At 39.0% G+C, this 534,583-nt stretch overlaps 7 protein-coding genes across 37 annotated transcripts; 4 read left to right on the top strand and 3 right to left on the bottom strand.

Moving 5' to 3' along the window:
• Window positions 1–97,209: 97,209 nt before the first annotated feature.
• TRPM1 (transient receptor potential cation channel subfamily M member 1) lies at window positions 97,210–140,800 on the top strand. Its single transcript, XM_074601665.1, has 25 exons — window positions 97,210–97,949; window positions 99,112–99,325; window positions 101,060–101,184; window positions 101,896–102,067; window positions 104,509–104,683; window positions 105,976–106,099; window positions 110,237–110,309; window positions 111,165–111,265; window positions 113,456–113,629; window positions 114,684–114,818; window positions 115,768–115,818; window positions 117,356–117,496; window positions 118,762–118,791; window positions 121,261–121,550; window positions 122,098–122,326; window positions 123,807–123,929; window positions 124,273–124,404; window positions 126,439–126,567; window positions 127,863–128,114; window positions 128,827–129,001; window positions 132,179–132,199; window positions 133,900–134,044; window positions 136,159–136,358; window positions 137,533–137,665; window positions 139,525–140,800. The coding sequence occupies exons 1-25, from the start codon at window positions 97,947–97,949 to the stop codon at window positions 140,798–140,800; spliced, it is 4,623 nt and encodes a 1,540-aa protein (XP_074457766.1). The 5' UTR covers window positions 97,210–97,946.
• A 13,378-nt stretch (window positions 140,801–154,178) lies between these two features.
• MTMR10 (myotubularin related protein 10) lies at window positions 154,179–193,981 on the top strand. Of its 2 annotated transcripts, none has more exons than XM_074601663.1 (16): window positions 154,179–154,389; window positions 155,664–155,724; window positions 168,698–168,834; window positions 169,678–169,750; window positions 170,673–170,815; window positions 179,862–179,952; window positions 182,405–182,579; window positions 182,997–183,084; window positions 183,258–183,346; window positions 184,324–184,454; window positions 184,577–184,646; window positions 184,840–184,910; window positions 185,762–185,931; window positions 187,305–187,475; window positions 188,812–188,994; window positions 189,536–193,981. In XM_074601663.1, exons 1-16 carry the CDS (start codon window positions 154,330–154,332, stop codon window positions 190,133–190,135), a joined length of 2,313 nt encoding a protein of 770 aa, XP_074457764.1. In that variant the 5' UTR covers window positions 154,179–154,329; the 3' UTR covers window positions 190,136–193,981. The 2 variants fall into 2 exon arrangements, with proteins under 2 accessions (XP_074457764.1, XP_074457765.1); XM_074601664.1 differs by lacking the exon at window positions 154,179–154,389 and adding an exon at window positions 154,794–154,881.
• A 453-nt stretch (window positions 193,982–194,434) lies between these two features.
• Window positions 194,435–221,453, bottom strand: FAN1 (FANCD2 and FANCI associated nuclease 1). The gene is made up of 14 exons (XM_074601662.1): window positions 221,394–221,453; window positions 219,288–220,726; window positions 213,985–214,125; window positions 212,751–212,946; window positions 210,196–210,429; window positions 209,558–209,689; window positions 208,319–208,427; window positions 207,466–207,585; window positions 204,996–205,160; window positions 203,840–204,008; window positions 198,853–198,956; window positions 196,544–196,738; window positions 196,014–196,142; window positions 194,435–195,236 (listed from the first exon to the last, which is right to left on the bottom strand). Exons 2-14 carry the CDS (start codon window positions 220,588–220,590, stop codon window positions 195,099–195,101), a joined length of 3,135 nt encoding a protein of 1,044 aa, XP_074457763.1. The 5' UTR covers window positions 220,591–220,726; window positions 221,394–221,453; the 3' UTR covers window positions 194,435–195,098.
• Window positions 221,454–221,644: 191 nt separating this feature from the next.
• Window positions 221,645–229,799, bottom strand: MPHOSPH10 (M-phase phosphoprotein 10). Its single transcript, XM_074600453.1, has 11 exons — window positions 229,326–229,799; window positions 228,077–228,728; window positions 227,076–227,221; window positions 226,538–226,712; window positions 226,110–226,251; window positions 225,631–225,698; window positions 224,767–224,904; window positions 224,435–224,545; window positions 224,082–224,189; window positions 223,298–223,528; window positions 221,645–221,848 (listed from the first exon to the last, which is right to left on the bottom strand). Exons 1-11 carry the CDS (start codon window positions 229,691–229,693, stop codon window positions 221,699–221,701), a joined length of 2,289 nt encoding a protein of 762 aa, XP_074456554.1. The 5' UTR covers window positions 229,694–229,799; the 3' UTR covers window positions 221,645–221,698.
• Window positions 229,800–231,537: 1,738 nt separating this feature from the next.
• MCEE (methylmalonyl-CoA epimerase) lies at window positions 231,538–243,916 on the top strand. Its single transcript, XM_074600454.1, has 3 exons — window positions 231,538–231,779; window positions 236,715–237,055; window positions 240,441–243,916. The coding sequence occupies exons 1-3, from the start codon at window positions 231,749–231,751 to the stop codon at window positions 240,591–240,593; spliced, it is 525 nt and encodes a 174-aa protein (XP_074456555.1). The 5' UTR covers window positions 231,538–231,748; the 3' UTR covers window positions 240,594–243,916.
• Window positions 243,917–247,380: 3,464 nt separating this feature from the next.
• Window positions 247,381–356,557, top strand: APBA2 (amyloid beta precursor protein binding family A member 2). Of its 26 annotated transcripts, none has more exons than XR_012588986.1 (15): window positions 247,684–247,877; window positions 251,852–251,960; window positions 310,478–311,484; window positions 322,474–322,554; window positions 323,916–323,952; window positions 329,986–330,131; window positions 331,477–331,512; window positions 333,104–333,190; window positions 340,382–340,567; window positions 343,989–344,168; window positions 345,251–345,463; window positions 346,273–346,392; window positions 352,539–352,679; window positions 354,128–354,334; window positions 355,747–356,557. XR_012588986.1 is itself a non-coding variant. In XM_074600429.1 (14 exons), exons 3-14 carry the CDS (start codon window positions 310,516–310,518, stop codon window positions 354,197–354,199), a joined length of 2,268 nt encoding a protein of 755 aa, XP_074456530.1. In that variant the 5' UTR covers window positions 247,381–247,562; window positions 251,852–251,935; window positions 310,478–310,515; the 3' UTR covers window positions 354,200–355,702. The 26 variants fall into 26 exon arrangements, 19 of the variants coding, with proteins under 19 accessions (XP_074456530.1, XP_074456537.1, XP_074456531.1 ...); XR_012588985.1 differs by having other exon boundaries at window positions 247,687–247,877; window positions 251,852–251,935; XR_012588987.1 differs by having other exon boundaries at window positions 247,737–247,877; window positions 251,852–251,910.
• Window positions 346,449–500,804, bottom strand: ENTREP2 (endosomal transmembrane epsin interactor 2). 5 transcript variants are annotated; one of them, XR_012588992.1, is made up of 15 exons: window positions 500,406–500,804; window positions 439,981–440,037; window positions 414,046–414,156; window positions 403,729–403,860; window positions 390,687–390,794; window positions 383,976–383,993; window positions 381,339–381,499; window positions 380,566–380,701; window positions 366,743–366,818; window positions 363,337–363,927; window positions 359,244–359,315; window positions 358,214–358,542; window positions 356,915–357,112; window positions 351,533–351,706; window positions 346,449–347,205 (listed from the first exon to the last, which is right to left on the bottom strand). XR_012588992.1 is itself a non-coding variant. In XM_074600449.1 (14 exons), exons 1-13 carry the CDS (start codon window positions 500,652–500,654, stop codon window positions 356,927–356,929), a joined length of 2,226 nt encoding a protein of 741 aa, XP_074456550.1. In that variant the 5' UTR covers window positions 500,655–500,804; the 3' UTR covers window positions 349,772–351,706; window positions 356,915–356,926. The 5 variants fall into 5 exon arrangements, 4 of the variants coding, with proteins under 4 accessions (XP_074456550.1, XP_074456549.1, XP_074456551.1 ...); XM_074600449.1 differs by lacking the exon at window positions 346,449–347,205 and having other exon boundaries at window positions 349,772–351,706; XM_074600448.1 differs by lacking the exons at window positions 346,449–347,205; window positions 351,533–351,706 and having other exon boundaries at window positions 356,530–357,112.
• Window positions 500,805–534,583: the final 33,779 nt, after the last annotated feature.

The following is a 534,583-nucleotide window of genomic DNA, read 5'->3' as shown; positions in this document are numbered from 1 at the left end:
AGCATGAAATAATAGTTTACATGTTAAAAATGAGCATCAATTATACTGTATACAAACAGTATCTGTTTTAATGAATTTCTTGGGAGGACTCTTAGTGAGGCTGTCCACATAATCATCACAGACACTGTGTTTGCAAATAATGCCTGTGCATTTCTAAGCAGCAAGACTGGGGGGGGGCTGTGGTGTGGGGAGAAGGGCTTGATTTCTTTTATTTTTTACTTTATTTATTTATATATTTTTACCCCCTCTTTAGAGGAGAAAGATGGGGAGGAAGGCTCACGGAAATATTTTATTCCAGTGCTTTTCTTTTGGAATCTAGCCCTGGTTCTTCTTTTCCTCAATAATTTTTTCAATTGCTATTTCTCAGATACCACTAACCACAATGTTTAGCAGACAGGTGTGTTTTGAAATACGAGATTTTTTTTTTTTTTAATACCACTTTTTTTTTTTTCCTTTTTCCCTTTATTAGCCTTTCTTGATGCTCCATACAGGACTGGCTGTATAGCAAAGGTAGACTTGCCTCTGACTTTTTTGGACAGACCTATAAAGTGGTGCACGTGGACTCCTCCAGCTTCCTCTCCATAGCACAGCTCACCTCACCTCTGCACATGGGGACTGGCATTACTGCCGGCATCCAGGTGCCTCTCAGTTGCACAGGGCTTGCGTGCTTGTAAGGTTCAGTTGCTTCTGGGCACTGCCCTTTCCATACTGGAAAGCCCAGAGGCAGAAGTAAAGCACTTCTTTGTGAGCAGCAAACTGAATCATGAAATTCAGTTTCTGCTTCAGCTGTCAGGTATCGGGTACTGGGCAGATCACAGAAGACATGTGCAGTTGCTGTGCTTGTGGCATTGTTTTAAATGCAGTCTCTGAGAAAGCTATGACCAAAGCGATGTCATACCTGAGGCTGTATAGGGCTATTTCTCTGGTTTCTTTAAGCCATGAAGGAGGCAAAGAGGCCTTTCAGAGGGTAGTGCTGTTGCAATAATGATCAGGAGAGTGTCCTAAAAGGCTTCACAGTGATCAACATTGCTGAATACACCAAGCAGGCCTGTTTCATAGCGTGTGTGACCTCTGCAGTTGAGGCGTGAGAGTGTCTTGGTTCATTTCCAGGTACAGGCATGCCTTTCTGCTGTGGTCAGACCTCTGAACTGGTGACCCACAAGTAAACATTTGGGCTTTTTTGCTTTTAGTTTCCTTTTTCATCTTCCTTTTATCTTTCTGTCTAATTTTCCTAAGGTTGCTGTTCATCATACATTACAGGAAAGCAGTTCAGTGAGAGCAAAGCTGTAGGTCAGTGGTCTCTAACACGCTATGAAAAAACTTCCAAGTGAAGGAGTAGTATCTGCCGGCCAGTGGTTCTGAGACATCCAATCATAACAAGCCAGCCGCCACACCAGCAAAGGGTCTTTTAACTGTTGATGTAAAAACTTAAGAATATTGGGAAATGTAACTTTCCTGCCATAAAAAAATCATAGAACTTAAAATGATGAAATCCAGTTCTCCATCTGGTGCATATTTTTGAGGAATCAGGTCAAAAAAAGAAGTTCTTTTAAATGCAACAGCAATTTAAGTAATGCTTACCAGAGAACAGGAGGGTGTTCAGGTTAAGGTACAGCAAACATGGGAAAGTAAAACATAAAATAGTGAATTTCTTTATTTTCAGTCACTGTAACTGTAACAGGAGCCTGAGACTTCCGTCAGAATTTGCCAGCTATAAAGCAGACAGTGATGAAGTTAGAAGCCATATGCATTGAGAATAATCACATCCAGTGGATTTGAGTCACAGAATCATTATTTTGAGCTGTTTAACTCATTTCAGTGTTGGTTTTGGTCTTTTATTATTTACCCATTTATAATTTCTAATTCTTCACTTATGTATGCTTTTTACAACGTGTGAATATTGCGTGTTGCTGCTTTTGCTAAGCTTCTTTTGATTCAAAAAGCACAGAAACTACCAACACATCACCAGGAAGCTCTCAGATGAATGAACTGATGTAGCAGCTTATTCAACAAACGTTGTATAACATTTATTCACGTTCATGCTTGCAAGCCAGCAATGAACTGCAGGTGCAAATACCGCTGCAAAATAGGCACCTGAATATTTTTGTGATATACTATCTGAAGCAGATATTATAATGTCAGATCCATAATATGTTGGGCCTACTGGACTAGTCAGTGCTCAAAAATTGGCATTTTATATTTATAACGTCATTATGAAAAGAGTTGGTGTTTGTGTACAGTTGATATATAATGCTTACTGTTCAGCAGTTGGTATGTATGTTTATGTTAGACTGCAAACTAAATTTGGAGTAGGGGTTTTTATCGGTTTTCTTTCTGAATCGAGCCACTGCAAGGAACAAAAGAAATTCTTTCAGATAGCGTAATGAGGTGGTAAAATGCTGGTAGCTGTGCATCCCTGTGGAACATGCATGGGTAGGAAAGTGGCTACTTTCCATGGCAAACCATTATTTATATTCTGAACCTGGACATAATGGTGAGGGTGTAATGGAGATTTAAGAGAGGTGATCACATGATGAGGATGATGAAAGAATTGCTTAGCAAAGTAACTGCAAGTTATAATACATAAAAGTATCTCTGAATAGCCTTTTTCTTTCCTCTTAAGGGGAGTATAAGTGTACTACCAGTAGAGAAAAGGTAAAGGTAGGACGGGGGAAGAGCAAGAAATCCATTTTGTTGCTGCTTGATTCAAAGGTTGACTAAAGAGAGAGATTGAGAGATCCTGAATGATGCTGAACTAGATTACTGAGAGACCTCTGATGTTAGACAGCTCTTGTGAGGTTGCTGAAAAAGTGATCAAATGCATGTGGGTGGTTGTTATCACGTAACACGCCTGTAACTTGTGATATCTAAAGTAGAACTAACTGGTTTGCAGCAGTCTCATGTGGCCTATGTATTTGTTTGCTTTCCCTAAAGACTGCCATTGAAGAAATAAACTTAACCCAAGGTGTCCACTTATCTGGGAAACTTTGACCCATTTCAAGAGTCTGAAAGTAATGGAGCTGTGAGATCCCACCTCTGCAAAGTTTGTTCCCAAGGGTAGGAGAGCCCTTGGCCGCCTGTTCCCATCAGGAGTATGTGGCACCAGTGTGGCAAAATCCAAACCCAGCAGAGTTTGCTAAGTATCCAACTGAGGGAGCACTACCCAGGGCTGTGGCAGAAACACTGCGTGGTTAAGTGGGTGCTCTATGTTAAAAATTCCATCAGCACAGATTTTAGCTTTACTGGCCTTTGTGAAGTGAGTTTTCCTTTTATTCCTATCTTTAGGCTGCATTCATATTAAGGTCACTATACCAGCCACATAGGCTTCTGTGTAAGTCAGCTCCCTGAGTTTTGTATAAAATAAGTTAGTTGGCTATGAATTTGTGAACAAAACAGTGCTGATACCACAGGGATGTTTTAGCTGTTGCGGAACAGTGCTTACACAGCGTCAAGGTTTTTTCCATTTCTCACTCTGCCCCCACAATGAGTAGGGCTGGGGGGTGGGCAAGAGGCTGGGAAGGAACACAGCCAGGACAGTTGACCCCAGCTGACTTGAAGGGATATTCCATACTGTACAACATCATGCTCAGCAATAAGACTGGGGTGAGTTTTGCAGGGGTTGCTGTTGCTTGGGCACTGGCTGAGTATTGGTTTAGCTGGTAGCGGGCAATTGCTTTTGTATCACTTGTTTTTCTTTGTTTCGTTTTGTTTTCCCCCCTCCTTTTTAGACTGTCTTTATTTCAACCCACAAGTTTTCTCACTTTTGCCCTTCCAGTTCTCTCCCCCATCCCACTGGGGTAGGGGGGTGGTGAAGTAGCGTGTGTATGGGACTTAGTGGTCTACGGGTGTTAACCAAAACCAGCCCCTTTTCCTCATCCTGTCTTCCCTCACCAGCTCTGTTTTGGCTGGTCCAGCCCAGGGCTCTGTCATGGATTTCTTGGCAGCAATGGGAGATTTGCCTGACTTTATGAGATTTTTTATTTTTTTTTTTCCTTTTGGCACCACTACCAGTTCTTCTGCAGCCAAGAACTTTTATTGCCTCTTCTGCAACGGAGATTTATCTAGCAGATAATCCTGCTCCCTGAAACAGGGCTTGAGAAGCTAAGCCAACCTTTCTTTCTCATTTGTGAATGTATGCTGCTTCACTGCCTTATATTACTGTAAACTCTGTGATTCGTTGTCTCCTATGTATTTAACACATGTATGGTACGGTCTTAAATGCAGTGTTTGCATGATTCCTGATGAAGACAAACCATTTATGAAGCTGTGTTCTGCTTTTCTTTCATTTTTTTCTTTTTTATTGCCCATGTTTGTGCTATATCCAGACTATCAGTATAAGACCTGCATCTGGTCCATGTCTCCTGCTCCTCAGCCACTGTGCTGGCATCTCTCACTTTCATGACAGTGTTATGACTTCTCTTCATGTTTACAATAACTGTGATACCTACATACTGAAGCCTGAGTACCAGCCCTACAGATGCCTAAAACCCTAATTATTTTGATTGAGACAGGATGAGTTAACCCACAGCAATTCATGGATGCCCAAACTAAACTTAATCCATGTGGGAAGCTAATATAAACTAGAGAAAGGTACTCTGAAGCCCAGCCAAGCAATGTTACTGTTCTAGGATGAAAACTGTGACACCTTTGCGTATTGGTTGAGAATCTGATCCTTGCATTTTCAGATTAAGTGCTAGAGATGTGATTTAGATGTTGCGTGTCATAAGCAGACAGACTTCAGAGACTTATCTTGGTTTTTTTTCAGGGACACTAGGTGACAATGACATAATTTAACATGACAATATTTTCTTCTCTCCGGAGTCAGTTCCTGTTGCAGAAGATAGATCATATCTCTAAAACAGAGAAGGCCAGTTACAGAAATGTGTCATCAAACTACCAAATGACTCAATTTGCAGTGTGAAGTACAGAAATGATCACTTAACCTGACTATGCACTGGGCAGAATCTGAGAGATATTTCCAGGAAACCTAAGCAGTGAGGGAAAAATGTGCATTTCATATGACACAGGAGCGTGAGTTATACCAGCTGGCACTAAGGGGAGTGGCCCCAAAATTACCCCATCCTCCCGTATGTCCCTGCGTAGGCATAACAATGCTATCCATTTCCGAGAGCACTGGGCACACAGTTTGAAAACTGGGTTCCTTATTTTGGGTACTTTCAATGTAGTTTTCGAGACCTTGGATGTCCTTTTTGTAAATTCCTTGCTGTGATTTCTTCGTTTTAAACTAACACTTGTTTAACTTGTTCTGAAGCAGGTATATGTGCTACACTGAGCTATATGAGAGTGATTCCCTTTTGGGAACACTGGAACTGTTCCTTTCCTTGGAATGAATGTACTGGGAGAAGACTTGTGCAGTGCCCTGTACTCGGCACTGGTGAGGCTACACCTCAAATACTGTGTTCAGTTTTGGGCCCCTAACTACAAGAAAGACATTGAGGTGCTGGAGCGAGTCCAGAGAAGGGCAACAGAGCAGGTGAGGGGTCTGGAGCACAAGTCTTATGAGGAGCAGCTGGGGTTGTTCAGGCTGGAGAAAAGGAGGCTGAGGGGAGACCTTATCGCTCTCTACAACTACCTGAAAGGAGGTTGTAGTGAGGGTCGGGTTGGTCTCTTCTCCCAAGTAACAAGAGATAGGTCAAGAGGAAACAGCCTCAAGTTGCCTGGAGGTATTAAAAAGACAGGTAGATGTGGTGCTGAGGGACATGATTTAGTGGACTTGGCAGCGCTGGGTTAACGGTTGTACTCAATGATCTTAAAGGTATTTTCCAACCTAAATGATTCTATGACTTTCTTGCATGCTTACTGGTTTATATGCTGTGAACATCTGAAATCACATAATATCCTTCAGGAAGGGCTTACCCTATCCACTGATTATTTCACTGGCTAAGGCTTACATAGGCTTTGCCAGGATCAGGGAATGACTTTTTACAGAAATGGTTTTCCCTAGGAGTTATCCTAAATTTCCAGCATTTGTTGTTCAAGCTGATCATCCCACCTTTGAGGAAGAACATGTGCATTTCTCTGTAAAGTAGATTTACCAAATAGCTTCTTGGTGCAAATAGAAATGTACAGTAGAGGTGAACCCTAAAACTTCTTTGTATCTTTATTTAAATAATTAGTGAGATTGTTGCTATAGTTCTCATAAACCTTTAGTGTCCTTAACGCACCATTCTGTTTCTTTTACAGCTGAAGTCAAAGGCACATGGCCTGTAAGACTTGAGATGTTGCGTCAAGTGTTCGAGGACATGTTCTTGAATAAAAGTAAAGAAAATCTGCACTTCATTAGAACACAGAGGAAACAGTGCAGTGCAAATTTTGCTCAAGGAAAAATGTATAAACATCCAGAGACAAATTCCTGGAGTCTCCTTTTTATGATCCTCCTTTCTTTTAGTTGTTGTTGTTTGGGTTTTTTTTTTTGTTATGGAAGCCGGGCTTACTCAATTCCATGTCTGTTGCCTACTTAATACCTTTTCAGCATGTTCTGTGAGTTCAAGCAATAAAACCAAGTAATTTCATAGATGTCCTTTGAAAATGGGTAATTGGCTAGAGGACAGGTCCCCATCCACGCTGATGGGAAGCTGCAGCAGAATTTTTCCCCTTTTTGGGCATTGGTGACCCCATGCTGATGTCCCTAGGAAATAATTTTTCTTTAATTCAGCTGCCTATGGAACTATTTGCTTATTGTTGAGCTGCCAGTGGATATATCACAAAACATAGTTTGCTGTTTAACACTATTCACATGTACTAGGGAATTCTTGGTGTGCAGATGGTTTACAGACAGGTGACTGAAAATTTGCACTTTGTTTTATTGGTTAGTTTCCCAATTCATGCAGTAGTTCCATTTCTTAAATGTAACCACCACAGGAAAGCACTGGCAACATGGATTTCCAGTACACAATTTGCACTGTTGCAGTTGCGTAATCCAGAATTTACTTTGAGCAAATGTTAAAAAAAATAAACATGGACTTAAAGTCAGCTCTTCAGAGGATTTATCATTCATCAGGATCAAATGCATTCACTCAGATTCAAGGAAACCAAACATAAAAGGGCTCAAATAGCACTAACTGGAATGAGTTTAGAATACAGATACTGATAGTTTTGTAAATGCATTAGTTGATTTACTCTTAGCCCAGATTACTTACTCGGGTAATGAAACTGACCTTTGTTTTGTGCATTCATCTGTTTTCAAGAATAAAAATGTAGTGGGAAATGTGGTCTGGCTAGATCTGCTAGGCGATCGGCTTGTGTTCTCTGCAGTTAAGTGATTGAATATGTTCTGCACTGGGAATATTCATTGCCTGCCTGAGAAGCTTGTTTCCTTTTTGCTGGTTTGTGTATTGAAAAAAGAAAAAACCTTAGTCGGTAGGAAGACGAGTTCAGTGACATTCAGCAGAGTATATAACGTGCTGATAGTCATTTGGATTTAGGAGAAAGCTTTACCTGTAAACTCCAAGTAGACAACAAACTTAGGATCCCTGCTGGAGCCGGAAGGGGTGAACGGTTTAATGGTGGATATAATAGCAACCACTTCAGCTTTTGGGTGCAATTAGTGAGGAGCTCTTCTCCAAACCCTCTCTTGTCTTCCCCTGCCAAACGCCTGCAGTGGAACCCTACAGTGTCTCTGCAGTTAGTTCTGTCTGTACCTGTGAGCACAGATAGATTTTTCCCTTAGCAACACGTACATTTATTTTCTGGGGTTTAGTGTGCTTGACTAATAATACCTAGACACTGCAACAGTTGTTTGTATAATGTATAACGTTCTCTCCAGTGTGGTTATTCGGTCTTTAGTAGCCTTCTTATTTATCAGAGGATAGCTTACTGTTATGAGTGAGGGTTGCGAGTGCTCTGCACGACAGGTGCTGGATAATTGCATGTGTTCGTCTCACAGCTGCCAGTGTTCTTCTGTCCAGCTGAGCACATTGGGGTTCATCTGAACCATGACTGCGGTCAACAACAGCCCGGAACAAGGGACTGCTTGTTCCCCTGTGGTGACAGCAAAACGCTGTGGGGCAGTGCTGGCTGTTTTAACAGTTTTTGATGATTTTGCATAGCACAAGTGCTAAACAATGCATAGTGAATGAGTGATGTGATGTAATGCATTTTCCAAGAAACCTAGATGAAAGAAAATCATAATAAATCTCTTCAGTGAATGGGATGGTTTGGGGTATCGAAGTGGGCTGTACTCTGCAGCCTCCAGCAGCAAGGGTGCTGCCTTTCTGATAACAATGTAGTTATTCCATAGTGCAGAAATGCCGTGCTGTGTGTTGGAGTAAGAGAAATAACATCATTGTATAATCCTGTTTGGTCACTTACGATGTGTTTCTGTCCTCCTCTCATAACTGCCTAGTTTTTCAGTTGCGCTACGAAGGCTGATGCTTGCAACAGAAATCTGGTACAGGCAAAGTACAGATGCAGGCTTAATTACTTGTTGCACTAATTAGTACACTGCCATGACAGCATTTGTTTGTATATTATAAACCTGCATTTAATAACTAAGTTAGAGTTTATTTTCATTCTGTGTGTTTGAATGCTGTAACTTGCAATACCTTTCAGAAATAATCCCATACAAGGAGCTCCGATTAGAACATGCTGATACTTAATAACACATGGAAATGCTTTAGTGATTATATGATGAAAATAGTAAATAAGACACTTAATGCCATTTTTTGGGTGAAAAGTGTTAATGTGTATATTATGAGGCAGAACACACACCCTCTGGCTGGAGCTCACACCACCCACAGAGGTGGAGAAGATGCCTTTGTATTTGAAAGGAGCTGCATAAAGAGAGGGTTGACTCCCTAGCTCATTTTTGACCAACAGATTTTCTTTGGGCTAGGGCATCTCCCAGGTGAGAAACCCTACAGATCAGGAAGCAACAAGTGTGATGACGAAGAGGCAGTTAACAGCAGCTGACCCTTAGTGAAAGGACTGGTGAGCTGTGGGCTAGTGGAGGAAGGAGTTGAGGTTCAGCATTTGGCAGCTTCTGATCAAACAACAGAACATGGATGTCTTCAGAGGAAGGAAAAAGCTGAGCTGCATCCCTGATTTCTCTTTCAGTGGGAAACTAATTTTGCCAGCTGACAGAGACAACCTGCATCTGTTTTTGACAAGGAAGTAAAACAGAAAAAAACAACCCACCCTGGGTTTCTCCTCTTCATTCTGGTCTGTCCTTTTTCACTAGGTGCTTGTCTTAAATAGGGCCTGGCTTTCCAACTCTTCTGCCTGCCACCAGTGAGGGTTTGTTCCTTGAAGCTGTCCTCTTAGCAGTGTCGCTGGTTTGAAAAGACAGATGAATTCAGTAAGGGCTCCCTATTTGTGTCCTTAAGTTCCACTAAAATCAACAGTGTTTTTCTGAAATAGACCTTGGAGTTTCTTACCCAAGCAGGGAGTAGAGCCAGTGAGATGACACTGCACTGGTGTAGCTCAAATAGCGAGCATCACATATGCACAGAGAGCATCCAGAGAACAAAAACGTTTAATAAGAAAAACTACAGCAAGTAAGTTCAAATAGGGCGAAAATACAAGGAAACAAAGAGGGAGGAAAAGGCTAAATATATGTAAAAAACAAAAAAACCCCAACAACAAACAAACCAATCCCCAAAAAAAACCCAGCATCAGCAAAGAGTCACTTTGAGATACTCAATCCAAGCACTGTCTTGAGTTTGGAAAACCCTCTTCTATCCCAGATCTCCAAATTTCCCAAAGCTGTCTTCAGGGGATGCATCATATATATTATGGACTTTGCACCATCTTTAATGAAGATAACTAGAGGGACTTTTTGCAAGTAGCAAATGACGCCATTAAAACCACAAAAAGCATTTTTAATGTCTGTGAACTGTGGGGCAAGGATACAGGATTCTAAGGGGGCCTTTTCCCAACCCTCGAGCTCACTGCTCATAACCCAAAGGATTAGCGCCAGTGTACAAAGTGCCTGCTGAATTCTGCACGTGTACTATTCACGTATATTTCAAGAGATGTAATGCACTGTAGTAGGTAAATGGCACAACTACAGACAAAGCCTGTGGAATATGTCTCGGAAAGGATTTGAGCAATAAAACATCACACTGTTAACTAGCATGTTCCATATTGTAAATAAAAATGCTTTGACACTTAAGAGAGGGAGGGCTGTGAAAGCTTGATGGTAAATTTTGCTTAAGCAAATACTGCAGTTTACCTTGGGGGAATATTTCCTGTGCATAGTTTATGCCGTATTGAGAATAGGGAAGTCATAGAGTTTTGCATTCAGTGGGAAAACTGTTACAAGAGTCTCCTGTCTACCATTTACTGCTATTTAGAATAGGCTTATTGTGTCACCTTTCCTTAATTCTTCAATTAATTTTTTAACACTTCTCTTGCCCTTCTGCCATAACTCTGTTTAATTTAGGCCTGATAAATACATGCAGAAGTGCACCTTTCTGGCAAGCTAGTGCAAAACCCAGGGCTGTGGGTCAGAGACAGAAGAGGAACACTTAGCACAGTGGAGTTTTATCATTCTGTTGCATCTGTTATATAGGATATCCACAAATAGCCCATCAACTGACTGCCTATTTAATTCTCGGATAAAGATGTAGAGAAAACATTTCAATAATGTCCATCAAGGACCGACTTAACAATTCTGAGTGTCTCCTACCTCTGCTGTGCAATGTGATTTGGTGTCTCTAGGTCTTTGCAACTACCATGAGTTAACGCTTCCCCTGCATTTAGGTCTTTGTGAGCTCGTTGAAGTTATGCTGTTATACAGTAGTGTAGTCTCTTTCAAGAGATCTAGTCATTTTTCTTCTGCTGTGTTTAACATATTTGTGCCTAATGGAAGTAACCAATTCACTACTATCCCTTTACAGTATTGGTCGACTTCTGTATTTTATATCAGGATTAAAATCTAAAAACCGTGTCTATTCTGACAGATTTCAGGGCCCTGGAGGAAGCTGAGGAGCAACTCTGACTGTACCTGCGGCTGAACGCATGGGTCTCTGTAACTTCAGTACAAATATATAAAAAGGTTAACCCCTTTTTGGAGGGGGGAAGGGAGCCTGTCACCTTACGACAGGATTTGTGCTGAGACATCCCTCTTGTGGCCCCTCCTTAAAACCTGGTGACTCCGTTTCTGACCAGATGTGTGGGTAGTGCCTAGGCAGTCTGTAGGCAGGGGATGCTTGCAGCTAGCCATTTGTCTAATCAAAGGAAAATGTTCTTTCTAGGATTCATAGACTTCAGAGAAACAGTAAAACCAAGAACAGTTATGTCTGAGTAACTTCCTACCTACAGGTTGTGATGCATTTGGTTTCCCTTACTACAAGTGAAAACAAGTCATCTTTATCAGTATCTGACAAGTGGCATACACAGTGAGAAGAGGAAGGAGGATGAGACATTCTGAGAGGGGCTGGTGGTCAGACTAGTACAGCAGCTTTGTGCAGTGCATTTCAGGCCACCTGATCATGAAAAGCTGTGCTGTGGTCATCTGTGACATGCTTCACTAAGAGTAAGTTTGGCTCTTGTAGTCACTATAATTGTATACAGGCCAGTTTGAGTGCAGGTTGCCAGGTTACTGTTCAGTGGAGGGCCTTCTGGGTGGAGAATGTTAAGGAATAAAATAAAAGGTGAATGAAGAACTGTGAGTACATGTAGCAGAGCAAAGGCAAGAGATAAGGAGCAGGAAATGGCATTCAAAGTGAAGGATTTTGGAGATTATTGCTTGAGTTTTGTAGTATTCACAGAACATATTGTCCTTTCTTTCTCCTATCCCCCAAGTGGATAGCAGTAGGTGGCAGATATCTCTAGTGGTGAATATCTAATGGGGGTGTAAAATAAGCAAAATGGGTTTCACATCCTTGGTTTGAAGTTTGTAATTGAGTTAGATGTTCTGACTCCGTGTCACGCTGAATTAATTCTATCAAGTATTTGCATTCTTTTCCTCCCCATCTCCTTCTTCCGCTCCCAGCACAGTCTAATTTAGGAAATTGTGAAATCTTGTGTGAAATTCTCTTGTGTAACGCTGCTCAGCAAGACTATAGCAACAGCATCTCAAGTAAGCTCTGGGTTATACATGAATATTTGTACCTAGTTTTAAGGACACTTAGCCAGTGTAAAGAAATAGTAGGCTGACCTTAGTAACTGGAAGGTGGATTAGATCATGCAGTGGATATCCATTATTGCCAGCTGGCTGATGTTAGAAAGGAGCTTTGAACCAGAACTTGTTCTTCCAGGGACTGCTGACATTAGGAGGTGGATGGTACCTACACAAGCTGTTTCACTTTACATGCATTGGGGCGCAGCTAGAAAGTGGAGAATGAAAACATAACCCCCAGGTGCTGCAAACCCCAGCTTTGAGGAGTGTAATCTTATATAGCATGTGCTGTCGGGGGTGTGAGACCTGGAGAAATTTTGGCCAAAGTCCTGATATTTTGATAAAACAAGAGTGCTCAGCTGGCAGTGCTGTGACAGGCAGGGCAGCAAGCCCATTCATGGCCAAGGCAGTGTGCTGTTGCCCAGGATGGCTGCTGGAGGCACACGAGGGGCATTGCAGGAAAGCACAGTCTGATTGAAAAGCACCAGCAGTACCTGGAGGAAGGCCAGTGTCTACAGAAATAGGTGAATAAAGTAGCCAGTCATGATTGCAGTCAGGCCTGGCTGAAGATCGCACTTGCCAAGGTCTTAAAGTATGGAAATCTCCATCCCACCCCCGAGGCCCATCAAAGGGCTTTGTAATGTGTTTTCCCTGTGTTTACTACACTGTGCAGTGTGGTCTAGTGCTGGCACTGGAGGACTGTAGCAGGCATTCTGGAGGGTTTGAGTGCTTTGGAAGTAAGTGGTATGTGTGGCGTGAGGAGGGGTTGCTTTTCAATCTCTTCCAGGTTTCTTTGTTTCTCCTGGATCAGAAGTGATGGTGCTGCAGCTCATCCTCATGCAGGCATTGGTTCTCCAAGAGTACTAGTCTATACATCCCCGCCGCTTCTGACTCAGTGCAATGGAATTGAACACCAAACCCATTGTCTAATTGTTTATCCACTCCCTGTTTCTAAAGCTGAGACACTGAATAGAGGCAATTCTTTTAGCTCTGGCTTCATGCCTCATAGCAAGCATATAATTCCTGCCATTTGCTTCAGTTTTACTCTTGGCTGAAATTTGAACATACAGGACAGGGTTTTTTCACATTTCTTTTTCTCCCATGGGCCAGTCTCATTATGTAGGATCATATTCATTGGATTGGCATCAGGTGATTTTTTTTTTTTGTTGTTGTTGTGCTGAATTTTGGAAGTAATGCTGATCGGTTGCACTGACGATGCTTACATCTCGTGTATGTATGAGCTATACATGATGAAAATCATTACCTGTTAATAAAGGCTAAATTGCCAGCTTGGAGCTGCTGCTGTTGTATGAGGCTTTGCATGAGTAGAGGGGCATATGGAATGTCGTACTTCACAAACTTTATTTACTACTATAGAAACTTGGTTATTCTGTGCCAGCCACTACAATACAGTGGTGGTTTTAGTGAATCTGAACCCTTAAAACCTGGCGGGCAGGGGGGGAATGTTCATGGACTTTTGCTTGGCCAGAAGGTGCTTGGGATTTAAATTGTGGGTGGTATTTGGGAAGTGATTCTACTCCCCAATCTGCGATATAGAGCCACAAATAAAAGGAGAGCTGCTCAACCAACCCATGACATGTTTTCACTCACTTTTTTATTGCCAAAAGCTAGATCTGATGGTGAATCTCACCATCTCATTCTATGGCTTGAGGAAAAGAAAATCTTAACCTCTGAAGCATTTGTGTAAGAGTCAGGTGAAAGTGACTTCCTGGGAGGCTCTTTTGTTACATTTGCTGTTCATTTCCAGTTGGGAGTTTCAAACAGAAATGTTCTGAGACACTGTCACACATTTGCTGTAAATCCAATGTTTCTACAAATTATGACATGTAGCTTATGGATCATTTATCTGTATATGGCAGATTGGATCCTTTCAGGATGCCTTACACCTATGTGTTATCTTTCCAAGGAAGGGGATTCTTTCAAGATTATTCACCAAATTCAAAGTGAAAAGGCAACCTGAGCCCAACCCTTGAAAAAGAATCAGGGTGAAGAGAGATTCTGTTTCTTTTGGGCCCTCTCCACTCCCCTCGAGCGAACACCATGTATCCTCTAGCATAACATCCTAATGGTAATAATAGAAGAGTTGGTGGTTTTCTCTGAGAAAACACTTCAAAATTCCATGATCTTCATCAGAGTTTTCCAAATTGCTTCCAGGTGCTGTACATATTGGGCCCCATGCTTGTGTCTGTCAGGCTCATGAACCCAAATATTAGAGTAAGCAGTTACTTCTGCTTGGCTCTGATGAGATCATACCTGTATCTTGAGACTCATTGGGTTAGTCTAACTTTCTAATCCAACTGACTAAATATGAGAGTGTAAAATGGGCAGTGATCACTATGTGACTGTAAATATAGTCTGCACAAGAAGCTCTTTAGTTAGTGTGGCGGTAGCAACTGTAATGGAGAGTAGGCAAAACTAACGTGCTTCTTGAAAGAGTAAACTAGCCCGCAAGATTGGGTCCAGCTTCCTTCATGAAGGGGGCTAACGCACCAGCAGCTTAGTGATTCAGCCTCTTGCATGTGTATGGCGTAGTACTTGATGCAAACAGGGGCATGAGGGAGACCACCACCTCTTTCAATAGATTTACTCCTCTCCTTCCTTGCCCGAAATGTCCAAAAAGTTACTCCTTTGCCTGGGGACAAGTTAGTTGTGCTGTCCCTAATGTCCCCATCAGCCAGGATCATGGCTAAACTTACAGAGCCAAACTTGTAAATACACCTAGTAGAAAGCTTTTGAGAGAGAGCATACTTTGTTTTGCCAGTAGCCAAACTTTTTGGAGGGGTGGAGGGTAATGGGGCGGAAGTGGTTGCTGGTCTTTTGAACTGCAAGCTTTATATAACTATAAGAAAGTTACTTAAGTACCAGCTAGAGCCGCGGGTGACTTTTAATCTTTTTATTTCAGTAGTCAGAGACTAGTGCTGTGGGAGGAAGGCACCAGCTGCAGTAACACTTGTTTTTCTGTTCTTGTGGTTACTCTTCAGGGTTAGGCAATGTTTATTTCCCAGCATAACTGCTCAACAGCCTTCCTTTCAGAAGTGTCAACACATGCAAATATGTGTTTGAGGAATTGCTGCTACAGTACCTAATAGTTACGCTTTTTTTTTTAAGTTCAGTCATTTGTATATTGTAGGTTAAAGAGGCTGAAGAATTTCACTGCAAGATGTATGCAAACTCAGCTGTGTAGTTAGTCTTGTTGGTCTTTGTGTCTAAGCATGCATTGTACTACCGTGGCCTTTGAGAAGTCTGCTGCAGTGTTGCATTAACACTTAAGAGTTGTAAATGAATAACTTTCATAGTTACGAACCCAGCGAGGCTTCTTCCAGCCTTGCTTTTCCTTAAAAACATAAAAGGGAGGGAGCGGGGGGGGGGGGAAGGTTCATATCCCTGCAGAACAAAAGCATTTCTTGTTTTAATACTTCCATTTAAAAGCTATCAGACTTGCTTGTGTAAAGGCAGACTTGAAGCCAATCTGTGTCTTTCAAGGGCCACCGCACTCTGCACTTCACATAAACAGTGAAATGTTTGTGACTGTCACTGTCTCCCACTACGCTGGCTTTTCATTCACTTGATCAAATTGAAGTTTGATCTCCCTGGATGAAGTACTGCCTCAGTAAAAGGGCATTGGCAAAACCCACACTGACTTAAATGAGGCAAAGGATTTCAAGTTTTGTTTTTTTCAAAGCCCTCAGCGGGCTTGCTGCAGCCTGTCTCAGAGACTTCTTCCTGTATCTTTGCCTCCTGGATTCCTCATCTATTTTTAAGTCTCATGCTCTTTCCTGCGCCTGTTCTAACTCTATTACTGTACTGTTTAACCCCTGTGGGATATGGAGATGGTGGGAAAGAAGTGGCATATTACAAAAAGAACACACTGGTTAATCTACGTACTCCTCCGAGGGTTTCATAGCACAGGACATGCAGAAACCCTAATTAGGATCACATCTCAGTATTATGCATTTGTTTGTCAGCAGCTATAATATGATCTGATGAAGAAATATTCAGCAAGGGTGTCACATCGTGTCTGTCTGATCTCTCTACCTGTACTAACGCCTAGGCAAAATACATAACTTGAATTAATGCTTATGATTCAGGGTTTGCCCACAACTCTGAAGCGTTTTCCTCACAGGACATGCACTGGTTTGGGCTTGTTTTGGGAATTCTTTTCCCTCAGTAGTATCAGTGTGTGCAATGTCCCTGTGCAGTACAAAAGTAAAAAATTTTCAGGCCTTGGATCTCATATTCTGCTACAGATCCCCCAGGGATTCCTATGAACTAAACTGCTTGAACTCGTCGTGTTACCTTGTGTTTCACCTTGATTCACTTTGTCCCAAATCTCAGGTAAGGCTGGAGAGGTATTTAATCAGACTTAAGAGGTAAGAGGTACGAGACTGGAAACAAAAAGTTGCAAGTAAAACAATCCAGTTCTATTTTAAATTTAGCAACTAGATAACTCTCTAGTGGCGTAACCTCTGCTATGCAGAATCCTAACGACATATCTCATCTGTGGGAGCTGGGAATTAGTGTTCATGGCAAAAATGTCTTCCAAGTGTTTTCAATAGCTCCAAGTGACATTTTACTTTTCTTTAGGATTAAGTTTTGGGGCACAAGTAAGAACTATGTTTATGTGTGGATTCCTGTGTTGCAAACAGTGATTTCTTCCTAGCGCATACCCATTTAGCCAGGCAGTGTGTTAATACAGAGAGAGGTTTGTTTGTAAGTTGTTCTGCCCAGGTATTTCCATGAGGATAACTGTTCTGATTCCAGGTGGTAGTTGCTGGAAGTCTGATTGTGCACATCCTCACTGCAGACCCTGTCAGCAGCCTGTCTGCAGTAGTGCTTGCTTGCTGCTTTGGTGTAGTTCAGGAAGAAGTTGCCAACCCTCCTGCCTGAGGTGAAAGCTGTGACAGTACTGTCAGAACAGTAATGAAATTGCTATTTTGGTTTTGGATGTTCAATTTCCATTTTAAATGACCTTAACATTGAAAGACTAACAGACTGCTTTGGTCCAAAATTCTGCAGCATAGAATCACAGAATTGTCAGGGTTGGAAGGGACCTTAAAGATCATCTAGTTCCAACCACCCTTCCACGGGCAGGGACACCTCCCACTAGATCAGGTTGCTCAGAGCCCCATCCAGCCTGGCCTTAAAAACTTCCGGGGATGGGGCTTCCACCACCTGTCTGGGCAACCTGTTCCAGTGTCTCACCACCCTCATGGTGAAGAACTTCTTCCTAACGTCCAGTCTGAATCGACCCATCTCTAGTTTTAATCCATTCCCTCTAGTCCTACCATTACCCGACATCCTAAAAGTCCCTCACCAGCTTTCTTGTAGGCCCCCTAGTTGCCCTGAGGATCTTAAATTCTATCGCTTCGTGGTCACTGCAGCCAAGGTTATCCCATGTCCTTATGGTGCCTCATGGATAATGTTTTCAGAATGGTTACAACTATTTCTTTCTTAAGAAACATTTCTAAAAGGATGTGACTTTAAAATGCTTTTTACGTTCATCTGTTTGCTTGTAGACATATCTTGTCCACTATGTTACTTGAATTTAGGAAATGCGCCATTGAAACAAAGTCTTACTGAAAATTATACTTGCCACATGTGCTTTTCTGAGTAAGGTGGTAGTAAAGCCAGTAGATGCCAGATCTCCTGTGCGTCCTTCGATAGGTCATTAATCTCGACTATTTCAAAACTTTCCATTCATTTTGGACTTTTTATTTTGGGTGCCCAGTTGGAGGCTGCTAAATCAAGTACAAAACTTTCATGGCTTCCAGCTGGACCTGAGGTGGTCCAGTTTTCCATATATCCAATGTTTAGTATTCCCCAAACTGCAAAATCCAAAACTAAAGAGCATTGTGGTAAATATTGTGTTTTTCATACCTACCTCCACAGCCACACCTACAACTGGATGGTGACATCACCGTATCTAAGCATGCTGCCACGTAATGCCATGCCATATCAAGTACTGATCTTTGTTAGGCAAAGAGACATTTTAATTTGGTGTTAGTGCAGTACAAACTACTATTTATAGGCATCAAAAACCTGGAGAACAAAGGAATTACATTCTCTTGCTGGACTGTAGTTCAATGTCAGCCATTTCTTATCAATTTGACAGGCTCCAAACAGCTCACCTGGCTCATGTTATTTATTTTTTTATATATATAACCGCACAGATGCACATATCTTGTCTTTTTTCTCTAGTTCTTTTTTTTTTTCTGTTGACCTCCCATTCAAAGTTGTCTTCCACTGTTCTTATTACCTTTGTCGTTGTCTCTTTGTTCAAAAAGATTCTTGCAGAAATGCCAAATGCTTCTTGCCAATCATAACACCCACTCTCCTATCCTGTCATTTGGTGGAGTTCATCTTGAAGAATACTGTCTTTCTCTTAGCTACATTTTTCCCCATGTTTTCCCCGTCTTACAGGCATGGAACTTGCTGTGTTCAGCCTGCTTCATCTTTGAGAATATACTTTTCTTCATAACATAACTAGCATAACTTGGGTGTTCCTTTTTATACTCTCACTAAATCTGTGGAAGTTCTCTATTGAGGAACACTCAAAGCCCCACCATAAATCATGCTGGATAAGAGCCTTTTTTCTTTTTTGTGTGACTGCTCTTATTTAACCCCTTGTTTACCATTAATTGCTGAGTATGTTACTGGGTGTTTTACTGAAATTGTCCGAACAGCCACACAGAAGACAAATTTTGATTTTTCAGTAAGTGCAGCTGAACTAAGATTCCTTCTTTAGCACTGAAGCTATGGTTTTGTATCTCATTTGTCAACGTGTGAGATTTGCTTTTGGCATGTTTTGGAAAATGTCACACAGTTAAATAGATCGCAGACAGTTACCTTGGACACCTGTTGATGGTCTTGGAAGGGACCCACCATGGACAAGGAAAGCATGGTATGTTGACTTTCTCCATATGCAAATCCATGAATTTAAGAAGTGAAAATAACTCTTGTAATAAAGAAGAGTAATGCATGTCTTCTGCGCGTCTCTAGGCTCACAAGAACAAAATGGTGTGAGACTTGGCTAGATCCACAGAGTACATTCGTGCCTTCCTTAAATACGTGAAATTCATAGAGATTTGGATGTATGTATCATAGGGAATCAAAATGTCACCAGTAAAAGCAACTGTAGTTGAGCTAGAGGAAAGATGATGGAAGATCCTAAAAGTGCAGTGCTTTCTGTCTTGCAAAAGTATAGTAAGGGAGGTTCAGTGCTCTGAAGCTCCCCTTCTGTCTCTCCAACATGTGCATTGATGTCAAGGTGAAGAGAAGGAGGACTGCTCATTTTTGTTAAGCATATGTTCTGGCTTTTGTCTTTTCAGTCCCGTAATTTTTCACTGTTTAGTTGTGGTCAGTGAGTAGATGTGCTTGGAATAATCTGGCACTGCAACAGTTGGATTGCAGGGTTGTACAGGTAATCAGGTGAACAAATGCATGGTCTGTGTATGCAGTTTCCCATATGAGACCCCAAGGCTTCTTTCTTTAACAGTCTTGCCACAAATGCCATCTGTATACGTCAGAGAGGAGGGTGTTTAAGGCTTAGTTACCCGGAGGGTGGTATGGGCCCAGGTGCACCCTTGCTCTGTGTAGGCTAACTGCTGTTGTTGACAGGAGGAGCAGCTGTTTCCAAAAGTAGGTGTGTTTGCCAGAATTGTCTGGATCCTAAAGCAAAATGCATGTATGTTACCTCCCAGAGTATCCTAGACCACAGCTGAGGTCTGGTCTGGAGCGTATCCAGAGATGCAGACAGTTCCTCTGCCTTCCTGAGGCTTGGCTATGCAGTGACGCCAGGCACAGCCACCTATTTCTGAATGGGACAACAATGAGTGAAGTATGTATAAACCTCCATGTAAAGAATGAATCCTCCCACTGTTCAGCACAAAGACTGACCCAGCTTCCTTGTACACAGCCTGGTCATGGTCCAGGTAGCACTGTAATCCCAACAGCTCACGTCAGACCCAGACATCGGGGAAGTCTATCTGGGTGTGGTGGCAACTGGTGATGAGCATGTTAAAGGACATGCCCTGGTATCACCTGTCTTGATACTGTCACAGTCCTCCCTTAGTCCCACTCGATCTCATGATCTATGGAATTTAGCCCTTTTCTCTTTTGTTTTCCTTCCCTTTTAAGGACTCTCCCCCTCTTTTCCTGATAGCATTACCCATTTATACACACATGACTAAATAAGTTTACCAATCAAAATACCATGTTACCTCAAAGCAGGGAGGTTAGTTTATCTCTGAATTTGTTTGGGCTAAGTAACCTATTTTGGTTTTTGACTTGCTTTAGACTTCATGTGTCAGTAGTCTGTCTATTCACTGTTGTGTTCACTGTGAATACGTAATTCGTCTGCATGTGACTTTTCACCCTGTGAACTTTGGTGCATTATCTTCGGCGTGTATGCTGGAGATTAAACTTTGGTGATGTATCTGAAAAGTATGTACATAATTTCAAAAATGAAAGAATCCTATTAATTGAATTAGATGTTCCTCCTGAAACATCTTTATGAAAACAAGGGTGATCCATGGCTGGAAAGAATAACATCATAACCTTTATGGCATATGTTTACATGTTTTGCACAATACTGTTTTTTGATGAAGCATTGTTCATAACTTGGCAAAGACCTCTTAAAGAACCTTGGCCAGAACAAGCTGCTTTTTTACAAGAAAAACAACAGTTTTGGGTACTTTCAAATTAAATGTGTATGGCTCCAGACAGACCCCACTAACTCTCTTTTTGTTTGTAGAGGCCTATATAGACTAGTTCCTGTATTTCCACTGTCCTGGTCCCTTGGGGTTTTACTCTGTGTTGGTGCAAAAGTACACGTTCATTCAAAAACTGGAAGTAGAGCATTCCAGCTCAGGTATATATGGCTATATGGCTTAGAAAACTGGAAAATTAAGGGTATTGGTTCTGTAGGTGTTCCATAACTTGTCAGAAAATGACACGCATTGAATAGGTTTACCAAAATGTATTCTCTGCCATCAGGGTATTCTGGCAAGTGTAGTGGCAAGGTGGGTGGAACATCGTGTTTGCTTCTGTAACTTCAAAGTGTGCTTTAATTCTTGTTGAGTAAAGAGTTTGATCTGTAGAAAGGGGGATTTGGTATGTAAAGCCCACTAGGACAGGGAAGACGGCATCCATGGACGTAGTGGAAACAGGTTACATTATATTTAAATGCTGTGAAGGGCAATATCCAGTGAGGAATCTGCTAGAACAATGACTTTAGTGCCACTATAGTAAAAAAATAAAATAAATAAATAAAAAATATATATAAAACCAAAAAGTCATGGTATTGGTAAATCTCGTGTGATTGTGCCACCACCATGCAGTATAGCTACTCAGCTAAACACTCGAAAGCCTGTGGAGATGGCAGTAACAGTTGTAGACTTGTGTGAATACACTTACTGTGTGTGGTGAGCTCATACAATAAAACATAGAAACACAAAGGCTAGCATTACTTAAACATGTACATAAATGTTTCTTTTCTTCCTGCATAATTTCAATGTGTGAAATAATTCCAAACCCATAAAGAATGAGGACATATACCTCTGGGTAGCCAAAGAGGTGCAGATACAGAAAAAGAGCTATTGATACAGAAACAGATTTCAATCTGAGAAGCATGGTGATACTAACAGCAAGAAAATGGAGCGAAAGGTAGCATAATGAATACAGACAAATTAGGGTATTTGATGTGAGAGGGCAGGAGGTCTTATTGCTGTTGTGATTAAGTTAATTTTTCCAAAAATTAATGTTAGTCCTGGTAGATATAACATAGTGAAGCACTGCTGATGCAAGAGCAAGATTTCCATCCCGTCGGCGCCGAGTTGGTTCTGTTCTCCTTCGGGCTGCTGCCTGCTGTGGGGCCAGGGCAAGCAGGAAGGCGGCAGCAGCTCGTGCCAAAACGCCGTGTCCAGGCCACCGAGTGAGGACTTACGGAAACACAAATGTTGCTGAATGCGTTATAAATTCAGTCCTCTGGCAAAGGCCTGGGTTGGTCCGGTGGGAGGTGCCCCTGCCCCTGAGTTGGGGTTGGAACGAGATGGTCTTTAAGGTACCTTCCAACTCTTAACGTTTCTGTGATTCTGTGACTTAATTCAGTTAGGCTGAGGGCAAAGCCAGTGATTTCTGCTTACGCCCTGAAGAGGGAACGTCGTGTACCAAGTGCGTGTGGCGTGTGGAGAGCAGGGTGGAAATGCGCAACGAACGTCGGTTCCCTGTGAGGTCGGTGCGTAGCTGAGTGTAACTGTGATCCGTTCGCGGAATACGGTTTCCTCCTTCTGGTGACGTACTGATACAGAAAAGACCAAACCACAGAAACTTTTGCTTCTTGGTCGTCAGGTTCCTTTTTACGTGTCTCGCTGCTGGAAACGCGAGTGCTTTGGGTCGCCGTTTCCAGCGTGTCTGCGCGCTCGAGGCTCGGTCTCGGCAGACTGCCTGGAATGCCGTTCCTGTTAAAGCAGGTCAGCGCCGAAGGAGCCCGGCAGAGACAGCCAGGGCGGCCCGGCGGAGAGCGCGGCGGGCCCCACCGCCGCAGCCGGAGGGGGCGGCAGCCGGTGTGCGCCGGGGCGGGCGCCGTTGCCGCTTTAAGCGGTCGCCGCTGCTGTCCTCGTTTGCCCCGCGCGCGCCTCGCCCGCCGCCGCGCTATTAATAGCGGGAAGGGGGCGGGGCGCCCTCTGACACGCGACGGGCCGCGCGCGGCCGTGGGCGGTGTGAGCGCCGTGAGCGCCGCGCGCGGCTCCCCGCAGCGCCGCTCGCTGAGGAGCCGGGGCAGAGGGAAGGGCCCGGCTGACGGGCCGCGGCGTGAGCCCTTCCCCGGGCGCTTCTGCGGCTCCCGGGAGCGAGGGAGGGGGAGAGGGAACAGTACTGTTCTGCCCGGCAGGCAAGTGAGGTTTCTGTCCCGTCCTTTCTCTCCTGAGGGGAGAACAGCGTCTTCCTCTCTTCCCCCCGTGTTTCTCCTCCCACGGGCTTAGGGATAGGCACTGGAATCTCCACCTGCTCTAGCTGCAAAGGCCAAGATTTCCCCCTTCGTTCTGGTAAATTGGAAACGTGCAAGAAAAACGCCGACGTGTGTTCCCTCGGCAGTCCACCCACGCCCTGATCTGGGGAGAAAGGAATGGAACGCTTTCCTTCCACAGAGGGGTATCATTTACTACACACAAACCGTACTTTGTAAAAGCAGTGAAGAGCCTTTGTCTCGCTGTAAAGGCTGTATAACAGTGTAACGTATTTGTATATCCCTTGTAATCAAAGAGAAAAAGGCAGTGCTGCACGAGAAATAGGAATTGCCATACTGGATTAGAGCCATCTGCTTCAGTATCCTGTGTGAACATAGCCAGAAAAAGACACTGCGGGGGAAGGGAATGTGGATCTCCTCTTTCCCTTTACTTCCTTCAAAAACACTGCAGTTTGCTACTGCATATTACAAATATTACTTCATTAGTTTGCCGGCACATTGCAGCTTTAATTTCTGTATGCTTTTATTTCAATACAGTGAGAAATACTCCTGTTAGTCATAAAAAAATGGCATTCCTTATTTCAGTCCAAGTTAATTGGGTTGTGGCAACAATTCCCCCTCCCCCAAGTTATTTACATATTGTCAGTCTTTTTTAACAAAGGATGACTCAAGTAAGCGATGACTATCTCTCATTAGTAGAGAAGCTGAAGACAGCGGATGTCCACATCTGATGCTTTCAATTTTGCATTTCTCCTACAGTCTTCATCTGAAAAGCAGCAGGTTGTTTCCACCGTGTAGAACAGCTTCGCTCCTCCTGTACCCTGGAGCACAGTTGCATGCGCTGTTCTGCCCCACCACTTTTGGCACTAGTGATATCTCTCTGATCAGCAACTGCCCGAGTGTGAGAGTGTGACATACATTGAAAATAAGGCCAGTTGCTTTAATAGCTTTGCCAGCAAAGCTGTGCTACAGCAAATGAGCATGAGTCACTGAGATGGAGTGAGTTGGGAGTGTCTTTGAGGCATTCATTTTATGTCTTTCCTGGGTATTAGGAGATTTGCTTGCTTTTCAGGCCAAATGCTGTGCTCATCCCCATGCCCTTTGCTACCAGCTCCTTTAGTACATAACAGATCAGCCCGTGGCAGAGAGTTTACCTTGGGGGTGTCTGGGGTGAAGAGAGCAAAAGTAATCTCTTAAGTGCAGGAACGCCCTCAGCACATTAAATCACGGCATTGGAACAGGAGTCTCAAGTGTGCATTAGTAATGCTTTTGCCCTTTGCTCTTTGGAGGGGTGATTTGCTCTACAAATACTTTACGAACCTCTTGAGACTGTGGCACCATGTTTTCCTTCAAAAGCGTCCACTGGTAAATTCCCACTGCATTAGCACACGGACTTCTGTCACAACATGTTAAATAATCATAGAGAAATGGTATCTTGTGACAGGATTTGTTCTGATAAATACAGGTTTCTAGAACCATACACACAAAAAAAATTGCATAGTTCTGAGCCGAGATAAAAAGATCAATGTTGTTTGAAAATGATGAGAGGTTTGAGTGCCCCATATGTTCTCAAATGAACAGACAAAATGAAGAAGTCATTCAAGGGCAGCTTGCTTTGTATATGCATGTTCTAGAGTGTCATGTTTTCTTTGAATAGTTGACAAATTGAACACAGCTGAGCCAAATAAATTGAGGGCTACATATCTACAGACCTTTATTTTGCTATGCAGTATCGGCCACTGTATGAAGACTGGTCATCTCAGTGTGTTGCCAGAGGGGATTTATCTGCTGAAGTTTGGTTTGACACAGGAGGAATTTTGGTCTGGAGTTTATGGTCCGTCGGTTGTAAGGCTGAAATACAAAACTATATTTCTGAGTGTAAAAAGAGCTTAACTTCTTAGTTCAGCTTCATCTGATAATAAGAATACCTGCGCTGCAGGCCTGAATGATCTGTCGGACTTCAGCTCTGCATACCCGCATTCAGCAGAATAACTGACTTTGTCTTTCAGGTAACCTCCCTAAAAATCATTGCAGGCTACTAAAGATGACAAATCTCCTGGTTTTGCTTGGCTTTTGCTTACTGTTTGCAGCATATTCTTTTGGGTTTACCCTAGCTGTTGGTGCCACACCGTAAAGGAGTTCGGTAGTGCTTTTTGCTTGGTCAGAACATTTGGGTTGATAGAAAGGCAATTTGTCCTTTGCTAAACATGACTGCTGACTCTTTGTGCTGTCAGAACTTCTTGTGGAGACTGGCCTGTTGTGTGAGCAGCTCTGCCTGCTTCATCGCTCAGATACAGACTTGATGTCATCCTGACATCACGCCAAAACACTGAATAGAAGTGCTCGGTGAACTAACAGAGGAAACCCAGTAAACCAGACCGCAAGTCTTCGAAGGACAGCAATTTTTTGGTACTTTCAGAAGGTTACACTCTCACTTTTTGCTCTCGGACTCATTTTGTATTCTTTGCTTTTGGACTGTTTGATTGATCGTTACTTTGCATGCTATGAAAAATACTTTACATGTCTCTTATCTAAGTTCCACACCTCATATAACGGACAATCTAAAGACATCATCGCTCAAACGTTTCTGTGTCATAGTGGTCCTTCCTTAATCAAGTAGTCCCACTGAATTTGATGGGTGTACACATAGAAGTTCATTTGTGTTCATCAAAATTTAAGTTCACATTTCACAGCAAATATTTACTCTTTGTCATGTGTTGCATTTTAAGTTTACAGTCTAGAAGCTTTAGGGACCGCAGAAGTTCTTGAGAGCCGCGTCTGAAAATATCTAATGAAAAAACAACATAAAAAGGAGATTATAGTTGTGAGAAAACAATAAAAGGTCAGAATTTCACAGCTGATGGTAAAATGGGCCATGTGTCCTTTCAGTTTTAATCCTCCTCTGGAGATGACTAAAGATCTGTTTTAGACTCCTTTTCAGGCATGTTTAGTACCACGGAAGGAAAGGATACATTTTAACAGTATCTGTCAGAAGTTAACCTGTTTTACATAGACAAGAGAGATATGGTAAAGAATAAATTTTTCTCATAAGGTTGGTGGGGTTTTTGCCTTTTTTTTTTTTTTTTTAAGCTAGTTGCAGAAGTTTGGAAAGGTTGGCTTCATGCTGTGGGTTGTGGGTTTTGGGTTTTGGTTTGGTTTTTTTTTTGCTATATCTGAGGCAGTAATTAGATTTGGATGTTTTTGTGAACAAGTCGTTTTGCACCCATATAATCTTACCTTGACTAGAAGTGTGCTATTTCATTTGTGGCTTCTCTGTGCTGCTATAATTAAGTAAAGTGGATGTTGCATTCATTTAAATATTAGTGAGAAAGTAATAGAATGTGTGAGGTTATCAGTTATGCTGGCTTTAACAAAAACCAAAACAGAAGTGCCTGGCATTCATCAATGTATTGAATAATGCAGCTGCAAGACATGATGATAATGTATGAGGTATAGCTGTGAGTGTACTTAAAGCTCCTTTTTGTGTTTGGCAAAATTTCCCTCCTTAATTTAGGTCTGATTGCCATCTGTAACTCTTCCTTCAAATTTGTTAATGTAAATCAGGACTAATTTTGGTTTTTTGTTTTGTTTTTGTTTTTGTTTTTTTTAACTGAGGTCTTATATTGTCGCAAGGGTCTGATCTAAAATAACTGACAAGACTTCTACTGTTTTCAGTGGGTAATACGCAAGTAGTCATGTAATGAGAAAGTGAAGAATCAAGCTTGCAAGTTGTGACAAAAAAGATTTTCCAAGTATGAGCTTTAATAGTTTAAGGTTTCCATGAAGTCTTTAAATAAATGTTTTCTTAAATATCAGATTTGTTCAAGAAAAATGTAAGCAGTTTTGTTGAGACCCTTAAGAAAAGTAAGTGACGTGATGCAAGTGAATATATGGTCTAGAAAATATCTGCCCACATGCACTTCTGATTACCTGTCAAATATGCTTAGTTTTCTGCTTTTAAAGATGTAATAATGTGTAGTTCACTCTGGCCGCTTGCATGTTCAAAATTCTATGGATAATAAATAATCTTTGAAAAATACATTGCAGGAAATGATGGTATATACTATTGCCTCATTTAACAAGGAAATTATGATGGAGAGGTAAAATTATTTTACTCAGGTCTAAAATAATTTAGTAGCAGTACTGGCTTTGTAAGTGGGCATGTCTTGGACAACTGACTATATGTTCTTTTTGACACTTAAAGCTTATCCTTTTCCTCACTTTTTTTTAAGGTCTGGATGGAAACACAGCCGAACAGAACCTGGGTGAATTTTGTGAATGCAAAAGGCTTGTCCCTCCACTGTGTCTTTCAATGAAGCAAGTTGCTTTTCTCTGTGCTGTGTTGAGGAAGCACAGGCTGCCCCAGTAACTGAGGTCAGAACTGTTAAATATTAACTTTCTATATCACTGAGTAGGCCTGGTTTTGTTTGGGAATGTAGGCTTGGGGACTGTTCTCTGGAAGTGACTCAGGCAATGTTCTGTTGGCAGTAGGCAGTATTAGAGCTGGGGAATTTTATATTTTCCTCAGCTGACTGGAATTTGGCCTGCAGAAAAGAATTTACTCTGAAATCTGTATTCAGACAGTAAGAGCAGACATGCTCAGAATTTTAAGAATTTTCTCTTTCTGATCTTTCCAAACAGTACAGCAGTTTAACAATAGCTGTGCAGAGTATAGATTATTTTTAGCCTAGATTCCTAAATCAGGGAGACCTAATGCAACCTCACTGTTTGTCTGTCTACAGCGGATTCCCCTGGCTAATTTTGGCTAGCTTTAACGGCAAAGCAGTGTCTGAAACTAGGCTAAATAGGCTAATAGGATGGAAGAGACCAAATAATTGTACGAGAAGGAGTCTGTATCATGAGCTGCTGCATGCTCAGTGCGGCCATAAGATACAAATCCGTAGAAAACTGACTTTGTTAGCGTCCGTGCTCATGGAATTTTTTGATGGATTTAGATGTTATTTGGTGGCAGTCATCTGGAGCACAGTGCTTTCTTGAATACGCTCAGTGCTGCAAGAACTAGGAAGCTCTTCTGCCATGGAAAATAGAGATTTTTCTTGTGGAATTTGAAGTGTACTTGAACTACTCTTAGAAAAGCAATGTTTTGTATCTACGAGTTTAAATTTTAACTCGACTGTTGGCCTAATTGCCCTCAGTGAGTCCAACAGAAACTGCAGTTAGTGACTAACGACTCGTTCCAATTAGTGATAAGACACATGAGCAGGACTCCATGTCGCCAGCACTTGCAACCTGGACAGTATTTGGAGTCTCTGGAAAGTTCCCCTATGAGGGGAATCTCCTTTGGCGCTGTGGGGCTTCCAAGAACACAAGTTTTGACAGAGTCTGTGACGAGTTGCTGTTTGTTATGTACAGCCTGGCTCTATATTGTGATCTATTATATTTCTCCCGCATATGGGAGTTACATTCTAGCATCTGAGTTTTAACACTAATTTATAACAAGGCATGTGCAACCTTAAAGATTGTGATCAAGATGAGATTCCCTGCTCATTACGTTACAAGGCCTCAGTATACCTTAGCTCCCAATAGAGCTGGTAAAATCCTCTTCTGGCCCCAATACAGGGTAAATTTCATGCACGAATGCATTTCTTCAAAGCTATTTAAGCTCGCGGAAATTCAGATAATATTTAGTGGGATTTTCAGAGTTGCAAATCTCACTCATCTTCAGCAAAGCAAACGGGATTAAGATATACAGTGATGTTTTTTAAAATATTGTCTGCATTGTAAGGCATCTATTGAAAAAATACTTGAACAAATCCGGCTCCAAGTCTCCATTTACACCTGTCTTGGAAGTTTGCCTTTGACTTCAGAGGGAATGGGTGGTAAAAAGCATCAGTAATTGGCACCTGACTTCATTATCGCACAGTGTTATTTTGTGATTTATTGAGTAGTTGCCTACAATAATGGGCTTGTATAATTTATTTGATATTAGGAAAAACGTTTACATAATTCTGTTATGAATTGTGGAACAGTCCTTTTATGAAGGGATGTGTTTATCCCCTCTACAGGCCTTCCTTGTCTGTGGTGTTCAGACTACATTTTCTGGGAAACTACCATGGGAAGAAAAGTTGCATCTCCCCTGTCCTCCTCCTCTCCTGTCCCTGGAAAGAATACTCTATTGTTTGTGAAAGGTAAGTGCTCTGGGTAACTACCGCAATCAACAGTGTGATACATAATGAATATTAACAGTGGTGTTTTAGAGCATAAGCCAAATTCTAGACATTTGAAAGTGAAATTAGACCTCTGTTGGGCCTCACACTATCCCAGTGCTGACCACTGAAGATTTGCTAAGCCAACTTTGGTAGCATGTTTGAGAAGCTTTTGGTGGAGGCAGCAGACTAAACCTCACCATGATGCCATGCAGCAGTTTCCTCCTAATCCCAGCATGGACCTTCAGATGTGTCTCACTCCTGAGTGAAACGGCTTCAATTTCAGCCAAGGCACCAGAGCTGAGGAGTGCAGCTTTGGGTGTCACTGTGTTTATGTACCAAGATTACTGAGAAACCAAGTAAGAATGCAGCTGTAAGCCTTTAAGCAGCATGCCATGGAAAAATAAAACACGAAGTGTGTATGTGCACGACGGGAATGTACCCAGTGTTTTGCACATTCCAGCAGAGGCCTCAGTAAAGACTGGAATTTTAATTCTCATCTGACAACATTCCACACAGACAACTTACATTCCCTTCCTGCTTCTCCCTCCCAAGAGATTATTTTTTTAAAAAAATAAATAATTTTGGCTTATTATTTATTCTGCCTTGGCTATCAAATAACTGTTGGAGTGCCAGCACTCAGAAGAGATTAGCTGGGGTACTTTTGTTTAGTTCCTAATTTGGATTCTCTAGGATTCATTAGTATTATCTATTTTCATTCTTTTTGTTGTTATTAGTAATGCAACTTCTTATGTATTGTCATTCTAAATCAAGATTAGAAACATTACCAGCTGCATTGGTATCTCCGCAGGGACTCTTCAAGTTTCTTTATACTACACGCATGGTCACCTCATGCACATGCCTGTTGGTGTAGTACAAGGCTGTTAGAAAGGCAGGAAAGAGGAGAGGCAGTGACTCACATAAAGTTCGTCACAGCACAATTAAAGTACAAAACCCCACCTACCCCAGTAGGAACAAAGATCTTGATCTGCACAACACCTGGTGTACAGTATTTCTGTGTTTATTCCATTTTTTTTAGTTCTGAATGCAAATATGGAAAGTAGGCCAGTGCCTAAGGAATTTGAATGAGGGAAATGTTTTTGGAGCTGACATCAGTGTGAGATCAGGAGAATCAGACTTTGCATATGGTCACCTGCTCATTTCTGGATTACAAGCTGTGTACAAAAAGGTGCAGAAGTCTGTTTCCTCTATGTAAGTGGGCCTGCCGACATTCATAATATCCCATTTAAGCCACAGCTGATGGCTAAAATCATCAGTTAGCTAGTTGTGTAGCTGAAATCATAAAGCAGTGAGACTAACCACTTCAAATGAGGATCCTTTTTTCCCCTCTTGTTCTAATCTTAGTAATTCCAGTAATGGTCACAGTAAAACTTTTTATTGCAATACCTTCTGTTTAGCACTGTTGAACAAATGCATCAGCTTGGAAATCCACCTGCAAGCATCTTCTTTCTTTTTCTTTCGTTCTTTTTTTTTTTTTCCTTAAGAATCAGCTTGCCTTTGATAGTCATGTTTTTTAGAATGTCAGTTTTGGCCCATACTGTGGTCAAGCTGTAAGAAGCAGAGCACAAGACCCACAACCTAGAAGGGGGAGGATGGCTTAAATTACTTTTCCCCCTTTATGGTTCTAGATATCTTCAGCAGCTAGGAAGACTTACAGTATGTAGACAGTATCTCATGTCTGACATAGGTCAGCAGCATTGTGCCCTGTGGTCCTGCCCGTGGCAGACCTCTTATACTTGAACTGTCACTGGGGTTCTCAGAAGCTGCCAGCAAATTGTGCTGTAACTGACTGGGATTCTCAGGCCTCTTTTCCTTGGGTAAACATGCTAAGGTATGGGTGAGAATCTTTCCTCGTAACTTTAATTAGTTCCTAACATAGATTAAGGCCTCTGGAGATGTCAAAACAGATGCTCTGCAGAGGTTTGAAAGCTAATTAATGTGTAGGAGGCAGAGCTATTTTTTTTCTCTCTGCTTTATACTACTCGTGTTGAGCTCTGTCTATGAGCTGTCTGTTAGAGGGAATGAGGACAAGCTTCGCATCATACATCCCGTATATCTTACCTGTATCACTGAACTGAACTGTGCCCAGGATGGGAGGAAAAGCTGCCCTGCAACAGTGCCACACAGGGTGACTGGGAGGGATCTTCTAGGGAGGAAAAGGAGCAAACAGTATGTTAACTATGTCTTTGTTCTTCTGTCAGACATTTTAGATGGCCTAGCTGCCTCACTGCAGTAGGGGCCATGCTGGCACTGTTCAAATTCAGTGTTATGAAATGACTCTCAAAGCTTATGAAAAACACCTCAGTCATTGCCCAAGCTCCACAAAACCGTTCAAGACATCTCAGAATCCTCACTCCAACCCATTTCCAGCAAAGATGTCACATAGTAGAAAAAGCCCATGAGATCAGTTTTCCTTTGATACATACTCTCTCTGTACAACATTGGCAGCGTAAAAGCATAGGCAAGTGGAAGCTGTCCCTTAGGAAGACCCTTTCCATAAGAAAAATATGTATTTTCCTTTGCCTGATTATCCTTGGACCCTTTTAGAAAAGATGATGGCTCTGTGCCAGCGTATCTGCCAGACTGCGCTGTAACATGGGCCCCCGTGGAGGTGTTACAAACACCATGTGCTCTTGCTGCCTTCTGCTTGGACCACCAAGAACCTGTGCAGGCTGCAGATGGGTCTTTTTACAGCAGATAGAAGCCAAACTGTCCCTGCAGATGAGAGGAAGACAATGACTTAAAAATTCTCCGCTGGCCAAGCTTAAGAACAAAAGCACTGAGCAGTAGAGCTGGTACGTGGGCTAGCTGCCCAAAATGTAGACCTGGGTTTCAGAAATAAGATCATGTGGTTTTGTCAGTAAGGTTTGCTCACAGAGATGTCTTTGGCTTAGGAATCGCCCAATTTCTTCTCAGTCTGCATGCAAATACAGTGAAGCACCTGCTTTCCTTCCGGTAAGGAGGCAGAATAGTTGGGGGAGACTGGATGGGCCAGGGTGGGAACTGGAACATTCTGAATGCCTTACTGGGAACTGGCAAATGCTCTGGGAGAAGTCTGAGGGCCTGGAGATCTTAACCTATTTAATTACCTTTTTGTCCAGCATCCTGAGCATTCTCTGAATTTGTGAATCTGTGAACAATAACCAAAACCAAAAATGAACATTCTCTCTCTCTCTATTTTTTTTTTTTCCCCAAAATTGAGCTAGGTAAAAGCAGAGCCTTAGTCCAGATCTTGAATTTCTCATATTAGTTCTAGTTCAACATTATTTAATGTCTGGGTTTGATACTGCTTACAATTGCAGTGAAGCAATCTTCTTTTATGGTAGCTATAAATCTCCTTATGTATTTTCTGGAAGTTAATGTAATAATATTAATAGTTTTAAGAGTCTCTTATTACCAGCTGTAAGTCTAATTTTCTAACAAGATACTGCTAATGGTATTATTCTGGCTTCAGCAATTTTCTTTGTTTCAGAGCCCCTTAGAGAGGCAGTGAGTTCTTAGCCAAAATTCTTATTTGGGTCCTGTAAAATGCAGTTTTGTGGTAAAAAAAATATTATTAAGAACAAGTTACAAGTTATCTGCTTTCTTCATTTATTATTGTCTAGATTTTGCTACATCAGTTACTCTTGCATTGCTGACAGATTAACAGCATATAGTTCAAATAGATCAGTATTCACAAGCTGTCTCAATTGATCACAATTCCATTACTCTCATTTCAGTTAGTGGAGCATTTCCTTCACCAGCTGATAGAATTTTGATGTATTCAAAATAAAATTCTCAAAACATTAAACTACCTGAAAATTAATTTGAAAAAATATCTCCAGGAGTCTCTTTCCCTGTCTGCTTCTGTGAAAAATAAACTCGCGTATCAGAATGTGCCTTTTTCTGTATGTAGCCATAACAGTTATTGAGGCAAGTAATATGTAGTCTGGTGGCCATGTATTCCTCCTCTGGACCTTCCAGCCTTTGTTGGCATAATTGCACTTTGGCAGTTGCCGTCTAGGAATAAGATTAAACAGCGTGAAGAGCAGGGCTATAGTTAATTCTCTATAGGGAGATAGAAATACATCTTTTTGGATCATTTTATCTTATTGAAGCTATTACACAGTCTCAACTTTAGTTAGGTAGAGGGAAATATTTTTAAGTGCTGGTAGCTCGCATTTTCAGAGACTCAAGTTAAACCAGGACAAAAGGCCAATGTTCGTGCAGGAATTTTTTTCAGTTTATGATTTTTAATAAAGGCTCTCCGGAGCAGATTAGATATTACCATTGCTTTGGGACATAGTGCACTGTTAGCCAGCATCCTGAGAAAATTATTGCTGTAGCTGAAGATGCAGCCAAGGAACAAGAACTTTCAGAGAACATATTACTGCCCCTTTAGGGTTGGAAGTTTTGTCTCTTTCTGCAATAGAAAGATCAGAATCCCTTGCAAATTCAGTTTATTGATTCTCTTCTGTCTCCCATAATCTTCATGTCCTTCTTGAGTCTTGTTCTGGGGTGCCAGCAAGATATGTTCTGACCTTTTTCTTTTACTTTTTGAGTTACTGCCAGATTGATCTAAACAAAATGTGTCACTTCACCTTCCTTTTAGGTAAAGATATATCCATGGTTTTGCAGTTTAGTAACATCTGGGACTGGTAATTGCTGAAGTAGGCAATTCATGTCCCTGGTAAACTGTGGCTTTGACCATGAAAATTAAAAAATGACTGAAGTACAAGCCACCTTGCCTTCTCCATGTCTGCCTTTATCTTCTACGCTTCTGTGAAGAAGGGATAAGCAAAGTACTGATACAAGATCAATGATTTAAAGTAGGAGAGTAGAGAAGAAACTGTCCATCATTTGCTTTCAGAAGAACAAATCGCGGAGGGATATTTGATTTGCACAAGAGAAGTTCTTATCAGCTAATGCTGTTAATAGCGGTCTAGTCTAATGACTAAATGCCTGTTTAGCTTTCCCTTGTATCAAGTGTAACAAGTGGCTTGCTAGCTCCATCTGCTGGAGCCTGATCATATGAATGACGTGGGGAAGCTTAGCTGGACACGCAGGAAAGCGGTAAAAAACAGAAACGTGCGTAAAACAGAAGGACTCAGTGTGTGTCATGGAGGCTGAGAAACCAGCTGGGAACATCCATCTGCAGAACGCATAAAATGTAAAGAATATTTAAAGGTTTGTTTGTGGTTGCGTTATGACTTTTCTAGTTGCTTTAGGACACACAAAACAACTGAAACCAATTACATTTAGAACAGTATACAAATCTGTATGATGCTGTCTTTTACTTCAGCATGTACTGCTGTGCAGAAAATGAGACTTTATTCGAGGCTGATAATTACTAAGTAGATTAATATTAAATCATATCCCAGTTATGGAAACTAAAGCATGTGTCCAGAGAAGGGCAATGAAGCTGTTGATGGGTCCAGGGCACAAGTCTTATGAGCAGTGGCTGAGGAAACTGGGTTTGTTCAGGCTGGAGAAAAGGAGGCTGTGGGGAGACCTTATCGCTCTCTACAACTACCTTAAAGGAGGGTATAGTGAGGTGGGGGTTGTCAACTTCTCCCAAGTAACAAGTGATAGGACAAGAGGAAATGGCCTCAAGTTGTGCCAGGGGAGGTTTAGGATGGATATTGGGAAAAATTTATTCACTGAAAGGGTTGTCAAGCATTGGAACAGGCTGCCCAGGGAGGTGGTTGAATCACCATCCCTGGAGATATTTTAGTCAGGTAGATGTGGTGCAAGCGACATGGTTTGGTGGTGGTTTTGGCAGTGTTGGGTTGATGGTTGGACTCAGTGATCTTAAAGGTCCCTTCCGACTGAGACGATTCTATGATTGTTTCAGAAGTAGCAGACCACAGAGTAATGTCAGTTGTAAGAAATATGCTATTCTGTGCATTTCAGACAAGAGCTCAATGGCTACTGGCAGAGTAACATCTGATAGACTTTGAGAACTTTTCCTACAACTGTGCTGTTACCTGTGTGGAAACTCATCTGCCACCTAAATTCATCTTTTTTTCTCACAAAAAAAAGCAAAAGGAAAGGTTTACTCACAAGGCGGCTTCCTGTCTGTTCTGCAATGATTGCTTTGTTTAAGTAATCACATACCTACAGTTAGGACTGTGATTTTTCTGGCGCAGGTGCTTGATATGTTAAAGAAGGTTCTTGTTCTTAGCTAAATTCTCATGAGACGTCCTTTGGGGGAAAAGAAGCAAAAAAAAAAAAGGGGACTGTAGCTCATGGGCATGGTCATTCTTCTCACTGAAAAAACCTTAGCTGCTATTATGACACCGATGTCTGCATATCTGAGAGCTCTTTGGTGTTCTAAAACCAGAAAGGGGGAATTGAGAAGCCATGGAAAGAATGGCTAAGATGAGAACAGATTTTCTTTTCTTTCTCTCTTTTTTTATCATGGTTGCACAAATTCCTGCTTGGAATAGCTGGAAGAAAACTTCTAAAGAATTTATTCATGGCATACGCTGTATGCTGTAATGGAACTGTAAGGAATTTGAATATCAGGGGAGTGTCTAAAGATTAACTTCAGTACATAAAATTGCACTATCTAATAGTTTTAACTTTGTAAAGTAGATAGTTGAATGCTACAGACTAACTGAAGGTGCTTAACTGCAAGTTACAGGTTTCGCTGTATGGGCTCTCATAATCTTTTAATTTTGTGGAAGATGTTGATTCACCAGACTTAACTGAAGTTAAGGAGAAATTTGATGTTGATCAAATGGGATTACTAGTTTATGTGTGTGTTTTCCAAATGGAATTCTTTGTTTGTGGTCTGTCGTGCAATTGTGTCTGGTTGCAGTATTTTAATAATTATTTCTGATTTGTGATGAGATATTAGCCAAATGCATCAAGCAGAGGGACCAAGGTCTCATTAAATATGAAAGAAGATATGTCTGGACTGTATAATAAAAAATGGAAACAGAAACTGATAGGTCTATTATGAAAGGATGAGGGGAAAAGACCAGAGAACTGTTAAGGCTTGGACCATCTGGAAGCATTATGATCCCCAACAGCCTATTAAGATTTGAACTTAAGCAGGAATGTAAAGCCCTGTAGATGGATGGTTCAAGAAATCATTTTGTAGAAACTCAAAGTTAGAATAGTGACATTATTAATGAAATGTAAAGCTTTACATGCTGCTTCTCTCCAGGGCTAGTTTCATGGGTAGCTCATGTCACATTGTGTTCTTGTGGCTTCCAGAAGACATCCTATCCATTCAGACAGATGAGATCCTGTGTTATGTGAGATACTTAGCACTGGCCATCAAGGAGAATAGTCAGCCAGCTGTACATCCTATAATGAAATGCAGTAGTTGCGGTGAGCAAAGTTTATTCAACGTTACCTGAAACTAAATGCCACAATATAGTTTGTTGAAACAACATACTCCAGGATGGTAGAAGTCAACCTAGACCAAAAATGCCTTATTTAGATTTTTGCCAAAATTTACATAAAATACCAAATTTCCCCTACAGAAATACAGACAAGTTGTGACACACAAATTACTGTGCCTGTGCTCACGTATGCCTTGGAGAATGCTTTACTGAATAATGACACTTTCAGCTGTTCCATGAGAGTTTCATTATGATTACAGCTAGGTTGCTAGGTATGTGTTTCTTTTCAATGTAGCGAGGAACGTCAAACAACGTGTCTCCAATCAGTACCATTGTTCTTGTTCCTGCTGTAGACGGCAGTTACAGGTGTTAACCCCTGGTAGGATTTGTTCTATTGTTTGGTAATCAGTCTTGTTCTAAGTTACACAATTAGAAAAGATTAATGGGCTTACACCCCAAATTGAAAAATGAACACAAACACTCCTTTTTCTGACATGGCTTGACCTTCTTCTCTTCTTATAATTGCTGCCATCTGGGGAGTAGTATCAGCCTGCTCCTATCTGCTCTCATTGATTCTTTGAGTGAGTTCGGCTTGTGGATGGAAAGGGTATGTGATTTTATTGCATATCAGCTAATACTGGAAACGCAAAACATAACTACCTGCTTGTTTTTTAGGCTTAAAAGGCTACAGACTTAATAATTTGATCTTTTTACTCAAAGCTAAATTTTTAGAACCCTTCACCATATCATTTCCACGATTACCTGTGTCACAGCACTGTCACCTTGGGCAACCAGTGAGTCTCTAATAGGAATACAGCCTGTAGTAGTCCATAGCAGCAAGCAGGCTTAGTCGAGGGAATTAGGAATTAGTCTTTTCTAATACCCTGAGTAGATGTTTGCACATGCTCTAGCAGAGCTAGAAGAACCTCTGCATGCTAAGGGCTATGGGGAATACTTTAATTTTAAACTAAACGTTATCTTACTACATCTGACTAACATACATCCCAGGGATATGGTGCTTTCTTCAAGTCTGACAAGGTAGGTGCTTCTCATTTTTCTATTTTAAGGAAAACACTCAGGTAAATGAACAGATTGGGTGCAACTGAGAAAAGAAATGTGGTCGTCTTTTCTACTATTGTTTGAGTGGCCGTTTGCTTGTGTCAAAGGTCTTTTGCAAAGCAGGATGCTAAAAAAGGTTCATTCTACTTTTAGTGAGATGAGAGCTGCCTGGGTTTTTCTCCCAAGTGGTGGTTACCTCTTATGGTTTGTCTTCTGACACTTGAACTTTAACTCATCCTAAGTAGTTTAAATCTGAGCTATTCTTTTAATACAATAACACTCTTACACTGTATTTAAAAGAAGAGAGGGATAACTTTTCAAATCTTCAAAATGAACAATGGAAATAAATTTTTAGCCATCTGAAACATGCTTTAGGAAAAAGTATAGAGGTACATACGTATCTTTTGATCTGTACTTTTTAAATGCTTTATCAAAGTTGAGGTTTCTTTAGTACTTATTACACTTTTAGAAGAAAACATTGCTGATACATAGAATAGTAAAAGAAATAGATAATAAATGAAAAATGGCTGATGCTGTAAGCAAGACGCAAAGTAAAGATTTGAAATTAACTAATTTTATCTAGTTGGTGTTATTTTTTTTGCACTGTCATGATTATCTCTTCAGTCCTTCTTCACCTGAAGGAAAGGGATAGATTTCTAAACATTTGCAGTTCATCTTTTTACCAGCCACACTGCAATCTAGTATGGTCACACTTATTTTGAGATGAACATGTAGCAGAAAATCAAATCAAATCAATACAGTAGCTTTCCTTGTATGTGTATTGATTATGTGGCTGCTGAAATGGAGCGTGGCGGTGGGCTTAGTCACCAGCTGGGCCTTGAGTGTCTCATGAGAAACTGCCTACACTTCATTGGTACTGAGAGGAGAGCTTGGGAGTTTTGCAGGACCGAATTGGTGCACAGCAGCCAGGAAGTACAAAGTGAATATGGATATAGCATCTCCCTATTTATCAGCCAAACCAAAGAGAGCTTGATGGCAGCGATAAGACCTCAGTCTATCATGGTTATATCTATTTTAGTTTGTGAGGACTCAGTCTTCTGTTGAGCATTTATGCAACCATGTGTGTCACAAGTATAAACACACAGCTCAGACATTCTCTTTGCAGTCCTATCTACCAGTTTCAGGGGTGTCAATGGGAAAATCTTCAAGGCGTCTTTCTGCTTGAAACTTCTTGTTAATTTTGCTGCAGAAATCTTGCTTGATAAACAGTTTTCTGCCAGTAATACCAATTTGAATGATATCAACATGTGCCGTCACCCTTTCCTAAGACCACACATGTTAGGAAATTAAAAGTTCAAAAGTAAGTTGTGGGCAAGTATAGCTCTTCCAAGAATCCATCTGCAAGGACATCTCAGAAAAATGTGAGTTAAGCTAAGGAAGCAAGAGTCACGTGAGGACAGGGTAAGTGTCTGCAAATGGAGTCAATCAGGGATATAGTCGTCAGGAGTAATTGCATACGTATGTGTTCAAAGCTATAAAGGGTTGCTTTCAGCCTTGTTCCCATTTCAAGCCAGTTGTCAGACTTCCATCACAACTAATTTAATACCTTTTGCATCAAGCTGAGGCCAGCTTTTCATCTTAAAAATACTAATCGTTCAAGTTGCTATCTCACCATATTTCTTCCTTGTTCAGTTTGGGATTTTTTTTCATTGACAGTTACAAGTAGATGTGTCCTGTTAAAGTAGGCCTTTGGTGTTCGATTTCCTGAATTTTACTAGGGAATGATAAACCTGTTAATGGATGCAAAAGTATTACTGCCTTGAATGTGTTTTCTCCTTTTCGTACTAATATTTTTAGCAGAATCTTGTAGGAGTAGTGGATCGCGAGAAGGTATTGTACACTTATTTTCCCAGTGGACTTGATTAAAAACTAAACCCTTAAGCACGTGGTGGTACTGATTTAATTATTTTTGATACAATCCCAGAGAGCTAAGACATGGACCCTGTTGTGCTTGATACTGTACAAACACAGAACAAAGAGCTGATTAATGCCTGCACAGGCAAAGATCTAAATGGATTCATTTGACTGGATTTACATCACAGGTATACAACCACATGATCGTTGCATTATATTGTCCTTTTGATTGATTCTTAGTGTATATGCTTATTCCCTACTAAAGCAAATGTCAAAATTCCGATTAAAATGTGTGTATGCTGAGAATTACTTGGCTGCAGTGAAACAATATAACAACAGTTTGCTAAGTTAACAGTAGGCCCCATCCTGCAGATTCTGGAAAAGCCTAGTTCATATCAACTTCATTAAAGGTGGAATTCAGCCTACTGCTGAGGGCCGGCATAAAGCCAGTCTATGCTTAACTCTCCTCTAAGTTCTCAAATATGCACTTCTTTTGTTTCTGAACTATGGTAAATTTTATGTGGAGAGTTCAACACCTGTAAGGTATGTAGGATTGAGCCCAGAAAGCTGTAGTAATTGCTAAGGAAAAAAGAAAAAAAGCAACATGTTCTGTTGCACAGCACAAAACAGTACTACTTGGTAAACTAAAATTTATTCTGGTAGTGAAGAAGTTTTCTTCATCTTCTGTCAAAGTAGTCTTGGACTTCATTCATTATTTATTAATTTGCTCTCAAGACACTATCTGCTCATAAAATATTTCTTGAAGTCTTCGTTTCGTTGCACTTCGGTTGTCCTGTAGCACATGAAGATGTAATTTCTTGAGGACATGTGGGGAAAGCTTCTTTGAGTAGACTAATAAGCAGGAATATATTGACTGGATATATGTATATGTATGTTTGCAAGCAGTAAGGGGATATGTTAGTTTTAAATTTTACACTTTTATCTCTGTTGAGCCAGGAGCTCTTTAAAAAGCAAGTATCAAAATAGACCAGGTTGGTAAGTTAGGCAGCAGTAGTATGATGGTGACCCAGAGACAGGCAGTTATTCTCTTGTACAGGGACCTTGCTGTTCTGGTGCTTCTGCAGTGGTGACTGTCCAGAGGTTCACACAGCCTGGTTTTGGTGCCACTTATATTGTTCCTTCAGTAAAATGGTATCTTTGATGTCAGCTCAGTATCTTGGTTCTTGTGTTTTCACAGGTACAACTGTTAGCCATGTTATCTGGAGACACTGGGCTGTGATTGTTCCCATGAGTAGAAAACCAAAGGCACGTGACAAAACACTGCTAAAACGTGTCTTATTTCTCTGTTAATTCCCCCACTCGCCCTTTTTCAGTCAGATGTTGATATTTTGATGAAAATTAAAAATAGAGATCCTGGAATACATTTTAAATAATAGAGGTGAAGGAGAGAAAGAAGCGTACAAAAGGATTGTGAACGGCCTGGGCTGAGATGGCAGAATGGACAGCTTTGAAAGATGTGCAGACTGGTAAATACATTTTCTAGAGAAGTGTGATGTATGCACTAGAAAGGATCTTCCTATGAGGAAGAAAATTTCCCCAGATGCAGGTGGACAAATGCCATTACTAGTAGTATTTTGATGGTACTCAGCAGGGAACAAATGCCCGTTTTTGTAGTGTGGCACTCTGGTGATCACCATGCAAAGGGACCGATGGCAGGACAGAAGTGGGTTAGTACATTTGCAGGTAAGCAGAGTCACCAGCTGCTGTATTCATGGGCAGAGAAGCACAGTGGTTATGTTGTTCCTTCTCAGAGCTGCCACAGCTCAGAGCATCCTGTTGCTTGCAGTCTGGATGGAATAGTTCTCTGCCAGCCCAAGGAAGGCTGTCCTGCTGCCTGCAAGGCATCTTTGTGCTGAAGTGCAGGATTTCTCTCTTCTGGAAGCTGTCTGCGCTGCTTTGCTCAGACAAAAAGTTGACTGCCCAAATGTGAATTAGTAGACTCTGTAAGAGCCTTTTAGTATAACAGTGCTCTACTGACTTGTATATACTTATTTTTCATCAATCACACAATATAGTTCAAAAACCTGTTTAAAGAGCTTTTCCTTTCTGAAGCCACCTTAAGGTCAGTGGTGCAGCAATAAGTGTGCTAAACATTCATGTAGCTGCAGTCTAGGTGGTCTATTCCAGCAGATATGCATTTTACACTCTGAGTTCTTCCCAGCTTAGTGAGTAAACGTATAGTCTTAGCTGACTGCAGAAAGATTAGTTGACTTCAGTGGGCTTAATCTATGACATAGATTAATCTTGATGTGATCCTATTACTGCAAGGTCAGGTGGAACTGTAGTTTGTGATTGTCTTGCTTTGCTCATTTGATTCTAGCATAACATGTTTTGGAGCAGTTTTTGTTGAGACTTTATAGCTAGGAGAGAGAGGTGGCTAACTCATGTGAGCCCAACTACAAAAATGTTAGGAGATTGGCCATGAAAGAGGAGAAAAGAGAAGTCCTCGCTCCATTATGTATATCCCCTTATCAATGTCACTTGTTGAAATTTAGGAAGTAGCAAAGAAAATCTACCATCATCAGTCAGATTGCTGGAGATCGGTATGGCACGAGTTGGTCAGCTGGAATGCATTACTGTGACAAATATTCCTAGCAGACATGGAGAACCTGTAACTGAAGGGGCCGGTAAAGGTGTGAATTCTCTGCATAGTTGCTTCTGGACAGAGATATGGGTAATGGGTCTGTCGCATCAACTTTCATTTGCCTCTCGCCATAAGAGGGCATGGCAGGCTGGTGGCTGTTAGGTCTAGATGTTGCTGGTAGAGCAGTGATCTGTAGCTGCCCAGAAACTTTTTGTTTCTAATGTTTAACTTGGCGTATCTCACAATTGAGCGTGAACTGGAGCTAATGTCATAATCAGCAGATAAAAGGGATGAGGTGCTCCTGACAGTCTGTGAGTGAGAGCGCGCGGTGTTGTCTTTCTCTAGCGTGAGCATTGCAGCAACTCCTGTTGGCAATCCCCGGGAAGTCAATAAAAACATCACTGGTTTGCCTGATTCTTCTACATAGATTGTCAACAAAAAGCACAATTGCATTTTTATCTAGAGCTTGGTAGGCAGATGACAACAATGAATTTTCCTCTAATTGGCTTCTTAAAATCTCCCTCAATTTAATTAGGTTTCACTGCTTCGATGCACATTTCTTTTCTTAACAAATACCTGTCAACACAAGGTAAAACACTACAATCAGAAAAAAAAAGCCAGCAGAACGCTAAAACGCGTTGAAATGTCACAGGACTCAGTGAGTTAAGCAATGAGAATAAATAGGGACCAGCAATACCCTGAGAGGTGCTAAGCTCTGCCAGACAAGACCATGTAGGAGATGCTGATTCATTGCTCGCTGATGTGTGCTAGATTACAGAGCTGTGTTTCCTGACTGCATCATCTGTGACAGGTAAATTTAACCAAAAGAGAGACCTTTAAGTGCTAGAGTTTGTAATGCAGAGAAGGAGGATCAATGCTATTATATTTTTATTTTTCCTCCTTTGTTTTTTTTACTTCTGGTGATGCGTGAACTCTGAAATGAGATGTTTGGTTTGTGTGGCTGACCCCTGAAAGGTCAGCTGAGGTTTCTCTTTCTTCCCTTTTGGTAAGTTTCATTAATGTTGGCAAAGTACTTTGAACATCTTGCAAAATTTTTGAACTCATTACTGCGAAGAACTGTGGGCTTGTCAATGCAGTTGAGAATGTTCTTGTGAAAATGCGGGGATTGTTTGCTCAGGCACTTCGCAGATAATAATCATAATTGCATCTGTCTGAGGACTCCAAATGATTTCACAAATATCAGGGAATTAGGAGTCTTTGAGAAATCAAGGCATGAAAGATATAGGGTGACTTGCACGTGATCCCATAGAAAACCAGGGCCAGGGAGAGATTATCTGATTCTCAGTTCTTACTTTACTTCTAAACTTGTTCTACACTTTACGTTTACTTTTATTTTGCAGCTAACTCATACTTCGTGTTGTCTTGTTGTCTTGTTCTTGCATCAAAATGTATTGCATATGCACATTTCTAGATCTTCCCTAGGTTACAGTTGCCATCATTACTAACCAGTCCAAATTTATTTTATGCATTTTATTTATTTTCCTCATTTGAAAAGCAATTTTCACTATTAGAGCTGACATGATTATGTACAATACCAGTACTTTATGGTTTAGGAAAGGTCACTGGCCAATTAAATTCCTTTTTTTACAAAGAGGTTTTTAAACCTCTCCTGGACAACTAATTGCAAATAAAGGTGGATATTTCAGCATATGTGACCTTTCCCGCATGCTAATATAATGTAAAAGAAATTAAATATTAGAGATTTTAATGCTTATATTTCTAACGGGAGGACAAACAAAACCATATTAGAAAATCCTGTTCTTTCCCTTAAGGAAATATATACTGCAGAATATCCACCAGATGGAGCCGGTGATGCTAAAAAAAGTGTTAATTGTGACTGAGAACCAAGTTGCCAAATGATGGAGGTAAGAAGTAATTGCCATTTAAGGTACCAAATGGGTGTGGCACCAGTAACTATGTTTTTGGAGTTTCACAACAGGACTCAACGCTATGAATAAGAGAACTGGTACATTAACAAAGGATCTAATGGCAGTCTGTCCTTCCCCCTTTTTAGAACTGAGCAATTGTTATCTTGCAACAAGAAGCAGTTGCTTCATCGGGAATGATAGAGGACAGTAGGAAGGCTTGTTTCATTATTATTATTAAGTATGTGGAATATGAGCAGAGCTCCACCGCACCTGCTGCTCAGACCTTCCTTTACCCAAGAGGCTTTTATCACCAGTTGTAGATGATGTCTTGTGGTGGGAAGCAGGAATAAGCTACCTCCTTCCAGAGTTACAGGCTCAGTCTTTCAGTTCTCAGGTCAGTGGTGTTTTGTGGGCTAGTATGTAGTGGTGCAGGTTCAAGGCTTTAATGCTTGTATTTAAATTACTTGTTTATGATTTAATTCCTCATCTCTTCTCTTTTTCTTCACTATCCTTTCAAGTCCTCTGTTATTAGCTGAATAAGAGACATTCTTTCAGCCTTTATTTTAGTTGCTGGTAGATATGGAAATGATCTGGATTTATTTAACTAGCTTTGTTTAAGACCACAGTAAAAAAGTGAAAAAAGTGGTATACTGAAACGATGACAATTTTTTGTTCAGCTGAAATTAAAAAGAAAACTCTTGTTACTGTCATGAGATCCTATTCTCATTGAAATCTATGTCAAATCCCCTTCGCTTTCAAGGTTGTGAGGCTGAAGCTGATTGCTCTCTCTGTTTATCCAGTATACACTAAAGTCACCTGGCATGAATCTCATTTTCAATGGGGGGCCACCATCAGTGGCAGTGGTTCTACTTCTGAAAAGAGTCTCTTTTTCCATTTTGGATCTAGGGTCACCCTGCTCACACCCACAAGGCCCCCAGCATCTTCCCAGTCTGCTCAGCACAATGGACTTTTCCTGCTCCCCTCTAGCTGCAGTTTGCTGTTGCAAGAACAGGAATAGCATTCCATTTTTATTACAGAGCAAAAGGAACTGTATTAATGTACAGACAGTTTCAGCCACATTTTAGGCATAGGAGAAAGACATTTCAAACTGTATTTGACAGGAAATGTTTAAAGGCATATACTCATTGTTTGAGTACAAACAGAGTGCTTTCAGGGAAAATGAAGAAAAAGCTTGACCTGATTACTCAGGCAAACTGATTGTAATGGTAATCCAGGGGTGAATACTCTCTTAGTACTTTTTATCATTTGTCAGTCTAGGCTAATAGGTATTTTAATTCACTACAAGTAGGTGCTTTGTCACATAGACAAATCTGAGTCCAGTGAGAAGTCCTTGCTCAGGGTTGATGATGCACGGAAAACGGAGAAGGTTGCAGCAAAGCTGGTCTGTTAAAATAATAACATAAAGTGCATTGTAATCCTTTCTGTCATCTAATGTATTGCATTACTGTGACTGTGAGGACTGGAAATAGTGCTGGTTTTCTATCTATCTAAAAGGAAGGTTACTTGTAAGTGTGCTGAGACTGCATGAACATCATTGTAATTAATTTGTTGTCATTATCCTTAAAGTAGACGTGAAATACTAGAATGTTTTTAAAGACTCAGCTTTGTATCCTGAGTAACATAGGACAATATGACTGAGCTGCTGGCACACTTACGTTGTTCCATACCAATTACTGAGGATCTCCAGCTCTGCGTGGGCTGTATTCTCTGAACTGCTGGACTGAATTCAGGTTTTCATAATCCTCTTCCAAGCTTATTCTCTTTAATTCTTTGCATACCGCTAAAGGCAAGGGGACTAGAAATTCACCTAGTCCAAGGATGAGAGATTACCTGTGCTTCTTTCAAAGTAACCAGGCAGATACAGGTCCTGAATTCATCAATTACAGAGGTGAATTCTACACATAGGAGAGGGAGGAGGTTTTTACTCCTGTTATAGCAATTCAGTTATTTCCAGTTGTAATTCATGCTATATAATTTTGCACATTAGGTTGCTATCCAAGATCTGGTGGCGTTTGTCATCTGTTTCCATCAGTATCTGTCATGGACAGCTTAATATTGTGTTGAATTGGACTTTGAAGACAAATAAAATAGCAAATTGCTTTGCTTCTTACAGTGAACAAGAGCCCATGAACTGTCCATTTGTTGTTCACCTAGATGGGTTTTTAACTCACTAGTTATGCCCTTGCCTAGAGAAATACTGTTTGTAAGTACAACCTTTTTTCTCCATAGAAGTAGCTTCCATATTTTTTGAAACCTTTTTTGGAAACATTCTTATTTTCCTCACAAAACTAAAACAGTAGTTTTGCTGAAAATGTTGCTTTTATGGAAACTCAGATTTTGCTTTTTTATTTCTTCTGCACAGCAATAACAAAATATTGCATCATAAATCTGTTTGGTTTTTTTAATGGAAGATGGTTAATCAGTTCCACTAGTGGTGCTACATTTTCAGATTCACGAGAAACTAACTGAGCCTGGGTTTAGTTCTGCTAATACTTGCATTAAACCCTGAAACCTCAAATTTCCAATATCTGCCCAGTAACTTGAACAAATTTATTCAGAGGAGGATCTATCTCCATTTCTTATTTCAATATGGAAATGCTTTATTTATGTAGCAGATTAGAGAACTGATGAGTGAAACAGGTTTCAGTCAAAAAGTATTGGTTTATCAAAACTGAAATGTTTCACAATAGCTGTGTTTTAATAAACTTCAAAATAAATACTGCTGTTTTTAGAAAGTTTGCATAAAGAGAGGGACAAAAAGACAAAATTGTTATAAACCACAGCTGCCTTTCTGAGATAGGGATTTATTAGCCCCGTTTCCTGATCTGAACTGACTCTCTGAAATCACATGGTACATTTTGAAGACAGCAGTTCCTGGCAAAATACCCATACTCCTTATGCAAATTATTTGGAACCTTGGTACCAGTTTAGTAGCTAAGTGCACAAGCCCATAGAACCAAGCGTTGTGGAGAGTAAGGTTCTTTCCACTGTCTTGGTACTATTCTGTAGCTATTCATATGAAAGTTGAAGCAATAAATAGAGCTGGAGAAATAATTTTAAATTATCTTTTCCCCACAAAACAATTTGAAAACTCCACAGTACATTCGATCTTTGGCTCACTAGTGGAGCTGAAACAATAATTATTTTGCTTTCATAAAAGTCCAGAGTAATGAAACATTGCCATTCTAAACAACAAAACCAAGAGTGAAACACTACAGCCAGTGTTTTAGGCTTTGTGCAGGTAAAACAGATTTATGCTAAGTAAAGACCTGAAATATCTGTAGTAACTTAGCATTCAAATTCAGTGTTCAAGCTGAACCACTGCTTTTCTTTTAAAAGAGCTTTGCTTATTGTCCCTATTTGCTTAGTGTCCCTAAAGCAGTTATTGTCTTCACAGTCCCATTTTTAGAATTCAGGTTTTCCTTCCCTATGTTTTAAAGAAACAGAAGTCAACAAATCAGGGTTTTTTTCCCTTTCCTTAGCTTGGCAGACCTAGCTCTTTGCAGAATCCTAGGAAGAGACGAGGAAGAGACTGGTCCTAGTGCTCCCAGGCTGATTCTAAATGTGCCCTTAGCTCTTTCAGCTCGGTTGGAAATTGGACATATGATGGGATCCACTGTCCTGTTTTTGGCTCCACCTCTTTGACAACAGCAGTAAGATGACACTAGCTCTCTAATTATATTAGTAGGCAATTTGCATGTGAAGTAAATTACTGTACATGGGGATGTGGCATGCAATATGCCATCGAAGCCTGAATTTTCAAAAATACCCATTAACCATAGTCTGGATCCTCACAAATGTCCACTGAGATTAATTTCGATAGTCTTATATGCTGGATAAGGGCCTTTATCTGCTTCACTTTCCAGAAAGTCATTTGAGGCAACAAGAATCTTAATTGAAGGAATGGGTGCTCCCATTTGCTATTATTGGAGAAGTTGCTTGTTCAGCATTTTTCAGAATTATGTCAGGAGCTGTCTGAGCTTGAACAATCAAAATTAGTGAGTTTCTTATCAATATTTGAACCTTTAGCCAATTATACTGTTCCTTATCTGTAAAATAATGGGTTGGATTTTTGTTATTGGTTATCTGTGCAATATTTATAGAAAAAAAAAGAGTGCTCAAGCAGAAAATAATATTGATATACAAAGTATGGGTCTGTTATGCTTTTCATGGAAGGCATTATCTAATGCCTTCCTGACTTGTGGTGCATATCCACAACTACCAGTACATGTGTAATTAATGGATAAGGTAATGTGCAATCTAGTCAAGCTGGGAGCTGTGACTGGTGTTCTCCTGGTAATCAACACTGCCATCAGTGATACATGGGTGGGTGGTGGTGGGGGAACAAAAACCCAGCCCCAAAAAAAGGTGATGTGTCACACCTGGAGGTCCTTCTTATTTTTTACATCACACAGATATAAACAAGTAATTCAGCTTTCCTGTACCTCAGCTGCTCCCCTATTTGTTAGAGATGGGAATCCTTCCTTGCTTCCCAAGAGTATTGAAGTTTAGGTTTTTAATGTTCAAGTCATTTGAATCTTAAGACGGAAAGTGCTATAGAAATAGCTACTAAGTTCTAGGCAATACAGTCTAAGTTTAATACAGTGTATATCGGGCAGGAACGGGTGAATTCACGTAGTATTTTGTGCTGTCCTCAAGCCATCATATTTCTTCCATCCCAGGTAGTTTCAAACCAGAGAAAAAAACCAAGTAACTCATTTAGGTTTATTAATCAGATATGAAGTCACTGCTAATAGTAACTAGATCTTCTTGTGGTATTATTTGAAAGCACATGGATGTCAAAGATGCAGTGCTGGACAAATTTGCCTGTAAAAATGCTTTCCCAACACCATTTTCTGTGACATAAGGTGTTCTTCATTTCCACTTCTAACGTAACACACCTAATCACTTGGGTGGAAGCTGTTTATGCTTTAAATTGCTGTGTGTCCCAGTGTCCTTCCAAGCCCTCTGAAAACTAGCTCTCTGCTTGTATGAGCAGCCTTTAATGTACTTTGGAGGCTACTGAGGGGAAAGGAGCCACAGAGCTGCAAGAGAAAAACTCGTGGTATTCTGTTATGTTCAAGTAAGCCCATCCAGCCACAGGCTGCTCCACTGTCGGTACTAGTGATGATGTAGCCACATGGACAACTGTTAAACAGCTGACAACTAGCCCTGTCTGTGCAAGAAGTCTTCAGCTGGCTCAGCCTGCAGTTAAATGGACTTCTGTCTGTTGTAAAACGGTTCTTTTGATGTCTCTAAGGATGATGTTTTAAGATAGCAGGATGTAAGATGCCCGACATTACAAATTCAGGCTCCAAGTTATCCTGCTGCACTTCAGTTCAGCACAGTAATTCTAAACTACTGAGACGAACACATGGTTTTTTCATTTCTTTTTCTTTGAGTATGTCTTTGTAGGTAAGAAGGGGATGATAGAGTGCAACACCTTCAATATCCTGGAAAATGGGATAGAGTGCACCCATAGGAAATTCACAGCCATACCAAGAGCCGGAGCAAGCTAGAAGAATTGACCAACACAAACTTAATAAAATTTTACTAAGGCAAATGCAAAGCCCACCCATTAGTAGCACCTGGAATCCTGGTGAACAGCAAATTGAAGATGAGCCAGGGGTGTGCCGTTCTAGTGATGAAGGCTATGTATTGTGCTGTTTTAGGAAGAGGGAAATGTTTATTCCCTCTGTTTGGCACTCATGAGATTGTATCTGGAGTACTGTCTTCGTTTTCGGAGCCCCTCAGTACAGGAGAGAGATTGAAAAATGTCTTGGTGGGAGGTGATCAGGATGATTGGAAGCACCTGTTGTAAAGATGGACTAGAAGAGCTGGGTATGTTCAGCCTGGAGAGGAGAAGGCTAAGGAGGAATTTAGTTGCAGTCTTCCACAGCGTGCTGCAGAGTGCTACAGAGAAGATAGAGCCAGATTCTTCTCAGGGGTGCAAAAGGAAGAAACAAGGGCTGTAAGTTGCAGCAAGGGAAATTCCAAAGGGACATAAGGAAAAAATTCCTCACAGTGGGGAATGGTTGAGTACTGGAGCAGGTCGCCCAGAGGACTGGAAACACTGTCCTTGGAGGTTTTCAGCATTCAGCCGGACAAAGCCCTGAACCACTTGATCCAACTTATAGGTTGGCTCTCCTATGAACAGGAGGTCAGACTAGGTGATCTTCAAATGGCATTCCAACTTATTTTTTTTTATGACTCTACAAATATAGGGAATCTGAGTCTTTCCCCAAGGGTGAGGTGGCAAAGAGACCTGGTGGGTTTTTGCAGGTTCTACTCCCTAGGCAGGTTATGGAAATAAGATGACTGGCATGTGTTTTGTTGTTCATATGATCAGTACAGACTATTTCTAATATGTGAGGGTGGTAACACAGGCACCAATTTACAGGCCTACTGGAACAAGCAAAGGTTATTTCTTTACTTTTTTTGTTCTGTCCATGTCTCATAATCTGCTTAATTTCACTTAAAAACTGCTTTTTTTTTTTCTTGCAAATGAAGGAGAAACAGGACAGACAGCTGCTAAATAACAGAGACTCTTGGAATGGATAAACAGACAATGCTGAAGAAAAAGTACCACAAAGTGGCCTACAATCTTCCTCTGAGTCTTTTAAGTGTGGAATTGACTAAATGGAACTTCTTTTCTATAGATGTCACCTGCCAGTTACATGCTCTCTGCATTTTGTTGTGTAAACTGTTAAGTTTTTAATCCAAATATGCTTTTGCCTAGGTTACTACAGCATTGCTTTGAGGATATGTAGTCTACAGAAAAAGAAGTCAACTTTCTTTGCCCAACAGACAGCAGTCCCCAGTGACCTACAGTGTGGTCATTGTCATGGTAGGTAACCAGCACTGAACAATATTCTGTCTACGCTTCATTGCAGGGGTAGAAACTAAACAATCAAGAACTGTCGAAGTACGTAATGGCTAAGACCTTTAACTGAGATAAAACAATAGTGTACTGCAGTGTGTAACTGAAGTGTGAACTGTCAGAGCGAACTGAAGACATGGTGCTCCCACTGCCAGGTTTTTTGTGCACAGGAAGTTTTAAATAGAGTTCTGTAAAAATGGTGTAAAATTCTCCAAATGCTCGTCATTATTTGAGTTGCAGCTGTTCCCACCTAAGATAGATGTCAAGCTCTGCACTGCAAAATTATAAAGCTTTTTTTTTTTTTTTTTTTTGCAAATAAGAAATGCAATTATCATACCGCCAGGGAAAAAAGTTATGATTTCATGAAGTGTTCGAGCTTCTTCAGACCTTGAAAATGTAAAACTTCTGAATTTTTTTCCCTTATCTGTATGGACATAGAGCTTTGGAGGTTTTTGTTTGGCTGGTTTGATTTCTGTTCCTCCTCATAACTCTGTAAACTTACACATCGTTTAGGTCTCATTCACGTTAATAGTAAGTCCAGAAGTTATATCCCTGAATATAATGTGTAAAACCAGCTCTTTAATCTGCACTTAATGTCATTAACTGTCCAAACATAGTTTTTGCTTAAAAAGGAAAAAAAAAAGAGAAAGTGATTTGGAAGCTGAATGGCACTAGTTGTAGTAGAGCTTGTGATAAAACAAGTTACTCCATGTTTGTACTATTTTTGATCTCCCAGTGTCTGTCTTGTCTTCTGGTCCTCCACACCTTTCTTTCTAGTTTGGTACTAAGTTATTGTACCCCACTGTGGAGTATTACCACATTTATGTTGATAAATGCTGTATTTATTGTCATTGGATTCTCCCTCCCTTCCTCCCTCTATTCTTTCTTATCCTTGTTTTTAAGTGTTACAAATTTGAAAGTACTTGTATCACAGATGGGGAAGAACTTAAAATAACAGGGAAAAATTTGGAACCTAATTCTTTAGTTCTTCATAAAGACAGGGAAGAAAACTATAAAAATCTTAGGGGAAGAAGGTGGTGGCTTTTTTTCTAAAAGCAGTAGAGTTTATAATGGACTATGGTGTTGTAGTGGAGCATTTTGTTTCTCTTGGCTAATAATAAGACCTAGCAGTTGTTTCATAGATTTCTGTTCATGACAAAAGAAATGTACTGCTGCTGTGATGTGCAATGATTCATGACCAGTGCATCTGAATGTGTAAGTGTTGGGGTGGAGAAAGCTGGAAAACGTTCAGTGGGAGGAAATGAGAAAAGGCAAGTGCAATACCGTTAGACCACTGAGAAGCCAGTATAACCAAAGAGTAGTAGTTCTTAAAATGTTAAACATTTTTGTTTTACAGTTTGAAGTATGCAACACTCTAGAATGAGGAGCATTTGTACTTACAGTTTTGGTTTCATGTTGTTCTTTCAAAAGTGAATCTACTGCTGCAAAATTGTCTGATTTGGAAAGCAAAGCACTTCATCAGTAGTCAGGAAACTTCTTGCTTCTTTCCTTTACCTTGACTATAAGACGTTATCCAGTTTCATTCTGCTCCAGCTCATTTCAGATAGGCCTTCTGCCATCTGCTTGAAGGCTATTGTGCACAACTATGAGATCTTAGTTTGATTTCCTGCAGCTTTTTATATGCACTACAGTGAGAGAAAAGCAGTTTGGAAGAGGCTAGGTTTTTAAAAGCTAAAAATACATTAAATAACTGAACTGTCTCTCTGAAGCTAGCAAACTTGTAGAGAGTACATAAATGGATTAATAGGATTAAGTCATCTTTAGGAGTAATTTGGACATTTCCATTTGTTTTCAGTTTGGGAGAGTAGCAGGTTTATCCCGGAAGTAACAGAATAGCAGGTGGGTTTCTGAAGAGTTGAAAGACTTCAAAATTATAATAGTTTGCAGCACCATAGCGATCTCAGACAATCCTGGCGGATGCTTGTGTCCCTATGCAGGAAAATTCCTGTTGAAGTGGAAGGTGGATTTGGTTGTGGGGACGCCTGTCTAGATGTTTTGGTAGTAAGCACAACATAACTAATTCTGACTATCTTGCAGTAAGCCTTTTTGGAAAAGCATTTATGCAGCACCGAGCACAATACCAGGCAGCTCCTGTTCTTAGCCTAATTAATTAATACTCTTAATAGAATGTAGGGGCTTTTTTTAGTTAAACACATGACTGTTTAAATTTTCTTATTGTATCAGAAATGTCAAAGGACACCAACGTACTTTTTTTAGAGAAAATATTCTTTAAGATGTCCCATTAAAAAGAAGAAAAAGTGCTTTTAGTTTTTGTTTTATAATCCATTGACTGTGAAAGAAGCCCATGTTTAGTTTATACTCAAATTAAATGCAAAGTGAAGGAAAGCCTAACTGTACGTGCATTTTAATTCTTTAGAGAGGTATAAGCCTATCTTACCCCAGTCGGTCTGTGTAAATAAGGTTCATTGGATTATGCCCTACTGCTTTCCGTATTTAGTTTGACCACTGAAGTGAGTGGAAACATTTCAGCTAACATGGTGGACTATAGATCAAAGCTTTACTTTTTTTTTTTTTTTTTTAAATTGACATCAGACATCTCTGATGTGATGTCATAAATAGCTCTGACCACAAACAGTAAGAGCAATTTAGTCCATTTTAGATTTTTCTGTAGGCTGAAACACCTGCAGCTATCCTTATGCGGTCCTTAAAATATACCAAAAACAGTTTCAGGGAGCTCAGACAAAAGTCTTAGAATCATAGATCCAAAAGGACCGAGTTAATGAATTCCTTACTCACATTCTACATTGTGTCTTGGAGAACAGGTTCGTATTCTGAACTTCTGCTTTCTGAAAAGCATGTCCCCATTTTTTTCCTTTACCAAAGTACTATTAGTCATCCCTTCTGAGTAGTGCAGCCCAACAACACTTCAGGGAGTTGTGCTCTCTTTGTGAGGTGGCATCGCAAATAGCGGGTAGGATGCGCCCCTGTTCCGTTCATCACATTCAGGCACATGTTGTGGCCGAGGAACTGTGTAATGGAGCATTGAGTATTTTTTTTTTTCTTCCTTCACAGCATTCATGTTGGATTCGTTTAAACTGCAATATAAAACAAAAATGTTTCACATATGCTATTATCTGAATGTCTTTCAGCTTTTCTCATAATTATCAAATAAGATGCTAGATCAGGAGGATGTATTCTCAGCTCATTAAATCTGTCAGTGTCGATAGAAGTGACTGCTGTAATAGCTACCACCATTTGAGAGGATGTCCCAGAATGTAGTGATGACTCTTATAGATAAAAAAGGCAGGATTGAGCAAATCAAGCTCTGGTATAAGTGATTTGTTTTGTTTCAAAAATTGCAACATTTTAAACTCACAACAGGGTAGTTTTTGACACAGATATTTTATCTTCTTGCAACTAATTCAGTGATACAGTACAGAAGACCATGCAGTAATTGCAATGTTCTGCTGCTAACTGATGAGATATAATGAAGAGACTCTTCTGGAGAGCAGGTGTACATGGAACTTGTAAAGTATCTTGTCTGATCACAACTCCCTTTAAGATTAATCTGTCCATGCTCACGTTTACTGTTCTTGCCAGATTTTTATATTCCATTTGCCAGCTTCTACCTCACCCTTGTTCACTTAAGCCGAGCCATGTCTTAATATCATACAACAGCTGCTGTCGAAAGTCTTGTCAAAAGTGCTAATTTTACTTCCTTGGTTTTGCTTAGGTCTGATGAGTGATTAGAAATGAAGACCTCTTTTTGTCACCCTTTAGTGTCCATGCCCTCCTCTCTACATTCCATTAACCTGATCCCACAGACTGTTTGCACTAATATAATAGAAGTGATTCTCCTGCAGAGCGTGGAAGTTTCACTCTCCCATTTTCCAACACAACTTTAACTATGTCGTAAGTTGTCAGCTACTTATCCTTGCCAGCCGGGGAAATTTCATTTTTTTTCATTATGGCTGTGCTGACCAGAATGACAAAATAGGTGCATCTCCGTCTATCAGCCTCTTCCACTTCTCTTCTGTTTTGGTTTAAGTTTTCAACATGATTTTATGTGCCTCCTCTAACGAGCTGCAAGCAGGCACCCACTCCATCTTTATTGAGGGACAAAGGGATGAACCTAAAAAAAAGTAAATAATAAGTAAAAAGTATGACTGGATAACTAAATCCTGTAAGTTAGTGGTGTTTCTGACTTAACCTCACAGTTGCAAATCAGCAGTCCCTGTGTATGTTTCTGAAATGTATCTCTAGTTTCTCTGTGCTCTCATCCATTTTCTTTTCTAAGCCAGGCTGTTTAACAGATTCCTGGCTTATGTCTGAGAAGGCAAGTGTTCTTGAGCCAACTAGGTATTTCCTAGTCGATAACAATTTTGTTGTTTTTTTAAAGCACCTTGCGTCTTCCTTATTGTTTATTCTCTCCTAACTGCCTCCTTTCACTTTCACTGTGTATATTTAGGCAGAATAGTACAAAATAGATTGAGATATTAATAATAACTCATAACCTTATTTGCCACAACCCCTATTCCAATTACTTGGAATCTACCTTTTGATCTTATGGGTTGTGTGCTTTTAAAACCTTGTCCCTCCTCCCAAGACCTGCTGTAAGCACACTCGCCATCAGCAGTTATCCTGTAGAATTCCACCAGGTCTCTAACCTATACTCTGCTGAGGACCATCTGCTCTTTTCATATGCCTTTCTACTGATACCAAAATCATTTCCATCTGACTGCCCTGTGCTTTGCACGAATAAAAACCTTTTGGGCTGCTGCTTCTAAAGTAGATTTACCTTCAATCACCATTTATTAAATCTCTGTCCATTAAAAACCATAGCTTGCAGAATCTGTGTGCATTAAGCCTGATTATAGAGTCAACAGAGAAGAGGGAGGGGGACAGCAGTTTGTATCAGTATATTGCCTTGTTTTTCTACTTGTCTGGCTGGCTGGTAACGCTTGTGACAGCGTGCGTATCAGCACAGGGGTCTCATTATTTGGCTTGGATTTTGGTTTATGCATCTGTGTCTCTTTTTATTTAAGCTGTAAGTTAACGGTTGTTGGCTTCAGGAAAAATCCTGCTTAGACTTCGTGAGTAAAATCAGAGTTTTCTTTGGTGCTGGGGTACAAGGTCCCTTATGGAGGGTAAGGGCCAGGGTGTTAAGAAAGGAAGAGGAGGAAAGTTCACAGGTTCCTTACGGAGGATGAGTGGCTCCTTCAAACGCACCTCGTTTAAGGGCTCAGCATCTGGCTCACAAAAGGTAAGTCTGCAATTACCCAAATAGTACAGTCTGAGGGAAACAGCTGGAGACACTGTTTGCCACTTTTCTTTCCTTTTTTTTTAAATAGCTGGTACCGTTATAAATGAGAACAATCCTCTTTCCCTCTGTGCTCTTTTAAGTCTCAGATGTATCAGTCGTGTTCATTGCACTGGTTCTGGCAATGCATCTTACTCCTATTATGCAAGTTCTTTCACAAGCACACTCTCTTAAGGATCTTTGGGTTAACTGTCACCAAACAGGGCTAGCCAGTAATTGTTCCTATCCGTAGTCAAAATCATATTTCAATAACTGTTCATGCTTAGTGTTCATGCCAGATTTAGGTGCAATCAATGAGAAGACTGATAGGATGTATAAAAGATTATGATGTGATTCACTGAACATCTATGACAGACAGATTCTATGAGAAATACAGTTTGTGGTTAGATCGTGTACTGCTCAGTATATGAATGAGAAAGACAAGGGGAGAGAAAGAAAACATGAGGTGATTGCTTTATAATCTATAAGCTCACACTGTTGTTGTTATAAGCTTTCCTATTGTAAATTATTAAGAACATGTTTCTTAACGCAGTTTTCAGCTGTGAAGTGACTTTAAATACATCTTTTGTCCATAGATTGATAAATTAATTTGGAACAAATATAGACTAACTTCAGTTTAGGATTACTTAGATGCCAGCTCAACTGGAATTAGAAACAGAGCCAAGTCTAAACACTTAAAAGAAAAACAGAAGGCCCCAAAGGTATGAAGCAAAGTGGCATACCGAAATGTCAGCTAATACTTAGCAGCAGTGTCACTTTGTGTAACTTTTCCCATTACCTTGCACAGTTGCTTCTTAGGTGCCTCACGTCTGCATCCAAACAGTGTGAAAAACCAGGCTGTCCTCGAAGATGCTTCCATTTAATGAACAGCTGTGTATTGCTTGCTTTGTCAACCAAATGGCTTTTCAAAGATAAGCAGTAGTTTCATAGGCTGGTAGTATTAACTTATTTATTGAATAATACAGAGAAACAATGATAAAGGAAATTAAAGAGAAGGATTTCCCCTCTAAAATGTTGTTTTATATATCTAGGCTCACTTAAGCATGACAAATCAGAATAGTAAATCCATAATACAGCCATAATGCCCCAGGCGCAGTCAGTGCTTTTTTTTTTTTTAAAATGTCCCCAGGCCTAACTTGATGCTGCAAAGCATATAGAATTTTACTTCCTGAATGGAATACAGTCAGAGTAAAATACCCAGATAAAAATTGTTTATTCTTATCCCACAGGAAAGACTGGTCAAGTGAAGGTAGAAGGAACATAGTACGGATTTTGTTTTTCTTAGCAACATTTGATTATAAAAAAAACGTTGTTTTCTAAAAGCTGTAAATTCCCTTCATGGTTTGTCTATTTTAGTCTTCGTAATTCTTTGGTGTTTATTTGCTTTAATGTTTATTTTGGGAACAAGAATTTTACCTCTCATGAGAAAAACATTATTTCCAGTGTTGATTAAACAAATAGATTTTTAGGCTTATGTGTAGGCTGGAAGTGTTACTGAGAGTGTTGGGAGAGTCCCGTGGGAGGTAGTCCTGAGAGCCAAAGGAGCCCAGGAAGGCTGGACGCTCTTCAAGAGGGAAATCCTAAAGGCCCAGGAGCAGGCTGTCCCCATGAGGCGCAAAATTAAAGGGCGGGGAAAATGGCTGGCCTGGATGAACAAAGAGCTCTTGATGGGACTTAAGGAAAAAAGGAAGGTTTACCACCTTTGGAAGAGGGGACAGGCAACTCAGGAGGAGTACAGAGATCGTGTTAGGTCATACAGAGAAAAAATCAGGAAGGTAAAAGCCCAGCTGGAACTCAACCTGGCAATTAATATAAGGGACAACAAAAAAAGTTTCTATAAATACATCAACAAAAAGAGAGTGACAGAGAATGTCCATCCCTTACTGGATGCGGGGGGAAACCTTGCAACCAAGGACGAGGAGAAGGCTGAGATACTTAATGCCTTCTTTGCCTCTGTCTTTAATAGTCAGACCAGCTACCCCCAGGGTGTTCAGCTTCTTGGGCTGGAAGATAAGAATGGAGAACAGAACAACTCCCCTGTAATCCAGGAGGAAGTAGTTAATGATTTGCTTATGCACCTGGACATGCATAAGTCTATGGGGCCAGACGGGATTCACCCAAAGGTTCTCAGGGAGCTGGCAGGAGAGCTCATCAAGCCTCTTTCCATTATCTATCAACAATCCTGGTCAACAGGAGAGGTGCCGGATGACTGGAGGGTGGCCAATGTGACGCCCATCTACAAGAAGGGCCGGAAGGAGGATCCCGGAAACTACAGGCCTGTCAGCCTGACCTCGGTACCGGGAAAGATCACGGAGAGGATCATCCTGAGCGAGCTCTCACAGCAAGTGCAGGGCAGCCAAGGGATCAGGGCCAGCCAGCATGGGTTTATGAAAGGGAGGTCCTGCCTGACCAACTTGATCTCTTTCTATGACCATGTGACCCGCTTTCTCGATGAGGGGAAGGCTGTGGATGTTGTCCATCTGGACTTTGGTAAGACCTTCGACACCGTCCCCCACGGCATTCTCCTGGAGAAACTGGAGAATCATGGCATAGACAAGTGTACCCTCCGCTGGATAAAAAACTGGCTGGATGGCCGTGCCCAGCGAGTTGTGATTAATGGAGCAAAATCTGGTTGGCGGCCGGTCATCAGTAGTGTCCCTCAGGGCTCAGTTTTGGGGCCAATCTTGTTCAATATCTTTATTGATGATCTAGACAAGGGGATTGAATGCACCCTCAGTAAGTTTGCAGATGACACCAAACTAGGTGGGAGTGTCGATCTGCTTGAGGGTCGGAAGGCTTTACAGAGGGATCTAGACAGCTTGGATCAATGGGCCAAGGCCAATGGGATGAAGTTTAATAAGGCCAAGTGCCGGGTCCTGCATTTTGGTCACAACAGCCCCGGGCAACGCTACAGGCTTGGGGCTGAGTGGCTGGAAAGCTGCCCGGCAGAAAAGGACCTGGGAATGTTAGTGGACAGCCGGCTTAACATGAGCCAGCAGTGTGCCCAGGTGGCCAAGAGGGCCAATGGCGTCCTGGCTTGTATCAGGAATAGCGTGGCCAGCAGGAGTAGGGAAGTCATCGTGCCTCTGTACTCGGCACTGGTGAGGCCTCACCTCGAGTACTGTGTTCAGTTTTGGGCCCCTCACGACAGGAAAGACATTGAAGTGCTGGAGCGTGTCCAGAGGAGAGCCACCAAGCTGGTGAGGGGTCTGGAGAACAAGTCCTATGAGGAGAGGCTGAGAGAGCTGGGCATGTTTAGTTTGGAGAAGAGGAGGCTGAGGGGAGACCTCATTGCCCTCTACAACTACCTGAAAGGAAACTGTAGAGAGGCAGGGGTTGGCCTCTTCTCCCAAGGGAATAACGACAGGACCAGAGGAAATGGTATGAAGTTGTGGCAGGGGAGATTTAGATTAGATATTAGGAAGAATTACTTTACTGCAAGAGTGGTCAGGCGCTGGAACAGCCTGCCCAGGGAGGTGGTGGAGTCACCATCCCTGGAGGTATTTAAGAAACGTGTAGACATGGCTCTTCAGGGCATGCTCTAGTGCCCAAGATTATTGGTTTGTGGTGGGGTGTTGTGTGTAGGGTTGTGGGCGTGGAGTTTAGTAGGTGGGTGCTTTTTTTTTTTGTTTTGTTTTGTTGGGTTTTTTTGTATGGTGTGTTGGGTTTTTTTTGTGTGTGTGTGGTTTTGTTTTTTTTTTTTTTTATGTGGTTGGACTCGATGATCTCAGAGGTCCCTTCCAACCACTAAGATTCTGTGATTCTGTGAAATCATGTTGGTTGGCTCTCTGGGGTTAATAGCACACTGTCAGCACCCAGGCAAGTGGAAGGGATCGTCTCTGGAAGTCAGGACATCCTTGAAGCAGGAAAACTAGGCACTGTTATGCTTAAGACTGTTTTGTACTGAATATAAACTTTTGCTAATGATACAGCTGAAAACAGGGGTTGAAAGTAGTCTTGACTGTGAGTATTCTGTAGGGGTGTGGTGCTTTGGGATACATCTGGAAAACCTAGACGGGAAATGGTTAAAGCCACGTGATGGAGCTAAGCATAGAGATTTATAATGAAAATTTCACCTACCACTCTTTAAATAATTTTTTCCCTCTTACCACTCTCACAGACCTTTTTCTGAGGATTCTGTAACAGTGTGTGGTCCTGGTCCGTGATTTTGACTCACAATTTTTACTGCAGTGGTGCTGAACAGCAAGAGTAATTAAAATGGCCAAGTATTTCTCCTCAGCTCTCTTCTCTACTTAGCTCTCCCATGTATTCCCCTGATTTTGACAGCAGTGCTCTAGAGGAAGATGACATTTTACTTCTTGAGCAGTTTTACAAAAACACCTGTTGCTACCTGCTTTGAAATTAAAGGCTTTATTCTCTACCTAAACAGAGAATGCTGTAAATGAAATGTGAAATGCATAGTGTTTAAGAAAAGGCGTATGCTTGTGTGTCTGCACACTTACATCTGTGTTTTGGTTTTGTTTCTTGTAAACATCTCAGTTTATTAAAAAAAGAAGCATCTTATCTGGATGTACATCACTGCTCTGTCATTCCCACTAATGGGAATTACTTCAAATTACTTTTGTAGTACTAAACAGTGCTTTCATCTCTGCTTATTATCTCTGTTGACTTGATCTAAATGTCTTTAAGATGTACCTACTATCACTCATTTTCTGTTCCTCTGAAGAGAAGACCATTTTATTTTAACAGCTTTTCTCTACATGATTCTTCTGTTTGCTTATGATTCTATGCTTGTAAATTCTCTGTGGTTATCTGTATAAGGATATACTCAGTATAAGCCTTCCAGATGCTCAGACTTAAGCTTTTATAGAGACACTAATATGTTTCTAATTGCTGTATTGCTCACATCACTGTCTTCTTCCTGGCTATCAAATGTGGTGCAAGAAATAACAGTAATGTCTAAAAAAATTAATTTTTTAGAATATTAAAAAATATTTTAAAGAATATTTTATCTAAATACATTGGACAGCTTTGAAAATCTCAACAGCACTACTATAGAAAGTATAATGGATCTTTTTAAATTTTTTTAAGGTAGTACAGTATTACCCAGTGCTTCATTAGAAAAGCTTTCATGGATTACAACGGTGAAAAGATCATTAGACCTTTAGACTAAGGCAATTAACTTGCTCTGTGTTTTGTAAATGACCAACCAAACCAGCAAAAAGAGGGGAAAGAATGAATACATTCTCATAGATCACAGAAAGGTTATCTTTTAGACAGAAAAATGATTTTGTCTCCTCTTTAAGTCACTGTTCTGATCTGTCTTACCATTTGTTAATGAAGCTTGAAAATTCGCATAAAATCCCTTGAAGTTGTCTTAAATTGTATGCTTTGTGTGCTTGCTTATGTTAATATTATACTTGGAGCAGGGAAGAAAAGATTAACGGGTTGAATTTAGTTTCTGCTCCTAAACTATTTGTCAAGAAGTTGTGATTTCCTTCAAATTACCATACCTTTTGATGGTTTATAAAAGGTTAGCTCATGGGTTTATTTGGAACAATTACCTGCAACTGGTTAATATTACAGTTACGATTAGATAGATCACTTGATAACAATGAAATAATTTTCATAGAAATTCCTTTTGAGAGTTTCAAATTATTTTTTTTTTTCCCAAAAAAAAATTTTTTTGCTCTGATTAAGAAATTCCCTTTGTGCAAGCATTTTGGCCATTGTCTCAGTGCCAGCTCACGAGATAACACTGCTGTGTTTTTTCCAGTTTCAGGAGTCAGTTGAGTGATGGAAGTGAGAAAGTAACTTAGGTATAATAATTTATTTCTCTCTAAGTACAGCAGAGTAGCTTCTGTATCTTCCTTAATGCTGAAAAAATATTGGGGTAATAATCAAACTGTCATGGCCCTAAAGAAAAATAGAGACAGACTTGTGCCTGGAGAAGAGGCCAACAGGTTATCTGTTGCCCCTTTTCAAACAAACAAGAACTGTATTTAGCAGCTTGTGATCTCAGGTGCAGACTCCCGAACTTAAGAGTTTGCAGCAGGCCTGTATTCTTGTTTAATGAAAGAAGGGAATGTCAAATTAGAATAATCTGTGACTATCACAGATGAATCAGGACTGTAACTGCTTTCTTAAAAGCTAACAAAAAATGAGTTGAGTATATATTTGAATACATAAACTTGTCCAGTTTTGACAAATCTTTTCCACTTATGTATACTGTTTTACAAAGAGCGTTCTACTGACTCTTTTACTGAACTGCCTTGCTGAATTAATGCTGAATCAACACTGAATCAGTTTAGTGTTGATTCGGTATCATAATGTCCTTCAACAAACTGGATAAGAGCATTGTGAAGAACAGTCTGTAATAGAGTATGTGTTAGAGTACCAGCTGATCTGAATAGGAATTGGAAAGAAATCCTTTCACCCCCTAAGCAGGATGTACAATTGGCCAAGTGAATTATAGGGCTTTTGTTTTGCTGTGTCACATCATCCAAAGAAAGAACATCAGTATAGTAGAGGATTTATCAAATTTGAAATGTAGAACTAAATGGCTCTTTTCTTGAGATTCTGTAAGTTTCTTCTCAAGACAGACATTGTAAGGTATGGCTTTCCGGAATCTCTTTGTTGTCAGGAATTGTTCATAAGTCTATATTCTCTATTGAGTCTATATTCTGCAGGTATGAGTCACCCGGCATAGCTAGACATGCGGCATTGCAGTAAGCCCCTTCCCTACAAGTCAGTACACTGCAGACATCCAACAGGAGCAGATGGTGTGTGCATACGGCAAATAACATGTGATCTGTAGCATGAAGGGAGAGTTACCACAAAGGCATGGAAGCTTACTGTTCAAGGTAGGGTGTAATCAGAGACAAGAATTCTTGCACTGTGTAGCTCTTAAAGCCTCATGTCCCTCTAACCAAAATGCTGCCTAGGTACAAGTGCTATATCATGATGGCTTCCAGCAATAAGAATATCATGAGTTTTGTGGGAGCTTTGTGACATTCTTGGTGCGTTTGAGTCCAAATGTTTGGCAAATTTTTAAAACTGATGATAGCTGTTACTTACAAGGAATATGCGTATATCTCATAGAACATCTGTATGTCTGGGCAAATACTGCATAAAGCCCACCATTTACACCAAGTGCCGACTGTCCAGCAGGATAAGTACATGTATTATGAGTTGCAAGTGTCATGGTAGGCTTGGCCTGGTGCCCAACACATAACAGTCATGTACATATCTGACACCCTTCGTCCCCTTTATAAATTTGAACAGCATACAAATTATGTATACAGAGGTGCCACTGAAATGCAGCAGCTTAATAACCTATTACAGGATTCTAGGGCCAGAAGGAGAGAGGGGGTTTTGTCTAGATAAAATTCCTGCACCAGTGCAGGTTTGCAGCTTGTAATTGCAGGCGTAAATAGGAAGCATTTCTGGGCTCTTGTGCTAGCCATATCAGTGAAAGCATGGATTTAGTACCAAGATTCTGTAGTTAGAAAAAGATGAAGCTGACAAAGGGAACAGCAGGAGAACTGTCCTTTTTCATGTTGTGTGTGAGCAGAGCCTTCAGTTTTAAGGGATGGTATATTTGAAATATTCCCTAATGCTTGACTTGGGCCTGTGATAATGTTGAAACCGTGAGCAGCACTGGAGCAGACATGGAGAGAACAAAATCCTTCCTCAGAACTCATGTCATGTACTGAGTGTCAGAATCACCTTGTGAATTATGGAATAATATTTTTTTACTTCTCAGCAATGTGATGCTATTCTGTCCAGCTGCTCATATTCACTCTGGCAACCACAGGATTGGCCTGCATCTATGTCTTTCGTAACTGTGCTTCACTGCCTGTTTCCCAATACCAATTACTCCTGGTCTCATTCAGAAAAACCTGCCACAGATGCTTGTTTCATGCTGCATCTCTTACCAGTTCTCACTTACCAGCCTCTCTCCACTGAAGGTCTGCAAACAAGCCTGACGCAGGTCTGAGTAGGGAAAAACCCTGATCCTATTTCTCCCCTTCAGGCCTCCAATTAACTAATCTGTGATGTAGGAATTGCTCATGCAAACCCTCCTCAGGGTTGCCAGACATCAGTTTTCTCTTGGTGTAGATGCCTGCAATAAAGATACTCACTTTGAAAAACGGAAAATAAGCCAAACCATGGCTATCCAAAGGACTGGAAATGGAGAGTCAAAATCCAGACAAGCGGTGAAAGGGAAACTCGACAAACATTAGCAAAGATCATGGAGAAGAAAGCCATTCATTCCTAGAATACAGCAAACTTCCATGTCTTGAGAAGGTGTGAGGGCACATTTTACTTCTATTTTTATAGCTTTTCCAAGTTTTCAGGAAAATTGAGTAAATACCATCCAAAATTCTAAATAGATTTGAATTACCCAAGAAGAGATGAACTGATGTTTTTCAAAGTCATACATAAAAGAAAGAGAAACGTAATAGAGGATTGTTAAAAGTACATTCATGATGTATATAGCTTCAAGGATTTGCTGCAACAGCTTTTCACAGCTGGGTGGCAGAGGTGTATAAAGGTTGAATGGAATGATTTTACATAGATTCGTATCTGTTACAAAACTGGCTAACTGACTCCTAATTAATGGTAAAAGTGGTTGATCTCATATTTTACCCCTTATGTTTTCAGAGCTAGAAGGGAAGAAACAAGAAAAAAAAAAACAAACCCTGTCAATTTAAATAAACTGCTTAAAGGCATATATTTGGACCCCAGTTTTACCTCCTAATATGTACATTATCTTTTGTGGTGTGAGTACTTCTCTCTGCCCTATACTCTTGGCAGTTGTTAGCAGACAAATTATTGACATTAGGCATTGGAAGTGGGCACCTCTCCCATTCGGACAGGCTAATGCCTGTAGACAGGCATTAGCAGGGTGGAATGGGAAAGCCACTTTGTCCTGGGAAGTGGCATGAAGACGAGAGTGAAATAGCAGAAGTTTAAGGTACTTATTTGGGAGGAGATGAGAGGAGAGGAAAAGGCATCAAACCCAATGTTATATAAATAAGAGCTGGTTCATCAGCAGATGAAGATGAGGGTGAGGAGGGTTAAAGACAGGTAGCAGAGGCTGTGAGAGGCAGTGGTACATGCTGGATTGTCAAAGGCAGAGGCAGGTTCAGGCAGTGCTGTGGAGGGAGTAGCTGAGGTGGATCAAGTTGCCCAGGCAGAACATGGGCAGACTGAGGAAAGGGAGCCACTGAAGGAGTTTTGCAGATTTGGGAAGAGTGAAAGGGCAGCGGCTGCTGAGGAGATGCTATGCTAATTGCAAGGAAGGGTGGGAGAACACAGTGAATCACACAACCCTCAACTAAATCCGTAAAATTAATCTGAAGTTCAAATGAGTAAAAAACAAAGGTACCCTGAAGAATTATTGCAACATAATTAGAGAAGAATTCTGCATTTAACGAAACGAGGAGACTGCATGTATAGAGAATGTAGATTTTCTGTAACTATGACAACTGATTTCCCCAGTGCAGCTGGTACAGTCTCATCCAAAACTCAAGAAGCTGATTAGAAGCTTATTTTAAACGGTAATCTCATAATCTTTAATGGATAATGCTGGCCTTTTCTGCCAGTAATTTTACTTTTTTGGAACAGTGTGATACTTTTTGTGATTTTTTTCTTTTTTTTTCCAAACTAGTGTTCCACCAACATGTGAGTTTCTGTAAGAGTTCGGTTTCTCTAGAGTCTGAAGATACAGTCGTCTGTGAAGTGTATCCAACAGTAAAAGCAACTGGTCCTCTAAAAACATGTCTCGCCTAACAGGGTTTTTATACTTCATTAGAAAATACTGTGTTCACAGTGTTGATCCTGTTTTGTTAAACTTCCGTCACAATCCTAAGTATTCCTCATTAAGGCTCCATCAACTAGATCGTATTAGATGTTTTTAACTGCATTCATTACCTGCTACTAAAAACAGGAAATTACATAGCATTGAACTTTCCATAACAGAATATCCTTTTTCTTTTCATGTAAACAGCAAGCTATAAAAGTGTTTTTTTTACAGTCACAATAAAAATTAACTAGTCAACAGTGACAGTGTTTCTTCTAAACATAAGTGCCTTAGATTTGAAGGATGAAGTTGAATGTAATTTCTCCATGTAGTCATTATCTGCTGCTTTGTTCAACACCGTTATGAAGATGTGTTGTAAAACAGTATCAGCTTTGTATGATGTCCTCTTGGAAATGACATGAAAAGGCAGCCTTGTTCTATAAAGATTAATCTCTAATAATAGCACAGTAAAAGATGTAGCAGCTGGTATGGATTAATATTCCTTAATATCTACTTTCATGTGATTAATAGCAGAATGGCTTAAGCCTCTACCAGGGGAAAGCAAGCAGTGGTTACTAAGCTCTGCTAAATGTACTGTTTGTCATTTTTTTAACAGAATAGACATTGAAATGTTTTTCCTTTTTTATTTCCAGAGTTCCTAGTTGACTTTATTTTCCCTCCTTCCCAATTTTTCTGTCACAGGTCATGTATTACAAATCTTTTTTCACAAAAAAGGGGAGAAAAAAGTTGTTCAAGGGTTCATCCTCTCTTGTTTCTGATACACAGTACTCAACACTATTCTTAATATAATTCAGCAGTAAATCATTAACTTCTATATTGGTTTATTTATTAATGTGTTTTACAGAGACAGGCAGGTGAAGAGGAATGCATTAGGTTTTTGTCTTGATGTTCACATTAAGTAGTAAATATCTTTGTCCAGTTCTACATTGTTGGTAGTGATTCTTATATTATATTTTTACAAAAGCAAAATCATTGTCATTTTGGAACTGAGGACCAAACGGTAAATTCCAAAGCTTTTCAAGAAGATTTAATTAGCATGTGATTACCTAGATCAGTGCTCATAGCCCAGGGTGTGCTGTTTTGAAATTACATCTTAATCACCTAATCATTTACCTAGGTTTTACTGAGGTTTGAGTCCCCTAAATATTTTTCAATGATGAATTTGCTCATAAAACTGAAGATTGAAAATCCAGGTGGGAATTAGATGTACTGCTCATGAGCTGACAAGCTTTTTCCAATTAATGTCCTATTAAATTTAGAGGTAAGGCATGAGAATATAAGAGCAGCTGCGCTGTGTCAGACCGTAAATCTGTGCTGCCCAGTGCTGTAACAGCACAGTTGAGAGAGTGCTGTAGGAATTGGCGGGAAGATGTAGTTATTCTCCTTCAGAGTTTGCTCCTGTGCAGTGATACTTAAGGTAGGGATTGTATGGACAAGAGTGAAATTATGTTACTGCCTTTTGGTTTCCACGGCATCCTTAACAAAGGAGTTCTACAGCTTAGCTGCAAGTTGTATGAAAGCATGGAAGCCAGCTTGAGCTCATTAGTTTTGGAAAACAGTCTTTTATGTTTGGGTAAGATTTCTTTAACCTGATACTTAGTATCCCGAGTTGAACATCTTTTAATTTTGCTGTTGAATTTTGTACCTGTTTTGATATTTAGTTCTAGTTCACTTTACAATTTTGTTGAGCCTTCCTTAAAAAATCCTTATTCTTCTTATTCCCTGAAGTACATCAGACGTGTTCATGTCAGGCCTAGGTTTGAACAGAAGGCTTAAAAGGTGAAGAGCCAGTTTATTTTCCTAAGTTACTAGCTCTGTTGAAACACTGACATGATGTGACATGACATGCCTTCACCAAACATTAGTAAGTCTAGCTGTTTAGCGTTGTCTTTCATTCTAGAGAATCCCCAATTCTTGTATCAGCCTTCTGTCTTCAGAATAGTTAAATTTTCTAGAGAAATTTCTCCACCTTCTCAGGAGGACCTTGACATCAAGTGACAGTACTTCTTATTCTTCTTTAATGGTAGCTCTGCTGTTAAGTAGTTGGTGCATATAGATCTCCTTCTGATAAACCATATGTCTGGGGAGCCCAGGGTTGCCCAGGCTCTGTACCACACTAATCTCATCTGAAAGTATTTTTTTTATTTTGGTTTCCCCCCACATGCACACAAGCACTTTGTCTTGCCTCTCGTTACCTGCTTGACTACTGAGGGATGTGAGCAGCTGAGGTGGGTTCTGAATGGAGATTTAGTCTTAAGTATATATGGGTCCTGATCTCTCTGGGCCTTTGGAAATATGAACCCACGCTGAGAGTCAGCCTGAGGAGCAGAGCCAGGAGGGTGGCTGCCTTCTGGGAGCTCTGGATTAGTGTTGCAGTTGTGTATCATATTCAGGAAATAATTGGAAGGGAAATAGCTGGCTTGTTAAAACTGGCTGGTCCAATGCATTTATCATTAGTGTCCAACTGCAGTCTATGGCCTAGTTAATTTTAATCATTACTTGCCTTGCCCGTAATAAATCCTATGGTATTAACGTTTTGCTATTGATAAAGCTTTAGTATTTATAATAAATAAAACCACTAATGCAACTTCTGAGCATTCTGACATTCACCTACCTGTGTCACTCAGTAGGATTTGTAAATATTTTTTAATTTAAGTTATAATGTTCTGAAGTTATTTTTCCTAGCAGTAAGGGAGAGACATGTTCTCTTTAGTTTATGTAACTGAGCATTATTAGGAGGAACGCACAAGTGTACAATTGAGGTACCTGAACTTAAGCATTTAGTGCTGTTTTCCATCCTCTCTGGCCTCTAGCTGCTGAGAAGGTCTTCATGAGAACCTGTGGGATGCTAGTCCTGGGAGGATGTCTTTGATACACCATGCATCTGAATTGGTGCCAGATACTTGTGTTCGGGCACCTGACTGAGCGTTTAGAAAACTGAAAAGCTTCATACTTTATTTGGTAGAAAATAGTGTGAAATTGTCCACGCTAGCCTCTGTTAATCTTATGCATCTAGTTCATTAGTAAACTATGCTTGAATCAAGAACAAGGGCAAGTGAGTAAATCTGGCTGTCATCTTGAATTTTTTCTCTGAAAGGAGAACAGAAGCTATGAAATTTTCATGGAATGAAGACTGGAGGATGTATTTAGCTTGGTCAAGTCACTTCGCTTTGATTTTCAAATAATTTTCATGTTGATAAGGTAAAATATTCTACTAGTATTACATTTTCATTAGTTTATACATATCAGTGTGAAAATTCTCATTACTGCTCTTCAAAGTGTTGAAACGGATAAGTGCTTTTGTTCTCTATGCACAGGCACACAAAACATCAAATGCATTTTACTGTCTTGCTACGATACAAGTTAATTTAGAGCAGATTTGAGTAATTTACAATGAAAATATAGCTAGTAAAAGTTTTCTGTCACCTGCGTTGTCGTTGCAGAAATGCTAGATAAAATATGAGTTGAAAAGGACTTGAAAACTGTGCTGTAAAAGTATTTAATTCCTGTGCACAAAACGATGAAGCTATGTTCAAGTTGCTTTCTGGAACAATATGTAGAGAAACAGATGCAGAAAAACAGATGCAGCTTGAATGAGAGAGACTGTTTACAGTTGAAGCTTTCAGTGATCAGAACTACCTAATCCCAGTGCCAGGAGTATTGACAGGCCCCCAGTTCATGTGTCCTAATCGTTCTAAAGGACAGGTGATTCCAGGCTTTCTAGAAAAAAGTTATACAACATTCAAAGCTAATTTCATAGAACTACTTTGTGGGCTTAACCTTAAGCAGTGTTTAAAATTGCACATTATCTTTTGGTGTTGGCTATATGCAGCAGACATGACTTTTTTTCACCAACTGCAGTGCTTTTACATTGCTGTTTTAATTGTGCTACGCTGGGATGTGTAGCAAGATTGTTATAGTTTAAATTAAACTACATTTATACAGTTATTAACAAAAATTATCATTAGAGCATGCATCAAGAAACTGCTATCTGAATGCCCATTATTTCGTTAAGCCTCTGTTGGATAAATGGCCTGTTGAGCTTGGAAAAACTGTAGGCATACTTTTGTGGAGCTTTTGTAATTGCCAGCAAAAACTAGTGACCTTTCCCCTGTGCTGGTGAAATCCATTACTCAGTTACACAGGACAGAACTTAGCAGCTCTCCCCCTGCCATGTTCGATTAGATGCTGACACAGATTAGTGTCAATGATGAGATTGGGAAAAAATGTGTAAGTGTTGGAGCCCCTGGTTTGTTCCTGCCAATTGTATTGGAAAAAGTGTTCATTGCAAGTCTTCATGGAATCACATTCATCAATGTATGTAAAGACAGGATTTAGCTAGTAGTACAACCTTTCCTGGTCTATTTCCAGACTCAGGCAAGGTGGATGACAGTAGACGAGAATAAGAAAGTGTCGCCTTCCTAAGACCTTCCTGGCCTTCATCATATTCATGATTTAGTCTTCTTTAAACAGTCAGATGCACTTGGATTAATCAACCACTAGATAGTGCTATGCTATATAGAAAAGACCTCACTATGAAGTCTTACACTAAAATTCGTATTTTCCCTAGTAGTGAGGCAAAATAAGGACCCATTGTTGCACAAGACATGACAAGAAGAGTTCTTTCTCTAAGATACAATAAAATCACTCTCCCCCCTTAATAATACAATGAAGATCATGGATCTTTTTCTGAGTATACCTTATAATAAGACTTCACTGAATAGTCCATTTTAATTCCCATACATTAATTATTAAATAAGGCATATCTTTAAATTACCACAGCAATTAATTTTTAATCAAGCAGTCATCATAGAGCTATTTTATCATGATTGCGGACAGGAACCTTGAAAGCAAAGGTTGCATTACCTTTTCATTCCCTGTGTTCCCCCTCTCCCTCCCTCCCCCTCATACCCCTTCGTGCTGAGAAATGCTCACATATTGATCAAAGGGTCATAAACATCAGAAAAAGGAACTACCTATAATATTATCTAGTATAACTCTGAACCAGATCAAGATTGCTCTATTTAATGATTTCTGTAGTTTTTTTCCAACTTATGTATTTTATTGTATTAAACTGACTTTTTAGCTGCGTTTATTATAAAAGCTCATTAGCAAAACAGCTAATGGTGGGCTTAGTCTTTTGCCAGTGTTTAGGATTTTGTTTGACAAAGTTATACTGAGCTGGTACAAAAGCTATACTAAATGCATGAAGCTATGGAATACGATATACTTTAGACTGAAAGATGTGTGAAAGTTGTAGGGGAGTTGGAAATGTGTGAATTTGACAGCTTCTGCTGGCAGTAAGTACTACTGTAAGAAAAGGACAAAACCAACCTCCCTCCAAGAAAAACCCAGCACACCACACCCCTCAGAACAGGTATCAGTGATATCCTGTAGCTTTCAGCTGGTACAGGCATAGCACAGACACCCACTGTACAGATTATTCCATGTTTATTCTGGCAGCATGCCTCAGCAGTGAACAAAAAGAAATACATCTGGCTATTTCTTAGTACATGTTCAGTTCTTGGCTCTCGTTGAAACAGTTCCAAAGCGCAGGACTTGGGGTCAGTTCAGTGGGTGTGTGTCTTGCAGCAGTGAGGCCATAATGATGAAATGAGTTTCTAGCAAACTCCTACATTCGGTCTTTCTATTTTCACTTTTTCATTTTCTGGGGCTGAATTAAGCAGAGTCCTTAGTACATACTTTATCAGACCCAAGCAAAATTTTGAATAGCTAGTATTATAAGTATGTATTTGATTCCATTTTGTTCTCAATTCTTGCCAATAAAATGGCACTCGGCCTGCTGGTTGAGTGGATTTGTGATTCTTTCCAAGGATCAGCCATGGATTAGTGGAGTACAGCTGGTGTGTTTCTCATGCCAAGTGGTTTTGGCATATTTTTTTTCATTTTTAATGTCCTTCTCAAAATAAATCCTGCCTCTTTTTCTCCCCCTTTTCTGAGGATTTGTTCTTGTTCAGTAGAAAACTTCATCTTTCACCAAACTATGTTAATGAGATTGAGCAAACGGGCATTGCTCAAATGACTTTTTACCAAAAAGGGAATGTAAAGAAGTGTTCTTAATTTAGTTTAACAAGTAAAAATCAGTTCTTGTTGGAGGAGTCTCACTCGGTAGTGAGTGAAGCTAGGTTTTTAAGCTGCTGGTCTAAAATGCCAATGATCTTTGCATGAAGATGATATACACTAGTGGGTTCTTGAAATGTGGAATTCATGAGCCTTCTGGCTACTAAAGCTGCCTTCAGTTACAGTGCCACTCCAGTAGCAGCCAGAGCGGTAATACCTTTACTCCAGTTCAGGACCTGTGTTCCATCTCCACCTTTCATTTAAGGTTGCAGATTAGAAAGTTTGGTATTTCTGCCACCACGTAGAGAGCTATCAGAGTTTCTGAGCATCTTGTAAGATAGCTTTGAAGTATTTAAGGTTTTGTTGTGGGTTTTTTGGTTTGATGGTTTGGTGTTTGGGTTTTTTTACTACTTCCTGTATTTACAAGCTGATCCACCTTCTCCTCTGTCAAGGTTGGTACCAACCAGAGTAAACTCTAAAACCTGCCCTCTGCCTGGTCATTAAAGCTTAACCCAGCAAGCCCTGCTGTGTTTGGCATACGCCAAATCCCATTTCTCTTCACCTAGCAGTACAAATTGTTCAAGATAGAAGAGTAAAATAGAGGTATATATTCATGGTTTTATTTTTCCTTGCAACTGCAGAAATCCTATTCAATTCACTCACTTTTATATCCATGGTAGGTACAAATTCATTCTGATACATAAAGCAGGGCTTGCCAATATTATCTGTTACATTATTTCTTCTACCCTTGTTGAATATAACTATGCAACTAGGTTGTGCTTTTAATGGTTTATAACTTCTATCACCAACATTTTTTAAAATGGGTGCTTGCGTCTAGGAATTTAAAATCGTGTAAAAATCTTGGGTTTTGTAAGCTGCGAGTCCTTTATATCTCCCACTGAGTAGTGGGAAGCGAGTAGTAGTTTTAAAAGCTCTGCAGGTCTGGAAACTGAAGCAAGTTTCAATTTTTTCTATCAAAAAGCGTGTCCCATATCTCCTTAGAAATGGTTTGATTTTCTGTCATTTCAAGGTTCATTTTTCTATGAATCAAAAATTTGTAATAATGAATTTAGGGAAGGGTTTCACAGCACGTTTCTTTAAATACAGTGTCTTCTATTTCAGCCTTCTATGTCTGTTAGTTTTGCCTAGTTTCATCACAGCACTAGTCGATGCTTAAAGCATCAAATGTTAATTATTTTGTTCCCTATGTAAAAAACATGACTGAAGGCAACCCCAACACATTGGCAAGGAATTGCACTTCAGCCATCAAAGCATGCAAACTCATCATCTTTATTTGCAGATTTTTCAGTCATGGTGCTATTCAGTCAGGTAATAGAGGAAACTTCTGGAAACAACCTGAGGGGACAGATCCATTTCAGAATTCCTTAATCATAGATTCATTCTGTTCAGTCAGTGCTGATTTAGGATCCTAAATCCATGGCTAGGCTCCTCCACCAGCTGTGATCTCAGTTAGTGACACTAAAGGAAACCTAATGTCAGTTTCCAGAGGGAGTCTGTGAGTTGAAAATGGGCTCTCTGTCAGTTACTGAGAAGATTGCTCCATGTATGTAAAAGCAGCCCACAGCTGCAGGAACAAGCACATCAGCAATTACTGCTGCACTTATTGTCATCAGCGTTCTCTGCTCTCTGAAGGACAAAGAATGTCATTTGTAAGAAAGAGCATTTTTGCACTTAAAAGGAATGATTAGATTGGACGGATGATGAAAAATGCTAGTAACTGCTAGCAAGTAACTGCTAAAATATCTAGTAAGTATATTACAAGGTCATCTAAACCTGGTTCTTTGTGTATATGTGTATGCTCCATGAAAATTTCAGTACAAAGCTTAAGTGACTTGTTTGAATCTTGGCTCCTGTTTGGATTCATTTACAGAGAAAAAAAATATGCGTTTACTTTCAACAACTTCTCAAGTGGCATTTTTACGCTATTGCTGTTTCTGGTACACATCAGCTCTTTGCTAGAGAAGCACATGATAGCTTAGACATTTAAAGCTATTCACAAGAAAAGACTGAAGAGGAATGTTACAAATCCCACCTTTCTGTGTTGGAAAAGGGAAGGAAGTGTTTGGTCTCTGTAATTTAGCTGTGCAGCACACCATGTTGAATTACAACCTGCTTTCATCAACTCCTGCTTGTAGCTTTGCATTTGGCTTCTGTTTTATTCAGTCTTGTGTTTTGGTTCTTGAAAGCATTGATCATAATCCTTTCCTTTTTGAAGGACTCCTTTAACCTGCAGCCTGTAACTGTAAATCAAGCATGTTGCTTTCTTGTTAAAAAAAAAAAAAAAAAGCAAAGTCATGAATGTTTCATTGGTCTTTTCCCTGACAAAACAAACCCACACTGTTGCGCACAGGTTTGTTCACTGATAGGCCTGAAATAGCATTATGATAAAATAAAATGAAGATTGCTGTCAGTATTTTAAATAACATGTTTATTTCCTATACGACACTTGGTTTAGAATGCTGTTTTCTTTCCCCTGTACCCTTCTTGAGTGACTGCCGGCGGAAAAAATGTAAAATCTCATGCTAATGCTTTATGCCAGCGAGCTGTAATTCTGTAGTAGTCAGTTTCATGGAACTGCACATTCAGCAAAGTCAGGCAGTGCTGAGAACACATCCTGAGAGCGTCCAGCTTAGCTTGAGCTTTGCAACTAAAAGGCACAAATCATCTTAGCTAATCTTTCATGGGAACTTCCAGCCTGCAAAACCAACAAAATAAGCACACTGATGCTTTCTACTGCTCCTAAAAAATGCCTTAAAAAAGGCTTTTTTTTTATCTTTTGGCATAATTAAAGTATACCTATATAATTCATATAAATGCCTCTATCACAAGTGAAAAAAAATTAATAAATGTAGTAAAGAGAAGTATACACAACATAAGGAAGAATCTGAATTAATCTGTGCAGTGAATCATACACAGTCAGTACCTTTATGAATTAAAGCAATAGGCAAGCCACTGTGCAGAGCAGATAAGATGTGATGAGGGAAGCGTTTGTGGTGTTTAATGATTATAATGCAATGCTTGCAGTATCTATAAGATCCTGGTTTGTTTTCTGTTTTTTAATGTTTGTCCCTGGGAGTCTTCTGTGTCAAGTCAAATACCGACATAAATAAAAATTTCGGTTGTTGCAAATAATGCTGATAACGAAAGCCTAGATTCTGCCTAACTTTAGATTTGCTCATGATGGCTCTACTATGTGTGCTAAGACTTGACAATATCTCTGTGCCTTCATTATACTGACCTTTCTTAAACTTGTCAGTGGGCTGGATGCCCTTTCACGAGGATCTAGTACGCTCCTGGACCTGTCCTGGACTGTTCAAGAAGAAAAGGAGTGCACCATTTCATGATTTTTTCAGAACTATGATAGTTTGGGGATAGAAGAGGGTTCAAGACGAGAGGCCATCCTGTATCTCTCAAACCTCATTACCAGACAAGCTAGGAAAAGAGAGGCAAGCACTTCAGAGGACAATAAGGTAAATGCAGTGTGAGGTATAGAAGTACACTTTGAAAATCTTCTTGTTTTCCACAGCTGTAAGCTAAGCAAGCTGCCGTTCAAGCCAACCTGCATGTTTCACGTATAGCAAGAAGTCAGTGTGCAAAACTTCTACGTGAGTTTCAGTAAAGAACCAGTGTCATACTAGAGAAGGATGCCCTGAACAGGCTGAGGTAGTAGAAAGTTTAGATCAATATTAGGCTTTCTCTCTCTCTCTCTCTCCCCCCCCGCCACCTTTTTCCCTCACAAAAGAGAGGAAAAAATAACTAACAGGAGGGCAAAAAACCTTCACTGAATGTAACTACATTAATGAAAACTGGTAAGTATAGGGTCCAGAGTCCACCCACAAGCTTCCAAATGAAAGGGAAAGCAAGCAGGAAGCCATGTAAGAGAAGTTTTCGTGGGTTCCAGCCAAAGAATATAGTTACCTGAAAGAAAAATGCTCCAAAGAACTTGATTAACCAGAGCACTGCAGTTCTGTAAGTGTAACTTGTTGTGGTATGGCTTTGATGAAATATGAGAAACAGTGACTCTGAAAAGGCAGGCTAAGAAGGTTGATACACACTGTACCTTCCAGCAGGATTGTTACAGAACAGGTCTTGGAAAGGAGATGATGCCCCAGATTTCAGTCTACCACATGAAAGCAGCATAGATGTGATTGCTACGACTAGATTACCAGAGGTTTTCTCAATGTTTTTAAGAGGTGTGTATAATACATTGCACGTGTACTTTAATTCATAGATATGAGGTCTATATTTATGCTTTGTCCTTTACAAACAGAAAAAAATATCTCTCTGCCTTGGCAAGCTCTCAGTCTCAACAGCAGTGCATGTTTGGAAGCTCAGGTCAGTGGTTTTGAGCTTGTAGTTTGTGCTTCCACATCTTCAGTGTTCACATCCTCACATTAGATCCAGGAGGGTACCAGACTTTTTGTAGGGAATCTGGATCCCTTATAATCTCCTCAGATGAAATTTTAAGAGTCAGCTTGGAAATAGGCACAGAGATATGGTTGAGTCTTCCTATATAATGCCTGTTACGGAGTTTCTTTAGAAACTCTGTTTACTTCTTTTAAATTTATTTTAAATTTCAGAACTTCTGCTTTCCTCTAAAACTCTGATCTATGTTTAATGCTTCCTCACATGCTAGACGAGTACAGAGAAGCGGTCTTGTGATGGGTGTGTCGGTAGCACTGACTAGGAGAATTGCAATAACATGTATTTAGGCATTTTATGTATGTGTAAGAAAGCTAAGTAAAATAAGTCAATTGCACCTTTCATTCTAAAAGAAAAAAATTGTCTTTTTTCTTTTTTTCCTTTTTTGTTTTTTCTTTTTTTGTAACCATGGGAGCAACTTGGGTAGCTGAGTGCCTCACACTCAGTTTAGAGTAGGAGGATGTTTGTGGACCAAATCTCCCACTCATTCCTGCTTCCCTCACTTCAGTTCACAGCATGGTCCAACAGGCATGAACTGGATTCCTTGCAGGTGAAATAGAACCAGAAGGTTCAACCTGTATCACATCTCGTGCACACCGGTTGCTGCTGGGTATTCAGTGCATAGGGACTAGAGTTCATCTGAGAACATTCCTCTGAAATAGGTTCAGATAGCCTGAGAGTACTGAGGAGTACAAAAGCTGGTGTAAGTAAAAGCATCTCTTGCCTGTTTGAAGGCGTTATTGGGAAGGTAAATTCCCCATAGAGCAGCCTCTATAGTGCTAGTCTTGGCTAAGCTTGGCTCTAGATAACTGTTTTTCATCTAGTTGTATGTTTTTTCCAGGTGGGATGCTCAATTTGAGTGAGGGATAGGCCTTTTTTTTTTTTTTAACTTTTCATATTCTTTCAACTTTTCCAATGGCTTAATTAAACATTCTCAGTAATTACGAGTAAAGACTGGTTTTCATTTTGACCTTCATTTCCAGTTGTTTGTGCTTTAGCTCACTGGACCACCACAGGCATTTCTGCTTCTCAGGTGTATTAAGAACTGCAGAGATACTCAGAAAGATAATGATGGAGGTATATGACTACCAGTCTCAATATGACTTTTTAATGAGTGATATGAAAAAGTAAGTACTTACTGTACTCACAGTTGCCTTTCAATGGTGCGTCAAAAGAAGGAGACTAAGAATGGAGCTGGACTGCAGCCGTATAGTCAGAGAGGCGTGAGGCTTATGAGAGTCCTGGTTCTGCAGAAGGCACTGTGCAGGAAGAGGCACTCACTGTTGGTGATTGTGATGAGGGAGTGAAGAGGTACTGAGAAGCCATATCCAAAGGATGCAACTTCATCAGCTTCCTTTTTCCATGTGTTTGCTCTAGATCATCACAAAACTAACACACAGGTGCTACATGTTTTTACTGAGGCTGGACATATTAGCAAGCAGTGGTTTGGTTTTTTTCCTGTGAGGAAACAGATGTTGCCCCCCTTCTCCCTCTACCAATCCATGGCAATTTTTCTTTCAGTAGAGGTGTCCTTTATCATAGTAAGCACCATTTCTGAAGGCTGAAATATTCTATTTCCTATTTAAAGACACCATGAAGGTTCCTGCCACTGTTTCTTCTAACCTCAGAAACATGCCTGGTAAGCAGCAGCCAGTGAAGATGTCAGAAATCTGAAAATTACTATATTTGTAATGAAATGGAGCTGGGAGGACTGGAGCAGGGGAGTACACTTACTGTTTCTGGTATGAAAAGCATCTCTGACGTTAGAGAGAGAGAGAGAGATGCTTGACAAGATGAGATCTGTTCCTTTGCTGGAGAGCAGTTGAGTTTCCATATCACTTCCAAGTTTTAGATTTGCACCTGTCAAGAAAATAAGTATCGTACTGTGCCTATACAGCAGGTAAATCTATTAGGAGGTGCTGTAATGTTAGATAACTGTCAAATCAGAAATGAAAAAGTAATCCACAGTTCGTATCTTAGAGCAGCACAGGTTATCTTCCAACAATCCGCAGCTGATTGGACTCTCTCCTTTGTGAATACTTTGCAGTTAAACCTGTGTGCCAAAGCAGCTCGGAGCTTACGCTGCTGCTCTTGTTTGCCACCAGCTAGTTCCTCCCTGGCTGCCTTTGGGGTGGTGTGCGGAACTGTACGTTTCTCCTGCACAGCTCTGTGTGGGACTGGTAGTAAAGTGTAAGCTCAGCGTATTAATAGGTGCTCAGAATGGCAGTAAGGGCTAAGCTTCAGTTGTTACTCTGTGGTTAGGTACCTGTTGGTGCTGTACAGAATCACCAAGTACATTAAAGTCACACAGTCTTTCTAGAAGAAAATAATAAGGCTTGGGGCTGCCATACTTGAAACATGTGCTTTCCTCTGTCAAAGAGAACTCGATAAGAATATCTGGAATACAAAGAGAGAAGATCGTCCATATAAATTTTCATACTGACTTGCAAAATCTATGACTTTTCAAGGTGAAATAATGGTATTGTAACCCATGTGTTTCTTTTATTATCTAAGTGCTAGTCTGAGGAGAAGGCTGGAAAAGCAAGTTTAGAGGGCGAACTATGCACATATGTCTCGTTGCATATAAGGAAATTGAGCATTTATTCAGTAACGCTTGCATTTGTTCAGCTTCTGCCACACTTGTTAGCAGAGAAAATATTTGCATAAAAATGTAAAACTAAATACACTCGGGAGAAAATTCCTAAATTCTTTTTTAGCAGTTGTGCAGCTGAAGATTACTGAAACTAAATAAGATTAGAGATTTCCCCCCACCCCCAGTAATTCTTAGAACAAGTCTTAACTTCAGAATCTCTCTAACAAGAGTATTTGCTGCTTGCTGGTATTTCTGTTTTAATTACCGGAGGGAACATAATGCGCTTGACAAAGCTGAAAGCTGCAGTGCCTCATACTGTTTCAGCAACTTACTGTGGTTTTAATTTATCTTAACCCATGTATTGATCAGCAGGACCTGCATTTATGACAGTAGATTTCTATTCAAATGTTCCATGATTTCAGAATACCTACAAGCGGTTTGGCTTGGGTGTAATACCAACTTCACAAAATTTTATGTGTATGAGTAAACAGCAAAATAGGTGTTTACTGTGGAAGACTAAATGGGACAATCCTTGTTTGTGCATTAAACTATTCAAATGAACACTGCTAGTGAAGCACAGAGTATTCTTTTCATTGTAGAAGATGCTGGTTTGTGCCATTTTAAAACTCTTGATCCTGTGCATACTTGGACATAGCCTTAGATTTAAGCTCCTGGATTGTCCCATCGACTTTGTTTGAACAGTTTTCCGTGTATGGCATAGTTCCGTCAAAATCAGGGGGGCTATTCACAGCTATAAAAATAAGCATGTGGGTAAGCATTTACAGAATCCAGAGTTAGCAAATGCCTTTGTGTTAAAACCTGGATGTGAGCAGTCCAGGTAGGAGAGGAATTGAAGCGCACAGTCCCCTGTGGAGGGGGTGGGATTGGTGTGTGCTGCCCTGGGTGATCAGCACTTTTTTCTTCTTTGTTCCAGCTCATCTTTGATGTCAGTTGTGCTTAAGCAGAACACACAGTTTGTTGCTGTTTTTTCTGTACAAAGCCCCTTCAGACACAAAGAAAAGGGGGGAGGGAGGGAGAATTGTGAAACATATACAATTGCTGCTGTTGCTGTGTGAAGTTTAAAAGCGTTTCCATGAGGGAGGAGTAGTACTTACAGTACTTGACTGAATTACAGAAACACATCATAGGGTGAAATCTTGCCAAAAATAACTTGTTTCCCTCGCACTTCTCACAACATGGAAGAGCCTTTCTTGCATTAGAACCAGATAAAAAAGAGCACTCTCGATTTTCCTCTGTTCTGCTTTAAAAATACTCTTTCAAATACTCACTTGACAGAACTCTAGGGGGATGCTGCAGATGAGTTCAGAGATGAACCTGGGCAGTAAAGAAAGCAATTAGTTTACTTAGTTATACATATATGTCATCCACAGAAGAATTGTGGTGATAATATACCAAAGTCAAAAGAAACCGTCAAAGTTATTTCACAATTCTGTTCACCTAAAAGCACTCATTCCCTGCATAAGAGACAGTATATTTTTTTACAGGAGCTTGGTGTTTTCAGTGGATTGCAGATTGGGACTTATACAAAGGAGGGGAACTATTTTTTTCCTGCTGCTGCACTGTGTGGTTTCATCAGATCCTACTTAAGGTCGTAATAAATTTCCTGGGGATAATAGCCTGTACTTCAAACTAGGCAGATAATTCCATTGCACATCCAAACCCATTTTATGCAAAGCTTATCAAATTCGAATAAATGTATCTTGCTTTACAGGAGTCAGATTGGGAACTAAGCCATTTCACACCACTTCTGGTCATGGGTTTGTTGTTCGTATTAGCTCTTCAACACCCAGAATGCCCGGGTAGTTCTTCACTGGTATTAGGTGGATTTATGATCACTTTGTTATCAAACTGTTTCTTCTTTGGGGTTGCTTTCTGGCTTTTATGAACTGAGGTTTTATTAGCGCTCTAGAGGCTACAGTCGGTGCCTTGTTTTAGCCCACAATGCAGTAAGGTAGGTGACAGCCTACCTTCTCTGTACCACAGCCCCCTCCCCAGTGTGTTCCCTGTTGCAGTCAGCCCTTGGCTCAGAAGGGGAGAAGACTCAAGTGTTACTCTTGAGCATAATTCATAGTTGCTTTTGGCGAGAGTTTTGTTCTGTCTTGGGTGTTTTGTCACTGACTTCAGTGCTTTGAGCTTACCAGATCATTTCATTTAAGCCTCTCATCTGTGCTCAGGTAGTGTACATCTGGACCAAATGCTGACTGCTGCCCCTAAGCAAATAGGAGAAGAACCAGAGCCAGAAACACTTAGAACTAGGTCACCCATTGAGTCTTCACAGTGGTCATAACACAAGACACGGAGATACTGTTCCAATATTTTGTCTTTGGGTTTTTCAAATAGTCCATTTCGTTGCAGATTTGATGGTGGCATCAGGTGATATGTGCTGTACCAGAGTCTGTTGGGACATGCATTTTTAAAAATAACTAAACTTTGGTATAATTAAGAGACCTGTATTTCAAGGGTTGCTTTTGTTTTCTCATACGTGCTCCTGCTTCATAAGATGAGTTATTTGTGTCCAGTCAAAGCACTGCAGTGAATGGTTGTGAATTTTGCTGCTACAAACCAGTATTATTAGGATGAGTATGAATAAAGAACCCTATTCTGATTTCACGGGAACAAGCTTGTCCACGAGCCTTTCATCTTTGTCCATTCCTGAGTCTTAGCGAGTGTATTTTTCCTCACAGGCAGATTGCTGTTGCGTCATTTCTCATCTATTCTGACATCTATAGCTGTGACGTTTTTATTAATGCTCATCACAATTTTCAGTAGTGTTGCAGTCTGTGAAATCCTAGTTCATTGAGTCAAGATTTAATTCAGCTATAAAAAATACGGGATTCTTTGAGCTGCAGTTTGTCTCTGTTATGATAACAAGCTTGGCTTGTAAGTAGCATTCGGTTCGTCTCAAATGTTGAAACTCATGTCCAAGGGGATTTTAGTACTGGTTTTTGTGCTTCCCCCCCACCCCTTTGTCAACATGTTCTTAGTTATGTCACAATGTAATTATTGTTCACTCCTTTGTGACTTTTGCACTTACAGTTTACTGGGACATTTCAAATTTGGATTTGGTTTGATAATGACTGTGAGGAAGATTACAATATATTCCCTAGGCATTTTGCATGTAGTCTAGCTCAGTTCCTGCTCATGTACAATTTTATAGATACTTTTTCAGAAAAAATCTAAAACATTGTATCTTTTTACACTGCATTTTGGCATTTCAAAGTTCAGTTCTCACATCTGCTACCCATAAATTTTACTTTTGATATATGAACACACTAGTCTCTACATGACATGGCTTGTTAGATCTTACAGAATGCTGCATAAATAGCGAAGAAGAAAATGAGGGGAAAAATATTTCCCTACTAGGAAAAATATTTTCTTACTAGATGAATCAATTTGCTTTTTTTAGGGGAGTAATTTCAAGACAAGTATCAGAAAAGAAATTATATGTTGTCTGTCTTTGTATTGATTTCATTGCTATGGGTGCATTTGGAAGAGACCAGCAAATGCATCAGATTAGGGAAGAGGGTAATGCGTTTTGTCTTTTTGTTAAGAAAATGCTATTAGCTGCATTCAGTAAGTGAGCTGTCAAACGTGTCAACCAAACCTTATCACTTGGAAAAGCAGTTATGTTTACAGAGTTTTCAATTACTCATAGGTAAATATAACTGATTACCCAGGTATTAGATTTGCAGCAGTTGTAATAAAACCATAACAACTTGTTACTTTTTGAAGATAAGTAAGTTGTTTGCTATCAGTGAAGCAAGCATATTTTACTTTGGTGGTGGGAGTAATAAGGGCATGTGTCGACAGTGAAGGATGTAAATAAAGCTTTTTTTGGCATGGACAATGCCTCTATATCGTATGTTAAGATATTGTTTAAATGGATAAAACCAAATTCAGCAGTTTTTTCATTCCTGCTTACTCCCTGCAACCATGTGGGTACTGAGTACCAAGAGAATTTTTTTTCTGAGACAGTCACAGTGAGGGCAGCAGAGAGATGCATATCTTTATCCCTTTCCTTCACAGTGCATTTATATCAAGCCATGTCACAAAACAAACTCCAAGTGCTGTGAGCCTTCCCATAGTATGAGTGCAGGCATCCGTGAAAACTATCTTTTGTGTAGTGGCATTTTCTCTGAGAATGTAATTTTTTCACTTGTGCATTATTCCTTTGAACTCTGAATGAGCACTTTGGCTGAACTTGACAGAATTATATATTTGGAATTAAATGCCAGTGATTTCTTCCTCTTACCATGCATAATTTTGTCATAGGCATTTCACACAGTAAGCACAGCAGACTGTAGGCTGTTTACCCTTGACAACAGAAGGGCATGTTTATTAGATTTTTAGCCAGCTTGGTTAAGGTTTATGTTAAACCCACTGTGTGTAACTCCCTTTGCTTTTATATGGCTGTTCCCCACCCCACCCCCAGAACATGTTAATTAATTCCTATAGTATTATATCATTATTTTTATATTATCATTATATTTTTATATAGAGACAGTGATATCTTGTGTTATCTGAACTACTATTCAGAACATTCTTATTAGAGTGTAGGCATCCTGACAAGATTTGGCATTGCTTAAAACACCCAGTCTGAAATTTGTGTTTTTCAAAAATTTCAAAACTTGTTCTTTATTTGCAATAGCAAGTGAGAAAAATGTTCTTATTGCTTGTAGAGGGGGGGGCTTTGATCTCAGTCACCGTAAACACTTTCAACAGCTACAATTTTTTTCCTTTTGGGTAGATGCACATAGCTTGGTTATCTTTCATCAGTCTCATTACTTAAACTGAGGAGCCAGAGCAGTTACAGTGTTGTAGAAGGGATATGCTGGCAGGCTTGCATGCGTATCAAATTTCTGTTAAGGGAAGGGTCAGCGAAACTTGCATTTGATTTTAAAAAATACTGTACTTTCTCAGGTGTACATTTCTGTCATTGCAGTTTGAGCAAACAAATGGAATAACAAAACACACAGGCGTGATCTTTCCAATATTGATTCTTAAAATGCGTCCTGTCTTCCAAATGCAAGTACTGTAGATACAACCTGTGTTCTCGCATAATGGCAGGCCAAGGAGAACTCATTCACGAGCAAAAAGAAATTTATTCCTTTTTAACCTCTGTTGCTGTAGAGAAGCTTGCCAAGGAAACATACCGTGCTGCATGTCTGAGTTCCATTTTCAGAAGGGAGTTAAGTGCCCAAATCACTTTTTTTGTATGGCTTATATATCTTTGATAATATTTGTTGCGGCTTGTCCAGTACTTTACCTTTTCTAGCTTACAGAGTACACAACATTCCGGATAGAAGAGGCATCCATAAAGGTACTGTGTCTGAAATCTGGTTTTCCGTGTAGAAAGTAACGTCTGTTGACTTTATCGTACGTCCTCCATTTCTATGCTCAGCTTTCAAGAATGGTGGGTAGAGGCTTTGAACCAGTTATCAGACATCTTCTGCAACAACTGGGACTTAAGCTTGATGTGATTTCAGAGGTCAGAACTAGCAACATGATTTTGAAAGCATGGAAAAAGAGATTTATGCAACTCTGGAGTACACCTGTGATATAAAGTCCTAAATCACAACGTATGCCCTGTTTCAGTGTCTGTTGAATACCTGGGTAGGAGGTCTCTCACTAAATTTAGTGAACTTTGGATGAAGGCTTCAAGTGAAAAATACCCTAAATGAAGGAATGCTCTGTATTTCTGCCCCACAATGGATGTAGTTGGTTACTTTATTTGACTTCGTGCTTTCTTACTAGTGTCTTGCTTTCTTCAGAATTTACCATTTCCTCAAACAGAAATGAAGTCCAGAATTTTTTTGGCATTGTAGTTTACCAGAGGCATGTCTAGTTCTTCCATACCCATTGCCGTTTCTCATGAAGTCAGCAGAAGCTTTGTCTCATTAGGGGGAGCAGGGTCTGGTTCTAAAGCAAAGCTGTTCCAGCTGCATGCTTTGGCATTTAGGGCAGGACAGAAGTTGAAATGATGTCTGTAAAATATTTCTTTGCTAATCACAAGTGGATATGTTTTCAGTACACTGGAGATCAGGTACAGGAACAGTGAAACAAGATTAGAGTCAGCAGGCTATTTGTTTGCATGGAGTGCAACATAAGCAAGGAGTTGGACTGCCTTTAGCTGTAGAAAGTATGATCCTTTGATGTGATTCTACATGTTGTCCTTACCTATTGCATTATGTTGGCAACTGGCACAGCAAGACAAGGTAGATATTTGAATGTTAAAGCAGAAAAAAGACCTACCTGCAACACACTGTGTCCTTTGCTATTGGTAAAGTATGAGAAGACGCAGAAGAAGCCCTTCACAGCAAAGGAATTAATTAAATTGACAAAAGCAACAGGGTATGAAAATGCATGTGATACGTAAAGTTACAAAATGAATGGCTTATTTACGACTTCAGCTGGTTTAGTACAGCGTTTTGCCCAACTTCAAATTGTTCTAAAAAGGATTAGATATAATTAATGCTGTATGACCTCCTTTTTTCTTCTTTTCAAAGAATGTAGAGCTGTACATCTAATGAGGGCCCCTGAAAGGACTATTATGTCCAATTGTCTCAATTATGCAAATAACGTTGATATTTTAGCAGAAGGGAGGGGATACTTCAAATTAAAAGTTTCAGCCCCTGCTTTAGCCTTTCTGCAGTGCCGGCATTTTTACAGCAAGTACATCCACTGTTTGAAGAGAGGAAAGGAGGTTTAACAAATTGGAGATTTGGGCACTATCAAAGTAGATTTGTTGTGCCTTGTTCCACCATGAGATGAAAATACCCTCTGGGCAGGGAGATGGGTCATGAGACTTCTAAAGGATTACCTTCAAAGGGAGTCATGAGATTGGTTTGAACAAAGAAGCTGCTCACATGCTTATCATATGAGATTCTCTTCTTAAAGTGGTGGAAACCCATCTCCTTGGGAATTCTCATGAACTTCAGAGAGACTGGAAGTCCTAACAGTAAGATGAATGAGAAATCTGAACAATAAACAGAAAGATGGGACAGAAGCTCACAGTTAAATGCAATTTATTTATTCTAGATGTAATTCATCTATCCAAACTCTGAAACAGTTCCAGTGACAAGCAGGTAGGACATGATTTTAAATTTTTTCATCTCATTCCTGATGATCTTCTGCTTTGCTACCTTTCTTAGCATCAATATGCATAATTGAAATTTGCACTGAAGTGCTGTATAGTGACCTATGACTGATTAGAGAAAGATAATTCAGTTGAAATGACAGTATTCTGATTAGACTACTTCCCAGATTTCTCATTTACTTTGAGAGACGTGAAACCTGAAGTACTAATTGCAAGAAGACAAAATGAGTTTTCAAGTCCAAAAAAGGTGTCTCAAAACATTTCAAAATTAGAAAATTGCTCGGGTATGACTGTAATAAGATGTAGAAATACTGGCAAAGAGAGATTAGGTGAAAACATATTTTTGAATGCTAGTTTAGAGCTACCTCTGCAGCAAATGGGGATGGAGTTCTGGGGTTTTTTTATTTTGTAGGTTGGGACTTTGCTTTGTTTTGGGGTTGTTTTCAGTTTTCAAAATTAGCCATACATTCTGGAGTTCACTTTTGACAGCAAGCCTTCTGATAAGCAAGTGTCTTTCTGTGTGTGTTTGTTTCCAATTGAGTTTATCAAGGTCCAATGGTAGGTCAGGTATTATGGAAGCCTTAGAACAGAAAGGGCATAATTTATGGTGGTTCTCCTTACTCTGGTGAGAGTTGCCAATAAAGGGGGTTTCCCAGTGAAAGACTTGTACCAAACATTTATCAGCAGCCCCATCCCATTTGTGTCAACAGTGCTGCTGTTGTCATTTGAAGTAATGTGTTTCTGCTATAAAGCAAATTGGATGCTGAGATGAGAAGTCTCTATGAACTCCCTCACAAAGATGCAACCTACATGTCATCCCTGAGTATTCACATAGTGATCTTTCCAATGATTGAGGAGCCAAGGAAGCTCAGGTCTGGCCCTGTAACCCCCTAGTTCTTCAGATCACAACTGCAAAGAATGATCCACTCCTCTGTCATTCCTACCTGCCCCTTCTGCTGTAGTGCCATGGGGGTCTTGAGGAGGGACATTGCAGAGTAACAGTAGCTCCAAGAGGGCATATTCTTGTATTCCCCAGTGAGCCAGACAGCCATGGACAGTTTCTGGCCAGTTTGAGTCTCCTTTAACTCCCCTAATTCAGGTTTTAAAATTTTTCTTCCCCATTTTTGATAATGGATTAAATCCAGTAAACTGAAACCTTTATCATAATTTTTCCCCACTATCATTTTAATTCAATTGGTAGCCTGCAGCTAACATTTTAAAGCCAAATATGTTAATGAGTTATACATAATATTTGACAACTGTAAATTATATTGTATATCAGTACAGGCAGAGTTTTTCCTGGATTGTATTATGATCTGTTGAAGCTAGAAATGTCTTTCTCTCTCTTTAGAGAAGAACAATGTGTTGCACACCATGAAAAAAAAGTCCAGGAATATCTCTGGAGATACTGTTTTCTGGTTCTGTGGCGCCTATTAATTCTTTTCATTCACAGCTTTGAGGGGTTTAGATGGGTAAGGACTGAAAAGAAGATCGACCAAATTTTCTGAACACTGTTTTTATCTATCAACTCATTTGAAATCTCCCATTGCCCTCGCCCTTTGTAATTGTTTCAGTCATCCTCAAGTTTTCAGAAAGTTCCCAATGAATGTTGGCAACTCTCGGGTATATATAATACAATAATTTAAACATACATATTAAGCATCTACAGGAAATAATTTAACCCTTGAGTTCCAGTGCTTTCACAATGTATTCTAAAAGATCATAAGGAATAATTTTGTGCAAATCCTGCAGCTCAAGAGTTAAATTAGCTGGAAATTCTTTCTTTTTTGAAAATGACAGAAAGCAGCAGGGTATAAAATGCAGCTGATTGTGGTATGTTCTGTTAAAGCTTACGTGTTAGCTAATGCCTGGAAAAGAATTGCTTTACTGAGTGTAAAATTAGCCACAGCAAGTAGTGAATTTTCAACAGCTCAAACTATTTAACAGAATTCTACCTGGAGAATCTTGCTTTCAGGAAAACTGTATGTACTGCACACTAATGTTAATTTCTTAAGGGACAGATTGGCTAACTAGTATATTGCATATATATTTGCAAAAAGAGTGCATGTTTACAGAAAGCAGAAGAGAGAAGTAAATATTTAGGTAACCTTTTTTCAAAATAATATACTTATTCAGCATCTCCAGATTTTAGAGGCTTCTGAGATATGCATAGATTTTAGTATATTGTAAATATAGAAATTTTACTTTGTAGCAATTTTGAAGTGTGTTTTATTCATATGCTTAGCAGTACGCCTTAAATAGTGGCTTTCTTACCACATTTTGAAAATCTCAGTGTAATGAATTCTCCAAGCCTACCTGTTCAGTGTGCTCTGCACTTCAAGTAGTACCAGTTTGAATTGTACATTTAGAACAAACTCTCATAGATAAGTAATATCTCACACATCATGTAGTCATTCTCTTAAAATGTTTTCCATTCATGGTTGGCCCTGTTTCTTAAAGAAAATTGATTATAAGGTCTCAAACCATACTATTACATCATGTCTGAAAAATCAGCATGTTTAACTGGCTTATCATAAGTTTTATAAAGTTAGCTCTGAACTAGTAACTTGTAACCTCTTAGATCAAAGAAGTGCTTAGATTTGAACCGCTTTTCCAAACAGCACACTTTTGATCATTTCTACTCTAATAGTCATTATTCTTAATAATGTGAACTCGAATGACCCAGGTCTCTCAGAGGGAGGTGATATTCTAGTCCAATTCAATGGGTTTTGTATCTGCATCGCTAAGTGCAGGTTAGTCTTTCTTTGCATGTATAATTAACGTCTATTGACACAATTTTCTAAACCACAATCAGGAGAATTAAGCACGTGGGTAGTTTTAGTTGGAACTATTCATAGACTTAGTTCTGTAATGAGGGAAGTACCTTGTTATGTTGGTTGTCATTTCATAAGTATTGATGAATTTCACAAAGGAAGATCTGCTGTTGAGCGTGTTGAATCACATGGGATTTCATGATAACAGCATTTTTCTATTTCAGGTCAGAATAGCCTGTGTTAAAGGTTTGTCGTTAAGAGTAGTTTGAGAGAGATGTCCCATGTGCTTATAATGTGGGAGCGTCCTGACTTCCACATCTAGCAAAGAGTCTTGATGTTAGACAGGGCAAGCAATTACACAGTACAAAAATCATTCCCGAGCCTTGTCAGAGCTAGATACGGGGGTCATCTTAAATCTTCAAATAAGAATTATTAACAAATTATCTTACAGAAGAAACTAGTAATTACCAGGCTGCTTTGGCTAGCATCATGTTAGAAGCTGCTTGCCATCTCTCCCTGCTCATCCCCTCTGCTCTGCTGGGCCTCTCTCGAGGATGGTTACTTGTAGGCAGGGGTGACTCCACTACACATAGTTAAAGTTGCTCACCACTCCCCATTCTAGCATCTTGTCTTATGTTTGTTATAACTCTGCCACTCATTAACATCTTGGAGTAAAACTGTCTCTATGGAGTGTCTGCAGGCTGAAGATTTCTGGGGGAAAAAAATCCAAAACAGGTCTCAGAAAGGAGGCTGAGAACAGATATATATTTGTGTTCCTCATCTCCCTAGCATCTAGAACACAAGGGCTAAAGGCAAGAGGAGGATTTGGCAAGTTAATAACAAAACTGGAATAGGTAACAAATGGAGATTATACATTATTGTTAACATATCTTAGAAAATCTCTTCCCTGACATTTGATACATTAAGGGATGGGGCTGAGCTGTTGCAGGAGTGACTTTTGCTGCCTTAAAATGTGGTAGGTGTGGCGTGTAACCTGGTCAGTGAGTTTCTTCATGCATTCCACACCAAAAAAAAAACAAAACACCATTGCAAAACTACACGTTACATGCTCTGCAGGCAAGCACTGACCCAAGCTGTCCTGCTGTATGCTCTATTGTGGCTTTATTGTAGCTGCATGAGCTGTATAGTTATGTTAAAGCTGAGCTGTGCCTGCCTCGCAGCAGGGTGCCCGAGCTCCCCCGGCACACTTTGCTGGTGTCCCTCCATGGACTTTGTGCTGGAGCGGGGTATATCCCACCGTGTCAGAGCAAACCAGGGCTGCAGCCGTGTTCAGGCTGTAGCTGGTTTTCTCATCTCAAAGCCTCTGGGGAAGAGTTGTGTATCTCTAAGAGATGCAGCAGAATTGTCTTTGAAAAGAGCGTTTTGTAGACTGGGTCCCTCAGTTAATGAATGGGGAGAGAAGATTGTTCCTCTTGTTTCAGCGGATTATTTGCTGCGTGCCGTGCCAGCGGGCCAGGAACACAAAGCATAATGAAGGCAGGAAAGCTCGTTACAGCGCTCTGTGCAGCGTAGCACTACCGACTGGTTTCCACATCATCAGCGGGAGCGATTTCTGGCCTCAATTTGAAATAACAGCATTGCTTACTGACGCTGCCATCCTGCCTGTTGTGTGTTAGTCTCAACCACAGAGCAAATGATTCCCTGACAAGGTTGCTACAAGAGCACGGGTTCAAATTGAACCATATGAAAAATACAGTGGGAGGACAGTAAGAATTCTCTTGCAGAAATAGACTCTTATTTGAAGAAATTTTACAACTGTTATAAATCCCTTCTTGATGCTGTACCTATTAGCAAACAATATAAGAGATCCTCTATTGGATATGGTTTGGTATTTCATATTCTAGTAATTGCTAAAACTATTATCAGTTGTACAAATGACTATTTTTGGTATAAGTCATGCGAACTAGGGTTTTGGAAATTTAGTTTAGATTCACAGGCTGTCGCTGTGTTGGGGATGTTGTTCATGGCTCTGGCTCACTAGTGACGTAACACAAATTTAAAATAGCATTGTGGTTTTATGCCCTGTATTCCTTAGGAATGAACAACTTTTCAGTAAAATCTTACCAGTTCATGAATGGCTGAGTCACATAGTTTGGAGTATTTTTCTCCAAGCAAGAACACTGTTATTGGGAGGACAGTTGTTCTGGGTAGAACTAATCACCTGAAAGGTTGATTAGTCGGGCACTTGGAAAACCCGTTCCTTCAAAGCGAAGAAGAATGATGGATAGAGTAATTGGGATGTTGCATTTGAAGGCAGCACAAAATAAAAATCTTTCTAGTTTCAGTTTTTAAGTTCCAGATAACAGGGATTCTGCTGATACAATGATTCCTTTTTTCTCCCAGTTGTTCATTGAGCAGAGTTCTTACTTGTTTTCTCTCAAATAACAGCAACTGAATGTGATTACCTTCATGGCATTTACAAAATCCCTGGGCTTGTTACATGGTGAACGGACTTGTGCACACACCGTGCACATGCTCACAGTATGAATTTCGTTTCACCTCCACATTACTTCTTTCTCTCACTATTTCATCAAAACAAACATCTCTACTCAAATCTGGCATAAATACCCCAGTTTAATTTGGTAGAGCATTCTAATTAAATAATTGTCAACACAGTTGAGATTTGACTTCCCTGATGATCCCACCCTTTGCAGCATACCGCAAGCTAAAGGAGAATTTCTGAGAAACGTTGGTAAGACGGTATGAACAGGGTTGCAGCTGAATATTTCCATAAATGACAAGAATCAGTCCACATCTTAACAAGGTGTTGGTGAAAGTAATTTGTATGATTCCACAGATGTGAGCTCTGCTGCCCAGCCAGGTCCATTTTTGTATTAATCTGTGCTTGATTTGGCCTGAACTGCTTTGTCAAACACTGCATTACGCATGACATACGTTCATTTGGTCGCCTGCCTGCTCCCCCATCACATCTGTGTGCCAGGCACTGTCTGCAGTATCTCATCCCAGTCGGTGGCCCCGTGCAGGCTGCTGCTGGCATGCCCGCTTGGCGGCTGTGCCCGGAGCAGGCACAGCCTTGCTGGGGTGCCGCAGCTGGGGAGCCCGTGCTCTTCAGCAGGCTCCATTTGCCAGGGAGGTGTCTTGCAACGGATGCTCTGGAGTTGCAAGATAAGGCTAAAGCCCCATCCCATCCTGTGACCAACAAGTCAAATGTGCAAGCCACCCAGTGAAGACATGTGTCCCTGTTGCATGGAACATCTCTTTTTGGGGATCGTGGCAGTTGGAGAGCGCTGACTGCATTGGCTTTAGAGTCTGGTTGAGTTTGGGCTTTGGATGTTCTCCATCAACACTACAACTCTCATCCCTGCCCCCTTTCCATCCCCCCAGTTCTTTCACTTCCTTTGGTGGTAGTTTTATCATTTTGGCTATTCACAGACATTAAATACTGCTGCCATCCTGCAGGGGTATATGACAATTGAAATTCACAGCTTCTGGTGGCACAACGGTGTGTAAGAGTTCGTAGCATGACATTTCCAGCGGCTTTGCTCTCCTGCGTTGATTCCCACCCTGGATTTTCACCAGAGTTGCGTTGGTCCAGAGCCCAGCTGCGGCCTCTTTTGGTACGGCCTGAAATTCAGGCCCAGTATTTGCTCCTCAAATGGTTGGTTATATATGAAGTGAAATACATAAAATTTCATGTTAATTTGGCGGCAAACTGGAATTGTCTGGGTGTGGTGGTTAGAGAAAATTTTTTTTCAGTTACTGCATGTCTGCAGCCCTAGATATTCTCTGCAAATAGTGTAGTTCATTTGTGATAGTCAAAGGGCAGCTGGTCTTTGTAGAACTGCTTCTTGTGTTTCTTAATGGCTGTGTTAGAAACATGACTATTTATTGAGGGTCTTGATTTTGTTAACTCATGATTTACAAACCAACAGCACTGACTTCCATTCCTTGCTGCAGGAGGACCTTCTGCAGGAGGATACCTTCTTTTAATGCTAAAGAGAATTAACAGATCCATAAAGTGGAATAATATAAACCCGGTATTAATTAATATTATTTCTCGTCAATGTATTAATTTCTTGGCTGAAGACCAAGAATTAGCAGTGGTTTTGTTTTGTTTTTATCATAGTTCAGAAGACCCGTTGTGAGTGTTCATAAAGAAGAACAAATATGCCACTGAACATCTGAAATGTGTTTTTTCAAAGTTAGATTCTGATTAGTACACTCAGGATTTGCAATAATAAGTAGGTTTGAACTTCGCTACTATCAACAAGTTGGGATCTTGCTTTTTTGTGTTTCTTGGAGGTGAATGGAATATGTGCAGTGGTTTTTAGTGCCGTAATCTTGCTGGCAACAACTATTTGTCTGTCAGCCTAATACTCCAGGTTGTTGGTCTGAAAACTGTAGCTGATCTGACATAGTCCTTTAACAATTCATTCATGCCAAGGCTGTTAAAAAGTGCTTATTTTTTTTAAGCTCACAAGAGACAGTATGCGTACTTACATTTTTCCTCAAGAAACCAAATAAATTTCAATCCAGAGAGAGAAGCTTACAGAATCTCTACCGAGTAAGTGGGGAAAGTGCTCGTTTTCTGACAGTGATTATGTTTCTGCTCAAGTATTTGCACTGGATTATAATGAAGCTTTGGTTAAGCAGATTAAATAGACAAAGGCAGTGAAACTTCAAAGGCTGACCAAATGTGCTGAGGTATTATTTCCCCGATCTGTAATGCCTGCTTTTGCCTTCCTCTCATTAGCCCAGAAAAATAAGCCAGTGGAGCAGAATGTGTTGTCCAACTGTAGTGCCTATAGTGCCTGATTTCTAACGGGGTTTTTAGCTGTGAGTATGTAAGGTTTTTTTCAATGTAGCAGTAGATAATAGACCTCCTATGAGAGGGGTTTTAAGAATGACTGCGCAGCTGAGAGCTCAACTGTATTGCAGAGCTCATTTTACATACCAAGATGCAAAAGCTTCCTTCCAAACACAGATATTAAGTCTGTGACTTAATCCAGTGATTAATTAACTGATTTTACATGAAGCACACAAAATAGCGAAGGAAACTCTGGTAAGCTATGAGGAATAAGGTAAAGCAGTACTCAATGACATGGTGTAAAAATCCAAGCTATTTTGATGTTTCTAGCTTGCATTTTCCAGTATTCTCTACAGAACAATTAAATATGCAGCATTTGTTACCATTTATATTTTGAAGAGTGTTTTCCTGTACTGTGGAATTGATTTGGGCATTTGTGTCACTTGGTCAATTGAAGTCTGAAATTTTATTTGGGGAAAAAAGTGAGTACGTTTAAAAAGTATAAAATATTAATAAAACCTAAATTAATTAAAAATAAATTAAAAATGAAAATATATAATTTTAAAAGTAGATAAATGACGTAACCTCTGTAATGGGTTCCTGTTAAGCTCATTTAATAACATTAAATGTCATAAACTAATATGGTGTGTATAAGCATGAGTAAAAACATTGGATGTAGTTGTCAAATAGCAGTGAATTTGGACACTGTGTGGTTTGGGATTAATTTTGAAAAACTAGTGTAATTGCAATCAAATTGACTTTTTTTTGGTTCTCTGACTATTTTGAACAGCCTGAACACCTGTGAATTAGCAAAATCTGGTTCTGAACAGGTAAACGGCATTTGTTTGATGTAAACAACTGCCTGCGCAGACCACGGATCCTCACAGATCCTCCCTGTCTTGGGTTTTTCTTCTGTGCTTTTCTAGAACTGCACCTCAATTACTGGACTCTGACGCTGTGAAACTGAATGCGGTTTCTGAGCTCTGTTTCTAATAGTACTATTGCTAAAAACTTGTCATCTTGTAAAAGCCTTGCCAGAAGGCATATAAAAAGAACCTTTTAAATATTTTTGGGGAACAAAGGTTTTTAGATTCATTTGAAGAAGGAATGTATGGAGTTGAGACAGGAAAGCTGACCAAGTCGCACAGCCTTTAGATACTGAATTTAATACTCTCTTGCTACAGAATCTGCTACGTAATCAAGCTTGTTATGCCTAAGATATATGCCTTGTTATTCAGGAAGCAAGTAACATTGTAAGCTACATGAAGTTTTGTCTGAGTTCTTCACTCTTCCGTGCTCTGCGGTGCTATGAGCTCCTAAAGAACTCCTTGTAAAATGAAAGGAGGTGGTTCTGCCTTAGTAAATCAGTAAGTCAGTCGGCGTGGAGAGCAGAAGTGCAGGATCTCCCAGACCGCTGACCGCAAGGCATTTTGGCTCAGAGGAACCTGAAAGAGGCAACCTGGACAGATTATGGTCAGTTTTTTCATGAAGTAGAAGCTTGGGTTTGCAGCTTATTTGCAATGAGGGATCTTCAAGTAATCTCATATATTTCAGACATAATGGATGAAACAAAGAAGCCAGACAGGAACTAACAAGTCAACAAACAAAGGAACTTCAGAGACAGCTCCTGCCTCACACAGGAAAAAAAGATGAACTACCACACCCTCTATTCATCTTCATTGTGCTGCGGACTGCGCAGCACGCAGGGGGCTAGTCCAGTCTCGAAGCTAGTACCGGGCAGGCTGACAGAGCGTTCACCCGACAGAAATCGGCAGTTGACTTTCTGAAGTCAGGAAACCAGCAAGGTTTTTAGCTCTGTCTCTAGCAAAGGCCCATTTATTTTTTTTGTTGAAGGCACCCTGTGAAAGTTCTCATGTAATTTTTAGCTCTTGTCTAGAGGAAACCTTTTGTTTAGAGGAAATTAAAGCAAAACATACGAAATTTACTTGCTACTTGAAAAATGAATCAGGACACGACTCCCTAATTCAAACTCAGAAGAAGCGGCTTTCATCAGCAAGGCAAAGTTATCGGTGTCGTCGAATCGTGAGTGTTTTTTAACTTTTTTCATTCCTCTAAAATTAAAAGGCTGCTTTTGAATTCACTTCTTAAATTCACCGCTAAATATTGGTTTATTATTGCAATCATGACAGTGCTTTGCCTTGCTGGTGGTTGCAGGGACAGAGAAGGCCTGGGGTCTGCAAGTGAGGAAATGGGAGACTCTGGCCTGCAGCTCTTTCTGAGCTCAGTCCCTTCGGTGTTCCCAGACTCAGCTGGTCCACACTTCTGCAACAGACTCTCTAACCGCATTGCGCAGATCTATCATTTTGTTCTAGCTTGCCTACACATTATTGTTTTTGAAAGGGCTGTGAGCTTGGTCTAATTTCTGGTTTGCAAATACAGTATAATAGGCCAACACAATTGTATTTTGTCTTCAAGGTTGTTTTCCTCCTGTTTCACAGATACACCATGTCTGTAGAGTTTGTACTTTCTCTGTCAAATGTTCTTTCAGTTTAAGGAATACCTCCTCCTGAGATGCATCTCCTTAGTTAGTTGCCTTAGGAATAACTAGAACTTGATGTACAACAGGAAAAAAAGATATTGAGAAGATTGTTAATCAAACAGGGAACGTGTTTGGGAAACAATTTCTACATACAAAGAGCAATACTAAAGTATTTGGAGTAAACACTATTAATGTCCTTATGTCACAATTTATGCTGTTTTTCTGTACTGATTTGAGTCCATTTACTGTTTAGTAAAATAGGAAGAAGCAGCTGCATTTTTTGGTAGAGCTTCAGATAAACATTGTAACTTCAAGAGCAGCATCTTTGCACATAAAGGTTTTCATATACGTTTGAGGTTTGAATTTTATCCAAGTCATGGAAAATTCACATCACCTACCTGTTTCATGAGTAGATGTATCTGGTGTTTAAAAGTAACTTAATGAATTCAGTGCTTGTTTTTAAAAACAGTAGCTGAAAAAAAAAGGCAAATGTTACTATATCTGCCACACAAATATTTCAGAATATTTCTTCTTATTTTTTCTCCCTTTTAAGGGTCAAAAGGCTTGGATAGAGAAGACCTTTTCAAAAAGAGAATGCATCTATGTAATTGCCAACAACAAAGACACTAGCAGGTAACATCTGAAACTCTTGTTCTGGCCAACAGAAGAGGCTAATACTGAAGAAACTGGACTTGATTTGTATTTAGACATGTGAAACTGAGACCCAGTTTGCTCACTGCCCTTAAAGGCAGATGACAGGGGAACAAAAGTGCAAGACATGCTTGCACTCATACCTGTACAGAGCCACGGGATGTGTCATACAGAGATAAGGTTGGGCAGCAGAAGAGGCAGTGAGTTGTTAGTTCCTAGCTTTGCAAACCACAGCATAAGTTCAAACAGAATTCTGAAAGCAAGGATGCAATAATGTGCACTGCGAAGCAAGTGGTACTGTTCTTCACAGTCGGTATGACACTACCAATAACGATCCTATGCAGGGGGACCGGAATTCTTAGTCCAAATATTAATACTACTGCTGTATGGGCTAGCTAAATTGTGGTCCAGCTTGTTGAATAACATAACAGCTTATGTCACATGCTAGCTGTCACCTCCAAGTAAGAAACAGATGGTCACTGCTCCTGTTCTGCATTCTTCCTCCTTCCCTGTCCTTTAGCCTAGAACAGCTTTCCAGTGTATTACAGAAGTGAAGTGAAGTTTTTAATCTTTGCTTCTTAAGAAACACCTGCAAGCTGGTAATTCTGGCATATGCGTGCAGCAAACACAATGAATGTGACCTAGAAGAGGTGCTTTTGTGATTCATGTAGAACAAGGCACAGTCAGTTGAAAGTCTGATTTTTTATTTTTATTGAATTTTTTTTTTTTTTTTTTTAAATCACCATCCAATACTGAAGATACTTTAATCAAAGTCACTTCAAATTTTAACTTACAGGTGCTGCTGTGGCCAGCTCATTAACCAACATATTCCACCTCCTCCAAGTATAACAGCTAATAAAAATGGAGAAGAAACAAAGCAAGTGGAAGCTCAGCCAGAGAAATGGTCCATCAGTAAACACACCCAAACATACCCAACTGATGCCTATGGAAACCTTGAATTCCAGGGAGGAGGACATTCAAACAAGGCCATGGTAAGGAGCATAGGCTACTCTAAAGTGTTAATCTGGTATGTTAGCTTAATAGATATGTGTCAGGATTCCCCCTACTCAGTGCATAATCTATTGAAATCAAATGGGGTCTCTTTGCTGTCTCAGAAACCTGTGGACAAGATGCTCAAAAAGAGAATGAGAGAGAAAAGGCAAGAGAAAAGTAATACCTACTTAGGAAGCACCTTATAAGGTCTTGATGAAACAGTTTCATTGAAGTTACTGTCAGTAAATACCAGCTAAGGAGGCAGCTGCAGGTATTAATACCCAAGATTCCATCTGTTCATATTAGATTTGTGGGCCAAATAACCCCTGGTGGATACAGATTTTTTTCTGAGGTTTGAAGGCTAATAAAAATGAAAGACGGAGGCCTGACAGAGCTGGAAAATGGCTTTTTGAGTTTTCTTAGCAGTGGAAGTAACAGCAAGTCAAGCTTTTGCAAAAAATCTCTTTCTGATTTGCCTCTCTTCTGAACAAATACAAACCTAGATTTGGTTCTTTGCCCATTTGCTTTCTTACCTGTCTGCTGAGATTGCCACTCAAGACAACCACACTGCAAAAACTTGCAGGTGGGGTTTGTTAGTGGTGGTTTGTTTGGTTTTACAGCAGAAATAAACACTAGTTTATAGTTTTCTTTGATAGAGTAGTAGTTTGAAAAGGAATCACAATGGTGGATCTAAACTGAGAAGAATGTAAAGTATTGCATCGAGGGCAGAAATATGTACATCAACAGTGAATGGGATAAAAGGTAACCTAAGCCTCCTATTTATTATGAAAGTCCTAAACCAGAGGTTTTAGGAACAATACAAAACACTTTCCAGTCATTTTAAGTAGGTGGCTTCCAACAATGCAGGTTTGTAATAAGAGCTTAGGATGGATCACTTGATTGCAGACAGTTTTGTAGGGGAAGAGAGGAAAGTGTTACTTTTAAAATTCATGAAGTAAATAGTAAATTCCCAATATCAAAGTGAAAGGTTTCAACCTATATTTTCTAATCGTAAGCAGCAGGGAAATTTAATAATGTGTTACTTAAAAATTGTAAAACTCTTTCTTCAAGACGGAAGGCTTAATGTAAGCATTCTTTGCTTAGTCAATAGTCAACGTACAGAGCAGCTGGAGTTATAATATTACACATTGCTCTTTGCAGTATATCCGTGTGTCATATGACACTAAACCAGATTCTCTGCTACATCTCATGGTGAAAGACTGGCAACTGGAACTGCCCAAACTCTTAATCTCTGTCCACGGAGGCCTCCAGAACTTTGAAATGCAACCTAAATTAAAGCAAGTGTTTGGAAAAGGTCTGATAAAAGCTGCCATGACCACAGGAGCTTGGATTTTCACTGGAGGTGTTAGTACAGGTAAGCAATTACCAGTACTTTTAGTTTACTTAAGAATTCAGCGATGTTCACTCACTAATCTTTCCCACAGGCAGAAGATGTAAGTCTACACGAATGAGTCATTAACCACTAACCAAAAAAGTATTGTGATCGTTGTATTAATGTCCTGCCCAGCCCAGCCCATAAGATTTTCCTTATTCAATAATGATTTGCATTAATTGATGTTTCCCCTGAAAAAAAAATCTCATCCTTGGTTTCAGTAGCAAGGAATCTACCACTAGTTATAATGCTCTTTTTTTTTTCAGTGGTTGGTTATCCTTGTAGTTAAGAAACCTCCTACACCAAGTTTGCCTAGCTTTTGCTTCTTACTGGTTTTTTTGTACAAAGATCTTTCTGTTACCAAAAGTATATTTCCTGAGAATGTTTTCATACACAGCACTTTTATCAGACTGCACAGGCTGCGTTCCATAAAACTCTTACATTAAGCATGTTTTCCAGTCCTTCAGTCATTATCACACCTCTGCTTTGAACTCTCTAATTTCTTAAGAGCCTTCTTGAATTTTGGATGCTGCAATTTTTGAGACTGTGCTTGGTGAAGCTTTTAATCGCTGAAGTAAAACATCCTTTCTGCTTCCATTTGATTCTTCCCTGTTCATGCAGCCAAGGACCAAGTTAGCCTTTAGGCTGTGTGATCTCCCTGAGAGTTACTGATCGGTTGATAATCCATGTTAAATGCCGTGTTCCTGAGTTACTATCTCCATGGGATCACCCACCACCACGCATACACACTCTCTCTTGTAATTGTATAAGGTATTTATTCTTAAATGAGTGACTGTAAATTAGCAATCTTGAAACAAAAACCTGAAGTCAGTTGTAGATGTCTCTACTTGAAGACATTGTGGTCACCTGAAACAGTTTTGTTTCTGGGTTTCCTTTTTGACCATATCTAAAACATCAGTTGTACAGCAGCTCCACATAGCTCCACCAGGAGGTTTTTGGCAGTGTTCTTGGATTCTGTCAAAAAAACCAGTGTCTGATATGACGTCCAGAATTTTAAAAACATGTTGAAGAATAGCTGTTCTGATGATTCCCTATATATTGTGACATTTTGAGACCACTGGGTTTTAATCCATTTCATTTATGTTAATATCAATTCTGAGTGATCTTCAAAGAATGAGACCACACTTTGATTGTAATATTTCTATAACAATATCTTTATTTAGCTGAAATAAATCTTTATATCAAGTTATTTCTCAGAAAATTATGTAAGTTAAGAATGAATTCCTTTGACTTCTGTTTTACAGCAGAGGTCTTCAAGGGAAGGTGATGATTGTTATTCAGAATAATTTTTAAGTGAAAAAATATTTCTTAGATAACTATAGGGTTAGGGTTTTTTTGCTTGCTCAGAGGCCAGTGATAGCATTCCATATGTATTTAGCATTGTGTACAATGAATAATATAATTCCAGGCAATGGTACAGATTACACTGTGGCAAGTTAAGTAACTGGGTAAGTCTTTCAAAGACCATTGAATTCAAAACAAGGATGTGAAAAGGCCATGGGTTTTATGTGCAACTATTACAAAATAAAAGCATGGTTTGTCTGCATTGCATGTTCTATTATAAAGTAGGGTACCAGGTTAGTAGTGAAAGCAATCCAGAAAAGCAAGTAGCTCCATGAGAGCCAAAAAGAAAATTCTGTTGTTTAATGATCTCTCAAAAGTGCCAAGAATGAATTGAATTTATTGTACTTATAGGTGTCATTCGTCATGTGGGAGATGCCTTGAAAGATCATTCTTCCAAATCCAGAGGACGAATATGTGCCATAGGAATTGCACCGTGGGGCATTGTAGAAAACAAGGAAGATCTGATAGGAAAAGATGTAAGTCTTTAAGGAAACTCCTGCATAATTAGCAGTCAGCTATGTAAAACAAAAAATACTGTTCATCTTTTTGGATAATTAATATTTTCACTGTTTCTAAAGCATGCTTAAGAGCTGAAATTGAACAATGTCTTGAAGAAAATCTGTTGTTTAAATATATTTGTCATGCTGTCATATATGACCTCAAAGTAAATATAGAGCTAATAAGGTTTCCATTGCTTTCAGTAACAGAGTGCTCTCTGTGGTGACAGTTTTAGGTCCCAAATTCAGTATGGCATGCCTAGACTTCTGTAAATCACGTAAGGGCCTTAATGTCTACAAGACTGGCATTTATTGTACATGGGTACTCTGCAGTGGCATATTAATTACTAGAAGCTCCAAATGAGACTGTATTTCTAAGGCAGTAAGGGGTTTAGGTAACACTGTGTGTGATCAAGGAGAGTACATGAATGAGTTACATTAATGAGCTTAGGGTAACATGCAGGAGAGTGCATAGATGTGACTGTCATCCTCCAAAGAAAACACTGCTGTGAAGAGTTCAAGTTTTGAATGTAAAAGCAAGCTCCATCTCTAATTCGCCTCTTTTTGGTTATAACGGTCTGGTTGATGTGTTTCCTCATAAAGCCTGTGCTTCTGTTGGGTGGTGTGGGTGAGATTTTCACCTTTAGTTCTTAGTTCTAATCTAGGTGCATCTATCCTTTTGACACACAGGTAACACGGGTTTACCAAACCATGTCAAACCCTCTAAGTAAGCTCTCGGTGCTCAACAGTTCCCATACCCACTTCATTCTGGCAGATAATGGTACGCTAGGTAAATACGGAGCTGAAGTAAAGTTACGACGTCAGTTGGAAAAACACATTTCCCTGCAGAAAATTAACACACGTAAGTACAGTGGGGCAAACTGTAAACATAATATCTTAAAGGAAGGGAGGGAAGAAGGGCTTGAAATAACTTCAGAGTATTGAAATTAAATGTTTCTTCCAGTTCCTTGTAGCAGGAATTTAATCAGGACTGTGTGACTAAACTAGAAAGTATGCTGTCTGATAAGTGGTGAAAGAGCCCACATCTAACAGCACAGAAAACCCAGAAAAGTAGGGATTGCATAAAGGGAGGAAGAAAAGCTGACAAATAACAGCAAGGAGAAACTTCAAAGCATTAAGAATTTAAGGAAAGAGAAATTTGTGCACTTCTAGCTAGAATTCATGAGCATCAGTAAATACGCAGAATGGGGTGATTTTGTACAGTTCCTGTTTACAGGAACCCTGTGCAGCTCAGTGGATTCTGATTCCAAATGTTCATACTAGCATTTTGGTTTCTCCTTTATATGAATTTGTTTCATTTGAAGTATCACACTCAAAATTCTTTGATCTTCCAGATAAACTCAACTGGGATTTTGATTTTTAATGAAGCCATTATCAAGATAATTTCACCTCAGTGCTTTCATGTTCAGAGTTTTGTGCAGTTTTAAAAATTCTGCCAGTTGTTGCAGTCTCACTAAAACAACTTTCTAGAATTCTTTTTGTCATTACTTAGAAAAAAAATATTTTAAAAGACACTTATTCATTAATGTTTTGTGGAAAAAAAATCTTTTTTAAAGATTAAATTAATTAAAAAAATTTAGTAGCTGTGGTTTTCCAGAAATTCTAAAAGAAAAAACCCAACAACCACCTAATTAAAAATGGTCCAAAAAAAAGTTAATAGTCTTTGAATCCACACTTCAGTTAAGAGCTACTGGAGAATAGACATCAGTTCTACCACGTGCCTTTCTGACTTCTTACTACTGCTGTAACTTGTGTAGGCCTGTATCAATCAGAAAAAAACAAACATTCAGAATGACAATTGCATCGAACTCTACAAAAGTTTCTAGTAGGATTTAAGTGCTCTTATGAGCAGAGCAGAAAAATGAAGTAGTGTGCCAGGTAGCTGAAAGCTGCAGTTAGGGATATCTAAACGTTCTGGAAAGTGTTTAAGTACTGCCTTTTGCCTACAGTAAGCTTAAGAAACTGAACTCACCAAAATGATGCCCCTTGCCTTTCAGTACGGTGACAGTGTCATGTGCTGTGGCCCATAGACAGTAGAAATAGCCAATGTTAGATGTGCTTTCTTCATCTTTGAGTTCTGCAGAAGTGCTGGGAGAGTTGGAATGCTGTAAAACAGAGTCCTGGCTTGGAAGATTAGGAAGTCAGGGCCCAGAGGCAAAATGTTTTGTATCATTTCTTTTAATACCACTGGGGCTGGGGATATTGATTCTGATTTAAGTAGTTTGGTGATATTTATCATGAGAAGTGTGTAGTTGGGAATACACATAGGAATTAAGAGTTCTGTGAAGGGAGTTGTTTTGTTTCTTTTTAATGACTTCAAGCACAGGCACCTCTTCTGGAAACCTCAGCAGGAATCACTAAGGATTTCATGGACACGCAGGCCAGCCCATGCTCTGTGACTCCTTATCAGAGCTGGGGTATACTTACAGGAGGATGTCAGGAAGCTTCTGCTGTTATTGTGCGTGATGTTCCTGTTCTTCAGAGTAATGAAGGTTGAAATTACAAACTCTTTCACGTGTTCCGAGTCATACAAAAATGTGCATCTTCTTTATAAGGTCCTGGTCATTTTACAGATTAAGAATTGAATTCAAGTGATTATAGTAGTGGGATTAGTCAGCCTTCAGGTAATGTTTTGTCCTTCATTTCCCCAAGTATGTTGTGACCAAGGCTTCTGAGACCATGTGACCTGTGGGCTTCCCTTTGTCATCCTATGCCTGGAGATCACAGTGAGGCAGGGACAGCAAAGGGATGCTCAGCTGTCGTCTCTTCCATCGGCCAGCCATGTCAGCCTCACGATAAAGACACTAATTTCATACTTTTTATTGTAGGAGAAAGCATAGGTATATGTCACCTCACTGAAGACTTCCTGTAGGTAACCAATGAAGAGTTAAAGCATCAAAGACACAGTAGCTGGGAGCCATCCAAGTAACAATAAGCTAATGAAGTAATAGGAGAATCACGTTAGCTGTGTTACCTGTACATGGTGTCTGTCAAAAAAGATTACAAACAGTTCACCAACAGTGAGTGAATAAACGATCAGTGTGGAGCTGATGCAAAAGCAATGGCAGAGAAACATGTTACCCTTTTCCTTTTCGGGCTGTGAAACGGCATATGGACATGTTTCCTGGTGTTGGTCATGAAATGACTATTATTTTTCCTAACTACTCTGGTTTGAAGTGATGCTTTAACACAGAAGTCACATCCACTCATAATATCTCAACCTTTTAAACTAGGTTTCAATGACATTTCTTTTTTTTGTTTCTGTTCCTCTGTTTTTCACAGGGCTGGGACAAGGTGTTCCTGTAGTTGGGCTCATAGTGGAAGGGGGTCCCAATGTGATCTCCATTGTCTTAGAGTGTCTGCGAGAAGAACCCCCTCTTCCTGTCGTGATATGTGATGGTAGCGGACGAGCATCGGATATTCTGTCGTTTGCACACAAGTATTCAGAAGAAGGAGGGTAAGATTTTGAGATTGTCACCAAAGCTGTGTTTTGCCCAGGTGGACAATATAGGACTATATGCCTTGCTTTAATAAAAGCGTCATAAAAAAACACCCCAGGGACAAAATGGTACAACCAGAGACATTTTGTTGACTAGTATTGTCAAGCAGTGCAGATGTTATTCGCTGAATTGGGAGAGCAGCTGAATGCTGGATTTTTTTGATGTTTACACATAGTACATATTTAATCCTACCAACAGTATTTATGATTCAGCAACTTCCTTTTCCTTTCTGTTGACCTAGCCTCCTTAGGTCAAACTTACTTTCTTTTTTTTCTTCTTTGTCATTCATCCTTCCTGTCAGTTCATAGGTAATTGAAAGAACTTATCAGGAGCAGTCTGAGATATGATCACTGCATGACTTTCTCTCCCTGTGCACATGATGCAGTATCCAATTTTCCTCTCCAATAATTATGATGAGATAAATGTGTTCATCTGGTAAGGCAGGTCTGTAATGAGAATTTTTTGTCGGCCCTGCTGTCTAAAACAATAATTTTCTCACAATGAACTTTGAATTTTACAGTGTTATGCAGGCTCAGCTGTCTCACTGCTTTGAATGCCTGCTGGTAATGTTTGCCATCATCTGAAAATACATGTATTTTATTAGAAGAAGGATGAAGATTGAAGGGCTCTGTTTCATATTGCTTTGAGAGAGCAAACATTTCTGAACTTCCTAGAATGTTTTTGATCTAGTATCTTTAATCATCTTTTGATTCGTTTGTTTCTTAGTTGGGTATTATGAAGTTTCAGATACACTAGCAATTTAAATCCTCAGTTTAAGAGGATAACCAAGGTGACGTATCAGTAGTGTGAAATATTTTTTGGTTTTTAGCTATATGCAAAAGGCCTTGCAACATATGGAGGCAAAGGTAGGGATCCTTTAAGGTGTACTGCTGAAATCCTGAAGACTGAACTTCTTAACAACAGTGTATCTATAATATATAACAGGAGTAAGAGCTACCTGCATTATATTCCAGAGTGAAAGGATAGTTTGACTTCCCTGCCAGTTTTTAAATCAATGCTGAGCTACTGAGCTGCGTAAGAGCCGGTCTGGGTATGAATTTCCTGATTATTTTTAAGTCTGCATGCACTCCTTACCTGTACAGAATGCAAAGATGCTGTGTCTTTTCATTTATTTGCAAAATGAAGTCATTGCACTGGTGGATGAAAAATTGTTTCTCAAACAGCAGGCCTTCTGAATATATATATTAATTCTGGTAATGTCATCTTTTATGCCTCATTCTTCATTTAGGGTAATAAGTGAATCCCTAAGGGACCAGCTTCTAGTTACCATCCAGAAAACCTTCAACTACAACAGGAATCAAGCTCACCAGCTGTTCATCATTCTTATGGAGTGCATGAAAAAAAAAGAACTTGTAAGTGTCCTAAAAGTAGTTCACAAAGATAACATCTGTGATCAGACTTTATAGAGTACTTTCAAGGGCCATTTTCCCAGGATTACAGTTGAACCTTTTTTTTTTCCCATATAGCCCCCTAAATGTACACAATCATTCATGCATAAGCATAGGGCAAGAAAAGGGATTTGGTCTTCTAGAAAGCTTCTGAAACCAATTTCAGATTCTTCTCCTGTGTAAGCTGACAGGAGTCTTTTTTCATGGACCTCCGCAAGGCAGACCCAGACACTGAGATAAATACACTAAAACCAGGATCAACTGCAGAAGCAGAGGAAAGATAATTGAAGGAGGGGTTCCTAGAAGCAATAAGCGCTCAGAGGGCATCAGCACAGTTTTGGTCTTCAGATGTAGTTATTTTTAACAGCCTTTTGTTCTAGTAAAATGTGCTATTCAGGTCTTTCAAAAGAAATTGAAACATTAAGTGTTCTTGAAGATCCCAGCCTTGCTTGATCCTGGCTTGTTGCAGGCCTGTTCTCTGTGCTGAACAGCTCAGTCGGGTTCCTGCCTGTCTGCCATATCCCAGCTGCAGAGAAAAGTGTGCTCAGGAAAAGAAAATCTTCCACATTCACATCTGTCATCTGCGAACAGCGTCTTGAAATTGTGTTCACTGTGCCTGTGCCTTTGCAGGCAAAATGAATCTTTGAGTGTTTTCCTTTGACTAATTGTCTTACTAAATTTTTATACATATGACCTCTCCCTGGAGTCCTGGTAAAATTCCATTTCGTTCTTTCATACAGATCCTAAGCAGCTGTTTTAGTAGCAGATGAACAGTCTGATGGTTTTTTTGTGGTTTTTTTAAATTGCAGCTGGAACTGGTGTGGCTGATATTTTTATCTTTCTTGCTAAAGTTGCCTATTTCCATTAGATAGAAACAGAGAGAACTACCACAGCCTTCTCCTCAGACTGTGCATAGGGAATCAGATAACCAAACTGCTGTTGAATTTAAGCATGAAATGTGGGGCAATTTTGTTCTTCAAGATGCCTAATTGTATCACTAACAAAGTGACACCTATAACAGGAACAGCTATAAAGAAACTTTGAATGACAGATTAAACTTTTCTCATGAGGCCGAGAAAAGAGAGAATTTTTTCTAAGTTCTTGGTAAAATGGTGTTTCATGCTCCCTTAAAACTAAGTGGTCAGCTTGGAGGCAAGCTCTAAACACTGGTCTTCTCAAGTTTAGTACTGTCTCCAATAGCTGATGTGAAACTTTTTTCTTAAAATTTTAAATAAGGAATAAACTGAATGTAGTATTCCTTACAGTTCTTACTCTTTTCAATGGGGAGCGTTCTTTTGATTTCTAGAAGTACTTGTTTAGTTGTTCGAAGAGAAATAATAAATCCTGCTCCAGTACCCAGAGAAGTATGATGGAAGGGGGAAAAAAAAAGTCTTTTCCCTGCAGTATTTGCTCATTATTTGGCATGGCAATACTGCATGTAGTAGCCAGTGTTTGCATTTCCAGTCTTAGATTTGGAGTAAAGAAAATGAATACAATTTTTAGTAATTTTTAGTAATCTAAGCCTAAATCCTGACATAGTTACTTCAGAATCAGTGCAGTGATTTGGTTTGAGCATGAGGTCAGGTGCGTTGTTCTGAAAAGGGGGAGCAGTCTTTATATGTTGCTTGTGTAAGTGCCATTGATTCTTAAGTAATAGCTTTTGTGCAAGGAAGATATGAATCAAATTGTCTAAAATTTGACCTGATTTACACACAGAGGTCACAGAACATGAACAGTCCCACCATTTTTTGCTAGAGCTGTCACTACCATGCACTGGGATGCTTCTGGTTCCATCTTTTTCTGTTGTGTGGTTTCATATTGACCTGATATTATTAGCGAGTGAAGGGCTAAGGCAAGAAAGATACCACTTGATCCCAACAGAGAGTAATAGGATACAGAGCTGAATTCAGCACAATGCTGCTAATCGTAACACAAAGAAACTTCCTCAGATCTGTATATCAAGCTTTGGTGCTAGTCCTCTTTTTATACAAGCTTCTCCCAGTGATGAAAGTGCCAATCAAAACATTATTTTTATAGAATCATAGAATGGTTCGAATTGGAAGGGACCTTAAAGATCCTCTAGTCCCTACCCGCCTGCCCTGGGCAGGGACACCTCCCACTAGACTAAGCTGCTCAAAGCCCCATCCAGCCTGGCCTTGAACACCTCCAGGGTTGGGGCAGCCACAGCTTCTCTGGGCAACCTGTTCCAGTGCCTCACCACCCTTACAGTAAAGAATTTCTTCCTGATATCCAATCTAAATCTACCCTCTTTCAGTTTGAAGCTGTTACCCCGTGTCCTATTGACATTACTATTTACATTACTCTTGAGTAATTAAACACTGGAAATGAGGAGATTACTTTTATCAGATTAGATTATCCTTGATGTTCCAGTCAAGGAACAGCGAGAAGCGCAAAGAACCTCCAGAAATCCAATTCATCATATCCACTGAATGAACTCTGATTCTCTGAGATGTCCTGTTTCAACACTAGTGTTTCAACACTATTTCACGGTCACAGAAAGGTGACTAGCAAAGAACTTGGAACTTAAAGGAAGTTTACATTATGAAGAATTTTGATGATGGTTGCTGTTTTTTCTTTCTCCTGCTTTGGAAAGATGAACACTAAAATTGGTTTTGAAACTTTTCAAATGTCAAGTAAAATTAATTTCTTCAAGTATAATGCCAACTGTGCTGTTGTATATTCTCTGCCATAGACATGCCCATAGGAGCCTAGTCACTCGCAAGTAAAAGCTTGTACAAAATATGCAGTGAAGCTAGAACATTCTGGCTGAGTCAAGACATGAAAAAACATGATCAGTGGCACTCGGGATTAATCTACAAAGCCATTCTCAATGACTTTCAGGAAGCTGTCCTACGGCAATTGAAATGACATAGGATTGGGTTGGGAATATGTGTCAAGCAATCGCCGGGTTGTTTGCAAACTTTCTACCAGTAGCATATTCTCCACACTGTCCAAAATTCTGGCTTTTTTCTAGAGATTACGCTGGGCATTGGCTCATGCCTCTGACTTTTCTTTGTAATGTTGATCTCAGCTGCCAAGGAAGTGCTTGCTTACATATCTATACGTTTCAAGATAATAACTAAATACTTAAATGTGAACAAGTAGTTCCCTGCATCCTATATAGTATCGTAGAAGTCTCTTCTCCTAATTGTGTTTCCCTTCTTGCTCCGTTCTCTCCAATGCTTTTCTCTCCAAGGTTTATTACATCTAATGCCGAATTCCCTTTTGTGGTAAGGATTTCTGCAAGAAAGAAAGGGTCCATTTTAGTTTTATCTCTGTTCCTTGGTTTTTGATCAGATTCTGATACTACATAGTTCTTGGGTTCATAAAAGCCAGATTATGCAATTTTGAATGATTTTTAGCAACATATATTTAAATATCTCAGCCAGAAATAAATTTTCTAAGGATTAATCCACCTGCAAATGCCAGTTGGAACAGAATATGATAAATGCTGTATTTTCTAGTAATGCAGCTCTGTACTGCAGTCAAATAGACATCCATCCAGGCTTTTTTCATGTGCATTCAGAATTATTACTAACATGACACATTGATTATATAAAATCTTTTTTAAGGGCTCCAAATGTGAAGTCTTTAGATTGTCTGAGTAAAGTACATGTACTGTTGATATATTTACATTTGTGTGGTGCCAAGGTTAGTTCCATACATATGCCTTCGTCAGAAGTCAGGCTAGTAATAAGCACGACTGTGATAAGCTGACTGTAAGAGACCCAGCCTTCCTAGAAGAATTGATTGAGAAGAGAGAGCCCGCAGCTGCCTTAGTCAAACTGCTTCAAATTCAAAATGCATGTCAGAGCAGGCCTGGTTTACTCAGCAAAATTCAGACACTGACTGTGTCAGGACGCAGGGATATTTTAGGACAACTTTTTCAAAATAATTTAATTAAATGCTTTTGTGAAAATTGAATTTAAAAGAAAAATTGAATGGAACTGTGTTTTTTGAAAAATATTGAGTCTTAGAAAATAATAAAGCTTCAACATTCTGCTCTTTTTTGTATCTACATGTTTAGTGTCTCTCTTTCACGTGTTATAATTTTGTGCTTGGTTTTATGCTATCCTTTAGATTACTGTGTTCCGCATGGGGTCTGAAGGGCAACAGGACATTGAGATGTCTATCTTAACTGCTCTCCTCAAAGGTGGGTTTTGCAAGCAATTATGAAGGATGCAGAAATTGATCCCAAGAAGACAGTCCTATACACTGTCTGAGGTTCACTCTTGATGTTTAAGTCGTTGATTTATTCGCTTGTATTCTAACAAGTAACCCAAACGTGCTTGGCATGACGTTCAGATCAGCTTGAAGCATAAAACCTGGACTGAAAATTTTGTGTGGCTTTCCTCACCTGAAAGCCTGGGATGGAAATGCTGCAACAACTATACTCCTGATATTTGAACACATTTTATTGCAGCCTAGTATATATTAATAAAGTTAGAAAGAAAAGATGGAAAGATTAACAGACTATCTGGATTTTTCCAGATCTGAGTTTGTGCTTTTTAAGCCTTAGGGCAAAATTTAGGATCAGTTCCATATTTATTTGGAGTTTGTTATGTTTGCTGAAATAACTGTTTTCTGTCTGCAGGTAGTTGATACGGGCTCAGTATAGGATCGCTGAAGTGCCAAAGCTAAGACTTAAAGAGAGGAATTATTATACTAATATCTACAGCATTAGACAGAGGAGCTGAGAGGAGGAGTCTTTTAGAACAGTTAAATGTCTGTCTTTAGCATCAGAACATAAAGTAGCCAATGTGGACACTGTAGGAAAAAAAGGGAGAGAATCCTGTTAACCACTTTGAAATTAGGATTATGGGCTTAAATGCTATAAACTGATTTGATGAATCCACTGCTTTGTGGTAGAATTACTCCAATGGTAGTATGTTATGGAGTCGGGCTTGCTGTTTTCTAGTTCTTGGAGAAGTGAATGCATCTTGGGGAAGGTTGTCCAAGCTTGTTTCATCATGCACGAAATACTAAACATCTGTATGCTTCTCTTTAGGTACCAATGCATCTGCTCCAGACCAGCTCAGCTTGGCTTTGGCCTGGAATCGTGTAGACATTGCACGCAGCCAAGTCTTTGTCTTCGGACACCACTGGCCAGTAAGACAAAGTTCTCTGAGTCATACTGTTTGTTAACAATTTAAAATAAGTGGTGGAACATTCACACCTTGGATTTTGTTGGCAGGAGAAACAGTATTGAATTCTGTTTTGTGTTGATCTGATTTAGGATATCTCATTAAGAATGACCTGTTTGTTTTGAAACTTCCTTATACTGCCATATCCAAATATTTAGCAATAATTTAAACTCTGTGAAAGAAAGAAAAGCGATTTCATGACAAGCATAAAAATAGCTTTATTTAAGATTCCTCAGGGGATTTGAAAGCCAAGAAAGCCCAAAAAAACATTTAGTAGAAACAGTCTTTGGCCTTACATACAGCCGTACAATAGCAGTCCTGGTCCCCTCCAGTGAACTTGTGTGATGCATTAGTGTTGCTGAGACTTCTGACTGTCTGTGTCATTGACATGTGCTGGCAGTTGGCAAGGTCCCCAGCTACCTATTAAAGCATGCCGCAAGGAAATTCATGGAGCTGCTTAGAAGGAATTGTGTTGCTCAGTTCATTAACAGCTGTGAAAATCTATTCCGATGAATGGGACAAAATCCTGACAACCAAAAGAAACCATTGCAGAAAACAGGCCTCTGGCAGGTAGAGCTGTGCCAAATGAACTAAGAAGCAGACCTTCTGTAAAGCTTTAGGTCCTGAAATTGGATTTTCTCAAATTAGTGTAGTTTGATGCTGCACTAGTTGAAGTCAGTGGTGAAACATTGCAGTGCCTTTGTTATCTGTGTAACTAAAATCCTCTTAAGCCACTTTCACGTCTCACTGTATTGATGCTTTTTGCTTTGCTGTGTGAACCATCTGGTGTTGAATTACTGTAAAGTGTCATGAGGAAACCAGCCTAAAAGAGGCAGTAAGAATGAAGTGCAAGAATTATTTCCTTTTTTTTAAATTAGATGTCTTTCCTGAAATATGCAATAAAATGACACTTAAAGGAACACTATTCTTGTGCTATACTTAATGGTGAGATTTATTTCATTTGGAAGCCTGTATAATTAAACAAATGTTGCTGTATATACTGTTTTATTCCTTCACTTATAGCAATGAGAAGTTTCACTGAATCGCAGAATGATACTGTTTCCAATATTCAAGGTTCATTAAAATGTTTATACAGAGAGATTACGAAGTATTATTACTATAAAACATTTATTTGGATGGAATGTTCCAATCTCCATATTATTGTGGTTAGATTCAGAGGTACCACCTAGCAACTGAAGCCAGTTGCTGCTTCGGCCTATTTCATAGCATGTGACAATTTATGGAGGCAGTATCAGCCATTGTGATTCACTGTCATTTCAAATTCATAAAGATTGCTTTCAGACTAGCATGTGCTGCAGTTTGGCAGTTGCAGTTTTGTCCAGGCCTACGAATGGATTCATGGTAGGTAGGCAAAGAAGATTTTCAAGACAAACAAAACCACAGAAAACAAGTCTTGTTAAAGGCTTGGTTCTGCGGTTCTCGGTGCAGAGCACAGGGTAATTGCAATCCGGTTTACGTGTTGGTGGAGGTCATAGAACCAAAGCATTAGGTGGAACAAGTCAAGCCTCCAAATCACAAACAAGTAGCGTCCAGTTATTTGCATGTGTGCCTGCCTGTCTTGAGTAGATGGGTTGGAAAGGGGAAGAGCAAATGTGTCTGAAGATGTATAAACAGAAATATTGTCTGCAGAACATAAATGAACCAGTGAGTGGCTCTCTTTCATCTCCTTTCTGCCTCCGCAGCATGGATGCTATTTGTCATCATGCAACATTCTGGTTAAGTTCTTTCTGTCCAGCTCCTTATCATGCTTGTTGCTATTTATTTTGACAGCTGTTGCTTTCATTGAGAGCAAAGAAACTGGTGTCACAAAATTGAGCAGTGTCTCTTCCCAGTCCTCTTGCACTGATTTTATTTTGCAAGTGAAGTCCTCCGCAGTCTACCTACTTCACTACTTTACTTTCAGTGTTACTGACTACAGTAGACATAACAGCTTTTAAAAAAGTGTAAAGCTGTGGCAATGTGAAAAGGTCCTTATGCTTAAGGAAATGATCATTTTTTATTGACTGCATGTGAGAAATGGTGACTGGGGAGCGAGTTCAATAGCAGTGTATTCAATGAAATAGTCACTGATTAGAAATCAATTAGATTTCTAATACTAATATAATATTAATTCTAATACTAATATTAAATACAGCCTTTAGGAAGCCTTACAGCTCCTGATGGTACAGCTCCTGAGAAGGAAAAGAAATCTCCAGCAGCTCAGACTAAAGCAGCCAGAGGGAAAGGAAAAGGGAAGAAAAAGGGAGGAAAAGGAAAAGAAGAGCCGGAAGAAGAAACAGATCCAAGAAAGCTTGAACTCCTGAACTGGGTGAGATGAAAGTATTTGTATTAAAACTGTTGAAGAATTCTTTTCTTTCTTTTTCATCCTAGGGGACAAAGAGAGAAGGAAAATACACATTTTTTCATTCTATAGAATGTTCATTGGCGCATTCTCACAAGATCAGCAGTAGATGCTGCAGGGATGCTGTTCAGTCTTTGAGCCAGGAGTCCCTCTCTCGTCGGACGTGCACCACACACAGCCATATCACAACAGTACAAGTCAGTGCTTATCTGCTGCATCTCCCCTGCACTTGTCAGAAGAAAATAAGAACACCAGTGAACATCTTCATCCTTTCTTGTACATGTTATTTATCCAGTGAAGGGAGTTTAAACATCTCCACTTCTAAGTGCTTCATTTTCCAGTTGCAGTAGGTTAGATTGTTCTGTTGTCTAGATTAAAGTTCATGTGTCAAGGGGATTGTTGCTCAAGGGGTTTTCCCCTCTCCTGAATTTTAACCCTTTAGACCGTATTAGAAGATGCATTAGGCTTCGTGTCAAACATTTTCCAAAGGCAAAGCTAAGTTGGTGAAGGAAGAGGAAGTGCTTTTTTCCAAATGATTTGAGTCTTTTGTCATTATATGTTGCCTTTTCTCTGTGAGGCAGCAGTTTGAGTGTATGACACATATGTGAGTTATCAGGGTAAATTATGTCAACCTCTCCTTAAAAGTATACAGTGCATTTTTCTTAAATCTTAACTTGTTCCTAGCATGTTCAGCAAGTAAATCTCTTTTTCACATAACGTGTCAAGCATGGTATGCCTGGTTTAGTTAAAAACACTAAGCAAAATGATTGAAAGCTACAGTTATATTGCTAAAACTTTCTTTCACTGCTATCCTCTTGCCCAAGACCTCATCGGAAAACTCTACCATCTACACTAACCTGTACATGGGTAAAATGTCATTTTCTAAAATCCTTTTCACTTACAGATTGATCACCATATTTGGGAACTTGGGACTATCCTAAGTAATGAAAACGTTTGTGGCTGTTGGCCAACCGACTCTTCTTTGGTCGTGTAGTCTCACATTCTCCACTCTGCAATTCAGGTGAATTCCCTGGAGCAGGCTATGCTGGATGCACTGGTTCTGGATCGAGTGGACTTCGTGAAACTACTTATTGAGAATGGAGTGAACATGCAGCACTTCCTCACTATTCCTCGACTGGAAGAACTTTACAATACTGTGAGCGAGCAGAAATAATAAAATGCCGTGATATCTTTGCTACTGTATTTAACAGGGGTGTTCTTTTTCTTCTTCTCCTTCTGAGATATGCTTGTTTTTCCAAAAACCTCTGAGCCCTGACAATACACAGAAGTTGGATAGCATTAAAGGAAGCCATTGCTACTACATATAGTGTTCTGTTGTTTCCCTAGATATACACATTTCTAATTAATAAGCCTATAGCAGCTGTCAGAAGCTGTTGCAGTTTGTTATGTAAATATAGTGATGTATTTTAAATGCACGTTCAGAACACTTAAAGAACTAATGTAAATAGTAAAAATTTAATACCAGCCAGTAATGGTCATTTACTTTTAATCTCAATTATTTTTCATGAATGTATACTTCAATATTTTTGAAATAATCCTGTAAATTTGGCAAAGTACTTACACAGCAACTTGAATTCTTACCATATTGCAGAAGTCAGTATCATTTTTCCTTGTGGCCCAGCAAAGCAAAATATTTTTCCCAAAACCATAAAACATCATGGGTTTTTTATCCAAATTCTCCCCGACCCAACCCACAGCAAATTCATCAGGAACATAACTATTTCTAGACTTTCTTCCCATCATTTACATGGCAGGTAGTCTAGGACAGCATTCATAGAACGTATAACTTCAGTCTAGGCCTCCAGTCCCTTTATGGCTTCTGCAGCAAGTACAACTTCAGACAATGCCACAAACTGCTGTGACTTGAATCACCACATAAAGGATTGTAAGAAAGGGATTACACAGCTCTTGACAGAAATGTGTTTGTCATTGTAGCCCAGTTCCTTCTTTTCACCCCTGCAGAGTGTGACGGCACATGGTTGCCTCAAGTTCTGCTTACAGTGCCAGGTCATTAATTACATTTGTGTTTGAAAAAAATCTGAAGAATTGGAGCTCTAATGGACTGTGAATGATTTTTGTTTCAGAGATTGGGTCCACCAAACACACTGCATTTGCTAGTCAGAGATGTGAAAAAGGTAAGCTTAACTAACAGCAGCATTACATTTGCACGATGACATTAACCATGTGAGTCAACAGCAAAAGCAAGCGTAGCATGGGGGAAAGCAGACATCTGAAATCAGATGGTACCTGTTAAGAAATGAAAAGTTAAATTACTTCCTGTGACAAACAGTGACGTCAGTCTAAATCACATATGGCTATACTGTATTGCTAGTAATTTAAACTAAGGAGAGGAAAGTTAAACTCCTTGTAGTGTAATATATCATTTGAGATTTAGGTTGATACTGTTTCTTCTCTACAAGAAGCTCCCAATGGAGCATTACAATGGTGAAGTGGAAGGAAAAGCCTGCTAGGTTAACTGGAAACTTCACTCATGAGCACAGAATTTGTTCCCTTTTGTTTGTTTCCTTGTGTGTTTTTTAGTTACTTTTCACCCAAGCAATCACACTTTTTCTTGGGAGAAAAATCTGTTCCGTTTCTCAGTGCTACAAGTCATAAATTTGCTATTCATTTGTTTCCATTTCATGTAAATTTGTTCGTTATATGTGAATAGGGTCATTGTGAGATTTGTTGTTTTATTTGCTTTCTTTGAGGTTTTGGAGCTTTTATTCAGTAAAATTTAGCTACCTGAAATAGCCTGTATTCTTTTTTGCAAGGAAAACTCCCATTTATTCCCGGGAGATTTAGATGTGGGAATGACGCAGTACTGGATTAATGTATAATTCATATTAATCTACTTCATAGTTTTAACACTTTTTTCATTCAGTGTTTGTCTTTTTGAGTGTTACTAATGCTCTTCTGCATTCTGCTTTGTGTGTCTCTCCTCCTTTTCATTGCATTTTCATGGCTCACTCGTTCAGCGGCAGTCTCGGGGATTCAGTTGGGTTAACATGGAGGTGATGTGTTTGCTTAGGATATAGTTGTTTCATCATAGCAACTGCTCGGTGGTGCTGTAGAATCAGTTATTGTTGTAGGATGTAGCTTGAACAATGCACAGTTTTCAGCTTACGGTTCTAGCAGAGTCAATACCACTGTCACGTGTAACAGTGGCAATTACAGTGTGCCTTTTTCTTTGATTCTGGGCTGCATGTTAATCTAGTTCTGCATTGTAGTCTTAACTCTGTAGATAATATTATGATGAAATGTAAATTTCCATAAAATTTAAAGTATACTTGCCATGAAATTGAGTGATGCTTTTATACTGGATTAATGATAATCTGTACAAATGTATTTAATTTCATCAATATAACCCTTGCAAACAACTCAGGCTTGTATGGACACTGACATAATGTATGAGTAAATCAAATGAAAATTTTTCAACTGTAAATAGTGCCAACAACAAAACCAAAAAAAAAATCTGGCCCCACAAAATTTTCATTATGTGAATCAATTATCATTAATTTTGTACAAATATTCCAAGACTGAAACCAGTGGCTGTAAATAATATCCATGTGCCAATGTAAATGTGACATATGTCTAGCCAGGCAATTTTTAATGTATGTTGTGTTTTCTTATCCTAAGTCCTTATTTTGTTTTTCTGGATTTTTTTGGTAGGGAAATCTTCCACCAGATTATCATATCAGCCTAATAGATATTGGTCTTGTACTTGAATATCTCATGGGTGGAGCTTATCGCTGCAACTACACTCGAAAACGTTTTCGGACTCTTTATAATAATTTATTTGGACCAAAGAGGGTAAGAATGAGTTCACTCTGGATGTGGCCATTGTGCTGACGGTAAAAAAATAAGTAATACTCTGTTCCCTTGTCTTTCTGAAACACTTCATGTTAAACTCTAAAGAAATGCTGCAAGACCGAAGTTGAAACTCTGGTAGTGAAGTTCTATAAGGAACCTGTAAAATATCTATGTTAAAGGATGGGGGAACCCAAAAGGTGGTAAATACATTGATCTAGAGGTGAATTTCATCCTATTTCAGTAGTTTAAAATCCAAGTATTTCTGACTGTGGTGTTTGCATATTTACTGAGTCCTACTTGAGCTGTAGCTTGACCTTTTAGCTCTCTTATAACTGTAAACTGCATTGGTCAAGCCAGGCCTATTGGTCAAGTAATTATAACCAACAGTAGCCTTGACTTGGGTAAGGCAGAGAGTTTCGTCTGAATATGGAAGAGCTATGAACCTGTTACAAAGTCCTGTTAAGAACTGCTCTGAGCATCTTATCCTGTGGAAGCCACTGCAATCTCAGTAGAACATTTCATAGCCGTGTACCAATCCTAGAATATCAAGCACGACCCTGATTTTGCTAAAAAGCCTATTCTAAGCACATAGAATAATTTTCTCCATTAAGTTATTTATTTGGTTGGTTCAGCTTTGAAGGTCAAGTGACACTTCCTAGTCTGATTACAGAAAGCCCCACACTAGGAAACTAGCCCCCCAAATGGTCATAAGGCCACTCAAAGCCTAAGCATTCTGTAGCCGATACATAGTACGTATATAGTGTAGTACTATCTGGTGGAACAAACAAATAAACCTTTTACATAAATTGTAAAACAGAGGTTTCATTATACAACAGAGGGATTTTTTTAATGGGAAATGGTGAGAAGTTTGAAGATCTATTACAGTTTTCTAGTGTTTCCTATGGGTATCTTAATCCTACGTGTGCTTAGAACCACTACTTTTTTTCAAGCTTTTGTGACCATGTGGTGATTTTAATTCTCAAAGCAGTATATTATTGAATGATTCCTTTAACTTGTCCATCTAAATCAAAATATTTTACTTGAGTGCAGGATGGAAAATATTTTCTAACCCATTGCCCTCCTGCAAATACAGTTAAGAGGGAGATGAATTAATTGTACCATTATTGGTACTATTATTTAGAATAGTATGTTTAATAATGAATACTGTACATTTGTAAATGAAAATGCGTTTTTTCTTGGTATTGTTTGGTCTTTGAATTTTCCTTCCCATCTAACTGATTTTATTTTCTATTTTTAATATTCAGCCAAAAGCTCTTAAACTACTAGGGATGGAGGTAAGTTGGATTTATTGTAAAATACTTTTTTTTTTTTTATCAGAGCATTTCTTGGTACAGTTCTGCTCTTGCTCTTAGCTTTTTCACTATTACTGTGGCTTAAGGTAAATTTTAACTGGACAGCATTTTCCATTTTGCAAATAGCCTATGAAATACTTCTGACGCTTTTTTATGGGTAGGGTCTTGAGAGCTGCTTAAAGCTTTGCTCAATAGACTTCAGGCAGTTTTTAGCCCTATTATGTAATAACACATTCCATGTTGGAACATACTGTAGATTTAATCATTCAGATGTGAACATCGATGATATTGAAAAGAGAATGTGATCCAGCAGTGCTATTTACGGTCAAATCCCCTTTAACCATGAAGTAACAATTTATGTGCAAATGAGGTTTTATCGCAGGGAAAACATTTAACTGGAGTGAAAAAACATGCTGGATGCTGTCCTCCGCTACAAAACTTCTTGCTACCATGATGGCACCATGCTTTGTAAATTATGCTGATTCAGAATTTTGGGTCCAAGCCCTGCCTCTATTACTTGTGTGCCTGCAGAAATCTTGAATTGACCGGAATCAATTCTGGGATGATGCCTAAAAACCCAAACTGTTTTGCAGGTAGTTGGTTTTGTTTCTGAAAAAAAGTATTAATATAGACCAGGAAAGCATTTACACAAAGAGGCCAGGTACATTTCCCTATGAGGTATGCTTTTATTAAACCATGGTAGTATTTGAACACAGTATATATACATGTTGCTTGTGTTACATTTGATGTGAACTACAGCTGCTCACAAAAGGCTCTGTTTCCCCAAGCAGATAAGCAGCTTTTTTCTCCACAGAGACTCTATGTTACGTTTAATCTCTCTGATCAGCTTCTTATTTTCTAATGGCTCAAGGCCAAAAGATCAGTCCCTCAGAGGTGTGGCCCTTTTTAATCAGCGTTGATCACATGTAGGTTGCTTAGTGCTTCTACAAAAGCACATTTTGATTTTCCTATTTCTTTCAGTGAGAAATGTTTTGTGTGGCACAAACTGTTCTCTCCACTTGACAGTGGGTGTAGCCCACTCCCTTCTTCCAAGAGAAAGAAAAGTTGAAAAGAAAAATTAACATGTATTTTGCTGAAATGGTCAGTAAATTGGTGCAACTCCAGGTGTTTGGTTTTTTTTCATTTCCAGTCTTAGGAGCTCTAAAACAGGAAGTTTAGACTCCTTAGCACTTTGTCTTTCTTACACAGGGTTTTGTTTCGGTGTGATTTCCCTAGTGTGGAGAGGACCTAACTTTTGGTCCTCCCTTTGGGATTTTATGTCCTGTGCTTCAGAGATGCTCAACACTTTCCTCATGTGCTTGCAATTAATGACCCTTGAATTTTCTGTAAGAGACAGAGGTCACCACTTGCAGTTGTTAAAACTTCTGGAAGAGAAATTCATACTTCATTGTTGAGCTGAAGAGTCATCTTTGGAAACCTGGGGTGTGACGCTGAACCCTGAATTTGGATTTAAGTTCATATTTTGTCAAAAAATAGTGCATTGTGCTGAGCTTGCTTGAACAGGAACTAATTTTGTAGAATGGTAATTGCTTTTACTTGCAATACACTTCTGAGATTGGAATCGAGGTCTTCAATGATGATAAGCTCTGTCTACACCTCACCTATATATGCAATGTTCTTCCTACATTATTTAAACCCTAATTTTCCCAATCATGGCTTTTCTCCCTTCAGGATCCTGCTTCATTGTCAGTACTTCCCTTCAGTTACTTCCATGTTGGTTCCTGTAGTAATGGCCTATCCTCCCTATCCCTTTAAGAAATGGGATACTTATACCTTCCGTTTGCAGTGCATACATAAGAGAAGATTGCTTATTCAAAGGTGAAGACTCCCTTCAGTATCTTGCTGTTCTTAAGGATGCTGTCTGCCTGTCTTTTCCATTTGCATGTTGCCACTCTCTCCACCTGCATGTCAGTCTGAAAACCGCTTTGATACCTGGAAGATATGCAGCACTGTTCTTCAGGAATAGATGCAGACATATCAAATCAGAAATTACAGTGGAACCTATTCGTAGTGAATTCATGTTTGTTAAAGCTCCATTGCCACTGCAGTGGAATTCATTAAATATTAATTCATTGCAGATCAACTCATGCAATTACACATGCAGTAGAGCTCTATTTACAATGGAGTGTAAAGTGATGCCTTCGGTACAATAGGGTTCTGCTGTACTTATCCAAGAAGGGTAACTTGTAATTAAGTATGTGAGAAATGGTTTTCTGAAAAATTACTAAGCTGTGTGTGCTAGCCCGGTGCATGCTCTGTCACGCGTTCTTCATAGTTTTATCGCTATTAGCATTCATTGTAGCAAACAGCAAAAACAAATTAGAACTTTAGGTATTAACACGTCCTCTCAGTACTTGTTCTGTGCATGGTGCCATTGTCAGGTAAGTCGTTAAAGATTAATGGGAACATTTTTTCTTCTTTTCTTCCCAGGATGATGAGCCTCCCACCAAAGGGAAGAAGAAGAAGAAGAAAAAGGAGGAAGAGATTGATATTGATGTGGATGACCCAGAAGTCAGCCGTTTTCAGTATCCCTTTCATGAACTGATGGTATGGGCCGTGCTGATGAAACGGCAGAAGATGGCACTCTTCCTGTGGCAGCGAGGGGAGGAAACCATGGCCAAGGCACTTGTGGCCTGTAAACTGTACAAGTCTATGGCCCACGAGTCTTCTGAGAGTGAGCTGGTTGATGACATCTCTCAGGATCTGGATAACAACTCAAAGTTAGTAGACGTGGAGCACAGTATATGTCTGCTTGATATAAGGGGTTGTCTGACTTGCTGAGAAGTTTTACTTTTAGTAAAGTACAATTGATTTCTAGAATGTAGGTTCACAGAATGCCATTTGGAGCCTATTTATCAACAGTAAACAAGCAAAAATGTGGTCTTAGAATCTGAAGGCAACACTAGCAAGGAGAAGACTTGTATTTTTTCTGACAGAACACATTATTTCTTCAGCTTCTCTGTAAAACTAACTGGTTTTATTTCACAAAGTTATTTTCAGGATTTACTCACATAAATTAAGGGGTATCTAACGGTATATCTAAACTGGCCTTAAGATGTTATCAGTCTAAGCTAGTCCTCTCTGTCAGTAAAAATGAGTTTGGAACTTTGGTAGACTGTCCCAAATCAAGCTTGAGACTCAGTTGTTCTTGTCATTGTACGTGTGCGTGGAAAAAGATGACCCGCTGCAAATGGAATTAAAACCCCAAATGCAAGCAAACACTGTTTTCTAAATCAAATTTCACTGGACTTATCTTGCATTTTCCAGAGACTTTGGACAGCTGGCTGTTGAACTCTTGGATCAGTCCTATAAACATGATGAGCAGGTTGCCATGAAACTACTGACCTACGAACTGAAAAACTGGAGTAATTCTACCTGCCTCAAATTGGCTGTGGCAGCTAAACACAGGGATTTCATTGCTCACACATGCAGCCAGATGCTCTTAACAGATATGTGGATGGGGCGACTACGCATGCGGAAAAACCCAGGCCTTAAGGTATTTCCTGCAGTTGTTTTCAGATATAGTTTGTTGCATGTAACACTATTATACATAGTGTATGCATTGAACAAACTGGCTTACTAATTATAGGTGTTTTAAGAACATAACCTGTTTTAAAGCTAATTTTCTTGGTTTCCAAATTCAGGATATCTAAGGAACATTATCCCATGACAAAGGAAAATATAAATCTATAAAAGGCTTAGCATGATTGGAATCTGAGAGTGCAGTTGTGGGTCTAAATGAGTGATGAGATCTGTTCATTGAAAATGTACACCTTTGATTAAAAATGAGTTGGATACAAGCAAAAAGATTTCCATTAGGGGCCCACACAATAGGAGCAGAGAGAAAATGAACCATACACAGACACATGCTTCTTACATTGTTTAATGTTATACCGGAAAACACAGAGTCAAGTGTTGAAAAGAGTGGAATTTGTGTAATTGCATTGTGTGAAACTATGTGATTTTTATTTCCCTTTTCTGTGATATGATGATTTAGTCTCTGTTACTGACTTTTATATTTCCTGATTTTTGGATTTACAAAAAAATGAGTAATGTGAGAACTCTGCCACAAAAGAGAAACATAAGTGAGGCAGCGTTAAGGAAGCAGAGCAGTGTTTGCTTGTGTGTGTTTTCATGTGAATATAATCCTTCCTTTGTAATAGCGCAGTTGCTGTCACCCGTGTGGAGGCCCATCGTGATGGTGCCACCAGTCTCACCTCCTTATTTCCTTAAATCCCGCAATGACTGACAAAGTGCCATGCCTGTCTTCCTAGGTCGTACTCCCAAGCTTGCTGACACGCACATTGCACTGTCATTGTCTATTTCTGCTTTCCCATGTCTCCCTCTTAAACCTGTTTAAAATCTTCAGGCAAGCATCCTGCCTTTCAGATTGCATCAAGGTGCTTTCTAAATCTGTTTATTGATTTCCTTTCTTTTCTCCAAAGCATTAATCAACCTGCTAATGTTCTAGTTTCATGGCCTGCATTCTTCTCTTCTGTGCTCCTTTCTGTACCTTGGCAACTCTTGCTTGTGTTTCTATATCTCATATAGTAAAAGAACTCCCCCAGTCCTATCTGCAAAGTTTCTTTTACCTTTCACAAGTTTTTAAACTATTGAAACTAATTATAGTAGGTGACTAAAGTAACTATAAACTCCAGTAACAAATCTGAAGCCCTCTTGCAACTGCTACTGTGTCCTTTCCATGGAATTTCTCTGTACAACTCTTAATTCTGGAGCACAATTTCTTAGTTGCAGTGTATTCGTGGAGATGGGAAGCCTTACAGGGTGCCATCTTTCCATACAAGACTTTGCCAATGCTTCATAAGTATTATTTATTCATTTTTGTAGGTTTGAGGATAGCAGAGTATCTTGAATACTATACAAAGGAAATACTGTTTATGGAATTTGCCTTGTTATAAAATCTATTAATGTAAATAACTATTGCCATCTAAGTTGAATTCTTTCTTGTTGTGCAGGTGATAATGGGCATTCTCTTCCCTCCCACCATCCTTTTCCTAGAGTTTCGGAGTTATGATGATTATTCTTACCAGACATCAAAAGAAAATGAAGAAAGCAAAGAAAAGGAGGAGGAAAATGCGGTCAGTAATGGAGATTATTAGGAAGTTCTAATATCTCAAGAGTGCTCAGTTTTTCTGAGCAGATTCTGATTATGCTATAGGTCACTTGGGTGAAAATCTCAACTGCCTCTGTGGGATAAAATCAGTGAAGAGTTCTGCGAGTGCATAGGCTGGATTCTCGGGGCCTGTAAATTATTTGCGTAGTTGTGCAGATTTATGGAATTTCTGGTTTTGTATTTTTAAAAAGAGGTCTGTTGCTCAGAGCTTCCTCATGTAGTTAACAGATGGCTGGGGCTGTAGTTGAGGAAAAGCTACTATTTTTACTATTGTATATTGATGAAAACTGACAAATTTGGTCTTCTAGGATGCAAATGTGGATACGGGCTCTCGAAAAGGAGATGAAGAGAATGGAAATAAAAAACAAAAGAGCCTTCCAATTGGAACAAAGATCTATGAATTCTATAATGCACCTATTGTCAAATTTTGGTTCTACACAGTAAGTCATGATGATTAAACTGATAGTGATTGTTTTTCTCACACCTGTGAAACTTAAAGGATTCCAATGTAAAAATAATGACCAAGTAATAAATAAGTAAGTAGTACTGACTTTCATGGAATCTGGTGAGTAAAGCACTTACCTTATTCTGAGAAAAATGCATAGACACTGAAACAGAATGAATAACGGAAGCTTATGCTGTCAGCCTCTAAAGCGCCTATGCACTTTGAAGGAGGCCCTGTCTCGTCAGTCATATGCGAAAGTCAGTGCAAGCTCCACGGTCCGGTCACTCAGTCCAAGCTGGGCTGGATTCTCTTGCTTTCTAAAAGCTCTGGCTCCTGTTCTGCTTTGAAAACATTTTAGGGCCCAAGAAGTAACGCCACGGTATCAATGCTTGCTGTTTGCTTTGTTGACAGTTAGGCTCAGATGTGTGCAACCTAGGTGGAAGCACAGATCCCAGTCTGCTAAAACTGAATAGATACTTTTCTCTTATTTAAGTAATTAAAACTAATCTAAACTAAGATTTATTTTTGACAAGCATCTGATTTTAGTGCATCAAGAATTATCTGGTTTTAATAAAACAGAAAAAGTGTTCATGCTACTGCTCATAAATTTTGTGTGTGACCTGTAAAAAGGACACTACTCTCTCTTTTATGTTAGGATTTCCAATACCTAGCATGTCATAATATTATGTAGGTTTTTAGTTTTAGCAGATCACAAGCACAAAACATTATGCTGTTCCCTTTCTGCTGTCTGTATTGATAATTTAAAAGCAAAATTCCTGTTTAATTTCAAAGAAAGGCATTCAACATGGTTTGACAGTGTAAAGAAATTACATGTAGTAGATTAAAAAAGCCTCAGGCACAAAGGACTTGATGTAGAGTGCCCTGGAATTGTTGTTTTGCTTCTTTCAACAAATGAGATGATTCAGCTGCCTGGACATGGTCCACAGCATCTGTGGATATCTGTGATAATTCAGCTCATGGTCTGTGCTAGTGCATGGCAGCTGAAGGAAGGGCATTGCAGCAGGCCTGCTTCCTTCAGAGAACAAAATCTTTTTTCCTGTGCAAGGAAGGGTCTTCAACACCTGAATCTTTGACGCATAGCCTCAGTGGATGTGTTCATACCTTTATGTATGAATGTTACAATATGGGCAGGCTTCACTTTCATGCATTGTGCAACCCCTCAGCTAAGAGGATTTTACTGCCTTCTCTTTGGTGTTTCTTCCCTGATGTGGTGATGCAGCCTCCTGGGCTCTTACTGAATTAGGCTTCAGCAAGAAACTTGCTCCTGAGGCTAGGGGCCACTTAAAGTAACCAGAAAATATGCAAACCTACTGTTTGTGCAGATGGGTTTAAATAACAAGTATAGGAAGAGGTTTTGTATGGACTGATATAGGAAGTCTGCGTGACTCTGGCTTCACATAAAGAGTAAATTCTGCCCAGATGATCTCAACCTTGTTATTACAGGGTGGAGAAACGCAAGCGGCCTGTGTGACTCTTTATTTCCCCTACCTCTCCAGGCAGGTGCTGCTCACAACCCTGCCTCCCTGTTCTGCTTTAGATCTGTTTTGAGATGGTGGGTAAACATTTCACATTGAATATCTCATTCTTTAGAAAACTCCATTTTCTCCATGGAAAATCTTCTGATTTGTTAGTGCTTTGTTTCCCTTCTTTTGTTTTTTTTTTCTTTTTTTTTTTTTTTTCCCTGCAAAGCCATTGAATCCATTTTGTTTTCTTAACTCTAGTCTTACAAGATCTCTGAAGTTTTTAGTTCAGCCGATCACCAAAGATGCTGTGTGGCACGGAGACACCAGCATCACCAATTTGACATTTATGCTAGTACTTACAGAAAACTGAGTGATAGCCGTATTGGCTTACTCTAATTGTCCATAACTTCCTAATGGAAATTAGTGGAAACTTGGGGTTTTTTTGTGTAAGTCATCTCAAGTAATCAAATACTGCCTAACTGTGGAAGGATCTTGGGATCTATCCCTCAAAGTCCGTAAAGGTTTGTTTGGGTTTTTTTTTGTAGCTATCATACCTCGGTTACCTGATGCTATTTAATTATATCATCTTGGTGCGGATGGAACGGTGGCCATCAGTCCAGGAATGGATTGTCATCTCCTACATTGTGACATTGGCTTTAGAGAAAGTAAGAGAGGTAAGGTCTGATCATACCAACATCTCAGTCCTTAAAATGGTGCTTGCTCTTAGAGGTAATAATGGCATCGACTTGTGCAGAGGGTTGAGAAGCCATACATTAGAGAAAAGATTCTCATACATATCCACGGAGTCCCAAAATGCCCATCACTGGAGTGAATTTCATTTATAACCCACTCCGTACATTAAAACCTCTTATTGGGCAAAAATGCCCTGAGGTCAGTAGTCAAAATGAATGCTGTCATTCTCTTGTGTGTATTTCCAAGGAAAGGCATGGCCATAACCCATGAAGGAAATCTCAGTAGGTACTGTCTTTTTATTACTGATGCAGTCCTTGATGAGAGCTGCAGGCAGAGAGGTGTTTTGGGGAATTAGCCAGGAGTACTATCTAACTGATCTTGTTACTTTTGTGTGAGGAAGATAGCGTAAAAGCTTCTACTGTATTCACATGCTGTAGTGTGGTTTGCACTTGGCCTATCCTTCTCTGATTCACAATTCCCACATCTCGTACTAACTGTAATTGAAGATAAATATGGAAGACAAGTCATCAAGCCAGATCTCTTGGTTTAAATGCTATTGATTATAATCTACAACAAAAAAAGGCTTAAGAAAGCCAAAATAGAAACAAAGATGAAAAGGGGGTCCAGAGGGGGGCCACAAAGATGATCAGAGAGCTGGAGCATCTCTGCTTTGAGGACAGGCTGAGAGAGTTGGGGGTTTTCAGCCTGGAGAAGAGAAGGCTCCAGGGAGACCTTATAGCGGCCTTTCGATATGCGAAGGGGGTTTATAAGAAAGACACAGAGAGACTTTTTACCAAGGCCTGTAGTGACAGAACAAGGGGCAAGCACTTTAAACTGAAAGAAGGTAGGTTTGGATTGGACATAAGGATGAAAATTTTTATGGTGAGGGTGGTGAGACCCTGGCCCAGGTTGCCCAGGGAAGCTGTGGGTGCCCCATCCCTGGAGGTGTTCAAGGCCAGGCTGGACGGGGCTTTGAGCAACCTGGTCTAGTGGGAGGTGTCCCTGCCCATGGCAGGGGGGTTGGACTAGATGATCTTTATTGGTCCCTTCCAACACAAAACATTCTATGACTCTATGAAAAGGATATTTTGCCTGCTAGTAACTAAAAATATTGCTGCTTGGGACAAATTTTGCTGCCAGTGGAGTGGGTCTCAGACACCTATTGAACGGGACAAGATTGGTCTTTTTTCATGACTTACTTCAAAAACATAACTTGGAGTTTTTCCTAATTATTTCTTTGGTTTGGTGTTTTGTTTGTTTGGTTGTTTTTTTTCAGATTCTGATGTCAGAGCCTGGCAAGCTGAGCCAAAAAGTGAAAGTTTGGCTCCAGGAATACTGGAATATTACTGACCTGGTGGCTATTTCAGTATTTATAATAGGAGCAATTCTTCGCCTACAGAACCAGCCTTACATGGGTTATGGAAGAGTGATTTACTGCGTAGATATCATTTTCTGGTACATTAGAGTACTAGATATCTTTGGTGTGAACAAATATCTGGGACCTTACGTCATGATGATTGGAAAGATGGTTAGTGCCTAAATTTCTGTAAATGATGTATTTCAGAACTTCATGGGAAACTAAGTTTAGTTCAGATTTTAAAGAGGTATTCCATCTGACTAGGACTCTGAATAAAGGCTGTGAAAAAGTTGCATTGTGAATTCCACACACACACACGAAATACAATACTCTTGCTAATTACTGCTTGATTCTAGAGGGAATCTTCATTCTTGTCGTCATTGTGGGGTTTTTTTTTGTTTGTTTTTTTTTTAACCAGCCTGTGGAAACTGATTCACTTTGCCAGCCTTCTACCTCCCAAAGGCATAGCAATAACAAATTGTCACTATACTGCGGTCATCCACAAAACCATCAGTTGTGGACGGGAGATGATACAGTAATGATCATATCATCTCTTTGCAATCACAGAAGAGGCCTATGCTGAAAGCACAGCATAGTACACTTGATGCAAAAGAGAATAGGGATAACAAAGATTTTAGCTTTTTTAAGTCTTTTTAAATATAAATCTAGTATTCATTTAAATGGCTGGTTTTACTGCATTTTTATATCTGCTTAATTCCTGAGCACTAGTTCAAGTCAAAGAATAATATCAAGAAAATTATCCAGGGGAATGTGTTTGTTCTCTTGGTACTTTGTTGACTTTAATGCGTCCTGGCCAACAGACATGCTGGTGCTACTGTACTACTGGTGATGATAAGAGCGTCTGTATGGTCTCTCTGTGCAGATGATTGACATGCTCTACTTTGTGGTCATCATGCTTGTGGTTCTGATGAGCTTTGGAGTAGCCCGCCAAGCTATTCTGCACCCAGATGAGGAGCCTTCTTGGAGACTAGCTCGCAACATCTTCTATATGCCCTACTGGATGATCTACGGAGAGGTGTTCGCAGACCAGATAGACCGTAAGAGTAGAATTCATAGTAAGAGTCTGTTTCCTGTTTCTGAGGCAGATGATCAGTTCCAAATTAATGGTTGTTTTTAATTTGGAAGTAGTGTTTTGTCTTTATGATTATATGTTTTCTTGTGACAAACTCCAGAGACTGAACAATTTTCTGTTCCCCACCTGCATGTCCTGTCTCTCGGTTTATATTCAAATTCAGTTAACACTGTGAGTGATGTAGTCTGCAATACTCTCCTATCCAAGAGTATAACAGTATTAAGTGTTCTGTTTACTTGTAGGGATCAACAGAGATCATTATGAAACGTTCTTTTTAACTGATGTTTTACTAATAGTTACAACAGAAGCAGGAAAAAAAAAATACCTTGCATAGGAGGTGACAATACCTATATCCTTTCATTTCTGACTCACAGCACTGGCAGTGAGCTCATACGTTTTTACTCCCATTTATACATCTGTCTACTTTCCAGAAATGTTTCAATTTCATGAATCACTCATGTTCTTTTCTACACCTGTGGAAAAACAAAGCTAAAAAAGAAAACTCTGCTTGATTAGCTTTAGGTGTGGAAATAGCCTTTCTTATATAAAAGCTGCACAGTTTAAAAAAAATAACCGTCATTATTTTAGAGGAGATGTTACTGCTAGTTTTGTGTTAATATTTGAAATTTGTACAGAAGGTCAAACATGCAGATGGCCTCCTCTAGTGTGTATCGCATAGTTTGCACTTTATCTAAAATAATACAAGCTGCTGTTTCAGCATTGTGCATGTGTGATTCCAGCCATCTGCATTGAGAAGTAGTAAAGTGGAAGGCTGAAGAAACAGTGAGGTCTAAGTTCAGTCAAAAACCATAAAGATCAATCATCACGAGAAAACTTCATACCAAATATCATTAAAGTGTACTTTAATTGCTTAGAAAGGAATAAAATGTCATTACTCTGTTTCTGAACAGTGTACACTGTTGCAAAGACAATATAATCTTCATTTTCCTTATGTGCTTGTCTTATTAATGTAACTTCTGGTACAGCGAATTACTCTTGACAAATAGAAGGTCAAGACATCTATCGTCTGATATTGCAGATTCAGTGCACATGTGAGCCAGGATAAGCTCAGGATCTCTCAAGTGGGTTAATTCTCCCATGGGACTATAACAGGGTATGCCTTACCTTTGTGGCTCATAATGTGCATTGAAATCCCACTTCACTTTGAACAAAGACGTTGGCCAGTGTAGACAGTTTGATTTCTTTATAAATCAAAACTCACACCTTACCAAGAATACTGATCTCTCTAGTGTAATGGTGTGCCAGGCTTCTCTCATGCTTCCAGTCGTTTCTCAGTTATATACTCAGCATCCTTTGAATTGGAAAAATTTCTTCAGCAGCACGAAAGATTTTGGGGAAAAAAAGTTTGGGTTTTCCAGTTACACAAGTTCAAGTCCAGTTACTTGCTCCACTAACGTTCCTAGGGCAGAAGCTTTGCTGTGCCACTAGCTTAAACATAAGCTAACTTGGAAATGTGTGGGTTTGTTGTTTTTTTTAATATTGAAATAGAAGTGGCTACACAAGAAGTTCTGGTATAACTAGACTGCATTGCAATTCTTCTGTAAATGTCTTATGTCTAGAAGTCTATGGACTGACTTCTGAAGATTTTCTTGCTTTCAGTAAGAAATTTTCACTCTGATCTTTCCGTGGTTCTCTGTAAACACAGCACAAAAGCAACCTCAGAAGTCATTGTTGGGGAGTGGTTGCTATGGGCAATCTAACCTGACTCTGTGTCAAGTGCTTATGGGTAGTTTTGCCAAGGCCTATAAGTGTAAACAGTTTATGGAAAAAGTATTACATCAAATTTTCCATCTAAAAAAAGGTAGTTAGACTTTTATAAATAGCTTCATTGAGGATAGGGTGTCACCTAAAGATGAAGATCACGAGTCACAGAATTGCTGAGGTTGGAAGGCACCTTTGGAGATCAACTAGTTAAACTCCCCTGCTCGGAACAGGGTAAATTAGAGCAGGTTGCACAGGGACTGTCCAGTCAGGTTTTTAATATCTTGAAGGATGAAGACTGTGCAACCTCTCTGGACAACCTGGTTTAAATGGAATTTGTCATATTTCTGTGTTTCTCCACTGCCTCTTGTCCTTTCATTGGATACCACTGAGGAGAGTCTGGCTCTGTCTTTACTCCTGACACCATCGGGTGTTTATAACCTTGGTAAGATCTCCCTTGACCCTCCCTACAGGCTAAATTATCCCAGCTTTCTCAGCCTTGCCCTCATTGTCAGGTGCTCCAATCACCTTAATAATCTTTGTGACTCTATACTGGAGTCTTTCCAGTATGTCCGTGTCTGATTTCTGTGGGGGAGCCCAGATCTAGACACACAAGTCCAGATGTGGTTTCGCCAGAGCTGAGTAGAGGTGAATAATTACCTCCCTTAACTTTTCCTAACACAATCCAGGATACTCTTGTCTGGTTCACTCCATTTAGAAGATGTCCATGAGCAAGAAGTTTGTGGCATTTAGTACTCAGCAGCAAAAAATTCTTTAACACCAGAGAAGCCTGGCTGAATTTCTTTGATTTTTCTTACAGTCACCATTTAGGGGTTGGCAAGCAAGTGTCCATACTGGTAGTCAAAATGGGCTCTAATGATACTGTACGCTGCAGTAACAGCAGTATTCTGACTATTAATGGAAATATAGCTATTCAATAGAAACAGCTGGCAGACTTAAAGCCAGGATGGTTCTTAACAAAACAAAAAGATAAAATAAAAGGAAATGTTTCCATAATAGCTAAAAGAATGATTTTGTGTGATAACTTTGAGTTGTTTTGTGTTCGTGGTGACCACCAGTTTTGTTTACTTGCCTGAAATATTGTGTATATTTAAGTGATCATCTGCCAGAAGCATTTGCTGATTTATTATTAATATCATTAATTAATTCACCGCCATATGTAACATTTGGGGAAAATAATATGAAAAGGAAATTGCAGAATGCAATGCATTTTTCACAAGTATATTGTTTCTAAGCATATATCTCTACTGTTCTGACATTTGAGTTGCTTATCGCTTCTTGGTGGTAAAACTGTATTTTCAATCATCTTTTTTTGTTTCTCTTCCTATATTATTCTATTGGTTTTTTTCTTTCTCCCCCTGCCTCCTTTTCTATTTCATTTCTTCGGAATGCTGTTCAGTCTATGCCATGGAAATTAATCGTAAGTCTCTGTGGAGGGCTGATTATCTCATTTATTTGACTATGTTCATTAATCTTTTTCTTCACCAGATACTGGCATTTTAATTATAGGGCTCATCCAATATTCAGGTGTGAATCTTGTTTTTCTACTGTAATAGTTTCATTTGAAAAGAAGCAGAGGAAAATTATTTTATTTGAATACAGACTACACATCAGAACTTTTAATTGAGCTTACGTAGTTGCTATGACTTGTTTCCAGTACATTGACAGTAAAATAATCCTTTTTTTAAATTACGACGCATGACTGTCATGGTATAACTAATTCCCTTTGATTACCTAGATACAATGTTAGTATTTCTTTGGCGATACTTCCCTTGGTCCATGTGAATGATACTATGATTCGCCTGACTTTCCTGTTACACTTACGATAAACAGGAAAAATACAGGTCTGATGTTTGAAAAGCAAGTAAAATATGTTTTATTAATCATAGTCGAAATATCTCTTTCAGTCCACAGTAAATAAGATTAGTCTGTTTTCATATAATTTGAAGTATTTTTCAGGTGAGGTTGAAGCATTGGATTTTTTGCAAAATGCTTACAAAACTGGTTTGTCTGTTCACATAAACTAAGTCTTTAATGAACTCATTGTCAGACTTAGCATTTACTAAGATTTCAGATAAGAGCCTGTGGTTTATGAACACCTTACCTGCTACTAAATTGTTCAAAAATTAGCCTCATATTTGAAATCAGATAGCTGGCACTGCACTTAAAGACAGAACTAACTTGCTGCATTTACCCACTGCCAAGAGAGCTCTTGCCCCAAGACAACCTGCGTATTCTTAGGATTACTTCAGGCAATTATTTTATATCAGTTTCATCAATACTCTCAATTTTTGTCTCGTTCTCACCACTCTATTTTGCTGCTACTAAACCATTTTCATTTTATAATTTTATCTCTTTGGTTTAAAATTTTATCTAAAATTTAGAATTATTGCAAAAACCAAGAGAAACAGAAATTGGCCCAAAATTGGTGGCAGGGCCTCCTGATGGTAACATTAACAGCCCCAGACAGGACAAATAGTAGTCCAGGGTCCATCTAGGGAGTCCAGTCAGGGCAAAAGGAGAAGACAGAAGAAGGGTCCTTCCAGGAGACAAACAGAGGTCCCATATCATTCCGGGAGGGAGGGCTGAGACTGGCACGCTGGCCGTAGCTCAGGCAGGGACAGGTATGTGGCAGGGTGGGGGTAGACCCCAGGTGAAGCTGTTCAGGATCATTAAGGCCTCTTTAGTGCACTCAGAGCCCCAGTAAAGGTTTAATTTATGCTCAGCAGTCTGGGACCCCTAAGTAAATCTTTTTGTATCTTTGGCAAGGTATGCCCACGAGTTTGGTTGGAGAATTTTTTTTTTAATTCCATTATTAATGTGTACGTAGGGACATTAAGATCTTCTCCTGAAAACAAAATCTGTATGAATTCGAAGAGAAAGCCACACTGTACAATAAACTTGGAGCTGCCTCTCTGTTCACTATTATGGGAAATTATTTTTGTATGCTGTAGTTAGAAGGAGAATTTGAAGTAGAAATTATACATACTTGCCACTGGAAATAAACTGAAATTTGTTTAGCTTGGCAAATTTTATGCATGCGTCATCATTAAATAATGTGAATAGTGTTTTTAAGTATCAGGCAATTCGTGATGAATACCTTTCCTTTTTTTTCTTCAGCTCCTTGTGGGGACAATCTTTATGATGACGATGGTAAACGCCTCCCTCCATGTATACCAGGGGCCTGGCTCACTCCTGCTATTATGGCCTGTTACCTCTTGGTAGCAAATATCCTGTTGGTAAACCTGCTGATTGCTGTGTTCAAGTACGTAAACGATCATGCACTATCTTTACTTTCTTATTGCCAAGATAAAGTTTCTGTGAGAGCCTGTCAACTGATTTTGCAAGGGTTTGCATACACAGTTGGAATCTATGAACATGACTGGCAAATCCTTGGACTAGTGTATACGCTGGGAAAGACTAGAGGAAAGGTTGCTTTGAATTTGCCAGCAATTGCAGTAATGCATATGAGGGAATCTGGCTACTCCCAATTACCATTTGGTGGATAGTGACAGGCCTCAAGATTGCTCTGGAAAGATGAAAAACAGAGTCCCTGAAACCTGCTACATACATGATGGAAGTCCGTGTAACCACTAGCAACCTGAACATCAAAAATGGGAGGCATTTCCACTGTCACTACATCATATGGCTTTTTTTTCTTCTTGTTTTGCTTTTCATTTAGGAAAAAAAAAATAAATTAGGGCCTTGCAGTGTTCTTACATGACTCAGAAAAGGAGTCTATATTGACATGAACCAAAAGAAAGGATGGCTGCGTTGCCAAGATCTGTGGCCAGTCCAAGCAGTGTGCACTGAGCACATTCTTAATGTAACAAATCGATCATGTTTACACTAAGATAAATATCTGCTTCTTGTTCTTTCTACCTACAGTTAAGTTGCATGCTTTTCCTGGTGCGACCTAGTGATTAATAAATAAATTAAATAAATAAATAAGGAATTGAAATATCTGCTTGCTAGTAAGACTTTCTGAACTTACCACCTGAGGAAAGCAGGTGATCCATTTTTGAGCCCATGAGCAAGTAGTGTTGGAGGGCTTGTTGGCATAGGGAGCTGGTGTCACAACCACAGAAATAGTTCCTGCTGTGCCCAGAAATCTACAGCTCACAAAGCCTGTCTTTCATTTGATGTATGTAGCTTAAAAGGTCATGAATTTTCAAGTGCTCCAATGCCAGTCACATCACTAGGGGGAAGGGGAAGAATCTTACAATGGTAGCTATTATTGGCTGAAGGACCAAGGAATCAGCAGTCTGGGAAGTAGGTCATGCTGTTAACCCCTGCCATCCCAGCGTGGTTGCAAGGGGTGAGATGTAGCTGGGGAATTCCTGCTGTGCAGGAGACACAGAATAAAGGCAGATCGTAACTTATCATTGGTAAATAATCTCATGTATGCTTAGCCAAAAGAAACAAAAAGTTATATGTACTCAAGAATTCTGTGTTTTCAAAGAGATTTTTTAACTGGTTTTGTGAATGTGGATATTCTAAAGTACAGAAAGTTAGAAAAGAAGTGGACAGAAAGTATAAAAAAGGAAGTGCCAATATCATCATCATCATAGAAGTGGAGTGAGCTGTTTGAGCATACTTTAAAATAGCTTGAAAAACTTTATCTAAGATGGCACATCAAGTCTGCTTTCTCTTAGTTGGTATTTCATAACCTTGACCATTCTTACCTCTGGATTGAATACCATCACTTATACTCCCTTATATCCACTGAATTACAAAATAAAACATCTTTATAACACACCTTACTTTGGTGTAGAAATGATGAGGCCGTGGCTTCCAAGAACAAATTACTTTACAGGAATACGCACCATGTTTTCAAGTGAAGTTTGAGTGAATCAAGTTTGGATTTAGGACGTTTTGTGAAAACTTGAAAAGTGCTCTATGTAGGTCAAGCTGATTAGCATACTAAAGGCAAACTATGTGAAGCTTCTGCATTTAGCATACAAAATACCTTTCTTGGATTTAATACTTTGTGTAATATCAAATACTGGCATGTGTTAAAAGAAATACTTTGTAACCAAGCCCCAAAATACCAATTACATGATTCATGAATTGTGCAAGTTTCTTTTCACTAACACCTAAAGGACTTTATATAGTAGGAGCAAATAGTCTAAGAGGAAGCCTGTTCTGAGTGGTGTATAAGGGATGCAGAGCGCCTTCTGCTTTGCCGCCCTCAAAAGGAGTAGTGAAATCATGAGTTCAGGGTAATGATCAGTTCAGCAAGTTCAGCAGCATCTACAAAGCTGAACCAGGCAAGTCATGTGGCCACATGTTATTTTGCTGCTACTTTCATCAGCATAGTACTTGCTCAATAAGTAAACTTAGGGGCCTAATAGAAACTGTACCTATGTTCCCTTTCAGCAATACCTTCTTTGAGGTAAAATCAATATCCAACCAAGTCTGGAAGTTCCAGCGGTACCAGCTGATCATGACATTCCATGACAGACCTGTCCTCCCACCACCAATGATAATCTTCAGCCACATCTACATAATCATCAAGCGAATCTGCTGTCGCTGCAAGAAGGGTGAAGGAGATCAGGATGAGCGTGACAGGGGACTGAGTATGCAAGAAATCTTCTCTAAATTGAGCTCTTTGCACCATGTTAGCAGAAAGCAGCAGCTTTTATGATGCTGAACCATTTTGTTCATGTTGATGATCAAGTGTATTTGCAGAAGACAGTATGGGACAAAATTTATATCAAGTTAACAGCTCCTGAGCTCCTTGGGCTCCTGAGAATATGCAATGCTGTGCTGCTAATGAAGACTTAATTTAACTTGCTTTCTTAAAGCAGCGGGATGGCATCTACTTAATCCAGTTTTACCAAGTTCTAGTGAAGTCCATATGTTGGGAAGAGCAAATAAGAAATTGAGAAGAAGGGATCACAGTTTCAAATGTCATCTCTAGCGTCAGCTTGTGATTGTGAGCAATCTGTGTGCAAGAGTATCCTCACTTTCATTTCTCCATGTTAGAGATTTATCTTATTTCACAGCGTAACTGTGAGGGTTCTTCTAACATACTCTGTAATTGTTGATTATTATTTTCGTTATATTCCTTGTTGAAATAATCAGATGCTCACAATTATCCCTGTATTTCTACATTTCACAGGAAACATGTTTTGTAAGTAATTCTATTTCTGCACAATATGTTTCTGAGTGAAAAAAGGAAAAGCAGGGAAAAAGTAAATGTAACACTCCCTCCAAATACAAAGAGACAAATTCAAATAAAGGATGAAATGTTCCCAAGACCTTATATTTCCCTTGTATTTTCCTTAGATGGTTATAAATTTTTGAAGCTCTTATCCAAAGAATGTCTGGGAAACAATCTGTTACAGTAAATTATCTGTTGCCTATAACTGGCATCCTTTTAAGAACAGCATTTGAATGAAGGAGCAGTCAAGCTGACAGAGACTGCCCTAATCTTTATCCTGTAAAATCTACTCAGTTTGTTCAATGCATAGCACTGCTGTTAAAAAGTACAAAGGTCATTGAGAAAATATAGTCCCCAGCGATGGTCATAAAAGCAGACGGTGGTCATAATGCATTACATTGCCTTCTGGGCTGTGGCCATCTTTGGCTAAGTGCTCATTCCCTATTTACACAATCATCCGTTCATTTAGTGCTGGAGTAGAATCTGCAGTATTCGTATGTCCAAAGTAATCTGCTAAACTGGGTTTAAATTGACTGCCAGAATTTCAGAAAAAGGAAACTCTTATTTTGTTCTTCTGTTTTGCACAGAGTTATTTCTGAATGATGAAGAGCTAAAAAAACTTTATGAGTTTGAAGAGCAGTGTGTAGAAGAATACTTCCAGGAAAAAGAGGATGAGCAGCAATCATCTAATGATGAACGCATCAGAGTTACCTCTGAAAGGTACCTATTATAAGAAAAAAACCATGTCACTTACCTGGAACAATATTTGCTTTATTGTGTCTTCATTATAACCAAAGTTGAGTTGAATGTACAAAAGATTTAGACCTTGCAGAAAGCCATGACCAGTTCAGAAGCTGATCTGAATCCTGAGTAAATACCTGTGCAGATGCATCTCTCACGAGCAGGCTTTTTGGTGTTCCTACTGGTATGTCACTAAGGCTGCTAGTCTGGGTAGCTTTGGTGCAAGAACTTTTTAGTTCATGGTGAATGTTTTCCCTCTCGCCCATATGAAGATCATTGATACGGTTTTTATCCCTTTGAGCAAATTACTACTTGTTGAGCTTCCAACAGCTCATCCAACCGTGAGAAATATGTTGGAGCTTGATGACAAAAGCACTGAGGGTTCTTCCCTTGGACCTGTGGTTTGCACTAAGGTCCAGCACTCACAACTGCTGAATTTTAATCTCTCTTGGAAATTTTGAACAAGGCGTTCAGCTTTTCAATATGAACTTCCCTATTTAAAAGACAGGGAATATTCACCTGTAAATCATTAAGCTATTCTGAGGACAAGGTAATGTTTGCATATCGCTGTCTAAGCACAGTGATAATGGCAGCAGTACTTTTTTACCAGAACTAGGACTGTTCCCAAAGGCTCTGCCTATTTTGTTAGTTCTAAGTAAAGTCAAAGTATGGAGTCTTTTGTCGCTTCCTTGAAATGATGAAAAAGTCTCCCTGTAATGAAAACAATACGCCGTTTAAACATCCTTTCACCTTAATTTACCTCACGGTATTTTGATGATGAACTACTCCATACATACATACATACATATATATATATGTGTGTGTGTGTGTATATTCTTTTTAACATTCTTTATGAAGTAGCTCTGTGAGCCATACAATTCTTTAACAGATAAACATCTTTCTCTTGAAGGGAAGCCCTGAACATCTTGTGTTACTATATCTGAAGTTTGAGAATACAGAAGTAAATGAAATCTGCTACATGTATTCGAGTTGTTTCTGTCGCATTATTTATCCATGGCAATTTGTCAAAATCCTAGGTATTGTGGCAGAGAATAAAGCAGGGTGGGTAAGCCTCACTGATTCACTATGGTCTATGGCCACAAAGCAGATTTGCTTATTTCTCATGGCTTCTTGCTCCAGTGCTTTGTCATCTTTTGTGTGTGTGAGCAAAAGAATGTTAATTTAATTTCCACAGTTCATTTACTAGTGTATGATCTCTAAGTCACATTCTAATGCATTACTTCTATATGCATTCTTCTGGTACCATCACTTCCATTATGATCTAAATGATAAAAGAAAATGGGAAAAAGTATTATTTTAATTGAACTAGATCATAATTCCACTCCCTTCAGCTGATACGTAATTGAAAGGTATCTCAGGAGCTAAAGTAATCCCATACGCACCAGCATATGTTCTCTTTCATACAGCTACAAAACCTGTTTTACAACATGCCTTGATGCTGTTTTAATTCATCCTGTGCGCATGTCATTAGTATTTTTTGTATAATTAATTGATGCTTCACAGTGAACGAGGACAACTGAATGTGAAGTGGGTGGCACAGTCAGAAATGTTAATAGTAGGCTGTCCCAAAGGGCTGCAAATCTTGTACTCTCCTGGCATGTAAATAAGAGCCAAGTTCAAACAGCCCTCTCATATGGTGTATGGAAGGCATAGAGAACAAGAAAATGCGTGTGCTTTTGATGCTACTCATAAGAGAAACAGAATGATACGTAGCACAAAATTCTGCCTTACGAAGAAATCAGTAGCTGGGTGCCTATAATGGGTTACTGCACAATTCCACAGCTTCTGTTCTATGCTTCCTCTTTTATACCCAACAGAGTTGAAAATATGTCTATGAGGCTAGAAGAGGTGAATGAAAGAGAACATTTTATGAAAGCTTCTCTTCAAACAGTTGACCTTCGACTCTCTCAGTTGGAAGAACTATCTGGTCGGATGGTGAATGCTCTTGAGAAGCTGGCAGGTATTGACAAATCTGAGCTGACATACACACGTTCACGGGCTTCGTCTGAGTGTGATGCTGCATATCTCCTAAGGCAAAGCAGTGTTAACAGCTCTGATGGCTACAGCATGTACAGATACCACGTCGGTGGTGATGAGTTAACATTTGATGACAGTACGACTCCTATGTCACCAGCCATGGGATTGCGTAAAAAAGCCCGTTCTATTGGTACCAAAGAAGATGGAGCAGACCCAAGAATGCTGGTTCCTGAACACCACACCAGTCTCCACTGTACCTCTAGTGCTAATGCTGTCACCACATCAGATTACAGTAAATCTACATTAGAAATTGCACAGAATGTTTCCAGGGCCTATTCTGGTTCAGGTGGTTTGGGGGATGAAAAGCAGGGGATTTTCAAGAGTGATGGAATGGTTCCTCGAAGTATAAACCAGATGGATGCTGTTATGAACAAACAGTCAGTACCAAGATCAGATTTTCAGAACACTCAGTTAAAAGTAGAACGTACCAAGTTAGAAGCAACCATCTCTTATCCCTTGGACAAATCTAAAGCAATGCGCTATTTTCCTCCTGAAACATTCAGTGCTTGTCAAACCACTATGACAAAGTCAAGGAGCTTTATATTTGCTCAGGGTGGGAAGCTGGTTGGAGGAGTTAACAACTGGACCACAGAGTATAGTACCATTATGGATCAGGTGTGCCCTTCTACAATCGAACAATGGGCCACAGAGTGGAAATATGAAGTTGAGCAGCAACTTTCTCAAGAACGTCCTCCAGAATACCCTGGTTTTGTCTCTGAGGCAGAAAGGCAAGCAGAGCAGAAACAGTTACAGATGGACACAGATGACAGTGATGTTGGTGAAGCAGGTATGAGTGCCTCTTACACCTCTACGCCTGCCACTGTCAAGGCTAAGAAAGAGAATTTACTATCTGTAAAGCCAGAAAGGACTTCTGGGTTCCCGTCAGTACGGTCGAAGAGTTTGCACAGCCATTCTCGGAAAGCCAAGTCTGTAAAGGACAAGTTAAATAGACCAGGACATGCCAGCAGCGTAACTAATTTGGTGGTAGCATTTGGCAGTGCAACAGAAGAACAGAAAGCTAGGCAAGAAAATGCATCTGCAGAAACTGAATGTTAAAGTGGCTTATGACCCCTGTTTTATCAACAGTCAAGAAGGCAGCATGACTAATTGAACAATTGTAGGTAATGATGAGATAGATACCAGAAGTCTAAGGGCAATGAAGAGAGACTTTGGAGCCCCAGGATGGCTGGTTAAGGGATCAGGAGCACAAGTAGTGTTCTCCTCTGTCCCACCAGTTGCAGGGATTGATGAGGGGATAAACAGGAAGAGTCAGCAGTCTCTGGCTCAGAGACTGGTGCAGCCGGCAGAACTTAGGTTACTTTGATCATGGATTGATATACAGGACACCAGGCATGCTGGCAACAAGTGGGGAAAGCCTAACCCAAAGGGGAAGAAGGATTCTGGGACAGGAGTTAGCAGGACTCATTGATAGGGCTTTAAACTAGGTTTGAAGTGGGGACAGGGATGTAACCAGAGTGACTAAAGTGGTGCCTGGGAGCAGCGTGCCAGTGCTGGTGGGTAAAAGCGCTAGCAAGGTCTTGCAGCCTGTTGTCGCAGTGGAGGTGGGAGATGATGACCCATGTGCTAGCAAAGACATGAGGAGTAGTGATAGGATGGCAACTGCAGAAATGTCTGAGCGCAGACAGGCGGGAATAAGGGCTTGTCCCCCAAATAAAGTGACAAGGCAATTAGCCCAGCTGAAGTGCATCTACATGGACGCACACAGCATGGCAACAAACAGGAAGAGTTGGAGGCCATTGTACAGCAGGGAAACTATGACATAGTTGCCATCACAGAAACGTGGTGGGAAGACACGCACAACTGGAGTGCGGTGATTGACAGCTACCAACTCTTCAGAAGGGATAGGCAAGGAAGGAGAGGTGGTGGGGTGGCCCTCTATGTCAGGGGCAGTTTTGAATGCCAAGAACATAACAATGTGCATGACAACGTTGTTGAATGTTTATGGATAAGAATCAAGGGGAAGGCCAATAAGCCAGACATCGTGGTGGGAGTTTGTTATAGACCCCCCCACCCAAGATGTAGAGGCCGATGAAATATTCTATAAGCAGCTGGCAGAGGTCTCACGATCGCTCGCCCTTGTTCTTGTGGGGGAATTCAACTTCCCATATGTCTGCTGGAAATATAACACAGCAGAGCGGGAACTGTCCTGGAGGTAGCTGGAGTGTGTGGAAGACAACTTCCTAATGCAGCCGGTGAGGGAGCCAACTAGGGAAGGTGCCCTACTGGACCTGCTGCTTGTTAACAGAGGTCTTGTAGGGGATGTAAAGAGTGGAGGTCGTCTTGGGCAGAGTGATCAGGAAATGACAAAATCTTTGATTCTTGGTGAAGCAAGGCGGGGAGCCAGCAGAACCGCCACCTTAGATTTCCAAAGGTCAAACTTTGGCCTGCTTAGGAGCATGGTTGAGAGTGTCCCTTAGGGGAACAGTCCTGAAGGGCAAAGGTGCCTGGGAAGGCTGGTCTTACTTCAGAAGTAGCTTAGTTCTTAAAAGCTCAGGAGAAGGCCATCCGCAAGTCCCAAAAAAATGAGCAGACAGGGAAGTAGACCAGCCTGGCTAAATAGAGAGCTTTGGCTTGATCTCAGGAAAAAAAGAAAAGTTTATGATCTTTGGAAAAAGGGGTTGGCTACTTATGAAAAATACCAAGATGTAGTGAAGCTATGCAGGGCGAAAATTAGAAGGGCCAAAGCTCAAGCAGAACTCGTCTTGGCCACCACGGTTAAAGATAACAAGCAGAGGTTCTTTCAGTATATCAATAGAAAAAGGAAGACTAGGGAAAATGTAGGCCCACTAACGAATGAGATGGGCACCTTAGTGGTGGAAGACACAGAAGGCAGAGCTACTGAATGCCTTCTTTGCTTCAGTCTTCACTGCTAAAGCTGTCCCTCATGAATCCCAGGCCCTGGAGGCAAGGGGGAAGATCTGGAGAGAGGAAGTTTTCCCCGGTAGAAGAAAATCAGGTTAGAGACCACTGTGCCAAACTGGACATCCATAAGTCCATGAGCCCTGACGAGATGCACCCATGAGTGCTGAGGGAGCTGGCAGATGTTATTGCTTGGCCACTCTCCATCATCTTTGAAAGGTCATGGAGAACAGGAGAGGTGCCTGAGGACTGGAGGAAGGCCAATATCACTCCAGTCTTCAAAAAGGGCAGGAAGGAGGACCCAGGGAACTACAGAACGGTTAGTCTCACCTCTGTCCCTGGGAAGGTAATGGAGCGACTTGTTCTGGATGCGATATCCAAGGACGTTAGAAGCAGGAAGTTATTGGAAGTGGTCAACATGGATTTATCAAGGGTAAATCATGCTCGACCAACCTCATAGCCTTCTATGATGTTATAACTGATTGGCTGGATGAGGGTAGAGCAGCAGATGTCATCTACCATGACTTCAGCAAGGCTTTTGACACTGTCTCTCATAACATCCTCCTTAGGAAACTGAGGAAGTGCGGACTAGACGAGGGGACAGTGAGGTGGATTGAGAGCTGTCTGTGTGACAGGACACAGAGGGTTGTGATTAATGGAGCAGGGTCGAGTTGGAGGCCTGTAAACAGTGGTGTCCCCCAGGGGTCAATACTTGGACCAATACTGTTTAACGTATTCATCAATGTCCTGGACGAGGGGACAGAGTGTATCCTCAGCAAGTTCACTGATGATACCAAACTGGGAGGGGTGGCTGACACCCCAGAGGGCCATGCTGCCATCCAGCATGACCTAGACAGGCTGGAGAGCTGGGCAGAGAAGAACCTAATGAGGTTCAACAAGGACAAGTGTAGGGTAGTGCACCTGGGGAGGAAGAATGTCAGGCACCAGTATAGGTTAGGGGTGGACCTGCTGGAAAGCAGCTCTGAAGAAAAGGATCCAGGGGTCTTGGTAGACAGTAAACTATCCATGAGCAAACAACGTGCCCTTGTCACCAAGAAGGCCAACGGAATTCTGGGCTGCATAGGGAAGAGTGTGGCCAGCAGGTCAAGGGAGATCATTCTCCCCCTCTACTCTGCACTGGTGAGGCCACAACTGGAATACTGTGTCCAGCTCTGGGCTCCCCAGTTCAAGAGAGACAGGGAACTGCTGGAGAGAGTCCAGCGTAGGGCAACAAAGATGATGGAGGGATTGGAGCATCTCCCTTATGAGAGATGCTGGGACGCTTTTAGCCTGGAGAAGAGAAGGCTGAGGGGAGACCTTATTAATGTTTACAAGTATCTAAAGGGTGGGTTTAAGGAGGATGGAGCCAGACTCTTTTCAGTGGTTCCCAGTAACAGGACGAGGGGTAACGGGCACAGGCTGGAACATAGGAAGTTCTGATCAAATATGAGAAAAAACTTCTTTACGGTGAGGGTGACAGAGCACTGGAACAGGCTGCCCAGGGAGGTTGTGGAGTCCCCATCTCTGGAGATTTTCAAGACCCGCCTCATGCAGTCCTGAGTAATGTGCTCTGGGCAATCCTGCTTTAGCAGAGGAGTTGGACTAGATGATCTCTAGAGGTCCCTTTCAACTCTGAAAATTCCGTGATTCTGTGAAATTATGTGTTTTTAAATTAATTTCTAAAGAAGAATTTTGGATATATTTGTTTCTTTTCATTTTAAATTTAATAGATATACGTTCTGTTCTTAAATGCTTGCTGGGTCAGGTGAAAGGCAGATGCTCTCTCAGGGGCAGATAAAAAGTAGGCACAGTCCACAGATGCCAACAGTATAGATTTTTCTTTGCTCCATTTCAGTCTCCCTTTTAAGCTTATTTACTGACAAGCTCCTTATAAAAGCTCTTGAAAGACGGATAGTATTATCATGTAATAATTTAGAAAATGTTTTTTCTTTTTTTTTATCAGAAGACTTCTTAAACTGAACAAATTTTTAACCAGCCTTAGTTTTTATCCTTACTTATGCAGCTGGTTTCTTTGTGGCCATTGTGTTTTTCAGATCAAAACAAAATTGTTGGAGGGAAGGAAAATTATGCAGTCCCCTCTTTCACTACTGATTTCATGCATGCTTCCTAGCTTTCAGAAAGGCACAATATAGCAGTCTTCATCCACTAAAATAGGTCTGAGTAGCAAAATACAGTTGTGTTTGGAGAAACCTGACGCAGAAGGCCATGTGTAGACATATTCTTGACCTGTCCTTGAGCTTCAGTGACATAATCTTGCTTTCAGGGTCCTACTGTCCCCATCCCGAAGCATGCTGACAGCCTTAAACTGTTGAAAAAGTGATCATTGTTTCAAAGTGTTTAGGGAGATTGTAAGTATGTGAAATATACGGAGATTTTAATAATATGAATCCAAGATCTGCATTAGTGTTTTGTATAAATAGGGATTACAGAAGACATCCACATAGAGTAAGAATCTGGATTTTTTTAAATGCCTGCAAGGGAAAACAAAACAAAACAGGAAAGTTGTTCTGATCGGGTGAGATCAAAAAGTAGACAATCTGTTTGAAGCAAATCTACTGTGACAAATTCATCTTTCATTTTGTAATTTCATTATGACAACACATGAGGAACAAGGAACAGTTTCCAGGAGTCAGTCTAAACAAAAAATAGACTTTCTAGATGAGAACATAAATTCCATACATTTTCTTCAGTACATTTCAAAAACAAATGTCAAAGGGAAAAAAAGTCTCTACAGCAAAAGTGGTTTCTATCCCTCAACAACTAAGACTGGAAATCCACATTTATAGCTCCAGTTTCCCAGCACACTTGTCTCAACAGTGGCATTCTAAGTACTAGGTTTTGATAGTTTTCTTCATAAATGTATGATGTTATTTGCCTCATTCTTCTCTGTTACCTTTTAAGAATTTTGTTTTCCCAAATATTCAGCACCTCTCCTTGCAGGGGAGGCGTACCGTAGAATCATAGAATTGTTTAGGTTGGAAAAGACCTTTAAGATCAAGTTCAACCGCTAACCCAGCACTGCCAAGGTACCACTACACCATGTCCTCAGCACCACGCCTACCCATCTTTGAAATACCTCCAGGGATGGTGATTCCACCACTTCCTTGGGCACCCCGTTCCAATGCTTAATAACCCTTTTGGTGAAGAAATTTTTCCTAATACCCAATCTAAACCTTCCCTGGCTCAACTTGAGGCTGTTTCCTCTTGTCCTATCACTTGTTGCTTGGGAGAAGAGACCGACCTTCACCTCCTTGGCCTTGTGGAACCTCGTACCATTGGCCTCGGCCCATCAATTCAGCCTGTTCAAATCCCTCTGTAGAGCCATCCTGCCCTCAAGCAGCTCAACACTCCCACCCAACTCGGTGTCCTCTGCATACTTACTGAGGGTGCACTCAGTCCCCTCGTCCAGGTTGTTGATAATTAAACAGAACTGTCCCCAATACTGAGCCCTGGGTTGATGAGCAGTTCCACCAGCTCCCTCAGTACCCTGGGGTGGATCCCATCTGGCCCCAGAGACTTGTGCGTGTCTTAGTGGTGTAACACGTCGCTCACCATTTCCCCTTGGTTTATAGGGGATTCATTCTGCTCCCCAACATTCTGCTCCCCATTGAACAGACAAGAAAGAGTATGAGTTAAAAGCATGTTACTTGTTCACAGAGTACTAGTCAAAAGTTTATACTTAATTCATTAACCATCAGGACTCACTCATGTACTATTTTGAAAAGATAATTTCTCCCCTGCCATCAGCTCCACAGTATGTAGGTCTCAGTATCCCCTTGATAATGCTGCGTACAGCATTTTGAAATGCAGAGAGTGGTGGAAGCCTCTACAAATGCATTGATGGCATCAGCTTCTTATTGTTTGTATTATACTTTCACACTCCGTCCATGCTTATCTCTTGAAGTACCGTTACCACACTGAGTGGTCATAGTGACTGCGAGGACATTTGCGGAAGGTCGGTCGTCATTTACTGTGGGGTTTTGCTAGCTTGGTCTTACTAGCAGGTTTACTGGTTTCACTGTTGTCAGAGTGGTGTTGACATTTTGCTTTTCACATGGGCTTCTCTTTTATTCAACTTTAGGGAACTTGACATTTTGTAAAAACTGAATGACATTTGAAATTGTTTCACTTCCATGTTTACTACTGTGTTACCATTCTGTGCAACTACATAGCCATTTTGTATGTGTGGTTACAATAGCTTCCCATTCGCCAATGCCTTTTTATTGTTTGCCTGCGCACTCACCAGCAACTGCTTCATTAACAAACACAAAGGGATGCGGCTTTTCAGCACTTTGCTAAACAAGCAGTATGTGTTGTGGAGAGGAATACAGTGGGTTGCATACCTCTCGTTACATCGTCTTTATAAAATGTGTGTTAAATCATGCTGTGTTTGACCAGTTATTTTTGTAGCATTCACATCACAAATTTATCTGATAGCATGTAGATTTCAAACAAAAACATTTAACCGTTGTATTTATTTACTTCCTTTGTGTAAAAATATTTATAAAGAAACATATGAAAAAGATGTGAAATGAATTCAGTATAACTTTTTTTTTCCACTATAACGATACCAAAACACTTCACTTATCTGTTTCATCTTATGCAGTGCATGGGCTGAACATTTTCTAAACAAAGTTTCTTTTTTGGTGTTTGCTAGTAATTTTCCATAAAGTTCTCTGTACAGTGATGACTTTATAAGGCTTGGATGTTTTCTGTGCTCTTGCATAGCATGAACTGAAATGATAACCCCTCTGCCATTAAACGTGAAGGAACTACACTGACGTTGGCAGAGTTATTTTAGACGTAGAGCCATTATAATAAGATTTAATATGGCTCTGTATGTGCACAGAAGACCAGTAGTAGATTTGGAGCACACAAAACAGAATACAGATGAACACATTCGCATGCCTGCCTGCATGCTTTCTTGAATACTGGCTGAAAGGATGCAAGCACAGAATTCATGTTCCTGAAGAGGCATGTTTAATGCTGCTTTTCAGGAAGATGTGTCCCTTCTCCTGCTAAGCATGTGGGGACTCCACAGCAGTGACACTCTGAATTCCACTTACCATTTTTTATTATGTGCTTGACCTATACTGAACCAGGTTGGTCTTAAAAGGGTATGTATTCTAAGGCCATGTCTATGCAGAGACATTACACTGAGGTAATTTAAGTTTGTTCATCTTACAGTATCTTGCAATACAGACATTTCCCTCTCCCTCAAGGCAAATATTTTAAACACGGTGACTAATTGCAATATCCACATAGGCAGGTTCTTAACTGTAACAGCTGACTCCACAAATTACCCCTTTTTACATTGCATCGTTCTGGGACTAGCTTGACTTCGCTTTTACAAGCCTCTCCTAAATATACATCTTTCTATTTTAGACGCTGGATTTTGATACCCAAGAACCAAGAAAGTCCATTTACCGTATTATTCAGCAATGAATTAAAATAGCCATTGAAACTTTCCAACTATGGTTTCTCCATACTGCTGCTTTGGATGCTTTCCTAGGTTCTGGGCCTGACTATCACCTTTGACAAAAAGTGTATCTGTCCTTCTAAATAAAAATTAAAAGAATACAAGTATTCTGTCAGAAAACAGGAACATGAGGAAGGTGCATGACCAAGGATGTCAAGAGGATTATTTCATTAGATCTGAGAGATCCATGGGATTGTGCCCTGTACAGGTGTTCTGGGTAGTTAATCCACTGACACAAAGCCAGTTTGCTGCCAAGCACTTGCTGTGGAGGAGGTGAGTTTTCACAGTGACAGCAGCACTTGGACGCGTTGCTGGGTCCCACCACATACTGCCATTGCCAGCATACCGCACCACACCACTGTCCTGTCTGACTGGTCACGTCTAGTTGAACCAGTGTTACCCTCAAAAGCTTGTTATAAGCAAAAAGGAGACACACCTTATATTTAAAGTCCGGATTTTGTTGTTCGTGTTACAGATTTTAACAGTCTAATATATGAATTATTATTATTAGTCTAGATCTAATTACAAGAGAGGAGGGACAAGAAGAGAAAACAATACTACTATACAACTACAGGGAAAAAAGCAATAAGGTAAAATTGATATATGCACTCTTCCTACTGTCTACCCCTTTTTTGATGTTATGCTTACATTTGCACTGAGCCTCTGGGTCTAATGGTCAGTGGCTGCAATGGGGGTAGTGAGGAAATACTGAAATCTGTCAGCATCCCAGGTCCCTCACAACGATAAGCATGACGTTGATATCATTGGTTTCTTTTTCCTTATTTTTGGCTTGCTTATGGGCAGTTTCACGTGCTACCAACTTCACATCTTGTTTTTCTGCATTGGCCTTCAAATCCTACAATTACACCCGAATTTCCTAGTCATTAGGAAAATTGCTTTCACAGCTAAAGAAACAAAGGCACAGCTCGAGGTATGTTAAGGCAAGTTCAGACAAAGCAATCCTGACAAGCCTCAGTCCCGAGGCCTTACAAACTCAGCATAAAGCCCGTGGCCTGTTGCTAGCCATGACAATATTCTGGGCTACCAGGCTACATTAGCCCTAGAGGTGTTTTCCTCTCACTGCAGCCACTGCAGATAAATGCTCTACTTCATACAGTGGTCACCTGAGCTGAATGTTTCAGCCTAATTCTGGATTTTGATCCCCCATTGAGATCCAGCATTAGACAGAAGGGCAAAATAGATGTAAGGACCTGGTTGATACGGCCATTTAATGCCCATTTCAACAGGTGCCAGGGTCCAGGGGGGCTGGGGTAGTCAAAAAACAGTACACAGCAGTAATTTGGATTGCAGGCTGACAAACCACCAGCCTTGAGAAATGTGAGACAAGAATTTCAGGTTTCCTGAAAACAGCAATCTTCTTTTGCTTTTTTAAACTTTCAGCCTTATCTGCAGAAACAAAATTTGAAATGGCAAAGTGATGCTTTATGGTTGGTGCCCAGTATCTTTACAATGGATGTCAGGTATGTCTTGATAATAGGCTTTCAATTATTCTTTGCAGTTGTTCAGCCAAAATATTTAAGTGCCTGTATCCACCTTCCGCTTTTGGTGTTAATGAAAAAGGAGTTGTGTAATTTCATCTGCCTGCTCCTCTTCTGTCTCTACAACACTAAAACCCCTGTGAAACCACAGTGCTTCATCCTGCATGATTCTAGATGCAAGCATCTCCTTTTTCTTGCGCTAATTGGACTGCTATGATCAGCAAGCTATTATCTCAGCAGACCAACAGCCTTCAAAAATGGCCATGGAAAAAGATTGGATTTTAGCTTAGGACACTGGTAATCTGATAGTCGCTATCATAATACCGATGTAAAATAGCCCAAGCCAAGGTGGAACGTTGTACCAGTGACTAGCTCCAAATACCTCTAGGCAAGTAATACCTGCATAATGATTAACAAGAAAAGTATCTTTATGTAACATAGCAAAGTTCAACGTTATTAAATGTCCACACTGAGAACACTACTGCCACTTAGCAGATGTGCCTTGAAAAGGAGGCTTTTTTCCTGAGATAGATACCTCAAGAAACTAAAGCCTTTGCATAGTTTTTGTATCTTTGACCAAGACTATTGAAGTTGCTGCTTTATGTAAGTAATCACATTTTAAATATTCTTCTGCTGGATCTTCATCAAGGACACTCAGGAAAGAGATTTTTTTCCAACTGCTTAATAAATGTAAGGCATAATGTTTTTCTTCTATAGAGGTAATAACAGACCCGTAGGGCTGGCTTCCTCGCAAGTCCCCAGCAAAAGTCCCATGCTCTGAGTGCAGGCTGTGGCAACTTGGGTGTGCAAACTATTGAGTGCACAAGTAGGGAGGTGCCCAGGTGATGTCCAGGAGACGTAATAGACTGTAACACTTCCAGTGAAAAATAGAACAGACTTTGATCAGGGAATCCCTGGCTTTGCAGACTTGCCACATACGTTCTTTACTTCTGGGCACATAGCTCAGCTCTAGAATTGGACAAATTAGATGTCGTTGCGTCTTGGAGTTCAAACCAAGAATTGAACCATTCTTCAGAAAGCTATGAAGACACCTAAGTTGCCATAAAAATACAGGGCTGGAAGAGATCATCTACCCTGAGGCAAGTTCAGCAATGTTGATAGCATCAGTGGCAGGTGGTGGTCTAACCTGTTCTTGAACATATCTAATGAAAGCCATTCTCTAATCTGCTGAGAGATCAAAAGGGAACATTATAAGAATCTGTTCTGATTTAACCCCAGCCCTCACGCATTGCACAATTGTACTTCCCCAACCACAGAGCTCTCTTGTGAGGTTGTACCAGAACTTTTAGGAAGATACTGAATCTGACGTGCAGGAAATGCAGCAGGTTATGCACCATAGCCATAGCTAAGCAGATAATTATCTTCACGGTCAGAAACTATTTGCACCGTATGTAAAAAGAGTCCCCAGGAAACTGCCACACAGCATGTGGGGTGTGATACCACCAAGAGAGAGGCCACGCTGGTTCTGGGAGGGCCATGACAGGGGAGAAGTGTAAGATGGGTCAGTCTAGCGCACAGGAGATATCACTGAATAACTTAATGTTGAGGCAATGAAAATAACTGCACTGAATAAAAATTATATCTTTTAAATTAATGAGAATAAACCCAGACATCTGCAGTCTTTTCAGTTCAGCTGGCTTGGTTGCATAGCTAGCTTCCCACCATTCTCTCAAAACTGTTTTCCTAGAACAAAGGCGTTCTCTGAAATCTCTGGTTTAGCAGAACTGTTTGAAAAAAGTGAGCAAGCGAGGGAAGCCGGGATGGCTGGAGACAGGCAGGCACTTGAGTGCATTGACAAACCGGAGTCGGGATCCAGAGGATTTCTCTGCCTGTCCAGCCTGCCCTGCCTATCCTGCTCTGCCTGTCTGCACCACCTGCTTGTATCCCGCAGCAAGTTGTGACAGAATTAACTTGCTCCTCCAAAATACTCCCTTCTGTGAAATCAGCTTTCTCCTCCCACTGGCATAAAACTCTTCCAGTGGCAACTTGGGACCAGTTCCAACAACAGTCCTCACAAATCTTGTGATCTTATGTTTATGGAGAGCTTAGTTTTGATTTTGTTTGTTCCTTTTCAGAACAGCACTGCAATTTAAATGTGTCAGTGCAGTCCTTAATGGAAATTTGATTTGTGCTATCCTATGCTCGTTCCCTCAAGAGTAAAATTGCATTTGCAGCCACTTCTCGGAAGACTCTGTGCTAATACAGAAACCCTCTTGTAATTCTGATGTAAATAATTGGCATTTTTAATAGCTCTGGCAAATTCGTTACATGCAATTTCAAGCCTATCTGGTTTGGGCAGTTTCTACCTTCCTCACTCCCTTGTTTTCTTTTCCCCTTTTCTGATTTTAATTTCCTTTCAACAATGTTCTGAACGTGAACAAAAAGCTTTCAAGAAGAATAGAGATGAGGGCATGTCCCACAGTATTTCTCCCTTATCAAAACATCCAAGGGATTTAGCTTGTGAAAGGGGTAGGTCAGCAGCAGGAGAGGAGCTGTGGCTTGCTCTGACAGCACTGTCGGGCACTCAGCATTACACAGCTTCTGCAACACTTCTGCAGTACACTCTAAAATGGACGGGGGATGAGCATGAGACCATGCCAGGCTGAATAACGCCACTTAGACAATGAAGTTTGCAGCATAAAATAAAACTCATGTATGTGAAAATACAGGATAAAGTGAAGGGGATTGTCTGCCAACACCAAATAAGATGGGACCCTTGTGCAAGGAGGTGCACTTGTTTTAAAAAAAAAAACTACACGGTGGGATTGCTTTTATTTTCTCCACCTGCAAGTCTAAGAGTAGTGTATGGTTATAGAGGTGCTTGCTGGTGTTCTCCCTGGGCTGCTGAAGAGCTTTGAAGGTATGCACGCATACTTCTTTCCTCAACTTAGGCAGCGAATTGTTTCCCTCCTCGCTGTTCAAACAAACCTCCCTGCTGGCACCAACGGGGCTTCTCATCCAAGTTGGGGAGTCCAGGCTGTGCCCTAAAGTCTGTTCTTTCATTGAACATCCACCCTCTGGCTTCACCAAAACATCCCAGGGCCTATAATCCAATGTAATGTGCTTCCTGTTAATGATAGCAAGGGAAGACCTTGGCCTGATGCTGGGTGCTGCACGTGTCATTTTGTGTCTAAAAAGGTTTTTCTGGAGTCTCCTAGTTCTTTACTATCTACTACGCTGTAGCAGGCCTTTACTGATGTTATCTTGCATGTGAGCTGGTGCAGAAAAATGACAGTACGCTGACCAAAACCGTGCTTTTATAAAGGTGAGGCTACAGTGCCCAAATACCAGCAGTTAGTTTGGCAGGTCACGTCCTTGCAGTGAATTACGCTTGGCTGGAACCCTCGCCGTGGTGCTCCAGCCAGGAACCAGCAGCCCTTTCTATCCTGCCCAGTGCATCAGACTTGGCACCAACTCTGGAGAGGCCGGGCTGCTTTTCCCCAATTCCTTTGTGCTTGGACCACCAGCAGGAGAACCCATGCTCTCCCCCAGCCTTCAGTCTCACAGCTGATGGCCCTCATGGTCCCACGCTGGGACTCTCGATTAAACCACGTTTCCCTCCAAACTTGCTTCTTGTAGGAGGTCTTTCCACTGCAGAGGACAAGTGCTTTGCAGTTGGTGCTCACATAAACACCCACAACACCAGGGGCCACTAAACAAGTGTGAGTAGCTGCTCAGTTTCCCGCTTACCAAAAGAGAGAGCAGTGCTGGATTTTGGCAGTTTAGGTGGGTAATGGTGTCACGTCCATGTCCTAGAGAAGCTCGAGTGAGCAATCTGCGAGCGCCTGGAAAGCTTAAGGAAAGGGAACGCCGGGGAGGTTGTCCCTGCAGCAGGAGGGTGAGTGTGAGCAGCAGCCCGGAGGCTGCAGCCATCGGTCCCATACGAGTCACGGCTGTCACCGAGGCCCTGCGCAAAGGGGCCGGCGAGGGCCGGGCAGCGGTGCCCGATTCCCGCTGGGGCTGGGTTTGTGCTGCTGGGGCCGCAACAGCAACCTGCCCCGCGGGCCCGTGCGGGGGCTTCGCAGCGGCTGAGGCCGCGCTGGAGACCCCGGGCGCCAGCCCCCACCTCGGTGCGGCCGCCGGGCCCTCTCTGCGGCCACTGTTGCCCCTGCAGGCCCGCCCGGGCGGCTGCTCGCCCGGGGCCGCGCCGAGCCGTGCCGCCGCCGGGGGAAGCGGCGCCGCCGCCGGCCGAGCTTCGGTAGCCAGGCTGGGAACGGCAGTGCGGCGGCGGCGGCGCCCGTACAGACCTGCCCCGAGCAGACGAGGCGCCGGTGGCCGGGCCGCGGCCGCTTGGGCCCTGCGCGCCGCCGTAGGGCGGCCGCTCCGCCCGCCCCCGGCATGGCCGCCCCGGCAGGGCCCGCCCCAGCCCGCCGCCGGCGGTAGAGAGGCACGGGGCCGGCAGGCGGCCGCCCTGGCGGGGAGGCGGAGGGAGCCGCGGGGGGCTCCATGAGGGGCTGGGGCAACCCCCGGCCGGGCCTGCCCAGGCGGCTGGCTCCTCCCTGGGGGAAGGAGGGTGCGCTGGGGCCGCCTCCGCCGCCGCCCGCCGCGGCCGCCGCCGTGTGAGGGGGAGCGCGCAGCCCCGAGCGGCTGCGGGGCGCCAGGCCTGAGCCGGCGGGCGGCGACACCCGGCCCCCGCGACGGGGCCTGCTGGGCCCGGCCCGCCGGGCTCCCCGCCGGCAGCCACCATGTTCTCTCTCAAGCAGCCCAAGCCCACCTTCAAGTCCTACCTTCTGCCGCTGCCTCAGGTAACAACGGCCTTCCGCCGCCGCCCGGACGCGGGCCCGGCCCTGGCCTTGGCCGAGGCGCCGCCGCCGGGGCCGGCCGCCCGGGGCGCTGCCCGCAGCTTCCCCCGCGCCCGACGGGGGACAGCCCGCATCGGGGGGGGGGGGTCTCCGGGGGGCTCCCCCCTGGAAACGCTCCGCTGCGGCGGGGAACAAAAGCGGCGCGGCCGGTGCGCGGTGCCTCGGAGCGGGCGTGTGCGGGGACGGGCCCGGGGGCACAGCCCGTGTCACGACAGACACAGCCGGCCGGTGTGAGGTGTGAGGTGGTTTTGGAAAGTTCAGGTGTTGGGGCCCCTTGCGCGGGGGGGTCGGCCTTACCCGCGCCCGCAATTCGGGGAGAAAGCAGCCGGCGCCCGTCTGCTGGGCAGGGAGCAGGACCCTCACCCCAGCCGTCCTTCCTCACGGAAAACTTGGCTCATCCGGCACACATAAGAAAATCAAGTCTATACATCAAGCGTATGTAGTAGAGTACTGTATATAGTGCATATACTATCAAGTGTGTATAGCAGATCCACTGTGATTCTCTGTGTGGTCTGGGTGTGCACTCGACAGAATGTGATTTTTATTTATCTATTTCAGACAAGGCAGGGCCTCTTCTAGCAACACATTTGACCTGTTGACTCATTTTTGCTTTTTCACAATTTCTTGGTAAAAGAGAAATGTCGATGCAACGCCTTTTTGGATATTTCTAGTCCTGAGGCATGGCAATATCACTGTCAGTGTAGGAATGAAGGTTATTTCACTGAAGGTTCTAGTCTTTTTAAGGAAGTATTTTTATTTGCAAGATTTGGATTTAAAATGCAGATGTGTGTTCTAGGCTTTGTTTTCTTGGAAATTTTTCTTATACTGGAAAGTCATGCACGTTAAAAATTGATCAAGAGTTTTGTGCAAACTTGAGTGTCCCTACCTGTGTGAAGCCTCTTGTAGGACTTGAGCCTTTATGGAATGTTAAACCAAACTGGTTTTTGTTCATCCCGTGACTTGTTATAGTTTAGGTTGCACGATTACTTAAACATTAGCACTTTAAATATTATTCTATTCTTCTGGTACAAAGCGCAATGTACACAAAAATGTTAATATCTTTACAGAAAACTGTTGCTATGATTGGCTCGTAGCTCTTTAAGTTCAGCTTTTTAAGTTGAAAGAACTTTGCTCAAATAGATTAGACTTCTGTCTGACTGTAAAGTTATGACTCTTAAGTAAATTCTCTTTTTCTTTTTTTTTTTTTCCCCCTCCAGGCTGAAGACCATATAGCTTCAGAACCAAGGATTAAAAAACTGGAACCAGTACTTTTGCCAGGTAGGCGTAAATCAGGAATTGGACAGATACCTCAGCAAGGCTGTACTTAAGCCTTTTGGTTATTATCGTAGAATTGGTAAAATGCAAATGGTTCTCCCTTTTTTTCTGTGATTATTGATTTTGGTATATTTTAATCTTGGTGTGCTCCTTGGGGAAATATAACTTTTTAGTAGGAAAATCAAATGGTATTTGCTTCTGTAGAAAATTGTTCTAACCTGCCTGAGACACTAAATAAATCCGTAGGCAATTTTGCCTGTGTAACGCTTTAGTATGTGTAGGGTAACGTCTTGGTTTTATTGTCTTGGTTTTATTGTGAGTATTTGAAATGAAACCGTTGTAAATTTTGTAACATGATGCCTTTTGGAAGACTACTAACAATTATATTTTTGTCAGATAGTCAGACCTTCACCTGTGCGCAGAACCCAGTACCATAGCATGTTTTGTAGTCTTCCTTTATTTTAAAGAAAAATATTCATAGCATTTCTAGTAGGTAGGTAGGATTGACTTCTGTATTGGAAAACTTCTAGTGCCGTCTTTATTCATTTACTCTTATTGAATATGCAGCTGTTACATAATTTTGGAATTTGTAAGTGGCTTTAAACCTAAGCAGAATAACCTTTTTAGTGTATGGATGAGAAAAGCAATGTTTTTATTATTGTTCATAATTACATATCGATAAAAATGTAGGATATTCCTGACTTCCATATTTTACATAAGAAATAATCTTTGGTAAATGGTTTGCTGAAAGCCTTTTTCGGATAGCAAAGGAACAATCTACTATTCTCCAGGTTACTTTTCATTGCAAACTGTACATCACAGTAATAAATCTGGCTTGCTGTTTTTAAGGGTAATTTTGAGTTTAAAACAAAACAGTATACTGCATATTTTTTTGCTTAGCGTTCAGCTTATATGTTAACAAATTTGAATTTACACACACATACTAATATAGGCAGCTATTGCTAGCATGTTGTGTAAGTTGCTAAAACATTGTCTTTCAAAGTGATCAATAGAATAAACAAGTTACTCTTAAAAACTTATTTCTCTCACTGTTTCATATGGGACTGTTGATTAAGCAGTACTAATTGACATGTGGTATGGTCCAGTGAGGTACCTTAAGCTTAAGAAGCTGAAATCTTGTGGAAGAGGTTCAACTGAAAGACTAAATAGCAACTGACTGAAACTCTTCACGAAACAAAATAATACAGATTTTGCTTGAGGCATAAATACCCTAAAATACACTGTTAAGATTGCTTGGTATTTGAAATACAGTTATATTTTTATGCTTGCAAAACTTCTGCTTACCACTTGGCATCTTACTGGTTGTGTTGCAGTTGATACTCATCCAAGGTCTTTGACTCACAAGGAAGTGACTGCGTGTTCTTCTCTGAGACATTCCACAGAAAATGCAAGGCAGTGTGAGATTGCTTTTCTCAAAATGTGACACATCTTGCCTTTACTGTGGGGCATGTGCACCAGCAGTTATAGAAAACAACTTCTGTGCAGGAACTTTTCTGTAGTGTGGTTCATTCTTTATTTGTGAAACTCCGAAGTACGCTTAAAATGGTGCTGACTGGGTTTGTTTTTCTCAACCGGCTTATATTTATCCCATGTTTGCATCACTTCCCTTCTCTGCACTGTCTTTGAAATAAGCATTTGATGGCTTTTTGGGATGTTTGTAGTAAGTTGCCCCGGGTTATATAGAAACTGACTGAAAGAGTGTGGCTCACCACAGAATTAAAATTTCCACTCCGTATCGTTCTAAGGTGTTATTCTGAGCTATTTCATAATAAAATTCACTGCTCTGTACAGCCACAGAATAGCTCTGACAACATCTCTTCATTTTTGTGTGCATCAGTCTGTGTGAGGGTGGGGGGGGCTTTAAAAGTGACTTATTTTAAATTACTTAAATGAAACTCTTCCTGTTTAAAGTTAAGCACCGGTCCAAACACATTTCTTTTGTTTTTGTCATCAAATGGTGCAGCAGAAAAGTGTATAAACAAGTACGCATTGTACTGTTGGATAGACCGGCTTTTGGATTTGTCATAACCCAAGTTTCTGGCCAAATTCCAACTCATGTAATTATATTAAGGCTGACTTGCACTCCCTTGCAAGTACAGATTGAGTATGGTATTCCTAATATCTTGTCCTTAATAGTTGTGTGAAATTGCTTTTGCTCTCAGGAACAGAGTTAAACCTGAGCGGCTGAATGTTTGTTATGCTGCTTTAATTGGTGGAGTTTTTAAGGAGTGCTTTTGGAATTAAATTATATTAGCACAAGCAGTTACTGGCTTTAGTAATCTTCAAAAAATACAAATAATTGTATTGAGCTTTTGATTCCCAAAACATAGTCACTTTCAGGGAGTAGCTTACTAAAAATTGCAGCTAAATAAAGTAAAGTAGCTAAATACCCTACTGTCTAACTTGTGTTTCTGTGCAGTGGAGGTTTGGAGAGGGAGTTCCATACACGGGAATAATATGAGTCAGGTTACAAAATGAGGAGGGTTTTATTTAAGAAAAATAAATTGGAATTTACATTGGAATCACCTTTTAACCTGTAGAGTTTGTTTTTAAAGTTCCCTCTGGTGCCCAGAGGAGAAGAGACTCATCTCTTCAGCGTTTGGAACAAAAGCCTGGATTCTCGTGGAACTCTGTGCCCTGAGGAGGGTGGTGGATTAGGAAAAGCAACAAACGTAGTTTAAAGCAAGTAAGAACCTTGGTTGTAATTGGCAACACTGGTACCGCAGTAGGGGAAAAACAAATAATTTCATAGAATCTGGTATAATTTCATTCCAAAACATGATATAGGTTTAATATGGAGTTACAGAAATGTTTTCTTTTTCTTTCTGCAGTTCTGTTCTCCTAGTGTAGCTCTCTCATCAGGAGTTTTCGCAGAGTTAGTTGAAGAGTTGGCCTGCGTAACAGTTTCACTTTGTGTGTTTGCATAGTTTGTTTTATAAGTATGTCAAAGAGGAAAAACAGAGAAATGGCGGGTAGTCTGCCAGTCAGTCTGTTGAAGTGCCTTGCCTGGCTAGTAGGAAATTAGCTTCTGTACTTTAGGGGAGAATGAAGTTGAAGTTGTTAAACTTGAAGGTATGTTTTGTTCTGGTAATCAATTGTAGCCTATTTCCACAGCAACGTCTGTAGCATTTTTGAGACATCAACCTAACCATTCAAAAAACCTGTACGAGGTAGCTGGAATACGACGCCGTGTATGTTTTCCTGATTTGAATGGCAAAGCCGCGAGCAGAGGGCCGCGCTGCGTGGGTGGGTAATGAACCGGTCCCGTGTCTGCGCTCTAAGCGGTGCTGTGCTGTGCGTTAGGCAAGATCAGGCAAAAAAGTCCTCACTGTTGCTTAGGCAGGATGTTCTGCAGGAGATTATCTAACTAATGGAACATCTGATTAATGTGAGAAAAGGGTTGTTCCTCCTGAGTCTTAATACCCACTTGTAGTAATTGTTTTTTTAAAGTGTTGCCCAGCGTACTAATTTGGTAGTAGATTAAGTTAGTAGTTGTTACCTGTAGGTTTTTACAAAACAGCCAGAAATGGTTTAGTTGGTTTTGGTTTTAAATCTTTATACAGTAAAATTATAAAGTAAGCTGAATTAGAATAGTATTTTTTTTATCTTTAAGGTTTGTTCACATTAAGGCAAGTTAAGGGAATATTGGTGGTGAGCTGCCGTTGCAAAGCAGTTATTCATAGGCTCTTGTGTCTGCAGCATGTTTCACGGTCAGATCGTAGAAGTCAACTTCAGTGTCATCATTGGTGTGCTATCACACCCATGGTGGGTCTATAAACAGGTCCTCAGTACGGTGAGACTGGGCCCGATGTCACCTCTTGCTGATGGTGGCCACCTGCAGGCACGTAGGAAGAGGAAAGAACCGGACAGGCAGCACTCCCAGCTCTTGTCCTGCCCTCCCTGCTCCTTCAGCGTGCGGCACAGGGACTTTCCCCTTAGAGTTACGTCATGGGGAGATCTAAGCGAGGAGTCATAGGGACAGTGCTATCCCATTTAACTCCTCTTGCTGGACTTTTCTTACATGAATTTATCCAATTGCTTTCTATAACCATGTAAATTTGTATCGCCCCCAGCCTCATCTGGTGAGTAGTTCAGCAGTTTAATTATATGCTGTTACAAACTACCTTTATTTGTTTGTTCTGAACTTAACCACCATCTAGTTTGTTTGGATAAATCCCAGTTCTTGTATGACACAGCAAACATCAAGCTGTATTCCCCCATTCCATGTGTTTGGTGATTTTCAGACTTGTGTCGTATGTCCGCTCTGTTTTGCTTCCCTTTGGCTTAGTTGTCCTGGTTGGCCCTAAGAAGGAAGCTTTCCTTACTTTTTATCATCCTTCTGATTACCTCTGAACATTTTCCAGTTGTGCTGTGCTCTTGTTGAGGTGGAATTACATATTGTGTTCAAGATTTTTGCCACTGGATGTATTCAGCTTTTATCCAATAATGCCAACCTAATTGGCTTTACCACCTGCTTTTTAGTTTGCATTTTTGCATACATGTGCCCTTGGATAGGCAACTGACTGTAGAAATTCAGTTGTGGGAGATTTTTAAGACTGTATCATGGAAAATTTTAATCTTCTCAAAGTGTCTGATTCTCCCAGCTCTTTTTCTGTTTTCCTGCTTTCTGCAAATCCTTAGTACGTTAAGTCATGTGTTCCAGAGCAGCTGCAACACATCTCGTGATAGCAGAAGGAAAGAAACTTTTTGGTGAGGCACCCTTGCGCGCTAGTACCCCAGGTATGTTCACTCCTGGCTGCTTTCAACCCCTCCACCTCCTGGTTGGCTTTTCCACGGGTTTGTGGTGCCCCCGAGCTGGAGGGCAGAGTGCGTGCTGCAGGGTGAGTGCGGGATGCCAGTGCTGTGACTGGGGAGGGGTAAGAAATAGGCAGCATTTAGTGAGGTTAATGCGTAACCCCAGAGATTTGTCAGGTCTGCTTTTCTTGTGTATTAGGAATCATTTTGGTTTAACACCTCAAAGGGGAAACTGGGATTGTTTAATTGCGTGGTACAAGTAGTAATGCTGTTACTGTCAGCGCCTTTTTCCGTGTCTATTTCTGGAATGAGCTGTTGATACTCAAGTAGATATGGATTGATCTGTTAAGGGTGTTCATGTGTTGATGGTGAGTCGTGACAGCCTATCAATGCTGATAATAACCGAATAGAACTTGTATGAAGTCAGTTTCTGTTTGTTTCCAAAGCATGTTCGGTTGTTGATTCTCATTTCCAGTGTTGTGGTGTGCTAGCCAAGGCTCGCTTACTCATTGTGCAGCTGATTAAGATGACATATTGCAAAGTTAGGGGTTTTTCCCTGCATTAAGTTTCATATTTGAAATTGAAATGTTACTGTAAAAGTGTGTTTTTCAAGTTAGTCTGTGATATTAGACAAGTAAGTGAAATAGCTTTGTAATTTCAGCTCATTTTCAGGAATGAGTGTCATACAAGAGCATGAAATCATTTTCAACAGTTCAGAATGGCCAGATTAGAAAATCAGAATGGCAATTTGTAAAGTAATGCAATCCCCTAAAGCTTTGCTAAAGTAGACTTTTCTCTTTTTTTCTTGGTCTACATCAAGAAGATTACCCAAAGTTTTATTTAAATAAATTATGAGAGTTTCAAATTCTAGATTTGAAATCTGAGACAGCAGCTTTCTGCAAACTAATCTTTCATGCTGCAAGAAGTTTAAAAATGAACCAAGCATTTGACTTATATTTAGAATAAATGAAGCATCACTTACGGTAAGTATATAGTAAATACTCTTTTCTATTATAGCTTTTTTTGTTTGTTCGACTCAAAGTAAATTTTCAGGCACGCTTTGGGTTCAGTTAACTGCTTGTTTTGCTTTTGGTTTTGCTTTTTTTGAAGATTGGCATGATATAAGTACTATCAAGGCAGTCTGCGTGTAGAATCTAAGTTCCAGACACAGCCTTACAAGTGGATTTTACTGGCTAGAGTCAGTTTTGTTCTGCCACCTTTGTTGTGAATACATAGAGTGCATTTCTTAAAGTTTCTGACTATTAATATATTAAGTATTTGTAAATATCTACAAAAGTATTTTCCTATTTGCAGACGATTAGCTGTAGGGTAACACGGAAATCATTCTCTAAAGGAGGAACATGCTTTAAAATTAAATATTTTAACATTTCTACATGTGCATTCTGCAAAACAGATCCAAAGTAATTGGTTTGTGCCCACTCTGTCCCACATATATTTAATGCCACAAGTCCTTAAAGTCCAGAAAGGGGATAAAATGTTAGTGTAGATTCTGAATTGTCAGCTGACCAAGCTACTGTTTGGGGTTTTTTTTTGTCTCCTGGCAGTTACATTTGCTTCCAGTGAAATAAGTCTTCAGCGAACTAATTTCTAAGGAACATGTGTTTCTGTATTGATTTATTTATTAAGCCAAACCCAAGTAATTTATGCTAGACCTGGTAATATATTACAAGTTCAGAACAGCATCTATAACTTGTATTGGTGACGTAGTTATAAAATAACAGGCTGAAAACCACCATCCTCGCAAATTGTTACTGATTATATTGTTTAGGCAAAGCCAGGCTTTGGGAATCTGTAGTTTATGTAGCCAGACTAAAAATATGCAAAACCCAAAACACTCTCCCTCCTCACTGGCTTGTCTATTGTTCACGTTACAGAACTCTGACCAAATCGTTGTTAAAACTTTTTTTTTTTTGGGGGGGTGGTGGTGATATGTTTATTTTAATTTGGCCTAAAAGTACATACTGATGCCAAGAGGAGCTGTCTATTCCATTTTTCTCATCACAGGTGTGTATTCTATTAGCTACTTGGTGCTGACACTTTTTTGTGCAACCAGAGAACAAGGCAGATCAGAGAGCTAATTATGATGAAATCAGGACTGATCAAAAAAACAGAAGAAAAACCGAAAAATTACTTTCAACTGGATCAGTTCTCTGACAGGACTAACGAAGTCTTTCAGTGGCAGTGGCAGTGCCAGCACAAGGGTTGAGGTGGGAATGAATGTTGAATATGGAACTGTTCTCATTTTAGGGGTAATACAAGTTGTTGGATTAAAGCGACTCTGTAAGCATGATCAGCTTTTTAATCTACTGTGGTACTTTGTTTTGGATCTAGTTGCTAAGGAGAGCCTTGCTCCTGGTGGATGTTCCCGACTTGCCATGGGAACTCCTGTGGGTTGCCTGCTCTATGTTCTTGTGTCCTTCACTGCGTTTCTGGGGTGTAGGGGAAGTTTTTGTGCAGCATCCCATCCTAGTTCAGGTCCTTCCTGTGGTCCTTTCCAAGGGTCACAGAGATTAACCATTATTGGACAAATACTGGTTTTAATCTTGTTATTGTGCATAGGAAAAGAATAGTTGTTCTTTGAAGACTTTTACCAAGGAGTCTTTACTTTGATTTTGCTACTTTTTTCCTTATTGAGCCTTTCTAAAATTTAGCTGAGCTCTTGTCACGCTCTTCCTCTTTTTCTGTTTGTTAGCACACTAGAGAAACAGTACAATATTCATATGATGATAATTTTTCTAATCAGATTGGCAAAGCAAGCTCTTTCGGTACTGTGCATTTAAAACACACTGCTCTTCAAGCAATGGTTAGAGTTGTGTTTTGAAAGAAATCGCAAGTTCTCCTGTTAAAAATTAATGCAAATATCATATATCCAAATTGTTTTTCATTCCAAATAATCACAGTATTGAGCTGTTCTTTTGGAACAACATTTTTACTTTGGTGGGGTTTTTTGGTGGTTTTTTTTTTTTTTTGGCTCTCTGCAGATGTACAGAAAATGAAATGTAATCGTTTTTTTTTTAATTAATTGTGAAAGTATTGGAAAATGGTTGGGGGAAAGAAAAAGATGGGTGATATCTACAATAGTCTGTAGCTTTCTTTGTCTTCACATATCTTAAATACATTGTGAGAGCTCATGAAAATCAGAAAAGAGATAAAAGAAAAATACTTCATGAGTTTACAAATACTTTTTTCTTAGTTTGGAAGTGGCTGAGCACACTGAACAGAAGATTCATTTAGGAGTGGATTAGAGACATTTACATCTAAATGCTTGCCGCATACTAATAAACCCATACAATTTTGGTATTCTCTCTACGAAAGAACAGCTAAGAAAAGGCAGCTAAATGGGTGAAGATGTTCTAGATTTCAGTTACTTATTAATGAAGTTTTTATTGGAAATTCTTACTTGGAAATTTTCAGGAGTTAATTATTTGCCAATCATTTTGGAGCAGTTTTAAACTTACGTCTTCCATAATACAAGTGAACTCATTAATGTGCATTTTTAATCTTTAAATGGCTACTTGAAATAAGTTTAGCTTTTCTGCTGTGAACTTTTTAGACTATGTTTTGCATAAACAAGATGATTTTCTGTAGTCTTAATTGTCTATAAGCATTATAAATGAGGAACAGGGGTTTAGTTTCCTAAGTGTATTTAAGTGCTAGGTTTTCCTGAATTTAGGTAGGAATTACATGGCTGCATAAAGTACTTAATACCCTATATTGTCCTTATGTCTATTAGACCTTGAACATACACTAAACATATTCAGATTTTGATTTAGAACTTCAGTGCTCATTAAAGAAAGCTTATACTAATACATCTATTCTTGTACTTCTCGTACAGCTTTGAAAAAGTTCCCTTAGCATTATGCAGTGTACCTGCAAGCTTCCTGAGCCTGTAGGATTTGCGTTATTTGTTTATGGAGCCTGATTTCAGCAGTTCATTGCCTCTAGCAAGTATCAGGTTCTCAATGTGCTGGAAATACTGTGTGTTAGCGTTTGAACATGTGTAGATGCGTGTGCGCACGTGCTCTGTCGCTCTGTGTACGTATTGGGGGTGTGTGGTGTGTATATATACAATACAGCATCATATCACCTTGTATCACAATATATCACCTTGTAAACTGCTCAGTTGCTTTATTTCGTTGTGCAACATTTCTGCATTCGGTCAGTATGGTTTGATGTGTTGAATGCTGTTCAGTCTGCTTCACCTGGCACGTTAGTAAGGTTGTGGTCCTAGATGCTATTCCATCAGTCTTCTTCCCTGAAAACTCGGGTTTTAAGATATGCTCTCCAGCTGTATTCCTTCTGTATTCTTAGGCAACAAAACTGCCAGAAACTCTTTTGGATGGAAGGGTTTGGCAACTGCTTCAGTGAGCAACAGAAAACCTGGAAATTACTGGAGGTCTCTTTCTTTGTTGGCATGTTTCTTAATTGTAAGCTAAGATAATACAGAATCTTAAAATAGCAAACATGACAACTGGGTATATAAGTGAAAGAGGATTATTTATGCATCTCCTACTGCTATAAAAAAACAAGACTCTTGTCTCTAGAGAAAATACAGAAATTTCCAATTACAAGTTTTAATGCAGTGTTGATTCTCGCAGCTCTTTCTTAGTTTTTTCAAACCTATCACATTTCCTTATTGTCTGATTACCCTGTTATTGATAACAAAGACTGATAAAACTGACACAAAATACACAAAAAATCCCCAAAGAAAATGTTTTAGGTATTTTGTGTGGTCTGCATGTATGCGGGTTATTGGATCCAGAGTTCCTGATAGTGTTACACATTACTACCTTTGTAAGATAAACAATCAAAAAACCCCAAAACCCCTGTGTGGTGCACAACACCCTTTATTTTAGGATGCTACTGATTCGGGATCGTGCTTTCAGAGTTTGCAGAAAGGCCTTGGCATTGCCCTGAAGCCAGGCCCAGGCTCGCTTTGTGTGACTCAGGCTGGGGGAGAAGATGGGAGCCGCTGCCCCACAGCTCGGATACCTGTTGATCGCTCCGTCTGCAGGTGGCGGAATTCAGCATTTTTAGTCACGCCTCTGTTGTCTCCAGCTCCCACGCGTGCGTGCTCTGCTTTCTCAGTGTTATGTGGGTTGTAGTGGGTTACGCGTTATGGTGGCGTAGGTATGTACTGTGAATTCTGTTAACAGCCAAAACATGAAACACTCAAATTTCATGTGCTTCTGGGAGGTTTAGCAGGGTTTTTTTTTTCTGAGGTTTAGCAGTTTCTGAGGCCGTGTGTTAAGCGGAAGGTGTATTAGCTAGAGACATCCTTCAGTCTCTTGTGTTCTTTTTGTGATTCACGTATTCAATGTAGAAATATTTTTATTAAACATGATTAGGCTTTATATAGAAGGGTGGCAACCTGTAATTTTTCTTCTGGTTTCCTGTCAGAGTTTAAACAAACTGCTCTTGTCTCCTGAGATCATACTTCGACTGTTGGAGTCACATGGAAGCGTTGACTGCTGTTCCGTGTCTGGAACAGCTTGTGACTGTTTACTGGAAAAAGCAGCAGCTACATTGTGAAAATGTGCAGTGTAATGTCTCTGAATAGCTCTGTTGTTGACACTTGTATAGAAAAATCACCTACTCAACTACAAATACAAGAAGGGTTCATTGTGTGAGACCAACACGTACTACGGACGCTGTTTATCTACTTTCCTAAAATTGAGTTACATTTGGAAGGTTTGCACCATTTTTTTTTTATTGCTTATTATAGATGTCCAAATGAAGGATAAAAGCTGGATCAGTGTAAAATTCCAAACCTGCATTTTAAAAAAAAGTTCAGTTTCTAGGTGCTTTTGAAAACTGCATCTATTCCCTGCAAACTTTCTCACACATCACTGTAAATGTTTAAACCGTTCGGTTGAAGTCAGTGTGTGTGCACTCTTGCGTATTATAATGCTCAGGTTCAAAACTGACAGTTCTGTGTTAGGGTTGTAAACATGAGTGCAAAAGAGAAGGTAGGCCAAAAAATCCAGAATGTATTTGTGTTGGATGAAATGAGAATAAATGAAATTGCACTAAAATAGGATTAGTATTAACATCTTGTAGTATTGCCACACAATTACAAGGAATGGAGGAGGGAAGTAAAAAGGACTGGCTTTGGTAAGGAGAATGATGCAGCAGGGATGTCTTAAACTGTAGCAGATTCAAATTAAAGTTTGCATGAGAGCAGTAATGGATCTCCTATTTCTCTACTGTTTTGTAGCATCAAGGACATGAAGTTCTGAAAGAGTTTGGTAATGATAATTTGTGCTTTTAGCAAGAGTGTCTCCAGTGTGATACTTAAAAATATTACATTTGATAACTGATAAGAGCATGTTATATGGGGGGAAAAAAGTACCTACGAAGTTTGGCTCTCCGTATCTTTTTATTAGGAATGCAGTGATCCACTGGAGGCACTGAGAGAGGGAAGAATAAAAACTATTTAGGTTTAGAAGAACTGACTTTGTGGAGAGGGGAGGCTTCGCAGGCAGAATGTGACTGAGAACTTGACATTGAATAGTTGAAGATTAACACCAACTGTGAGAAGGAGTTGCTTTAATATACAGTTTGGGCTTTTGCAGATAAGTAAATAGCTTATTGGAAAAAATGCTGGGCATTAAGCAGTTTCAGGCTAGACTCCGCTAAAAGTAAGTGAAACGTTTTCATTACAGCGTTCAACGGAAGTAGGGCTTGCCATTCTCATGTACCCCAGTACAAGACATTGTTTTCAGTTGCTGTGAACTTGGTTGAACTTTAACTATTTGTACTGAAGCTGTCAGAATCAGATTATTATTTTTTTTCAAAATGCTTGAGAAAAGACTTTAAAGCTCCAGCACATCTGTCTGTAGAGCATTTTCACAACTCTTGCCACTTGTGGCATAGATTATGCATGTATGTGATAACCGCAGGTCAATTAAATTTGTCCCCTTACATCTTCAGATGGTCCCAGAATACTCAACATAATTCTGCCAGTCCAAGGAATTTTTGTAGCTGTTAATCACAATTGAACTCAAAGCCGTGACTCTGATGGTGCTCTTGGTGACTGGCGGGCCGATGCCTCGTCGCACCAGGGCAGGAGAGCCGCGGGGCAGCTGAGCGGGACCGCGGGGGAGGAGGAGCACGTGCAGAGGCTGGGTCTCAGGGCCAGCAAAAGGTGCATTTCCACTCAAGCGTTTGGAATGCTCAAGGCAGTTCTTTGAGTGTATGGTTGCTTGGGTGCAGTGATAACTACCTGAGGAAAACACCTTCCCTAGATCAGGAGACAGGTGTGAGGTTTAATCAAAGCTATATCCATACTCGCTGGGCATACGGATAACTCATTACTGCCATTAGAGACACCCAACAAACTGACTGGTTTCTTGTGAAGCATAGGACATTTGAGATAACATTTTGGGCAACTGGGACTAAATATGCCCAACCTATTATGAGTAAATTAGGCTTTAGCAATCTTTAGTCCTCAGTCTTTTTTTCAACAAAAACCTGCAGCTATTATAAAACTACACTTTTCTTGAACGCACTTCGACTCCTGCACTATTTGTGGTAGGCAGCGGCATAAGGAAGTGGTTGATCTGATGTCAGAAGCAAAAGCCCTATACAGGAGTAAAATAAATTACCAAGTTCATTTCCTGAAGTAAAAATGAAATTACTATTTAGTTTTCACAAGCCTCTGTTGTGGAACTAAAAAGGAACATTATGTGTAGTAATTTACTTTTTCTTTTCAAATGGTCCTCAGTCTCTAAATTAATTAAGTTTGTAAAACTCGCTAAAGTATTTAACAATTGCCAGCTAATTTCAGTTTTTAAAATAAATGCTAGGTGAAGTAGATTAATGTATGCCTCTGTTTAAAGGTCAGTGTTGTCCAAACCAATGAATTTTTAATAGTGAAGAATTGCAGCTTTTGATCTCTGGGTATAAGGAAAGTGGTGTGGGTTTTGTTGGGTTTTTGTTGTTGTTTTTTGGGTTTGTTTTTGGCTTTTAACTGCTGCACAATATTGTCTGTTTTGGAACAATAGTTTTCTTTTTTTTCCCTGGAGTGGTGTTCATTAAACTCCAGGTTTACCCAGAAGAGGTGTATAACTTGAAACAGGTAAAGAGCTAGGGATTTCTTGGTACTACAGACTTAAAATTGTTGTACCTACAAGATTTATAAAGGCTTCTCTTTCCCCCCTCCCTTTTTCTGTTTTAGGTGAAATTGTGGTAAATGAAGTAAATTTTGTAAGAAAATGCATCGCAACAGACACAAGTCAATATGACCTGTGGGGCAAATTGGTTTGCACTAACTTCAAGATTTCCTTTATTACGGATGACCCGATGCCACTACAGGTTTGTTGCCACTCACATCACTACATCATGACAACAAATGCCATAGGTAAAACGGACTTGATTAGAATACAGTGAATCTGTCTCAGATCTGGTATCAATATGCTACCTTCTAAAACAAAGCAGGCTGAATGATGAGGTTCCGCTGTCCTGTTCTGAATGTGTTGCCATTCCATCCCTTCATTGAGAGTATCAGAACAGAGCAAGTTTGGTGTGGAAGTACAGCCAGCTCTGCCTCTGTTTATGGAGGCTTCCTTGAGAAGTGGTTTTACAAAAGGCAAAGCAGGAATTATATAAAAACAAGTTCCTCCTTGAAGAAGGTAATTGCAAATGTTCCTTTGACTAGACAAGCGTCAGATCAGCAAAGTGTTTAATGCATCCAAGTTTTATTGGCATAACTGATGGAGGACAACTTCAAAAAAAATTAGTTTTTGACATGAAGTAGTTGTCAAAACTTATTTCTGAAACGGAATTAATTTTTTTTTTTCTTTTTGTCATTACAGTAATCGTTGGAGATTTTTTTATATTGTGTGGATATATATTTATTTTTTTTTTTACACTTCTGAATGTATTGAATTTCTGCCAGCAATTTTTGAAGCTAGTAAATTCAGTGCAAGTAGTGGGGTTATTTTGCATACTCCCCTGCATACCAAACAAACTGTTTGGTGTGCATTCACAAGAGAGCTGTTTCCACAGCCTCTAATTGCCTGCAAATAGGCAAGGGTGTTACATGTCAGAAAAGTCTAGGCATGCCTGATTTTTATCATAGTTTCTTCAAAGTTGTGCTGCATATCTGGTTGTGAACTGCAGAACTGCAATTAATGGCTGTGAGTTCATGTGTTTCAGAAATTCCATTATAAAAACCTCCTCCTTGGTGAACATGATGTCCCACTAACATGCATTGAGCAGATTGTCACAGGTATGTCAAAAATAGTTAAGCATGATGAAGGCTTTAAACTTACTCAGTTCAAAGCTGTTAACTGCCTGTTAGGTTGTGCAGAGTTGTTGACGCTTAAAGTTTTATGTCATTCATCTTCGCTGATTTGAAAATGTGATTTATTTAAAATTAGGATAAAAGCCCTAAAAGTTGAATAAAGCTTGAGGTGCGTGGCAGGACACATGCAGGTGTCCTAAAACACTTGAGTTCACTGGAAGTACTTAAGTTTAACCCAGAAGATCCCTGCAACCAGGCAGCTATGTCAATTAATCACTCAAAAGCTATGTGCCCCTATTTTCCCAGTTACCACAAATTAAATCTCTGTGGCATCTCATTCTAACTTTTTAAAATTTAACGTTCTCTGTTTCAAAAGGTGAAGAGACACAGCCTGTCTATGCAGGTCTGGACCAGCTGGCAATTTACAATACTTACGTTCTTGAGTTTTATATAAGAAATAAGGAGTTAATCTTAGTCTTAACTCCAGCACTTTTTTTTATACGTCCAAGTAACAAAAAAAAAAAAACAAAAAACAAAAAAACAAAAAAAAAAACCAAAAAACCAAAAACATCAGCATATGTGCCGTTAGTATGCATCAGAAGGGCATTGCAGCATACACAATTAACGGGGAGCAAAAATTGCTCTTGGGAATACTGCGTGTTAATTCCTTGTTTGTGAAGTTGATGGACAAAAGTAATCTGGACATACAGGAAGCAGAAATTCAGCCACTTGTTTGAAAGGTCATCAATCAGCAGGAGCATCTATACATTTTCTACATCAATTGAACAGTTGAAACACACTATTAAATGCAAAGAGTGCTGGTAGCAGCATTACTGTATCTGTTTGAGCCAGTCTTGTGTTGTATAGTTACAAAACACAGTCCAATAACTTCATCTTTTCTTTACAGTGAATGACACCAAGAGGAAGCAGAAGGTCCTTGGTCCCAACCAAAAACTTAAATTTAATCCAACTGAATTAATAATTTATTGCAAAGACTTCCGTATTGTCAGATTTCGTTTTGATGAAGCGGGTCCCGAAAGTGCAAAAAAGGTACCAAATCTTATGAAATCTTGCCTTGAAGTCATTATACGTAGCAACAGTGGTGCTAATAAGAACACTTTGGTTTATGTTTTGATAGGCAGGTAGGGGGGAAGAATTGCAAATTAATCACATTCTGTTACAGGAGAATATCTAGATTTTTAGAGTCTAAATTGTTAGGTAAAAGATTTAACATGATCTATTAAGTGTTCCTTTTCATATAAGATAAACCTGCATTTCTCCCCGTATCTGTTGTTCTTTTAAAAATTACTGATTCAGTAAACAAATTCTTTTAAAGACTGGAATTGGAATACTGCATTGCAGCTGTGCAGCAGATGTTTACATTTTTATGGAAAATGTTGGAAACTTGGTTACATTTTCTGAAAGTCATAAGCTTAACTTACCCATTGGTAGAGTGAACTGTCTTATATATGCACTTTGTGTTTGCTTCACACAGCAAGTCACCCAGTGAGGTCTTGGGATGACCAGTTTCTCTAATCTATATAAATCTATCTGCTCTTTCTCAACGTTTTCTTAGAAAAGACTTGCTTGCCTCATGAACAAGAGGAATTACTTCTGTCTGTACATTCCTAGAAATTTCATTCCTTCCCCAGCTTTAACACTTGTCTTAAACCTCAGCAAAATCATACAGTGTCATTTAACGTGGTAAGGTCCAGGTGAGTTTCTGCTAATCAGAGACGGTTAGTTGCCATGACAAGGTTAGCTCACCAGCTTCCTCCTGGTTAGCTGGGATGGGTTGTTTGAGTTAGAGCTCCCCTGACCTCCCCGCACCCCTGCCTGGCCAGGCCTGGCACAGCAACCCTTTCGTGAGAATGACCCAGTTTGGTCACAGGGCTTAAGAATTCCCCTTCTCAGTAGGATAACGTTTGGGCTTAACCCTGTAAGTCCTAAGAACCATCTGCCCAGACATACGTCTGTGTGCAGCTATCAACTGAGTACCTGATGAACCAGTTCATCTCTTCTTCGCCTTTTACCCTCTCAAATTGATCCCTGGGCAGAAGCCCAGCATCGAAGCAGGCTGTTCTTTCCTTGCTACTTCTCTAGGCTCCTCCCTGCCTGCTGCCTTTGCTGTTTGTAACCTTTCACGTTTGGCAATCTTTCAGCAGTCAATTCCCTTTCTCAGCTTCTCCGAATTCTCCCTGGAGCAGCCTGACTACTGCAGTATCTTTATAGCAACTGTTTCTAATTGGCTGTCACAGCTAAGGAGAGCGATCAGCCTGGAGGAGGGAGGAAGAAAGCATAAACTCAGCAACTCATTAACGTTTTTTGTGCTGCATTTATTCATGCAAGAGCAAAAAGTGAAACCTTTTTATGAGGGCGCTTGCTTTATACATTTGTAATTACATGGTCTAACGTGATTTCTTTTGATAGAAAGAACAGCTAGTTCTAGAGATCCAGAAGGATCTGAATCTGTGTGGTTATAAAGATAGTACTGGTGGTCACCAAAAGTGTAACAGTCGCCATTTCCAAATACCATATGCTTCATCAGAGGAGTGGAAGAAAACTTGTGTGGCTACTATTGCAGTTTTGATGCATCAAGCAGGTTACTGCAGCTTTGTGGGGGTATTTCACAGGACCACACTTTTCCTGAAGGGAGATAAGGTTCTGTAACCTAATCTAGTGTTTCCATAATAACGTTATTCTGTTAGCATTAAAATATAAATGTCTAAAACCATGCGGTCCTTAGATCAGGTTTCTTCTGGCAGGATTTTGCTTAAATTATTTTGGGATGCTGGTGAACGCAACTAGAATGGTCTTACACAGCATATGGGATGGGGTTATTTTGTTCTTTCTGGCATTTAAATGGCATGCTAGCACCACACTCTTGAAAAGTTTTTATCTGGTTTCTGTTCCTGCCCTTCAAGTAGTACATATTAGCAAGGTTGTCCTGATGTTTAAAAACAAAGAAAGGTGGTCTGGCCTCCTTATAGTTCTGAAGAGCCACTTCAATACATATTTACTTCCAGCTCTTTTGTGTCTGTCTGGAATTAATTGTGTGTGCATAACTTTTGCAGGGAGGGCCGAGACTTAAAGTATGACTGAGCTCTGATGAGAGGGAATTCCTGCTCTTCTCTCGGGCTAGGTGTGCTCCGTCGCCTGCTGACCGACAGCATGTTGTAGCAGAGAACTGACCGGGGGGGCCTGTCGATCACCTAGTCCTCCTTTCTCTATAGAGCTGCCAGGATTAGGTCAGGTTAGCTGGGGATTTGTTCAGTTGTGTCTTGAAAACCACCGAGGATGGAGGAGCCTTCTCCCTCTGTGGGTAACCTGTTCCAGTGCTGCATGTTCTTCCTGACACGCAGCTTGAATGTCCCCAGAAGAGTTTCTGTCTGCTGCCCATTGTGTCACCAGGCAAGACTGAGTCTGTAACTACCTTCCTAGTAGTGGCTTCCTGCAGTCTCATTACTGCACAGTAAATGAGCCCAGTTTCTTCAGAAGATTTATTTCAGGACCGTAGTCATCTTGGGTAGCCCATCGCTGGACTACCTCCGGCTTCTCTGCTTTCCTTTGTACCTGGGGACCTAACCTCCAGTCACCACTTTGAGAAAAATCAAAATAATTGTCAGCTTTAATTTTTTTCTTCACAAATTTGCTTATGCTCATTTTGAAGCTAGATATGAAGACCTCCTGCGTGAAAAATGAACTGGATAAATTGTGCTTATGTGATTTATGAAGGTTTTCTCGGGTGCTTAGTGCTGAAAAACTGCAGAACTCAGAATTCCTGAATGGAATCAGTGAATTGTACAGGCTATAATAAAAATCATGTGTGAAGTATTTATGACTGAAGTTTTTTTGGATAAGGTTTTTTTCACTTGTTTTTAAAATAAGCAGAGGGGAAGGTGATGTCACGGTTAGCATTGCAATCTCAGTTCTGTAAAGCAAGAGACCTGCGTGCTTTATAAATCATAAATAGCTTCCTTTGACAAACTTTTCAGAAGTACAGTCAGCTATAGAAATCAGACCAGGGAGATTTCTAACTAAATGTCATCCCGGTAATACAGAGGAGTATCATCCTATGAATAAAGCGCTGGTAGGTCAAAATGAAGTACCTACCTACTAAAATATATACGTCGAACCATGGGAGTGTAAATGTCTCCAACTTGCTGCCAGGTGCTAGCAAATGCTCTGTTTAAAGCAATAGTTACAGAAATAAAAACAATACACTTGATAATTACTATTTAAAAATGAGCTTTAAACATATGGAATAGTTACAAGAGAACAGACGCTAACTTTATGCAGTTTCATGCATAGTGCCTTGAATGCAATGGAAGTACTCAACAGCGTTCGGTTACATAAATCGGTGTTGGCAAGGAGAGTGTAATCTGTCCCTAAGGAGGTGTCTGTATTTGCTGCCCAGGGCAGAAGGGGGAATAACCCCCGCTAATGACGCCATCTCACTAGAACAGAGGGCATTGATTAGGCGACTGGAACATCTCTCTTATGAAGAGGGATTTGGATCTTTTCAGTCTGGAAAAAAGACAACTGAGGGGGGATCTTTTCAACGCTTACAAATACTTAAAGGGTGGGTGTCAGGAGGACGGGGCCGGGCTCTTTTCAGTGACAGGACAAGAGGTAATGGGCACAAACTTGAACACAGTACATTCCATCTGAACATGAGGAGGAACTTCTTTCCTTTGTGGGTGGCAGAGCCCTGGCACAGGCTGCCCAGAGAGGTGGTGGAGTCTCCAACTCTGGAGACATTCCAAACCCGCCTGGACGCGTTCCTGTGCCACCTGCTCTGGGTGACCCTGCTCTGGCAGGGGGGTTGGACTAGATGATCTCCAGAGGTCCCTTCCAACCCCTGCCATTCTGTGATTCTGTGTATTCTGAGTCTCTTTTAAAAAGTGAGAAAAGAAGTCTCCATGTTTGAGAGCTGTCGGGCTTCAGACGTGGACAGTCTGTCCGATGTGATTACATAGAGGTATGATGCACGGGTGATGGTAGAGCTTTCAGTGGTGTCTTTCTCTGCCTTTAAGCAGAAACAAACTGGAAGAACACATTGAATTTTGAGCTGAATTCGTTTATTTTGGGATAAATTATTATGAAGAAGCTTAAAAATCCGTTCTATTAGAAAAATACCATCACCATTAGTTGCAGCTAATACGTGCTAACATACTGTCTCAACATTAATCAGTCAAGTAAACATTTCCTTCCTCGTTTTTATTAATGGATATTTGGAAGACAAGAGTTAAGGATAATGGAGGGAATGGAAACTCGTACTCATCACTATTTAGCAGTTTAATTCTGTTTTGTCTCTAAAATAAAGCTATAGAGTCTCCAAAGGAAGGAAAGCCAGATGGGTGTGGGAGGAAGCAGAGGATGAGGAAGCGGAGAAAGGGGAAGCGAGGGTAAGCAATCTGGGGAAGGCTGAAGTTAGGCAGCGTGAAAGAAGCAGCATTTCACATTCCTTAAAGGAAAAGGAATAATTTTGTTCCTAAAATCACAACAGTCAAACTGAAAAACTTCTAGCCACTACAGTACTTGACATTAGACTAAGAAATTAAAATGTATGAGAAGGTAAGGCTTTAGATCTTAGGATTTTAGCTGGTGGATAGCGTGTCACCTCACCACACATGGATCTTGGCAGTGCACCAGAGTGGCACACACCCTATAATCTCCTGTTTCCTAAATATATCTCCTTTTTCTCAGTCCCTTTCTCTTCTGGATCTCCCTCAGTTCTTTTCCTTCAGGAAGCTTTTTTAAATGAGTGTGAGAGCAGTTTCAGAAACACATGCTTAATCAAAACAGAAGGGAAATTATTTATCTCAAATCTTGTTTCCTGTGCAATCAAAACGAGCCTTCTCACACGTCATAGCCCTTGGGATGGAGCGGAACAATTTTTTCCTAATTGTTATGAAGAATAATATGAAGCTCAGAGTTTTGGACAAATGGTCCTGACCCTTTGTAATGATTTTTTTTTTTCTTCTTTTTCAAACTTCTGTATTGCCTTGTTTTAATTGTTTATACAGATAACAAAATTGGTAGTATCTCAAGACAGTGAGAATGCGTGAGAAGACAGTATTATCTTTATGGTCTTTGGAACGGGATTGGAGGGCGCGAAGAAAACTTTTCAGAAGTAAGCTTATCTAAAGGTGTTCTAAAAAGTAGCAATGTATTGTAGTAGTTCTCTTAAGGCTAAGGAAACCTGTACTTAGAATTCAGACGCATTCTTGTACAAACAAGATATGTAAAAAGTTATTTCAGCTTCTGAAATCCTTGTACTGTTTTCCTCTCGTGCAGGTTGCTTGTACTCAAACCAAATTAACTATTATGTATAGCTGGTGTTGGAATCTTTATAGAAGGAAAAAAAAGCAGTCCTCAATCAGACAATTCACAGCTCAGCAGCGAGGAGGACATGCACGGTGGTTAGGGCTGACAGTCTTGTTACCTGAAAGATTATTTTCCCAAGAAGAATTCCTGCCTAGGGAGATGAACAGATTCTGTCCGTGGGACCCGATCTGGTCCTGGTTGCCTGACTTTCTGCTACAGGTGTCTGCTCCGAACGGGAATGGCAGTAGCAAGGGAATGGTGCCCTTCCAGTGAGTTCCTAAGGCAGGTAGCCTGGCTTAGGGACACGGGTGAAGTGCAGGGCTATGCTACCTTAGCACCTCTTAAATATGGCTGTTCAAAACGATCTTTTCCAAGAGCATTAGCAATATTTGGAAGCTCTCGTCCTTGGTAAAATTCCTGTTGAAGAAGAGGAGGGCTTGCGCTGAAAGTAGCATTTATTTTTCTCAGGCAGGGGTTGAACAGAGGACACCGACATAGGGAAGTGGCCTTTGTACTCTGAAATCATTACAGCCATTGTGTTTACTGCTTTTAATAAATGAACTTTCCAACAAGCAGCCTATTCTCTTGTTATTTGACTGAGCCGGAATATCTTCAGCTTTACACAATTGTAAATTGGCAAAAATACCAAACATTTTTCAGTTTGATATGAGAACATTTCCTGTAAAACATGTTTGTCTTCCAATTTAAGAGCTTTCTACTTATGATGGTAATCTGCTGAGATCTGTGGAATGTGCTTGTCTTTTGGAACTTTCAGACAATAAACCTACTATATGGATTTTGTGAGGAATAAACTGAAAATTAGTATGTCTTTAATACTTTTTTAGTGTGTATATGAGTAGAATTTGTCTAGCATGGGAAAATGAAGGCAGTAGCAAGATATATATATTTTTATTTTTTTTTAATAACTGAAATAGAGGTCCTGTACCTGTATTGTAACCCACAGGTGGCTGTTTCACCCATGCAGTACCTGGTATTGGGAGTTATGTCTATACCGCGGAACACCTGGGAGCATTTTTCTGCTGCTGGGTTTAGAAGCACAACTGTGGTCTCATATTTTTGGGAACCAGATCTCAATGCTCATCATCTCTCCCACACAGTCTTACCCCTCTTTAACACAGCACACACATACTTTCTTTCTTAAATGTGGCAAGTAAATGACAGAGATTTCAGCTGCCGCTTTTAAAAATAGGTTTTACTGTATTTCTATTGTGTTACTTGGCGGCACAATGGAATTTTTTAATGTCTTGCAGATCATCCTTAAGCCTCAAGAGCAGATCAGCATAGGCTTTTCATCCCCCACTCTGTAAATGAAGACGAGGAGTAGCTCTGTTAGTATCAGTTACTGTAGTGAAAAGTTGCGTAGAGAAATGGAAGTCCAAATGTGTATGCACACAGATTTCCATTTTGTTTCATTTGTTTTCATTTTCTTTCATAGGCAAAAGTAGTCTGTTAGAAGAAGCCAAGTATTATGGAGTAGCTGGCTTCTTCAGCTTTGATTTGTACACTTAAATCACAAGATTTAATAAAATGTGCGTGGCTTCCAGTTACTTCATGGTAGTGACTTAAAAGTTTTACCAAATCCTGGAAATCAGCTTATAAATGTTCATTTGAGAAGTCATGCTAGACTGTTTCCCAGTGACGCTTTTATTCCTTCAGTTCTGTGTTGTGCAAATCTTTCTTTTACATCTATGACAATAAGAAAACTCCTTCACTAACAGAAAACAATTTCATGGATGAGCAGAATTTTTTTCAAAAATAACATCCAAAACTGCTAAACAGTGAATAAATTGTGTCAACATGTTACCGAATACAAAAAGTCATGGAGAGCTGGAGGGAAGGAAGAAAAGGGAGAGGAAAAATTTTAGGTGGTAATAATGTGAACTTATACTGTGTCCCTAATTAAAAACTTCGACACATGGAATTTCTGTATCTGAGCATGTAGAATAGAATTTTGTATTCTATAGCCTCCTCTTCATTAAATATTTTCTTTAGAGATAAGGCAGGTACATTTTAGGAAAATGGAGAAGCAAATACTGAGGGAAGAAGGGAAAGCTCAAGACTCCAAATAAAGTCCTGACATTTGGAGAATAGTGCCAATCTCTACTTGAAAGGTTTTTTTCTTCCTGAATTTGATTCTTCTAGGGATTAACGATTTTGTCAGATCGTTTATGATTGTCCACATCTAGTGAATATCCACATTTAAAGAGATGTCTCTCTCTCAGTTTAAATAAATCTCTACTGAATTTCCCTTTCCAGGGCAGGGCTTGTGACTCAGCCTTGTTAAACCTGATTAACGCCTCAGATTGTCAGAGGCAGTGTTGGAACTTGCCATAAACCTGCAGGCATCGAGAAGTTAGGGGTGGGTTTCTTTGTGAATGAAATCCAGTCACCTGGGACAGAACCTACAAGGGTTAGGCCAGAACTGAACGAAGCTGACATCTTGCTCCCCTCAGAAAGTTTGGCCGATGTTTCAGTTCTCGAGATGAGCTGGGACTGGGAGGGGGATGGTTGCTGGCATGTTTAATTAACTGTAGATCCTCCACGCTTGGCAAAAGGTCCTACCCTAAAAACTCACTTTCTATTGAAATTGGAGATTGGTGGAGAATTTTTGGCCTGCCGTTCAGCTGACAAACTACAAGCAACTAACATGAATAAAACATCTCCCACCATGAATTACTTGTAACAAGTAACTTGGGGGGAAAAGCTGTTCTTTATTACCAAACAATTTGCTTTCTATTTATATTCATCAATGCCCTTCCTAATTTTGGAATACAGCTTAATGAGATGCAGGATTGACGTAGGTCCTGGAAGTCTTCAAAGAGCAACCTCTTGTTTTCCCTTCCAAGAGCAGAAATTTTTGAAGGTTGAGTTTTGAGTAGCACAGCCTGGTAAGCCTGATGCCTATATGGGGTGAATTAGTGGAAAAGATAATAAAAATGTAATTGGATACAAAGCCTTCATTAAATATACTACTTTAGGGAAGAACCAACGGGGCTTTTGTAAAGGGAAGTCATACTTCAAAATCCTCTTGGCCCAACTGACAACTTTGTAGAAGAAATTTCTGTCAAATGCTGTTGAACAGTGGTACCAGATTTTAGTTCAGGAAGCGCCTGAACTGTGAACTGTTCAAAAATGTAATGATAAACTTTCATTACGTGCTTGCTCTGTTTTTCCCCTCTTCCCCAAGCATCGATGGCTGGCCGCTGTCAGGAGCAGCATGCTGGGTTGGACCTTTTGAACCGACTCAGTATGGCCATTCTTATGTTCTTATGCTGCGTTGATAAGTACTCTTTAGTTAAAAAAAATAATATCGAAAGACCAATTACAAATGAAATTTGGCTGTACTGTGGTCGCCACCTGTGTGTTATACTCTCCTTTTTCTGTTCTCCTCCTTACTTCTTTCTATGTGCAGGTGGGCGGGCACAACTCAGTAGCACCAAGCCCGTGCTTGTCTCTGTTGATACGGAGAATCATGTTTAGGGGTGTCTGTTGCAGTCTGACATTTCTTGCAAAACCTTAGTCTGCCCTTAATCAGTTAATCACTCTTGAGATGGTCAGGAACTCCCCTGCTATGATTACAGTAACGGTCTCTCAGCAAATGCGTTTAACTGTATAATTCACTCCTCTCAAATAAAATATGGAAATAAAACATCAGAAGACTGATTTTTAACTTTTTCTCTGCGTACTTCAGGCTGTCATAAATTTTATGTCTATAAGTTAACAGTAATATATGTTTTTTTCCTAGGTGTGCCTTGCAATAGCTCATTATTCTCAGCCAACGGATCTTCAGCTTCTCTTTGCATTTGAGTATGTCGGGGAAATGTATCATAATCCAGGTAAGTATGACAGTAGTTAGATTTTTTTTTTCTATTCCATAATATGTAATTTTAGTATGACTCTTGTCTAGAAGCGATGGCAAAAAGCATTTGAGGCTTTCTCCAGGGGCAATAAAATTGGCTTGTCCTGCACCCAACCTCTTACTTTCAGTTATAAGTCATTCATTGTGATAGACATTAACGACCAAAATCAAAAGAAATGTCTTTCCTGTCTGAAACAAACCAAAACTACCTATGTCAGCACTTATGTCAGCATGAATACTCATATTTCTCAATTCACGCTTCGATCCTCCTATTGTATGTCTATATCGGTACTCTAGGTACCTCGCTAATCTCCCATCAGGCAGGCTTGTTCACCTGCCCTTCTTTTGGGAATAAGTTTCTCTTCTGGTGGTATTGCAGGAGGATTTGTGCAACTTGGGACTCCAAACCTTCTTTCCTAGAGGCTTACTAGGCAGTTCTTACCACTCAAAACCTCCACCACCCCTGCTGAGTTGGAGCACACCCTCTCTGCTCAAGGCCAATCTCCAACTGAACCTTGTCAGTTAGGTAAGCCTGAAAAAGATGCCTTTGGAACTTGATTTCTAGTGTAATGCTGTGCGGTCACTGCTTAGTGTTCCCCAGCCAATACACAGCTGAAAGCCATCAGTTCTAGTGTAACAAGCCTCCAAATAGAGAAAGTGCCATTGATGTAGTTCTGTGGTACTGAAATACTCAGCAGCTGGCATTAAAAACCACTCATCTGCCGGTTACAAAATTTGAATGTTGTGGAATTATGAGCTCAGGCCTTCAAATTTGCACAAAAATGCATGTTTTTCATGCAGGTGCCTACATGACTGCCCTGTGCATGCACAAAAATAAGCGTGCGTGTGATTCTGTTGCACACATAATTACATACATAATTTCTTACCAGATAAAACCTGGGTGATTATTAAGGTCCATGTACTGTAGCATTATAAAGTATTAGGGAGGAAGCCAATTTGCAGATAAAATGTTAAAGCGGAGTGTGAACAAAATGTTAGTCTGTCACAGAATGTCCTTTGCTCTGTCCTTAAAATACTTATTTGCTGTATGGAAAAATGCCTAGTGAAGAATGACATAAGGTGGGTAAAAAATGTTGTTCCTCTGGAACAGCAGAGCAGAATGGCAGAAGACAGTTGTTCTGCTGCGCTGCAGTTGCTGGAGAAAAGAGTTTGAAATCTGCTGGGTTGGGCTGGGTTTGTTGTGGTTGTGAACCCTGCTGTCTGTAGCGTAGATCTCTGCCTCTGCTCTTACAATTCCAGCACCGTGTTTTATGACTCTCTACCCCTGCTTGTCCCAGCAAAGGAAGAGTTGAAACACTGTCTTTTTGCTTCCCGAGGAACAGAAAGAGCCTGCATTGCTCTAGTGTACATGTGCATCATTTTTTCCCAGGCTATATTTGATAATTACGTATCCTGCCATTGAACAGTAAAATTATAACTTTTTTTTGGTAATTCTATTTCTCTGTATGCTATCTGAACAGCTACTTCATTCTGATTTTAGTCCAGTTTTCTTCTGAAAAACATAAGTAGTCCGAATACTAGTGCAAGAATGAAGTTGATAGATACAGAAAGCAGAAACCAGGCAGTCACGGAGGTGCCAGCAGAGCCATATCGCTGTATTCTGCTTTGTTTGGGCAGGCACTTACACCTTCACAGGCTCTTGCTAAAGCGAGGAGCTTTCGTGGGGAAGGTAGTAGGGCTGAGTCTCAATTTACTTCACTTTCATGTAAAAATCTACTTCTAAGTGTCAGGAAGCGAATTGTGGTCTCCTTTGACACAGCTGACTGCCTCCCTGGCACCTAAAGAATGACCACATCCTTCTCTATTACTGACAGAATGTATGATCTTCTTGGTCCCTAGCCACAAAAGGGTAGGCCATCTTTTTGTGTGGATATAAATATATATATATATATTTTTATATATATATATATTTTAAAAAGTATATATGTATGTATGTATATTTTAACCTGGCCTTCAATTTATTTTATTTGCTGCTAATACAGCAGTCATTTTTAAGGAAAAGCTGTTGAAATTACATAATTTTTATTTTGCCTAATTAAGGTACCTAATTAAAGGGTAGCCTATAAAGGGTTCATGTTTTTAAAACGTTGCTAGCTTTGGCATGTTCAAGAGAGAAATCCTGTGACTGAAGATAACATTTGTTCCTGAGTGTTAGTATGTCTTGCTTTCTACCAAGCAGCACAACATACCAATTGTATGTTGCTTCTTTGTTGAAATTGCAGGAAAAAATAGATTTACTTCTTCACGTATTGCCAAGCTGTCATTAAATCCCTGATCTGTTGTAATACAAAAATAGGTAACGTTAGTCCTGACGCTAGTGACTCGTTCTCGTAATTAGGAAGGTGAAGAGTTTGATTTTTTTCTATTTTTTTTTTTTAAATGCGCATTGATGAATTTTTTTTTCCTAGCGAAGAAGGTGAATGGAATAGACCCAGGAGGAGGTGGCGGTGGCATCGGCAGTGCCAGTGGCCAGCAGACACCTTTGTTTGAAACTTACTCTGATTGGGATAGAGAAATCAAAAGGACAGGTGCATCAGAGTGGAGAGTTTGTTCAGTCAATGAAGGTTATATGATATCTACTTGGTAAGTTTCTCTTATAACGCAAGTAGAAGAAAACAAGGCAATTATACTGTCTTCTCCTGTCTCCTCTACCAAAGCCTCCGTCCTGCCTCACTGTGTGCTTCACCTCTTACGTGTGCCGCTCTCTAGAGAGGCCCTTGGCTGAAAGATCCTGCAGGTGGTGTCATTAAAGGAAATGTCATATTTTGGCATCTGTTGCTTTCATGCTTTTGTACGTCCCTCTGAAACATGCAGTTTCTAAACAACTAGGTCTGAGCTGTGCCGACGATATGTGAGATCGCGCAGACATACAGCACAGCCTGTGGTATTAGGGGCTGCTGCATTAGAGTTTATCAGAGTTGGGAAGACAGCTTTGCAACAAGAGAAAAGCTGATAAAAGATGTAGGAAAAAGTAACCGTTTGTATCATTTTTTCCCCAAGCCTTCCAGAATATTTTGTGGTCCCGTCTTCCTTAGCAGATCAAGACCTTAAGCTATACTCCTACTCTTTTATTGGGAGACGAATGCCAGTAAGTGTGGTCTTTATTCTATTACTGTTCTTGATCATTGGACAATATTAATCTTAAAGATATGTGTGCTGGTTAACATAGTTTTGTGTGTAGCATTCAGAAAAAAATTTCTGTGGAATAACACTAACCTGCATTATTTTGTTGTTTCTTTTGTGGTTTTTTTCCCATATTAGTTATGGTCCTGGAATCACCCTAATGGAAGTGCCCTTGTAAGAATGGCCAACATCAAAGACGTATTGCAACAAAGGAGAATTGATCAAAGGTGAATGATTAGTTACGTTATTCTTTAATCAGACGCGTAAGATAACACAAGTGGTGAGTGTGTACAGAGAGCAGCAGTTGGTAATTGAGCGGATACTGGCTTCATAACGTTGGAGTGCAGTGGCTTTTGAGCTGCTGCTCTACAAATACATTGGGGCACAATTTCTGTTCAAGGCACACTTCAGTTTCGAATACTGAATAATTGCTCAGTTTTTAAGGGATGTTTACTTTTTAGGCAGCCAGTCATTCAGATGACAGAATTTATTGATAAAGGAGCAGACTTTTATCTGAAGAACAGCTCTTCTCTGCTGATGTTTCTGTAATACAACTTGGTGGAGATTTTACCTTCTTAATTTGTTTGTGGCATTGGGAAATGCAGCTCTGTAGATTCAGTGCCACAATGCATATAGTATTTCTGTGAAGTATTTGTCATTCACTGTCCTTGATGAAAGACGAAGGCATTTAGAGCCTTGGATAAGTAGTTACTAGCTTGGTATTTTTCGTTCTTTGATTTAATTGGTAGGGTGATTTTTTGTAGTAGTACAAACACTTGCATTGTGTGTTTGAGGCTGGAGCTCTGAGTTGTATTTGAAACCCAGTCAGATTTCCTGGATTTATAAACTTCATATATGATCTGTTTATGTAGCATAGACAAGTCTTACTAAAATTTGTGGAAAATTAGAGATATTTAACTGTAAGTCAGCCTCAGATTTTAATTTCCTAAATGTGTTGTTTTAATGATCCAGTGTTTCCGTTTTTTTTATTTTGTAACTAGCAGATACCTATAATATTTGAGTCGATACCTTTGTGGCAGGAGCAATATATCTCCTGAATATAAACTAGACAACTTTTTTTTTTAAATAAGGTGCATGTTTTATGTGGTTTTAGTTGTTTGCAGCTACAGACTGTGGCATGTTTCTTGAAAGACTGTTTCTCCCCTCTGCAATAATAAAATGGCTGACTCTTTTTCCTACTTAGGATTTGTAATGCGATAACTCGCAGCCATCCCCTGAGAAGTGACGTTTACAAATCTGATCTGGACAAGTGTCTCCCCAACATCCAGGAAATCCAGGCTGCACATATCAAACTCAAACAGCTGTGTGTTAACGGTATGCTGGACTCTCCTTTCATGGTGGTTATTTTATTGAAATAGCACAAATTCTAATAGATCTGGCTACCAGGAAGAGTTATTTGAAGCTGTTCCACAATGTAATTACTTTATTTGTTGCAGAGCCTTTTGAAGAAACTGAAGAGAAGTGGCTGTCCTCACTGGAGAATACTCGCTGGTTAGAGTATATCAGGTTTGTACCACTGATAAAACGATGGTTAATGAGATATGAAAAACTTTCACCACTGTAGATAAGCAGGGGATCAGTTGAAGGATTCTCTATTTTAATATATGAGTTAGGTAAATACAGATATCCCAAATTTTTGTTTCTGCTAGAGTGTGAACCTGTTATACTAACTGTTGTATCACTTTCTTTTCCTGTCTAGATCATTTCTTAAGCATTCTGCTGAGCTTGTGTACATGATGGAGTGTAAGCACGTTTCTGTAGTTCTGCAAGGTAATACAGCCATTAGCATGCTGTCAGTCTGAGCGTCAGTGTGATAATGTAGATAAACACATTTAGATAAAATCAACTGTAATCTTTCTACATAAACCCCATTGCCTCTAAACATTTAGGCATTTGAGGAACTAGAAAGGAAAATAATTTTGTTATGTATCTGAACTGTAGTACAGTCCATAGCATCAGACCAATACTTCACTTCGAGTCTTTGTGGTGGTTTTTATTCTGCTAATGGTACGATAGAATCAAAACTTTATGGAGAAGTTTTGTACGCGGTTAATTGGGCAAATAGTCCTTGCATAAGCAATATCAGTTCTATTCAGAGGTCCTATATACAAAATATTTCACTCTCAGTGGCTGCTGTTGTGTAAGTGCAAACAGATATTCCAGGAAAAAAAAAATTTGCTCATATCAAGATCAGAAATGTTGTAATTTCTGTAATTTTTACAAGACCGTTCAGCTGGTATATCCCGCTCATATAATGGCCTTCCTAAAACTGCTTCAGGGTGGAAAATACGTTGAAAATTTCCAGTGACATGAACACCCTCCTTCTCATCACAGCTTGGTTTAAATACCAGGCGTTTGGGTGGGTATTTTGTTCTTGATGAATGCCCTGTTGTGCTGGCTACCACAGCAACATTTCTGTAGGATGAGTCTCAGTTAAAAGAAGAGGTGGTTTTTTCTTCTAGTTTGTTTGAAACTATGAGAACAATTACAGCAGTTCTACAGCATGTTTCAAAAGAATTTCAAAGACAAACAATAGACCTAGTTGCCACTTTTTGCGATCTAATTCTGTGTATGTGCGTATATACCTTATCTATTTCATACGTTCTGTGTGTTATTCACAGAGGAAGAGGGACGGGACCTGAGCTGTCTTGCTGCTTCTCTCATTCAAGTCATGCTGGATCCCTATTTCCGAACAATCGTTGGATTCCAAAGCTTAATACAGAAGGAATGGGTCATGGCAGGATATCAGTTTTTAGATAGGTGTAACCACTTAAAGAGATCTGACAAAGAGGTAAATGTGAATTGTATTTGTATGTGATAACAGTATCTGGTTAATAGCAACCTGAACATTTATTCACACAGAAATCTAGAAGTAAAAGTATTTTTTTATACTTTCAAATGTCATGAAACCAATGTCAGAGAAATGAGTCCTTGTCCAGGATGGAGAGATATTTTCTTTATCCTCTGTAGCCATGTGAGAGTCGGTGAAACACCAGGTGCAGTCAGATGTTGCTGGGTTTTAATGTGGCCTCAGTGTTACACAGGAAAAGGTCCCACTGTTACAAATGCTAGTGCAGCCCATATTTTAAATCGAAATAAAAGGGGGTCAGGAGGGGGTTTAGAGGGGTTGGTTGTTTTGTTTGTTTTACCACGGGTATGTGTTTTCATCTCTGTTTTTTGGAATGCAAAGTCACATCAATAGGCAGTATTTTTCGAAGTGTTGAGCTGATGGAGAAGCACTGCAGCTTTATGAACTGATACGCAGCTGCCAAACAGATTAAAAGAGGGTACCACAGTGCATGGTTTTCAGTATTTCCAGCTAATCTTATTTAGGCTCTTCATTGCAAAGGAGGGACTTGTAATTGCAGTTGGAAAAATAGAGGACCCCCAGGTTAGCGGCCTTTTTCAGGGACAATGCTCCAGTCATAGAAAAGCAATACCCTCAGAGAGCGGAGCCCACGGCTAAATCGAGCACTAAGCAGAGAAAACGCACGAAGGGATAAAGAAACTGAAACTTCAAGGGGGAAATAATGAGAAAGCAGGTATTTTGATCTAGGAAAGGATGTTCAGAGGAGTGAAACTACGAAGAGGAAAATATTTCTAAAGCTTTATGTAAGTGATAGTTTATACTTTTGCCATTCATGGGCCACTGTGGAACGAGCTAGAAAGTGTAGAGCAAAGTTAAGGTGGCTGAATCATAAGCTCTCCAGTCATTTCAAACAAGAAGGAAGTATATACATTGTGAAAATAAGGCTAAGTAGTAAGGAAGGCTTGTACAAGCACTAATTTGGAAATTACGAGGGACATACAAGAGGGCAGAAAGCATTTTTGCAGCTACCTGAGAATGGAGAGAGGCCCAGAAAGAATTGTCTGGCTTCTGACAGAGAAGGGAAGGCTGTTGGAAAGGGAATGCGGACAAAGCCAGTTGCCACAGTGGCTTGTCAAAGTGGCTAAACAGGAATACAGAGTATCACAGTTGCATAAAATCATAAAAAATACAATACAAAATACAATACAAAAATACAGTTTCCTCCAAGTTTACCCTGTTGAGAAACACAGCGGAGGTATAGCTACATACTCTAATGGAGCATTAACTGCAAACAAATCGGTATGACTTGGGAAAAGCTTCTGTTAAATCTAACAATTCTCTGTTTCTTTTCCCAGTCTCCTTTGTTCTTGATGTTTCTTGACTGTGTTTGGCAGCTGCTGGAACAATACCCAGCAGCCTTCGAGTTTTCTGAAATGTACTTGACCATATTGTACGACAGCGCACGCATCTCACTGTTCGGCACCTTCCTTTTCAATTGTCCTCACCAGCGAGTAAAGGAAAGCACTGTGAGTATGAAGTGTTACACCTGCTTTTCAACCAAGAGACTTCAGCGTGCCCCTCTGGAAATAACACCCTCCCAGCTAAATGGTATTCCTTTATATTTTTTAAAATGTCACGCTCTGTTCAGGGCAAAATACTCAGCTCCCCAGACGAATATGATCAGAATGTCCTTTCAGGTGATCTGTGCATAGAGAGTAACTAACTATTCAAGAAGAAAGTCTTGAATTTCTTTTTCTTTTTTCTTTTCCTAGAAAAGCATACTTATTGTACAATATTATTTGTACTCCTCTAGGAAACAGATTTGTATCTGGAACTGATAAAGCAGAATGGCAGGCAATAAAGAGAATTTCACACTTCAGGCAAACTTTGAAATCTCTTGACATAATTGTTTAAATAGTTGAAAAGGTGGAAAAGCCTGCATGAACTTCAAATAGTAATGCACAATGAAGGTATTTAGAAAACAACGCTTAAATTTGATTTGGAAAACTGGAGTTTAACAGAACTGTGTGTACAAAACATCTGACAGTTAATAAAGATAAAACTTACTTATTTTGTTAAATATTTTCCTTTTAAAGTTGTCGGTAGCTACCTTACAGAGAAGCAGAGCATTGAGGGACCATTAACGTATTCTCAAAATAACAGTTTGGGGGGGGGGTTACAAGTAAAGAAAAAAACAATTTAGAATCATTGAAAAGTAATTTTTGTGAAGTAAGGATTAATGCTGAGTCCCCTGAGAGGGCTGAAGCCCCTCTGCTGTGAGGACAGGCTGAGAGAGTTGGGGTTGTGCAGCCTGGAGAAGAGAAGGCTCCGGGGAGACCTTAGAGCCCCTTCCAGGCCCTAGAGGGGCTCCAGGAAAGGCGGGGAGGGAGTCTATCAGGGAGTGGCGTGACAGGATGAGGAGTAACAGTTTTAAACTGGAAGAGGGGAGATTTAGATTAGATATGAGGAAAAAATTCTTGACTGTGAGGGTGGTGAGCCCCTGGCCCAGGTTGCCCAGAGAAGCTGCGGGTGCCCCATCCCTGGCGGTGTTCAAGGCCAGGCTGGATGGGGCTTGGAGCAGCCTGGTCTGGTGGGAGGTGTCCCTGCCCAGGGCAGGGGGTGTGTGATCTTGATGGGTCCCTTCCAACCCAAACCGTTCTGTGATTCTATGAACTGAAAACCAGGGTACAGCTGTTTTCTCCAGGAGCAGGCTCTCCTGCTGCTCTGTTGCTTTGATCTGCAGCCACCTCTAAATTATATCCCTGCTCTCCTTTGCCCAAGAGTTATGCACTGGTTTACAATTAAGATTTGTGAATGAGCTTATTTTGATTTTTAATATGCCTGATCGTTAACTTCTTGCAGGAATTTGCCATAAGCAAAAATATTCAGCTGGGCGATGAGAAAGGCCTCAGATTTCCTTGTGTTTGGGACTGGTCTCTTCAGTTTACAAGCAGGGATCGCCTGCTCTTTCACAACCCTTTCTATGTTGGAAAGAGCGCACCATGTGTACAAAATGGAGCCGTGAAAACCTTTAAACGCTCAAAGGTAACTATAGTGATGTCTGTCTGTGAGTGGACTGTTTACATCCTTAATCATTAGGTGTTAATGCTTAAAAATTTACAGTTATACAGTGTTTTACACTCTCAGTTTCGCAACAGGAGTGTGTTAACTCTCTCAGCTTCCCAGCCTAAAGAAATAATTTTCTGTAGAAGCTGTAAATTGTTGAGCCTTGTGTTGCAGGACATCTCCTGACATGGCTGAGCTCACTGCCAACATTGGCATTAGTTCACCTATGGAAAAGTGATGACGTGCCACTTTTCTCCCACAGGGTTGTTGTTTTTTTCAGTGAATGCTGATTAATTCAATCATTCATTGTTTTAGAAAGTCTAGAAAACATATGTATTTCTTTTGAGAGGCCGCAGGTGGCCACACTCTTTGCCCTGTGAGCCCTGCAGTAGTGACTCACGAGCGCGGAACTGTTTAAAGGTCACCTCATTTCTCTGGATGATGGCTCCGAGCAGTTCAGGGAAATCTGCTATTCAAATGGGCATAGAACAGGAAAATTACCAGTATTTCTTTTCTGCAGAAAAACTACAGCTCCACACTGCGAGGTGTCCCCCCAGCATTAAAAAACGGAATCATCAGTGAGCAAGAGTTCCTTCCAAGAAGAAACTCTCTGATACTAAAACTGAAACCGGACTTTTTACAGCAAACGGAGAGTCAGAGTAACAGTATGGAACAGTACTTCAGAGACTGGTTCGCAAAGCCAGTTGATTTGCACGGCGTAATTCTACCCCGTATCTCTGGAACACAAATAAAACTGTGGAAACTGTGCTACTTCCGCTGGGTTCCTGAGGCCCAGATTAACCACGGTGGCTCCATCACGGCTTTCCATAAAGTTTCTTTGCTGGCAGATGAAGTCGACATGTTAAACCGGAATCTTCGGCAGTACAAAAGCAACTCTTCTCTGCAAGGCAACTGCTCAGAACTGGATCAAAGCAGGATGTACTTCAGAGCAAATAGTTTAAATGACACCTCTGCGGCCCCAGACTTTCTCTCCTCCTCCTTCCCGTTTTCTCCCGTAGGGAACCTGTGCAGGCGGAGCATTCTGGGAACACCTTTAAGCAAATTCTTAAGTGGTGCCAAAATCTGGCTGTCCACTGAGACGCTTGCAAATGAAGACTAAGACGATGCGGCGGTTTAAAGGTTTGGGGAGAACACAGCATATCGTTTTGTCTTTTCTAAGTTAACACTGCTAAATGCGGCATTGAAAGCTGTAATAATTTTTATATACAAACATTACGTAAGTTTTGCACAAATATTTAAAAGCAAAGCGAGTCATGCTTCAAATCGCACAAGTTTGTCTTCAGTAGTTCTCATCTGCTAGGGTTTCTGGTCCCCGATTCCTTCTGTATTTTTGTGGTTTGGCTCATTATCTGTGATGGAGCATTTCATTAGCTAATTGAAGGGCTTGGTGTGGTCATTAATGAGGGTTCTGCTTGAAATATCTTTTCCCAGATGGTGACTGAAGTGACTCTTGTGTCAGAACAGCTTGGCAAATGGAAGTAGTTCGGTGCAGTGGACGCAGACCGACAGCTGAATCTGGGAACAAACTATTTTACCAGATCGCCTCTTCAGGAAGAATACATATATGCATACGTACTTACATACATACATACTAACGCTCTGTGACTTGATCACCCTACATATGTGTTAATGCAGTGTGTATCCAGGAGGAGGGGGGACGTTTCCTTTTCTTTCTCTCCCAAAAATGTATTCATTAACAATTAGTCAGATTTGTGCTCTTTGTCATGAGCTTGACTTTAGACTATAGGAACCAACTTCAGGACAATGCACTGTTAACCTTAAAACATTTACTGTAGATACGGTGTTGTAGTAGCTTTAGAAGTGCCTTTACTTGGGAGGAAACAGTAGCAGAATTACTCTAACGCAGCTGACTCCCCCCAGCTTTTTACAGTCGATTGTTACAGTAAGTTCTTCTTCCGCCCCCACCTCCCCCTCTCTGCTTCTGGAAACAACAGGCAGCCAGCTCAAGAGACAGCAGGTTTTTCCTCTTTAGGGTTAAGCTTGTTTGTAAGTCTCGTGATGAGCACCTCAGATACTCAGCGTTATATCCCTGCACGGGTCCTGATCCCTGCCGACCCTCTCCTCGTCCCGTTGCAGGATGCAGCAGCTTTCAGCAGAATTCATCCTTAGCCCAGCTGGGCTCCAGAAAGGACTGTGCTCCCACTGGCCAAATCCACGAGGGGTGTGAGCGCTGCCATCGTCTGTACGCGGCTGCTGGAAGGAGAGCACTTAGTGGTGCCGCCTTTTTACACACATGCGTGTCCATATGGACAAGCACTGCCTGAGGGAATTAAATCCAAGAGCCTCCCTCTGCTTAATGCAGCAGCCTCCTCTTTGCTCTGAAACCTTTTAAAGATGCCTCTCCCCTGGATGCTGTGCCAGAAAAAGCCTCAGGTTTCACAGGGAGAAAAGCAAGAGAGTGAAGTGTACTGGGAGAGGGGGGGAATCGTAAGTGTCATGCGCCCAGGTTAAGGCTTCTGTCGACTGCATTCTCTTAGCAGCGAGGCCGTATTGGCTATTGTCTATAAAACACAAACGTGTGAACCAACACGGAGCCTCTGCTCAGGTGCCGGCTCACAAGTTAAGGCACCAAAGCCTTATGTGATGGACTAGAAGCTATTCTTAGTTATCGGGAGAGAAAAAAACCAAAACTGTATGATGATAATACACAGTATATTGGAGGTATAAAAAGGCGGGGAGGGATAGGATTTGGAGCTCTTCATTTGTTTGTAAAAGAAACTGGGCTTCGGCCCAGCCTAAATCTGGGGTTTGGATGTCTGAGGTTGTTCAAGTATTTTAGAGAATGTCGGTGCAGGCTCTGTGCCAGAGAACCCCATCGCATTCAGGACCCCGTTTTCCCAGGCTAAAAAAGCCCGGAGCTGAGCAGGGGCTGTGCTGGGGGGCTGGTGGGGAGAAGCGGGCGGTTGCATCGGGAAGGTGAGCTCATGGGAGGTGGGTGACTTCCTTTTTAACTAACCAAACTCCCAAAATCCTGGGTTTATGCAAAGCAGCTGAGCGTGTGCGTGCTGCGCCTGCACACGGACACACACGCGCGTCGTGACCCAGTGCCAGACTGGGTCTGGTCAACTGTTTGTGAGGAAAAAACGTGTATTCACCTTAATTGCCTAATTATGCTGCAAGACGGTCTGAACATGTTAAATGGTCCACAAACTAGTTGTGTTTATTTACAAGCTTGCTGGAGCAGTCATCTACCTGGTTCAGTTCATTATTCAAATGTTTGTATTAGTTTGCTTTTGTGATTTTTTTTTTTTTTTTTTTTAATTAGCTTACTGCTTTCCCTGGCCTGATACTTGACATAAAAGACCTCAACCTGTGTGCTTTGTGTCTTTTGGTACCAATTTTTTTTCTTTTTAAAATTACAGTTAAAACTATGGTGTCTTTTTTTTTTTTCTTCCTTAGAAGTGTAACTTTTTTGGTTTAAAGGTACCAAAAAATGTGTAAATAAATTACTCCACACAGGCAGCTGGTGGAATAAAAAAAAATAAAATTAATGTTAGGCTAGTACCCTTTGGGGGAAAGAATGGGTACTATATTTAAACAGGCTTGTCTTTTATAAGGAGATTTCAGACATTTTTACATTTCAGCTCTAAGATGTGTACAGATGCTGCAGATGGTCTTTGTATTTTATATATATAGCATGGGAGGGGGTTAAAAATAATATGCCTTTATAAGAAACAAAACCTGTCTAAATATCTGTTTGCCAAACAGACTTTAAAATCACTTCCTACACAGATGAAGAAGGGGAGCTGGTGCTGAGTGCGGGAAGGGCCCCGGCCCCCTCGCCCTGGAAAAGCCGAGAAGGTTCCGCTCCCTGCGCGCGGGGGCCGCGTCTGCCCGGGAGCTGGCACAACCGCTGTGTCTGTGCGTGTGCCTGCCTGCCTGGGGGTGGTGTTTCTTCCTCTTAAACAGCTTCGGGGTTTTTAATTTACCTTTTAAAGACAGGTACTAAATGTTAATTTTGAAATATTCTCCACTCTGCACAGTTGCCTTATTAATAGTCAGTAGGGACTGCTCTGAACATCTTTAATAACTTTCAAAAGCAATTTTGGGGTGCAAGTACGTATCTTTAACTTCTGTGTACAGAATACTGACATACAAGTGTGTATATATACGTGTGTGTGTGTATATATATGTACACATTTTCAGATTTTAATTTCTGTTCACCATTTAAAACAAGATACTGTTAAGGCCATTTTGGTGTCGTAGAAAACCTCCCAAGAATCTTATCTTTTTTTTTTTGTCTGTTTCTAGAAAACATGCACTATTTTGGCTGTTATTGGCTGTCATATCATGACTTTTGTACTACACTGTAAACCACGGGGGGGAAAGAACGAACGCTGGTTGATAGGGTTAAAGGGTACCTCCATCGTCTTTAATTACTGTGAGGTGGGGCGTATTGTAGACCTGGCGATCATGGTAGTACAACTTTATTCGCTATTTACTGCCATGTATCAAAGAAATTTCATTCCAGAAATGCATTGAAAGTGTGTGTTTGTGTGTATGTGTACCCAGGCCTGCACATGTGTGTAATGTGCACCTGCCTGCAATACCACTTTGATATTAACTGCCTTGTATTTTTGAAGAAAATGTAGCAAGTGGGGCAAAGGTTTTGGCTTATTCTCAGACGGAAAGACATGAAAACCAAAAAAATTCTAACATATATTTAAGCAAAGGACAACATCTTAAATTTGCCTCCAACGTAAGAGACAGGAATCTGTACCTCAAATTGCTCTAGGCAGTAGGTTTCTAATGCTGTTGCTGTGATGGTTTAGCGTTCACTATTTCAACTGAAACTAAAACCTTTGTGCCTGATAATGATTTATTGAGTAAGTAGCAGTGCCAGGAAGATTATAAAATCCTGATGCTGAGTTGTGAATGTGAAGTAAATTAGACTAAATAAAAGTTCATACCTTTCCACAGCGAACTTCAGGTGGTTTTCTTTTGCTTCCTCTAACCAAAAAACAGGGGAGGGTGTTTGGTTTTGTACAAGAAAAGCAGGGGGGACACTGCGCTGTAGAAAGATTAATAAAAAGGATGTGCAAATTATCTGAATTTCTCACTACATTCTATTACAGTGTCTGCTGTTTGTATGGTAAGCAGAATTTCTGGTATCAGGAAAACTTACTCGGGATGAGAATGAAGACTCCAGAGGAAAAGATGTTGGCTATGTGTTAAAATTGAGACAACCCACAGGATTTTGGTGTCTTAAAAGAGAACCCATCGTTTTGGCTCCATTTCAATTGACTGACTGAGTTCTGAATGAGAAAACACATCAGTTTCTGTGGGGCAAAACTGACTATAATAATGACATCATACTGCAAGTGCGTGCAGTGATCTTGGCGCTGAACAAGTGCCAACTGAACTGAACAACGCCTGTCTACTACCACAAGTATTTCCCCTTTATACAGATAATACAGATGTTCACAACAGAAGGAGCTGTTAAATTAATTATCCTTTCACAGACAGCAGCACATTAAAAGCACTATGCCTTTCTGTATGCCATCATTGCCCAGCTGTATTTTTTTATATTAAAGTGAAAAACTGAAATACATAATACAAGGTGGGGGCAGTTAGAGAACTACACTGTTCCTGAGAATCCTGGAAAGGTGCTAAACTTGCATCTTGCAAGGAACCCAACGTAGTGAACTCGGGCTACACAGGCAACATGGAAATGATCAGGACTTGATGCACCACATTTTTTATTGCAGAGGATGTTCTCTGTTGGTAGCAGTGCGACTGCAGCTGTTTCTCTTTACTGGGCAAGCCCCTAGATTACCTTTCCTAGAATAAGTTACGAATTGTGTATAGAAGAGGAAGGCTTTGTTCTGAACACAAAGTGACACACAGTACTGACAGTCATACTGACAGTCTTCTCAAACTATTTTTAGAATGTTTTGTGCTAAAAATAACTACAGTAATGTTTCAAGAGACAGGAATTTTAGAAGAAATGACTTTTAATAAGCAGCAGCCAGTAGTGTGTGTGTCATACCTACCCCCTTTAAAAAACACCCACATTACCCGCATAATCGAGACTGCTAGCGTCAGCTGAGGCGTTTACTCTTGCCTCCAACAGCTTGCACGTGACAAACTTCTACTGCAGCACCCAGCTTCTTCAGCTCACCCAGCCAGATCATCTGCTTGGGGGACAGGCGATCGTTGGGACCTTTCACTTCCACCAGCTGCAAAGAAATGCGGATGATGAGTAGAGTGCCTGTGGAGGAACTGAAAGATCATTAGCTCCCACAGACTACTAGAAGTATTCTTTTATGGCTGTTATTTGCAGCAAAAATAATACAGATTCAGCACAACGGAAGGCCCAGTGGGTGCTAAATTATTAGCCCATGTTCCAACATTTAACTGTAAAAGAATGAAATTTTATGTAATAAATACCCACCAAAACACAGGGGCACTGGTGAATGAAGCTACCGCATACTCAGCAACTTACTCAGGTGTTCTAGAGAACTAATTTCTGCTCTTCAGCTGTGTTTTATAAACACGTAACAAGGTGCTCCAGCAGCTGAGATGTCCAATGGAGTTCTAGTACCTATTCCACTACCACGCAAGACACGACTGTTCGCTCTGATTTTGTAGCAGAGTTGTAGTCTCATCTATTCAAGTTTTTGTGTAAGCAGTGACATCGGCACCCCTTGCTAACAGTCAGAATGTGTACGACTGACTGGTAACAGTTGCTTTACAGTAATTTTAATCAAAGCCCTATTCTACAACAATACCTAGCCACCTCTTGCTCCTTCTTATGATGCCCATTAAAGCTGCAGAAAAGTGTGATGAAATAGCAGATAAACAACCCACTGCTTGCCATAGCTGCTGGGCAGATGAACAGCAGGTGGAACCACCACAACAGGAAAATAGTTTGTATGGCCTGACAATGGGAAGGCTTTTATACCTAAGGGTAAGATCAGCTGAGCACTGAGTATTTCCATGATCTCCCAAAATACCTTAAAGTCATTAGTGTGAGTACGCCACACAACCAGGTCAGGAAGTCCCCCTCTGCAATGGCGTAGATCTTTGGAAAGTCGCCTAAAAACACCGCTCAGAAACATTCCTCCAAGGCAAGAGACAAGGCTCTGTAAGAGAAGTTTTGACAGTTGGCTTTTTTTAAAAAAAAAAAAAAAAAAAAATTTCCTGTAGAGCCATTTCCCAACCCTCACAAGAATATTCTATGGCCCAGCTCAGCTCTTTCTTTAGTCACATGTAACAATAAACTTACATAGCTGTTATCTACAGCAACTTCTCTGCTGTGTGTCCAACTACCGCTGCAGGAAAAGTGACCACATTAGCAAAGAGTAACAGCATTTGGGATTAGGGAGAATTGTGCTGAAATCCCCACTCGATTCCTGCTTCCCACCACTCACCATCAGTCTTGGCTCAGCGCCTCAGTACAAACTGTGAGCACCTAACTGCAGTGTGTGACGTAACAGCAAGCCTAAATCAAACAGCGTGTGCATTCTGGACAACAGTTACTTACCTGAACCTGCTGGAGGGAATTAAACCGCCCCCAGCTAACTAGTGCTGCTGCTTTTCCCTCCTGAGCGGTCCAGATGTCAGCGATCAACTTCACCAGTGTCTCTGAGGAAGCTGTATGAAGCTGCTGGAGTCTGGCCTCAATGACATCCTTCCTGTTCTCATAGAAGCTGTCAGTGTATAAATCCAGGGGGAAGGTCTGTATAAAAAGGTAAATACAGCTCTGAGCAGCTGCCAGCAAAGCAGCGGTTCCAAGAATGACAATGTCCTTCTTTATATTGTTCTTATCTCAACAGCAAATTCACTCAAACACTCAGTCGATTTAACTTGAACGTGTTCGCCACATAAACCTCTATTAAATGGGAAAAGATTTGCATTTATCTTAACACCCAATGCCAGCGCACCAAATGCTGGCCACAGCTTAGCTGTGTGCTGTTGGTTTTTAACCTCTAGACAGAGGGTTCCTTTCACAGACAACAGCGAGCTCCCTGCTCCCCTGTCTCTCCCAGCAGTAATATTCCAGTCAGGCTCCGGAATCAGCACCAAGACGGCTCAGCGGCAGTGAGCAGCGTGAGGTGGGCACAACAAAGCGGTGATGAAGCTGGGGGGCATCACGCAAGGCGCCTAAAAGCAGAGAGCCTTACGCACAGGGCTGAACACGTTAGCATATGAAGTCACCGCAGCAATTACTCAATTTTTGAACACTGCTGAAAAAGGCTATCACGTAATAGCTGAGTGCCAAATTAGCTTTTCAAAATCAAATGCAGAGCACTTAGAAAATGTCAAACTTCAGCCTTACACAAATCGCTGCCACAGCTAATCCCACAAATACACAGCCGAGGACTGATTGAGAGAATTAGATACGAGCTTCCAGCTCATTGTTGTTCATGCCTGAGGCTCACGATAGCTTTGCTCTGCATTAGTAAGTAAAATCTGGAAATGAGCAGTAAATACTTGGCTTCTTACAAACATATAAACATACAAGTGCTTTTTTTATTGTTTTTTTTTTCTTTTTTTCAAGTAGGTGTCATCTGCATATAAGATTATATAAAAGGAAATATATTTAGAAAGGAAAGATCAACAGTAAATGATAGTTTGCACTGACAAAGAATAGCCGCTTTTAACACATGACGTTTGTACAATTAAGGCATCTTACAAGAATAGCAGATACTCCACAAGAAGAGTCACTTGTATGGCTTCTAATTTACCGGTGTTTCTACGGCCTTTGGAGCTACAGCACTCCCTTGCCTGTCCCAGCTATGAGCCTGCTAATTAGGGAGACTGCCACCTCCAAAACCACCAGGTGGCTTTTGACTCAGCCACAAGGAGTTCTACTTCATACTGGTGAAGAAAAATAAAGAAAAGGGGGGCAAAGGGGGGCAGAAAATACAAGAAAAACCTGCATGTTTCCCCTCTAAATAAGAAGAAATTTCTACCTAAGATATCTCATACTGCTGTAATTTCTTATAGTACAAATAAATACAGTTGAGGATGGTACTGGCTGGTTTATCTCTTGGCCAGGGATCCAATTAGAAGCAATGGGTTAAGCTGGAAGAAAGACAACAATTGTCTGGCCTTATTTAGTTCTACAACATTTGAGATGGCTTTTTAGGTTTTTCTTAGCAAATGTCACTAAGTGATCAAGTTTTCTAATTGCAATTATTAAAACTGTTTCTAGATGTCATTTGCAGGATGTAAAGCATTTAGCTAAATGCCACAAATTCACCAGGAATCATTCATCTTAGGGTGCGTTCAGGGAGTTGTTGTTTGGGGTTGGGGGTGTGTAGTGTTGCTTGTTGCTTTAGCAAAAAGGAAGGCTGATCCCAAAAGCATAACCATGTCAGGGTGGAGCAGGTGGGGGGGTGTCAACAAACCTGAGTTTAAAAATGTCACTTCCCTTTAAAGGCTATTGAAAAGAAATAGACTCTTCTTTTTTTTTTTTTTTTTTTTTTTAAAAATGGACTGCATCATCTTCAAATGAGATAACAACACTCTGGTGTACCGCAGTGTTCTTCCACTGACTAGGAAGGAAATTTTGACCAGTGAGCTCAGATCTAGGACATCATGTGCTTTCAGCCAGACAAATCCCACTCTACCTGACAGTCAGTCCAGCCTTGGATGGCAATTCATTGCCCAGGAGCCCTTTAGTAACAAGCCTGATATAACAAATAATAAAACCAAGCAAACACCAAGATCTGTCCGAAAGTCCCTCAGAATAAAACGTGAATGTAATCCCGAATAAGATTTTAACACGGTCACAGAGTCTACAGCAATGGGCAAAGAAATTAACTAATGAAAGCCTTTCAAAACTACCTGATAGGAATTTCTGAAGACGTCGGGTATGTCATCCATGAAAATGATATCCCACATTAGAATACCATACAGCGTCATAAATGTTGAGCCTTCCCCATGAATACCTAAAGGACAAAATTTAATAAAAATGGAAACATTAATATCTGTAACACTCTCGTATGAAGAGGCACTAAATCACCATGATCCAAACCGGCAGCATGCTATGGTCAGGTTTATACACAGTCAGTACATACGAACTTTACAGCATCGAGTTGTAAATGCAGTTTATTACTTCCACAATTTGCTACTATCTATTTCCAGGCTGGTGGCCTTCACTGGCAGCAGGGGATTAAATCACTATGCCCCGTCATGAATAAGGTTTACTGTTTTAACTTTAACAATTTTTAATACACACTTTTTAAAAAATTTTTACACTAAAAAAGTAATGCATTAATAACAAAATGTTTTAAAGTATAAAAATGTTTTATATAATACATATACACATACATGTATACATACATATATGTATATGGAGCTATATCGATACATATATGTGCTGTAAAAGGCAATCACTCACCACCAGCAGACCAATGCCCAGACGGTATACTAAAAATGTAATACATTAATAACAAAATGTTTGTATATACAAAAAGGTTTTCTATTACATTTACATATACATACGTGTATGTATACATGTACATATATACATACACATGTATGTATATGTGTAATACAAACCATTTTTTTCTATATAAAAAACCATTTTGTTAACAATATATTACATTTTTGAGTAATACTGGCTGAGCATTCATCTGCTCATGGTGAGTGCTTTTGCATCAGCTTTCTTTTTTTTTCATCCCCGTCACTTATTAAATTGTCTTTATATCAAAAGACATTGGTGGCTTTTTTATATAGACATATAATATGTATACATATGTGCTTATATACATAAAAGTGTATGTATGTGTATGTCCATATATCTGTATACACACACACACGGGCATATTTTATATATTAAAAAAAAACAAACCTGTGGTGGCTTGATGCTGGATGGCAGATACGCCCCCCCACCCAGTCCCTTGCTGACCGCTCCTGCCCCAGCGGGCTGGGGGAGACGACTGGAAGGGCAAAAGTGAGGAAGAAAAAGAAACAAACAAAACCCGAATCCTCAAGGGTTGAGATAAAGACAATTTAATAAGTGATGGTGGGGGCAAGAAGGAAGGGGGAAAAAAAAAAAAGAAAAAAGAAAAGTGATGCAAAAGCAATCACTCAGCCAGTCTCTGAGCAGCAGCCGCTACTTTGGAAAAACTGCCCCCCAGTTTTATTGCCGAGCGTGACATCTTATAGCAGGGAAGATGCCTGCCATGGAACATCAGCCGGGTCAGCTGCCCTGGCTGTGTCCCCCCCAGCCTCCTGCCCACCCCACCTGCTCCCTGCAGGGAGGAACGGAGAAAACCTTGACGCTGTGGACGCGCCGGTCAGGAATAGCTGAAACATCAACACCCTTCTGGTCACCAGTCTAAACCACAGCATATGAAAATTAACTCCATCCAGCCAAACCCAGTACAGTATATATCATATATGCTATACATACTATATATACATATTAAAATACATTATATGTCACATATTATATAGTAATAAGAATAGGTAGCATGTAACATATAGTATATAATACACATTATACCATAAAAATGTAACTAGTTAAATATTTCATATGTAATTATAAATATAAAATTTTATATATTTATAGTATATAATTGATAATACGATGATAGCATATTGGATGGTGAGCAGAACGACCCACCCATAATCCAGGAGGAAGCAGTCAATGATCTGCTTCTGCACCTAGATGCACATAAGTCTATGGGGCCGGACAGGATTCACCCAGGAGTACTCAGGGAGCTGGCGGGAGAGCTCACCAAGCCTCCCTCCATCATTTATCAACAATCCTGGTCAACAGGGCAGGTACCAGATGACCGGAGGGTCGCTAATGTGACGTCCGTCTACAAGAAGGGTCGGAAGGAGGATCTGGGGAACTACAGGCCTGTCAGCCTGACCTCGGTACCGGGAAAGATCATGGAGAGGATCATCTTGAGCGAGCTCCCACGGCAAGTGCAGGGCACCAAGGGATCAGGGCCAGCCAGCATGGGTTTAGGAAAGGGAGGTCCTGCTTAACCAACCTGATCTCCTTCTATGACCATGTCACTCGCCTTCTGGGTGCGGGGAAGGCTGTGGACATTGTCCATCTGGACTTTGGTAAGGCCTTTGACACCGTCCCCCACAGCATTCTCCTGGAGAAGCTGGCGAATCATGGCATAGACAAGTGTACTCTTCACTGGGTTAAAAACTGGCCGGATGGCCGTGCCCAGAGTCGCGATTAATGGGGTGAAATCCTGTTGGCGGCCTGTCACCAGTGGGTCCCCCATGGCTCAGTTTTGGGGCCAGTTTTGTTTAATATCTTTATCGATGATCTGGATGAGGGGAGTGAGTGCACCCTCAGTAAGTTTGCAGATGACACCAAACTAGGTGGGAGTGTTGATCTGCTTGAGGGTAGGAAGGCTCTACAGAGGGACCCGGACAGGGTGGATCGATGGGCCAAGGCCAGCTGTATGAGGTTTAATAAGGCCAAGTGCCAGGTCCTGCATTTCGGTCACAACAACCCCAAGCAACGCTTCAGGCTTGGGGAAGAGTGGCTGGAAAGCTGCCCAGCAGAAAAGGACCTGGGGGTGCTGGTGGATGGCCAGCTTAACATGAGCCAGCAGCGTGCCCACTGAATACAACAGCATTCTGGCTTGTATCAGGAATAGCGTGGCCAGCAGGAGCAGGGAAGTGATGGTGCCTCTGTACTCGGCACTGGTGAGGCCTCACCTCGAGTCCTGTGTTCAGTTCTGGGCCCCTCTGTACAAGAGGGACATTGAAGCGCTGGAGCGTGTCCAGAGGAGAGCTACCAGGCTGGTGAGGGGTCTGGAGACCAGGTCATATGAGGAGAGGCTGAGGGAGCTGGGCATGTTTAGCTTGGAGAAGAGGAGGCTGAGGGGAGACCTCATGGCCCTCTACAGCTACCTGAAAGGAGGTTGTAGAGAGGTGGGTGTTGGCCTCTTCTCCCAGGTGAATAATGACAGGACCAGAGGAAATGGTCTGAAGTTGTGGCAGGAGAGGTTTAGGTTAGATATTAGGAGGAATCACTTTACTGAAAGAGTGGTCAGGCACTGGAACAGCCTGCCCAGGGAGGTGGTTGAGTCACCATCCCTAGAGGTATTTAAGAAACGTCTAGATGTGGCACTTCAGGGCATGCTCCACGTGGCAGAGACTGTAGGACTTTGGGTTTTTTTGTGTGTGCCTGGTTGGACTCTATGATCTCAAAGGTCCTTTCCAACCATGAAGATTCTATGATTCTATGATATAAACTTATGTATGTTCTATATTATTATTCTAATACTATAATATTATTCTAATATATAATATGTGCTACATATACAAATTAATACACACTATATGTCATATATCATGTATTATGTGTTATATACTAGATTACATATGTTCTATATTATTGTATTAGTATAATATTGGTGATAATAATATATAATACAGTAAAAACGCAATATATATATTATAGTACATTATTAAATCGTTAGTTCTTGCATGTTGTATTATGTATGTTATTATACATATTTGTGTTACATTTATTGTATATATTATGTTTATAAATATATATTATATATAAATACATATTTTAGTGGAATATATATATTATCTAAATCATACTTAACATATGTATGGACATACGTACATATGGTATATATTATGTCTTATATATGTGTACATACATATGGAATGTATGTTGCTATGAAGACACACATATATATACATAGATATATATACACACATACAGTCCACAGCCTCTCTGGGCAACCTGCCCCAGTGCTCCTTTAGCCTCATAATAAAAAAGTGTTTCCTTATGTTCATTTATCCATGTCTATGTTCATGTGTATGAACACATATACATACGTTATTTTATTATATATAACATGTAGTATAGTGTATATGCATTATACATGTATGGTATATCATACATATTCCAGAGAGAGCGGGAGCGCGTGGGTGCGTCAGTGTGTGTGCGTAGTGCTGGCCTGGGCACTGTGTTTCCTTGGGCAAAGCACAAAATCACACACGGCCACTGTATGCTCAAAATTTGCATGGAGCCAGGGAACCAAGGCGGCTGATGGTGAGTGGATGGGAGTGAGGAATCGAGCGGTGACTTCAGCACAATTCTCCCAAATCCCATCCTATTTACCCCTTTCTGATATGGCCACTTTTCCTGCAATGGTATTTGGGAACATACAGATAATATAAAATTATATTAAAATAAACAACTTATATAAAAATACAAATTTTATCTTAAAAAATAACCTGCCTACCTTTTGGTATTTTGCATTTTTTCCTGTAAAACAGACCTACATATTCTTATTCTGTGATTCTGTGATTTGTCCATGGCTTTTCACAGCTCTTAAGCTGTAAAAATATATGAACAACTATAATAGAGCTGAAAATCAAGCCTTTTCAAAAGAAGTTGCTAAGTATCTTGCTGTGGCATATACTGTTTTCATGTTCATCTAGTACCAAACATCAGTGGAATTTACCTTTCCTTAATGACACTCCCTCAAATGATGCTCCCAGCATTTTACCCTAGCTGTTCACTGATAAGAAAGGCAAAGTCAGTGATTTTTCTATGGAGATAAAGAAGAAATGTTGGGTTTTTTCCTAACACATGTCAAAACCACCTCAGGTATATGAAGGCAGCAAATAATTAAAGGCCAGGAAGCAGGTCAGGTGGAAAATACATACTAGAGCATTTTGTGAGGAAATTACGTATTAGAGCCATTTGGGAAGGACTAAAAACTGGTCTAATGAAATCAGCTAAAACTGGTCTGTTAACCGAACTGCTTAGTAAATTGGGTCTTTACTCCCACAGTTATTTTACTGTACAAAAAAATAAGTTAGTTACCCTGATCAAAACCATTCTGCCTGTAATGAGTTAATGCCAGCTCCTCAACTGAGCACATGACTGTGGATACACTGAAGTCTTCGCCTCTTTCTTCATCATCAATATCCTCCATTAGAAATACAGATTTTCCCATTCCCATCTGAGGACACATCTTTCCTTTGATCGTAACCTGAACATATTAAAAGAACTAGTTACTTTCCAGCATCACATTTAACAAGCTTTAGCCTAGGCATTTGAATCCCTCCTAAAACACACATTCTTCCTGTTCAGTTTTCTTAAAAGTCAGAACTAGACTTGTTTCCAAAAATCAACTGAATAAAATTTAACCTGCTATTCGCTTGAAATCATTCTGTTTAGCTTTGATAAACTGGCAAATTTTTCAGGCAAAAAAGGTCTATCAAAAATGCTGGGCATTTGGGAATGTAGTCTTTCTATGTGCAGGACCAGGAAGAAAGAACACGGATGACTGAGGAGACTGATTCTGGACACAGAAAAAGAGGGGCCGTAGGGAGATACACGGTGACGAGGCCGAGAGAGAAAGCAAGGCTCTGCTCTGACTTTGCCCAGATACGATTATCTTTGCGACAGTAGGGAAAAGAGTGAGTTAAAAAAAATCCATTCCAGTACGATGCAAGTGCACCATACTGCGTATTTCCATAGCACATATTTAGAGAGTAGAACTCCCAAAGGTTACTAAAAAACCTTGCATTTTTTGAGCCATTAATGTAATGCTGACAACTTGGCAAGGTTACAATTACTTCTTCTTACACACAGAATGCTTGGCCTGAAGACACCAGAGGCAATGCACTGATTTCATCAGACTCTTCAGACAGAAAGGTTCTGAGAGTGTCGCTGATAAATTAGTGGAGTTTATAGCTGGTCAGATTGGTAACACACATTCAGTAAAGTAATGCAAATTAAATCACTGTACAGCTGACTAACTTCAGCTAAGCAGCTGACCATTTATTAACTAGAAATATTTGTTTACAAGAGGCTTTTGTTTTAGAAACACATTTGTATTCTTTTTCCTGCAGCACAAATAAGTCAGAGGCTGGTGCATAGCACGCAAGAGTCTCCTGGATCATTTTTTTCTTGTCAGAAGAAAAAAGACCTCATGAGTTGTTATTTCTCAGAAACCACCAGCAACTTTACTTACATGTGTCACATCCTCCACAGTTATGACTGGCAGATCATGAAACAGGCACCTGAACTGCCTGCAGCTTGGCGAGTCTCTGATTCGCAGGGCCCGCTGGTAGAGAGAGAGACGATGCCCAGTACGTACGAAGGGGTCTGCCAGCCCCTTTCTGATGCAGTCAATGGCCTAGCAACAAGCAAGGGAACAAGCAATAATTTAGAAAGATCGATGCACATCTGTCAGTTCTCACTAAGCCCAAAAGATCACTGGATTTAAGGAGCACAAAAATGTGAATGTAAAAACAGCATATAAGACAGGGCCATCTTTCTTACCGAAGTCCTAATTAGTAAGGAATATTTTGCACTAGAAGGCTTCTGGATTCAAATTTGCATTAGTAAAGTAAAAAGAAGTTACTCTCTGTTTGCACTGATCAATATAAGATTAAGGAAGTGTAAACTCTACACAAGTGACCAGAAAAAAGAGTTGGTTCTAAGGTATATCAGTTTAATATTTTTAAGCCAGTTTCTTAACAGCACGGAAACAGAAGGACCAGATCAGTGGTGCAAGAATGTACATGCAGAACAAATTTTAGACCAAGGCACTACCGCACTGAAGATCACCCAGGGTTAAATATGGACTACAAAAACTAATTCAAATCATGGTTCTGACATACTCTCTTTCTGTGACTTGAGGAAGGCACTTCGTCCTAATTTATAAATAAGGAACTAAGATTAACTCTTCCTTTGTACAACTTCCAATTCCAAATCTGGAAAAAGCTTGATATGGGGGTATAAGATGCAGAAGACACAACTGCAGACGCTTGACAGCCTATGATATTATTTCCTTTTAACAGACTTTAATTAAAGAATTAAAATGCAACACAAAATAAGAGGATTTTAATCCCAATTCTCAATAGCCTTAGTGAGGAAAGGAAGCAACACCAAGGGAAAAAAAAAAAAAATTCTCTGCTTATTTTAAATAACTCCACAACTGCTACTGTTCCTGAACTTAAAATTTTGTTTTACCTCTGTTTTCATTGAGAAATTAGTCAGGTATCTCAGGTGTGTTTCATTAGAATAGTCTTCTTTGTCTTTTAGTTAAAAGTTGATTTTAGGTCTGCCCATACTTCACTGTGACCTAAACAGTCCTACAGAATTTAATTTTCAATCATCGACAACATTTGTCCTTTGTACGTGACAGGAAAACTGGACTCAGACCAGCAGCTGATACAACTACCACCTGCTGTTTCTTGCACAGAAAATTCATGGAACTGCAACTGAGCCCTAAAATGAGTGAGAGTGGCTTCTACGCCTTGTGGTTCTTGAAAAGAAAGTCTGTGAAAAGCTGGTGCTGCCTCACAAGGAATTCAAATGCACAACCTGTACTGCAGCTTGCAGATTTTCTCTGGTTCCTTTATATTCTGCTGCAGAAATCTATCCAGAGGTGCCAGAAAGTTCTACAGCGATTTACAATAATCCTTGCACACAATCCTTGCCATTCCCATATGGTTATTTTTCTCTCATTCGGCTACATGCCAGCTAATCGCTTAGGAAACTCAAAGACCGCTCACCACATACACAGTGACTCTAAAAGCCTGAACTGCATAATTCAGACTCGAGACTGGCAAGTTTACCCACAGCACAAATAATGTGTTTTGCTTGTAAAAACACCCTACTGGTTTGTGCGTCCTACTGGATGGGATGAGGGGAAAGTTTCAGCAAAAGCTAAGATTACCTCAAAACCTCTGGTCCCCTCCTTTGCCTTTCTAAGAGAATTTGACAGACCAAGATGAACATAGCCTGTAATACATGCTATCTAAAACCATTAATGTCATTCTTTACCAGTCTCAGGGTGGTCAGTTACAGTTTCTCCTGTAGGACCAAGGCAATAGTTTAAATTTGCTTTTAAAGACTGATAACCCTGCCAGAGCTGTGTACAAGTAACAGATTAGAAATGGGGTTGTCTACTGCTTGTTCCCTTACAGTAGAAACCCCACACCAAACTGACCCAGATACAGAAGACAACCTTCTCCCCACTGGCAACAGTTAGACAAGGACTAAATTCCCTTAATTTTTGTTTGAAAACATTAAAAAACTCCTTCTGATCATGTTTGGTTTTTCATTCCAGATATGGCCTCATCATGACTCAGGTTCAGAAGCAGATGTGTTTACTGAAAGAAATTTCTCTGCTTCTCACACATTAGGCAAATTTATAAGGCAGAACAGCACGGAAGCTGCTGCCTAATAACTCCATACAATCCTTCATGACAAACGGTGTTCTTCTATGCAACAGAAAAAAGCAGGCTGACCAAGGACGAGGGTACACTCAATACTCTGTTTTTTAGGAGAAAGTGGCTGCCTGACCTTGGGATTCCTACCAATATCCGCATTTTTAGGAGAGGCTAACACACTGTTCTTCTCGTATGAAATATTTTTTTAAAATGTTTTCAGACACGGACTGCAGCGTTTCCAGCATGCAGTTGTGAAGATACCTTCTTAGTGTTTTTCAGGTGCTGATGTAAATTCAGAGCTAGTCGATCCCACCATCGCCCTCTGCTGTCAGTACAATACACATCCTGAGACAGAAGAGTCTGCAGCTCCTTCACCGCTTCCTGTAGAAACAGCATCATATCTTTATTAATTGAGTTAGAAAACCAAGTTGAAGTTTCATTCTATAATTAGCTTGTCACTTCCCCTTCTAATTACTGGGCACTATAAAACTTGTCTCGGCACAATTCAAGCCCCATTTTTACTCCAGCACCCAATGTATTCAGGTGCATGGGTGTATTTTAGAAATTCTAGAATAGAGATATTTTTATGTAAACTTAAAGATTAGCTGCCAAAAATATAATATTTTTGTCCTTTATGTATTCTTTATTGCATATGAAAAAGACATGAATATTACTTGTTGCCTTTTTGCAGGGGCAAAGTCTGTTTCAGAATAATCTGGTTTGCTTTAACATGTAGGCTGAGGCCTTTGGAGTTCTTAGCTCCTAAGGTGAAGAGGCAGGGATTTCATAGAAGACTTTTCTTCCACGATTTTCTTATTTAAAAGCAATAACCAAATCTAGTGAAACACAGATATCTTTAAATAACAAAACAACAATGTCTCAGGAATAGTCTATGGTATATTGCATATGGTAAATCTCCAAAGCATAGCAGAAATCAAAACAATCTAAAACTTTCTAAAGCACAAAGAAAAAAAGGCTCTTTTTCCTTAAAAGTAACCTGTTAAGAGAACTGTAGCAAGTCCTAGCAAACGCTATCACCATTTTCCAGCCACATCAGAAATGTAAATTGATGTACAACGCCACATTAAAGACACGCTCCTATTCCTCACTTTACCTTATACATGTGAAGTCTCTGCAAAATTTCAACACCTTGAGAAAGGATTCTTGTATACACCCAGCCAACTGTGAAATGTCGCAGATACTCAGGTAAAGCTCTGTGATAGCTGAAAGATAAGAGCAGCTCAGATCAATTCAATGATGGCAATTTAAATTCCTTAAATTCTCTAAAAATACTTATACTTAAAGCATTTACATAAATTAAATGCCTTATACATGAAAACTGAACTGAAATGAGTATTCCAGCCAAGAACCCAAAGGTAAGAAAAGAGTTTAGCTGAGGTAGCAGGTACAAGCTGCACTTGCAAAGCATATTTTGGTTTCAACAGTAGTGGGATTATTAGTTAATAAGTTTTACATCAGATGCAAACCAGTAATTTATTACATCATGTTTTGTTACTGCCAACTTGTTCTTGTAAGTCAGAAGGTTAACTTTAGAAACACAGTTGAACAAAAGAAAAAGGCTAGAACAGGCATTTCCTGCCACAAAAGACTAACATCTTTTGGGTAGGCACCTCTATGTTTCAAGACAAAGTCTTTTGAATGTCTTATTAAAATCAAAATAGGTTTTGCCACTGTCTTCAGTGTGAAATGGACTAGACCTCCAAATGACCCTCTATGAATATTATTTTAAATCAGTTGCCATGAAAATGAATAGAATGCCAAACATAAGGCCTTAATTTTCGGTGTATCATTAAGCCAGAAAACAAAATAATTGAAAGAAAAACTGATGAAGGAAGCTTCAAAAACAATACACGCTATTTCAGTTCCCACATCTTTAGTAACGTTTCCTGAATGACACCCACTTGCAAGTTTGAAGAGATTAACAACCCATTATGTTTTCCCATAACATTGGCAACATTCTTTTGTTCACAGTGAATTTTAATTTCTGCTTATTGCTATTTGTCTAAAAGTCATAAAACCAAACTATGACAAGGGAAAAATAAGGCTCTTGTTCTCCTGCACTGACACATAGAAGAGAAATATTTTAGTGCTTTATCCACGCCTACCAATTCATTCCCAGGGTTTTATAAAAAAGGCCTTTTCATATAATCACTTAAAAGCTAAACAACCAACCAGGAAGTTCAAAGCTTTCAGGAACGCTATAAGTTCTAAATTTATCAGGCTTAAACAATATCACCAGTCTATAAGCCTCTCTCAAAAGGAAAAGTACCAAAAGTAAGACAATACAATTAATAGTTTCATATGAACACTAGGCTAGTTTCCAGTTTTCTACCTCAAAGACGGGTGATTTTTCAGTTCATTCCAGGTTTCTTTAGCACACATATATAGCTGATTAGCTTCTTCCCAGTTCCCATTTACCATTGCAGTGGCTATGTCATTTGACAGATGAGCAGCAGTTGCATACCTCAGGGAATAAAACATAATAACTGTACGAGGCTCAAAAAGCATTTATAGTAAAATCAGTTCCTCCGTACAACACATTTTAAAAACTCCCTTCCAGTCTCCAAAGACATTGAACCATGCAGCCAACTTTATTCTTAATCTTGTAGGATCAGCAGAGTTTACACTAGCAGGGTACATTATATTTAAAATTACTTAAAACATACAGAATGTATTTTTTGTTTTGTTCAGAGTCCATTCTAATAAACATCACAGCAAATGAAGAAACAGCTTTCATCACCAGATGATCACGAAGCAAAAATTTATGCTATTTTGGTTCCAAATGCAAGACACTGAGAATTACAAGTCCTACCTGGATATAAAAACATATTTAAAAATCATTGCAAAAGTGCACTTCTACCTATTTATATCTGGAGTTCTACGTGATGAATTCTCACTTGCCTACACAAATACTGCAGTAAAGCTTTTCTAGAAACAAACAGATTTCCAAACTGCCAAAGCTCCTCCTACCTGATAAGATCTTCTCTGTCCTGGAAGACCTGTGTTTTCCTATTTACAGTGTAACTGGGGAATACCATACGCCCCATGTTTACCATAAGGACTTTGGAGAGCAGGCCTTGACCAGCACTACCAGCTTCTTCATCCTCCATTGACTCAGACAGAGAAAATAGCAGCAGAATTCGAGAAAAGACAGCCCGAGGGCCTCTACAGACCCTGACAGATTTTCCAGCCAGGGCCTTCACCCTGGAAAGACAAATAAAATGATTATAAGAAATGTTTTTTACCATCACTTATAAAAATTCAAATATACTGAATGAAGTATGAGAATAATTTTGTTTTCATGCCAATTAATGTGTAAACTTGATTTTCATTGAAAGAAGCAGTTTGAGAAACTATATAGCGCATGTACTGTGTAGTGAAAAACCAAAGAAACACATTAACTAATAAAAAGTTTAAGGGCCAAACTTCATGCAGAATAGAATTGGAACTAACTGCCCTCTGGGTGCAGCCACTCCTGTTGCTATGCCAGGCAGTACCAAGACGCAACAAGGTGTGGTTTGCTGTCAGGGCAATGTTTACAGACCACAATTTGAGATCTCTTGTTTTAGGGTATCTCCATTAGCACACCTTCATCCAACCTTTTCATACAAGGCAAGATTTCTGTTACTTGTCCACAAGACAGCACAGATTTAGAACAGGGTTTTCTCTGATCGCAGGGGGTAACCAGTATTGCAGCTCTCAACTACAGTAAAGGGCATCGCGTTCCCAGAGTTGATGTGGCTGAAAAAGTAACTACCAGCCTCTTCTCCTGGAGTAGGGAGTAAGCCAGTGTTGAGGACTTTTTGGAATGTAACTAATTTTCCCAGGTTCCTTTCCATTTCCTGAACACATTTTTCCTAGCCTTCCTCTGTATAGTTTAAGCCCACATTCTGAAATCCACTTTGTTTCTGTTAGAAATATTTATACAAATTATGCATCGTGCATTGTCATGTAGTTCAAATATCTAGTATCAAAAAGAATAAAGGAAATCTCAAGTGATGCAAAGTATTTTCATATTGAAGTTTTCTATACCTGGATTAGAACAAGGAAACAACTGCAACCCTTAAATGAAAACATCCTCACTTATCACAAAGTCCCAACATCCTCTAACAGAAGATAATCATGGCTGTGGCTATGATCACTTCACCTGTTCTCCTGTGGACCAAATGAAGTGCAATACTACTGGAGACAATGATACCGGTGTGAAATACTATTTTTAACAGAATGGGAACCACTGGAGCTCCTGTGGTATTTATTTAAAAATAAAACTATTTAAAAGAAGGTAACTGAACTATGCAAACCTCCCAGTTGTGAAGCTCTGCAAGCCCAGCACTAAGCTAGCATTAAGCTTCTCTTTTGGTGTAAGGAAAGAAGACCCTACTGATTCACGCAATAATATTCTTCACGGAGGGATGATTTTAAAGTTCTTCAAATACTAGGCCCATTTTAATATAAGGAATTTTGTGGAGAATCACATGACAGATAGGGGGGGGGGATATATGTCCAATAAACATAGCTATGCAAAACTTGACAAAGCTTTTTATCTCTCTCATTTGAAAAAGAATACCACAGGAAAGACAAAATATGTCATTGAAGCAAATACAGCACATACTGGTATCTGTCAGCTTTCTACCCAGCCTGTATTTTGTACAGAAAGGATTCCACAATTACTGAGTTCAGACCCTAGTTCTCCAGCCTAAGAGACAAGCTAATTGCTAGACAAGCAATCTTTCTTTATGTGTGTTATTATTCTAACAGTTACCTTTTGGTATTGGTTACACAGAGAGGTAACTGCGTAAGAAAGCTTACAAACTCCAGAACTGACTTGTACCCTAGCACCAGTACCCTGGCTGTTACTGTAGTTCCTATTCCTAGACTTTTTGTGGATGTTCCAGATACACATCCAGCCTTAAACACCAAGAATGGTAATGCTGTAAGCACTCAGAATGACACCTTAAACCTGAATCTGGCCCCCAGAAGACCTAGAAGTCAAGGGCATCTGATATACACAGCTGTGATAGCCACAGTGAAAAAATTCACAGGAAAGAAAGAACACTTTGTCAGGCAAACAATCTTTTCCGTTTAAAAATATTGCCGAAAAGGAAGCTCTATGTTAAAGTACAAAGTCAATCACAAAAAAGAGATTATTGCTCCCTTCTAATTCTACTGAAAGAGCTCACCCAGCAAACCGACATCAGATAGTTTAATAGGCAATGACTTTCCCTATGTCTTCCTAGATGGTCTTCTGCAGTGATTTTGTTTTAAATAATTCAGAAATATGTCTCTATATAACTGAGTAACTTTGGAAACACATAATCATGCCCTCAGCTGAAAAGCATAACACAGTTTAAAAAAAAGTCTAGTATTTACCCTTCTGTTTGACGCACTGTGAATTAAAATTTAATGCTGCCCTTTTTTATGCATAAATTTACTAAATGCATTCCTCTCTTCAGAAAGCATCTAGATTGACTCCTTTGAAGCATAATTTACATTCACCTGCAAAATTTAACTATAAACAAAGTTACCTTTTCAAAATCACTGTCCCAATACCAGCCTGGCTCTTGCTGAAGACTGAACGTTGTTTTGCCAACCTCAGAAAATCATCCACAAGTTGCTGTTTCTGACCATTTGGGTTTGGCAAGTGAAAGATCTTTGCCAATGTTTTTAGCTCAGGGGCTGAAAGCAAATCCAACCCTTCACACAGGTCTTCCAGTTCAGACTCTAAAATTAAAATGATCCACACACATATATTCATTATGTGCTATACATATACACTCAAGCAACAGCTCAAAGTATAGTACATTCATATAACCTAGTACTAATCTCATGATTTAGATTCTTCAAACATGTAGTGACGCTAGCTGGTTCAGCTTGAAATTCATTCTCTTCGCAGATCCAGTGTGAAGGAATGGAAGAATCAGAAATAAATCCCTTTGCGACTTCAAAACAAAAGCAAATATAAAGAAATTCTGGCGAGTTACAAAAAAAAAATGCTGTTCAGAAAAACTTGTCTTCCTGATGGATAAAACTTTGCCCAATGCAAGAAAAGAAGTGCTGCTGGGGAGCAGCAAGAGCAGACCTGCTCGACAAGGGGGAATGAGCCCGGAGTCAAGAGTGACCACAGCACTGTCAGTGTCCTCCCCAACCCTGGTGCAGTCCCACCGTAAATGAACAGAATGGGAAGAGCAAAAGTCCTGGTAACAGGTTCCACCAGCAGCCCCAGAAAAGGCATGACAACGAATCAGGTCCAGGGTCAATCGAAGAGACGAGCCGGACATAAGACTAGAGACAAGACTACAATTTACGTCTGAGATCCATCCACAGCACACAGCCACAGACAAGACTGGAAACAAAGATGTGCAGCACTGGTTGGAGGTTCAGCCATCCAGGGGTGGACAAGGCCAGGGAGAGGGTGCCTGCAAGACAGCTCAGGGCAGCTCTTAAGGATATTAAGAGCTCCTGGACCATTGCGCAGAGGCTGCACAGGTCAGGGTCTGAGACGAGGCTGGTGAGGACAAGTAAGACCTACTGTGGCACCTATAGCCCTGACATTCATTTAGCTCTCCTTATTACCTAATTTGCACTAAATGCTTTTATTATTAACGTAACATAACACACCTCATTTACCCAAAACCTTTACTCTGCTCCTCTAATTCTCTTCTCAAGACACAGACAAACATGTAGTGCATTAAACTCTAACATGACACAACTACAGATTTTATTTATACTATTTTTAACATTTATTAATGCTGGCCATACCTGTTTGCAGAAATCTGGCTTCAGCCAGTTCTTCGATTATTGGTGACAAATCCATACTTATTTCTCCATATTCTATTTTGTTCACCTTTAACCAGTTCAGCTTGCGTTGAAAAAGTCTCACATATAACTTCTGACCACCAACTGCAAATTTTATTTAAAGCAGGGAAGGATAAAAAGAAAATTAAATTCTAAACTATAGTATTATGCATAATCACTACCTTACCTAGGAAAATTACTTTGATGCAGATATCCTCTAAAACACATTTTAAATCTGCCCATGTTCTACGAGAAGACTTGGTAAAATACCAGAACTTACCTTTCCAAGTAATTATTGCTCATTAGAATCTTTAAGTTTTCTAGGTAAAAAATTATTACAATGTATTTTGTAGGTAGTGAACATCGCTAAAATACATTTCGGACATGCTTACCCTTTAAGAAATAGGTTTTTTTCCTAGGAAAAGACAAATTCATTTTTCAAACTCTGCATACTGATCTTTTTGCTTTCTTTAACATTCTTTCAATAACCAGCTCTTTGATGTTGGGGAACAAAAGAAGCTGTAGTCTGACAGAATGATTTCATAATCACAGAATACCTTTCTAGTAGTCTTCAGCTTCTTATTTCTCCAAAGATAAGCTTAATTTTACTAATTTATCTTCTGAAAACAGGGGAAAAAAAACTCCCATCAATTTGATTTTTATCTGGGAAGTGCTCTCCTAAAGTATCTTTTGTAAAATACTTTTAAAATACAATGCTGAAATTCAACAAAATAGCTTATTAAATCTTAGCTGAAAATAGTGTAGCCATTGTTACTACATTCAGCACCCTTCTGAATACTTAATCCATACCTCATTAACTTACAATTTTTTTATACCTGCCTGCTGCTTAACTGAAACTGATCATTAATAAAAACAGACACTGAAACACTACCAGACCTAGATGTATTTAAGAAATGACAGTTAACTTTTACACGTTAAACCATGTAACTATTCTCCTGTCCTTAAAAAGACTTTTTCAGCCTATTTAAATAACTGGTTTCCAGGATCAATTCACTGAGAGAACCACATTCAGATGCACAAGCTTGTAATTTTCTCTGTGGGGTTGTAACTTCACTGAAGTTTGTCTCCAGTTTTTACAACTCTGGAAAAAGTTTGAGTAACACATGAACATCCTTTCTCCAGACCATGGAAACTGACCAAATCAGGGCTGCAATCCACTAAAGGCACGTGAGGACTGCTTTCTCTCTGAAGGATTTGAATGATAGAAGAATAAAAAGGTATTGCGTAAGTAATTTATGGCTTCTCAAGCATCCTGTTCTGCAGTACATTACCTTTGAAGGTTTGAGGGATTTTTTTCTTTTGTAGTTCTTAAGAAAGTTTCAGGCGTATCACTGAAATAAAAAATTTGCTCTAAGTTTAAATATCAGCAAAAATATGCAGAAGATCTTAGAAAAGTTCACCCTCTATGATTCTTTAAAACAAACAGAAAAAAATTACATTATTTTTTCTTGTTCCGTTTTCTGTACCTCAGTTCCACTGGTGACTATAAATCAGTGTTCCTCAGATAAGAATTTTCTGTTGTATAAAAAGGAAGGATTTCACAAAGTATATTAAGCAGCGTCACTAGAACTATGTGCTTACATTTAAATTTTCTAACTGCAACATGCAGTGAAATTAAACATGGAGAATACAGAAAATATTTTTTAAATATTACACCTAAGTTCAGACAGATCTCATCTTGAGCACAAAGCCTGACATTGCACTGCAGATTACTTGTTACGGATACATCTCTGCTTTTCCCCACTTTTATTTACTGTTTCCAGTACTTAAAAAATTGGCAGTGTCCTACACCCAACATAAAGGCCATCCACTTTCGAGAAAACTGGGCAGGAAGGAAGGAGTGAAGGTTTGCTTCAAATTTAATCCTTTTAAATATATAATTCCTTTCGCAATAAGCATTAGAGATGACTCACTGAAGAATGGTAGACATTTTAGCAGAAAATAATGAAATATTGGAGAATACCTATGTTCAAGCAACTTCATAGTATTAAGAAGGCGGGGGGGGGGGGGTTGTTATGATAACTGAAAGACAACACTTGCTTGAATAGAAACTTCAAGTGTGGAAGAGATAACCCATCTACCTGAAGTTTTAAAGTATTCTGTCTAAGATTTCTTGAAGGTAAACACATCCATCTGTCACTTGTCCAGAATTCATTATCTATTGACTTCATGCTATCTGATCACTTCTCATAGTTGAATCATTGCATTTTTCCTACCCTGCAAAGAGAGATTGTTTTATTTGTGACTCTAGCGGTCAGTGCATGGATTTATCAGCACCACTTTGCAATAATTCTTTCTGTGTCCTGAACTCCTGTGAGAGGGGAATACTGAAATCACACTACTGAAAGAAAAACAGCCACCTCCTTTATTTAACAGAACAAGGTACTATTACTGATTGGTGGTGTACTCATCTAGAGAAGGGAGTGTGGAAATAAGGACGCTGTATCCTGGACGTCTCTTTTAGTATTTGTCAAAGTAGCCAAAGCCTGCATACACTAATGACCTAACTAAATTTATTCCTAGATCTTCTTTGGATGTAAATGATAGCCATCTACTGCTTGCCTCAGAGAGCCAATAACAAAGAGTTTTGTTGCTTACAGTCCATTCTTTCTTTATATCCCTGTTTTAACTATCACAACATAAACAAGGCATTATCAAGCTCCAAAATGTCACTGTATATACATTTAGGTGGAGAAAGTTAACTACTGTAATATTCTTATGGCCCTGAGTGCGCCAATAGGCTCTGCAACCCCATCCCAGCCCCCGCAGGTTTGGCTGCTTGTGTTCAAGGTCAGCTCTGATAGCATGCAGCTGTGTAAGCTGGGCTCAGGCTGCTGCGGAGAGCTGTGTGAGGCTCCCCCCGTTCGCTCAGGAGCTGTACTTAAGCTCGGGCTGATAGCCTGCACTCTTGCCTGAGCTCTGCTGTGATGTGCCAGTGCCCAGCCAGGCACCTTGCTGACTTGGCTTCACCTTGCACCTGCCTCATCACCATGGGCTTGCCTGAAGACCTGCCACCACTGGAGCACAGCTGACTGCAGTAGTGGCACTGGATCCGCTCTGCTCTTCTTCTTTGGGCAATGGGGGCTTGTGCCCCTTGCAGGTGAGGAGAGGTTGTGGCCCCTGCCTGCCCTGCTGTCCCCTTTGGCTCCTGGCTCATCTTCCCATGCAGAGTAGTCTGCTCTTGCTGCTCCCTGACAAATACAGTGCTGTTATGATCTCATCTTACTTACAATATTTTCATAACTTATGTTAGTATTATTCCTTAATTTTTAAATGTTGTTACTGCATAGTTGTAACTATCACAAAATAATCTGTAAGAGCTTAACTGTGACCAGCTAAACCACTACCGAAATACCTGTGTAAGTTTAGAGCCCTACTTCTTCCCCTGGAGTTTCTTCACCCTTTTAGCAACCATCTCTTAAGGCGATTTGAGTCAATTCAGCTGACTTTTCCACTAGGGCAAATGAAGAATGTTCATAGGGTCCTTTCCAGCTGCTAAACTTTGGAAGATCTTAAGTCAAAAAAGATGTTTCTGAGATTGTTCCCCCACAGTTTAAGTACTTCCTAGAGAAACAGATATGTACTGACTCAATTTTCTTAAGGAACTGAGACTGTGAACTACTTAGCAGGGCTATATTTCTTCCTAAAAGGCTCACCAACACATCTCCGTTTTTTTCTTTGATATCCTGTATTAAAAACCTTGTGATGTCATATATACTAACCTAGCCTCATTCTAGTATTCTCCACATCTATACAAATTATTAGAAAAACACTTACTGAAAAACCTACTTTTGGCCTTGGAAAATTTTCACGTAATTGCTAATCACAAGTCATGGCCTTGATATTCTCTTGTGTAATGTCCTGTGGTGTCAATCCACAATATCTTTTGGAACTTTATAGAAACAAACATTAAAGGACTAAGTGCTCTAAATGGCTAGAACAGTTTTCTTCACTTTGCAATGTCGAAACAGTCTAAAGACTATTGTACACTAATGCAGAAAAAATGAATATAATTTACAGAGAGGAAAAAGACGAAAATACATAACAATTTCACACCGGGAAATACTATTCTTTAGTGTGATAAACTTCACAGCCTGCTAGTTAAGCCAAACTCAACGAACACGATACATTAATAAATGCAGCATGCTTCTGATTTTTTATTTATTTTTATTTTTACCAGCAGGTATGTAGGCAACTGTCACTTTCATGTGTTCATCTCAGATGCGTGAACTGAGCTCATATGAGCATATAGCTAAAAATACTTTGTCAGGCAGCTGCATATTACCATAGTAGCTTCAAACAATATAAATGGTTATGCCCGCAATACTCTGAGATACAAATTTTCTTGTGGAAGTTGTTATAAGCTTATTTCCATTCTGATGCTCCAAGTTTGCCATTCAAGTGCTGGTAAAACTACTCTTAATTACAGTTTAAAACAAGTTATAAACATACATAAAAATTTGGAGGGTTAGTTTTAACTTACTTCTGCCATGCTTTTACTGTAAAACTTATATGAGTATAGGATTCAGGCAACATGTCTGCTTTGAATCTTGTCTAAATATGGAGGGGCTTAAATCTCCAACATTCTGGCTCCTACTGAAATTAATGAGAGTTAAAAGTACTTACTAAGCAACCTACAAGAAAATGACTGTTAATTAGTAACTAGCATTCTAAACACTGGATAATAATCATAGGGATAATCATGGATTCAGACCAAGCACAAAAGTCATCTGTATATATACTGAATCAAAGCTCACAAACGCCACTTCAGAAGTATTTCTTTTCAAGGTCTACATATCCTGCACAGGCCTTCTCATAACCCCAATTTGTAGAATCCCCATACATATTAATCATCTAAAGCTTGGTGTTAACTGATACTCTTTTTCTGCGCTACAAGCTTCCTTCCTTGGAAACGTGTTTAATTGCAGCAGCAAGTTGAATTAAGATTCTAAAAAATAGCATTAAAACAGTAAAAAAAGTATTAAAAAAAAAAAACACATAATCATTCTTTCCTTATTTCTTATGAGTCTCCACTATTTATCATTATTTTCCATTAAAGCATCATTAGGAAGGTTTACCTGCAGGAAGCCACTGAGGGATGCATCTCCTGAGAGAATGGAGCTTCCTCCCTTAAGGAATTTATCAAGTTAAATTACCCATTGGTATAGCACCCTTCACATAAAACTATGTAACAGTTCTCTCTACAAGAGGCAATGTGAAAATATATTAAAAAAAAAAAAAGATACCTGATAATTTGCAGAACTTGGTTATAATATTCATATCTTGCTCATCAAAGAGTCTGACATCATCTTTGTTCTCCAGGACTGCTCTCAGCACCACTAAAAAATTCTGGAGGTAATAGGGGTGACCAGGAGAGCCGGGCACAGAGATAACCTCATTTATTTTGTCTAAAATGTCCCCAGTGGAATTTTGAAATTCCACCTTTTCCACAGTTTCTGACAAAGTATGATTAATCTCATCCTCAAAGTCTTCATGAACTTCCACGGGAAGTACCTGTACATCATCTTCGCCAAGGCAATTTTGTGTAACACAGTTCACTTCTGTCTTGGAAGAAGGAATAACCTGAGTGTGAGGCTGAGCCCCAACTTCCAAATTCCTGGCCAGCTCTGCTGAAGTACAAATGGTTAGATGTGTTTCAAATTTATCAGGATTACGTATCACACCCTCAGACCTACTTTCTGGTTTGGTGCTCCTTGTAGCAACTGGTAACCTTTTGACGTTAATGTTATCAGCTGGTAATGATACCTGAATATCCACAAGGTCTTCTCTATTACATTTGTTTGTTTCTTCTTGAAATTCAGGTTCCTCCTTTGAAAAATTTTGTTCCTTGCTCTCTCTCTGAGTGAGCTGATTTTCTTTCTGAGAACTATGCCCAGCATAAATCTCATCATCGTTATCCTGTGCTGCAGCACTTTTGCACGTATTGTGAACAGCTGGAGGTGAAGCGTCTATCTCTTTATACACAATCTGTTTTCCTCCCTGGCTACTACGTCTTCTGGACAGTTTAGATGACAAGCTTCCCAAAGAGACTACTTTAACTGTTTGAGTCTGTGGTTCATTTTTAACACTACAGACTGAACTATTATTGCTAAAATAAGGACTAATCTGTAGTGCTGCACTCCCTTCTGTTTTCAATAAATTGGTTTTGGAAGGACTTGTTTCTAGATTTAAGAGTTTTTTTGAAAAATATGAGCTGGAATTATTGCTCACGTTTGCAGCTGGGGGACTCACATTCCTAAAAGAGTTGAGTGTTGAATCAATGACGCCAATCTCACCATGGTTTCTGCAACATGTTTCATCCATGTGCTCGTTTATTCTGTTTCTTGGCACCATTTGCCCACACATGGGACATGTAATTTTGGCAGGGGGAACATTGTTAAAAAAAGAAATAATAGAGGAGGATGCTGTAGGTATAGATGGTGTTTCTTTACCTTCTGCTTTTTTTGTTGTTCCTTTTTTTTTCTTATTTCTACTGAGTGACAAACTTATTCGTGATCTTTTAATATCTGAAGACCTAGCTTCTGCCATTACAAAACTTCAAAGCATTTACATGGCACAGGCAACTTCATTCAGGCCATTATTTCCTTATTCTGTAATACTTGAGAAGAAAAAAGAAAAGACTTTTCTTGGCTTTGCATTTTCCATCTGTAATCCTCTGCCATGCCTTCAAGAAAAAAAAAAGAAAGATATTGAATGCAAGATCTTCTAAGGTACCAAACGCAACCAAGATGAACAGGGGAGAAGAAAAAATAAAGCCCTAAAAGCGTAAAAGTCAAGCAATCCTTAACTGCTACAATGCAATTGTCCCTCTACCCTCTCCTGAGGCAGGCAAGCACCCACACGATGACTGCTGCTGAGCACCACGGCCGGTTGCATGGGAATGGCTTAAAAAAATGGCATTATTACTATACACTTTGACTATTTACATGTTATGTTCACTTGCTGATGTAAATGAAAACTGGAGATAAAATTCAAAGTAAGAGTACAGTCAAGTCTTCTAATCTTTGTCATAGTCTTTTTTGCTATTTATAGGCATATATATATGTATTTAGTGCCACTTTACAGAGCACATCGAGCGTGCAGGCGTGTGCCAAGCACTGGTGCACTGCTGCTGTGGCGCCCTGGAACCCCGAGTGGCGGCCGCGCTCTCTCGGGCCTGTGGCGGGCGGGCCGCCCAGCTCAGCACGCCGCAGGAGCTGCGGGCGGCTCTGCGCGTTCCCGACGCGGATGGCGGCGCCTGAGGCCGCCGAACCCGCCCCTGCCCGGCGGACCGGAGCAGCCTGCCCGCCCGCCCGATCCCTCCATCCCGCCGCCCGCCCGGCCACACGCACCGGCGCCGACGCCGCGCATCGCTCCCTGAAGCTGCGCGTGGGGCCGAGCCCCGCCCCGCCGCCAGGCCAGAGCAATGCACCGCCGATGGCGGCGCGCAGGCCTAGGGAGCAAAGCGCCGAGCCTAACACCAACCCACCCACGGGGACCCTTTTATTTTAAATATCTTGCCCTCTCCGAATTTAACAGCTCCTTAGAAGTTCACAGAATACTTTGAAGACCAACACAGAATAAAAGCTACTAAAATTCAGCATTCATGTAGAAACATTTTAATATATACAAGATGCAACATCTATAAAAAGGTAAATTACAATTTCAGTTTATGAACAGAGAGTGTTTTCTGCTTCTTCTGTTTCTTCTTTAATTTGTTGGCATCTTTGATTTCCATTTTTACTTGGTCTTGTAGTTGAGAAAAGAAGGCCTGGGACGACTTCAAGGCCTTGTCTTTCCCTTCATCCTGTCCATGGACAAAATATTCGTTACAACCAATGAAACGTACGAACAGTACCATTATACTACTTACTAGTTAACTCACATATAACGGTATTTGACTTAAAAGAACAAAACTGATAACTGATTTTCAAAGGATATTTTTCACTGCATTCTTATGTCACTGCTGCTATCTGAAGAAATAAAGAGCATGTTCCCTTTCTAATTAGCAATTAGCATGGCCAGTAAGAATAGGCATCAAGAATAGCTCCTTGCATATCATGAGCTGCAACTACATCGCTGTATTTTGTGTTCTGCTCTCCTTTTAACAGATAAGTACAAACGTTTTAGAAGGAATCAAGTTACTCTTCCTATTTTTTCTAATACCTCAACATTTCAGAGACTGTTAAAATGTAATCTATAAGGCATCACAGGTGGTACACAAGTTTACTGTTTTATAGCACACAAAACAAAATCAACCTGATGAGATTAGAAAGAGGGCTCCACGATAAGTAGTAGTTAAACAGGAGTATTCTGTTTTGAAATACCTTAAGTTACGAAAGCTTAGAAAGAACTAAATAAAACCCTCATCCTCCCATTATGCATGCAAGTAGTCCCATTTAATCAAGCAGGACGGTTCAAATGCAGGAGATAAGAGCATAAGGCTTAGTATTTGCAGGAACACCACCTTGTGAACTCTGAAATAAATAAAATAGTAGTACCTAATGCAAACAATCGTTTCTGCTTTGTGGATACACTTTGATATAAAGTAATTGTATCATACAGTTTTTCATATTTTTCCATATGTAAAGGTTAAGTTGCTTAAAAACTCAAATATATTTCATACTCTGAGTAAGCTTCTAAAGGTTCCAACAACCATTTAGTATGATTTATTCATACTGGAAGCAGTAACATCTACACAAACATGCATTTTGAACAAGGAGATCACTGCAAAGTGCAACCAGAGCTCTATTTTTTCAGGCCTCTATACTGACATCATGCCATCACCATAATCAGCAAAATCAGGACTAGAAAGACATTCAACGCTACTTTGTGTAACACAGTTACAAGCATGGATTAGAAGAGTCCTTTCAAAATTGGAGTTCAAAAGAACATAGGGGAAAGTAAGAGGGAGAAAGGGGGAGAAAAATAAAAAAAAAAAAAAGAAAAAAAAAAGGTGCATGCATCTGTCCTTTCCAGGTCTTCCTACCTCTTTTTTCCAGCAGCTGCATGTACCTTTTATATTTGCTCAGACATAAATAAGATACACCACTTGTGTGCAAGAATTTTTGAGGGGATGGAGAAAGATTAGTAGATGTACCAAGAGGGACGGGAGGGAAACAAACCCTACACTTTGTAATTGCTTGTGATAAAGTTCCCTTTCCTCTCTCTAGCTAAATACTATCTACCCTTCAGATTTCAATATTCTTTGGCTGGGAAGCTCCAAGTTATACACTGCTACTTAAGAGTGCCTTACCTTGAGCAGAGATGCTTTGCCTTCTTTTGTAAGCTTTTTTAATTTTGCTGCAGCAGCTTTTTTGCTAAGTTTTGTGGCTTGTTCTGGTTTCATCTTTTCAAGAAGCTTTTGACGTTTCTCCTTTTCTCTTAACTTCATACGTTTACGAAGCTTTTTCTTTCTTCGTTCTCGCTTTTTGTCTGTGGGAGTCTTTTCTGCATCTGTTTTAATATCACCAGCTTTGTTCTTTTCCTGAAGAGGACAAGATTTCTAGATCCATAAGTGTGCAAAAGAAAAGGCTCACTTCACAGTACTCAAATCTGTCTTAGAGTTTCCATCCTTTAAAGTGTTGACCCAGCTCAGGGCTATGCCGCAGTAAGGCAAATGCCAAAAACTGGCAAAAGCTCGGAAGCAAGATTTGTACAATTGATCAAAGACATGCTACTTGCTCTTCCCTACTGTCATTTAGCTTTCCCCTCCCATACATATGTTGTGAAAATAATTACCATCACATAATAGTCAAGAACAAAATCAAAGCATAGTATTATGTCCTAGTGTAGCCAAATAAAATTAAACTTTCCCCTCCTTCCAGTTATCAAAAAAACCCACAAACAAACCCAACCCAACCATCCACCCCCCTAAAAAAAACCAACCCAACAACCAGCAATACTAAAATGGTAGGGAAGAAGGTCCGCAAGGTGAGGAACCCAGTGTAGGAGGGGTCAGAATTCGCCCATTGATCTGGCCGCCAGTACACCCTTCTATCAACAATATGGATCCTTACATGGTTTTTATTTATATTTACCTTGATCTCCTCTGGTGCTAAGAGAGCAGCATCACTAACGGCCACTGGTGCTACTTCTTCCATACTTATAGCTGGAAGGTTCGAAACTATTTTCACTTCTGGCACAGGCTAAAAATAAGGAAACATATTCATGACTGAGCACACCATCTCACAGCAGCTTACAGCTAACTGAACACGCCAAATATTTGGTTTTGTTCAGAGGCAGTTATAGTGCATTTAATATGAATTAAGAACAAGCTCAATAAAACTCAATGTTTACTTTACTTTCCATTTCCCAAATGTATTTTAAAGTATCCAGTTTCAAAGAGTGGGGGGAAAAAACCAACCCACAACTTTATGAAACAAGTACTCACTGGTTTGGGTGTGAAGTGGAAGTTACAAAGCGCATCCAACTTCAGGAAGAGTGAATCCATCATTTCCTGAATTTCTTTGTGTTCGGGATTTTCTTCCTCTTCAGTCTTTTGCTACAGTAGTAAGACAATGTTACTGCACCACCATTCATAAAGCTATTTTACTTTAGTAAGACTAATAACAGCACAATATGCAATTCAGAGCCAAGTACTTCAATACTTCAGATGGAAGTACTTGACACAACACTGAAAGCAGAATTAGCAGTGTGCAAATGAACTTGTAAGATTATGTGATGTGAACTTCAAACCAAAAGGAAAGACATCGCTTAGGTTACCTGGTGAAGTTTCATGTATTCTTGCTCATAGATCTCAGCGAGGCTCAGTTTACTCTTTTCATGATCCAAAGTGATACGCTTCTTGTATTCAAAAGCCTCTTCTTTTGGTTTTTCTTTTGGTACAACATCATCCCATGCCTGAGAAAGTCATAAATTAATGACCAAATGCAACTACAGTCAAATATCAGGTGCTATTTAGCATATTTAGAATATTTTCCATATTACTTATCTGACACGTTAACTAGTTTATGCATGTGGCTTCCCAGGAATTCATTAAGTTTCACACTTTCATTTGAAAAAAAAGTAATAAAAGACTTACAACTCTAGCTTGTGTGCTTATTTTTAGTGGATTGGGGAAAAAATGTACAACAAATAACAAATGTGTAATTTTCTTAAGAATTTAAATATTATCCCTCATATGTAGCATTTTTTTTTTATTCAACAATAAGCCTCAACGAGTTGCAGGATACAAATTTTTTATCAGCAGTTTTTAAGAAAAGTAAGTAAACAATTGAGTTTTGGTTAGTATCCAGAATGCTCAGAGCGCTACAGTTATGGTCACAGACAAAATTTACAGACTGGCATTATACTCCAAATAAACTCCTTATAGTTCAACCTGCAAACACTCTTTTTTTTTTTTGAAGGACACCAAAACCTGGCACATAACAGGCATGTAAAAACAGAGTTCCTTAGAAATCTAAAGACACATTCATCAAGGCAAAAGAATAAAACAACCAGTTGCAGAAATTAATTAGGATAACTCTACACCTAACATTTTAAAAGCTTCAAACTCATCCTTGGAATGTGCCCTGTGAATGAAGTCTATGAACAAAATAAGGAGGAATAAGTTAAGATAGTATTAACCTCATCCAATATTCTCTGTTTAATGATATCTTCAAGCTGGAAAGTCGTTTCTTCTGTGATCACAGGTGCTGAGAGGAGAAAGAGAAGAATTTTAAGATAAATGTTTCTCCAGCAATAAATACTTTTTGTTCTATGAAGAATAAAAAACAGAAAAAGAAGGCCTTAACAAAAATGTTGTAATTAAAGACAAGGTGAGTAAATAATGTTTTCCTCTATCTTGAAAAGAGTAGTATTACATAAGGCTTGTAAATGACTAAATCTGCCACCGAATTAATGAACTTTCAATTAAGTTAAAAATGAACAAAAAATATTATAGTTTCCAACATGAAAATGCACAACCTCAAAAACGCAACAATAAGTTTAACTTAGTGTTTTGTTACCCTGCTCTTGAGTCACAGGTGGTTTTAGCAAGGTGAAAGGGAAGAAAACCCACTATGGTATGCAACACGCTTTCAGGAAAACCCTCTCTCACTGCTTACCCATTCGAACAGCATGGTCAAAAAGTACTGTTTCCTCCAAAAGGCTGTTTTCAGGTCGTTTTTGTCCAGTCACTTCTCCTTTAAGCTGCCAAGGTTTCTCCTCTAACAACTGTTCTTCTAAACTTTTAATTTTTTTGCTCATCTGAAAAACACAATTTCCTAAGAAGTTCAAAACATAGAACTCACAATTAAAGTCAGCACAAGAAATGAATAGTTATTTCAAGTAATTCTAACTCCTCCTCACTTAAAGATGAGCGAATATATGACTGCATATATATCTGATGTAGATAAGCCACTTTTTTTTCTTAATATGTAAATAGCCTCCTCACATTTGCCAAACTCTGACCACAAGCATTTAAAAAAAAAAAACAAACAACAAAAAGGCCACTGTTTTGAAGTATTAGCAAAACAAACAAAAAAACAATTACCTTTTCCTGTCTCTTCTCAAAAGAAGACTTTATTTCACTGGGATCAATGCCCTTCTCTAATTGCATATCAGTAATATCTTCTGTTTCACTGTCATCTGGCAAACTGAAAGTAACTTTTTTAGAGGCTTCTTTACTTCTCGTATCCTCCATCATCAATTCATTCATATCCTCAACCCTGTAACATTAAAATGTAATAGAAAATAAAAGTTGAAAATCCTCTATAATTTTTTACATTAAGGTATTTCAGCCATTAAATGTTTGCATGTTACAACTAACCCACAGTTAAGAAATACAATAGGCTTTCATTGAAACCTAAAGGCAGGGGACACTAGGGAAACTTCTATATATTAAAAAAAAAACTTCCAAACGCTGAAGTAAATAAACTACTTTTTAAATAAGGTGACTATGCAAACCATGAACATACAGATAACAGAGAATGGAAAACTATGACCAAAGTGAGCCTGGAATTCACACTTTATTTGCTACTCCAGTGTAAAATTACAAGGACATTTTAACTGCAAATAATGCATATACTTACTCAGACATGCTTTCCTCATTCTCCTCTTCAATAGCACTGTCTGCTTCCTCTTTCTGATCATCTTCAACATCATTAGCTACTAAATCGTCGTCATCAACTGGATCAAAGAAATCTTTGTATGTCAAGTCTCTAGAACTTTTAATTGGCTAAGAAGGGGAAAGGGGAAAAAACCACCACAAATAAAAAACAAACCAAAAAAGCAAATCAAAACAGACTGACAGAAGTCTAAGGGTATCCTGCCTCTTAAAAGTCTTTAGCACCTGGGGAATAGCACTACTTGTATAACAGTAATTCAGTTTACTGAAGCACTAACCTGTGTTACGGCACCCTAGTAAAACTAATCTCTTTTACAAGTATTTAAAATATTCTACCACTTGAATCAATTTCTGACCTCTAAATATACAGAAGTCAAAGAGCAGTAGATTTTGCTGATTTCTCATTGGAATACGTACATTCCAGGTTTGTTCATACCCTGGGCACAGTTCTTCCTTGATAGTGTGAATCTCTGGTACTATTAAATAACAAAAGGTTTATTTCTGAAACAAGTACTCAGCGACTTAAGTTAAATCAGAGTTACAAACCATGTCCCTGGAAAAAGAAGTTGCCAAAAGCCCTTTGCTCTGCATCAGTCACCTCAGTGATCTGTAATTGCTAGATGTCAATACTGAGTGATACATCTTTTTCATTTGCTGGGTCACCTATTCTGCAAGGTCGCTTATTTCTTATGACATACCATCTCTTGCTTTATTCATGCAAAAACTGAAGACCCATCTAAAGAGAGACTGGAATAGCAGAAGAGTATGTTCTCCTACAGTAGGACATTTTGTTATCAGATATTCATGTTAATTATTAAAGCTTCAGAAGTAATCATTCATCACCTAATCAAATTTAACTTGGTAGTTTCTACTCAGAGTTCAACAATTTATAGTCACTCTAACAGGTATCAGATCTTGACTTAAAGGGAAAGAGAGACCAGAAAACTGATTTACTGATATTCTTACTTTGACTTTAGCTTCTTCAGACTCTTCTTCCTCATCATCTGAGATGATGTCTTCAAAATAATTAATATCTTCTTCCTCCTCCTCCCTGTTTTCTTTCTCTGCATGGTCTAAAAAAGCTTCCATCTCAGCCAGCTTGAAAAACTTGTCATCCACTATGGATTTTCTTCCCATTTTTTTCAATGTGGTTTCCTTGGCTGTTTTAGTTTGTTGCTCCAGTGCTTCAATATCAAAGTCAATATCAGAATCCTCATCACTGTATTTCTGCTTTATGCTTTCTCTGGCTTTACTTTGCTTTTCTTTAACTTTAGTTTTATCTTTTGTATAAACATTCTTCTGTTCAGTTTCTGCTTCCATTATGTTGTCTTCCAATTCCTTCTCGCTGTTGGTCTCTGCATCAGAGTCATCCTCTTCGTGGTCTGAGAGAAGGCAAAGATCTTCATCCTCAACATCTCTTGCAATGGATTTCTTGAAGAAATTGAGAACTGCATTGTTCTGGAGCTCTAGTTGTTGCCAAATCTGTTCTTCATCAAAGTTTTCTATCACCAGCTCTTTTAGAGGACCCCCATGAACTATATTACTCCCCAGAGCTTTATTTAAATCATAGAGAGTCTTTGTTAACGCTCTGAAGTCAGCAGCAAGTCCATCTTGCACACTAAGAGCAGAAAAAAAAAATTAGGAGCTTTAAAAAGCACAACAGTTAATTATTTCTTTTCTATTTTGCAGAATTTACTTTACTTTGCATTTTTTAGCTTTCATTCATTTTACGCCTGCCATTAAGTTAATCACACGGTATAATCATATACCTGCTTAGGTATTTTGGTTCTACAGAATAGCACTTTTCAACAGTTACTGCTGTTGCTTAACTTTCTACACATTAAGCGTTCCTAGAAATAAAGACATTGTAATTATTAAGCCTTTCCGCTTCATTACACTTTGTGCGTGAAGTAGTAGCTGAGCAGAATATTCCACCCTTCTATAGTTACATATTTAAACATAAATAGTTGCAAATTTATATATTGAGCATATTTAAGTACTCCAGACGTTTTGGGGAAGTAAATAGCACAGCACTAAATACCTCAAACATCCAAGATACAAGCCCTGGGTTTCAAAAAGGTAACTGCCTTCCTCCGCTGCCCTACTCCTCAGCTTTTACATTTGGGTAGTCTCCTCCAGTTTTTCCTCTAGAGCTACCAATGCTCCCACACAGCCGGTACAAACAGAACCCCGCGTTCCCCGCCGCCCGCCGTACCTCAGGAATCGCTCCGGCCGCGCCGCGGCGGCACCGGCCACTCTCAGGCCCGTCTCCAGCCCCTTCACCGCCGCCATCTTCCCGCCGCCCGCCGCGCGTGGAGCCACGCGGCACCGCCCCCCGGTGCTCGGGCTCAGCGGTCCGGGCGCCTCCCGCCGCCGCCACCACCCAGGTTCCGCGCATGAGGGTTCCACCCCGCGCCGCCTGCCGCCCAGCCCGGGGCTCTGCCGCCGGGCAGGGGATGGCAGCCACCATTGGCGGGGCTGGCTGCCGCTTCCTCCCCCGGGATGAGCGTGGTACTGCTCTAGAGCGGGGTGTTCATCAGCACGGAAAAAAAATGCTCTAAATATAGTAAAAGCTGCAGACATCTTACTCCGCAGTTTTGTCTCTCTGACCTAGATACAAGAGCTATTTTGGAACCGCGCAGTTCCAGCCGATTCTGCCAGCAAAATGCACGACGGTACCCAGCGCCTCCAGGCCCCCAGCTAACGGGGCAGGCACCTGCACGTCAACCCCGACGGCCACCGCGGCCCAGCGGTCAGCTGCTCTGTTACCTTACATCACATCGTTTCCTTAAATTTTATTACACAGTCAAATTAAACACTACACCCACAGACCACCCCCAGAGGCGATCTGTCCCTAAAACCGCCCCGGCTGCACCCGCCCTGCCCACTGCCCTTCCTGGCCTGCGTCCAAACCGTGACCAGCCTCACAACTGCCATGGCCTCTGCTGTTCCTTTACTGCTTTCGTGTTTCTTTCCTACTAAAAAAATAAGTGGTTTCAGCACACAGACAAGAAAGCCCCGCCATGCAGCTTCTGCGTGTCCTCCTTGGCGCTCTGGACCACCAAGCCCCATTGCATGGAGCAGGGCCTGCAGCAGAGGCACGGGTATGGCCTGTACCTCGCTTCTCCAACATCATCGACACAGCTGGCACCTTACAACCCAGGTGGGAAGCAGAAAGTGGCATATATTAGAATCATAGAATCATAGAATTGTCTAGGTTGGAAGGGACCTTTAAGATCATCAAGTCCAACCATCAACCTAACTCTGACAAAAACCACCACTACCCCATGTCCCTCAGCACCACGTCTGCCCGGCTTTTCAATCCTTCCAGGGATGGCGACTCCACCACTGCCCTGGGCAGCCTCTTCCAATGCTTGACAACCCTTTCAGTGAAGAAATTTTTCCTAATATCCATCCTAAACCTCCCCTGGTGCAACTTGAGGCTGTTTCCTCTTGTCCTACCACTTGTTGCTTGCGAGATGAGACTGACCCCCACCACTACGCCCTCCTTTCAGGGAGTTGTAGAGAGTGATAAAGTCTCCCCTCAGCCTCGTCTTCTCCAGGATCAACACCCCCAGCTCCCTCAGCCGCTGCTCATGAGACTTGTGCTCCAGACCCCTCAGCAGCTCCGTTGCCCTTCTCTGGACCCGCTGCAGCACCTCAATGTCTTTTTTTTGTGGTGAGGGGCGCAAAACTGGACATAGTACTCAAGGTGGGGCCTCACCAGTGCCAAGTACAGGCGTACAATCACTGCCCTAGTCCTGCTGGCCACACTGTTCCTGATACAGGCCAGGATGCTGTTGGCCTTCTTGGCCACCTGGGCACACGCTGGCTCGTATTTGGCTGGGCAGCTCTCCAGCCACTCTTCCCCAAACCTGTAGCGTTCATGGGGTTGTTGTGACCCAAGTGCAGGACCTGGCACTTGGCCTTGTTGAACCTCGTGCCATTGGCCTCGGCCCATCGATCCAGCCTGTCCAGTCCCTCTTGGGACTTTTAAATACCCTTTTGCCCACCAACTTTGATCTGCACTTTATTTCAGGTATTATCAGATTTGAAATGGCACGGGCTGTTTATGTATTTGGAATGTATCACAGCGAGGTGCCACATCCAATGCCCCTGACACAGCAGGGGCACAGCCCCAGCAGACAGCCCGCTCGCTGTCCCCACCCTCTTCTGCCCGACGCTTTACTGGAGGGCTCTCCCCACAGCCCAACCTGGCTACAGCCGGCCTCCTGCACGCTCCCTTTCTCACACACGGCAGCGCCCGGCAGCAGCCAGCTGCACCGCCGCCTCCCGCAGCTCCCAGCTCCCGGCTGGCGGCGGCCGCAGCGCCCGCCCCTGCCCGGGGGAGCCACCTCCTCCCGGGACGGGCACCGGGCCGCAGCGCCCGCCCGCCCCAGCGAAGGCTCACCGGCCCCTCAGCGCGACACAGCCGCTGCCGGTGCCTCCCACCGGGACGCCCCCGCTGGCGCCGGCCCTGCTAACGCAGCCGCGGGCTATCACCGCGACGAAAGGCTCCCGGCTCGGGCGGCCGGGGGCGGCGGCCGCTGCGGCGGTGACGGCGGAGGGCGGCCGCTCCCCCGCCGCCAGGCCCCGCCTGCCTGCGGCCAGGCTGGGAGCGAGCGGCGGGGCGGCGAGATGGCGGCCTCCCTGGGGCGCGCGGCGGCCGGTAACGGGGGGCCAGGCGGGGCGGAGCGGGCGGGCGGCGTGGGACTCGGCCCGGGGTGGCGGCGGGCCCGGGTGCCCCCGGCGGAGGGCGGCCCCGCGGCCTGAAGGGGCGGCGGGCGCGGGGCGGGAGCGCGCCGCCCCTCCGGCCGCGGGGTGCGGGAGCGGGCCCGGGCTCTCCGTGAGCCTTACGGACCACGGCAACACAGAACCGCGGTTACGAATGAAAACAAGGGGTTCTGACCCAGGCGGCAGTATATTAACAACTGACGCTAACCGGCTGAGAATAAACTTTCGCAGCAAACTTAATACTTATGGCGCAAGGAGGAGCTTGTCTTTTTAAGGTACAACTTGGAGGTCAAATGCAAAATCATTTTCCTTTCATTATAATTATTTGGACTGTTCACTCTCTTAATAGTAAGTAAGGCAGGTTAAACTCCCCATACCTAAACCACGCTGTCTCATTTGGTGGCCATGGCCTGCAGAACAGTGAATGAGAGACTGGGTGCTGTCAGGGATCGATCAGTGGGATGGGGGGATGAAAACACCTCTGTGTAATTGCACTTTGATGGAAGAAACCAGAACTGCAGCAAAGTGTGACTTGGTTTCTAGGAACTCTGGAGGCCACGTGATTCCCACAAGCCACCCCCCGGCACAGAGCAGAGCAGCACCAGGGGTGACCTAAACCCTGTCAGCTGTCAGAGTTTCCGAGATGTCAGTGCCACCTCGACACTCCATCTGGTCCAGAGAGCTAATGCACAGCCCCTGTGTGTCACACTCACAACGGCGACAGCAGCCACTTCATGCTTGAGAGCTGCCCTCAACCTGAGATGGGTGACAGTAGAGCAGTGCCCACACTTCTCACTGTGGCCCACACTTGTACAACCTCCCCATAGAAAACAGGGCTAAATTCAGCTGGATTTGGCTTGGTTTGATTCCTTAGCCATGCAAGTCAATGAACACTGCCCCACAGAAGGAGCACCAAGTCCATGAATAAACATTTGAAAGATGAGGACCTCCTTTTATGGGGTACTTCAGACTTGTTACTTTAAGTTCATAATCTTCTCTTTTATAGAATGTAAGCTTCAGTTGGTACAACTGTACATCTTTAAACTCTCATGTGCATAACACTAGTAGATCTGTCAACCATTAACAGAATAAAACCCAAATAGATCAATTTAAAAATATTCTTCAAATGAAGCTGAAGGTGGTGACATACATTCCACAGTATCACTGGGGCTAGGAAGCGAGCAATCATACATGAGACCAGGGTCAGGTGAATCTTCTCCAAAGGACAAAATATCTAGAAAAATTCAGATTTTGTTGTCAGCGTTTGAAAAATCAGGTCTTAAAAAAAACAGTAGGGGCAAATGTCCTATACCAGGAGAGGCATCTGCATGTGTGAATGTGGTCAGCATATGCAAGTTTTTCAAGCAGGACAGATACTCGGATAGATGCTTTAGTCACAGTGTCCACTGGCTTCAAAAGAAGCAGAGAAAGTACATTTTTTTAACATTGGAGAAAGTTAAGAATTACGTGAATAATTGTGTAAATCAGTAGAGAAATGCTTTTGGGATTGAAGAATTTAGGCACAGCAGTTAATAGGACTAGTTTTGTGATGTATGCATAAATATAACTGTTTCTTTCCTGAAACGTGAAAGTGATGGGGTTTCAGTCTGAAGTGTGCTGAAAAGCTTTCTTTTTCACTGCAGGGTCATCTTTTGATTATTGGATTAGAAGATTAGAATTTTAAGTAATCTATATAGTTACTAATCTATATAATGCAAGAAAAACACAAATGCTTTTTGTTTAATCTCAGTCAATTCATACCGGTAATTATGGGTTTAAAATTAAAGTGCCATATGCATATGAATAGAGTAGGATAAATTCACAAGACTTCATAGAATAAAGTAAAAAAAAACAAACCCAAACTTGCTGAAGAGTCCTCTGTCCCTACATACTCATAGGAAAAATTATATATAGACTTCTACCACCCAATCCATTAAGTGAGAGGAGGAAATGAAAAGATGCATGAATAATATTGTCGTATGAGTGGGCATTTAAGTATCTTTGACTTTACAAGAATTCTAGGAATTTACTTCACTTTTTCAATCTATTATCTTTCCAGGAAACACCACAAAAACCAAATATTTCTTGTGCAGAACCCAACAGCAATAGTATTTTCTATTCTTTTTGCTATTGCTTCAGTAATAGCTGAGTAACAGTCTGTGTCTCTACTTGCTGTCAATTTACTTGAAAACAGACAAAGTAGAAATTAAATTATAATAACCATGTAGTCATATGCCCCATGTCAAGTACAATGAGAATTATAGGTGGGAGATGTCAAAACGAATGGGAAAAATCCTAGCCTTTTCCATCAGTAAGGACTGCTTGAAAAATCTACATTAGTAGCATTTCTACTGAACTGTGGTTTTGTAATGCTTAGAAGAAGGAATGAAACAATAAAAGGCTCTAGGAAACATAACAAATGATATAGTAAGTGGTCCTTATCTTTCAAAATAATTTGGGTGAATACTGACCCCCTCTAAGTGGAAAAGTATCTCTTGCTTCAGCAAGAATTGAACCAGGTCTTACGAAAGGACCTCTGTAGGAAACAGAGCTATTTAGGTAGAAGTCGTGGAAGGACAGAAGGCAGACAGAAAAGACTGTATGGTGGCTGTTTGGTTTGGTTTGGTTTTTTTTTAATTTTTTAATGCATTATTTACTCTGGTGATCTGGTCAAACTCTAGTTAATTATCCATACCTCTAATGCCAACTAGATAGTACATATTTCTTATTTTTGTACATTATAAACCATTGCATAGTATTGCTTCCTCAGGCAATTGCTTTGTTCACCCCTGACACAGCTGCATTTAGATGGCAAGTCTATCTACAAAATAGTTTCAGCATTGACATTTGAAAAACAAGACTTTTTCTTCTGTGAGAAGTTGCTAGGGGATTTTTTTTTAATGTGTAGAAAGTTGAAAAGTACTTGGAAATATTGAGTTGCTCTACTATGCCAATATGATAGCCTAAAGGTAACTGGTGAAAAAGAATTGTCCAGAACTTCTGGCTGGGATGAAGGAGATGACAGGATGTACTGTGTGAAAGGCTGGCAAGAAATAGTGCAGGGCAGTTACTTGCAGAGCTAGACAAGTTTCTGGAAATCATGAGTGTAGGATGTAGATTTAGTATTATCAAATGATTCTGAATAGACTTACTTTTGTGACGCTAAGTCTTTGGAAGTATATATACATTGCACATTGTAATTCTAAGTCTCAAATACACACAAACTCTTCTTCTTCCATCCCAGCATAATGCTCAGAAAGGCTTAGTTTTAAGGACTGCATCAGTTGTCTTTGTGAAGAAAAATTAACGGATAGATGTAGAGTCTTGAATTCCTGGGAAATGGTAGTTCTCAGTTTCATACAGTGAAGCCAGCTGATTAATTACAGCTACTACTAACGCTGTGGAGTACAAAGAGTCTGAAAAAACGCAAGCCAGGCTATCCTCAGCGTATTGCAAAGCATACAGAATCTCAGTGCATCCTTGCCACAATCTCTTAGCAAAATAGCACATTTGTGAATTTAAAACTAAGAATGCCTCAAAGACTTCCAAAATGCTAAGATGCCTCTAGCTTGGCCTTGAGGCATTGGGAACTCTGACATGGCCTAAAGCAAACTTGCATGAAATTAAAATGTGGCTTTTATGAATATATCCTTTCATCTAATTCTAATTCTGATGCTAGAAACAACTGGTATGATCACAATTTTTCCCCCGCCCCCAACCTCTACAGATTCTAGTACTCTGACAGATTCATTTTTAATGTAATTCATTTGGAAGTATCCTCATTTTATATCTTTTTTCAGTACTTTAAAAAAAAAAAAACACCACAAAACCCAAGCAACCCTGGAACTATTTGTGAGCAACATAGCAATTTGACACAGATAGTGCAAAGTTCAGTACTGCCTTGTGAGAACAGTCAGTGAAGAGCTCTGTAGATATCTAAGCCGTTTTTCCTGACAGTTTCTCCATGACTTCTCCATCTTTTGTCTACGTTAGCCCTTATCATTGTGTCATATGGTCATCCAATATTTTTTTATAGTTACCTTTTTATTTATGAGGAGACAAATTATATTCCTTTTCTTTTGTAAGTCACTGAAGTCAGTGGCACTAGTTGCATTAAAAAAATCTGCTATGATTTTGACCTTTTAAAGATAACCTTCTAAATTGTTATTGGTCAGTTGGAGATGATGTTGTTCACAGTACTTATAACTGAAATATTTGCAAGCATCTTGAAACAGATCAGTGAAACTAAGTATAAGACCTGTATGGCATGTGAAAAGTAAGAAGGGCAAATGACTTCATCATTGGAGAAAGACAAAATAAGAAATCAAACTCAGAAGATTTTAGGATTCCTTAAGCCTCAGATGCAACGTGACATTTCTTTCCTTGATGGAGTTAGTTCTGACAGCTGAGAGCTTTTATCTTTTGGACAGTATCAGTTCTGTCCAAGGTTTTGTTTTGGTTTTCTTGTTTATTGTCATAATTTCTAGAGGTATGGACATACCCTCATTTCTTTCTCTATTTTGTAAGGAGCTCTGAAAAATTCTGAAGTCACTTTTAAGTATATTATACAGTTGACTGTTACAGTTGGCTAGGTGTTCCTCTTTCTAACAGGCATATGTAAGCACACAAAATTAGTGTTTGGATTTTTTTTTTTATATATACCTCTGAATAATTACATAGTCTCTGAAAAAAATTTTCATTGAGCTCTTACAACTACAGAATTAATTCTTTCCTTGGTCTCAGTCTACCTTCAGCTTTGCACGCTGGTGTGCTTATGACATATGAGTTATAAAGGCCTCATTAAAAGGGGAAAGAGCAGATATTGATCCTTTCTCAGAAGCATTATATCAGTGCTATTCACTTTTTTCAGGGCTTCTTACCAGATTGCAGACTTCAGCTCCCACTATACGAACTCTATCATCATCAAATTCCTTCTCTCAAAACATTCCAAGCTGTTTGTGGAAACTGGGCCGACTTAATCATGTAGCAATTGCAGTACCTGATTTGGAGAAAGCTCAGTCCTTATATAAAGATGTATTAGGAGCACAGGTGAGCGAGACTGTTGCTCTTCCTGAACATGGTGTCTACACTGTTTTTGTGGAGCTGGGAAATACCAAGCTGGAACTGCTACATCCTTTAGGAGAGAAAAGTCCCATTGCAAGCTTTCTGCAAAAAAACAAGACTGGAGGAATGCATCATATCTGCATTGAGGTACTTTAACGCAATATATCATATAAAATTGAGATATTAAAGTGTGCATAATGTTTTCAGAGGTTTGACCTGTGTCGAGAACAAATAAGGCTGACGTATTTGTGAGAATATATATTGCATGAGAAGTCTTAAAATTGCCTTTTTTCTTTGATTTTGATTTAAAATTGCATTTCCATTTGATTTTGGAAATCACAGTTCAACTTCATGAGCTATGCAATGATTTTTATCTCTTTTATGCTATAAAGATTAAATTGGGCAGTGGAGGGTTAAGTATCCAGTGTGGAAGGTGGACAAGCCCAGGGGCTTGTGAAGTGTGTTTGACAGGTGTCAACCTCCTGACATAGAAAGGACATACACTGGAAAAAGATGAAGTTGTAAGTTTAAGCTAAGGCATAGTTTAGATTTTCAGAAGTTTCTTCCTGTTTGATATTTAGTTGATAATTGTATAAAAAAGTCAAAAAAGATTGTCAGTTGTACTCACCAAACAGCAGTAATGTCTTCAGAGTTTATTCTGTCCTGTTCTTCCTTGTCCATCAAAGAGAGGTTGGTCTGGAAGTACACAAGATGTAAACGTGCGGGGTAAAGTACTTCCCTTATTTAGTATACTCATGTTTTAGTGTAGATGTTTGATGCAATATTTCATGTTGCAGCCTGTGGTCTATGTTTTTAATATTTTTACAGATCTGAGTCTCGCAAACTCTATTATTTCATGCAAAGTGTAATAATAAAAAATAATGGGATTACTGATGTGAGTAAAAATTGTTTTCAGAATACAACATAAAGACCTGTGCTTGCAGTTGCATGGTTTCTTTAAGAATTGCGAACTTTTGCATACACACAGACATTGCAATTTTTCTTACATTAAGTTTGCCTATTTGCAGATGTTCACGAATAAGAAAATTGATTCTTTTAAATTGGCCCTAAATTGTATTCCTAGGCAGTTCTGCTATAGAAATGTGAAAGACCTCAGCTCAATTTAAGAAACAGGGGGCACAGAAGAAAGAACTGATTTGCAGTAGGACTGAAAAAACCCTCCAACCCTCTGTAAAAACAGTGGTTCTTATTTATAGGTACAAGAGAAAGAAGTTGTAGGCATTTCTCAGCATAAAGAGCTCAGAGCTCCCAAGGGTTTCAAGTATATGTCCTCCCTTTTAAAACATTTCAAGAAACATTTGTTACCAGCTGAAATTGTTCCATGTAGATCTCCATTTTGTACGAGAGATGATCTTGTTGCAGATAAACCAAAAATGTTTGCCAAGGGAAGTCATACTGTTAATTATGAAAATTGAGAAGAATGGGACATGCTAATTATACCACGTTGGACAACATAGAAGTGTTGTGTTAAAAAAGAAAATTTTTAACTGTGTACAGTAGGTCAAGCAAGCCAGGAATCATCATTTAGCAGTTAATTTCCATTAATCAGGTGAGCTAGTGCTACTCGCAGCCAGATTTTCCTCAATGAAGTCTTGTAACTCACTAATAGGTTCTCCAAGCAAAAAAAAAAAAAAGATTGTCCTAAGTCTTTCATGTTTGTCTCCACAAATGGAAGATTATAGACTAATTTACATGGAGAACAAAAGCGATCCATTGTTGACCTGCTGTTTAAGTGGGACTGAAGACAGATTTGGTCACTACCATAGTCAATAAAAAAGATACTAATGTCCCTCCTCCAATTTTCCAATCTCCTCAGAATGGAAAATCTTACAATTTCAAAGATAGGTCATCTTCTGAAGTTGCGCAAAAATAGTTTTGAGAAAAACTGTAAAAGAACTTCACTGTCAAATGATTGTTCACTTGAAATTTTAAAAATATTTTGTAGAAGTATCTTTCTGTGAACAATTTTATTGCAAAAAGCATAATTGCAAAAATTCTTTCTGTACTGAAAAGCCCAACAAGTTTCTCAAAATGCTTTTAATTTCTTCCTTATCTCTTATTATTCAAAGGAAAATTTTAGACAGATGTTTTGATAGGGAATTTGTTTCAGACAAAATAAGCATTTTAAGAACAAATTAAATTATTCCTGACCAGCTATAATTGAATTTAATACATGCAATGAAAAGCATGCTGGACACTTGGTCAAATAAGAGAGAAATCTGAGCCTGATACTCGCCTACCACGGATGCACCCACAGGCTTTCCACTGTTCACTCTCATTGCTTCCTTGGGGACGCAGTAATTCATTCCAGCTGAGCCCAGACACGGTTCCTCTTCTGGCCATCTCTGCAGGACAGGAGCAGCAGCTGCAGTAGCTTTTCTGCTTGGGGAAACAACCTGGAGGGGGCTATGGCACACATTACGTGTGCTGTTTTATTTAAGATAAAACTTGACAGACATTTCTTTTTTTTTTTTTTAGCAGACTGGTAGTCGTGTAGGAAGAACTGCAGTGAGTTCAGAATTTTCATGAACAAAACTGCTGCGAATGAGTAGGAATTAACTGATGTCTGTTCCTCTGAATTAAAGCTAGGTATTTCCTTCTTCCCTACAATGGCATCATGCAAGTTTATTTACCAAATTATGTCCAGACACCTCAGTCTTGAAAAACAGCAATGCTATTATTTTAATTCTAGGTCTTTATTGATTATTGACTATTAGATTTGATAAACTGAGTGCTAATCTTATAATTTCAAAGAATTAATGCATTTAAGGTTTGGGAAAATTCAAATTTCATCTGATGACATGACATCAGAATTAAGATCACATTATACAGTGTAGATATGTTTTTGTTAATCATGTATTTTTGCAGGAAACTATACTGAAATATTACGTTAAAGGATATTATTGTAATTAAGTTCAATGGGAAAACCAGGTCATATTCTGGGTATATTTCTGATAATTCAAGGTTTTTCTTAGGAAACTTTGTGAAGCTTAACCTACTCAGGAGGAGGATATGTAAATCTAAAAGGGACTTTCCTTTTACCTTTTGCCCATTGCCCTCCCTCTTCATCAGCATCTAATGACTCAGTGTTCTGTCATCAATTAGACAGGGAGGCATTCTTCTTTAGTTATTGATAGTTTGAAAGCAATGTGATCTTCTTAGTAATAGTAATGCAGAGTTTAGATTATTTATGGAGTACTTATAAAGTAACAACATAAAAAAATCAATGGGCTTTGTGTGGGAGTGATTTTTGTTTAGCAATTTCTTAAATACAGCACTATCTATTAAAACAACGTTTTATAAAATCTTCAAATAACAAATGCAAACTTCTGTAAGATTTTTATTTCTAAGACTACATGTTTTAAAACTGTTTTATAATTTATTTCCAGAATTCTATTAGAATTTAGAAATAACATTTTAGTAAGGAATTATATTATTGCTCCTAAATGTAGAATCTGCATAATACCGTGTAATATGTTAATATGTGTGAACTGTATTTTTCTTTTATAAGGTTGATGACATAAAAGCTGCTATGACAGAACTGAAGAAAAAAAAGATAAGAATATTGAGTGAAGAGCCAAAAATAGGTGCACATGGCAAACCTGTGATTTTTCTTCACCCTAAAGATTGCCACGGAGTCCTTGTGGAACTTGAGCAAGCTTGAGCTGTAATATTCATAAATAAAACAATAGATTAGTTGTGAAGTTACTGAGCTGGTGCTGGGAATATTGATGTGGTATTCAGCCTTTACAAGTTCACTGTAGTTCCTGTGTATTAAGTACAGCTTTTGAGTACTGAAATAATGCTACAGTTTTAGGGTAATTTTGTTTTTATTGTTGTTGTTGATCTGATTTTCAGAATTAGTATGTTGACATTTCTTGAATTCTTTGTGATTCTAAAGACAAATACATCAGCCAAGTTACAAACAGTAATTTATGTTCTGTTGCCTTATGTTTGCAGCATGGTTTTACCTCTGTAACCACAGAAACTGTACAGTTTCTAGGTCATCCCACATTATTTTGTTCTACATTTCAGAGCAGAGACCCACTTCTCAGTGACAACAATATAGCTTAGATATTCCCTTTAGAAATAAAGGAAAAAGGAACATTGTATTTTTCTGTTTTCACCATGCACCATCTGTGCTTCATGCTGATTGATTGGTTCATGCAATAAAAAAATCCTTATGTTATTGTATGAGTGTCTGCAACCAGTAAATAAGTTTTCCTTGGCATAACAATTACTGCCAAGGAAGTTACCATGCATAAATCATCATTTAGTTGTTTTAGGAACTCTATGGATATGCAGGCAACAAGAGAAGAATAGCTGAAATGTATTTCAGACTGTAACATACTTGTCACATTTTTGTTTTTTCAGGTATTGAATTTTTTTTTTCCAAGCTTTATCCATAGGGAGGTATCTCGGAGAGACCTGAACAAATAGCGATTCATCTTTTCGTTCACTTTATAAATATTGTTTTCCTATGCAAAAGCACTTAAAAAATCAGTGGAAACACAAGCTGCATAAGTCTTGGTTATGTACACTGTCTTTAACATCAGAGAGCATGCCCGCATACTGATGTTTCTGATAGACTGCAGTCACAGTTTGTTGACTTATTCATGGACAGACTTGGCTTTAATGGTGTATGTTAAGCAAGCAGTGTTTGTCCTGCTACTTTCTTTTATAGGTTTGTTTTGACACATCGGCTATAGAAATTGAAGACTTGCTGTTTCTCTCTCTAGTCTTCTTAATCCATAAAAGTAATTTTTTTTCCTAGCTAAACCACAGTCTGAAGTTATATTTTCCTACATCTCTGCATATTCAGTTAATAGGTTCAGCTTGATATAAAGTAAGTTCATTTTAGTCTAGGAGAATTTTTACTTAATGGAAATGGAATTATTTGTATTCTGTGTCATGTTTGCCACAACAAAATGCAAGTATAATGTTGACCTGAGATTTAAAGACTTTGGTCTTTAAAGACATTGTTGCTTCCTCATGAATTTTACTTCTAAAAAAACCTCTGCAACACCGTGCAATTTTTTAAAACGAGATAGTTTTGTACTCAAAATAAGTACTCCTTCTGTCATATTTTAAGAAAAATAAGTCTTCTGCAGGGTTCTTGCATTTCATCAAATCACTGTTTAGATGGTAGTTTGTGATCTAAATTGTTTGAATTTAGAAATCCTAAGGCTCCTGATGGAGAAGCAGGATGATTTGATATATTCCTGAAATATGATTCTGCTATTCTAGGAGACATTCTATTAGCAAAGCTGCTTTTGTCTTTCTAGTCTTTCAAAGACGGGGAGGCATCTTTTCTGCAGAACTAGCCCAGGAATGCCAAGACTAGAAGCCTTGCTGGTTACATGTCAAGATAATTGAACAGACATCTTTGAACCTAATACCCTTAGTTTGGTGCAACAGAAAACAGAGCAGGCCTCCTTAGGTTCATACTCCCATTTCTTTGTCCTTGTCTGAAGGAGATGGTATTTTGTGTATGACATCTAGCAATACACTCAGAGCAGTAGCTTGATATAGTACTAGGTAATGGAGATTTTGAGTAAACAATACTTACTCCACTTGCCTCATTGTACTTCCCATCTTATTAGCAGAAAGAAGCTTGTAATGCTTTTAGCTAGTAACCAGCAATTTTCCTGACTGACTGCAGTGGAGCTGCCTAGCACTAAGTCAGCTGATGTATTTTGTTCATCATAGCTAGGTCATGCTGTTATCTCATTCACAGTTTATACATTTCATCTGACTCCTTCTAAGGTGGAAGTCAAGATATTAGCAAAAAAACCACCACCAACAACAACAAAAAAGGAGCTTAGATCTGTAAAATTAGCTAATACCCAAAACTGGGGTATGCTTATTACAAACTCTTACCATTTGGTGGGATCAGACTCCCTTACTTGTCTGGGTATGCACTACAAGATATGAGAGTTTCCACCTCTGGAGCTCTGGACTTGAAAGGGATAGCCAAGAGAGCTGGACAGCTAAAGAATGTGAAGACAGCTAAGATGCATTGAGAGAAGTTTCCTGTTCATAAGCCTAACTCCCATAGACTTCAGTGGGAATAGGATCAATCCCCATACTTGTAACAAATATTCTAATCCTTCACCTTAAACGAGAGCCTTCAAAAGTCATCCTTTGTTCTGACTTTCTAAGCGTTTGGGTGGGGGGGTGTTAGACATGTGAGCTTACCCTTTGTCACTGCCATGGTTATAAAATGGGTATAACATCAAGAAAAACAGTGGAAATTCAGGGATGGAAACTGGAGCAACAGAGAACTCTGATTTGTTTCTTCCGGTGGAGGGACACTTAATGATATACCCCTACTACACCAGTATACAACTTCTGGAAAAAACAACACTGATTCAAATTAACTGGTGCCTGATCAGCTCGGAAGGCAACTAGGCTTTGACTATGGGTATTTGGGGTAGTTTTTCCAAAAAGTATGGTGAATCCTTCTTTTCTGATAAGATCAAGCTTTTCAGAAGATGAAGTGTTATTATTTTGTCAGTAAATTTTGTCATGCTTGGGTCATTTGTCACATGCAAGTTCCCTGTTCCAGTCTCTCCATGTGCCTTTTTTCTCCTCTGAGCTCGAGCATGTTCCCATTTTATGCTGCCTAAGGCAGACAAGACACATTTTTATGGACTCCATCAACATTATTCAGGCAGCTAAAGGGCTCATAATTAAATTATGCAAAATATCTTTTTTGACTTCCTCTATGCAACCCTCAAGTCTCTCCTAAGTGGGACGAGGAGAACAGGCTGCAGAATGAATCCCATTCTGTATGATGAGACGAACCTAGAATCAAACTCAAAAGCTGAGAAAAGAACTAACTACATGCCTTTTAAAAGCTAACCTTACAGTTTTACAAATCTGCAAAAAGTCTGTTCCCATCATGCTTACACTGCAATTAATTCACCTGAATTAAAAAAAAAAACAAACCAACAAACAACACTGGGTATTTCATTCTGAATTCAATTGCTTTCATTATTACCATATTTATCCAATTTATCACAAGTTTTGGAAGAATGTATTCTATCATGATGTCACAGCTACAGTGCTTTAATACAGTTAACACAGCCTGAAAATTTAGAAAGCTGTGAATGAATTACAAGAGGAACTGAAGATGGCACTTGCTTCTGCAGACCACTTCCTGGGTGGATAATACTTCTGTGTTTAATGCTGATACTAGAGCTTACTTTCTTAATGCACATCAGAAGCATTGCTGTTTATTCTTAAAGACAGTCCTTCGATTAGGTCTTTATTGCTAAGATAGATGAATGGAAGATGCTGTGACCAAGGAAATCTTGTAGAAAGACCAAGAAACATGGAGATATTCAAAATATCTACTTGAGGTACTTACAGTAGGTGCTCTGAATTATTTCTTTGGTGCTTCATTTGATTCTCTCCTTGCAAGAAATTCTTCCTGTAGTGATCTGACTTGGGTTTGTTGGACTCAAGAACCCTTAATTAAGAGAAAAAGTTAAATTTTTCAATAAACGCTTGATTCTTTTACCAAGGCAGTGTCATCTTGGCCAAATTATTAAACTGGGAAAATGAAGAAATCCCTAAAATGGTAGCCCTGGTGCTTCCTATAAGGGTGCTGGGTGGCACTAGATACAGAAAGGTAACCGACAGTTTAAACTTGGGACATTGAATCATATAAGATTAATATGGAAATGGAAACTAACAACAATGTATAAATTAATTGGCACAATGCTGACATTTTAAAATGTAAGACCTCACCTCCTCAGAAATGCAAAATCTTTCACCTTTGATAAGCATTTTCAAAGCAGCCAGAACATGTTATGAAATGTAAATTTATCTTATTGTGAAGGAGGGAAGTTTGCCTCCTGGGATGGTATAATCCTTAAGTATCTATAAATTATGTCATCTATCTAGTTTTCATGTTCATTTGCTCTGTCTTGCATATTGTTAAACAACATTGTTAACTGCAAAGTTTATAGCACAGATTCACAAGTGAAAGAGTTCTCTCAAGCATTTTAAAGTAATGATACATTTTGAAGCACTTCATGACTTTTCTAGGTGTAATCTAAAGTGATCTTTTAACTGTTAGACTTTCTTAACATAAAAACAGTGAATAGGTACTAAAATCTTCTATAAAATAGATCTTCAATAAAGATTTCTACTGATTTTTAATATTGCATTTTTCAGTTATAAAGATAGGTTTAAACCATGATTTAAAAAAAAAATTCTGTAGTAACTAGTAACTGCGGGTACTCTGAATGCATATGTGATGATGCACTGTTAGCATTAAATGGGGGCAACATCCTACTTCTGCGTCTTTGGCTGGCTTATATGGAAAAGATTATTTCCAGAAATTGAAGAGTAGCAGAGAAATGTGTTATTGGACTGATTTTATGCACCTTATTTTTACCTTCCATTCTGGTATGTAATTTTCTATAACCATCTGTCTCTCCAAAATGAGGTGGAGGGTGAATGTTTGTTAGGAACTTAAATGTAAGAAGTTAAATCTATATCCCACTCCCTTTGGGACCCCTGCAGTCTTTGAGAAGTCAGTTGTAGTACAATACTTGCAGTTGCAGTAACTTCAAAAAGAAAACACATACCTGCCCTATCTAGCCTGGAATACTGCTTTTGGTATATTGATTGAGAAAAGTGAAAACTTCCTCATATACATGAGGCTATTTCATCAAGTTAGCAATTTTGAGAATGCCAAATGTTTAAACAACCCATCTACAGATTATATAACTTCTTGTAGTTCCATGTAAAACATACATGCATTACGGTTTATGTCATGTTTGAGTTCTCATTATCTTCAAAAGAGAACCAAAACCAGTCAAGTAATTAGGATATAGTGAGGGACAGATGAGAAAAGCCACCATAGAAAACCATGATAGAAAATAGCCTCTTAGTAGCAAATGGCTATTCTGTAGTTAGTGAATCTTAACAACTAAACAATAAACAAGAATAAAATGTTGTACTTTGCATGTACTTTGCATGTACATGAAATTTGACTTGGTGCTAAGCAGCTGGTATAGCTACCCCACAGCAAACAAAAGCACACCAAGTTGTACACACAGCAATTATAGTGCGCACTGATATCTAGCTGACTGGAATGCAATATAATTATATTAGGACAGCTTTTCACTTTTGCTATCATGAGAAAGATTACTTTTTACACTCACAAATAGCTACGAATCTCAAATTTGCATACTTAAGAGCAAGTCCTGTTAAAATTGGCCTGAGTGCTTGATCTCATGTATGTTCGTTTACAAAGGATACAAAGTGATCACCATCACCTAGCTGCAGTAGAAAGATCTAGTAGTTTGTAATAAAAGGCCTGAAGAACCAACTATGTTTTATTATTCACTGTTAGAAGTGTTTTTAGAGAAACCCACTTCAGTGAGCTTTTAAATATTACACATCACATCCTCCATTTTTAATCATTATGGGGGGTTTCATGTTTTATCTGCAGAAGGGCATAAAAATAATGATTTGATCTCATAAATCTGTCTGTATGATGGAATGTGACTAAGTCCAGTGCTGCCTCCTGCTGTAATGTTCAAACTTTTGGTGTTTGATTTGATTTTTGTTGCACTGGAGCACCTCAAGCAAGAAAGAAACCTGAGGTCATCAACCAGCAAGATTACATAGCTAACATTCAGGAATGAGCTTGACAGAAAAATGGTATGGAAGACTCACAGAAAACAACATATGCTATGGCCCACCACCGAAGCAGGGTCCCCAGGTGTACAGACCGCCAGTGCAGGATGGCCTTGCCACACGTCACAGCGGGACTGGAGGCCTCCAACAAACATACCTGCCTACTGCTGCTGCTGGAGGGCTCCTGAAGGATAGCCCGACTGAAGGGCTGCTCCAGCCTGGGAGGGGCTCTTTATCAGGGAGTGTAGCAATAGGACGAGGGGTAATAGGTTTAAACTGAAAGAAGGTGGATTTGGATTAGATATGAGGAAGAAATTCTTTACTGTGAGGGTGGTGAGACACTGGCACAGGTTGCCCAGAGGAACTGTGGTTGCCCCATCCCTGGAGGTGTTCAAGGCCAGGCTGGATGGGGCTTTGAGTGACCTGGTCTGGTGGGAGGTGTCCTGCCCAGCACAGGGGGGTTGGAACTAGATGATCTTTAAGGTCCCTTCCAACCTAAACCATTCTATAATTCTGCGATCCTGCAGTCTGGAGTCACTACAGTGACGTACCCTGACGTCGGCTCTCCTCAGTGTCCAGATCTGGGCAAACTCCTCCATGGGCACGCTGGCGCAGAGCTGGGCCTCCCGCCTTTCAGTGTCTGTGGAAGAGCACATTTGACAGGTGAGTCCCTATCACCAAGCCACCCACTTTTTGTGACATTTTGTGAGAAACTCGGGGGCGTACTGTCACCCCAAAGTCCAAGTGCAACTCATCACAACTCCCACTGATGGTTACGGCTTGAGCAGGAGGCGGGGGGGGGGGGAAGGGGGGGAGCCCACGGCCACACGTACACACACGGCACCACCGCACCGGCCCTGCGTGAGGCAGCGCGAGGAGTTCTGCCATTACCTCTTCCAACCTGGCTGGGAGCCGGCCGAGCACGACCCTGTCAGCGGAGAGCGACGCCCGCGCTGCGGGGCACGGAGGCTGGCAGGCAGGGCCGCGGGCAACCGAGCGGGGCGGGCGGCGGGCCGGGGAGGGCGGGAGGGCTGAGGCGATGCTGAGGGGAGGCGGGAGACTGCGGGCCGCCCCGCCGGCCCGGCCCCCCCTGAGGCGCCGCGGCGGCCGGGCTGTGCGCCATGCAGGTTCCCGGGCGGCCGGCGCTATTCTCGCACGCAGCTTCCCGGGCCCACCCGCCGCCTCGGTGTGTGGCGCTGAGGCAGGCACACAAAAGAGCGGCTGCAGCTGCCCCCGCGTCCCCGCCGCGGCGCCTCACGGGTGGGGATCGGCCCCGCCGCTGCCAGCAGGGGTAAGGAGCGGGGGTCGCGGGACGGGGGACCGGCGGCCGGTGTCGTCGCGGGGAGCGGCGGCTCCGCCGGGGGTGGGTCGGCAGCATCCCCGCGGATCCCCTCAGGGGAGCAGGCGCTGGGGGGACGCCGCGGCCACCCCCGCCCCGCCCGAGCGCGGACGTTGCTCCCCTCGAAATGGGGGCTGAGGGCTGCCCGCCCCGCGAGTAGCTGCCCCCGCCTCATCCCCATCCCCATCCCCTGGCAGCGCAGCTGCCCGCAAGCGGCTGGGGTGACGGGGAGCCCCTGCGGCATGGCGTCGCCGCCGGTGTGGCGGCGGCGGGGGGCTCCGGCACAGGGAGCCCCACATGTCCCCCGCTGGCACCGAACCGCGGTGACGAGGAGGCGGCGGCGGAGGATCCGCGCAGCCACCGCCTCCTGTCAGCCGCGGAGGAGCCGGCAGCGTCCACCCAGAGCCGGCTGCTGTTGGGGACAGCGCTGCCGGCTCGCTTCCACCTCCGGGGAGGGCTGCGAGCCCTGGGGCTCAGCCCGCCGTCCCGACCGCCGCACCCCGGCTGTGCCTCAGCCTCCGCTTTGGGCAGCGCAGCGGAGGCATAATGCCTGTGTTCTGTGGGAGGGCGGGAGGCTCGAGAGCCTTGTTTGTCTTCACAGAGTCAAAAGAAATGCGAGAGGAGCCCGCATGTAATGCAGCACCGCTAGGAGTTTGTATTTGTTTCTGATTTCATGCCTCCGGTGTAGCTAATGGATCAGAGCTCTTCATCCACTCTTTTCCCCTTCCCTTCATCGTGAGGTCTGGAAGGAAAAAGCCGCTCAATGAAGAATACTTGATTTTTGTTGGGATAAACAGCATGAGACATTATAGCGCGGCCTGTTTTCCCCTTTTTGAGCATTTTTTTGAATAGGTGGTGGGGTTTGTATTGCCATAACAAAAGGCATGGGGGTGGGGGAGAGGAAGGGAATGCTGCGTTTGGAGCTGCGTCTTGGAAAGGCAAAGGCTGGCTTATTTTGCCTCAACTAGCAGTCTGCGCTTTCAGATTTACGTACTTTGCATCCTCAATGTCGTTTTGGTGGTTGTAGCACGCTAGTGAGGGCGTACAAGAAAAGAAATTTAAATAAAGACAAAAGATCATACAACATTCATAGTACAGCGATAACGTGCATTGCAGTGATGTTTAAGAGAAGTCTTAAATTACTGTGACCAGTTTGGGTAAAAAAATGCAAGTAGTCTTTCAGTTGTGTTACCTGGTCAAGGCCACCCTATGATCTCCCAGAAGGGGCTGAGAAATCCATTTGCAGTAAAGGTATTTCATGTATTATGCCTGTTACCAAGAATCCCTCATTACTTAACCAGAACTGAAAAACAGAAACAATTGCTATTGTAGTTTTATGTGGTTGTGTGTAATCCATGTAAAGTAATAGTAAAAGGGAGGAATTTTAGTGTGATTCTTTATTGCCAGTTAAGTAAAAATACAGTATGTGCTCGTTACCTGTATGTTGAAAAGCGTAAGACGGAAGTTAAAGCATAAGACTGCAATTTGTCACTGTATAGTCCAGATTCTCCTCCATATGGGACAGACAAGGATGAAAGAGCTTTTCTTTCCATATGTTGTTCTATAGGTACTAAACTACTAAAGGGGGAGCCGCTGTCCTTACTCCACTTTGGGCTCATCGGATTTCAGGCTGCAGACTTGTCCTTGTAAACCTTCGTTGTCAGGCTTCCTAAACCTAAATTCTGTGATAGTTTAGCCCTTATCTGCACTTGGAAATATCTAAAGCTATTTTTAAAAATGCAGTGTTGCCTCTAATCAGCAGCTGCATTATTGCGTCCCTTGATCCTCTGATCGTAAAGGAAAAGTGTTCTTGAAAAGGCCATAGCTGGTCAGCTCTTTTGGTCAAAGTCTTATAATTCTAAGGAAGAATCTTGAAAAGCATTTTTTGTACAGTTGCTTGGTTAATGCCAGTTTAGGTTGGAGGCTGGACATGAATTTAAACAAGAGCTAGGTCTTTAAAAAGTGACCTTTGCTTAAGGCTGTAAACACGAGGAACCACTTCAAGAGGCATAATTTTACCATCTCTCCAGCTGTTCTGTTAAGAACATTTGCTAGGAAATAATTTGTGAAAATACCATGGTTTAAACCTCTTCTGGTGCTGAAGGTAGAGAAATCTAGCAGGAAGTGATGTGTTCCAGGCTATCGGCTCACAGAGAGAAATATGGAAGATCCTGGTTTTGTCCAGAACAAGATCTTGGTTGTAGCCTTTGAACCCATCAAGTTTTAGGTGCTTCTACAGACTTTCTGTATCCATTTCCCTTGTAATCTGTGTTTAAATAAGCAAGGCAATGCTTTCATGCTTTAAGCCATGGCAAGGATAGAGACTGTGTAGCAGCCCTGCCAAGAAGGCCCCGAGGTCCTGGTGGACAGCAAGCTGCACAGGCACCAGCCGTGTACCCTGTCAACAAAGATAGCCAAGAGCATCCAGGTCTGTATGAACAAGAATGCAGCCAGTGGATCAAGGGAATAAATTATTCCCCCCTACTCGTCATTTAGTAGACCGCATCTATAATACTGTGTCCAGTTTTGGTCCCCTCTGGTACAAGGAAGGTATTAATGAACTGGAGCTCTGCAGAGGCCACCAAAGTGTTTGGAGTTGGAAGCCAGGCTCTGTGAGGAGGGATTGGGGCTTGCTCAGCCTACAAAAGGGGAGGCTTTGGGGGGACCTAACGGCAGCCTTCCAGTACTTACAAGGAGGTCCTCAGGGAAATGAAGCCAAGCTTATCACAGTGGTATGTGGCAGAAAATGAGAAACAATAGGTAGACGTTGAAGCAAGAGGTCCAGACTGGATATAAACAAAATCTTTTGCCCCACAAGGACAATCATACGTGGGAACAGGTAGTCCAGAGAGGTTGTGTGATCTACATCCTTGGAGATTTTTAAGACCTGACTGGATAATGCCCTGAGCAACCTGAGCAGGCTTCAGTGATGACCTTGGTTTGAGCAGGATGTTGGACAAGAGACCTCTGACATTCTTTCCAACCTGAATTGTTCTATGATCTTATGAACAGTTGTATGTTTGTGCCTATCCGTACATGATACAAGAAGCAGACATGTTTCTAGAAGTCAGAATTTTTTTAGAAAGAACTAGAGCTTCCATTCTAGGGTTAATCCATGCATCTCAGCAATGATAGAGTATAATATCAGTATGATACATTGGCCTCTATTACCTGTATAATAGTAAGTTACTATTAGTACAGAGTAATACCTTACTATAAGGGAAGAAATATTTTCTTGAAATATTTTTATTTTAATGTAGCTAGAAACAAAACATACTTCTTGCAAGCAAGAACCTTTCTATGTAGTATCTTTTGGCACTCCTGTGAGGCAATTAAAGCCTTGCAACATTACTGCAAGAGACATAGCGGTAGTTCTTATAGCTGGAGAAAATAAAGCACTGATGCAGTCACATGAGCTTCGCAAGTTAAGAGGAGGAGCTGAAAGCAGAATCAGAATTCACTAGTTTTTAGACACTCCACAAAACAGGCAATCGCTGAGTCAAATGCCCATTATAAGTACTTCGGATACTTCCAAATGCTTTTAGTCTACTGGAGAGAGTGTTAAAATGTAAGATTTTTTTTTTTTTCCTGAGGACCCATTTTGTCTTGAGAGCTGTGTGAAAAACAGCTCAAGAAAGCACCACGTGTTTCTTGAAGTGTTCAGTGCTTTAGGATGGTGCTGCCTACAGGACATGAACATGCAGCACTTAGGCTTTACCATGGCATCCATGAGAAGGGGGCTTTCATTCCAATTCTCAGTTTTGTCTGAACTTAAGTCTCATCTTGGCTAATGATGCTATTTTCCAGAAGAAAGGTCTTGTACAACTGGTAAAAACACATGTAGAATGAACTGTGTGTTTCTGATGCTGGTAGGTAAATGCACCGTCGTTTGGGTACGTGACATTGCTTTCCTTTTTTTGTTGCAGTACCTACTGTCTTCAATCACCTGCTGCAGCAGAGGAAGGTGACTTGCACTTCAAGAGGAGTAAGTTAGAGCTGAGCAGAGACTGGTACGGAAAACTCTGGGATTAATAGGTACTTCCACCTGAGAAAAAAGGGAGAACTAGAAGCCCTGTAGGTGGGGATGACAAGGAGGAAGTGTCATTGTTCTCAGATGATATGGTTGCATGAAATACTGCTGGAGATGCATACTCTGAAGTATACTCGTGGATGAAGGGATTATTTTCTTTTGGAATAGAAGTAAATGAAGAGGAAAGGAAAGTTGGCAAAAAGGTATACAAAAAGTCTTGGAATGGAGAATATGTCAGTTATAACCAGAGTGAGGTTTGGAGTCTAGATAAGGATTTTCAAATAGCAGTACTTCTGCAGTGCAGAGATCTGCTGATACCGACCTGGCCTACCAGTGAGAGCTGCAGGGAGGAGTATCTTGGGATAGTTGTCTGTTTTGAACTATTAAGATGAATTTTCCTTCAGAAAATAGCCCTTCTAGTTACAGACTTAGTAGGGAAGATTCAGCCACATAAGAAAAACTTATTATTGTTTTATTACTTAAAAGGCAGGTTGAATATTTCCATTCTATTAATTGAACGAAGTAGTTTTTGAACTTTGTTTTGTACATTGATGTTAGGAATATTTGTGAGCATGTCATCAGCTAGCATTATTTCCAGACTTCTGTCTTACCTTTTACTTTCTGAGAGATCCCCCTCACAGATACACTTGTCAGCTACAACCTTTGCAGAAATTCCTCAAGTCAAGTGTACCATAATCCCGATAATTTTCAAAGAGTGAAATCTGCTGGTTTTATTCCTAAAAAATTCAGAAGCCTGACCTTGCAAGTTTTTCTTTTATACATCATCTACCTTTGTGTCTTAAGGGTTCAGAGGATCTAATCCTGGAACATTTTAGTGAAATACTTTCACCTGAATACAGTGGTTAGATTTAGCTAAGATTTCGTAATGTGGTCATAGCAGGCAAGTTACTTCTTACTGTCACGAGTATAGCAACATCTTCTTAAACAAACAAACAGCTAACAACCTGAGATAATAGTTTTGTAACACTACCCACGAGTGGTGACACTGTTCTGGTGGGTGTGCAGATCTAGATGCTTAACCACTGTAGTCCAGAATGCCAAGTGATGTTCTCTAACACGGCAACATAGAGCTTTTTGGGTTCATTTTCATTTTCTCCAGCAAGGTATTTTTCTTGCAGTGACTATAGAAGAGTCATCTCTGCTTTCCAGTTGTTCTGCTTTTCAGTTGTTCTGCTTTGGATTTGTTGTGAGTGATAGCCAAGTGATTATTTTAGGATGACACTGCAGGGTTCTCCGGGGGATTTAGTGAGATAGTAATTCCAGTAAAAATTGAACAGAAAATTCATATTTTAGCAGATAAACACAGATGGAGAATTCATATTCTCCACATATTCTCGCTTTCATCATACCATTTCACTGTGTTAAGTGCCTGAGTCCATAGGAAGGGCTTCATTCAGTTGAGGTTTTAGGAATGGCATTAGAATGATCCCCTGGGATCACTGTGTGGTCTGCTCCTCTGGATAAGCTGCTGAAGAAGGAAGTGGAGGAATAAATGTAGGAGACTTTGCATGCCTTGGGGTTCTAACATTAAACCTTAGTTGCACTACAGACTAGCAACAGAGAACAGTGACAACATCACCTCAGTTCTCCACAAACATGCTTTGCCTATCTTTGGGAGAATCACATGGACAGATCTCTTCAGGGCCTCTGGAAGGGACTCCTTGGGCATCCTGCCATGCAAAAGACCACTGGCCTCATGCAAAGTGACACTGTAGCACCCAGAAATCCTTAAACACAGGGGAGATTAAGTCCTTACAGCATTTCACACTAAGGAGAACACAAAGTGCATCAAAACCCAGGTGGAACCAACTCTTGCTGTCACAAAGCATTTGTGACAGGGCAGGCACTTTTAAAGTGGTTATGGTAATAAAACTTGGAGAAAGTTCATCTTCTACATAAGGGAGAGACTTGTAGACCTGTAAGTGATTACTTACTTTCGGAGTTATAAACTGATTAGAGAAATAAAATTAGCATATTAGAAAGCAAGAGAACATGGGAGGAAGGAAGGAGAGAAGGAGGAGGGGAAACAAGACAACATCTGTATTGTTGGTGGTGATAGTGGTATCTGTATATGAAAATCCCCTGAGGAGGAAGAGGAATTGACAGGAATTTTTGAAGCGTAGGCTGCAGGAGAGTGAATGTTTAGGTAGAAGTAGGAAACCTGGGTGAAACATTAGCTGCAATTACAAAATCAAGCTGATACCTGCCTCAAATTGTATGAAACACAAGACTATGAAGTCATCAGTGTGTTGTCTGCATTAAACCAGGATAAATAACTACCAAGGAACAAAAAATTGAGGCTCTATGTCTTTTGTTTCACCTCAATTATTGCAAAAACATTTAGACAAGTATTTCTAAGCAGCATTTTTTTCCCTCTCTCTACAAGTTATAACACAGAGTGAGAAGCCCAAGTTCCACAAGGACAGCATCTATCTATTCTAAGCACCTATTCTAAGAACCTGCCAGAAGGAGCATTTGGCATTCAGTGTTCAGGTTCAGTGAAATAGCTGATCTTTATGTGAGAGAAGGAATAATAAAGTAAGTAAGATTCTCACACAGCCCTCCACATATTTACTGCCTTCACTCACTAGACAGAAACAAATGTACTTGGGTGGACTTTCTGTCATCCGCTCTGCCTTTCAATATCAGAAGATCGTCTACTGTACTTTACTGGTTAGCCTGTCTTTCTGGCGAGTCTCAGAAGTGGTAGTTAACATTGCCTTTTCCTGCCCCAGCAAAATGCTAATACATTCCTGAGTGCCTGGTTACTGAAGCAATTGGAGCAACTGAAGAGAATGAGTGTTGCATAGACCAGATTTTGTTCTGGAATGACACAGGATTTTAATTTATTTTTTTTTCCCTATCACCAAGAGTGAAATGACATCAAGCAATTTTTGTTACTCTCTAGAATCACTGATATCAGCTACCACAAAAATCTGATTTCAGTACAAGGGCAAGTGCACCCTTTTGGTTTAGTCAAATCTTAAAATAGGCCTCAAAATTCATACTTCAAAAGCCAAGAGAGATGCCTTTTCAACACATCAGGGAGAGTGCATGGAGATGGGATTGCTTTTTTCTTGTTCAGAAGCAAGATTGCTTCAGAGCTGCTATACTCTTCAAATCCACACCAAATCTCTCTCCTGGGAATTAAATCTTGTATTAAACACTGTTACTAAGCATATCCTTTTTTTTCCCCACCTTTTAACATTTTCTTCTAATCTGTAGCTTTTCTGTCTGTTAAGAGTGGCCATCCTGACTGCTACCAGGTTTCACAGGGTTGCTGTGCTGCCTTGAGTTTCAAAGACCACTACAACTACTAATGTAGGAATAGTCATAAAGGTAGTTACACAAAGAACACAAATATTTCTACTCCTATAAACTGATCCAGTATCGGAAAGAAGCAAAGACTTGCCTCGGTTCCAAATTCTTACTATGCAGCATAGCATGTTGTTGCCATGCTACCAGAATTGCTTGCCTTGATATTTAAATTTACCCTTAACAGATTTGCATTTAAAAAGAATGAACTGTTAACAGTACATTAAAATATAAAATAACCTGACAAGACATAAGCTTTGTCACCAATTTGTTCATGTATTTTTGACCTCTACATATTTTTATTTTCATTCCTAAATAAACCCCACCATAATAACAAATCTCAGAGATGAATGAACCAATGAAATATGGAAAGGTTCTGTTTGGTAGTGCAATAAAGGTTTATATCAAGGGAGGAATATAAATTATAGTTTCAATACTTAACGAAAATGTACATTTTGCCTACCTCAGTAAGTGCCTCTTGCCATCCGTCATAGTCTCTGATTTATCACTACAAAGGGAAATCAGAGTATAATGATATTTTCTTGTTATTGCTGGGTTATGGTAGAGAAAGGAGTGTTATTTTTATATATATATATGTGTGTGTATATATATGATGTCCTTTAGGCACAAAATCTTGTGTTACTAGAAGACAAGTCTTGATTAGAGATAAGGCAGCTTTAAAAAGAAACTTATCCCTGTGATATTCTTAGCCAGTCAATCAGTGTGGCTTTAATTATGTAGAAGTATTTGACATATTACGGCCCAGGAGATAAGAGCTGTCGCATACTGGATGATAGAAAGGGAAGGAATTCTGTTGGTGACTAGAAATTCCATGCTCAGTGCTGCATCAGAGGCATAAAATAAGCAGTGGAAGGGAATACTTCCTAGTAAATGCTGATTTGCATTGCATTTCTGATTCTAATATTATGACAGTTGTTGGTGGCAGAATTCTTTATTCCTGGTAAATGACTGCCTGCTTTCTTGATAGAAGACTTGCCGTGAAAATATCTGTGTGGTATCAGGAGTGTGCCTTTAAGTCAATTGTGTTGGTTTGTTGGTGTTGTGTTTTTTTTAATAATAAAGGGTTTTTCTTTGTGTTTTCAATGGTAGGTGGAAATCTTTCTCTGTTCTTCCCTAAGTAAAAGGTACAGAAGGTGTCTGTTGTGTTACTTGCTGTTTTCAGTACTTGGAAAGAGACTACCTTAGGGTTTTTAGCACATCTATTCCACACCTATCTGCAGTGATAATAAATTATCTCTACAGCATGTGTTTCATGTGATATTTGTCCTGCATTTATTATTCAACTCATACGTATCATAACTGGACCCACCAACTAGCAGATGATCTAATTAGAAATAACAATTTGGGCAAAAAATGGAGTGGTTAAGACGATATTACTTCAGGGATGAATAACCTCGTGTCAGTTTTATTGCAGTGTAAGATGGAACTGTAATTCTTTTGTACTGTCATGCTAGGTAAGATTTAGCTTTTGAACTTCTTATCACAAAGTGTCAAAGCAAAGGAAATAAATTTGATGGCCCTGTTTTACAGAGAGGGAGTCACTGTAATGAATTGCCCAGAATCATTCACCCTGCTGGATGACTGAACCAGGAGTAAGGTCAAGATCTCCAGAATAGTTGCCCAAAGGTTTATCCACGGTCCAATCTTAACCTGGTTCTTGCTTTGTACAGTAGCATTTAGGAGAATAGCAAACTGTTAGCTGATCTGCTTTCTGTCATACAAACATCTTTCGTACATTTTGTTACAAGAATGATTTACTTCATGAGAAGGTACTTTGTACAAAACATAGTAAAGAATCTTAGTAATCCATGCTTTGCTTCCTAAAGACCGAAATGAAGAAAAACTGAGGGGGGTATTTATTACAGTGCCCTTTGTGACAGGTTTGGGTTTTTTTCCTGTGCATATCTCTATCTTTGCTTTGGATGTTTTAAATCAAAATTTAGTAAACTCTCTGGCTTATTCTTTTGCCAACATTGATTTAACTTAGATTTATGAATGCTATTTAGTATCTGGACACTTACGATATTTCATGGTTTAGTTAAGGCTCCAGCTGTTGGTGTGTGAGAATCGCAGCTTTGAGTTTCTACTCACACAGGCTCCAGGAATGAAGAAGCTATGAATGTGTACTTTAAACATCTGCAGATAATATGATACCTTTAAATAATTTTTGAATTCTTGTGATTGGCAGTGCTATTGCAATTGCAGGCGTAGTGGAAACAAGTTCCTTAATATTAACCAGCATCTGTTTGAATGATATAAGCTTGGGTTATTGGTTCTCTTTCTGATTGTACTTAATGTTTTTATAACCATACATAATAAATCTAAACAAGGCAAATGGTATCCAGAGTTTCTGAACCAGCTGTTTTATTGGTAAATGGTCCATGATGTTACATATTTTCATCTATGTAATGATAATTATGTAGTAACCTACTGTAGTCCAGGTAAATACCATCGCAAGGCTGGGAAACATGAAATCTTTATCCTGCTGCTCTAAGTTTCCCACTCTCCCCATGCTCAGGCATAATGAATCTCATCTTTTGACAGGATGAAATCCATATTGCCTTTAAGGCGGTATTTCTCTTATCATCGGATGAGCTTGTGACTCTAGCTGAGGTTGACTCAGGCCAGTCAGTCTGACCTCGGTGCCTGGGAAGGTCACGGAACAGATCCTCCTCAGTGCCATTACACGGCACATGCAGGAGAACAGGGTGATCAGGCCCAGTCAGCATGGGTTTGTGAAGGGCAGGTCATGCCTTTCAAACCTAATATCCTTCTATGATAAGGTGACCCACGTAGTAGATGAGGGAAAAGCTGTGGATGTTATCTACTTGGATTTTTGCAAAGCTTTTGACACTGTTTCCCACAGCATTCTCCTGGAGAAACTGGCTGCTCATGGCCTGGACAGGTGTACTCTTCGCTGGGTAAAAAACTGGCTGGATGGCCGTGCCCAGAGAGTGGTGGTAAATGGAGTTAAATCCAGTTGGTGTCCAGTCACAAGTGGTGTCCCCCAGGGCTCGGTGCTGGGGCTGGTTCTCTTTAATATCTTTATCAATGATCTGGATGAAGGGATTGAATGCACCCTCAGTAAGTTCGCAGATGACACTAAACTGGGCGGGCGTGTTGATCTGCTTGAGGGTAGGTTGGCTCTGCAGAGGGATCTGGACAGGCTGGACCGATGGGCTGAGACCAATGGTATGAGGTTCAACAAGGCCAAGTGCCGGGTCCTGCACTTGGGTCACAACAACCCCATGCAGCGCTACAGGATTGCGGCAGAGTGGCTCGAAAGCAGCCCGACAGAAAAGGACCTGGGGGTGTTGATCGACAGCTGGCTGAATATGAGCCAGCAGTGTGCCCAGGTGGCCAAGAAGGCCAACAGCATCCTAGCCTGTATCAGGAATAGTGTGGTGAGCCGGACTAGGGAAGTGATCATCCCCCTGTACTCGGCACTGGTGAGGCCCCACCTCGAGTACTGCGTTCAGTTTTGGGCCCCTCGCTACAAGAGGGACATTGAGGTGTTGGAGCGTGTCCAGAGAAGGGCTACAAAGCTGGTGAGGGGTCTGGAGGACAAACCTTATGAAGAACGACTGAGGGAGCTGGGGTTGTTTAGCCTGGAGAAGAGGAGGCTGAGGGGAGACCTTATCACCCTCTACAACTACCTGAAAGGAGGGTGTAGAGAGATGGGGGCTGACCTCTTCTCCCTGGTGACAAGTGATAGGACGAGGGGAAACGGGTTCAAGTTACGTCAGGGGAGGTTTAGATTAGATATTAGGAAACATTTCTTCACTGAAAGGGTTATTAAACATTGGAATAGGCTGCCCAGGGAGGTGGTGGATTCACCATCCCTGGAGGTGTTTAAAAAAAGGGTAGATGGGGCACTTAGGGACGTGGTTTAGAAGTGGCTCTTGTCAGGGTAGGCCAAAGGTTGGACTCGATGATCTTAAAGGTCCCTTCCAACCTCAACAATTCTATGATTCTATGACTCTAGCTGACTGGTTGACAACTTGTAACACGTTGGTCCCACCAACACAATGACTGTCATCTCCTGAGATTGGACTGGTAGAAGTCCTTCCTCCTCCTCTCTTCTTCAGACCATCCTGTAAGGCTCAGCAGCTCTTGCTGAGCTGCATGCCAGGCTCCCTATCACAGAATAGATGCTGAAAACTGAAGAGACCCTCACATATCATAAAGACAAGCAATGGGGGAAATTCAAACAGGAATTTTTAAACAGTAAAGCTTGAAGTTTACCATACATGTGGAACTAAACTAAGCAACATAGTAGCATCCTGAATGAAATGGAGGTCCTCAAAAAAAAATTGAAAATCTTTATTGTAGTGAAGGTTATGAGCCAACTAAGTGTATAGGGCCCCTTTGTGGTAGCCTTTTACGAAAACAGCAGTAGACTGTCATTGCTCAAAAGACTGACCTATCTAAATAGACTTGATGGTTTGGTATCCTCTATTTACATTTATCTGATAGAGGAAAATAATATTGCAAGAGTATAAAAATGTGGTACAGAACCAGTATAATCTCATATTATGGTAGTGACAGGGTGTGAAACACTGGATTTAATCAATAACGCACAGACTGAACGTTTACTGAAAACTTGGAATAATAGGTATGTCTATAATTGTCAGCTAAAATAGCTGAAATGTACTTAACTGGAAAATCTTAATTTGTTTTGCTATTTAGTTGAATTTTGCTCTTAACCTTCTTGCTGGATTAAACTATGAAGATAAAAATAATAACCTCTATAAATGGATTAATTAAATAATTTGCCTATGTAAATACGAATAGCATGTGGGGAAAAAGTTCTTTGCCATGGAGACTACAAAAGGATGGCTTTGCAGTTATTACACTATTTCCATTGTTGGTTTTCTTGACCAATACTGTGTTTGTGTGGGTGTGTTTGGTTTTGCTTTTTGAACAAATTTGTCAAAGTCCATTTCATTCATCTGTCACCTGTAGACTTACTTATAGATTTTTAAGCTCTTTGTGGCAGGAATGTCTGCAGAATACTTAACAGAATGAAATCTTGGTTAATAGACTTTCCACAGCACACATAATTTAGGATTTATTTGCCCCCAGCTGACAGTTGTTACTATAGCAAATAGAAGATGAAGAATTAAATGGAAAGGAAAATATTATGTGATTGTTCAGGGCTTGAATCTGATAGAGAGATATCAAAGGGCACAGAAGTTGATTATAGCCTTGCAATGCTAGGCTACATCTGATGTACAAAGTTGTATCCTGCAGGGAAGCCTTCTAAATGCCTGCCAAAATCCATTGAGAAAGCCCAGGAAAGGTCTGCACAGGGTTAGGTCGTTGTTGTTTTACAGTTGTGGGCAAATTCTGTTATTAAGGGACTATCTTTGCAATTTAAGTGTCTGGAAGCTAACCTTTGATTTGAAGTGGGCGCAACTCAACAGTATTTCAAGATTTCATTTTTGCTACAAACTTCCCCGCAGTACTCTGGTCCCCCAGAATGCCCCGCCAGTCCCAGCCGGACTAGAGAGCTGTACGTCTCTTTGTAACGTGGGAAGTTCTAGTTAACACTAGGAGGCTGCCATGGTGTAGTTATTCAGACTGTGATAATTAAGCTTACAAAGATGAATGATAGAAAAATAGGAATTTTTCCAATTGTTAAGGAATTAGTCTACATTTGATTTTCCAGTTAGCACAACAATTATATAATATGTAGTATTCTTTAAGGATCATATTCTGCCAGCCATAAGACTTTGTGCCATATATATATATGTAACTGTAGACAAGACATTACTTATTCTAAACCTGATACCAAAATTTATACACATACTGTTCTGAGCATCAGTTGGAGACGAACCAATCTATTTATGAATAAATAATCAAAACACTGAAGAATAAATATTAGTAAGACTCATATTGCCATTTACATTCTTGCCTTAGCAGCTACTTACTGCATGTTTAGTGATGAGAGATGCAGAGTACTGAAATAGAAAATTCATAGATAAATACAAAATAGACTGACCCACAACACACCAATGTGATGCCTCAGGTAAGATGTTTCAGTGGTCTGTCAACTATTTCATTTTCAAAGGAAAAACATTAATTCTCGAAAGTGTTATCCAAGTGTATAGCTACATTAACTGAGAGCCTAGGAAATGTATTGTTTGTTTAAATGTGTTAAGCAAAACAGAATTATCTTACAACAAATGAAATAAAATGCAGGGGAAATTCTTGTTCTCATACTAGCTTTTATATCTATCTGTCTCTAAAGCTTCATTAATATTCCCCTAGTCCTTTGATGGCCAATATGACACAAATAAGGTAATAGGCAGATATGGGGCATGAGGCTTCCTGTGTGTAGGTGTCTTCCATGGTGCTGTCAGCTATAACCTTCCCTTGGACTGGGGTACAGCAAGCTTGCACTGCAGGATTAATGCCTTTTATCCAGTAGCTCTATTACAAATTATTTTTAACATGTGATACTATTATTTTACATGTTGCAGTTAGGCCAGCTGTAGTCCAAAACAAATCTCCTGTTCAGGCCAACTGTAGCTCTAATTAACCCTGCTCACACTGCATCTTATTCAACCACAGGGTACACTTACTAATGAGAATAGCTGAAGCTGTATTAACACTTTTCGGAATACCGGGTAACAGTGAGTTTTCAGCCTTCTTACTGTTCTGAGCTGTGTTGTCGCCTACTTATCCTGTCAGTTACTAATAGGTAAAGTCTATCTACATGTGTGTGAAGAAAAAGAAAAAAAATCAACCCAAACCCCAGGCTTAAAGTCTCCAAAGAGTTAGGATTTTGATAGAGCCCTAGGACAATCAATGTTCCCATCTCTAGCAGAGCACAGGATGGCAGAGAAGACAAAGATGAGATAGACAGCTGTTGCGTCCTGTACTTTCCTGAAGTAGTTATTGAGCCTGGAGGAATGGCATGCATACAGTCAAAGACTATTCAAGAGGTATAGTCCAAAAAGATACAAACAGCATAGTGTGAACTGCCAAAGGATCACACCAATCAGATCTACAATTTCTGCTCTAATATTTGTGTTCATTTTTATTTTCATAATGACAATATTTCAGTTTTATCATGTACCTGTAGAGGGCAGGATCTAGAGTCTCCAGTTGCTGTCCCTATAATGACTTGGCAAAAGGGAGGTAAAAATTCAGTTCTCATGATGGAGGTCTAAAGGAAAATAAATGCTTCCTCAGACTTTCAGCAGAGGAACTATGCTCAGAAGTGATTAATATATTGGGGTTTCATCTCCCAGCAACAGACTTGTTTGATTTTTCCTTGAATTATAAAGGTTGCATTGTCTTGCTGCAGAAATCACATAAAATCAAGATGCCTTTTTCCAAAAATGGTCAGAGACTTTAGTAAATACTCAATCCCTTCCTCTTACCAGAACCACCCAAGATCAGTACTAGACTAGCACTTTGTTGCCCTACTTTGTCTGAGCAAGCTTAGTTCTTCAATTTTCAACAACTTCTCCAACTAGACAAGATCCACATGCCTCCCTTCTCCTTTACAAGCCATTAGGATCTGATGGGATAGGACTTGTGCATCAGAGCCTAGGCAGCTAATGATGTCTGACTTCTTGGCTTAAGTGGAGCTTTTTGAGCAACAGGGTTTTAATACCTACAGTTTCAGCACAGAAAAGTCTGTTCAGTCAAGGATTTCACTTGAACTTTGCCTGCGGATTTCTTGAAAAGAATCTCTCCACTTTTACTGAAAAACTTTTTCAAACTAGAGTAGGCAATTGAGATAGCCAAAGTCACATTTTTTCAAAGAATCCTTTAACTGCAGGCTAATCGAATATTTTTTTTCATCCACATTTGTTGTGTGTGTTGAGTTTGAAGACAATGTTCCTTTACATCCCAAAGGACGAAAAATCCTTTTAAAAATTGTGCTTCACCCTTGATGTAATTTTACACCCTCTGTTTTGAACCATTCATGAAGCTATTTCATTATTTTCCAAACAGCAGAGTGGTCTTTTATAGCAATCACTACTGTTTGTGGAGCACTTGAGTGATGAGTTGTCTTCCTGAAACCTCAAGACTTTCCTAAAACTGGTACTTGGAGCTGACTCTGTCTCCTTACCAAAGGTTACTGTCAGAATCCATAAAGCACCACCAGTTATCCCTCTGCCCTTCCACTCCACTTCATTGCTCCCCAAAGAGAAACAGTGGCATGTTTTGGAAGTTAGCAGGGACTTCAAAGTACGTATTCACTGAAAGATGAATGTTGTTTGTTCTTTATGTAACATCAGAAAAGAAACAAAGCTTTGAAATCTTCTGTTTAGGCAATAAAGATATTGAGTGAGAAAGGAAAAAAAAAAAGTAAAACATAGCTCCATCCTCTAAAATAAAAGATCGCTGTCTTTGGTGTTGTAATTTCATGGGTAGAAATCTGCATTTGTTTAGCTACTCAAAGCTTTTACATAATTGGCACTTTGCCATCTTTTGTCTGTAAATTGTAGGCAGTTATTGGTGAAATATCTGAGTAACCAAGAAGAGGGTTAACTGCTTTGCATATATATGTAGCTACATACCTGGATCTATGTGAACATAAATACATACATAAATGTATTCTTGCTCTTCAACTAGATAACTGGAAAAAAAGACCCCTAACATAATACATCTGTGGATTCTGGTATAAATATGAAGCAAATAACAGGAAACTGCTTCCTTTAAAACAGAAAGATGGAGATTGATTTGGGAGAAAGATGTAAGTGCACAAATATGGATAAATCACATAAAAATAAATGCAAGTTGTTACACGCAATTACGAATGAAATGGGCGAATTAGGTACCAAATTTTGTGTCAAGTGTTTTTGACTGACCTAGTGATGAGAAGACTTTTTCCAAATGTCATTCTTTGCATTGATAATACAATAGCAGAGACAGTTTAGCATCTCAGAAAACTCAGTATGGATCGAGTTTACATCTTCCCTAATGTGATACTACAGTAACATTTGGAAATAGGTCCGAGGCTTTCTCTAAATATTTACCTTACTAATTAACTGTTCCTGATTCTAAGTTATAAGATCCTGGTCCTTCAATGTACAGAGTATCTACAGCTGTCATGGAAGAGATAAACATTTGTTTAAGTGCTGGGTGCTTTTTTTGAAACTGAAAGATCTGTCTGTACAACATAAAAACTAAGCTGCAGAGAACCAGAGTTCAAAGGAACTACAACATCCTAAATGTAAAACTCCACCTACCCTAATTTAGGATAAAAGATGATATCCTCACTTACAACATACTGGTTACTGTGGATCATTCAACTCCATTAAATAATGTGCTGAATGTGCATCGCAGGTCGTAGGACGGTGGGCCATTTTTCTTTATAACTAAATCAAGTCAATTCCACCAAGGTCCTCTGTATCCAACAACCCAATAGAGAAGAGCATTTTGGCCACCCAGTTTTTCATCCTTTGTTTGCTTGAATTATTTTCTATTGCACATAAGGGACAGATATTTTTGTAAGTTCACTGTTAGGTTTCACAGATGTAGGTTTAAGGAGATTATTTATGCTTTAGGATTTAATATCTACCAACATGCTGTTTATTTGCCTGATATCACTAGGGTCTAGTTCTTTCATTTGCAATTTATAAATCCTCATCTTCAGACATTCAGGTTTTCAGATAGCTGAATATTTGAAACATCATGCAGTTATTAATATTGTGAATTTTATCTCAAACAAACTAATAGTTTTTATTCAACCAACATTATATATGCTTTATATATGATAGGTACAAGGTTGATTTATTATTTTTTTTAATAATTTAAATAGAATAGATAATGTTAACGCGGTGGCTTTTTCAGGAGTCGCCTTGGGAGCTCTCCCTTAGTTTTATGCATGTTTGACGGGGAATGCTGTTTTCTTGTGCCCTCTACTGATAAATTTGGTGATTAACCTTCCAAAAGGGCAATAGCTGAAGCTCACAAGCACATATCCAATTCTTCTTCCTTCTAAAACTCTTGCATCTGGAATGAAGTAGTCAAACTTGTGCCCCAAGCCTTGGCAAAAGTTGTAAACAAAGATGTGACAGAGTCTTACATCAAAGCCTTGTGATACTTAAGATAAGTGACTATAAATGGGTTGCAGTAGCCTATGAGGTCTTACACTCTGTGCAAACAAGCTATTCATGTTCCTGTAGGGGCAGCTCCATACAATACGCTTCGATATATAAGTACGTCATTCCCTGTAGTGGTCTAGATGTAAGCTGTCAACGGATGAGACTCTGCCACTTCCTTTCTAAGCCATATTCTTCAGTTGCACAGGTCTAGCAGTTAGTGCTGGTAGCTGCTTTCTCCTGCCCCCATTCGTTGCTAGGCTTCACGTCGGCTCAGCTATTTCCTATCAGATTGTACCAGAGACAGAACTGTCAGGTCCAGAGAGAACAGGAGCTCTCTGAGACTTGCCACACAGTAAGTGATAACCTTCTCATAAAGCAGGATGCTTAAAACATTAAAATGCAAGAACAGAAGGTGAAATCAAAATGTGAGTCTTGCTTGAAATGTATGTTAGCTAAATCTTTATGCTGCTTTCAAAGTACATTGCCTGTTCTTTTATAATTAAAGCTTGAAATTATTTTAGGTATGCTGCAGTGATTGATTTCGGAATGAGAAGGAATTTTAAAAATTCCCATGAGAGAAAACTTCATAATAATTAATAATATTGTTAGAAATTTGAAAATAACCCTGTTTCTTTCTCAGTGGTTTTCACCCTATTCTTGGCAAGCATTTTCCTATACTGTTTTTCTTGTGCTATGGGAGCCATTCTGGATTGCTGATAAGCTCAAAACTCAAGCAGTTTGCAGTCAAATGAGCAGATGCCTTGATTTGATCATTCTGGGCGGGGATGCTGCGAGCAGTCCTGCATTTTATAGAGAGGCTGCAGTCCTCCGCTATGGTCTTAGGAAGAACTCATGCTGTATTCATTTTTCTTTGGACTATGAAAAACTGATAGAGGACAGAATTTCCCCTTTCAAGTTTTATTATGTTTTCAGTGCTACTAAATAAGAAATGTGTATTCTGTTATACTGTAATTTTGCAATATAATACATCTTAAGCATGTTTTGGTACTGCGAAGTACCACAAGGTTATTAATATTTCATGGAACGTCCTTCCCCTAGTATTAAAAAATAATACTTTCTCTGTCTTACGTGACATTCAAAGGCTAGAAAAACGCTGAGAAACCAGAAAGAAGACTATGAAGAGGCAAATAGTTGCGTATCATTTCTGCACCTGTGCAAAGGTCATTTTCATGCACTAGAAAGCTGAAAGATGCTGCAAGATGAAGCCTGCAGTATATAAGGAATTATGAAACAGGAAAGGCTGGAGGCAGAACATCTGGATCCATCTACTCTCGTCACACATGTAGTGGGAAGCTTCAGTAGGTACTGCAGAGCAACTAGGGGGAAAAAAATAACTTCCCTTCTAGAACTGGCAAATTTCCCCGTTACGCAACACACATACAGTGCTATACTCAGAGAACATAATTTGACCTTGAAAAAGTCGAAGTGTTTGTCACAAACCTCCAGAAAATACTAACTCTTTGCATGGGAAGGTACTTGATTTTGTGCATTTAAAAGAGGAATTCATTCTTCCATGGGATATCTGAATTTAAATTCTTGCCTATCTCAATGCTTAATAAACTTGCTGATACAGGTATCTCCAGTTTTAATATAGTTCCAGCTGATCCTGACTATGTTATGTTTCATAGGTCTACTAAAGATTTGAATGAGATCCGTTCATAAGGCGTCTTGTACTACATACAGAAGTACCCCATGGGCATTGTATAAATTAATATTCCATCCATGAATGTAGCTAGTAGTTAATTTATCATTTGGCAGTGAGAAACAAGAGACTAGATTACTGATTAATTATAATCAAGCTGAACAGAATGCTCACGTGTATGCTGAAGCAGAGTATTAATATACTTGTGACGGCCTTTTGCAATCTGCAGTCTATTTTAGTAGTGTTAAATCTAGCAGTTTAAGAAGCAAATAAGAACACTGGTAAATAGTACCAGCATTTTTAGTTTAGCTAATTAAAATTTTATGACTGGCATAGAGGATTTGAGTTTATGGCATCTTCAAGTTTGGCGTGGGGAAATAAAACAATTCTCAAGAGTTGACTTTTGCTATAACCTGTCATATCTTATTACGCTGTTTCCAACTCTCTGATTTAAAACAAAACAAACTTATAATTTATTCTCCACTAGAAAGGAGAGGAAATAGAGCCCAGTATCTGCAGCCAGCAAGTACGTCTGAAATAATACCATGATTGCTGTCAGTGACTGACTGGAGCAATTGTGTCCAATGATCATCCTAAGAATAATTAGGTCTTGCCACCTGGGAAGAAGCTTCAGAAAAATACCATAAGGAAATATTTGTGAATTACAATGATCACCTGATATTTAGTTATCAAATGAAATCTAGATTAAACACACGAGTATGGCCTCTTAAGCATACATAGGCAAAAAATGCACAAACAAATCTCTTCTGTTTGTGTGTGTGCAAGGAAAAGAGATGCTCTTGAGCCTCTTCACCCAGGCTTCAAACATCTCTGCCCCAGGTATATCTCCAGTTATGTTTGTGAAAACATGGCTGCTGTGCATTAAAACTCTTTTCAGGTTTTATTTTAAAACACTCATAATTTAAAAACAAAAAATACTAGGCTTTTCAGTCTTGCTAATGAATTCATGTGCAATGTCACAGGGCCATATATAGCCTGATGTGAAATATGTCATCCTTAATTGATGTCTGTGGCAAAGACATACAGTTGTGTTAAGGACAATGCTGGTTAGGGTTGGCTGTTAGCTTTGGGATGAGGCATGGGCAGGGCCAGTAGTTAATTCTAAAAACCTCCGTCTGTCAGATGTGGTGGATCTGAATAGAGATCAGGGCAGAAAAAACTGACAGCTTTTCACTGAGTCCGGTAATACAGTTTCACTGCCACCACCTTTAGTCAAGACTATTTTTAGAGTCTTCTACCCGTGGAGAAATGCTATCAAGAATAGTGATAAAAAGCAATATATGAAATGATTTAGGAATTCGGTGATTTAGGAGTACTAAACAGAAACCCTATCCAGGAGAGCAGTGCTTGAGAAAGGAAGAGGCTCTCGGCCTGCCCAAGTAATCTGAGAAGGGATAAAATGCCATAGTGAGTGTTGATTTACAAAGCACTGTGCAAATTGGACTTCTCTTTTGTCATTGTTCCACCAGTTACTGGGTTGATCAGTGGATTCAGACCAGCTAATGCTACAGCATTTAATTAAAGAAACACCTTTACATTTAAATGGAAAGAGTCCTTTAATTCTTTTCAGAGAGACAAGAGGAGGGCTGTGGAATCTCCCACATGATTTTGCATCTCCCTTTACCTTAAATAAATAGCTCGTATATCCTTGGAATGGGAACATTTTGATTATCCTTAGTGTTTGAAAGTGGACAAGAGCTACCATCTTTTGCTTCCCACTCTTCTGACTAGCTTTCGTTTGCTGTATTTTCATTTAGAAGATACTGCTAATTATGGATTTCCCCAATGTACACTTTGATCTTATAGCAAGATAGGAGTTAGGTGCCTGCAGGGTCTGCTTCTGTTTTGGAATATATCTTTTTTCACTTGGTTTACACATTGGTACTTGGTACTGCTGGTTTTTGATAGTGTATTTATCTTCTTGTGTCCTGTAGTTTTTTGGTTAGTCATCCTTGCTTCCTAATTCCACGAAAAACATTCATTCCTTAACTGATCTGTTGCAAACATGATTTAAAGATACATAGCTATCTGTTTTGCTTGTTCCTGATATGCTGCTTTGTACATATGCTCCATTTATGTCTCTCTTCAATCAGTTGCTCTAAGCCTGCTTCCTTACCAACACCCAGACCTCAGTGCTCCATACAGATGTAAAAAATAGCAGTCATGCTAAAAAGTGTCTTTACTGGGTTATTCAGCTAATTCCTCTGTGTTGTGTCAGGACTTCAGTGGTAAAGAATTTTGAGGGAAAGGGTTAAATTCACTTAAGTGAAAGATGAAAAAGTACAGAAAAAAAAAAATCTCAGTTAGATCAGGCTTGTCCTGAACAAACAAGATATGTTGCCTAGGGGCTGCAGTCTCGCAAGAGCGTAGTTGTAGTCTATAAAGATGGCTGAGAATCGGAAAGAGCATTCTCATTTGTCACGCAGTGTAATCAAATCTGATGCAGATTTGCAGACCTGCACAACAGTGATAAGACATCAACACTTATTTTTATGCTGCATAGAGTGTGAACAGGAGTAGTTTGGAGTGGATTTTTGCCAGTGTTTCTTTTATTCTCTGTAACTAGTGGCATGCAGTGATTTTCTATGCAGAGCAGCAGCTGTTTTATTTTCTTCCAACTACTTGTCATAATTGTGGTTTTGGATGCAAAGAAAATCTTTCGCAGGATGGCAACTAACAATTCAAGAACAGAAAACACTGGGTTTGATAGTTTAGGCCCTAGTTAGGTAGCTAATCCTCAGCCCCTTGAGCAGTTTTAGAGCATTCAGTTTTACTGCTTGTATAGTAAAGGTGATGCTATTCATACAATTAAGGTTTTGCAGGATTGGACTTTTTCATTACCGAAGCACTACCATTTATTTTTAATAAGGTGCTCTAGTTCTTTTGTGCAGACATTTTAAATGTTTGTTCCCCAGGCTGCTGCTTCACACTTTATGGTGATGTTTTTGGGCTGCAGTTGGAGCAGAATAGGAAAATGAAAATAAAAAAAATAAATAAGCTCTTGTAAATATGGTTTGAAGTTGAACTGATGAAACTGAATTATCTTTCCCTAGCTGTTTAAAATCTGCAGTGCCTACAGTAATATGGATTAGAGGCAAATAGCAACATTTTGGACGGGATTTTGAGAGACATCTCATCATAATCCTAATAGGCTACAAAACAACTGATGATGTATTCAGAGCTACTTAGAACTGATAGAAGAGCGTTACATTTATTTGAGATTTTACATTTATTTGAGTTTAGTATCTGTTCTTCCACATAATGTACATAGGCATCATTTGCTTACTGACACTTGCATGATGTATAGGAGGGTTTATTTCTTATTATGGTTTATTTCTTATTTCAGTTTATTTCTAAGGTCCCTCTGTGTTACTTCACATCCATCCTTGTCCCTTGAACTAAACTTCAAATCAGTACTCCCAGCATCATTTATGAAATAATTGATTTCTGGAAAATAATAAGCAGACTAATTAATTTATCTTAAAATGTAATTTAAGTTCAATTATATGTTGTCTTTAAATATTCTTTTATGTATTATTTTGTGTGTGTATGATTTTCAGCAACTCTAACTGTTATAAAACTGATGATAATGGGATAGATTGTACAAATTGCCCTAGGAAAAATGAAGCATGAGGTCTCAGGTACAGACAAGGCTTTCTGTGCCAGACTGCTGTGCTAACTACTGGGAAGTGGAGTCCATGATTTTGTAAGAAAAATACTAAGGCATTTAGAAAGTGAGAATAAAGCAGGTTGTAAACTATAGTAAGTGTCTCTAGCTATCTAAATGTGACCCCTAAAGAGTTTGAAGTGTACTTAATATTCCAACTATGTCACTTTGAAATTAAAGTTTTGTGATTATAAAATTAGAAATGTTCAAGAAAAGACATTATGGCAGAATACATACTCCCTCAAATGCTGTTGGTAATTTTAAGAATCTTCCTAGTTAAGAGAATGTAATAGTTATGCTATTATAAAAGCAGGACATTCTAGACAGACTCCAGATATCGTCTAAATTATTCGTATATTGGGAAATAACAGTTTAATGAGGAAGTGCCGTTTTCTACTAGATGTGTTCTCCAGCAGTGTAGCAAATATCCAAGTGCAGTAATCGGAGAAATTAAGAGATTGATCAGGATTTGTGTACAGTTAAAATTTACATTAATTTAGTACCTAGAATGGATGTAAGTCAAATCATAAATTGCTTTTCCTAACAATAGGTAAAATACAGGTTATCATTACCAGCATGTAATCTAATAGACACAGTCAGTTTCAGAATATTCTAAGTTCATTTTTGTTTTCTTTGTTCGTATGTGCGCCTTGTTTGGCAATACATATTTTTGTGACTGAGTCCCTGCTGAAATGCATCTCAAAAAACCTGCAGTGAAATGAAAAAGAAACTACAACTAGGAACTTAGTCAATGAGCCATATACTCATTCACTGTAAATTCAAATTAAGTCCAGTAATTTCACTAATACCGTGGAGAAAGTTAGTCCTCATCACCCAGGAGTAAATACGCCAGCAGTGGAGTAAGGATAAACTATTTACAGGAATTGTGTCATATATCTGTAGCTTTTTTTGTAGGGGTCTTACTTTGCATTTCAGATTTTAAATGTTTTATTTGCTGAAGTCCTAAGCACTTCGATACTGTACCGTCTGTTTTGTTCTCCGTGCAGCAGGTAACGAAATGTATGAAAGCACATGGTGATGATAAGACTGGGGGTTCTTCATCTTCACAGCACTGTACAGATATTGGTTAATTTATCACACCAGCACTGTTGCAAAATGGGTAACTATTATCTTCATTTTCACTTATCTAAAACATTTTATTCTTTTCTTTTTTGGGGGGTGGGGTGGTGGTGGGGAAAGAGAATACTTCAATTTTGCGCAACCAAATTTTTATGTTCTATTTTATTTAACATCTGGGACTGGGAGTGCAGTACTTCAATGAAATCATCTTATATTAGCATATAAATTAAGCCAGTCTGGTATTCTGAGTTTCTCCAAACAGTTTCTTCAGAAATCAAAGAAACAAGTTGATGTTAAATTGCTGGCACAAGCAGGAAGAAGTCTCTTCATGTCCCAAATATGAGTAACTGAATGAAGTCTGTCTGGTTTTACATACAGGAACTATACAAAGTTTTAAGGTGATAATTACAAGAAAAAAATCTTCATTTAAGCTGACATAAAACATATCTCATGTGTCAAGTAAAAATTAATAAATTGACACCGTCAAATGTATATTTTTACATAAACCTATCAAAGAATTCATTCAGATTTTATTTTATATGTACATGGACAAGTAATTTACTAGCATGTGATTTTTGTCATTCATACAGAATTATATTAAAGGAGGCTTTAGCCACTGCCAAAAATACAAAGCATTGTAAGGAAGAATAATTTATGTGCAATTTATAATCTAGCTTTGGACTGTAGAGGAAGTATCATTTACAATTCTGTAAATGGGCAGAGGGATAAGGGCTGTCTTCACATTGCTTTATGTGCATTTCCTCCCGCCCAAATACAAGTAGAGCAAAGCCTGTTTATTTTTTAAGGAAGAGTACAGATCTCTTTATTGGAGATGTTATTAAATACTTCCCTTGAAGATAATATGATAGTACTTAAGTCATTTAGCTCCTTACACGATCAACATGATTTATGTAGTACAAAGCATAATTCCTTCAGGAGAAGTTTTATTTGGTTCTCTTGAACTCCACATACTGCCCTAAAACAGGCAAGATCTCATGAAAATATTTAAATACTTTAAGATTAATCAAAATAGGAAAACAGATTTCGGAGGGGTATGAGAATATTCCAGGGACTAACTCAGGACTCCTGTAATTCATAGTCTTAAAAGTATACTTTTTTTTTTTCTGATCCGTCTCTCAACTCCAATGGAGTAACTGATTAGAAATGAAATGTCTGCGCTTTCTATAGAATAACTAAGCAACAAGTTATCTTTCCCTGAAGCCCTCTGCTCCCCAAATTACTCACAATAATAAACCCATAATTTATTACTCATAATCAGCTTGAGTTATCTATTTGTTCTGTGAGTTCTAGGTTACACAAGACTGCTGTAGAAAGCTCTGAAAAAAGATGTATTTTATGTTCCCTTAAGAAAAAATCCCACATACACATTATCCTTACTATCCACTATGCACAGTTCTTCTGAGTCTTTTTGGAGAATATGTCCTTTGTGCAACATCTTGGCATAGCAGCCTCTGTTTGCACTCTGTTAGCCTCCTGGTTGTAGGAGCGTTAGTCCTCTGTTTTGGTGGTTCCTTTACCTCATGCCTTACAATGAGGATGAGTAGTTCTTTTCTGCCAACACAGCAGAGTATAGCACAAGCCCTTCTTATTCCAAAAAGGAAGTTGACCTTCAAAATACATACTTTCTAAAGCTTTATTTGACTGAAATCTGTGGGGTTGTTCATCAGGTCAGACTTGCTAGGAAACCTGGCAGCATTTCTGTAGATGCTTGTGTTGGAATGCTACTTACTCATTCCAAGCGCATACATGGTTCTGTGGGTTAGGCTCAGAAAATTGCTGCAGTATGGTGCAGTGGTACATCAGCTCGCTGCCACCTTTGGCATTGATCCCAAGGGTTGAATCTTACCGCAGCCAAGTTTTGCAGTACTTTTAAGCCCTACTGTGTAAAGGACTTGGGAAAATTAACTGATCTCTAACTGTAGATCTCAAGGACATTATAATAAAATAATGTAGTAATATAATAATGTACGGTGAAGTATAAATGGCAGATTGTATAATCCTATTGCACAAGAAATGCATCTTAATAAGCAGAGAGAATGTGTTTAGAATGTTACGGAATCAAGTTATTACAGCAAGATCAATTAGATGTGATTGACCTCAGAGGCCTATTTAAATTACTTCAGTAGGAAGTATTAATATCTTGGGTACAGCTTCTAGGAAACGTGCCATATTAGCTGTAACTTTCTTTCACAGACTTTTAATAACTGAACAGATAATTTACTGAGTGTATTATAAAAATTGCATATCTTAAAACAAAATAATTAAATAGAATATTAACTTTAAATGAATTTCAGTTTTAGAAGCAGCACTAGAAATTGTTTCAAGTCTAAAAACAAACCACTTCCTCTAAAATTTTTAGAAGATTTAAATTTCTCATTTCTCGTGTTTAGAAACTCTTGTTTGCATGACTGCAACAGCACTTGTAGAAGACCATAAGGGAGAGACTAGGACTACAAAATTTGCAGATAGAAAAAACAGACACACTGAAATACAGAGAACTTTCCTTTTGTTGCTTCCTGTTGGAATAATTTCAGCTATTTTCATTATAGAAAGTTCAGAATTAACTTCTCAAGTTGCCTGTAGCGTGTGATGAGAGAGAGAAGTAACAATATTTTGATCTACATGTAGATGTCCTATATAACACCTTTGTAGTTCAGTTTCACTAATTTTTTGATCTATCCATTTAAAGACTAGTAAGGGGAAAAAAAAGGAAAAAGCTTTTATTCCCTGCCAAGCTGAAGGGTTCAACAGAGCTACAAAAGTTGGAAAAGTTTTCTGGTCCTTAGTGAGAATTTCCATCTCAGCCACGTATTCTTGGGGCAAGTCACCTCAGACACATACAAACACATCTGTAAATACTGAAATGCTGGCTACAACTGGATCCTGTCATTGCTCACTCACTTCTTCTAGTCAGGCAAGGCAACATCTACACACTAAAACAGATTTATCAGGCCACTTGTCTTTGATCAGCCTCACTCAGGGCTGGAAGCCCAGCCGTGCTCAGCGGAGCACAGCAGTAAGCTCTGAAAGCACATGGGTGTCCCTGTGCCTCGGGGTCTGGCTGTCCCTCTGGCACCTCAACAGCACACGAAAGGCTTGCCAAACTGGGCTTCTGAGAACCCAGTTATGTCGTACTGGAGTAGCCCTGTACAATGATCTTATTAAACAATGCATGGTAGCAGTTGCATGATTATTCACAAAGCACTTGGAATATTAATGGTGTCACTTACTCTAGCTGAAGTTTCTTCATGATCCTATCCAGCTTCTGCAGAAACGTCTGTGTTGCCCTGAACTGCAGTGTTGCCACTATCCTTCTGCAGAGATAATCTTTTTAGAGTCTGGTCTAAATCCTAAAAAAGACAAAAGAAAGAAAAATTCCAAATTAAGACATAATTCTTAATATAAAGTAGTCAACTACTAACCAAAAGGGGACTATGTATGGAAAACTTAGACTAAAAGTAGCATTTCAAATAAAAGTACCTAATTTCATCTGCCAAAACACTTTATCACATCAGTTTATTTTCTGTATCATAATTATATTCTGATTGATGGGATGAGGATACTTGGTAGTATATAACATAATCCTGTATGCATCATACACATATATATGCTTTTACCATACTAATTGCCATATTTTATCATAAGCTTTTACCTAATATTAAGATTTAAATATGCGTATATTAGAATGAATACACGAGGTTTTGATACAGTAGAAAGAGAGAGATGTATGTGAGCTCATGCATGGTTTTACTATTAAAAGTTTGAATCGATTTGTGGGTTTTGCCCCTAAAATAAAGCATCAGTAACATGGAAGTTCCATTGTCATTAACCGAGTGAGTGAAAACCCTTTTTACAGGTCATTTTGCTTCTTATTTCAAATCCAAATACAACTTTGTAAGACATCAAGGTGACCTGAGAAATGGATGCTGTACCAACAAATGCAATATGTTAAGTACAGATCTCACTAACTTCTTAAAATTAATGCATGCCTGTTTATTTAATCAAGTGGATTTTTTAAATTCTTTTTGATACTTTTGTGCATAGGGAAAATACTGTTACAAACTTCGTGGAAGAAATTAGATGATAGCACAGTATTTGCAGCAGCACATTGTAAATACTGAAGAAGATAAATATAAAAATTTTAGGATATAGAAATCTCCCTCCCTCGCCCCCCCAGGCTCTATCCCTGTCTTTGAGCTGTTAGACCAGACTGCAGTCTTCATGTGACACTGCTGTAGAGCTGCATTCTGTTTTGAGGCTTTTCATTCTGGTGGTCAAAGATCAGAGCCATTGCTCTGTTCTCAACGGTCTTTGACACTGCCAGCATTATTTTCTTCTTGAAATTGTGCCCTCTCCTGTCAGTCTTTCATGACTGTGTCCATTTCTGCGGCCCTAAATATTTTTTTAATACCTTCTCAAGGAGCCTCTTTCTTTTCCTGTAGAAGTCTGTATGGCTCTGTCCTTTGTTCTGTCTTACTTCTCTCCATACCCTTTGTCTCAGTAATCTCAAAAACAAATTCAGTTGACCTCGTTAGGCCGACAATTTATGCTTGCACCTCTATTCCAGGCATTGTCTTCTGTTGAAGATTTTAGATGTTCTCCCAATATTCCTAAAACAGAAATATCCCAGCAACACACCCCTAAAACAGAAGTCTCTATACCCTGTGCTCCTGCTACTTCCTTCCTCAGTCACTGTAGACAAACTTTCTTACTTATCATTCAGGCCTGCAAATAGCATATCCCTTTTCATGTACCTTCTCAAATGTAGAATGTTCTTGCTATATCATACCCATGTAAGTAAACTTCTTTTACAAGTTCTAATTAAGTCATATCTGATTTCTGTAATGTTTTATCTGACCTCAGTGAATGCAATTTCTCTTTTCTTATATCCACTCAGATCATTTTCTCAGACCTCTGGTGTGACCACATCACTTATTGTCAGCACTGCATCTTTTTCCATTACAATAATAATAATAATAATAATAATAATAATAATAATAATAAAAAAATCTGCTGCTTCAAGTGAAAACCTTTAAAGTTCTTCCTCTCCTCTTTTATTTACTATTCAGCAGCCAACTAGAAATACGGGACCTCATCACCCTTTTGTTAAATTTTTTAGTAAGCTATTCCCATGCTGGCTCCTGCATCTAGAATAAGGTGTTATGAAACCCTTGAAAAGATTTATCTATATCCTGAAAATTAATTATGACAGTTTTATTTTGCTGTACTATGTACCCACCGCAAACAAAGAAGAGGCAGAGAGGCAGCTAAGTGCTAATACTGTTCTGTGTTTGACTGTCCACTGCAGCTATTATGTCTAGTACTTGTAATACGAATAGTAAACCATAGTAGACTCAATTAATTTCCTCTGACTCAGCAAACTGTCAGCACAGGGAGCAGGAATGTGTAGGTTTCCCATCCTTCTCCGGAGGGAGAAGAGAAAGAAGTATGATATAGCTCTTTAACAAATGTACTTCAGGCCATTCTTCTCAGTTTTTATTATACTTATAATTTCTTTTGTCCAATACGATAACATTTAATTTAAACCTAACTTGTATCGTTCTTCAGTAAGAATTAGTAAAAATGTTTCTAGAGCATAGGAAATGATCCCCCTTTCTCTAGAAGAAGGCACAAATTACTTCTTAGATAATAGCATAGATAAGCTATAAAATAAAAAAAAAATTAAAAATAATTGTATTCTACTGCAAATTTTTAGCTTCTGTATGCATGTCATGTCTATTGCCTTAACCTATTTAAAATTACTTTGGAGGAATGACTGTATGATCTCTAGGGACATGAATGAGAACTTCAGTCCTCAGAAATCAGTCAAGGCTTTTATTAGAAACATGGAAATGAAATAAGTTGAGTACAGAGAGTGCCTGTGTTTGCTGGTGTGAGATACCTCACTTATTCTAAGTTTTAACGTTTCCAGAGAACAGGTGAGATGATCTGAACCTATCTAAAAGTCCCAAGTGGTTTTACTAAAATTTTTCCTTCTTTCTCATTCCCCCTCCTCCCCCATGCCCAAGACTTCAAATTTCCCCCCACATATTAATCTAAAATTATATATTACTTTTCCAAGGTAATGACATCTGCGTTGCTTACAGGTAGATTTCTGCTTCTGTATGATTCCAGCATAAGGAGTATTCACCAGTGATGCAGCTATGTCAAAAGTGAGCCATTTAACACCAAATTAAAAGAATTTTGTATTGTCTGTACCTGAACAGATGATACCCTTACTCATTTTGTGAACATAAATTACTACTAAGCTTAAAATAATTTATTCACTCCTTAGAACTGTAGCCAATAGCTTACTATCGAGCTACATGAGTTTTCATATCCATCAGCTCAACCAGTGATCCGAAAGCAAAACCCAGCTCTTGGAACATTGTGTTCCTTTTGTGACGCTCCTGGGAGGACTTGAGGCCTCTGAACCAATGAATGAATATGCAGTTCTTTCATTTGGGAAATAATACTATGGAGGATGATCTTACTGTAAAAACGCCAAGCATGATTCAATAGACATTACCAACATAAATTAAAATGAAGCTATGCATGTGGAAAAGACAGTGCAATAGAAATTGCTTAAGGCCACTTCCTATATATATTATAATTTCAAATAACAAATTGCTAGTTTCTAGTTTTCTGTAATTTTAAAGTTCCTGTAAAGCTGAGGAGACATTTGAAGGAAATTACTGTGCACTTTGCTTTTCCCTGTTCTTGGGTACATTTTGTGCTCAGCTGTTTGGATGAATTTCAGTTGAGGTGTGAAAACACAGTCGAAGAATGAGAAAACACTGTTGAAGAATGACCACAGAATAATACTAAAGCCTTTAAAATCTTACAGGTACTGGATTTGATAAGCATATAGTAACAGAGGTGCCCTGAGGCAAATACAAAGACAACAGACCCATGAAAAAATCAAAGGCTACTAATTCTACAAGCCCTGTGAAAAAAGAAGCGTGTTGATAACCTCTTGCACCCTATCCCTTGTTTACACCCGTTTATCCTAAAGCACACATTTTCTCCTGTAGTGAATCCCCTGGCTGCTCTTCCCTTTGATTCCTTAGATCCTTCTGTACATGAGAGTATGCTTGTCGTGTTCAAGAGCGGTGTGTCCAGCCAGGTGACTCCCCGCACTGTGAGGTTCTCACTATCAGCGTGCAGACTCATCCTTACGCTCAGCTGGTTGTTTCTTACTGGTCAGAGTCTCTTGCAACTGATTTGGTCTGACTTTCTTACCTTCCTTAAGAATGGGCAAACGCCAGGTTTTTCAATATGCATGTATTAGACGAGATCCAAAAGGGAGTAACCCAAAGGGAGTAACATTATGGTAGGAATTGTCAAAATATAATAGGAAGAGCTGTTCTTAATACAGAAATACTTTTACTTATGGATACTTCAAATTTCATGTAGGTTTCTCACCTTGTAATAGGCAAGAGCTACCAAGCAGGTTGTATGTAATTCAAGATTTTCACTGATTAAAAATCACTAATTTGATGGAATTTTTGGATGTTTTGGATGGATGTTTGAAAATGACATTCATTTTTTACCATTGTTTTTACACTTTTTCTGTTCGTGTTGGTTTTTATTTCCATTCTTTCAAACAAACTCAAGAAAGATTGCAGCAGAGTATATTAATTACTAGTAACAGTCTGTAAAGATGTTTCTTTGGCCATTTTCTATGGATAATAGCTGGGTACCAGTGTCTTTTGAGGTGTTTTGGACTTATTTTTCAACTAAGTATGTTCCCTTGAATTTAATTAGGAAGCTATGGGTACGTAAAATCTGCTTTAATAAAATAAAATAAAGCAGGGTCAAACTAGGCACTAGAAACCAAAGTTCCCAACAGCTTCTGAGAGACCTCAATGACTCAGTTTTTCCAGATGTAAATTGAGAACATTTTCCTCCTTAACATATTCTGATGATTAACAAACTAGTGTAACTCAACGTAATGACCAATTTATTTTTCTCACAGAGGAGGTACTTCTCAAAGAGAGTCCAGAATAAGTGGTATGACCAGAACCAGCTTGGAATGGAGAAGGCAGCCGTTGGGATACTTTTGGTTTCCACTCCTGCAGATTTGCCTAAAGCTTTCTGAAGCATCAAATCAAATGGAAGCTCTTCCTGGGTATGGATTGCAGAATCTGGCAGTTCAAAAAACAGTTTCCGTTATTATAACTAGAAATAGGAATTTCTATAGCCATTGGTCATTTTAGGCCTATGCACTTGAGAGGTGTACGATCTCTTCTCAGCTCTGTCAGTCTGTTAAAGTTTTCTGTCCTAGGAAACTTTTAAATAACATTTAATAAATGTTTCTTCTCCTTGCAAACACAGAGCAGCAGGCACTAAGGCTGCTTGACACAGCTAGAACAATAGCCATACTTGCGATCGTAATACTCTGAGCTGAACATGCCTGTGGAGGAGACCTTTATATTTTGTTTAGTGGAGAGAAAACAATTCCTTAAACTGGGGTAGATCAGAAGGTAACCTGCTGAGAATGAAAATACGCAACAGAAAGCAGTAGGTGGGGAGTCCTGTTATGATTGTGCTAACCAATTAGTCGTAACAATAATATAAATAAGAGGTGCTGAAAAAGCTTACAATACAAAATAGTAATACTGCTGTCCCTCAACTGTCCAGGTTAAAAATACTTTACCAGAATCCTAAGTAGTTTGAGGTCAATCCAAGTTGTGTTCATCCTGATTTTCTAACATTTCTGCTTATATAAACTGTAACTTTCTGCCAATTAATCTGCAAACACAAGACATAGGAATTTATAACTCGCCCATAGCTGAATCAACGTGCAGGTTAAACATATCTGGACAGACACTACGAGTCTGCGCAGAACACCCTAAGCGTGTGGGAACACGTTCTGATGACAAAGCATAAATGCAGGTGCTATTGGTGGACCCCTCGGGCCTGATTCAGAGATAAGAGCACAGTGCATCCTCGCTGCTCTCACAGTCAGTCTGATCTGTGCACTGTGGCATGTTAGTACAGTTTTCTATCACTTTAATTATGCCTGCAGGACTTGCGCAACAGTGCTGTATACCAGAACACTCACTGATTCTGTACATTTGTAGTTAGAATTTTAACAGCTTGGGCCCGCCAGCCCCAAACACAGCACTGACATCCAAGAGTGAGATTAGAAATAAGGCATGGATGTTTATTTTTCATCTTGGAAATGCACAGTGCGTCATGACTTTGGTCTGATGAACAGCTAACAGGCAGATTTTCTAAAGATACTACAGTACGTAAATGATTATTTAGGACAATTTATAGTGATCTTTAGTCTGGGGGTTGAATTTGTGAGTTTTGCTAGCATAAGCCTAAAGATGAGAGCAAAAGAATACTTTGGTATAGTCTCAGATCACCTGACATGCTAAAATTAATCTTCTAGGCCTCCTATCATTAGTTTCAACAGCATATTCTTTAATGGTGACATTCTTGCCTCAGCTGCATGGGTGGGTTTTCTCAGCAGTATCTGTCACTGCTCTTTGTTTAGCTGCTGTTCCTTTTTAAGCATTTTCTTTCTGCTTTGCCAGTTTCTACTCCCTTTCTCATTTTCCTTTTTCTCTCATTTATCGAGTGCTACATTTTGAGGACATCCCATGCCACGTACCTGCACATAACTGCAAGCCCTCTAAAAGAAGTCTTTGAAGTTTAGCAGCTTTCTTACAAATCTTCAGATATTGCAAGGGTGGCATTCATTCTTTTTCACTGATTTTTTTAAAATACCCAAGTTAACATAATAGAAAATTATAAGAAGATTACATTTCTGAAATACATCAATATGCCGCTTTTCAGATATTGTAGGATTCTTAGAGGCCTGCAGTTCAGAAGGTGTCATGTTTTCTGAAACTGATTTCCCTTCACCAGACAAATCAATAGTAGATTAAGGAGATGTGTACTGACTATTTCTTGGGACATAGGAGCAAAAATTGAACTTGCTTCAAAGTATCTGCTTGTTTTTCATTTATTACTTGTACTGACTTCAAAATTTCAGTGGTTTGGTTTTGTTGGGGTTTTTTTGTTTGTTTGTGGTTTGTGGGGGTTTTTTTTGAGAGAACTGAATGTTTCACCTTAATGGGTTTATTATTAACATTTAACTTTTACTGAAATCAACAGATATGGAAAAACCATATCATACATACCTGTAACTATTCTGAATGATTCATGTCCTATGTAGGCAGAGATGCAAAGAGATACCTGAGAACGCGCTCTTGTCTTGTTTTCTGCCTGCCTGCAATGCATCTCCTAAAGCCCATGTCCTCTTGCTTTGATCTAAAATATAATGACCATGTAATGGAAGTAACTAAAGATATCCTTTTGTTAATAAGTTGATGGAGAAGGGGAGGGGTATTCTGCTTAATAAATGCTGCTTTATGAAATACACTGAGATTAAAATTTCCCTGTACTAATTGGCTTGATTTGTGAACTCATGTTTTTCCATAGTTAAGTAATAGTTTCCCACCTGCAATGGCTGCTTGGGGATACCAAACTGATGTGAATTACACTGTCTTTCCAGTGAAACGTTGTAAGTGACAAAAACTTGTTTGCATAGTGTAATAATGTAGCCTAAAACCAAAGCTAAAGCAGCAGGAATGCTTTGATCTTCTGCTATGAGATTCTTCCTGTATTCAGTGTAAGATTAGAATTCAAATTTAATTGTGCAGAAACTTTTATGAAGTGATAATTTGAATAAGTATCTTCATCTGTGATCAATCCTACATGGCTACTCTGAAAGTGAAGTCTATATAACTCTAGGATAATGTGTAGTACAAACACAATTCTGGCTTCCTACTGCTCAACTTTCCTTCTGCCTCTGTAAAAAGTTCAATTTGTGGTACTTCTGTCTTAGTTTCTCTGCTACAGTTTTCCAGTTAGCAGTGGTATAAAAATTAATGGGCCTATAAAATAGATAGTAAAAACTTTACCAAGATCCAGCTTCCTGTGCTATTTCACATACATCTATATAAAAGTACTTGCTCTTTTTTTTGAAAACTGAAGCTCTACCTTTGTATATCTGAAGGTTATTAATGGATAGGAGCCAAGACTTACTCAAGAGTGTAAAGGAAGTCTAGGGTGAAGATGGAAACTGAGCCCCTTTCAATTTGGTGTCTGAGGTAGAGCCCTTAATCACTAAAATATTCTTACACTCTTTGAAATAACTCCAGACAATGCACAGACCCTCATAGTCAGTGGCTGTGCAGTGCGAATGGACTACATCCCCTCTTCTTCAACTCTTATGTTTACTGTGCTCTTGTTTTCCCATTTGCCATTTCCCATTACTGTTGATTCGTCTCACATTTGAATTTGCAAGCTCCTTCTAAAAGTCATGCTGTCTACCGATTGTCCCCTTACTGAAGAAATGGTTTTGAATGGAAATTTTAATTACTCTTGACTACGAGAATTGGAGTGAGTTTTGAAAGATGTTACAGTCTCTAATTAGTTATTGTTTTCCTGATAACAGTGAAATCTCTTAGAGTTCATTCTGCAGGGATGGAACTATCTCCTCTTGGACGAAGATTCTAGTACAGAAGAGGGTTGTTGCTCATTGCAGTCAAATAGCTGCTTTTGAGGACTTTATTCCAACCTCAGTTCTTGTTTCCTACACTCCTGTTGACACAGTGTCTGTTGAAATGTAAAAACACTTGATTTTTTTGGTTTTTTTTTTGTTTGCAGGAGAGTTTTACTCTTTTTCTATATATATCTAGCTATGCTATTTCTGTTTTGAATATGCAATATAATTTAGTAAGTTATACTCTATTTTTTTAATAAATCTTATATTTAAAGTCAGATATTAAAGTTATGTGTTCAGAAGTATTTTCCCTAGTTGGTTTTCGTGGGAAAGGTTATTTTAGAAAGTAGTTACCAGTGATGACAACTAGTAATGCAAGCAGTGAACTAATCTGCACTTGACCCAGCAGGATCCTTTATCAGGCACAACACAGGCATGCAAGGAGATGAGGAGCAGCAGGTGTCCAGGCAGTGGAAAAAGGGTACAGATGGCAAAGACTGAAGGAAGGTTTTCAAAAGTAGCAATGTCAGTTGACACATCTAACTTCATTTATCCATTTGAAGTGTATCCCATCTTCTTTAAATTTCAGACATGCCTGCTGTTTATATTACACAAAACAAAACAAACTAAAACTGTGGATTTCTTTTTGGTGACATGGGAGTCACCCCCAAGAACAGTGTTAATGAAGATCCTGCGGTGAAGCTACGCCGATATTTGTGACTTTTACTCTATTTTAAAAAGTTTGTCGCAATCTGTGACTTTCTGTATTTCTTCCCTGAAAGGTTCTTCTGGAAATCAAGAATAAATGAAACACAGCAGCAATATCTCTTTCCTCTAGCCACCTCTCCTTTCCCCATTTAGTTCAGGTGCAACAGAACAGGAGACACTGCAACTTCACTGTCCCTAAACCCCACTGCTCAGGGGAACACTGAGCTTGGTGGTTAAGCCAGCTTTCCAGCTGCCTTCAACCAGGCTCCCAGCTGCCTCAGGTTTCAAAGCCATTTTCAGTCCCTACTGATTTCTTTGCAGAATAATTTATTGCTGATCCTAAAAGTGCTCTGAATTCTGATAAGTTGTCTCTGGATATAGAGAGGAGTTCGTTGCAACCTCATAATCTGATCTTTCTATTATTTTATTTCAGTATATTACATATTAAAATACTCTAAATAATACAACATATATTTATTTTATTTAATCCATTGTTGTTCTTTAACAAATAAGCAAATGTAATTTTCAGATCTTGCAAATACTCGCCTAGACAACACTTGATTGAAATCAAGCTAATTTTTTTCTCCAATACAGCGTGTTTTAAGAAAACTGCATAATGAAACAAAAAATTCTCTTAGCTTTTAAATTCGGTTTTTAATTTTAGGTTTGCTTTAGTTTTCGCCCTGGAATTAAGAGTTGTAGTATAGTTTTTGTGGGTAGCTGAAGGCATCTGAAATCTTTGACGGACAGCAGGAAGGGAGTTTATTACATTTTCAACAATAGAATTCAGTTACACCTATTAGCTTAATATAGGTAGTAAGTACTTCTGATAAGAGAGGTCCATGGTGGGGCGGAGAAGAGCAGCAAAGGGTAGCCTCCTGGGGACTCTGAATGCAGCCCCAACTCCCAGTCTTGATAAATGATCTTTCACAAACTTGCCTGAGCATCAAGTCTCCCTACACCATCATTGTTTCCACTGGAACAGTATTGATGGAAGTGGGACATTTTGAATCCCATGACCAGCCAATGATTTAACTACGTTCCAACCAACGTATACCAGCCCAATGCTTTTGTGCTGCTTCATCATCTCTGCTCTGGCTTTATTACAGTGTTTACCCATTGATCTTGAATTGCAGCAATTCCTTTTCTGCCTAAAACAAGCCATGAAGTTTGCTCACAGATAACTATGAGTGTTACGTATTCTGTTGGTAATGATTATCTGAAGGGACATGCAGGTAATACCATGCCTGTCTTCACAAGGGAAATACTTCTATGAATGTGTCCTGAGGTGAATCCTATACCTCAGTGCTCAACAGGAGATGGTATGGTACTCTCTGCTACTCTTCTGCTATTAAGCCAGCTGACAAGCTGTGCTATGACTCTTAACTGCTTGTGGGAGCACACTAAAAATAAAATGCCTTTCTTGTCTTCTGTTCCATGACAAAAAACTATGGCCAACAATAGCAGTAGTTCTTCCTACAAACAGTTAACACATGTGTGAATCACAAAATTTGCATGCTGTACTTCAGAGATGCAATTCGGCAATACATATAACAGACCTTTGTTTTTGCTGATCATTTAAAGGAGGAAAGAAAGAAACATGCATTGTTTCTCAGGCTTTGACACACTGAAAGACCAAGAAGAATACAACTAGGCCTTCTTTTAGTGAAGAAAAAGATTGTTACGGAGGGAGGAGAAAATTAAATCAGAGTTCTCCCGTTTAGAAGTGTTGTTAGTCTTGGACAGAATTTCCCATCCCTTTCTTTTTTTTTTTTTCCCTGCTGCAGCTGCAATACAAAATACTCTCCAGTATATGCACAGCAGCTACCCCAAGAAGAACAAAAAATGCCAACCTGAAATAGCCAACCCAATCAAAGTTTTATGGACTAAAGAAACACTGGCAGCATAATTTATTTTAATGGACATATTAAGCTTTCACCATCTGCTCTGCCCCTAATTATGAATGCCAGAAGAACATATTTCACAGTTAAATCAGTAAGAAGACATTATTCATGCACTTATATGTTACTTCTACACTGACACTTCTGCAGTGTTCTCATACTGCCTACGCAATTCAGAGCAAGCTGCTCACATCTGAAATTGAACTTCTTGGTAAAAAGCATTTTTCAATAACTGTTTCAGTGGGAGAGTATCTAATGTAAAATGTATTTTTAAAGAAAAATAAAGGGGAGAATGAAAGCCTTCTTGGAGGCATATATTTGTATGCCATATAAATCCCAAATAAAATGTATATTTTATATACATTTTTCTAATTTTTCATACAGTTGTTATAATTAAAACTAAGCACAATTACTCAGGTGCTTGATGTTTTACGAAAATTATGCTTTTAAGAATTGATTTTTTCTTTTTTGGTCATAGGGTGAACAAAATTTTTGAATGATTTCATAGCTTCTTAAATAAGATTTATTTTCTGTTAATTAACAAAAATATCTACCAGATATTTTCGCTCATATCTCTAATCCTGTATTGAATGTATTCTGTATTAATATAAAATTTCAGGGAAAATTTAAAGACAGATACAATACAATGGAAAATCAATTTGCGTGAAGTACTCTTAAACACTTTGCTAAACAAAAGTGTTCAGACTGGGGCCTCTAACTTGCAGTGGAGGAATAAAGTCGGTGATGGATTAAGATCTAGACCCTTGAATTGGTTCCAGTACATAAAGGGGCTACAGAAAAGACGGGGAGGGATGCTTGATCAGGGAGTGTAGAAATAGGGCGACGGGTAATGGTTTTAAACAGAAAGAGGGAAGATTTAGATTAGATATTAGGAAGAAATTCTTTCCTGTGTGGGTGGTGAGACACTGGCCCAGGTTGCCCAGAAAAGCTGCGGGTGCCCCATCCCTGGAGGTGTTCAAGGCCAGGCTGGACGGGGCTTTGAGCGACCTGGTCTGGTGAGGTTTTTTTATACAACCATCTAGAGACTGACCCTGTACTAGCTGACACAAACTAATTTTTTGTAACAGCATAGAGTTTATAGGACAAAATAATCAAAAGGTGTAGATTATAATCTATTGCTAAGAGATCAGGAGAAATCAAAGGGATTGCCAGCATCCTGGAGAATTTTCTAAATGAAAGGAGCAAGGTGATGCCAGGAATTGGATTCTTTCCTATGAAATCAGAAAGAGAACAGAAATCCTTTGTCATTCTAACCTGGGGAAAAATTCTTTCCTTACCCACACAGGCATACAAATAAAATACAGCAATACTCTGTAAAAAAATCAGCTTGACAGAAAGTGTCAGGAAATGTCCTTAAAAATAATTTGGATTTGAAATAAACATAACCTATTTGTTTCTGCAAATGGCTAGAATTTTGTTTGCAGACAATCTGACGTGACATCCTAACCTACTTAAGTTCAGAAGGACTTTCATTCTAGACTTCTATTTTGCAGACTGATTTTTTTTTTACTTGTAGAAAACTAGTCTTTGAATTTGTTGAATATATTTTTTTTCTTTTTGCTGAAACACGAACTGTTCTGATATTGAAACTTTATATTCCTTATCTGTTGACAATGAACATATGCCCACTGTCCAAAAAAAAAGAAAGGATAATGCATTCATTTTTTAATTTCATGTGTGTTTATGCATGAACATACGTGTATGGGACTGTGTCTCTGTGGGCATACAGGAACCTATCCAAAAGGACTACTCTGTATGTGAGTACATCTGACTGGAAAAAGTATGACGGAAAAGGAACCCAGTGTCAATTGGAGGCAAGGGAATAGTATTCCCCAGTATCAACCAGGGCTGAATTAGGACTCAAGTAAATATTAGCTGACCAACGCACATACAACCTCTTCCTTTCTTCCTGTCACATCCCACTCTTCAGGCTACTTTGTTTAGGAGAAATTATGAGCCATCTCTTACAGCTCCCCATAATTTTACACACAAAAATACAAACATTTTCAGTGGAGAAAACTCTCTCACAATGAGTACATTGGACACAGAATTCTAGGTTACTCTGAATTTTGGCTCAGTATAGGCTCCTACCTTTTGGTGTATAATTTTGGAGTTTATGTGAAACTAAGCCTTATGAAAAGCTTGTTCTGTGTGCTCCTCAGAGATTCTTTGAAACATTTCTTTTTTTCCTCCCATCCTCCCATCCCATCCCCCCCAGTAATTTAAACAGCTAACCAGTACATGTAGCCCTATAAGTCTTAAAACATTACATATTTTTTCGTACAGATGTGGACAGAAACATCTGGTCACAGAGACTGTGGATTGCTTGCCATCAGTTTTCTCTTCTTTGTATTCCTGTTGGATATTTTAATTTTAACTGAGGACAGAAGATTTAAACATAAAGTGGAAGTTAAGAAATTTAGAAGCAGTAGAAATTACTTGTCTATTCTAACTGTCTCTAGGTAAAACCCTTCAATTTTCTTACAGCACCATTTAAAATACCCTGGTTTCACGGGAAAAACAGTTATATTTTTTCCTGAGAGTCACTAGGTATTAACTACATTAAATTCTATGCATCTTATTTTAAAAAGGAAAAAGGACCTTGGTAGACAAGAATTGAGTAAGAAATTTAAAGGTTAAATTTTGTGCACAATCTAAGTTTTGATGTAGAGACTATATGTGACTATTTGTATATGTGAGTACATGTAGAAATATGTTCTTGTATCATTGAGATAAAATGATATGAACACTGAGAAATGGAATTAGCTTTTCTAAAGTATCTTGCATATTTATGCTGGCAATTATGAAACTGCTCAGATGAGACCTGTAATACACAAGCTTGAGGAAAATACATCTTTAAGTATCTCCAAATACAGTACATCTATGAAGCAAAATCCCTTCTAAGATGGGACCATACTTGGAGTGTCTTTGATTTACCACTTTTCGTTGTCCTCAGTAACCTGGAGCTCCTTAATTCTCTTGGAGACACTATGCAGTATTCTTTTTTATACAGGCTCTTTTAATTACAGCAGTCACCAGGAAAAAAAAGTACTCTGTCAGTCTGCTATGTTAGCAGGTCAATTTGCTGGTCACATAATATTAAACTGACTGTTGTTCAAACATAACCTAATTTACCTTGTGTGCTTTTGTTCCCTGTCTCAGTTCATAATGTTGTAGGTGTCTGATGCAGATTGTTAGCAAAGATCAAAATTAAATGTTATTAGAAGGAGACAGTTTATGCTTTCATTGTCTTGAAATAACTAGTAAGTACAGATTTTTCCTTGGTGTGTTTTTGTATTGATTTTCTGAAGTCAATGATACTGCCTTCTGTCATGACACTTAAAGATATGGCTGAAATTTCCAGGCAGAAGGTCATCTGGAGATGCTGTATGTTTGCTGCTCTTTAGGTTATTCAGGACAGCCGATACTAAAGCATCTGTGCAGTCATTCTAAGCTGGCATTGCTTGTGTTCGTCTGAGACAGCATTACAGTAGCATGTTGTCTGCTTTGCTGTGTCAGCATGAAAAAACTCTTTTGATGTGGAAAAAATAGAAGTAGAAGGCATTCAGTGTGTGCTTAGCACCACTTGTGACTGTAACATTTAAAGTGATACCATGGCAGCCTATAAGTACAAAAAATATTTTTCCCTTTTCTCCTCAAAAGAGTATTTCCTCAGTAGGACTATACAACATTTCTGCAATAAATAGAATAAAGGAGCAGCTTTGATTTAGGTTTTGGGGTTTTTTTGTACCAAGATTCTCATTTAACCCGTTCTTGATTGTTAGCATGCATTTTTCGTTAGTTTGTATTAAGTAGCCCCATAGCTGCAAGTTCATGAGCTAGGGGAAAACAAGCCCTTTCTCCTACCTCCTACAATAGGAACATGCCTCTCCAATTCTTTTCTTCTTGCACGTGTTGTTTTCAAGTAGCCCCTGCAAATAATGACAATTAAAAAAATGGAAAATGAAGTGCTACTCTCAGAGATACTTGTGGCTGCCAGCCAATCTGAGCAATACCAAGGACCATGACTACAGCTGGTTAAAACTGCCCAGGAAGAATGTCAGAACCAAACTCTCCTAGAGCACACATTGATCGGTAAAGTGCCTCCTTTCCTAGTTGTCCGTGTTGCCTCCTGCTTGGCATTACAGCAATAAGACTCAATTAAACCACGTACTAGCTATAAGTAATAACAAAGCTTTTAAATATATTATGCATGTATTCTGCATGAGCGTAAAAAAAATTGTCTTTGCTATTTATATGTATGAATTAAAGGAAATAAGAGATAAAAGCAGTTTGTTTTTTTTTCTAATTAAAACTGAAGGAAAATTCTATTTCCTTTGATTTATTTGTAGATAGCATTCAAATTAAAAGTGTTTATATTTGTATCAGTAAAATAAATTAAGGACATCCTAACTAAATATTTAAACTGAGTTAATGCAGAGGCATAGTACATTATCCTCAACATTTAAGAAGCTGGAAATGCATTTGAGAATGCATGTCAATATTCAGGGAGGGTTCGGAAGCAAAATAATCAGGACTTCTTTTAAACGCATAGCTTGCGGACGAAGTATAGATCATCTTTTTTAGTTGATGTATTTTAGATATATATTGTTTCAAAGTACTGCCATATGCAGGTAGGTTTATATTATTTTAATATTGATGACAGTATTTACTGTTCCTTGGGGACTAACATGTATCAGAATTGTTTACTGGACAATAAGCTCATTTAACTCTCCCTGCCCCATCCTCACACTCCTTGCCAAGAAGAAAAGGTCCCCCAAACTCTATGGTTTCCACATTGCTTGGCAAATGGGGAAAAAGAATCAGTATGAATTTCCTTCCACTTGCTCTTGGAATGATTACACCTACGAGATATGTTAGGCAATTCGATAACTAGGCCTTGCTGTCATTCATGAAGTTTAATTTGCTCCCCCGACCAACTCTTACTTGCTCCCCAAAATATGTCCAGTCTGGGTATGGATTCTCACTCTGTTAATTTATTACAAATAATTGTTCCCTTTTATTGCCTTGAATAATCATATTATTTAAAACTGATCAAATGAAAGAGAAATACTGTGATTTCTAGCTTTTGGCTTTTTTTTTTTTCAGTATTGAGCATTTTAGTGTGATTTTTTACTGTACTTAGCAAGGCAGATGAGAAATTCTGCCCTTTTGTTCATAAAAAAATAGTGAAACGGCTTAGGAAGTCTACTGGAATGTGATGGATCTTATTTCATTTTTTATTTGTGTTATGTTGGATGATCAGCTTCATAGAATTGTGCAAGACATCTGATTATCACACAGTATTCTGTGTTGTTCTTTCAATTTGGGCTCCTAACACACAAATTAAAACATTGTATGTGAACAACAATCTATTCGATATACATGCACGTTAATTTCTGACAGTTTTCTGACTGTATTGCAGATAACCTAAGCAAAGAGGTGCAGAAGTGGCCTAGTATAGCTCACAAACCCTGTGCTGTGGGTGTGAGCAGAATGCTTATGCTCGAGCTGCTCCTAAAGATGTATCCTGAATGTCTCCAGCTTAGTGCATCATAGGCTTGCACTCATGCAGAGACCGTGACTATTAAAATGGGACAAGTAGGATTTAGATAATACAGATTGAGAAACAAAATTAAATTGGAACTGCATTTTTCTCACCAGCCCTTTCAGTGATAATTCAAGGAGGGTCACAGTAGTAGTGTCCAAGTACATGGAAATTTGCTTCTGTGGCTAAAATATTAAAGTGGAATTTCAGTTGAATCTTAAATAAATATTTCTGATTTTATTTTTATTTCTGATTTCTTTTTAGTTATGTTTTTTTTAGATGCATGTGTGAATTTCATTCAGCAGTACATGCTCAGAGTGCTTCCATATGTTTTATTTAGCTAGTGAAATTCCAATCTTTCTTCAGCAGGGTGTAGGGGAATGTTTATGACTGAGCAGGACTGACATTTTGAGCTAGATTACCACTGAAAGAAGGTAGAGAAAAAAAAATAGCATACTTGGATACATGTTTGGAAGATCTTTGGAAAACATTAAAAGGAAAGAAGCCTGATAGCTAATTAAAAAAAATAAAATCAGCTTGAAGTAATCGAGTTGATTCTTATTTCCCTCTGCCAGCTTCGTAGTTTTGAACATATAGCTGCCTTTTTTTTTTTTCCTCCCAGTCATATTCTCTTCCTAGCAACTATTGAAAGGCCAAGGAGAAATTGCATATGCATTGGAAATAATGAAATTGAAAAGACCCAAATCTGCAAAGATAAACTAAACACACTGGAGAAATAATTTTTGCTAATCCTTTTTAGTTGCAATATTCTTACAGGGTGTAATAGCCATAGATTTTTTTTTTTTAAATCAAAATCCTTCTAAATAACATGACAAAAAAAATTAAAGACAGCTGTTTTGTGAAAGCTGAGTTGTAACATTTCTTTCAGGCATTCCTATCTCTCATCAACAGACAGTATACCCTGAACACATAGGCTGCTTTGCCCCTTAAGATAAATGAATTAGTAAACACGTTTTCTAAGTGAGTCAGGAGCAAATTTTATCCATTGGAACAATATTCTATAAATTCGTAGATGCATTATAGATGAATGGTTTTGATCCCTAAACTAAACATCCAGGCACAAGATAGTCAAGATGTGCAACAGCTATGATTTACTTTGAGCCAACGAATCTCATTATCTTTGTGTTACCAAATGTTAAATCTCTGGCTCAAGGCCTGTTTTGAACAGCATGCACAGCTTAATCATGTGAAAAGAAAAAAAGATGGTCCTTACTTTGTAGAATTATATTTTGAGGCAGAGACATAACTTTAGCAGGACAACTGTTGAAATTCTAAGAAACCTACAGAAGAGGAAGATTAGTTTGATAAAATAAGATGTGGAAATCTGAAATTTAAAAACAGCTAGTCCATAACACATATTACCAACACACTACTCTTAAGCAAGAAAGATAGGGTATAGTATTCATAATCCTAGCACTCACAGAGTTCGGTTATTTTGCAGCGAGACCCACTTGTATGGCTCGATAATGAATTTGACAACGACAGGAATGGAATGAAGGATGGGAGAAGTTTAAAAATATGCTAGTAAAAGAATAAAATAAATGTGAGTGCTACATTTATATTTTATCTTTACAATGTGGAAGAAACATATTCCCCTTTTCAAAGTCACTAATTCAGAGAAGAAAATGTGAATATGAGAAAGGATTTGCACTGAGATTGTTTAGTTCCATGTCTCATCTATTGATGGAATGGAATTACAGAGCTTTTGAAACGCTCTTGGTGCAGCAGCCTGGAGACTGAAATGCTCTAGACGTCCACAACATAGATTTTGTACAAGCACTTGAAATAAACCTTTTTTTTTTTTTTTTTTTTATACAGCAGTCTTTATACATGGAGATAAGTGTTTTAAGGTGTAAGATTAGCTTGCCATACAATGACCAGTCTTTAGCTTTTCTCCAGAAACTGTCTTCAAAGGTTTCTAAGTACTCCTACATACTGATGAGATTAATGCAGATTAAACTGGGTTATCTGTAAACTAGCAAACGGTACTGCTATGAAACTCTTGAAAAGTTAGTTTGTTTTTGAAAAAAGATTAGGCCTGCTTATTTTTCTGGTTATATAGTCAGTCATCATTAATAAGGAAAAGACAGTTTATCTGTAACTATGGTAGTAGATGCAGGACTTCTCCCTGAGAAGCATTTTATTTTTCCTTGGTTGAATGTTTCTTAGAGAGAAAGAAGCACTGTTTATGAAAAAGGACATGAAATCCCAAATCAGTATAAAGATCTATGTTGTGCTTTACTGAGCAATAACAAAGAATTGCTGTAGCTGACATTAACTTCTGTAGGGCTTAATACTCAGTAGCCAAATTTCACAGTACTCTGCAATTGAAGTGCAAGACTGAATTCAATGTGTTTTTCATAAGGTATTAATGTTGCAGAAAGCTCGCTATTCTTACCTGTTTAAAAAAACCCACCTTTGAATTGCAGAAAAATTGCTTTCAGCAGCTTGACTCTGTAAACACGTACTGTATCTCTCTTTAGAGATACCAGAATTTTGTGGAATGCTTCCTTGCTCAGAAGTGCCTCAGGTTAATAATTTTGTCATTGATTACTAGTTTTCATCCAAATAATTTGACGTCCTGATATATGAGGTAATATTGTGCAGTGACTTTGTCTGGTATGTCCTAATAACAGCGGTGATGGTTTTTATATTTGGCATTTTTGAATTTTAATGAATATTTTGAGCGATAATTAACTATCTTCTGTGGACAAAATCCTCTTTAATCTAAACGGCAGATAAGAGATGAGATTCTCTGTAGAGAATCTCTTTGATTAAGAGAGCAAATTTTAACCTAAATGTTTGGAAAACTGATGCACATGAACTTTAATCTCATATCAATAACAATTCAAATATATATATAAATAATTGATTTTTAAAATAGTACTAGTAAGAGTTCCTGAATTTGTGTGAGTAGAAATCAATATTTAGAAATAATACATGCCTCCACATACGTCACCTTAGCTTATCTAATTATCTAAAAGGGTGGGACTATCTTACAGCTATTCAATAGCAGAGTTTGCCTTAGATAACATGCTGTGCTGGCTTAGTGGAAAAATCATCAGGCCCAGTATCCCATCTCCCCGAGTGGCCAAAAGCAGATGCTTAGGGAAGAGAAGAACAGAATAAATAAGAGCTAATGGGACTTCCCCAGAACTGTCTTCCTGTTTCTATGAGTTTGGAACTCTGTTTTAATTGCTTTTTGCTTAGGACATCATTTTTTTTTGGAGGAGTGAGACAGGATTGCTGTCAAATTCTTCATTTTTAAAAGAGACTTTAAATGAGTCTCAGAAATAAGTGAGACTTCTTGTACAGAAGAAAGATGCAAGTTTATTCCATTTTACTTAAGAGACATTTCAAGCTAGATCTTGTCCACTGAGTATGCGCTGTCTCCCGTAAGGTTAAGTCTGGTCTGCGTTTTTGGATGTTATATTTAGTTGTGTATTTTCCAACTTATTGCTTGTAATTTAATAGAAATAAGACGTTAGTGGCTACAGTGCTAATTTGGGAACCAGAAAATAATAGGACCAGATCACATACTTTGGGTACGTTAGCCTGGGTCCTCAAATGGATGGTAAGCGTGCATTCCTGAAATCTTATTGGCAGCTCCCTACTATAAGGATATGGGTCTTACATGGTGATGAACTGCCTCCGTTCTCAGAACTAACTGATTATGTATGTACTGTGCTGTGCAAGGGCTGAAACAGCCTTTCAGGTAAGCTGTGCAATACACAGAGATACAAGGCATAGTTCTGCCCGATATACTACCTGAGGTCCGGTATGCATGCTGCCTCTTGAGAGCAATGAGGGTGGTATTTAATAAGGTGGCCTTAAAGGTGGCTCTGCTGGACCCGCAGTGACTCAGTGGAAATCAATTTAAGTACAAACGCCAAAGTATCATTTGTTTTCCCTTTATGCAGCACGCCCTAGTCTCCATAGCCATAGGGAATGGAGAGCTGACAACAGAAGGTAGCAGTAATTCATTTGTCGATATCCATTTAAGTTGCGGACTTCTTAGTTTCATGTGCTCACATAGCATCTAGCACAGCAGTATGTATGTCAGGTCGTTGCATGTCTTCCATTTAATACTAGTTTAAAACATTGTAATTGGTGCTTTGTTTTCAATAAGTATGTGTAAACCTACTGGGCTGCAAACAGTATTATTCAGAGCACATCTAAATAATTTACATTCAAAATACTTATTTAGGAAAGGTCTTATTTTCATGAGATGTATATATACCAGTTTTCTGCTGACATCTGATGGAAAAGCTGGTGGGTGTAAAGGTTTCAAGCCGTCTTGAGTATCTGCTAAAGTGATTGACAGAGTATTTATCTTCTAACCAGTTGTTATGAATTGGATAGGATTTTACTGATGTGCAATTTATGCCTTAGAGACAGAGGGAAAAATCTTTCTAATCTTCCTTTTCAAATGAGGTGATCATCCACTACAGAGTGGTGTGCCTGAAACACAACCAGCTGCGAGCTACAGATATTTTTTTCAAAGGTTGGAAATGCAAAATCTTACGACATAATACACTGCTAACAAAACCTCTGATTATCTTCATTATCTACTATTCTTATTAAAACTTTATTTTGTAAAATGTCTCATAATTTAACATTGCAATTTGCTAATTCTGCTTAACAAAGGCAGACTGTTTTATCTTGAAAAGAATTAACATAATAGTCTTTACCCTTATTTTATTATTTCAAAAGATTTTTTTATTTATTTACTAAATCTGCCAGCAGCACAAGTATTTGTATGAGTTTGAAAAAGACAATGTACTGCTAACAGGAGAAAAATGCAACCCAATCCTCTTATGCTAATTGAATGAGGAGGGTGTTAATGGCTTTCAGGAAGATTTTAGAAGTTTCATCACTGGGAAGAACTTCATGCAATTTCCAGACTACTCTTCTGTAGTTTCACTGCAAATAATACTCAGCAATATCCATTCTTGACTATTTCCATCAGGAAAATGGTCTGAATACAGTAAACTCTTAACAGGATTTCCTGTATCTCTTCCTTTTTTTTTTCATGTGTGAGAATTAAACACCCAAACATGATGAATAATGTTTTAAATGAATGATGTTTTAAAGAAGATTTCATTTTTTCCTATGATAATGTTAAGTCAGTGTCCATGAAACCCTTCACAGGGCTTCAAGGTCAATAATGATAAAACCAGTCTTTTTGAAGAGTTATTATAAACTGAGAATCAGGCAGCTGTAAAATTTGCATCTAAATGCTTGGGGGTGAACTGCTAACCTGATAGTTAAACACTGAGTTACTAGAAAGTTAAGGATCTCCATTTTCTTTTACAAATGAGTCCTTTCCAATGACTGACCTCCACAGCTACCATAAATTGACAGTCTCAATATTCCAACCACCTTCCCCTCCAGCCATCTAACCATTCATCGATGGATGCTCGTGGAGTAAGGTTGAGAAGTTTGGGTTATTGTTCTTAAATGGTACATTTTGAAATGTTTTGCTAAATCTCTGGGTTTCATTTAACATGATTTATTCTGTCCTTCTGTTCCCTTCTACATTATTATTCAAATAGTATAGTTTATTTACCTCTGCCTATATCCCGAAATTAGTATTCATGAAAGGAAAGCTATGTGTTTTTGCACGAGGCTGGGGAAGTACATACATGAGAACACGTTGCAATGATTAATTAATTGCCTGTGGTAAGTATTGCCAATTTTATTGCATTAAAAATTTGAACAGATGCATCATGCCAAAAAAAATTCAAAGAATCTTTACTTGGTAAACTGTAAACTAAAGCATAAAATGCTAATCAAGTAAGTTCCGAAACAATTTCTTGTACACCATGTATTTTTAAATAAGTATCAAGTTTAAGAACTTGTGTTCCTTCTGAATGGCAAAAGGACACATAATTTTAGAATAATGGCATGCTAAAATGGTCCCATTTTTTTCCTGTGCTATTATGGTTTTCTTTGATATGACATCACTTTTTTGCATGAAGGGATGCAAATGGACTTTTCAGAGGACATGTATTTTGAAAAAGAAAGTTGATGTCAATAAAACCAAAAAAGTTAAAGGCAAATTAAAGGCATAATTCTATATTATTAAAGTTCCAAATTGAGTCAGGATAAGAGTCAGCAGTAGTTGTTCAGTGAAACCACAACATTTTCTCAAAGAGTAAATGGAGTGGAGCATCAGTTGTGTTGGTAAGAGTGCTGTATTTTATTAATGTGCAGTTCACATGCACGAAGTCTGCTGTGCTTTCTTGTGTGCATGGAAACGTATATGCAACAACTAAAAGCTCTTAAGAGCCACATGTCTATAGAAGATACAAAGCGTTGCCACAGTGCTTTTAAATAGCCATAGTTTTCCAAGAGCTGTAAAGAAAAAACTGATTTCAGATACACAAATCTCAGGAATATATGTGGTTGCTGTATTTCAGTGGAACTGGATGCGACCAAATGGAACATTTTTATTATATATATTTAATGATGAAGTTGAATTAACTAACACTACCTTATAGTTATCTGATATTATTAACAGACAAATGTATTCTGTTATATAAATACTCAGAGCACTTAAGTGATAATGTTTAAATGTCAAGATCATAATTTTTGAAGAAAAGAATACAGGCACAAAGAACAACAGGGGTCACATTACTATTATGCTGAGATCTTATTAAAAATATAATTTGGTGTGGGGGCCAGTATTCTTACTGACTGGTTGGGACATTACTGTCTTGGCATTCCTCAAAAACAGACAAATATTCGTTTCTCTGATGAACTCACTCATCTTTCCATATTATTTTAAGGTTAGTCTAGCCTCATAACTTTTCTAGAGAGATTCCTAGTCTATCTCCTAGTGGGAACAGAGACCGAAGGAGATGAAGTTATAAATTTACTACTTATACCTATGTAGATATTAGTACCTTACCTATGTATAAAAGACATACACAATAAATATACAAGGAAATATAACATACATGACCTCCTAGGGAAGCCTTATTTCCATCTGAAGGAAATGGGAGGGTTAAACCGTTTGGAAACACCCAGTTTCCAAAATTAAAGGTTTCTAAGTTGTGATGAGCTAAAATTATTCTTGCATGTGTGTAAACTCTTTAGCTAACACCCATGGAGTTCTTTTATATCTATGTGATAGCAACAGAGTGTAAAGCTTGCTCTAACAGCTTTAATATAACCAATTTTCTTTCCTTTCTTATTGCATGTCAGGTTCAATAAAACCTGTTTTCACTGTAGCCAACAGTAATCTCAATTCTAGTTTGGCATGATGAGGAGTCTGGGACTCTGCAAGGGGCATCTGCGATTCCTAGGCTTCAGAGAGCAGTCAGCCTGGGTAGCCTGCACCACAACCAGAAGAAACTGTCACATACACAGCTTACATTTGTATTCTTGGGAAGCAAATCTCACGAAACCAACAGATTTTTGTTTTATATGAAGACCTTCTTTTTGCAATGTCATTTTTTTCTCTAACATGTAAATTTGGAATTTACGCATCTTGTCAAAAGTGCTAATCCCTCACCTTTGAGGAAGTCCTCAAATCCTGTCTCACCTTTCGCCTGTACCCCCACGCCGCTAGTCACTGTATAGGTTTGATGGCTTAAAAGGTTCTTCTAGGAATTTGCCATGGTGGATTAACTTTTTTTCCCACATTCTAGCCAAAATAAATTTCATCTGACCCTTATACAACATTTCTGACTGCACAGTACACCTTCCAGTCATTGTTCAGCCCATTTCAAAACACTGAATCGTTGTAGACACAGAGGAAGAAATCCATATATTAACAGACACTTTAGATGGAATCATTTGGTTTATTACTAAAGTGGTTAAATCTATATTAGGGGCCAAATTAATAAGTTTTCCTTTAGTGATTTTCCAGTGAAGAATCTTTTGAAAAGTATGCCAGTATGTAGAGATAAGAAGGAAATCTAGTTCAGTTGGCTGTTTGAATGTATATATATATATTTTAAAACATTTTAAGTTGACAAAAACCACTTTGTTAGACTTAAGACCTTGAATAAATTGCAATAGGTGATGTTTTTCCATGTCAGCTGTGCGAGGCCAGATTCTGCTAGTATGGATTTGTCCAGCTGCCCCTTCTGAGCTCGGTGGTTTCCCCACAGACAAATACAGCGGCCTCCAGGTTCAGTGCCTGGTGCATCTTGTTTGAATTTCAGCTGTACGGCAGCTTCCCATAGTCACGTTAGCACTGGCTGGTGTTACTCTTATAGTGATCTGTTATCATTTAGTGCTAAGTCAGTATGGAGACTGACCTTGTTATTGAGATAAACATATTACCCAGGACATTGCCAGATGAAAATAAAAAGCATACAAATTAGCAGGAGATAGAAAGATTGCCAGAGTTCTGAGTAGCCTCCACAGTCAGCAGAAAGGTACTCTACAAAGCAGTTTACAACTTTGTATAATCCATTCTAGGACAGCCTAAAAATTCTGCCAGAGCTTTTGATGGATTGCAGGTTGTCTCACAGCGGCCAGAATGTGTTTTAGTTGGATTGACATATATTCTTTATGCATCATAATGTTAATGTATGCTTTACTTTTCCCTTTTTCCTGTATTTCCTTCCCTTATTCCTATACATCCTATACTTTTCCCTTATTCCCAGTGAATTAGGAAATACTTAGGATAATCATGAGAAGATACTAAAATTTATATTTATTATTAAATAAATTTTAAAGTTGAAGCCTCTACATAGCTATCAATGGAGCATTTGTGTGCAGGTAAAACACAAGGGATACTCTTTCATTATTTAAAACTGATCTTTTGGAGCAGGGCAGCCAGAAGAATAGGCCATAAAATCTCATTGCCTTAATTTTGGAGGCTCATCTTATTCTATTGACTTAAAATATTATGCTTCTGTCCCTCCCCCAGTTTGAGGTATCTGTAATGAGGTTATAGTTTTGGTGGGATTTTTTTGTATAACAGGCATAACACTGCAAAACTGATACTAGTCCTAAAATTTTTACTCAAGCAACTACATGGATGTGGCACTACAGGTTTAATATCTCTCTTTGAGCTGTGGAATTAAACCCTAAAGAATGATTAAGGCACATCAACAATAAATGATGATTAAATATGTGATTACACATAATTTTATTACTTCAGCAGAAAATAGTTAATCTTTTTAATTATAAAAGCTACATTCAGTTGGGATATACGTTCAAAAATACCATTTGTGCAATGCCATAGGATTTTGCACTGTCTTTAGCATGTCTTTTTCTCTGTTGTACTTTTAATTTTTGTTGGTGGGTTCTAATTATAGAGCACTTTTAGAATGCCACTTACAAGGTAATTATTGCATTTTAAAGGCTTATTAGATTAAACCAAACAGAGCAAATATTATGTACCATGAAAAGAAATGCAAGAACACAGTTCAGAATGTACAATCCTTTAAAAATATTAAAAAATCATGAAGACATCAAGAGGTTTCTGAGGTGACATCTGGTGAATAGCATGAAAGGAAGGTTGTCTGACCTATAGAAAAGTAATTGTAAAGATTTTGCTTTCATGTGAGGTAGTGAAAGGTTTCAGATATACTGAGGGATCACGTTGGTGTGGTTTAACAGGAGCAAAAGACATTCCATTGCAAATTATCTATTGTTTCTCTTTGGTTTCAGGGAGAGGAGGAGGTGTGCGTTAGATATGACTGGTCAATACATGCTATTCATTTCTTTAATATATTCATACACATTTCATATTTTACTCAGAATGCAACCTCCTTGCTGACAAATTTTTGTTACAGCAAGGTGGTAACTCAGGACAGTCTGCTCCATTTTAAAAGCATTGCCTGTGGATGTGGATTTTGGAAATCCTAGGCTGCTGAAGTATCTAGGGTACTGCAGCTGTTGTAACTTTAAGCAGAATTTCTGCAAGTCTCCAACTGAAATAATCCTAGCCTACATAAACATGCATTTATTATCTCAGAAGTTTAGTTTCTCACTGTCAGATACTAAACTAATAAAATAAGCATAATGGTGAGTAATAATGGATTTATAATTTTCTTTCCTGTTTGCCTGTTCAATTATTTTTTTTATTCAAATTAATATTTTTTGTGACTACCTCAGATTCACAGTAGATGCAGTTGAGTAACCAGTGAATGATAAATTTTTTTTTGCCTCAGCTAGTGGTTACTCTTGAGATAACTATCGAGTGATGTATTTTAATGCCATCTATTTTTAGATGCTGCTCATTTTCACTTCCTCCACACATTTCCCTCAATTCTTTAAAAATCATTCTTTCTCTGTGCTTCCCATACAAATCTTTTGCTGTTTTCTAATTTTGTGTTTTGATTCAGTATATTAAAATAATATTTAGATAATAAATTGAAGCTCTGGAACACTAAATAGCACCAATTTTCCTCCTGGACAATCCCAGCTGTGCTTTGAACAAAGCAGAAGGCAGGTGGTATAAAATAATATGTAATCATAAAGTTATAAAACATACGTACACTGCGTGAGGGTGGGGAGTTAAGGTTAAAAGGAAGATCTTGAATCTGGACTTTTACAGGTTCCTGCTACAATCAACAAATTTAAATAACCTTTGTTGATATTTTTTAAATTGTAACTTTCTACTTTATTTTTGTGTACCGCTGGACACAGGGTCAGTGTGGTATCAACCCCAGCTGCCCTCAGCACTGCCACTGAGCCCCTGCAGTTGAGCTACCAAACTCACGGTGGTTATTGTGAGCTAGAGGCACTGGGGCAACACAGACCATCTCTTCTCTTCAAAAGATGTGCTTGGTGGTTTTCTGGCTTGTCTATTCAGAGGGTGTAAAGTACTTTCTTTCCTCGGGACTTGAGGGAGCCCCAACCTTACATCTGCCCAGCAGGGAGATGGGAAACTGGGTTTTGGTGGAAGAGGCTAAGAAAAAAAAAAAATATTGAAAGACATCTAACTAGTGTTGATTTTGTAAAAAAATTTTTGACAGACTGTCAATGTTTTCTAAAGGCACTCATAGAATACAGAAAGAGTCAGATTAAAATAGGGTAATTTTGAATGGAATTTCACAGGACAAAAGAAAGTGCATTTCTAAAGCCTAAGAGGTTTCTGCTTGCTGCGAACAACAGTGCTTTAAAATGAATTTTCTTATTTGAACTTTGCTGTATTTTATTTTAAATTAAGGAAAAAGACGGAAAATCTAAATAGCAAGTTGCTGTTAATTCTATCCACATTTTATGTTTGCAACTCTTATTTTTAGACCACCATCTAGAAGAGGTCAAATATGTGAGAGTAGAAATATCTTAAAATACATAGCAAAAGAGCTCATTTAAGACGTGTTGTGAGTTGGGATGAAAATTCTCCTGGAAGGAAGAAATAGAAAGGATTGTTTGGGGCATTTAACAAGAGCCAGCAGAAACTGGAAATCTCCTAAATTGTCAACAGCACTGACAAAACACTTCAGATTTATTCATACGTGCTATCTATTTATTGAAGTCTATTTTCTAAATGGCTTTTCAGTCAGGCTTTTCTGCAAAAAGTCATTTTAGTAATTTAAAATTTCTTCATGAAACATATTGTTTATGCACGACAACTCATAGAAAGAAATGTACTCCCCATAAATTCAGTGTCCTCTCTAACTCTTTGAGTTTGCCTGCTTTTTTTTGAAAATAGTGTCAATAGCACTCTTGAACAGTGACATGTCTGCAAGGCTGCATTGGTGTGGCTTACCTAAATACTTGTTGTATTCATAAAGAGTTTTAATAAAGTATGTAGAAAGCTTTCTGAGAGAGGATAGCTACATACACTGTAAGAGGCAGAAGCAGCATTCACAAGATCAACTTAATGGCTGGCTTAGGCTGCCAGTAGTTGATCAGACTGAACACAAATGTGAGACTTCAGTCCAGTTTTCAATCTCAAGTTTCAAATTAAAAAAAAAATCAGACCTAAGCTGCTAAAAATTAATAATTTTTGTACCCAGACACTTCCTTACTTGAAAGTATTCTTTATGGTATATTTTCACAAATAGGTGAATGAAGCCATTTCATTGGTTTATAAATAACAAACCAACTCCAAGTGAGGCATCAAGTCATGGAGACTAGAGCTTAGCATTACCACATGTCTACATTTCTCAGGTGTCTTTAGTGATTCCCCACCCCCTTACAAAAAGGAATTTCTAGGGGGGGGGGCGGGCTGAGGAAATAGGCCACCTCTAAGACTTTCAGGTTCAAACAGCACCTGGAGTCACCTATGGCCACAGTTACACAGGTGGATCAGGGTTCCTATGAGAGGAAAGATCCCATTTATACCTGCTTTCAGAAGGGTTGGCAGGTTATTCTGCACTCTGCTTCTGGAGCTCTGTATAATGAGTTCTCATGGTCTGTAGAATCAGATCTACTGAAAAATGAACACTGAGTTAATGCACTTTGGCCTTGGGGAATGACTGCAGAATCTGACGTAGTCATGGCAGGCTCATGTTCTTTTATCTGCTTATTAAAAATTCTAGTTCCCAGTCTAGGATCAGTCACAATTCATCTTGGCTGACTTTGCAGATGGGAGTCTATTAAGTCTTCTGTAATGAAAGCCTACTGGGAAATACTATTAGTTTGATATTAAAATTGTTTTGAAGAAATTGAAGTTAAATTTTTTCCACTTTAACTTATCTGCTTATTGGAAAAGAGACTGGTATAATTAGTGTAAAGGCCTGCAATCATGAATTTTCTGATGCAGTCCTTTTGAAAAATACTATTATCTCAGTTACAGTTGTACTGAGTAATTTGATGAATATAGCAGTTCTAAACATATGTCTGTGTTGAAAGGATTGGGTGGGGTTTTTTGTGGTTTTTTGTTGTTTGTTTTTTTTTTTTTTACAGTATTTATTGATTATGGATGTATAGGGCTAACATATGGAATAGCTTAAGTCAGCAGTGCATTGAAAACCCAGCTCAGCAGCAGAGGAGCAAGCCTGTAGGCCATATGTGCTATAATCTGGACTCACAATAAATAGTTTTGCAATGCTTGTGTTCCAGTTACATCTGAAAATTACTGATAAAGGGTAGAGAGTCATATCTTTTCAGAAGCAATTTAATAGCAGCTAGATTGTACTAGGGAAAATTGGAGGTATCGAACAATTTCAGGAAAGCAAAACTTGCATGGGAATTCTGTCAAAACCAACAAAGGGTACAGATACTTGAAGTGTGGGAGAAAGGAGACAGAAGCAGATGAAGAAACCAACCTGGGGAGGGGTAAGCACAGGAAAGAGACCTTGCAAAATAAAGCGAGTGTATCTTAGGTTCACCTATAGGTTGCAAGAGCAGGGATCAAAAGATCATTCAGCTGTAGATAAGCATGCAATAGTAGATGTTTGTTGCCAAAAGAAGGTAACAACCCCCCCAACCCACAGTCCCCTCAGTTCACTATGCTTGTAAATGAAAAACTCTCCAAGAGCCCATTTTTCTCCCACTAGAATGCTCTTCAGCTTGTGAATCAAGTATATATGTAAAGCAGTTCCTTAAACACAGCCACGGATATTATACTGGGTGTTTCACTTTATCACCCTGTTTACAATTGTGTACCATTTCCCATTTTTAATGCTAATTTAATTGGTCTGTCTCCATGGGAAGAAAGTAGTGACAGTATCTTTCTACACAGGTGAAAAGATGTAGCAGTGTTAAGTTCCATAAACCCTCTCTGCAGCTGTCTGGGATTAGCTGCAAGGAATTCGGGAGAAAGCTAATGATGCTCTAATGAGCACTGATTACAATAAATTCCAGCTGTAAGGCAGTAGTCCTGTTTTGAGAAGCAGGAGAGATTGGTTCCCCTGTGCATACTCCTTTTTATTGCCGCATAGAAAACACATGGCGCATTTCTGGAGATTTATTTCCTTTTCCTCTCAACACTGAGCTGGGGCAGGGAAACTTTAAAAAAATAAAGCAAAACATTATTGAAAGCAAAACATTTTTATTGAGAGCCCATGTAAATTGGTCCCTTAATCACTGATCTTGATAACACTGATGGAGCTTTAGTGGTGCACCGTACAACATAAATCAGCATTTGCTTGTCTCAGCAAGATAAAATTACTGAATCCTGAAGAGAGTAAAGAAGGTTACAGCACTGACCCCCCATGTTCTCAGGAACACTTCTTTTCCCCCAGTCAGAAGTTGAAAAATGCTCTTGGAGCAATACAGAAGTTTGACCTAGCTCTCCACTATCAAGGAGGGAGCTGAGATACCAGAAGTAGGAGGGAGTCTTAACAGCAAGCACAGGAAATAACCCGTTGAGTCAACTGAAGCCTTTATTCATAAAGTGCCTCTGGACCCAGCAAACCATTACTCCTGTCTTCGCTTCAGAGGACACTGGAGTAGTATTAGATAGAAATATAGTATTTTCTCCAGTTTCAAGAGCATTTTTAGTAACTGATACGTGAATATTAGCTATGTAACCTTGTAACACCATGTATTTCTTGAGAAAATTAAGAAAAGTACTAAACCCTGCACAGGGTGACTCAGAAGGCTTCTGCACAGTAGATTGAATAGCAGAACACATACAAATTTGGTATCTATTGCATTTCTCAAAAACATCCAAGATCTGGTTTTGTTCTTTTAAAAACTGAATACATTGGGTTCAGTTAATTGCCATCCACATAGATAAACTAACATCTCTGTAGATGAGAAGACAGAAGAGTTTGGACCTGCAGCCATCAGGAACTAGCACCTTGCTGTGTCACATGAGACAACTTAAAAGAGGCCTAGAACAATTTGGGGTTTTAAAGATTTGGGTTATGCTAAACCTAATGTAAGACTAAAGTATTTTTCTAGAAAGCCTGAGAGATATTCTGAAACAGTGGAAGAAAACTAGGCTACCTTGGCTGTTTGAATATTTGAGTTAAAATACATCTGTATGTTTTCTTGACAGAAATGTGTGCGCAGCTCCATAAAGAGCAATTCTCAGACTTGGGTTTGAAAACTCTGTTTAGTAATTCAGACGTGTCGGTACAATTGTAGAAGTTACATTTCATAGTTGAAGATTGTATAATCAGTGCACATTGAGTCTGCAATTCAAAGGCTGAGAATAATAAATTATGCCTTTTTCTTTTAATGTGATCAGTACTTGGTTTCCTAAAAAGCAGTGCCTGACTGAGAAGATGGCAAAGGTAAGGAGGCCAACTAGAATCGTAATTGTTGTGCAGAGGTTGCGTTGCAACTTCAGTTTCCATAACATTAAGATCAGCCTTGTGTCTTACTGAAAAAAAAATCATGCTTATTTTACCTTCAATGGGAACATGTGCCTCAACTTCAGCGTACAGGGGTAAAGCACTCTCTTCCATCATGGCCACAGACTGAATTCATTGAAACCCATTTCCCAGTGCCCTTCTAGCACGTCAGTGCTAGACATGCTTGAGAAGAATTCCTTTCTCTATTTCTTATCACCTGTGCTCTAAAAAGTGTCCAGTCTGCCACTATTTATTTGCCTTTGCACGCCCTCCCATAGCGTATATGCTGCGCTTTCACCAGCCACTGTTGGGGGAGAGCTGCAGCTGCTGTTACCAACACTGCCCAGCTGATAACCATTTGCTTAGAGCCCTCAGAGCCCCTCACCTGGGCAGTTCCCCACAGCTGTGGGAGCTGCCACACATCAGCCATCCCTCCCTTGCCAGGCTTGCGCCCTGTCTGCCCACAGGCTTTTGGCTCTCAGAGCCCAAATGAGTAGCTTCCTGGGACATGCACTGTTGTAGAGGATCTACCATGCAGCAGATTTTCTTGCAGGTAAGTAACATCTATGAACATTCAACTACTGGAATTTATAGAAGGTTATCACTGCAGTGATACCGCTTAAAGCCATTTCAGGGCCTGGATACTAAATGAAGATTTGTAGATGTGGGTGGAAAAACTCCATTACACTCTCTGGCTAAGAAAAGGGTTCTCATCTCCATATGCTTTAGGAAAATCTGAGTCATGAGTTTCAGACTGTGCTTGTGCTTCTTTATCTGCAGCTACACAGTAGTGACTTGTGTGCAGGTCTACTGCACTGTAAATCTCTAAGTGTTATTTAATACAGAGAACATTTCCAATGACTAGTAGACTGAGGTCAGTGCAGATGAGAGCAGTTCTTTCCCTAAGAGACACTAATTTGTTCAGTTCTTGACAAGAAATAACTGTCAGTTAAGAGGTGTATTTAGTTCTGTCTTACATTGCCATTCAAAAGTATTTTTTTTGTAGCACTCCATCTTAACTTGTTTTAGACATCTTGTATAGTGTTCTTACCAGCTCCTGATCTGATCGTGCAAGAGATCTATCTCGCTTGTGGGCAGTTCTGTGCAGCCTGTGCAGAGCATTGCAGTGTTGTGACTAGATTGCTGTTTTAATCCAATGTAAAATAAATGTTGTTTATACTGCAGTTACAGTATAGGAACATCCTTAGTTAGCAGTAAGTAGAGCCAACTAAATCAGAGACAACACTAGTGGACAACTGGCTTGGTGTTCTGAGTTCCTTACAATTGACTCCAAAGTAAGAATTGATGGCTACTTTATTAGAGGGATCATAGTGGGCATACGGATCATATTGAGAAAGTCTTGTAAGTCTGCTAGTTCTTCTAATAGTGAGAAGGTGCAAGTAATCACTGGCAAAGTTTTGCCTTCTCCTCTAACTTTGTCATTTGAAACGTCACTTCAGATACACTATTTACTTCAAAGCTTTCTGTCAAGACTAATTCTGCAAGGTATCAATAAAAAAAAAAGCTTCACATGCTGTGTTCCTTTCATGTCTCCTCCTGTGACTAACATGCATCTCTGCTTTGTATCCCAGAATCTAGAATCACTGTTTCAGGGAGAGCTTAGATTTGCCACATGGTGCCCTTGCACTAATCCATAGATGCATCAGATTCCTGGATTCATCACAAACTAAGATTTGGGGTTTTCCTTGTGATAGCAGCAATTCTGCAGGGATATCTATGAGGTTTTAGGTTACAGTTACAGAATTTTTTTTTTAAATTCATAATTAGGAATTTATAGGAAATTAATCTTTATATAGCTCTCCTCTAATCCTCTAGCTCCACACCAGTTTGTGTTACCTGTGTGTGCATGCAAGACTTGGGAAACAGGTTATGTCAAAATGATCATGTGGTTGGCTGACCTGCCTTCAGAATATATGCATATAGTAAAGCATGCAGTTGTGGGGTGCCTTTCAGAAGCCTGTATCTGAGCTCAGTTCACCCCAGTTAAGTAACCGCACAGGTCAAGCTTATCATAAGCATTCAACAATGAAATACAGAGGAACATACCTATGGGAAGTACATTGTTTCCCCCATCCAAGTCACACACAACAGATCAGTTTTCAAGCCTGTCTAGAATTAGCTGTTTTCTTTATTTAGGCTATTTTTGATACAGTTCATATGATTTCTGCTTATTTATTTAGAATCCAGTGTTTAGACAAGAATATGTAATTTAAAGTAGCACAAGTATTTAGTGGGAAGAATGAATGATCTTTTATTGCAAATGTGTCTGTCTTCCTGGCATATAGATTAGGTTGTGTGAAAAATGATCTTGCAGAGGGATCTAAATAGATTGGAGCATTGGGCTATGATTAATGGGATGAAATTGAACAAGTCAAAATGCCAGATTCTGCATCTGGGATGGAGTAATGCTGGACACAAGTATAGACTGGGAGAGGAGTGCCTGGAGGGCAGCCCTGCAGAAAGGGACCTGGGGGTGCTGGTCGGCAGCAGCTCAGTACCAGCCAGCAGCACCAAAAGGGTACCCTGCATCCCGGGGGGGCAGCAAACACAGTAGAACAAACCAGCCAGTCAAGGGTGGGGATCATCCTGCTGTATTCAGCATTGGTGTGGCCTCACCTGGAGCATTGTGTGCAGTCCTGGGCCCCGCTATTTAAGAGGGACGTGAAGATCCTTGAATATGTCCAGAGGAGGGCAACAACACTGGTGAAAAGGCTGGAGGGAATGTCCTGTGAGGAGCCACTGAGGACTTTGGGCTTGTCTCGTTACAAGAGAATGAGGTTGAGGGATGGCCTCATTGCTCTCTGCAACTTCCTGAGGAGGTGACACGGAGAGGGAGGCACTGAGCTCTTCTCCCTGGGATCCAGGGACAGGACACATGGGAATGGTTCAAAGCTGCACCAGGGGAGGTTTAGACTGGACATTAGGAAGCATTGCTTTACTGAGAGGGTGGTCAGACACTGAAACAGACTTCCTAGAGAGGTCGTCGATGCCCCAAGTCTGGCAGTGTTTAAGAGGCATTGGACAGTGCCCTTAATGCCATGCCTTAACTTGGTCAGCCCTGAACTGATCAGGCAGCTGGACTAGATGATCCTTGTAGGTCCCTTCTAACTGCAATAGTCTATTCTAAAATCAATATTTGGTTTAACAATGGGAGATACTTAATGGCATCCAGCTAGTAAGAGCTAACAAACCAGTGAGTGATTTTATTTTTTAAAATAAATTTAATAGCAGTGCATTATCCTTTTGTGCCCTATGTGACTGCCAAGTTAATAGAATTCTTTTCCTTTAGTTTTGATAAGAGCAGGTCAGATTCTAAGTGTATGCTTTCACTACACATTAAAGAAAAACCTAAGCTGAAAATTGGAAAGAGCTCCTGTTTACTGCATAACGATCAAAGCATGACCCCTTACTGGCAAGAAAAAGAAATTGAAAACTAATTTCAAGGTTCAGGATTAATTCTGTGTCAAATTGACAGAAGAGATCCTATGCTAGAATACATTTAGCATAAACGTAGAACCTTCTCTTTATCTGTCCCTTTCATTGTGCAAGTTATTACTTTGATTTCATGGTTCCATAATATGAGCATCTTAGAAGTTAGCTGTCTGTAAATCTGGTTTAAATATCTACAAACGCATCCTTTTTACCAAATGAATCAATCAGTTTGTTTCCCGTTAACATCACTGATGTCTACTGATGACCTTTTCCTGATTGTGTGTTTTTCCATCTTCCCTACAGTGATTGCTTAGAAATGATTGTCATATAAAGAGTTGGCTATGGCAAACAGGAAACGTCAAAGCACTACAGCCAGCATGCTGGATCACAGAGTGAGAGCTTGCCCTACTTCATCTCACAACAGGGAGCCTGAAAATGAAGAAAGTGACCTTCCTATTGAAGATTATGCAGCAAAGGAGGCAGAACTAGCAACTGTCAGACAAGGTAGCCCTACACCCGTGGAACATGAGTGCAACGATCACAGTGGCGATGGTGACTCCAGCTCTGACTATGTGAATAACACCTCTGAGGAGGAGGACTATGATGAAGGCTTACCAGAAGAAGAAGAGGGAATCACATACTACATTAGATACTGTCCAGAGGATGACAGTTACCTGGAAGGAATGGACTGCAATGGGGAGGAGTATGCTCCCCACGAGGAACACCATGTTGAAACAGATGAATGTCAGGAAGCTGTAGAAGAATGGGCTGAAGGTAAAATTCAGCACCAAGATGAAAATGAGGTGACGGACAGGCAAGAGTGGCAGGACGGTCAAGATAATGGCGTTCAGATTTTGGAGGATGAAGTGTCATCTTTAGAGATTCAAGACCAAGAAGAAAACATACAGTATTGCCAAAGTGACGGTGGCTATCCGGACTACTACCCAGCAGAGGCTAATGGAAACTCGCAGGGAATATCACCGTATCATTCTAGAAAAGAGGATGCAGAGCTGGAAGACCAGGAAGAGGACATTGACCAGATTGTAGCAGAAATCAAAATGAGTATGAGCATGAGCAGTATAAATAGTACCACAGAAATGAGTCCAGAGCACACTGGGACTGAAAACATGGCACAGGACTATAAAGAGACTTGTTCAAAGGGAGAAGCTGTTCACAGTGCTAACAGGCATGAGGGGAGGCCAAAATCACTGAATATCCCATCTGCCTCTAAGCACAGTGGAGATGTGCCTAGAGGCTTTAAAGCAAAGTCAAGAACCCCAGAGGACAGACAGAAGTGGCCACAAGAGCAGGTATGAGCTTCTGTTCAACCAGACTCAGAGGTGTTATGCAAATGTTATCTTAGTTATTTATTCCAAACAGAATTAAGAGCAATATTTTTTTTTACTTTTTTTGCTCTGTATTGCATTCACAGCTACATAATCACATTGTCTGTTTAGGAAAAGGTGCTGAATGTAGTCAATTCAGTTAGAAAGCCGGGAAAGAGGTTTTGCACAGGGAACAGACAATTCTAAGTAAAACAAGGTGTTCCAGATGCACGGGGCAAAACTGGTTCATTTACAGGATTTTTGTTCTGCAGTGACACACTAGATAAAACTGGGGTCAGCACTGAAATAGTTGAAGGGGTTTTTTTCCCCGTTAAGGACTGCTGTTCCATTGCCTTAGTGGGAGATTATTTTTAATTTCTTTTGTTTTTAATAGAATGTATGCCAAGGCTATATACTCCATGTGTTAAGAGGAACTGCAAGAAGTGCCTGCATATTGCTGTGTTTTTCTACTAGCTGGGCATATCTTAACCTTGGCTAGAAGGAAGAAATAAGAGATTTATATGTGATAAAACTGCTTAACAGCATTGTTGGTACAAGAACAGTGTAAACATTAATTTAAACCATGCATGATCTTTTCTTGTTCTAATGTTGAGTGCCAGAAAAAAGAATCTGGGAATGAAGCTCAAGCTTTTCTAGAAGAACAGAGGTGTGAGGTTTTCTTCTTTTTTTAAGTTTCAAATGGAATGTGCTTATTTCCTCAGAGAGAGATGTATCTAATTCTCTGCTCTCAGGTCAGTTTAAAGCTTTGACTTTGCATCTCTGAAGTTATATGCAGCTGAATATTAGTTACTCTCTGCAATGAACAGAGATCTACCTAAAAGAAGTAAAACACAACATGTATTTAGATGTTATGGTAAGGAAAAGTGAATTATTTTACCTCATCTTTAATTAAAATGCTTTATTAAACTTCAGAGGTATGTTTCCTGTTTCAGCTTTATCAAAGCTATAAATATTACGATTTTTTATAGTTAAGTGCCCCACAGTTAAACAATTTAATCTAGATGATTCCATTAGAAACAGACATTAAAATATGTCAATTCCTCTGAAAAACAGTAAAAGGAAATAAGATGTTTAAGTATATGCTGACCTTTATTATAATTATAAGTATATGTTGACCTTTATTATAATTGTGAACAAAAAATCTTATGGGGATATTTTCAGATTTCCCATATCTACAGCAAGTTTCTAATATTCCTTTCTACATTCCATTTTCCGACGTATAATTAGAACCAAATTGTGTAACTTACTACATTCAGTGCTTTACGTACAGCATAAAAGTTCTTTTGCGAGTAAGCTTGATGATCTTAAATGGTTTAAATAGTTACTAGGTATTGGCTAGGAGCAGAGAAATCCAGTTAGCATGTTTTAGACTAGCGATGGTCTTTCTGGCACAGTACACCAGCAGCTGCTACTGGGAGTGTTGCTGCTTGCAAATTTTGAAAGCATTTGCAGAACAAAAGAGAAGAGGAACTCTTGAATAAGAAAGTTAGTGAATTCTTCTATATGCTTGAGTAAGAAATTGTTGGGGTTTTTTCCCCTGAATGATTGCTGGTTGAAGATAGAATTCAAAATAGACTTTCATTTCAACATCTTTTTGTACTCTTTAGAAGTTTATTTAGCAGAGGTTGAGCTGAATTGCATTGTACCTTTATTCTTCTTGCCAGACTGCTAACAACTGAGGGTTTTGTAACACCAGGATATTGATATAACTGCCACTGGTGTGAAAATAAACAAAGACACCTAAGTATTTCTAAGTTGCCCATCTGAGCTTTAGTTGTTATTTCCAGTCAGTCTTGGGCCAATGCCTTAATCTTTTTTAATAATGGAGGAGGTGCTGCTGTGATAGGTAGCCACTGGCTGGCATGTGGCCATTGAGTTTCTGCTTCACTCTTCATAAAACCCATAAACTATTGTCTAATGGATAGAGCATTAAACAATACACTATTTCATTCCTTCAAATGAGAAGAGAGAAAGGAAAGGAGAGAGCAGCACAGGTATCATTTCAGTTGGGCATGAAGGGATAAACAAACTGGGTGCCAAGACATGCATTTAATTTGTAAGAAAGGAGAGGGGCAAAGCTGCTGTGAGCATCTTCACCAAAGAGAGGAGCACATAGGCCTCCAAGGCATAGAGACTATTCTTATGGAGATAGAGGCTCACAAATGGAGACATGAGGGGATTCTTCACTCCCACCCAGGCCTCCAGGGATATAAAAGAAAGATAAAAAGGCAAGTTAAATAGTCTTTGTCAAGCATTACTTGAATGTGTTTGTCATAACAAGACTGGTCTTGCTGTGTTCTGTTCACGTATTGCAGGTTGTTTATTATCCTCAGCTTTATCTAAAAGTCAGGCTCATTGTGAGGGCATTAGAATAAAAGTACAGTATGCGTTTCCACCAAAGTGAATTTTATACTTAATAGGTCCTTAACTGTCCTTAACATGACGTGTGGCTGGACCTTTAACATAGATATTGGACCTCAAAGAATTTAGATAAAGCACAGAGGATTTTGTTTGTCCAAGGGATGGATGCAATTCCTGTACTCTCTAAATGAACCTGTGTCTCATTTGTGAAACTGAGGTTGTCATTATTTCAATTACAATTCTTACATAGTGGAAGGAGAAAAATCCAAGGCCACTATCAGTAGATTTGCATGCCCAACTTCTTGTTTGCAGAGAATTTGCTTGGAAGATCCTTGGCTTTGTCATCTTGCTAAAAGATTTCAGTTATTTTAAGTGTGCATCCCACAGTACAAAATATCATGGTGAGAGGGATGAGACAGAAGCATACGTATTCCATATGAAACATGTTTTTACCCCAATTCTTTAAGTAAATGTAGATTTGAATGTTTTTAAATTAAACCAAAATACTATGTATATGTCAGTTTTTGTAAACAATAAGCAAACTAGAATGTGCATTTTGTGGTTTTATACACTTACTGTGCTGTCATTAGCTTTTTTGTGCGTTTCTGCTCCTCTCCTCCTTTCCTACCTCCCATAGGTGGTAATACTGATGCATAAAGTTTCAGGTTAGTTAACAGTAACTGATACACAATACATTTTTACACACCTTTAAAAATATATAGTTATTAATTCATAGCTCATGATAAAGGCTAGCAATAGACTTGCATACAAAATGTTAAATAACCAGTAGACAAATGCGATTTGAAAGGTTCCTTCCAGTTGCTAGGTTTGCTTTCAGCAATTTATCACCATGGAACAGTAGTCACTTCTAAGAAAGACCCAACAATCTACAGAGAATGGAAAACAAGGTAATCATCTCATTTTACTTTCAGTGTGGGTCAGTCTGATTCTTCAATATACATGCTCACCCTTGAAAACTTCTGGGATATGTGAGCTTGCTTGTATGAGCCTTTATTTGTAAATACCTCTAGGGAAGTGCAGAAGATTTGCACTAGGCAAGCCTGAGGGAAACCTAGAATACATTTAGAGTGCATATTTGCTTTAACTCACTGTGTAGCACAACTTTTATTTCTTGCAGGTTTTCCATGCTTACATTATTTAAGAAAAGCATTACATCGATGAAGTTGAAACTGAATATTTTGGGCATTTTACAACACAAGTAAAATTTAACAACTTCCGTAAGCTAGGAGTTCCCTTCACCCTGAATTGACATCTTAGTCATCTCAGACTGAGCCAATTGTTAATGTATCTGACACATGAAGAAATTTTCTTTTTTGCTTATAATTTCATTTTATATTTCAGCTTCATGCAGAGAAGTCAAACGTGGTCAGACACTCTATTGATGTAATTCTCCTGAATTATCACAGCTTTATTTTAAAATAGACATGAATTAACTGACTTAGGTATATTTTTGGGTGGCGTAAGGAGGAAGAGGAACCAAATGGCTCACTGAACTGATACTAACATATTTTAAATTGATGTGGTGTTCCTGGGCAAAAGTAGTTGCTGTTGACTTGAAGTTTTGGGTTTTTTTCCTCTTTTGGAATGCTATGACACTTGCATAACTTCAAGTTTAGCTAGAATATCGTTGGTTTGGCACACTAATAATCAACCTAGGAACAGGTTTACTAGATGGAAAATGAGAGTTGCCCCCTGTTGCAGATGACTCTTTGTACCACACAAAATAGGAACAAGGGCCTGGTCTAAACGAAAGCTTGAACCACAAAAAGCTTGACTCCAGACCAGTTCACTGCAATGTATCCTTCCCACAAAGCAGCATGGTATGGGACAGCCCCAGGCCCATCCTGCTGCTCCCTGACAAAATTTGGAACTTTAGTTTCTCCTGTTGCACCCATAAGACATCTGCAGAGAACAATGGCATTGCCTGTTATTTACTAATATTAAGTTAACGCTAACTCTATACAGTCAGGTAGCATCATTAATGAATGCTAGAAGCAGTCAAGAAAAAAGTTAGCAAAACAATGGACATCAGCTGAAATAATTCCAATGGAAGATGTCTTTTGCACTAATGGGACACATCACTAAATAATTGCTCCTGTCTGGAACCTCCTATGTGTCAGAGTTTACTCTTTTCATCCCAACTAGAGTCATACTTTTATGAAATACTGGCATCGGCATAGCCTGAGAGCTACTTCTGATGAGTGGGGACAAAAGAGGTCTATGGGACTCAACACTTGAAGAACAAAGGGATGATTAGACCGTCAGTGCTCATGTCTCATCTACTTGAATTTCAGACTGCAGACTCCTGAGTATGCATATTCTCTCCTACCCTATTCAAATGGATCTATTTGCCAACAATAAGAGGTTTTTTTAACAGCACCAACACCCTGACTTCACCTATACCCTTTTGAAGAAACGGGGATTTGCCATTATCACCATTAAGAACAAGGACCTTAGAGGGAAGTCTACTTTTTAATGATGCTCCCTGTGACACATGAATCCTATTGCTTCTCATTTCTCAATCACACTTTCATATCACCAGCATACCTTTGAGAACCTAACCTAATATGCTCATATAGACTCCCCTGGTAGGGACCCCACAAGCTTCTGCACTGTTAGTCTTATGTGACAACTTTGATACGGGCTATGCTCTTACACTTTTTCAACGTGGACATTCAGAGACAGATAAAATATCACCAACAAAAAATTTGCAAAAATATTTTACAAAGGTTTTTTTGTCTCAGTTTGTTCTCCATCAGCACTGCTACTGTGTTTTGCGTACCTGCACTAGTAGAGCTCAGTATTGACAAAAAATATTTGAGGTTTATTCCCTTGTCTTGGCCTGGGCACAGTGCTCTTCTGCAAAGAGCCCAAATCCAGGAGTCTTTTGTCCCTAAAAGATCTCCCCCTTAGAACAATCCGAAGCAGTTAAGATCATAGATGTGTTTAGAAGACCTTCATCTTAGGAATGTCTTACTGGAATTCAGTCTGAGTATTATGGGATTCATTTGATAGAATTTGTGGAAAAAACAAACAGGTGTAAAATAAAGAGTATTAAAAAAGCTAGCTGCATTCTCCCATGTGTTTTAGGCAGCTGTGGGGCAGAAATAGTAAATAGCTATTAGTGAGTGACATTTCCCAAACTTAGCAAGTTTAAGCACTTACTGAAAAGTGCTAAACAGTCTAAACATTCTCAAACAAAACCAGTTTCTCTGTGCTAATTGGCTGAGTCATGGCTTTTTAGCAGCAAACTCCTGACACCAGGAGACAGCAAAATCAATGTCCCTTACCTAACGATACATTAGTGACAGAGTCTTCTCTGGGAAGTTTAAAGCAGAAGGCAGCATGCTCTCCAAATTACATCTACATAAAAATGCACCATTCAGCACAGCCATTTCTCTGAAATTCTTATCATGCCTGGTTCTCAATTTTAAATATATGCAAGCACAAAAAACCTCTCAGTTCTTTAAGATAAAGATCAAGTGGTGATTGTTTTAACGTTTATTGAAATTGGATGAAGTATTGAAATTCTTTTGTGTAATGTTTAGATATCTAAACTTACTTTGACTCCTCTTTTCATAATGCTAATTCCATACTCTAACTTGATTTGCTTACTTGGAACTAGTCTTTTCTGCAAATATTTTCCTCTTCACTGCTGACATGTGCTAGCACCACCTCTAAATCAGCACAGAAGTAATGGAATCTTTGTGAGAGAACAGAACGTGAAGTCTGGCCTTTTTTTCCTGTGATCAAAATCAGAATTCCTTCTGCTAGTCAAGAACTGCCTCATTCAAATTCTATCTGCTGGGTCAAATTGCTCCTACTGACAGCAGCATGTTAGTAATATTACAATAACTAATGCAGCAGCTCAGTAATACATTAAGCCATTCCCACTACTACACATCACCAGCATCAACGAGAAAAATTATTTCAGTCATGTAGTTTAATAGGAATAGTACCACCATAATAGACTTGTTACTAGGCTACCATCTCTTGATTCCAAAAAGATGTTTTAGATGTACCTCGATGTCTTTCGATAAACATAATAGTGTTTAAATATCAGGAGAACACATGGCCCAATGGTAAACTGCCTTCAGAAACCAACAGAAGATCACAGCAGTTGAAACTAGACGCTGAAGTTTTGTCCTTAAGTGACAAACATAACAATACCCATCTGCTTTACCTTTGTTCTAGAGGGAGGCAACAAACCTGGATGAAAAGTCAATTAGATCTGTTGGTTTACTTGTGTAACAGGTAACTTAATAATCTAGTCATCATACCACAAAGCATCTCTTTTCCAAGAAGGTTTTTTTTCTTCTTGGAGCCTACCACAAAGAACCTCTTTCAATTGAAACCTACCACAAAACGTATCTTTTCCAAGAAGCTTAGTAGTCTTCAAGATGAGTTTCAAAGCCAGTACATTGGTTTCTGAACACAGTATTTGATAATATTTGAACAGTATTGCTAGTAAATAAAGAGATTGATTGACAGGTATGGATCAGAAGCCTCATTATTCAAATGTTTAAACATCATACTAAAGCCTTGCCACACCTTTGAGCTGCACTCAGTGCTTGCTTACCAAGTCTTTACCGAAAGGGTTAACCATTCTGAAAAAACCTAATTTTTCCCTTCCTCACTCAGAAAAAACATTCCTTTGAGTAAATCAAGAAAGGGACTAACCTGCTGGTTTCCAGAAGAATGTTCGCCAGCAGGAAAGTGCTTCATTGGCACTGAGCACCACAGCAGCATTCAGGATCACAGGTGGCAACTTTGAGGAGGACCATGTCACTGAGATGAGCTTTTGACTGAAAAGCCTATCAGCTTACACTGGAGTAAAGAACCAGGAGTGTTAAGAGACAGCAGAACTCAATCATTACCAGCCCTCACCTCGAGCTAAGAAAAGCTTTACCCTGCGGGAAGGGGTGGTTATAAAGGGGGCCTGGTTGGCTGGGGGGTGGTCTAGCAAGATTGGTGGGAGGAGAGAGGCCCAGGTGGCCCCAGACCTGGCAATTAGCTATCAGGCCAAGGCTGGCCACAGCACGGGTAGAACTTCAGGCTTATTTCTGAAAGATGTGCATAGATGCTTCAGTGACCTCAAATAACTAGAGTCCGGTTTTCCTCTCAGCCTCATGATGGCATTTTCTTCTGCCTCATGTTCCATCACATGATGGTGGACACTGCCTCAGTACTTGCTCACAGGCAAAAGTATTAATAACAGTACAGCTTTAATATTTTTATATCTTTCCTTTGCAGAATCTGTCATCTTATCAGAATCTTATCCCAGGATAAGAGACTTCTAACATAACTGCACCTCGGTGTTAGTGTGCAGTCAAGTCCAGATTTTCAGTTTATCTTTAGGTCCTATTCTAAACTGCAAGTCAGGGTATAAAGTATTTATAATACCTTATTAGTGTTTCCCTCAAATGTGATTTTTCTAGCTATTGTAACACTTAAAAGAACAATATAAATTGGAAACTCTGTAAGAAACATGAAGAAAGCAAGTATCGGGTATGATAATTTATTTGACATCGGTCAGATCACCTGGGAGCATGAACCAACTTCCAGCCCACACTGAATACCAGAAGTCATGTTTTCTAAAAATGATTTTGTAAAGCAGCTCCAAAACAGTCCCTTCATCCTTGGTCTAGAAGCATCTCCTTCCAGACGTACATGACTACATGGTTTGCAGCTGCCTATGGGAGATGCAGCTGTGCCTACTCTGCGTAGTTCTCTCCTTTGACACTGCAAGTCTTATGGAAAGAAAGGGAAGCCCTTCTCCCTGTACTTCTTTCTACCCTTTCCTTCTGGGATACCACATTAGCAAACATTTCTTTAGCATGATCTCAACCCTTATTTTGTAAAGGGCCATTGTAACAGCCCACATATTTGCAGGCAGATGCTGGGCACAGAAAGTCTCAGCCAGGCACGGCTCCCCTTCCCGACCACTCGATAGCTCCTGCTGCTGCTGAAGGGATGCAGGGTGTGTTACACTCCAAAGCTGAGAGGATCTCAAGAATGTGGTATTACGCTCAGCTTTGTTTGGAGGAAGCGCTCATAGTGACACCCTCCTCTCCCCATCACAACACTTTAAAAAAAAAAAAGTGTTAATAGATCAGCCAGAGGTGGAACATACTGTGTGCACAGATGTGCATAAAAGAAATGGAAGAATTCTTTGTACCTGAGATTCTGCCTAATTAGACTGGGGCTCCTAAACACATAGGCAAAACACTGGGGGAAAAAATAGGCCTTCACATACAGACACCAAATAGTAAGTAAAAACCATTTATTATGTTCCTTGTAGAGGTGATGTCATTGATCCCAGCACAGTCATGTCTTCTGCACAGACTTCTTTTTGGAACCCAGCCAATATACAATAACAACATAAATACTACATACGTGACATGTACATACTTCATATGTGACTAGGAAATAAACAAGCAAGGCTTGTTTATATTCCTAAAATCCTGAAAATAGGCACTCCAGTAAATTACAGCTATGTATAAATCAAAAACGAAATGTCATCCAAACGTTTAGTCATATTTTATATTAAGACTATATGGAAGTATATATGACCAAAGAGCCAGATGTGTATTATGATCCCCAGAGCTGAGTAAGTCCATCGACACGTACGATTTGTGACAGAGACATGTTTCAGTAATGTTTACGGCACCCAGGCTATGCTTACTAAACCAGTCAACCAGTTCTTTCTTTATATGCAGGTGCATTTTCAGTTCAGTCGAGTGTGTGGTAATCAGAACTGACAGAGCTTTAGAAGTATTAACATTCTGTTGTACATACTGGAGTTAATATATTTACTGTCACTGCTTACAGTTTAATGTCTCTTCATTGTGGCCATGTCATTTTCCCTGCTTAAAGCATACTTGATCTAATCTTACTATTTTAGGGAATAATTTATGATTATTATGCCTGTTTTATTAAAGCCCTCTAGATATTTGTTTGTCTCATTAATATATTTCCCTGCACATCAACACATATTGCTCCATATTAGTTTAGCCATGCAATTTAATTAGATTTGTCTCGTCTCAAACAGAATAGCATTTATAAGCAGGGATACGGTAAGCTTCTACAGCCACATAGACAGGGCACTGCGTGCCCAAGTCTCGGTGCTCTGTGTATATCTCAGATGCTCTTTTTTTTCCTCAAACCCTGCATACTACTTGGGTGGATTGTTGCTTTGTGTATGTTGTCTTACCTGAGAATTAGCATTACTGAGTTAATAGCTCTAGCGTGCCTGCTTCATTAGTCCATTTCCTTTAGCTGACTAAATATTATTCATAGGGAATAATTTGTCTAGAGATGAGCATGCAGACTTTCTTTGATTACAGCTACATATTGCATTTGAAAGTCATGAGATAAGGAGTTATGTTCACATGTAACATTCAGGCTGACCCTTTGAAATAATACTCAATGTATTATAATAATAATAAATAATGGCTCATTGTTTTCCATTTGCACAATTGTTGATACAAGTTCTTATTTGTGAAGCCTTACAATGACAGTGGCATTTAGGCACTCTTTTTAATACATAATGGGGAAACTGAGAAAAAAGGAATGTGAATCCTAAACCATAAAAATTTGTTCCAGAAATCACCTTGGATTTCCACATTTCTCACACTGAAACTCTGAGTCATAAAAACTTTATTTTCTTAGTATGTATGGGACACAGGCGGTGCCTGTGCTGGGTGCTGGTGTTCTGTGACTTGTGGCAGGTCTGGAGAAGAAATTCTGCCCCTGAGAACATTGGAACGTAGAAGAAAAAGAGTGTTCCGTAGTTTAAAAGACTTAGTATTTTCCCTGTGTAAGGTTTTATATTTTCCCTTTTACGTTTCTTCAGAAGTCTGAAGCTGTGTTGCCAGAATCCTGTAGATTTGGTTGGCCCAAAAGGAAGGAGATGCCACGAGGTATCTCCCATGAACAGAGAATCCTATATTCAGTGCTAGGATTCGCATTTTCAGGTTAGAGGTGGCTGTTAGGACTATTTTGATTTTGTCCAGTACTGAGAATAAACACATTTAAAAATTCTGACTTTGGTTTCTGAACAATTTGATCATGTCATTTGGCTTAATTTGATGTGAAAAATTTGCATTGTAATAAAAGAATTTAGTTTAAATCAGTAGTGCAACTGCTACTTAATGATAATTGAAATGTATTATTATTTACATTGAAGTAGATCTTTTATTATAATTTAACAGCTCAATATTTTTATATGTATCTCATATTTTCTAAATTACAATAGTAAATTCCAACCAATGTATCACATTTCGATATTTCAGTATCAGTAATGAATTATTGGTTGCACATAAATAACTACATGTAAATAAATACACAGAACAGCTTCATGACCAAAGACTGTCATAAAATAATGGAGAACATGCCAAATAGTTTCATATGTTAATGTTTTATGAATTCTTGTTAACATTTTTCTGAATGTAATTTAATCTAGTGAAAATTTTCTGACTATCTTTGCACTGTTGACTTCCACTGAAATCTCTATTTTGAAGCTTTTCAGAAGACAAAAGGATTTGAAATCCATTCTCTTTTTTCTTATAGATGTGCAATGGCTTAGAGCAGCCAAGGAAGCAGCAGCGGTCAGACCTCAACGGACCAGTTGACAATAATAATACCCCCGAGGTAGGTCCCTTGGCCGCCAGGCCGTTCTGCTGCCTATCTTCCTGTGGTCAGGCTTCCATGAGGGAAAGCGGCACCAAATTGTCAGCTTTCTACCTCTCACACATACATACTCTGCTCTGTTTCTTTTCCTGAACTGACAATAATATCTGCATATTCTGGAAAGTCTTTGAACTATACCCATGAATTTGTTGCTGCCACATTCATTTGATGTAACTGTCCATGGCATGTACTCACGCCTAAAATTTTCTGATGACATAAAGAATAGGGAGAACGCTTCAGAAATTCTCTTTTTGGATTATTAGAGAGCACAAGTAGCATCAAAAAGAAATTGGCTTCTGCTTTTTTTCTCCTCCGCCTTCAACATCAGTCTTTGAAACCAAAGGACTGCTTAATTCCCACAGGAATAATTCTCTTTAAATAACTCCTGATATCAAGCACATCATTCAGTGCTGAGGGCTCAAATGATTCACATCTTTTTGAGTGGCCTTTGTGGTAAGACATGTCCTGGCTCAGTCAGCTGTGAAAAAGACGCAGGGATAGGCAGACCTGCTCTTGTCACTGAAGACTGGAGCAAAGAAGACATCTAAGAATGTAGAATGAGGTTATGCTTGAGGCTAGACACAATGAAATGAAATTCAGACTTAAAAGCAGAAGTCTGTTATCTCGAAAACATGTTACATATTTAGCCTGTAGCCTGTTCCATTAATGAAGAGGCACATTTCTAAAGCCTTTTCCCATAATGGAGAAATTGGCCTCTTTCCTGGAAACAGGAATGCCTGAGGAGGCTGGCAAAAGAGCAAATGGAAGGACTGTATCTGTTTATCGAGAACAGAGATAGTAGCATAAAAAGAGCACTGTTGTGGCCCCTGCTGAGATTAAGTGTAATGCTATGTACTGTGCAATCAGGGAAAGTTCTTTTCATTCACTGATCCAGAATCTTGTTTTGTAAAACATTGTTAAATGTTCTTAAGTGGAAATTTGGGATATCATTAATAGGCAACGTGATCTAGTGGACAAACTGTTGAATTGGGAATTGCTGGTTTGTATTGCACATTTGATAGCTGAATTCGTAGGTAATTTTCATATTCTTCCTTCTTATTTTGTATGGTGGGATCTGCTTAAAATGCTTTGAGATTCCAGGTAAACATCACTATGTTAGTGCTGTTTAGGTTTTAGTTAGGTTGGGTTAATTGCTGTGATGTAATGTGTTTCACTGTGCTAAATAGTAGCTGTGCAGAAGTTATAGAGAGAAATTTGATTATTTTTTTTAAACAATGGTCAGCTGTTTAAATATAATATGAATTCACTTCAGTTTGTGACAATGATTTTGTTATAGCTATACCATTTTTATTTCTCAACAGACAAAGAAAGTGTCTTCATTTCCAAGTTTTGTTGATGGTAAGTTTTACATCATCCATAGTTAAAGTAGGAAAAAACAGAAGGAAATGTTTTAGTATAATTAAAAGATTACAGTTCTAAAAAACAGTCAAACCCAAAAGAATAAAACTGAAAAGTTTAAGTATTGAAGTATTTAACATTTTCATCCCCCTGCTGTGGCAATGGGATCCTGGTGGTGATAAAAAGGAGGAGCAGATAGAGCTGTCAGAAGGATTAAGGTGAGGATGGAGACAGGTACAAAACTGGAAGGGGGTAAAAAAGTGTTAACTGTGGGTCCCAGCAGGGTGGAGATTTATGAAGGTATAAGAGCACCCTGTTCTTCATGGCCTTGTGCAGAGGAAGGAATCGTTTAACTGTTCAGAGCAGCCCCTGTATCACTTGGACATGATGCCTGTTATTGCACTCTGGGAATCTCAGTTGTCAGCACAAACAGAAAGGTTCTCCTGATCTGATAAAAAAAATTGGTAATCCTCTGTTTAGGAGAGCCATGCTTTCATGTGTTTCTTCAATCTCCTTTGCACTGCTATTATGTATTTTCTGATTGGAGAAAAATAAGTCAATTTATTAACGCAAGAAGGTGGACAGAGATAAAATGGGATTATACAGAAAGACGTGATCATTCGCTGATTCACAGCCAGCTGAAGAACCTTGTCTGGGGAAAATGCATACAGCTCTTCCTGCAAAGGAAATGTCTACATGGTAAAGTGAGAAAAGACAGTAGGAAATTTCTAAGGATCTGACCCCTTAGATCTGCCACAAACACACTTTTCCCCACAATGGAAACCATAAATGAATGTTAAAAACTTGATTTCTAATGCCAGTCTCCACTCAGTCAGAAAAAACTTACTGCGATTTAGAATAATATTAGAATGTCCAACACTTTTCTTCTATTCCCTGATCTCCTCAGCTCATGTAACAACTTCTCGTTTTAGTCATTTCCTTGAATAGCTAGGGCAAATGGAAAGGTCAAAGATTGCCTCTTGTACACAGATTGACATCTGAAGGAAATCACACGTAACACTTGGCATGTACTGGCTAACAGGTCCTAAATAGAGGTAAATGAAATGCATTCCTCAAAGGCGGCAGAGACAAGAAAGCAAGCCGATGCAGTAAATAAGCACCTACTGGTTGTATAGTGGACAGCCATGAAGGGAGGCCAGCATGAGCAGACCTTTAAAACAGACTAGAAAACTCACCCTCACAGCACTTGGAGATACAACTGCACATCTTAATTTTATTGTGATAAAAATGTTATCTTTTTCTTTCCTTACCAATCAGCTCACTACTCTGTTGGAAAGGGGTCAGTATACTTTCAGATAGTGTAGTACTTTTTCTTTTTTAGTTCAATAATTTTGCTTTCTTTTTTTTTTTTTTTTAATATAGTTGCACAGTATGTGAGGATAAGCTATCTATTAGGCTTTATCTAAGGAGGTATTATATGGCATTGTCTAATACAAATAAATACGTAGCTCACTAGGAGCTTATGATAGCTAACATGGCTGCTCTCTAAATTCAAAGGAAAACAGAGTTTTTATTATTAATTTGTATGTAGAGTCCCAAAAGGAACAGGACCCTGCTGCACATGAGGAAAGATTCTGCCTGCTAACACTCCCTGTTCTTCCCTTAGCTTTGATGGGGATACCACAATATATTCTGGTTATGTTCTGGTTATATTCGTATTCAACTGTTCAGGCACTTATCTTTCAGCATGAGTCATGAATAACAGTAGCTATATCTATATCTCTATTAATACATAATATTTTCATATGCCATGTGAACTTAAAAACAAATTAGATAACAGGCACAAAAAATATTTGAAACGTGTCCTTTTGCTATTAGAATTGTTTCAGTAGTAGTACTACTACATGCTTATAGTGGTAATTAGTTCCATGTTCTGGGGTTCTGGCTTGTTTTCCCTCCGTATTTGTCCTATCATCATAAATCTCATTCCCTTGCACAGTAACAACCTTGATGAAGTGAAGAACTCAGCCAAACTATGGAACTTGCAGATAGCCATCCTGCGTGATGACATATGCCCTGTGTCCATTTACCCCTCATTCAAAATCTGCGGCAGTGCCGCGCGCTCCAAGGTCTCAGTGGCTTCATGGGGTCTGGTGGTTCTCAGCAGGAAGCAGAAAGTGCTTCTGTGCTCCGAACCCAGTCTCCAAATACTGCCTGAATCCCTGTTTTTCACGTGATTTTAGATAAATATAAAAATATGTTTTTAAAGGATTATTAAATTCAGTTATGCTGAATTCTTGGATAAATATTCTTTTTCTTACTTTGTAATAAAAAGTTAATTTAAAAATGTTTAGACCTAGTCTACTTAGTACAGAAATATTTTTATACTTGTTGCATTAATGGATCAGCAGAAAACCAAGTAATCTCTGATAAGATAATGCAGAAATTTATGGTTAGATTTTTCAGAAATAGCTATCTAAGCACCAATACTCACCATAAAATTCCGATCTTTATTCACATTGAACTAATCGTCACATTTCAAATCTATTTCTTTCTTCTCCCCTTCCTCATCAGTAAGCCTTACACATACTTACACGCAAGGGCACGCTTAAGTGCTCTGATGAGCTGGGACATCAGCCAAGTCAGCATCATTTTTATATTATTTAAAGCAGTCAGAAATAAGGGAAGAAAACACTCAGGTAACCCAGTTTGACCCTGCCAATTTTCAATAGCATTCCATTCTTTCTGCATTTTACCTGACAATTGCTTACCTTGCCTTCATGATGGAAAATGTATGTTGGAAATGTTTTCTTCCCAACATGCCTTTTTTTGGTTGTGGTTTTTTTTTTCTCCCCTGTATCAGTTATTGCTATAAGCATTTTATAGATGCTGTTGTTTTATATGTGATGTTGCAGAATTTGTTGCTAGTATAATGATTCAGCAAAAAAAATCACTTTCTAATGCTATGAAGAGATGGTGAAGGCATATCCAACCCAAAACCCCCCGATCTTTAAAGACTCCAAATAAACAAAACCAGGATTATAAAATTGCTTAAAACTCTGTTATTACCACGTTCAAGAAGTTTTTCGGATAAATTAGATAAAAGCAACATTGCTGTCACCAAACAGCCATGACACGAGAAGAATTTGTTGTTTCCTTTGTAACACTCATTAATTTCACAAACCTCTAAGATACAGTGGGGATTACTGTTTCATGCTCGAAGATCCTAGCAGTGTGTATGTGAGAATAGATCTCTAAACATGTCTTCGAAAGTAAAGTGCCTTTGACGTGGCCTATCGATGACTTGGAAATTGAGACAAAAATGTCTTGCTTAAAGATGTACAAAGCACCAATATAACCAGAAGTGGGCCAAATTCAACATTCTTGCTAATAATCGAAGAGAAAACAAGTTTTCCTGAGTTCAGCCAGAGCTTTGGGGATGGAAAGGAAGCAGATTAAGGGACTGATATGTTTTATATAACCAGCACAACTTTTTTTTTGTTGACAAATCCTGCAGACTCTTAGAATTTTGGTCTTTGCTTGATGTAGTAACGACTGTATTAGAATTTGTACCAAGAATTGTGATTTTACGCGTCTTCAGACACACAAAATATTTCAAGAAAATTAATCTAAATTACCTATCGAAGGAGGTTAGTTAAACTGATTTAAAGATTATGCGGGTAAGCGTCTTTCAGAGTTAAAGCAACCGTAATTCAATTTAGCCCGGTTTACTTAGCCTGAAGTGAATGTAGGAAAACAAAATTGAAGCCTCTTTAATTTTGAATGAGCATGTTCATGCAGGTATCTAATGAAGTTTTGCTAACTTAACATTAAATTCACATCTTTAATTAATTTCCCTCTTTGCTACTCTTGAAACAAGATGTTCATGTGATGCAACATTAATATTTTGTTGCATGCTGAAAGAAGTACAGATGTGTGAGACTAATTTTTAGGCCTGAAAAGATGTATGAATAACATCATCAGAAGAGATACCATATAAAATACATCATCCATTTGCTGAAAAATGTAATGGTGCAAAGATGTAAGCAAAGAGGAACAGAGATATAATAAATGGAGTTCTTGTGGAAGTTCATTTCCTTTGATTTCATTTAGTGAATTAGTGCTGCAGGCACAAGGATCATTTTTTGAGGTACCGGAAGACTTGGCCTTCTTGAAGTTTCAGTGATTTTTTAAAATTAGTAGTTTCCCAAGGATTTCTTTGAGCGTTTTCACACTTTCAGTGGAGATTGTCATATTTTTTTATTCTTTCCCAATACATGGAGAATTTAAAATGCCACAGAATTCTATTCTGAGTTATAACGAAGATCCAAACCATTACTGGGTTTGCACGGATGTGATCTAAAGCAAAAATATGTCCTCCTGTGGTATGTAATTATCCTTCCAAAGCCCGAAGCTACAGTGTTTCCTAGCAAAACAAATAGCTCCATTTGGTGTGAGCATTGTTAGTTAGTATCAGGTCTCTGAAGGGTGCAGGGCTAGTGTAAGTAGATATATGTGTTTATGTACTTAGACCAGTGAATTACAGACTGGGGGGTTTTTGCTGAGGGTTGAGATTTCCAGCAGGCGAATGTGAGGTCTGCACAGAAGTATAGGTGACAGCAGCATTGCTTGGAGAAGAAAGTCACTTCTTTTAATCAAGTTTATTTTCTGTTGGAAGACTTTTTCTAAATTAGAACAGGTAAATGAGGGCTAGGAATCTCACCTAAAAGATATATGTGCGAACCACCATTTCAGTAATTTCCATCAGCATAGCATGCTTTATATTTTTCCTTCTCCACACACTAATTTTCCACATTCAATTGATTACAAATAAATTGAATTAATCCACTGTGCAAGAAAACTTTTTTTTTTAAATTAGCATCACCCTTCAGTGTCATTTTTCTCCTTGCATATGAGATTGATGTACTTCAAAAAAATGTGTTAGCAGCTTGGCAAGTTGATACAGATCAAAGCAAATTTTCTTTAAAAAACTGGTGAGGAACAGAAAATATTCACTGTCAAGAGATTTCGGCCAAACTCTGTAATGACTGTTCTTTACTGTTGATCTAATCAAGCCAGATGTAAAGCTTAATGGCTGAATAAAGAGTGTGATGAGCATAGTCCCAGTCTGATAAAGATAATATCCTTTATTCTCTTCTCCCTGTCCCCTCTTTTTCATCCTTGGAAAGAAACAGCCGGAAAAATCAAGCTAATGTTAGAATGTCACTAAAGTCACTATGTAATTAATTCTAAGTGTATGCAAAGGCATTTTGTTGAATGAAGGCTAAAATTAAAAAAATAGCAAGATGTTTTGAAGTTCCACTATTTTCCTTTTTTAACATGAAATTTTTCATACTCTTTCCATGTTCTCCTTTTCCATAACTGCCTTCTGTGAGTCCCTGCAGTCAGAGGGAAGGGCTCTCAGTTTATACACTCCGTGCCAGCCTGGGAACTGTATTTTTCTGTCACTCTGAATTCAGGCCTTACACATGACTAAACAGGATTGAGATGCCTACTTTTCTTGTTTCCTAAACTTTCTTAACTGTTAAGTTTCGTGGTGGACTTTTGCCCAAGCAAAGTAACCTTTGTGCCCATTGTTCATCAGTATTTTTGCCAGAGATAATGGCTGGGGACTGTGTACTTTTGCAAACATCTCAAAAAAATGTGGAAATACAAATCTGTATTCAAGCAGAAGTTTAGTTCAGGCACTGTAACAGTCATGCATATAAAGAGTAAGAAAGTTATGATAAGGGAACCTCTCAGCATTTTGGAAACTTACAAATAATTCCAATGTGTTTATTAGTGCAGCACAGCAAAAAAATTTCCAGTGATTTTCCTCTAGAATTCCACAGTCAAACCATTATGCAATGCTTTAAATACTGTATGTTTAGTTAATATTTTTTGGGGGAAATAATTATAGGGAAAAACATTGTTTATTTTGCACTGCATTTCTTCACCTGTTTCGTATTAGAAAAGGTATTATAAAAAGGTTGTTCAGGCCTCAATATCCTTTATTCAATTTCTCATCTCTCTCTCCTTTGCAAGGCAGTAACTGTAAATGTCTCATGTCAGTTCCAGGACCTTGTGAACCTGAAGACCTCATTGATGGAATCATCTTTGCAGCCAATTACCTGGGCTCTACGCAGCTGCTCTCCGAGCGCAACCCTTCCAAAAACATACGAATGATGCAGGCCCAAGAGGCAGTGAGCCGTGTTAAGGTAGGGGATTGTTATGTTTGTAGAATACTCTGTGGTCCTTGGAGAGCTGATCTCTAGACAGTACAGGATCTGAAGCTTCAAACGTATTCTGAAGTGCACTTATGTGAGTATAGATCTGGTATTTTAAATACCAGTTAGTTTCCAGTGCTTATTATGAAAATACATACAGCATCTCTGAGGAACAAAATATAAATTATTCCAGAGTCTATTCAAAATTGTTTGGAAGCTGTATGAAGAATTCAAGCATTAAGGACAAATTGCAGATTGCAATTAGGAAATATTCCAATGACAAAGCACAGGATATTTTTTTGACTGTGTTTTTCCTCTTATGTCATTAATTCCTTTAACTTCCTACAAATTGTGAAGATTACTCTCAATATATTGAATTATTACCTTCTTAGGACAAAAGATTCATTACTATTATGTTTGGCTTTGGTGTTATTTACAGTGAACAACTTCTGTGTAAATAATATAGCGTAGACTGCTTCATACATCTGTGTAAAAGATGCTTTTTTTGGTTAATAATCCAAGTAGGAGAATTTTTCTTTCACAATTTTTTGTGGATCTGCTGTAAACACCTAATCTGAACAAACACATGGTTAGAAAGAGGTAGATTTAAATGTTAATAGAAAAATTATGTGCTTAGTGCATAAAATATTTAATTGGTAAAAATTGCATGGTTTTGAAGGAAACCAGTTTGGGAAAATAATTTGCTTAACAAGAGACTGTCATGACTGATGATTGATTTGGCATTTAGAAACAAGTTAAAGGCAAGAAATGTCCAGTTCTTTAAACTTTCCAAACCTTTGAATTCATTTAGCATATTGTGATGTCGCAAGCAATAAGTAATTGTTGATTGCAGTTAGCTCCCTAAAGACTGTTTTGCGTATTAAAGTGATCCTAATCTGTTAGGGATACTTGACTACTTTAGATAGTCATGGAAAAGAGCTTCAGTTACATTTTGTTCAACAATTGCATGTAGACGTATGATTAATATGGATAGAAAACCTTGATTTTAAAATAGTGCATGTACTGTCCTTTTAGACTGCTGTATATTTAGCAGGATAAATGTTATGAGCAGCTGTTAACAGACAACACTCTTTGGTACCATTTTTTTTGTAATCAATTGACAACATGCATAATGCCATTATATCGAATTATGCTGGAGAACTGCATAAGATATAAACAAATCTTTCTCTCTTGCACATCCTTCTCCCACTGCCCCCAAGTTTTTAATTTTTAACAGTCTGGATTCATAGTCAAAGGTTTCCCTGACTACCACATTGTCTTTTCTCTTTCTTTGTGTGTACATCTGTCTGCATTCTTTTTTTATGCTACTCCTCAGAGGATGCAAAAGGCGGCTAAAATCAAGAAAAAAGCGGTGTGTAAACTGTTTTTCTTGAATGCTAATGTTTACTTACATTTTTGTTGTCCTTGTTCTCCATGGAGTGTTGTGTCTTTCATTATGGCTCCTCATAAAGTTGTCATTTTGGTTTCTTCTTTGTTAAGTAAGTAGAACCCTGGATGGAATAAAATGAACTCATTTTTTTCGTTGTTCATTTGGTGAAGTGCCTGTCTGCTGCCCTTCTTCTGTTGAATACCTGTGGTTTGTTTAGTCCACATATACAGCCAATGTTACCTGGGAGATTTTTTTTAATGTAACAGTTATTTTTATTTTACTAACCAAAGCAGTAAGATCTTTTCCTGTGCCTTTATTAAATTATTGTCAATATTTAAAAACAAATAAAATAAATTTACCAGGTAGTAGCTGGAACAATTCATACAGAAGACTCACTTAAAAACTATAACTCAGTTAACTAAATACAGTGGATGGAAATAGCACTAAAATTAATCTTGCTGTTTGTGATGGTCCTAGATGAAAGCAATGCAAGTAATCTCTGCCAAAGTACGTGCTTGATTTTTATTTTGCTGGATGAGACTTAATTCAAATAAAATTAATCTGAATGAATTATATGCATAGCTAAGCTTTAATAACTACAGAAAAGAGCAGCAAATACATCATTCTTTCTTGCACTGTTTCATGAAAGAAGCAGTCTCTGACCTGGAGACTGGTGCCTGCCTTTGGCACAGGGTGATACAGTCTGTGGCCATTTTATTCTCAGGCTGCTGGCACGGGTGCTGCTAAATACCAGTTGCAATAGTGCACTGTGGACAAGTAGCCTGGAGGAATAAATGAGTTCCTGCTGGAACTTAATACTGGAGTATTAAGTAAGATCTTGGATGATGCTTCCATGAGAGGTACCAGCTGCTTTGCCACTTTCTTTACTGTTTTTTCATGTAGGCAAAGCCAGGACACACGTTCAGGAAGTGGTGTAGCATTACGCTGTAATCCTGCTTGCTCTGGGACCGTGTTGTCTGATGGGACATGGAACTCTTTCCCTAAGAAACAGATGTTGAGGCCTAGGTGTCAGCTGATGGCTTTCTGTGATATGAGAGAAATATTAATTCATCGCTCAGTTCTCTGTTTTCTAGAAAAAACCCTGAACTAAAAATCTAAAAATCCCCTCAAAGCCACCACAGCACTGAGCGCTGGCTTGCACGTTTTGTGGTGAGCTCGCTGGAGATGGCAAGGGCTGAGCAGCTGATGGGGAGTAACTCACTTTCTCAGTTCCGGTGCCTCAGGTACCAAAGTGCATCGATGAGACAGCGGGGAAGAGGCAGCCATACTCTTTCTTCTGTTCTGGCTATCAATAGAGAATTTTAGTACTTGAGCTGTCAGCCCCACGGGCTCCGAAAATTCACTCTTACCCACAAAATCAGAGTATGCTTCACTCTTTTTATGCAATAAATGCTTTCTTTGCATGTTTTTAGAAATACCTTTGAATAGTCATCTTTGTAGTGGTTTAACAGTGCGATTGCCTCACATCACATTATGCCTGAATTGATCAGTGAATTTGTCATTCTAAAGATGAAATTAAAATTCCCCTTGTAACAAAGCATCTGTCTTTTAGACTTCAGAGGGAGATTCCCAGGCCTTGACTGAAGTGGATTTGTTCATCTCCACACAGAGAATCAAAGTTCTAAATGCAGACACACAGGTAAGTTATGATTAAAACTCTTGAAGAATAATGTCGAGTTAGACTGTGCTCTTATACTATTAGTGGGAAGCTTTACCAAAATGGGATAAATTCACTGTTGCGAGAATATTCCGAAAGAGCAGTGTTAGATCTACTATTGTTGTAATACTTGCCATTTACCAGTATAGTTATACTCACACTAGTTTTGTTTATTTGATGTGTTGGAAAATGTCTGCATGTTACTGAGATCTATAATTTGATTTAGGAAAGGAATCAAAAGTCTTTCCGAATGCATGTACCCTGTTTCTCTGTAACAGTTTCAGTACCCAAATTTACGATCTAACAGGGAAGTCATTTTATGCTTTGACTAAGCTATTTATATCTTACCATTTTTAACATTTAACCTCCAGTTTTTCCATAAATCACATCTGAGCTACCATCCTCTTTGCCTAAGGTAAATTATTAATTATTCATACTAAACAAGCATCTGGAGACCACAGCAATGATCAGCCTTATCTTCTAGGAATACATACATATATTCAATAAGAGGCGGTCTTCATAAGAAGGATTTTTTAAAGGAATTTACAATTAAATACATTTCCAATATTTAGTACAATAATCTCGCAAGATCTCTTAGACCTTTGAGCATACTTACAGAAAGTCTTCAAATTTTCAGTCTTATGAGAGGCTTTGAAAGGGAAATTTTAGTGACATTTTTTGCTTTAGTTTTCACTAAAAAACTCCACCATATGCAGCTAACAGCAGTTAAAAAATGGTAAGACCTCAAGTTATGTTAAGGAACAAACCATTTATAAAGTGCTTAGTTAAGCTAGATACAGCCAAACTAGAAAATTCATCTTGTAATATTGGGAAAATGTTTGGAGCGACCTTATGCTATCCTTTCAGTGATACTCTTCCAGAACTTACAAAGCTAATATTTAGTTGGGGTTTTTTAGTAGCAGAACAGACCAAGGATTATAGGTACATTTAACTGTCAGAAAGATACCAAAACAAACAAACCCTTTGTAGGCAGTTTGTGAGTGGAGATGAGCGACAGTCAGCACAGATTTGTCAAAAGTAAATCATGTCAAATCAATCGTTTTCTTTAGTGACAAGGAGTATATTTGTCCATGGCACAGAAACAGCACACATCACTTACTGACTTAAATAAGGCTTTTATCTTTCCTAATATTTTCTGGATTATATGATCTAGATACAAGAGATACAAGCAGGCTAAAAAATTTCTGAGAGGGTACTTATTTCTGCTATATTGCCACATAGAGAGCAATATAGAGAGATAAATAGCAGAGGGAGACTCCCAAGCATGTTTCTTTGGTGTAGTGCTGTTCAATATTTTCATAAGCAAATGGAAAGATGGAAAGAGAAAATGATTATTGAACTTGTATCTTGGTGTATAAGAACAGAGTTCAGAAACTAAGGAAATGAGCTGAAACTATAGGAGATAGTTCAATAAAGACAAATGCAGTGCTCTAAGTTTTGGATTTTGTTTTGTTTTCAATTAGCATATAATTTGTTTTTCTAACAATGCAAACCATGAGACACCTACTTCTTCCTGAAATGTAAGAGACTGTTACTATCTTTTAATGGGAAGGTAATGATAGTAACTCCAGTAAATGAATTGTTTTTCTTTTAACATAAACAGATGTCCTTAACATGCCACTAGAACTCTTTAGATGGAGCCAAATGAGGAGCAGAATATCCCATCTGACATGGGCAGCAGTATTTGCAATCTGCCATCCATAAATCGTCCTGATACTGCATTTCATCCATGATAGCCAGTACCACTATTTGTTATGACTACAGACAATTATTGATAAATGAACAGCTATGGCTTATAGTTTGAATGTATGGCAGTAAATAGAAAAATCCTCTTTGTTGAGTAAGGATTAGTCTTAGTGGAAGTTGCTCCCTTCTTTAAATAGTTCAGCATTTCAGCTGAACTCTTTTAAAGAGTTCAGCTGAACTCTTTTAAAAATAAAAAAGGAAAGTCCTTCGAGGCAGACCATAAACACTTTGTCAAAGTAACTGTTATCTTATTCTCCTGATTCCCCTGAGATTTCTAATGATATAAAATGCAGCGCACCGTGAAGAATGGTATGTAGTATGAGCTGTTCAACTAGATGAAAATAGCAATATTGGAATTAACAAGCTCTCTGGCATTTGCCCTGTGTTTTTTGCTTTCTTTTTTTTTTTTTTTTTTTTTTACAGTGAGTCTTTCAGAGAGCTGTAAGAGACTTATTCCCATGACTGTTTAGCATTGCTCTTGGCATGCTTTTGAATTTTTGGCTTGGTAATATTTTTCAGTGCTAGTGAAGTTTCCTAACTGGTGTAATTACTATAGGTCTATTTCAGCTGGTGTGGCAGCTGGCAGAGACAATCTGTTCTTTCATGGCTTTATCAATTATATAAAACCTATTTCTGCAGTGTGCCATCCGTGTTTTAATCCATCTGTGGTGTTGTATAGCTCACATGAGGTAGCAGATGATTTAAAATGTGAACCTCTCAGTTAAAAAATGACACGCAGCAGGGTTCAAAATGCTGAGTAGTACCAGTAAGGTGCATTGCCGCATTGGAAGGGAGCCAGCTCTGGTGAGTCTGTGCCCTCAGCGACACTAGGAAGGGACACCCCTGCCGCTTTTTAGTTGCTTATGCATTTAGTTACTGAACAGATCCAGCCCAAGCTGGCCACCTGCTTAGTGTATGTAGTAGAAGCGATCTTTGGTTTGGCTACACGCCTGCGTCGTGTGAGAGAGAGTCTTCCCTGACTGACGCAGCTCTCCGGGCTTGCAGTCGGTGCACCAAACCAGCAAAAATATCACAGCAGCCTCTCCCATCATCTTCCTTATTCAGCGAAGAGAAGCTGGGAGTGAAGCAACTGGGAAACCTAACAGAGAAAGAGACAGAGGGTCACGAATGCGTATGTGCAGAGCCTCTGGTAGATGATTGGTCCCATAAAATCGTCTGACTCGTTAGGCTGTCTAATTCACACTCCCACAGGACTACATCACTTGAAAGCTTGGAAAAATGCTTATGTTTTCCTCCTCCAGGTGTTCTTTGGGTTTCAAGAGGGAAAATGAGTGGGATTCTAGAAGAGATCTTTAGAAAGAAAGGGAGGTTCTGAGAAAGGGACAGGAGAAGACAGAACAAGGGTTTTGAAAAAGGCCAAGAGAGAGGCTGAATTTCTAAGAACAAATATAAGGATAACAATAATGGAATGGATGGGACTAGAAAAGGGATGAGGGAAAGAACAGAGAAGCAGATGGGCAGAAATTATGTGATTAATGGGAAAGTAACAAAGGAGGAGACGGTGAAAATGAGATAATGGTAATGGAAAACAGAGTGGGATGGAATATGGAGTGAGAAGGGAAAAAGTCAAGTCACAAATAAGTCAAAAGCAAAGACATGTTTACAGTCACTATATATTATTTGCCTTATTCCTAATTGTAATTGCAGTAGACAGAAAAAAGGGGGTAGGGAGTGGGGGAATGACTGCTTTCACCCCTATGAGGGGAAAAGTAAGTGCTGTGTGATGAGAAGGACAGAAAGACTTTCTTGGCAGGTGAGATTAAATGCATTCATTTTCCCAGTCCATTCACTCTTGTGCACACTGCATGTATGATTACACCCTTACAGAACACTTAGTGCAGACTGCTGAAAAGCAGTTATCTCTGCAGGGCTCCCAACGTCCTGCTGAGAGATGTCCATTACAAAACACTTTTCCATACTGAGACAAGTGCTATAAATCCTACTGAGCCCCTGCAACTCCTAGAGGCACCCCCCAAACCATCTCTTAGCCATCATCACTTTTCATATTTCAGGAAAAACATAAACATTTTATTTCAAGCCTGAGAAGAATCATTACAATGATTTTATGAGTAGTGATTCTCTTCAGTAAGACAGGTGGTTCTAAGAAATAATGATTATTTATATTTTTCTCTCTCTGTCAAATTGCACTGTAATTCTTAAAACAATTACTCTTGTTGACTCGAACAGTCTTTCTCTCTTAGGCCTTAGAGATTTGTTCAACTAATGGTAAACTAATACCTAGCTGCTTATATAAAGGATTCTGCTGCTTATATAAATGATGAAAATCATGTATTATCTTGTACCACATTACAGGTTTTTTTGGAAGATAGGTATCAAGGGAAATCCTGCCACGACAGACACAGCAAGGAGGGTATCTCAGTCGTCTAATATGATTGAGTTAGATGAAAACTGACCTCATGCTGCTCAGTGGGATATTCTGACACATATCAAGAGCCACTAGCAAATAATTAAAAACAAAAAAAAAAACACCAAAAAACCTAAAAGGCCTTCTTAGCTGAAAAACAACAACAAAACAAACAACAAACCTGTAGTCATGTTTTCTTTTTTCACTTTAGAAATCTCCACACATATATATATCCAAGCAGATGCCAAAAGCAGCAGAGACAACCTCAGACTTGGCCAAGAACCAAAGATATTTTAGACACCAGAAAGCAATTTACAGACTTAAACCTAATAGATATCACAAAGTAAAGCAAAACAAATTGATGCAATAATAAGTATTTTTTTTATTCCAATTCAAGCAGAATTTGCTGGATGTTTTTAGCTGTTCGAGTGGGGAAGGGGACATCCTCAGCTAGTTTGGTCATTAAAACTATTATACTTCTGGTTGTTTCCAGTTTGAGGAATAAATAAAAGTCTGGAAAACCCTCCAAACTGACCAACTGACCAAACTGACCTCAGCAAGAAGGACTTTTCAGATGGGCCCTTTCTGTTTGTTAAAGAACAGCTCATCTCTACAATGGCAGAATACGTAAAGAAATGATAGAAAACAAAGCTAACAAAGCATGGTTTGGATGCACTTTCTTCGTCTTTGTTTTAATAGAAAACTTTGTCTTAAATAGGTACTTAGCATTAGGCTTTAAAGTAAGCAGTTTAAGAAACCTATAAAGCTCCAGATTGAAACATCCCATAAAAATAGGATTTAGACTCTTTTGCCTTAAAAAAAAAGGCTGTTCAACCAATAGCAACAGCTTGGATTCAGTACCGCACACCAGCCATGTCTGAGAGCTGCATTAATTACCCCGGCAGCCTGCTATTGAAATTACCTCTCATGAGCCTCCTGCAGTCTCCTCTTTGTCACACAAGAGGTGCACACGTCGCGTGACAGCTGTGACAGGACACGGGCGTTTTACTCGCATGAGGGCAGAGTCTGGCTTTGTTTGAAACGGAGACGCCCAGTACAGAGGGAGCACCTCAAGCCAGCTGGCGATGTGTGGCAGCAGGGGGTGAGGAGGGACAGCACAGTCACATAGTGAAGAGCAACATACAGTCATACAGCCCTTGAATGTCTCCAGGAAAAAATGTAAATCATCAGTGCCTTAACATATTGTTTTATGGCTTCTATGCATCCTTATAGTTAGAGGCTTTTTCCAATATTTTGTGAAAATATCTGCCAGATAAGCATTACTAACATAAGTTATATTACCTTTTTTCCCTAGGAATTTCTTTTCCTCTGTAATTATACACAGACCTCAGTAGAAGTGATTTTTTCAGGGCACTTAAAGGAAGTACAGTCAACCGGATTACTTGATTGCATGAGCATTCCTAAAATGCTCATTTTAAACCTAAAAGGTTCTTAGCGTTATGGAACATCTTCCATAGCAACACGCCTTTCTGGGAACCTAACTTGTAGCTTTTTATTTATTTTTTATTAAAAAAAAAAACTAAAGGAGAAATCTGGTTGCTTATATGTTATCTTAAGTAAAACCTGTACAAAGGTACAAATAATTGTAAACAAGTATATAATTCTGTTTGTCTTTGCAGTCCTAAATATATCAAAATCCTTTGAAATTATCACTGTAGCAATGTCACATACATTCTTTTATTAAAATAACATTTTTTCATATAGAAACCTTTTAATGAAAATGAGACTTCTAGCTGTTGAGACACATTAATTTATTCATACTTAATGCTGAGTTCAGCAATAATAGAACTTTTTACAAGTTCATACTTAGCATGCATAAAAACTGTTATAATGGTCCTTTAAGGGTCTTCCTGCTGGGACCTCATTGCTCATGTAAAAAAGAAACAATTGATAGAAGCATGAACTGGAGATGGAAACAAAAGATAAAATAGTAATATCTGAAATAAAACAAGTTTAGCAGCAACATATCCTTCTCAGACAACAAACATACACTCAGTTTTTATTTGTCCAAGGCAACTCAATCAAAGCCACTGAATAATGATATATTCCTGTGAGAAAAATATTTGGAAGTAGTAGATTGGGATTTCCCTGGTAATATCAGAAAGTAAAATAAGAGTTTAAAAGGCTAAAGTAATTAAGAGGATGCAGAGCTTAGGGATTTGAGATAGAGGCAGGAAGTTTCAAAACTTTTTATATTTAGTACTCTTCATGTGTTCTTGCATAAGAAATGTTCATTAGGATGAAGCTTGGACAGATTTCAACTTAAAATCATTTTCACAGGCAATGGCTCTTCCCAGTTGAGTTCTCCCAGCACAACCAAATTGGCAGCTAGTGACACTGACTGGAAGAGGATTTTGCCTGTGAGCCCAGATGCTAGACCAGTTCCCTCCAAACTGATGATATGTAGGTAGGCAGAAAAAAGTATTAAAAATTCTGCCTACGGAGAAGGTTAAATACTGCCTTCATAGCTCCTTACAAAGAAAGTATTGCTTTGCTGTATATGAGAAAATGTTACCTTAGATATTATTGCTATTATAGGATACGATTAAAAAAAATCGTGAAATTATAACATTTTGCATATATATATATATATATATATATAAAAATATATATGAGTTCCCTAAAACTTGCTCTGTCATTGTGAAATGCATCTACTTCATTCAGCAAAACCAATACAGAAGGGAAGCACCATTTTCCAACAGCATGAAAATGTTTATAAAACATTAGTATGGATCTTCATTATTGCTTTACAGTAGCAACCATGTTGTAATTGCTCAGGCAACACTTCCATGGAAGCCAATTTCTTGAACAGCCCCTGTGCCTTCCGCTGGCATTCGGGCCATTGACTGCGCAGGGGGTGTCAGACCTGGGCCCGTAGAAAGCACATCTGGAGCTTTTGTCATTCTCAAGCACTAGGCCATCAAGGAGAGGGAAGATGCTGCCTTTGTACAATAACAGCAGGCGTGAAGAATTACTTTCTTTCTCTTTGCTTTATGTAGGAAACAATGATGGATCATGCGCTGCGCACAATTTCATATATTGCTGATATCGGTAACATAGTGGTTTTAATGGCGCGCCGCCGCATGCCAAGATCAGCTTCTCAAGACTGTATTGAAACAACACCTGGCGCCCAGGAAGGAAAGAAACAGTACAAAATGATATGCCATGTCTTTGAATCAGAGGATGTAAGTAAATGAAATTAAATTTATTTAAACAACGTATGTCATCTAAAGAATCTCTGAAATGACATCTAATTTCTTGGATGAATTTTTGCTGTCAATAATCTTTTCTGAGTGAAGCTACGGGTAACCTGTGGAAACATTAGCCAGTTGTTTGTCCATATTCATATCTCTTTTCTCTCTCCACAAATTCATGTCGCAAATTCACGTCTGCTCCTCAGTCCCAGAATACCCACTCTTTGTCTCATGTGTTACAGAATCATTTGTGTTCTTTCAACAATGCTTCCCCAAATGCTTTAGTACTGAATTATTTGGAGTTGTCTGGAAGTCAGTGGCCATTCACAGCCAAACTTATTTTATAGGATGTCAAATTGACGATTCTTCCTGGATTGGATCCTTTAGTCCAGCGGGTTGGCACATAGTGACCCACATAAGCCTCCAGACACTTGGAAATGAGGTCGATCTGTTCTGGACCTCTTTCAGCTGAAGCCAAGTTGCTGAGAACATCTGCCAACGTGGTGGGCTTGGCACAAGGTTGCCCTCTACCCAATTCTTATTCTCCTATGGCTTACTTACCTGTAGTTGGTATTGGCACTCTCAAACATGCTACTTGATCCCTTGATTCTTAAGGACACATTCAGCTGTTTATTTTTCAGTTCATCCCTAGCAAAGATTATGAATTACAATTTCTACGTAAGTGCAATAGAGCTAAGAAAGTTTAGTTCTCTATAGTAATTTTTCTTCATGGCTAGAAGAATTTAGCAATTCTTAAGTAAAGAGCTAGGAAGAACTTGCTCGCACTGCTTTCTCAGAACATCTGTACAACAGAAAGCATAATTTCAGTCATTTTATGCCCTAAGATACTTTGTGATCCAATACCATATTAGCCCTAAACTATGTTTTTGTTAAAATGCTGTCTAAAAAAAAGAGAGAGCACTTCAGAATTTAGGTTCTAATTTTCACTTGCCTCAGAAATACCATAAAATGAAAGAAGTTGGAGCCATTCTCAAAACAGGATTGCAGAAGCAGTGGTTGCAAAAGAGCTCTGTACATCCCTGCTGTATCCCGCTCCGCCCTGTGAACAGTGCTGGCGTGCCATGCCCTTACCTCTTGTGCCAAAGGAAGATAATAACCTTGCTTTACTGCTACTGTACACCCAGGTTTGGTTTTGTAGCGAAATAGGTATTTCTGTCTGAAGTGGAAGACCAGGGGACTTCAACCTAAAACATGGGAAAAATGCCAAGCTAGTAAAATAGAATTTGTTGTCTGTTTCTAACTTGGCAGTTGAGATACAGGTATTGTAAGAGCAGCGCTAACCATTTCTAACCATCTTATACATGGGAACAGCTTTAAATACAATTTCTGTCATACCAATTAAAAAAGAAATGAGTTCTTTGGTTCAGACAGTCATAACTCACAGGTTGCAGGTTTTTGAGCTAAGCAATCATTTTCATTATTTGAAAGCAATTAAGGCTGTGAAGGAGAAATGGCATTGTCTAAAGGTTAGAGTGCTAGACTGGGATTGTTCTCAGACCTAGTTACCTCAGCTCTGCCACTGCTTTGCTGGTGTGACCTCTTCAAGCAACTTAATTACATTATCTCTAAGTTGTACATAATGCTGAAGACTTTCATAAACATTCATAAAAATTTGGAGATATAGATGAAATTAAGATGTGAGAACTGACTGTTACTAGCAGTAATTGAATAGAATATGACATCTAGATTTGCTCGTTTTGAGAATGTAGAATGGAGGCGAAAGCAAAGGGCTAACTACAGAGAAAGCGATGGCACTGAAGATCAAAAGAGAAGTCAATAAGGACTGGTGATAAACTTTAATAATGGAACGATACAAAAACATTCTTGATGATGTCTGTACTACCATACTAGTACAAACCTCTTGGTATACTGATAAGATTTGAAAAGATGTTTTATACTATGAAGGAACAACTTGTGACTGGCTAGGCTAATTAGGTCGTGGATTTTCTAAAATGATTTTCCAGTCAAACAGATCGGTGCTTTTGTGTACTGCAGCACAAATGAAATAAGAAAACCACCTTTTAGCATCAAAGAAAACACTGTGTATCTGATCGGTAGATTGCAAGAAGCTTTACAGTGCATTCATAATGAGTTTAGCATGTACCTATTGTCTAAGACTACTGCCTAACCTGTTGTGTGTTGCATTTCCAGACTAATGGTATAGGATTGATTAGTAATATTTTTAGGGAGTTATGTTGTAAGGTGCAATTAAATCCTTGGATTACTGGGAGTTACTCATATTCCCTGATGACAGAATACAGTACCTGGAAACCACAAATATACAAAACTCAACATGGCATTCTCCTGTCAGCTGCAGTAAGCTCAGAATAGGAAAATCTTAAAAAAAATCAAGCGTAGAAAAAGTTGACTACAAATTCCTTTTTCTTATCTCCACCTCCGTTTCTCTGTGTTCCAGTGCCATCTGGTGGGACAGGAAAGTAAATTTTACAGCAGTTGAAAAATTCTTTAATTAGTTGACTTTTGCAGTGTGCTGAAGGTGCAAAGTTGTTAGTATTATCATCATCACCCTTGGTTTCTGTAGATTTCTTTCTAATGTATATATATTTCTGACTCATCCAAATAGCAGTCACTGTAACGTTTCATTAATTGTACCAAATGTGTAATGGGAAGTGATCTTTTCTTGCATAGTGTTGTAAAATCCATGTGCAGATAAGTGCTCCAGAAAATTAATAAAGACACGGGGGATTTTGAAGAGTTGTTCTTAACATTAACAAGCTATAATCATGACTCCGGCTGCACTCTTGAAAGCATCCCTGATGTTGCTAGTCAGGGTGTTAATGGGAATAGCTATTGTAGATGCGCAATGGGTAAGCAGGGCTATTACTGGTTTGCTGGGAATAGAAGCCAGGTACCGTGGCAGTAACAGGAGAGCAGATGGTTTTGCTGAAGCATTTTTTTCAGTCTATAAAACCAAGGTGGAGAAGCAGCAGGTGACACGACAAGCAGAAGCATCAGTGCATACATGTCTGTAAAGGCACGTGCAAGCAGAGCATCCGATCTCTCTTCACTCCTGCAAATACCTTTTCTGTAAGCTCTGTTCCGTATTGGTGCAAAGCCAGTACTCCCCAGTGTTTATTGGAACGAGTACATAAATAGCATATGGCTGCTTGCTCCTGCAACGCACTGATGAAAGGAGATCAGCAGGGATTTTTAATGGAGTTTGCAATTTGTTTTTGGATGTAACGGAGTCTTTCTGTATAACTGACCTTAAAGTGACTTTATATCCACAGTAACACAGCAGCTTTGCAGGAACCTTTATTTTGAATCTGTTATAAGATTAAGTCAATCTCTCCTTGTTTTTTATGGTTTCAGTGGTAAACTGCTTGCTTATCAGTCCTTTCTCTGAGCTGTGTTTTGTTCCACATTCTAGGCACAGCTGATAGCTCAGTCAATTGGTCAGGCTTTCAGTGTGGCTTACCAAGAGTTTTTAAGAGCCAATGGAATTAACCCAGAGGATCTCAGTCAGAAAGAATACAGTGACATCATCAATACCCAAGAGATGTACAATGATGACCTCATACACTTTTCCAATTCAGAAAACTGCAAAGAGGTAAACTAGTTCTGGAATTTCATTTCAAATTGATCCGTTTTTTCAGAGGAATGTAGTTCTTGGGGAAATCTCTTTTGAAATGTTAAGGATGACTTTACGTCTCAATATGTGTTGCTTCATCAATACTGTGCTACTAAAATCAGCTTTATAAGTTTAGAATGTCATCTTTTCATTTTGAGGGTCTTTCTGCTTCCATTGATCAAAACAATAATAAAGTACATTTACATCTGACATAGATAAGCTCTGTGCTATTCACAGTACACAGTGCAAGCTTTTTTAAGGTTTTACCAATGTACTGATACAGAGAGAGAGATGACACTCCATTTCAATGCACGTTGTAAGTGATTTCTTACGGTACGGGTGTCCCTGTCCTTCCATATTTGAAAGAAAATAATCCCCAGTATTTTGTTAAAGAGTATGTTCTCTGTTTAAACTCTTACTCCTCTTCTCTAGATATGCTATGATTACTGAACAGTTAACATCACCACATCTGAGGAGAAGTCGTCATTTACATTACATCAGCACATAAGGGATCTTAGATTAACATGCTAGGCACAAGAATATTCGGTGATGTTAATAATAATCAACAACAACAACAACAATAATAATCAAGAGGTCCTTGCCTGAAAATAAGAACAGACAAACCCTGAGATCAAGAGACGACCTGAGCAGTGATGGCAGAAGTGGAGCTGAACTCCAGCCTGTGTTTCATGCGTTGCCACAAAATGTTGCAGCCTCCCCTAGTTGCCAGGTTCCAGGAAGGATAAAACCTTCTTTGGCATTCATTCATTTGGTATTTGGTTCCACCACTTTCTATAGAGTTAACCAGTGTGTTAGGTTTTTTGCTTGTTGTAAGAACCTAAATGACTTTCACCAAACAAATGAAGGATACCCTGGAAAAGAAATAGGTATGTGTTATACAGTTTTAACAGTGCTTTTGAAGTCATGCTACTACCTGATGGCAAAGAATAGAATTCTTTTTGTATTTTCTTGGTGTTATTCAGGAACAACTAAGATGCTAGTGCTCAAATCTAGACAAATCAAAGCAAAAACGTTTTGTGGTTTTTCCTTTTTATTTGCAGCTCCAGCTGGAAAAACAGAAGGGAGAAATTCTTGGGGTAGTGATTGTGGAATCTGGATGGGGATCGATTCTGCCCACCGTTATCCTAGCTAACATGATGAATGGAGGCCCTGCAGCCCGTTCAGGAAAACTAAGCATTGGAGACCAAATTATGTCCATTAATGGGACCAGTTTAGTTGGTTTACCTCTTGCAACTTGCCAAGGGATCATAAAGGTACCCCAAACTTATAACTGTGTGATGTAGATTGTAAGCCAGCAGAGATGTAATATTCTGACAAGCAACCCTGTAGATTTCCAGCAGATACAGTTTTTCATATCACTGGGAAAAAAAAAAAAAGTAATCTGTTGTTAACAAAAAGTAAAACTAGAAAGAGAGATTCAAGGGTGAAAATGTACAGAAATTTTGGGCTGGAGAATTTGACTGCAGCTTTGTTACTGGACTATAACAAATGAGTCTGAAAAACTTGCCTAAATTAAGTTACTTAGCTGTCTTCAAAGTTTCGGGCTTCCCCATAGCCTCTAAATTAAAATCTGAGAATTAAATTCTACTATGCTTCTTCGGGCTCCAGGTAGATGAAATGGATGGCGGCTGGTAGACTGCAGGACAGATCAAGAGAGTATATGAGGATTCCCCAGACATGACGGAATCTCAGAATGCATTGTCTTTAATCTCTCAGACTAAATCTAATGTCTGTGCAGATTTACCAAGAGTAGCAGCAGCAGGAGATTAATTAGCCAGATGCTGGTAAAAGGCAAGCAGTAGTCAGTTTTGATATTTCTTGAAAACGTTCTTTAAGTTTCTATAGTAATGAAAGACAAAGTTTTGATATGTTTTGTTGGGCCAAATGGCTTGGGAGAGAAATGAAACAGAGAAATGTATATATAAGTTAACCATAGATTTCTATTAACTGTAGCTGTTCTTTCTCAGATCAGCTGCTTTATACTCTTGCAATTAGGAAACCACTAATGAAAGAGTAAATTAAGATCAATTTCAAAAATACTAACTTTTGGAATATCTTACAGGGTCTCAAGAATCAGACACAAGTCAAACTGAACATTGTCAGCTGTCCTCCTGTTACTACTGTCCTCATAAAACGGCCAGACTTAAAATACCAGTTGGGCTTCAGTGTACAGAATGGAATTGTAAGTTCCTGTGTTCAGTGATCGGTTTGGGTTTGGTTTTTTTCTTTTTTTTTTTTCACTCTTTCAAGAAACACACTGAAGTACTGAAAAAATCCTTGTTCGTGACCTCACTTTTTGTACTGTGATCCCTTAATTAATCAAAACCTTATAATCACATCTCTGAGTAATACAATGCAAATGGACAACACCAGGAGAACAAGTACTGCCATTCTTGAGGGATTTTCCTACATAATACAGACACAAGATTTATAGTCGAGATTGTTTAGTGCAGTATCTGGATCAGCTAATTCATGTATAACTCTGTCATTAGTGTGCCAGAGTTACAAGGAAAACAGTTATGCTGAAACAGGTTTTTACAATGATAACATTCTAATCTTAGCTCTGATCCTGTTTCTCTTTTTTAAATTTCAGCATATGTTCACTAAGACTTTTAACTTTTCTTCCGCTGTGCATAATTTATTTGAATCACATGGTAGCAGGCAAGGGAATATAATAGTGACCTTCTCCAGTTAAAATTAAACATCGCTCGCTACAAGTAATTGTACAGGTTGTGGCACAGGTATCTCTTCTCTGCACGCTGCAGTTTCCCTGTAATAACAGAAGTGGGAGAATGACTGTGGCAGGTAACACTTACCATTGCAGATCAGGCTCCTCCTCTCGTAGCTCTTCCTTCCCAAGCCATTCTCCGATACCTTGCCAAAGCAAACTCCCAACACAATTAGCTCAGGCAGTCACCTGGCCTTTCTGGGGGCTGATACTAGCATTAGGGACTCTCTGTAGTGCAGGACCATCACCATCTCCTCTTCCTCCAGTCTAGGAAAAAAAATAATCAGGCTGCTCACACAGAAAACCACATCACAAAGGACTGTGGGCTCTGGTCCCCTGTTCTGTGAAACGCATCGATTGAAGTTGCCAGATTTCTGTTTGCCACCCTTGGAAGAGTAGCAGGTAACTCTATAGGATACGGTTTATGGGTCTTACTGTGCTTTAGCAAACAGATTGCTCATTAGTAGATTCTCAGCTTCGCTAGCTATCTCTCAGTTTTTATTGTACCTGTTTTAAGTGTTCCTACCTAAGATCACATATCACGTGGTGCTCACAGCAGAGATTGGTACAAGGAACACTGCTGCAAGCCTTGGTACAGCTGGAAGTTGGACCAGGTTGATATCCTTCAGAAGCAGAGGTTTAAACTGTTTTGTCATGTTTGGGATTAATGCTCTGACACTGGAGAGGTGTCTGTAAGAAAATACAGAAAGATCAGGAGCGTGGTGTATTTCTGTCCTCCTTTGCCTGCGCTTAATCCCTTTCACCTACACGTATGTGTGTTAAGTGGGTGTGGTTATTGCTGGTAGTTCGCTCTGTGTTAGCAAATCCCAAGTCTGGGTATAAAAAGGATGGGATCTGTTTTTACAAGATCTCACAGAGGGCACTGAGATCTGTATGAGGCATTGATTTATTTCCTAATTGCTATCCTTTGTAAATCTAGTATGTTCAGCTGGTGCTCTGATAAAAAGAGGAAAATATCTATAAGGAACAATGAGCAATACTATGATGTGTTAACTCTTTTAGGAAGCCCATCAGTGTTGGTGGGGGTTGGGTCAGAGCTGGGGAAAAGAATCAGGCCAAGGTGTATTAGAAGCAGCGTGTCATCATGTCCTCACACAGACAGAGGCAGTTACGGAACCTGTGAGACAATCTACTCATCTTGTCTCAGCTAATCATCTCCTACATAATTGCAGCCTTGTTTTAGTAAATTCTGCAGACTGGTTGTTTTCTTTTATAGTGTGCTCACTCCATCTAGTGGCCAGTTGTCATGTTCACTACGCTGGATGGTCATCATTCATTCCAGCTAAATGAGCAACATTTAGATGACATCCAATATAGTTTACCGAATTCAGCATAAAAATTCTTCTGAGATAACTAAAAAAGAAAGCCCTGTAATAAATTTCAATTATGAAGAGTCTGTGTTTGAATATGAAAGACAATGAACAAAAAGGAGAGATTAACATGTAAGTCCTTCCTCAGATAAACTCCCTCTTACTTCACTTATGAAAATATGACTCTGCCAAGTACGTGTCTCTGGTATTTTCACACTGAACTTTTAAAAAGCAGCTTTGTAATTGCCAGCAATTGTTATAAATTATGACAGGACTCAGAAATAATATCCTTATTCTTTGTTGGCTCAGCATTAGCACAGCGAAGAAATAGATGGCTTGCCAGAATGGGTATAGTTAAATGTCTCCTACTGCTATGCCATTACCTCATTATGCCTGGCAGCTGGCATTATTGCTGTGCCTCTTCTGAGAGCAGTTTTGCGGTGGTTCCTTTTCACCCTGCCTATCTCATCCCTGCAGGATGTACAGCCGTCACATTAGTGACTAGCCCATGAACAGCCTGGGCGTACAGAAGTAGTAGCTGAGCTGCGGTTTGCTTGCATGGGCTATCGGGAAGATGCTGAGACTGGGCTGCTGTAGGTGACCCTCTTCTTGGTGCATTCTCTATAGTTTAATTAATGCAAAGCCTGAAGTTGTGCTTTATGGAGCACAAGTAGTGCCAGCTTTTGGAAGTTTTAGTGAGGGAACAGCACAGCAGCATAAATCAGTGTTAATTTTGTAAAATTCCTCTTGCAATAACAATGCAAATATTCTTCATAGCTCTTGAAAGCTACTGATGTGGTTTAATTGCATATTTATAAAAGGAATCTAAAATCTGAACTGTAAAACATTAAGAAAAAAATATTCTGCATATATATAAGTATGAATCTTGTGTGATGGGGAAGTGAAAATCATTATGCTACACTTCTTTTAAAATTATGATATTTAAATACAAGTGGTCCTCTTGTATCACATCATTATCTTTTTCCCTAGATTACAAAAAAATCTGTGTATTACCAGCTGTATTTTTAGTGCTGACAAGGCACCACTTCTCAGTCTAGATCTCGGATACTTTCTCTGAGAAGCGTATCTACACCATCCCTAGCCTAGCACAATTCTATCTAAAAACACAGTAAAACTAGGTAAAACTTAACAGAATGGACAGTTTATTCTTTCTTCCATGCCTTTATTTATATATTTAAACTGTTCTGGGAACAAATACAAAGGGTTTAAATAGAGTAATATAGGAGTGAGATAAGGAGAAACCTGCTTTAATAGGTTATATTTAAGGCATTTACACAGAGTAAACATTCAGTTTGCCTTGCACTGTTCTAGCCTTAATGTTTTGCTACACAATGGGCAGTTGCAATAAAACTGATTGTGAAGTTACTGAAGTTTCACATGTGATGCACTGCAGCTTGTCTAAGACATTGCAGAATTTCTAACAGCTGAATGGATGGAACCAGAATGGTTTACACCTTTCTTCTTTTTTTCTTTTTCTTTTTCCCCTTCAGCTTACACAGTAAATGAAGTATAGGCTCTTGCTTACGAGAAGATCCAGATCCATCATGCTTTATTTAATAATATTACAGCAGTCTCTGTGTTCAACAAGTATAGCAGGCTAAACAATCCTGGTTGAACAGAATCATATTTACTTAGAGGTACTGCTGAGCTTAAACTTGGCAGCCTAATCTGCCAGAGCTCCGCTGCCTGGAGACAGAAGTCTTAAGGCTGCTTTGAGTCAGCCACTTGCAAATACAGGAGCCACGTGAACGTGTGCTTTACATACAGTATATTTCTTTACATCTGCACTCTGTCTCTAGCTTAACAGGATCTGTGAGGCTAGGCAGAGCCATTTGGGCTCTATATCTGCTTCTCTTTTGACCTCATTAAAATCGTTAATGTGCACAAAAAGGAAGCTGACTCCCTTCCCTAGAGAGGGATCACATTCTGGAACGAAGATAAGAGATCGCTTCCTATGTCGGAGGCTGTCAGAGAGAAGAAATTCACTGATGGTATTAAAAGCGCTCCGAGAGCCAGGCAATGAAAGGTGCTCTGGAGAGATATGCAAGCCATTATCTTTTCCTTTATGCCAGTGGGGGGAGAGGTCACATTCCCATTTGCGTTGAAAGCTTTTATTTCAGCTGGCTGTACTGTCTCTATATTTTCTTTTATACTGTGAAAAATATATTTACAGGGTTTCTTTTGGCACATTGTACTTTTTGTCCTTTCAGATTACTGCATACAATCCCCAACAGCAAGGAGCAAACTGTTAATATAACAGTGAGAGATGAACTGAGAAGCTTTCTATAAAAGAGAAGATCTATGTAGTACAGCTTATCTTATCAGCTATATTAGAAGGCAGACTACCTGCAAAACAATATACTGTACGTGACTGAAATTCGAGATGTAATTCTATGAAGGGTCCTGATGGTGCCTCTGTCGCATAAAAGTCCATCAGAAACAGTGTACGAACCACAGTAGCTAAAGCCACTAATGATAGCGTGGTGAAAGATAAGTTTCAGTGCAAGAGAAAGTGGTTTTGTTTTTTTTCAGAAAGCTGGGAAAGGCCTTCTATAAACAAAAAAGAACTATATATTTTTGCTCTCCATATCAAACAACCTGAATGTGGAGTAAGAAGGGATTTAATTTTTTATAGCATTGTTATTTGTGAAGACAAATTTAAAAGAAACTGTTATTGTCATACAGAAAAGGTTCTGGTCAACCACAGACAATGTTTCACCTTCAATATGTTCCAGTTTGGCCATCTCCCCACATACTGTGTTTCTGAATTAAAACGCACTGGGACACAAGCCACATCGTATCATACTTGTATTTAGCTCTGAGCAAATTACCAGATCTCAGCAAATAATAATTCTTGGCATATGATTCTAACCGTTGACAGTAACTGCAGAAACAGCCATCACTGGATGTTCTAGCGCTCATTTCTTTTCCTCCAAGCAAAGGTAAATCTCAGCACTGCTAAGCTCTGCTCAGTTCCAGACATTCAAGCTATATATTAGCTGCCTTATGTCCTGCACAAGTGTAGTCTTCTGAAATAATTTCCCAACAATTTCTATCTAGTATACAGCTTTCTGGCTTGTCAGGGAGGGCCCTGCTGCAGCACAGGTACTGTTGCTGAGGAGGAAACATTCTTTTAAATTCCCCATACTGGACTGAGACTTTTTTCTGCCTGTATAGCAGGTTGCATTTTAAGTAGCAGCATCTGCTGGGAGTATGCCTGGTGAATGTAAATCTACTGGTACCTCCAGGTGCCAGTTGAAGCAGGGGCCTGACTTGCCGCCTTCATCCTAAGCTCTCTATGGCCAGCAGCACTGGAAAACATGGAGACAAGCAGTGGCTCTGGAGAGCAGAGTGTCCTTTTCCAGTCTGAGAGGCCCAGGAAACAGGTGGTCATACTTCGCTACGCTGAGAACAGCCTGTAAAAAGAAACAGAATTTGCACATTTCATAGAATCGTTTGGGTGGACGAGACCTTTAAAGATCATCCAGTTCCAGTCCCCCTGCCCTGGGCAGGGACACCTCCCACTAGACCAGGTCGCTCAAAGCCCCCTCCAACCTGGCCTTGAACACCTCCAGGCATGGGGCAGCCACAGCTTCTCTGGGCAACCTGGGCCAGGGTCTCACCACCCTCACAGTCAAGAATTTGTTCCTCATATCTTTTAGATCTTCCCGTGTATCTTCCTTATATCTTTGTGACTGTCTTGACAGATCTCCAGCTTTCAATATAGAATGTCTGTATGGCATCAGCCTATCCTTCAGCCTGTATTAGCATTTGTGCAGGGTTAAGTTTTATGTCAGTTTTTTTTCCATGTATGTGAAAAAGCTGCTGTTATAGATTAATATTTACTTTAGCACCTTTTATATTTCCTATTATTCAGAAAGAACAATGTGGCAGTCTGCAGAAAGAGTCCAGGTGGCAAAGTCGGAAATATTTAAAAATCATTTTCTTCTCCTATCCCAACAATACATAAAATTCTCTCTTCCCCCAAACTCAACCCTTTTGCATGGCTGCTACCTACATCACTATGTTGGGTATTTATATGTTCCCAGCCCATGAGAATGAAAATAAAAATTAAAAAAAAAAACAACCACAAACCAATGTTTAGAAATTCACAGTATTGCTTAACACTTTCTACAAGTATCTCCTGGAATCTTTACTGTGTCACCACTTACTATTATGTATTAAATCCTACTAACAGCTACATTATGAGATTTCTAAACTTTAATAAACTTCGCTTTCTCTTGGCAGATTTGCAGCTTGATGCGAGGTGGAATAGCTGAGAGGGGAGGGGTAAGAGTAGGACATCGTATTATTGAGATCAATGGACAAAGTGTCGTTGCTACTGCTCATGAGAAGATAGTACAAGCATTGTCTAATTCAGTGGGAGAGGTAAGAAAACAATTAAATACTTTTTCAATGAATTAAAACTGTTGAAAGAATTTATATTTCAGTTGAAAAGAGTGTGTTAACATCGTATTAAACCACCACCTCAGTAAATTAGAGTTGAGCACTAATAACCGACAATAGAACATTTTTTGAACAATTAGATGGACATGCATTGCATTTTTCCACTCATGATTTCCACTTTTGACGATTCTGAACCTTCAACCTACTGTCTGAATTAAACCAATCAATTAAGGAAAGAAATCGCACAAGCCTGTTAGCTATGAAAATGTCTCTTGGCTTACCACGCCAGCATCTGCCATAGAAATAAAATGTCAGTCAAAGAGATGAGATTCAAATTGATATGCATTTTAATAATTTCATTTCCATGGAACATTGCCACTTACCTTGGGAATCAGTTAAGACATTTCTCTCCAGTACTTTTAGAGAAACCAGCAATGAATGAACAAGAGCCTCCAAGTTTACCGAAATCCCTACCGAATTTAGTGATACACAACCCTGGCCAGATCTTCCACTAGTTCCTTTGCCAAAAATCAAAGATAACTTGTTTTTCTGTGGAAAATGACACTTGAAAAGTAATACAGGATACACGCAGGGTGGCAGGAACAAAGCTGCGGGTTTCAATAGAACCTCCATGCCTTTATGGTATATATTTGCTGCACAACATCTCACTCAAGATATGAGGACAGCACCAAACTGTTTTTTTCAGCATGAAGAGACCATGATATGCAGGCAGCGTATGGCTGGTGAGGGTCTGTATTACCAGTTAGTGAAGTTTACCTTCCTTCCTCTTGCATTGTCCAACAGGATCTTACAGCTGTTCCTACAGTTCTGGTACAACTCTCATTACCCATTGCCTTTGATCCTGTCAGTCTGTAAAATCCCTCTGACACTCAGCACTCCTCGTAGAAAGAACTTAAGTACGCTAACCATGAGAGAACCTGTTCCACCAAACTCTTGACTGGCATTTAAACATCAGGTGATAAAGTCCAAGTTTTGTGTTCAAAGGATCATACTCCAATTAGGGGAAAATATGTATGAAATGACACTCCCACATGGAAGGAAAACAGAAGAAAGATCTAAGTTCACTTTATACCAGAACAGCAGAATGCATTTTCAGAGAGGTTTGTGCTGCTGCTTTTTTAAGGGCTGTAATTGGAGTGGGGCATGACAAAAGAAAGTGCTTAAGTGTCCTGTTAAGCTGTATGATATTGCATCCTGTCGTCATTTTAAAAAAAACACACAAAAAAGCAAAGAAAGACGGCAAACCAGCTTGTTAGAACGAGAGAGCTTTGAACTAGAAACTTTGGTAACACACCTATAGAAAGCAGGACAATAAATGGACTTACACCACAGGGGGAGACAGATTGGGCCTTATGGATTGTGTTAAACTAGTAACAATTCTGTTAATTTCTGTGTAAATCAATTGACAGATTCATATGAAGACTATGCCAGCTGCCATGTTCAGGCTTCTCACCGGGCAAGAGACACCCCTGTACATCTAGCATGCGACTCGTGCTGCAAAAGAACTAAATGATTCCATCAAAGCTGAAGCCCTCATAGCTGAAGAGAATTTTGTATTTTGTATGAATGAAAGGCTTTGAAGCTGACCTGAGGACTCAGAAACAAGGAACAGACAGGTGTCTCTGCCTTTTCTCTCCTTCCTTTTTATTTCTTTGCCAAAAAGTGATGAGAAGGATGGTCAAGGACAATAATCACTGACAAAAACCTTTGTAAAACATTTAAGTATTTTGCAACATCTTCTAAACTCTTTTCTCATAAAACTTAAAACATATTTATTTGTAACCTTTATGTGGAGTGACGTATGTATGTCTGTCTTGTTTGATAACACGCTGAATGTGAATATTTGATGAATGAGACTGCAGGAAATGCAAAGAGAAGCAATTAGAGCAAGTTATGGCTGCCTCAAGTTTAAAAAAAAAAAAAAATCCCAGTCCCATAACGCGATCCAATACTGGTGGCTTTGCATAATTTTAAACCCGGTGCCGAATAGATGGTATTTCAGTGGAAAGGAATGTGTGCAGTTAAAACTTTTAGATTCTAATGTAAAGAAAACCACTGTAGTACTTGGTATTGTTATGACAAGTGTAACCTGTTTGGCAAGGTGTGAACATAAACATGTTACAAGTGTTTCATATGCTAAATAAAGAATAATTGCCACAAGATTAAAATCAAAATATTTATTTAGATACATATTTATTTTTAATGCTTGTGATTTTTATGATTTAACAGAGTTATTTCATGGATAACTTATTGCACAGGTTGTGTAATGTATGTGTTGGGCTGGGGGGTTTTTCTTTAATTTTTGCATATTACCTTTTTGTTTATATTGGCTCAAAATGGGAAAGCCACGCTTACCTAGTTCTGTCTTTTATAAAGCATTCTTCTTCCTAAGGCAATGTGTTCTGAATGTAAATTGTTTTGACAAATAACCTAGCACCATCAGCAGTATTAGAATGTGTGTAGATAAAAAAACCCTAGTAGTAAAGTTGTATTCCTTATGAGATAAATGTTAATTGGTGTAACTTTTCGTCTAGATTTTTTTTTTTTGGCCAAGGCCTTGAAGAAAATACACTGTGACTTAAGAAGCCTTACCATGCAGTAACTAAAGAGCTTTAGATGACTGTACTTCACAGAGTAGTGTGTTGCATGCAACTGACCTTAGGAAAGAATTAACCTACCATCACTAATAAATCTGAAATAATAAAGGAAGCTCGCTTATTTTGTTTGTTGTGTAAGTTAACGTAATAAAAAAATCCAAGTAGAAGATCATTTAATTCTTCATCTAAGTGCAGTTGCAAAGGTCACAGATTATTTTTTTTAAAGAAATTCATCTCCTGAATTAGGAATTTGTGTATCATTATTATCCTGAGAGTAGCTGCTTTCAATTAGCATACCTTGCTGCCACTGGATGTCACTGTACTTCACATCAATACAGAAGCATGCTATAATTAAAATACATTAAAATGGATGATTCTGTAAAACTTACATTACCCATCTTCAGCTACGTTCCTTTGTGACCTTTTCACAGGATATCTGCCCAGCTCAGAGTGACACAAATGAAACCAGTATATGATTAAACCTCAAATGGAAACTAACGCTACTGACAAGCACTGCTGCAAAAAAATTAAAACTGTGAAACGTCAACCTGTGGTAGGTTCTTTATGAGAACCTTTTGTTTAAGGCCGTTCCAATTTCCTCAGAGAGCCAGGATGAAGCTTGCACTGGAAGACGTTGCTGGCAGACCTGTGTTTATGCTGGTAATCAAATTAGTGTCAATTATATTTACTTTTTGATTAATTTTTTTTGGTAAGATCAATGTTAAATAAATCATAAATGCAGCAGAACAACAAGGACATGTTTTATAATACAATTGTCACAACTACTAATTGGAGTAACAATTCATTTTGAAAAAATGTTCAAGGCTCTGCTAGATAAAAATTCATCTAACTTCCTGTCAACTGGCATCTGTAAAAAGTTTGTGAACTATGCTTTTTGGAAATGCAGAATTTCAAAGACTCCTTCCCTAATGCATCTTTTGGTCACAATTTGCAGAGTACTTAAATGTCAGTTTTCAATAGCACACGCTACTCCATTAACTCATGAGCATTCAGAATAATAAATAAACCACACCGCAGCCTTTACTAGAATTTAAAAGGGCAAGATATGGGGGGCGGGGGCAGTTTGAATCGGGCAGCTCAGCCTGGCAGGAAAGACACCGGAGAAATGGACTAGAAGCAGCACTGTATGTGCACATGAATCACCTTTACATTTCTATCCAAATCAGCTGTGGAAAAAAGCAAAGTCCAGAAATATTTTTTATTAAAACACTGATCATAGTTAAAACACTTTGAGGTACATTAAATAAATACAACTTTTAAGTTGTACAGCCGGTCTCTGGTGGTTTTGCAAGAGTTTTCAAGAAATGCTAGGCAGCATCAGTAGCATTTCTGCAAGTACAGTGAAATAACCACATTTCTGGTTGGGTAAACGTTTGTTATGACTTTACTAATAAATCGGTTAAAATTTTGCAAAAATCAGGGCTTAAATTTACATTCAGAAAAACAGGTGTTCTTCTCCTGCTGTCGGAAAAAAGTGGAATTCCAAAGGAAGACACTTTTTCCTTTTTAAGTCATCCACTACTTGTATTTCTCCCAGTCCTGGTTTCTTCCTTAATTCTCTTTGCTGGAATCACATACCTGCAAATATTATCAAAGGATGGTCTCCCGGCAAACTCCAATTAAACTGTGAGGCCTGTCCCGCTCTAAGCTGCGAGTGATATGGGACCTACGTAAGAAGGCAACGGGAGAGCTCAGAGCACCACAGCTCTGAAGATGAAGATCTTCTTGAAGTCGCTTTCTAGAGGTATTCACATTCTGCTGGGAACTTGTAATTACCTGTCAAAAGAGCAGGAATGGAAAAGGAAAAAATGGGGAAAACAGGGTAAGAAATGGTTTCATTTAAAAGGTTCAGTCTCTCAGTATAATTTCACGTAGGTTGTCTAGTGCAGGAACTCTCCCAGAGGAGCCGTGTGTTCCCACAGCCATCCAGAGACCCCCCGGCTCCTCTGGCTCCCCCGGCTGGAAGGCAGAGCCAGGCCTGACAGGCGTCACTCTGGGGCTCAACCCACTGAGGCACAAACAAGTGTTTGGTTCCCTCTGTACGAATGAAAAGGAAACCTGTGGAAAAGGGGGCAGCTCAGCCTTATAATTGACAAATAGAAGCTTGGAGCAAATTAAACTCATCTGTTTCTTTTAGGAGAAAGAGCTGCTTCACTCGCTTTGCTGAGGGTGGAAAAGAACTAAAATTGTGCAAGCCTGGTAAACAACCATTTTGGTGTTAATAGAACTGTCAGTCTGCTTCACCAATCTGAGTTATACAACAAGTTACCAAAAATTCTGTGACTTATCAAGTAGATTGCTGGGGTGCCCTGGACTTCCCCTAATTAATAATGGGTTTTGCCTGAAAAAAACCAAAACCTACTAAAATTATTTCTTTAATGTGTCATTATCATTCTTCTAGCCAGGAGTAAGGGTGACTGCACTGTTCTGTTTTGGTAGATCGTGGTCCTGTTCAGGTACCTACCCACCCTTCTCAGCTAGTAGCTTATGCTGTACAAATGCTTTTGCCTGAAGAAACAACAGATCCAAGTCAGTTCTGTGTATCTCCGAACATAAACACAAATTCAGGTATGGAACAGTCAACAGGTGCAGAAAGATGTTGGAAATAAGAGAGGTCGATTACCAATGTGTAAATATCAGTTCCCTATAGATCTGCTAGGATATTACTGGGTCTGGCTGAAGAATTTTAAATGCATTTGAGTGCTTCAGAGTAAAATGCATTGCTACTCAATAAATATTAATTATTTCTTACTAAAGCCATGTTACTATAAAAGAACTTTTGCAGGAATTGGCTGAAGTACTTAGAACTGTAAAAACATTTAAATAAGGTATGTGTCTATCATGGCTGAACAAATCTTTAGAACTTAAATGGCCTACCTGGTCTATAACATTGGCACTGAAGATGGCTTCTTCCATGTGTCTCTCATCAGATTTTATTACTGATCGTATGCTGTTCACTACGTGACGTACTTCTGGAGGGAGATTACAGTTTGAATGTTCCAAAAATTTTGCCACTAAAATTTTTGTGTCTTTATAGGCCTTAAGGTCCACTAAAGAGTGTGGTCGCTCTTTTGAGACTGCATGCCAAGCCTTTGGCTTTAGGTGCAGGTCAATTTTCCTTGTATCCCTCTGTCTTCCAGTTGGTAGGAAACTGCTCAAAGAATGCTGACAAGCAGAGGCAGCCATATGAGAACCAGAAACAGGAACTAAAAAAGGGGGGGAAGAATATCTTTAAAGTAATAAGTTAAAAAAAAGAAAAAAAAAAGAAAGAAAAAAGGCAAAACAAATATTGTCACAAATGTTTTTACTTTGTCATAAAATGTCTGTTTTTTCTGAAGAGTAACAAAAACATGCAATCAAGGAAACATTGCAGAATGGTATTTAACCAGGGGTCAAGAGTAAGATTCTCTCCCATGACCAAGGAGGACTGCATTTAGGATCAGTAGGCGGGTAATTAAAATACTTCATGAATCACAGACATTTTTGTTACCTCTACTTTCAGGAACTTCAGTTGACATTAATGGTAAGGGGAAACACCAGCTACTCAGTGGTACATACAGAACTCGGAATGTTTTAGGCCCAGCCTACCTCCTCCCTAAAATTTAAGGATAATGTTTCCCATATTTCTAGGCCTCGAAATTAATAAGCAGTGAATAATCAAGAGAGATTAGTATGAAATACAGAGAAAGCAAAAATGCTAAACTAAAACAGAGGATTTCATTCGCAGCATTTGTTTTCACTCAGAGGCTGGTTCCATGAGCATCGTACATCATATATGTATGCTATCAGCAAGTAACTTTTCTGCCCCAAATTTTCTAGAGCTTCTTTCTCTATCAGAAACCTTTAATCATTTTTAAAACAAAAGAAGAAACCCCTTACAATCCTGCTGTAGAAAACTGGTCCTCACCTGTTTCTAATGCAGCTGGAGATAATCCTGCATCTTGACGGCTACATACAGGAGTCCAGGCACAGTTATCACCTTTAACCAAAGAGAGAGAGACAGAAAGAGCACAATCAACCCCTGCTATCCTCTGCCCAAAGCAAGGAAAAATACATTGGAATCTTTTATTGCCTCCTTTACAGAATGAAACTTCTCAGAAGGTACATACACAGAAATGTCCTATAAGCTGTTAAATAAATACAACTAGGAAGAGATAGTTCCCGCTGGATTGTTTCCTCTACGTTATACAGGTATCAAATCCTAAACGTATCAGGCCTAAGCACTGAAGCTAGGGAAGGCTCCCTCCAAGGGGTGGACCTCAGACTTTCCTGTATTTCCTGGGCAGACAGTTTATCTAAGAAAACAGGAAAACAAAGACAGATGAATCCCTCTCATTTTTTTTAAAAAAGCAATATTCAATATTTCTATCTCTTTTTTAATAGATTCTAATTCTTTGCAGGACAAATGCTATCCACCACTGATTAAATTAACGGTAGTTAACAAGTGGTTACAGAGCATCTACAAACAGCTCTGGATGTCATTGCCTGCCAGTGAGAAGTTTCTGGGATGCCAGCACAGGGATCAATGACGATGAGATCACACCATACAGTGATTACCACTGCAGTCTTTTTGATTTCAAGCCTGTGATAGTCAAGATGGAATAAGCCCTCACATTTATGCTAAGGCTGTTTACATCTGTTTCCAAGACTCAAAACTGTTTTGAACTTCTAGGTAAATTAGAAGAGGTTTTCTTCCATAACTTCAGGGAGAGTTTATAATGAAAAGCTGGTACAATTCTCTGGTAGAGTGAATCATTAAATGAAGGAAAACAAATGTAAGATGCTACAAACATAGAAAATGTGTAAGAAGTTAAGAGAGACAGCTTCTATTCTGTCTTTAATTTGCTTTATTATGCTGAAGTACTGCAACACATGAATCATGACACGCTTATTAAGAGGAGACACGTCAGAGATTCTGTCTTCCCACCCATTATCATACTGCTTAATGTACTCGCAGCGCAGTCAAAACTACACTACTAGACATTATCCTGAATTATCTGGCAGACACTACAATCATCACTCGGGCACTTAACTGATATAGCCACATAGTCTATCATATTTGATTATAAATTTATCGTAACAAACATCAGTGCTAGAAGCTGATTTTGCCCTCCTTTGCTATAATAAACAGACAGAAAAACGTGCAATTTTTTGTAAGAGGGAACTATTTCTTACAGAGATTATATGTGAACCCACCGTACTTACATTGTCCAGGGACTACACAGTGACTAGAATGGCACCTATTAAACTAAACTTTCATCTAAAATGTCTCTATTAGGAATGACAGATTTTTCAAAAGATATAAACAAGCTCACTGTCAGCGTTAAAGGATTAATGGGAGAATTACTGACTACATATACCATCAAGACCCCATCATGTCAAGACGTGCTTGAAGCACATGAATTGTGTTTTATTGATCTAAAAGCCCAGAGTGTTATGCCAGCGTTAAAATTCCCAGATTAGTAATTTATTAGATCTCATTGCTGTTGTGTCACTATGTTGTTGCGCATGTGCAACATCCCCATGTCAAATAATTTATGTTCCAAACCATGCGCAGTGCAATCACAGTCACATTCAAGACCCATTTAAAAAAACCTCTATGCAGTAAACAGCAAGGCTGCACTTCTAAATCTCTGCATTGACTTGTATAAGGAGGTTAATTGGAATAGAAATCAGTAATTTTTCTTAAAGTAGAAAGACCGGGTCCTAAGACAAAACCAACCCCCACCTTCCCAATCTGGCCACTCTATTTTCCCATTTGTGAACAGGCCCGAAGCTCCCCCACCCCTCAGTATGTCTCTTACCTGAGGTATTAGTATGAACAATATACAGTTACAGCTCTATCTTTCATATAGTCAGTCTATTTGACCAGTTCCTCTACTCCAGGATGAATTTTTTTTAAAAAGCGTATGTTACTGAAAAAAACCCAAACACTTTTTCTTCTGGAAAGTTGATGGAGCTCAGTCAGTTCCCTTTACCTTTGCCTATCATTTATCTCTGCGGATGTATGTTAAAATTCTGCAGTGAACACCAATAGCGAGTCATGAAAAATCTAGATCAAATGCCTTTCAAAGTTATAAAGACTACAGAGAACTTCAGTTGTGTGTCACAGCTTAGGAAAAATAAGCTTCGGGGCTGCTACAAACAGCTGGTACATGTTATTAGAACTGTGCTGCTTCTAACCTACGTATGATTTCCAAATGAAGTTCAACAAAAAGTAGAGGAAGGGGAAGTGATGTGAAGTTGTGAAAACCTTCACAGAGTAAAATTTTGCAAACTGCAGTTTGCCAAACATATAAATGAAAGAAATACACACACCTAGACTCAAGTGCTTCTCTTGAAGATCTCATTTTAAGGCGTCTCTGTAGGCAGCAAAAGAAGGGCAAACTAGGCCAGCACAAGCACATTCCCTCTGAGTTACTTCTGCTCTTGCTCCCCCTCTGCCATGTCGGTATCAGTATCTCTAGAACCATCCCTGCTCCCTTATTACAATCTTTGCTAAGCCCAGTTACACCTCCGTCACGTTCAACCCATGTCCCTCAACTCATGTACGGCTAAGAACTTGGAAATTAGTCAGAATAATTCCCATCATGCCACTTCTCCAGAAGAGATGATGGCTGTATTTAGGTCATGTTAAAAATGAAGGCAGAGCATCTGTTCTACCAGGTGTCCCAGCAGTCAGCTCAAACACGTTGATACGGCTGCCTACAGTAATCTCTCTCTCACACACCACTCCAAGAGCATATGGAGCACAACATGGAAAACTTGCAGAGCATGATCCAGAAAAGAAAGGGCTGTTCTTGTCTTCAGCACAGTAGAAAAGATTTAGAAATTCCCACTTACTATCTGCACTGCAGCTTCACAGCATGTCTATCCTAGCAGAGTAATTTTCATAAAATAAATGCAGACTTCTAGAATAAAGATTCACTTTTCCTGGACAGGATGCTGAGGCTAGATTTCTAAAGGTAAGAGACATTCAGCTATTGAGCTAAGTATGAGGTCTCTGAAATTCATCGAAACAGAATAATGATGCAAAAAGTGTAATAGAACCAACACATCATCTTCCTAAATTAAACCAGTTATTTCAGTGTTTTGTCTACTTCTGTTTTGAGCTAGTCACAGGATTCTTCCTTAGATCCCTTAGAAAGCCCAGTGAACACACCTGTAACAGCACAATCTATGACATCTTAACAAAGCTTTTAAATCTTTACTTTCAAACCACTTCTCCAGGTTACTCCTTTGAATCTCTCTAAACAGCTTACATCCTTTTGTAAGACCTGCACTTTTCAAATGGTTCTGACAGTCCTACATTCCTGCTATTATTTGATCGAGCCATTTTCTAAATCAAACATTTCTTTTCCACTAACAAGCGGATTTTTATGATGACACACTCTTCAGCTAACGACGACTCCTCTCTTCTTCCCTAATTGTCTAAAAGGAGATTCATAGCAGAAGATGGTTATCCATGACAGTCAAAAGCTCATCATCTTGTCATGTGCCTCATCTTTCATTTCTTTGTCCTTTAAAACTTTTCACCGTACACTCCAACCTGCCACTACACAGTCACACTCTGCCTGCCTCTGACACGCACCAACACTGTCAATGTCAGTGTCACCTTCAGGAAACAACCTGCTGTATTACAAGGATGACAGCTCGGTTAATCATTCCCTAAGCAGACCCCAGCTACCATTCAGCTTCATAGTTCTCAGTATAATAGTAAGAGAGAGGTGGAAGCATCTACTCAAGAGGTGTTTTTCTGAGCAGTGCAGAAAGGCTGGTACAATTTAGAAAAGCCAAAACTGATTTCACTCTGTCACTTTTCTCATTTCCGTTCTTCTTAAAAATTTTCAAATCCAGAAAATGCACTAAAGCCTTCCTTCACTCGTAAGTCAGCCCTCACTGGAACGTTTCAGATAGATTTCCAGCAGCACCAATTGCTGCATAAATCACATACCGCTCATTTGTTCCAAGCTCCGTCAGCCTTGTGCTGCTACACCTACCTTCTGTGTAAGACGAACACGATACAGGGTCACTAGTTGATCGGACTATATTTGAAATTCGGTATTTTGTAATGTGATGCTGTCGGACAGCACTCTCGTGGCCGCTCACATATGATGAAGTATTTGCAGGCCCAAACAAGGGAGAGGTCTGGGAAGGGACAGGAGGCTGGCTGAAGTCTGCACAGCAGATTCTCTTTTGCTTCAAAGGCGGTGTGGCACTGCTCTCTTGAGCAGAACGCTGCAGTTCTCTTTCAGAGGGGCTGAAATTCTCTGAAGAACAGTCCAAGGACCTGCTGTGGGCACAGTTCTTTTCCTGTCCTTGAGACGTGTCTGTAGAGGCCCGGCTGTGGGAACTGTCATCCTCATGAGGAACACCCTCTGAGCGAGCTCTGTGGAACCTGCAGCGGGTGCTGCAATCCAGGGTGCTGCAGCTCTGCTCCGTAGCCCCTTTGGGGGTTGTAGAGCAGGGAGAAAGATCTGCCGAATGGAGAGATCCTTGAACTTCCAGCGAACAAAGATCTTCGGAGGAGTAGCTATGGCCTGGGATATCAACAGCCTCAGAGACCATCAAAGCAGCACTCTCAGCAGAAACTGCAGAACAAGAGATTCAGAGAAAAATAAAGACTTCTTGCCCCTCTCCCATTTCCCCCTGGCCCTGTTTTCAATATAATGCTTCAAATTTAGTGATTGGCATGTACATCGATAATTACTGAAAAGCTTTCAGTTGACAGAATTCCAAAGCAAAAAACACTGAAGTAATTTACTTGTTTCTAGTGTCCTTCAGGAAAGACAATTTGTGCTGCCCTCAAGTATTTTCTTCAACCAATGAGCATGTTGAGCACTGATACCAGAGTATTATCTGGGACTGCATTTGGTCAGGAACAGCTCTTTCACTACGTGTTTCTGTGGTGAACAGTGAGACATTGCCTGTGCTAGACAAAGTAAAACTTTGCACAAATCCTGAAAAACCACGGCTCTGAACACTTTAAAGCCTATCCCTACTGTCAAGATTAGCTTTGCACCTAACACTTTCTAATCAATCATCACTTCCCTGGAGCGGGTACCTAAGTTCTTTACAATTAGAATTCACCATCATATAACAACTCTGGCACACAAAATACGTGACACACACGCTCCAGATAGAAGCTAAACATTCTGTGCAAAGTCACATCATCTTTGAAGCCCTTTGTATTAAAAATTGAGAGTGTTATCACTTCCTCTGTCACGTCTACAAATACATGTTATGGATGAAAATGGCCCCTTGTATGAAAATAAGTATTTGGCTCTGCATTATTCCCAAAGTCACGTCAAAAATAAAGAAAATAAAACTAGATAATCCAGTCTCCAGGCTCCAATAACATAGACAATGCTTTTCCCCTATCAGACTGGAATTCCTTAAAGTCCTACATCTAAAATCAAAATATTTACAAAATACAGATCACAGAATTCTGTTCAGCTCCGCAGCCTCTGATGCCCTTTTCTGCATAACAGCTGCTGCTAACCATATTGACAGGACAAATGTATTTTAACTGTTTTGTTTAGGAACAGAAAAATAGGATCTTTTAGTGAATTAGAGAATGTTAAGAGCTCCCATGTTTTGGGGACTAGGAAGCAGAAAGCTTTCTACAGTATAGGAAAATTAAGTATCAAAATGAAAATCAAATATTCATGAGGTTATATTTTACGAAGGACATTTTCTTCTTACATAAAATGAATCACAACTATTTTCTTTTGGGGCTTCCAGGAAATAAATTTGTAATGCTTAGAAGGCAATCATAACATTGCCAAAAAGGACATAATAATCAATAACAGAAATACAGCTATACATCTACATTATGCTAAAAATGCATAAATATGCACCATTTATTATGTGGTAGGTGCAAAGCTGCAGTTGTTTATTGGACCGTTTGTATTTGTGATAAGTCCCCAAACATTTTCTACGTGGTTAGATGATTCTTTGCAACATATCCCCTTAACTCAAGCTTTGAAATATCGATAAAGTTTGTGCGGATAAATGAAAGCATCCAGTTTGTGCCTGTCTTCAGAGCACAGATCTTCACCGACCAAACTCTCACTGGTTTGATTCGATTTAATTGATAACTAGAGTGTGGTTGGTTGCACCATTTGCTACCTGGACTCAAGGGCCTTAAACTGTATTTTTACAGCTTCTTACTATTCTACTCTTCCACTGGCCTGGGTTTTCTGGTATTACATCAGGAGAGGCCTGAAGCAGACGAGAGACAATCACTGCTCAAAAGACATGGAATGGTGACACCTGACCCATGTTACCTAAAGAAAACATGCCCAAGGACCCGCCTAGTTCCCTTTCATGCGTGTGCAGCACAACATGGAATGTCAAATCCCTGGCTTGAGAGCTAGTCCACTGCTTCCCAATAGTCAAAGCTCTAGCACTAGCCTTAAAATTTAGGCTTTCATATGTGGATATGAAGTCCAGATGTACTTACGAACTTTAGGAACTAGCTCTGTAGACATAGCCCTTAAAACGTAGTCACCTTCAGCTGTCACACTCCACTGCAGCTGTCAAACACCAGGGTTTTAAGAAAAAAATTATATTTAGCAGTAGTTAAAGGTGACCACTGGTCGCTCTGGAAACAAAAATCCTACTTCAGAGAACAGATGCTCTGTGTGCGTAGGAAGAGATGCTCCTCACTAACCTGTTTGGCTCTCGGTCCCGTTCTAGATGCCAGGCCAGAGATGTCTGTTTCTATTTCTTGGACCACTCTGCCCACACCTCTCTGCCCATAACTGTACTGAGAACACCTGACAGTCTATACATTGATACCATAAAATATGATGTGGAAAAAGTATTTAATGGAAGTTTTACTGAAATAATTATTTTATGCAAACTGCTCAACATCTCCTGATCCACTGAGGCTGTAGTGTTTAAAAAGCCCTCCATACCAACAGACACGGTAAGGAGGCCTATTCTAGTAACTTTTAAACTTCAAACAAAGAGGCTCGGTGCTGCTACTCGGCTACTTGCGTTCACAACATCTACGCTTCAGGCAGCAAAGCTTCCTATTGAGGCTTCTGGAAGCCGTGCAGGAAACTACTATATGGAGAAGGCACACGGACGATCAGGAAGGCACCCATGGCTGCTGACAACGTGAAACAAACTGCCCATTGTGCACGTGACTCTTCAAAGAGAAATGACAGTTGCCGTATCTGCCTCAGAGGGCCTTACAGAGCGTGCTTTGTTGAGCAAAACTCTCCTCTGCATTTCCAGCCACGCCAGTTTATGAAGAAAAGGTTCTTCTTGCCATGAACAATCTAAAAGCAAATCCTTCTTTCTCCATTGGGAACGGAAGGGCAGAAGAGAATGACAAGTCCACTCAAAAACCCTACTACATCTATCTCAAGTAGACAAAGACAATGCTGTGATCACCTTGTGTGCTGAAGTCCGGGGTCATGTTCCTCTCACCCAAGCTTGACTCGGACACTTGCTGATCAGTACCAGTGACCTAAATGAAAATTGTTTAATGAAACAGCACATTAATCTGCAATTTACCAAAACAAAGTATAACGCTGATGATCTTAAGAACACACCTGACAATGTGAAATAACTATCACATAAGCTGCTATTCAGATTGAGAGCTATTTAAAGATATAGTATTTTACAATGTCTTTAGGTCAGGAACAAATGCAGGGCAAAGGAACATGCTTAAAGCAATTTTTCGTTTTTCCAGAGTCTCCAAGCTGAGTTCCTCTTGAATTCACAAGGCAGCTGGGGCTGCAGGCCCACATTACAAAACGTAACATCTGCAATGCTTAAAACTAATGGCTTTATTACAAGCAATCTCTTTTTCTACAGTCTGCATTTTTCCATATTACGCTTTTTTCCCCACCACATTTTATCACACGAAAATAGGATAGGGAACAACAGAAACCATAAAAACAAGCCCAAGAGCAGCATTGTTCTGTGGTTATTTGCCAAGATGTTAACACCTAATGCATTTTTAAGCCGTATGGGCGACGCAGGGTGCTCTCCTGGCTCAGAGATGGCTGAAGGGAGATAATACCAGGACTCACCTTTTCTCTGAAATGATGGATCTAAGTGGGTAACTTCCCTTCACTTTTGAGAATCACGTGAACAAAATACAGAATTAGTCCTGCTGGAAAGACTTCATCCATGAACACCTGAAATTTAGGAAATTTTCTTTCTACTGATTTTAATAGACTTCGGATGGGATCTTTTTGCCAATCTCATTAGATTTTTAGCAGTTCTTTGGGATCGTGATTATTTAAAAAATGGTTCTAATAAATAGGTGGTAACAATAAACGAGAAAAATATAAAAAGAAAAGTCAAAGGGAATGAGATTGATACCATCTTTAGCAGAAAGTGTCATATCTGCTTCTGTCTGTAGGGCCATAATTAACAAGTAAAAGCTTACTACAGTTGGTGACAGAGTCTAGAAATAATTATCAGTCACCTCTGTGAAAACCTTTTTGTCACGAGCTTAATTTGTATCTGGCCTTCTAAAAAATTGAATGTGACACTATTATTCTGAACCTATTAAGGAAAGAGCTTCCAGTGCACATGCCAGTGTAGATTAATGCACACATACGTGTGCATAACTTACTGTGCTCACCAGTGTTTATTTTTTTTTATATCTATCCATCCATTCAGAGCTTACTATGATCAAGTGATTGGGAAACTTTTGCTGATACAACTTCAGTTTTTAAAAGTGACTTTAAGTCTAAGGGTTAGCAAATACCACTCTAAACAAAGAACAGTACCAGAAATACTTTAACTCAGCAACAGATGGACAGAAGACTGGGAAGCAAAGGTAAAATCACTCATATTTTTAAGCAATTTGCTTGGAAATTTCCTAAAGGGTCTTTTTTAATTGAAGCAGAATATCACATCTGTGATTAAAAAAAATAATTAGCGATGTCACTCAAAATTGCAGACCATTCCTAGGAACTAACTGTGGAACTGCTGAGAACTAACTGGAAAAATAAGGAGTGTCCTCAAATGCTCTTTGTTGCTGGAGAAAATTCAATGAGACTACATTTTAGAAGAAATAATACGTTTTAAGGGTGTTTGATTTTTTTTTTTAACAGTCTAGGGGTTCTTTTTAAATCTAAGTGGTTTCATAAATTCTTAATCTTTGACAGGAAAGTATCTGCTAAATATTTATGCTGAAACATTTATTGACCTTGTACGTTCTCCCAGTCACCTGGCAGCTGTAGTGGAATCACCTAGTACCTATAAAACCAGTTATATGCAAGGCTGAGGTTTTGGCAAACTTGTACTAGCGACAAAGAACCATCTGTAGCCTTGATCTAGTAAATTTAAAACAACAACATTATTACACAGCATATAAAGCAAAGTTAAGGCTTGCGAAAAAAGCTGGCTTAGCAGTTCTTGAAATCAAAATATTGCATCTCTCTCGAAAACCCCACACTATTTTACAGGCAGAAGAAATAAGTACACTGTATTTACGTACCTTCGTTTCCTATTACAAAAACACTTCTAGATTGTAACACGTCAATCTTCGTGCCCTTTTCTTTTTATTGCCTGCTTAGTTTGCCAAAGGGAACGATTACAGCATTGACAGAATTTTTTGTTCTGGGATTAAGACAACTAAGCTCATTCGACACGAGCCACAGAGTATCAGTACTCTCTGCTTTGACACCTTGTTGGAACAGAGCGTGCACAGAACACACCATGGACCCAAGGCGTATTCCAACATGGGGGGACAAACTCCTTTACCTTGCAGTTAGGCGTTAATATTGAGAGTCCTTCGGCCCATTGAGGGTAAGGAGTCGCGTTTTACTCAGGGAAAGCACAGAGAGGAACTGTTCTCAGCACGCTCCTCCACGCAGTGACATTTGTATCAGTCTTTCACATCCTTTGGAATTTAGAGGGATGCAAAAGCTCTGCCACCACACAACACGTCCCTTCTCGGGCTCTGCCTCAATCTCAGAAGCTCCTACAGCGGCTGCAAACCCTGCAGTGACATACCTGAAGACACGGGGCTGCATAAACAAGATAACATTCTTAGAGGTGACTCGTTACTACGTGAATCAAGGACATGGCCTCTCAGCTTAACTTCTGGATGCTTGCTTATATACTGCAGACTATATTATGTTATAGTTTACTCTAATGAAAACTGCTAGAAATTAAAAAAAAAACAAACCCAAGACAAAACAACAAACCTCGTAACCAAACCCCAACAATATGAGAAATAGATGGGACAAATTTACACGCACAGAAATTGCTTCTCAAGAGCAAATAGGAGACTATCAATATTCCCCTCTATATAAAAATCCCCCACATACAGAAAAGCACTCATCATTTTTAAGGTTTAAATCTCTTTAGGGCCTCATTGATAAATAGCATCCTTCATAATGGGAATACGAGAGATTTCAAGATTTTGGACATACAGAAGAAATCGGGGATATAATTTGAATTTTGGTTTCTTCTACTTTTTTCAGTATTTAGCCATATTCTGCAAAACATAAGCCATTTAAACTTATCTGATCAATGTGTTCATTTTTCCTTTTCCTTCCCTTGTTCTTTCTCCATTCACAAGAAAAATTGCTGACGCATTTGGAATTGATTAACCTTCTTTTGCTTGGGGGAAGGAGAACCATGGATTTAATTGCAGGAGGTAACAGGTCAGAGTTTTGGTTCACATCGGGACGGCACGCGGTCTCCTACAGGTTCCTGCACAGCCCAGGGTAACAAAACCTTATTGGCTTGCACATCCTCAGACATAAAGCTGGTAAAGACCGTCACTAAGCTATCAACAGGAAAAGGAAAGAAAAGCCATGCTTTTAAAAAGCTTGCACTGCCTACGAGTCAGTAAACCTTATCAGTCAGTGGTATAGTTCACCCAGAATGCTGATCTGTTTGTTCTTGTCTTTTCTTTATCCTAGTCAATACTTTGCATGGAAAGCAGTGTGAAAAACACTTTATTTTCCATAGTCATATAATGGGAATTCCTAATCAGTACAGATGCCAACGGCAATTTTTATTTAGATGCCACCACTTAAATTAGCACTGACATTTGTTGACCGTGAAATGGAAGAAATATTTAGTCTAATTTGATACAATTTAATAAAATTCTAAAAACAAATTTAAAAACAAACAAAACCTATTGGTTTATACTCAGTAAGAGGTTTTACAATTATGACGTTATTACATAATGGTTCCCAGAAGCACTTCTGTAGCTAAAGCTCTGCCATGATTTCCATTGCAAAGTCTGCCTTTGAGGTATTTATAAATCTAGTTATTTCAGTTCATACTGTACTGTAGCTTGGTACATATTATGTGGGAGCATTTGCATCACGTAAGAATTTAGCACTCCATTTTGTGCCTCTTGTAGACCTAGAACTCTCTTAGATTTTGGCTCCATTCCTCCATTTACAGATCGACTTGGACAGTGAATGGAAAAAAATACGTTAGGACTTTTGTTGTCGTGAAGTCTGTGGCTACAACGTCGCTGTGAAGGCTTCAGTTAGCATTGCTAACATACTTCACTTCTGACACCCAGCACCTGGTGTTACCTTGATCCTACAAGCTCTCTGAACCAGCAGCTACCAGCCATAGATAAACTCACTCCCAGTAAGAAACTAAACGGTTATCACCATTTAGAAATTAAAAATCACCACTTGTTTTCGCTTGCAATTAGAACAAATAATTCTGGAACCCAGGTGACCAGAGATGAATAGACAAGGCACTGACACTGACCCCGGATGCCAACAAGTAACAGTCAATCCATCTACTTATTGAAGCTCATGCACTTCTTGCCAGAATGTGACTCTGCTGCTTTAAATTATGTCTTGTTAAATTATATTTTTGTTATATGCTGGTGCTATTGTGCTGCTGGATGTCAACGCTAATGCAAAGTCCAATCCCAATTACAAGAGCACTCAAGGTGATTTTGTGCTTAAGTATAAACAGCCACTTTTCTAAACCTTACTTAGTACCAGATAAGAATTCTTATCAGATATGATCCTCCTCTTTCCCCCCACAATTATACATATTCATATTGCTTTTGCCAATTTTTTTTAATCACTGAAAAATAACAGCTCCTCCAGGACTTTCAGGTTCCACTGAGTTACTGTAAAGGAAAAAGGATGGAACTTGGATAAGAAATGTTTTAGAAAGAAGATGGCCTTGGATATTCCAATTTTGCTGTTCAGAAAAGAACTTCACTCACAAGCAGTTTATACTGATTCATTTTATTATAGCCAAATAAATGAAAGGTAGTGCAATGTTTGTTCTGTTTGTGGCAGGTGGTGGAGGGTACGGTACAAGGCAAGGATTAGAAGAGTTGTCAGAAGCTGCTTTGTCAGTCATAGAAGCTGCAAAGTTAGGCATATCTTGGAGTTTTTTTTAATTGCACTTTTCTCGGGGACTGTGAATCTCAACATTCTTTTTTTCCCCTCAGACACTTGTCTTATTAATTATCTTAATGATCTTCTTGTGTATAATAGTAAAAATTTATATAATTTCTTCAGTTTTGTGGTTTCAGTTGTGGTTTCCCACAATGTGAAAAAAAAGTCACTATCGAACTTTTCAATGATATATTTTGGGTAAATGCAATGTTCTCCCCTCTGTAACGTGGGTGCAATTTGGCAACCTGAACACCTGTATTTCCACAGTGCCCTATTAAAAACTGTTAAGCAATATCTAGAATGTTTGACTCCTTGAATTTTTACTGAAGCCTGCAAGAAATTACAGTTCCTAAAAGCAATTTTAAGTATTTTCCCACTTGTGACAGCTGATTCAATTATCACAAATCACTTCAAGCAAAATTTTGCTCAAATTAGCGTTGGCTGTATGTACAGATACATTATAATTCTAGTTTCAGTTGAGTTGACACTGAAAGCGTCAACTCAAAATAAGGCAAAAAATCTAATGTAAGTATTTGTCTGAAGTATACCAGATCCTTTCTCAAAGTTCAGAATAAAGGCGTTAGGCACTCTTGGGAGGAACTGTTTCTGCTGTAAGACAGCAGAAGCTATTAAAAGCTGTAACAGCCAGAAGCGTAAGCAATAGACAGAGGAGCAGTCATTGCTATTCCATAGGAAGAACACACCCCTATCCTTTTATCATTCAAATCCTTGCTTCGTGTGGTGGTTTCTCATCCTCTAACGTAACACTGAAGCAGGAATCAGTTTCTAGCACTTTGGTGCCTGACAGAAGCCTGCTTATGGGGGCTGGATCTTCCAACTACTAACGCATAAATTGGGCGCTGAGTTGAAGGCACCCTGTCAAGACTGGAGCTCACCATTACAAGAACCTATGCTATTGCCAGATGCTCCCAGTACTTTTCCAGAACATGATGTGAAATATGACTTAAGTAGCAGACTGCAAATTTGTATTTTTTAGCTTGTTTAATCTGAGGTTATTTCAGATATTTTTGTTAGGAATTTTCAAGTATATGTTCTACCTACACATAGAGTTTAGAATGGGAATTCGTAATTATCTTGGCTTAGATTACATGCAGAGCAAAACCGCATGTCCCATGAGCTCTGTGCTACGTACGCACATGCAATAACATACAGAAGTTATTAGCATTACATAGCACAAGACACACAGTTGTCTTTTTCTTTATTAAACCTACGCTGTTGTACTGAGCTCCAACTAAAAAGCAGTATATTGAAGTGAAGCAAATCCACTATCATCAGTATTTGGAATAAAAAATATTTTACAACTGTAGGGGTTTTTAAGGAAATAAAGCTGCTTCCTAATCAAGATTTCTTATTACCTACCGAAATTAAGAAGTGTAATCTCATTTTAAAACATCATTACACTTTCCAAATAAGGAAAAACACTGTGCTTCGGTATTCCAACCCATTCTCCTAGGTTTTTGTTACTAGCAGTCCAGTAATCGTATAACTTTTTTAACGGATGGTAACAGCTGAAATAGTACCACTCACGTAAGCATTTGCATAAACACACACAAGAACATAAGGAGAATACACATTAAGTAAGATTTGTTAGTTAAACCCTTTTTAAAGAGAATGGACTGAAAAAATGTGTTTAAAGAATATAAATATTTTCTAATTGTTGTTCCCCTGCAGCACGATTAACTCCTGTCCTGGTTTGAGGTAAAACGGAACCAATTTTCTGATTTGTAGTTTGACTTTTTAGCTGGGCCTCTTCTAACTGACTGAACTCTGAAATTAAGAGCATGTTGTTCAGAAGCTGTTCACTCTCAGAGTGATAAGACCTGGTTATACCAAGGAACGGCATGCACAGAGGCTCTTGCTTTGACTTATCGCTATAACAACCAAGGTCAGCTCACTTCGCTGTTTGCCCCATTAGAGGGTCGAAAGCAGAGAAGCGTAGAGGGGTCCCACCTGCGGGGAGGAGCAGACAGGACAGGTGACCCAAACCTGACCAACAGGGATATTCCACCCCATCTGCATCACGCTCAGTATAAAAGCTGAGGGATCAAAGGGCAAGGCTGCTCTGGCTCGCTCTTTCTTCAATGGCCGACATCCGAGGAGGACCCTGTCTGTTCATATGCCTTTGATCCTGATCCGAGCACTCCTGACTCTAGTTCTGGAATCCAGCTCCTGTCCGTTGCTGACTCCATCTGGGACTTTCCCTGTGTCTGCTGGTGATGCGATCGTCATCCTGGGAGCTGGATACGGTTTTGTATATATTGTATACTTTTTTTTTTCCTTCTTTAATTTTTATTTTTCTATTATTATTTACTATTTTCTTATTTATCATTATTTTCATTAGTTTAGTTCTTTTTCTAAACTCATAAATCTCCTTATCTCTTCCTCTCCTCTCTGAGGAGAGAGGGGGGGAGGGCCATCTGTCATTCTGATCAGCCAATCCGGCCAAAACCACAACAAAGGGTCAACTCTCTCTCTTCCGTGGCCGACATCCGAGGAAGACCCCATCTGTTTGCTTTTGATCCTGATCAGAGCATTCCTGACTCCAGATCCGGAATCCAGCTCCTGTTCGTTGCTGACTCCAGTCTGGGACTTTCCCTGTGCCTGCTGGTGACGCGATCATCATCCTGGGAGCTGGATATGGTTTTGTATATATTGTCTCCTTTTTCATTATTATTATTTTATTATTTATTATTTCATTATTTATTAATATTTTCATTAAAGCAGTTCAGTTCTTTTTCTAAACTCGTACATCTCTTATCTCTTCCTCTCCTCTCTTTGGAGGAGGGGTGAACTGTCATTCTGATTGGCCAATCTGGCCGAAACCATGACAGATTTATTGGCGCCCAACGTGGGGTATGACTGTGGCACGACCAGAATTCTGATTATCTGACTAGTCTGAATTCCAGCTTGCTCAGAGATTAAAACAGACAGCTCACATCATGTTGTTTTTAGACAGATTATTGTATTGTTTCTTTGTAGGGATTTCTTTGAAGTTAATTGATAACTTGCCTCATGTGTTGTATAGCTTATTTGCTCTTTGTGCCTGTATGCGGTGGTTCAAACGTGTTATTCGGCTGTTGTGTTTAATTCTGATCCATGCTGTCATTGAATGGATAGCTTCTTTACCTGCATACCTCAGGCATTACGTAATGGATTCTGTCACTAATTATACTTTGAATTTTACCATGGAAATGTTTACTTCCCCCTTTACTGACTTTGCCAAATTGTCACCATTAGAGCCAAGGTATGGATCTCCTTCGGATAGCGTGAATGACAGTTCCTTTCTGAAAATCATGATTTTAGCGTTGATTTTCCTGAATGGGTTGCAGGGGTGGTTTCTCTTTAAATTTTGGTGCAGGAATAGGTGTAGTACGATATGCACTGACACTACTCGAACTCCATCAGCACCGGTACAAGTTGGTGCGGTGACCAGAAGGAAAAAGAGGAGGTAAGTTCCTCTATCCCTTGTGACAAAGACCAAGTAAAGCCAGATAGCTGGGGGGAGAACTCTTCGGATGAAGACTGAGGAAAGAGTTCTTCTAACGACAATAAGGGAGAGGCTCCTGTGTCAGCCCAGGAGGAGGAATGAGATACAGAGGTAATCATCAAATCCTTCTCTATGAAGGAGTTGCAAAATATGAGAAAGGATTTTAGCCATAATGATGGTGAGACACTTGTCTCCTGGTTGTTCCGATGCTGGGATAATGGGGCTGATAGCATGGAGTTAGATGGTAGCGAAGCTAGGCAGTTGAGAAACCTGGCCAGAGATGGTGGTATAGATAAAGCTCTTGGGAAAAAGTCAGACTCTAGGTCTCTGGAGGCAACTCATATATCAGCTGTAAAGGACAGATATCCTTTTAAGGATGATATCGAATGCTGCCCAAGTAAATGGAGCAGCATAGAGAAAGGTATTAAATGGCTGTGAGAGAGGTGATTTATGGTGACTGGGAAGTGAATGTAGAAATGCCACATAGACGACCTACGTTGCAAAAGTTTGCACAGAGTGCATCACCAATGTATTCCCATACTTTGTCAGTACTGATCTGGGGAGGATGTGATGATGATTCATTGTCTGTAAATGAAGTGGCAAACAGAATGTGACAGTATGAAGACAGTCTTTCTCGTCCCCTCACTGTAGCAAGCTGTGGAAAAATTGACTGATAAAACGGAGAAAAAGATTGAGAAAAATGAGAAACTGTTTGATAAACTGTCTAGGATGGAGGAGAATCCTATTCTTCCCTTGCATGGACCCATGTTGCAAGCCATTAGGAGAAGACACCCTCCTACAAGACCAACTCAGAGGAAACAGAACACATTATGAGATATCCTGTGATTTTGCCTCTGTGACTACGGAGAGGACATGAGTAAGTGGGATAAAAGACCTGCCTGGGCCCTACAGGCCTAGGTGAGTTGCAAGGCAAAGCAGAGAGAAGAACAAATTATTCCAGGAGGACTGCTGCTCCAGTCCACAGCATCTCTACTAATTATAGACATTAGATGTGCCCTGCCTCCAGCCAGGAGGTGGAGAGGGACAACAGAGTTTATTGGACTGTGTGGATTCAATGGCCTGGCACGTTGGAGCCACAAAAATATACAGCCCTAGTGGACACTGGTGCACAGTGTACCCTATTACCATCAAATCATAAAGGGATCATAAAGGGACAGAATCTGTGACTATTTCTGGAGTGACAGGTGGGTCTCAAGAACTGACTGTACTGGAGGCCAAAGTGAGCCTAAGTGGGAATAAACAGGAGAAGCACCCCATTATCACTGGTCCAGATGCTCCGTGCATCCTTGGCATAGACTTCCTCAAGAGAGGGTATTTCAAAGACCCAAAAGGGTATCGATGGGCTTTTGGTATGGCGGCTGTAGAGACTGAGGACATTACACAGCTATCTGCTTTATCTGGCCTTCCAGATAACCCTTCTGTTGTGGGATTGCTGAGGGTTAAAGAACAGGAGGCGCCAATTGCTACTGCCACAGTGCATCGGCGACAGTATCACACTAACCAAGACTCTGATTCCCATCCAGAACCTGATTTGTCGCCTGGAGACACAAGGAGTGATCAGCAAGACCCACTCTCCCTTTAACAGCCTGATATGGCCAGTGCGAAAGTCTGATGGAGACTAGCCACTAACAGTAGACTACTGTGGCCTGAATGAAGTCACACCACTACTGAGTGCTGCCGTGACAGACACGCTAGAACTGCAGTATGAACTAGAGTCAAAGGCAGCTAATTGGTATGCTAGAATTGACATTGCTAACGCGCTTTTCTCCATTCCTTTAGCAGCAGAGTGCAGGCCACAGTTTGCTTTCACCTGGAGGGGTGTTCAGTACACCTGGAGTCAACTGCCCCAGGGGTGGAAATACAACCTACTGTTTGCCATGGACTGATCCAGACTACACTGGAGAAGGGTGCAGCTCCACAACACCTGCAATACATTGATGACATCATTGTGTGGGGTAATACAGCACAAGAAGTTTTCAAGAAAAGAAATGAAAGCAGGTTTTGCTGTAAAAAGAGGTAAGGTCAAGGGACCTGCATGAGAGATCCCGTTCTCAGGAATTAAATGGCAAGACAGGCAACACCAGATCCCAACGGATGTGATTAACAAAATAACACCTATGTCCCCACCTACTAACAAAAAGGAAACACAAGCCTTCTTAGGTGTTGTGGGTTTCTGGAGAATGGTTATAGCCATTCCAGGTTATAGTCAGATGGTGAAATCTCTTTTATGAAGTGAGACTCAAAAGAAAAATGAGTTTACGTGGGGTCCTAGCAACACCAAGCTTTTGAGCAAATTAAACAAGAGATTGTGCATGCAGTAGCACTTGGACCAGTCTGAACAAGACAGGACATTAAAAATGTGCTCTATACTGCATCCGGAGACAATGGCCCTACCTGGACCCTCTGGCAGAAAGCACCAGGGGAGACTCCAGGTTGACCCCTAGGATTTTGGAGTCGGGGATACAGAGGATCTGAAGCCAACTATACTCCAACTGACAAAGAAACATTGGCAGCATATGAAGGAGGTAGAGCTGCTTCAGAGGTAACTGGTACTGAAGCACAGCTTCTCTTAGCACCCCGATTACCAGTGCTGGGCTGGATGTTCAAGGATAAAGTTCCTTCTACTCATCATGCCACCAATGCTACCTGGAGTAAGTGGGTTGCCTTAATCACGCAGCGAGCTCAAACAGGAAACCCAAATCATCCAGGAATCCTAGAATCGATCACAAACTGGCCCAAAGGCAGAGACTTCATGATGCCACCTGAGGAGGCGGTAACACGTGCTGAGGAGGCCCCACCATATAATGAACTCTCAGATAATGAGAAACAATATGTTCTGTTCACTGATGGATCTTGTATTGTAGGGAAACATAGAAAGTGGAAGGCTGCTGTATGGAGTCCTACACGATGAGTTGCAGAAGTGACTGAAGGACAAGGTGAATCGAGTCAATTTGCAGAGGTAAAAGCTATCCAGCTGGCCTTAGACATTGCTGCATGAGAAAAGTGGCGAGTATTCTATCTCTGTACTGACTCATGGATGGTGGCAAATGCAATGGTTAAAGTAGTGGAAGCAGAGCAACTGGCAGCACAGAAGTAAACCCATCTGGGCTGCTGAATTGTGGCAAGATATTGCTGACCAGCTAGGGAAACTAGTCGTAAAGGTACATCATGTAGATGCCCATGTACCCATGAGTCGAGCCACTGAGGAACATCAAAACAATCAGCAAATGGACCGGGCTGCTAAGATTTTCCAGACAGATTTGGACTGAGAACATAAAGGTGAACTATTTTTAGCTTGGTGGGCCCATGACACATCACGTCATCAAGGAAGGGATGCAACATATAAATGGGCCCATGACCGAGGGGCGGATTTAATCATGGACGCTATTGCACAGGTAATCCACGATTGTGAAACATGCACTGAAATCAAACAAGCTAAACGGTTAAAACCTTTGTGGTATGGGGTACAATGGCATGTAAGTATGGAGAGCCTCAGCAAATCGACTATATCACACTCCCTCAAAACACATCAGGGTAAGTGTTACATGCTTACAATGGTAGAAGCAAGCACCAGGTGGTTGGAAACCTGTGCTGTACCCCATGCCACTGCCCGGAATACCATCCTGAGCCTTGAAAGCAAGTCTTCTGACATGGTGCTCCAGAAAGAATAGAGTCAGACAATGGGACTCATTTAAAAAATAATATTATAAGTACTTGAGCAAAAGAACAGGGCATTGAGTGGGTATATCATGTCCCCTGTCATACACCAGCTTCTGTGAAAACTGAGCGATACAATGGATTATTGAAAACCACCCTGAAATCAATGGGGGGTGGAACATTTTAAAAACTGGGACAAGCATTTAGCATAAGCTATCTGGTTAGTTAACACCAGGGGATGCATCAATCGAGCTGGGCCTGCTCAGTCAGACCTTTTACATAATGTAGAAGGGGATAAGGTCCCTGTGGTGCATGAAAGGAATATATTGGGAAAAACTGTTTGGGTTTTTTCTACTTCAGGCAAAGGCAAACCCATCCGTGGGACTGTTTTTGCTCAAGGACCTGGATGTACTTGGTGTGTTATGTTGGAGAATGGAGAAATTCAATGTGTACCTCAAGGAATTTTAACCCTTGGTGAGAATACTCAATTCTCAGCTGTATGATGTTAATCGTTATATAATACTAACAGTGTTCAATAAGTGTTTTTCAGGATAACATAGTGGTGATGAGACCTGAGCTAGCTTCATCAAGTGGTGTCCAGCAAACTCTTCAAGATGGACATGCTACCCATGGACATGGACCACAATGAATTTCATATCATCTTTTCTGCCCCAAGATTCTGCTACGATAGATGAAAACTTGCAATTATGAACTAAATGAACTTAATGAATTTTGGTGTATAAAGATAAACCATAAATGGGAGATCTGTGTATGTGTGTATATATTATATGGATAAGAAGCGACAGTAATCTGAGCACAACACAAATGGTATGGAATAAGGGGTGGAATGTCCTGGTTTGAGGTAAAACAGAACCAATTTTCTTATTTGCAGTTTAACTTTTTAGCTGGGCCTCTTCTAACTGACTGAACTCTGAAATTAAGAGCATGTTGTTCAGAAGCTGTTCACTCTCAGAGTGATAAGACCTGGTTATACCAAGGAACGGCATGCACAGAGGCTCTTGCTTTGACTTATCGCTATAACAACCAAGGTCAGCTCACTTCGCTGTTTGCCCCATTAGAGGGTCGAAAGCGGAGAAGCGTAGAGGGGTCCCACCTGCGGGGAAGAGCAGACAGGACAGGTGACCCAAACCTGACCAACAGGGATATTCCACCCCATCTGCATCACGCTCAGTATAAAAGCTAAGGGATCAAAGGGGCAACTCTCTTTCTTCAATGGCCGACATCCAAGGAGGACCCCATTTGTTTGTCTGCTTTTGATCCTGATCCGAGCATTCCTGACTTCAGATCTGGAATTCAGCTCCTGTCCATCACTGACTCCAGCCTGGGACCTTCCCTGTGTCTGCTGGTGACGCGACTGTCATCCTGGGAGCTGGATACGGTTTTGTATATGTTGCATACTTTTTTATTATTATTATTTATTAATATTTTCATTAAAGTAGTTCAGTTCTTTTTCTATAATCATAAATCTCTTAATCTCTTCATCTCCTCTCTTTGGGGGGGAAGCATCTGTAATTCTGATTGGCCAATCCGGCCAAAACCATGACAGCTCCTAAAGTAGTTTAGATTTTTATAAACTTCTAAATTTATCTAAAATTGTTTCGCATCATGAAAATTTGGAGACTATGTAAAGAATTTCCTTTGGCATTCCTTACCTGGCTGGCAGGCGTCTCTCCAATCACTGCCTCATAAGGAGGGGGCAGCTCAGTTGGATACAGCATTCCTGGGCTGTTAATGGTTACTTCATATAAAGCACTGAATGGGGAATGAGGAAAGTCCAAATGGAGACTTCTGTTTAAAAACACAAACAAGCAAACTTCATTAAGAAATGGCACTGCATTTATTTGGTAAACTATTACCTACACCACAGTGATGAAGAGTGTCCTCTTAATTCAAAGCCAATATACCACAAAGAATTATACTGAAGAAATTTATTAGACAACCAAAACAAAGCCCTCATTCACTGCGTAGCTTTAAAAATTGTATTTCATTTTGGATGTCAGCCATCTCTACCAGCCAGTTTTGCAGTCATTAATGTCCTTCGCTACTCCACATTAATACACATTAACTGTAACAATTTCCTTAGAAAACTAAATCTCATATTCAAATTCAAGTGTATCATGTTAACAACTATGAAAGGATCACCTGTAAGCTGATCTCTCTGCTTTAAGTTAGTTATAGTTAGTTATAACAAAATAGTTATCCTTGTCTTGGCTAAGTTCAACCACCTCTCTATTACAGCAGTGCTTTAACACAAGTATTTCCAGATGCATCCTAACAAGTTTGCAAAAAACGTATGTAATCTCTCTGGAAAAGAGACACCTAATGTAAGTGAAGGACATTGCTTGGCTTCCTATTCTTGGAAAGAGCTTCGTGCTCTGTAGCTCAGAACTATGCGACGACTGTAACTACAGGGAAGAAGAATCACCTCTGCGCCTCTATCACTGGTGTGCAGGTGTATTCTGGTGGGTAGTAGGGTGGAGGCGGTATTGGTGGTATGAACTCATCAAAATCCAAGGTTTGATGCAGGATAGTTCCATGTGGAGTCATGCAGTCAGGATTGGTAGAATGCGGCCTCTGTGGCAGAAACTGAAAACGAACAGGTCAAGTTCTTTCAGATGGCAGACACATCATCACCAATAATAAAAAAAATTAATAAAAGGACACTATCAGCAACCCTGACCAATATCTGGTTTAATTAACATCCATACTGAAATGAGAGAGACATTTCTGGAAACATAAGAATACTCGAGATCAGTGAGGAATGCGAGCCAAATTGCCAAAATATAAGGCAAGATTTTACTAAAGACACAGAGAGGCCTGTGCCTCAAAGTCAGTCACTCTTAGGATGCAGAACAGAAGCATTTAAAATTAAATAGCTTTTCAAGAAATAATTTTACTTTGTAATACAGTTTTATTATAGCACTACATAAGCGGCTGTATTTTAATAACATGAACAACACATACACCTACTAAAATAACTATTTACATGGTTTTGTTTCCCATATGAAATGCCTTTTGCTTCTAGAGAAGAAAAACAACCCCAGCCCCCCCAAAAACCCAAGTGAAACAAACTAGAAACAAGCTAGCACATATTCATTAAATTTTGAATAAGACAATTACAAATATCCCACCTATTTTTTATTTATATTATTCCATATAAACACCTCAAAATCCAAAAGAAATTAACTACACTGAGTAACAGAAAGTAATAATACTGAGAACTACTGTCAACATTTGTGACAGGAAGCTAAGCAGCTTCTAGCACACAAGCTATACCAAGAAGCCATTCTGAAACCTTCAATAGCAGAAACACTGTAACTTAACAAGTCTTCTAGCAAAGGCTTAAATTAATTCAAGATCAAATATGGACCACTCTGCAGATGACATGGAACCCAGCCACCTTGACCTGCATATGGTCCCCACAGATAGAACGGATCAAAAGACAATCCAAACCCACAGAAGAATTCTTTCTTCTCCAGGCAAGCTTCTGCTGTCGTACCGCTTCTCTTAGATCAGTAGATGACTTGGTCTTTATCTATTGCCTTTTAAAACAAGTGAGCTAAAAAAACTTCCTGAAGGCATCTTTCTTTTTTATACTGGAACAAGAGAATATATGTCTTTGTACTGTTGTCTCATTACATTATTACTTGTTTAAATCCATGACAAAGATTTAAGAAGCAGTGAAATAAAAGGGAAAACACTTATGCTTAGGAGATCCAGCAAATAGAAAGTAAATTACCTTAATTTTTCATGTCACGGTTTTATATTTTTCAAATTTAACTTGGTGCAGTTATGCTGAATTTACATTACCATAGAAATTATATTGGCCTTTGGTATTTAAAAGGTTGAGTTACATCTTAATTCTACTAAACACACTCTATGTGTGCTGTTTCAAAGGTCAAAGCTATAATAACACAACACAACGGAGGGTCAGGAGGACCAATTTCAATCATTTGTGAAAATGAACTATTAGTTGCTTACTAATTGGCTCTCTAGAGATACTTTCACAAGTAACTATGAAATAAAGAACCTCCTCTGCAGAATGTTATATCATTATACCTTACGGCCAATCAATGGCTTTCAGCCATTGTACTCTACTGATGGTACAGGAATAAAAAGACATGACATCTACTTTATTTACTTTTCGTTACATAAAGTGTCTGGTGTTATTAAGAACTCCCTTCACATGAGATGTGATGCTGTATCCTGAGCACTATCAGACATTTCTACAGGTTAGTCTTACAGAATAAAACTACATTTTTTGCAGTCATTCAGTCTAAATTCACCTGATCTTTCAACAGCCATTTCCCAAACTGTAACATTACATTCATATTAACTGTTAAACACCAAACTTCCACCCTAAGTGATACAACCATCAGCAATCATCAGTCTGCTAACATCCCAAATACACTGAAAAATCTTTTAGGAAAAAAGGAAGCAAAACAAACTTCAACTTAGTGACCTAAAAGCCGCATAAAAATTTATCATAATGAAGGCAAATATCTGTACACTCTGGCTCACATTTTGTACCCTACTTGATTCCACCAAACTCAGGACTACACTCATTTTCCTAGTAGAGTTGATAATTTGGGTCATTTTTACAGTCTGGAAACAAAACCATTTTCTTTTACAACTTTCTTTACCTTCTCCCAGCCTATTTCCATATACTGCCAAAAGAAGATGTAGCTCCATCCCTTCAGTTCTTGAGTTCCTGGAGCTTGTTTCATTCAGCCATATATAGGGAATGGTACTCATAACACTCCTCAGAGCAAGGCAATTAAACACATCACACTTCCACAGCGAGTGAACTATCAGCACACGTTTTGTGGGATGTGACAGAAGTGAAAGGTTTTACACAGGGTAAAAGAGGCTCAAGAAGGAAAAGATCTAATGTTTAGATGCAGTTCAGTTTAACAGTAGAATCATTTGCATCCCTTTCAAGAACCTTTACTGTAAATACAAATCATGGCAACAAACTCTGTGTGACCAACACTGAAAATGAGTGGCAAAACAGACATGGAAGATGCACATATTTGGGGGTGTGTTATAAACAATAGTTTACCTGTGTGATATCATCCTGCTGGAAGGCACAGAAATTAAAGTGAAAAAGGCTGTAAGAGGGAGACTAGCAGGAAACGAAACAATAGCAAATATACGGGATTATCACGAAGAAGAGACATCCTTGAGAAAACAATCGTAAAGCTACTAAGTAGGATTTAAATCACATCTTATTCCATACTACCCTATCTACAAATCTCTACTAGCCTGAAAAAGTTTATTCCTCTTACAGTAAAATGCATTTTAAAATCTTTAAGGGTTAGTCTCAAATGGTGAAAGCTGGCAGGGGCTCAGCAAAGACTTAATACGAAGTCCATAGGTAAGAAAAATCCACAGTAAGCAAATGCAAACAGCTAACAAAGCTGGACTAGGTGGAGGAACAATGACAAATGCTTTCACAAGGAAACACACATTTTTGGTATTAGAAGACAGTTGTTACTAAATAATCAGCCTCAAACCACTGATGGCAAGTAGGATAGGCAACAACAAGAACCGTCAAACCAAAAATGGAGATGGCCTGTCTGGTGACAAGTATAAACACAATCAAGTTACATTCAATGTCGTTTCCAAAACTACAGCTGACACTCTGGAACAACTCACAGAGCTGGTCTCCTAGCCAGGCTTTAGGGATTTAACCAATGGCCACTGCAGAAGCCAGGGATAGAAAATGGTTGCAGACAAGGATAAACAGCAAACAGCACCACTAGTAAACCCTGCAAATAGCCAACAGCGTTAAAAGCTTTGCCTAACTTTATAGCTCTGTCAGTAGAGATTTTGAACATATTTAGTAGGCGTAAGTAGACATCCACTGGCTCCGGAAATCCCAAATACTCAGTCGTTTCTGTTGACCACCTGGAGCTGTTGGATGCTGGGAGCTTTCAGAAATCCGATAGGCAATGAAATACAGATCTAGAATTCATGCTCTTCTTCCAGGAAATAGCCAACCTTATATTTGAAGCTTGGCATTCAAACTATTATGCCAAACTATAAGCATGCAGGTTTTTTCTCATCTTTGGACTAAAGATGGCCGTACTTTAGTCTGTGGAATGCGTCTGATACCTAACAGGCATTATAAAGAGATAGGGGCACGTGCTAAATGGATGTGCAACATAGTGCACAGAATTTTGTGTGTTTTAATTGGGCACGCCTAACTTTGACAGAGTTAAACAGCGTAACTAAACAGCCCTCATCTTTATTTCATCCTGAGGACTACTTAATTTGTTATTTGGTTTGCAGTGATGAGGGAAGAATAAAACATGCTATCTGATTGCAGCAGGGTAAACATGAAAGCTGTACAATGCTGCAATTTTGTACCCACTTCTTGGACCTGAATTCAATACAGAATTCAATGCAGAACTTAGCCATGGCATCAGCAGCAAGGTAGCAAGCAGAGAATTAGAAACGTGAATGTTAGAAGCACACCACTTGCAGCTGGAAGTAGATAGGTAAGAGGAAGATTGTACAACTCTGTTTTTTTTATTGTCAGACGAAATTTCCAGCTCTTCACCGAAAGGTCGTCTAACAGTTGGTCACTGAAGTGACCAGAATAATTGGGGTTTATTATTTATTTTCTGAGTATTTTAAGTATATTGAAGTAAAAGCTGATGGAGGAGTCTCAATTAAGGAACTGAAGAAACATCAGATAAGGACTGTAAACACAATTGTCTAACGGAATAGTTACGCAGTGTGATACAATGTGGTACGTCCTTCTGCCTGACATCTGTGAGACTAAGAACTCTTCCTCAGTATTTCCAGGTATGGGACATTCCCTCTAAACATCCACAAAGACATCCTCTATCCTACATATTCTGCAGCTGATCCGCACTATTGACTCCATGTAAATGACGGCACTGGGATTCACTGCCTAGCAACTATGGCATACCTAAACCAGTAATTGCCATACATCAGTACACGACTAGTGCTCTAAGGGAATCTTCTTATCTAGACTATTTCCCATATCTGCATGTAATTACCTCTGCCTTCCATATCACATTTAATAAATTTACTGTGTAACTTTGAAATGAGTCCTTTGGAGACTCCAGGGTTTGTTATCCTCATTTCAGTCTCTAGCTGTCATTTATAAAATTCTGCTAATTCTTGGGAATGGGAAATAAAAATTTCTAATTGCATATAATTGAATATTGGCATGTTATCTATAGTAAAAGCTCTTTGCAATATACTTCAGTCTATAATTCTGTCTTAAATTAACTGTCCTCCTCCCGGCCAGGTTGCTTTTTTCCTTTTCTGAAACACTGGAACCAGTACCTCCTGGAGAGAACTGGAGGTACTAATTGTCTGCAAGAACAGAAGGATCATGGCTGACTCCTAATTTGTCACTGATCTTAAAGGGAAATTGCAACACAGAAGGTATTTTGATAAAGAAAATGTAGATTCAAATGTTTCCCCCTCCATTTCCAGTTGCTGGTCCTATAACCATCACAAGCCTGTAGTCTCAGGGGGACTTGTCTGTGACACTACATCTTTCTTGAAGTACTGACCATATTTTAAATAGTCTTAAATATTAAACATTCTTATTCTACCAATAAAATATGAAATGGAAAATGGTACATTTTCTAAAAATATCAGAAGCTTTCCTACACCAAAAGTTTCTATTTTACCTTTTCATTTGTGGTGTGGGTGAGGGAAATATTTATCCAACCGTATTTACATTTAGGATGTTTCTATGGATGTACGTCATTCACAACGTGTATTTCTAAAAGGACTGTCATCTGGGCTTCACAATACACTTAAGTGAGCTTATTGCCAAAAAAAGTAAATATTTAGGTTTTGATATAATCAGGTTTAATAATAAAAATTATGTAATAACTTAATATCAATTCTCACTTAATGCGAAGCTTCATCCTGAAGGGTTTTTTTGATTACTATTTCACCGGCATAAGGGGTTAAACAATGCCAGCAAGATACTATCCTCACACAGACATGCTTTGTTTGAGGTGTTTGAGTAGAAATATTAACCATAGCCTATTAAGTTAATGACATGCTGAATTATCATTATGGCTGATGAAAACAGTAATTAAATGTTACAGCTTGCACGTGTCATCATTACCTTATTTCCTTTACAAAATAACAGATTGTTTTAGATATCACATAACATGAAGAACTGTTTCTAACAGAGATGGTGATAAAATCAGAATACACTGAATGACATCAGTGCCAGTACTTCTAGGGTATGTACTGTATAAACATATTTGGAGTTGAAGGAGGACTGGAATAGGTGTACTTCATGCTTTAGCTTGCCCATGGTGGGCATCGTTTCTTGTATTTCTTTGCTTAATTCAGGCAGCTACCTTTTGAAGAAAATGGGGTGAGATTTTGCAGTGGCCATTCATCAGACAAGATGCAAACTGAAACTGCCTTAGGCAACAAATGAAATATCATGGAAGTGACAGCTTGGTTATTAAGAGATGTTTCTTCACATTACAGAACCTTGATATAGTCTGATTTGATTCACATTTATCTGCTGGAGGGGTGTGTACACAGAAAGAACAATTCTGAGAAGTCCTGCAATGGAGTGCAGCCTTACACTGTCTAAAGCACTGAAACACATAACACAGGCTATTTCAATCTTTAACTATGCTATCATTTACTCTTGCAGCTTTAGTATAATTGCTAGATTTTTTTTTTTCCCCCTGAGCAACTGCGTAGGCATAACAGGGTGAGAACGGTGAAAGTGAGGTGAAAAATCTGGGGTACTTTCTGGAACACTCAACTCAAAAAAGGAAGAACCTAGAAAAATGTGTTTTTGTGTCCCATACAACAGTACAAAAGTAAAAACTAAAGGAAACTAAAATATAATGCAATAAAAATAGTTTGCAATATTTTCCAGTTTGTTTTTTTCCTTAACGCTTGAAGCCAAATGTTTGTTTGGTGGGATTACTTTTAACCTAAAAACCCCCTTCAAATTCTTTGGGAAATTTAATCCATGCTTACTATCAGACAGCTTGTGCTTATATTTTTCGAGGCATTTTTACTAAAAAATCGGTACATCAGAAGGTAGCAGTTCCCAACAAAATACTGTCAGTTTGCTTGTACGAATTAGATACTCACTGTATGCAGAAGTTACCACTAAAGCAGAAACTTGTGAAACACTGATGCAGACTTTCTTGAGACTGTATTATGGACCAGCTCTATGTTGCTAGGCAATAAAACCTGAAGCACATAGAACAGCTTCATGCCAGAAGAAAACTTGAAAGTATTTGGAAGTTGCAAAAATTCATCATTCTAACTGATAAATTTCAGGGACAAGAACACTAACACAGCACATGAATCACAAAAACTATGACCTAATGATAACCTAATGATATTGCAGGAGGATCTTCCCTATTGCATGAGGCTTTCGCTCGCTAGGAACTATATTTTCATGCCTTTTCTTTCTACAGGAGAGCCTACATAGGTCTTGAATACTATAAGAACAGAGTAAAAGAATCAGCACAATAATTAAAATCCTTTCATCTAAGAGGGGTGGTCTCTCTTGCTGCTTCTATCTTAAACTGCCAGCATGGTACAACCCTGCTAAGAGAAGATGCATACCTCAGTGAAAAGGAAAAAGAAAAAGCACAAATCAAGCATTAACAACCAAGAAAAAAAGTAAGTAAATCAGATTTCTGGATGCAGTAGAGCGAAAGGGAACTGCAGATCATGGGACAATAGACTGAAAACAGAGGAAAAAAAAAAAGAAATCTTCAGGTCAGAGTTCAGGTGGTCTAAGTCAGCGTAGCCCCAGGGAAGTTACGCTCACTTAGGCCTGGTTGGAATCTGGCTCAGCAACCTGAAAAAAGAAAGGGAGAAGCTTGAGGACAAACAAGAAAAGACTGGGATTGAGCACAAAGATATAACTCCCTGCTTCTGTGGAGAGGGAAGAAAACTCTTGTCAATGGAGCTGAAAGGGTGTGAGAACAGACAACTAAGCCGGAAGACAGAAAGCTGGAAGCACAAAGCATAGCAAGGAAAAAGAGACTAACATACTGGCAGCATCGCCAGGTGGGAAAAATGAACTTTAGCGAAGAGGCAAAGACTGAAGTGGCGGAGAGAAAAATTATGTGCTCTTAAGGTATTTGACTTCCTATTGAGATTACTGCTTCTTGCACATGCTCGTCAGAAGCACTTTAATATTGTTCTTGGTTCATTGCCATCTATACATTTTTACTCCTCTTACACTGCTAAATACTGTAAAATTAAGTGTAGGTTAAGATTCCTGGAATATTTATGGTTACGCTTATGGATCACTGCTACCACTGTTACACTAGGCAGACAGATCTTTTCCAGGTGTGATGATCACTTCACCTCCCTGTCATCACTGCAAGGTGAAAAAGATCTTTAGTCAATGGGCATTCTTGTGGCAAATACCATGGGGGGTGGGGGGGTGTATGAAAAGAAAGAATACCCACAATATGATAAAAATCCTTTAACGTTTAAAATACAATGTGTCATCAGAAAAATTGTAATTTTTGTAAATTGACATCCAAACCAAAGTTATTAAATAAGCGCTGTTCACAAGCTTCTACAAGCATGCACAATATCAACACAGAGTGCTATATGAAAAAATGCATTTGTAGGCATTATGTAGATGTATGTGCCTAACTTACTGTATCTGTTACTATGTGAAGTGAGCACCATATCACACATTGAAGAGGTTCTTTCAGTTTGTAACCCAGTGACTGGAACACTTATCTAGAAAGAACAGCTGTATCTCTGTAATTCATGCACTTAAACTCAAATCAATATCCATGGCAGCTAGTGTATTTTTATTTATTTATTCATTTTTACATCAACCACATGCCTGCATGGCAGGTTATACAACATCTCTCTGTTGCTTAAATGGTTTGCAGCTAACTTGCTGGGCCAGTGTTCTAACTATGCAAACTTTTAAAATATGAGAGATTTACAAATGACTGGTACTAGGTTTGTGCGCTCTCTTTTAAACAGAGAATAATTTCCCCGATTATCCAGTAATAGAGCTGGGTTAAGAAACAGTATACCTGGCCCGCAAAATAACAAAGGATTTTATTTTTTTTAATTTGTTGTTTCAACTTACGTTAAAACCTTGAGAATCACAGTGCTCATTTGGGACAGGAAAGCTGTCTTTGTCCAACCCAAACAAGACAGCAGCCTGTAACACAGCTGGCTATGCAGAAGACAAATGATCCTTTTCCCTCTTGTTTTAAACACAAGCACTACTCTGAAGCTGAACATGTTTTCCTCATGAAAACACTGCTATTGGCACAGGACTGTGAAAAGTTCCAGTTTTAAAATCATAGTTCTGATACTCCAGAGTTCTCATTCCAGAAAAGCAGTGAAAAATAGTATCTCAAAGCTAAGTAATTGCTCTGGATAGTGTGGAAAGCGAAGATAATAAACATATAATGACAGAAAATTTAACGTGCATGTATAACTGAACCTCATTAACAAAGATAACATACTCCCAATTGCAAAATCCTAATTATAACTCTCTAATATAATATGCAAACATTTTAAACACAGCAGCTATTCATACTGCATACATCTGTATGCTATATTTATATATCTGCATGCGGATAAAAAAATACCCCCGTGTACGCACACCTTCTAACACCACACAAAGACACACAAATAGGCCTCAGTTTATAAGCAAAGAGTAGGTACAAATGAGTATACACAGATAAGGAGAATATGTTACGTTGGACAATATCCTGTGTTGTCACTGAAACGTACTCACCATTTGCAGAAGATCAGAAGAAACCATCTGCATGCAACACATTGCTGTTGCCAAAGCACAGACAATGGTGGAGATGACATTGAGAGCGCACACACTGAACAACAGGTCCTGTGAAAAGACAGCCATCAGAATATCATCTCTGTTCTCAGGGACACAAAGGACAGGAAACATTTTTAGTAATTTGAAAGTAAACACTGTCAACTGCTATCAATTGATGTGGTCTCAATTAACTATGTAGAACTCATTCAGCTCCTAATAATTTCTTTAAACCGTTCTGCAAAGGGAACAATAACAGAAACAAACCCCTTCCCTTCCCCACTTCCCACAATACATTTGTTACTAGAGATTTCCTCAGAAATATTGATATTTCAAGTTTTCCAGTTCCCTGAAAGAAAAGACAAATTACTGCTTTCACAGTGGACTCCAAGCTACGGCTATCACAAGAAAGATAACTATGAAACAGACTACTGATTAAAAAAAAAAAATAACATACAGAAATCTCATTGCTTTCAGGAGTTGAAATTTACAACTTAGGGTTGTGTGTTAAAAAATTCAACAGAAACTCTAGTATGAAATAGAGAATTTTATCATGTGTCAGGCACTCTATACATCAGAAACCATTTTAGATAGGAGAGAAAAGCAGCAACTACATCCAGGCATTTCGCCTTGAGCTGACAAAATAAGTGCATATGGCCACACTGTTTTTAAAAAAACACCCAAAATTGTAAAAATAGAACAGAAAGTATTTTTTTTTACTAAGTAGAATAAAACAAAAGAAACATTTGAATTAAAACCGAAACATTTTTATTCCAAAGGTATAATTAAAAAAAAAAGCATCCATCTCTTCCAATCACTGGATTTTTATTTACTTTCCCAAGAGCCAGCAAAATGGAACACTGATTTAGCATGCTGGAGACATTTCAAAACTACTACAATCCTTCTACAGCAATTGCATAGCTGTTGTACTTGTGACAATTACGAGGCTCAGTTAGTATTCTGAACAGCCTGTAAAAGCATTTGAGAAAAAGTTTCCCAGAGAACAGATGAAAAACGAACTCAAAATTGTTAATATACCATGAGTAAAAACACTCACTGTGTAAAGAATACTCTGTAGGATCTAAGTTTAAAAAAGTATTTCAGACAGTGCCAGCACATAGAATAACTTCCATGCCACAAAATCAATGCATTGCTTGATTTTTTCCAAAAGTACTGAAAAAAATAATAGAAAGGTGCGGATTTACTCCTGCCTCTGTAATTGCCACTGTGATTCGAGTGACCTTCAATTGAAGAGGAAAATGCCAGCCATGGGAACCAGGCAGACATTAAATGGGTCAACAAGTTGTAGTCATTTAATAACCTACACTGAGCCAGATTTGGTCTTGCTGATCTGGCGAGTAGTTTTCTGTCTTCTTGGCCAGCCCCTCACCCAGGGGAATCAACAGCATCAGCAGCAAAATACTGGAAGGGCCAATCTCCAACACATACGCAAGGTGTGTTAGGACTCATTCAAATACAAAGTCTTATAGATCCACTTAGTGCATTCAAATGGAGGTAAACAGGCAAGTAAATCCCTAGAGATGCAATTAATTAACAGCAGCACAAAAAGAGACTGAGATCCTGTGTGTCCTGCTTTCCACTTGTAAGCCTTGGTAAAGAACACCTTTGACTTATACTGTGGTCCCAACAAACGTTACTTGTGCATTCTTTATCTTCTTCAGGCTATCAACCACATGTTTTACTTAAGAATATCTATTTTTCCTTATTATTTTATTGAGTTAAGCTGTTTTCAGTATTACTCTTTCAATATTGTTTCTGTGCTACTGTACCTCAAAGTTCTGCCTTTATTAGCACAATTAACATAATACTTTGCAATAAAAGCTTTAAAAAAACACGTTTTCCAAAATAAACAATCACAAAGCAAAAAGTATATGAAAACTAAACCTTTCCTTTATATCTATTGGGAGTTTACCCCATCTTCAATAGGGATTGCCTTCTCATAGAAACTCTCCTCTACTTCCTAATGCTTTCTCCTTCATGATAGTAACAGCCAGCGTTAACGATCCTGTAAATTCTTGAAATAAGCAAACTTTTACATCCCTCAGAGTTCAAAACTGACTCAGAAGGAAACGATGCTTGTCACAAAAAAAAAATGTGGTTTTGTAAAACACCTCAGCTGGAGATCTTCAAAATGACAGCAGAGTATAAGATCAAAATTAATGTAATTCTTCAGCCATACAAAGACTCTGGAGCACCAACCTCTTAACCTACCAAAATGTTGAAAGCTGTATTATATGAATTGCATAAAAATATGGCACTGCGTGGAATAGAAGATGGGGACATTGGGATTTAGCCCTTTGTGGAATAGTCATCCCATGTCAACATTTCTCAGAGAGACAATATTATAAACAAATTGTTTTCAGATATATTGAGCCCCACAAGTGCACACTGGCGGCAAACTCGAGTACCTACTAAATTCAATAAAGCAATTTTTATCAAACTGATTCTGCCTAGACAAAATTGTAAGTGATGTCCGGTAAATCACATAAATCACAACAAACTGAGAAGCAGACTGCAAGAAAAGGAGGTGTGTTGTCCAGGTTAAATGGTGTGTGTGTTGACTGGCTTTTCGTCTCCTATTGGTAGAATTCTTCTGAAACATGCTGTAAGCAAAGAGAATAGGCTGATCCTTTAACTGTAGAGAAGTCATTGAGATATTTGGAGAAATTAGGGTTATAAATGAAAGAAGAAATACAACAATTAACGAGTAATTTGGACAAAGTTTGAGATAGCACAAAGTGCTATCTCAAGCAGAAGGCAGAAATTGTTTATACCATTTCTAAGATTGAACATGGTTTAGCTAAAGAATTCTATGAAATGTTAGTGATAGAACTCTGGACATCAAGAGAGGCAAAAATCACTGTATGAGCTTTAAAGCCTTAAAATGAGGGCTAAACGAACCTATTTATCTCCTATTGAGGGGTTGCGCATTAATCTGGTAGACGCTCTTAAATATTTATCAGCTAGCTTTCAAAAGCTACTTTTGCATGTGTGCGCTCTCTTCTTTTGCTGTGCTTTCTGCAGCATAATAACTGAAAACTATCTAGTGAAAACTGAATATTAACTAATAATACCATAATGTGAGTATAGAATAGACCATTTTAGTTTCATTTTACGTAAAAAAAAGAAGCAAGTCTTTCAAACCTTAGCTCAAACTGAACATTTCCCTAGTCTGAAAGTAGTAAGGTCTATAATAGAGCTAGTAGAAATGTCTCAGCAAAAAATGCCATTTTGACACTACACATACATTTAATTTCATTTTGAACTTCAACAAAAAACAAATTTGGAGCTCTCAGTCAGATCTAATATGCAGCAATATATCACAGAACTATTTATGTTAGGGGCGGCTGAACAGAAACAGAAGATATATTCCTTGGCTCCTCCCTCTTGTTTACATGCATTAAGTCTAATTAAGCTGAAATACCTCCCCTTTGGGTCTATGCCTACTTGTTAGACTGGAAGACAGCCTTATGGGATGTGTTGTTAGCAGTTTGTAGAAAATCTGAATTTTCTAAGCTGTTTGTGAGAAATGGTTTAACATGTTCCAGATTTAACATTGGTATTGTTTTTCTGATGCCACAACTACATGAACTCCACACCTCCCCAAGCAGCTTAGCTACAGAAAAGACCTTGCTGCCTAGAAACATCCAATTAATTCAGAAGTTAGGTCTCCCAGTGCTTTCAGGTACAAAAACAAGCGCTCCTGGCTATTCAAACAGAATAGGTATACCTAAAAGTATGTAACTGTTTCTTTTGCTTTTTGCATGTTTCCAGAATTACAGAAGTATGACCTGGCAGAGGTCCCATACTGAGTTTTTTGCGGATGGCACACGAATGAGAGACCTGTAACTGCCGCTAAAACCAGGCCAACTCTTTAGAAAGATAAAAAGACTCCGAGAACAGGTTGCCTAAACTGCAATTAAAAACCCCGAAGTTCTGTCTGGAAGCCCTGAACATCTAAAGCAGAGGGAAATCATGGTTTGCACTGCTGTGTTCTATCAAGCACTGACTCAGCCAAATCCAGCCCTGCAGTAACAGTCTCTCTCCAGCAATTCATTCAAAATTCTCAACCATGGCCCCGGAAAGGGATCCCCAATGCTTTTTTTGGGCATCCTACATGCTGTTTGATCCCTCAACACACGGTTACTTCTCTTTGATGGAACTGCTTTCAGACTTTAGCTGATGAATGTAAGCTGCCCAAGCTATAATCATTGCAAATAAGGGTAATTTACACAATACTTTGCTAACTACATTTCTCTAGCAAGTAATGGAGAAAATAACGATATTGCTATCTTGCAAACCTTCAAGAAGCTTTAAGTTTACAGAAAAAACACCAGAAGTCAACTTAAAAACACGCTTTTTCTTTTGCTCCCTACATAATAGTATCTAGTAAAGTAAGATCCCTTCCAACTCTAACCATTCTGTGATTCTATGATTCTATTCTATGAATTTGGACTTACAGGAGAAAGTCATCTGCGTATCTTGCGCTTGTAATACCACGTATAGCAGAATGTCACGTAATTGAATTCCTGCTTTTTACTTCCTAGAGAGCAAAACATATTCAACTTAAAAAAATTTAACAATTTAGTAAAACGATAGACCTGAATAACCATTACTGTCTGAGTAATCACATTTCTCAGATTCAGATTACTACCAGACACAAGACTACAAAAAGTAAGCAATGTGCATTGAGAATAATATTCAAGACTGTAGAACTATGTTAAGCACAACATCAAATATCCTCCTCCTCCTCATTAAAAGTTAGCTTTATTTGAAACTACAACAAAAAATACAACTATTCCATTATCTGGGATGTTATTTAAAGGGGGTGTGTTCTAGGAAGAATAAATTAGAAACAGAGCTACTTAATTAGAATTTTATTCTAAGAAATAAAGATGAAATGCTAACTGAAATTCAGTAAAAATAGACACCACAGTTGTCTGTCACTTGAATACTACCAAGTTGTCAGTACATATATCCACCATCTACCAAGAAACTGAATAGGAAATAATTTTCTCATTTTAGATCCAGAGCTGTTGAACAGATTCAGACTGCGAAAGTTGTTAATAATATTATCTGCATGTTGTATTTCAGTATTTCCATTCTTCATTTTACTTTCTACCAATTGCAGCTGCTGCCTGTGCTAGGGAAGGAGCGGGAAGGAACCACCTCCCTCTGAGAAGCCTTCCTCCAGACAGGAGCTGAAATTTGACAAAGCATAGGAAAATTGTCTAAATAAAGCTTCTCTCCCACAGAAAACATCTATCTTCCTTCCTTATTTCATTGGCTTCTACATACAAAATCCCTTGCGGAAAAAGGGTACATGCCATCCTCTTCAAAACCCCAAGTGTGTTCCTAAATATCCAAGGATCCTCACCACTGTTACACCAGTGAGCTCAGACAACATGAAAAACCATTATGAAACTTCAATGCCTTCAGCTGCTGAACCCTCTTCACCACCTTTAGGCATGCTCAACCCTTGAAACTGTTCCCCCCTCTTTACTCTTTTTCATCTCTCTCTCCACCATCAGTTTGCAAGTGACTGCTGAGATAAGTAAACGGCAGGGATTTTTTGTGATTTGCGAGTGACTGAAGGGAAGAGACACTGGTGAAAGTGACTGTCTCTCAATTTTTATCAAAGTGAAGATTGCCAGCAGGTAATATTTAAGATAAATTACAAAAAATGAAATAAAAGCAAATCACACTCAGCACTGCCCCAACGTCACCTGTTTCTTTTTTGTTGCAGAATCTTAGGAAGATACAACCTACATTTTCAAGCGCACCACTTTTCTGCAAAGTGACTACATAAAAATGCGTGTTCTCTAAATCAGACTATGCCCGAAAGCATACAGACACATAAAAATAGGAGATGTATTAAAAAATCTGAGTATTTTTTAAAATCTGAATGTTGAATTGAAATATCTTTTCATATTTTGTAATCCAAAAATGCAATTTTAGGATACAACTCAGGGAGAACATCATATGGAAAAAAAGCCATACAGTAATATACTGAAAAAGCAATTTTCCTTAAAAACTCATTTTCTTTGTTTTCAATCAAACTGCTGGATGATAAGGCAGTCAGATGGTATTAAACTGGAATAAGGAAAAAATTGGTGATTGATTTATCACTTTGATAACTCAACTGTAGAAACAATCATTTAACAAAGCAATTTAGAACAGCTGTTAGCACATGCAATTACCTGACAGAAGCAAAGAAAATCTCTGGAATGAGATAGAATCTAAAATGAAAAATGACAATGGCACGAGTCCCCCATTAACGACGAGACAGGTGGCAGAACTGGGCCCTTTATAACCAAAGAACACTCACTGCAAGTATATCTACCCTTCTGCAATTTTGCCTTCAAAACGTAATTTGTACCTCCTATCACAGCAAATATAAACCAAAACTGGAATGCTACCAATTTGCTCTAATGGTGAGCCATATCCAAAGAGTTCCCTCATCTTAGGAAACAAAGTTAGAACTGAATGTATTTTTACTATCAGTTGCCTTCCAGAACCAGCTGTAGAAAAGCCGTATTAGTCAACCACAGCTGCAATCAAGCTGTAATACATGCACTGATACAATGCATTCAACATTAACAGCAAAAACTCAATGTAATTGCAGGTTTGGAAGGGAAGTACGACTTGACTGACAAAATCCTGCATACAAAGCCAGGCAATAAGGTGAATTCCTGAAGAACTTTACTTCCATATATGCAATATCTCCAAACTCATAGCTATGAAAAAGCCGCAAGACACATTAACCTCTGGAATGAGAGCATTTCATCTTGTTCATACACACTTTATTCATCAAAGGCATAAAGCACCAAGCCAAAAACCAGAAAGTTTCTCTGAAACTTCCTTTCGATATATAGCTACCTACCACAAACTACTGTTTTGTAAGGCCTTGAAACGAAGCCAAGTTACAACGATCATGCCAAAAGACTTTAGCATAAGCCCAATAAAATTATACACTTCAGGATAATTGTTATTTGGGAAAAAACACCAATAGCCTCGCTTAAATCCATCTCCTTTTACCAAACTATTGCAGGAGCTCCATAACTCCTTAACTCCCACTAAATACAGATTAAAAATCAAGTAAGCCAAAATAAAACAAGAATCTCTGGACATCTTCACAACTCAACTCAAATGGAGACTTTGGTAAATATTTAATCACTCCCTTACTTCTTCATATCATAGCAGTGAACTGTACTGTCAATTAAGTTACATGCATGAATATTGAACAATAGGAATTTAATATTCAGTACAGACATATACCACTCAGATGAAGCACTATTACAACAAAATATTCATTCTTTCTGTCAAATATTATATAGAAAATTATCCAGCTGTACTGCTTACAGAGAATTGAGAAACTGTATTTAAACTTATTTTGCTCTAGAAGGAAACAGATCAATGTTTATTGTCTCCACATTTATTTTCAACATTTAAAAATATTTATTATTTTTTGTGAAATGTGTTGCTTACGTCTTTATTACCAAAAAGACTAAGTTACACAGCACAAACCCAGTACTTCTTAAGAGTTTTAACCTGTGCAATAATATCAAACTGGCAACTCTCTTTACAACGCACTCACATTTTGCCGGCTCAACAGATTGTTTTCCTGTGGAAATAAAAGGTTCATAGTCTTTGAGGCTCTTAAATTCTTTGCACTTTTGAGAGCTCAATGTACAATAAAAGGAGTAAAATAAGCTTGCTGATGTGTAAAAGGAACACTCTGTAATCAGTAGCCCTGAACACATGGATCTAAACATCCACACCGATCAAGGGCTAAAACCAGCTTCACTTGCGCAATTCTGAGATTTCTTTTCTCCTTGATTGACTTCAATTACAGTGCTTCATTTCTTATACTACTATAACCTGAAAAGAGATAATGAGCAGTAAAGCTTTTTCACCCATGAAATGAGTGTCTGTGTACCTCTTTTATTTGTGAATTCAAGGACAACAATCCTTTTAACTCAAATTATAATTTCAGTTGTTCTAACTGGGTATGTCTGAAAAACACTAGAAAGAATAGCTGCTCTAATACTAGGAAGACCATCTTTACCTACAAAGTCTCAATTCTGAACCATACGGGTCTCAAATGCACGTTGGGCTGTAAATGGAAAAATGGCCAATTGCTTCATAAATAGATTTAAGGTATGAAAGTACAAAATAGTACACGATTTTATATGGGTCTAAAATATTTACTATATTTTTAGGAAGCAGTTCACAGCTGCTACTTAAGAAAAATAAACTCAAAACAGTCATCTCTGACCGATGTGATTTTGCTTATCTCTCACCAACTCAGATGTCTACGTGTTAAATTTAGTACTGGAGATCTGTTACAGTTACAGTCCTGAAAGACTAAGGTTCCATAAAATAACTAGACAAGTCTGTAATAATTGGGTTGCAGTCACTCAGAGAGGCAGCTTTTCAGCCACAAGAGAAGTTCACAGCCAGATTCACATGTTGCCTAAGCTAGGAACAAAAACACTCACGAGGAAGGAAAATGATGAGCAGACTATGTCTGTTACACAACTGCTACCCAGAACTTAGGAACAGTTGTTGCTCAACGATTCAGACTACAAATCCCACACTGAACCGCTCTATTTTTGATGATATCTAGTATGGTAAGTACACTCTGAACATAGAAAATATATTCAGTTACCTGTCAAGAAAATTAAATGACTCCAGCATTTAAAAAACTGACAGGAAGTTACTTATTCTACACTGAGCTTTATCCAATTTTAAGTAGATTATGAAGCCTTTTAGGTAAGTCACTCGGCAAATTAAATATTTTGCATTTGGTCATATAGCAAGTCGGGAAAGTCTGTTCTCACAACTCTAAAAAACATGTTACAAGTCATCCGCCTCTGTTTTGTAAACCAAAGCATGTTCTTCTGAATGGAAAAAAATTTAAACATATGGGTCGGCTTGGTCATCAGGAAATTCAGTAACAGTAAACTTGGATTCAAAGGAGGGGAAAGGAAAGAATCACACAGCAGACTCCAAGAACCCCAAGCTACATAAATCCCTAATAATGATGCCTAGCTTACAAACTAATTAATGGAATCAGTAACCTGAAAAAGACATTTACTGTTTATATTCTACTTAAATTTTAGAAGCTCCAAACCAAATGTTTATGCTGAAAATAGAGGGGGGAATCAGCTTTTTCCCTAGCCTGTATAGTCACAAAACCATTCTACAGAAGCACTTCAAGTAAAGTAGAAAGCAATTATTTAAATAGCAAAGTCATAAGTTAGCATACATGACTGCAGGTATTCTGAGCTGTGTAAGCTGTTAAAGTAATTAAAAATACCCTACTGGATTATTACTAAACCAAACCAGCATAATATTCTCCTCTTACATGCAAATATCAGGGGGTAATAATGCATCACAAAATAATTAAATCTTCTAAATACCTAACTTCATCCTCTCAAAACAAATTTCAAGAAGATAACCTTTGTTGCATGCACGTCTCTAATATATTCTGCATTTAGAAAGAAGGAATACTTTCCAGAGATGAAAGCTGTGAGGAAAATCCAGTCTTTGTACTTTAATATTATAAGAAAAACTCAGTTCCTTAAAATTGCATCTACAAACCAGCACACTCAGTGCAGACTACTATGTCAGCATTTTAGCCTCACTTAGAGGTAACATTGTTAAAAAAAAGCCACCTCATTCGTCTTGATGTCATCTTGGAAAAGACTTAGGCTGTTACCCAAAGTATAATCAACAATGTAATCCAGAGATGATACGGTTTTATAACCAGGTCTGTGGGTATTTATACACATATGTGTGCGTATGTATAAAAAGATCCACTCTCCTGCGTTTTTTCTGGCTTTACCTGAAAACTAACTTGCACGACAATATCAGGTGACTGAGAGACAGTCAAGAAAGTAATACATGGCTGCTAACACCTTGGCTAAATTAACCGGCTGCTTTATGTAATACATTGCTTTTACATCTTCTTCAATTTCTGAGCTTCTAAGAACTTTTCTGGTAGAGCTTCAGTCCTTTAATTAATTCAAGCCTACTCATAACAGCTTTGTGTTCCTGTCCTGTTTCACGGTTCCCTAAGTACTCTACAACCCCTGGCATCTTTGGCCATAAACTTCTACTTTATGCATTAGAATCACTCCTCTTTTTTTTTTTTTTTGGACAGAAGGTAAGAGCAAAATGAGCTCACCTGAATTCCTTCTCAGAAAGGGAAAAAATATTCAATTTCTACCAAGCACGAGATAAGGTAAAGTTACAAAGTGTTATTTGCACAAAATCTATTGGTTCTGGCAAAAAATTTCTCTCAAGTGACTGTTTTTCAGGTATTTAAATAATGAGCTTTTTATGTTTACCCAAGAGATTTCATATGGACCTTTTAAGATTTTAAAATACCAAGTTCAGAAAGATTCAATTAATTGTAAGGTAAGGCAGTCTATAAATCAATAAAATAAAACATTTTGCTATAGCTTCGTGCTTCAGCTCATTTTTCTTTAACGAATTTAATATTTAATAAGCAAAAAATGTATCTCTTTACTGTAAGAATAATGTTGTCTTTTCCTCTTCAATTAAGTTCATAAGACAAAAGTAAGCCTGTATAAAATTTAAATAACAGAGGACAAATGATTTCCAATATTTCATCCCATAAAAAAATATTGTCTCAAAAATCATTATATATTAAAAGGAATGTTGTGAGGCAAATTTCCTTGTATAACAATATCCTCTCCTACATTTGTAAAATCATCATATATCTTTGATTATAAACACAAAATCTCCTTAAAGCAGAGTTCACATGAATCCATTATCGTTCACACTCATGAAAGTTGACCTAACAGTCAATTGGCAAGAGCGAATAGTGAGGTAGGCATTACCCTTACAAACGCGTTTCTTTGAAGGATTCATCTTGATTCACATGATTTACTGATATTGTCTGTATGGGATATGATGTTCAGCAGATAAAGTGGCTAACCCTAAGCCTAGTTTCACAGCAGCTGAATTCAACTTAAGGGAGAATTCTGCTGTTGAAAAGAGGTGACTCATAAGGAACAGGCAAGAGGGGCTCCTTCTGGCATCTTGGCTGTAGCCCTTTAGCGGTAGTGTGATCATAGCTATCACAGTGGTATTTCTGGTGTCCCCATTATAATGTTTGGGTAGTTCATTCAGGGTTTGAAAGGAAGAAACAGACAATGATTTACAAAGGAGCATAAAGAGATGATTCAGAGCAGAGATGACAAAAACAAATTAAAAAAAAAAAAGATTTAGAAATTTTTCAAGGCAGCTATAAAAACCCCCACTCAATATCATGCAAGGCATGATCTGGCACAATTTAGCATACACAGGACTGGTGGCCACTGTTATCTTTCCTTGTCCTGTTTGACTGACTGGGAAGAAGATCAGACAGGCGATACGTGTGCAATTGTTCTGTTGACAATGCAGGTCACATAGCTGCTACCACCAAAAAAGCACAGATGACATACTGGAAACAGGAGATTCTACCCCACCCTTAATAAAAAGAAGGGGCATGAAACCTACATAATGTTGTACATAAAAGGTGTATAATCGTAACTCTGGTACTCTACACTTTCTCTCCCTCTGGCTCCCCAAAAAATGAACACAATTGAGCTTTTAGTACTAAAACATCTGTTCTCTTATTAAATCACATTGTAGTTGTTAATTGCAATTGAAGAAGCCAAGCGTTATCACTGTCAGTTGATTACATAATGAGCTGTAATAGTTGTAACTGTAGTAAGTTTTTTCTTATGGGCTTAGTAAATTCTTAAATTTACAGCCAGGAATCCAGAGTTCTCAAAGCCAAACTGAAAGCTAACGCAGCAATAATACTGAAAAAGATTTAAGAAACTTTCTGAAAATGTTATTTTCCTAACGACCTTCGCTTAAATGAAAAATTCTGAGCATACTTAATCAAAGCTGCACTCAAACTATGCTCATAGGAACTCCTGTGTTTAAATCAGTCCCCTGCTAGTGCAAGCAGATACGTCATCAATTCCTCTTAGGAATGACTGAGTTAAGTTTTAAAAGAAATTGTATTTTGTGCATCTATTCTTACTGCTGTACTGGTTAAAAACCTTACCCTGATTTCCAGCATATGTCACTTCTACTCACTTCATATGCTGAGAATGTCCTCAAAGATAAACAGTTCTTTTCTCTCTCATTAAAGTTTACTCTACTGACATATTTACAGCAAGCAACCATATGCTTCCTCAATCTTTATTTTTATAGGATCAGCAAGACAGCTTCTTCAGTACGACAGGTTCACGTTTTTGCATCTGTCATACTTTGAAGAATGTTTTTTGAGAAGTTTTCCTGCATTGACGCCTTCTAACACATTTCACTGAAACTGCACCACCGAATACAGTCCTGAAAGCAGCATTCCAAGTAGCAGTTTATTTTTTTTGACTAGCAACATTAAGTTGGGCCTTTTCCACTTACCGAATTCCTGCTACCCAGTAGGTTTTTGCTTCCATAGTCTCCTTTATCATCCTCATTAAAACCCGAGGCAGAGCTCTTACCTTTGGGGCCATATCAAATTGTTTTAATTTCTACCTCTAATTTCTACTGCTTCTCTGTTAGCAGTACATACTTGACCATTCTGCTAATACGTTGTGTTGCTTTGCAGTCTACCATAATATGACTAAACAACACCAACCACCACCTTTGATTCTAGCTTTCGTGAACAGCAACATGAAAGATACCTGTTCTTATACCTACCAGCATCAGTCATAACCAGTTGTAACTTCTTAAATAATCTGTAATAAAATAGTTACCTATACAAATACAGATAGTCAGTAACATAAAACCATTTTCATGCATAGATGCACTAAATTCTGAAGATAATTTATTTTTGCATGTAAGAGTGTACGAACACAGAGAACACCAGCCACTCCTCCTTTCCTCACACACTTCTGTCTTGCTAAGTACTCACGACTGAAAACTGAAATAACTGTTAATTCTTCTCATAACGCACCTTTAGGGTCAGCCTCACAACATTACACTCCTGCAGGGGGTTCAGTTTCAACGTTTCTCCCAAGTTACTGCAGCCTGATGTTTGATGCTGCATTTCACAGCAAACACAGACACCATCACTGTCAAATTTAATCTGTGGAGGGGAAAAAAAAAAAAGTCAGAGAAAATATAAATCAACATAAATATACTTCCCAAAAATTATATTTACATTTATTGTGACAGTAATGACTACTAAATGCAAAATGAAAATCTCCATGCAGAATCTCCTGAAGCAGAATTCCTTCCGTTGGCTAATATAAGCTATTGTCCTGGTTCCGGTGGGGATAGGGTTAACTTTTCCTGGTATTCCATGCCATGTGAGCCACGCCCACCCTGAGCTGCCGGGGGAGGGGGCAGGAAGTTGCTGCTTAAAAGCGGGCTGGGGCGTCCCGGGTCCGGCCGGTCGGCGAGCGGCGGGGAGCGGCGGTTCCGTAATCGCGTTTGTATATTCCCCTATCCGTGGTGTTGTTGTTTGCCTGTTCCCTTCGCTGTTCTGTTAAACTGCCTTTGTCCCAACCCAAGAGTCTTGCCTTTTCTTACGATCCTTCCTGTATTAGGAAGGCACGTGCGAGCGGCACGTGGTTCTTTGTTGCCATCTGAGGCTAAACCACGACAGCTATAAAATCAGGTAAAATACAGAAAGAAGATACAATACCAGGGTGTTACTTCTTATGCCTCTTTTTGAAACAATTTGCTTTACAGGGAGCAGAGGAAACCAGAGTAACTCAACCAAAACCACAAAGTATACCCAATAGGGAAAGACAAAAAAAATAGCAGAAAAAAGTCAGAAAATACATGAAGCAGCCATGATCACAAATGTAACTTATCATTACAGATATATGGAAAAATAATTACAAAAGAAACTATGACATATACTTGAAAAAAGAGAATATAGCATGAAGAAAAAATGAAGGAAGTAAGGGGTACATGTCATCTCATATTTTTACTTTGGAAAAGGTTTGCGCCCTATTTTCCTATGTTCAGTTTGTCTTGAATACAATAAGCATTCAATGTTTTTACATTTTAAAAAGCACTATGCGTTCTATTCTTCAACGACTTGCAGTAAAGTATGCCTTGCTAAGAATACTGAACCTTGATCATCCTCAAAATGCAAAGATAGCTATGAGTGATTCTAAAATAACCCCATGGAGCTCAATGAAAATATTCATTATACTGATTCTGACTTCCTCATTAAAAAAAAAAAAAAAAACACAAAAAACCCAAACGCAAAAAACACCCACCCAAACCCAAAAACCATAGCAATGTTTATTATTATTCTTCCTTCCAAAGACTTTTTAACGACAAAAATTGAATTCCGTACATGTTTTTACCTAGCCTGTTAATATGAACTGTCATTGCTTTAGATTTTCTCAACCGGGTATTTCTATGCTCTCTCTCCATTCCCATTGTTGCAGGTTATTTAAAGGACTAACAATGGGATACAACACCTTACTTCTCCAGGTCACTAGCTGCAATTCAGTCTGGGTTAGTATTGAGAAAAGTAATTAGTATCACATGGGAGTTCCTTGAACTATGAGTTTAAAAATACCAGATCCCAGGTTTTTATACTCCAATAACCAGTAGTAAGAATGATACTCATGAGAAACTTCCATGGCTCCTCGTGTAAAGAATAAAAGATTAAATGTACCACTCAGGCATACTCAATCCGTCCTGTATTCCTCCATGTAAAGATGGAAACACCGTGGCTGGGTGGTGAGAGATCCAAATCATCATGCAACTTACTCTTTGACAAAAAAAATAATAAAATCCAGACACAAATCCACAAAAAAATTCCTAACGTATTTACTATTTTTAATTCAAATTATCCCTAGGATGTTGTCGATTTCTTGAGCAAAGACAGAGAGAGCATTCCTTGTAGAATGATCTCACACAGCCTTATACATATAATCATTTCAACAGAATATTTTCTTACGGCTTAAGACCTTGAAATATGTTTAAATTGTTCATATAATCTTAATAGCTACATATTTAAGTAAATGTATTTTTTAGTGTCACCACTATCAGGCATATCTAGTACTCTCTGCTTATGTGCTGGTGACCAGAACAGCAGTTGCAAAAGCCGAAATAAGAATCCATTAAAAAACATAATAAACTTTATGAGATGAGATGCAGATGAATAAATGCTTGCCAGAGACAGTGATGAAGGCATGCTCAGGGCAGGATGCTACCTCAGTGGGCTTCAACTCCTGAGACTCCAGATTGCCCTCTAGCCAGTATAATTTATTAAAAGGCTTTTAAAAAATCTGGGTATGTAAATTATACCATTTCCCATATACTCAAAGGCAGCACTGGAAATAAATGTCTATGGCAACTCACAAAGACTGGTCATACCCTAACTGACAGACTCTGTAAAAGAAATAAAGAAAAAAAAAATATAGCTTGAGCACCTTTAGAATAGTTGTGTTATTTATTTCTAATTAGCATACAATTTAATTCACAAGGCTGCTTTAACAATTCCAGACAGTGGTTTTTTTCAATTCTTGTAATCTTTTAATGCTCTCTTTTAAAAACTGAAAGATCTGAGCAAAACCCCATGACATGGTTTATGATCAGATAACCTCAGCTCTTCAAATCAATGGAGAATACAAAGCACTGAATGCCCCTGGGGAGGGTCTTGCTCCCAAATCTCTCTGGGAATGTCACAAATGGTATCAATTGTTAGATAAACGCTACACAGGAAGTTCAAAACTTACACTTTGAATTTAGAGCTATGTCAAATTCATCAGCCAGAATGCTACAGCACACCTGCTATACCAGCACCAGGCACACAGCAAATCAATAGTCTTCAGCTGCTAAAAAGTTTTTATAATGAGGAAAGTGGACTTCAGACAAAGCTATCTACTGCAAGATCGTTCATTCTCTGATTTATGCTGCCTTGTTTAATGAAAGATTGTCACTGACTCACAATGGGATGTATTTGACATTTCTAATACGAAATACAGATCCCAAGCCTACTTTTATCTCACATAATGAACAGGTGGTCACGGAAATAAGGATGAAAAGAGAAATACTTTCTTGGTCAAGACTCCCTATGTATGAGAGATTCTCAATTCATTCTGAAGAATGTTCCATGGACTTTGTACAGCCCAGTAACTCTCCCTTTATTTCAGTTTGTAAAAATAGTCAAAAGATAATTGCTTACACGAAAGTTCCTGCAAAACATAAGGACATCTTAAAAATCATAGCATATTCAAAACCACCTAAGATTTGCAACCAGACTGCAAAACAAAACTCTATTTTCGTCTTAGACATACATTTGTTCAGAGCTTTTAACAGTATGCCCTATTGTGCACCTTTTCCTTCAGATGTTTGTGAAGTGACATCTTTGCTCATTTGTGTTTGTGTAACGGAGCAGTACAAAAGGCTGAGCATGTCATCACATCTGTGCTTTCAACAGCAGCAGCTGGAAGAAGCTCAGAGCCCTCGTGCTCATCACTGCCCTACTGCCATCTCACACTTTTGCAGACAGGATCAAGGATTCATGCAGCTACCCTGTCACCTAAACGTTGGCAAAAATAACTTCTCTTTTCTTGTGTGGGAGTGGTTTATTTTTAGTCGAGATCAGCCCTCAAATGCCACTCGCTGTGTGGCTTCATAAATACAGAGAGCAGCACAAAACAACAGAGCTACACTGGTACAGGGAGGAGCTGGGATCACTCCTTCCAGCTGCAGGGCTGGTGCTGCCAGCCTCAGACACGCTTACACCAGCAGCGCCTCCAGAACTGTCTTCCTTCTCCTATCTCGGCTGTGTTTAAATCTCTTTCTGGTTGGCAGGCCTCAAGAGTAAAGCATCATTCACTCCAACCCCTGCGCATACTCTCCACCATCCTGTATATATTTGCATTCCACTTTGTGGTTCTTCCTCATGCTAGCACGCACAATCAGCAATCACAGTGTAGCTTGTGTACTTTCATATTTATGACAGTTGCACAGTGCACCCTCATCCAAACCATATTTAAGATCTCAAACATCGGCCTGAGCTGCCTATATGCATAAACTGTCTTTTAAGTTTATTTTGTCTTGCCAAAAAGCAGTACTGTTACTTCAAAAGTGATAAAAAAAACCATTAAAATCTGAGTTTTATGTAGCAAATGATCAAAAAAGTAAAGGATCCCACAACAGCAAAGAACAGAGAGAATTCTGACTTACTAAAAATAGACATAAATACACACACACACAAAGCCCCCTATTTTACAATAAAGTAACAAAAATGTGCACATACCAGACTTTTTTCATCCGTATCAATTCATCAAATTCCGTCTAGTCTTTAAAGGTGGCTTAAAAAAGAAGTGACTGCTGAGTACACACACATTCTCACCAAAAAGGATAAGATAGGGATGAAGTAACAGTGTTACTTTGCATTCTACCCTTTCCTTATTACAAATGTAAAACATCTAGTGACAGTTGTAATAGATTTTACTTTTTCTTCTGAATCAACCTCCAGGGTTTTTTATAGGGAACATAAAAACAGCAGGAAAAAACTTCAAAACAGAATATAAAAGTTCAAAAGCTGAAAACAAGGCAGTGAAGTGCAAGAAAACCTCACCGGCATGTTGATGGGAAGGAACTTCAGTCAATTATAGCAGCTTATGCAAAAAGAAAGAGCAGGAGGATTCAGTAAGGACTAAAGTTCAGTGGTAGGGAAATATCAAGAGAAAAAAAAAAAACAAGTGAATAAGAACAAAAATAAGTACGTATATTTTCCTAGAATTTTAAAAACTTTTTTCAATATGCACAGAATTGAATGTAGCTACAGCACAAAACGAATACAAAGAAATGTCAGTTCTGGAACTGAGCAATGCCACTCATCTCTACGGGAACCTGCACCTTCCTTTGCTTTTCCTTACTTTGTCATTTCCAGCCAAACATAACGCAGGGAAAAAGGAGTCTTCCTTTATACATTACTACAACCACAGGCTGATTTCAGCTGTACAACTGAAAAATAAATTATAAGTAATCTTTCTATGCAGAGACAGACACTACCACTACTTTTCTGAATAATAAGCAGCTGTAAATTTGATTAAAACTAGAGCATTTATTTTTAAATGAATAAGTGAACAAAAACTAAGAAATAAAACATCACTAACAAAATTGTCTTTTGCAGTAGTAGAATATAAATTAAAATATACAAATTTCTCTACCCACATATGCTAAGCACAATTTTCAGAGATTAATTTTTTTGAAAAAGAAATTCATATGGCAGAAATGTTGTTTCTCATACACACATTAATGAACAGCTTGAGTGTGTAGCTGCTCTGCACACATCCTACTCTCACTGACTTAAAACACTATCTTGAGGTTTTGGCTGCAGGATCTACAGCTAATCACGGGGGAAAAAATTCCAATTAAATTTTCATAACAAGCCATTAAAGCTACTGGTATTTTTTTGTTCCTCAGTGTTACATGTTGCTAAGCTGCAGGATAAAGAGCATAAACACTATTACACATTCAAAATGCTAACATATGGTGAGCACATTTTACATATTCACACAAAAATATATATTACGGAATCTACAATAAATCCCCAGGGAAAATAGGACCCTTGTCTCATTCTTTTTCTTCAAACTACTCCTCTACATGTGAAATGCTTCTGAACTTAAACTCCACAATACAGTAGATACTATTATCACTTTTAAAATCATGCATTCAGCGTGAGTTTGACGGAAATACTACAAGCAAATAAGAGTTTATTTTGAATTTGACTTTTATACTGTACTGTGCTTGGAAATTTACTAGTATCTTTTTGTCTGGTACAGTTACATTGGATGTTAACTACTTCTCAAACTGCACATCTACAAAAGCTGGATTTTGACTCCTAGAGCTGCATCACCATAAAGTAAATTTGTATCCTAGAAGGCAATCAAAGGATTTGGAGCTCTCTGATAATGTACACCCAGGCACACAGTGCAGGACTGCACAGATCTACAACTCTGAAGTGAGCCATCTAAGGAATTGACATGAAATACAAGTTTAGAACAAGCTGTTAAGAAACTGATATTTTTCCCTTTTGAATGAAAACCAGCAACAAAATAATTAAACACGTTCAATGTAATACATTATCAACTTCTGAGTCAAAGCCTGTGCTTAATCACAAAGCAGTATTGTCCACTATAGTGCATCTCTCCCAGTGATGGCCTACAAGAACAGAACTCTAGAATTTCAGAGGTATAAGCACTTCAACATGGCAATTTAATGTGTTCACATCCAAGCCCCCAGTCTGATTGAAATGTGATTTTGAGTAAGGAAAATCTAAAAAGCAAGGTCTGGGCAGAAGAAACTGTATTTTTTTAAAGCAATTATGATATGATAAACAGTCACAATTAAATTAAATTGCCCTCATCTAGTACAACACATTATGGCAAAGCTACATAGTATTTTTCATCATGCTCTGAAAGTTTAAACTATCAGTTTGAACATTTGTTTTATCTTCTTTTGCCAGGTCAGCAGCTCACTAGGGCAGAGGAAAATTTGCACATTCCATCTGCAGCAGGAATGAAAAGCTCAGAGAAGTACAAACGAACCATAACTGTTGCCTTCTAATTCACTAGCCAAGTACACTGGCTTTGGAAAAAATGCAAAACACTATTTGCAAGATTCTTGCTTAAGTGACAACCTTCCATTAACCTGGAGAAACAAGCAAAGGTTTCCTTTGAATTCTGCCACAAGAGATGAAATGGGGAAAGCACCTCCTCAGGCAGGTCCTACGTGGCCACCCACCAAACCTCTTATCCTCAAAATGCCACCCAAAGACATGCATGCTTCCACCTGCGAACCCTCTGCCTGCCCACTGAAAGCACTTCTTTGATACCACGCCTGTCCCTCGCTGGTGATTAGAACAAGACTAGAGCAGGCCAGACAAAGGAGGGAAGAAGGGGGGCAAATACACAGGTAAAGAACCCAAGGCTACTTTAAAGTTCAGATCAAATGTGATCCCATGAAAATCACTGAATCCAGGGTATTAAACGTTAAATTAAACATTAAACTTCCAAGTGGAAAACATCCCAAAGAACTGAAACACTTTTTTTTTTTCTCTTCAAAAGGCTGGAGAAAGAAAAAAACAGAACAAAAAAAAAAAAGAAAAGAAAGAAAAAAGCAATTCTTCCTGAACCAGCTTTTTTTTTTCTTCTAAATTTCACCTTAACCGAAACAAATTTATTCCTTTAAATTTTCACCAATGATCTGAGAATTCAGCTGCACAGCTCAGTCACTGCTTACTTCGGCAGCAGTAGTTTTCCTATTAGAGGTGGTGATTCTAACAAAAATTGAAGAGGAGACGTGGAGTTCATGACCACAAGAGAGGTCACTGAAGAGAACATTTAAAAGACTGAAATGACTTTCTGTTGACTTCGGTCTTTTTCTTGGTAGTGAACATCTAAGCAGTGGCTGAAGCCAATCCTTTCATTGTCTGTGAATGTGGTAATTGAGCAGAACTTTGCTTATTTCAACTTTCTGTCCCTACAATGCCACTTGGTTGATTCTCATTAACTTGATTTTCTTCCTTTTGTCCTACACCTCTATTATAGCTTGTATTAGGATAAATTAAAAGATTTCGTTTCATTAGTCTGAATCTTTCTGCTTGGTGCAAAGGCCTATGAGGAATCCTAACACAGATTATCACAATACATCCCGGAACGGAGATCACATATGGCTGGGTGGTATTATTAAATGATAAATCCTGTCAACGTGTTTAAATGTAGACTCCAACAAGCACCTACAGAGTCCCCAACATCAGTACTTGGAGTAAGCAACTGAATTGTAGGCTTAGGGATTTTTCAGTGGGCTTTGCTGAGTAGCTCTGTTTGCTAATGGCTGCCTCAAAGGAACTAGAAAAGCAGACGTACATACGCAGCAAAAGCCATGTGTGCACTAAGCCACCACAGCACCGATGGTACTGTTCTTGCTACATGCATTCCTCTCCGTCTGGGACAGGGTCTGCTGTTTAAATTCTATTCCCGCAGCGTACTGGACATCTGTCCAAACCGTGTCAGTAATGACACTGGTTACTACTGAGTCAGAGGTGAAAGACTGCACACACAAGTACAAATGGCTCCCCTCAGCCAGATGTACATACACACACATTTTTTTCCATTTATCACTATAGTCAATTAAATGTCAACAACAGTACATAGAGTTAAGAACATGTTGGTTCTGAAATAATTTATGTATCAAACAGTACAGAAATTGTAGGTGATTTTGCTGACAAATCAAACAAGGAGCTATTGAATGAGGAAGAGGTAAATTCATGTTTCCAAAATTCCAATGTTCCTTCCTTTTTTTTTTCCTTTAGGGCGTTGTTACTGTCCTACATGACAGAAGTGGCAAGATGGCATTGCTTGAGAATATGGAACACTATGTATCAACCAGCAGCGCATTATGTCTAGACACAAGCCTAAAATATTCATCACAACAATGCTCCAGGTCAAAATATCGTGTTTGAAAATTCTAGCAGATAGGTCACATAATATAGTTATATCATTGCATTATACAGTTAGGAAAGCATTCGAGAGATTATTTATTCTTTCTTCCATTTGGCCATTTTTGTAAGTCTTCATGGGAAGTTCTGATATAAATGTAGTCCCTTAAAGTAACTTCTAAATAGTCCTAATATCAAAGCAAAGACCTCAAAACAAATTAAGTAAGACTCATTCCAAAGATCTTCCACAAAAAATACCTCTGATACTTCTTTTTTTTCCATGAAAAAGAACAACAAACCCCACAACAAAAAAGCTATTTTCCAATAGCACTCCAAAGGGAAGAGCACACCGCCACAGTTCCACCAGTTGATTTTTCCAGCTCTGCAGCACAACCCCAACTCCCCATCAAATTGAGAGCCAGGAACTTTATCAGGAGTTTCCCAGGTCAAATATTTGATAGGGAAAATCTTCCCCCTTCCTCTCTTTGGGTCACTGCTGGTTTTCCACTGAGTCAGCTATCTGGCTGCATCCACCTGGTTCTATAAAGCCTTTACCCCAGTCACACCCGGAAATCGCAAGCACTGTAGAAAGCTTTGCAGAATACCTAACTGATAGGTCTGCAGACACCCCCTCAAACAGGAGGGGTGACAGGAAAACAGAACACAGGCTTAAAAGCTGACTAAACAAGGTGAAGGCATGTGACAGGTCACAGCCGAATGGTTTCCTGTTGTGTACATTTCATGTGCCTTTCAAAATATTTGCCAAAACATTTTATATTATTTTAACTTAGTTTTATTAAATATATTGTGTGCAAACAGAAGCCTGAAGGGTTCTACTGGACGAAAACCTTAGAACAAAGGAGGAAAACAATGGCTGGATAGAAGAGGTGCACAAGCATTTTGTGGAGTCTTCTGCTGGCATTAGAGAGGAAAATGTCTTTTCTCTTTATCATTCAAATCGATGCCTTGGGGTGCATTTGTGCACATATTCCTACTGCTTCATAAATCCTATGATTCATAAACTCATACAATTTAAACAGTTTGACTGGTCTACTGACAGCCAGATTATACTAAAAAGAACACTGATGCATATCCATAAATGTTCTCCAGTCCATTTGTCAGTCTTACAATTTAATGTCATTTGTTTCCTGAATTTATGGGGGGGATCATGGTTTTATTCTTTAAATCAGAAATTTTAGACATGAGTTTAGACATCTTCGTAAGTTTAAGTCAGAAAATACATACAATGTATGTACATTACATATACATTCAGTGTATACGTACTTTTTTCCTGAGATAAAAACATAAAGACTTAAGGTATACTGATACCTTTTAATCATTTAGAGCATGCTACATTGTGATAATTTTTATTATTCTGTATATTCTGTATTTTATTTAACATAAGTAACATATATTTGCTTTAGAAATTAAAAAAAGAACTAATTTAGGTTGGCAAATAAAACATACACATACCAAATCAGTGCATCTGTGAAATACACTGGCTATTGGATAAAATCCTGATACTGCTGACATCAAATGGCAATGACTGCACTGCTTTGATGTGGCTTGTATTCCACCAATTCTGTTTAAGGGTCATTTGTACCACAACACTAAGAAGCAAGTCTTTCTAATATTACAACTTACTTTCTGAGGTAACAAAACACCAGAAACACATGAGTACTTTAGCTCTCAATCTTTTCCCAACATGCTTTTTCACGTTGTAAGGCCTATAGATAGCTCTACTAAATACACACAGTTTTGAAAATTGAAGGAATATGTGTATAAAGCCCAAACAAATGAAAAATAAAATCCACTGCCCTAAGAGATTTGTTTTTCATTACTCACCAACTGACATCCTTCCAGGGACTTCACCAGCTGAGCGTTCTGACAAGAGAGAATGGAACCAGCCAAGTTCAGCATTACGCACACTGCAGACAGCAGCATGAAAAAGGTTATCTGGAAAAAAACCCAAACAGCCTATTATTATTCACTGCAAGAGGCAAACAAGAAAAAAATACCGTTTAGATGTTCAAGAAGTTCCAGCCTGACATGCGATTACATGGATGGTAACATTTTACACATTTTAAAGAAGAAAGTAGAGTATTCTTTAACCTGACAACATCCTGAGTCTCACGCTGTAAGAGAAAGCTATATCAAAACTAGACTTGACTATCACCTATTTTTCTCCAGCCATTTCAAAATCATCCATTTATCTCCTACGTTCATCACACGCTCTTAGTAGTCTTACAACAATTTAAATCCCTTTTCATGAGGGTATGGGTATCTTAAAGAGGAAAAGTATTTGTGAATATCATGTATCACGAGTTTGTACAAGTCGGGGAATAAAATTCTGGATACATGTAACTACTTGGTTTTTAAACAACAATTATAATTTAAGCAGCTTCCTCCATATCAACTACCCATTATATTAATTACTCCTTTTGCCTCTTTTCAAAACATGTCAAAACAGCCATTAACTTGATTGCATTAGCTTAACTATCATTTTATTGCTTTAAACATAAAAAAACTTGGCCCACTGTGGGCAGACAGAAATCTGAATATGTAGGGAAATAGAAAGACACAAGCAATAGGAGGCCAAGAATAAACACGTGCTTAATACGTGGCCATCTTAACATATATGTGCCATGTAACGCTCATACTCCTATTGAGTTATGTGAAATTAGAAGAAATTCTGTTGCATCTTTTTCCATACGCATGCCCAGAGTTTACAATCTTTCAGGTCACTGTTCTCACAAGATGTTGTCTTCCGTCAATGCATATGCTATAAATATTTTGGGCAACCTTAAAACCAAAATGGTTGGATCTTTTTTAGTGTTTTTCAAATGAAAAACAAGAATTTGAATAGTTTCCCTTTTCACCAGCCTAAGCCTTACTTGACAGAAAAATTCCCAATTGATTCATCTAAGGGTTAAATTATACCTCCATTGCATATTTTGAAAGAAAATAAGATTTCAACTATTTTAACACTCCTGTATTGTGTAGAGGCGTAAAAACATCGATTAACACATATAAAAAAATAAAGATGTTTAGTGTGCTTAATGATTTTTATCACAAACATGTCTTTTCTAACATTGGCACAAGTACAGCAGGAAAAAGAAACTTATCTGCAACCCTTTGAAGGAGTGGTCACTGTGGATTATGATGGAGAGCCAGCACTGCACTATGAAGCATTGTAGATGAAGTTAGATATACATTATTCATGAAATTAAGTATGTCTAATTTCCACATTAAAAGTTTCCTCAGAAAGTGAGCTACTGAATGTTTGCTCTGAGAGCTCAGTGTGAGGTACTTGCAGGAGCAGTAGGAAACTACTGGGAAAGAGTGTGAGAGGCAGTTAACCCAGTGACCAAAGGCAAGCGTCAGACACTGAAGGGCTATGACAACTTAATGCTGCTTTAAAACTACAGTATTGTGTTCTTTACCTTTCTAGCTACAGCATATAAACAAGATAAAATATTTCTAGAATGCAGGAAGATGCATTAATACCACTAAGCTCCAAAAGCTTTAGAGCCACTAAGAATTAGTACATAAGCAAAAAGCGAAGCCAATTGATTTATTATGACATGGAGTTAGCAGAATTAATTGGAGAAGTCAAAGCTGATATTCTATACAAAGCACTCAAAAGACGAAATGCTAATAGGACTTCCTAATTAAATGTTACCATAGTCCTAAACTAATTCTACAAAACTAATTAGCTGTGCTCTGAGGCAATGATTTAAAATGATATAACAACTCACAATTTGAGATGTCATCTTGCACCTGGAATAATAAACTAGCTTAATTCTCTTCATGACCTTAGACTGCGTCTTTAATTTGGTTTTTTCAATAATTTTGAGGTTCAGATCACATGAAATAGGTTCTCCTGGCCTTCTCATAACTTCTGTCTTTAAGAATAAAACTATTTTAAGATAAAGCCTTCACGGCAGCTCCTCACCAAAAGGAGAAAAAAATTTCCAATGCAAAGGGAGACCGTGGGCAGAGCCTAATAGAGTATCTTTGCTGTACTCCCGAAAGACAGGGGTGAAGGACACTTGACTGTAGGAATACATTGCAACAGCAAGCAATCTTACCAGTTTCTATTTAATCATCATTGTTTCTTTACAGAAGTCTCACCTTCTACGAATATATGATTATGTGAATCTCAGATTTCAGCTAAAATAAAGGACTTTATAGGCTGCTTGATCATCACATAACAGAAGTTAAAAAGCCTCATCCAAGACTACAAAAAAAGCTGGTGAATTTTAAGTCTATGTCGTGGAATTTAAACAGTTGAGTTTAATACAGCTAGAGCTGGTCTTTGAAATTCCTACCATAGCATCAAAACCAGCTGTAGTGGAAAAGACAAAGGAACAACCTTATCTTTCCTTATCTTATTCTGCCTGATCATGAATCAAAACCTCACTGAAAGTTTAGGGACTGGGTCATGCTAACAAAGTCTCCAGGTTCTGCCAGACTCCTTCTCCATCAAAGTTTTCTGGCTTTATTTAGTTACAGATTTACACATACAGCCAGACTACCAGTAAAACGGGAATGTGAACACAAAACCTTTTTGCAGAGTGGTTTGAAATTTATTGATGAAAAATCCTCTTCAGAAGGGTATGTGCTATTTTCACCATTTGATTTTGGAAACAGTCTAGTTTCATACTATTGTTTTCTTACTAAACTTTTACAGAGTTCCCATTTTCCTTATCAGTCATAAACAAAAATGTTGTCTACACCAGACTGAATAATTAATTTATAAGTAGACCAATTAATGAAGGATAATTTGTGATTTTGAGTTCAGCTAAACTATGATGTTGCTTTGTTTAAACAGTGTCCTGGGAAATTCACTATGATTTTGTTCACAGTCTTAGGACCACACCTAGACATTTGATATAGGCATCTTTCCCTGCTGGACTTCCCAAAACTTTGGAGAAGAGTCAAAAATAAATTTACAATTCAAGCATTTTCTCAACTGATAACTCTTTATTCCTTCAGAAAGCTGGCAGAACGCAGCAATGTAAAAAAGGCTGCAGTGGTCCCCTGCTATGGCAGATCTGAAGAGCCATGCCAGGAACCAAGGGAAGGGCAGAGCCACACGAGGCTCCCCCTCTACGCTCCCTCGCAGGCAAGAACAATCTGCCTTTCATTTGCATGACTGAAATTTTCAAATAGAATAACATTAGATTAAAGCAGAAATGATGCTCAGAGAAACAGTACTGAATATCATCCCTCAAAAGAATAAGAATCAACTATAAGATTCTTCGGTGTTTTCTCCAGATATGAATTTTAGTAGTAAGACTTTTTAGTAAAATGACACAGTTTGAAACAAAAACAAGACAGCACCAAATATCTCTCATTTCCTCCTTCTACTGAGTGATCATAGAAGTGTTTAGGTTACAGAACACAGGAAATTATCAACCATAATGCAGCCAATGCTGATGAAGAATTGCAAAATAAGAATTTTCAGATTGACATAAAACAGAAATGGAGTAATATGCCTTCAAGGACTAACCAGATTGCCAGTCACCAATATTTATGAAGCTTATCTTTTTACTAAGTAAAACAAATGCACTGGCTTATTTAATTCCTTCAGCTGCAACAACAAAGAAGACAGAAGAGAGATGCCAGATACACAAAGTCCTGCTGTTCGCTCTGCCCACAACACATTCAGACTCAACTAACACAACTGCTTAATCTCCAGCCCTTTTGTCTTAACTTGTAAGCATTAAAAGGAACGTAAAGTATTAGGATTAATATAGTGAAAGAAAAAAAGATTATCATAATTCTATTAATGTTTCTTTGAATAATATATTTATATACACATTCCACATATTTATGCTTTAATGCATATTTTTTCTAGAGTATTGCAAATGGTTTGAAGTGATTCCATTGTGTTTTGCCCACAGGCAAAAGTAAGATTTACTATCTAGACAAAGATTCATGTCTGAGATAGGTACATTGCTTTTTGAGATAAAGAAATTAAGCATATTGGGTTATTTCATACAGGGATCACCTCTAGAGACTTCTTTGCCAGGCCAAGTATCTATACAGGTCTTCATCTCACTGATCAGATCACTGAACAAAGCATAAATAAAAGGAAAAGACATGCAGGATCGCAGAAGACTTATGTTCTTCAGTAGAACTAACATCTCGTTAATTCAAAGGTGAATTACTTTTGAAACAAAGAACAGGGAAACTTTGCCTTCCAGTCATTCTGTGTCTATGTGGACTGTGTCTGCATGGACTATGCATCTGACATTATAATACATAATAAGACTGAAGGAGTGAAATTCTCAAAAAACTCTAAGATTATGACCAATATATGACATTCACATACTCATACAGTACGTAATCATGCATTACAACCTTTCAAGGCCAAACATTTTGTGCCTAATGAATACCTATATTCCAGTTCATTAACCAGCCCTTCTTTTTGTTCTGTGTCTGTACAAAGACCATGCTATATTGTTTCCTTTCAAGCAAGAAAACAAAGTCCAAACTGCAAAAGAATGGAGGTGGACAGAAAACTCTTCCTGAACTCTTACTGGTAAGTAACTCTGATTTCTTTTCCATGTTATTAATATTCACTTTCTGGATAATTCTAAATACTATCCTCCTCTATTACCACATATTACCCAGAGATGATCATCAGAGCCCTCCAAGTGAAGTCAAACACTGGACAATTCCACCAACAGAAGCCTAATCCCCACAGCTCTCTGTAAAGATTGTGCTATATAAAAATCTGAACAGTATTCTCAAATGACAATTTTCTGTGGGTGTCAAGGATGAAGACTTTTGTCAGTAACAATACTGATACGCATTGCGACCCAGCACAGTTAAGACCGCGCAGGTACCTACCCAGTGGCCACACACCAGGATTTCGCATGTCCAAAATTAACTGATGCCTATAGGGAAAGAGGAGCACCTCTAAATCTTTCAGCTAGGGATGCAACAAGTTAGTGTGCACTTTGGAAGTGCTAACTCCCATGCAGGTGGAGTAACGTTTTCCTGATAACCAGTGCCTGAAGTGATGCTTCAAAACGGTAGACATGAAGTTCAGATAAAAAATGGTTAAACTAGCTTCCTTACTACAGGTTCCATAATGTCATTATGAGCTGTCCCAAAAATACTTGCTTTGTTCTAAAGCTTGCCATTTCACTTGGTCACACCTTTTGCTAAGAGAAATTATGAATAGTTACGCCTTATTGACCTTTTTCAGGCCAGAAATGCCTTTTGTAAAATTGGATCTGTCTTATTCGAGACAGAGAGTCATCATACCTATCGCTATTCCTGCCACTTTTCTCTTACACTTTTCCAGTGAGGTAATTGGAACTACATTCAACATCCAACATGTGGGTTTAAACTGTGACAGACGTAACAATATATTATGGCTTGTTCTGTATTTCTTTCCTAATAACACCTAGCATTTCATGTGTATTACTGAATGCCAAGTACTGGATTTCTCCATCATAGAGCATTTATCATAATTCAACTTTTAAGACCTCCTCTGTAGCATTTACGCCACTAGCAATAAGTCATACACAGGATACTAGCACATATATTTCTGATATAGCAACACTCACGTACTAAGCAACACTGGAAGGAAGCAAAGCCAAAGGAACAAAGATTCCGCAGGGTAGTATGTCCGCCTCCCAAGTCTGGCTCTGCTGATGACCAGCAATTTTGCCTCAAGCAAGCTACTTCAACCAAATGCCTTTTTCATAGATGTGAAGTGAGAACTTTGAGGCCATATAACTTCTCAAGTACCTTCATGCATGTGACCATATTATTTGCAAAGAGCATGAATCAAGAATTTATATACCAGAATACGTAAGTGAAGAGCTGCTTCAGATTTCTGCAGGTCCAGCCTTGTGAGCTTGAGTTTAGTGAGCTTCAAAAGTTTCTTTTGGCAACATATTGAATATTACTGTACCGCTTCTTACGGGCAAACACCCCTTTGTTTTGCTGACTAAAGCACATAAAGAGCGTTTTTCTGTTACAAAGCCCCTTAAAGCATTTGAAGAAAAAGTTTCAAGGATAAATAAGCCATCCCAGAATGAGCCATCTTCCCAGGAGTAGTTTGCACTTTCACTTTGAACTGAATGTCAAAATACAACACAACCTCACATCAAACACCACTGCGTGAAAGCTGACTCACTGAAAACTTTAGCCATAAGCAATTATATCAAATACATAGCATCCCTACATTTTCCATACCTGATACCAAGGGGGTGCACATACCTTTATGCCTGCTATATGGAAGAAAACAGGCAAATGTGTAAAGCAAAATAACTACTGCACATGAATAAATCAGGAGCACAGTAAAAAGGAAGAGCATGCATTAAACAGGGTTTGAAGAATGACTTGCTACTACAAGGAGAAAGAAGTCTTTATATGCAAAGTAATTAAAGTCCTCCAAAAGTGATGTAAATATTGTATCAGGTAAGACCATATGAAACCATATTTCTAGAAGAAAGCTTTTATTTCATTCCTCACACTTCCATTTTGGAGATATATACAAAACAGGATTTTCTTTTCATTGCTGACGTTTCAATCACTACTTCCACTCATGTTTTTCAGTGGTTTGATAGTCAAGACACTAACACTTAGAAAATGTTACCTTCTGTGTTGAAGAAACATATTACTCAACACTACTGTGTAGAGTACTTTGAGAAAAATCAGGAATTGACATGTTCATTTTGCTTGGCAAGTTTGCAGAATCCTCTGCACCTGTAATACTGCATTTATGTATTTTTTCCTGTCCTGTCTTTCTCTGAAAGGTCATAAGGTCATCCTTGAATGAACTTTTTTTTTTTAAACATTATTGAAATATTTTGTGGAAAGCAAGTTTTTTTGAGACACTGTAGTCTGACATTAGATACCACAGACTTTTTCCAACCACATTAAATATGTATGCATATATTTAACGTAGTTTAAAATATATACATTTTAATACACACATTTATAGTTTGTGAAGCAGCCAGAATAGCCAGAGGCAAATGTGCTTGTTGCTGTAAACTACTGTATAAGTAGATTAAAAACTTGCAGCAAGGTATTTTGTTCACAAAGCTTTGGATTACGTGGTCTACACATAGTAACATTCATTATCATTTATTCTACAGAATTTCTAGCTTCCCTGGCAGAGATGCAGAAGGACACAACCAGAAGCAAAACTGAAAAATTTATGAGCACCAGGCATTATGAAGTGGTGAGATCAGCAATTGTGCCCGTATTAAGTTAATGCAAGATTATCTGGGGAACAGACACAAGTTACCTGTTGGATCAGACAGATACTGAAATTAGGATGAAGGTTTCTGACTTTTCTGTGAAGTTAGCTTCTCCACAATAAACACACGTGCATTCTCTTTCCCCACAATCCAGACAAGCAGCTCATCTCATTTCACCAAGGGATAAATAACATTTTTATGTCTAATAGTGTGCTCACGGGAAACTTACGTGGATAGCCAAAGCACTGCACATTCATTTCTTACCTATTCCCCTAAATAATCACTTCCCTAATAGTAGGTACGATGAAGTTTTAAGATCTGTTATACTGAGTAACAGATAATAGTCTGTGTATATACTCTCTTACAAGCTTTGCAGAAACTCAGAAGTTTACCAACATATAATCCTAAGAATACAGGATTACTTCTCATTAAATCAAGTAGTAGTAATGATATGTTGTTGTTGTTATTATTAAAGTATTTTAAATTATTACTCATTTTTTTCTTAATGATCTAATTGGTATTTTTATATTTCAATGTATCTGATACAATTGTTTTCTGTATTCTCAATCATTCATCCAGGAAAAAAAACGTTCAGAACAAATACACGCAAATTTTGACTGCTTCTGTAATCAGAAATCTAAGATAAAAAAAATAAAAATCTCTTAAAATCACACAGTCCATAGACTAAAAGACCTGATGGGCAGTGTCTCTTTCTTCTGCTCAGCGTGGTGCTGTGTGCATTAAGAAGCACCTGTGTTAACTGGAGTCTCTCCCAGAAGAGCTTGGTCTTAACGGAGCACCTGGGCCTACTGAAGGCAGGAAGATCACTGGGACTGCAAGAGGTGGACCAGAGGGTCTGCATGGAGCAGAGCTGGAGGAGCGGGCAGAGCAGGCAGTACCAGCCAGGTTGCACATTGCACAGGGGAAACTGTGTTAGGAACCTGACAGAGGGTGGTGTGCTGCCACTTAGAAAATTATTAAGGAAGGCAAGCTAGCAAAGATTCCCCTCAAAGCTACCTGGGTTCTGAGAAGATTCATATAAAAACCCTTTAAAAATTTCTATCCTCTCTTCTCTCATTCCGTTGTCAAAGGTAACTATTATAGTTTATATTCCAAGAAAAACTGGCTTTAAAAGCATATTGAGCTTCTCTACCCAGTTGACTATAATAGAAAGCTGGCCAGCTCTACCTCAAACCCCTGGCGAACACAATGTCCTACCACGAACAAAACCAAAGTGCAGCTCTTCAACTAAGTAAAAAGAAGCATAAGCAGCTAGTAATAGTGGAAAGCCAAAACTAGACAAATTTAGACTAAGATACTAATTTTTGGTAAGATTTATTAACCGTTGGAATACTGTATCTATAAGCATGCTGGAGTGTTCACCACAAAGGCAACACCAGATTGCATTTTTTAAAATATTTTTAAAAATATTTTGGATTATACGTCACAGCTCCAAAGAAAGTTCATGATCAAGGTTGTTTGGGCTGTTATTTCCAGAGGTCATAGTACATTAATTTATTGATCCCGTCTACTCTTGCAATTTATTCAGCTATAAAGTATACAACACAAAAACATCAGAAGATAAAAGTCAAACTTCATTTAATTACACATGATAGAATTAAATAGATAACACACATAATTTTAAAATTAGCCCATTTTAAAAACTTACTACACAGAAATGGCAATCAAACCAACACTGTTAACTAACAGTTTGCAAGTGCACAAGAAACAACAAAATTTAGCTTCCCATTATTTGCCTTGTAATAGAGATTGTTACATGATCCAATTACATCACTTTCAAAATTATTTCTGCCAAGAAGAGACTGATAATGAAAGTGCTGGCATTTCAGATCTGTTTAATTCAGCATTCCCTGTCCTTTGCCCACATTAAAATAAAGGTTTGAATAAAAATATTTTCTCTAGGTTTAAAGCAACATTCTATGTTAAATAGGCAGAAATATTCCCTGCTGTGTGGCACCGCATCAGTTTAAAGATTTTAATGCTTTTATGTTAAGAATCATAAATTATATTCTGTTTTATCCTAAAATATATAAACCCATTCAATTCCAATCATCATTAAATTAAATTACCTTTCCTCCAGATAAAATTTATTTTGACTAGGTCTAATGAGGCTATTTAACTTTTTAAGAGGAAACTGAAACCTCGGCATAAATATTAAATACACGCAACTATTTCTAATTTCAAAGCTAAATATTTCAGATGAAAACTTCTAAAAGTAAACTTGGTGTATGTGATCTTATTGACCGTGTTACAGTTCTATTAACTTGCTTTCATTCAAATAGATCTTGTAATTTAATTAACTTATTACTAGTTGCTTGGCTGCATCTTCATTTGTATATTTCTTTATAAAAAAAATTCTGTAGAAAAACCTAACTAGAACTTCAAAAATTATGCTACTTGAGTTTATAATAAATGCTATTGGTTTTAATTTAGAAGAAACCATTATGCCTCTCTCCTACTGTACTCTCTAGCAATCAGCTTTGACCAAGAGTCAGCGAGTCGTATCTTCAAACTAATTATCTGAAAGCTGTTGACAAGAGCAGAGTGCACAACAGAAAGGGGCACTGTGTGTTTCCAGTAGGATTTGCATCACAAAGAACAACATCAATTTAAAGACCAGAAGTACTCCTTTAGTTTCCCTCCTGTATCATAACAGGAGGAAATAACAATCATAATAATAAAGTTAGGGATTTGGTAGTGCTTTCCCAGGCTTTTCAAGGACCCTGGAATCCAAAATGCTCTGTATACAGGTGTACAGAGAGACAGATAAAGGGAAAGATCTACTTCTATCAAATCAAATCTCCTCTAATATCTCATAATAAGAGTATTTCATTCAATAACTTCAAGAAATTCCCTGTCAGTAAAGGCAGTTTGCATAGGTGGAAATTCTGACAGCCCTACAGATTACTTCCTCAAGTGCGATCACATTAAAGGACTGCAACATGGCAGTGAGTTCAGCATTGTCGTATTCTACATAAAACAATGTGTGTTTGTTATTTCTGTAATGCTATATTATAGCAGTATCAATTTACAGTTTATTTCAATATTTTTTAGTGTAACGGGGGACTGGTTTAGTAATAAAGCCCTCATGCTCTCAGCTCAGAAACGTTAATTAAGTAGAAATTTGTCAAAACTAGATACTTCAGCATCTATTCATTTTCTGCTATTTTGATTCTAATTAACACTTTTAACATCTACACCCTTCTGAAGTGCATTAAAAGGAACAAAGAGTAATTCTAGGAAGCTTGGTAACCAAAGCATTTTTCCCCTGAAGCATAAACAAAAGCTACTATACAGACTCTTACAGTTCATGGAATACTTGAGCTATAATTTGAAAATGAAGCACCAGATAACTTTCAGTCCTATTTGAAAATGAAAAGCTTAGTCCAAGTAGATAATTTTATTAGTTACTCTGCTGGTTATGTCATCTCCCTACCATTCTTAGCAGGGCAGCAAACACTTCGAGATCTAGATCTGCAGTAATTAATTTTGGTATCTAAAAGACTTAAAACCCTTTTCATGCCCTAATAATAGCCCATTCCTCTCTTGCCCTCCCTTTTCTCCCCCACCCCAGTGAGCAGCAACAAAAGTTAACTTGCAGGTTTCGGGCATATTTGCTTCTATTTTTCCCTTCTTTGCTGAGGTGCTTGACCGCAGCAACAGCTGAAGAAATTCTGGCAAAGCAAAAAGTAAAAGGATTTTGGAGTCACCTGGATCCCTTTCAAAAGGGAGCCTTTACACTCTCTGCCCTGCTTTAGCGTCCATTTGCCATGGGAGGATGAACACGCATCAGGCAAAGGCGTTACCTTGATGCAAATTCATACTAAAAGTCTTACCATTTGCTTTCAACGCCTTTGCACCAAAGGCTCCTGAAAGGAATAGGTTTTGTGTGCCTGCTAGAAACCTGGGGCTATAAGGTGTCTGACTGTGTCAATCTCTTCCAAACACACTATGCTATTAAATATATTTAAAACTTAAAATAGACAATATGACATACTTCTTTCTCATATTCACTCATTTGAACAGTGCATTTTATACGCATCTTAACATCACTGGCCTACAGGCTACTGCTATACAAGAGGAACAAGAAGAGAAGCTTTACTTTCTTGCAGATAAAATTCAAGCTGTCTCTTGAACTACTCAAGTAATGCAACACACTTCCAACAGCAATTTTAATAAACCAAAGTTTGCTGGTAATTATTTTCATAGCAGAGAACAAGTTTAAATTTTGTCTATAATCTATTTCAAGCTGTGTATCAGCTGGTACACACAGAACCTCATACAAAGTTTGCTACATGAAAATAGGCACTCAATCTTTCAGAGATCTGCAGTTCCTACTGCAACAAAGTTAATCAGATAATCTTTACCATATGTACAGGCAGTCAACAGAAGTCCTTTTGACAAAAAAATTGTTTTATACAGTAGCTTATATTGTCTAATTTTTGTCAGTAACATTTCCATTTATACATCAGTGCTTCCCTAAATAAGAAAATCCATGCACATGAAATCTTACTTACAACATTATTTTGAAAGAGAAAGAAAGCAAACAGCGCTAACCTATTTTAATGCCACTCAAAATGTTGTCAATTTGAAATGCTTCAAAAATTACCGCTGCAGCTCTACAGTCAGGTGGAAAAAGCAGAGTTTATATCCAGCGTGATCATAACCACTTCAAACATAAATGCTTTCTGAATAAAATTTTGACCACATAAGCCAGATTTAAAGCTTCCAACTGCCTCAGCCATACCAGTTTAATTTGCCTTCTAAAATAATCTCTGAGGAAGTAAAAATTGAAACTTTTAGAAGTTACCTAATAAAATACTATTTCTCAAAAATGTTCCATGACAATGGCAGAACATGGTTAGGTTAGGAAAGAAGACATTTTTCTAAATGAGTTCTGTATACAAAAAACCCAATTTGTATTTAAACAAAACAGTCAGACAAATCAGTAATTAGAAATTTAAATATTTTTTCAAAGTGTAAGTCTAGTAACTTTAAAACAAATGTACATAAGACTGAATTTATACTTCCATAGTAACTGCAGTAATAGGGTCCTCCATGTAAACGAGGTACTACTTTTAGCAAGTGTCACATTGCTGGGAGGATTCACCTCCAAGAAGTGTCAGTGAAATGCTACCCCATATAAATTAACCTTCCATAACATCTGTAGCAGAATACCCTGAGGAAATAAAAGCTCATGTTGTCCTGCTGACAAGGACAGGCATCAAAAGGCTACGCAAGCAGCCCTTCCTGGCAGGGCATAATTAGAGAGAAGCAGGTTGTAAAGGTCAGATACACAGATATTGTGCATCTGTCTTTCCCAACATATTAATAGCAATTAACTACTTATACGCAATTATTCTCATTAATGAACAATCGTGTGGTATCTCTGAAAGCTATCACACCAGAATGCTTTTACTTTTGTCATTAAGGAAGGAGCTTCTGTCAGGTAAGCAAGGTTAGCAAGCCATGACTGCTAAATTCTAGCAACAGTACCTGAGCGTTCTCAGGATCAGGCAGTTTGTGAGGCAGGGATTCAGTGTGCACAGCGGGGTTTCCAAATTAGATTCTAATGTAACCTCATTATAGTTGTGGCTATTTAAAGAAAAATTGCACACACCTCTCTGTGGAAGACTCACAAGAATAATTTGATGGAGATCCATCAATACGTGAACTTTAAAATTTCCAAGACCTTCAACTCATATATCTGAGGTAGAACTGAATCCTTAAGATTGTGAAAGATTTTAGAGCAGCTGCAATAAGGAAACCCAAACACTTGATCACAGGCATGTCTAACTCAGGTTCTAAACTGTGGTTCACCCAGCAAACAAATCCCACTGAAATCAAAGTATTTTTCTTCAACAAACACAGGATAATTAGATTCTCTTTGGATAACGGTGCATTTCCTTCCATCTGTTGCACAAACAAAACTGAAGTCACATGAGTTTTGATTACACAAAGAACGAGGTATCCGTTCTTAATTCCATCACCCCCCCAAAATACTTTACATTAGTTCATGCAAATGTTTCTTCTATTTTTAAATAAAATTATTTCAAACACAATTCATTTCATCTAAAATAGATTTCTTGTCTAAAATAAATGCCCTGTTAACAAGAGTTCACTCCTCCCTCCCCTCCCACTGCACTGCAGACGGGTCTGTGTACCTGCCTTGCGTGAACCTACACACACCTCTCTCTAGCTCTGCACATCAGCAACTTCCTGCTCCTTCATCCTCTCCAGAAACAAGTGACGGTTTATCAGGGTAAGGGGAACAACAATGGGGGGAGCACAGGCAGACTGCCCATATTCTGTATCTCTAACTCTTTTGCTACTTCAGTATCAGAGTAAGTATACAATGTCTCGAGCCATTCTATAGAGGTCCTTTTTAGTGTTGTATCCACTCTTACATATGCAAGAAGTAGTCAGGTTTTTGCTCTTTTCTCTATTGTCTGAAAAAGTACAGGAAAAAAACACTCTATGTTTTCCTATTGCAAATAAAGCTCTGTTAACAAGACATAAATCTTTTGCTTTTCCAATCAAATGCAAATATTGATTCTCTGCTGCGGTTCTTAGACATACAGCAGACTAACATACACTATGCTCTATTTCCAACTTTACTAGTACTACGTCAGAAAGCACAAATGTTTTCCTACTGATTCCCGATAGTTGTCACTCATTTATATTAAAAAGCAAACCTCTACATACATGAATGCTAATATGACTATACAGATTATAATATAAATGTAAAGCAAGCAGATACAGCATAGCTTTTTATACCTTTTAAAATTTTAGTAGTGGATATTACAATAAAGCTCTTTTGGGAAATCACATGGCACATAACAGAGACAGAAAGAAGGATCGGTAACTTCCCAATACATTTACCTCTGTATTTACAAGTACAGTCAAAAACATGTATATGCTGTTGGCACTTGTACTACCCTAAACTGCAGGTCTCCTGAAGTACAATAAAGCCACTGAATCATTCTGATGGGCTGAATTTTCATTAAAAATGCCAAGTTAAAAGAAATGAGATGTCCTAAATCCATCCTCAACTCAACTGGAAATAAAAATATGACAACAAATTGACTTTTTAATTACATTGTTCTTCAACAAGACCAAACATGATGTCTTAATAAACAAGCTAGGCTGATGACCAAACATAGCAGCTGAAGAGAGATCAAAATACATCAAAAGACTCAATTGCTTTTTCTCTTAATCAGCCTGCAATACTGTAATGCTAGGGAAATCAATGTAACAGTGTGGAAATCAGCAAAGAGAGAACGCCTCTAAAATCACAGTTTAAAAAAAGCTAAGAGACTGCTTCTAACCTTCTGACTGCACTGCCCGTGTCCATTCCCCTGCCATACTGGGAACAGAATTAAAGGATTTAGTATCTTCGGGGGCCTCTCTGGAATAAAGCCACTACTGCAGCATCTCAGAGGCAGTACCCGATTTGTGTTTGGCTGCCACACACACACAAGAAGTTCAAGGATCTGGAATACTCCAAGAAGACACTCTTCAGTGTTTGAACTGAAAAGGCATCCTTCTCCCCCCCCGCCACTTTTTGGAGGTGGCTCTACTTGACCACGTACAGCACTCCCCTGAAGAGTACGGCTATGGCAAGCTTGAAGTCTGGCCAGTTCAGAAGATGAGGACTTTTTTTGGTGCAGTGGCTGTTTTTTTGTTTCTTTGATAGAGTTTGCAGAGCTGTTTAGTTTATCCCTCCCAAAGATATGATTCTTTACTTCTGGTTAATGAAAGTCATGTATTTAGTAGAAAATTTATATGTAACCATAAAACATTTGAAAACAAACCCCTTTAGGAGAAACTAAATTAAAAATTGTTGTTTAACTATGTTTCTTAGGATGTTAGGATGTACTGCATCCTTTCCTGAGCACAAAATAGATACATACAATTTAGAATTAAGCCTCTTAAAACATAAATATGGATAAGTTAGTGTTGCTGCTGCTCATGACTACGTAAAATCTACTATATGGTAGAAAACCAATCACTTAGTCGTTCTATCTAACACTACATTAGATAGCATATTTAAATGGGATAAATGTTTTTGCACTTCTACTTTTGAATAGATACAGCTATATTATTTATAGATATCAGTCTTTTCCTTTACTAATATGAAACAGTATTACAATGAAGAGACTGAACAGATGCTTTTGAATGAAAATCCTAATAAAATATGAAATATGACAAAACAAAGAAATTTTTTTTTTCTGTTCTGAACAGTGTTTAACTACGTATCTAGAGACAAAATATATAGTTTCACCTCTAAAGCCATATTATTTTATGGTGTAGAAATAGAAAGCATAGCATCCAACTGAGTCTGGTCTATTTCTGTTTGTGTTATTACAAATTTGTAAAGCTTTTCTACCCAAAGATTTTGCAACACCGAGCAACTAAATATTGCAACTAAAATGTTGAACCATAAACTAAGTTTTCTCAATCTGGGATCCAGGTAAATCTGCTAAGTCATTTTAAGTCATAGGTTTAAAATCTTCTGCAATGATTATGGCTGATGACACTGTAAATAAACAGGGATCAATTGAGTTCAGTAGAAGTCTGAATCTAGTAGCTGTAGGAATTCAGTAGGAAATGAATCACAGATACTGAAATAGCATGTAATCACTTTCATATTGGTACTTTACCAGGCAGAAATGCCAAAATAGTAGAAATGTGAAAAATTAGAAGTTGGTTTTGCACCCCTTTTGTTCAATATACGTATTTACAATTTTAGAATATATTGACTCCTTCACTCTCAAAGCTCGTATCAGGCTTCTTTTGACTTTGGAAACCCTTCAGTGCTTCCAAAATCTTTGAGACTACATCAACTACCAGGGCCCAAAGCAATGATATTTCATTTCTGTAATCTGAAAACTAAAAATACCATTTATCTCTCCATCATCTCCACACAATTTCTGATAAAGTACAATGAGTTTTTAGAAACCTCTACAGCTGTTAATGAAACTGCTGAAATTGAAACAACTTCCTTTTTGAATATTCAGCATCAAATTATTAATTTTACTCATTTAAAAAAAAATAAACAAGCCAACCAAACAAAACATACCTTTTCTCCTTCTGAGTCCCTCAAACATTTCACATTTCCTAACTGTCACAAACTCCTTTTTTCTATGGTGTGAATAGGTTTGTTCTTGTGGTAAAATCCTTTTTTAGTCACTATCATTCATATGCAAAAAATGCAAGTACAGGGTTGTACTTGCCATAATACCAAGAGTAATAATAATTTTACAGTATCTTACATTTAATGTTCACTCTACTTTGAGAATTAGGAGCTTGCTTTCCCTCAGCAGTTTCCTCCAGTTGACATGTCTGCCTGCACTTTCATCAAATACCACTCAAGAAAGTGAACAATGTGCTCTTGCTGCACATCTCAAAATGTTTTACAAAATACACATTAACAATTAGATTTATTCCTTTTTATGAAGGTATAATTTTGTAAAATGAGTGACTCATCTTTTAGTCTTTTAACATTTCTATACTTGTATCTAGTTTTTGAAATGCCCCAAATTTTCTTGTGCTGATATGGTTAAACAAAGATTTCTTATTAATCTTGTAAAATGCATTTAGACATGGTTGTGCCTAAAACATAAAGTGATAACCAACTCTCGGGGTTTAAGGGTAATTAATTCTTTCATTCCTTATGGCTTTATGGTCAGAAGCTAAACATGATAAAATTAAAAGCAGGAAAGGGGCTTAAATATCCGTAACATGAAAAAACTACTCAAATCTGAAAGGAAAGTTACTTATGGAAGCAAAGGTAAATAATGTGACATTTATGGCATATAAACAAAAAGTGAACAATAGAGATGGCTGCAGACTTCTAAAGAACGAACAAAGTATTTTACTGAAAGAGACATCCCTAAAACAAAAATAATTTATTTTCCTCAGTGGTTACAAGGGAAGTGAGGCAGATGTCAGAAACCAAGATTAATTTTCCAAGGAGGAAGAAGAAATGCTGAGGGAAACCAGACTAACAACAAGAAAGAGCTGAAGAAATTAGACTGTGCAAAGGCTGCCAAAAACTCCAGGACCAGATGGGATGCAGCCTGCATTTCTAAAAGAAGGAGCAAATGAGATGGAAGAACCATTAGCAGATATATTTAGAAAGCGTGTGAGAACTGGGGGATTACTGATGGACTGAAGAGAAGCGAATGTAGCACCCATACCATACTCTTCATTATAAGCAGCAGCAGTGACACTGGAACTGTGACAGTTTCCTATCGCATGGTACTGTGCTAGCATTAATTGCTGCCATGGCAACACGACGCAGTGCGAGCAGATGGGGAGTAGAAGGCTCTGTTTAAGAATAATTAAGACGTGCTTGTTTAGGAAGGGGCAAGTGTTAAGCCCCAGCAGGCTTTGTAGGCTCTTCAGGAAAAGCTGCTTGTGGTCTTTTAAAATTTTGCCACTGGGGATAATCAATTAGCAGAATGATGCTCAACAGAGGAGTCTAGATTCTGACCTGGGTGCCAGCTGGTGGTAGCTGGGCCCAAGAACAGGAAGCCTTTGTAGAAAGGGTAACAGAGAGATGCAGACAGACATACCCAGGCAAGAAAAAGCTGTAAGAAGTGTTAAGCTGTAGAAGAGGCCATAGAACATTCATTCTAAATAGATGCTTCAATCTGTGACGCCTTTTCTCCCCCTTTATAAAGATTTCTTTGATTCATTTCCTCTGTTTTCATCTCAAGGGGTGTTTCTTTCTCTCCCAGTTCACAGCTTTACTGGGTCATCCTCCATTTTTTTCTTCACTTCCTCTGCTGTCAGGTACGTTCTAATAAAATCTACTTTCTGAGAAGTGCTCCAGTAAAATCTGATCACTTGAATCTTCACAGAAAAACAAAACACAAAACCCAGCACAAGTACATCCAAAACTAGTCACTAAATATAGCATAGCTATATAAAGTATTTATATTTTTTACCTAGTTATGTTATTCATCAATGTAACTTATGTAACAAAACCCTAAGAAATTCCCATTTGTTCCTCATATAGTTGCTTATTTCTTTAAGTATTTGGAAATGAAAATTTACACATACAGCATAAAAATACCCTAATGAAAAGGAAAGAGTAAACATCGTGGTTGTCCTGCTAATACTGAAACTTTAACTGCCGCCAGAAGCTAAAGAAAGAAAGAAATTTGAAAGATCTACAACCAACTTTTGTGGGAACGCTCCATCAGGATGCAGCTAAAGATGCCTAAAGCAGACCTGTTCAGCTGCAGTTCCTTCTATTCACTCCTATTGCTCTTCAGCTCCTCTTTTCACTGAAGTCTCCGGTCCAAGAACAGCATTCAGTAAATTAAAAATGCCCTCCTTGGAGCACCTGAACCCTTACCAACCCAAATTCAACGTGAGAGGATGCAAGGGATTCACAGCTTCTGCCACGCGTTTCACATTGAGTGTTGGAATGTAGCCAGAGAAGTGGCAAGTACTTGTATTTCTCTCACGAAGTCTCCTACAGACCACTGGCAAAATAACTAGACCCAGGGTAGGAGAGGTATGTACATCCTTGGAAGTGAGTACAGAAGGAGCAGGAAGGAATGAATGACAATTACTAGCTGATTGAAAAGGCCCCAAAATCTGATATCTGATACTAGCCTGATTTGGTGGGAAATTGGTTTGTTAAATAAGGATGGAGAATTTACTGCAAAAAAACCCCAACCAAACCCAACCCCAAAACATTGAGGTTTAACTACTCTGAGAATCTGCTAGGAGTAACTAAAAAACAGAAGCAGCTTTGACAGAAACAAAAATATATTTTAAATCTTTTTTAAAAATTATGTAACCTGGCATATGCTTATCAATAAATATATTAACCTCCTTTTTAGATACTGTCTCACAGATATGTGGTATAACTACAGTCCCACTGCAGCAGTACGTAGAGACAGCTGATCTAGTTTGGTTATCAGAGCAGTATAGCCATGTTCGTGCTTTAAACAACTAGCCCTCACGGAATGGGAGAAAAGGAAGGGAACAGACAAAGAAAACTTAACTGTGTCCCAACCATAGGAAAAGATGATTTACAGCTCACGCTTTCCTCACTGAAGTCATTCAAACCTAAGACACAAATCTATTATAAGTCAGGATTAATTAGTTATGGTACTTATGGCACTATATTTAAAAAATACACTGCGAAATCAGAGATTCCATTGTGTGATTTCTTATTGACACGCTTTTGGTTCACTAGCAGTCCTCTCTGCTCATCTAGTCCTGTTCTTCTCAACAGTTTTTGATCTCAGTCTCCCTCACGTTGCCAGACTCACATTTTAATTCCTTCTTCCTGTCCTTGTCCTCCACCTTTCTCTCTTCCCCTCGATTTTGAGTAGTTTCCTTCCATGCTCCTAGAAAAGAGGTCATAGAAAAACACTCTGCTCTCAATTTCAAAGCCTGGGTTCACACTCCAGTCCACACCAGCTCTGAGCAAAATTTACAGCTTTTTATTGGAAAAGTTTGCAAGTACAAACAATTACAGCTTTCCAAGTTTCTTTTTGAAAGCCAGAAATACTCAGCAGTCAACCATATCCAGTTTATCAGAAACTTTGCAAAACTCTGATATGTAAGATGTAGTTTGTTTTTACCCAGTGTTTTGTTAGCCTTTAAACTAATGCTTCAGCCTCAAAGACGACTGTTTGCTTAATAGCAGGGTTCCTAATGAACATCTTGATCAACGAATTCAAAGACTACACATGCTGAAAGGAAACTGCAGAGTGATCAAGGGATATGTTAAAGCAGAGTGATATTCTGCATCTCATCTCAACATCACACAAGTATCAAAGCCCACAACGACATACAAGGTGATGGATGTCTTTAGACTCTGCCATTCTCCCAGGGTGTGCATTTTTTTTTTACTTGTTTTTCTCTTACAGTCTTGACCCATTTATGCTACCATTGCCTCTCCACTCCATATATTATCTATTTATTTGAGCTGCCAAACCCACATCTCTGCTTGGGGGAGGGGAAGCGGGAAGACTGGTTTGTTTTCTTTAAATTCAAAAATTTCAATCAGATTTCTTCTGAAAGCAAGCTGTAATTTCTCTTACGAGAGTTTAAAAATATATGTCTCGTAACGTTACCTACCTTAGGACCGCAGGTTAAGTAGTATGGCCAGGAACATATCAACACCTCACATCACTGAGATGAACACAGGTAACTTACTTATACGTTATTTCTATACATTTTATGTATCATCTGTTTACTCTAATTTGGTTGTGTCTGCTATACTCAGCAATGATATCTAGTGACAGGAGATAATCAATGAGGAAACATTTGGAGCAGTTTTACATCTCCACACATCTTGTGGGGCAAGTGTATATGTGGATGTATTTATTTAAAATGATTAGAATTTCTAGGTATAGATCTTTTTTCTAATGATTTTTAGTGAAAAAAACCACACCCGATTTAAGCCTGATATTCAAATAGTTCAAGTTTTTCACAGGACTTCTAGAAAGAAAATCACTCATTTTGCACCAAACTACCAAGCTGGCCCAAGACTAATATTTTCTAACAAATTCAGTTCAGCATTTGACTGATTCTTACCACAGATGCAGTCTGAGACCTTGCACAGCAGTTCATCCTTGTGCAGGTTGAGCTGCTGCTATTTAGGATGACCCCTCTTTTATTTTTCTTAAATGATGCAAATCCTATCTGCTAATTTAAAAAAAAAAAAAAAAAAGAAGGAAAAAAACCAGGAAGTAATGATTCATTTGAAGGGATAATGCACTGAAAACAGAGTGTCCCCTTTTATTTAAGCCAAAAAAAAGAAATCAGAAAACATCCTGAAAAACAAATGTACAGTCCAGATTTTTGAGCCTTTATACCTAGGCTGTTTATTAAAGGTATATGCACAGATTTGCATGTTCACTGATGCATGGAACTGCATCTGGAATGCAGATTTCGTGGGAAATGCTTTTAAATAGCTATTCTGAGTAATCAAGATCACTTATTAATAAGTATTGTGTTGTGTTCATTGACATTCACGGACCTTAAAAAATATACGTCTGTTCCTTGAAAAAAGTATTAAATATATCGGTTTATTGTAAAAGCTTGTAAAAAATATTTTTCTGGGATCACCCAAATGCCAGATGGCAACAGGGAAGCTTTCTACTCAGTTCAGAGGCTGAATTAATCTCCTTAGCACAAACAGATTTGCAATTACCATAGACTGTAACAGAAAAATAATCTCACTGCACAGTTTAAAGTTTTGTACAAGGTAAATCAACCTTAGGAATTACCTTTGGGGAGAGCTACACAAGCTCTCCCCCAATTTTCAGACACTTCCATAAACCACGAGGAAACAAATTCCTATTTTAACACAGCATTTTAACCTTAAGCAGTGGGAACCTTGAAAGATTTCCCCAAAGCACTACAACTTCTCTGAGATTTTGTAATTAAAAATACGGAAAGCTTAACGAGGAAACATCTAAAATACATGGAAAATACTCTTCAAAATTAATGTATAAACAATTTAAAGGTCTCCTTTGCCCAGGTGTCTCCTCTGGTAAATGTAAATGCTGGTTTGCTAACAGACACTGATTCCTTGTATATATAAAGTATTTTGGCAACATAAACAACCAATGGCTAGGCGGTGAGCAATAAAATTCAGATGAACTAACACAATCTGGTGCACCCTTCAGATAATTAAGCTATGCAAAGACACTTTAGCAAGAGAGCTTCGTGTAATTAAATTTCTGCATACTAACATCACAGTAAAATTTCCTTAGTGCATACACATTTGTGAATCTTCTACTAAATGTATAATGCAAAACACCACTCATGCTACTGTCCTGGAAATACACAACTATTCTAAGTTTTGGCTTTGGTTCCAACATGTTAGACCATCCAGCCACCCACTTGTTTCCATACCAACACTCCATAACACATTTCTGGTAAGATACAGTCAGAAGTCCATGGTCGCCTAAGTACTATTTGTGTTTATTGCTTCTTCGACTTCCTCTTTTTGCCTACAGAAAATAGCAACTTTGCAAAGAAGAGACACTGCATCTGTGAAAAAAATTGTATGAATACAGTGATGCACAAAACAGAATCAGTAGAATGAGGGGCTGACCCCGGCTGGCAGCTAAGCACCACACAGCCACTCGCTCACCCCGCCCTTGCGACAGGACGGGAAGAGAATCAAAAGAGCAAAAAGTGAAAAAACTTGTGGGTCAAGATGAAAATAGTTTAATAAGCAAAGGAAAGAGGAAGGAAAAAACCCAAAGAAAGTGATGCAGAGTGGGAAAAAGAGAAAGCTTTTACGCTGTGCAAGTACTGCTCAGCAATAGCCAAAAGCCTGGTGTGTTACCAACCCTGTTTTAGTCACAAATCCAAAACAAGCAGGAAACTGGCACATTAAAATATTACCAGGGTTTCACCAGTTTTCAGAATGTCACAGATGGTGTATGGTCTAATTTTATAAAACTTTATTCATGGCTTCAAATGATAAAGCTATCTTTCTTTTTGTTATTGCTCTTTGCAATGACAGATTTTGTAACACATTGCAACAAGAGAGAGACATGTATATTGTAATCGATTATACAATTGCTTATACTGCTATAAATTACGTTAAAAGGTAATTATTGACTCTATGTATTTTGCATATGTATTGTGTAAGCAGATCCCAAGAAACTTGACTCATTAGCATGTTGATGGTACTTTGTGCTATGAGGTTGTGAACTTATACAGTATTAATTGCTTAATCAGAACAAATAGTCATCCTGCACACATGGGTTCCAACTGCTAAAAGGTATTTACAATTCACCAAGGAAAAGCAGACATTATGTAGCCACTGCAAAACTATTAGCACTGGCTATTGCACAGCTTAATCACACACAGAGGCAAAAGCCTCATCCCTCTTCCCTAATTCCCCCACCTGATTATTATACCACCACCAAGCGCCAATACAGAAATAAAGAACAAAACCAATCAGGATCTACCTCATGAGCACTAAGCTTACTCTTAGGAATAAATAATTTCCTAGAGCAAATTTTAGGAAGGTGAGCTGTTCTGAGAGTAAGAATGCTACCATTTACTATTTCTTCCCTTTTATATTTATTTCCTTGAATGATATGGACCACGACTGCCTATTCACGTTTCACCGCCTATTCACATTTCACTGAATGAATTGATATCCGAAAGTCTGGCTGAATTTACAATATGCAAGCGTTCAGGAACCAAAGAAGCCAAGTCTCAATAGGCCTCAATAACATTTCTGATGCATGAATATTGTTTATTCCAATGACGTAAGCAGCAATTACAGTTGCTTATGAAGAAAGTACTCTGAAAAGTCTCGGTTTTCGTTAGATTTCAGAGTTGTACAAGCACTCAATTCAGAGGAATTAGTTTAAAGGTTTGTAATACGTGAGCAGTAAAGTGTAACACAAATGAAAATGAAATAAGATTTGGGTACCAAATATATAGTTTCACGATTCTTTCGTCGTCAAGAGAACTTTTCCTTTTGAAGTATTTCTAATAGGTAATACAGTCGTACTATTAAAATTTTATTTAGTTTTACTCAAAGAGGGAGCATTCCCAGGTACCAGGTAGAGAACTATTATTAACAAAGCCCATAAGGTAGAATAAAATATATTGGAATAAAAACGGGTATACCAGCTATTCATCATAACACTGAGCAGAAATGCAGTCTAATCTTCACCCAGAGATAACACATTCTTACTCTAAACAACACTGCAAATCTGCAAAATCTCAACATGAACTACATTACTGATGGACTAATGGAGAAAACAGCACTTTGGGCTATGCTCCTTTTTAGTAACACTAGGGAAAAAGAAAAAAAAAAATAGTTTGCTCCTCCACTTTCTACTCCTGCCCAGCGAGAGATAACCAGAGAAATACTGGGGCAACCAAACGACCACTCCCATCCTGTCCATGTATTCTCATATACACATTCATTGTTTGTTTTTAAAAAATTAAATGGAAAAGCCCGAGAAATTCTGAATATTTTCACACTTAATGGACTACCCATTCATGGCGTATCAGTCTTTTGATATGTTCTAATGTGAAAGCTCTCCCGCTCATCAATGGCGAGTACAAATTTGTCTTTTTTTTTTTTTTTTTGTATTTTTGTACAGAAACCTGCCTGCTACCTTTCTCGCAGGCACTTGTTAGTTTCACTAATTTGTCTCACTTTGACCTCATTTTGGGCACATTTGTTTTGCCATCAGGCAGCTTTCTACATCATATAGAGTTCATCTGTTGGTAAAAACACCAATCAGTAAATCAATACAAACCCAATCTGTCCTTTCTTTAATAAAAATGAAAAGTGAATTATGGTAAGGGAAAGAAAAAAAATATATATATATCAGAAGCTGTAACAGTACTGCTTTAGTTCTTAATACTGAAAGATACACCTGAAGATCTAAATAGGCTTCTTCTCATTAATATAGGTCTTTCTATTCCATACTTTCCATTATATTCTTTTTTTCTTGGGACTATCTTTTAGTATTACCTATGTTACAAGTGCTAGATGAGTTACAAATGTTACCTATCTTATGATGTTACATATGCACACTTTTTCAAAGGCAACGTTTACGTGCTTCCTTATTGACACAGTCATCTCACCTTTTTAGTAAGACTGATTTGAATCTAATATTGCTTTTTGTTAATAGGCTAACTGAAACTCTATTGGCATGCATATGCAAAGCATGAATTACTTTTAATTATTAGGTAACTACATGAATCTCACAACAGAATACATAATGTAGCTGAAAATTGTTTTGCAGATGAACAACAGTCACTGATTTGGAATATGCTTTTTTGCCATCCAGATAATTGGTTAAAAAGATTTCTCTGCAGTTCAATGTTAGGCAAATTAAGTTACATGCGAAGGTAAATGCAGATCAACAGCCTTTTTGCCTACAATAGTGGCAGACCAAGCACTTTAACTGTGGTATTAATTTTTTTAATATATTAATAAACAAATTACTGAAAATTATAACATATTTCATGAATAGCTATTAATCCAATACTGCAGTATTAAGCATATCTACTAGGCAACCATGCTCACTATTTTCAGCCATTTTTAATTTCACACCATCAACTACAGTATGATTGTTGCCTTTCTTTAAACATACACACTTATCAAATGTTTATGATTCATTAGTTCTCACATTTAAATTACTAAGCCATATGCTATCACTTTAGAAAAGAGCGACAGAACTGTAACAATGGCAAAGATGGGGCAGGAGATACCTGCATTCTTGTACACATAATGAATACTACAGCTCTCCAGCACTTAAGTACAGATAAAAGAAAAATATTATTGTCACCTATATTATTTACTTAATACAACCTCAAAGTCCCAAAATTTTTGTACTAAGCATTTATAAATATTAGGATACATAACAGCACTGGAAAAATCACCCCCAGAGGCTATAAGGCTTCTACATAAAGACAAAACCACTGGGAGTTACTTCCACAGAATCCTTTCGTCACTTATCTAAAGTCTGTACAACATGATTAAAGCCACACTGCCACTCACCACAAGTGAAAGGGGCCTCTTCCATGAAACAACACCAATCAATCCTGACAACAGCACCTGCAATAAAGACAGAAGAGTCAGCAAAGAGACACGGGGTTTACACCAGTGTCATTAAAAAAATAATAAGTATTAAGATGAAGCTTAGTACACAGTCATGATGTGCATTTCCAGAGTGCTGGAAGCCAACTGCTAAAAAGGTAATGTTTTCATTTTATCCTCAATAAAAAGAATAAACAGAAGTAAGACTAAGCTGTTTTTAAAACAAATTTCAATCCAGCTGGCAGGTCCAATTAGTTCTGATCAGACCACAATAGGTCTTCAAAGATCTCTCCAAGTCTCAAATGTCACCAGCACGACAGGAGAATACATGTTTAGGGTAGATTTTTCTTGTGGTCTCTTAGCATCGTCAAAAATTAGCTCACAAAAAGGGGAGTAAAGATAGGACAATCACTAAATCAGCCAGGGTATCCGGTTACATTAGCAAAAGGGGTTTTTTTTCTTCCACCCAGACACCCAAACAACCACACTACTTAATCTTATGTTTTAAAAAGCCCACATATATTCATTTAAAACCTATATTTAACCAGATACGTTGCCCCCTCCACTATAAGCAAAAAGCCAGTGGAATTCAGACCTTGGTACACCTACGTTTATTTTAGGTACTTTAAAATAACATGAAGTTACAGTTGAGACACCACAAGCTTTACATACAGTTAAAAATAGAGAGAGAAATTGGAGCAATAGGGTGAGAGATATTGACTTGGGTGGGAAAAAAAAAGGTGGGGAGGAACCTTTTCATTACAACATTTAATTAAAAAAAATAGTAAACTAAAAAAACGTATGATGTATTTTATTTCATGAGTCTGCAGTGTCATTTTTTAACCTCAGTGTGTGTAAAGAATTTGTCTAACAGTAACTCAGATATTTAGCCAGACTAATACAATCATTATGAAAACCTCTTGCAATTGCTTAGAATAAGCTCTGATGTCATTATTGCTTTCTACAGTCCTTTGATATTCAAAAAGGGTGGAAGCCCAGAAGCCCATGAATACCCTTTTCCATGAAATTATATTCAAGGCTGGTTGACATTCAAATGCCAGAAAGTCACCACTCCCACTATGTCATACTCTACTAACAATCTTTTAGGTATAATAATAGTAGACAATAATAATTAAAAATGCATCTGTATCTAGCCACTACAGAACCAAGGTACACTGTACTGGGAACCAGTGTGGAAACAGTCTGTCTACCGAAGCTTGGTGTGAACATGGGAGAAAGAGTTGTTGGTTATACAGAGAAGCTGGGTTGCAGAGTGCCCAGTTGAAGCTTTCACTACATCTGGTCTGTGGGCATTCATACTGTCGGCATGTTTCAAACACACTTCACAACCTGATGATATCCACAGCTACTGCAGCTGTTGAAAATATTATTCAGGAAGACGGCATATTGGAAAATGCACCTTTTGATACTTTATCAGCTATGCCATTAAAAAATCTCAGATGATGTTTCATGGTAAAACCTCAATGTTAGTTTTTAAGCCAAGTACAAATGCAACAGATGAGAAGGCATAAATGCACTGTAGAGAGTGAACCAAAATCAGCTTATGGATACCAAAGACTACGCAGATAATCCCGACATGCAAATACGCATAGTTTGTATTCTACAGCATTTCCTACAGCATAAAAGCTACATACTTCTGGATGTTGGCCAAACCAGGGAAAAGCTGAGAATTCCATTTTTGCAGTTAATTAAATTTGCTCACACAGCTGCATTAGCTTATTATTGCTGTATGATAACTGTCTTTGGGCTGATAGTCCTGTAATATGAAACTGCACTCATGAAGGTAAAATGACAGGGTTAGCAGGTTTGACTGCAGGCTAGACAGCAACATGCTCTCAATTTAATAAATGGGATGGCTGAAATTGTGAAGTTATTAAAAAAAACCCTTTAGGAAATATAAGAAATTGCCTTCCAAAACACACTATGCATTGACACATAAAATACTCATACATAAGACAGTATTTCTCAGTTACTAAGTCATATGTTCAGAGTCAAGCTATTCTAGTGCGCTACCTACGAGTAGCAAATCCTTATTTTCATTTACTTTTATTTACCTCCCTGCTAAACCTCTTCCACTCCTGTCTAACATGTCTGTAGCACTGTGTATCCCTGAAGATGAAGGAAAGGAGACAATCCTTTTTGTTCAGTTGAACTATAACTGTGTTTGACCTTTACAGAGGCCTTGCAAGATAAAAGAGGTACATGTGGTTTTGTTTGGAAAAGAAGAGCTTGGTGGCACTCCCCCTCCTGGCTCACCACGCAAAAGGTCAAGCACAGTCAGGCCAGTTGATAAACTCTCAATATGCACTGAGGATAGACACTGAAACTCTGTGTTCCACCTGTGTCTTCAATATTGTCATTGTAAGAGTTCACCTCAACAATGCTGTAATGTAATTTTCCAAACCTCATCAGTCACCAGTATCACCGTGGTTACTCAAAAGCTTATTTTGCTTTGAGCTGTAGTTATTTCCAATGCCAAGTGCCTTCAGCTCTTTAGACCACTGTACACACAACTACATAATTAGGAAAAAAGCACACAGAGAACATCACATATCAACTTTTGTTAGAATACACCACATGACTCTATCAAAATAGAAATTTAAAGGTTTCTCTTGGTCTTGCAGAAGACCAGGAATTTAAAAATAAAAAAAACCAAACAAACTACCCTTATTAATTTTTCTCTTCAGTTTTTACTGCTTATAATTGCAATGCCAATACTGAATAAAGTAAATAGAACCACACTTGATTTATATACAAAAGCAGGAATTATCTGAAATGTAGTATGTAACTTAAAGGCCCAAAAGACCTTACAATAATCACTAAGAATATCCAACGCTTACTTCAGTGGAAGCAGTAAGTAAAACACATATTTGGTTTCACAAGATTAAGGATCAAGAAATATAAGCACAAGATAAGCAAGCTATTTTTACACCAGTAATTAAAACACCATCATTTCCTAAATACGTAGGGCTCAACACTGCAATCTTCTAACATTTTTCAAAAATCACTACATTGGTTGTACACTGGGCACACATTTTTTCTCTCTTAAATAAAAAGTAAATTGGGGTTTGATGATTTTAATGATTTGCCTACTTAACTTTGGCAACATAGTTAGATTTCAGAGCCTGCATGGCACATTTATCTAATATCTTGGACCTAACTCCTATCTGCTGAATTGCAGTGAACCCCATCACGTAATAATCAAAATAAATCAGTTACTAAAATAAATTAAAGCTACTAAAAATGTGTTCCAAAAATGCTGATTTGCCAGCTTCCTCAAGGAGAATTCCTACAGATGTATGTACCTGCTGACTATAATAATAATGGTGATTCACAGAGCAAAAAATAAAGAGAATACATCAGTGTTGACTTCTGCAGCATTAGAAATGCAGTAACATTAGGTATGAACACCTTTCAATGTGCATATGAAAACTCCATTATCGTTAATGCAAGCTGTGCTCATGCATGAAAAAGATGCAATCATTTTAATAGGCACATACTGAGGCAGGACAAAAACAGAAGGTAAAATTACTTTCCAGTACAGGGACTGCAAACGAGAGATTTTTTTAAAAATCCCTTGATGGTGTCTTTTCCAGCATTTCCAACCCTCCACACTCAGGTAAGTCTCCAGAAATCTACTGGGTTCTGATTTTGAATATGGGACAGATCAGATGTTGCAGTCTCTCGATATATCTTAAACCATCTGCTTTTGAAGTCTTCTGCTCCAAAATGGTTATTGTACATAATACCTTCTCAAGTACGCTTTCTTTAAACTTCTTTCCTGAACTACATAAAATGTATATTTATATAAATATGAATTTAATTAAAACTACACTGAATATAGTTAAACACTATTGAGGTAAAGACATTTATAGAAATGTAAAATTACTGACGTTTAAGTAACTTCATGAAATTCAACAAGGCCAAGTGCAAGGCACTACAGCTGGGTTGGAGCAATCCCAAGCACAAATACAGTCACAGGTTGCCCAGACAAGTTGTGGATGCCCCATCCCTGGAAGTCTTCAAGACTAGATGAGGCTTTGAGCAACCTGCTCTAGTGGGAGGTGTCCCTGCCCATGGCAGGGGGCTGGAATTACATAATCTTTAAGGTCCCTTCCAACCCAAACCATTCTGTGCTTCTAAGTATTAATTTGTTTAATAGAACAAATTATCTCTTTTTTTTCTCTCAGTACAACTCGAGATGTTGCAATGCTTTTTAGTCTAATATACAGCATATGAGTTACAGGAAAATCCAATTTTTATTGTCTGTTCTTATTCCTACTTTCTTGTTCAGGCTGATACACCGTATGTCAAGCCATCCCCTCCTTTTCTGCAAATTTAAGGGTTCCTCACTTTTTCAGCTTGTAAACACAAGACAAATTCTCCAGTCAATGGATTCAGTTATCATTAAAATAAGCATACCACTTGTTCCCATTAATTGCAGAAAGTCCTTCTTAACCGCCTTCTAACTTACTAAAATAATGCAAACAGTGGTTATCCTTAGTTCCTATATTATCTGAACAAACAGAATCCAAAGTATAGCACATCCTATGTATCCACATTTCGTTCCAATGAAAACATACCAGAATGCATATGAGATACCATATACCACGCTGCATAGCATTTGACCATGGTTTCCTTTGGACTTCAGGTATCCCATACAATCCAGCAACATAGTATTTTTGGTGTGATTTCAATTCAAAGTACTCATAAAAAAAAAAGGTTTCTTTATAAACAATCAGTATAATTTTTTAAAACATTGAGCCAAAATTGTGTGTGGTATTGCACTGGGCAGAAATAAAAAGTCTGGGGCAATCAAATTATGTTTCTAACAATATAAATATCCATACATAATTTTGTAAGCAGATTTAATGAATCTTTTTAAAAGAAAGGCCATAAGACTATTTTGAGAAGCATGGTATGAAAAATTAACATGACTATATGCAAGAACTTTGGTGACACTAAATAAAAACAGGAGAGAAATTTCAATTATACATTGTATGACTAGGATTACCAATATACTTAGGATCATAGATCAGCAAAATTTATATGGCCATAAGACCTAAATTTACGTGTTTACAGATGCGTATGCATATGCTTTCAAAAATCCATGTTGTGGATGTATTTAGATAACCTAGAAACCAAACAGCCTACCTGCACATGTACTCCAGGACCTACCAACACCATTCATTGTCCCCCCGGAGAATTTCCCACCACCACCCCAGACCCAGTCTGAAACTCTTTTTCAATTTACACCCATTGCCTTTTGTCCCTCGATGTGCTGCTGTAAAGAGTCTGGTATTAAGCAGAACATTAAATTGGCACAATTACAAAAAAAATAATCTTAAATTTTAAAGATTAAAAAAGGCTGCAAAAATATTACTTGTCATGCTTTTTTAAGAAAGGCTTTTTTGATATTTTGTAACAGCAGATTTGTCAAGTTGGTATGCAGAAGAGTAAGACAGAATAAGAATAATAGAATGATAACAAAACAGGTGTCAAAGAAAGGAATACTTTTACAAATGAGGAAAAACGTATATAGCCGTCAGTCACATTTAATTATTCTTAATAACAGGAGTTGATGCAGTTAAGAAACTTTAAGTCACTCCTTTTCACAATTTCAGGGCTTGCAGCTTTCTGGAACTCAGATTTCCTTTTCTTCTTTTCTCCCAAGACACTGAGGAGATCAATTGTCAGTACCATAACTCTTCCGTGAGTCCAAGGCTATGTTTACATTTTGATACTGTATTTAATCTGCTGTACTCAAAGCAGAGTAAACAAAAAACATTGTATGTTGGTGTGAGTTTCTATATCGTTGTTTTCTAACGATTTTCTAATGCATGCTAGAATTTTTCTATTTCCTATTTATTTGCTCTGGAAAAATGAGAAGCCTTGCTGCTGTGGTTTAACCCCAATCAGCAACTAAACACTGGCACAGATGCTCGCTCGCTCCCCTCCCCCCCGGTGGGATGGAGGAGAGAATCAGAAGAGTAAAAGTGAAAAAACTTGTGGGTTGAGATAAGAACAGTTTAATAAGCAGAGCAAAAGCTGCATGCACAAGCAAAGCGAAACAAGGAATTAATTCCCAGCTCCCTGTCACAAGGGGCTATAAGGTGTTCCCAGAGCCTTCTCTTCTCCAGGCCGAACCACCCCAACTCTCTCAGCCTGTCCTCACAGCAGAGATGCTCCAGCCCTCTCATTGTCTTTGTGGCCTCCTCTAGACCCGCTCCAACAGCTCCATGTCCTTCTTATGTTGGGGGCTGGATGCAGCACTGCAGGTAAGGTCTCAGCAGAGTGGAGTAGAGCAGCAGAATCCCCTCCCTCAACCTGCTGGCCATGCTGCTGGCATGGTGGCTTTCTGGGCTGCAGGCACGCACTGCCAGCACATGTTGAGCTACTCATCAAGCAACACCCGCAAAATCCTTCTCTTCAGGACTGCTCGCAAGCCATTCTCCGTCCAGCCTGTAGTTGTGCTTGGAATTGCTCTGACCCACACGCAGGACCTTGCACTTGGCCTTGTTGAACTTCATGAGATTCGCATGGGCCCACCTCTCAAGCCTGTCCAGGTTCCTCTGTATGGCACCCCTTCCCTCCAGAGTGTCAACTGCACCCCACAGTTTGGTGTCATTGGCAAATTTGCTGAGGGTGCACTGAATCCCAACATCCATGTCACCAACAAAGATGTTAAACAGCACCGGTTCCAGTACTGATCCCTGAGGAATGCCACTCGGCACTGCTCGCCACCTGGACACCGAGCCGTTGACCACAACTCTTTGAGTGCAGCCATCCAGACAATTCCTTATCCACCAAATGGATCAAATTTCATCAAATTCATCAAATTCGTCTCTCCAATTTAGAGGCAAGGATGTCATGCAGGACAATGTCAAATACTTCGCACAAGTTCATGTAGTCAGTTGGTCTTCCCTTATCCACCAATGCTGTAACCCCATCATCAAAGGCCACCAAATTTGTCAGGCACGATTTGCACTTAGTGAAGCCATGTTGGCTGTCATCAATCACCTTATTTTCCATGTGCCTTAGCAGAGTTTCCAGAAGGATCTGCTCCATGATCCTTGCTGGGCAGAAGTGAGACTGACTGGCCTGTAGTTCCCCAGGTCTTCCTTTTTTTCATTCTTAAAAATGGGGATTATGTTTCCCCTTTCCTATTCAGTGGGAGCTTCACCAGACTGCCATGACTTCTCATATATGATGGATAGAGGCTTAGCAACTATCCCCAACTATCTTTGGGTCTGGGTGTACCTCACACAGAGAGACTAAATCAACGGATGAAATATTTTCAAGGATGACACTTCTGTGAAATCTACAGTAGCCCTTGTAACAAGTAGATAATTATTTAACCAAATATGAGTATTAAATATTGCAGGAGTAATCTCACAAATATCACATACTCAGAGACTACAGAAGTGTGACGCATTAGTAACCAGAGTACAAAATCTTCTTATAATAATGCTCCCTGCAGCATCTGCAATCCATTAGTGACAAATGCTGGTAAGTGAAACACAAGCTGTAGGAAAAAGAACTATTACAGCATGGGAATTAGCTAAAAAGGTACTGGAATAATCTACCAGTAATATTACTCTCTATTCCAATTCCAGTTCCTGGAAAAGTAGTGAGAATTAAGATCTCTTGGTGTGATGGTGGTGGGAATGTATTAGCAAGTATCAGAAGAAAAAAAAAATAAATTTTTATATATTTCTATGTGCTTACAGACTCACACACAAAAACTGCATGGGCAAACACAGAGCAGTGGCATGATTTTGGAATGGTCTTTCCAAAAAGTCATCCTAAATGGTGAGTGCTAATAAAAATCATACCATTCCACCATATTCAAAATATTGCAAAAATCAGTCATAGGCTAAAGAATTTTAAAAACAGTTAAATTAGCTATTTATTTGCAGATATGCAAACTGACTCTTCAGCATGCAGTTATCACTAGAATTCAGGGACCATTCTCTCAAAGACTACCTTGCTATGAACACAATGAACACAAGTACCACCAAGACTGCCTAACCACAAGTAAAAGATCTGTATACTGCAAAAACAAAATACAGGCACGTCGACAGCAACCAAAAAAGCAACAACTTAGGCACAGTTTTGAGTTATTTTCTAAAAAGACTCAGTATGTTCCAGGCTAACAAACACTGCATCATAGCTTAGTCTCTCTCATTTACCCACTGTGAACCTAAAACTAATCTAATTCTAATTGCCATGGAAACAGGAGCAGAGAAACAAAATCCCTTGGTGCCCCCACAAGAACAGGACAGTAAAATTACCTATACATTGACACTGCTCGCAGAATGTATTAACAACACGGTACTTTGATCTCATTTTAAGCTCTAGGGTGAGTTTTTTTTCATTTTGTCTTTGTTTTCCTATGAAATATGCTCCATACCCACCAGAAATCTGTTTCACAACTGTAGTTTGTTTAGGGAAGTGACCAACAATTATTACAAAATTACAGTATACACTCTAAATATTTTTGTAAAAAAAGGATTAATCCAAAAGATATTTCTTCCTTTGACATACAGAGGAAAAAAGGTCTGTTGGAGGACCTGCACATCAGAATAATATATTTTCCAATTATGAACAAAAATCATATGTTCTGTATTTGTTACTCTCCCAAGTGGTTCAGATCTGTTATGCTCAACTTCACTACAATATGCAAACTCCATTAAAAGCAATGGACCAGGATTTAGATAAGATATTAAGTACAGAGCTGATACGTCAGTGCCTCACAATACGGTCTTAATTCTAATCTGGTCTTTATTAAACACATTCACAGAACACACTATTACATTATTTTATACATCCCATAATGTAATCCATGAGTATTAATAAGGCACACAGACATTAGCATAAGTGTATTTAAACAGAAAGGAAACTAAGCAGTTGGCAACGAATCCTCCATGCTTTCAAATGTATTAGACCATTTATGAATAAACTTGAAATAAACAGATGACTGAAGACCTAGCTCAACACATGCTGTTTCATAGGTGAAATGGTTTAACTTAGACTAAGATCTATCGAGATACTCTAAGAGATCACGTAAGAAGCTTTTGTGTCAATTTCTGTTTTGGACAATTCTCTAAAATTAAAATGAGGCCTCCCATAGAACCTGCGCAACCTCCTTCCTCCTCTGGAACAACCTAGGAATGAATTAAAAGAACACTACTACTTTTGAGTAACACCACCGGCAATGCTACTGCATAATCAACAGCTGAATGTTTCACAGTATTCAAAATGAAAGCTAAAACAAGTAATTATTTTTAAAAATAATTGACTGAAGAAATTCGCTGCCCATATCTGCTATTCAACATCTCTGCAATAGCTCAGCTCGAGTCTGGATAGCATATTGATCTTTTGAAGCAGGAAGGTTTTACTGAGGCAGCAGTCAAAAGCTTAATTAAAATGCAGTGAACCAAAGAAATCAGTGAAATTAGAAGCAGTTTGTCCAATATGATAGATCTGTATACAGGTATTGTACACTCAAGTGTTAATGTTTTCTCATCTGAATATTTATTTTCTTGGTCTTTATGCCCAGTCCATATGATAGATTACAACGGCAATTTCTATGAGGGGAAAAAACCTCCAAGCCTAAAAGTATACTGGATTTCCTTTCCAAAAATACTGGTATATTTTAAATTCTTTGCAATTTCATTATCAAATTTCTTCAAGGGCTGAGAATGTGAAAACTTTATTGTAACTGCAGTAACAAAAGATTCCATGATTTTTCCATTACCAAGGCAAAGATATTACCCAGCTATGAGGACTTCACTTCCAGAATGTTCATTTTATGTTTCAGTTACAAAAAAAATAATGATATCCATCATGTTGCTGTGACAAAGAAAAATATTGTGATAAGTTTCTTTAGACATTTCCTAATCTGTTTTCACACCAATCTTGACTTGTATCATTGACTCAGTACACAGTATTATTCTAGAAATGTTGTCTTCCAGTAGCGTTAGGAAATCACTAATCAGATTTTTGCTGCCAGGCTCTTCCAATAATTATACTTATGAAGACTAAGATTGCTTTAGATAAGTGAAATGAGACGATGGCTCTTTCAATTACTGACATAATTTCTCAAGGGATGAAAGCTGAGGTGCATTCTAAAGTGATCTAAACACCAAAAATAACAGTATTTTCTTTGCCTCAAACTCAGATGACCTTCCAAATGCAGATAAAACGCAGTGTTTCTGCATGTCACTAATACACAGTAAGCTCCAGGCCTCCAGTTCCATAGATCATTTGGAGCTATATTCCTAACTGCACTGCCGCAAGGGCACATGGAAAAAGGCTAATCAAAAAGTAATAAACCTCATACTCTAATGAGCATGATTAGTGATTCGCCTCAGGGCCATGCTATCAGATAAAAGAAGTTAAGGATGCACAGACTGAGGCTAGAAAGGGACAGAGCAAATATTAAATGGTCATAACAGACCTACACTCTCTCCATCCTTAGCCTGCCAACTTTTGTCACACTCTTGGTGAAAGCCATCTACACAACCGCATTTATCAGCTTTCCTAAAACACCCTTCCCAGGCACCTATAACCATGACAGACCACTAGTCACCATGTCCAAAACAGTACTTAAGAGACAAAGGACAAATGAGTTTGTATAAGAACAGGTTTAGTATCAGGATGGACAGATTCCTTCCAAACACGCTGACAATCCAATGGTTCTAAAGATGAATTTCATGTCTCTGACATCATGTGTCCACCTGGTAATTTTTATTTTTCCTCAACAGATCCCAATAGTCACTATTCAAGAAAGTATATCCAAGGTAATTTATTAGTACTAATTAGCAGAATGAGTATATGTGAAGACTACAATGTTTCCCTTGTTTGGATTTACTTCAAATTTCTGTTCTTAGAAAAATAATTAGTATAAATAATACTTTAAAAAATTACATATTAACAGTAAGAATATCAGAAACTCAACTAACATGCAACTCAACGTTAAGCTGTTAAACGAACATGGCAAGGCAAGAAAAGCTTTAAATGGCAGGCAGCAAGAACACTAGTAAGACTCATTCCAAAGACTGACCCAAAATCATCAAGTTTAAGTGATACTTACAGCTTCTTCCCTAACAAGATAATAAAAAATCAACTGCAACTTAATAGGATTGAAAGATACAAATGCATATACTCTCCCTGAAGCTGGGTAAAATTTTTTTTCTTTTTTTAATATTACCAACTTCCTTGCGTTTTACTAGCTGAATGGCTAGTACAAACCACCAATCATCTCTGACCTTCAGAAGAACTCTGTCCCATGTCAAAAAAATTGATACAATAATTTCACTTCTGTCCCTCTGGAGCTACAGTGCAGTAACTCTACCTGGAGACCTAAAGTAATACATTCCCTTTTAGTCACTATGGCTTCTGTTATAAATGGTTACATTTTCTAAGGATAAATTCGAAGCTCACAGAACACATCAAACCAACTGTTTTAGAGCCTGATGCTCATTATTTACAACAGTGCAGGCAGTAAGTCTCCAGCTCTCACCTTGCTATCCTGCTTAACATCTCTCAACTGCCACCTGAAGAGAGTATTTAAAACCCTACACCCTTGGCTTCACTGTTGAGATCTTTCTCACTCGTGTCAATTGTTACATTACCTTTTTTTCTGTAAAACATGTAGACACATGCTTCAAACTCAACTTTATACGTTTTACATCTTCATGGGGTTATGGAATCTAGTAACTACAGATATGGATTATGAACAAAACTCAAATGTTTCTCAATCCTATTACATGTTGTCATGCATTCTTATGACAACAAAATGTTTTACACCATTTTAAGGCTGACACTAGTCATACACAATTGAGAAAGGCTGTATATAACCCTTGCTTTCTAGAGTAGTTTTAGAAAACGCAATAAAATTACTCTCATCTCCCATTAATTAGCTCAAGATCAAAACCTAAACCTTCTTTCAATTTGGTTTTACCTCAAAATACTCTTAAGACTGTAAGATGCCTAGCTCCTCCTCTATTTAGCAGTTTCCTTTTCAACTCTACAGAACTCTCTATACCGACTCCCACCTGCAGTTTTATTTCATCCTCATTTTCAAAGAGGCCTCACAGAAAATAGTTTTTCATTTTTTTTCTACTTTTTCTTCCTCCCTTTTCTGCACATGCACATGTACAAACTTGTGGATATAAGCCAGAAATGCAATATACTCCATGTATGCCACTGCTATAACGAGCTATATATTTCAAATAGATAAACATATTTACATAATATATGTGCATATAATCAATATAATCAATTTTTATCCATAAACTTTACGAGAGAAAGTTATTAACAAAAGCTCTATATTTAAGACAGACAATCATACATGGGTACTCAAGCACAACCACTTAAATACCTAGCTTCTTTCAAATTAACTAATCAAGAAGGACGAGAAGGGTTAAATTTAGCTACTCTAAATGAGTTGTATATATTTAACACAGTTTTGTGTGACTGGGCAATCTTTTAAGCATTCAATTTTTCTGTCCATCCCCTGCCCCGTTACTGTAATTAAGACTTCTCCTGTGTACAGGACATCCCACATGCCAAGTTGTTGGGCGAACCCATACTGCAAACTCTTGTCACAAAACGACTAAGGCAAAGACCACAAAAAGCTTCTGACCGCTAACAGACTGAACACACACTTGCACTGCTGACAGTGTAATTTATTTCAGAAATTATTAAAACAAACTCAGCTTAAGGCTTTGTCCCATCTGACGCTTTCATCTCTTATCAAGCACCACAACACAATAAATAATATGCACGTTTTTAGCTCATCTATCTGCAGTCTATTATATTATTTATTATTTAATTGTTTTCCTGAAGGCACAGCTAATGCAATTTCAATTAAAATTGCATGGAACAAAAACATGAGTTTACCATTTCAAAACATTTTATACTAAAAATAGCATGTGACCCAATACCATACAGTGTATGGCTTCTTTAAAATAAAAGAAATCAACTAAAACTTGCATTTAGTTACAGTTACAAGAGCATTCTATAGAAGCAGTTGAAACATCACAAGCTATTACAGTGGGATATTCCTTCAACATTATTCTAAAGGCCACAGCATGATGAGGAGTATTGGGTATGTTTTTCCATGCAAGTATCCTTGGTTTTCCCAAGATTTTTTTATTCTTAACTCAAAAATAGCACACTAATGCATTCTTTTTCTCCCTTTTTTTTTTTAAATTAAACTGCAGAATCCACCAGTAATCCAAGTCATTCTGTATTTTTTGTTGAATTTTTGCACACAGTACTAGAAAAATATCCAGTATATCAATCCATACTGCGTTAAGCCAGAATACCTCTCTCGTACAGACTCCAACAGCAAGTTTCACGTTACCTCACCAATATGAAACGCACTCAGCAGTGATACAGTGCTGAAACGCATTGGTTTGATTGGGTACTTCTACACTATGACTAGAGGATGTTTCTTAACACCTACCCAAAAAAAGCAAATCCTATTTCAAGCAGTTTTCTGCTGAGACAAGATCAGGAAAGGCTTCCCCCCACCCCCCAGGTCCTCTCCAGCCTGGGTGCCACAGAATGGCAATCCTGGTGCCATCAGCAGCTGTACGGCGTTTCAGCTGGGTCCCTGCTCAGGATGCTGAGGGGCCTGAACTCCTGACACTTAGGACCTTCAGCAGCAAACTGAATGAATAAAATCATGTTGATACACAGTCAAAATAGACTGAACAAAGAATGGAATGCATTTAGAATAATTTAGAGCATTAGCTCTATTCTTAATTATAATAATTCTCTTTAATTATTATTGAAGACTTAAGATATATTATTTTAGACATGCTGCACATGAGGCATAAGATGCCTGCTGCATGACAACCCTTGAGACTGACTTTCATAAAGATCTATTTCTAACTGGTTTGGAAAGGAACAGCAAAGTACTTGGGTAAGTAGAAAACAGGGTATCACTCCAGTAAGACAAACCATCCATGAATTTCTACAATGCAGCCACAAGAAAGTGAGTTTTCAATGACATCCCATTGTGTAATGAAAGCCATCAAGCTCACAGAAGAGAAGCAACGTTATTGAAATGATGTAGCTAACAGAGTGGAGTCATTCTCGCACCATGGGCTTACAGCTTAAGACTGCAGAACTACTTCGCAAAATCATAGTTGTGTTCTAGTGAAATCTGATATATGACATGGCTCCAAAATTCAAGGCAAACATTAAGCAAGAATTAAAAAACAAAAAAACCTCCCCGCCATCCCCCCCCCCCCAACTGAAGTCTAATTCTGATACATAGGCTTCTTAAGCTGTCAGCAGACATTAGATTTGGGGAGCATGTGACATACTATTTCAGTGATTTTAATGCAATGGATTATTTGAGCAATACTAGTCCAAACAACAGTGGTTACAAAGCCAAGCTGGATCATGAAATTAAAACTTTTTCCATCTCGATTTTGAAAAGAAAGCAAGAATAAAACACCAGTCTTCATATGAGACCTCACCTCACACAGACCCACTTGCTAGATCTTTTAGTCTACTTTAAGGATTATTTTATCTTCTAGACGTTCACGTTATTTTATGCTTCCAAAGAAGACTGAATGAGAAGGATCTCAAGTGCACTTCTGGGCTAGCCAAAAAACGGAGTCTAAAATTAACTCAAGTTTAGATGCAAATGCTAAGACTGCTCAGCCTTTCATTAAATATTCACAGCTTTGCACTGCCATCTGCATGCCAGTACTCTCTCAAGTTGATTTTGACTCCTTGGCATACTTGCAGCTACACAGGTTAATGCCGCAAATGGCCATTCAGCCACAACTATCTCACATACTCTACAGAAACCCTTTCTCCACTGGAAGGGTCCCAGGAGTCCAAAGGCTTATTCCAACCTGACTCTAAGGGCAGGACTTCTATTAAATATAATGGGCACTTTGTGTCAAGATTAAGAGGAAAAATAGCTTGTACTCTTAGAGGAGTAGTTATGCATTTTTACGTTACCACTAGATTCAAACACTTTATTCTAAAAATTTATTCACAGGGGTTACACAAAATCACTCTACATCAAAAGAAACTCAGACCTGCAGAAGCTACATCATTAACGGGCAAATAAAAGCTACATTATACAAGATACATCTACATTGTCACAGACAGAGAAGGTAAAAATCCAGAAAAAGTGATTCACATTGCAATATTAAGCATCCTTACTTAACAAATATTACAGATTAACTAGCATTATGTATGACCTTTAGTGGTGGATCCACCACTGTGACCAAAAATTATAGTTTAGATGAATTTCACACAGTACAGCCATTCACATATGGACATTAGGCTGATCAGCATTAGATTCTCACTGTAATAAAAAACACTTTCATTCAGCTTAGTTAAGGTGTGCAAATGAGGTCCTGTGCATCTTACTTACAACTTACATCTTATTTACAAGGGAAATGTATTCTTCCAGAGAAAGAAAATTCTTATTGTGTACATGCCATAACCACAATGAAATCTAGAGAGCTCCAACAATTCTGTCCCTTCCCCACCCCTTACATAAACACTTCTCTTTCTGTCTTAATGAAACAACATCTGTATCATCATTCTACTATGTTCAGAGAAAATGGGAACAGAACTGATTTAGGTTAGGGCTAGATTAAGATGTCTTCACCTACTTTTTTTCTTTTTTTTCCAGTTCCCTGTTCTAGTAACATGACTTGTTGAACTCTCTCAAGGACTGAGTGGCAGAAACTTAAAAACACCTTCTTAAGTATGTCCTGAGAAATTACATTGATTTCATACAATATACTATTAAATGGATTAAGCTCAAATGTGACCATTTTCCAACTTTATCACACACTGTCAAATGCCTTCATTTTAATAAATTTCACAGGGTCAGCAGCAAAGTAAACTGAGTACACAGTACATCAAACTTGATTATATTTCAAAGGCTCACAAGGCCTTTTTGGTTTGTTCTACTCGTCAGTAAAGAACTCACAAAGCAGCTTTGAAAGTACCATCCCAGTAAGATTCCCACACTCTCGATGTTTGAGTTACTGCAGCCTGGCTGACCACAGACTCAACAAGAGAGTTACATACTGACTTCCATAAAAGAAGCTATGTCCCTACTTTAGTTGTCTGCAAATATTTTATTCATTAAGACAGGATAAACTGAAAACAAGACAGGCAGACTAATACTTATTTGCAAGTGATTTAGGACTATCACATTTTACACATACTGACAGAGCCTAAAAAAAGAATCAACCAAGGCACACAACTCTGAGAATTTTAACTTGTACTTCAAAGTAACTTCGGCATTAGGCTCCATCTAAATAAGATGGTTTTGAAAATTAGCTCTCAAAATACAAACCAGAATGGAATAGTATTCCAGGAGATGAGGTGTCATCTGTCTTTTCAAAAAAACGTGCTTCATTTTACTAAAATTAAGCTTATAGTAGAATGGGCCGGTAACATAATGTAGTATCTGTTTCTAGAGTTATCTTCCCATGTTAACTGTCCAGAGCCACCATCTGAGAAGCGCAAGTTTTATTTTTAAGCTGCAGAATGCCGCGAGAGATGGACCTCTTCAAATACTGCTCCAGCCAGCAGCTTTTCTTTGTACACATTGATAAAGTTACAGGAAAACAATGACAGCAATGGTTGTCCTGACATAAAGCCTTCAGGTATCCAAAGCACTTAACAGAGAAAATTGGCTTTCTAGCAATATCAAACAGTCTGAGGACCATGCTGAAGCTTGCTGATTAACTGATAAGTGAAATTCAGGAGTAGAGCTAATCTCAAACACCTAGCTGGCAGCTAATGCGAAGAAAATCAGCCTCAGGTCTCAAATGCTGTCAAGGAAGATTCTCTCAAGTTATTGCTATTGATTTGTAGGACCACGATAACCTGTGTGTGGTGCTTCAACAAGTCTTTGGTTAGGGTGTATATCAGATACTGGTATCTTAACTAGGAAAAGATTCTCTAAAGGATAATTTGTAACATAAATTATACCCTATCTTGTATCACAGAAAACACAAAATGGCAAAAAACAAAGACGACACAATTGTGGCATTCAACTGCTTTTCTGAAAAGAGAAAAAAAATAATAAAATCAATGCAAGTATCAAAGAAGCTGGCAGAAATGACAAGGAGGGGGGAGAAAATAGTATAGCGATAAAAAGAATAACTCCATGATAAAATGTCATTGAAAAATGGGAAAGACACACTAATAGAAATTACAGTGTTATGCAAATAGTCTGCTATTTCTTTTCCGCTCCTAGATTCAGGAAAATCACTAAGTGTAGTTGCTAAAAAGCATCTAGAATACTACTGATTCTTGTTAGACAAAAAGTCAAAGAAAAGATTCAAAACTTACTAAACAGAATGCAAGTTTCCCCATAGCTTTTCTTTCAGAAAGTTCTTCCATATATAGGCAGCTAACAGATCCCAGCTCAAAACCGACTTCATACATCTGAGATAGCACACACACGCAATCTAGACTAGAAATCTGGAGCTGCAGATCTCCTTCTCTCCTCCCGCAAACCCTAGCATAAGGTGATACTGGCCAGTCTCCTTAAGACTCCTGTGCGCAGACATGCATGTACAAGAACTTTGCACGCTGTAGGTACATGTGCAGTATCTATCTATACAGCTGACATGACTGGATGGCTACAGGTTCAACATTAATGAGATGCAGCCACACAGTTATAGACCGCAAAGGCATCAGAAATGAAAATTAAGTGTATGCACAACCAGTAGATCCTGTCTTTTCTTTACCCTTCTCCTTCATCTACTTGTTGCTTCAGGCAGTTCAAAGGAAGATATGAATGCAAGCAACTGGACGGACAATGAGGAGGGAAAAATTTGAATAAATTAAGCATGAACAATAAAAATAATCCTTCCTGACGTATATACATACTGAGCACATAACCATTTCAACCTTCCTAGTATTTTGTTACCAACAAACAAAGGCAAAAGCACAGAGCTACACCCAAATGCCTATGCATTTTGCACTTTCAGAATAACTTATGGGTATTGCTCCTTAGGGCTTATAGTAGAATCATGGTTATCCAATTACAGCAATCGATTTAATCAATTTACTAAAGTCAATCAAAGCAGTGTTAATATTATTTCTATGTAGCTATATATAGCCACCAGCTGCAGGGTGGTGATGCAATATGGATTTCCCGGGACTTACCATTTTTCTTAGTATTACCTGAAGCAGCATACGCTTTCTGTCACACTACACAGATGCAGATACAAAGCAGCACATTCCTGCCACAGAATGGGGTTCAGCTGTCACTGAACCCAGCAGAAAAGCAAAAGAAAGTGTGGGAGGTCTACCCAACACACATAACTAAATTCCTGCATCTCCCATACTGTCAGAAGTGATAGGCTCCTCTAAAGGATGCAGTTGTATCAGGACCCTCCTTAGAACTAATCTCTGGAGGCACCTATTGCTATCCACTGACTGCACTTGGAACCTAAGGGAATTAGCCTTCTAACTTAGTTAAGCTGGGCAGCATAAACACCTTTTCTCCAGCTCCTCTTTCCACAGTACATCAGATAACATGGGTTTTGTTATTCCATGACCTAGCAAGGAAACACTCGTTTTATTGAGACACAGCCACAACACTTCTGGAGGAAATTACACTAAGGCCCTCATTTGTATACCTGGTCTAAGAGATATTTCACAGCATGTACTGGAGCAGGGAAACAAACAAATGGCTGAGCAGGAAAAGCTCAGCAATTCGATTCATCATCATGGTCTCCAAGGGAAATATAAATGTATGAGAAGAAAAAGCTAATAGCAAGTTTTAAGCTGTTTGTTAAATTATTTCTCAGGAAGACTGAACTGCAGGTATACTAAAAATTCTAGGTAAAGCAGATGTTGTTTATCACAATAGTTAGGAGCTTTTAAAATTATTTATTTAATCAGTGCTATGTTATGAGCTGGCTTTTATAAGAATTTGATGTAATTTAAAAAAAATAATAAACAGCAAAATCTAAAAGTACAGATAACTACTAAACCTGGAAGTCCAGCTGTTACCAAGGGCCACACTGTTGTCTCTTAGGACAATTTCTACAACAGCTGTGGGAGATAGATTGTATTTTTATTCTCCTTTTTTAAATCTAATTAATTCAAGCGAGACAATCAATGGATTTCACTGGAACTTTCCCAGCTTTTAAGAGGACAAACAATTAAATAATTTAGCACCTAGTAAGATAAAAAGGTCTTCTTTTACTAAACTGGATCCAAGTACTCTTAAGAAACCATTCACATTTATACAGAATTTATTCTTAATACTTGTATAGCTGTTAGAAATGAACCTCTATATTTTTAAAACAGGGAGATACTTCTTTGCATATACAGAAACTGAAACTTAAAAGTGTGTGTAGTAAACTTACACTTAACTATTTCATCTAATAAATACATCTAAATAGTTCGTTGCTGTTGGGAAACAGCATCATACAACAGCAGAAAACTAACTACAAACCTTAGCTTTACTTATTGGTTACTTCAAAGTTGTACGCATTATTACAAAACACACATGGCAAATTGGTAATTAGGAAACCAGCTGAAAATGGACTTTTTTGTATCACTATGCTTATAAAAACAAGCAGAGGATATTAACGTCAAAGTAACTTACTTCTAATACATTCTGCAATTTGATACACCTTTCTCAAGTATTTATAATTTTTGCTAAATTTTCGTGGAATCATTTTATGGCAATGTACATTTGAATACTCACTATTTATGTTTTGCCAAGAATGGCAATGGTATACTACTATTTTAAGAAAGTCTTGCTCAGTGTGCAAATACAAAAGAAAGATTATTTACTTGGGTAACAGATAACCACAACGATTCACTCTGGCTATCAGTTTCTTTAATTTCACAATAAAATTAAAATCTTTCATAATATATTAGAGAATAACAGATCCTCAAAGGAACTTGCTATTATAAAACTGAAAGGGATGAATGCCTTTGGTTTTTTCTGTATCCCTTTCCCTGTCCACGAATCCTGTAACACTGAACTGCTAAAAAGAATGCCTTCCTGACCTACAGACTCTCCACAAACTTTGGATACCTTTCAATTCACAATATTTTCCCACAGTGTAAAAAAAGTCAGGCTTTAAACCACTAACCTAACTACAAAAGAACTTCAACAAGACTCAATCTAAAGCACCAGTTGCAACAGAGCTACATTAAAAAACACTGTCAGATTTGCCTGGCACACAGGTTTAATCCTTCTGCTTACCCACTCCCCCCAGAAATCTGTTTTCATTTCAGAGATTACTTACCAGCAAACTATCATCAATAGTCAGGAATTTCTCTAATGACCTATTTTTTCTCCACAGGGAAAGGAACTCAAAACTAAGAACAGGTGGTTTTTTTCCTCTAGGGAAACTCCTCTCAACTTTTCTTAATACCAAAACAAAAAAAAAAGTGTATTCTATTTATCTGATATACTTCAGTGACAGCTCCTAGTATGAATTACTTAGCTTTCCATGCTTTCAGTCTGGCTTTCAATCTGAAGAGACTTTGCTGCACCGCCACTAAGGATGGAATAGAAGGGTACACGGGGCATACAGAACAACACACACCCCTTCAATTTTCTTTGCAATCACTTCTTAACTTTACTCTCTCTCATGCTGCTAAGGAACAAAAGCATAAATATTTCTCCCTTAAACTAAGTGTAGTATGATTTGATGTTGCAAAAACTTCTACACAAATATACAAACAAGTGAGGCTTCTGCTTTCTGCCAGCGTCTTTATCTCTTCAAGCACACAGAAGGAAAATTTCAGTGACGTCATGAATGTAACTATCAAAATGTTATCTCACAAAGAGCTGAGCACAATTCATTAAAATAAAGGATTATTTCCTTAACTTTAGATTATTTCCTTTAATTTATTCATATTTCAAAAGGAAAAGAAGAATACTTCAAACCTGAATGAGCCCTAACATATGGAAGTTCAGACTGCAGGAAAAACAATGGATATAATAGATGCAGTCATAAACATAATATTCTGACTAAAAGATCCCTTTTTCTTGTTTCAGCCTCAAAATACAATCCAAATAACATTAAATCATAGAATATTTTAATAAAATTCTCTTCTGAGTCTTCATTCAATAGTCTTATAATGAGTATTCATTAGTATTTGTTCATAAATTTAAAGGAGACTTCTTTAAAAAAAAAAAGTGAAGGGGATCCTTTTAGCAGACAAATTCAGTAATTTAGAAATATTGATCCCTAGAATCCCTCAAATCTGTATCAACTACCACAAAAATATCCAAGTCAGTCCCCAATCACAATATTTCATTGTGTTTTTCAGTAAGAATTAGTAATTATCATTTGATTTGATTTAGAAATTCATTATTTATAATAGACTAGACTATCCAACTACAGACAGTCCCCCAGCCATCTGTGATTTCTATTTAATTTTACAAGGAAATAAAGCAAATCTGCAGCCATCAAGATGTCCAAGAAAGATTACCACATGTACATCACAGCTGCTTGAAATTATCTTATGAATTTTTGCAAAATTCCCATTTCAGTTATCACACAAAGAAAAAGAATGGTTTTATTTATTTTATGTAAGCTTGAACTATCTTTTGTTTAATTGTAGTCTCAACTGAATGACTCTTTGTCTCTAGGGAACAAAAGCGAGAACAGTAGGTAAAAAGTGAGCTCATCCACAACCACAATATTCTTTTCATACTGAAGGTAAACACCAAAACAAGGAAGGTAACTAATACTTCTAGGGAAAATATTTCTACACCAAAAGAAAAAAAAAAATCATGACCAAATCTAAAATTAGAAGAATTTAGAAGTAAGAGGAACCTCTGAGCTCAGGTCAGTAAAATGAAGTTCTTCATCACATCAAAAACTTTTTGCTGAATTTATGCCATGTTACCTATGACTAATTTTAAATTCCTTTTCCATTAAAAAGGAAACTGTAGAATCTATAGAAAGGAGAGCAGAGATCCTAACAAACAAGAAGTCAGCAACACCTAAGGGTCAGAAAAGAAGTCGCTTGTCCAATATATTACTCTGAGAGACTTTTCCTCTAAAACTCATCTTTATTTAGCATACTGACTAGGTCACAGGGAAACTACCTGGGTGCAAACAGAATGAAACATAACAACCGTAAAGCAATCTGTAAATCAATTTTTAAAAACTGCTCCAGCTCTTATCATTAGAAGAGTATAAAAATGAGACAACAACAATAAATGAGCCTCAATACAGCACATGGGTGCACATACACAATTTGGCATTTGTATTTAGTTTTTGCTAAACGCATTTTGCAGAACTGACAAGTGCTAAAATTGGCCTGAATGTAAGACAGTCCTGAATATCAAGTGACTCACTTTACAAGAACAAATAACCAAACGAGAGTGAGATTGTGCCAAAGCACTATACCTGGAATATGTCAGTCTTGGTGAAACACCCTGACAGAGCGGCGGTGGAACATTAAGAAATTTCAAATTTCTCAACAGTGCGCAGCCACCGTAAAAGACCCAACACATTCCCCACAGCAACCCAAACTCTTGCAGCCACTTGAGTCCCTGTTGAGAAGCCAAATCAGAGCTGGAGAGCATCTCCATGGATTTGGAGCCTTGTGATCCTAAACCAGTCTGGCAACCTCAGCACTTCTCAGTTGCACGACTAGATGCAAGATTAGCCCAGATAACGAGATCAGAATATCAAAGACCAAACAAAATATACTTTTGCTGATTCTGGAGTCAAAGAGATCTTTAGAAGAGACCTGGGACACATAGAAACAGGGAATTAGAAGTGAAATTCAATTTGCTCTCTAAGATGGCATGGACATAATCAATTAATCACAGCTTCCACTTCACAAAATACTCCTTACAGAAGCAAGAAGATAGAAACTGAATTGTAAAGAATTATGAGGGCTGTCAGGAACAAAAGACAATGATATCCAGCATTCAGTCAGTATTAATGTGGATCAGGAATCTTTTTCATTTTAGCAATTCCGTCAATAAATAATTCTAGTAAAAGAAAAATCAATTACTCTTTTTAAATGACACTACTTTTGTTTCCTGAGGTAGAAAAAAAAAAAAGAAACCATCACATTCTCGGCCATTTTTGCTTTTCAGTATATAAAGGAACTTTCATCTATATCTTCTCATCCCACTTGTCTTCAGAATTTTCTTCCTACTCACTGTAAAAGTGTTCCCAGACAGTACAGATTCTCCATAACAATACGCAGCATAAAACCTTGGTTTAACCTTGCCCTGGCAAAAACAGTATCAACATACCATAATGCCACATACTTTTCTTGATAGGGTTATGAGCAGTCAGACAATTAATGACTAAAGGCATCACTTAAACTATTGGAAGATCTAATGACATGGAGGGGAAAAAAAAAAAAAGAGACAGAATCAAAGAGAGAAAATACTAAGGAAAAAGCTGGAAAGCCTGGGGTTTTTTTAGCAAACAGTAGCTTTCCTAATTCTGAAAAGCACGAATCTTTGTCACTTAGGTAGGTTACCTCACCTTCCCATGCTTCAGGCTCTCTGCAAATTAAGACAGCTCTTTGCTAATTCACTGTAATGCTGCAAAATTTAATGAACTTGCAATAAATTTTTGAAGTGTCTTGAGCACCTTATACTGTATGTTAGATTCTGCTTATAACATGTAATAAACAAGTCCTACTGTACTTTTTCAAAATAATTTCAGAAAAGACACATCTACAGATTAACAATTCATCCCAGCTGTAGTTATCTAAACCCGTTCCTAATCTGTATCCTGACATCCCTCCTATGGTGACTGTGACAAGCGTTTGGTGGTGACAGATGGACCCTCACTCATGTTCTAATGTGCTTTCATTACCTTCTCACAATGCTAATAATTGCTTCGAAGGACAGAAAGCTTCTTTAGCCATACACTGGTAAACAGAGCCAAACGTGTGAGAAACACAGAGAAACATACTTCATTTTTTCAGTCTTTGTTTTATAGCAAGACCTCAAAACCAACTTGTTCTAGAAATTACAAGATAGCTTTATAAGAAACGGTACTGTATTATTTATCATTTTGCAGATTACTTGCATCCAGAACACAGTAAAACTGCAGGAGAGGCAGCAAAATTGCTACTTTATTCATAACAAGGAAAAAGAGACAGTAACTCTCCTGTCTCTTCTCTCTGACCCACTAAACCTCCTACCCTACTTCCCATCTTAAGGGACATGGAAATCAGCAACAGTAACAAAACAAAGCAAATTACCAAAACAGAAAGCATACCACATTGTCAATCAAAGCAGGGTTTGGGATTTTTGGTGGTGGCATTTTGTTTTTTAAACACAGAAAGAGTAAAAGCAGATAACTGCTTAAACAGGCAGTAGACAGGGACTGGGGAAATAAAACACAAAAAACAGAGGGCCAGAGTAATGAAGTCATAAAGCTTCAGTGGGAAAGTCAGAAAAATTTCATGAAACACAGACCCAATTTAAAACCATCATTAAAACTAAAAGCAACGTTGTAACTATTAATAAAAGTGTGGCCAAATGCTTCAAATTTTTCTAGCAATGACCAAAAAATAACAATCTACTTGAGATAAAAAATAACTGAAACAAAATTTAAAATATTCTGTTGCGTAGCTGAAAATTTATCTCCTTTAAAGCTGGAAATCTGACATGAAAGCTAAGCTATGTCTTATGCAGACACATTCTGAAAACTTCAGAAAATACGTCTGAATGATCAGTGAACCTAGGGAGAAGCAGCAGAGATACAGCATGACAGAACGCACGATTCACAGAAGAGTAATTTGTTTTTGTCAAGCAAGCAATGCAGACTGCAAAACTCTCTCATTGCTGTCCGACACTTATGCAAACCTAGTGAAGCCTAGCACTGATGCCTGTCCAATTAACATCTTATTCATCTGTCTCAGCAAAGAAGAAAAAAAAAAATCATAGAATGGTTTCACTTGGAAGGGACCTTTAAAGATCATTTAAGTTCCAATTCCCCTGCCATGGGCAGGGACACCTTCCGACAGAACGGTTTGCTCAAAGCCTCATCCAACCTGGCCTTGAACACCTCCAGGGATGGGGCATCCACAGCTCCTCTGGGCAACCTAGGCCAATGTCTCACCACCCTCACAGTAAATAATTCCTTCCTCATATCTAATCTAAATTCCCATCTTTAAAACGGCTCCCCCTTGCCCCATTGCTACACTCCCTGATAAAGAGTCCACCCCCATCTTTCCTGTAAGCCTCTTTAGGTACTGGAAGGGGCTATAAGGCCTCCCTGGAGCCTTCTCTTCTCCAGGCTGAACCATCCCAACTCTCTCACAGCCTGTCCTTACAGCAGCGGTGCTCCCATGCCCCGATTATCTTCATGGCCTCCTCTGGACCCACTCCAACAGTTCCATGTCCTTCTTATTCTGGGGGCCCCAGAGCCAGACACAGTACTGCAGGTGGGGTCTCACCAGAGTAGAGGGGCAGAATCCCCTCCCTCAACCTGCTGGCCACACTGCTTGTGATGCAGCACAGGATATAGCTGGGTTTCTGGGTTGTGAGCACACATTGCTAGGTCATGTTGACTGTCTCATCAAGCAACACGCCCTAGTCCTTCTCAGTGCTGCTCTCAAGCCATTCTCCACCCAGCCTGTTGTGTTTGGGATTGCCGCGACTCACATGGAGTACCTTGCACTTGGCCTCATTGAACTTGTTCGAGAGGTTTGCATGGGCCCACCTCCCATGCCTGTCCAGGTCCCTCTGGATGACATCCCTTCCCTTCAGTGTGTCGGCTGCGCCACACAGCTTGTGTTGTCAGCAAACTTGCTGAGGGTGCACTCGATCTCACTGTCCATGTCGCCAACAAAGATATTAAACAGCACTGGTCCCAGTACTGATCTCTGAGGAAAGACACTCATCACTACATTGCTGCTCTTAAAACACAGATGTAATCCCTCACTACACCTCAAGATACCATAAAAGTTTACAACGGTTTGTTAGTCAGGTTATTATTAACAATATTATTCAATATAATAAAGGGAATTCCAAAACTTTCATTTATATGTCAAAATGGTGAACCACTGTATATGCAAAGGTAACAAGCTGGTTTTTTCTTTAGGATGTTTTTGGACATTCCACTAACTTCAGAGGCCATAACTTTAGCAAATGGGTAGCTAAATGAAATCCCTAAAGTTAAACACAGTGAACATTCCTTGTCCCCTCCTGCCAACCTTTCTTAGCATTATGTTGCTACACCTGAATTTCCAAAGGCACGATGCCAATCCTACAACATTGACAATGGCTAAGAAAGATATCTTACCATGTCTTATATCTTACCTGTTTACTAGGTAACTATTTGAGACCTGTCATCAGCACAGGAGAATTCCCACCACGCTTCAAAAAACAGTAAAGCACAAATTGTTCCAACATACACTGCTTACTACTCTTTGTATGCAAAAGATTTCCTTTTCAAAACTATTGATTTGATACATCACAAGTGCAACATTTATCTTTAAGAGATATATCACAATTCATGTAATGCAGAAAAAGGAATTTACTTGTTAAAACATAATATATCACGTACCTTGACGAATCCAAATGTCATATGCCTGTCTAAGCATGTGTAAGTAGCACAGAGCTCCAAAAGAAGGGCAACAAAAATAAACACAACATGAATAATAAATAACGGGTTGTAATAATTTTGTGCTGCTGTAACACATGAGAAAGTAGGCTTGGAAATGTGAAGAACATGAAATTTCTACATATGCTATGATACATGATTCCAGATTTTTTTTGTTTGTTTTTGTTTTAACTCAAACAGCGTCTACCATCTTGAATTACGTAATGTATTTGAGACTAGAATGCAGTTCCAATCTACAACAACCAAAGAAATGTTGCACATTAACATAATCTACATAAAATTTCAACCTCTTCAATGTAAAGAAACAGCTATCTGAATTTATTTATAAATGCTACTTTCCAGTACTTATGAAAACCAAACAAAATCTATTATGCTATGCCAGCTAATGTCAGATAAACGGCAACAAAGTTTTCTTCTTCAATACAGATTTAAAATCTTAACCAAGTATTTACTTTCTGCTCTGATGGAATGCAAATACAGAACCTGGGGGTGCGGTGGTAGTGTCAGTGACTATAGACATTCAAATCTACAGGAAAATTCTCCAGAGACTAAAACTCATCATTACGAATGTAAAACATCTGCATTCTGGCACTATCCCTGGAGAGAGTTTGGGAAACACCATCTGAAATAAATTATTTATAGGCATCTTTAAAACCAATACCTATACTTCTTAAAACATTTTATCAGAAAGAAACATTGCACCTACAAGACAGGCATAGCGCACAAATACAGAAATGAGCAAGGAGTACTTAGGTAGTTGCCGTAAAACATTGTCTAACTATTACCAACATTTCTCACTGTTATACTTAGAGAACATTAATTTGTGAACAGACAGGCTTTTGCCAAGATCACCTAGTTTCACATTATCTTCTATATCCTCAGAGGGAACAACATTTACAAGTTCCTACAGCATCACAAACTGAATTAAAACAAGTATTGAGCAACAACGCACTAGGGAAACTATTTTTAAGTCTTTTGTCATGGTGAAAACTCCCAGATGACAGAAGAATTCAAACTGCATTACACTGAAGTTCTATTTCCTGATGACAACAGGTTCTGCACTTAAAATACACAAGATATTAAACTGCAGTGTAACATACCATTATATTGTACATTTGCAAAAATGAAATATCTTAATCCCTGAGGCTAGGTCTGCTCTGCGTAAAACCAAACTACACACAGCAAGAAGCTTTAGCGACAATGAGAATACTATTGTTTCATAGTATGAAAGCTTTTACAGGTAAAGATTGATAACAATTGTCAGAACATTGACTTTACTGAAGTTAACGATAACTTAACTCCAGTGCACTCTAGACTTCAGCAATTCAGCAAAGAGATTGTCAAAGAAAATCACCATAACACGAATAGTGGATGTCAGGCTGGGATGGAGTTAATTTTCCTCACAGCAGCTGTATGCTGCTATGCTTTTGATTTGTGACTAAAACAGGGCTGGTAACACACTTGTGTTTTGGCTATTGCTGAGCAGTACTTACACAGCGTCAAGGCTTTCTCTTTTTCCCACTCTGGCGGAACACCCCCAGGGAGTAGGCGAGAAGCTGTCCCCACACAACCTGGACAGCTGACCCAGACTGACGAAAAGGTTATCCCATGCCATACAATCCCATGTTTGACAATAAGAATTGAGGAGGGGTAGCCACTGCTCAGAGCCTGGTTGGGCACTGGTCTACTTGTGGACTGTTGCAAGTGATTACCTTTGCATCACTTGCTGTGGTTTTTTTCCTTCCTCTTTCCTTCAACTTATTAAACTATCTTTATCTCGATGCACAAGTTTTCTCACTTTTGCTTTTCCGATTCTCTTCCCATCCCACTGCAGGGGGACTGAGCAAGAGGCTGTGTGGTGCTTAGCTGCTGGCCAGGGTCACAGAATCACAGAATGGCAGGGGTTCAAAGGGACCTTTGGAGATCAGCTAGTCCAATCCCCCTGCCAAAGCAGGGTCACCTAGAGCAGGTTGCACAGGAATGCATTCACACGGGTTTTGAGTATCTCCAGAGAAGGAGACTCCACCACCTCTCTGGGCAGCGTGTTCCAGTGCGCTGGCACCCTCAAAGTAAAGAAGTTTTTCCTCACGTTGAGATGGAATTTCCTGTGTTCCAGTTTGTGCCTGTTGCCCCTTGTCCTGTCAACCGCCGTGTATGACCTGCTTCACATTCCTTTAAACAGCTCTCTGTTGCTTGTGCTCCAAGGACAATCTGCTCATACAGCTTCAAAGCTTATGAACTATAATTTTTAAGACTACTCTTATTATCTACATAATACTCTACTCTAATTATCTACATAATTATTATCAGAATAAGAACAGTATAAACTTGTTATAATCATGCAAACAATCTAAAATAGGAACTAGAACATAGTAAGGAAACAACCTGACACATACAGGAAGTGTTTACTATGAGCAAACGCACAGAATAACCCCAGAACTTGAAAATTAAGAAGAAAAGGAGAGACACAAGAGTGGGGGGGGGGGTGTGTGTGGACACAACAGGATCTTATTTTATTAATTCAACAACAAAAAAAGTTTCTCAGTTCTTTCTAGATAAATATTTTACAAACATTACTTAATCTTGAGTGACCTGTCTTCCCAGTTGTCATCACTGATTTTTTCCACCAGCTGCTGCATCTTCCAATACCAATTATAGAGAATTCTTTAGCACTTAATTCTCCTTAAGTATCAAGATAAATTCTGCAGAAAAAGCAAGTATGCAAATAACTAAAAAATACTGGTAACTTCTGAAGACCATTAAACATGCCTATTAAAGACATAAATTCCAGTTGCAGGATATGGGACAAAGCTATCTTCTTTGACCAAATGGCCCCAGACGTTACTTTGAAATGCAGTTAGAGAGATGCACGTAGTTGTGCACCTGAAAGCTACAGAACCACACCAATTATCTATCCTACTCTCCAACAGGATCAAAAAGCATCAACTTATTAGATGCCAAATAACATACTTTTGGGAACATTTCTGTTGGATGGTACCGTGGAACTGGTGAGGACTAGTAATATCATCAGTTCAGAAACTAAATCATCAATCCACATCCACCTCTGCTAAACCACTGCATGTATTTCCCATCATTCACAGAATTTTCTTCAACTGCTATGAAATTAGTCATCCTTATCATGAGAAAGTTCTGCCACTCTCTGAAAATTACATTTTGATAGAAGACACTATCAGCAACCTCTCTCTGCCTTTCCAGAAAAGGAAAAAAAAATCCAACCAAAATAAAACCCACACCACTGTCCCAACTTCTGTAAGCACATTCTGCAGCTTAATTCACATACTATTTGAGAAATACAAGAATTATTTCAGATAATATCTAGCACAAAAACAGTAAACTTAAAAGTAATGTTCACCTTAACCTTACGATTAAGGACATCACACACTAGGGACATAGTGATAGCAGAGAATGGAATAACCAAGCTTTTTGTTCCAGTACTTCTCAGAAACAATTATTTTCTGTAGAGGATTTGAAAGTCAGCACTCCATTTTCCCTGTTTTAAAAGACATATCCACTGAAACCTGGTATTTTCAGGCTTATAGGAGATTAAGAGTTTTACATTGGTGTTTCAGGAAAAATTTAAGTAATGTCAGAAAACATAAATTTCCCATTCTATTGGTGTATAGAGCAGAGCAGCAAAGCCACTTTGTTGTTGACATTAGAAGGTGTCATTCTTAAGGAAGAGATTTAGGAGTCAGGTACAATACTAATCAATAAAGTTTACAACATTTTGGAAATGCGTTATCAAAGCATTAAATGTTCCCACCATGTTTCAGCAGCTGTAGCTGAAAATTCAGAAATTTTTTCTGAAAGTCATCCCAAAATGACAGATGGCATTCTAATGCCCTCTGAAAAGGCTGACAGCATCAAAAAAGCTCCTACTGGTCATGGTAATTAAACTGATATTGCAAATGATGACAATATGTATATAAGTAATACCTATGGAGTCTCAAACATCCTTCCACAAGGTCAATCAGCTTGAAAAAAATACATCTATATTTTTAGTTGGTAACACGAAACAAAAAAGCACCTTTACTTAAACAGCAGGTATGTATATCCTAGTATGGTCGAACAGTGCTCAGCTTCTTGAAACTTCTACATTCAAAACATTCCAGTTTAAGCAAATTGGAAATGGAGTTTCAACCTGGAGCTTGAATCCCAGTAAAACTTCCTAGTCTTCCATTTTTAATTGCTATAAGCTGAAAAAAATGCTTTGTAAAGAGATATAGCTTCAAACCCCTTTCAAGCCTTGTTTCTTTGCTGACACTGATTTTAAAGTATCAATTAATGCCAGAAGTAGTAACAGCTTTATGCCATGATCACTGATCTACTAGCAACTGAACACTGACATACAACGGCTTCATAAAATAGTACCGAAAAAGATCTCAGATGACAGCAACTATTGTTATAAAACAAATTTACTCTAGATATTCTTGAGATCACCTACACAGTTACTAACTCCCGTCTCTCATATATTCTCAAGAGTCTATAATTCGAAGTGAAAAAACCTCCAAACTCCATTGTTTTGTAACTAAAAAAATTCAGAGCTATACTATATATAATTGTATATTTATTATCTGTGAGTATATTACATATTATATTTTATATTATAAATTAGATATATTTGTATAATATTTTTCCTATAAGTAGGAAAAATAATGCCATAATACTAGCACACAAAAGCTAATCCATGTTCCTATTATTTCCTAATTAAAATTGCATTTTTAAAAAATAATCTGGAAGTGATTAAGTTTTATTTATTTTTCCAATGTTTCAAAACTATCTCATATGAATGACACTTTATAACACATTTTGCAATTCCAGAGAACTAATCTTCTCTCCAAAAATGCATAATCTACATCTTACTAAAAAGGCATGTGCATTGCAGAGGCTTAGCACACTAGACTATCCGACCTTTTTAGCAGCAGAGAATGCACCACGTTGGCAGTAGAATCAAGAAAAGAACTGAGAAATACAAACTTCTACCTTTTTCTGTACTAGGTTCTTACAGAAAACACATGTGATATTAAAACTGATAAAGAAACTGTTCTGTATAAAGGTTAATCACTCATCCCTTTTAAGAAAGTATTTGAAAACAGGGACATAATAGCATTACTGTATATAAATATATTCATGTCTGTAGTAGGGTTTTTTTTGATTAATCCAATGCTCTTAAGTGTATCTTAAGAATAAAGTCTACTACAGACCTCCCCTTATAAAAGCTACACCATCACTGACTTTTGGTGTTAACTGAATTTTTACTAGCTCCTATATCTAAAACAGAAATGCTGGAAGTATCAACTGGGAAGTTATACCAATAGATGTACTTTTTTAAAAAGCAAGTTTTTCTATAAAAGCTGTGTTCATTTTTAACATTTGTAACAGGAAAACACTTAATTTTGTTTTGGTTTTAGTCAATAGTGTAGGTAAATACAGAAAGGTTGAGACTGCTGAAATGGTTTACCAGATCTCAAACATTGCTGGCTGCACTACTACACACGGTAGACAACTGGCCTTTTCATAGTCCCTGTCCTGTCCCTTGCACCCAAGCGGGCAAAACTAGCAACAGAGAACATCCCATCATCCTTTCTGGGAAGACCTTAACATTTTTTACAAACATTGTTACACAATGTCTCCGAATGTAGGGAAGTTCATACTAATGTTATCACTAGCCAAAAGTGCAATCAGCTCTGGGATGGAAGTTTAAGGTTTTGTTCAACAGCAAAAAGCACCATTTCAAAAATCTAGGTCAAGAAACAAAAAAAAATACTTTATTGCCAGTTGAAGTTTCCCAGACACTGTATTTTAGTGCAGCAAATATAACAAACTACTTTGATTTCACCAGAACAATTAACCTTTATGCCTGTATATCTTAAAAATAATCTGAAAGACTTGATTTTTCCAGTTTTCTGCAATATCTTAACAGGGCCACACTTTTTCAGAAGAGTTGAAATTATAATTTTAAGTGAATTAGTTAAAAAATTACTAGTAAATTCTGTATAAAATCACATTCAAATTGTCAAAGATTATGTGATTGACTCAAGACTTTGGAGATGTACAATCTGGTATAGAATCTGCTGCCTTAGGCTTCAAGTTTAGAAAACAGCAAAATCAATCATTCTGAAACACACACATTAAGTACGCAGCACTATCTTCCTAACCAAAACATATTCAGTAAAGCAGATAAGGTTCAAATCATGGTAAATCTAAGCTGCAACTTGACTTGTATGAATCATTTCAGCTTTGCGGTACCATAACTCTGAGCCAAGTACTTCAAAAGAATTCTGTTAAAAAATACAAATTAATTAGATGACAAACTTTCAAAGTTGCATGCATCAGATTATTAAGCAAAAGCATAAAACAATAGCTTTTTGGAGTATTCCCAGATGAACGTTTATATTGACAGGACTTCTTGAAAAGCCAATTAAACTAAAAACTCACGAGTTGAATAACGCTGCATACACTGAATGCTGGTGATTGAAGACTTTAAAACACATATATAAACTCACACTGGCACACTAGATGGGAACCAGATGGCCTATAATGACAAGCTGGATAACAGTAAAATATAACTTATAAAGTTTATTGGTGACATTTATGAAAAATGTTTTGTACTTTTAAACTTACTACAGTTTAAGAACAGGGCATCCAAATAGCTCTGGGCATGAGAAAGAACAGAATTGGAAAAAGAGGTATTGAAAGGAATTAATGGAGTAACTACTTTCAGTAGGACAGGTAGGAAAGAAAACTTACCTTTGCCTTTAAATCCTTTTATAACTACAGAACACACGGTACGAGCAGACAACTACTGGCTTTAATACTCTAAGGAAACAGTTAAGGATAGGACAAAGCTCTTTCCTGCCAGAAAAAGGCAAGTTCTGTTTGAAAACAAGCATACTTGATAAAACTTTGTTTTACTATACTTTTGTATAGCTTCTAACTTCAATGAGTGGGTCTCTTATTTATTGGAATTAACTTGCATACCATTTACAGTTAAATTCTCTGGATCGAGTGTAACAGAAAAAAAAAAAAACAAAAAAAACCAACAACAACAAAAAACAACCAACCCTACACTGAAAATCCTATGGACAACAATAAAACCGCCCTGGCTCCCTGTCAGCACTGACTAAACCTTACTGCATGTAGAGATCCTTCAATGAAATTTTGATTTAGATTTTTTAAAAGAATTTTCAAACACTTAGCAGGCCATTTTTAATCTAAAGGAAAGAAAAGTGAGAGCACAAATGAGTGCACACAATAGGATTCTCAGACAACTGAAAAAACCATTAACATATCTATTAACTTATTTCATGAGCATTACCATGCTAAACCTACAATCCATCACGCTGTTCAAGAAATCCACATAAAGTAACAGACATGAGTATCATCAAACACTTGTCAGTGAATCCCATGTATATTTGTTTCCATCTTTACAACTTGTGCCTCCGATAAACAGCTAAAAGATTATAAGATTATGAAGCACTTCTTAATTTTCCTGAGTGGGGGGGGGGGGGGGGAAAGAGCTAGTGATGAGCGAGGTCACTGAAATGGAGTTTCTCAAAGAACACTGGTTGCCTTTGATTATGCTTTAGGCATCATGAGCTGCTACAGAAGGTGAAGATGATTAGCACCACAACATATATGAACTATTAGAAATCAAAGTACAATTACTATTCAAACATGGCTAAAAATTCTAAACACCCAATTTTGAAAGTAGTATTACCTATATATTATGCAATAGCTCTATTATGCTTCCATTATATTCTGCATTACTTCGTACAAAAGAAATTAACCTAGCAAATATTTTTATGTAATAAACAATTCCATGACAAATTAATTACATTGTATCAAAAGGCAGACCCATACAGCTTTTAAGTATCTGTTAAATGTCTAAACTATTCTGGATAAAATTACTTCTGCAGAGTATCTCACACAACCGAAAGATGCTGATTACAAAACACACCATCAGTGCAATATAAGCTTAATGCCATCACTGTCCTCTCACACAATGAATCAAAACCTGCAGCAAAACAGATATTTTTAGGATATTTAATTTAAATTTATTACAGTACATAGGCAGAAAAAAATCTTAAACTCTGGGATAATCCATGAAGAGCTATTTAAAGCACCTAGAGGCAATCTGCTTAAGTCACATGCTAAGATTCATAAGACTAACTGACCTAATGCATTTTTCTGAAAAATAAATGCATGTATTACCGCTCAGATTACAGTCTGATAGCAAATCTCAAGTACAGTCTCAAAAATCTTAAACACATTAATATCTACTTGTATACTACATACGCCCTTTTTGACGAAATAGCTGAATTTCAAACAATAATAATAACAAAACATGTCAAAGATGTGTCCTCTTGCCCGCATGTTACGTTTTGGCTCAAAGAAGCAGCAGTATTAGTAGCTAGGATCTTCCAGGCACAAGTGAACTTTTGGCAATGAGTACAAAACACAGGCAGAAACTTCCAATGAAAACAGCGACACTGAAACCAAGGAAGTTGTTATGGTTAGGAGTTCTAAACTAGAAAAGTTTGGCATGTTCTACCAAACTAGTTTGTTTTGCTTTACTTGCTGGACTATGAAGATGAGTCTTCCTAAGATAATACTGGAAATATTACAACCTGTCTAAACTGTAGAAGATATACTGATATATACGTTGTCTCTGTCTCAGTGAACCCTTTGATTCTTTGTTTTGTGTGACTGTAATTCAAGACTTAATTATTTCTCTGAATACAAAATCAGAACTAAACAATCAACAGGATAAGAATTTTTGAAGTTACTTGGAGATGCTCAAATAAATATAATCTGAATTTAAAAAAACAACTGAAATTAAAATCCTGCCTGTCTTTCAATGAAATTACAGTACCACAGAAATTTGGCGATCAGTGCTATTCTTGACAACATACTGACTTGTCTCTCTGTAAACAACAGAAAGCTTCACCGAGAACTCATGCATGCAACTTGTTTCCTATTAAGTGGTGAAAGAGAGTATTCCCGTGACATTACCTAGAGCAAAATCCCACAGAAAATGGATGTGATACGGTAAGAGTAGTTGCAAGGAGTAAAAAGAAATACTCATTATTAGGACAGTCCAACACTGTTTTAAGTGGAACCAGACCAAAATGAAATCTTGTTTTTCTTGGTGTTTTTTTGTTTTGGTGGAGGGGTGGGGTGGTGGAGTTTGTTCGTTGATTGGTTTTTCAGGCTTTGTTTTGGGGTGGGGTTTTTTTGGTATTTTTTGTCTGTTTGGGTTTTAAGTAAGCACATTTTACTTTTGGGGACCAATCTAAACCCCAGCAGTTTCTCTATGTACTATACACTATTTTCACTGAGTAATCTAAAACAAAGACATAAAGACAAAGAAGTTCTAAAGCATATCAGTTTTGTTCTTACTCTTTCACAGAAGTTAAACTGAGTATTGTACACAGAAAAAACAAAAAAATCATATTTCATGTTTACTGATGCCTGTTCTTTACAGTTGTTTTGTTATTTATTTAATACTCAAGAAACCAAACCATTATCCTGCAACTACATTATCTAGTAGGCAATTCCAAAAAACACGGAAGCAGACTGAAGCTCACAGCTCTATGGAAATTTATTTTTTCATGAGCGCATACTATTTTAACAGACATGCCGAGTGTGTTCACAGGAGGAGGTGTGGCTATGAACCACAGGTTTCTTTCACTGAACGGCAATTCCATATAAATCAAAGCCAGAGTTTTTAAGCAGATCCTTTAATTTCTAAAGTTTAAGGCAGGCCAACAAAATTTGTTACAAGAAGGATAAGTCAAATCTCACATCAGCCAAAGCCAGCACCCAGACACTGATGAAATAAATTTAAGACTGACATACCGTATATTGTCCTTTAAGTGGAATACACAATCTGCCTCTGATTTGTAAGACCTAGAGTATTCCCCATCAAAACGTAAATTCCAAGAATACTGATTTCCAAGATTCCCCTGAAAGTTAGCAAATAGTTCTCAAACCACTAACAACCACTTGTATTCTACCCCTCTCAGTCCTGGAGACCCATTACAAGCTGGCTTTTAACATCCAAGATTTCAGAATACAGATGACATCAGTGGCCTATGCTACCTTATCTTGCTTATAGGAGGCTTTTTGTTTTTAAAAAAATCATAGGAATTTATTTACAGCCTCTCAAAAAACATTAACTCATTAACTTGGCTACCTCATCTTAAACTCAAATTTTGGAACACTGTCACCATTTTTGCATAATTTGAAATGGACAAAATCTCAGCTAAGAGAGAACTTTTTAATTTTGTGATTCATTCATTGCTAATACATTAGTAATACAGCAGAATAGCTCCTTCTGCTCAAAGACATATGCCAAAGCACTCTTCTCACCACAGGTACCAGCATGTAACATTCAGTCAGCCAGAACAATTAACATAGCTTCATAGTCAGCATTTTAATTTCTATCTTGATTATATTTGAAATCTAAAAATCAAATGTCAAAAAAAAATAATCGGCAGCCACAGCAGTTACGACTTTTCTAGAATTACTAATCATTTTTCCCCAGCTATACTGTACTTTTTGGCAAAATTCCAATAGGCTTTTTTTTGCTAAATGAAGCATGCATCTTGGGTTGTTTTACTCCTACCGTAGGAATCACAGAGTTGTCAGGGTTGGAAGGGACCTTAACGATCATCTAGTTGCAACCCCCCTGCCATGGGCAGGGACATCTCCCACCAGATCAGGTTGCTCAGAGCCCCATCCAGCCTGGCCTTAAAAACTTCCAGGGATGGGTTTTCCACCACCCCCCTGGGCAACCTGTTCCAGTGTCTCACCACCCTCATGGTGAAGAACTTCTTCCTAACGTCCAGTCTGAATCGACCCATCTCTAGTTTTAATCCATTCCCTCTAGTCAACACCTTTTTTTCCCCAGGCAGGAGGGCAGAGCCAGCCAGCTGCTATGCCCAGTGAGACACTAGTAACAGGCAAGCACAGAAAAGGCTTCACCCAAGCAGACTGACAATAGTCCAGAAACAGTCACAGGAGAAAGTGGGAAAAGGAGCTGCAGAGCATTTAAGCTGCCTGGAGTAGATGAGTTTAGAATCATGATCCTCTTGTTAGAAGAGTCTGGAAAAATAAGAAAGAAGCTCCAAGAGATTTAAATGAAAGTCAGTTGAGATAAGGAGAGACAAGTTGGAATAAGTAGGGCCATGGCTAACTGGAAACAGAAGACTCTACTGGGAGAAGAGTTCCATGACAGCAGGCAAAATCAAAAGCAGGAGGTCTACAGGCAGAAAACCCTGATGCCTTCCACAGGCTCTGTGCATCAGGGACACCTGAGTCAGGAGGAGTTTGAAGTCATCACTGTTTGTCCTCCAGCCTAAGCAAGATCTAAAAGACTAACTCTCTACTTTTCCTCTCTCCCATCTACTTCAAAAATTATCTCTGGGCTTTTTCTCTGCTGATAGGCTTGGATTACTAGATCAATAACTGGTGATCCTAAACTGATACTTAAACACACCTACAAGACATTCTACAAAAAAACCCCACAACTGCTAGAAGAATTTTAAAAGGTAGAAGGAATTAGAAGGAAGCTTAAAATTGCGTGCTCTTGCTTTGTACATAAAATATTTTATTTTTACTTGGCTGAAGGAAGGGGGTTGTTAAACAGCTTTATCTTCCAGGCTTCTTAGGGCTGTTTATTAAAAAATGTTCTCATCAAACACGCTACAGGCTCTAGTACCTTTCTCACTCTCCAAATACATCTTAACAAAACTATTTTAAAAAAAATAATATTACAAATAATCAACTATATATACTTTTATGACTCCAGGTATAGCTGGTAACATGTTTCTGTGTTGAAAAGGACTCTGAAAAGAAATGAAAGCAAACACCTCAAACATTAAGTCAGAAATCAAACATTAATCTTCTCATTTGCTACCTGAACCATGCCATTCTCAAGAGATCCCTCTTACCCCGGAATAACCTACTCCAGTCTTTTCAAGTGGCCTTCAATGCCTAGCACAGCTCTTAAAATACCTCCACCTCTGCAGCAACTGCCCTTTTGCTTTCAACTCCCTTACTGAAGCTTAGCATTCGGATTCCAAGAGCCTTTAATTCTTATACTATTATTTTTCCTATTTACACCATGCAGTTAATGTCTGAGTTGTAATTATTGATTTAACCATATTCACTGATTTTCTAAACCATAAAAATACTGAAGCCAACTCTGCAATTTAAGGTAAAAATTTCTATCATTAAGATTCAATTATAATAGAAGCTACACCTACATCTATACAAACACAGACATGGTCAGTACCAGTACATTACCTGCAAATGTGTACAGTGATTTCCTCCATACACAACAGAATCTCATGCTATTCTTGCAACACCGAAACACTGATTGAAAAGCAAATTCCTGTTCTGATATGATCAAAAAATCAGCTCACAAAAATAAGACAAAATAATTGCATTTGAAGTTTACAAGTGGGACAGCGTTTGAACTGTAGCCTTTTTTTGTCAGGGAAAAAGCCAGCTACACCTGCTTAGATGACCTCAAATAGTTTCCTTCTGGCTCACACAAACTTACATGAAAAGTACAAGCAAAAACACATAAATTAAAAAAGATACCAATGCAACTATCACACAGAATACATATTTTTATGTCAGAGTTCGAGTGTGCAAATCTATTTCTTAAGCCAGTTCAAAACTCCTGTAAAAGCACTCTTAATTCTGACCTTTTGTTCTGTCTTTTCATTTCAATTTTAGCTAAGGCGACCTTTGTTTCATAAAATCTTACTTTCTGCAAATAAAATCAGAAATTGTGGAAGTATTGAAATATAAGAAAACAGACTGGTTAAATCTACAATCTAATGATAAATTGTAACTACAATGACAGGAATATCAGCTAAAATAACAATCAGAGATGTTACTGGAACTCAACAGAAATGGAGAATATGTTCTTCAGAGTATTGGTTTGAGTTTAAATCTAAATTAAAAAGCAAAATGGCATACAATTGTAAAAACTCTGTGTCAAACTTCGAACAAGTCTGGGTGATAGCCCTGGCACACTAGCCAAGCTCCTGTATAGGAAAAGGACTGCAATTTCACTTGACTTCTTTTTAAACAAACATGGTATTTTACCTCCTGATTTCAATTGCTTCATGTAGTATTTCAAGGAGCTGACAAACAGCTGCTAAATTCTTTCCAAAAGTCATTACACTAGCACAAGATGAAAAATACAGAGCTTGTAAAGCATTTCATAAATCTCAGAATATAACATTAATGATGGTATATTAAAACAATTCCTGAGTGAAGGTAACAAAATACTAATCTGAAGAAAAGAACTGAAACTCCAGAATCTTTAATTTCTGTGATCTGCTACCCTGGGCTGGATTTGCAAGCTATTCACTGGCATGACAATATTCAACTCCATCTGCTAAAAAAAACCACTAAGCCCACTCACAAGGTGCTGTACCAGTTTCAACAGGGCATAGGCACCAAATAGAGATGGTGGTTTTTAAAAGTGACACCTTGTGACAAAAAGATTATTCTGATGACGCATGGTGCCAAATCAGGACCACATGTTTCAGTATATGATACACATTGTGCTCCAGAATCCACAATTTCTTGCTATCCCATTGATAGCAAACTCATACAAAAAGCCAGTATCTGGTAATGCCTGAGCAACAGAAATGCATCACCACTTAATCTCATGTTCCTACAAAACAGTTACTCTCATCTTTATTGAGGTTATTCTCTCCCTTTGTGACAGAAATATTATGTATATTTAAAAAAATACTAAAATAAATGTTTAGGATAAGGAACTCACACAATGCAGCAATCACACCCATTCTGCAGGTTCTAAATCCTACAACCTGCTGCACTGCTGTTTTGACATATGCAAGATTTGGAATTGGTAGTAACCTTCCTATTTGGTAATTATTAGCCAGGGAAACAAAATGTAATGATCCTGGTTTACAAATATTCCAAGGAAAAGCAGCTTGCCACATTGTTAAATACTCTCTGATCTATCAACCAATTCTGGAAGTAGTAACGGAATTATATTACTTGGGTCTGGTCTGAAAAGCTCACTTAAATTGATTTACAACTTGAGTAAGCCAAAGAAACACAGTCTATTTTTACCTCAAGATCTCCAAGCAAGGTGGTCAGCAAGAGAAGCTTTCTCAACTCAGACGCTTAAAAAGCACATATCTAAAAAAATACAGTAGCAACACACTGCTACAACTCTAAAGCAAGAACACTCTTACTATGATCTCTTACAGATGGCTTACAACATTGATAACAGCTTTGTGCTATATTTTTTCCTTTAATCGGAAAAGTCAGCTTTCATATAGATATCCTTGGGACCTAAACTGAAAACATTAAAACTAGCAAAAATAATAATGAAAAACACTCTAGGATTTGATCTTTCTATATCACTGTCACTCTGATACTTCTATCTTTCCCCACAGACCAGAAAAGCCACTTGCATGATTTTATGTCCCCCAATATATCACCTCTCAATAACTCTTTTTTCCCCCTAAGTGCTCACCCTTCCTTACTTCTTTGCAATCTGCAGGAAGCACTTTTAATATTAAAGAAAGCCTGAGCTCTCGCTAAGCCTTCATACTGAGCATTTTAATGAGTCAGTCTGCACAGGACATCACACTTGGTGCTCTCCTAGAAGTCACTGTCAATATTTGGAAGCTAAAAACATGGGTTTTACCATGCATTTAGTCATCCTTCAGCGAGACAAGTAAACTGTCATCCTGTATATGCTGTTATGGCTTGTCATTTTTAAGCCATAAAATACATTGCCATATTTTATAGAAAAAAAAAAAAAATCACTAACTTATCAAACTTTGATACTAGTTGGAATATAGACCTAGCCTCGGATTTTCAAAGCAGATGAAGTAAATAACATTCAACATTGAAAGGAAATAATATAATTAATACTCATGGGCTATTCTGAAAATCCCAACCTTTGTTTTTCTGTATCCTGAAAATTACGAACTATGTACATATATGAATTTATAATACTGTTTACCCTTCAGCAAAAGGCTGTAATTTGTTCTCTATTGCACACTAAATACCTTTAACATCAAAACAGAAGACATCTGACTGGAAGATTATTAAATATTCAAAGTCATTTTCTGCTAGAGGTTGAGTTAAACATGACTCGAGTTGCATAGTGTCAGCTTCTATTTTATAAAACTATTTAAAAGTGTTATATATACACAAGAAAAAAGTAATTTTCTCTAAGTATTTGTACAGTAATTCCTGAGAGGAATGATAAGAGAGAAAACAGAACCAGAAAACACACGCAAGTATTCATAACTGGCAGATTTACTAACATGAAACATCCCGCATACTTTTTACAAAAGTCATTTCATTGACAGCTGTTAGACCTACTACCAAGGGCAGCTCTAATGAACTAGAGACAGTCAAATTACCAGAGGGTAGCGAGAAGATCATGTAGGGACTAAACTAGAAAAACAAAACTGGTTAAAAATAAAAAGGGACATGTAAGGCTTGTTCTAGCAACACAAAGTGAAAATACTAGTCCATTAGATAATAGGAAACCTTCTTTGATGAAAAACTCTCTAACCTTTTCTATAAAAATAATTTTTTTGCTTTTTAAAAAAACAATAGTTACAACCAAATAGTTAACATTATCAACAATTCCAGGGTAGGAATGCAAATCAGAATACAGAAAAAAATACCGAGATGAATCTGAGTCCTTCAACTAAGCACAGCACATAGAAACGCACAGAACACCGCACAGTGGCACAAGCAACATCCAAACCACCAGCTACCGCCTAAGAGTTTATATCACTCAAAAAAATTGTTATGTGACATTAGTATAGCTGTATGTACAGCTTACTAAAACACCACATTCATAACAACAGTGTCTACACTGATGCGTAGTCTAGGCCAACAGGAACCGAGCCAGAGAGTGAACAGATGCTGTTGAAAAGCTGACATCCCCAGCATCCATATTTCAGGGGGGTATCGTTTGTTTGGGTTGTTGTTGGGGTTTTCTGTTGGTTTGGAGGGGATGGTGGTGGGGGTGGGGGTGTTTGTTTTTCACAGGTTTGTTTTTTTTTGAACACATAGAGCTAGCTCGAGTCCAAGCCCACAGATTAAATGCTCATTTGCAGCTAGACAGCATTAGAGATACTGCTGGAGCGCACTTCCCAAAAGGAATCCAGTTTGCATGCTCGGAGAGCTCCATGAGGTGAATCAAAGCACAGTGTGGAAACAAGTGCATAATTCATTTTGAAAGTGCACATACGAACCAATGTGAGCGTGGCGTCACACCAAGATAACCATTCAGGCATGACGTAAAGTTAAGAAGCATGATGGTAAAATGGACGAAGAACCTTGATAAATTAAAAGAAAGTATTTCAAACTGGAAATTAAAAGATGTGTGCAAATGAGGAAGTTCTGACACTGTTGTAAAGTAGCACACACACAAGACAGAGTAATATTTCTGTATGTAAGGGGCCCTAACTGGCAGAATAATGGGAAAACTGCAGAAAAGGACATGAGGATTCCTTTAACCAGGAATGAAACTATAAATAAAAAAAGTGATAGAGGAACATTAAAAGACAGACAGCATCAGGGAACAAATTAGAAGGAGTATTATACGTACAAAGTAAACAGTATACCTACTACTGCGATACGCACTGGTGAAGATTCTCAGCAAGAATACTCTCCAGCTTGGGCACCATATTTAATTAAATATGCCCAGCTACTCTAGAGCATCCAGGTTAGAAACAAAGCTGCCAAGAGATTTAGAAAATTACTTATAATCAAAGTTAGAAAGACCTGGTTTTGTTTATCCAGGTTAAAGAACAGTGGAAGTTTTCTTGTAGGTTAGAAAAACTACAACAAATAAACAAAAAAATCATTTGCCCTTGTGTCCGCTGAGTATGAGTCAAAAAAAAAATAATATCAGAGGTTTCACTTGCAGCAAAGATTTACACTGCATATTAGGATACATACAGTTAATGTATGAGACTCATCCTAGTACAGAAATAGCTAATTGCTGACAGAAGTTAGCTAACACGTTACAAAGTTTCCTTTATTACATGAATTTAGGAATATCTAAACAAACACTCAACTCCAGATACTGGTATTTATAGATGGATCTCACGGTGAAAATAGAGTAGATGAGCTGTGGAGACCCATTCCAGGTACACATTTCTATGATTTTGTACTTTTTGTCACAAAAATACATTCTTGATGTTTTATTTTAGTGTGCATATACACACATAGAGTACGTTTGTCTATATTTGTAATATTATTTTCTTTTCAAAATTACATATTTCAAAAATGTGCATGTATTTATCAGACATTACTATTTATTAAGGAAACATCATCATTCCCAGAGAATGCATTTTATCACTCCTTTAGTATATTTAAGCTGCTTTGCTTGAGCACTTACAAGCGAATAGGAAGCAAGGAAGGTTTCTTTGTACTCTCCAAGTATCACCAGTATTCACTTTGGCATTTTTAGCTATTACCATGCCATTCCTAAATCTTATATCAATGCCAACAGTTAAAGACTTCTGAGCTTCCAAAATTCTTTATCAGACAATTTGATGGTCAAATCCAACCTAGGTCTACAAGTTAAAACACAATTATCAATTAATCTCTAAATATAGAAAGACTATTAAAGGACCAGCTGGCATTTAAAAATGATGAAAGCCAACACTGTTCTTTGGCATCAGTACTGGCTGGTGTTGCTAAGCTACTGCTGCTGCCCAGACAGTTATACACCATCAGGTATTTAATTCATGCAGGCCAGTGGTCTGAAAGGGAAAGAAAGAAAGAAAGAAAAAAAAAAAAAAAAGCACTCAAAATGGATTTTTACACCAGTAAAACCGTACAATTCAGATCTGACCATCTGAGTGTATGAAGTGTAATATAGTTTGTGCCCATGATCAGATGACGTACAGAGAAAAACAATTAGCTTTTGGTGCTGTTTTACAGTCCATGTTATCTTAACTTGCCCTGTTAATTTACTTGGGTTTGGTTTTGCTATAATGTAACTATAATGTAGATAACATTAAAAAAACTTATCTACCTCAATTTTTTGCCCCTTTTGATGTATGGATTTTGATTTTTGTCAAATAAATGCCTTGATAAAAATCAGGAGATTCTGCTTCTGTGGCTAACAGGAGTTAGCAAATCAGAAAAAAAAACCAATCAGCAAGTACGATAATTTTTCTGGCAGTTAGATTACAGACTATGAAGATAACGTTGTTTAGTATATCATCACTGTTCAAAAAATTTCTTTTGAGCTTCTGGCAGTTTCTATGAGATTATACTAGCAGGTTTTTCCTAATTCATTCATCACTGATCACAATTATGATTTGCAGCTTCCAAATCCAAACCTGCATTTACTCTTTGCAAAGTAACCTAGCTAGCCCAGGCAACACCGTTATACTGTTTAACAAAGGAAGTGTAAAACTTGGAGAAGTCTGCCAAATATGTTGCTAATCACAAACATCACCTCGACAGTGCTTTTTCTCTGGATTGATTTAATTTTTTTTAGGACATTATTTTTATGCCCTTAGCAAAGCTGTGTCATTTGGAAGTCAGCCTTTCATCTCTGTTGGTGCAGGAGGGAATTCTACTGGTAGAAGACAATTTTGACCTCTAAGGAATCATGTCCTTCTTTTCATCATACACTGTAAGCACTAACTTCACAACTGATGCTTCTTGTCTTCCTCATATAATTAAACTAGAATCATTATTAAAATCAGTTACAAGTTTAATGCTTTCTGGGTTTGGGGTTGCTGGTTTTTTCCCCCCCCCCTCTATGGTGAACGCACAACTTGTTGAAGAACTATGAAAAAACATGAAAAAATATTTAACCATTTTTTACTATCAAGCAGTCAAGAATTATCACATAGGATTCTGCAGAGACTTTTCTCTGACCAACAATTTCAATAAAGGAGCCAAGTTATGAAAAAAAAAAAAGCACAATGGAAAAGAGCATAGGTCTACAGAACATGACGGAAAGACTGCAGGTGTTCAGTTTATTGATAGAAGGGACACTTGGTAGCTGCCTTCAAACATAAAGAAGATTACTGTGAGGTAATAATTTCCAGTGTCCACTGGGAAGAGGAGAAGAAGTAACGGGTTTTAATTGTACAAAGGGATGCTTGAAGAAGTAAAAAAAATTATTTTCAAGACAGGCATATTTAAGAACACTGGAGCAGTTTATCTACAAAAAACCAGATAATTCTCTGTCAGGACTGGTCATGTTTCAACATAATTGAGAATGAGTAACATACTAAATTGAAACTCAATAACCACAGGCAAAAATGCCAAATAATGTCATATGCACAGGACAAGAGCAAGGAGCGCAGGCAACCTGACAGAGCATCAATGCCCAGCTTCTGGCTTCTCAGCATAGGAACTGGGGACCATTACTTTCACAGACAGAAAAATTACTGCCAAAAATGTGATATTCTTACCTCATCAAGAATAAGCATTTTCTGTGTCTCACTAAGTTCTTTCCTGAACAACTAACCTCCAATTTGTAGAAAAGAAAAAAAATTACCATGAGCAGTCCACTCTCGAAAGATCAGCTGTCAGCTTATCCCATTATAGTTTGTTCCAACATCATGTTCTAGAAATCACCACTATATATATATAAAACACAAAAACCCAAACCAACAAAAAAAAAAACAAACCACCCAAAAAACCCCAACCCACCACACAAAAAAAACCCTCAAAACCAACAAGAAAAAAAAAAACAAAACAAAAAAACCAGTGAAGGACTGCACAGAAATTATTTTAAAATTTAAGAAAGTTACTTCTGTACGTTTGTAATTCCACAGGATTATAAACCGTTAAACTATACATCTACTAATACTACTATTATAATCCTAGATTTCAATGATAATATTCCTTGCATTATCTGCTAATACACTGCCCTAAGCCTTGCTGCAGATCACTGGGTCAGTGAAAGAACTAAATTCACTGTCTCTGCAACGTGTTATAGTTATTTTTAAAAGATATGGGCAGGTTAGGCTAGAAGAAGTTTTAATTTCTCAGGCAAAGAAGAGTGAGAACTCATCACTACCATGATTATCACAGTTCTCTCAGCACATTTGTACAACCTTGTTATCCAATGGTATGGCATATTTATAGCTTACTAAAATAACAGATCATCACTTGTCAGCTGTTGAAATACAGAAGGAACAGATAGCACAGTTCTTAAGAAAGTACTTTTGGGATTGAGGAGGTGTGAATCCTGTCTGAGAACACACTATTTGCTTATCCTCATCTTCCCACTCCTCAGGCATTTCAAATGGCAGTTGGGGGAGCAAACATTTCTCCCAGTTAAGTGATAAAAGCATTCTTTCACAGATACCAAATACACTGATTTTTTCTATACTAAAAAAACATTTTGTCACCTTACACTGAAGTTATCAAAAATTAAATGCCTACTTCTGAGAAATCCAGTAAACCACACTTCATCCAACTATAACTTTACGTTCTGAAAATAGCAACATGAGGTATTTTTTTTTTATGCTAGAGACCCCACCTCTTCTAATACACATGCCTACCTTTTCTTTTTCAGCCTATTCCTTGGGAATTTAATTGGAACAGAATGGAATCCTTTTTTGCAAATCCATGTTTGTAAAATTATAAAATCACTTTTCATCTTCTTCAGGCTGATCTCCTCAAAAAATATTTTTTACTTCATCAAAAGTATCATTATATGTATTTATACTATCAAACCGCTCGTTTCCACAAGAGCCTACTGATTCATATAATCACTGCATTTTTGTTAATCTGCGGGCTCCTTGTGGGTATCTAACAAATACAATTACAGTGACTGTTGAATTTTCTCCTTTCAGAAAACAGAACTCTTTATAAAGCATCATATTATTTTTAAGCACAAGCTTTTTACATCCTATTCACCTTTAGCATTTTCTATGGTCTATGCTGTTACTCAGAACTTCACATTCATCTGCTTTGTTTTGTCCTGTAGGAATGCCTATGAAGTAGGACTTAATATAACTCTAAAACACAGAACCTATGTCTGGTTGCTCTTAAGTAAAACAAGGGAAACATACGTATGGTCAAACGCCTACCTTCTAACAGAGGTAAGACTATAAGACTTTTGCAGCAGCTGGTGACTCATGAGACGTTGCTTGTATTTCTCCCTGCCTTCATCAAATGACTCCTTGCTTAAGGATTTAACTTATTGGCCAAACAAATGAAACACATCGGTTTCACTGTTGTATTCTATACTGTTTTATCCCAAATCTTTTTGCAAAAGTATACTCCTAACATTGTTCTTGTCTACCTTAAACTGAATTACATCAGTAACAGCCTAAATTATCTGTCTGAAATACTTGATCCTGAAGCACTTATACTGCAGGCAAAGGAAGTAAAAAAATTCTTGGTTTTACTTCTTTATATGTTTAACATACTGAATCAAGACATCACAAGCATTTACAGACCTTTCTGAATTAGGGAACTATCGCTTAAAATATTGCTCTAATTTCTAAATGAGCTAGTTTTCAAGAATTTGGGCTTCAACCTGTTACTACATTTTAATAGACTGTTCAATGTGGCATCAGATTCTTTTTCCTGATTAAGCCAATTGCAGTAGGTATAAGGAAATACATTGTCTGGGCACCCTCACACAGTTCCTAAATATACTTAACTATAAACAAAACATCTAATTAATTCTTGTCTTTCAGCAGCTCTAGAGTTAAGCACATGTAGGCCTATTTTTATATGGGAAAAACTCATTCTTCACAGACCTATCTTGTTTCATTGATGTTATATAAATCACAAGAGACATGGATGAAGAGAAGAAATTTCAGAATACCAAAAATTAATCACCCCCAAAAATAATAATAAAGAAGTTGTTCCATAAACTTTAAAGATTGAAAAATAACTGTCACACTCAAATTTACTCCTCTTTTGCCCATTACTTCTCATCTTCTCTAATTTTCCAAATCGATTAATTGACCAGATAATGTGAGATAATTACTTATATAGTTTTGGAACCAAAACAGCTGATCCACACGAAATCTCAAGTTAACCCCAAACAATTCATACTGTAAGGCAAGCTTTTAAACTGTCAGGACACAAGAAGGAACTGTCAAGTGGAAGGACATCTACAGTTTGTCTAGTGATGAATTATAGTTCCACAAGCAAAAAGTACTACTTCAGATAAAGATTCAATGTCAAAAATAGAAAATGGTTTTGCTTTCTTCTACCTTCCTTCCAATTACTTTCAATTCACAAACCAATGAAGGATATGATTGAACACTTTAGACAATCCTCATCTAGAACTGACGGGTATTGTCACTGGGGACAACTTTTCCTAATAGCTGGTTTGATATTCAGGCTTTCAGACATTCAATTCACAGTAAGTTAGGTTAAGGAAGATAAGCATACGGTCCATGTTAAGGAAGATGAGCACATGGTCTCTGGCGGACAGCATAATGCCATTCTGATGTTGGTTAGACTTATTATCTGTATAACCATTTATTGTTTGTACTGTCATTATTGCTTTTACAGTAAAGGTTCCTTTCCACTCGAAGGGTAAATATTACATACCAACAGAAATTAGTCTGTCAAATCACAGCCTGAGTTTTTTTAAAAGCTCAAAGGAAAAGCTGCATTGACTATTTATACTACTTAGCTAGCTAAGAAAATATTTACTGAATAAACACGAGCTTCAGAAAGAGATACTAATGCTTTAATATTGTTGCTAGTTACTGCATACTGCAATGATATTTCACAGGATCTCAAAGTATGGTCTGATGACAAAGCTTTATTTCAAATCTATGACCTGATTTAATGAGGAAGGAAGGGAAATGTTTAAAGGGGAGGAAAGGAAGTAATTCTTAAATAACTTCCTAAATTCTTTAGGCCCAGAACAACCACTGTTACACAACTGTAAACAGGACGAGAAGTATATCTTTCAAGAACTCTTTAAGAACGCTAACATCTCCTCTTCTACCAGAACAAGCATGAAGAATTGGGTATATGAAGGACTTAGGCCTATATATTAAATCTGACTCCTACTTGCTGTAGGAACATTACCGATGTCCTTCTGAAAGGACAACCATTGCTGGTACAGTTACCTTCACGCCTAAAAGGCAACATGAAGAAATCATTAGCATTTTGCCCCATCTGTACAATGTTATCAGGGAGAAAAAGTGCACCTGCTGTCCCATCTGTCCTCTCTTCCAGTCTTGTCTTCAACTATTCTCTCCCCATATCATGCAGTAGGTCCTGTGATAGAAGTGTCAGAGGTGCACCAGAGACATCACATCATCCAGCTGTAAGAGATTCCTGCATGTACAGCCAAAGTGATAATGTGGACTCAAGGGCATGAGCTTGTTATATCACATAGGGTCTTTTCTTTCTTTTTTTTTTTTACCGGTTGTGTTTTGTGGCTTGCTGTGTTCTGGTTTTGATGTTATTCTAAGCACGAAAATTATTTATAGCACTCAAATGTATTTAAATAAACCTCCATTCCCTAAGTCAACTTTTTTCAAGTATCCTTTATAACCAAATATCTGCAACTAAAACTCTGAGAAATACTCTTCTTTTATGCCCCCTTTTGCTCTTTACATTTAATGAAAATGTATTTCACATGAAATTCCATTCTGTTAAAGAACAACTGCGAAACAAAAAATTCAAATCTAACGCCTGTTGAATTAACATTGCTCTTTCAGAAATTAACTGTAAAGGCAGTAACTGAAAGTAACTGTACAAAGGCATCCATTTGGTTTAAGAGACAGGTTGATTAATACATTCCTGATTATTACCATTTGCAATAGATACAATAACCTTTCAGAAACAAAACGTACTTCTCAGCTGCCAACGTGTCTGTATAAGCAAGCAAGATGAAGCCCAACTACTCTTCAGGTGGAGACCCTGTACTTTCATTAGTTTTCTAAATTTATTTTTTTTTTTACTTTAAGATTATGAACATCAAAACTGAAACAAACAAACATCAAAACACAAGAATGTGTGAGCAGTCTTCCCACCCCACCCCTCACGGGAAAATTTCCAGTTAAGGGGAAAAATGTAAAGAGTGAAGACAGCAGCCTGGTAGTTCAGATCGCTGGGACGTGTGAAACAGACTGAGTTCCCTTCACACGGAAACAAACACAGGACTTGAGCCTTTGCCTTCACCCCTCATGACCCATGAACACCACACTCCTAGATGTATAGAAACATTGCAGCATTTCACTTTTTTAGTCTGATTTTTCACAAGTTTTCAAAAGGTTTAGCCTCTGGAAAGCTAAAATTTGTTTGAACCATAGCTACTTTCAATATATGACAAACCCACTTTCTACCAGTGTTATTTTCAGAGTAACACAGCAGTCAGTATGCTAGCCACATGTTCACAGCACTGTTTTAAGGTGTCTTAGAAAGTTCTTGATGATTGTTTACAGAGTCAAAAATGGAAAACCTCCTACTTTAGTACCATTTATCAACACATGCTTTCACTGTAATAACAAAGCAATACCATTCAGTTTAACTTTTCTGCTAGAACCACAATCACTAGGAATGCATAACAGATAATAACTTGTGTTTATTATTGATAAATTACATTGTCCATTGGTTCTTTACTACGAATGCTGAAATAATACTTTTTGGTTTGGTTTTTTGGTTGTTTTTTAACTAAAGAGTAGTCTTACTTTCTGTAGCAGGCCAAAAATCTACCACAGATCTTTAAAATAGCTGCATTCACTATTTCTACCTAGATGAAAACAAGTTTCTTCTCTGAAGAGTGAAATGTGAAAGCGACATTACAAAGCTACATGTTTATTATCTTTCAGTGCCTTTGGATTAAGTGTGTTCATCTTAGAAACATCTGTTTTTATCTCTCCTGGCACTGAAGACACATCTAAAATCTTCACATTAAGTCATCTCTTTTCTGCTACAAATAGTGGCAAAAAACAATCTCATAAGTAAATTACAACCTCACATGAAAATAATTCTGCTGAGATTTATAGGTGACAGGAATAACAAAACTGAATAGTTATCAATGAAGACATTATTTGCTTGTTTTGCAGAACATAAATTAGTCACAATGACTGCATCTAGAAAGGATAAAACTGAAAGCAAGCTTGCAAAGTTAGCAACTCTTATTTCATAAATTAAACACAGAAGTTTAAACTTCTAATGCTGTTTCAACAATCCACGTTTAAATCAAGCTGTTGTAAAGATAAGAAATCAAGAAGTGACAGTTCGCCTCCTCCAAGCAAAAAAATACATATCCTTCAAAGTGCTTACATTTCCTCATTTTCATCTGGATACCATAACAATAACAAGCAAGTCTATACTTGTTAGAATATTACAGAATCACAGAATGGTGGGGTTGGAAGGGACCTCTGGAGATCATCTAGTCCAACCCCCCTGCCAGAGCAGGGTCACCCAGAGCAGGCTGCACAGGAACGCGTCCAGGCGGGTTTTGAATGTCTCCAGAGTTGGAGACTCCACCACCTCTCTGGGCAGCCTGTTCCAGTGCTCTGCCACACTCAAAGGAAAAAAGTTCCTCCTCATGTTTAGGTGGAACTTCCTATGTTCAGCTTTGTGCCCGCTACCTCTTGTCCTGTCACTGGGCACCATTGAAAAGAACCTGGCCCCATCATTCGTTTTTTTTGAATGCCAATCTATCTGAAAATAATGTCTCATTGTGAGTGATGCAGCAGTAATTCAGAGAAGTATTTCTCACTTCCTGCAACTTAGCTCAAAAGTACTCAAAATACTCAAAAGTAACACACATAAAGCACTGGCATCTGGTCCTCCGAACTGGCTGCTTCACTTTGTGGATCTGCATCAAATTACTAATGTAGATGTAAGCAGTACGGAGCAAAATTCTGCCCAGTAGAAAGGATTACTAGTAATTTGTAGGGAGTTCCCATCCCCTGGAAAATACAGGAGTTTTCATATTGGCCTTGCAGGTTCTACCTGACTTAGCAAAAAGTAAATGGAACAGAAGCAAATCTGTTTGCAGAAGAACAAATTCTTAAGAAGAGAGCATCCACGCTATACACATATTGGATGGGTGACTACTTCAGACAAGTTCTAGTCTGGTCCCAAGACTTAATACCCACTGGCAGTCAGACTGCATTTTCTATGCTCTTAAAGCACATCTTTCCATTTCATTTTATCCCCCATGAATCAAGTTTGCGTGCTCTGAGAATGCTCCACAATGTGAATGAACAGTGAGTGGGAGCACATACATGATCAGAACAGTGATATGGATGCATCCACAGACTACCAAAAATAACAATGACAAATGCTACTGGGGAGAGGACTGAAGTTTCAAACAGCATGAGCAAGTACTTTTGAAGAAATTATGAACACAGTGTTCTTACAAATCCAGACTGTAGCCTCTGGCTATGAGACAGAGATTGTGATTCCGTGACTTTGTCAAAGAGGGAAGGCTTAGCTTTGAGGCATTTCGATCTTAAAATATTGCCTGCACAGAAGTTATGATGTTGTAAACGTATAAGTACTGCTCAATTATAAATTCCCTAGCTTTGCCACACTTGCATAGTATTTCTTTAAAGCAGTGTGGTTACTCCCATGGAGAAGAGGTAATGACCATACCCTATTCTGCTACTGGAAGAGTATCTTTAAATACACCAGTGAAATAGCTATACTCCTGTAAATTACATATTTTCATGCAGTTCACACCTTACAGAGTCCCATTATCTGTTCTGCCCTTTGATTCCAGAAGGCACAGGACTGAGCAGAAAAATGAATTGTGAAAGAATAGCCAATTAAGCATGCTAATTCACAACTCATTCCTTCAATAAGTTGCAACATACAACTAAAATGGATGTGTAATAAGTTCAGCAGCTGCTAATGACTGGATAATTGACCTTGGAAATTCCCACTTCAACTAAGCTACTTATCTATTCCCAAGTTTCTCAGCACACTGTAACTGTTCCACACAGCTAGTTGTTCTAAGTTCCAGGGCAGTATTTACTGTCACTAAAGCAAATACTCATACATTTCCAGCACAAAAAAAAACACCTGGAAAGGACAACTAGAATTCAGGAAAAATATTTCATTCCTAAAGAGACCTAGACATACACCCATCTTTCTACTACACATTAAAACATAAAACCATGACAACAATAACAGACTTACTCAAAATGTAATAGTTATTCTGCAGTCCGGCTGCCTACATAAAAACAAAGACATCAGAACACAGGTAATTTATAATAATACAGGATTTTAAAAATTTCATACTATTTCTTCCCTACAGATTGTATCCCCCCCCATATCATGGTGGGGCACCTTTGCTTTCTTCAACTATTCCTTCCTGTAACACAGGAAGTTTTTAAGTTAATTTGCACGATCAAGTGCTTCTCAACCCCACAAGGCTTAGGCAACAGAATAGCCTCAGAAACAATAAAAGCTGATTTGCCTCATGAAACTAATAATGCTGGCATCCGTAAGTCTGCTATTTTCCAGGGCACTGAAGACAAGAAGTCTCAAGGTTACACTTGGCCCCAAATCCTCAGGAAGTTACAAAGAGCCATTTTACCATGTATAGTTCAAAGAATAAAAAAGGAACACTGTGTTCTTCCTAATTATTCCCTTTCCAGCTGTCTAATTTGCTACCATTCCATCTGGATATGGAAACATTTTCAGCCATGAATCCACTGTTCCAAAGCCCTGCCTTACCATACACTCCAGAAAGTACAAAGAACGTACCCCAGGCTTCTTACTCCTTATATGATGCATATGTTCTCTTCTTGTACACCAACACCACAGGTGTTAACTGGCATCTAATAACAGGCTATAACAGCCTTGTTCCATTTTTTTTTGTCTGTCACAATATCGTCATGATGTACGAATCAAGAACACTAAGAAAATTAATAATGATCAGTTACCTAGACATGACAGTTTGCAATCTTCATGAATTTTATGAAGGCGAGAGGCAAGCCTATGCAGGTGACATGGATTATTTTTTACTAATATTGTGTACCAGCAACATACATGCCTAGCAGGCTTTCCTGAGACACAAACTTAGAGATAGTTGACTTCCTTCCTCAGCTTGCTCACATTTCAAAGCCCTGACAAACTCGCAAAGGAAAGGCAAGGCATGTCGAAGGTGTTACTAAATCCAATCCATGTAATAGAGTCAGAAAAAACAGGAACGGGGGGCTAACACAGCAGTAGACAGTAATAGACAAAGTCTCAAAGAATCAGAGTTGGCATAATTCTTTTACAAGTATATATAAATGGAGGTTCCACTACAGGTAACCAAAACTCTTACTGCATATTGCAATTATTTGAGGAGCTAACACTGATCAGTCAAACGCTGTAGTACTCCTTTCTCAGATTTACCATCCAATCTAGTTGCTCTTACTTTGTGCCTATCACACTGGCTAAAACCTACCACGAATTGTTAGCCAGATCCAGTAGTCATTCATTTATTGGAAAGGAGACTGTGAATAGGCAAAAGACAAGTTAACAAATCCCTTGTAGGATTTCTGAGGTGATCCATGGATACCTGGATTTCATCAATCTGAAGCAAGGAACATCAAGATAACTGTCCTGGTGTGTGGGATGTATCATCCATCAGGAATGACATAATCGCTTCAACAGCCACATAGGGAAATCAGTTCCGTTGCTCCCTGGATCCAGCTCTACTCGATAACCTGCATCAGAGGTCTGCTAAGCCTCCTGAAGGGGAAAAAAAAATCAGTGCAGAAACTTACCTACTCAATTCCCAAAATGGCATTACCAACTACTTCCAAAAGAAGCCCAGAAGAATTTGAATATTTACAGAACATTGTCTGAATCAGTAGCACACTCCAAAAAATAACAAGTTGTTCATGATAAACTATTCATCATAGTCATGGAGTCCACAGATTTGAAATCCACCATTAGAACAATCATTCACAGAGAAGAGATCTGGTCAGATAATCTTACCCAGACAGCTAGTGACCTCTGTGGTTACAACAGAATTCAGGAAATGTTTCTGATGATGTATGCAAACTCTAGAAATAAAACAAGTTTCATCTAAGAAAGCTGTAGGTTAAGCACTCAAGTTGCCAGGGGTACTCAAAACAAGCAACCCATACTTATACACCCTTGTAGAGAAGCATGTGGCACACTCAGAGTTGTGATGGACATTTTGATCAAAAGTACCTGATATCCATGCTAGAGATTCATTGATACCTACAGCAGATTGGCAAGAAAACTACCATTTAATTCCTAGATATGAGATGACCATCTCTGAGACAAATAAATGATACATGTCACCTCAAACCAGGACAGTTCGGTATATACAATACGTATCACCCAATATCAGCAGGAAGTTTACTTTCTCTCAAACAGCTTAGCTCTATTTTAACAGTAACAGACACTTTGTTGTCAGCAGGCTTTTCATGCAAATTAAAGGTCATTTCTCCAAGCCACAAATACCATCACTCTAGCATCTCCTTTATTTCACCTGACTATCCACAAACCTCAAAAGGGAAAGAAAAAGGGGAACGGAGGAAAGAATAAAGATCTGTACCTGAAATGGAGAAGAAGAGATAAACGCTCACAATTGCTAACAAATTATCTTTCTTGCAATCTTCCTTTCCCTCCTGCAATGATTCTGCATAGGAACACACTAAAACAACCTGCTGCATGTGAGGAAGAGTCAGGGTCACAGACTAGCAGAAAATTTTGAAAGTTAACTTCTCTATGTATCATCTGAGGGATTTAAACCTATTTTGTAAAATGTCATTGAAGAATAAAGAAAAGGCTCCACACTCAGCTTTCTCAGTTAATAATGTAGACAAGTATATAATGTATCATTTTCCATGAGAGAGAAGCTGGGTCTGAGTTCACCTTGACAATCTCCCTATATACCCGTTTCCCTCTTCAAAGAACACAAAAAAAGAATTTATGTCACAAACCTTGAAGACGTACTATATGAAAGCTGCTTTTAAACCAGAGTACTTTATCTGTTTTGAACATGAGATATGGATGAAAAGAGACAGAATTGAGAAGAAACTTAATAAAAAGGAGAGGCAGCACAAGATTTTTCCAGCAACAAACTTCTACACAAGAATGTAATCGTTGTCAAATAACTATATATAAAAGAAGAGATAGCTTGCACTTTGCTGTATGCTCTTCTAAGATTTCTAGTGCCATGGTAAGATTTTAGAAACCTGGGTAATCTTATGATTTAACATACAATTTCATTAATGCTTTCCTATACTAGAGATAACTCTAGTCTCTGAGGCTGGCAATTTTCTCCACATGCTGGGATCATGGTGGGGCAGGGGGGGATAAACACCTAATTGCCAACTTCTAAATAATTTAAAGAAATGACTGCAGAGAGCAATATTTGCTTTTGTAGTCACACTAATATAGCTCTATCAGGCCTGTGGCTCGCGAGTATTCTAACACCGATACAGTAACCATAAACATAAAACGCACTTAGCTGAAGCTTTACTATCAGTCTGGGTGTATACAAAGCCTGTAAATTACAAATTGCTGTATGTTTTGGATTCTAAATGGCAACAAGTAGAGAAATATTTTCTCATATTCAAGCAACTGTCGACCTACAGGAGACACAAAGAACCTTGATGTCGCTTATACTTTTGGGAAAAGTTCAGTGATCTACTAGAACAGCCTAATTTTGAGAGCTAATTCTTCTACTATCAAAACGAGGCTAATATTCAGTTCTTCGTGTTCTTAAAAGGATCAAAGACACTTACATTCATATACCCTATATGAAAAAGCATATACTTTTACCCGACTAAGAGAATGCAAAGATGAAATTGCCCTTCTCCTGAACGAAAGACGGCAACGGGAACAAACCGCATAGCATTTCACCACACAGTTTCTGTGATCTTGCCAATGATTTCTGCCTATGCAGAGAATCAACCAGTGCCTGCCCATCTAACACCCAAACTCCTTTGTGTTCAACGTGAGGCTGACTCTCATTAATTACCTTATCATATCTTAACTAAAAAATATATGAAAATATTTTTTCTCATCTTAATATGATGCTATAAAAGATAAGATAAAACAAAATGCTTTAATTTATGGGATAATGCTTAAATAAACTTGGAATTTTTCAAAGTTTTATAGAAATTATGGTGCCTTGTTCTTTAAATAAGCTCTTGCTGGTACAGTCACTCGATTTGATTCCAAAAAGAAAGCGAGAAATCAGAACCTTTCCTTGCATTTGATTATAGAGAATTTTCTGTGAGGAGTGTAATAATGCAGCTTTTTTTTTTTTTTTTTTTTCAATCAGATACAATGTTATGTAAATTGGGAAATTCTTTTCAAAAACATTTAAAAGATTAGCAAATTTTTGGAACCTTCCTTTATGTTGACAGGATCGTTGGTGTAAAAAAAAAAATGCTCAAAAACTGCCAATGCCAAGACTACTGTGTTTTAGGATGTGCATTTCTAATGAGTAAAAACTACAGTATATTAACACCCTCCAACCAAAAAAAAAAGGCTTAGAATTGCTACTTGACCATCAGGCAACTCAGTTATTTACTTCCAATGAAGGGGGGAGTGTGAACTCACTAAATACCTCAAAAGGCTTTTAGAAAAGGCTGTATAAGCAACTAAGCCTCCGAAAGTTCTTTAGGGCTCACCATACTTGAAAACTGCTCTATTTTTACCTTATTTCTTAAGATTTAGAGATAAGGAGGAAAGTATGGTTCTTCTCGTGCTCTGATAGATCATTTAAAAGGTAGAATTTATTTATTTTTTTTTTAACAGTAAGCTCTGGATTTAAGAAACAATGTATACCTGCCTCATTCTGATAACACAGAACAACACGGCTTTCTAGTCAACAGTCTTGCAATACTTTCTCCCTGTGCCTTCCAACAATTCACACCACAGGGCTGGAATCATGGCTTTCTTCTCTATGATGAGCAAGTAACATCCGTGAAATCTAATTAGAAAACATACTTTTCTATGGGTTACATCTCACAGAGAGAGGAGTAGAAGGCATCCAGAGGCAGAAAACCAGCATATTTTAGAGCATATTGATAACCCCTAAAAGTCTCTTCTCACAAAGATTACAGAAGCAGGAGAAAAAAAGGTATTATTGAGAAAGTCGTGCTTACTGGAATGCACAATCAGTTATGTACATTCCTGCTTGCTCTGTCCAGATAAGAAACCAAATCTGCCTAAGCTGTGTTGGTTTAGTGGCACATTAATATGTAAGCAGACAGATTCTTAATTTAAAATTCATGTCTCGTCACAATGAACAGTTGCATATTAGCTTGCAGAGGCTCAAACTCAGAAGAATGTGATTATTACAATATCAAGGCTACTAATATAAACTGATGTTTCTTTTCAAGATTACAAAAAAAATTGTGGCGAAATCAAGAAAAATATCTAAATAATTAATCCAAAACTACTCTTCTGCTCTGAAGGACCTGAAAAAATTATTGAGTAACCTGCTGCATATGAGCATATTAAGCAGTTATTTTTTTAAATTAGACCATTTCTGCCACATGCTCAGAACTGAATAACCCAAACCATTTATCTAACAGTCCTGGTTTCCAACAGGCACTTTCACAGCTGAAAACTCTCTGGTCTGTTAGAAGAGCTGAAAAGACATACTTGAACCCAATAACGCATTAAATTAAACAGCAAATCTTCACCAATAACACAGAGTTACTAGTGCCCTCAGAAGAGTCTAATTCCTCATAACTGTCTAGTCCCATTTCACTGCTTAGGAGAGAAACTTTCATAAATCAGCATTATACTAGTGCATCTGTCTGCACGTTGTATCCATACACACATGCAAATGTTGATAACGAGCACTGAGGGAAGCCACCTGAGTAAAGAAGAGCATCAACGTTTGGTTGATTTTTTTAATGTTTTTAACTCATGCGAGCAGGACACAACAGAAAGTCCACAGGAAAATCAGACAGCAGTCAGGACTCAGATATGGACATTCGTGTTCAGAACAAACGAGCTTTTCCCTCAGACACCCAGTCCCGTGGTACCAAGAGCCTCTCTCACTGCAGGACTTTTGGGTGCCCCAAAGCCACGGGCCGTTCTAGCCGCCCGGGTTCTGCTGCCCTCTCGTCAGCAGAGAGATCTTCCATGCTGTCTGCGCACCTTACGACCTGCTCCTCATGCGCTCGTCCCATTTCATCACCTTCAGCACAACGTGGCTCGTGGCTGAATCTGCATCCGAGCACAACCCCAGCCCAGACCTTGAGAAACGGCCGTACCTCAAGGTGAACTCTCAGACGGCGCCCAAGTCGGAGCCGGCACAAAAGACGCCGGAGACAGCAAGAGCAGCCGGTGGGGCAGATACCAACGGCTGAGGCAACGCCAAAGGTTAATTTGTTATCCCAACTTTCATCCGACGCTCAGACAGAACGCCGAACCACCCTGGCGAACCCTTCCGAAGGAGGCAACGAAGCGCCGTCGCACCGCTGCCGGGCTCGGCGGCCGGCCGGGGCCCGGGGAGCGCAGGAAGCGCCGCGTACCCGCCGCGTCCCAACCAGGGTCTCTCACCTGAGCCGCCCCGCTGCCGGCCCGCGCCCGGGCGGAGGCAGCCTCGCCGCCGGCCCCGCTCCTCAGAAGGGCGGCCCGGGCACGGCGAGGGACGAGGCCCCGAGGCGCCGCCGCGGACTGGCAGCCCCGAAGCGCCGCGCCTCGCGGCGACCGTTGGGCCCGGCTAACGGCTGCGGGGGCGCGCGCCCTTTCCCCCCGCGCCGCCTCCCCGCGCGCCCCCCGACTCACCGAGAAGCCGGCCCAGAAGGGGCAGGAGTGGCGGACGCGGGCCGAGGTGGTGAGCGCCAGGGCGGCGAAGCTGACGGCCACGATGAGGCAGCCGAGCACCATCTGCGTGACCCCCAGGGCCAGCATGGCCCGCGAGCGGGCGCGGTGCTGCCGCAGGCGGGACAGGCTGCGGGACAGGGCGGCGGGGCTGAGAGAGCGCGACCCGCCGGGGGGCCGCGCAGCCGCCCCGCCGCCGCCGCCCGCCGGCATCCTCTGCCGGGCCCCTCACGGCGCGGCCGGGGCGGCGCCGCCTCCTCCTGCCCCCCGCGGGGCGGCCGGGCGCGGGCGCTGCGGGGCGGCGGGCAGCCGCGGCGCATGGAGGAGGAGCTGCCCCGCCGCGGCCCCGGCGGGCAGGGCAGGGCACGGCGGGGCGGCCGCCGCCTCCTCTCCCCGCGGCGGGGCTAGGCGGGGGGCGGGGGCTCGCCCGCAGCCGCCGCCGGCGGGGGCGGCCCCGGCCCGGCGAAAAGCGGAGCCCCCGCTCTCCGGTACGCCGCGGCTGCCGCCTCTCCCGCGGAGGGAGGGGGGAGGCAGGGAGGGGAAGGGGGAAGGGTTGTTTACGGCCAATGGCGGGCGGCGGCAGAGGCAGGAGGAGCGGCGGCGGCCGCCGGCCCTGCGGGCAGAGCGGCGTGTGCGGGGCGAGCGCCGGGCGGCGGGGCCCGGCCCAGCAACGGACAGCGCCGGGGGGCGGCAGCCGTGCCCCGGGGAGGGCGGCCCTCTGCCCCCCGGCCTCGTGCAGCCGCGGCACCGCTGCCCCCCGCGCTGTGCCGGCGTCCAGCGGCAGAGGCAGGGATGAGTTACTGCTGCTGTGCAAAAGGCACAATACCCAGCGTCATTCGAACCTTTTTCTACCCCCCCCCCCTTCCCCCCAGCGAACTACATCAAGCCTCAGCTTGCAGCATCCTTACTACTAGAAATACATAAACCCCCAGAATTAGCCTCTATTTATGAAAACTCCCTGCCCTGCTGCTGCTCGTGACAACAGTGTCCAGCGTGGTAAGGCTACCCACTACACCTGGAGCGCACTGAAACACCGGTTTTCTGCAGAAGGGAAACCAGTGGTGGCCTATTGCCTGCAAACACCTAGGCCTACTTTTGAAACACACCACCAGAACTCCAAAACAAGAACATCATCTCACTATATAGAAGTATAATTTAGGTAGTAACACTATTCCAGGGCTAATGTTTCTAACACCCCACCTGGCTACAGCAGTATAATTTTTTTTATACAGGAATTGGTAATAAGTAGTCTACATACCTGCAATACTGTGATACCAAAAGAAGAAAACCTAAACACAACATGTAAGCCAGGCTTAAACCTTTGTTCATGAGATCCTCTTTTCTCTCAAGAACTCTTCTTCACTTGAAATAGTTTTCTTCCTGGGGAGGTGGTAGCGGGGAAGTTTGCCTTGATAGGAAAGCGTCAAAAGATTAAATCCCCTCTTTTCATACAACACTCAAATACTTTTCTGTAACAGAAAAAAAAAAAAAAAACAGCTTGCTGCTTTTCACTTAAGTCACTGCCGGTGCCACAAACCAGGTTAGGGTAACAGACAACACTGCTGTCACCCCAACATGGCTAAAATACTGCTCCGGCACATGTGCAAGTGATATTTTAATTAGATCCAAAAAGCACCTGACACAACTCTAAACTGAAGAGACAGCTGTTTTGCTACAAGTTTTTATTCTAATGCAGAATAGTACTAAATTAACACTACTAGTAATCAAAAGAAGAGTTAGCTTACAATGTCTTAATTTCTCAGACTGGGCATGAAGAGAGTGGGAGTCAGTTAAAAACAAAATACCACCACCACACACAGCTCCCCTTGGCCCAGTACTCAGCCCCAGTTGATATTCCTGATTTGATTGCTGGCACAGGAGTGCTGCCACCCATCTGAAAGCCCAGGTGGGACAGCTAGATGAAAGCAGGTGGGGATGTATGGTAATAAAGCACACTGAATTTCTGTTCATACCAGCTCACGCTAAAACTAACTTCCACTTGCTTTTAATCAGGTAGAGCTGTTTGCTATCCAACATTAGAAACATTACTTCAAAACATACCTTTCAAAGTCAAGGAAGAGTCTGTGTGCTAATATTCTGCCAAACAGAGTGAAAGCGGCTAGCAAAAAGAAAAAAAAAAACAAAATGCAGAACCAAACAAAACCTGTGCAGTCTTCGTGATTACGCAGCTCATTCCTTGACCAGCCAGAAACGCTTAAGGTTATTCAACAGCAGGACAATTAGGAACCTTATAAAGAATAAATGCATTTAAACCTCTTTCTGGGTGCTCTCATTCAGGAGTAAAATGGCCCTAGGGCTTGGGGAAATTAGGACACATTACACTGTGGTATGAATTTACATCTCGCTAACTCCCTGTGATGATACTATTGTATGCATTAAGTACAAAGCAATTTACTTTCATTTCCAAGGACTTTCTAACTGGCACATGCAAAAAAAAAAAAGAAAAAAAAAATCCATATTTGCAGTCAGTCCAGACAAGGATCTGGCATTGCAAACCCACATGGCTCATCTGCTGTCTGTGAACCTCACATGGGGGTAAGCTCTCAAGTAATCGATGTGTGCACTTCTTCCAATGTGGCAAACTAAGGCTACCATAAAACAACTATTACAGGCTTCCAGTCGGAATCCACGGGAGTTTAGATCACATCTTGTTCACTCCAATTGTCCTGAGCATTCAGGTGTAGACAGATATTGTTCAAGATCTGAATTAGCTCTGGATACACTTCTTAGCTTTCTTTGAAGGCTCTCAGTTGCTGGATTTCTTTGAGAATGATTTGAGGGCAATTTGGGAAGTATTATTGTCCCTAACTTTAAATTAAGTTATTTTGAAGAAGAGATTTAATTTTTTTTAGATACTTCATTGGTATTTTTCAATGCTGCATCATTATGTGTAACTTAAAGTGGGATGCAGTACTAAAATTTCTTCCACAACTGTAATAACAAAAACATTGTAGTAGCCATGTTTATATTTGAACACAATAATATACTAATTTTTAATTTAACAAATAATTTGATCATTTCCTGAAGGCAGCCAGAAGGGCACCATATATCAGACCTTATTATTAGCCTATTAAAAAACATCAAAATGCAGAAGCCTGCATGATAATGATCCCACTTCTATGGTAATTGTCTCATTACTGTCAGTCTTTACTGGCTCCCAACCATTTCATAAAGCAGCTTCATGCTTCATACTAGGAACTAGATTGGTGGATCCAAGTTTGTATTAATTCTACCTCGCTTTCAACTTTAGTGAATTTCATGCATCTTTATCTCTGCAATTGTTACTTGAAATTAAGTAAATGACATTTTCAAGTATGACAGAAATGGAAAACAAGCAAAAAGAAGTAAATTCATAGTTACAGTAAGCCTCGTTTACCAATTGATGTAGATAAGGAAACCATTAAGAAGGTGCCCTACAGTGTATAGGTACTGAAAATACATCCAAGGGCCCTGCCACTGTCACTTATGCATAGCATGTCTCAAATTTGCATACTTTGCATGATTTTATTATTTTAAGCAGCTCCTCTCTCTCTGTGTATATAGCTCTAAGCATATAGAGCTTAAAAAGCACTAGGGATGCAGGCTGTCCCACGCAGTGGACATCCTAAAGATGTAGTGGAAATTGTTCAAATGAGGTGGTATCATCGCTGAAAAATAAAATACATATTTTTTATATATCTACATATACACACAAAATGAAGAAAACCCACAAACACCCAAAATACCTCCCTTCCACATCCAGCCTTCAGAATGCATTCTAATATCTTGATTTGAAGATCTATTATTTTTATTATTCTAATATTTAGCAAGTAATTTCTCAGCGATTCAGATGCCGGGTGCTTACAACACCAGCAGTAGCAATTCTCCTTCCTTTGTCTACCCTGTTCATTCTTCGGAGGGAATCAAGTATCAAGCCCACAACAGCCGGGATGAATTCACATGAAGTGTACCATTATTTCTTCGCACATATCTTAAAAATTAATTATCTTTCTCCATGGCTATACTTAAAACCTGTTCTGAAAATAACTTGTAAGGCACTCCACCTTACTTTATCTCAGATAACCAAGAACCATACCCAACATAAGCAATTTTTGCAGAAGTAATGAAATTGGTTTATGGCTACAAGCACCTAAATAAAAAGCCTGTATCACTGGCAGGACCAAAGAGCAACATATTCTCACACGTCAACTTTTAAGCATATAACGACACTTGATTTCAAATGCAACAGAAGCTGGCATTTCAGTAAATTAAAAAAGAAGTTTGCATTTCCTCGCACTCGGCTATCAGTCTCCCTTGTTTATCTTCCAAAAAGTTGTACTGGGCAGGGAGAGAAAGGCGGGCAAGACAGCAAATAATAAAGACTGCTTTATCTATATACAACGTTCATTTGTAATCAGCATCTTGCACGAAGTATCCTGCTAGCAGATACTAAAATGAATCAAAGACACTGAGACACATGGCAGTGCCCACCAATACAAGAAAGATCATAGGGTCAGGCCTGCAGACTTGTTTGACCCTTACCGTGGCACTGCTGTCTTTGGTGTTACTTTGCTGACTGGTGACACAACATTTGTCTTAAAATAGGACAACTGTCTCTGTAGATTTGTAGCTAAGCAATGAACGTCTGAAAAAAAAAACAATTTACCCTCCCATGCTTCTATACTAATAAAAGTATCTATTGTGTTTTTACAGAGAAGTTTTCACTTTGCAAATCATATGTACAACATGACTACCAGTCCCATCTTTTACAGCATTTTTCTGTGGAAGGGAATGCCTGAAGAGTTCACAAAGCGCACTGATTCTGTGTACAAAAGTGTTATGAATAAAAACATGAAAAGAATACTGTGAAGATCAGCAGATTTTGACTAAGCCCTGCTTCTCTGTGCTTGAAACATAAGTGCCTATTTATGAAGTTTTTTAAAAGGATATATTAAAATCAAGAGCATCTCCTTTGCAATCATCAAGAGCCCTGTAATACACTGATGCATAGACAAAGCCTGTTTCCAAGAGGTAACACAAATAAAGAGGGCTGTCATGTCTCCACTTGTAGGCTGCAAAGCGCTGCCTTTGGTGGGGAGATCGTGCCCAGAGGAACAGCTCTCTCACTTGTCTGTTTAAGGACTTGGAGTTACACGTGGATCCCTGAACTTCTCAGCTGTTTTCTGCACCATCTCGGACCTGCGTATTGGTCTGTTACCTGAACCAGAAGGTAGAGGTGAAGGAGACAATAAAGAGCAGTAACTGCTGTAACTTTACACCCGTTGTTATTGTTCTGTTTCCTCATGGTTTTACACAGAGGATCATCACAGATTAGTTGGTTTTACAAAAACAGCATCCTTTAACAACATAATTTAAGCATATATAAACCCATAGGATTTACTTCCATGTGTAAGCCAAAGGGGTTTTAAACACGAAGATAAAAAAGATAAAATTTTGTAGATAAAATAATTTTGTAGATAAAAAAGAAAGAAACCTCAATTTCCATGCTTTAATCTGAAAATAGTCTGGGTCTCTTCTCCAGAAATACCTACTTGGAATTACTTCCTCCATGTGATTGGCTGCCCTGATGAGTGTCCTGGAGTGCTAAAGACACCACTGAAATCAAGATAATTGCCCTGCATTTTATGGCTGCTTGAAAGTTGAAATTGGGTACGTGTCTTGGATCTGAAAAGCAGATTGCCCTGTGGTTTTACAAATGGCAAGCTAGAACTCCAGTTCTTTTAAATGAGACAGATTTCTTTCCCAGAAGATCACCCCTGGCCTGGCAGAAAATGTAATCACTCTGCAAAAATAAAAAGAAATCACATAAAATGAAGTACCACCTGGTATTTTCTGTTGAAGCATTAGCAAAAGGTAGCAAAACTATTCTTAATCATGAGTTTGGTCTAAGAAATTAAAACATGGAAAAATATATATCCAATACCACACCAGAAGTTTTGAAGAAAAGTTTGTTTGGTGCATTAAACCATACCACTTTTCTTCTATAAAACTTTACAATGTGCAACACTTCTGTATATACGTAACTGGTAGTAGTGATTCCTTACTGATCCCATTGCCAAGAGTAAAAAAAGAGTGATAACATAGAATTAGCTACTTCACGCTGTCTCTTAAAATGATTGGACTTTACAGGGACAGAGTCTATTGGATTATCTTCTACTGTAGAAATTAAGTAGCTAAAAGTCCCAAATAAAATTTAACATGATCACTTTTAATAGTGCACAATATTACCATTTCATTAAAAATTACATCTGGATTTTAGTGACTTAGCTGAAGAATCATTTTAAGCATTTGCAAGTAGGTTTTTATTTCCTTTACTGAAAGAAAAATTACAGTTAATGTTTTAGGAGTCAAAGACTTAGTTCACTGAGAAAAACATCTCAAAACTTATTATGATTCAAGAAATAAAACTTTTATGAAATTAATTTGTTTGATTTACAGGTAAGTGATTTAAACTGTTTAGCATGAAAAAAATAAAGTAAAATCAACAGTCCCTCCCTAAAGTATCTTGCTGAGATTGTGGATTTTCTGGTAAAGGACGTGGGGTCAGAAATTAATCTGCTTGTAAGGATCTGCCTATTCTTCTTAAGACATGCACACATTACTGAAAAGAAAATGGGAAAAAACTAACAATTTTCCAATCACTACCAAGTAAAAATCTTCAAAATACTAGGAAAAAATTTCCAGATCTTTTCTTCATTGATTTTTTCCTTTTATACAGATTTTTCTGTTGTCCTAGTTTTATTGGTTTCATCACAACTATTTGGTAACGAGACCTTGCAAGAAATAAAGCAGCAATAAATCTGATGCTTAATTTCCAAATTAACCAAGAATTATGATACGAATATGTAAAGACAAGAAAAACTCTTCTTTAGCTGGATAGATACATTTTCTATAGAGCAGCTTATTAAATGCACATAGTCTTTCTAGTCGTCACCTGTAGATGAGTGAAGTTTTAAACACGGGGCAAAAGGATCTTTCTTGGAGATCCAGAAATTAGTGTCTGGTGGCTGAGACATGCCAGGTTTATTCAGAGGCATAGGGCAGGTAATCTAAATAAGTTAGAGGCCAGCTGAGCCGCTCGTCCCAATTTAGCTAAAGCCCACCCTAGATGAACACAGCTTTTTCTCGTTTAGACAGTTGAAGTAATCAGAAAGACTATTCAGCACAGAAGCTCAGGTGGGCTGAAATTAAGGATTAAAATAACTTCCGTTTTTAGATGCGACATCTATTTCATATGGAGTTGCTATTAACATTTATTAAATCAGTCTCCAATGTATTGGATCATTTTCTCCAGATTTTTCTTTATGAAATGCAGCTGAAAATCAGCAGGCAAAATTGGCTGTATATATTTAAAACACATACAAATTAATTGGAAGGCAGAGTTTAGTATTTTATGTAATGACTGCCCATACATGATTAGATGCATATACTGTAGCAGTTTTGCCAGGTGTGAAAGCATTAAACTGTATACTAACATACAAAAAAGATTGGATGAAGAAGAAACAACTCAGAAATTCGCACCATTTTGTCACATTTGTGGAAAACTTGCATGTGAAAGTTGGAACAGCCCTCGGGCAACCATAAACTTCTGCTGCTCGCAATTACACAGCAAATCACTCCCCGACCTTGGCAATACTCTAAGGGGCAGACTGCATTCTTAAATAAGATCTCAAATCTATTTGCCAGAAGTCTTCCTTCATAACACAGGGCTTCGACTTTGAATTCTAAGGCAGGCAAACTTGCTTCACAGCATCACCCACCTGCCCACATCTCACACAGCTGCAATGCACTGGCAGTTCTGAAACTGGTCTGTCGGAAACTCCTCCTCCTCCTCCTCCTCTGGAGACTAAATGACCCAGAGCAGAGCGACCTTCTGATGTCCCCTTGCTCCAGGCAGAGACTCGGCAGGACTAGTTCCAAGCAGAACCCTGCCGATACTGGTACAATGTATTTATTATAATTTGTACCCTCTTCTCCAATCTAGTATTTTCCACCAGCCCCGATGTACTTCCACTGACATTTACGTATTTGTCTTCCTTTCCCTTTTGCTTACCTAGCCCCATGATCCTCTGCATTTCTCGTCTTCCTGAATACCTCTAGCCTTCCCTAAACAACTAAATAAATAAGTGTTCTGTATTAGGTTTTCAGAGCGACAACACGCAGAGTAAAGTGAGGAAAATGACATCATTGTCTGGAAATCTATACTTGCAGAACACGCTGAAAGTTTTATTAGGCTATTATAACCGTTTTGCCTTTTCTTTTTTTTGTCACATCCATTTCAAAAGCAGAAGAATTCCAAGAAAGAAAATGTCTTGCTGCCATTTCAGCATCATACCCTACTATAGCACAAATCTGTTGTAACCACTGATGAAATACAGGATGTATTTAGGATCAAACACATGAAAAAGCTTCCCTCATAAAAAAATCTTTATTATTCCAAGCTAGCAAGTCTTTACAAGCCACAGAAGCAATGTGAGGAACTTTCTTGCTAGAGGGAGTTCTGTGTTGGAGCTAGTAGTCCAGAAACTAAGACTGAGATAAATGGTATTTGGCCTCCGTTTGCATTTTTTATGAACTCACTTTTGGTCCTGCCTACCGTATTTATTTCTATGCTATTTAATATTGCTACTTCTGATCCCCTACAACATCAACAGCTCTGCTGTAGCAATAAACACACTGTTTTCATGTTCATTAAAGTCAACAGCCTTAAGTCTTGATTAAACTGAAGCACAATTACATAAATTGGAAATCATTAGCCTGGCATTTTAAAAATAAACGCATTCTGCCCCAAAGGATGCACTAATATAAAATGACCATTTCGCACCAATTTAGTTTACTCCATGCAACTATTAGGTAGTCTCATGGTTTAAAGCTAGATAAATTTGTCTATCTGAACATATAAATGAGAAAGAACTTGAAAGAAAAGCACTATCTTCTCGTAATTTTAAGAGCAAAATTTTGCCTTCAGGTTTTGTGTGTGTCACAGTTTAAAAGGAAAGAAAAGGGGGGACATTGAGATGCGGAGCCGCACTGAGCTGCAGCACAAGTGAGGTTTTATGCAGATGCCTTATCTGCCGTGTATCCGTGTATCCTACACAACCATCTCTGTTTAGATGCAATCTGTGCTGCTAGTCAGGTTGTCCGATATTTAAATAAAATGAGGATGGCTGGAAGATGGCTACAGCTTCTTTTTTTTAACTTGCGTGCTGTACCCTTCCTGGGGAGGACAGAGGTGGCTAACAAGAAGTTCAGAGCGATACAAAATATTTCCAATGCAGAGGCTGAAATTTCTGGTTCTAAGTGCTTACTAACTACCTTTAATAAATTTTTATGCAACCCACAAAACTGCTAAATACTTTTAGTCTGATGCAGCATTTCGCTTTTTTTTTCTTTACTACTTTTTACTCTGGAAGAATAATCTTTTGCATGCTCAGAGCACATTACAAGAGCTTTGAGAAAGACTGATTTGCTACATAATGCTGCCTATTTAACAAACATACCATGCAGAAATACTGATTAAAAAAAAAAAACACCCAAACAAAAAAGCCAAGTAAAAGCACTTGTGAAAGTGCTTTTGGACATACTGGACAAGATTTGTCACACCACTGATGTTCAACATAGCATCTCATGTATCACTGAGAATCTGAAAAAAGCCCTTGTTTTAGACAGCACGAATTGATGATTTCTCTGAATGTGTATAGTTTTCATAGGAACTATAAGATATAAGTAACTTGACTGAAACCTCTTTTTAGATTGCCTGAGAGAATTAGATTTCCTACCTTGGAAGTAAGAAAACACTTTTCTTGAGCTTCCTTTGTAGTACTATCTATTCTTCACCCAAGGACAGATGAATCTCTGCCTGATGAGAGCCTGAACCAATACCCACTGTCACACCATTGCAACGGCAGGTTACAAGAAGAAAAGTTTGTAATAGGGGTACAGTTCTTCAGCCGTTCCTTCTAAAACTCTAAGGTTACACTGTCTGCACTTTGAGAAGAATTAAAGAACTATTTTTTGTTACACTAGAGATACAGATTTTTAAATCCAGTTAAGGAAATCACTTCTGTTCAGAATATTGCATCGATCTGACTCACATCAGGAAAAGTAAGAATTGCTTTTTATATCAGACAACTCCACTGTGTCAATACCTATCATAAAAACATCTAAGATCCACGCTTCATCAGAAATTTTTAGTTGCCCTAAACTGAGAAAGGTTAAAAACCCCGCTGCTCCGAAGGAAGCCACCCAGAAACCCAGCGTTTGCCTTTGCAGAAGGGTGTAGCTGAACCTGCTGCTGAGGACGACAAAGGGCCAAATAAGCAGAAAACTACACAAGACTGAAAAGTTTAGAGAAGAACCAAATGTCACAGTTATTAATCAGACCCTTTCAATCTCTGTTGAATTTTAATGTCTTTTTTTATTATTTATTTATTATTCTTATGTTTCCTACTCCAATTTGCCATTTCTTTAAAAATTTTTTTCACTTGTGATGAAAGTTTATTTTTTAAGTCAGACTTTCATTACCGTCCATCTCTGTCCAAGCACTGCAGGGAAACTCTTTTCCTGACTTCAGCAGAAAGAAAAGTGCTTTTTCTGAGCTACAACCAAATACTGGTTTTTTTTTTTAAAACAAATATGTCTGAAATGCATCACTCACATAAAATATTCTATCTGAATAAATTCCATGCTTCCCTGAGATATGTGTAATTCTTAGGCATTATATGGACTTTTTTTTCTTTTTTTTTTTAAATAGAATTTAGCAGAAATATATATATTTACTACAAAAAGAAGTTGAGGAAGTCTTAACCTACACTTTCTGAAAAAAACAGTCTTCAGGGAGAGATTACAACTTCTGCAGAATTAATTTTGATATGTTTATAGTTCATGTACAATTAATATTTGAAAAAGCCTTTATAAAATCATTAGCCATATGTACTAAGAATCTTTAATTGTATTGCCATAAGGCTAAGTGGTTTATTTATGCACAAAACCATCATTTCCCATTCAGCATAAAAAATTAAATATGGAATAAGTCAAGAAATTACATTTGTTCTGTGGAAAGCTGTGTACTTAAAGTGGTATAGAAATCCAGTATCTAATTTTTGTCAGTGTTCTGAATGTTGGGTGTTTTTATTTTTAAACAGCAAACAAAACTTTCTTTCCTCTTCAAAGTGCTTTTAAAATAGGGTACTCATTCAACACAGATGCGTGGCACTCCTTAAAACAGGTTTTGTATGGTCAGAAAGCAAATGGCTGAATTTTTAAGCAGAGTTAACACCCTTATGTTGGAAGGTGCAAAAAAAGATCACGGGACTCCGGACTGAGTGGATGTATACATTGGAAGGAACAGATCCCTCCAAGCAGGGCATCTAGAACACACGTGCTGCATTGTGGCCAAGTCAATGTGACGGACGCTGGCCACGCTACCTGAAAACTCTTACTTATGCTTTTAGAAGGTTCTCCTACTGTTCTTACAAACAATAAATCTTACCTATTCAAATGATTGCACCTAGCAACATTTCTAGAAGACGGTTTCCTCAAAAGGAAAATAATCTTTTCTACAACTTCCAATACAGAGTTTCTTCTATCAGAAACACTGAAATTCTCAACAGTTGTTTGCTTACGTACCACACGATGACAGGAGGGAGGCATTTGTTCTTTTTAAAGAAATACTGCCTATATCTTTTCAAAAGCTTGCTGTTCCCTTGGAGGGGGGGTGGTGGTGGTGGAGAAAATCGATGTGGCATATGAGTGCACAATGAGCAGTGCACTTTGCCATCGCCACCCGGGGAGCAGTGCTGGCAGCATCCCCAGCCACAGCGGCCTGGGGTGGGTAAAGATGACAGGCGAGATAAAGTCTCTCTTTGGTTTGGGCAGTGCCAAGATGAGAATCATTTAATACGCTGAAGAATTCTACTCAATCACCAACCTCTGTTTTTCATGTTTTTGTGTCTCAAAATGGGAAATTTTTTTTGGTGATAAAAAAAAAACCACCACAAAACAAACAACTTACATACCCTTCTTAAATCGTAGTGGTTGTCAGAGACTGGTACGGGAAAATCTGGCAAAAACTACAGAGGTGGAATGTAAGCCAAGGATATAAAATGGTTTGGCAGAGAAAAAAATTCCCTGCAGGGTTTACGATAAAACAAATAATACGTAAACATTAAATAGAGAGGTGTACGGAAAAAGCAATTACTCTAACAGAGTATTAGTTACTATGACAAGCTTTTAAAAACCAGATTTATCTTAACTGCCGAAAATAATTAAGCAGATTGTCTTGCTGCCCTTCAAGCAAAGGAATTTGTGAGATATTTCATTAAGGCTTTGTGCTTCTTTCTCCAAGAACTAGCAAAATTAACAAGGTCAGCTTGAGTGCAGCTAGGATTACTCTTCATCCAGTATTTTATTACAATTCTTAATACTTTTTTTTTTTTTTAATCTCCCTCTCGTGAAAGCATTTCTTCCCAAGGGGCCTTTTTACAGTTTGCCAGATTGTTGGGTGCCCTCTGTTTCACCCTGCAGCAATAAGCACTTCTCCTGCTGGCACCACCAGAGGCAGAAAGGGCCGGGTTTACCTCCCACGGGAAGCGGTACAGCATCACACACATCTGCAGCGTTACGCTCACACGGCTGAAAGGAGCCGCCCGAGACACCAAGAGCAATTTAGAGGCAGTTGCTCCATTGCAGAGAATACCAGACTTAGCTGAATTCTCATTTCAAATCTTTTTTCTGAATATTCCAGTTCCTAGGGTATCACAGAATGTTTTGGGTTGGAAGGGACCTTAAAGATCATCTAGTTCCAACCCCCCTGCCCTGGGCAGGGACACCTCCCACTAGACCAGGCTGCTCAAAGCCCCATCCAGCCTGGCCTTGAACACCTCCAGGGATGGGGCAGCCACAGCTTCCCTGGGCAACCTGGACCAGTGTCTCACCACCCTCTCAGTAAAGAAGTAGGGCAGAAGTGTGTGTTGTACAGTGGAACTGAAGAATTCAGCAGGGAGGCCCTTAGGGAGCAGCTGATGGATAACACTGAAGGAGAAACCAAGTTTAGTAAAGACCTTTAAATTTATCTATTTATTTTCCCCCACTAAAAGACTGTTTATAACTCAATAGTTCAGAAGATTTTGTTTAAATCTAACAATCAATTAATCCCCCTTGACCCCCATCAGACTACCACCTGAACAGTTTCTGGTGCAGTAACTGCTTCTGAGCAGTCCTGGGATGACACTTTGCACATCGTCGCAAACTTGGTAATATTTTGGGCTGACTTCTGATTTTTACAGATACATTGCTTGCAATGACAAAACACCTCTGAGACTGCAGGAGCAAAGGTAGCCTAAGCCGGAGAGAAGTTAGCGTGTACATTCCCATTCGTCATGCCTATAACAGTAAGTAATGCAATGGTTTAGAGAACAATTCCAGAATTGTGCATTTGCTTTTTGTAGAAGAGATATCTTTCAAACAGGTTCTCTAAACAGACCTCTTGGATGCTGCAAGCTTAAAGTTCGAATACAATCTTAAATAAATTACAGCTATTATAAAAGAAGGTAATACAGCACCTTATAGTGCTGCTTAAACGATATACAGCATGGCCAGAACTATTCCATTGCAGTCCCTGAAGAGCCTGGAATGGAATGTCACAGCAGTGAAGATGAGGCATATCTGCCAATTGCAGAGTTACCTGAGGTAACCTTATCTATGATCAAGGACCAAATTCTGTCTTATTTTCACAGATAACAAAACACTGAGGCGTCAGCAGCTGTATTAACAACATTCTGGAATCTCAAAAATAATTTTTTGCCCAAATTACATCTCACCTTGATGAAAGAGATGAGAGTAATCTTACTTCTGTGCTAGTATGTGTCATTTATTTGTATATGCATTCTCAGAAGATCATATAAAACATGAATATCATTTTCTACATGAGAAACATTGCCCTTGAAATGCATCATTGTACAACTTATGCTCTCAATACTGTATTCTTTTTGGCTTTTTTAAATGAGAACATTTTAAAAATTGGCTAAAAATTCAGTTAGTCCTTCTACAAATACAATGTTTAATATCATGAAACCTAAAAAAAAAATAGAAAAAAAATCAATTGCTTTGAGATGCAGACATCATGAAGTCCCTAGTGTTTTAGGGAAGTCAACAATTAAGTAATAATTGTTATTACACCATATAAATTGTTCACATTGGACAATGAAGCAATTCTTCTAATCCATTTGGATACAGATGTGCATTGTTAATGAGTAGTTTGTTTGCTTTAGTAATGTCAAAGCGTTCTGACTATCCAATTCAAGTGAAATTACTGCCTAAAACAGGCATGTGCTCAGCAGAGATTTCACATAAAAGCGTTCATTGATGTGATTTGTCCTTACAATTACAGCAACCTACTCAACCAACATAGGCAATACAGGGGTTAATTACCAATTTTAAGCAAAAGAAAAGAATGATTGGGTAATTTATAAAAATTAACCAGTCACATGCATGATCACAACTTTCTTTCCACAAGCTGGAGTGAAGATGTGGGGCCAGTCACAGCATCAATTACAGTGAGCAGGGGTTTTTTGGATGTCTAATTATGTTAATTCCCATGAATAAAAGCAACTACAAGTCTCCAGAAGGGCAAAAATATATATATATTGTTGTGCTGAACAGGCACGTATTGCTTCCATAGAAGCTGTGAACCTGGTTTTAGTCTTCAGACTAGTGAAATGTATGATGCCCTCACATTACTTATTTAACTCAGGAGACCCTGTAGTAAGTTTGCAAGAACAGTTCCATTGAACATACGCTATCACAAAACTGTTACATATGAAAATACTTCTGTTCTTTCATTTTGCTCCATTTTGGAGTTGAATCCATTCTGGAGACCCTTCCAGCGTTGAAGTGGGCGTATGCAGGAACATGTCTGAAGAGCCGTATAGTCAATATATGCTTGACCTTTTAAAGACAAATGCCCTACTATTCAGCAATAATGATTCTGTGTTAGTAATGCCACATAGTCTCTATCCACTATGAGGGCGAAGTGTTACTTGAGGTTAAAAAAGTAAACTTGTCAGCTTCAGTAATTTAGAAACAATGAAAAAAATCTGCTATTTTGCTTGCGTTTGGTACCCCACATGAATTCTTACAGCGTTAGCTACACGTGCTGCCTGGGAGCTGAGCCCACCCCCCAGTTTTAGGCGGGGTTTGTTTGTTTTTAAGAAAAGCATTTACTGTAAGCATTGTGCTGCTATTAAAAGATAAGGGACATTTTTGCTTTGGATGTAGACGTAGAAGCTGACAGAATGGCATATTGTGCACATAAGACAGGACTGAAATAAACACACTCTGAAACATAATTATTAAATAAACTTTCCAATGTGATCTACGCAACTAAAGGAGAAATACAGTCCCCCATCCCCGCTCCCAGATAAAGCTATTGGAGCAGTACATAATTTTTAATGAGATTTTATAGCATTCTGTAATAGTTTCTTATCTCCATTGTATAACTAGTTCTTTGTTTTCTGCTCTGTGTCTATATGTATAAACCTATTTTTTATATTTACATTTTCAGTTGTTATCGACAGATAAGCACAGTAGCCTAGACCTTTGTGGAAATTGCATACAAGGCACAGGTGCTGTTCTGGAAGAGAATAAGCTCTAAATTAAACTAAAATCTACACTGGAGAGCCAAAGTTTACACAGAATAGATGCCTACTCTGTATAATTCGGGACTTGGATAAGCCCCGTAGTCTGTTTCCCTTGATTATCAGACTGCAAATGAAGGATGTCTGTCAGGGTACTCTCAAAGAACCTACCGCAATATTATTTTTTTCTTTCAGAAACCCATCAAAAAATTGCTTTTTTTGATCAAAGTCTAAGGGAACATTCCAATTTGTTCTTAAAAAATGCTAGTATTTAAAGACCTAGAGAACTGTGACTGAAGCAGCTTTCCGCTGTTTTATTTTAGTTTAACAAGGGCTTCACCTTGCCCACTTCATTTTCTGAAAAATGCTTGGCTAGTTCTGCCTGGAAAAAAAAGAGTAGAATGCACACTGCAAAAGTGACAAAAAGAATCCAAGTGAAAAATATTAGGGCTTCTACTTGGTAACCACTTTTGTTCTTTGCGCGACTACACGAAGCTCGAGTAACTCCATTCTTTCAACTCTCATTCCCGTTGAGATGGCTCAGCTCGCCACAAAAGGAGGAAAATACAGGAGAATAGTAGAAAGCAGCAGGCTTGCTGCTGCAGCAGGTATTCAAGCTGTAGTAGAGCCACCAGCGGCACAGCAGTGATTCTGCCAGCCTGCATATTAAAGCTCCATTCCAAGGGGGTTTATCCTAGACAGTTCATAAACATCTTTCTACGGACCTTCACAGGGGAATTTTATCTGACACACTCTGAGAAACAAAAAACCCACAACACTCAGGGCTCACCAGGAATTATACATTTGGATGTATTTAGTTATAACAAGAAAAATCCTCTATTTCAACAGTTTTATTTTTCTCCCACTCTAATATTTTCACTCCTGTTCCTTTCTTTACTCTTATATATAATATAAGTTTTGGAAGGTGTAGCAAGAAGGGAGAATTACTTGTTCGGCTTTTTCCCTTTCAAAATGAGAACCTGATCTAGTACTGCTAATGTTGCACAGAACTTTCCTAAAAACAAGACAGAAAAAAATTTAAATGGCATTTCATGTTTAAAAGTAATAGAAAAGACCTGTCCCTGGTGCGTGCATATTGATGCACAATTCTATGTTGGATCGAATAAAGTTCTTTAATTGAAGGATTTTTCCACTAACCCTTTCCAGTTTTTAATATTATTTTCCTGTTTTCTTCAAGCATATTTTCAGGTTTTATTCTTTTCTAAGCCTGTATTTCTTTTAACTGGAAGTGTTAACAGAGCTCAAGTGTCTCTCTCTTACATTTATGCCACAAAATTACGTTTCTATCTGATGGCCTCAGGGAGCACTGGTGCCTTTGGTTACCAGCATTGCCAATTAACGCTACATTTTGGCTTTCTATAGATGTTAGGAAAGGTTGTAGAAACTTCATACAAAGTCCCCAAGAGATGCCTCGCTGCAGAACGACAGGAACTCAGCATCCGAGCGAGCAAACCATGCTGTCACCTGCACCAATGGCTGAGTTGCAGCAAAGACCTTTAAAGCATAGAAGAGACTGGTGATTAGTATACAGCGACCAAACCCCTTTGCAATATGCCCAAACATTTCAGTTCTCATCTACCTTCGCCAACACTCACTCACACAACAGCACAGAGGCAGCAGCCCAGTTGGTTGGTACAGGTTGTGTAGCTCCCATGTAGGTAACGCCACTCCAGTATGGGAACAAGGTGTCAACAAGGCTAAAATGAACTATAGTTTGTTAAAGTCACGTCTAGATAGAAATCTGAACTAACAAGTTGAAGTCCTTTTCATCTTTGAATTATGTAATATTTAAAAAGCATCTCTAGAACTTAAATTGCCTTGTCTTAATCATTTTATGTTTTTTCCCCTCTGAAACTACTTCTCAGAACTTAGAAGGATCTGGAAGCTTCACCCAAACCAGCCCACCCAAGAGAGACATTTTGAGACGCCAGTTATTTTCATTCTGACCAAGAGGTGATTCTGTGTAACTTCTCTGCCGTTGAAGGGGAACCTACCTTTTTTCCATTAAATATTTTCCCCCCAAAAGTCAAGTGAAATAGCAGTCTCTTCTTGATTTAATAAAGAGAAAATTTTAGCCAATACACTTGTCTCACCCACAAGTATTTCTGAAGATCTAAACATCAAATTAGATTACCACTTTTTTGATGGAAAAAGGAAGAATAATGCTAGGAGCCTGTGCATTACTAACTTTGATTTAGGTAATTCAATACTATTTTCCTCCATGAAAATTATTCTAACCTCATTCTTTCTTCTCTGCTCCTTATCAGCTGAATGATAAATAGCCTTAATAGGCCTTGCAAGGCGCAAACGGACAGGTGATGCAATGATGGACTTTCCATTAGCTGCATTAGCACAATGTGTTTTTGGAATTTCAAGAGGAAGCTATAAGCACATTGAGCTATTACAGGCTATTTCAATAAATCACAAAGCATTTTATTTAATTAAGTCTCTTTTAATAGCAATATTAAAGACATGGATAGAAGTATCAATACGAACAGATTTGATATACTATACAACCTGGTTTTGTCTTTGATTTTTTTTTTTCTATCCCACTTGAATAAAAATAACAGTTTATGACAAAAGTAGGACTTGATCCTTTGATTCAAACATAAAACGTTACGATTGGTAGCACGTATTTTATATTACTGGGCTCCCGGCCTGACAGCTTCCACTCCTCTCCAGCTGTGATTCTTTTTCCAAGGCTCAGGGCGTTACAAGCATCGAGGACTAATAGTAATTAGCATAGCACAGGCAGCACTATCGGCATCAGAGACTTCCGTGCAAGAGTAAATTCTGTAACTGAAGATAACAGCTTTGAAGGAATGAAGATAATTTTGCATTACCAAAACAGGCGTGCAGAAGAGAGTAAAGTGAATATTCAGAGTATGTATTATTAGTCAACAAATGGTATATGACCTTCTCTTTTTAACTTATTAAAAAAAAATAAATTTCTTTTTACTATGAGCGCAGTCAAACACTGGAACAGGTCCCATAAAAAGAGATGGAACAATCATTATCTTGATTATTTCAGGAAAGACTGCAAGGGGCCGGGAAGAAACAGAGGAGAAAGCTCCGAGCTGCTGCGAGGAGTGGGAAGGATTATGAAGCTAATGCAATCCAGGGCATATCTGCAGCCTTCATCTCAGGATGCACAAATACAGGAGAGAACCTGTGCCTCTGCCAGGGCCTGAGATCACGTCACCAGGAGCTGACATCCAGGGAGCTGGGAAGAGTGGTGCTGGGGAGTTTGAAAATAAGCCCGGAAATTTAAACCCAAGAATGGAAAAAGCTCACAAAACTAATGATACTCCATTCCCCCCCAAGGAATGGGACTGAATGTGGTCAAAGAGACAGTTAATACAGTGGACTAAGGCCATATATACATTAGAATTGTATTGGAATGACTCTCAGCTTCCTATTTTCTGGGATTTTTTGAAGACCCTGACACTAGAGAAGGGTGGGAGATTCCACTGAGCAAACTCAACCCTGTATTAAAGTTTTCAGCTGCCTTTCAGCAAAACACACTACAAACCAGAATTTTTAGTATCTTAGAAGCTGATCTCATTATGTCGCCTAACAAGTTATCCCTCCTTAATTTGCAATATTTCTAATTATATTTGTGAATAATATAATTATTCTGTCTGTGAAAAATTGTAGGTAGCAGCTTGTTTACAGAAAAAGTCCACTGCCTGATGAAGATGATGTACACAGAAGCTACAGTTTACCAAAATGCGTAAGCTATTTTAAGAAATCCTCTTGGACAGCATCAGAGAGTAATCTCATTTCAGTACAGCCATCCCAGCCCTCCTCAACCCAAGTTCAGGACCTCTCATGAACTGTTCTTCTCAGATGGGAAAGTTTCCAACAAAGTAGTCTTTTGATCATCTCCAAAGGAAAGGGTGTATCCAAAGACACTCTAATGAGGGACTTAAAACCAAGTTAATCACCATTGCAAACACACTGCAGTAGGTTTGCTGGTCTTTATTATAGAGGTGCGCTTCCCTCTATACCCTCTGGGTACAGCAGAGTGCACAGAGGTGGCAGGCTGGCAGTGTTAATGGCCTCTACACAGACTACGGGATATTAGTCCCTTGACGGGCAGTTTAATCTATTTTCTGTTTACAATTTTTACATTCAGTAATGAAGTCAATTATCCTTTTGAGAGTCAATTGCTGACATTCCTATACATATTAAATGGCACTTAAGAAGCCATAAGTCTACGCTGCAAGTTGCTGTCTTCAGATTTGCTATCTTCATAATTCCCCATGGAAGGACAGATGCACTAGCAGGGTAAGGTTCAGCAAAAAATATTCCTTGAAACCCTTTTGAAGCAATGCTTAAGAAAAAACCAAAAAAACCAAAAACACCCCCAACAAACAGAAATGCTTAGCCACTGATGTATGTTAAAAGATATTTTGAAGTGTCCTTAGTCATTTATAGTTAAGTCTTTTTCCTCCCATGGTATCTTACAGTGAACTAAGTTTTACACACTGTTTGCTCTTTGCCGTAGCCCTTGGGAGCGAGGGGGCAGCTCCCACCATGATGGGACACGCAGGACCTGGCAGATGAGGTTGAAGTGCTGCCATCCAGGGCTGCGTGTGCCAGCACTCACCATCATTGAGCCCGACGCCAGCCAGTGCAACACAAGTACTTCACCAACGGCGGGGAGTATGGGGCAATGACTTATTTGCAGTCATCTATCACTCCTCTCGTAAGCAGCCTCCATCCAGGCATAACTGCTTGATTACACAGATCTCACCATATGCACCCATAACACGGGATTTCAGAATTGCCTAGGTTGTACAAGCAGTACAAGATAAAAAGGAGAAAAACTGGTCTGGCAGGGTCCCCCCCTTATATACTCAGAGGTAGCTGTTAATCAGTACATCTTTTCATCCAAGTCAGTCCAGCATTTAAAGGTCTGTTGCCTTCACTGTCCTCATCTCTAACTCTTTTGGTGACAGAAGCAGCACCAAGTTCTGTTTCCTCATAAGCAGTAAGATCAGAAAATCCCCCTTTAGTAGCCAGAAAATTGGAGCAAGTGATCCCAGTCAGTGGAGGGCATCAAAAGCACGGATGTAGCCACCACACAGCTATAGGGGGAGACTGCCTACAAGACTAAGGGGAACTCAGAGATCACTTTTTGTTTTAAATGGCACAAAAACAAGTGCCATTTGTCTGATATTGTAGAAAGTAAGCGTGGCTCATTCTTGTCGTTTCCAAAAAGCATATAGTTAAAGTGCTGAAAATTTTACCAACCACAATGGCAAATTAAGAGTGGATTTTAAAAAGTCTAAGTAGAAGCCAGACAAGTGAGAAGCTACTAAATTCAGGTGATACAGCTATTATTTCATCTGTCCCTAGTGTGTATTCCAGGTCCACGGTAGGCTTTGTTCTCTTAATCTGTGATCTCCGAGAGAAGTAAAGCCGGTGTCAGCCGTAGGTTTTGGGCACCCGTTAAAAACAGGGGGCTGGAAAGTGTAGAAGAGAAGTATGAGGGGTTTTTTTGGTATGTCCAGCTGGTAAAGCCCTATTTTGGTTTAATTATTATGTTGGCATTACTATTACTTCTAGCCTGCATTGTACTCCCTCCTGATAGCATCCTAGTGTCTGGATTGTGTTCCTAACGAGACCCTCCTCTGATCATCCTGTTGTCCTCCGAAAAAAATCCAAAGCCTGACTCTCCTGTCTTTTACTGGAGACCACGACATCATGTTAAGAGTGCTGTAAAATCCACATACGTTCACAAAAGCCGGCTTAACAGCATGCACGCACACATTTCAAATTGCTAGCTGCAGCCCTTCTCTGCTTCAACCGAGGGCCACGTTAACAATTATTAAACAGTCAAACGCAGTGGGCAGCCTACTACATGTTAGGAAGGACCTGTCATTTAAATGGACTAATGAGTCTATGATGGCTAGAAATAAATGTCTGACAGCTAGATACAAATGTCTGTGACATTTATAGCTCTAAGGTGGCAAACAGCTTCCCTCCGAAGTGCTGGAGTAACAGCTGAAACGAAAATACAATTAATTTGCCAAATCAAAATGAAAACTCTTTCTTAAAGACCTGCAAATAAAATCCAGGTTCAGTCATCACTTGAAGCCAAACACTCCACAATTGTGATCCCACACAGAAACATAAAGGGTGATTTAAGTCTTAACTGTCTACAATTGGGGAAAGTTTCTCCTCTAGAGGCCCATGTATAAGGCGGCTGCTTTAGCACCAATTCAAAGAGCTGACCTTGCAGCTTTTGCACTGCAAGCAAAATGGGAAGTGATGCCCCCGCCAGAGCCATTTCATGAACAAAGCATGGATTGCAATATTCTAGAAGCTAAAACCACCTCTTTTGTCATGTGCCGAATCTTAGAAGTACTACAGTGAAAAACTGTTAAAGCCTCACTTCTCTCATCTTCTTCTGTTGAGTTCTTTCTAAAACAATAAACACGGGCTGTAAATATTTAACTGAGAGACAAAGGAGTTTTCAAATTCTAGTAAGAACATGCGTTACCTCCCCCATTCTCCTCATTCTATTTTCAAAGCTATGCCGAGGCTGTCAAACGTGAAACCTTCACGGGAATATTCACTGAGAGACTATTCAGGTGTGAAAAGGAACAATGAACACACATAACGCAGAAAACACAGCTGTAGCTTCAACCTTGAAGTTACAGGGACCAGAACAGCTGAAGACCTGCATGATCTATGGCGTTCTGTGTGGCTGTCCACCCAAGGCAGGGATGTGTCACCGTGCCCTCGCTGCCTGCTGGCACCAAGTGCGACGACTGCCCAGATGGAGGTATCTACAACATCACCCAGCTGAAAACCACTGGCCACATGGAGCACTCCCACTGCTGCAAATACCAGATCACTTCCAGTACCAGGAGTTTTTAATACCACTTGACACTGGACACCAAATACAAGTGAGTGAATTTACCTGCTAAAGATGACAAATACTGTGTAAATAAGAAAAGCTTTACCACATTCATGAGTGCAGAGTGAAAACTTCATTTAAGTATTACATGATAATTTCAAAGTATTACACGCTAAGATCACATTATAGGATAAGAGCACCACCAGCAACACCCACACTATACTGTGGCAACGCCGCAGCCATTTAATTCAGGAAGCCTCACTGAACATAAACAATTTAGTTACATTAAAGTAGAGCTATGGGCAGCTACAAGTACATTTTGTTCAATTAACAGCAAAAACGTGTAACCCACCAAGAGGAATTTTGAGCTAGAACTAGCTGTTATGTTTATTTGCTTCCAGTCTTCTTCCAGTGTTTCGTGACGTTCAGAGGGAGCCTCCTGCGCTTCATTTTGTGCCCACTGCCTCTCCTGTCCTGCCACTGGCCACCACTGAAAAGAGCCTGTGTCTACCTTCTCTGCACTCTCCCTTCTGGTAGTTTGTTTCTGTATCAACAAAATACTTATATATATGTAAAAAAATAAAGATCCACGGAGGCTTCCCTTCTCCAGGCTAAATAGTCCCAGCTCTCTCAGCCTTTCCTCACAGAAGAGATGTCCCACTCCTTCACCATCTTTGTGGCCCTTTGCTGAACTCTCTTCAATACATCCATGTCTCTCTTGGACTGGGGAGCCCAGAACTGCACGTAGTCCTCCAGGTGTGGCCTCACCAGTGCTGAGGAGAGGGGAAGGATGCCCTCCTTGGCCAGCTGGCAATAGTTTACCTAATGCAGCCCTGGAGACCATTACAACCGCCTCTGCCGCAAGGGCACACTGCCAGCTCACGCTCGGCTCAGTGAATCCCGAGTGTTTCCTGTCCAGACCTTCAGAAGGTGGTCTGACGGCAACACACAGTGTAGCAGGAAGGTTTTCTTATGCTCTATTCAAGTACAAAAAAAGTGAAGAGAAGCCAAGTCATTTCATGAGGCCTGATGGACACAGCCTCATACCCACAGTGCAGCTTCTTCTTACCGTGGTAATTTGCCTTCTGTTATTGCTGAGGAAATCATCATTTATATGTTAGAATCACAAACAATTATTTTCAGATGTAGATTAAAGGTATATATTGTGATTCTTATTACTGGGATTGAAAATTAACAGCTTCACTTCTGCACTTCACTCAATCAGCTGAGCATTTAGCTACACCACAGCTGAGCAGCACTGCTGTTCCAGAAGAGTTAAGGTTGTACAAGATACACTTTTGCTCTTCCTTTCTACAATATGCTTTTCTTTTTCCAAATATAATTGAAAAGATTTCTTGAAGTATATTTGAACTGACACTGAAGAAGAAAACCCTGAGCAGCTACTACATGTGACATTCAGACTATTTGGAGATTTCTCGTTTTTACACTCATCTGAGATTTTCTTATAGAGTAGGCACTGCATTCATCTTATCTACCAAAAAAGTTAAAGAATACTCATAATATCCTCTTACTGTCTGGTCTAGAAACTGTATCTAAAACAGTTTAGTAAAATATGAACCAGCAAACATTCCATGAAGAGACATGAGCAAAAACACTGTACTCAAAATAAGTACAGCAACGTCATTAAACAAACACTGGAAATGCAGATCAGGAAAAAAAAAAAGTCTTTAAAGACCAAAACTTTTCACTTTTCGCAATAGAACAAAACATCATGAAGTTTAAACAAGCCCAGATTTACACATATTACGTTTTGTGTGGAAAAAGCTTGGAAATCTCTGACAATTGATGAGAGCAAGACTCCCTCAGTCATTTTATTTTCCAAATACACATACAGTTAAAAAAAAAAAAAAAAAAGAGTCTCACAATATTTAGAAGGGTCACAAAAAGTATCTCTATTGTGGAATTATTTTCTTCTACTTTATTACCTTTACTTACATATAAAGCGATTTGCATAAGAAAACTTGTCTCCACAAATTAGAAGTTTTACTAGGAAGACTGACCTTGTGTATGTTCATTATTTGTCAAGACATACAGAATGAAAAAAATTACTTAAGACAGCTTTTTTTTGTCTCCCTACTTGTCCACTGGTCACAATATGGCTGTTCTTAATGCAAAGTAAACCTACCGAAAAAAATGTTTAGCCAATGGCATGCCCACAAACACAGGGGAACAAAATTCTGTAATTCTGCGCACACCATAAGCAAATACCATTCTCCATAGTTATATTTATCCTTACATAACTCTGCACCAGAACCTCAGCATCCTTTTCCAAATATTTTTAGAACTTAACATTCGCTAAGAATAAAACGATGCACAGATGGATCCCTGAATTTCACTGCCTCACTAAACACTTAAAATATCTGTTCATTCTAGTCAAGAGCAGAAACATTTCTGGAATGTCAATTTTTTTGCTTAACAGAAAGTAAGTGATTTCTTACTCAGCTGTGATTGCTGCAAGAAATATTACCTGATCTCATCACCCAAGATTAGTACATTTTGACAGAAAACTAGTTACTAGAGATAAGTAAATCTTCAATCTTCTTAGATTAAAACATTCTTTCTTCAGAAAAAGGACATTAAGATTTTTTAAAATTTACACGTATACTTTTTCAGCACCTATGAGGCTACATGAAGGTATTTACAGAATGCTTGAGATTTAAGTTCTTTTTTATTAATAGAAAAATTGTTATCTATACTCCAAGTCACTATTTTCTTAAGACAATTTAAAAAAAGAGCAGTTAAAAAGGGCTTAATAATGAATCATCCATTAAAATGCTAAGGTCTCAAATGCTAAGAAGGCCTTTAGCAACAATTTTATTTTCTTAACTCCATATTCATAAATAATTACTCAACAGTCTAAACAGGGAGTTTTGTAACTCACGTTCCAGGTAGCTGAAGTTACATTCAAACTAATCCTCTTAAATGCTTATATTTGATCCCAGCTCTACAGTGGGGACCTTATAAAGCACATCTTCATTTCTGTAGAACAAAATAAATAATTTTCCAGAACATATTCCCATGGCACGAATGTGAAAGGTCATCTTCTCCTTAAGGAAAAACAATTTTGCAAAATAAAAAAATCCTTCTATTTTAGAATTTGATCCAGATCACACCATTTAGACTATAAAAAAAAATTGTATTGTCATACAGACATCATATTGTTCTGAAAAAACATTTTGAGACAGTAAAAACACTAGCAGTACAGTTTACATAGCCTGTTCTTTGGGAAATTACTCTGTACTAGACTGAATTCTTTCCTAAGGCCTGTTTCCAATTTTGTTCAGAAGAGATAGCAGTTCATGCAAAGAGAACATGAAAAATGAATTAACTGCAGACTACTAAAGTCTATAAAGGTTCGTAATCTCTTGCTGGGTAAATTACATTAGAGCATCCTTCGGGCATTTCCCCCGCCAGTTTATTAGTCCATAAAGAAAACAGACAGTCCTGGATAAATGGCAAAGGCGGAAAACCCTGTGCCGAACCTGAGTGGGATGGCACAAACACAACTCACCACAGTGAATTCTAGATTCTTGTTCCGCCGTCTCTCCCTTCACTTTCACAGCTGACTAAGAACATCTGTTTGTAACCCCAAAAGCAGCCTTCAAGCAACCACTGTATTCCGAAAGAGGCAGCAAGTCTCACAACATTAAGCCCATCGCCTTAGCGGCAGGAACATGACAAAGGACCATTTCTGCCAGTGCAACTGACCTTGGCAACTAAAGTGGCCAGGGACATCCTTCAGCTGTACAGGCAGTCCACGCTCCCTGCTGCCGCTCCACTGAAGGCCAACCTAAGCCTTTTGATGGCTGAATTAATACTACAAATATCTTGCTCTCAGCTACCTCTTATAAAAAAAACAACCCACTTCTTGTTCAGGAGCTATGATGCTGGTTTTAAATCACAGCTAAGCCATTTGAGGTTCTGTATTTATGTCATTTTTCTCATAAATCAGAAAAGCAGTGATCTGTGGTGGGGTTCTGCACACTCCTCCTTGCAGGACAGCCCCAAACTTGTCTGGTCAGTGCTCCACACCAGGCCTGTAACATATTCCTGAGGCTTGGAGAACACAAACTGGGGCAGGACTGCAGCATTCCAACAACGGCCACATCAATTTGAAAAGATGAGTTACACAATGCTGTGTTGGTTAGTAAGTTTGAATATTTATTCCACATTGCTATAGCCCCATGTGAAAACTGCTGGGGAATGAATAAAAAAGGGAAGGAATACAACATTTGAGGAGCGTCCTTTGGAGCGGAATACAGCCAGCCTGCTTCTCCAGGCATCTCCCCTCGCTAAAGCGGGCTGCTGACTGTAAGGCAAGGCTCACCCCTAGTGGCTGGCTGTCATCGGCACACACGTAAAGAGACTGTTGCAATCGTTCAGGCTGCAGAAAAACCAGTAACTATGCTGATAAAAGGATTGATAAGAGGCTGTCAGAAGCTAAGGATGATTTTGTATTAACCGACTGGTGTTACACCTGCACTGCACAGGAGTTCTGCTGGAGAGCCCTCATTGCACAGGACAAGCTTTTGCTTGACAAAGGGAACGCAACACAAATTGCACATTGACTTACTCATTTTTAACTGCAGTATTTTTGATTATATAGTCTGTCTTTCATGGCAAGAAAAAGCAAACCTCTTACTTTCAGAGATGTTTTTGTTCCAAAGACCAGTGATTACCTTTGTTTTTCTTGTTTACCAAGAGTAGCCCATATAGATACACATTATTACAATGTGAGAACAACCCTCAAGACCATATAGAAAAACTATTCCTTAATGTCTATGCAAATCCAGTAAAGGAACAAAGCTTACCAACTTCCATTGCAGATATGCAATTCTGACCACCTCAAGCTGTCCACTGGATCTTACGGGAGGTGAACAAGACTTTGGTATGGGAACATCCCCCCCACTGCTATCAAAGCTCAGACATTACAGTGGTGGCAGGTGTGTATGTATATACACAAAACCAGACTTACAGGATACACTGGATATGTGGAATGGTTTCCTAGGTTTTACATCTGAAGGTTAATTCCTGTCATCTTCACTTATTTACATTCAGATCCATTTTCTTGAGGGGTTTTCAGAGTAGCCCTCCAGCCACTGTAAAACTAGTCGCCCATGCTAGAACAACTCTTCTATCTTAAAATAGGATTGAAATGGAGCACCAATGCACACATCAAGAACTTACACTCCTCTCTTTCCATTTCTGACACGTTTTCACCTAAACACAACATCATGCAGCTATTTTTGCATGGGAGTGTGTGTACTCTCTATATATGGCTTCATCACTAAGAGGGAAGCCAGAGCTAGTCACTTTGTATTTTTCGTATTAAAAAAACCCCTGAAGATCACGCCTAGAAAGCAAGAGTGGCATGTAATTGCTTCAGAATTGTTAAGCACTTTGAAATCCAGGCAGACGAAGCAGTACAAAGTATGTTGGCCACACAACTCACTCACTGCCACTGCTGCACTTTAAAAAGCTATTGCTTGCAGACCAGAGTAGCAAAGTCATCAGCAAACTTCTAACTATCCAATCAAAACAGAGGAGAAACAGAAAACATGTCAGAAGTTATGAGTATGTCAGAGCAGTGCTTGTTATTAATTTAAATAAATGTAATAAGGAAGTGTGAAGCCGTACCTCTGCACTTGCTCATCGCCTGTTCTGATGCTGCAGAGACAACGTCCGAACCCCTTGCTCACAGACTGATGCTACTCTCCCTCATATTCTCTGGGGACTAGAAATGTCTACATCCTGTACAGAAATTTATCAAAACACACATAATCAGGGAGTTTTGCTAGTGGCAGCAGGTTTTCTGGGGGGGTGAGGTTGGGGGTGTTGTTATATAGAACACTGCAGCAGAATGAGCTGCATTTATGGGCTCTCAGGAAACTCTTCTCCCCCCCGCCCCTTTGTGGTAATTTTCATCTTACTTTGGGGAAAACTGCTCTCCCCACTTACTGACATGGTTCAAAACTAGGCAGCTGTTACTAGCACAGGCCACAACTCCATGCCATCTGTGTGGGTTAAACAATGGGAATTACGTTTACACACCACCAAACCAGAAAACAAAAGTTTCTGTTACCTTGAAAATGAACAAACCCCACAGGCTTCTTTACCAGCAGAGTACCACATGAGGGTGTGGGGCTGGGAAGACCAGATTAGATAAGTAAGCTTTCTTATTCTGAGGAGACCCATATAGCTGCATAAGTATTACTGCAATAGTTTGTGATTACCTTTTCAAGGCTGCCTTGACCAGGAAGATGTCAGTTATTTAAAAATAATGAAAGCCTGTACATAAAATATAACCCAAAGATATGTAAGTCTGCTCTCCTCACCCCTGCATTCTCAGCAGACACGTGAAGCGCTATAAATGTCTTCAGTGTGTTGCCGGTAGAAATAAAACTGGCAGCATGAGCGGGACTGCCAGTGATGCCCAGGAAAAAGGGCTGCAACTCTTCTTCTGGCACAGGCCCTGACTGTTCTTACCGGGGCAGCAGGTTATCATTTACGTAGCTACTTTCATAGCATCATATACCATACAGTAAGGTTCATATCTGCATACATCTTGCGCCTTTCCACAGGTTTTACCCAAGACAAACTGAAAACAGTTAATACAAACCTTAAAATTACGCCAACTACTCCCCGGTCACTAAACTGACTTCCCCAATGTATTACTTTACTAACATGCTACTTCAGTAATCAAATATGTAAACTCCTTTATTGTACCTTACCTTTTTATTCTGCATTGTGATGAACTTGAACTATCTGGTCATTAATTCAGTAAGGACAAAAGTAAGTACAATTAGGAGGGAAATCACTGCAGCCAGCTTCACTGTTACAGCATCCATGATGGAAGTTCACCGTCAAGCTCTGTATTACAAATGCTCCTTCTAGCAAAGAAGTTTCTTCTCGACTCCTTTCTGCAAAGAAGATTTTTCAATGCCGGGTTTCCACTCTGGCAAGATTACCTCAAAATCATTTAAGTCTTTGGCAAGGCTTTTAAAAGTATGTAGGTGTACTTTTAACTGCACACTATAGGTTTGATTAAGTATCACCCTGGTAATCCAATGCCAAGATATAAAAGCACCTACCAAACTGAATGGTGGATCTCATTTTGCTTAAATTCTACAGCCTGTTTCTCACTCAGATCTTCCCCCAAATTCTAAGCCCTAAAGTTGTAAGAAAGAAGATTTGAAGTAGCTCATATTTTTCTGGGAAGACATTGCTTATTGCTTGTTTTTAAATACAATTTAGAAACTGATACATCAACCAACATGTTTTAAGCCTGCACTCATCTTAACAGGCTGTAATTTACACACAGTGTTTTCACAGCCTATCGTATCTACTGTGCTCAGCAACTTCTGTATAAAACGGAAAAGTGCTGCAGAATACTGTAAAGACAAGGTACATTAGCTGAATATTTAAATAACGGGGGCTTTTGTTCAATTCTTTTAAAAGAAAATTTAATATGCACTCAACACCCAAGAAAAAAAAGATGGTATCAGCAGTCACTAATAGACTACAGTTTCTTTCCTTCAGAATCTATTTTTTCAGTTGTTTAGCTAATTGCTGTCAAAGTCAATAAAAAGGACCCTTACAGCACAGCAATAGTTAGCATTAGGATAACAAGTAGAGAATTGCAGGTTTCTCTAGCGGGAATGATTTGCTGCAACAGAGACATTACGTGCACAGAGAGGTATATGGCATTTAACTCTGTTGAAGAGAACTTATTTCAGGTTTTATGCGAGTTTTTCAACTCTATTCAAGTAACATGGGTAAAGCTGAAGTGATCCCACCGCTTTGTGTGTGTCCCCAACTCCCCCCTCCCCAGCCTTCGTGTATCATAAGAGCTCCTGCCCGCCATCACATCCTTACACCACCTTCAGCGTACACACCTGCAGCCGCATTGATGTTTTACAGAAACTGTGAAACCTCAGGCTCTCCCCACTACTCACAGTTCTTTTGTTTCAGTTGTCCCCAGGTGAGCAGAAGTCCCTTCCCTCGTGTTTGTCACCCATCCTTCCATCCGACTGCCCCCTCCCCGTCCCCCCCCAAATAAATTCGGAACAGACATACAGGCCATCAGGTCAGAAACCAAGAGAACACCACCCAGTAGAGCAAGCTCTTGCAGATTATGAAAACACATGACACTCCTGGTTTGATAATGCTCTGTAGTGGTACCAAAGACTGGCATTTATGATCCAAAGCCAGATGAAGCTACTGGAGGTTCTGGCATACTCCTAACTTACAAAGTTCTTCACAGAGAGCAAGCCACAATGCAAAAAACCTGCAAACCCCAAGATGTAAACGTAAAACCCAGTATACACCCCTAACTACAAGTGGAGCACCTAATTTCCTCATACAAAAACATAACATCTTTTATCACTTCCGTACAATACGCAGAATGGATCATCTGGTGAGCTCCAACTGGGTAACACAAACCACAGCTATTCCCTCGTCAGCAACCAGCACCCGTGGCAGGTAGCAAACCACCTTCCCAGGCCGAGGGAACAGTGGGGCATTTCGCATTCATCTCCACTCTTCCGCCTCCTGCTGCCAATGCCGGAGGTGAGGAGCGAGAGGCAGTTAGTGCTGTGTGATAAACTTCAATGGAAACTTCATGTACATTGTCACAGGGCATACGAGAGCAATTTCAGAGTGAGCATTACTGAATTAATAACTGACAAAGTTAGTCTAAAATTTCTTCTTGTCAGTCTAAGCATAAATTGTGCTTTCTGCTCTCTTCCCCAAGTTCACAAGGTGGCAGCAATTCTAGCAGCACAGCAGCAAGCGAAACTAAATGTTTCTCTTTCTTCGCTTTTGGTGTCCTTTATTATTCCTGCAGTAACAAACCAGGACAACTGCACTTGCGCATAGAGGGGTCCTGTTTTGGACCTGTTCTCTGCATCTTACACAGTAAGAACTGTTACCACTTAGTGTCACTGACAGACAGCTGTATATGCTAAAACTCCACAGCAATTTGAAAGGATCGATAAGTGTTTCAAGCTTCATTAAGATAACTAGGATAGCACCACTGCTTCCCCCAAAACATCCTTTAATCTTTGTCAAAGCTGGGTTTCAAGCCATATTCAGTGATAGCATAATTATTTTAGTGTCACCAGAATGACAACTGTTTGGCAAAGGGCCGAGTAGTCTACAGTATTCAAACTAATAGAAAAATCTAATAAATAACATGCATGCGCACAAACAGCCAGCTTCATATACATTCACTAACACTAAGCGTATTTATTCTCAGATGCTTGCTCACAGGGGCATAATGCACAGTTCATTTGGATATAATGAAAAATAATTTTTCCCCACTCATTTGTTCTTGCCAATGGATGGAGCTAGTTGCCAGAGAACCCTGGATGTAACAGGCCACCACTAGCACTCGGTGAGACTTTCCTCACGAGTGACTTAGATATTAAGGAAACATTTTTTGGACACGCTTAACATCTTTTATTCTCCAAACCTGTATGGCTTTTATTTCTGTCATCTCATCTCGTCCAGGTTACGCTCGAGCAGAGAATCTTCCTTCAAGCAGACCCTAAACATCGCTGATTTGTTTCACCTAACCCAGATTGTCAGAAACATAAAAGTACTTTTACAACCATAACTTGTTTGTGTATGTGCAGTTGAATACTCATTACTACTTTTCTCAAAAAAAAAAAAAATTTTACCAAGAACCTAAGTGAGAGAGATGAACAGTAATTCTTCATCCATTGAGTATCTCCTTCCACCACTGAAGGCACTTGTTTAGAAACAAGCACAAGACTTGAGATTTATATTATTAAAACTTCTGTACAATTTGCAGGGCTAAAGCTCTCCAAGTACATCTCTGTGACAAATAGGAAGAATTGAGAGATGCGGTTTTTGAAGTTCACATTAAATAGTGAATAGAGAACTATAGTAAATTTAAATATTACATATGAAATTACCTCCTGCTGAGCCCGGCCTATATAAAATATGTAAAAAACGTGATCACTTGCAAGGATAAAGATTTCAAAAACACTGGTACTTTAAAGTAAGAAAATGTGTTATTTTAGCACCATTATTCTCAATGGCCTTGTTTTAATCCACAAGCATGGGGATTTAACAACAAGGAAAACCTGCACGTGGTGTAAATTAGCCACTTCAGTAACCATTCCTACAGGCAGACGGCAAAAGATAATTCCATTGTCAGGCTGCTTAGCAGTAGAGAACTGCCACATTTTTGAACAGCATCAACTTTCTCATGTCATTTATGAAATGACAGCAGAGCAAAAGCTGTCACTTTTTTTTCATTTTGATAGAAAGACATGACCCTACACTCTTTAAAAGCAGAGCAGAAAGATATTATCTGGACGACTACAATAAAAGAACTCAGGACAGTTACACCTCACAGCACACCAGACTCAGGATGTCCCAGACGCAGACGACACCACTGCAAATGGTCCATGCAGCGTAACTCCAGAGTTCATGCAGTCCCACTGACCACCTCCTTTTGTGGTGTTTCATATACTTCTTACCAAGATCTGAACTAGAACAGAACACTCAGAATTTTTAGCATTGGAATTTTCTCCAAGGTGCTTTGTGTGCCATTTTGACACCTTCCTTTCTGCTGATTCAAAAAAATACCACCAATATATTATCACCAAGAGAAATGAAAAAATGCCATCCTGACATGAACAGGGCTTTTTGCCATTGAAATTTTTTTTTGTCTTACAGTTGAGATAAGCCATGAGGAGTAGTAGTTATTTATGGTAGTGAATGCATCTTCTAGGGCAAGTCATGTCTCAGAAACTGACCAGTTAGTCAGTAACAGGACAGAGGGGAAGCATCAGGGTTATGCACTGTTTCCCAGCATTATTTAAAAATAGCTTCTAGAATTTATTTTCTCTTATAGAATAATAGTAGCTTACTAGTTAGCCACCGAGTACTCCATAAAGGCCTGGTAATGGGATTCTGGAGGAAGATCTTTAAAACTGTATAACTATACCATGTGTAAATCCACATGGTAGAACACTACCCAAGCCTTTGGAAGGGTGGGTATAATAAGTAAACTAGCACCAACATAGTGATTCATTCAAGGGACAAGCCTACCACTCCTACTTGTAAAGAGTATTTCCAATGGATCCACACTGGAGTTCATCTTTTCAAAAGCCCTGCTGTGGACAATTCCAACTGACTCCACAGAAGAGCTCTGCTTCGTGCATGAACATACGGCAGAATCCAGCTGTCTACTTACACAGGAAAAAAATCAAAAATTGATTTTGTCATATTCACATAAATGCATTTCAGAAACAATAAGGTACTACAATCTCCTTTATTATTTTAAAAACAGTTTTATTCTGTATATTTAGAAACGTGTAATTTTAATAACTGCAGAGAAAAAAAATCAGCCACACCTGAATAGCTAATAACTCATTAACAGAATGCAGTGGTATATTATCTAAACAGTAGTAGTGCCATTGTGCCGTAATAAATTGTCTATTAGTAAAAAAATACATTTCAGGGCACGTAGTACAGCATCCTTATGACAAATTACAGTAGGGATACTTTTCAAGAATTTAATCAAAGTAGAGAATTCCGAG

This window comes from Larus michahellis, chromosome 9 (assembly GCF_964199755.1).
Source record: "Larus michahellis chromosome 9, bLarMic1.1, whole genome shotgun sequence".
Lineage (NCBI taxonomy): Eukaryota > Metazoa > Chordata > Aves > Charadriiformes > Laridae > Larus > Larus michahellis.
Note: the sequence above shows the minus strand (reverse complement) of the source record. Positions and strands in the feature narration are given on the sequence as shown.

Bases quoted from the DNA above. Each gene is read 5' to 3' on its own strand.
- TRPM1 (XM_074601665.1), top strand. The intron at 106,100-110,236 runs GTAAGTGTCCTA...GCTATCCTTTAG, and splicing joins GCATGAAAAAAAAAGAACTT to ATTACTGTGTTCCGCATGGG. The intron at 115,819-117,355 runs GTAAGCTTAACT...TTTTTTTGGTAG, and splicing joins TAGTCAGAGATGTGAAAAAG to GGAAATCTTCCACCAGATTA.
- MTMR10 (XM_074601663.1), top strand. From the start codon at position 154,330: ATGTTCTCTCTCAAGCAGCCCAAGCCCACCTTCAAGTCCTACCTTCTG. The intron at 170,816-179,861 runs GTACCAAATCTT...TTTTTTTCCTAG, and splicing joins GTCCCGAAAGTGCAAAAAAG to GTGTGCCTTGCAATAGCTCA. The intron at 184,647-184,839 runs GTTTGTACCACT...TTTCCTGTCTAG, and splicing joins CGCTGGTTAGAGTATATCAG to ATCATTTCTTAAGCATTCTG.
- FAN1 (XM_074601662.1), bottom strand. From the start codon at position 220,590: ATGGCAGAAGCTAGGTCTTCAGATATTAAAAGATCACGAATAAGTTTG. The intron at 212,947-213,984 runs GTATGGCCAGCA...TTTTAATTTTAG, and splicing joins AGCCAGATTTCTGCAAACAG to AGTCTGAACTGGAAGACCTG. The intron at 196,739-198,852 runs GTAGTTTTGAAA...CTTTTTATACAG, and splicing joins TCTTCAGAAATTCCTATCAG to ACCTTCCCCCTGGATTTATA.
- MPHOSPH10 (XM_074600453.1), bottom strand. From the start codon at position 229,693: ATGTCTGCAGCTTTTACTATATTTAGAGCATTTTTTTTCCGTGCTGAT. The intron at 227,222-228,076 runs GTAAGAATATCA...TCCCCTTCTTAG, and splicing joins CTGAAGAAGCTAAAGTCAAA to CCAATTAAAAGTTCTAGAGA. The intron at 221,849-223,297 runs GTAAGGCACTCT...GTCCATGGACAG, and splicing joins GCAAAGCATCTCTGCTCAAG to GATGAAGGGAAAGACAAGGC.
- MCEE (XM_074600454.1), top strand. From the start codon at position 231,749: ATGGCGGCCTCCCTGGGGCGCGCGGCGGCCG. The intron at 231,780-236,714 runs GTAACGGGGGGC...CACTTTTTTCAG, and splicing joins CCTGGGGCGCGCGGCGGCCG to GGCTTCTTACCAGATTGCAG. The intron at 237,056-240,440 runs GTACTTTAACGC...TTCTTTTATAAG, and splicing joins TGCATCATATCTGCATTGAG to GTTGATGACATAAAAGCTGC.
- APBA2 (XM_074600429.1), top strand. From the start codon at position 310,516: ATGGCAAACAGGAAACGTCAAAGCACTACAGCCAGCATGCTGGATCAC. The intron at 311,485-322,473 runs GTATGAGCTTCT...TTTTTCTTATAG, and splicing joins AGAAGTGGCCACAAGAGCAG to ATGTGCAATGGCTTAGAGCA. The intron at 333,191-340,381 runs GTAAGTTATGAT...TGCTTTATGTAG, and splicing joins TTCTAAATGCAGACACACAG to GAAACAATGATGGATCATGC.
- ENTREP2 (XM_074600449.1), bottom strand. From the start codon at position 500,654: ATGCCGGCGGGCGGCGGCGGCGGGGCGGCTGCGCGGCCCCCCGGCGGG. The intron at 363,928-366,742 runs GTGATCACAGCA...CTTGTTCTGCAG, and splicing joins CCCGGACTTCAGCACACAAG to TTTCTGCTGAGAGTGCTGCT. The intron at 357,113-358,213 runs GTAGGCCATTTA...CTCTTTTGACAG, and splicing joins GTGCCAATGTTATAGACCAG to GTAATTACAAGTTCCCAGCA.